Source organism: Schistocerca serialis, chromosome 1 (assembly GCF_023864345.2).
Source record: "Schistocerca serialis cubense isolate TAMUIC-IGC-003099 chromosome 1, iqSchSeri2.2, whole genome shotgun sequence".
Classification (NCBI taxonomy): Eukaryota; Metazoa; Arthropoda; class Insecta; order Orthoptera; family Acrididae; genus Schistocerca; species Schistocerca serialis.
Window position 1 is genome coordinate 1,099,546,619 of NC_064638.1, and position 576,716 is coordinate 1,100,123,334.

Below are 576,716 nucleotides of genomic sequence, written 5' to 3' on the forward strand. Positions count from 1 at the left end.
GGTGGCCACAAGGCAGAAAATACCGCTGCTTCCACTTCACTTACAATAATAATAATACTAAATTCAATGATGAATAACAAATAAAGATTGATGGCTGCAATATTTCACTGCCTCGAAGCACTTTACTCATTGCTGCCAGGCTCAGTGGCCCTGGGAGCAACAACCCGCCAACCAAAGGCGAGATCTCAGAATAGTTGAGGTTGCATCAGCAGTTAACTCTTCACTCAACGAAGTCGTCGCTCTCGCAGCTACCCCTCCTCGATCCGCCAGTGGCAGCACGCCGCCAGCAGCGCCGGCTTGCCCCCGCGCTGCGCAGACCTGCTCACTGCTGCGCCCCCAACCGATCTGATGTCCGTTCGTCACCTCCTCACCAAATCCAGTACGCAAACAGCATTAAAATAACTGCTCATTCAAGACCACGAGATACACACGGATTCGGGAAAACAATTCCACCAACAACTCACAATACTAAAACCAGTCACTGTGAAACAACACGGACGAATTGTAAGTCGGGACAAACATAGAGAAGGCAGAAGCGGTCGGAAGACCAAATGCACGTCTTCTACTGCGACGACCGACCGAACGACCAACCAAAGGTCGTCCCCACTCAAGTCACGCACGGGAAAAATACCAGTATAAATCGTCGACTGACAACTTATTGCCATGAGGGCACTTCGACAGGCGGGTACGCACACACGCACGCAGTTGAAAGTTGCGCTACTCGAATATCACGGCCCATTCAACTAAAACTCGCTGACTCCGGTCCTTGACGTGCCGGGCACTCTCGCGACCACATCCTTACGTCGGTCAGTGCATGCATGTCGCCAGCGGTCGGGCGAGTACTGGCTCTCCGGACCTCACTGCTGCTCCGTCCCACCTCAACTCGCTCGACCCACAACGACCCGGAAATACTAGAGACCACTCCAAAGATGGCACCACAATACGCGCTACCGATAACCGCTGGTGTTGCTACTCACGCACAGACAAGGCGAGCAAACGTAGTGGCGCCAGTGAACACACTAAGAAACTCGGAGGCAAAACCAAATCTGGCTGTTATATAGGGCGCTAGCGTGAACGGTGCTGCTTCCACCCGCTCCTTCCGCCTCCATGATTTCTACCTCACCATTTATGACCGTCCTATCCACCTCACTCCTACCCTCAAATACCTTGGCCCCACACTCGACCGCCACCTCACCTGCACTCCCCATCTCCTTACCATCCAAAACAAAGCTCAAAACCGCCTCCGCCTCCTGAAACTCCTGTCCGTCCGGACGTGGGGTCTGCATCCTTCCACCATCCTTCACATCTACAAATTCTTGATCCACCCAATCCTCTGTTATGCCAGCGCAGCTTGGATTTCCGCCCCTCCCCGGTTCTATAAGGCCCTCTAAATCCTCGAACGCCATGCGCTCCGCCTCGCCTTCCGCATCCGCCTTCCGTCCCCCACGCGCATCCTCTACGACCTCATCCCCTTCCCCCATCTTCTCCTTTTCCTTGAACACATCTGCACACTATATATTGTCCGCCGCCTTGATCTCCCTCACCCCCTGGTGTCTCCCTTCCTTTCCACCCCCCACCAGTTGCCTCGCCTTTACCGTTGTGTCCCACCCTCTCTCCATCTCCACACCCACCATCTCCTTTCCCACCGCAACTTCCACCATCTCCCCCTCCCGGATGATGATTTTCGCCCTGACATCTACCCTTCCTACCAACTCTAACCCTATCTTCCTGCCTCCTCCTCAGGGCTCCCTCTCCTCCCCCTCCCTCCTCCTGAGCGGCTTCCCCCTCCTACTCCGCCTCCCCCTCTCTTGTGCCCCCTTTCAGTGTCTCTGCACTCCCTCCTGCCCTGTCTTCCCTCTTCATCTCCCGCCCCATGTGTCTCCTGCCTCTTCGTGTACCTGCTGACGCCCCTCCTCTCTTCATCCTGCCGCTTCCCCTGCTGCCCCTTGCTCTCCCCTCCTTTTCCATCCTCTCTGACCTTTCCCTCGGCAGGTCCCACCTGGCAGTTTTATTCTTCGTCATGTGTGCTCCAAGAGGGTTTTAAGTGTGTTGTTCTAGAGTGTATTTAATACTGTGGCCGACTTTTAACCTGTGCATGTCCATTCAGTGTCTTCTCTATCTTTTAAGATTCGCCAACTGTGCTTTTTAACTTTCTGGTGACTTTTTTAACTGTGCCCCATGAACGTCTCCACGTCAGTCTATTTTTACATCCATTTTCTCCCATTTCTCTGTTTTACGTTCCCCTTTTTTATCGCCTTATGTATGTAACATTTTATTCTTATTTTAGTTGTCATGTCACTCGGCTGAAGAGCGGCGGATTGTGCCGCTGACAGCCCTCCTCTGCCCACATGGGGCAGGGGAATGAAATCACGATAAAGAAAAAAAAACGGTGCTGCTTTGTAGTTGTCAGGCTTCAAGTGCATGTGAAGCTCCAAAACTATGTGAATCGGGGAGTTATCAGACAGAATGATGAAGGACAGGAGGAGTGTGATTGAAGATGGAATGGGAGTGTTGAGGTGCGACTAGGAGGCTGCAGCAGGGCAGGTGCAGGTGAGATGCGGCGCGTGGGCCGCGCGCTGCAGCTGGCCGGCGGTGCACGCGGCGACGCCACGCCAGATGGCGCTGAGCGCGCGCGGCGGCGGCGGCGGCGGTGGCGGAGGCGGCGCGGCGGAGGCTCGGCCGCAGTGCTCCTCCGTCCTCCGGCGGACCAAGACGTTACCTGCCCGCACGCACGCCGCCGCCACGCCGACGAGACCGCGCAGACGCCGTAAGTACGGCCGCCACCTGGCCGCAGTCTCACTCCGCTGTCGAGCACGACGCTGTCCTAAAGATCACAGCCGCACCGCTCCTGCGTCCTCTCGTTCGTCGCCGTGGCCGCTCACCTCAAGTGATTGTAAATATGTTCTGTGACGTGGTGATGGAAACGCCGAGCTATTACAGAAGGCTTCTCGAATATTCTGCTTGGTAGCTACACCGTCCTTTTCACGAGCTAAGCACAAGCTGTTGTGGATCTCTTCAAGTCTCGTTTAACTCAGCCTTGGATCTGACAAGTGGATTATGGAAAGTGAATATGCATTCCGTTCAGCGCTCTGTCAGAGCAGAGACTGTAGTTCTGCCTCCAGTGGATGCTGCGAAATGTGATGGTTACGCTTTCCTCTTTGTCGATCCGTGTGATCAGGTGTCTGAGAAGTAGTATCTTTGGACAGATAGTTAACAAGATTTGTCTATAGTCTCTAGTGAACCATCCTCCTGGAAATCTTTTTTCTTAAAGAAGATCTAGGGATAGTATAAACTATATGTTGACATCAGAAATGAATTTCCAGCTACATTGACTAATGGAATCACTGTTGTTACTGCGAAATATTACATCCAATGTAGTTAACTCTAACGGTGAATTTATTCGTAAAAGTGACATAGCAATCCATTAAATTTTGGTCCATGTGGAGAACTTTCTCCCGACAAGAGAAATCTCGTATTGAATGATGAATGCAATTTTTACTTACCAAAGCGAATAATAGACCTCTTTGTCAGTCGTGTGTGTCTTGTCAGTTGTGTGTGTGTGTGTGTGTATTTTTTGAGAAGTGAGGATGGTGAAATGGAGGAGATAACGAACTGAAAGAGGGGAGGGAGAAATTGTGCTCTAGTGCCGCGTCAAACTCAAATAAAAAAGCCCAGACCGATTCACGAAGTCCCAGCCGAAGAACCTCCTCAGATTCGTTTGGCACCTGTAAACACGCATCAGTTTCGTTGCAAGCCGTTCATGGCAGAGTCTCCAGTGCCAAAAGTTACAGCTCGAATGTCAACGAAACGAAGTAACAGCACTGGAGAACAGCTCTCAAGGTTACTAGAAACAGAGAGCTCCAACATTGTAAGGTAAGAGTGAACGAAAGAAAGGGCGAAGCTATTAAGAAATTTGACAGCACTGACTCAAGAAAACCTCTAAAGATATACAATATATCAAGATGTCTGAAGCCGAATGGTGATTTGAATTAGGCTCCTGCGAGATAGCTCAGTTGGTGAAGTCTCGTTTCCAAAATACTTCTAAACCACTTAAGGACATCACATACAAGGAAGATCATAAATAATGCTTCAACATGCACAGCTAGGAATTTATTAAATGTAGTATCATTAATTGTTGCGGGGTTCATTTTTTTGGCTTACCAAAATTTGCACAGTGATTTGGTGCAGCTGAACATGCTTTTGTTGCCTGTTTCTGTCACCTGAGAAGCTCAATGTATTAAAAAGAACTGCAGTCTTGCGTAAAACGTACATGTGAAACACTCGAACTGTTGTCTTCCCGAACTACTTAAACCATAGGCCTTCACAAACATTTTTATCATGAGTAAAACTGTGTAACATCAGGCATATCATACTTGGTGAACCAAAAAAACAAGAGGAAAAGAGTAATTGCATTTAGTATAGTGGAATAACCCAGTCTGTATCGGGAATGAAGTACAAAAGTCATTGACATCTGATCTAGAAATTCAATACGAAAAGAAACCTGAATAGCAACAGAATGCAAAGCAGTTCATTGACAGGTTTTGTGTAATAGATAAAGCTCCAGAGTGCCAAAAAATACGCATAGATTTTTCTGAATCGTCTTCTGAATTTCGATACATGTTCACAATGGATTAATACTTCTGTTTTTGTACTGTGTCCGATTTCGAGTTCAATGAATCATTTTCGTGCTTTTGTAACAGCCTCTGTCTTAAGACATGCATAACGTTGGCTCCGCCATCTGATGTTTAGTATTCTTCGCACTGCAAGAGGAAATAAAATTCCTATATATACAAGCGTCTCACGCAACGTGGACATATCATAAATGATTCCAGACATCGATACGAAGTTTTTAGCAAATGTTCGCGCGTCAAGGGGTGAATGACCTCCAACTCGATTTCATGCACTAAGATACTGAACGAAATATTTTTAATGGAAATGGGAATTATTTGTAGTGTCATTCGTGAAATGTTTTAAGTATAGGCTCTAGTAACATAACGCTTGATATCATATGCCGTGAAACATTTGCAAAATTAGACAGGGAGTGTAATAAGTGTGAGGATAATTGTTTCAACAACTTTGCCATATAAACATTGTCTTATAGGTCGAAATCCGAACTTTTCCAGCTGTCTTGGCCTTCTTATTTGGAAATATTTTACTGCAATGAAGGAAATATATCACCACACTAATTGAGCGAGGTGATAAGAAGACTGGGCTCGTATTCGGCAAGTCGGCAGTTCGTGTGCCCGTCCGATTATCTACGTTAGGTTTCCTGCAATGTGAGTGTTCTGTCTCTAATGACATCATCGTCGACGGGACATGAAATCATCAACTCGGGCTGCTGGAAAGCCTTTAAAGAGTACGCAGTTCCAATAAGGACACCTGCACTCTAAGGTTGCTTTGAATATCACAGTGCTTTGCTAGGTGGTATACTCTTGCCTTCCTCTGATTCGGAGCAGATTTGCACTGCCGGTTACAGGGGACCTACAATGTAATGTGGACGAGTCACGCTGCTACTCGTCTTTTTTTTGCGTTAACAAAGCATTGCCAGAGACAAGGGGAAGGGATAGAATAAATCCTAGGACAGACTGGGCATCGGACACCGGATCCTTGAACTTGAAGACCTAGTGTTGCGCCTCATTGACCAGACTACAAATCGCACACTAGAAGATCACTCTTTTTCGATCGGTGAACATCGGCTGATTTCGGATTCTACGAAATGTTTACATTCGTTGCCAGCATTGTCCAACGTAGCAATAAGCGGCCATTGTGAAAACAGTGTTGACTCCTGTGCGGTTATGTGTGGTGGTTACTATTATTATTACTCAGAAAAATGAGCGAATAGGCTGTACTTAGTTCCTCAAGCGGCTAGCCAACTACTTTCGTGTCAGTTCTGTGATACATAAAATCATCGCGCGTTCTTTCCTATTACAAGCTGTAAGCTGGCTGCCCTGGGAGGAGGAGACGGAGCTTGTACCAGCAGCCAATTAAGCTTTCGCTCCCAGCATCCTCCACGGAAACGCCACCTTGCCGTGTGATATTAGTGCAGTATCTGGTGAACTACACCGAGGTGGTAAAAGCCATTGGATACCTCCTAATATCGTATCGATCCTCCTTTTGCCCAGCGTAGAGCACCAGTTCGACGTGGCATGGAATCAAAAAGTCGTTGGAAGGGCCCATGTTGCCTGTAAATCGCGAACGTGTTCCCGGTCCAGGATTTTGTGCGCTAACTGACCTGTCGATTATGTCCCGTAAATGGCCGATGGGATTCGTGTCAGTCAATCTGGCTGACCAAATCATTTCCTCGAATTGTCCACAACGTACAGATAATTGCGGACAATTGTGGCACGGTGATATGGCGCTCTATCATCCATCAAAGTTCCATCGTTGTTAGGGAATACGAAGTCCATGAAAGACTGCAAATGGTCAGCAGGTGGCCGAACATAAGCATTTCCAGTTAATGATCGGTTCATAAGGACCAGAGGACCCAGTCTATTCCATGTAAACACAGCCCACACCATTTCGGAGCCATGACCAACTTGCACAGTGCCTTGTTGACAACTTGCATCCATAGTTTCGTGGCTTCTGCGCCACACTCGGACCCTACCATTAGCTCTTACCAACTCGTATGACGGGGCCACGGTTTTCCAATCATCAGAGGCCCAACCAGGCGCTACAGGCGATGTCGTGCTTTCGGCAAAGGCAGTTCTCGTCCGTCATCTGCTGCCATAGCCGATTAGCGCCCAATTTCGCCGCACTGTCCTAACGGATATGTTCGCCGTACGTCGCACATCGATTTCTGCGCTTATTTCACGCTGTGTTGCTTGTCAGTTAGCGTTGACAACTCCATGCAATCGCCGCTACTCTCGCTCGTTAAGTGTCCGAGGTGAGAGGTAATGCCTGAAATCTGGTATTCTCGGCACACTCTTGAGACTGTGGATCCAGATATTCTGAATTTCGCAACAATTTCCGGGATGGAATGTCCCATGCGTCAACTAGAATTTCGGGTAAGTCTGTCAATTCCCATTGTGCTGCCATAAGCACGTAGGAGACCTTTTCCCACGAATCACACGAGTGCAAATCACAGCCCCGCCAATGTACTGCTCTTTTATACCTTGTGTACGCGATACTGATGGCATCTGTATAGATACATATCGCCATCCCACGGCTTCTGTTACCTCAGTGTAAAAGTGTTGAAAAAATGTTCAAATGTGTGTGAAATCTTATGGGACTTAGCTGCTAAAGTCATCAGTCCCTAAGCTTACACACTACTTAACCTAAATTATCCTAAGGACAAACACACACACCCATGCCCGAAGGAGGACTCGAACCTCCGCCGGGACCAGCCGCACAGTCCATGACTGCAGCGCCCTAGACCGCTCGGCTAATACCGCGCGGCAAAAGTGTTGAAACGTCCCCTTAGAAAAATTTATGAATGACTGTGCTCATAGGCCTCTTACATCATTTGATTTGCAAACAGCTGAGCAGAACTGAACGTACTCAGACATTTCTCTCTTTACTTATTCTGATCAACACTAAACTAACACACAATATTTTTAGCGCAACGCAATCTGACTTTCAATAATCAAAAAATGGGTCTGAGCACTATGGAACTTAACACTTAGGTCATCAGTCCCCTAGAACTTAGAACTACTTAAACCTAACTAACTTAAGGACATCAGACACATCCATGCCCGAGGCAGGATTCGAACCTGCGACCGTAGCGGTCGCGCGGTTCCAGACTGAAGCGCCTAGAACCGCTCGGCCACACCGGCCGGCTTTTCAATAATCTCTATAAAAGAATGGCCCTGACTAACAGTAACCTATACCTTTCATGAATCACTTACCTCACAAAAATCTTCGTTACTCGAACTACTGCAATACAGCGAGCGCCAATACTGCCAGCTAAATAAAAGATTCTAACTACTGAAGGCACTAACTACTGATAGGCATACTTAGCAAATGAAAGATTTTGATAGAGAACAAACAATGTATTTACCTTAATAGTGTTCAAAAGTCATTATATATATATATATATATATATATATATATATATATATATCAGTTCATGACATCCAGTCTTACAATTTTACTGTCTCTGATAGACACATGTCCAGATCATCCGCTCTCAAAACTCCGCCATCTCACTCCTCACATCTACCACTGGTGGCGGCTCGCCTCCAACTGCGCAACGCTACGCGCTGTTAACATCCAGCTGCCCAACACTACAATCGCGGATATTCCAACAATGCCAACCAGCGACAGACTGCACACTGCACAGCCAGTGATTTTCATACAGAGCGCTAGGTGACGTTACCAACATAGAAACCTAAACAGCCTACTTACAGTGTACTATAGTTGATCATCTGGCAAATCACTGTTATCGCAGTGAACTCAACATTCCCTTTCTGACGAACGTTGCGTCAGGAGATCATCTTGCGGCATTCTTTCGATCTCTTCAGCATGTGTGTGTACGTGTGTGTGTGTGTGTGTGTGTGTGTGTGTGTGTGTGTGTGTGTTCGGCCCTGTTTCAAAAATGGTTCAAATGGCTCTGATCACTATGGGACTTAACATCTGAGGTCATCAGTCCCCCAGAACGTAGAACTACTTAAACCTAACCAACCTAAGGACATCAGACACATCCATGCCCGAGGCAGGATTCGAACCTGCGACCGTAGCGGTTGCGCGGTTCCAGACTGAAGCGCCTAGAACCGGTCGGCCACAGCGGCAGGCTCGCCCGTGTTTCATTTCCTCGACAAGTGAGTTCGGAGTTGCTCCCCCAGCCTAATTTTCTTGACACGGTCTTGAGTTGCTGGGGTTAATTCCCAGACCAGGAGACACGGTGTTGTGATCCGCTGGAGGGTGGCGCAGCTCTCGACGGCCGCCTTTTGGAGCGCCGTGTGGCATAACTCGGCTTGGCCAGCCGGGGTGGCGTGAGTTCCCCCTCCAGCGCCAGCTGCGGCCGGTCTGGCCGGCTGCTGGAGAACAGGGACCCACCGAGCGCTCCGTCAGTTCTCCGGCCGCCGGCCTACGGTGCGCGCACCGCGTGTGTGTCTGTCTGTGTCGTTCGCCACAGCTTACTAGCGGTGCCTGTATTCACCCAAGACTCCTGCGACAGCTCGTCATCCGTAAGTATGCCACCGCCTCTCCAAAGACGACCGCCCGTGCATCGTCTTTTGTTTGACACATCACTTGTTTCGTAATAACAGCCTTTACATGTTCACACCTTACCTCAAGCGACTTCAAATCAAATGACGTGCCTGTGGACTACCGTCTCACTTGTGCAACTGGATTCGTGATTTCTTGTCAGAAAGGTCGTTGTTCGTAGTTACTGGCGGAATGTCATCGAGTAAAATGGAAATAATATCGGGCGTTCCCCAAGGAGGTGTTACAGGTCCTCTGATGTTCCTTATCTTCATAAAACGATTTAGGAGACAATCTGGTTGTAACAATCTAGATTGTTTGCAGATGATGCTGTGATTTACCACCTTATAAAGTCATCAGATGATCAAAACAAATTTCAAAACGGTATGTGTATGGTGCGAAAAGTGGCAGTTGACCCTAAATAATGATAAGTGTGAAGTCATCGATATAACATCTTCAACTTTTTTAGTCCTGTCTTCCTCAGTTGCGTGTAATATTACGGTATATTGAGAATTTTTACTTATCGACCGTCTGAGTACCAAAAGGAATCTGCGAAATTTCGGTTACACGATAAATCACACAAATCCATAGGCTCTAAATTCAGCTAAATACATACGCATTACAGTTACGAGTAAATTACGTTGGAGCGATCACATAGATAAAGTTGTGGGTTAAGCAAACCAAAGATAACGGTTTATTGTCAGAACACTGAGAAAATCCTACAGGTCTTCTAAAGAAACTACCTACAGCACGCTTTTACGTCCTCTTTTGGGGGATTGCTGTGCGGTGTGGGACCCCCATCAGATAGGATCGATACAGGACATCGAAAAAGTTCAAAGGACAGGTCGTTGAATATTATCGCGAAACAGGGGAGAGAGAGCCACATATATGATATATGTATTGGGTTGGCAGTCATTAATACAGAGGCATATTTCGTTGCGGCAGGATCATATGAAATTGCAGTCACGAACTTTGTCCTCAGAGTGTGAAAATATGTTGGCGCCCACCTGCATAGGGAGGAATGTTCATCATAAATAAGAGAAATCAAAGAGCGACCAGAAATATTTAAATGTTTGTTTTGCCCGCGCGCTGTTCGAGATGGAACGGAAGAAAAAAATGGCTCTGAGCACTATGGGACTTAACGTCTGAGGTCATCAGTCCCCTACAACTTAGAACTACTTAAACCTAACTAACCTAAGGACATCACACACATCCATGCCCGAGGCAGGATTCGAACCTGAGACCGTAGCGATCGCTGTTCCAGACTGTAGCGCCTAGAACCGCTCGGCCACTCGGGCCGGCGGAACGGAAGAGAAATAGCTTGAAAGTGGTTCGATGAACCTCTGCCAGGCACTTATTTGAGAATTGCAGAGTAATCATGTAAATGAACGTGTAGATGCATGCATGCGATGCATGATTGCAACAGTGTACCGCCCTTGAGGTCTGCAGAGTGAACCAGGACTCCAACGAAATGTTTTCAGAGACTGTTCAGAGATATTTTCTGAGTATTTTGGTATGAGGTCCGGTGGTCGCTAGTGGCTCGCCACAGCACAGTAAGAGGCTAAAATCTAGATCGGGGCCAGCGCTTGTCACGTCAGTGTTCTGTACGTTGTCAACTTGTCAGTTTCGCTTACCCTGTTTGGTGATATTTTCACGTATCAGCGAGAGACTCTATTTCTAGCGCCGAAATTGAAATTCAGGTTCGAACTTATTTTAATACTTTAACCCTTGAAGTGTACACTCTGATCCTGCAATTTTTTGTTTGTTACTGTGCGTGCGCCACTGCACATTAACAACCCACTGCCACCATTGTAAATTCAGCATTGAGTGAGGCCTGTTAGATGATGGGCGTTCGAAGTTAATTAATTTGACAGAAATTGATTTTGAAGAGTCATTGTGACCCTGGAGTACACATTCTGTAACTGTTCTATCGTTGAGTGCGAAGTTCATTTATGTGAAAATGGCTCGGAGGAATGACATTTTACTAACGGAAGATACGATACGGGAATCATTGTTTACAAGAACTCAACCGCGAAAGTGACGTAAGTTACCTCTGTGATGAAAGTCGTTCTAAAGCTGATGTTCCTCGAGCAATTAAGTTAACTCTTCCGAATACGATCGCTGTTTTTTCTGAATACATAATACATTTCATACCTATATTAAAGTAAGAGTGTAACAATATTCCTTCCCCACTTGCTCCGAAATACGTCGTCCGCCAGCTGCTCATAGTGGTTGCATATAACGAGCAGCTGACACGCCCCCTTTCGTTCTCTTCAATCTTTTCATTTCCTCATGTCGATTGCCGGCAATATTGCTGTAGGGACATCTAAGTGCCTCACTGGCCCCGATCTAGACTTTTAACCATTAGCGCAACTATGATTTATTCCTTCGCAACAGTGACATAGCCTATAACATGTAGTCACATAAACTCACGTGAAATATGCAGAAGAACGCAAGTGAAACACGGTTGCCGCCGGTATGGAAACAACTCAACATAAGAGTCTTGCTGCTCTTCCGTTACATTCAGTGACCCCACACATGAGATGCGTAACAGTTAACTGCTCTGTATCACTGTTAGCTTACAACTAACACTATCAGATAAACAAATCCGAGACAGAACCGACCGCCACCGAAGCTTGCGGGCGAAGGGTGAAGTGGGGCATTGCTGTTCTCAGCAGTAAGTACAATGAGTGAATGGAACAAGTTTGTTTCCAAACAAATCACACATTTCGCACTGTCGGTATTTGGAGCTTTGTGCAGATATTTTCAGTGTAGTACCTATACCAGTATAAATGGGGGCAGTAAATCAAACGAAATGCAACTGCAGTGTAACGGCCATTGGAGACAACGGGTCCCTTATGCCAAAACGCTCAGAAAATAACCCGGAACAGCCTCCGGTCTTTTATCGACGGAATCCGCGGTCTCCGAGTATAATCTCGCGCCAGAATGAAACAACGGAAATATATTACTTCCGGCCAATACAGAAACAAATGGTGCCATTCGGAATCGGAAATCTATTTCAGGTTCGCCCTTTTCTCAATTTTATACCGCTCAACAAGGATTCCAACCATAAATCGTTAGTGCCATTCGACGGCATATCAATTCTACATTGAATTTCAACCTTTCACGCCATAAGCTGCTCTTACATCGCTTCATTGGCGAATTGCAACAATCTAGTATCGAACACGTCTTACTTGTTAAATTGAAACACTAGAGCTGTCTGTTTGTTACCACTCAACGCGCGATATTGTAAGCGGTTATTGGTCATTAACATCTATAACGTTGCTGTAGTATTGCAATATTTACGAGAGTACCCAAAATAAGGTACATATCACTCTGAAGCTGACGTGTTGATCCAAGTGCTTCACATTGCTTCGGCTAGTTCTCTGATTACAACCAAGTTCGCCTTCTAAATTTATAAGTGGTTTTCACTGTGATGTCGAAGGAGGGATGCTGAAATTAAAAAAAAGTGATAAACAGCCCAGAATAGTGCCTACCATGCTCGTAATAGATTGCTTGCAACAAACTACGTAGAGTTAAGTAAATATCAACAATTTCAGCGTGGTACTTGCATTTGAAGTCGCTGAATTTTGATGGTATTATATAAAAACATCTTATTAGTCAATCACATAATCTCCTTTTTTAGAAATTCCGTATTTAGTGATGGTAGTAGAGTTATTCTTGTTGAATACTTAACAAATGAACAAAAAGCCTAAAAAGTTTGATAGAAGTGTTTCCATATTTTTACCTCCACTCCCGTTGTGTTCCCTCAGTCCGAGCAGTGACTCGTTGGCATGATTAAAGGTGAAAGTCGTAAAACAGAAGTGGAAGGATTTTCCCAAAGGTTAGCTGTGGAACTGGATATTACTACTCAGCGACTATTCTGACGAGTTGTGATTGACGATTGGACTCCTTGCAGCAGACGAGTAGAACGGGTATGCGTGTTTGATGTAAACACGGTTATTCTTGTTACGAAGGTGCAAATGAGATTAAGACAGTGTGCTGTCCCCGTCATTGGAGCTCGCATTTAAAATACGGGTCACCACAAAAAGTTCTTCCACCATGAGATACTGCAAAGATATTTGCGATTTGTCACATAACGTTGCAGCACATTCTCATAATCGGAAGGATAACGCCACTCCGTCTAATCGTTTTGCATGGCACGACGTACGCACTGAATAGGATCCCTTCAGCTCAAACGCCTCCGCATCACTACACTTGTTTTAAACTATGAACAAAGAATGTGACATTATGGAAGCGCTGTATGAAGATTTATTTGAAATGTGCTCTGAAGAACCGTAGCCTTGAGATGCAGATTGTTCTCTTTAGAAAGAGATTTAATGTTTTCTGGACAGATTGTAGTGAAAAGCACGGTGACTACTGCCGTGTTGCGTTCTCCATGAGCGACAAGCATATTGCGTAGTGACGATTACTGGAATACGAGGCGTGTTTTTTAAGTAAGTACCGTTTTGAAATTAAAAAAGACGTGCAAAGATATCTCAATAATTTTATTTTTACATGAAAGCCTGCACCGTAATTTACTTTTCTACATAATTTACGTCAATATTGAGGCACTTGTCATAACGTTGTACCAGTTTTTGAATACCCTCCTCATAGAAGTCTGCTGCTTGACTTGTTAACCACTGTTTTGACTTCGTCATCGTCTTGAAGACGCTGACCGCCCAGCTGTTTCTTCAAGTGCAGGAACAGATGCTAGTCACCGGGCGCAAGATTTCTGGGGGCTGTACGGAGGATGATCTAGAGTTTCCCATCGAAAAGATGTGATGAGATCTTTGGTCTGACACGCCAAATGCGGACGGGCATTGTCTTGCAGCAAAACGATGCCCTTGCTCAACTTCCATGGACTGTTGCTTTGATTCTGGTGTGACGTAGGCCACCGATGTTTCATCGCCTGTAAGAATTTGGCTTAAGAATTCATCACCGTCGTTGTGGTAACGCTCAAGGAAAGTCAATGCACTTCTAAACGTTTGGTTTTGTGCACATCAGTCAGCATTTTCGGTACCCAACGCGCGCACAATTTTCGGTAATTCAAGTGCTCGGTGACAATGCCATACAAAACACTACGAGAAACATTAGGAAAGTCATTCCGCAAGCCGGCCGGTGTGGCCGTGCGGTTCTAAGCGCTTCAGTTTGGAACCGCGTGACCGCTACGGTCGCAGGTTCGAATCCTGCCTCGGGCATGGATGTGTGTGATGTCCTTAGTTTAGTTACGTTTAAGTAGTTCTAAGTTCTAGGGGACTGATGACCACAGAAGTTAAGTCCCATAGTGCTCAGAGCCATTCATTCCGCAAGGAGTAAATCGTAAAGCGTCTGTTTTCTCTCACCTTATTGTCCACTTCCTGCACGAAACTTTCATTAACGACCGTAGAAAGCCCACTCCGTTGTTCATCATGCACATTTGTGCGGCCATCTTTAAATGCTTTCACCCCTTTTCTTACCATTCCATCATTCATAATGTTTTCGCCTGCGATGAATATCGGTCGCTTTTAGGCCTTTAGCACTAAGAAATCTAATAACAGCCCGTATTTCACAGTCGACGGGACTCAAGATTACCGGAGGCATCTTAAACACTCAGTACACAACGTAAACAAGGAAGAATCAGACTGTAATGGCGTCCGTGCATAGATTAAGATACGGGCTTTCATGTAAAAATAAAATTATTGAGATATCTTAGCACGTCTTTTTTTAGTTTCAAAACGATACTTACTTAAAAAACACGCCTCGTATATTACTGAGAGAAGTGGCGTCGTCGATGAGGCTCTGGACTTGCATTCGGGAAACGTGAGGTTTAACGCCACGTCTGGCCGTCCATATTTAGATTTTCGTGCTCTCATTAAATCACGACCCATTTCACTCCCCGTCTTTGACAAATCCGAGCTCTTCTCAAGTCTACAGTAACCTCTTTTTTTCCCACTGGAAGGGCTGTGACTGAAAGAGATCCTTGTGTCACGAAATTAATAAGCGCCGAGGGCGAATCTTTCTATGGTCTCTAACAGATAAAACGCAGCAGAGAAGGGCTCAGTTTTAGCCGTAATTACTGCTAGTCTCTTTAGCAATTCACAGGCTGCGTTTGTGCGTTTTGTACGAGAGGAAAGGGAGCGTGTTGGAGGGAGGGGTTGAAGGGCAGGGGAATGTGGCGCGGCAGGGGAGCGGCCATGTGGGTAGTTCAGTGATGTGTGAGGCGGAGGGTGCGAAGCGCAAGTTCTGCGCCGTGTCAGGAGCAGGAAAAGTTATTGCAGCCGGGCCGTAAATAAAATCCTCGGCGCTCCTGTGTAATCGTGCGGGATACCGGGCCGGCGGAAAGAATTCTCGACGCATTTCTGTCAAAACGATGGTAAATCGTTTATTACATTTACTCTCAAAATGTTCTTGCAACATTTTAGTTGTTTCACGTTCCAGTAATATGTGCTACAGTCTCCAGCAGTTACTTTCGATAGTATTCCGTTTTACTGAGATTAAACGTGTGTACTGGAATGTAAATATTGTATTGTTTCTGTCACCTAACAGATCAAAACCATCTACTGGATCAATGTTTCAAAGCAGATCTCTACCTTTTGCAGGCAATGCTTTCAGCGACGGAGTTAAAAGTGAAAGACCTTGGCTGTTGCTTACGTGTGTTTACCGTACTGAAACTCATACGGTTGACCAGTTTCAGCCTCACAGACTACTTTCATGTGTTGTCGGTGCCATCATGTATTAATATTATCCAATTATTTAACACAGGACATAGCAGTTCTGAGAGTGAGCACACAATGTGCAAGCGTCAAACCTAAAAACAGAATGTGTGCTTAATGGAGTAATGTCGACATCGACCATGCTGCTTCGTTATAAGTCACTGCATGAGCTCGCTTTCGTCGTTAAAAACCGGCTGTCAGTTCTGGCAGCCCGGAAAACAGAGACAGCGGACAGAAGTGACAGCTGGTTTTTATCAACGAAAGCGAGCACGTACGCCGAGGTAACAAAAATCACAGAGTACCTCCTAATATCGTGTCGGACCATCTTTTGCCCGGCTTGGTAGAGTAACTCGACGTGGGATGGACTGAACATGTCGCTGAAAGTCTCTTGCAAAAAAATATTGAGCCATTATTGTCTCTGTAGCCGTCCAAAATTGCGAAAGTGTCGCCGCTGCATAATTTTGTGCACGAACTGACTTCTCAGTTTTGTCCCATAAGTGTTCGATGCCCCTTAAGTGTTCATATCGAGCGATGTGAGTGGCTAAATCATTCGCTTGACTTATCCAGATGTTCGTCAAATTCATCGCAAACAGTTGTGGCCTGGTGACATGTTTCAGAACATGACATCCATGACTGGCTACAAATGGCTTCTAGGTAACCGAAAATAACCATTTACAGTCAATGATCGGTTCAGTTGGACCACGTAAACACAACCCACACCGTCACATTCTTATGATAGTCAAAACCGGTTTCGGCCATACAATGACCATGTTTAGATTCTATAACAATACAAAAGAAAATGTATATTAAAACCTAAAAATAAGTGCAATATTTAACCAGGCTTATTAGTAATCTCTTAGGCTTTTGAAAAATAAAGACTATCTTATAGATGACGCGCGCATCTAGCGCAAAGAGGGGGAACAAAATCTGACAAATTTTTATATGTATATAAGACCGGTGTTTTATATTTTACAGCTAGTTTTACAACGCATGAATCTGTGTTCAGTGTATGCCGCCTTTAGGTATGAACTATATGTGTTTCGCATAAATTCGGTTAGATTACTATTAAACCTGGATAAATATTGCACTTATTTTTAGGTTCTAATATAAATTTTCTTTTCTATTGTTATAGAATCTGAAGATGGTCATTGTATGGTTGAAACCGGTTATGACTGTGTCATAAGAATGTGATTGCGTCTATAAATAAACAAAAAAATTTACAAAATAATCAATCACTCACTCCGTTGACTAAACGTCGTTTCTTCCAAAAACAACCCACACCGTTATGAAAAAAAATTGTAAATTTTTCGTAAGGTCTTATAGGACCAAACTGTTAAGACCATCGGTCCCTAGGCTTACACAGTACTTAATCTAACTTCACCTAACTTACGCTATGGACAACACACACACCCATGCCCGAGGGAGGATTCGAACCTCCGACGGGGGGGGGGGGGGGGGGGGGGGGGGGGGAGCTGCACGGACCGTGACAAGACGTCTCAGACCGCGCAGCTATCCCGCGCGGCACTCCGTTATGAGCACGCCACCATCTTACACCCCGTGAAGTCTGCGGCAAACACAATGATCGATTCAGTTGGACCATGTAAACACAGCCTACACCATTATAGACCCGCCAGCATCTTATACAGAGCCCTTATTGACAACTTGGTTTCATGGCTTCGTGGGGTCTGCGCTACACTCGAACCCTACCATCGGCTCTTGCCAGCTGAAATCGGAACTCATCTGACCAGGCCACGGTTTTCGACTTGTGTATGGTCCAAACGGAATGGTCACGAACCCAGAAGATGTCCGTGCTGTTAACAAAGGAAATCGCTTTGGCCGTCTGCTGCCATAGTGCATTAACGCCAGACTTTGCCCCATGGTCCTAACGGATACGTTCGTCATACGTCCCACATTTCTGCGGTTATTTCACCCAGTGCAGCTTGTGTGTTAGTTCCGACAACTGTACACAAACGCAGCTGCTCTCTGTCGTTAAGTGAAGTCCTTTGGCGACTTCGTTGTGCATGGAGAGATGGAGCGCTTGACATTTTTCACTGCACATTCCTGAGAGTGTGGATCCTGAAATACTGAATTCCATAACGATTTCCGGAATAGAATGTCCCATCCGTCTAGCTCCAGCTAGCCTTGAAAGAATGTTAATTCCCATCGTGCAGCCATAATCACGTGGGAAACATTTTCACATGAATGACCTGAGTACAAATGACAGCTCCGTCAATTCACTGCCCTTTTATATCTCGTGAACGAAATACTACTGCCATCTGTATATATCCTCTGTTAAATACCACGGTAATGTTGTGACGTGCTGGCGTCTACTGCACTTGAAAATGGTCAGTTAGTCCGAATTTGTTCAGTTGTGGGAGTTTCACTAAAGCAAATAAGTGTAAGCAACAACTGAGGTGGAAACTTTACAATGACCTTCAGAGAATATGAGGATGTGGAATTCCACCTGAAGAAAATAATCGAGTCAACATCGTCCTGTCTCATGGCCTGGTTCGAAGCATGAAATACGGGGAGAGTTGTAGAGCAATGCCGCGAACAGTAAATGTCTGGTTTTGAGTACCGATCCGGCACACCGATTGAATTTGTTAGACTTTTTTTTTTAACTTTTTCCTTCAATGTAGTTACGTGTCGACGCCTGTGTCAATCCTGTGCTTCGAGGTGATCACTCGAATTTTTGTTTCTGTTTCATGAACAGTTTTTTGACGACTGACACACTCTTCATCTTCAGGTGCACCATAGGACGACGGGGTTTTCCTTCGTAATTTTGTGAGCAAAATGGAAACAGAGATTCGGCTGAACGCCAGGAAGTACACCATTAATCAGTAACGACGACAAAACGAGAGCGACCACGTGCTGTCTAGGTTATTACAAGCCAGTCGCTCACCTCAAACGAATATGCGAGAGATAACTGTTCGCGGCTTTGGTGTCGCACTAGGATTCATAACGTACTGGTTCAAATGGTTCAAATGGCTCTGAGTACTATGGACTTAAGTTCTGAGGTCATCAGTCCCCTGGAACTTAGAACTACTTAAACCTAACTAACCTAAGGACATCACACACATCCATGCCCGAGGCAGGATTCGAACCTGTGACCGTAGCGGTCGCACGGTTCCAGACTGTAGCGCCTAGAACCGTTCGGTCACCCGAGCCGGCCATAACGTACTGAAACAGAAAATTCATACACAATTTAGGTAACAGGGACAAGTGTCGAATTCGATTCCTTCCGGATGCATGTACACTTCGCCACCGCCCTTGAACCATATTCTTACGGTAAAAAATTGCATAATTAACCAACACGGGAAGGAAAAGTACAGTTTTATATTATCTGTCAATACTAAATTTTCTGCACACGTCGAAATGCAACAGTTGTCTAGTACGCAATGCCTTGACATAACTTACGGTGATATCGGCAAAAAGTGCCTCAATAATTACAAATCATCTTTCTTGATGAAAGAAGAGCTCTCACTTCAACAGAAGTCGGAAATTATTCAGAAGGCAGAGACAGCAGACGTAAGAACGGTTCATCGTCCTAACCAAAAAATTAAATGAAAATAGTTGAGGAAAAGAAATGCTTAACACGTGTGTTCAGTTACAGTATTCGAATCGTTATTACAGACACAATATATCGCTCTGACTTTTACTTAAGTAATTTTGACCTTGAACAAAATAATATTTAAAGGCTACAATGCTACTGATATTATCTCGCTTTCGTTGCAGAAACCAAACATTATGGTTCTTTTGATTTTTGTGAATCTAGCCTGCGCTAGGTTGGATTTATTCGTGCCACATAATTTTTGCGTAGTGTCGTGTTTCCCATCCGAGCATGAATCCTGTGACGTTTGTTTTGTGTGTTTTCTGTTTAAAGTGTTCGTGTATTGTGTTTGTGGAATAAATTCAAGACGAGCGCGTGGATCCGTTCAGGTGAGTGGATCTGGTGAGAGAGTTAACATAAGCTACCTGGCTTCCCTTGTGTAAACAAATCGGCAGATATGATGACTGTGCTAATGTTATTCAAGTATTATCGCTTTATAAATGCCGGTCGTTGTGACTGAGCGGTTCTAGGCGCTTCAGTCAGAAACCGCGCTGCTACTACAGCAGGTTCGAATCCTGCCTCGGTCATGGATGTGTGTGATGTCCATAGGTTAGTTAGGTTTAAGTAGTTCTAAGTCTAGGGGACTGATGACCTCAGATGTTAAGTCCGTTAGTGCTTGGAGCCGTTTTTTGATTTATTAAGGATAACAAGAGATTAAATAAGTTCACTGTTTTATATTATGTATCGTGCCGTTTTCAAAAAGGAGCTATTTCTACTCTGCGAATGAAAAGTTGGAATAATCGTTTGACCATGTTAGCACCGGAGAAACGGGAAAAGCTCGGATGTCACGTCTGAGCTCCGTTGGTGCTATCTAGAGATATGTTTGCGTCATCCCAATAATGGGAAACAGCCACCCGGAAAGGCGCTAAGTAGCCCTGCACGAGCGCCGTAGCTCTGATGACGGAGTAACGACCCACTGGACGTAGCGTGATCTCTGCTACGCGCGGTGACATAACGCCCCCTGGTGCCTTAACGGACGCTTTGGCCAGTCGCTGTTGCAACGCTATGAGTCTACAGAGAGGTGCTGAAAATGCAGAAAAACCTAGAGGCACGTAACGCGTGAATATAGTCATTATTTTCTCGAGCCTGGTAGTTAACCACTTTCTCCAACGGAGGCCACGATGTTGGCATGTGCTGAGTTGTGCTGCAAAAAAATGTAGAAACAGCAGTGGATGTAGGACTTGTTACACTGGAGGTAATGTTGATGAACAGTTTTTTCTGTTTGCCATTGCGTTAGTTTGTTCTCGAAACAGACGCACTGAGACTGGTTTGCCTTTGACGTCACCGGCCCGTGGATAACGCGTCAGACATTTAGCTGTATCAGACAGATGGCTAGACGGGAGCTTGAGCGTATTTCGTTTCTATTGAGTGGACGTTTATTGAAATGAAAATAATGAAGATGATGGAATTTGTTGCAGATAAATAGCCTATTTCTCTCGAACGCCCTCAAAGGACCTGTCTTAATCAAATGCCAGATCATCCTATGCACTCGCATCATAAGTCACTGTAGAAAACGTAAGACTGACTTGCTTAACTGCAAGGTGTTGTTCCAGAGCTTGACGTAGTCTCACCTACTCCCCTTTATTGTCCAATTCCACTCACGTACATTTTTCCACCAGTACTGAAAGCGGACACCAGTGGGTCGTTCGCCACAATATTAACACGGCACCTCCATCTACCTCTACTATACATGTTTTGACCTGTGTGTTAAGATTTCTGTTTCGTTCCACTCACGTATAGTATGTTTGTTTACCTCTATGCGAGTTGTTATCAGTTGCCTTTAATATTCGCATTGCGAAGGAAAACTATAAGTATAAAAAGGTTTTTGGATTTTCCTAGTAGGTTTTTGGTCGATATCAGGCACCTTATTCCAATTCGTCAGTTTTGCAGTGAGCCCATCCCTCGGGTTAACTTAGAGCCTGTTCTTGTGGGTCCTCTACACTTTATACCCTCTGTAAGTCGAAGATAATATGGATGTTACGAGTATACAGGGTGTAAGAAAAATGTGCGGCACAAACTGCAGGACACATTCGTCATGTAGATGAAGGAAACGCTTTGTTTCCAAGTCACAATTCATTTTCTCCGACGAGTTTCAACGAGATTAGACTATAAAATTTCACAATCGCCATGTCGGACGGACCTCAGTCCCTACGCAACTGTTGAAGAAAGTCATCAACAAAGATTTTCAGTGTTTGGGCCAGCATTTTTGGTGACTGGTAGGGCCTTACTTTCTTCCAACCAGGCTCAGTGGACAACGTTATAATTTCGTAGAGAATACTCTACCTGATCTGTTAGCAGACAAGTCTTTAGCTGTGCGACAAAACATGTACTTCATGCACGATGGAGCACCTCCTCATTTTACTTTTCATGTCCGTCGGCTTCTAAATACCGGATTCGGTGAGAGATGGATCGGTAGAGATGGACCAGTTGCCTGGCCTCTACGCTCTCCAGACCTAAACCCACTGGACTCTTTATTCGTTTGGCATGTTAAAGTAATTGTGTACCTAACCCTTTACGAGATGTCCAGAGTCTCCATACCCGTATTATGGAAGGCTGCGAAACCGTACGCAATGCTCCATAAATACTTCAGAGCCCCAGAGATTCACTACAACGGCATATTGATGCATGTACCAATGCCCACAAGGGGCATATTGAACATCTGTGAGAAAGAGTTGCATGTTGTATACTGGTGCGTTCTGTTCTTGTGTGTTTCCCATGAGTAATGAAGTGGAGAAAATGAGTTGCAACACCCATGTTCATGTAACATAACCCCTTCGTCTACATATGAGGAATGTGTTCTTCAATTTATGCCGCACATTTTCATTACAACCCGTATATACTCGAACATTGTTGTAGTATAGGCATTACAGGTGCTGTACAAGCATCTGTTTTGAGCACAAATCGCAATTTAAGAAAATGATTCAAAGGGCTCTGAGCACTATGAGACTTAACATCTGAGGTCATCAGTCCCCTAGAACTTAGAACTACTTAAACCTAGCTAACCTAAGGACATCACACACATCCATGCCCGAGGCAGGATTCGAACCTGCGACCGTAGCGGTAGCGCGGTGCCAGACTGTAGCGCCTAGAACCGCTCGGCCACTCCGGCTGGCATCGCAATTTCAATTCCACTAGTGAATGTAATAGTGAATGAAACTCTATCATAATCTGCTGCTGAATGTATGTGATATCGCTCCCAGATATTCGTATGGCACGACTTCATTTGTGATTTAGAGTCATGTGGACAGGGATTAACGACGGAGACAAAAACGAAGCAATGCTTGATCAATAGAACAGAAAACAAACGGATCCAAATAGCGACCCGTTCATCCAGTTTAGAATTCTTTTACCAGTGCAACGGTCTACTCTATTTACTGTCATTTTGGAATATTATTTTCATAGGAACTGTAGTTTACTACGATGTGACAGTAAGAAATAGAGGAAACGTGGATAAGAACTAGCAGTTCATAAATTGTAAAACGTAGTAGTCCACGACGAAAGAGGGTGAATTAAAATCTAACGGAACTTCATAATGCTGTGCAGACCACTTTGAAGTGCATGGCAGAGGGGATTTAACATGGTGCCACATGTTGGGATTTATTCCCTTTCTAGCCGCGTAAGGTGCGCGGGAAGAAGGTGAGCTTAAACGCTACTGTGCTTGCTGAATTAATTTTGATATTACAGTCCATAGGAGAGCGATACGCTGGTGGCCGAAGAATACCTGTGGATTCTTCCCTCAATATTGGTTCCCAAAGTTTTGTTAGTAGGCCTGCGTGGGATAATTCGCATCTGTCTTCAAAAGTCAGCCAAAATCAGGTTTTTTGTAATATTGCCTTGCTCTGTCTCGTAAGGCAAAAAAACCTGGGACTATCGATGCCGCTCTTTTTTGTGTACGTTAAACATCCTCTGTAAATCGTACAGGGCGTCGACAAAAATATGGAAACACTAAAAGTACACAACTTTACCATGCCTAATACGGTGTAGGGCACTAGGTGGTATCCAAAGCAGCTTTCACTCGTTTCGGAATGAATAAGTACTCGTCCTGTATTATTTTCAGGGGAATTGTAGATCAGTCTTCCTACAAAGTAGTGGCAATTTCAGGTAACGATGGCGGAGGTGGAGGGCGATAATACTCCCTTACTCCAGAGTATATTGAGATCTTGGGACTGGTAACTGAAGGAAACTTCACAAGCCAAGATCGCCCCCAGACTGCCCATGTCAAGAATATATCTCGAGACTGTGATAGTCATGGGAGGCGAGACAATTCATCCCCGTGCTCTCAAACCAGTGCTGGAGGATGCAAGCTGTGTGAACAGGCGTCTTGTTTCTTGGAACACGGCATCGCCATTGAGGAATAAACGTTGTATCATGGGATGGACCTGATGACCCAAAATAGTCACATAATCTTCGGCAGCAGTGCGACCTCCCAGAATGAGCATGTTAACCATGGAATACTGCCCACATAATTCCTGAACCCCCGTCATATTTCACTCTTGGGACGGAAAACAGGCCAGAAGTTGGAAAGAGTGTGAAACAAGACTATCTGTCCAAATGACTTTTTTCCATTGGTCCACAGTCTACGTCTTATGGCTTTGGCATCACTTTCCCTGTTATGGACATTTGCATCACTGATGTATGATTTTAGAACTGCAGCGAGCCCTGCAGTTGCCAGTTTGTGGAGTTCCCGTCGTGTTGTTTTGCTGCTGACAGGTGTGCGAGAACAACATTCAGTTCTGCAGTGACATATGCAGCTGACGTCCTCTTATTTTTTGTCGCAGTCCTGTTGAATTACTGTCTGTCGCGATCACTCAACACGCACTTCCGTCCGCATTGTGACTTGACGCTTTCTCTGTGTGTGGTATAAATATTCGATACGGTACCTCTTAGAAACACCATACACTTCGGCTCAGTTGATTACGATAGCACCCACCACACGACCACAAACAATTTTCTCGCGTGTGAATACACTTAGTTCGGACATAATCCACTCGAAATTACAAAGAACACTGTTCCGGCCACGACCGATACGCGCAACGTATTGAGGGCAGTGCTAAGGTGCCGTTCATGGTCAGACACATCAACGCAGCCTGCAAGCTTGACTATGATTCATTCAGCATAAGAACAAACCTGATGTAAACAAACGTAATGATTGGTCAGAAGCCGCAGCATATGTACACTCGTGTTGTTACGATCTTGGAAGTAGATCCTACTTATGTTTTAGATATCTTACTACTAAGTACTGTTAAATAGAACTTTAAGATATTCAAATGCATTAACAGCCATCAACGTTTTTCTTAATCTCGTTTTAGCTACGTACTTTTTATTTCAAAATTCTTGTACACTACTCTTAATTTTTTTCATCAATTTACGAAGATAATCGGCTTCGAAGTATTCTCACTGTTGTATATAATCCAGTTCACAAGTATGCATTGAAGGTGTAGTGCAGTCGGTAGCACGATGGACTGCGAAACCAATGTGGTTGTTCGTGCTGTGGTTCAAAACCACGTGGCGTCATTTTCTTTCTCTCGTTCAATTTGAAATACCTACATCTCGTAATTATAAAACTAATACCATTATTAATGAATAATGCACGGCCTGTTGTTTCTAATTACGTATTGGACGCGAAATTCCTGTTTCCATTTCCAATACAAATTCTTAATTATCGATGTTTAATGAAAGACTATTCATAAAAGTTGTTGAAATTGAGAAATCATAACAATTTAATTTTTAAAGCAAAAATGAAAAACCAAATCCTCTTTGTTTGGACTATGTCCTTCGTTTTATACCACAGACGTAGATACGTATAGTAGAAACATGAAAAACAATCATTTTCACAGCATCGAACACATCGTAGGAACGCCGCATTTTGACATTTGCTACTGTACCATTACAATATGAACCCAACAGATCTGGAGCCAGGCTGCATGATCTGGCCCGAGAAGTAACAAGACTGTTAAGCTGCGAGACGTACTGGAACTGCTTTTTCACAAGTCACTGCCGAACGCTGGCGGGATATAGAACGGTCGTCAGAACAGAAGAAGTGAGAATGCTGTGTCTGGTTGGCTTTGTGGGTTCTGTTGATGACAGGCTTGTTAACAGCGTAGCAGGTGACACTTTCTCTGTTTCAGATAAGGAAGGAGCTAAGAGATTACCAGTCGACTGACTGTAAGTAATACCTTCAGTGGCTTCAGTACTTAACTATACGGTAAAATCCTTCAATAATCTCTTACGTTACACACAGCTTATACAGAAAAATTACCCTGTGGTTATGTCAGGAATTTTCATCATTCTTGTTTTTAATTACAATAGCACGTTAGCTAAAAACGATGACGTGTTGCGGTTTTCGTCTAGTCGTCTAAGGAGCTTATTGAGCGAGATTTGCAGTGTGTTATTTCATTTTGCTTAAAAATTAAATGACATTCGCTGCTGTATTGCTCCTCTGCTCGTCTCTTTTTACGTGTGAACTGCAGCTGGTCACGCCACTGCAGGCTAACTGTACCAGCTCAACGGCCAGTGCTGTCCAAGTTAAATGCGCCGGTAAAGCTGTTGTCCCGTATTATCGCTAAGTCGATGTGCAAGTAAAGCAGAACACAAAACGTACCCTTATTATCGTACTTGACAGTACTCGAGAAGGCTTGGCTGCAGTCTCACGTGAAACGGAAATCCAGTGAGGTTCCAGCAAACGCGCAAGAATACATTATGCAATGTCTTTATCAGGTATAGTCTTACGGTGAACGGGTTATAGTATCTGCGTTTACATTCAAGCACGTAAACTACTGGCCATTAAAATTGCTACATCACGAAGATGACATGCTACAGACGCGAAATTTAACCAACAGGAAGAAGACGCTGTGATGTGCAAATGATTAGCTTTTCAAAGCATTCACACAAGGTTGGCGCCAGTGGCGACACCTACAACGTGCTGACATGAGCAAAGTTTCCAACCGATTTCTCATACACAAACAGCAGTTGACCGGCATTGCCTGGTGAAACGTTGTGATGCCTTGTGTAAGGAGAAGAAATGCACCATCACATTTCCGACTTTGATAAAGGTCGGATTGTAGCCTATCGCGATTGCGGTTAATCGTATCGCGAAATTGCTGCTCGCGTTGGTCGAGATCCAATGACTGTTAGCAGAATATGGAATCGCTGGGTTCAGGAGGGTAATACGGAACGCCGTGCTGGATCCCAACGGCCTCGTATCACTAGCAGTCGAGATGACAGGCATCTTATTCGCATGGTTGTATCGGAGCGTGCAGCCACGTCTCGATCCCTGAGTCAACAGATGGGGACGTTTGCAAGACAGCAACCATCTGCACGAACAGTTCGACGACGTTCGCAGCAGCATGGACTATCAGCTCAGAGACCATGGCTGCGGTTACCCTTGACGCTGCATCACAGCCAGGAGCGCCTGCGATGGTGTACTCAACGAAGAACCCAGGTGCACGAATGGCAAAACGTAATTTTTTTTTAGGATGAATCCAGTTTCTGTTTACAGCATCATGATGGTCGCATCCGTGTTTGGCGACATCGCGGTGAACGCACATTGGAAGCGTGTGTTCGTCATCGCCATACTGGCGTATCACCCGGCGTGATGGTATGGGGTGCCATTGGTTACACGTCTCGGTCACCTGTTGTTCGCATTGACGGCACTTTGAACAGTGGACGTTACATTTTAGCTGTGTTACGACCAGTGGCTCTACCCTTCATTCGATCCCTCCGAAACCCTACATTTCAGCAGGAAAATGCACGACCGCATGTTGCAGGTCCTGCACGGGCCTTTCTGGATACAGAAAATGTTCGACTGCTGCCCTGGCCAGCACATTCTGCAGATCTCTCACCAACTGAAAACGTCTGGTCAACTACTACTGATGAACTGTGGTAACGTGTTGAAGCAGCATGGGCAGCTGTACCTGTACACGCCATTCAAGGTCTGTTTGACTCAATGCCCAGGCGTATCAAGGCCGTTATTACGGCCAGAGGTGGGTGTTCTGGGTACTGATTTCTCAGGATATATCCGCCCAAATTGCGTGAAAATGTAATCACATATCAGTTCTAGTATAGTATATTTGTCCAATGAATACCCGTTTATCATTTGTATTTCTTCTTGGTGTAGCAGTTTTAAGGGCCAGTAGTGTATTTCCTGCTGTGTTTCCACGTTTTTTGTCCGACCCCCATATTTGATACGGGTCCCATACTTCCGCAATATTCTAAGATCGAACGCAGAGGTAATTTGTAAGTGTCCTTTGTAAACTGAATTTTCCCACTATTACGCAAATGAATTGAAACCTGTCAACTGTCCTAATGGCCCGTTTTGGAATGTCGTAAAATAGGAAGAAATTACTGTAGCTCCACACGAGTGTCCCATTTTCACAGACGAATGCCCATTTCTCTTCAGATTGCTCAATCTGAAAGTACTTATGCGTAACAGTTTTTGGATATAAGGACGTACCATCTTGTTAAGTGTAGGGTAATAGAATTCCGCAGCTTCTGCGACGGATTGAGGGAGCAGAGTCTCCACTAGGAAACTTGCATAATGAAAGTGTGTGGGTTTCGGTTTGTGCCTGGCACGAGACGACAAGAGAAGCGGTTCGTGGAACTGCAGACTGTTGGAAGTGGTATTTCCCGTCGGGCGGTCTGCGGAGGAGCCTTGGCCCGGTTGGGCTCGGGCGGTCGCGGCGTGGGAGGTCACCCCGGCGCTGTTTCACGGTTCGCCTCCTCTGCAGCCGATACTGACCACCAGACGGCGGCAGCCCGCCCGATACCGCCGTATTTTTAGTGCCCGAGCCGCGAATCTGCGTCTGGCAGCTGCATTTCACGACCTTCGTCTAGCGATTAGGATTTATTTTGTTTCTGCTAAATGTCACTGGCTCTGAAGCGGCTAAAGAGACTGTTCCGCTGTTCTGGTACTCATGACGCTTCACGGAGACTGACTATTCGCGTTCGCATCTGAGGTTCTTGGATTTTTTGGTTTTAAAAATATTGTGTGGCATTAACGTTGTTTCTAACTCAGTAGCCGAGGTCAGTAATCCACGCTAGTACGGCGGCAAAAATTGCGATGGGCAATAAGGGTTGCATTAAGATTAAAGAACATGCGGGGTGGTTTCGCCTTTGTAAAGAGTTCAATTTCTCCACTGCCCCTTTATAGGCTGATTCCATGTACGAGGGTAAAATGGTTCAAATGGCTCTGAGCACTATGGGACTCAACTTCTGAGATCATTAGTCCCCTAGAACTTAGAACTAGTTAAACCTAACTAAGGACATCACACATACCCATGCCCGTGGCAGGATTCGAACCTGCGACCGTAGCGGTCTCGCGGTTCCAAACTGCAGCGCCTAGAACCGCACGGCCACTTCGGCCGGCTACGAGGGTAATCCCAAAAATAAGGTCTCCTATTTTTTTTTTTTTTTTTTTGTAATTACATAGACATGTTTATTTCTACAATAGTTTACATTCGTTTACAGCTTGATCATTTAGCTATTTTTCGACATAATCACCATTTCTGTCGATGCGGCCGGCCGGCGTGGCTGAGCGGTTCTAGGTGCTTCAGTCTGGAACCGCGCGACCGCTACGGTCGCAGGTTCGAGTCCTGCCTCGGGCATGGATGTGTGTGATGTCCTTAGGTTAGTTAGATTTAAGCAGTTCTAAGTTCTAGGGGACTGATGACCACAGATGTTAAGTCCCATAGTGCTCAGAGCCATTTGAACCATTTTGTCGATGCATTTTTGTAGACGCTGTGACAGTTTTTGTATGCCCATGTCATACCATCTCTCCGCCATGCTGTTCAGAAAGTTATGAACCTCTTCTTTCACCTCGTCGTCGCAGCTGAATCGCTTTCCGGCCAAATGTTCCTTTAACTTAGGTAAACAATCCTATTCCGGAAACGACCGTATCGAAGATCGAAAATCGTTCTGATACCTCAGGAGTGGATTACATGCACCGATACTGTTGTTGCTAACATTTTATATAGGGCAGGCAACATTCACAGGTGATATTGTATGAACGGAAACTCTAGTAAACATGGGCTCTAAAATGTATACCTTAAGAGCTACGAGAATTTGTCCATCTTCGATACCGTAACACACGTCTCGTCTACTGCAAGCTCTTTGGTTTCCATATTTTTGGTGCTGGTGGTATCGACCAAACCAAGAAGAAAACATGGGCTCTAAAATGTATACCTTAAGAGCTACGAGAATTTGTCCATCTTCGATACCGTAACACACGTCTCGTCTACTGCAAGCTCTTTGGTTTCCATATTTTTGGTGCTGGCGGTATCGACCAAACCAAGAAGAAAAGCGCAGTAGGCAAGGACTCTAAAATGCATACTTTCAGAGGTATGAGTACTTGTTCAATGGGAGAGGTGTGTTCCACATTAGCGAAAATGAACAATTGCTGATAGCTATTAAGGCAGGGCTTCACAACATACGTGCTCGCGGAGCAAGCTGTGAGCAGCAAGGCTCGAGCACGGAGCAGCGCGAGCACGCTACCCCCACTACCGGACCAGAGCGGAGAGTGGAGAAAGTGACGTGGGGCACATAACAGCTGCCACCAGTCAATGTAAATCCGCGGCTACCTGCAGGGATATCACTCACGAATTATTACTGTGACAAATGAAAAAAATAAAGGAGAATGTACACATGCCACATAATTTAGCCACATAATTTAGCTTAGTGTATGCCTCTACATTCGCATTAATTTGTGAACTGTTACACAATAAAAAGTGTCAATGAAGTGTGGGATTCTCGGTTATCTTGTACTTTTTGCCCTTTACAATTGTGTCTATGTTCGGAGTAATTGTTCTTGTGCATTTTAGAAGCAGCGTGCAGTTTAAATTTCGATCAGACAGTGTGTTTCTCAGGCGCGTCTTGTTACATTTCATTGCAGAGAACAGTTGTTCACAAACATACGTGGAACCGAACATTGATATTATTGCAGCCGCCAGTTTGTGCAAACGAGGAAATCTATCCTGAGGGAAGTGTCTGTAGAATTCCAAAATGTTTTTCTTGTTCTGAAATTTGTCTCTGTATTCTCTGTCACACTGCAGGTCAATAATTTCTTGCTGCAGCTCGGGACGAATCTCTTAAATATTCGCTGACTATGGAGAGAACAGATCAAAATCACTGTCTAGTGCTGCCAGATCTTGAAAGCGCTGATCAACTAAACTATGTGAATAACGTTCACAGTCTTTGTGAACATCTTGCATGGATGATAATTTAGGAAAATGAGCTAGGTTTCCTGTTTCCAGTTGACTCACCCAAAGTGTCAATTTCATTTTAAAAGCTCGTATTCGATCTATGAAATGAGTAATTAGCAGATCTTTACCTTGTAGTAAAATGTTCAAAGCATTCAGATGGCTAGTTAAATCTGCTAAGAACGCGAGATCACATTCAAACGTGCGCGCGCATTTCCCTCCCTTCCCTCCCTCCCTACTCCGCGACCTTGCACCTGCTCGGCCTGCCGGTGTGGCCGTGCGGTTCTAAGCGCTTCAGTTTGGAACCGCGTGACCGCTGCGGTCGCAGGTTCGAATCCTGCCTCGGGCATGGATGTGTGTGATGTCCTTAGGTTAGTTAGGTTTAAGTAGTTCTAAGTTCTAGGGGACTGATGACCACAGAAGTTAAGTCCCATAGTGCTCAGAGCCATTTTGCACCTGCTCGCGAGCACGTGCCTGAGCAGACGCGAGTACTCGCGCTCAAAACCGGCCAGTTGTTAAGCCCTGTATTAAGGTGTGCATTATAGAGTCCATCTTTACTGGAGCATCTCTGAAACTTGCCGCCCTACAATCTTAGCAATAACAGTATCAGTACAGGCATTCCACTGTCAGAGGTATTAGAACGATTTTTGCTTATATCTTTCAACCCTGTCGTTTCCCCATCATCGTCGCGCGGGATTAGCTGAGCGGTCTACGGCGCTGCAGTCATGGACTGCGCGGCTGGTCCCGGCGGAGGTTCGAGTCCTCCCTCGGGCATGGGTGTGTGTTTGTCCTTAGGATAATTCAGGTTAAGTAGTTTGAGCTTCGGGACTGATGACCTTAGCAGTTAAGTCCCATAAGATTTCACACGTATTTGAACGTTTTTTCCCCCAATCATCCTTGACAGTTTGTAACATCATCATGTATAGTGCGCCACTATGGTTCCGGGTGGAAAAGTGGAGCAGGGCCTGTATCTCTGCTCCCGACCTAACCTGACGTCAGTCCTCTGGATTATTCTGTCAGGACTCATTTCAGGACAGTGAAACCAATTAGGTGTTGACGCAAGTGAAAAGTTGATATTTCGTATAAATGTCAGTTCCGCAAACGATTCCTTCGCAGACATGTGTTTACTGAACCTTTTTGCTTCTATTATCGTGTGTTTTCAGTGGTGTCAACTTTAGATATTAGATATTAATTATGATACCTCATTTATTTACTGGTGGCGCTCTTTCTCAGTTTTGAAATTTGTAGTGTTAGCCCTTCTTGGGACTTAAACAGTGCTGATGGATTTATGTGTGCAGCGATCGCTGATATCATTTAACATCCTTTCAAGAGGTTGCCGTAGTTGGTATCCGCAGTTCATATTTTGAAACATCACAGGTCGCGTAACAGCAAGAAGTCGGTACATGTGCAAGACAGGTACAGAATATTTACAGAAACAAAACAGAACATTTCTTGGGAACGAAGTTGCTTCAGCATACACAGAGGAGAAATTACAACTAACATAAGACAAACCTGCTAAAACAACATTATATAAGTAGAGAAAATCATAATATGGCCTCTTGTTACAAAATGGTGTAGAAGATACTGAATTTTCCTCGGAGGTCTGATGCCAGTAGTTTAGTAAAATGTGACCGATGATCTGCCAGTTTTTACTTGTTGCTTTCGAATACTAACCCGCATAAATGGGTTTGAATGTTTGTGGTAAGCAAACTTTTAGTCGCTTACTCTTTGCGCTCCAGAATGTCATTCTTTTCAGTATCAGAGAATAATTCAACAAGCCATTCTGATTTAAGTAAATGGGCGGTATACACATAGACTACAATTAATGCAGTTACTGTGCCATTAGCCAGTACGAGACGGTGTTTGATGGCTAGCAACTTGTTACGATCAGCTGGTAGCAGCTGATGATTCTGAATGTCGCAGTGGAGGTCGTTTGCATCACGGGCAGTGACCACTGTTTGCTGACCGACTCAAGAGTCTCACATACTCTCTGCCTGTAGAACTGAAGTCCCAGCAGGACCCACCTACATAGCCAAGGAAACTACCGTATGCTTGTAGGGTGTCCCTCCACTCGAAAGGCAGTCGCTTTAGATTCAGTATACCATTGGTGGAAGAAATTTTCGCCATTAATATTAACCAGCTACAAGAGAAGAGATAGTGTCGTTCCTGAGCACTAGACTTCGCACCAATATCCTTGGTTAAATAACAAACCTCTCAGCTCCGTCTCACAAAGTGAGGGTATGTGGTGCTTCCCGTGAAATTGGAATGTTAACCTCAGCAGCCGTCTTGGTGATGTTTAACGGCAGTAGGCGAGTACCGACGCCGCGTTTCGTACTTTACCTTAGCAGCCATAGCAATCAACTGCACTGACACGGCAATAAACTCTGCACGGACACTACATAATAACCCTCGTTCCACGTACTCGCCAGGGACCCAACACTTGCAATTCGGATGTCAGTGAGCTCGGAGAAGGAATATATTTCCAATTACGGAGTGCACTTACCTCTCGGATACTTTTCTGTGGAGTGCTCGAAGGTGGTTAATTGGTACCAATATATGGCGCCTAAAAGGCCTTTACAACTTCGCATACACACAGAATTTTATTGAGACGACTGGAATGTAGTGAGCGTGCCACCTTGTTACAAAATATTTCAAATTTTACTCCTTTATTGTTGTAGTACCAAATTCCAACACTAGAAACGACAGAATTGTGGAAATCATGTGGTTAAGGTGCCATCTTGTATCAAAAGTGGCATCTCAGTTTTGTTCTAGCTGGTTGTAGCATTCGTCTAACAAATTCCCAAGTCGCCCACGATTATCTGGGGCTGTCAGTGAGCGAGTGAGAGAGAGTTTAGTTTACAGTCCCAGAAAATTGAGTTTCTCGGTCTGGTGTCTGGAGAGTATTATGAAAAAGCTTGTACCTGAAGCCATACAGACTGACATTGTTACACGCCCCCACAGACGCTGATAAGGCGGCACGTAACGCTTTTTGTGCAGAAATGTTACGTCGGATTGAGGGAGATGACACGTTGCTTACTCACAAGGCTTTTAGCAACGAATCAAAGTTCCATATCAGGTACAGTGATAATGAATGTATGAGATGGAAATTGCAGTCTCTTTGTACGACATGATGTTTCTGCTACCTGTATTAGCCGTCTCAATAAAATTCTATATTTAAGTAAAGTACTTTACGATTCATCCTATATTATTCACTTTCTGTCCTATTCCATTCGGTTAGTTAGCGGGGTAGAAATGACTGTCTGTATGCCCCTGGCAGCCTGGAACCGCGCGACCGCTACGGTCGCGGGTTCGAATCCTGCCTCGGGCATGGATGTGTGTGATGGCCTTAGGTTAGTTAGGTTTAAGTAGTTCTAAGTTCTGGGGGACTGATGACCTAAGATGTTAAGTCCTATAGTGCTCAGAGCCATTTGACCCATTTTGTATGCCCCTGTATACGCCCCAATCCTTTTTTTTCTAATTTTCACTGTCCCTACGCGTGGTATACCGCTCTTGGAGCATAATGGTTCTTCCAGATATTCCCATCTAAGCACTCCGAGCATTTCTGTTCATAGTTTTGCATGAGCTGTATCGGCCTGTTATGAAACTAGCAGCACGCCTCTTGAATTCGTCCTATGTCTGTTGCAGTGAATGCTTGATACCGGCTTCTACCACTGGAGTGAGTCGGTCACATTAGCGTGTACGAGGTTCCCTTTACAGATGGATTGCATTTTCGCAGAATCCTTCTAAAAAATCTGACTTTCTTTCGTCTTCCTCATTACTGATTTTACGTTACCGTTCCATTTCAGATCGCTTCTTAGTATTGCCCGTAATACTTTTCAATATGCTCACCGCTAATCTTGTAGTGGAGTACTATTGGGTGCTTTATGTTTGTTATAGACCTTACTTTACATTTGTCCACGTTTAAGGAGAGCTGCCATTAATTGCGGACAGTGGAAATTTTGTCCAGGTCTTTCTTCAGTAATAATTGGTTCCTATGACTAAAAGGTACATGTGAGTGGACAGTATCTGTGAATTATTCTTGGGCAGTCCGCCCCGATAGCTGAGTGGTCAGCGTGACGGATTGCCGTACTACGGGCCCGGGTTCAATTCCCGGGTGGATCGGAGATTTTCTCCGTTCAGGGGCTGGGTGTTGTGCTGCCTTCATCATCATTTCATCCCCATCCGGCGCGCAGGTCGCCCAATGCGGCGTCGAATGTAATAAGATCTGCACCAAGGCGGCCGGACCTGCCCCGCAAGGTGCCTCCCGGCCAATGACGCCAAACGCTCATTTCCATTTCTTAGGCAATAACAGAAAAGACTGTGTGGAATAGAGAAAGTAACTACCGTCCAGTACTTGAATTACCACGGCGAGGCATCAGCTCACAGCGAGTAAGCTCTGCTTTCTTCACGCATTCAACAACTATACCCGTTATTTCTGCTTCACATGGCTTGTCAATAAAGTAACAATAATAAACAGATAATGAATGCTTAAATGGTTCGCGTAATATAAATGAGTAAAGCGCTATTGTTTCGTTGAATGCTGCAAGCTTTGTACCAGTTCTCAAAGGTAATATAAAATTAAAGTTCACCAAAATGAGTTATCACACTTTGTTTCGTAGTGGTCTGACATAATTCACTTGCATTCCAAAATCTTCGACCTTCATCTGATTCAGAGCTAGACTATTGTATGACTACACGGTTGCAGAACAGTCACTGGAAGCAATCACATCCATAAAATATCTAGAAGCATGGATGTGGAGCGATTTAAAGTGGAACAACCAAATAAAACTAATCATAGGTAAGGCAGATGTCAGACTGGTTCATTGGAAGAATTCTTGGATAGCTTACAAAACCTCGTTCGACTAATACTTCAGTATTGCTCGTCAGTATGAGGAAGAATCGATAGACTAGAGAAGATCCAAATAAGAACAGCGCGATTCGATACAGGTTCACTTAGTAAGCACAAAAGGTCACCGTGATGTTCAGCCATCTCCAGTGACGGACCACTGCAACAGAGGCGTTTTGCATCACGGCGTGGTTTACTGAAGATCTGAGAGCGCACGTTCCTAGAAGAGACAACCAATTTATTGTTCCGCCAGACGTATATTTCGCGAAAAGGTGAAGGTAAAATCAGAGAGAGTCGAGGTCACACGGAGGCTTCCCAGCAATCGTTCTTCCTGCGAAACATTCGCGACTGGAACAGGAACACGTCGAAGTGAGAGTAGTATACAAAATACCCTCCGCTACACATCGTAAAGTACCTTGCGGAGCATACTTGTAGATACAGATAGAGGAGAGCACAATAAAAACTATATCTACCACAACTGCTATATGCCGGCCGAAGTGGCCGCGCGGTTCTGGCGCTGCAGTCTGGAACCGCGAGACCGCTACGGTCGCAGGTTCGAATCCTGCCTCGGGCATGGATGTGTGTGCTGTCCTTAGGTTAGTTAGGTTTAACTAGTTCTAAGTTCTAGTGGACTAATGACCTCAGCAGTTGAGTCCCATAGTGCTCAGAGCCAACTGCTATATCACATCATGTTACAAGATATGATGGAGATTAAGTGATATTATCTTTAAGTTATCTGGTGGAAGCCGACGTCGGGGAAGATCAGTTTGGATTCCGTAGAAATGTTGGAACACGTGAGGCAGTACTGACACTACGACTAATCTTAGAAGAAAGATTAAGGAAAGGCAAACCTACGTTTCTAGCATTTGTAGACTTAGAGAAAGCTTTGGACAATGTTGACTGGAATACTCTCTTTCAAATTCTGAAGGTGGCAGGGGTAAAATACAGGGAGCGAAAGTCTATTTACAATTTGTACAGAAACCAGATGGCAGTTACAAAAGTCGAGGGGCATGGAAGGGAAGCAGTGGTTGGGAAGGGAGTGAGACAGGGTTGTAGCTTATCCCCAATGTTATTCGATCTGTATATTGAGCAAGCAGTAAAGGAAACAAAAAATTCGGAGTAGGAATTAAAATGCATGGAGAAGAAATAAAAACTTTGAGGTTTGGCGATGATATTGTAATTCTGTCAGAGACAGCAAAGGACTTGGGGAACAGCTGAACGGAATTGACAGTATCTTGAAAGGAGCATATAAGATGAACATCAACAGAAGCAAAACGAGGTTAATGGAATGTAGTCGAATTAAGTCGGGTGATGCTGCGGGAATTAGATTAGGAAATGAAACACTTAAAGTAGTAAAGGAGTTTTGCTATTTGGGGAGCAAAATAACTGATGATGGTCGAAGTAGAGAGGATATAAAATATAGACTGGCAATGGCAAGGAAAGCGTTTCTGAAGAAGAGAAATTTGCTAATATCGAGCATAGATTTAAGTGTCAGGAAGTCATTTCTGAAAGTATTTGTATGGAGTGTAGCTATGTATGGAAGTGAAACGTGGACGATAAATAGTTTAGACAAGAAGAGAATAGAAGCTTTCGAAATATGGTGCTACAGAAGAATGCTGAAGATTAGATGGCTAGATCAAATAACTAACGAGGAGGTATTGAATAGAATTGGAGAGAAGAGAAATTTGTGGCGCAACTTGACTAGAAGAAAGGATAGGTTGGTAGGGCACATTCTGAGGCATCAAGGGATCACCAATTTAGTACTGGAGGGCAGGATGGAGGGTAAAAATCGTAGAGGGAGACCAAGAGATGAATACACTAAGCAGATTCAGAAGGATGTAGGTTGCAGTAGGTACTGGGAGATGAAGAAGCTTGCACAGGATAGAGTAGCATGGAGAGCTGCATCAAACCAGTCTCTGGACTGAAGACCACAACAACAACATCTTTAAGTTTGCTCGTAACTATAGTTGGCCAGCATACAAAAATTATGGAATGAGTAATACAGTCCCTTTCTTTAAAAAAAAATGATGCACAGCACCTGATGGATCGGAAACCATTGACGTGCTGTACATGTATAGACAAAGACGTGTTCTCAATGCCAGCACAGACCCCCCCGTTCCACGCCAGAGATCTCAAAAATGGTTCAAATGGGTCTGAGCACTATGGGACTTAACATCTGAGGTCATCAGTCCCCTAGAACTTAGAACTACTTATACCTAACTAACCTAAGGACATCACACACATCCATGCCCGGGATCAGGATTCGAACCTGCGACCGTAGTGGTCGCGCGGTTCCAGACCGTAGCGCCTAGAACCGCTCGGCCACTCCGGCCGACGCCAGGGAACTCTACTACCACCAAGGAGTATATATCTGATGATGATGTCTGTAACAGATCGAAACCAGTGAGTCACAAATCAAAAGTAGCTACTTATACGCGATCGCTACTGTGTTGGCTGAATAAATTATAAATTTAGATTTCTGTTTCCTGGAACAATGTTCTAAAAAATTTTAAATACAATTTCAGAAAGATTGGATGATTTATTCAAGAGGAAGAGCTTCACAAACTGAGCAAATCAATAATTCCTTGGTCCACCTCAGGCGCTTACGCAAGCAGTTATAGCTTGGCATAGACCGACAGAATTGTTGGAGATATATCGCGCCAAATTCTGTGGGACATTATATCGTCTTAATCGCGAGCTACTTAGAGAGCCCTGTCTTGCTGCAAACATTGTCATGGGGAGAGATCCAGTGACTTTTCTGGCCAAGATAGAGTGTGGAAAGCTCGAAGACAAGTAGTAGGAGGGCAGGTATTATTTTGCTGAAAAGTAAGCCCGAGATGGCTTGACTTGAAGGGCAACAATACGGGGCGTCGAACATCGTCGACGTACCACTGTCCTGCGAGGGTGTCGCGGTTGAGAACCAAAGAGGTCCGACTATGAAGAGAAATTGAACCCCAGACCATCATTCCTGGTTTTCGCGACGTAAGGCGGGCAACAATCAAAGTTGGTATTCCACCGCTGTCCGGCGCGTCTGCAGACAAGCCTTCACTGGTCATCGGGGCTCAGTTCGAAGCGGAATTCATCACTAAAGACAATTCTAGTGCTGTCAATGAGATTCCAGGCCGAAGACGTATCTGGAGACATCACATCCTCCGAGTTCCGTCCTATTCGGATAATTCTACAGTGAAATTACCAAATATGCAGCAACCAGTCGCAAAACCATGTTTTATTTATTCACTTTGGCAAATCGATTGCAACTGATTAACAGCCATCATCGGTGCTTTCAGCCAGTATGTGCCTTGAGTAGTAATACGTCTTAGCAGAGGTCAAACATAAGGAATAGTGACGGAATGCTTCATTTTGGCATATTCCGAAAAAAGACATATACTGACTGTATCATAAACTATAATTCAGCCCACCCAAATCAACATAAAATGGCGTTTTTCAGATTTGCATTTAATCGTGTTTTCAGCACCCCACTTTCTGAAGAGGATCGTAAAACTGAGTTAGATATTACTTTTTACAGAGCAAAATCTAATGATCGTCCGCTACCTTTTGTTCAAAAATTTTATGAAAAATTTGCCAATAAATATAAAGACATGTGAGCAAATGAAGTAATTGTAGGGAAAAGTGAAACAATGAAATATATTTCTTTACCATACTGTGGGATAGTTGGTCTTAAAGTTGCAGCTGTTTTTAGGAAACTCAAGGTTAAGATTGCTTTTTCAACTACGAATAATTTGGGACAAATTTTCGATCATGGCGTAGATAAAGTAAAAGTTTCACACCAGTCGGGGATTTACAAAATACTTTGTCCAAGCTTTAAAGCATGTTACGTAGGTCAGACTGGACGAAAAATTGAAACTAGATTTGCTGAACATTTCGCGGCTGAATTTTGCAGCCCAGCAGCAGCAGTGGACATGAACCTCCTCGAATTGAGAGCGGAAAAGGGAAATTATCTTGATTTGCTAGAGGATATGGAGATCTTTTGTCATCATAGATCTCAATGAGTAGGTGACGGTGAGGGGAGTTCATTTTTGGGAGCTCTTCGACGAGCATTTGCTTGATCGGAACGGAAATGACAGGACAAGGAAAGACGAGAGGGGGGTGAAGGAGGGAAGAAAAAAAAATGGTTCAAATGGCTCTGAGCACTGTGGGACTTAACTTCTGAGGTCATCAGTCCCCTAGAACTTATGAATGTATGAGATGGACATCACACACATCCATGCCCGAGGCAGGATTCGAACCTGCGACCGTAGTGGTCGCGCGGTTCCAGATCGTAGCGCCTAGAACCGCTCGGCCACTTCGGCCGGCAAGAGGTGGGAAGAGTGAAGGGGGGGGGGGAGATAAATAGATTGGTGATAAGAATGATGTTAAATGGTTCAAATGGCTCTGAGCACTATGGGACTTAACTTCTGAGGTCATCAGGCACCTAGAACGTAGAACTACTTCAACCTAACTAACCTAAGGACATCACCCACACCCATGCCCGAGGCAGGATTCGAACCTGCGACCGTAGCGGTCGCATGGTTCCGGACTGATTCGTCTAGAACCGCATGGCCACACCGGCCGGCGAATGATGTTATTGTGACTTTTTTTTTACATCTGATTAAGACAGTATTACTACTCAAGGCACACAATGGTTGAAAGCACCGATGTTGGCTGTTAATCAGTTGAAATCGATTTGCAAAGGAGAATAAATAAAACATGATTTTGCGACTGGTTTACGGTCGCTGCGCGACTTGGGAACCACATGGAGCCCACCATTCATAAACTCTACAGCGGTTCACAGTTTTTTTTATTTCCATTTTAGAGTGTACATTCAAGTTTGATCGTCACCTGAGTTGCACAGTATCTAGACCATTAACATTCCTCGACTGTGTAGCCGAATCACGATGGCGTCGGCAGGAGCTAGGTTTTTTTGTATTTTTCGTTTACAAAACCGGAGGGAGTGGATAGAGCGACAAAGGTGGGGGCGTGCGGCAGTCCCCTGCGAATAACTTTGGGGCTTTAATTAATTTCGTTTCAGCGTCCCCTCCCCGGCTCGCCTACGGGCCAACAATTAGCGCCGCTTGTCTGTGAGGGTGGCAGCAGCGGTGGCGGCCGGCGCTCCGCAGCCTGCATCTCCCATCTGCGCCGAGGTGCTCCCCCGCACGTCCGCTAGGGAGGACATCGATCCGGGGCCAACGACGAGGGGCGCGATAAAGACTGCACCAGCGGCCAAGATGCTGTATGGCAGCGCAGCTTGCGTGCTGCCTAATGTGCCTTTATGGCTAATAGTGCCTCTTCGGTGCCCCAACCCCCTCGTTAATGTGCCACTAGCGATGAAAGTGTCAGTGAGGTTTCTGTATGAATCAGCATTTCCTCAGAGGAACGAGGCTAATTATTAAACGTAATCCAGCAAAAACAAGTCAAGTGCATGAAATGATTATGTCACACTTGTTAATGGATTGCAAAAAACGAGGGTAATGGAATTTGTCGAATTAGATCAGGTGATGCTGGTAGAATTAAATTAGTGAAAAGTTTGATTGATGTTAGCTGCATTTGGGCACTGAAATGTGTCAGTTGAAACTGGTGAAAATTTGGGGCTCGAACCCATATTTCCCACTTTACGCGAGCGGGAGCCTTAACCGCGTCGGCCATCCGTGCACGCTTCCTTTTCAATCCAAATTCCCAGCCTATTACACATTACTCAAGTAGCGCCACTTATGCAGGAATCCATTACCACTGGCGGATCCTCATTTCCATAAGTGTAGATTATCACCGAAAGAAAGGATAATACGTAGTATAAAAATTAGATTAGGCATCAGGAAATAAGACACACAAAAAGTGGCTGACGAGAATAGCTATCTGTGAAGCAAAATAACACACGACGGCCAAATTGGAGAGCATGTAATTTGCAAAAAGGGCATTCTCGCCCAATGAAAGTCTACTTATGTCGAACACAGGCTTTAATGTGAGGAAGAAATTTCTGAGAATGTGCGTTTTGAGCACGGCACTGTGTGGTAGTGAAACATGAACAGTGGGGAAACCGAGACACAAGAGAATCGAAGCTCTTGAGGTGTGGCACTACAGAAGAATGTTGAAAGTTAGGAGGTTTGATAAGGTAAGGAATGAGGAGGTTCTCCGCTGAAACGGCGAGGAAAGGACTATATGGGAAACACGGAAAAGAAAGGAAAAGATGAAAGGACTCCTGTTAAGACACCAGGGAATAACTTTTCCCGTGGCACTACAGGGAGTAGTGGAGGATAAAAACTGTAGGGGAAGACAAAGATTGGAATACATCCAGCAAATAATTGAGGACGTAGGTTGCAAGTGCTACTCTGACATGACAAGGTTGGCACTAGAGAGGAATTCGTGGTGGGCAGCGTCAAATCAATCAGAAGACTGACGACTCAAAATGCAGACTGACAATGGCAATAAAAGTGTTTGGCAGTGAACATGGGCAATAGACAGTGCAGGAAAGAAGAGGACAGAGGCTTTTGAAATGCAGTCCTACGGAAGCATATTTAAGAATAGATGGATAATTCGAATAACTAATGACGAGATACTGAATCGAATGGAGGAAAAAATAAATAAATATGCGGCGTAACTTGAGTAAAAGAAGAGATAGGTTGATACAACACATTCTTAGGCAGTAACGAATCATCCAGTTCGACAATGGATGGAGTTGTTGGCGGCAAAACTTGTAGGAGACCAAGACTCGAATACAATATGCAGGCTCAAATGGAAATAGTTGCAGATGAAGAGGTTTGCACGGAACTAACGTGGAGAGCTACATCAAGCCAGTCTTTAGACTGAAGACCACAAAACATCAGCTGCGTATTGATCTCTGAATTCACTGTAACCTGAAAGACCACTTACAACAATAAGAGCCTCTAAAAGTGATGTCATGAAATGTACCAGGGGCTGGATATGTGCCTGGCGAATCTCTTTCCGCATTGTTGTTTGCAAAGTAGGACACGAGGTACTGGCAGAGGTAAAGCTGTGAGGACGGGGCGTGAGTGGTGCTTGGGTAGCTCAGATGGTAGAGCACTTGCCTGCGAAAGGCAAAGTTTCCGAGTTCGAGTCTCGGTCCGGCACACAATTTTAATCTGCCAGGTAGTTTCAGTGTCAACATTATTAGAGGACAGGAAGAAACAAGTTTCCAGTCACCCATACCCAAACATGAGTCACAAATGTGCCTGCCAAGGAGGGAGAAGTACCCTAGGCTCTTCTAAACAGTCTTGCGCGCCGGCCGGGAATTCTCTTGCTGAAATATGAGAGCTGAAATTGCCTTACTATAGGCCAGTACATTTGTCTCAAAAAATCGTCCCTAATATTGTGATTGCTATTCAAATTTCTCTCGATACGTAGAAGTCGAGATCGCAAGTTACATGCAACAGTGACCCAAACCACCACATTTTACAGTTGTCCGCTAAGTTCAAATGGCTCTGAGCACTATGGGACTTAACATCTATGGTCATCAGTCCCCTAGAACTTGGAACTACTTTAACCTAACTAACCTAAGGACATCACACAACACCCAGTCATCACGAGGCAGAGAAAATCCATGACCCCGCCGAGAATCGAACCCGGGAACCCGGGCGCGGGAAGCGAGAACGCTACCGCACGACCACGAGCTGCAGACTGTCCGCTAAGTCTCAACAATGCAGGCACCTACGTCTCGATCTCACCTGCAACGTTCAGAGCGTGTGGATGTCACCAATATTGGATAGGCTGAAGCGGGAAGCGAAGAGAGCCAGTGACTGCGTTTAGGCGGCCGTTTCGTTGTGAGACGCTAGTGATTTTTGGGCGGTATAAGTCCGTTGATTGTTATGAACTCATGACTTACCGGTCCTAGTCGTAGAAGGCGATGCCGCGCCGAGACACAAAGCTCTACGTCCATGCAGTGCTTCACCTTTAACAAAATGAAGAAACCGCAACAGTTCTTGAACCAGTAATATTTTATTATTTTAGGCCGTTTTCGGAATAATATAATTCTATCTTCTAGCATAAAAATATTTTAGCCACTTATGGCATACTTTCCGCTTGAGTCTCTTTCAATGTTTTGTCTGTTTGGACCAGTTTTTCTTTTAACTTTAATTTTATTAACTGGTCTTTTTTTTTAAAGTGACACACCTTCGTGTTTTATATCTAGATCTACTGGTTCTCTTCTTCCTTAGCGTTTAGAGTATCCATTCACTATTACTTGGTTTTGCCGCTCGCGGTTTTAAACCTGCCGCATACCGTAGCCGCACGCAGCAACTTTCTTTGTGTCACTCTGGCGCACGCTGACACTGCTCTCTCCCCTCGCCTGTTTACGGTTTTCCTGCTAGTACGACCAGACGAGCAAGACAGTGGTTGCTGTCGCTTTCCTATGTAAGTGTCATTCACATATACTGTGTTCCATTTACTCTTTTTAATATCTATTTTTTGTTTCTTGTTTCGGTAGATAGAGGTTTTTAGTGGATATTTTCGCTTGGTAGCTTCTTAGATTCTCTATCTTTTTAAAGCGGGACGTGGAACTTTTGTTGCCGGCCTCCGTAGCCGAGCGGTTCTAGACGCTTCAGTCTGGAACCGCGCGACCGCTGCGGTCGCAGGTTCGAATCCTGCCTCGGGAATGGATGTCTTTAGGTTAGTTAGGTTTAAGTAGTTCTAAGTTCTAGGGGACTGATGACCTCAAATGTTAAGTCCCATAGTGCTCAGAGCCATTTGAACTTTTGTTCAAAAGATGATATTGCTTACAACAGAACCTCCCCATCGCACCCCCCTCACATTTAGTTATAAGTTGGCACAGTGGATAGGCCTTGAAAAACTGAACACAGATCAATCGAGAAAACAGGAAGAAGTTGTGTGGAACTATGAAAAAAGTAAGCAAAATATACAAACTGAGTACTCCATGTGCAAGATATACAACATCAAGGACATTGTGAGCTCAGGAGCGCCGTGGTCCTGTGGTTAGCGTGAGCAGGTGCCGACCAAGAGGTCCTTGGTTCAAGTCTTCCCTCGAGTGAAAAAGTTTATTTTCGCAAAGTTATGATCTGTCCGTTCGTTCATTGTCGTCTCTGTTCACTGTAATAAGTTTAGTGCCTGTGTTTTGCGACCACACCACAAAACCCTGCGATTAGTAGACGAAAGGACGTTCCTCTCCAATGGCAACCGAAAACATTTGATCGCAAGGTCATAGGTCAACCGATTCCTCCACAGGAAAACACGTCTGATATATTCTATACGACACTGGTGACGGCATGTGCGTCACATGACAGGAATATGTTGTCGACCCACACTTGGCGAATGGGTAAAAAGATTCTTCTACCTTGCCCGATTTAGGTTTTCTTGTGGATGTGATAATCACTCCCAAAAAAGTGATGAAAACATAAGAGTTTGTGACATAAACTGCAACAAATGAATGCAACAGTTTCACAGTCGCACAGTTTTCCCTGTGCTCTGTCAAAACATATGTTTTTAAAGTTTTCAAATTTTTCCGTGTGTAGACCGTCAAATTCTGCATATGTCCAAGCAAATCTGAACATGTCCTGCAATTTTGGAGAGCGAATTTGATCATGTGTGAACTTTGATAATTGTCTGAAAATAAAAAAATTTCACTCGATGGAAGACTCCAAGGACCTCTTGTTCCGCAGCTGCTCACGCTAACCACGAGACCACGGCATTCCCATGCTCGTACTTATCTTGATGTTGCCTATGTTGCACTTGGGCTACTCAGTTTGCATATTTTGCTTATTTTTTTCATAGTTCCACACAACTTCTTCCTGTTTTCTCGATTGATCTGTGTTCAGTTTTTCAAGGCCTATCTACTGTGCCAACTTATAACTAAATCTGAGGGGGGTGCGATGGGGAGGATCCCTTGTTAGAAGACTACCTCACTTCGCCTACGTTTTATGTGAGTATTGTACGGTCATCAGTTTCGTGTTAAATTTTCATTTTTGATTAGGGCTTATTATAACATATTGTTTCCATCGCTACAGTGCATGCCACAAGATAGAATTTTATTATTCTGAAACCGGTCGTAAACAATAAAATATTGTTGGTTCAACAACTGTTGAGGTTTCATCATTTTGTGAAAATGGACTGAACAGTGGCGGTTGCCCTGCGTAAAGAACTCAGTGCTCCAACGTTACCCGCATCTCGTGGTCGTGCGGTAGCGTTCTCACTTCCCACGCCCGGGTTCCCGGGTTCGATTCCCGGCGGGGTCAGGGATTTTCTCTGCCTCGTGATGGCTGGGTGTTGTGTGATGTCCTTAGGTTAGTTAGGTTTAAGTAGTTCTAAGTTCTAGGGGACTGATGACCATAGATGTTAAGTCCCATTGTGCTCAGAGCCATTTTTGAGCTCCAACGTTGGACCAATGCTGTGGAAGGAGCTGTAGTGTCTGTTACAGTCATGGGAAGAAGATGGAAGTGATACCTTGCTATGGCCATATTGCGTCGTTCAGTTCTGACACGATGCCGGGTACGAACCTCCTGCTCATTGGATCCATACATATGTTGCGAACATAGCTGTTGTAAAAGTACCAGCCTAATTCTCACGATATGGCAGATCCGTTTTCCAGAGATGGATCATTATGCCCCTCTCTAATTCACTTTCGATAATGGCGCCCTCTGAAGGTTATGAGCCCAACTGCACTAGCTTTCACAGGTCACTTCGCTTCACAGCTGAGAATATTGAGGGCTATTCTCAGCTTGGTGTTACACTGACACTTTCTTCCACGTAAGAGAGGACGCTGGGGGCATTGTCCATCATCGTCTAACTCTTAATCACTTACTGGTGGTTCACTGTTGCACACCTCCTTTGACATCGGATTCATTGGTGCATCCTTCTCTGTGCATTGCAGTTTACGTAAACGTCAGTGCACCCCGTATTTGGTTGAAGCCTATTTTTCCTTGTAGGAGTTTGCTAACGCACGCAAGAGTACTAGTACTAAACCCGGAGGAAATCGGTTCGATCCGTCATAGCAGAAAAGTTTTTCATCACTAGTAACTAGACTGAAAGGGAAGGATAGAAGACGGCATATAGTCACAGATCATCATGCAGTTTGGCAATGTTTCTTCGAATCTCAGACTTATCTGCACTGTCTCATGGAGTGAGGGAATGTGACACTATTGCTAGTGATCTACACACACACACACACACACACACACACACACACACACACACACACACACACTTCACACTTCACACTCTGTAGTGAGATAAAAAGGGGTGAAGACCTGCGAAGGCTGCTGACTGAAATATGGTCTCTCTGACAAATGTTAGATATCATTCTTTGGACAGCATAGGGATGAAAATGAACACCTCACATTTCATGGAATCGGACTCCTGATTCAATGCTATACGTCTTTGTGGCCTTGAGACAGTCGCTTAGGACGTTGATGGTGTCGTCCGCAGTATAATGCTTTGTGCTCGGTATAGCATTTTCTCTTGTTGACTGGGTGAGAGACAGCATTTCAGTTTGCATTGTGGTGGGTCGCTACTCGAACACAGAACTTTGCCGTTGAGGGGCTGTGTTCCATCATTTAAATCATCCAATCACCCTCTTGCATTTTTTCTGGTTGTAACCCTCCGTCTTATTCCAGGCGTCAAGTCGGGAAACGAGTCGTGATAGTATGGCTAAGTCGGTGCAACATTTCCTGCAATAAATACAGGTAAAGAGACAACCAAGACCAAATCTCATCGCTATACCACTGAAAGCACGTAGATAAAATACATTTCTTACGCTGTCTCAAATGTCCTTCTGTTTTTCGCTCATATAGCAAAGTATTAAAGCGACATTCTTCGTAGACCCATCTTTCTGGTGGAATATTGCATCCTCATGCATACCGAATAAGAATCATTATATTTACTCTTCCTTAATGTCAGTCAGCGTGTCCTAAATATGGCATTAAGAAACCCAGCTCTTCGGTGTATTGAGTCTTCAGTCATCAGACTACATTATCGGATACTTCCTTATAATCATCAACATCAACCTTACTCCACTTATTTAATGTCTGAATCAGTTCAGCCTGACAATTCCTGCTTCGTCATCGTTTAAAAGCACTCGATTAACATGCCACGACCTCCAGCTGCTATTACCTGTATATAAATCATGACTCCGCCGTTTATTTGGTGATGGAACACCTCAGGGGCCTGTCTGGACTCCATTATAGAGTTCCCACCGACTGTGGGCCAAGTTGTGTGTGGATGGAGCAGGAAACGCGCTCGACTTCTTCGCGTCACAGGCAAGTACCTCAAATAATGGACTACAGCGGAAACTAACTGCGAACTGCTTGTTACCCCCTGCAGGATTAAAAAAAAAAATTGTTAAATCTTAAATACGTTAGCCATAGTGAAAACAAAGTTCTGGATGTCACCAAGACCCATCCTAGAGACACACAAACTGATATGAGAGCCCAACAACATATCACTAGACAAAGAAACAAGAGCGTAGAGAGACTGAAAATCGCCTCAATGAAAACCAACAAAAGATTCAGCTAGCAGAGATCGTGCAAGAAACAGCTCACCCCGTCCGTCCATGAAATCCGGAGCGCCATAGACGTGGTTGATAGTGATGTCACCGCCAGACACCACACTTGCTAGGTGGCAGCTTTAAATCGGCCGCGGTCCATTAGTACATGTCGGACCCGCGTGTCGCCACTGTCAGTGATCGCAGACCGAGCGCCACCACACGGCAGGTCTCGAGAGACTTACTAGCACTCGCCCCAGTTGTACGGACGACTTAGCTAGCGATGCAACACTGACGAAGCCTCGTTTATTTGCAGAGAAGATAGTTAGAATCGCCTTCAGCTAAGTCAATGGCTACGACCTAGCAAGGCGCCATAGCAATTGATAGTTATCGTATGAAGCATGTCTCATCAAGAACGATGTATACAAATGATGGATTAAAGTTACGTATTCCAGAAGCTACGTACTTTTCTTTATAGCATTCATTACGTATCCTGTTTCAGACCTCACGCCATCCTGCGTTGAGCTTATAGCGTGCATTTCGGCCTTCTCTAGCTATATAACAGATAGCGTGTTCCGAAAGTCATTCTATACAGTTCCGCAATGTCGTTCACTTATAAAAATACAGCTTACGACTTGTGACTAGATTCGCGATTTCCTGAAAGACAGAACTCGGTACGTTACTCTTAATGGGAAGAAATCGACATATGTAGAGGTAATTTCTGGAATATCCCAACGGAGTGTTTAGGGCCGTTACTATTTACAACATAACATGCAAATGATCATGCGGTTAACATCAGAAGCTGTGCGAGGCTTTTGCGAACGATATTGTTGTGTGTGGCAGGGTTGTAGTGCCTGAAGAATGTAGCGAAATGAAAAACGTCTGCAGGATGTAGGTGCAGGCAGCTTCCTCAAATAATGGACTACTTGACGCTCGCAAATAAGCTAAAATACTGCGGGAAAATAAACGAAGAGATACATTACTATTCAAGTACAAAAATAATGTTCAAATGTGTGTGAAATCTTATGGGACTTAGCTGCTAAGGTCATCAGTCCCTAAGCTTACACACTACTTAACCTAAATTATCCTAAGGACAAACACACACACACCCATGCCCGAGGGAGGACTCGAACCTCCGCCGGGACCAGCCGCACAGTCCATGACTGCATATTCAAGTACACTATTGGTGGATAACCACTGGGAACAGTAACAACGTAAAAGTCCTGGAAGCCATCGTCCGCAACGTCCTTAAGTGGAACAACCATATAAAGTTAATAGTAGGAAAAGCAGAAACCAGGCTGAGATTCATTGGAAGAACTTTAAGAAAACGTAATTCATCCACGAAAGAAGTGCATTACAAAATACTACTTTGACTGCCTCTTAAGTGTTGCTCATCAGTTTGAGAGGACCCTTAACAAGTAGGATTAACAGAAGAGAGAGATAGAGAGAAGATCGAAGTGCGGCACGTTTCGTCACGAGATCGGTTAGTCAGCGTGAGAGTGGTAGAGTGTAGTGGTAGTCTCACTACAAGAGAGACGTTTTGTATGACTGAAAAGGTTACTGTTGAAATTCCTGGAACGTAAGTTCGAAGATGTGTTGAGAGACATTTGTCTTCCTCCCACATACGTATCGCCATACGATCACGACAAAAAAATTCGAAAAATCATAGGTAATTCGGAAGTTTATCGATATCGTTCTGCTCATGCATCATTCGTGAGTGTAATAGAGAAGGTGGAAGATGATGCACCATACATCGGAAGATAGCTTCCGGAGTGTAGATGTAGATGAGTGTCAGTTTACCCTCTGAGCATCATCGCAAGCGATAAAGCACGGGTGTAGTTACTAGAAAAAACAAAGTTAAAAAACCAGCCATTGTCTCTCTTAAGCGACGGTGAAAGGAAGTATGCGATGACGCAGTTCTTAATATCATGCATGTTGCGACTGAAGTAGTTATTAATGAGAGTACTTCGAGTTACAGGCGTAAGTATAGACGTAACTAATACTAAACTTCCAGAACGTGCCACAAAGTATCGTATGCAACTCCATAATGAACAAACGTTTGTCTAATCCGTTGTCATATTCCTGTGTAGTACCGGTACTGCGCTTGAATCTTTTACGCCGTACTAACTAGGATATTGTCTAAATTCGCGATGTCAAAGAGAAATCTAAGGGGATCCAATCACAAGTCGGTCTTCACGTTTCGTCAGACCGCAAGGATTTTGAAGACCTTGTGTTAGAGTAGTTGTGGTTGAAATTTACTTACGATTAGTAACAAAATTCTAACAAAAATTCATCGTTGCAGACCAGAGTAATTTGATATTCACACAGACTATTACTATGTGTTACATTACTGCTATCATTATCGCAACCCTTCTTATTCCTCACCCCATTACCTATATCCAAACAGCACTACTTTTGCCAGTATGCTTCTCCCCCGATTAATTCTCCTATTAACAGCTACTATTTTCCTCTACAAGTACTCTGAATTTTCTACATTCAGATTTGTTCATTGCTAGTGGATACAGCCAGAATTAACACTAGAAGTTACGACGCTTGGTGAGCTTTCCAGTAAGTAAAATTTCAACAGTACGTGTTCGGTCTCCTCGGTTTCGTGGGAAACAAGACACACGCGCCCTGTTTTCCTGACGCAATTCCCGCGGCCCGGAGTTGCTTTGCGTAACACCCTCCCAGCTTGAACGACAGCGAAAGTTCTGTGGAATCAACGATATTTTGAGAGTAAGTCACCACGCAAGGCACGGATGAATTTGCGCAGGGAATACAATTTCATTATATTCCATGGGGACGAGTAATTGAAACTACGATTTTGTGTTACAGTCTCTGTAACACCGTAAATAGCTTTTCTTGCAGCGGTTTCCGAGTGAACCTTGAAGGCTGCTGGCACGAAGGTCTCAGATTCAGTGCCTGATAACTGTACACCTTGCTGTGCTAGGAAATGGAACGCGATTTGCTTTAGTTTCTAGATCCCATCGCAAAAGTACGTGAGTTAATAAGCAACAGTAACGAAACACAAGTCGGCAAGCGGCACCCGCCTGTGATAAAGACGACATTTATTACTGTTTACTGCGAGCAGCCTACGACTGGGTTGTCGTGAACGTAGTTCACGAGCTTCAGATGCTAGCATACAGCGAATTTATCCGATATAAATATCCTGGATAGATACTTTTCCATTAAAAGCTTTAGTGCCAAAGAGAGATTCGTTCTGGGTACTTCGCAATCCATGTAATGGTCACTTTCAGCTCATTGTAAATAAAAATATCTACTTACTCAAAGGAAAATAGCAGAGTGACGATAACCAGAAGGTGTTTGAGTCTGTTCCGCGCTGTCGCTTAGTTGGATCACGCTTTCCCGAGTTCGATTCCCGGCTGGGTTGGCGATTTTCTCTGCCCCGAGGCCTGGGTGTTTGTGTTGTCCTCACCATTTCATCATCATCATTCGTGACAGTGGCTAGATTGGACCGTGTAAAAATTGAGACTTTGTGAGGGCGCTGATGACCGCGCAGAAGCCAAACATCATCACAAACCAAAAGGGTCGCTTAATGAAAAAAATATCAGCGTACGAAATATGAGACCAGAGTTTGGCTAGACTGATGATTTCATAGGAAATAAAACATAGCGCATCATTCTTAACGGAGTGAACGTACAGACAACTTCGAGTGTACCCCAAGGGAGTGTTATAGGACCATTACTTTTCACAATGTTCATAAATGACCCAGCGGATATCGTCGGAAACTCGTACCGTCGGCTTGGTGCACGGATTGAAAGTTGAGTAGTATATAAACTAATGTTACGTATAAAAAAGGAGGAAATTTCATTTCCTGTATAATTTCACGAGTGCTGAACGAACACTACATGGGAGTATCCATGAAATATCGGGGAGTATGCCTATGAAAAGATTTAACTTGGAACGACCATATAAAATTAACAGTGGTTTCAGCCAAATGCCACGCTGTGAGTCGTTGGAAGAATCTTCAAAGAGTTTAGCCTTTAGCCCGCCCATGAAAGAATAGCTTACGTAACCCTACGACTTACCTTAGAGGAAAGCTTAAGGAAAAGCAAACCTACGTTTCTATCATTTGTAGACTTAGAGAAAGCTTTCCACAATGTTGAATGGAATACTCTCTTTCAAATTCTGAAGGTGGCAGGGGTAAAATACAGGGAGCGAAAGGCTATTTACAATTTGTACAGAAAGCAGATGGCAGTTAATAAGAGTCGAGGGACATGAAAGGGAAGCAGTGGTTGGGAAGGAAGTGAGACAGGGTTGTAGCTTGTCCCCGATGCTATTCAATCTATATAATGAGCAAGCAGTAAAGGAAACGAAAGAAAAGTTCGGAGTAGGTATTAAAATCCTTGGAGAAGAAATAAAAACTTCGAGGTTCGCCGATGACATTGTAGTTCTGACAGAGACAGCAAAGGACTAATCTTCAGCATTCTTCTGTAGCACCACATTTCGAAAGCTTCTATTCTCTTCTTGTCTAAACTATTTATCGTACATGTTTCACTTCCATACATGGCTACACTCCATACAAATATACTCAGAAACAACTTCCTGACACTTAATTCAATACTCGATGTTAACAAATTTCTTTTTCAGAAACGCTTTCTTTGCCATTGCCAGTCTACATTTTATATCCTCTCTACTTCGACCATCATCAGTTGTTTTGCTCCCCGAATAGCAAAACTCCTTTACTACTTTAAGTGCCTCATTTCCTAATCTAATTCCCTCAGCATCACCCGACTTAATTCGACTACATTCCATTATCCTCGTTTTGCTTTTGTTGATGTTCACCTTATACCCTCCTTTCAAGACACTGTCCATTCCGTTCAACTGCTCTTCCAAGTCCTTTGCTGTCTCTGACAGAATTACAATGTCATCGGCGAACCTCAAAGTTTTTATTTCTTCTCTATGGATTTTAATACCTACTCCGAATTTTTCTTTTGTTTCCTTTATTGCTTGCTCAGTATACAGATTGAATAACATCGGGGATAGGCTACAACCCTGTCTCACTCCCTTCCCAACCACTGCTTCCCTTTCATACCCCTCGACTTTTGTAACTGCCATCTGGTTTCTGTACAAATTGTAAATAGCCTTTCGCTCCCTGTATTTTACCCCTGCCACCTTCAGAATTTGAAAGAGAGTATTCCAATCAACGTTGTCAAAAGCTTTCTCTAAGTCTACAAATGCTAGAAACGTAGGTTTGCATTTCCTTAATCATTCTTCTAAGATAAGTCGTAGGGTCAGCATTGCCTCTCGTGTTCCAACCGAGGTCGGCTTCTATCAGTTTTTCCATTCGTCTGTAAAGAATTCGTGTTAGTATTTTGCAACCGTGACTTATTAAACTGATAGTTCGGCAATTTTCACATCTGTCAACACCTGGCTTCTTTGGGATTGGAATTATTATATTCTTCTTGAAGTCTGAGGGTATTTCGCCTGTCTCATACATCTTGCTCACCAAATGGTAGAGTTTTGTCAGGACTGGCTCTCCCAAGGCTGTCAGCAGTTCTAATGGAATGTTGTCTTAGGTTAGTTAGGTGTAAGTAGTTCTAAGTTCTACGGGACTGATGATCTCCGATGTTAAGTCCCATAGTTCTCAGAGCCATTTGAACCATTTTGAACAGTGAGATCACTGCAGGCTCTGGTAGCAGCAGAGACCGAGCTTCCAGGTCTGGCACGGGCCACGATGCCGGCCGCCGGCCGGAGGCAATTTGGCTCAATTGCTGCGCAGCGGTCGGTGCGCAATCTGTTCATTAGGAGGAGGCGGTGCTGCGCGCGAACCGCACCTCTTCCGCCGCCGCCGCCGCCGCCGCCGCCGCCGCCTCCTGGAGTCCGACCTGCCTCAACCGCGACTGTGTTGTGGCCGGCTGTCCAGACCGCCAGACGCCGCCGTCACGCCGCATCCTGGCAGTCTGCCACCGCATCCGCTACCGTGGCGCCTCGAGCGGCCGAGCCAAGTACTTGCCGTGACATGCATTTCCCCGTCAACAAGTCGACGGACGTCTCTCAGCTCTCTTTAAAGATGCGATTACACGGGCCATATTTTATGGCAATGTGTGGACGCAATAGCGTTGCTGTGAACATTGCTGCAATACGGGGGCAATACACGTCAGTGATGAGATATTAGTGGGCAATGTTGAAGATGGAGCAGCTTCCTGCGTATGATATGTCTGTTGGCCATTAATGATGCAGAGTATTTCATACGGCCAGGCCATAGCTAGCCCCGCGGTCTTCAATGAAGTCTCCTTCGGAAAACGGTTTCACATCGACAGCACTCTTACGAGAAATACAGAGTGTACATGAAGTCCGGTTACACTTCCAATTATTTATTGCAAAAGAACGAAACATTGTACATATGTCATTTTGAAGAGAAACCCTGGAAGTTTTTTTCATGTATACCGCCGCAGCGTGGTTTGGTAATTTGCCGATAGTCAGCGCTAGTCGCAAACACAGCGAGTTCAGGTGCGGCGCGAGCTTTTTGTGTGTTGGAGTTCATGAAATAGCCTCCCCGATCACCAGATCTCAATCCGTGTAACTTTTTTCTGTGGGGACATACTAAAGATCTGATGTATGTACCGCCTCTACCACGTCATGTAGCAGGGCTCCGGAAGCGAATATGGGAAGCGACTGCCACAGTCGACGATGCCATGTTGGGACGGGTATGGCAAGAATTCGATTACCGTATTGACGTCTGCCGGGTCACTCGTGGTTCGCATATCGAATGCTTGTAAAAAAAAAGCAATATGTATAACATCTTCAAAATGTTTAGGTCTTGTGCAACAAATAATTGAAAGTGTTCCCGGACTTTATGTACACCCTGTACTGTATTTATTTATTTATTTATTTATTTATTTTTTTTTTTTTGTATGTCCATCCTCGTTATCGATAGTCTGCGTGACTTTGGCCATTCACTTACGTAACACAATAAAACACCTGCAGCCGTCGTTTTTATGTTATTATCTTGCAACCAGTTTCGGTGACGCAATAGTTGATTCACAGAGCACGGTGATTTTCTGAATGATCTGTATCGTACAAATTATGAGACATACTTTTATCAAATCACTAAAGTTAAGTCGCAGTTGCTGTTTAACGACAATGGTTTTACTAGAGGCGTTCAATAAGTAATTGAACTTATTTTTTTTTTCATATATGAAGATAGATGGATAGAGCGTCTGCCATGTAAGCAGGAGATCCCGGGTTCGAGTCCCGGTCGGGGCACACATTTTCAGCTGTCCCCATCGAGGTATATCAACAACACCTGTCGGCAGCTGAGGGTTTCAACTAATTATCATGTTTTTCGTTAATTACCGTTGAAAAAATGCGAAACTTGCACTGAGACATAATGGAATACTTGTGCTTCGGCCGCGCTGGGTAGCCGCGCGGTCTCAGGCGTCTTGTCACGGTCCGCGCGGCTCCCTCCGTCGGAGATTCGAGTCCTCCCTCGGGCATTAGCGTAAATTATTTTAAGCGAGGTTAAGTAGTGTGTAAGCGTAGGGACCTGTGTGACCTCAGCAATTTGGTCCCATAAGGCCTTACCACAAATTTCCAAATTTTTTACTTGTGCTTCGCCGCTATAGTGTTATGCAGTTCCCAAATGTGGCGGCGCTATGCGTAGCATTCAGAATGACGGTGTACGTAGCCTTCTTGCATTTCAAGGAGAGAGTTGTCACTGAGTTTCTTTTGGCGAAAAACCACAGCATCGCCGACATTCAGAGGCGATTGCTTAATGTCTGTGGGGACATGGCAGCGAAGTAAAGCACTCCGAGACGTTGGGCAGGCGTCTGTCATCAATGCAGGGAAGTGGCGCAAACCTGTCCGGTCTCCTGCCTGCCGACCGTTCGCATAAGCCGTGACTCCTGCAGTGTTGGAACGTGCGGACACTCTCATTCGAGTTGACAGACGGATCACCACTAAACACCTCGCTGCACAACTGGACGTCTCTGTTGGCAGTGCTGACACACTCATCAACCATTTGGGATACTCGAAGGTGTCTGCCCCCTGGGTTCCTCGCCGCCTAACAGAACAACATAAAGCGCAACGGAGGACCATCTGTGTGGAATTGTTTACGATACTAATCGTTACAATTTTTGTCGAATACCGTCACTGGCGATGAAACAAGGGTTCATCATTTCGAACCGGAAACAAAACGACACCGCATGGACTGGGCCACACCACCTCTTCTCCGAATAAAAAATTGAAAGCTGTTCCCTCAGCCGATAAACTCATGGCAACGGTCTTTTGGGACTCTGAACGGGTTATTCTGTATAATGGCCTCCTTCATGGTTCGACGATCAACTCCTAAGTGTAATGTGCTACCGTCAGTAAATTGAAGAAACGATTTTAATTTGTTTGTCGCCACAAAAATGCAAACGTAGTTCTGCTTCTCCATGACAATGAATGGCTCCACAGAAGTCTGCGAGAGGAGCTCACAAAATTTCATTGGATTGTTCTTCCTCATCCACCTTACAGCCCGGATCTCACACCTTCCGGCAGCCATCTATTTGGCTCAATGAAGGATGTACTGCGTGGGAGGTAGTATGTAGCTGATCGGGAGGTTAGGAATGAAGTAAGACATAAGCTCCGATGTCGAACAGTAGAGTTGTATCGCGAAGGCATACAGGTCCTCCCAGAAAGGTGGCGTAAGGCCGTCACACTGAACGGAGATTATGTTGAAAAATAAGCTTTTGCAGCCAAAAGAGTGGGACATAACACATGTATTGGAACCCTGAATAAAACCTACTCGTTAAAAAAAAAATTTGTTGCATTACTTATTGAAAGCCCCTTCGTTTTTCATCTATTTTCTCTGTTGCCATCATGTTACAAGTTACCAACAGGCGTCTTTAAAGTGTGTGGTAACTTAATTCGTTTGACTGCAATAACCTCGTTGACTGTCTGACTGTAATATCCTCGTTTACTGTCTGACGGCTTTGCTTGTAGGTCTAGAATTGTTTTAGCCGGCCGCGGTGGCAGTGCGGTTCTGGCGCTGCAGTCCGGAACCACGCGACTGCTACGGTCGCAGGTTCGAATCCTGCCTCGGGCATGGGTGTGTGTGATGTCCTTAGGTTAGTTAGGTTTAAGTAGTTCTAAGTTCTAGGGGACTTATGACCTAAGATGTTGAGTCCCATAGTGCTCAGAGCCATTTGAACCATTTTTAGAATTGTTTTGCGCTCGCCATTCACACTTTTGTCTTATGTCTCCTAGTGATTTACGGCATAATGCTTCTGTAAATTGTATTTACTTATGTAATTTAGTATTTTGTGGCATAGTAAGCATTTCGCAAAATCATACCAAGTTCCAAAAGATACAGAATTTCCTATGCAACATTACAAACACTTGACATTGCATATATGTTAGAACATTTGATTTTACCGTTTGGGCATCCACATTACACAGCCTAGTTACATAAAAGAAATAATTTAATTTTTGTAAGAGTTATTAGTATCTTCTAAAAAGCTGTTAGTAGTTCCTTTAATGCAGGATCATACGCGACGGGTTTCGCAATGATTTAATCGCATCCTCAGGTGTATACATATAACCAATTTAACCTTGGGTCATTAAAGATACACGGTTTCCCAACGTTCGGATAGCGTTAGAACCGCTTAAATTGCATGGTTGCAAAATGAAACATCCGAATTTCCAACCCGTTACAATTTTAGATGCTTATTTTGTAACCATCCAGTTTTAGCGGTCTGACAATTCATGTAACATAATGCATCGTGTCAAGTAAAGTAACGTGATATATTATGCCATGTCGTGTGATATTACACGTCTTATCATGCCACAGAACATGTCGTTTGTCATGTCGTGCAATATGGTACAACGTGTCATTAACGTTTAGGATGCATGCATTCCCACTCTGGGATACTTATTGTTATAGATGCACCCCCAATCTCGGATATTTTAGATGCATCCTACTCTCTAGAGACACCTAAATTTGTGTCCGTTCGTTCGTACACCCCTTACCATACACAGAACAGGGAGTGGGTCTAAGACAGCACACTGCGCTGGGGAAGCGGGGTTAGATCGTAAGGAAGCGGGAATATGCAAGCTGTTTTGATTTAAATGTCTTTGAAGCTGTCAGAAAAGCCGAAAAGCTAGTGTCCTTCTTACATACCTAACTCCGCCCAAGACATATACCTCCTATTTTGTGCTACGATATACTTCTACTCCACCATAATTTTGACATTAGACCGCCGTAAGTTGGCAACCGATGTAGATTTTTGTTGACTCGAGCGACGACAAGGGATAAATCTTTTACAACCATGAATCGAGTGTATTTTTCTACTTTATTACGAAATTCGAACCGACTCGCACAAGTTTGAAAGAAACAAGTGGCGCGCATAATAAATACTCACAAAAAACTTGGTTTCTGCACGTAAAATCCGAAGGAAACTAGATTCTTGAAAGCGAGTTTTCAATTTTATCGCGAGAATACTTTTTATCTGATTGACTATAAACCGTTTCGGTGCATTCAGTTTGTGTAAGAATGTATTTTACGTGCTACGCTTAGATCAACTTTAAGCCACCGTATGTCGTCAAAGGATGAACATTATTGGATAAAAAAAATCGTTTTAACTTTACCCATTTATCTACCCTCGTGCGAAGTTTAAACCGATTGGTGCAAGTTTGAAGTATTAAGTGCCCTGTTCAGAAACCTCCCAGAAAAACATGTTCTTGGCACGTATAAAACCGAACGAAGGAAGATTTTTTCACGTGAATGAAACCTATCTTAGACCGAGGTCCCAAACACAGGTGGACCAAGTTTGAATCACCAGTCTCGCGGAGTAATTTATGGGCGACTATTTTTGCACGTGCAATCCGAACGAGGGTGACTGTTTTTGCACATAAAATCCGAATTTTGCACATAAAATGGTGCCATTTGCTGATCATTAGTTTCAGCCCAATTAAAATATTTTTTAAGAGTAATTAATCGATTCGCACAATTTACCCCTTCGTCCTTCAAACAATGTTTGATATACTGGCTGTAGTAAGACAGATGTTCGAATGGCTGTATAAATGGCCGCTGGTCCGGGCTAAACCAAAAACTTTCATCCAATGTCCCCAGCGCAAATAGGAACCGAGCTCCAAGATCTCCTTAACCGCAATTCTGGGCACAGCCTTTTCAAATCTTTTTGTTGCACCGCTTCCGTCCTATAACGGTATGTTCTCGTACAGGGCTTCGCGAAAATAACAATGCCTTTCTTCTGAGGTTTTTCTGGTAGCGGAGTGGACATTTCAATTTTATTCCAACTTCCCTGTACATCTTAGTTACATTTTCGTGTGGGCTACACCGACTCGAATACTGTCTTTGTACCGACTTGAACATTCATTTAGAGATTCAGTGCACTTTGCCAGAACCGTTCCAACAAATTATCTTCCAAGCCTGTGCAGCATACAGCTCTTCACAACAAGCAGTTACTGCGAAAAAGTTATACCAAAAGCTGGGTATTACGGAAAAAGAAATATTTTTGTCGTAGTCATCAAAACGATAGACGTGCGAAAGTCACTGGAATGCCTATAGTAGCAGATGCTTCTTCGCTCTCCTACTATTCTCAGTCCCTGTACGTGACGATACTATACTAAAATGTAGTATCTACATGTTGCTTGGCAGCTGTAGTCTTTTTATTAACGTTATTGTCCCAGCCACATATCTAGCTCTTGACATATCATTGTATCACACGTTCGTCAGTGGGATAAGGGGCGACAGTGCACAGTTTCTAACCATTTCGTTTTCGTAGACTGATAGTGCGTGAAAGGTAGCTATCGATCACTTACAGTAGAATCTTTATTATTTTTCTTGACAGCTGCTGGCAGTTTCGTGGTTGAGTTCCTATATCCAAACTGCCATGTTTATTGCCACAAGACTCCATCCTGAGGCACAATAATGAGAGGAATCAATGTACAGTACATACGGAGGGGTCCAAAAAAATGCATTCACGGTTTAAAAGTCCATAACTTGCAAACTAACTGTCGGAATTGTCTGTATGATTTTTGGAGGAAGTGTAGCTTAAAGTCCAACTTAAAGATATCACTGTAGGTGTTCGAAATGGTCACCATTAATATCCACACACAAACGATGCCGACGAACTACTGACTGCAACGTGTTCAGCTGGATTATTTGCACATGAATGTGAGATGGATTCTCGAAGTTCATCCAATGTCCGTGGCTTTTGTCGATAAACGACGTCCTTTAGTGTTCCCCGCAGGTAAAAGTCCAGAGGAGCTTGGTCTGGGGAACGCGGTGGATACTCCACAGCACCTCTACGGCCTATCCATCTTCCTGGTAGATTTTCGTCCAGATACGCCCTAACACGAGTTTGGTAGTGGGCTGGGGCACCATCTTGTTGAAAGTAAACTCTCCTGTCTCCATACAAGTCTCGGATAGCAGGTAAAAATGGATGTCTGAAGCTTCTGAAGGTACACCTCACCGGTAACTGTGCCGTCAAGGAAGAATGGCCCAATCAAGACCTGGTAAGACAACCCACACCACACATTTACTCCTGGCAAATTCACGGCTTAGTCTACATGGACGTTCGGAGTTTTGGTGGCCCAGTAGATGCAATTGTGTCGATTTACTGTACCATTGAGTTTGAACTGTGCCTCATCAGACTACACAATCATCTCTGCAAACTCTTCTCCGTTGCGCACCATGTTAGTAAAGCAATCGCAGTACTCCATTCTACGATCTGGGTCGTTCTCGTTCATTGCGTGTAGCAATCGTGGGATTCACTTCCACTTTGCTGCCTCCAAAATTCGCCGAACACTTGAACGACTCACTCCAGTTTCACGGGCACACTGTCTCACAGACCCTGTTGGTAACGCACGACGGGAATTAGCTGGACTTGCTACTGTTACAGGTCGTCCGGATCGTTGTTTGTGTACATCTTTAACACAGCCGTCGGCTTCAAATTTGTCTCGAATGCGACGAATCGTTAAACGTGTCGGTGGCTCTGTTTGATACTCATTTCGCCATTGCCGGTGAACCTCATTAATGTTTTCGTACTTAAAATACCACTTCAAAACTGACTTCCTTCCATCGAAAGTAAGCCTTGCGCCAGCCAGGTTTACTCGAGTAACTAGGTGCAACTAAGAACAAAACACTGACTATCTGGCCACTGTCATCTGACGAAACAAAACAACGCAATACAACGCTAGTGTGGCGTTTGCCGGAACTACAAACTATTACACTACCAAAGATGAGACAACTCCGTCAATTAGTTTGCCAGTTATGGACGTTTAAATAGTGGATACATTTTTTTGGACCCCTCTGTTATAATTAGAACGCGAAGAAACTGATCATCCATTTATCCATTAACGAGTACGAGTACGTCAACTCATTTCCGCTCAATCAACGATAATGTGTACAGTCTACAACTTCTTTTTTTTATACATGAAGTCTTAAGAACGTTGTGAATAACTCCTTTTATTTATGAAACCTTAAGTTATGCTTTGAGTAGCTCTTTTTTTATATATTCCGGCCGGGGTGGCCGAGCGGTTCTAGGCGCTACAGCCTGGAACCGCGCGACCGCTACAGTCGCGGGTTCGAATCCTGCCCCGGGCATGGATGTGTATGATGTCCTTAGGTTGGTTAGGTTTAAGTAGTTATAATTTCTAGGGGACTGATGATCTCAGAAGTTAAGTCCCATAGTGCTCAGAGCCATTTGAACCATTTTCTTTTTAAATATATGAAACCTTAAGATACGTGTGAATAACTGTAATTTGCGAATAATTTACATCACGCGTACGCACATCCTACGTGGTAATCTCGATTGACTATATTCGCCTTTCAGTTGTATATTCGTAGCCGCTTGCCGAGAACAGTAGTCAACAATATCTTTCACTGCCATCTGGCTTGCTGCTTCTCCACACATCCTGCCCAGGCCGATTTCGCCTGGTAAGCCCATACTCTGAACTGCAAGCACTGCACTCAAGAAGACACTTGGAAACTCCGTCCGTGCCGCAGCTGGGAACCCCAGCTGTGCATACCGCGCGCGGTGCTTTGGTCGTTTCTGGGAAGGCCTCTTGATGCTCTACATTTCTGTGTCTCGAGGAAGGCCCAGCCGGTCCACGTACCATCTGGCAGAAGCGCTTCAGGCTCTTCCTCGCCCTGACCTAGGTCCGTGTGAGTGTTTCCCACGCCTCGTGCCTCCTAATTTATTCGTGGGCACACTCACAAGTTGTAAATTTCAGTGCAGTCTTTTTTCTATAAATCTCTGTCTGAGCGAGGTAGCACATTGGTTTAGACAAATTTTCAGCAAGTACCTGGCAGCGTTAAATAAGTTTCCGAAATAAAGTGGCTTGAATTCACTCGATGGAGTGTTGTTTAGTCTCGATGTTCACCTGCGGAACCCGTATCTCATCAGGCGTAACCCTGTTTGTTTGCGGTGGCCTTCGTTCCGAAGATTGGTTTGATGCAGCTCCCCACGTTATTCTGTGCAAGCCTCTTCATCTGTAAGTAACTATCACAACCTACGTCCTTTTGAACTTGCTTAAACTGTCTCGGTTAATATATTCAAACATACATAATCATGTTAATAAAGGCAATAAATTCCTTAAACGAGACTGTCACGATTACGATTTTTTTTATTAAAATAGCGTCTTTATCTCCAACATATTTTTATTTCTTACACATATTTGTTAGTTACCACCAGTACTAAAACGTAAAACAAATGAAATATAGTTCAGTATTAGTTACAATAAAACGATTAACTTTTGTTTCACGAGTTCAAAGTTTTGTATCTGATGATATCAGTAATCTGAGCATGTTGCAAAAAGCAAAAATACATTGAGTCGTTTAGACGGTATTCCAAAAATTTCACAATATATCAACGACTGAGTTCCATATTTCGAGAAGCAGATTGGCCCATTTCGTTTCAGATCCATCTCCTAGTAGTCTCGCATCCACTTATGAAGTCCTTCAGCTGCCTCATCCGGCAACCATTTTTATACTTCCATTCAGGCGTTTGTTTTGCGACCACTCATTGAGTGAGTGGTCCGTTAGTTGTGGAAACAGACCGAACTGGCTCAGTGACATCCGGGAGGAGCAGGAATCAAACCCCGTCTCGCTATCCGTATTCAGGATTACCATGCCTTCCCTCTATATTTCGAAGCAGTCGTCATCAAACTGCGGCCCTAATCAAGTATCGGTGCGCCCCGCGGTTCTCGGCCGTATTTTATAATAGTGTGCATCTAACAACTAACAGCCGAATTCAAAAGCGGAATGGTGTGAGCTGTGGAGTGAAATGGAATCCCTGATGCGTCTGGATACGACACTGACAGGTGAAACGTACGTAAGCATCCTGTCTGATCATGTGAATCCATGCATTCCGACGGACTTGGGCAGTTCCAGCAGGACAATGCGACACCCCAAACGTCCAGAATTGCTACAGAGTGGCTCCAGGAACACACTTCTGAATTTGAACACTTCCGCTGGCCACAAAACTCCCGAGACATGAACATTGTTGAGCATATCAGGAATGCTTCGCAATGTGCTTTTCAGAAGAGATCTCCAGCCACGTGTACTCGTACGGATTTATAGACAGCCGTGCAGGATTCATGGTGTCAATTCCCTCCAGCAGTGCTTCAGACATTAGTCGAGGTCATTCCACGTCGTGTTGCGGCACTTCTGCGTGCTCGCGGGGGCCCTACACGATGTTAGGCAGGTGTACCAGTTTCTTTGGTTCTTCCGTGTAAAATGTTCTTTGGTGTGGGGAATCCACATTTGTTCCGATGAATGTCGGGATGGCTCCTTAGACAAAGGCTCGACCATTTTCTTCCGAGATCCGTAACTAAACTGTGAACGAGCAGTTAATTTATTTCTGGGTGTGTGATGGCGTCGTGATACATATTGGAAACATACCTTTTGTCTGTTGCTGCAGGTAGTTTTCATCAGATGGAATCGCCGAACGATGCTGCCCACAACAGTACACGAGACGTTGATTTTCATTGTGTGCCGTGGCACTGCAGCTCACTCAGAAGAAACATATTGAACCTGACTCCAGTAGTTGTGGCGTATGCGACTCCAGTAGTTGTGGCGTTTGCCTGTTGTTAATCACGTTCGGTCGCCGTGACGCATGACCTCGTCACAGGCGCGCATGGCGGGATGCGCGTAGACCGGAACAGGGGCCGTGGTGGGTCGAGTGCTGACCCTTCGCCTTTCACTTCGTGACCAGACCGGCCCGGCATGGCTCGGCCCAGTCCAGCTCAGCTGCAATCCAACACTGTGCAGACGCCGTGCAACTGCGAGAAAGAACACCGGCCGCGGAGTTAAAACCGTGAACACAGCCGTTTGGAACGACAGCTCCTGGTAACCTGCATCTCGGTTGAGGACGTCGAGGCGTTGAGATCCTTCGCTGCTGTTCCAAGGAGCAGTCAGATGAAAACCGAACACCTACGACAACGGGACCGTGGAACGGCCCCACTCAAAAGTAATCACCACACTCGTTAAGACATTGAACCCATTGGGAGAGGAGGCGTAGTCGGACGCTAAGGGATCTACAGCCGCACCTACACTTGCAGTTCCTCGTCCGAGTGAAACCAACGTCGAGACATGTCTTTCTTCAGCATGCCGAAGATATGAAAATGACACAGTAAAAGATCCGGGGTATACAGAGGATGTTGCAGTGTTTCCTACCCATATCGCTGAAGCCTTCATCCGATTGGCAGTGTGGGGCCGACATTAGGATGCTTCCAATCGACAGCATTCATGGGGGTTTTGACTGTATGGTGTCTCGCAGTTTCTGTGTGTGTCTTCATAGCACTGCTTACTGCTTGTAGTTCGACGCGCGAGGTACTCGACGAGCAGAGGGCCACTACAGTTGAAGAAGGAGGTCACATGAGTTTGCCGGAACTTGTTTGAACAGTCTTAGATTTCTTTGGCGCGGGAGATGCGGGATATTTCCACTGTTGGCTTTGCCTTTGGCCTCCGGGCTGTCGGAGTGCTGTGCGACGGAATCATCCTGTTGCATGATAACGCCCGCCTCCACACTGCCAGTCTGACGAAGGCTACGCTTCAGTGATTTGGTTGGGAAACACTGTAAGATCCTCCGTACAGCCCGGATCTTTCACCGTGTAATCTTCATGACACCCTGAAGAAATACGTGCTTGGGCGTTGCCTTCAGTCGGTCGGGGACGTGCAAGAATGGGTGCGGTTGTGGATCCGTCAGCGGCCGACCACGTTCTACGAAACAGGACTTGACTGTCTCGTCTTCCAGTGGGATAAATGTGTTAACCCGTGCGGCGATTAGTTTCGAATGGAACCATTCCTTGGCCGTTGTGGCGGGTATTCGGCTTTCGTTTCACTGCCCCCCCATACAAAGAAATACACCGGAAAATGTTACACATGGAAGCAGGAGTCCAATATTTACCAAACTTAATGAAGATGTTAGTTGCACAACAAGTATTAAATGACGTCCAATATTTACCAAACTTAATGAGGATGTTAGTTACACAACGAGTATTAAATGACATCACTTTCCTTGTATTCGGAGTTCACACACATCAACAGCATCAGTAAGTGATGTGCCCAGCACAGGCACGAATTCACTCTTGTGTTTGTTGTGGCATGGAAGCAAACTGCCTCCGAATGTCATCTTGACTGATCTCTTTCCACGCCTAGAACATCTGTTGTATCAGTTTGCAAAGACTGCTGCCTGGGAGCTGCTGTGAATGTATATGTCTCCAAAACACATCCCAAAAATTCTCTATGGGTGACAAATCGGGGAACCTGGCAGACCAGTCAAGGATACCTACATCCCTCAAAGCGTTTGTAATGTGAACTGCAATTTTGGGTTTTGGTATTATCCTCCTGGAAATACCGGTTACTACCCTGATCATAAATGATAATAGGTTTTACCATTCTTAACACGTAATGGTGATCAGTCTTCCATACATTACCAGATCAGTTCTCTTGTCACGTTATGTAGCTCCCTGAAAGATAATATCAAAAGTTGGAAAGTTATGGATGCCGACGATCGCTGCTATCTGTCACCTTTCACCAGGCCGTCTATGGTCACTTTGGTGTGATCTGACCACCCCAAACAGAATCGAGACTTACCGTAAAGTTCCTGTCTGTGGTGTCGTGTCGGTGGTACGTCGAATGACAACTCGAGATTTCAACACAGCTTGCTGTGTTGACACTTTGCCTCAGGGTGGCTTTCAGCTGTTGTCACCCGTCTATTCGTAAGGACCACTCAAACAGTCCTACAATCTTATCGTGCAGTAATCGCTCTGGAAGTCGCGTGCCTAGTCTTCTTACTACACTGACTCCCTGAGTTCATCTCGTCACTAATCGTTCTACAGTGATTGCACTCCAATTGTTCCTCAAACCAGTGATTTATACCTTTTTAAAGTCTGGAATATGGCGATAAGATTCACGTCCACGAGTTCCAGACATACTGCGTTGTGAAGTGTTCCAGTAACGTTAGCTACACCAAACAGCCATCATGAACTCGCACCAATCTTCATCTACAGGAATGGCTTCCTCCTGTACTGAAAACAAACTCGCATAAAAATGCTAGTCCAAACAGCATATCCAGCAGGCAAGGATATACTGGAATATCAGTTTCGAAGCGTTCTATTAAGGTCCTCTGCCTTTTTGTGTTGCTTCTCTACAATGTATTCTCTTATGTCCATTTTAATTCTAGTATTTTTCATGTCTTGTGAATTTCGGTTAATTGTATCGGTATGGATTCGTAGCTGTTTAATAAGCTGAAGAACATCTGCTTCGTTAGTCTCTTACTATCTAGTCGGTAAGTGTATCCATAAAACTGCAGACTCCTTTTCTTCATTACATCAGTTGCTTCTCAATTTTCAAATAGAGTTCTCTGTTTGATCTAAATTTGTATTCAGTATTACTGTTACTTCCAGGTTGCAGTTACTTTCCTTTGGCACTATCCAGTGAGTCAGTAATAAATGTCAGTCATCTGCAAAAGCTATACATCTATGACGCTTTTATTCGGGTTTCCTAGCAGCCGAACACCATTAGTATTAATGGATTTTCTCCTTCTGTCAGTACCTTTTCTAATGCGCAACTGAAAAGCGAGGTGCCACCCCTGGTTTCATTTCAGAAGGTTTTGACAGTTACCCCATAAATTTTACTTTCGATGTCGTGTTTGTTAAAGTTGCTTTAGGTTTTTTTTTTTTTTTTTTTTTTTTTTTTTTTTTTTTTTTTTTTTTTTTGCTGTTTATTGTCGAGTCCGAATTCCTTTACGTATAACGTTCATAAGTGCATTTCTGTCAGTTGAGTCATATGCTTTTTTTAAATTTACAAAAGTTATCATGATTTCAAGTTTCTGATTTTCCTCATTTCTAGTTTATTGTGAATTATTTTTACGCTTCTTCCAGACTTCCTCTGCTTTGTCCCATTAGTTGTTGAACTTTATCTGTACACCATATCATCGGAGAGGCTTATATGATTTAGGTAAATTAAACATATTAATATGAAACTTTCTGTCAGATTAAAATTTTGTGCCAGATTGGGACTGCCATGGCAACTGCCCGAGGGTCGAGACCCGGAGCGACACACAATTTCAATCTGACGGCAAGTTTCAAATCCGCGCACATTCCGCTGCATAGCGAAAATTCACTCTGGAATCTACTAATACATATTCCTAATTTTTTTCAGTTTAGAAGTCGGAAAATTTCATTTAGGATGCCGAGAATAATAGTTTTGTCTTATGGAACCCAGTAAGCAGTTCTGAATGTCCTACTATTCTGGGGAAGTTTGATGAAAGCTGTATGTAACACTGCTGCAAGCGTTCATTGGAAGCGACATTGCTTTTTTCTTAACCCATTACTGGTCATTGTTCCTTTTTTGGGATGCGTATTTTTTACTTATTTCTACGTAAGAAAGGGAGCTTTTAGCCTTTATTTTTGCACTTGTAGGTTCAACTAACTGCTATAATGCCTGTAAATGTAAAATAAATAATTTTTTCCTAAGTATTTCCCGTCAGGAAAATTATAAACTTGCCGTTTTTTTGTTCTCGCACTTGGCAGCACTGTATGTCGCTGGTAGTTCCTGGACGACAATGAGCTGTGACTTAGTTGTCTGGGCGTGTTTGTTATGAACATATGGATGTCCATGTAAGATTACGTATACTTCAGATTTTTTTAAGTAAGTGCAATATCGATATATTTTATGCGTCCCAATAATGGGACAATGGCATGTCACACTATCATTTATTGTTGATGTGCCCTAATCTTGTATACACATATACAGAGAAGAATTGCATTTTACGTTCTTTATATCTGCTTTTTTCATGTTCTATTCGAATTTTAAGATTCCAACAGGATAAAAACATGCCGCGTGGACTTACACTTGAAGAAATTCTAGCAGAACTAGCGAACCATCATGAGAGTGACGATGAAGATGATGACGTAGAATTGGCGATTATTCCACGCGATGCAGATGTAATAACAGATGAAGAAGACATTGCTGAAAATGTATTGAACAGTGAGTCTATTGTACAAGCTGTAGCCGGTACTTTAGAGAGAAGCCCTCACTTTTGGATGTCCGACAGAGAATAGTGATGCTTTACCTATAAAAGAAAACAGGATCAGTACCGAAACGCAGAGGACCACAAGGAAGCAAATTGATGGGAGGACGGGTGGGCACAGATGTACGACTCGATCCAGGAAATCATTTCATTGTGCCATGTAAAACACAGAAGAGAGTAAAACACAGAAGAGATGTGCTTACTGCAAAGAAAAAACAACAAAAATTTGTGATAGGTGCAATGTTGGTGTACACGACAAGTGTTTTGCTTCATTTCATACTGAATAGACATTCAATAATATTAAAACATTCTTTGTATATTGTTTGTGTTGTTTCTTACAATATTACGCATATAGAATAAGGTTGTGAATTTGGATAGCGCATTTGGCCAATGTCCCAAAAATGGGACGGTCCGTAGTTTTTGTTCTAATAAACTGAAAATTTTCAAAACAACTTTTTATTCAATTAATCACTCAATGTAACGTATTTATTTATAAAAGTTTGCATAAAATGATCCGATAGAGTTTTGGCCAGTAATGGGTTAATGGTTGTTGGTACAGATTTTGTTGAAACTGGGCCGAAAGCTTGCTCTACATATTTAGGTATCCCAGGCAACGTGGTAATTCGTAATCATCGCCCCATTAAATAATTCAGTTGCTGACTTGCAAATTGTCTTTTGCTTGATTAAAATTCATTGGTTGTCGTATGTAGTTCGTTATTATGATTTTACTGAATACCTAATTCATATTTTCATTTTGAAGTGCTTGCTTCTATGCAGCGCACGCAAATCGAATGTGAAGGGAGTTGAAGGACAGAACGGGGAGCGAGAATCCAAATTTTATGGTACCAGGTACTCTCTGCTATATACCGTGTGATAGCTTCCGAACTAATTGTAACTATAAAAGTTGTGTGAGCAGCGGTTCTATTTTCCTCATAATGGCTGAGGCTGTTTACATAATCACCACAGAACGTAAAATGGAAAATCTGGACATGCGCCGAAACGAAGATTAGAATTTAATGTTCCGTGACGAGTTCATTACAGACAGAGCAAAGGCACTGATTCGGGAAGGAAATCGGTCCTGCCCTTCATAAATTCGTCTTAAGCGATTTAAGGAAATCACGGAAAATCTAAATTAGACGATTTGTTGCCCCCCAATACTAGCGTAGTGTCTTAACCACTGGCGCGCGGGATTAGCCGAGCGGTCTGAGGCGCTGCAGTCATGGACTGTGCGGCTGGTCCCAGCGGAGGTTCGAGTCCTCCGTCGGGCATGGGTGTGTGTGTTCGTCCTTAGGATAATTTAGGTTAAGTAGTGTGTAAGCTTAGGGACTGATGACCTTAACAGTTAAGTCCCATAAGATTTCACACATTTTTTTTGTCTTAACCACTGCACCATTCGATCAGCGATGTGCGCCGATATACTTACACAAATTATTCTTCATGATGATAATGCTGATCAAAGAGCACGGAAATCCTGTGCACCAAGTCGTTACGGAGTAGAGCGACATCCCCAGACTGTGGTGAAATCTCGGGCTATCAGTATAGCCCGCTGTCAACACGGAACGATTCGTCATACTGCTTACGCTTACATAGCCGATACCCCGAACAGACTTCATCCCGTCAGACAGCGTAGAAAAAAATCCGACTAATTCTAGGACAAATAAGTAAATTCACTTGTACCAGGACTAGAGAAAATATTAATAAGCAGTTGTTTGTAAGCAGCTTGTTCTGTCATCCTGTCTCTTCAAAATATTTAGTCAGTAATCAATAGATTCCCCATCCGTGTAACATCTGTCACTGTAATAACCGACCAACGTTGTTGCAAATGATGTTGCATTCAAGCAACAGTACCGTTACAAGTGAGTGAAACCACGACAAAACTTCATCAGGCTGTCTGGATGGTTTTAACCCAGCCATTTCTAGTGATTTTATTTCTTATTTTATGAGGAACACGAATCTAGCATCCTACACTCTGACTAAAACTAATCATTATTTGACGTTTGATGACATGGTGCTACAGCGTTGTCACAGCGTGTGTCAGCTACGACACGGTAAAGCAACATGTACACGAGAAAATTTCTTGTCTCTGTCGACTATTCGTGGCAAGCGAATCTAATGCAGAGCAGCTAGTGTACTATTATTGTACTGGGATTTGTCTGTCACAAGTATTCGTTTTCATTCGCACGTCGGCGCCAAAATTGCGTATGTTTTGAGTACATCTATACGTACATGCGTTCTCCGTAAGCCATCGTACCGAGGGGTGTCGTGTACCGCAACTAGAAATTTCCTGTCTTTTTCCACTCGCAAATAGAGGGGAAAAAATGAGTGTCTATGTATGTGCCTCCGTGTGAGCCCTAATTCCTCGTATCTTCGCGGTCCTTACGCGAAATGTATGTTGGCGGTAGGCACTCAACTTCGACACCTTACCGTAAACCTCAAGGTCATCAGCAAACAACCGCAGATTGTTGCCCACCCTGTCCACCAAACCATTTATATGTATAGAGAACAATAGCGGTCCAGTCGTATCACACTGCCCCCCCCCCCCCCGCTTTCCCCCGCGAGACACTTCTGACGATACCCTCGTCTGTGACGGCTGTTGTGCAGTTTGGAGCCTGAATGGTGCAAGTGATGTTATGATGGACCGTCCTTACAAAATGTCGAAATATGTAGTAACAAATAATGATACCGGAGTTTATTGATGACCGAAGAAAAAGTTTTCGAGGATGTTCTTAACAAAGAAACAGTACTGAGAACTAGAATGAGTAGGTAAATGTCTTGTCCAGGCATTTCAAAACATTAACATTTATTTGCTTGAGAAAATACATACATCTAAACAAATGAGGCAATATTTAGAAGGCAGTTGAAGGTTCCTTTTATGTGGTTCAAATGACTCTAAGCACTGTGGGACTTAACATCTGAGGTCGTCAGTCTCCTACTCATAACAAAAAATGGTTCAAATGGCTCTGAGCACTATGGGACTTAACTTCTGAGGTCATCAGTCCCCTAGAACTTAGAATTACTTAAACCTAACTAACCTAAGGACATCACACACATCCATGCCCGAGGCAGGATTCGAACCTGCGACCGTAGCGGTAGCGCGGTCCCGGAGTAGCGCCTAGAACCGCTCGGCCACTCCAGCCGGCCAGTCTTCTAGTCATAGAACTACTTAAACCTAACTAACCTAAGAACATCACACACATCCATGCCCGAGGCAGGATTCGAACCAGCGACCGTAACAGCAGCGCGGTTCCGGACTGAAGCGCCTAGAACCCCTCGGCCACAACGGCCGGCCTTCCTTTTACACTTTATCCGTTGTTTCTAACTGGCAAGTAAATAAAAAACTATTTTTCTACTTCAGTAGAGCTGCCTTTTGCACAGCTGAAATAGCTATGGTGAGATAAACGTGGCAGCCTAAGGAGGATAGCAAATAGGAAAAACAAGTTCTATTCCACGAAGACAAAGCAAACAATAAAAGATTAAGAAGACACATGGGCACATGAGTGAGAGGTGTGAGAATTGGTTGACTTCTTGTATTAGTAGTCGACGCGTCCGTCTCCTGTTGATTCTGCCCTTGAACAGTCTTCAGCTTACTCAACATTTTAGAACTCTACACTCCGTGCAATAAGTTGATTGTCGACGTCACTGATACACTCGCCGTGACTGACGGTTGATTCAGACACTCGCACGTTACGTACACCCACTAGTAGTAGCCTCTCGTGTAAAATAGGACTAAGACTCGGACAGCGGGTAGCGGTCCGCCCCCGGTAGCTGAGTGGTCAGCGCGACAGAATGTCAATCCTAAGGGCCCGGGTTCGATTCCTGGCTGGGTCTGAGATTTTCTCCGGGTGTTGTGTTGTGCTAGTCATCACCACGTCATCCCCCTCGACGCGCAAGTCGCCGAAGTGACGTCAAATCGAAAGACTTGCACCCGGTGAACGCTCTACCCGACGGGAGACCATAGTCACACGACATTCATTCATTCAGCAGGTAGCGGACTGCCGACACGGGGAGAACATGGTTTATGTGCGCTGCCATCGGTGGTGTGCGAATGTGCGTAATAACGGATTTCTCGTGTATGGCGACTATTCGCTCGATACAAGTTCACTGAAGTTTTGTTACGGCGCATTCCATCAGCAAACAGTTCGCGTGTGACGGTGCAAGCTCTGATTGAGGAACCAGTTGCCAAGACGAGAAATTTCAGCTAGCAATTAATTCCGAGCAGACTACAGTCGCCGCACTAGCCTCATCATTGCCCGCAGTATTGGTGACGTAGGTGCCCATATCCCCCGAAAAGAACCCTGCAACAGCCCTGCAGTATGAATCTCGCCAAAACTACTGTGGAGCGTGGCTTTTAGCGACTCGGTTCTCGGTGTGTCGGCCGGTGCTGCAGGGACGGCAGACCGTTAGACAGCTCCACTGCGGCATACTGTATCTCTCGTTACCGCCAAGGTCGCGCCAGCGCCGCGGCTGTCACGCCGTCAGAGCCGCGCACGCTCGAGGTGTCCCAGCCCAGTCCAGTTCCCGCCTTTCAAAGCAAATCACCGCTCCCATAAGCGGTCACCCTGCGTTGTAGGACAATGCGCTACCTAGCCCGAAGAGGAGGAGGTCAACGTCCTTACCTTCAGCGGCACCACCAGGAAGGCTAACAACTAAAGAAATTGTATTTATTAAGCGTATACGATGCACTGAGGTGACAAAACTCATGAGCCACCTACTAATATCGTGTCGGGCCTCACTTTAGTCCGGCGTAGTGCAGCAACTCGACGTCGCATGGACTCAACAACTCGTTGGAAGTACCCTGCAGAAATACTGAGCCATCTTGCCTCCATAAGTTTCCACAATTGCGAAAGGTTTGCCGTTGCGGGTTTTTGAGTACGAACTGAGCTCTCCATTATGTCCCGTAGTTTGTGATGGGTGCCCAAATCGTAACAATTCCACCATAAAATTTCTGCTCATTCTTACCTGCTGGTCTGTTCTCAGATCATGCCAATAATTTTGGAATCCATCCAACCTATCTAAATTACACTTATTCTCATCACTGAAGATAACTTTATCCATTCTGACATCCATGACATATGTTTTCCAGCAAACTCCAATCTAGCCTGTTTATGTTTACTTGTTAGAGCAGGTTTCTGCGGTCGTTTCTTGAATGCAAGATGTTTTTTACGTGACAAAATTTGTCGCATACGTCTAGCAGTTACTGGCAACCGTAAATAAGCAACAAATTGAGAAGAATAACGGGTTGTGGCCCGTGCTTAGCGCAAAACTTACCGTTTCGATGTATCAGATAATTTTCTACTCTCCCCATGTTTTACGTTCTGTTCATATCGTGCATTAATTCTAACGAAAATGTCAATCACTGTACTTGAACGGTTCAACTTCTTATCAGTTTGACTATTAGAAAGGCTCATTTCCTTGTACGCACCGTTTTATGATTTTTCGTGACATGAGAACTGTTTTCCGCATGGCTTTGTCACAGTCGTGGTTTATGTACATGACACGCACTGTCTCTAATGATGTCTGAAGTAGAGGCACGTACGCACGCACACACGAAAACCTCACATAGCCGACTGTCTTTTTAAGGACTTCACCTTCTGCCTTTTGAATCCTTGATGTCTTGTTATATACTGTACTAGTGGCGTCATATGCGATATCGTTTGACTGCATTTCTCGGTATATTGGATCTCATACTATTGCATATACACTGTAGACAACTATTCCAGCCGGCAGTATTAAGAGGACTGTACACGGAAGTAAATGGTGAAGCTTTCAGCACCAAATTTTTAACCTGTCGAGGAGTTTTCAGTTCGTGGAGTTTGGAGTGGTCTGTTGCTGTCCTTCATTTATATCTGACCCTCCTTTCTCCACTGCGGGGCCGTCAGTACCGTGTTTTATGATATTTGTTAGGCTGTATTTAAAATCTGTGCGCAGTTAGTGTACTATGCTACAAATGCCGTCAGCTGCAGAGTTTCAACAAATTTACATACACAAGCCACTGTAGTGCACGAGGGAGGTATTCGCAAAAGCACGCTCATTTGATCTTTTTGTAAACAGAGTTGTAGGAAAATACCTGACTGAAGAAACGTGCGAGTTCATAATTCTTTCTCATTTGCACGAAGACATTTGCTGTCTGTATGTAGATCTCTGAGTTCGTCCCGTCTTCTGCTCCAGGGTTGAAGTGTTTTGACACAAACGTTGGAGTCGTACTCGAAAATGGATCTCACGAATTGCTGTTTTGCTGTCTCTGTGCGCTTTTCCACACTTCTCACAAAAAACTGAAAATATACATCTTACGTTTGTGAAACTGACAGATTATTGCTGTTTGTCGAGATGGCGCTCTAGTCTCAATTTTAGTGTTTCGCTGTTGTATTGTGCAGTTGCTTTTTCTACTCTGTTTCAATTTCTCTTCTATATTAACATTACTGTATACTCCGCTACAGAGTTACACCTGAATCTCGTTTCTTGACAGTGGCGGTTGCTTCTAAGAACAATTTATAAAGATGATGAAGTTGTTCAAGCTTCTAGGTATTGTTACTATAACCGTTGCTGGGGTCGAATTCTTATGATTCTTATGAATCAGTGAGAGACCATATGTGGCAAACGGTGTTGGATTATCTGACGTCCGAGCGAAATAGCGAAGTCGGACAATATTTCCGTACATCAAGAAGCCACGCTCACAGCCGACTTATTGTTTGGGATTTCTTTACTGGATGATGGTGGATAAGACATCAGGGAGGCGTGTACTCATTTCATGCCGACGGTTGCAGCGGCGCTGTCGTCACGATCTCAAATATTTGTGTCTCCTACGATTGCTCAAGACGCGGCAAGGGAATAGAGCAGCAACGGAATATTCCGGAGCGCCATGACCAAACAGTAAACAGACTGCATAGTAAAGGGAAACTAACCGCACTCAGAGACTGTTCATTCCTGTCGCAACCTAAACAACAATGCAAAATTGACTTGTGGAGATCATCAGGACCACCTGACAAGGGTTGTTGGGTACAACATTGGAGCCTTCTTAGACTATATTTGTCAAAAACCGTGTTGCACTGTCGCCAGCTGGACTGAAAACCATTACTTGTGGTGACAAAAGTCATGGGATAGCGATATGCATCTATACAGATGGCGGTGGCATCGTGTACACAAGGTATAAAAGGACAGTGCATCGCTGGAGCTGTCATTTGCATTCAGGTGATTCATGAGAAAATGTTTCCGATAGGATTATGGCCACACTTTTTTGAACGCGAAATGCTAGTTGGAGCTAAATGCATGGAACATTCCATTTCGGAAATCATTAGGGAATACCAAATTTCAGGTATTACCTCTCACCACGAACAACGCAGCGGCTGAAGGCCTTCACTTAAGGACCAAGAGCAGCGGCGTTTGCGCAAAGTTGTCAGTGCCGACAGACAAGCAACACTGCATGGGATAAGCGCAGAAATCAGTGTGGGACGTAAGACGAATGTATCCGTTTGGACAGTGCGGCGGAATCAGACGTTGGCCGTGCGGTTAAAGGCGCTGCAGTCTGGAACCGCAAGACCGCTACGATCGCAGGTTCGAATCCTGCCTCGGGCATGGATGTTTGTGATGTCCTTCGGTTAGTTAGGTTTAACTAGTTCTAAGTTCTAGGGGACTAATGACCTCAGCCGTTGAGTCCCATAGTGCTCAGAGCTATTTGAACCATTTGAATCAGACGTTAATGGTCTATGGCAGCAGATAACCGATACGAGTTCCTTTGGTAACAGCACAAAATCGCCTGCAGTGTCTCTCATAGACCGAGACCTCATCGTTGGACTCTTAGAAGAATGGACGACTGGAAAACCGTGGTCTGGTCAGATGAGTCCCGATTTCAGTTGCTAAGAGCTGATGGCATAAGGTTGTTGATAAGATATCGATATATCGGTATTATTCAAAAGATCACGATATATATCGACGACATTATTTTTACATACATGCCGATATGTAGATATCGAAATGGCAATACTCAGTGCAGGTATTTTTATTTTACATTACATTTTTGGGCAGTCTCGTAAACATTTGAAATTGTTCTTTTGAAATAGTAGAACATAATTTTACTTTCACTGTGTCAACTTACTACTTTTTGAGCTTTCATCAAGTCCAGTCCTTCTCTTTGGCTGTGGAATGCAGTTACCCACCAGACACCTTTTATTGCGCCACTTACATGCAATTACCATAGTTAGCAAAGTCGTTATCGCCAAGCCGCCAAGCGTGTGCGTGCTTGGCTTTCCTTTCAGTTCTTCCTCTAAGGGGGATAAGCAGGTTGCTAACTTGTTGACGTACAGAATCTCTAATAATAAATCAATACTTAAATATACAGCTCTAAAACCGGCAGTTATTTACAGTGTGCATCCGATACCTCATAGGCCAGAACGTCGATATTCTTTCGTCGAAATATCGATATACTGAAACATTTTTACAATATATCCAGGGTCGATAATGATATTTTTTAAATATCGATGTATCAGATCTCCGACATTTTTAAAGATATCAACAGTCCTACTGGCGCAGACCCCAAGAAGGTATGGACCTAAGTGGTCAACAAGGCAGTGTGCAATCCGCTGGTGGCTCCATTATTGTGTGGGCCTCTAGTCCAACTGAACCGATCATTGACTGGCCTACATGTTCGACCTACTTACTCCCAAACAACGATGGAATTTTTATAGGCGAAAGTGCACCTTTTCACCGGGTCTCAGTTGTTCGCGTTTGGTTTTAAGAACATTTTGGACAATTCGAGCGAGTGATTTGGCTATCCTGGTCATCGGACATGAATTTCGTCGTACATTTATGGGACATAATCGAGGGGCCAGTCCGTGCACACTTACGCAATTATATATGCAGGGGACCCCAACGACTTGTTGAGTCCATGCCACGTCGAGTTGCTGCCGTATGTAGGAGAAAAGAAGGTCCGACACGATATTAAGAGGTATCCCATAACTTTTGTCACCTCAGTGTGCATGATGTTACACACGGCTCTAAATTCATCGAATTTAAACATTGTCAATTCATCGAATCTAAACATTATCCAGAGATCTGATGTGTCAATAATGCAATCACCCCCTGAAGGCCTTTAAACTATTGGAATATCAGTGAAGGTCGTTTGAACAACCGCTGACCAAAATTTGATTTTAGCCCTACTGTGTTTAGTTGTGGTAAAATAACGGAAGTTACAACAGTGAAGAAAACAACGCTAGTTCATAATCGAACTACGACCAGAGAGTTCCACTCAAATAAATTAGTACGCGCAGGGGTTCATATCGCCGCATCTTATGGGTCTGTAGGGTATCATTTCCTTGTCGCATGTAGTGCTGTGCCAACAGAAACTGAGTCATCGGAGCAAACGCTGCAGAAGAATTTTGGAAATTTGTGGTAAGGTCTTATGGGACCAAACTGCTGAGATCATCGGTTTCTAAGCTTACGCACTACTTAATCTCACTGAAACTAACTTATGCTAAGGACAACACAAACACACACACACACACACACACACACACACACACACACACACACACACACACACACACACATACATACATACATACACACACCCATGCCCGAGGGAGGACTCGAACCTCCGATGGGGGGAGCCACGCGGACCGTAACAAGGCGCCTGAAACCGCGCGGCGCTGCAGAAGAGCAAATGCTTCGCTTCTCTAGCGACTAGTTCCTTTTCTGCAGGTTTTTAAGTTGCGTGAATTTAAAGAAAGGAACCGGAATGAAGTCTTGGTTCAATAATTGATTTTCATCCGCCACGAAGATATTTGTTGGCTTGTATGGATGACTAGCCATGTGGAATACAAAGGACGAATTTGAAAATTTTAGCTGCACGACTGTGCTCGGTAAATCTGTCAGTGTTGTTTTCGATCTCTAATAATAAACTACTGTGTGTCTCAGTTTTATGGATAACTGGACATTCCGCGTCTCGCATTAGTTATAGCGGCAGATATAACTGCGTATTATGATCTTATGTTGGAATCAACATTAAATAACGTAAACACTGATTGTGTGAACCTCAACTCGCTCTTCTGACCATGAAATACAGAGGGCAATAGGTCCCGCCCAGGTTGACACAGTGTTACATGTCCCCCACATGGCTTTCGATACAGTTTCGCACTGTCCCACAGAGTGAGAAAAATAAGAATTTGTGGAGTTCAGGACGCATGTGGGATGTAATTGTAAGATGTAAAAGACACTGCGGGAATACCCCCAAGTGTGAAGTGTATTTCCAAAGAAGAGCAGTGCATTTTGTTATAGATTCAATTAGTAAGCTCTAAAGCGTCATGGAAACCATCAACAAGCCCCAGTGACACTGGCTCCAAGAGAGGTTTTCTGCATCCACTGTGTGGTTTACTACTTAATTTCCGTGAGTGTACAGTACATTCCTAGAAGATTATGTAAATTGAAGGGGTACAGGGGAGAAAGGAAAGGGAAATGAACTATTGACGTCAGCTGCAACGTGACTTTATGCAGAATCAGCTGCGACGAGTGAAAATGTGTGCCGGACCGGCATTCGAATCCGGGATCTCCTGTTTGCTAGGCAGTTCGTTAATGACGCGTCATGTGGGCAGATGGTCCAGGCAGTTGCGATAAACACTGTGTCCGGATGTAACGCAACTGCCTACGAAGCAGGAGATCCCGTTTCGAGAACCGATCCGGCGAACATTTTCGCATAAAACCCCGGTACAGCTGACATCAACAGTTCCTTCTCTTTCCTTTCCTCTCTCCCCCGTCCACGTTCAGTTTACGTAATTTGTATCATAGCTGCAGATTCCGCGTGCTTTCGGACATAACACATTCATATGGTTCCTCGAAGAATCAGCCAGTATGTTGCTTCCTCGTAAGGATATCTGGCAAAAAGACCATGAAGGTAAAACTGATTCGGGCCCTCAGGAGGGCTTGCCAAGAATCGTTGTTCCCGCGAAACATTCGCGACTGGAACAGGAAAGGAGGGATGTGACAGCAGAACACAAAGTACCCTCCGCCACACACCGTAATGCGGCTTTCGGAGTACAGCTGTAGCTGTAGTTCTGAGAGACAACGTCAGAGGTTTCGTGAAACTGTTCGCCGCGTATGCTGTCGTCTGTAGAGAAATCGCAAGCCAGAGAATAGTAGCGTGGATCGATGCTTGGCGTGGAGCTTGAAAGTAAGTAAATGTAACGTGTTGCTCCTAAATCGAGGGAACCACCCATTATTGTTCGATGGTACCATTACGATAAATTAGTGTAACCAGTATCAACAGTAAAATGCAAGCGAGCGTCCATTTGGAGACACCTACTAACAGTCGTAGGAAAATTAGATGCTAGGTAGAGAATCATTTTAAGAATCGTAGGGAAATGTAACTTATTCATGAAAAGAGCAGCTTGAAAATTCCTTGTTGAGGACTGAATGTCAGTATCTTACCATGTAGGTTTAATAGGGAAGATGCTGTTATCACGGGCTTGTGTAGTATGCACGAGAGGCGAGAGTGTCGCGAAATGCTAATCAAACCACCCGGGAAGGCGGGCATCGCGAGGGCTTTACTGTTAATATTCAGAGAGTGTACGTTCCAAGAAGTCAGGCAACATATTACTTCCTCCCACAGGCCTTCCTCGTAATGGCCGTGACGGAGAAATCAGAAGCCTCCAACGCAGTGTTACTGGGCAGTTGTTCTCGCGTACTGTTCGCGAATTGACAGAGGAAAAAGATAGACACACTGCTGCGCGAAGTACACTGCTGGCCACCGTAAATGCAACACCAAGAAAGACAAGAGGTAGCACAACAAAATTTATTTTGTAGATAACATGTTGACCAAGTATCAAATGATTACGTTTACAGACGTCTGTGACATGTGGTTCCTGCCAGGATCAGTAGCCAGAGTAGCCGCCATTGTTGGAGATCACCGCTGCCACACGTCTCGGCATTGAGTCAAAGAGACGTTGGATGTGTTCCTGGGGTACAGCAGCCCAAACAGCTTCCACACGTTACCAAAGATCATCTGGTGTGGCAGCTGGGGGTGTAATCTGGGTCACTCGTTGAGCAACCATGGACCACATGTTTTCTATCGGCGAAAGATCCGGAGAGCGAGCCGGCCAGGGAAGCAATTCAATCTGGTTATTGACGAAGAACCTTTGGACAATGCGTGCCACGTGTGGTCGCGCATTATCCTGTTGAAATATGGCTGTGGCCGAGCCCTGAATGTAAGGAAGGACAACTGGCTCCAGCACCTCGGATATGTAGCGCCGGCTATTTAAAGTACCGGCAATGCGTACTAGAGGCGTCCGAGAGTAATATCCAATACCGCCCCATACCATAATACCCGGTGCAAGACCAGTGTGGCGGTGCATAATGCAGCTGTCCAGCATCCTCTCTCCACGGTGTCTCCACACTCGAATCCGACCATTGTGGTGCTGCAGACAGAAGCGTGCCTCGTCAGTAAAGACAACGTCATTCCATTCTGCCGACCACATCCGTCTGTCATCACACCATTGGCGACGGAGACGTCTGTGGTTCTGCGTCAATGGTAGACGAAGCAATGGACGTCTTGCGGACAGACCACTCTGCTGTAAACGGCGTCGAATGGTACGCGCAGACACTGGATGATGCGTTACAGACGCAATGTGCTATGCTATGGATCGGGATGTCACTGAGCGATCCGTCACTGCCATGCGCACAATTAGCCTATCAGCACGTACAGCGGTGCACCGAGGTGAATGCGATCGACCACGTCGGTCCGTCGTACCCTCCTGCATCCAACGGTCACATATCCGCATTACAGTTGTTTGGATTCGTCCAACACGACTAGCGATTTCTCTGTATGATAATCCACAATCTCGGTAAGCCACTATCCTTCCTCTGTCGAACTCGGATACTTGATCAAACGATGTTCGCTGTTGTCTACGAGGCATAACTGATCGTCTTGTGAAACAACCACAAGGTAAACACACGTGCCGAACGTACACTCGTCGAAATCGCCAAGCCTTAAATGGCACTATGAGGTGGCGCCACAGGCGCGCGTGATGTGCGTCTGCGCTAAAATTCTAATCAGTTGCATATCTCATCGCTGCAAACCCATGGTGTAAATTTCACTTGATTCGGATGCTTCCTTCAGGGTGTTGCATTTACGGTGGCCAGCAGTGTACACCCTTGCCACGCACCGTATGTGGGTTGCAGATTATAGATCTAGATGTAGAAATCTTGAGTGGTGAGGTTATCAGTAGACTGTAAAGAGTTAATGGAATTATATCAGTTCAGTGTTATTTAGTTTGCACTTACGAGGAGCAGTCACAAAATTTTAATTATGACCTCCAAAACGTCAAGTTGTGACTGTGAAATCTGATGCTATCGTGGTCTACACATTCTCCGTTCAATGCGAGACATTTTTCTGAACGATGATTGACTTGTCAGAGACCATGGTTGCAGAATTTTGCAAATGGCTGTTCAGGAAACGTTCTGCCTACACAATCATCTCGTCGTCGTTTTGGAAATTTCTACAACTTACGAGCAGTTCTCACTGAGCCGATACGATGTGCATTACGACATGTTGCAGCTCGCGCGTGATAATGATGAACTGTGCGGCACCCGTGTTCCTGCAGGAGCAATACGGCAAGCAACAAGACATAGCAGGCGGCAATACCTTTGGGTGAGGTGTGTCGCTGCCAGTCTTAGAGAACTTAGAGGTACACTGACTGAGAAAAATCTCAACACCAAAAACTAATTATTGTAGAGTAACGAAATTCCGGGAATACGTTGTCTAGGTAACATGTTAAAGTGATTAACATTGCAAGATCACAGATTAATGTAAACGCGAGATAAGCCATTGCAAATGTGAATTGGTGGTATATTAATAACCGGTGTAACAGCCAGAATGTTGAATGCAAGCGTACAAACGTGCATACATTGTGTTTTACGGGTGCCAGACGTCAGTTTGTGGGATAGAGTTCCATGCCTGGTCCACTTGGACGCTCAATACAGGGACAGTGACTGCTATTTGTGTATAACGCTGGATTTGTCGTTCCATATGTGCTCGACTGGAGACGGGTCTGCTGATCGAGCAGGCCGAGGTTCAAATGCCTCTGAGCACTATGGGCCTTAACATCTCAGGTCATCAGTCCCCTAGACTTAAAACTACTTAAACCTAAGTAACGTAAGGACATCACACACATCCATTCCCGAGGCAGGATTCGAACCTGCGACAGTAGCGGTCGCGCGGTTCCACACTGAAGCGCATAGGACCCCTCGGCCACAACGGCCGGTTTGAGCAGGCCAAGGAAACGTCTCAACATTCTGTAGACCATGTTGGGGTTAAGTCCCATAATGCTCAGAGCCATTTTTTTTAACCATGCTGGGCTACAATAGAAACCTCTGACCCACATACCGTCGTTGCAAGGATTGCAAAGCTTCAGCAGGATAACACCCCCTGGAATATTCTCCATGAATGACAGAACAACAAGACGCATCACCAGACTGGCGAACAAGTTTTCAATCAGGTTCCGTGGGATAACCATAAGAACGTTGCTTCTGTCATACAATATCGCACCCCAGACCATAATTCCAGGTGCAGGTCCATTGTGTCTAGCATGCAGACAGGTTGGATGCAGGGCCTCAACTGGTCAGATTCTAACCAACACACGGCTATCATTGGCAACGAGGCAGTAATAGTGTTCGTTGGACGACACAACGGACCTTCACCCTGCTCTTCAAGGGGCTCTTGCTTGACAACACTGATGCCACAAATGGCGGTGGTTTGGGGTCAGTGGAATGCACGCTACAGGCTGTTCTTCAACTAACCTATTTGTAAGAGTTCCTTGTATGAAAATGGTCGCAACTGCTGCTCAGATTGCTGCAGCAGATGCCTTACGCTCAACGCTATGGTCTTCGCTCTTTGTAATGCCACTTGGTTGTCCAGAGACGGATCTTCTTGCGACCGTACATTGCCGTGAGCAGTGCTACCAGTGATCATGGAAATGGAAATGAGCGTTTGGCGTCATTGGCCGAGAGTCCCCTTGTGGGGCAGGTCCGGCTGCCTTAGTGCAGGTCTTTTTACTTTCGACGCCACACCCGGCGACTTGCGCGCTGGATGGGGGTGAAATGATGATACAGACAACACAACGCCCAGTCCCTCAGCGGAGAAAATCTCCGACCCAGCCGGGAATCGAAACCGGGCCCATAGAACGGCAATCCGTCACGCTGACCACTGAGCTATCGGGGCGAACATCAGCGATGATGTACAGTGGCTATATTTCTGCCAAGTCCTGCTATTTCACAGAAGGAACATGCAGCTTCTCGTAGCGCTATTACATGACCTCATTCAAACTCAGTGAGGTGTTGATAATGGCGCTTTTGTTGCCTTAAAGGCATTCTTGACTAACATCAACTCACCATGTCCAGTCTCAAAGGTAAATAACGCTCACGACCGTGTCAGCGTTTATTTAAAGCAAACCTGATTTGCATCCATCCTCATAGGCTAGTGGCGCCACTAGCGCCACTCTTATGCGACTGGGGCGAAATCTGAATAGACATCATCCTTCAGTTGTAAAAGCATGGCTGTCAACTTTCGTTTATGTCGCACAACATCTTCTTGGTGTTGCGTTTCTTTTTCTCAAAGAGCAGCCTTGATGAAGTAAAGTACACTACTGGCCATTAAAATTGCTACACCAAAGAGAAATGGAGATGATAAACGGGTATTCATTGGAGAAATATATTATACTAGAAATGACATGTGATTACATTTTCACGCAATTTGGGTGCAATGATCCCGAGAAATCAGTACCCAGAACAACCACCTCTGGCCGTAATAACGGCCTCGATACACCTGGGCATTGAGCCAAACAGAGCTTGGATGGCGTGTATCGTTACAGCTGCCCATGCAGCTTCAACACGATACCACAGTTCATCAAGAGTAGTGACTGGTGTATTGTGACGAGCCAGTTGCTCGGCCACCATTGACCAGAAGTTTTCAGTTGGTGAGAGATCTGGAGAATGTGCTGGCCAGAGCAGCAGTCGAACATTTTCTCTATCCAGAAAGGCCCGTACAGGACCTACTGTATGCGGTCGTGCATTATCCTGCTGAAATGTAAGGTTTCGCAGGGATCGTATGAAGGATAGAGCCAGGGGTCGTAACCCATCTGAAATGTAACGTCCACTGTTCAAAGTGCCGTCAATGCGCACAAGAGGTGACCGAGACGTGTAACCAATGGCACCCCATACCATCACGCCGGGTGATACGCCAGTATGGCGATGACGAACACACGCTTCCAATGTGCGTTCACCGCGATGTCGCCAAACACGGATGCGACCATCATTATGCTGTAAACAGAATCTGGATTCATCCGAAAAAATGACGTTTTGCCATTCGTGCACCCAGGTTCGTCATTTAGTACACCATCGCAGGCGCTCCAGAATGTGATGCAGTGTCAAGGGTAACCGCAGCCATGGTCTCCGAGCTGATAGTCCATGCTGCTGCAAACGTCGTCGAGCTGTTGGTGGAGATGGTTGTTGTCTTGCAAACGTCCCCATCTGTTGACTCAGGGATCGAGACGTGGCTGCACGATCCGTTACACCCATGCGGATAAAATGGCTCTGATCACTATGCGACCCAACTTCTGAGGCCATCAGTCGCCTAGAACTTAGAACTAATTAAACCCAACTAACCTAAGGACATCACACACATCCATGCCCGAGGCAGGACTCGAACCCGCAACCGCAGCGGTCGCTCGGCTCCAGACTGCAGCGCCCAGAACCGCACGGCCACTCCGGCCGGCCCCATGCGGATAAGATGCCTGTCGTCTCGACTGCTAGTGATACGAGGCCGTTGGGATCCAGCGCGGCGTTCCGTATTACCCTCCTGAACGCACCGATTCCATATTCTGCCAACAGTCATTGGATCTCGACCAACGCGAGCAGAAATGTCGCGATACTATAAAGCGCAATCGCGATAGGCTACAATGCGACCCTTATCTAAGTCGGAAACGTGATGGTACGACCTTCTCCTCCATACACGAGGCATCACAACAACGTTTCACCAGGCAACGCCGGTCAACTGCTGTTTGCGCATCAGAAATCGGTTGGAAATTTTCCTCATGCCAGCACGTTGTAGGTGTCGCCACTGGTGCCAACCTTGTGTGAATGCTCTGAAAAGCTAATCATTTGCATGTCACAGCACCTTCTTACTGTCGGTTAAATTTCGCGTCTTTAGCAAGCCATCTTCGTGGTGTAGCAATTTTAATGGGCAGTAGTGTAGGTAAGCACGAATGCGTACACCTACCTGCAAAAAAAGAAGAAATAATTATGCAGCCTAATTTTTTTGGATTTGATGATTAACACTGAGTATCCGCCGTGCTGTATTCGGGTCCGCTCACCTGCGCGCTACAATATGCCGGCCCACGTAGTGGCAGGTGCGGCATACGTGGACGGCCTTTTGTCGAGTCCCAGATGTGGCCGGCCGGGCTAGTTCCGAGGGTCCGGGAGACGTGTCGGCTCGTCAGAATAAAAACCCTGCGGCTGGGACATTCCCGGCGGCGGTGTGTTGGTGCTGGTGCTGGTGCTGGTGGTGGTGGTGGTGACGCGGCAGTCTGGGGACACGCCCACGGCGACACGCACCAGCGGGCAGCGCCCGGCCAAACCGCGGCCCGGCCTCGCGTCCACTGATCGCCGCCACACTGCTTTTTAGTCACGCCTTTCCCTTGCTACTAGAGTCCATCCCTCTCCCGGCAAATATACAGAGGGGTCTAAAAAATTTATCCACTGTTTAAAAGACCATAACTGGCAAACTGACGGAGTTGTCTCATCTTTGGTAGTATAATAGTTTGCAGTTCCGGCAATCGCCACACAAGCGCTGTATTGCGATGTTTTGTTTTTTCAGGTGACAGTCGCCAGATAGTCAGTGCTTTGTTCTTAGTCGCACCTAGTTACTCGAGTAAACAAGGCTGGCGCAAGGCTTACATTCGATGAAAGGAAATCAGTTTTGAAGTGGTATTTCAAGTACGAAAACATTAATGAGGTTCAACGGCAATGGCGAAATGAGTATCAAACAGAGCCACCGACACGTTTAACGATTCGTCGCATTCGAGACAAATTTGAAGCCGAAGGCTGTGTTAAAGATGTACGCAAACAACGATCTCGACAACCTGTAACAGCAACAAGTCCAGTTAACTCCCGTCGTGTTCACTGGATCACCACAGAAGTCTGTCAGACAGTGTGCCCGTGAAACTGGAGTGAGTCGCGAATTTTGAAGACAGCAAAGTGGAAGTGCTACATCCCACAATTGCTACACGCAATGAATGAGGACGACCCAGATCGTAGACTGGAGTACTACGAGTGGGTTACTAACATGGTGCGCAACGGTGAAGAGCTTGCAGAGATGATTGTGTAGTCCGATGAGGCACAGTTAGGACTCAATGGTACAGTAAATCGCCACAATTGCATCTACTTGGCCGCTGAAAATCCGAACGTCCCTGTAGACAAAGCCATGAATTTGCCAGGAGTAAATGTGTGGTGTGGGTTGTCTTACCCGGGCTTGATTGGACCATTCTTCTTTGAAGGCACAATTACCGGTCAGGTGTACCTTCTGAAGCTCCAGACATCCATTTTACCTGCTATCCGAGACTTGTATGGAGACAGGAGAGTTTACTTTGAACAAGATGGTGCCCCAGCCCACTACCAAAATCGTGTTAGGGCGTATCTGGACGAAAATGTACCAGGAAGATGGATAGGCCGTAGAGGTGCTGTGGAGTATCCACCGCGTTCCCCAGACCAAGCTCTTCTGGACTTTTACCTGCGGGGAACACTAAAGGACGTCGTATATCGAAAAAAGCCACGGACATTGGATGAACTTCGAGAATCCATCTCACATTCATGTGCAAATAATCCAGCTGAACACGTTACAGTCAGTAGTTCGTGCTGCAGTTCGGCAGCATCGTTTGTGTGTGGATGTTATGGTGACAATTCTAACACGTACAGTGATATCTTTAAGTTGGAATTTAAGCTACACTTGCACCAAGAATGAGACACCTCCGTCAATTAGTCTGCAAGTTATGGACTTTTAAACAGTGGATACATTTTTTTTGGACCCCTCCGTATTCTATGTCTGGCTCTGACAGGCGGATGGACCATTGGCGAGCACCGACAACACTGTGCATCGCAAAACGCTATACGTAATTTATCGTATCTATGAGAAAACAGACAGTCTCTAGCAGGTCACTGTAACATCATGCCATATGTATGAGGCACATCTCAACACAAACAGATTCATAACAAGAACTTTCTATGGAATACACTTTCTATCCACACAGAAACAGGATGTTCGTAATTAGCTCCAGTTTCAAAACACTGTAGAAAGATAACCAACAATGCTCAGAACGACGTCAGGTGTTATTGACTCACAGGGAAACGCATGATACGAAAAAAAGCGGAAATTGGACCGATAGAGGGTGCTGTACGCGTCAGAATATGCACACCACCAGACGCGCGGCACACGGCTGTTTCTCAATTTGCGACCGAGACGCCTAACAAGACTGTCTGCGTGTTGCTGGTAAAGCTCTTTTACTAGAACGGTAGACGTGCGCCAGTAGCCACGCAGAAGTTCCGGACGCTCAATGCTGTGCACAAAGGCGATGATCCGATGTCTGCTAAGGGCCTGGACAAAATGATTACAGAATTGAAAAAGACAGGTTCTTTTGAAGTACAATACTACCCATTAAAATTGCTACACCAAGAAGAAATGCAAATGATAAACGGGTATTCATTGGACAAATATATTATACTAGAACTGACACGTGATTACTTTTTCACGAAATTTGGGTGCATAGATCCCGAGAAATCAGTACCCAGAACAACCACCTCTGGCCGTAATAACGGCCTTGATACGCCTGGGCATCGAGTCAAACAGAACTTGGATGGCGTGTACAGGTACAGCTGCCCATGCATCTTCAACACGATACCACAGTTCATCAAGAGTAGTGACTGGCGTGTTGTGATGAACCAGATGCTCGGCCACCATTGACCAAACGTTTTCAATTGGTGAGAGATCTGTAGAATGTGCTGGCCAGGGCAGCAGTCGAACATTTTCTGTATCCAGAAAGGCCCGTACAGGACCCGCAATATGCGGTCGTGCATTATCCTGCTGAAATGTAGGGTTTCGCAGGGATCGAATGAAGGGTGGAGCCACGGGTCGTAACACATTTGAGATGTAATGTCCACTGTTCAAAGTGCCGTCAATGCGAACAAGAGGTGACTGAGACGTGTAACCAATGGCACCCCATACCATCACGCCGGGAGATGACGAATACACGCTTCCAATGTGCGTTCACCGCGATGTCGCCAAACACGAATGCGACCATCATGATGCTGTAAACAGAACCTGGATTCATCCGAAAAAATGACGTTTTGCCATTCGTGCACCCAGGTTCGTCGTTGAGTACACCATCGCGGGCGCTCCTGTCCGTGATGCAGCGTCAAGGGTAACCACAGCCATGGTCTTCGGGCTGATAGTCCATGCTGCTCCAAACGTCGTCGAACTGTTCGTGCAGATGGTTGTTGTCTTGCAAACGTTCCCATCTGTTGATTCAGGGATCGAGACGTGGCTGCACGATCCGTTACACCCATGCGAATAAGATGCCTGTCATCTCGACCGCTAGTGATGCGAGGCCGTTGGGATCCAGCACGGCGTTCCGTATTACGTTCCTAAACCCATCGATTCCATATTCTGCTAACAGTCATTGGACCTCGACCAACGGGAGCAGCAATGTCGCGATACGATAAACCGCAATCGCGATAGGCTACAATCCGACCTTTATCAAAGTCGGAAACGTGATGGTATGCATTTCTCTTCCTTACACGAGGCATCACAACGACGTTTCACTTGCAACGTCGGTCAACTGCTGTTTGTGTATGAGAAATCGGTTGGAAACTTTCCTCATGTCAGCACGTTGGAGGTGTCGCCACCGGCGCCAGCTTTGTGTGAATGCTCTGAAAAGCTAATCATTTGCATATCACAGCATCTTCTTCCTGTCGGTTAAATTTCATGTCTGTAGCACGTCATCTTCGTGGTGTAGCAATTTTAATGTCCAGTAGTGTACTCTGGAGCAGAAGGAGGAAAGCAGTTGATCCGATATCTGTCATAGATGTGGCAGCAGCATTGCGGGAGGGGCCGAGCAGTGGTGTGAAAATACGCAGTGTACGGTGAACTGCTCCAACAATGGACATTCCTGAGAGCACGGTGCATAAAATCATACGAAGCATCCTTCATTGTTATCGCCCATGTTGAGCAGTTGCTTCCTGCTGACGAGCAAGCAAGACGGACGTTTGCTCTGGAATTTCTCGGTCGCATGGAAGTGGACAATGAATGACCACGGAACATTCTGTGGACAGACGAAGCCCATTTCAAAGGACAAGTCAGTATGCAGAATTGCATAATAGGGGCGACGGAATATCGACGCGCACATCAACCGGCTGACTAGAATGCTCTCTTTCAAATTCTAAAGGTGGCAGGGGTAAAATACAGGGAGCGAAAGGCTATTTACAATTTGTACAGAAACCAGATGCCAGTTATAAGAGTCGAGGGATATTAAAGGGAAGCAGTGGCTTGGAAGGGAGTGAGACAGGGTTGTAGCCTAACCCCGATGTTATTCAATCTGTATATTGAGCAAGCAGTAAAGGAAACAAAAGAAAAATTTGGAGTAGGTATTAAAATCCATGGAGGAGAAATAAAAACTTTAAGGTTCGCCGATGACATTGTAATTCTGTCAGAGACAGCAAAGGACTTGGAAGAGCAGTTGAACGGAATGGACAGTGTCTTGAGCATATAAGATGAACATCAACTAAAGCAAAACGAGGATAGTGGAATGTAGTCGAATTAAATCGGGTGATGCTGAGGGAATTAGACTAGGAAATGAGACACTTAAAGTAGCAAAGGAGTTTTGCTATTTGGGGAGAAAAATAACTGATGATGGTCGAAGTAGAGAGGATATAAAATGCAGACTGCCAATGGCAAGGAAAGCGTTTCTGAAGAAGAGAAATTTGTTAACATCGAGTATTGAATTAAGTGTCAGGAAGTCGTTTCTGAAAGTATTTGTATGAAGTGTAGCCATGTAGGGAAGTGAAACATGGACAATAAATAGTTTGGATAAGAAGACAATAGAAGCTTCCGAAATGTGGTGCTATAGAAGAATGCTGAAGATTAGATGGGTAGAACACATAACTGATGAGGAGGTATTGAATAGAATTGGGGAGAAGAGTTTGTGACACAACTTGACTAGAAGAAGGGATCGGTTGGCAGGACGTGTTCTGAGGCATCAAGGGATCACCAATTTAGTATTGGAGGGCAGCGTGGAGGGTGAAAACCGTAGAGGGAGACCAAGAGATGAATACACTAAGCAGATTCAGAAGGATGTTGGCTGAAGCACGTACTGGGAGATGAAGCAACTTGCGCAGGATGGAGTAGTATGGATTGCTGCATCAAACCAGTCTCAGGACTGAAGACAACAACAAAAATAACATCAACCGGTACCACTTCCTTCTGCACAGGTGAATGTGTGGTGCGGGTTGACGGTATTGTTTATCGTACGGCCGTATTTTTTCGTGAAGATGGGTCTTGCGGGACCGGGACGTGTACCGTCACAGGTAAACGCTACGAGAGTTCTTTAGCGCACCAACGTCGTTCCAGCTCTTCAACAGCGTGAATGTGCTAGTAGGATCAGTTACATGCAAGACGGCGCTCCTCTGCACATTGCACAGCCCGTGAAACGGCTGCTGCAGAAGCATTTTGGTAATGTTGGAATTAGCAGCCGTCATTTCCACATCACCTGATCCTAATCCGTATGACCTCTGGCTTTGGGGTTATGTGAAAGATGCTGTGCTCCATTTACTAACGTAGCTGAATTGAAGGCACGCATCGCCCAACGCATTCTGAACGTGATCCCCTCGACACTCCGATCTGTTGTGGAAATGATGTTTCTCGATTTCAACTTGTAGCAGAAAATGGTGGACAGCATACTGAACATGTCTTGCGCCAGTCTCACGACAACTAGAAACCGATGTCATTGTGCTTTCTACGCGATTTTTGGCCCCAGGTCAATTAAAAACCGATGTAATTTTTCTTTTTGATGCGGTTTTCGCCCTCAGGGCACTTAAAAACCAATTTTTCCCATCCGATGCGGTGCGACATTGCCACAGCGGATGGGCTTACCTAACAAGGAGTGCGGCAACGACTGACTGCCTAACTTTTTCTGTCATGCAAAGTACGGATGGTGTACTGTGCACCTCAAAACATAGCCCTCTTACCGCGATTCATCTGTCATTTGTAGCTGATCCCATTTGCGTTAACGCAAATTTTCGTCAAATTTTTTTCCCGTGACGTTTCTCCCTGCGACAATAGTATGAGCTATGGTTCTCTTTCTACGGCGTTTTGAAACTCATTATTAATAATGGACATCCTGTACACACACACACACACACACACACACACACACACACACACACACACACAAAACAGCTGAACGTCAACGAAAAGTTTTGTGAGGGGTAATCGATAGTGAGGCCACGAAGTTTTCCTTTCCTCCTTTGTTTTAGAATTAATAATCGTAGCTGTAAGAAAAGAAATTAGTGAGTGGCATGAGTCGCTTATGGATAATGTTTAAAATGTATCGAGTAAGGCACATTTTATCTGTATTCTATGCCTAGAAATGCGACATTTTTGTATTGTGGGAAAAAATTTCATTTGCATCAACGTGTAGACATACATGTGACACGCCTAAACATTTCGTATTGCTTTTGTGTGTACACATGGTGAGAAAGCTACACGCAAATGATTTCTGACGTTTTTCTACGTTTTCTTTTAAGCAGATGAATCAAAAGAGCTGTAAATAGACATAAAAAGGGACATAATTGCCATCTACAAACAAACCCTAATTCTTTTGCAATTAATATTTGCATGATTTGTTTTTCAGTTACTCTATGAATTTCATTGGCAGCCACATTAATGTATTTAGGAGGAACAGGAAAAGCTTAAAACCATAAATGCATGCAGAAGTCGATACCTTTGCAATTATACGTGAGATTTTCTTATCACGAAATCTCGCTGAAAGACATACACGTATTGTCTACTCATTTCCTTAGAACAAGAGCAAACAAAAACATTTCCTCTTACGAAGGAAGTAATGTGGTCATACCATTGTTTTTACCTTGAGACATTACAGGTTGGCAGCCTTGCCGTGTACGCTTCGCGCAGCAAGTATCAAAAATATTTTTGTAATTTTGCAACGTAGTTCTCGCAAAACAATGTTTCTTTTGTGAGTTGTATTTACATGAAACAGCTAGATTTCAAATATTTATAGTAATAAATATTCGTTTGATACTTTCTCGCAGTTACATATAGTGATACGTCCCTCGCTTACTACGTTATTCCCGTTGACCGCTTGTGGACGTACCGTCTTGGCGCCTAGCCGATATGCTGCAGCGGAGAATAATCATACTATACAATGTTTATTTCTAGTTGGTAGTGCGAAGACTGCACGCATTGTACATTGAAAGGAACATAACCCTGCCTTCATTTTAAGCATGAATGTACTTCCATGAACGTATCATGTGCTGCATGTAAACAAGTTGTAATTGCGTTGGGATGTAGCGTGTACTGCACTCACTTAGCGTGAGAATCTAAGAAGGAGACAGGCAAGCAATCAGTGAGAAAGAAGTAGTATTAATCTTGGGTCGATGACAGAGGAGGATAAAGTCCTAGCACAGGGCTTCCCAACGTGTGGTCCGCGGACCCCGTAGGGGTCCGCCGGCTCTTTCTAGGGGGTCCGCGGCCACCCTTCGCCAAATCGTGTAAATTAATGAGGAAAATTATTGAATAAAAATGTGAAAATCAAATTCGTCACTTTTTTTTTCGTACTTTTACTTCAGGTCGTATTCCCAAGCAGCCTTTGCGGTTCCTAAGTGAGAAGGCATACACAGTTTAGTGCCGGAGGATGCGGCTTCTCTGATCGACTGTTTCGCAACACGGGGGTCGTTTATGCGCCGGCTCACGGCGGTAGATGCGCTGAAACCTTTTACGCATGCGCGGAGCGAGCTTTGTCGACCAATCACAGCGCTCGCTGGTACGTATGCGGCCCCAGGCATCATTAAATGTTAAACTTGCTTTTTCAGTGCACTACCTATTTCATGAGTCAATTTTTGACCTTCAAGTTTTTTTCATTCATCTGTAAACCAAAGACTATTGGTACTTCGGGGGGCGGGGAGGGAGTTGGAGAGAGGGTCATGGGGAACATGGAACTTGCATTAAGAAGCTTTCATTTCCAGTGGGTTTCGCTCTGATATTTGAAGTTACTGTGCTCTTGACTGACCAGGGGTCCGCCATGAATTTTTGACTGAAGAAGGGGTCCACCAGCTGAAAAGGTTGGGAAGCATTGTCCTAGCAAATTTCTGTTCTGAAAACAATTGTCATAGCTTGCAGTCAAGTCTAAAATGGTCATGTTTATTCACACATTTAGGCAGTCATTCACTTTACGAGATTCCGCTGGACACGGGTAGTAAAGCATTACACCGGACGCAAATGCATTACTGTCTAGCATAGTACGGGCGGTAGTTCTGGATCCCGCAGGGCCATAAAGATTAGGGGGAGGGGAAGGGCGACAGTGTCACACCAGGGGAGTGGCTACGAACGGCGGGGTGCTCCGCATTGTTATTCAGATGCCGGTGTCGCTTTGAGGGTGCTGGGAGCGGGGGGAGAGCTTAGGATGGAGCAGATGGACGAAATATGGCTCACCTTACGCTACACAATGTTGCCGACGCCCAAGAGGAATTCCAGCAATGGCATATAGAGAGAAAAGAAAAATCTGATGTTTGATGAGAGCCAATCAAACTGTGGTTAACTATGTAAATGAGAAAGATAGAATACTAGCACTTGATTTAGAACACGTTATAATGTACCAGCGAATACCGATCTTTAAGTTCATTCAAACGCAGTTTCAAGAACGCGTATATTAAGCTCCTGTGCCGCTTGTGGAAAAGACAGTCGGGGAGTCACACGTCTCATCAGCAACGAATTCTTGGAGAAACTGTGTGAACAAGCTAGTGGTAGATTAGCCAGGAAATAGACCACATTACGAAAAGCAGTAAAAAAAAAAGTCAAGGGTAAATCGTAACCAGAGACACGTCTGCAACAGCTAGGGTTGGTCTGCTTGACTTTATGTGAAGCAACTTTTAACCTCAAATTGGAGGAGACGCCATTTGGACATCTGGAAGCTTCGGCTGAAAGATCTTGAAAATTGTTAACTGATTTTTCTGTTATTCGACATCGACTGTAGCGGCATGTGAAACATATTGTAAGAATATTGTTGAAACTTGCTGACAGATTAAAACTGTGTGCCCGACCGAGACTTGAACTCGGGACCTTTGCCTTTCAGAGGCGCGTGCTCTACCATCTGAGCTACCCAAGCACGACTTACGATCCGTCCTCACATCTTCACTTCTGCCAGTACCTCGTCTCCTACCTTCCAGATTTCACATAAGCTCTTCTGCGAACCTTGCAGAACTAGCCCTCCTGAAAGAAGGCTAAGCCATGTCTCCGCAATATCCTTTCTTCCAGGAGTGCTAGTTCTGCAAGGTTCGCAGAAGAGCTTCTGTGACGTTTGGGAGGCAGGAGACAAAGTATTCGCAGAATTGAAGCTGTGAGGACAGGTCGTCAGTCGTGCTTGGGTAGCTCAGACGGTAGAGCACTTGCCCGCGAAAGGCAAAGGTCCCGAGTTCGAGTCTCGGTCCGGCACACAATTTTAATCTGTGAGGAAGTTTCATATCAGCGCACATTCCGCTGCAGAGTGCAAATCTCATTCAACAATATTATTAACTTGGTCAACGGTATGTCACGAAAATATGTTCAGTGGAAAGGTTAATCAGTGTGGTGAAAATAGCGTCCGACGGCTGATTATTTTCATGGTGTAGATGGGTGGAGTATTGCCATGGCCATTTACTTACAGAGTTGTTAATCGTGTGACTACGTAAATCCGCAACACGAAAAAAATACTATGGAACGTGTCAATTACCAAAAAGTCTGTCTGCAGTTTTCGTTAGCAGAAGATCGTAAAAAAGTTACGTAATCATTGCGCCTTCCAGCATGTTGGCAGAAGTTTTTAGAAGAGCTATGCGAACGCGTCTTATATTTCTCAAGTTTGAGGATGTTAGTTGTTTGACGCATAAGCAACGACAGCTTTCAAAGTAAGTGGGGCAGTCTAATACAGCGCAAGTTACAACGCAACCATGACCTTCCAATTGAAAACTATTCGTCGGATTTCGCAGCGCGACTCTCAGCGGCAAAACAGATAAATGAGGAACAGCAGTGACACAAGAGTTGTGTAACTCACATTTTCAATAAATTAAGGTTACTTTTGCCTGCATGAAACATACATCTTGTATCTGCTTCCTAAAAATCATTCTTTGCTATAAAACAAGATATTTTGATGTATTTTTAGTCTACACTGACAGCTGCTCAAGCTTTTCATCTCTACTTAATATAATAAGTCTTCTTTAATGCTTCCATTACATAAGTTACTTAATAACTTCAGGATGCCTTAACCTCTATCCAATTAACGTGTCCCGTCTTCTGCTACAGTTATTCCAAACTATTCTTTCTTCGCCTGTTTCTTCTAGTGGACTTTCATTATGTGCTATATCTGTTCACTTTAATTTTAACATTCTTCAGCAGCCACTATGTTTCAGATGTTTACAGCATCGTTGCCTCCAGTAAAAAAATTGTTGTTTTCAGTTCTTTATTACCACCGGATTTCAATTAAGATCTGCTTGCCTTCCTTCGGCCATCTTGCCCGATGTCGTTTCCAAATAACATAATTTTTCCCGTTTTAACAGTTCGATGTTTAGAGAGTTTCAGTTTCTGCTACTATTCCTAACTTTCGTCTGTTTTGTTTTTTGTTGATCTTAACACCTGGTAGGCAGCTCGTCCGTATGATTCTAAATTTCTTGTGGAAAATTCACACATTCTACATCTACATCTACATCTACATTGATACTCCGCAAGCCACCCAACGGTGTGTGGCGGAGGGCACTTTACGTGCCACTGTCATTACCTCCCTTTCCTGTTCCAGTCGCGTATGGTTCGCGGGAAGAACGACTGTCTGAAAGCCTCCGTGCGCGCTCTAATCTCTCTCATTTTACATTCGTGATCTCCTCGGGAGGTATAAGTAGGGGGAAGCAATATATTCGATACCTCATCCAGAAACGCACCCTCTCGAAACCTGGCGAGCAAGTTACACCGCGATGCAGAGCGCCTCTCTTGCAGAGTCTGCCACTTGAGTTTATTAAACATCTCCGTAACGCTATCACGGTTACCAAATAACCCGGTAACGAAACGCGCCGCTCTTCTTTGGATCTTCTCAATCTCTTCCGTCAACCCGACCTTGTACGGATCCCACACTGATGAGCAATACTCAAGTATAGGTCGAACGAGTGTTTTGTAAGCCACCTCCTTTGTTGATGGACTACATTTTCTAAGCACTCTCCCAATGAATCTCAACCTGGTACCCGCCTTACCAACAATTAATTTTATATGATCATTCCACTTCAAATCGTTCCGCACGCATACTCCCAGATATTTCACAGAAGTAACTGCTACCAGTGTTCGTTCCGCTATCATATAATCATACAATAAAGGATCCTTCTTTCTATGTATTCGCAATACATTACATTTGTCTATGTTAAGGGTCAGTTGCCACTCCCTGCACCAAGTGCCTATCCGCTGCAGATCTTCCTGCATTTCGCTACAATTTTCTAATGCTGCAACTTCTCTGTATACTACAGCATCATCCGCGAAAAGCCGCATGGCTTACATTTGTGTAAGTTGTCTGAAATGGACGACGATAGCGTAAGCACTTCACCAGTACCTACTTGACAAAATGCACAAAGACAACTTTCAGTGTAGCTTCGGTACATTTTATTGCTTTCATATAAGGCTTACATCTTAAATAACAAGGCTGCATGGATCTGGAAGGTATCCAGGGCCGCGCGGGATTAGCCGAGCGGTCTCAGGCGCTGCAGTCATGGAATGTACGTCTGGTCCCGGCGGAGGTTCGAGTCCTCTCTCGCCGGCCGCGGTGGTCTAGCGGATCTAGGCGCTCAGTCCGGAGCCGCGCGACTGCTACGGTCGCAGGTTCGAATCCTGCCTCGGGCATGGATGTGTGTGATGTCCTTAGGTTAGTTAGGTTTAAGTAGTTCTAAGTTCTAGGGGACTGATGACCACAGATGTTAAGTCCCATAGTGCTCAGAGCCATTTGAACTAGTCCTCCCTCGGGCATGGCTGTGTGTGTTTGTCCTTAGAATAATTTAGGTTTAAGTAGTGTGTAAGCTTAGGGACTGATGACCTTAGCAGTTAAGTCCCATAAGATTTCACACACATTTGAACATTTTTTTTGGTATCAAGGCGCCGAACAAAGGTAGATGCTCACTGCATGTGACGGAACGGAACGTCAAAACATTCCACAATGCATTTCAAAATGGAGGCTTTCCCACAGAACCTCAACGAAGCCGACCGTCAATGTCACCGATTTATGGGAAGGAAGTTTTAACGTTGTTGTTTGAGTGGGAGAGCGGCATCGTTTGCTAACACTGCAAGTTAATCGTTTCCTCGCCGCGCACTCTCATGTTACAATGGTGGGTTTTGCGCTTCTGTCTTCTTAATCTTTTATTTTATTGTTTGCTTCTACTGGTCACATTTTGCGGCGGTTCCCTGAGAACATGAATATTTTTCATATTAATTTCCTTGCACAAGAAGAGGGCGAATATGTGAAAGCGAAAACTGATTTAGCGCTCACAATGTATAGACAAAGAAAAAGACAAAAAGCTACACTGTCCACAAATAAGAACAGTAATTGTTGAAAAAGTTTTCCTTTTTTTGCTGTGAAAAAATCAACTCTATTGAAGGTGAGAAACAGAATTTTTAACGTTGTATGGTACCTAAGGAAGAAGAAAATAATGGATAAGGTAAAAAGGCTCTGTCCAGTGTCTTGTAAATATTCTTTGATGTGTTTGTGTGTGTATACAATGTCTAACAGATATAACTGCGATATTTCTACTGGTGACTGAGGATGGTGTACTGAACAGCATTACACCAGTATTTACGTCATTTACAGACTAATCATTATAGCTGTTACAAGGCGTAAGTTTTTAGGCTGAGTTGTACCTCCAAGTAAATGTGGCAAGAGCAATCCATTAATGCTTATTTTTGACTGGTTAGCTGATTAGGTTTTGAAGTATGGATGCGTAGACGCAAAATGGTTAGTCTATAGTGACAGGTGTAGGTCACTTGGTGGTACAGTTGTGACCGTGCAGAAAACATCAGATAGTACATCATGTAACGTGTCTGCCAGAAGACTGTTCGACGAAGAGAAGAAACAACCAGCATACTGATGTGCGTTCATATTAAGGTACCACATATAAAAATATCTGCACCTATATCAGTTACACCCTGCATTTTCCCGAGAAAACAAAGGTTGATGTTCGAGAGGTTTCCCTCATTCGCATGGGAATTGAACATTTCGGGAGACCTCGATGCAATAAGAGAAGAGACGTGTTCTCATAGGCTCGTGTTCCGTGCTTTAATTAATGAGTGGATGCCGCCCACTTTCTTACAATGGAAACAGATTATGAAACAGGCAACCGGTTTAAACTCTCGCACATTTTTCCGCAAGAGCAACTTCGTGGGAATCACACACTAAGTAGAATAACTTTGAGTGTCATGAGAAAAAAGGTTGTCCTTCGAGTTTTTCTTTCGTTTGTTCTCACAACCTCACAAGAAAACGCTGTTCTTTGCAGTTATTGGTGTTGCTGATCAACAGTCATACACAAATTTTTAAATGAACACACCAGCATTTGACGGTATTGTTGTTTATTTAATTACGGTCTAGGTTTCGGCCTTTTATACCAATTTCAATAGTACACTTTGTCATTAATTTCCTGCAGTCTATGTTAATGACATAAACTCAATCACTTGCAAATGGCATAAAAGGCCGATACCTACGTCGTAATTAAATAAACAACAATACAGTCAAATGTCTGTGTGTTTATTTAAAAAAGCTGTTCTTTGCATCTGTCCTGTGCGTAACGTTTCACTATTGTCAACCATCAAACATACTTACAAAATATCCAGTTAATGGGACCTCAGAGAGACAGTGTGTTTCGTGAGAAAAAGAATAGCCATAACATGCAGGACCACCCTCTACTGGAATATATTACGTATATTCTATGCGTATCGGGCTGTGATTGCATGCATAACATTAGAAAAATTTCAGTTATGTAAGAAAGTGAAGAAAAGCGTCACCATACTTGTTCCTCGCTTCATGACATCGAACAGTCTCGTTGGCATGCCTCCTGTCAGTGTCATGTTTGTCGGGATACTTACAAGGACAATGAATCTACACTGACGGAAAAAAATCTCAGCACCAAGAAGGAATTGTGTGACATAAACGAAAGTTGACAGGCGTGTTTCTACATCTGGAAGATGATTGTCTATCCAAATTTCGCGCCAGTCGCATAAGAGTGACGCTAGTGGCGACACTATGAGGATGCAAATAAGATTTTCTTTACATAACCACTGTAACGGTCGGCAGCATTAATTCCCTTTGAGATTGGACGTGGTAGGTTGATGTTAGTCAAGAATGCCTTCAAGACGACAAAAACGTCATTATCAGCAACTCACTGAGTTTCAACGAGGTCATGGAATAGGGATGCGAGAAGCTGGATGTTCCTTCTGCGATACTGCAGAAAGACTTGACAGGAATGTATCCATTGTACACGATTGCTGGCAGCGGTGGTGACGAGAATGCATAATCGCAAGAAGATTGGGCTCCAGACGGCCACGTGACACTTCCGATAGGGAGGACCACCTTGTTCAGTATATATCTGTCGCAACGTACAGCTTCTCCAGCAGCAGTTTGATCGGTAGTTGGCACCACAGTGACACACAGGACTGTTACAAACCGGTTAGAGTGCATTAACCGCTGAGTGCATTACACTGACCCCAAACTGCCGCCATTGCCATTTCAGTGTTGTCAAGCGAGAGCTCTTCGGAGGGCAGGGTGGAGGCTGTTGCGTTTTCTGATGAAAGCTGGTTCTGCCTCAGTGCCAGTGATGGTCGTATGCTGGTTAGAAGGAGGTCAGTTGAGGGCCTGCAACCAGCATGTCTGCGTGCTAAACACCCTGGACCCTACACCTAGAGTTATGGACCTGGGTGAGATTTCGAATGACAGCAGTTGTGGCTGGTTGCTGTCCTAGCACCATCAACATTTGTCTTCAAACAACAGCCACGTTCTCCATCATGTCATCATATGACAAAATTGCAGTAGTGGTTATCCCACGCACCGTGACTGCAAGTTTGTACGTCACGCTGGTGATTCTAACTACTATGCTGCCATTCGAGAACAGCGTTTCAGGGTGTTTTCTCTAAAAGGAAACGCTCACCAACTTTTGTAACCCAACATGCTCTACAGAGTGTCGACATGTTGCCTTGGCCTTCTGCCGGCCGCGGTGGTCTAGCGGTTCTAGGCGCTCAGTCCGGAGCCGCGCGACTGCTACGGTCGCAGGTTCGAATCCTGCCTCGGGCATGGATGTGTGTGATGTCCTTAGGTTAGTTAGGTTTAAGTATTTCTAAGTTCTAGGGGACTGATGACCATAGATGTTAAGTCCCATAGTGCTCAGAGCCATTTGAACCATATGTCCCATAAATGTCCAATGGGATTCATGTCGGGCCATGGGGATGGGCAAATCATTCGCTCGAACTATTCAGAATGTTTTTCAAACCAATCATGAGCAGTTGTGGCTCGGTGGCAGGACGTCGTTGTTTGGGAACATGAAGTCCATGAAAGGTTGCAAATGGTCTCCAGTGCAAACACAGCCACCACTATACTGGAGCCATCACCAGCTTGCACAGTGCTTTCTTGACAACTTGGGTCCATGGCTCTGTGATAACCGCGCCACAGTCTAACCCTACCATCTGGTCTTACCAACTGAAATTCGGACTCACGTGACCAGCCTATCGTTTTCCAGCCGATATAGTCACGTTGCAGGCGATGTCGTGGTGTTAGCAAATGGACTCGCGTCAGTCGTCTGGTACCACACGCCAGATTTCGTCGCACAGTTCCAATGGATAGGTTCGTCGTACATTCCACATTGGTTTCTGCGGTTATATCACGTAGTGTTAAATGTCTGTTAGCACTGACAACTCTACGCAAACGCCACTGCCCTCGATCGTTAAGCGAAGGCCGTCGAACAATATCACCACTTACAAAGTAGGTTAGAAATCAGACTAATAATTTTGCTCACGCAGCATATGTTCGCTTTATCGGGCAACTACAAAGTTATTGACTGTGGATGGTATCGTCAGATTGGAAATAATGAAGTCACAGTAAAAAAGTCATTAATTTTGGCACTTATCTTGAATGGATTCCCAGGTAGATTTCGCCGAAGTTGTTATGGCTCATCTTGTTGATTCTAGGGTGATTCCACTTTGCTAGAAGGTCCAGATCTGTATTTTAGCAATATTTGAAGACCTAACAAATGCGTTTTTCAGGAAATTCTTAATGATCAAACAATCCCAGATCAGAACAATGGGATGGTAGAAATAATTTTTGACTTGGTGTTCACGATCCACATTTTTATTAAACTTCTTGTAAATTCACATGTACTTTTTCTTAATTGTCACATCATCAAGAAAACAGTTTTGTATCAATCTTCATATATTTAATTTCCACTTTAACCAAACACAAGACTTGACTGTTCTTTTACAAAGCGAAATAACAACTTAACTTCTGCAAAGTGAAACAAAGTCTGCTCTGTGTGCATTCGCGCCAAAACGGTTACTAGTAAATCAAAGATTATGACAATCTCACAGAAATGAATACACACAGGAACCTTATCACTGTAATATATCGATACATCGGAGTACCTATACATTAATAAAACCAAATGTGAATATTGTCCCAAAAATATGTCTGTTACTTCGCAGAAAAGTAGTACGATATTACTGGTATCGAGAACTGGGGTTGGAATGCCGTAATGGTCACGTAAATAAAGAACCATTACGGCCGTCGGTCACTGCGTTGTGCGTAATGAGAGGTACTTCCTGAAATTCGGTATTCTCGGCACACTTTTGAAGCTGTGGATCTCGGAATATTGAATTCTCTAACGATTTCCGAAACTGACTGTCCCATGCTTCTATCTCTAACCACCATTCCACGTTCATAGTTCGTTAATTCCCGTGGCTCAGCCATAATCACCTCGGAAACCTTTTCACACGAATCACTTGGGCACAAATGATTGCTCCGCCAATGCACTGCCATATTGTAGCTAGTGCTTGCGATACTACCGCCATCTGTAGATGCGTTTATCGCTATCTCATGACTCACAAGGGGAGGCCACGACGTTTGGAACGCGGATTTACTGCAAACTTCGTACACGTAGTACTCCATTAGGACAATAAAAGTGTAAGCTACACCAGTAGCGCGTACTTCTCAAGCGTTATTGAGAAAATCGCAAGATAATTGCGACCGTCAAATGTCGTCAAATATATATATATATATATATATATATATATATATATATATATATATATATATATATATATATAAACGGATTCAACGAACAACCTGAACGGGTGTCATCGGACGTCCGTGCCGGCCGGTGTGGCCGTGCGGTTCTAGGCGCGTCAGTCTGGAACCGCGTGACCGCTACGGTCGCAGGTTCGAATCCTGCCTCGGGCATGGATGTGTATGATGTCCTTAGGTTAGTTAGGTTTAAGTAGCTCTAAGTTCTAGAGGACTGATGACCACAGATGTTGAGTCCCATAGTGCTCAGAGCCATTTGAACCATCGGACGTCCGCCACGAACAAATTCAGCGAACAATATAGAACAAAATGAGATAAAAAAAGAGAAAAAAGTGGTTAGAGTCCAAGCCCCATAAAAGCTGGGTCGCTGGATCGAGTGACGCTCGTCGTTTTTTTTTTTTTTAATTTCTAACAATGTCATTTTCTTTGCTATTTATATTACAGTTGTTGTAATGGGAAAATACGTGTAATTGGATGAGCTTTTATTAAATTTGCAAAGTTATTTTGGCAGTCTACAAATATTTATTATCACAAATAATGTAATATTCATAACTACCGACTAGTAAACGGCCAAACGCATAAAGTGATACTGAAAATGTATGCTTGTCCGTGATTTGAGAAATCCCTTATACCCGGAAGGAGCCCGAAACGACTTGTTACCTCCAAGTTTTGACCGACACAGACGGCTTTCGAAAGATGTACAATTAATCGTCGCTTTCGACATTACGATTACTAGTTGCGGGATGGTATTTTTCGTAAAAACATGAAAAACAGAGTTAAACGGCACCAGCTGCATTGAATAAATGCTATGTTTCCGCACACGCAAGGTGTTTTGAGGTTTTCCGTGGAAAAACAAATCTCGTTAACCTTTTCAAAAACCTCTCTTTCAGCCGATAATTTGGAAGCAAACCATGCATAACGCAGCATTTCCTTAAATATCGGCGCTGATCATTGGTCATGTAGTATCGAGTGTATTTTAATAGCGTCTTCACGAGAAGCAATTTCTCGTTCTATTTAGATTAAATACAAACAATTTTGAAGACACGGACAATCTTATGTTTTCAGTATAACTTTATGCGTTTGGTCGTTTACTAGTCGTTAGGTATGAATATTACATTATTTATGATAATAAAAATTTGTAGACTGCCAATTAACATTGTAAATTTAATAAAAGCTCATCCGATTACACGTATTTTTCCAATTACATCAATTGTAATATAAATAGTAAAGAAAATGACTGTGTTAGAAATTTAAAAAAAAAATTGACTAGTGGGACTCGATCCAGCGACCCAGCTATTACGGGACCTCAATGCTAACCACTTTTTTTTAGTCTCATTTTGTTCGCTTTTGTTCGTTGAATCTGCTCGGGGCGGACGTCGTAAGACATCCGTTTAAGTTCGCTGTTGATCGATTAACTCAGTTTTTATTTTTTTTATTAACCACTCGGCTGCCGGCGCTTCCTGGTAAAAACGGCCACGCATAGGTGCATATATTTGACGACATTTGACGGTCGAAATTATCTTGCGATTTTCTCAATAACGCTTGAGAAGTAAAAGCTATTGCTTACACATTTTGTTGTTCTAACGGAGTGCGACGAGTGTACGAAGTTTGCAGTAAATCCGTATTCCAAACGTCGTGGCCTCCCCTTGTCAGTGTATATTAAACCGTCTGGCACAACTGCTGCAAGTGACATCTGAAGGGATACACAGCTACGAGCAGGGAGCTGTGTTTCTGGGAGACGTGCCCGAGAGCGCAACAACCCCGTCGTGACGCAAGAGCGGACAGCTGCTGCCGCGTTTTGCACGCGATGACCGTGTCATTATTCCGGCAGAAGAAGCTGCTGTTTGCCGAGGATTTGGTCTTTTTGGGCGGCGCTCGTCCTTTGTGCGCAGCTGCGGTCCTTTCTCCGGGCCCCGTGCGTGCCAGCTGCGTCCCTTTGTGGCCGGCTTTCGCGTGGCTTGGCGTGGCGTGGCTGGGGCCTCAGACAATCCGGCGCGGAGCGGCCGCGGGCCCATTCAGGCCGTGGGCCGCTGAATGCGCTGAATGCGGCCGCGTGCCGTCTCCTTCAGCTGTCATTACGACTCGGACAAAGTGTCACCGAGGCGTTGGCGACGCGCTGTCGTTACTTTTGCCGGCTAAAGTGGTGAATGTGGCACGCACGTGGATACGTGTATACAGAGCGCCCCAGACCTTTAAGGTCAATATACAGGGTGGCGCACGAAATGTGTTACCATTTTGTGTTTGAATATAAACTTTATTGTCAATACAATCTGAAAGGAACATATACTACAATGAAGAGCCGTCCATGGAGATTTGTTCTAACTCAGCACATGCTCAATATGTCCACCATTTCGTTTCCTAACTTCCTTCAAACGAACACAGAAGTTAATGATTACCCTACGCCACATGTCTTCAGTAATTTCACTGCAAGCTTGAAGAATAAGTTTTCTGAGCTTCATTAAATCACGTGGACGTTTCGGGAAAAATTTTTTCCTTTAGGTACCCCCAAAGAAAAAAGTCACTTGGATTGAGGTCTGGACTATTGGGGGTGGGGGTGGGGGGCAATTTTGTCCGTCATTGAAGCGACCTGGAAACCTGAGTGAAATGATCCGTATGTCGAAATGCTCGTGTAAAAACTCCAACACAGTGTTTGCAGAATGTAGCCTTGCTGCATCTTGCATGAACCACTGCGTGTTGAAGGGCAAGGCAGTAGCAAGAAGCCGTGGAATGAAGCTGTTGTGAAGCATTCTCAAATAGCGCTCGCTGTTCACAGTTTCTTCAAAGAAAAAGGGTCCAATAAGTCTGTGACTGGAAATTGCTGCCCACTCTGTAATCCTCGGATGGCCGAGCGGTTCTAGGTGCTACAGCCTGGAACCGCGCAACAGCTACGGTCGCAGGTTCGAATCCTGCCTCGGGCATGGATGTGTGTGATGTCCTTAGGTTAGTTAGGTTTAAGTAGTTCTAAGTTCTAGGAGACTGATGACCTCAGACGTTAAGTCCCATAGTGCTCAGAGCCATTTTTTTGTAATCCTCGGAGCATAATGTTGTCGTTCATGAAGCACTTGTGTGTTTTCAGTGGCCCAAAAGCGTAAATTTTGTTTGTTAATCACACCGTCTAAAATCTAAATGAAAATGCGCCTCGTCTGAAAACCAAGCGTTGTTGAGAGTTTCTTCCCTATCCTCCGCCCACTGAGCAAACAGTAGTCCTTGCTGCTTGTGTTCCTCAGTGAGCTTCTCTGCACAGGTCATCTTGTATGGGTACATATGGAGGTCACTTTTAAGAATGCGTTGAACGGAGCGTCTGGATATTCCCAGTTGCACTGCTGCCTTTCTATACGATTTCCCGGGACTTCTCTGTACAGCAACTCGTACCGCTTCAGTATTCTCCGGCGAACAAACAGGCTTAGGCCGAGGTCGCTTCGCTTCCAATACTGTTCCTTCCTGTACAAATTTATCGTACAACCTGTGGATGGTGTTCTTGCAAGGGACCCATCATGTGTTACACTGTCGTCGAAAACGCCTCTGAGTCACAACAAGGCTTTTCGTTTCATGAAACAGTAACACAATTGCCGATTGTTGCTGTGTCGTCAGTCTTCCATTGTCAGCCATTGCTGCTTACTAGTCTCCTAGAGGCAGTATCGTGAATTACATACATTTCGTAACTCATTTGTTTTTCCAAGCTCTGCTGGTACTGCTGTAGAGATCCCAGCGGGATATCTAAAGTGCATCGTAAATTGTGGAAGAAACAATTGGTAAAACATTTCGTGCGCCACCCTGTAATACAGACAGTAGAGCAATGTAAATAGAGTATTTTGAGGTCGGAAGTGAATGTTTCACGCGAACTGATGTCTTGAACAAGCAATGCATCTCTAGGTAAATTCTTACGCTTCTCATTAAAGAACTATCTGACGCATTACGCATTGAAATTGGTGGGTGTTACAATAGAAAACAGTACACAGTCGTCTATGTTGATAGAGCAAGAGGCTACACTGCTCAAGAACTGGATTTGGTGCAGGCAGGAACCCTTCCCTCACGGTAAAAGAGACCTGTGTGTTCTGATGAAATCAGCGATGAAATTATAACTCTTCATACGAACTTTTAATTATTTGATTATTATCTGTGTTCTTTCTGATTACATTGTGTTTAAAAAACGCGAAACGCGTACAGCGGTCTTCCTCCTCCTTCTTGCTGGAGGCTCGCTACTCAGTCATGTGTTAAACGAGCCCTGTATTTTAGCGTCAAATAATAATTAATTTTACCTTAAATATGTTTGTATTTAGTAATACTGAGTCTATTCGTGTTCTTTTCTAATGATTCATTTCTCTGTATATTTTTCAGCCTTTGCAATTCGTTGGAAGTGATCGGTTTGGTGACGCAACGATCGTCCGCCGTAAACCCGCTATCGTGTATACATTTCCCGAAATCAGTGATTTCAGTCCGCCAGAGCAGTTCGACGTAACTCTCAAAAATTCTCGATGAAATTGACTTTGTCGTTTTCCGAATCTCTTTGACATCCTTGTTCCGGCATAACGACAAGCGCCGGTACGACGCTGAATAACGGAGCAGCAGAGAGGGCTGTGAGACGACGCCAGCCAACAGTACGCTCTCTAGGACGACACCAAAATACGAGCGGCATCTATACGAAGAGACTATAAGCGCCGCTCCGCCTAGCGGCGGGGAATGTAAGACGGGCGAGCCATCATACCTACGATACAGCAGTGACTTATGAACTGGATTGTTTTGCTTGCATTGAAATTGTATACACCAAGGACATTGATTATTTGCGTGTCGAAAATTGCTTGCGACACATCTTTGTTAATATGCAAAGTTAAGTATTGGTTCAAATGGCTCTGAGCGCTATGGGACTTAACATCGGAGGTCATCAGTCCCCTAGAACTTAGAACTACTTAAACCTACCTAACCTAAGGACATCACACACATCCATGCCCGAGGCAGGATTCGAACCTGCGACCGTAGCGGTCGCGCGGTTTCCAGACGGAAGCGCCTAAAACCGCTCGGCTACAGCGGACGGCTGAGAGCTGCGTCAAACTGGTCTTCAGACAGAATACCACGATGACAAAGCCATAAAACTGTCAGTGGAGAAATGGGTAACTACTGAACTCCTGTCTATAACAAAATATAACATAGTTCCTGCGGTCATTCTAAAATATTCTTTAAATATTAGTGTGTGGTCTATAATAAACACTGAGGTGCAAAAGTAATGGAACAGCGATGTGCACATATACAGATGGCGGTATTGTCGCGTACACAAGGTACAGAAGGGTAGTGCATTGACAGATCTGTCATTTCTAATCAGATGATTTATGTGAAAAGGTTTCGATGTGATGATGGTCACACGATGGGGTTTTTGAACGCCGAGTGGTAGTTGGAGCTAGAAATACGGGATATTCCATTTCGGAAATCATTAGGGAATTCAGTATTTCGAGATATACGAGGGCTATTCGGAAAGTAAGGAACGATAGGTAGCGAAATGGAACCCACAGTGAAAATCAAAACTGTATTATTTGCAACAGTTAGCTACAACTTCCAGCTACTTATCTCTGCAATCGCCGATCTGACTTAGACGTTTGTCGTAGCGTTGTACCAACTTTCCAATACCCTCTTTATAGAAGGCAGCCGCCAGTGCTTTCCGCCAATTCTCTGCGCTTTCCTACAGCTCGTTGTCTGTGCCAAAATGTTGTCTTCATAGCCAGCGATTCATGTAAGCAGAGATGAAACTCAGAGAGAGACAATTACGGGCTGTATTGTGGGTAATCAAACATTTCCAATTGTAAACGATGCAGGAGCGCCTTCATTGCCCCTGCAGAATGCGGCTGAGAATTGTGTTGAAGAAGAAACCGCACGACAGTTATGTAATGTTGGCTGCATAGCTTCAGGCGAAATTTCTCACCAAGCCCTCGTACTTAGCGGGAGACACTATTGTTCTAGGTATCTTTATGTGCTCCCTGTGTGCTCGGAATTAAAAAGAACGACGTAACGCAATCAACGGGCATACTAGAGACGCTGCCCAACACACCTGTGCAAAACTTCATCTGATTTTCGCTGTGGTTTCCATTTCACGACCGATCGTTCCTTAGTTTCCGAATTACCCTCGTACAGTGTCAAGAGTGTGCCGAGAATACCAAATTACAGGCGTTACCTCTCACCACGGACAACGCAGTGGCTTACGGCCTTCACATAACGACCGAGAGCAGCGGCGTTTGCATAGCGTTGTCAGTGCTCGTTAACGGGCTATGGCAGCAGACAACAGATGCGAGTGCCTTTGCTAACAGCACGATGTAGTCTGCATCGCTCCTCTTGCCCTCGTGACCATATCGGTTGGACCCTAGACGTCTGGAAAACCGTGGCCTGGTCAGATGAGCCCGCATTTCAGTTGATATGAACTGATGGTAGGCTTAGAGTGTGGCGCAGACCCCACGAAGCCATGGACCCAACTTGTCAACGAGGCACTGTGCAACTGCTGGCGCCTTCATAATGGCGTGGGCTGTGTTTGCATGGAATGGAATGGGTCGTCTGGTCCAAGTGGACCGATCATTGACTAAAAATGGTTATGTCCGGTTACTTGGAGACCGTTTGCAGCTAGTAATGGATATCACGTTTCCATGACAATGTGCCATGTCACCGGTTCACAACTGTTTGCGAGTGGTTTGAAGAACATTCTGGACAGTTAAAGCGAATTATTTGGCCACCCAGATTGCCGGAAATGAAACCCGTCGAACATTTATTGGATATGATATAGAGTTCAGTTCGTGTACAAAATACTGCACCGGCAACACTTTCTCAGCTACAGATGACTATAGAGGTAGCATGGGTCAATATGGCAGCAGACACTTCCAACGACGTCGAGTTCCTGCACTACGCTGGGCAAAACGAGGTCCGACACGATATCTACATCTGCATCTACAACCATACTCCGCAAGCCACTTGACGGTATGTGGCGGAGGGTACCTTGAGTACCTCTATCGGTTCTCCCTTCCATTCCAGTCTCGTATTGTTCGAGGAAAGAAAGATTGTCGGTATGCCTCTATGTGGGCTCTAATCTCTCTGATTTTATCCTCATGGTCTCTTTGCGATATATACGTAGAGGGAGCAATATAATGCTTGACTCCTCGGTGAAGGTGTGTTCTCGAAACTTCATCAAAAGCCCGTACCGAGCTACTGTGCGTCTCCCTTGCAAGGTCTTCCACTGGAGTTTATCTATCATCTCCCTAACGCTTCGCGGTTACTAAATGATCCTGTAACGAAGAGCTCTGCTCTCCGTTGGATCTTCTTTATCTCTTCTGTCAACCCTATCTGGTACGGATCCCACACTGGTGAGCAGTATTCAAGCAGTGGGCGAACAAGTGTATTGTAACCTGCTTCCTTTGTTTCCGGACTGCAGTTCCTTAGGATTCATCCAATGAATCTCAGTGTGGCATCTGTTTTACCGACGATTAGTTTTATATGGTCATTCCATTTTAAATCACTCCTAGTGCCTACTCCCAGATAATTTATGGAATTAACTGCTTCCAGTTGCTGACCTAATATATTGAAGCTAAATGATAAAGGATCTTTCTTTCTGTGTATTCGCAGCACATTACACTTGTCTACATTGAGATTTAATTGCCACTCCCTGCACCATGCGTCAATTCGCTGCAGATCCTCCTGCATTTCGGTACAATTTTCCATTGTTACAACCTCTCGATATACCACAGCATCATCCGCAAAAAGCCTCAGTGAACTTCCGATGTTATCCACAATGTCGTTTATGTATATTGTGAATAGCAACGGTCATACGACAGTCCCCTGCGACACACCTGAAATCACTCTTACTTCGGAAGACTTCTCTCCATTGAGAATGACATGCTGCGTTCTGTTATCTAGGAACTCTTCAATCCAATCACACAATTGGTCTGGTAGTCCATATGCTCTTACTTTGTTCATTAAACGACTGTTGGGAACTGTATCAAACGCCTTGCGGAAGTCAAGAAACACGACATCTACCGCCGCGGTGGCCGTGCTGTTCCGGCGCTGCAGTCCGGAACCGCGGGACTGCTACGGTCGCAGGTTCGAATCCTGCCTCGGGCATGGCTGTGTATGATGTCCTTAGGTTAGTTAGGTTTAAGTAGTTCTAAGTTCTAGGGGACTTATGACGTAAGATGTTGAGTCCCATAGTGCTCAGAGCCATTTGAACCATTTGAACGACATCTACCTGGGAACCCGTGTCTATGGCCCTCTGAGTCTCGTAGACGAATAGCGCGAGCTGGGTTTCACACGATCATCTTTTTCGAAATCCATGCCGATTCCTACAAAGTAGATTTCTAGTCTCCAGAAAGGTCATTATACTCGAACATAATACGTGTTCCAAAATTCTACAACTGATCGACGTTGGAGATATAGGTCTACAGTTCTGCATATCTGTTCGACGTCCCTTCTTGAAAACGGGGATGACCTGTGCCCTTTTCCAATCTTTTGGAACGCTACGCTCTTCTAGAGACCTACGGTACACCGCTGCAAGAAGGGGGTCAAGTTCCTTCGCATACTCTGTGTAAAATCGAACTGTTATCCCATCAGATCCAGCGGCCTTTCCTCTTTTGAGCGATTTTAATTGTTTTTCTATCTCTCTGTCATCTATTTCGATACCTAACATTTTGTCATCTGTACGACAATCTAGAGAAGGAACTACAGTGCAGTCTTCCTCTATGAAACAGCTTTGGAAAAAGACATTTAGTATTTCGGCCTTTAGTATGTCATCCTCTGACATATTACGAGGTATCCAATGACTTTCGTCACTTCAGTGTAATTATTAAAATGAAGTCTGTAATTTGCACACCAGTGGTTGCGGGGATTATGAAAAGCACATTAGTTTTTCGGGTAGTGCATAAATTCACACGGTACCTCAGAACCTCAGAGTGTGTACAGGACGCCTGCGAGGCAGCTCATATAGATGTTGCTACCGCGTCGTGCTCCCCTATGGAGCGACCCCAATCTCTCTCTTGTCGCCGGCGTCCCCAACTAGTTTGCCGTCCCATATTAACAAAGCTTGTTGCGGAGGGCCCTCTGTAAGCCTACACGCTCCAGCTAACTCTTGAATGTCCCTTAACGGCGCAACAGTGGAAAGCGTGCCCTGGTAGGGTACTGGTCAATAGCAGAGGCTGTGAGGGCTGTTCTCCTTTCATTACCTTCATTCATTTTTGATTTGGATTACAGCCGTTTCATTTCAGAGTACCGAGACGCAAGTCGTTACGTACAAAGTTGTAGAACAGCAAGGAAAAGGGATCATTTTTTATTGGTAATTTGAGGTCTGGAAAAATGGCCTTGTCACGTGGAGCTAATTTTAGACTGTTGAACGTACCTAACCGGACATAAAATTGAAATCATTTTCGTAACTAATACTTTTTGCTGATTAAGTTTCGTTTGGAGTGTGTAAAGTTATATAACTTGGGTTACAGGTTAGAAGACGAAATTGATGTCATTATGAGCTTTAATGTATTTGCAGGTGATCTGTTGCGTCACCTCAAAAAATGGTTCAAATGGCTTTGAGCACTATGGGACTTAACATCTAAGGTCATCAGTCGCCTAGAAATTAGAACTACTTAAACCTAACTAACCTAAGGACATCACATACATCCATGCCCGAGGCAGGATTCGAACCTGCGGCCGTAGCGGTTGCGAGGCTCCAGACTGAAGCGTCTAGAACCGCTTGGCCACCCCGGCCGGCTGCGTCACCTCTGTCACATTTTATTTATTTATTAAGTGTGGTTCCTGTTAATGATTTGATTCATACTCTGATGCAGTCGCTTGTTGTGTGTTTAGTTATCCGGCCGACACGGCTGCGTGATGAGTTCCTACGCTAGGAAAAGTATTGTAAATGTAAGACATGTGGCGATGGAACGACATACGCAGTAGAAGTTGAAAATACCGCTTCAGTTGTAAATTACTTTATTTTCACACGAGCGGTTTCGTACTGTTATAAGCCCATCCTCAGGTATCGTAGCTGTGCTGTGGTCCCCGAGCGCTGCGTGTACCAGGCGTGGTGTGCTGCCTATGAGCGCAGAACAGGGAGTCGCTCTTAAGAGTGAGAAGGTCCCAGTTGTCAGACACGTTCATTGGATAAGGCCGTACTGGTTGCAATAATGCAGTTGGTAGCAATAAGAACAAGAATATTACCAAGCAATTGCTATCTAATGAACGTGTCTGACAACTGGGGACATTCTCACTCGTAAGGGCGACTTCCTGTTCTGCGCTCAGAGGCATACCTCACCTAGTACACGCGGTGCTCGGGGACCACAGCACAGCTACGATACCTGAGGATGGGCTTATAACAGTCCGAAACCGGTTTCGATAGGTGGAGTAAGACCCCCGCTCCCCCCATTTCCCCCTCCCCCCTTTGGGTTCTCACTGTGTCCAATGAATTGCCTACTTACTACCAAAGCCAGTTAGTTGTACCTCGAGATTCCTTACGTCGGTTCGGTTTTAGCAAGATGCGGCATATGGAAGCGGCAATGTGAGCTCAAATTTTGCCCACAACCTTTCGTCGGAAGTGCCGCAAACGCCGTTGGTTTGCGCAGCTGCAAAGGTGCAGGCAGCGCCGCTTGCGGAACGCCTAGCGGAAATCACGAGCGCTGTGAATGCAACGGACCTCCGCGCCCTTCAGCTCTTAACGACTTTTCCATGAAGTGAAGCGCCTTACAGTTAACCTGAAGCGGTTGACATTCGCCCCAGTGGCTATACCGCTGCAGCCCATTTTCACACTGCTCTGTTCTCTGAATCAATCGGGGGGGGGGGGGGGGGGGGAGAAGTTCGAATGCGTCTTGATTATACATCGAAAGCGTTATGCGTAATGCTGTCTTTTGTTATTAACGATACGCTGTTGTTGTTTCTCTTTAGTAATTAATTTTTCGTCAGTAATGAATTGGTTTGAGAACATTTGATAGTGCTGGTATTTGGGCACTGCGACATCCTTCGCCTTTTCACGACGGACACCAACACGGAAGTGCGTGAGTGGAACAAGTGCGCAGTTCAGACGTCATTGTTTACTGTGTCTGACGAAGGCAACAAGGTCGCCCGAGAAATATTGTACCCATCGGAGACAATAACCCGGCCATACGACTGACAATTATCCTCTGAACATACAGTCATGGAAAAAGTGATCATACAATTTTTTTTTTAATCTTATGGGACTTAACTGCTAAGGTCATCACATCAGTCCCTATGCTTACCCACTACTTAACCTAAATTATCCTAAGGACAAACACACACACCCATGCCCGAGGGAGGACTCGAACCTCCGCCGGGATCAGCCGCACAGTCCATGACTGCAACGCCCAAGACCGCTCGGCTAATCCCGCGCGGCATACAACTTTGTTCATACAAAATAACTTTATTTATGAGAACTAAAGATCCAAACCGGAGATGCTGTTTCGTAAACTAGCAGTATGGGGATTTCCTTCCTAATCTGCACGTATAAAATGATTAACTGAATTAGCCTTCTGCAAAAAGTAACAGAGTGCTGAAAAACGTATTCATACACTACTAGAAATGTAAACATAGAAACGACTAACGAACCGCTTACAGCACGGAACGCCTTCAGTGACAAGCTGCATTTCGTGCATGTTGGTTCTGACACACGGTGAACACATTTCAACAACAAAATAGGGTCCAAAGGGAAGGAAACAAGTGTAGAGGAAAGGCAAATAGGTATCTCCCAATTCTAAAAAGGAAAATGATTTTCAGAAATAGCTGATGTTATTGGAAGAAGCCATGCAGCTGGGCAGACTGTAATATCGCAATCTTCAGAAAGAAGTACCCTCATTAATAGCGAAAAGGAACGAATTATGTTAAAAAGGGTGGTCAAAAAAGATCGTACTTTGATAGCTTCTGCATTGTTTGCTCTTGTTAATGATCACTTCGCGAAGAAAATCACTCCAAGGGCTGTCCCCTACATATAAAGTAACGCAGGTTGTGGAGCTATGGTACCTAGATGAAAACCGTACATTAGCAAGAAAACTGGGACTTTTGCTGGAGAGGAAGTTAGAAGAACAAAAGTTTCTGGGACAGGATACTGTTCACACATGATTGTAAATTTAAAATAATTGTAAATTATGGCAGAATTTTGCTGTGGAGACGACCAAATACTGAGCTGGATCCCAAACACATTCAGCCTAGAGTAAGCACGGTGGTGGAGAAATTATGGTGTGAGGATGTGTGGCTACATCAAGTGTTGGATAGATTTCAATATTTAAATATCCTAAAGGTAAATTACAAAAAAGAGTTTAGGCACAAATTACTACTTCCAGTAAGACAATGATCCTAAGGGTACAGTGGAAATTGTTCGTCAGTGGTTGTTGCACTACACGCCCCATGTCGTCAAGTATCCAGCACAAGAGCGCAGTCCTTAATCCAACTGAACACGTTTGGAGTACGCTTGAAAGAATGGTCAGAAACAATGAAATACGAAGTAAGACTGCTCTGAAACAGTGGCTACAATAAGAATGGCAAAATATATTACCTCAGGGACCACCAAAAAGCTGGTTCATTCCACCCCAACATATAGGTGGGACGGCTACAATGTATTACAATAATCATTACATTTATGTACATTGTAATTTTCTTTGTATGTATGAGTACTTCTTTCCCTGCGATGTGAAGCCAGCTGACATAGAATTTTTATTTAGTTTTTGCAGAAGGCTAATTTAGTTAATCCTTTTTAAGTATAAATTGTGAAGAAAACCTCAAGATGCGATCTTCAGTTCTAATAAAAAGATTTATTCTGAAGATTTATTTCTGTGACTGTATATTCCGCCTCGGCAGCAGCCCAGCGACAAGCGGATCTTGATCAGCCCCGGTGACTTACTGTTTTCTGTGTGATCTGTAGAGGGAGGCCGTTCTCCAGCGAACTCAGGAATATTTGACGTTACATCTCTGAACCGAAATCATTCACTCAACTAAATCTGCTTCTCGATACCGATATCGCAGTCATTCATCAGTATCCAAATCATTTCGTGAGTCCACGTAGTTATGCAAATCGGGAAGAGTTCATTTGCTGTTGGCTGCCGTAGCGCGCAACTACTGCCGCACTCAGGCGGTCACATTCAAAACATTAAGTCGCCGAGGCTGATCAAGAGTATCTGACCGCCGGATTTACCACCGAGGGAGATAACTGGAAGAATATAAATCTGCATGTGCACTCTGAAAGCCACCTTAATGATGTGTGGCAGCTGGTCCCCTGCTTTGTGTACTTCTGGAGAATAAAGCATGCCTTAGTCGTATGGCTTTACCACTAAGTTGGAGCACAATATTTCGTCAGGTAAGCATGTTGCTATTGTCAAGGTAAGCCGAAAAACCTACAGCTGATGGAAAACAAAGATAAAAAGGAAATAAATAAACAAATACAGCAGTGTGTCTCATGTTCAGTATGTGTTCTGTATGTGTGTAGATGGTGAGGAACCTGAAAGATTGTATAATGTCCTACTGCCACTACTACCAATTTCGGGGTCATCTCAGTGCCACCTCAGCCTGAGGAGTTCGCAGAACGCTTCGTGGAGTACATAGCCATACTTTCCGTATTCGGATCACGTGATTCCTTTCTGTAATATGCGCCAGGCGCCACACGTCATGTTCTACAACTACGACAAACTGTAAACGACAGAATGATAAATAATAAATAGCTCGAAGTGCTGAAACATGATTAGAGTCTTGCAAAAGGCCTTACTTCTCTACAATGTTTCTTTCCAGGTAAGGAAAGTATCAAGATATACAGCATCCAGTGTTGTTGCCATTGTCTTCAGTCCACAGACAATAGCAACAACACTGGTTGCTGCCAACTCAGTCCAGAGACTGATTTGGCAGGTCTCCATGCTAGTCTGTCCTGTGCAAACCTCTTCATCTCTGCGTAACTTGACAAAAGACATACATTTGCAACTTCTTATTGTATTCAAGCCTGGATTTCCCTCTACAATTTTGACTCCCCACACTTCGTTCTATTACCAAACTGACAACTCATCGATGCCTCCCCAGTATGTGACCTATCAGCTGGCCCCTTTTTGTAGGTAAGTTGTGCCATAAATTTCTTTTTATTAAAAATGACTCTCCAGCTGTACTTAAGATTTCATATTTATATGGCTACTAGTTTCGACGTTGCGTCAACGTCATCTTCCGGCCTGTACACTTTGATGATATCATCTGTGTGTGATTGAGTACTAAGGCACGTACACTTTGATGATATCAATTGTGTGTGGCTGAGTACTATTACTCAGCCACACGGAACTGATATCACCAAAGGGCCTGAAGATGGTGTTGACGCAACGTCGAAACTAGTAGCCAAATAAATATGAAATCTTAAGTACAGCTGGAGGAGCTTCATTTTTAATAAAAATTATACCAGCTGATGTCCCACCATCATCCAATTTGAATGTGGATGTACGAAGATAAATTTCTTTGTTCCCCAGTTCGATTCAGCACCTCCCTATTTGTTATTCGACCTAACCATCTAATCTTCAATATTCTCGTATAGCACATTTCAAAAGCTTTTATTCTCTTCCTGTCTGAACTACTTATCATCTGTGTTTCGCTTCAATACAAGACTGCACTCCAGACAAATATCTTCTGCAAAAAACGCTTTTCTTGCTGTTAGCGGTCTGTATTTTATATCCTCTCTACTTCGGCCGTCACGTGCTATTGTACTCCCCAAATAACAAAACTCACCTCCTAATTTTCTCATTTCATAACCTAATTCTCCAAGCTTTGTCTGATTTAATTCGATTACACTCATTCTTATAATGTCTTCAAGACACCGTCAATTCCGTACAACTGTTCATCCAAATCCTTTGCTGTCCCTGAAGAAGCACAGTGTCATCGGCAAACCTTAATGTTTCTATTTCTTCTCCATGAACTTTAATTCCTTTCCAAAATTCTCCATGGTTTCCTTTATTGAAAGCTCAGTTTACATACCGAATAACTTCGGTGATGGGGCTACAGTGCTGCCTTACAATATCCATAAGATGATTATTGGTACTCAATTCAGGATCCTCTACCAATTGTACAGTTCTGTCTGTGTACCAGTACCTCTGGCGAAAAAAATCATAACTGTAGGTTTTAAGACATGGTAGATTGAAGTTACAACAAATGTTGTATTCACATTTTTAAAATGCCCAGAAAAGGGAGAAAATAGCTTTTTAAGATGTCTAAATTTCAAAAACGCCCCTCCGGCGGGTTAGAGTATTGGAACTTCTTTTTTCACAAATCAGGCACTCGTATATTGCCTCAAGACAGTGATTAACATCACGGCTGTGATGTGGGATCTGAGTGGGGTACTGTCAAGTACAGGGTGCCCCAGGGATCAGTGTTGGGGCCACTCCTGTTCCTTATTTATATAAATAATGTACCCTCTAGTACTACATGTAACTCTAAAATATTTCAGTTTGCTGATGACACTAGCGTGGTAGTAAAGAATGTTGTGTGCAACATTTGCTCGGTTTCAGATAGTGCAGTACATGACCTCAGTTCATGGCTTGTAGAACATAAACTAACGCTAAATCACAGTATGACTCAGTTTTTACAGTTTCTAACACACAATTCAACAAAACCTGACGTCTTAACTTCACAGAACGGGCATATGATTAGCGAAACTGAGCAGTTCAAATTTATAGGTGTTCAGATAGATAGTAAGCTGTCGTGGAAAGCCCACGTTCAGGATCTTGTTCAAAGACTTAATACTGCCATTTTTACTATTCGAACGGTATCAGAAGTGAGTGATACTTCGACACGAAAATTAGTCTACTTTGCTTATTTTCATTCGATTATGTCGTATGGTATTATATTTTGGGGTAACTCTTCCCATTCTACAAGGATATTTTTGGTTCAGAAACGGGCGGTCGGGCAATAAGTGGTATGAGTTCACGAACCTCTTCGACTTCTGTTCAAGAGTTCGGGTATTTTGGCATTGGCCTCTCAATATGTATATTCCTTATTGTCGTTTCTTGTTACCAATATTAGTTTATTCCCAAGAATAAGAAGCTTTCGCTCGGTTAATACTGGGCAGAAACCAAACCTGCAATTGGATCGGACTTCCTTAACTCTTGTGCAAAAAGGTGTGCAGTATACTGCTGCATCCATGAGCTGCCACTCGAATTCAAAAACATTGGCAATAATCCACGCGCTTTCAAATCGAAACTGAAGAGTTTCCTCATGGGTCACTCCTTCTATTCTGTCGAATAGTTCCTTGAAAAATTAAGCTGATTTTTATTGTATTGCTGATAGCGTTTACTTAAACTTATAGACTGACTTTTTTCAGGTTCATTAACATTTATTTTTATCTCTTATTACTTTTATGTTGTAATTTCATGTACTGACACGTTCCATGACCTTGGAGATTTGCTCCTCAATTTGGTCCTACTGAACTTGACGTGTAAATAAATAAATTACCAGTTCTCCTTGTTTCCTTTCTCTTTTTGTCTTCGTTAAATCTCTTCCTTCTTCGGCTGTGTTCTGTTTCCTTTGCTCCGTCTGTATTTTCCCTGTTTTCTTCCTTTGTTTTAGTTCAGATTTCATAGCCGTGGCGAATCTGCATTCTAGCTCGTACGAGCCGGTTCTCAGTGTTACGGGTGGTGAGGGCAGACTTGCACCAGGAAAGCGAAACCGAGAGTGAGTGTCTCCTGGCGCGGTCGCCAGGCGGGGTGGGCGGTGTTGGCGGCTGTGGCCGCGTGTGGACCGGTCCGCCTCCGCAGAACGCTGCACACCGCGCCACCCGGGTCCGCCGCCAGCACCGCGCAGGTAGCACGGTAGCCTATTAACTGTGTCAACAGGCGGCCGGCGCGGTAAATTGTCAATAATTGCAGCCTCTCCCCTCGCTGGGAACGGCCGGCCTTCCGCAGCTGCCGCCAACTGTCGCTTCCACACCTGCCTCACTGTCCGAGCAGGCACTGCGCGTGGACCAGGTAGCTGAAGGCGAAGGCAGAGCACCTCACAACAGCATCAGTCTCTGTGTGTCGATGCCCATGATTTCATTGCCCCTAGTAGTGTGCTCCTCTAAAATTGTTACGCAAACTGTACGCCAGGGTCACAGTGACCCTCAATTATCGCCTGGTGAAATTGATTGAATATTGAATATTTTATAACGGAACTGGACTCTGTTTATTAAATGCATTTCAGTTCACCTTTGTTATGTGTTTCTTCAATCAATATTCGTATTAATACATCCTAAATTCTACATCTACATCCATACTCCACAAGCCACCTGACGGTGTGTGGAGGAGGATACCTTGAGTACCTCTATCGGTTCTCCCTTCTGTTCCAGTCTCGTATTGTTCGTGGAAAGAAGGATTGTCGGTATGCCTCTGTGTGGGCTCTAATCTCTCTGATTTTATCCTCATGGTCTCTTTGCGAGATATACGTAGGAGGGAGCAATATACTGCTTGATTCCTCGGTGAAGGTATGTTCTCGAAACTTCAACACTAAGACTAAATAAAAACTTTCATTGAAGCTTATCAGTGATTAAACTTGAAAGTTATCAGGATCTATAAACTTTATTTGCTGTTTAACTAGATACACATGCCTTTCATTTAATAAAATGTACGTATTTCACAAACATTTTGAAGTGTATATTTGAATATAGTAACTGTTCTCGAAAGAGGAGATACCGTTGATGACCGTGCAGCTTCTCTAGAATAAATGATAATTAATTGAAACCCTCAGCTGCCGACAGGTGTTGTTGATATACCTCGATGGGGACAGCTGAAAATGTGTACCCTGACCGGGACTCGAACCCGGGATCTCCTGCTAACATGGCAGACACTCTTATCCATCTGAGCCACCGACGACACAGATAAATAGCGCGACTGCAGGGACTGTCCACAATCTACATACGTAATGTACCTAATAGATATTTGCCTATCCACTCATTATTCGCGCACACTAAGATGACTATTCCCGTCAGAGATAGGGCAAACCTGAGCGCATTCGCACAGACGAATATATGTGGGTCTCTCGGGAAGTGTGTAAGGGATAAGTCCGTGCAGTCGCGCTATTCATCTGAGTCCTCGGTGGCTCAAACGGATGAAGCGTCTGCCATGTGAGCAGGAGATCCTGGGTTTGAATCCCGGTCAGGGTGCACATTTTCAGCTGTCTTCATCGAGGTATATCAACAACACCTGTCGGCAGCTGAGGGTTTCAATTAAGTATCATTTATCTTGAAGTGTTCTCAATCATTCATAAATTGGTTATCATTATTTCCACGCTCTTGGAATACGGACGACAACGTTACAGGCAACTGGAAGGCTTCTTCTGTTAGGGACAGCTGTGTTCCAACAGTGACCATTCTTGCAGTGGACATCTGTATTTTCTTTTGAAATTCGGCAGGCTGATCACGCAGAATCATTCACATCGCGATACTCATTTACGTTGCTTTCCCGACTGAATTCTTCTAACAGTGCTTCCCGTGTAACATACGCACTTCATACTCGGCGACAGAATAATTACACGACTCATACTCCAAACATACTGACACTTCAAAGATATTTCTGCAAAGTTAATGAAACTACAGTCTCTCACCATATCGAACGTCCTTCCTCTATTAGGTCTTACTCAGTGCTGAATTTACATTGATGGCTGCGGGCTATGTGTGTGCAGTGACGCATGCACAGTAACAAAAGGTGACCCTGGTGTACACTTTTAGGGTTAATGTTCTGCACATCATTAGAACAACAGTAATTTAATGCTATACTAGTACTACTGCATGTCCCCCACACTAACTGTATTCGGCAGAGCAGTTTTAGTACACCATTCGGAATGTGATAGACATTGCGGATTTTCATTAATTGTTGGACGTTACGGCGCATTTTCTTTACACATTTAGAACCACATTTTTGGTCCAGTGATCGCTTCCAATTTCATCCCTTTATTTGTAAAACTGTACTTTTTACAATACTTAGTTTTCCATTGTTAGGCAATATTTTGTGTAGTTTTGAGACTTAATTTCCTATATTTATTTCTGTTGTTGTTTGACATAGCTGAACATGAAAAAGACTGACATGCGAGAGAAGTTGAATAGAAACAGTTTTGCAAGAATAATGATTCAATTTAAATGGAAACAGCCTTGCAGGAATAATGATTCAATTGCAGAATATTTTTTTGTCAGGTAGTCATGTATGGGGAAAAGTATGAACAAGCTACAGCTGACTTTGTAACTACTTTTTACAAACTATAAGCTGCGAAATATGCGCCGAAACGGCACTTAAGCCTACTCCATTTTGCCACGATCAGAGAAAGCAGAGCCAGCACAGTGGACATGAAACTATATACAATAGGAAATAATAAGTAAAATTAACGTTTAAAGAAAGCGCAAATATATGAGCCAAAATTCCTTCATCAGGAATTAATTCCAAACACCAACTGGAAAAAATATGCTTCAATAGTAAGTTTCGGATATACATCAATTGTTCTGCAGTGTATCGAAAGCTACAGAGAACGCTCCGAAAATAAATAAATAAAAAAGGAAACACGTTTGAAATTGCGTAGCGGAAGAAGACAATTGGTTTTAGCGACTAAGGAACCTACGGCAGAAATAAAAAATGAAATGTTTATAAACTTTCATGTTCGTCGAAGTGGCCGCAACGATTTTGAGTAAGAAACTGCATTTTTTACTGCTTAAATGGAAGATCTTTTCGCATTTGGCATTAATCCAGAAGAAATATCTGCTATTATCAATTTACTGCTGTGACACAACATCAATATTCGTTCTCAAAGACACCTTCAATACCTTGTCGTAGGTAATTAAATTGTGAAACATAATAAACGCCCTTTTTTAAATGAATTAAAATTTTGTTTCAGAACAGTATGCGGATAACTCTCTGAGGTGATCAGTCGTAGGAGTGGAGAAACGAAAAAAACGTCGGTTCTTTGATGTTCGTATTTTCCTGAGTGGAGAGCGTTTTGGATACATGTCCCTGAATAGCGCACTTCGTGTCTATAGAGCTCTCTCCACTCTGCTAAACAAAGTTCCTCCGAAGAGAAAAGAACTTCAGCTGCCCTTTATCGTAGAGCACAGCTGCTTTCACCCTCTCGTACAATAAACGTGGAAGTACATTTGAAAAACAAGCGGAAATTGCAACAGCTTAATCCGCCGAAAGAGTCGCGCTGCTTTGGAAGTGCAGCAGGCGGGCGGAAGGCAATCTGCTCTGTAGGTAACTGACAACTGAGGATGACTCGTGCGGGCGACGTAACGGTGGTCCGCGCTGAAAGCCGCGCTCTCTCGGTCAGCGCACAGCGATCGCCGGATTTCCCGCACCGGCCGTTCGCAGAAGCACACGCGGTCGCCGGCCAACTCCAGGTTTAACTGCGGACGTGGGCGAGCCGCGGCTCATTGTGCCCCCTTCATTTGTCTCGCCGGCTATTGTACTGCAGCACGAGCCATAGCTCACCTAGAGCGAGAGAGAGGGAGGTACCAAAGAGCCTCTATTGAAAGGCACGCGTGATCAGATCTCATTAGTACGTACTGAAGCTGTCGTAGTAACCGTTTAATAAACAAGTGCGGGCTGTCCAATGAACAAATAGACACCATCTTTGTCCTGCCTGCCTCAAGCAATGTATTTCGTCGGCTCATTGTTTCGCCTGTCGTATATTTTGGGCTACAAGCGGTGTGCTGCGTTAATTATAGGCTTGTACCCAATCTCACAGAGTTGGCATTTCTGCATATAGTGCATTGATCCAATCCTTTTCCACAGCTTTGCAATTACTAAGAGCTAATTACAGCCTGTGGCGTCCGTGTCAAGAGAAAGGTGCCCATGGATAAGACACGATCTATACTCCCTCTCAATACCTGTACATTGATGGACTGGTGCCTGGTAATTGCTTATTTCTTACATGAATCTTCTGTATTCCTTTATTTTCTATCTATCTTTCTTCTTCCTCACAACCTGAAGAAAGTTGCTGTGAATATCAAAGCTAGACTTTAATGAACGCTTAGTTTTGGTTAACGTGTCTTCTCTTCCGCTGCTGTTGAATTTTGTGGATGACCTTAATTCGCTGTGATTTCGACTCTTTAGCTCGATAACTTTGTCCTGGAACTCTTCCACTGGTCCGTGTTTGCATAGAGAAACAACAATACCGGAATTGAGTCCGCCTTGATGCTTCGACTGTTTATCTCGATAACTTTATCCTGGAACTCTTCCATTTGGTACGCGTTTGCATAGAAAAACAACAATATCGGAATTGAGTCCGCCTTGATGCAAAACTCCTTGTTATTTGTTTACTTATTAATTTCCCAAAGTAGTTTCGGCGGCAAATATCACTATCATCAGTGGTTTTTTTATATCTTATGTTATGGTATGTCTTTAAGAATTATTGTCGCTGTTTGCGGCATACGCTTTGTGCTTTTTTTCTGTTGCCGTTTTTTCTCACCGTACATCTTGTCATCCGCAAGTTCGTTGGACGTCATGTAGCTGATTCTGTACACGAAAAACAAAACTTTCGCACTTTGTTTATGATCTTGAAACAAAACTTTCGCACTTTGTTTATAATCTTGATCATAAACAAATGCGAAAATTTTGTTTTTCTGTGTTTTCAGAGAGGAATCATAGAATTTTCTTCAGCCTTCTGCTAACCGACCTTAGCTTATAAGCGCCCTATTAAGCCCTACACATAGATCCATTTCACTCTCATATGGGAAAGAAGTTAACATTAGGATGTCAAATCAAACACCTTTCAGCCGTCTAAGTTCCAAACTGTTATTTTATTACGCCACCAGTTTCAGCGATTTACTACGTCATCTTCAGGCTCCCTGACCGACACGTACGTATCTCGGTTGCGGTCAAAATACGGGTTAGCATTCAAACACTGGTATCTCTAGATTTCTGCTTAATACAGTGATCTCTTCAGCCATCACCTCCAGATTCAAACATCATCTCCAGATGATGGTTGACGTGATCGCCGTGTCAAGCAGAAATCTACAGAGACCAGTGTTTGAATGCTGGCCCCTATTTTGACCGGAACCGATGTTGAAATCTTCCTTCACGTCGGTCAGGGGACTTGAAGATGACGTAGTAAATCGTCGAAACTGGTAGCCAAATAAAATAAGTCTGGATACTAGACGGCTGAAAAGTGTTTGATTCGACATTCTGTACCGTTCAGCCGAGTCCCGCAATTTTGTGTCTGTGTGTGTATGTGTGTGTGTGTGTGTGTGTGTGTGTGTGTGTGTGTGTGTGTGTGCGTGTGTGTAGAAGACGAAAGGTGACTCTTGAATTTACAGCCAATATTCTTACCTTATGGGCACTCCTCAAAATAACCGTCAATGGACGGTAGGTGACGGAAGTCATTAATTGCTTCTGATCCTTTAAATTTGCTCAAATGTCACTATGTCTGATACGGGGAAGCAATATTTTAGGGTGGCATGTCGTCATCATACAAGTGACACAGATGAAATAGCGCTGACATACAGTGAAGTCATCGGATAGCGATATGTACGTGTGCAGATGGCGGTAGTACAGCGTGCACAAGGCATACAATGGCATTGAATTGGCGGAGCTGTCATTTGTACTCAGGTGTTTCACGTGAAAAAGTTTCCGACGGATAGCCGCATTACGGGAATTAACAGACTTTGAAGCGTAATGGTAGTTTAAGCTAGAGGCATGGGACATTCCATTTCGGAAGTTATTAGAGAATTTGATATTCCGAGATCCATAGTGTCAAGGGTGTACCTGGAATAACAAATTTCAGGTAATACTTCTCATCACGGACAACGCAGTGGCGGCAGCCTTCACTTAACGACCGAGAGCAGTGTCGTTCGCGTGGAGTTGTCGGCGCTAACAGACGAGCAACACTGTTTGGAGTAACCGCAGATATCAATGTGGGGTGTAAGAAGCATCTATCCGTTAGGACAGTGAGGCGAAATTAGGCGTTAATGGGGAATGGCAGCAGATGACCGATGGCGAATGCCTTTTCTAACAGCTCGACACTGCCTGCATTGTCTCTCCTGGGCTCATGACTGTATCGGTTAGACCCTAGACGACTGGAAAGCCATGCCCCGATTTCAGTGGGTAAGAGCTGGTGGTAAGAGTCGAGGATGGCGCAGGCCACACGAAGCCATGGCTGCAAATGTTCTCCAAGTATCCGAACATAACCATGTCCAGTCAATGATAGGTGCAGATGGACCTGATGACACAGTTCATTCCTTGTAAACACAGCCCACACTGTTATGGAGCCACCACCAGCTTGCTCAGCGCCTTCTTGACAACTTGGGTGCATGGCTTCGTGGGGTCAGTGCCACACGCGAACATAATCATCAGCTCTTACCGTTTTCCAGTCGTCTGGGATCGAACCCATATAGTAAGAAGCCCTGTAGAGCCGCTGCGGGGGATGTCGTGCTGTTAGCAAAGGCACTCATATCGGTCGCCTGCTACCATAGCCCATTACCGTCCGATTTCGCCACACTGTCCTAACGGATACGTTCGTCGAACGTCCCGCAGTGGTTTCTGCGGTTATTTTACGCAGTGTTGTTTGTCTGTTAGCACTGACAAATCTCAAGCAAACACCGCTGCTCTCCGTCGTTCAGTGAAGGCTGCCGGCCACTGCGTTTACCGTGGTTAGAGGTAATGCGTGAATTTTGGTATTCTCGGCACATTCATGAGAGCATGGATCTCGGAACATTGAATTCCCTAACGATTTCTACAATGGAATGTCACATGCGTCCAACTCCAACTACCCCACATTCAAAGTCTGTTAATTCCCGTTGTGCCGCAAAAATCACGTCGAACACTTTATCACATGAATCGCCTGTGTAGATATGATAGCTCCGCCAATGCATTGCCTTTTTGTACCTTGTGTACGCGATACTACCGATATGTGTATATGTGCATTTCGCTATGCCATGAGTTCTGTCACCTCAATGTAATGTTTTGGTCCATCATTGTATGAGAGTATCACGATTGCGGTAAACGGATGCAGGGCATGCTACGAAAATGCTACCTTGCACTGTGAGCCGTGCGTGGCTCATGTTCCCGCGACCATGTATTTTACACCCTGTTATGTTATGTTATTTTATGTTAACCGGGGACCTAGAATCGACGGAGAGGCTCCGCCCCCGCCGCAGCCGCAGTGGTCCGCAACCCCACGACGACTACCGCAGTCCACTTCACCCCTCCGTCGCCCCACACCGAACCCAGGGTTATTGTGCGGTTCGGCCCCAGGTGGACCCCTCAGGGAACGTCTCACACCAGACGACTGTAACCCCTATGTTTGCGTGGTAGAGTAATGGTGGTGTACACGTACGTGGAGAACTTGTTTGCGCAGCAATAGCCGACATAGTGTAGCTGAGGCGGAATAAGGGGACCCAGCCCGCATTTGCCGAGGCAGATGAAAAACCGCCTAAAAACCATCCACAGACTGGCCGGCTCACCGGACCTCGACACAAATCCTCCGGGCGGATTCGTGCCGGGGACCAAGCCCGGAAAGCCGTGCGGTAGACCGCACGGCCAACCGGGCGGGCTGATTTTAACGTACTTCCACCTCACTACGTTAATTTAAATTCCTACTGTCACTGAGTTGCTGCTTTGCCTGACCGTGACCTGCGCTAGCAGTGCGTATCGATATATCCCCTCTCCTAGTACCTTTGCTCGACTGCTATTACTTCCCGGTCGTTGTCCGTCGTTAGTGAAGTCGGGCGAGTTGCCAGTCAGTTTGAACGCGTCTGCAGCCCACTCCGGACCTTGCATGGGGGCTTAATTAAATATGTTTGAAAATACTTTTTAATTTTTCGTTCGTAGCTGTATGTCCGAGTACGCTGTGTCTCGTAAACGGTTGGCCCTGACTAGTATTAGTACGCAATCTGACTGCATAGAACAACAACAAAGAATGAAAGAAAATTTTCGTTAACACAATTAATTAATTAAGTCCCCAGCAACTATAAAACCTACGAAACCAAAGCACAAGTATAACTGTTCTGTATGTGGAAGTATGACTCAACGCACATCTGGCACGGTTCTTCTTCAACAAGACAAGAATTTTTAAATACCAATTATACTGACGTGATAAAAAAAAATTAGAAATACTATAATTGCGCAGGAAAATCAGAATTACACTCTAATACAAGAACACACGCCAGATGCTTTGTTGACTGAACCTGTAATGACGCATTATTCAGGACACTGAAATAATGAGAGAGAAAAGAAAAATTTTTTTTACCTTCATTTATATTGATGAAAAGCACTAATCATTACAATATATCACCATACCGATCCGCTACTACCACATCTCAACAAGAACTGAGTACTGCCACATCTCGACAAGCACTCCTCACTAGCACATCTCAACAAGCACAGACTACTACGAGTTCTCCCCAAGCACTGACTACTACAAGTTCTGCCCAAGCACTGCCAGTGGAGGCGGCTGAATAATACTCTTTGGCGCAATCTCTGGCGCTGTGGCTCAGTGTAGCCACCTTTCACTCTGCCAGATGGGGAGTTGCAATGCGGCTCTAGTGGAGCAGCAGTGATGTCTGCGTCGACATGGCTCGCCCGACCATTGCCGGCACGCATCACTTGAGCTGTGCCACGGTCTTGGTGGATCGTCGGTCGGTCGTCCTACCGGACAACGCATTTTGGCTCGCCGATCGTTCATGAGTCGGCTGTGTGTGTATGCTTTGACTCCCGATTTGTCTTCGTGCGTGCTTAGTTACTGTTGAGTATCGTTCAGGTCTTCGTGCAAGTGTTTGTCAGGTTGTGTGTATAGTTGCCGCTATTTCCAGTGACGACTATTTTAGATGTTGTAGGCATTCTGCGGCTAGTCAGTCGATTGCTGCGGACCAGGGAAGTTATCTCCGCGCGGTGCAGTCGGCTGGGTCCGCTGGCGGTCCCTGCGCAGTGTCGGAGCGTGTGTGGAGCTGTCCGATCGCTAAGCGACCTTGCCTCACCTGTTGTCGCTGTCAAACATGGTGTGTAGTTTTGAGAGCTAATACATCTTTCTTTGTGGATAATCACGTTCGTAACCTTTTGTATTTGAGTTCTCATGTACTGGTTGGTGGCAAGCAAGGCGCTGTGTAGGTCAGTCCGTGGTTCTCGCCTGGTTGGGTTCCGACGGATCAAGAGTAGCTGGGCTCACCACCTGTCTCACCTAAGTGAACGAGGGCAGGCCGACCTCCCTGGAGGCTTCTGAGTGCCGTTTTCTTTATTGTCCTTCTCACCGGTGTTTAATTGTCTGTTTAAATCATAGATAATGATTTAAAAATTCTTGTTTATGAGTTTTGGGAAATAAATTGTGGGCCTTAAGCCGCTTAAAACCTTATTCTTGCCGACTGTTGTTGCCGAGCGGTTCTAGGCGCTTCAGGTTCGAATCGTGCCTCGAGCATGGATGTGTGTGATGTTCTTAGGTTAGTTATGTTGAAGTAGTTTTAAATCTAGGGGACTGATGACCTCGGATGTTAAGGCCCATAGTGCGTAGTGCCATTTGAACCATTTTTGAACCCTATTCTTGAAATTATCATGTAAACAAAAACATTGCGGCCTTCTGCCTTAAAAGATTATGGTAATATATTTCAAAATTTTCAAATTTAATTATGGCCCTCAGCCGCTTGTATTGCACCTTGCATATGTTTGTTCTATCTACTTTTGCGTTGAGACTTTCCAGCCTAGCAGTGATACCATATATATTTTAATTATTTAATTTGCTGTTTTAACTGAATTTTTTTATTTTGTTGACTTTTAAGATTTCTTGTTTGGAGGCCCTCAGCCGTGAAATAATTGCCTTTTTGAAACTCGTAGTTCTAAAGATTCGGCTATGTGTTGTTTCTACATCTACATCCGTACTCCGCAAGCCACCTGACGGTGTGTGACGGAAGGTACCTTGAGTACCTCTATCGGTTCTCCCTTCTATTCCAGTCTCGTATTGTTCGTGGAAAGAAGGATTGTCGGTACGCCTCTGTGTGGGCTCTAATCTCACTGATTTTATCCTCATGGTCTCTTCGCGAAATATACGTAGGAGGGAGCAATATATTGCTTGACTCCGCGGTGAAGGTATGTTCTCGAAACTTCAACAAAAGCCCGTATCGAGCTACTGAGCGTCTCTCCTGCAGAGTCTTCCACTGGAGTTTATCTATCACCTCCGTAACGCTTTCGCGAGCACTAAATGATCCTGTAACGAAGCGCGCTGCTCTCCGTTGGATCTTCTCTATCTCTTCTATCAACCCTATCTGGTACGGATCGCACACCGGTGAGCAGTATTCAAGCAGTGGGCGAACAAGTGTACTGTAACCTACTTCCTTTGTTTTCGGACTGCATTTCCTTAGCATTCTTCCAATGAATCTCAGTCTGGCATCTGCTTTACCGACGATCAACTTTATATGATCATTCCATTATAAATCACTCCTAATACGTACTCCTAGATAATATATGGAATTAACTGCTTCCAGTTGCTGACCTGCTGTATTGTAGTTAATGATAAATGATCTTTCTTTCTATGTATTCGCAGCACATTACACTTGTCTACATTGAGATTCAATTGTCATTCCCTGCACCGTGCGTCAATTCGCTGCAGATCCTCCTGCATTTCAGTACAATTTTCCATTGTTACAACCTCTCGATATACCACAGCATCATCCACAAAAAGCCTCAGTCAACTTCCGATGTCATCCACAAGGTCATTTAGTATATTGTGAATAGCAACGGTCCTACGACACTCCCCTGGGGCACACCTGAAATCACTCTTACTTCGGATGACTTCTCTCCATTGAGAATGACATGCTGCGTTTTGGTTTAAAGCTGTTATTAAATTTCAATAAATTACAATTTTGAGTAAACCTTCCCGACACCTTATTTGGCCCTTTTCTCAATCCGAATCATCTGTTCTGCCCTGCGGGTTTAGCGGGCGTTTCACACTGGCCTCAGTCCGGATAATTTTTCGTGTCCCGCCGAAGGAGGTTTGGCACGCGTCGGGCGGCGTGCGCCGATGAGCAATTGTAGCGGCCGACCATTACGTAGGGCGTTGGCGCGGAAGCTGCACTGCTATCTTTACCACACCGACACCAACTGCGCTCTTGGCTCCCTGCTCAGAGCCGCCGGTTCGACAGGCGGCCGCCCGCGATCTTCCCTTGCCACGGGAAGCCGCTGATCGCTATTAAGGCCCGTGAAATGGGATAGTAATTGCCCGAATTAAGCATATTCGCGTGCGTTACGGGACTCCTTGTCCGGCGGCTACGTGCATCGGATGGAGGAGAAGGAGTTCACTGAAGAAGGGGATAATAAAAAGTGGGTGGGTGGAGTGTATTGTGTCCGCGGTAACGGGTGTCTGCCGGACGCCGTGGAACGCCGGCGGCGGCTGCTGACTCACTCCACCTCATGGCGCCGGAGTCTCACGGAATGGGGGCGAGGCGCTACCCACACAGGCAGAGAACTGTGCGCCAGTACACCGCTGCGCAAACCACTCCAGGGGCCAAGTAGTTGCGCTTGCTTTACCGTTCACGCTCACATTTCCACGTGAATGCAAGGTGCTTCCGTGATCATGATACGACACTGTGGCGACTGCTCAGGAAAATCGAGAGTTTTCAGAAAACCTGAATTTTCTGAATGAGGCCAGGGAAGTCTCAGAGAATTACACTACTGGCCATTGAAGTTGCTACACCACGAAGATGACGTGGTACAGGCGCGAAATTTAACCGACAGGAAGAAGATGCTGTCATATGCAAATGGTTACCTTTTCAGAGCATTCACACACGATTGGCGCAGGTGGCGACACCTACAACGTGCTGACATGAGCAAAGTTTCCAACCGATTTCTCATACACAACAGCAGCTGACCGGCGTTCCCTGGTGAAACGTTGTTGTGATGCCTCGTGTAAGGAGGAGAAATGCGTACCATCACGTTTCCGACTTTGATAAAGGTTGGATTGTAGCCTATCGCGATGGCGATTTATCGTATCGCGACATTGCTGCTCGCGTTGGTCGAGATCCAATGACTGTTAGTAGGATATGGAATCGGTGGGTTCAGGAGGGTAATACGGAACGCCGTGCTGGATCCCAACGGCCTCGTATCACTAGCAGTCTAGATGACAGGCATGTTATCCTCATGGATGTAACGGATGGTGCAGCCACGTCTCGATCCCTGAGTCAACAGATCGGGACGCTTGCAAAACAACAACCATCTGCACGAACAGTTCGACGACGTTTCCAGCAGCATGGACTATCAGCACGGAGACCACGGCTGCGGTTACCCTTGACGCTGCATCACAGACAGGAGAGTCTGCGATGGTGTACTCAACGACGATTCTGGGTGCACGAATGGCAAGACGTCATTTTTTCGAATGAATCCAGGTTCTGTTTTCAGCATCATGATGGTCGCATCTGTGTTTGGCGACATCGCGGTGAACGCACATTGGAAGCGTGTATTCGTCGTCGCCATACTGTCGTATCACCCGGCGTGATGGTATGGGGTGCAATTGGTTACAGGTCTCGGGCACCTCTTGATCGCATTGACGGCACTTTGAAAAGTGGACGTTACATTTTAGATGTGTTATACGACCCGTGGATGTATCCTTCATTCGATCCCCACGGATCCCTACATTTCAGCAGGATAATGCACGATCGCATGTTGCAGGTCCTGTACGGTCCTTTCTGGATACAGAAAATGTTCGACTGCTGCCCTGGCCAGCACATTCTCCAGATCTCTCACCAACTGAAAACGTCTGGTCAATGGTGGCCGAGCAACTGGCTCGTCACAATACGCCAGTCACTACTCTTGATGAACTGTGGTATCGTGTTGAAGATGCATGGGCAGCTGTACCTGTACACGCCATCCAAGCTCTGTTTAACTCAATGCCCAGGCGTATCAGGGCCGATATTAAGGCCAGAGGTGGTTGTTCTGGGTACTGATTTCTCAGGATCTATGCACCCAAATTGCTTCTAGTATAATATATTTGTCCAATGAATACCCGTTTATCATCTGCATTTCTTCTTGGTGTAGCAGTTTTTATGGCCAGTAGTGTGTGAATTAGAGTTGAGAGACTCTAGGGCGAATTGAGCTGTTCATTGACGGAAACAAAAGTCCAGAACTATTTTGGTACCAATCACTGCGGAATTCTGTTTTGAAAACAAGTGATTGTGAAATCGCATAATGAAATGTCGAAAATGGCATTGAATTGTTGGGCATATATGAAATACGTTTTCTGCTATATGTATTTGACCAGAGCTCACGTATTCTTTTTTACGTTATTTTAGTTTTCCGATGCTAGTCAGCCATGGTGTTTAACGTCTCATTGACGGTAGCATTAGAACCTAAATCTGCACCTTTTAAGCATATAATTACATATTTCGCGAGAGCATCCATTTTACTGACACGGAAAAGCAAATGTGCGTTTTCGGCAGATCTGGGATGTGTAATCGTGAGAGTGATGTGCACGGGAAAGAGACACCGTCTCTGTTGTGCCGCGACGCATTCATTTTTACGTCGCTTGAGTGCTGCAGCGTTTACCGTAATGAGTTCTGGCTCGGCAGGGTGCCGGCAGCAATGAGCGTACAACTTCCCAGCGCTCTTTTCATGTCGGCCGTGCAACACCGCCGAGCGGCGCCAACCGGAAATTGACACACACACACACAAAATCCGCATGAGTGAGGGTGGCAAACATGGAAAACATTTCGCAATTCCACCTTGTGTGAAGAGAGCAGGAAGTATGAGAAATGGCACATGCAGTAAGGAAAGGAAATTTAGAGCGTCCCCATCAACAACTCCGCTAAATTTTATATCATGCTATGATATCCTCTTAATGTAGTTCAGTTGTTTGCTAACATGCACTGACGTTACAGTGCAATCATTCTCAATGGCCATATACTTAAATACTCGAAAATGGAAGTATTCAAAATCTGCGTTTTTAGGAGACATATTTCCTTCCTCCTAACGTTTGCTAGTGGTTCTATATATCAGTTCCTTGACAATTATTTAATACGACTAGCGCTACAATTTAATGGGTAGACTATACTACAAGTACGAGTATGTTTCAGAGGTGTTTACCATCCAACAAGACAAATGGTTCAAATGGCTCTGAACGCTATGGGACTTAACTTCTGAGGTCAACAGTCCCCTAGAACTTAGAACTACTTAAACCTAACTAACCTAAGGACATCACACGCATCCATGCCCGAGGCAGGATTCGAACCTGCGACCGTAGCGGTGGCGCGGTTCCAGACTGTAGCGCCTAGAACCGCTCGGCGCAACAAGACGCAAACTGATTTCTACTCGACATAGCCTCACAGATGATAACATTTCATTCCGAAATTATTTGTTATCTTTATTTGAATCAATTTATTCTGAAGGCCCAATTTTCACTTACAGGAGCTTAGTTTCGTATTATGGTAAGTTCCTCTCACCACAAACGAATGAGGTTTAAAGGAATTTATCTCATTTAATAGACGATTAGTATTCTGGATGAACGCAATTTACCGTAGATGTTCTTACACTTATGGTTAAAATCGTGTTTCTCTCTTCAAAGTAATATCCGGGCTTTTGTAGTATAGTGGAAATCTTCTAGCGAAATAGTTTTATATGTACAGAATGATTCCGTGATGACATTACAAAATTTCAGGGATAATGGAGAAGGATAAACGTATCAGTTTGAGGTAAGAGGCCGTGGTCTGGAAACGATCAGAGTCGAAAGTTATGAGTGAAAACTGTTCTGATACCTCTGACAGAGGAATGCATTTACAGACATTGTTGTTCCTAAGATCGTAGGGTGGGCAACTTTCAGAGGTGGTAGCATATACCAAAACAAGGAATAAAGTCTAATAAACATTGGATCTAAAATGCTTACCTTAAGAGCAATGAGCACTTGTTCATCTTCACTACTATGAAACACATCCCGGCTACTGAACAATTGACCATACCTCTATAGCCCATGTTTACTAGACTTATTTTATTTTTCCTTTGTCCATACTAACTCCGACAAAAATATGGAAACCAAAGAGCTTGCAGTAGAAGACACGTGTTTCACAGTATCGAAGATGAACAAGTGTTCACAACTTTTAAGGCGTATATTTTAAAACCTATGTTTATTAGACATATTTTCCTTGTTTTTGTCAATACTACCACTCCGAGACTTTCCTATCCTAAAATTTTAGAAACAACAGTACCAGAACATGTATTCCACGGTCAGACGTATCACAACGATTTTCGCTTATGACTTTCGACTCTCTCATTTCTGGACAGGGATTTCTAACCTCAAATTAATACATTTCCCTTCTCCATCATCCCTGAAAGTTTGTAATATCATCACGGAATCATCTTGTACATAATCTTCCAGTACAGTGTCTTCAGAGGAAACGTGAGTTTTATATTTATGTACTGAATTCATCAAAAATACTGAAAGGCAAGCAAACGTAGTACGTTACAGTAGCTCATACAGTCGTTGAACTCTTCTCTCGGAACAGTGATGAACGCACATAACTGGCGTTTCTTTTGTGAAGCAAATAGTTGTACTAAAGCTTTTGAGCCACTTTTGCAACAGAAATTCTGGATACAAATCAGACGGTGATCCATTAGTCAATTTGCAGAACATGAAAGAGGCAGGACACGTAAAGGGAAAAAAAATAATAATTGAAACTAAATAAAATTGTTTTAATGAAGCGAACAGAAAACTCCAATACCAGAAAGAGTTCAGGAACCTAGTTAAGAGCCCAGTTGCTCCTCGACGTTCATCAATGTGACAAATACGATGTGTCCAACCCTCAACCACGCAGGCAGTAAGAGGCTATTAAAGAGGCAGTAAACCTTTAGCCACATGCAGTCATATCAGAAACTGCATAGTACCTTATCCGTTTGCCTCTTTGTAGCAGACCGCAGTTATGACCACTTACCCCACGGCGTGTAGATTACTCCCTCTCTTCATAACACAATGTGAAAACATTCAAGGCTCACGAAAGGAATCTACGTATCTGAGAGAAACAATTTTTAAAAAATTGAAAAATGTCACGATTATCGCATCGAGCTGCTGATAAAATTCTTTATTTAATAACTAATTTCGGTGGACAGACCAACATCAGGTTCTTAAAATCATTCACAACGTCATATTAGGCGCATGTAACACCACTGAATGAATTATTCACTGTTGCCACATGGTAATTAAATTGCATTGTCAATGTAAGAACTATGCTAGCCAGTGCACTCTTTCATGTTACATCAGCAGTCGGCGTTAAGGCTGTGGTGGGATTCATAGCGCTAACGCCGATTTCTGATGTAACACGAAAGAGTGCACTGCCTACATCAGTAATGTAATTTATATTAAGCCTTGGCAATAGAGATACATTCGTGCTTAATTATTGACGTCAGTGATATATATGGTGATATTCACTGCTGAGTCTTCGAAGGATATATTGATATACTATGGCAGGGCTTGTCTCCTTTCCTCAGCGGAATGTACACTCCTGGAAATTGAAATAAGAACACCGTGAATTCATTGTCCCACGAAGGGGAAACTTTATTGACACATACCTGGGGTCAGATACATCACATGATCACACTGACAGAACCACAGGCACATAGACACAGGCAACAGAGCATGCACAATGTCGGCACTAGTACAGTGTATATCCACCTTTCGCAGCAATGCAGGCTGCTATTCTCCCATGGAGACGATCGTAGAGATGCTGGATGTAGTCCTGTGGAACGGCTTGCCATGCCATTTCCACCTGGCGCCTCAGTTGGACCAGCGTTCGTGCTGGACGTGCAGACCGCGTGAGACGACGCTTCATCCAGTCCCAAACATGCTCAATGGGGGACAGATCCGGAGATCTTGCTGGCCAGGGTAGTTGACTTACACCTTCTAGAGCACGTTGGGTGGCACGGGATACATGCGGACGTGCATTGTCCTGTTGGAACAGCAAGTTCCCTTGCCGGTCTAGGAATGGTAGAACGATGGGTTCGATGACGGTTTGGATGTACCGTGCACTATTCAGTGTCCCCTCGACGATCACCAGTGGTGTACGGCCAGTGTAGGAGATCGCTCCCCACACCATGATGCCGGGTGTTGGCCCTGTGTGCCTCGGTCGTATGCAGTCCTGATTGTGGCGCTCACCTGCACGGCGCCAAACACGCATACGACCATCATTGGCACCAAGGCAGAAGCGACTCTCATCGCTGAAGACGACACGTCTCCATTCGTCCCTCCATTCACGCCTGTCGCGACACCACTGGAGGCGGGCTGCACGATGTTGGGGCGTGAGCGGAAGACGGCCTAACGGTGTGCGGGACCGTAGCCCAGCTTCATGGAGACGGTTGCGAATGGTCCTCGCCGATACCCCAGGAGCAACAGTGTCCCTAATTTGCTGGGAAGTGGCGGTGCGGTCCCCTACGGCACTGCGTAGGATCCTACGGTCTTGGCGTGCATCCGTGCGTCGCTGCGGTCCGGTCCCAGGTCGACGGGCACGTGCACCTTCCGCCGACCACTGGCGACAACATAGATGTACTGTGGAGACCTCACGCCCCACGTGTTGAGCAATTCGGCGGTACGTCCACCCGGCCTCCCGCATGCCCACTATACGCCCTCGCTCAAAGTCCGTCAACTGCACATACGGTTCACGTCCACGCTGTCGCGGCATGCTACCAGTGTTAAAGACTGCGATGGAGCTCCGTATGCCACGGCAAACTGGCTGACACAGACGGCGGCGGTGCACAAATGCTGCGCAGCTAGCGCCATTCGACGGCCAACACCGCGGTTCCTGGTGTGTCCGCTGTGCCGTGCGTGTGATCATTGCTTGTACAGCCCTCTCGCAGTGTCCGGAGCAAGTATGGTGGGTCTGACACACCGGTGTCAATGTGTTCTTTTTTCCATTTCCAGGAGTTTATTTCGTTTGTATCTCTCTCTCGAACAGCAACAAAGGCATTATCAAGCCTAAAGTCTCCCTCACCCTCTCCCTCCAAATCAGATTGACGGGTCACCATGAAAAATGTCGCAACCCATATTCTGTGAGACATTGTGATTTGAGAGCTACCCTAAGTCAGTGGTACACATTCTTGTGACTTATCATAAAGGACAACTACTCTCTTCTTCCTGTGCATGACTAGTGATGGAACTTTCTTGTATCATCAGAAATGGAAGTGGATAGTGTAACAAATCTCTATGTTTCGCTGTGTCAGCTATAGAACTATTGTGCTTAAAATAGAACTTACGTCCTTGTAATCAGCTAATATATTCTTGCGACTTTTGATCACATTATATATTTTTTTGTTAAAGGAAATACAATAAGTCTTCTTGCTACCTTTCTTGTTCCGACCGTCATGCTGTAAGGTCATGTATATTTTACGTTTTCTAATTTAACGTGAAATAATTACCTGTTTGATCTTATATATGTTTTTATTCATTATTACTGCGAAGATCCTTTTTATTAACAATTTCTAAAGCTTTTATTTACGTTTCAATTTGCTAAGTACGTTTTAAGTGACGGGTTTCGTGAAGCAACAATCTCTCGTCATCATCGCGCCACTTTTATAAGTCGAGTGAGCAATCAAATGTACTTTCCGAAGGCCGATTATTAATGTTATTATCATGTAAATAACTTTGTTCCATTGAAATTGAATATTGACATGGCCTTGTGACAGGAAAATTTACTACTCTCCAGTAACGACTTCTGCACCTGATGTCACAGGATTAATTAACTCTCAGAATAATCGATGCAATTGGAGAACTTGCAGTTAACTATCTTTCTCATGACTTTAGTGTTATATTGCTGTCGGTGACGTGAAGCCCCCCTATTTCGTAACCTTTTCGTTATAATTCTGAAATATTTAACCAATCTACACGAGTCGAAACAGGAATTAACATTACATCTTCTGATCGAGCACCAACGCAGTAGTGTGTATTAGCTACATCAGCGAACGAAAAGGATCGTGCTTTGCTCTCAGATATTACGCTGGTACTAGTTCCTTTCGATAAACAGATTTAGTTAAGCTGTCCACCTCAGATATTGCCTGAAGCGTTTTAAGATGTGCACATTGCAATACTGCAGAGGATGTGTACCTGTCTCCGTCGACAGTTCGAAGCAGTCGGGTGCAGGTAGCGCTTGTGATTAGTCGGCCGTTGTGACCGAGTGGTTCTAGGCGCGTCAGTCTGGAACCGCGCGACCACTACGGTCGCAGGTTCGAATCCTGCCTCGGGCATGGATGTGTGTGATGTCCTTAGGTTAGTTAGGGTTAAGTATTCCTAAGTTCTAGGGGACTGATGACTTCAGAGCCATTTGAACCATTTGAACTTGTGATGCAAATATCGCTGCGTCGGTTTTCATCGGTCTTGCAAAACTTCATTACCGTGCTGAGAGACGAAAGGTAGTGTTTTCCCAGAAGTTACGTTTCAGCAGAACTGAGCTCGACTAGATGTTAGACTACTACAAGGACCTCTGTTCATTTGCCTTATGTAAATTTCCCATTGAAAATGTCTGCAGTATAGATGATTGACGACCTAATTGTCACATTCCTCCAGCAACCACGTTTGACGGCGAGTAGACATGAGTACTAACCAGGAAGCCGAGAATTCCCTAGGAATGTATGCAGGCCTTGATTGATTCCACGCCACAACGGTGCGAAAGAATGAAACTTAGGGTTTAACATTCTGTCGACGACAAGGTCATTAGTCTTAGAGCGCGAACTGAGATTAGCGAAGGATGAAGAAGAATATCAGTCGCCTCAGAAACCAACCCATCATTTGCCGTTAGCAATTTTGAGAAATAACGAAAAGTATAGCCGCGTGGGATTAGCCGAGCGGTTTAAGACGCTGCAGTCGTGGACTGTGAGGCTGGTTCCGGCGGAGGTTCGAGTCCTCCCGCGGGCATGGGCGTGTGTGTTTGTCCTTAGGATAATTTAGGTTAAGTAGTGTGTAGGCTTAGGGACTGATGACCTTAGCAGTCCCCTAGGATTTCACACACATTTGAACGAAAAATATAAATGTGAATGACTACATGGGGACTTGAACAACCACGGCTCCAGCTCGTTCGTGTTATATATAGCGGCTCAGAATGCAGCATATAGGGCTTCACCCCATTCTAAACTCTCGGAGGAAGGTGTGATATACGCTTTCTGATCGAAAGTATGTGGACGCCCTTATGTAATATGGAACTGACCACCACGCCTCACGAAGGGCGAACCCCCTACTATAAAAAAAGGCAGTAAAGAAGCAATGACAGCTGAATGGGTCGGTTAAGAGAGCTCAGTGTCTTCAAATGTGGACAAGTTATTGGATGTCGCCTGAGTAACAAATCCATTAAGGACATTTCAGTACTTAGAAGCTACACAAATCGACTGTCGATAACGTAACTGTGAAATGGAAACGCGAAGAAATAACTGTAGCTAAAGCAAGACCAGCCAGACCTCATGAAGTGACGGGCAGACACCACTGAGCATTGCGGAGGGTGCTGGTAAAAATTGCATGAAATCAGCGGAAGGAATCAGTTATGTGTTCCAGAGTGCTACCACAAGTCCAGCTAACACAATGACTGCGTAGAGATTTAAAAAGACTGGGGTACAGTGGTGGAGCAGCTCCTTATAAACCACACATTTCTGTAGTCAGTACTAAGCGACGGTTGAGGGGTCTAAAGATAGAAACCAACGGACAGTGAACGACTCGGATCGAGTGATATGGAGTGATGAATCACGCCGTTGCAGGTTCGAATCCTGCCTTGGGCATGCATGTGTGTTATATCCTTAGGTTAGTTAGGTTTAATAAGTTGTAAGTTCTAGGGGACTGATGACCTCAGAAGTTAAGTCCCATAGTGCTCAGAGCCATTTGAACAAAGCGATGTTGTTCCGACATGGAGGAGATACAGAGAGACAGGAACTGTCGATGACATACCTCGCTCAGGCCGCCCAAGGGCTACTACTGCAGTGGATGACCGCTATCTACGAATTATGGCTCGGAGGAACCCTGAGAGCAACGTCACCATGTTGAATGATGCTCTTCCTGCAGCCACAGGACGTCGTGTTACGACTCAAACTGTGCGCAATAGGCTGCGTGACGCTCAACTTTACTCCCGATGATGAATCACGCTGTACCCTGTGGCAGTCCGACGGAAAGATTTGGATTTGGCGAATGGCTGGAGAATGTTATCTGCCATCAAGTGTATGCCAACACTGACGTTCAGAGGAAGTGGTGTTACTGCACTCAAGAAAGCGCCAATTGTGGAAGGATACGAACACATTTTAGTGTATTGTGTACTGTGTACAAAAGAAGAGCAGTTTGGATACGATTATCCTTTGTTTCAGCACGGCACTGCACCCTGTCATAAAGCAACTTACACTACTGGTCATTAAAATTGCTACACCAAGAAGAAATGCAGATGATGAACGGGTATTCATTGGGCAAATATATTACACTAGGACTGACATGAGAATCCATTTTCACGCGATTTGGGTGCATAGATTCTGAGAAATCAGTACCCAGAACAACCACCTCTGGCCGTAATAACGGCCTTGATACGCCCGGGCATTGAGTCAAACAGAGCTTGGATGGCATGTACAGCTACAGACGGCTGCCCATGCGGCTTCAACATGATACCACAGTTCATCAAGATTAGTGACTGGCGCATTGTGACGAGCCAGTTGCTCGACCACCATTGACCAGACGTTTTCAATTGGTGAGGGATCTGGAGAAAGGGCAGGGCAGCAGTCGAACATTTTCTGTATCCAGAAAGGCCCGTACAGGACCTACAACATGCGGTCGTGCATTATCCTGCTGAAAGGTAGGGTTTCGCAGGGATCGAATGAAGGGTAGAGCCACGGGTCGTAACACATCTGAAATGTAACGTACACTGTTCAAAGTGCCGTCAGTGCGAACAAGAGGTAACGGAGACGTGTAACCAATGGCACCCCATACCATCACGCCGGGTGATACGCCAGTATGGCGATGACGAATACACGCTTCCGATGTGCGTTCACCGCGAAGTCGCCAAACACCGATGCGACCATCATGATGCTGAAAACATAACCTGGATTCATTCGAAAAAATGACGTTTTGCCATTCGTGCACCCAGGTTCGTCGTTGAGTACACCATCGCAGGCGCTCCTGTCTGTTATGCAGCGTCAAGGGTAACTGCAGCCATGGTCTCCGAGCTGATAGTCCATGCTGCTGCAAACGTCGTCGAACTGTTCGTGCAGATGGTTGTTGTCTTGCAAACGTCCCGATCTGTTGACTCAGGGATCGAGACGTGGCTGCACGATCCGTTACAGCCATGCGGATAAGATGCCTATCATCTCGACCGCTAGTGATACGAGGCCGTTGGGATCTAGCACTTTCACCAGGAACGCCGGTCAACTGCTGTTTGTGTATGAGAAATCGGTTGGAAACTTTCCTCATGTCAGCACGTTGTAGGTGCCGCCACCTGCGCCAACCTTGTGTGAATGCTCTGAAAAGCTAATCATTTGCATATCACAGCATGTTCTTCCTGTCGGTTAAATTTCGCGTCTGTAGCACGTCATCTTCGTTGTGTAGCAATTTTAATGGCCAGTAGTGTAATATGGGAGGCAATGATATTACTGAAATGGACTAGCCTGGCCAGAGTCCAGGGATGAGTTGGAACGTAAACTTTGCCCAAGACCGCAGTGTCCAACATAACTGGATTAGGTCCACCCTGATCCATTGGTGCACCTTTGGGATGACTTACGAGTAGAGTGTTTATTTGGCCCAGGAGTCATCGTCCAACATCACTACCTTCTCTGGTTTGTGCACCTGAGGAAGAACGGGCTCCCATTCTTCCGCAGGCTTTCAGTTGCCTCATTGAAAGCGTAGCAGAAGAATTGAAGCCGTCATCAAGACGAATAGTGGATACACCCCATATTAATGTCCCTTAATGAGTGTCCGGATACTTTTGATCACATAGTGTATGTGCTGCGTGAGCGACAGCTGCACACAGGAATTCCTGTGTCAGTCGCATTTGTCAATCAGTGCACGGCAGTGCTGAGTTGCAGCGGACTGTCGAACGTCCTCCGTCCTCGGGGCCCACGCGGAGGCAGCGTCTGCTGGACACCTGGAATGGCCGGCGCCGGAGCCAGCTTACACTCTCGGCTGGCCCTTTCGTCTCGCTGCCCCAGCCTTGCCGCCCCATTGACAGGCGTGACCGCTTAGGCGGCTCGCATTTAATTACGGCGGGTCACGCCGCCGCCGGACGGTAAGTCGGCGGAACGGCGCAGCGACGTCTCCCGTCTCCCGTCTGCAGGCGCCGGCGCGCCCTTGAGGGCTCACACCTGCCCTTGGGCGCCTCCCACGCAGCCTGATTCACCGCGCAGGGACCGCCCACCGCGGACTCCGCCGCGCTTCTTTCTGCTCTGTAGCTAGTCCACGTATCGGCTAGCCACATCTCAAAACCGCATCTTCAGTTTCGCATAAGATCTCCTACCATCGTAGGATGATAAGAAGAAAAGCCTTAATTCAAACAGACTACTTTAGCGAAGCTCTGTTGGTCATGTTCAGAGAGGTCATTCGCTAGACAACTTTTCTTGAAAGTTAGAGCTTTGATTTCGAATGCTAGTCCGGTATACAGTACGAGGGGACTTAAGAAAGGTAATTTTCAACTTACTATGGCAGGCTAAGTACACTACTGACCATTGAAATTGCTACACCACGAAGATGACGTGCTACAGACGCGAATTTTAACCGACAGGAAGAAGATGCTGTCATATGCAAATGATTAGCTTTTCAGAGCATTCACACAAGGTTGGCGCCGGTGGCGACACCTACAACGTGCTGACATGAGGAAAGTTTCCAACCGATTTCTCATACACAAACAGCAGTTGACCTGCGTTGCCTGGTGAAACGTTGTTGTGATGCCTCGTGCAAGAAGGAGAAATGCGTACCATCACGTTTCCGACTTGGATAAAGGTCGGATTGTAGCCTATCGCGATTGCGGTTTATCGTATCGTGACATTACTGCTCGCGTTTGTCGAGATCCAATGACTGTTAGCAGAATATGGAATCGGTGGGTTCAGGAGGGTAATACGGAACGCCGTGCTGGATCCCAACGGCCTCGTATCACTAGCAATCGAAATGACATGAATCTTACCCGCATGGCTGTAACGGATCGCGCAGCCACGTCTTGATCCCTGAGTCAACAGATGGGGACGTTTCAAGACAACCAACTGCACGAACAGTTCGACGACGTTTGCAGCAGCATGGTCTATCAGCTCGGAGAACATGGCTGCGGTTACGCTTAACGCTGCATCACATACAGGAGCGCCTGCGATGGTGTAATCAACGACGAACCTGGGTACACGAATGGCGAAACATTATTTTTTCGGATGAATTCAGCATCATGACGGTCGCATCCTTGTTTGGCGACATTGCGGTGAACACACATTGGAAGCGTGTATTCGTCATCGCCATACTGTCGTATCACTCGGCGTGATGGTATGGCGTGCCATTGGTTACACGTCTCGGTCACATCTTGTTCGCATTGACGGCACTTTGAATAGTGGACGTTACATTTCAGATGTGTTACTACCCCTGGCTCTACCTTTCATTTGATCGCTGCGAAACCCTACATTTTAGCAGGATAATGCACTACCGCATGTTGTAGGTCCTGTACGGGCCTTTCTGGATACAGAAAATGTTCGACTGCTGCCCTGCCCTTTCTCCAGATCCCTCACCAATTGAAAACATCTGGTCAATGGTGGTCGAGCAACTGGCTCGTCACAATGCGCCAGTCACTACTCTTGATGAACTGTGGTATCATGTTGAAGCCGCATTGGTAGCTGTCTGTACCTGTACACGCCATCCAAGCTCTGTTTGACTCAATGCCCGGGCGTGTCAAGGCCGTTATTACGGCCAGAGGTGGTTGTTCTGGGTACTGATTTCTCAGGATCTATGCACCCAAATTGCGTGAAAATGTAATCACATGTTAGTTCAAATATAATATATTTGTCCAATGAATACCCGTTTATCATCTGAATTTCTTCTTGGTGTAGCAATTTTAATGTCCAGTAGTGTAACTTTTGTTAACTACTATGCTATATTTCAAAGTGGCACAGATACATACACTATTTTCCAACACAGTCACCAAGTCTCTTAAACAACGGTCAGAACGTTCTATGTATCCTTCAGTTCCTCGACTCTAGAAGTATACTCGTCGGTCACGAGGCCATTCGAGAATCACTGTGTGAATGTCTTGGTTGAAATGGCTCTGAGCACTATGGGACTTAACATCTGAGGTCATCAGTCCCCTAGGACTTAGAACTACTTAAACCTAACTAACCTAAGGACATCACACACATCTATGCGCGAGGCAGGATTCGAACCTCCGACCGTAGCGGTCGCGCGGCTCCAGACTGAAGCGTCTAGAGCTACTCGGCTACATCGACCGGCTGTGGATGTCTTCATCGACGGAAAATCTGCGATTGTTGCGGGTCAGCTCTTCGATTGTGTGGTCATTGTGTGCGATCGACGTCGATAACATCCGTCTTATTTACGCTCATCCATGTACAATGAGGTGACAAAAGTCATGGGATAGCGATATGCACATATACAGATGGCTGTGGTAGTGCGTACACAAGGAATAAAAGAGCAGTGCATTTGCGGAGCTGTCATTTGTACTCTGCAGACTCATGTGAAAAGGTTTCCGACGAGATTACGGACGTGCGACGGGAATTAACAGACTTTGAATGTGGAATTCTATTTGGAGCTAGGTGTGTGGGACAATCCATTTCGGAAAAAGTTAGGTAATTCAGTATTCCCAGATCCACAGTTTTAAAAGTGTGCCGAGAGTGCTAAATTGCAGGCATTACCGTTCACCACCGTCAACGCAGTGGCCTTCACTTTACGACCGAGAGCAGAGCGTTTGCATAGAGTTGTCAGTGCTAACAGACAAGCAACACTGCGTGTAATAATCGCAGAAATCGAAGTGGAACGTACTACGAATTTATCCGTTAGGACAGAGTGGCGAAATTTGACGTTAATGGTCTATGGCAGCAGACGACCGACGCGAGTGCCTTTGCTAACAGCAAGGCATCGCATGCAGCGCTTCCGCTGGGAACCGACCATGACGGTTGTACCCCAGACTACTGGAAAACCATGGCCTGGTCAGATGAGTTGAAATTTCAGTTAGTAAGAGTTAATGGTAGGATTCAAGCGTGGCACAGACCCCTCGAAGTAATGGGATCAAGACGTCAACAAGCCACTGTGCAAGCTGGCAGAGGCTCAATAATGGCGTGGGCTGTGTTTATATGGTGTGCACTGGATCCTCCGGTCCAAGTGAACCGACCATTGACATGTTCGGCTTCTTGGAGACTGAAGAACGATGGAATTTTTATGGAAGACAATGCGCCATTTGACCGGGCCAGAATTGTTCGCAACTGGTTTCAAGAGCATTCTGGACAATTTATGGCACACCATTTCTGCAGGGGACTTCCAACGAGTTGCTGCTGGACAAAAGAAAATCCGACACGATATTCTGAGATAACGCATGAGTTTTATTACCTTAATGTACACGTATGTCGACCGTTGTCAAACTGTTGGCTCCTTTTCACTACGGTTGGACGCGACATTGCTTTTTGTCCATATACCACCAGAATTTCACGGTGAATCTGTGTGCAATTAAGTCGTTTTTCCTTCAAAAATCATAGTGTTCCGCGTACTTCAGTTTTAGGTTATGTTTTTATTTGCCACGTTCTACTGCCTGTTATCCGTGCGGCTGAAGAACTGTCTCTGCAGGGAATCCAGAACACGTAATCTCTTCTGAAAATTCACCGCTCTTGTTGCGAAATGATCATAGCGTGGCATCACACGTATAACTTACTTTTTGAAGTCGAGTAGTAAATTTCACCGTGTTGCCTTTAACGCAAACATTTTGTCTTTTCGTAAAACTCGTATCAGACGTATTTCTGTTTTTATAAGGTTCTTTAGGTTTCATAGTGTAGACTACCAGTCCAAATGTTCATGCTTCAATCCATAGTCGGCTTTTTCATTATCTCTTCTTTTAACTCTGGAAATCATCTGTTAATGTGGAAAATATCACAGTTGCACCACGTTTCGGAGCCCACATTAAACAATAAGCACGCGCACCAAAAAAATAAGTTATTGATTGGCGACTCCATGGAGTGATCGCTTCTCAGTTTTGGTTATTGATAACTTGATACCAGTGTCTGAGTTTAATTTGTACAGCACTGAAGATGATCACCATGTGATCGAAAATAGATTCTGCTATCAATAAAACATCAATATTACGGCCAAAGCTGATTTCCCTTTTCATTTTAAAAAAATAAGTCACCCCAGGAAACATGACGCTAATACCGTACAACACTATCTCTAGTCTATGGCCTCAATTTGGCGAGGAAGAGTGTCCACAAATGTCTGTAGGTATGTCAAATCCAGCTGAAGCCACTCTTTCATGATTGGACCCCACATAGCTACCAAATTGAGGGGATATTTATTTCTACGTTTCATCTGCTGTTCCAAGTAATCCTCGATATTTCCTACTGGATTAAGATCTCGGAAGACGGGAGTGTCCACAGCATACTCACTACAAAGGTGTGGAAGATAGGCAAACATTTGGTCTCCGACAATGTTGACATGAACGTCATGGTTCACGTTCACGGTAAACTGTATGAGCAGGCTTAAGTCATGGTACGAAAAACACACCAGAAGCATCACAGCCTGCGCCTCTTTTATTCTGTGCGCTCTTCGCCTCGTACCATTTGGAAAGAGGCAAAATCACTGCTTGTCGGATCACATTGTGCGTCTCATATCAGCTGCTATTCAGTTTCTATATATCTGGCCCATTGAAGACGTGGCAGTCTTAAGCGTCGCTGTAAACAATGGCCTTTTGCGAGGTACCTGACTCTAAACATACGCTGCTTGCATTTCCCTTTGCCGTGTTTGCTCGAAAACCGGTTGACATGAACCTGCATTCATTGAGAGAAGCAATTCCTGTCGGATTTGAAACTGATCGGGCAACTTCATTCACAGTGTGGAGACGGGCACTTCTAAACACGATAGTTCATTTCTCTCATTGTGGTATGTCTCCAAGTCATCCACATTACTGTACTTCTTCCGTACATCTAACTGGCACTACTTCACTGCCATGAGGTACATCAGCGGTGAAGAGATACATACCTGCCTGGTATCAATCCAACACTATCTACTGCATCCCAAACGGACCAGTATGCTCTTTTAAGTGGATGATAACGTTGTGACTGGTCAGATTAGTTCCCCCTATAGCTTGCTGCGTATTGCATTTCAGAGGTAAGAGGACAAGACCGTGCCTAGAGTAGCACTGTTGTGCTCAAACCATCCTTCGGTTTGATCGGCGCTTTACTTTGTATAGGTTTCATGTTCGCCTCACCACAGCTCGACTACTGAAGTAGTCGTCTTCCTTAAACGTCACCAAAACTGATCTGGATTGTACGCCCAGTCTGGACGTCGTCCGATCTCACATACCTGAAGACGAAGGCGTATCCTGGCTGGATAACACGTAGGCGTTCGATCTCATAGAAATACAATAGTGAAACCATTGTGGATGAAGTTCTCTTAAGACTTCCATTTTCTTATGCTGTGCTATGCCTGATTAGTATCATTCATTGAATCTGCGCCATTGTATTTATAGAAACGGGTTTTTTAACTTTTACTCTTTGGCCTAGTTCTCTTCTCTCCAGGCTTTTCGTAGTATATGCCAATACTACACATTGTGGACGTGCCTCACACGTCTTTGTGTTGCCTCGAGACATGCTACACAGATAACAGTGTAAGAAAGATCCCGACAAATCGTGGTTAGTAACACTTACTATAAATCATATTTGTTAAATCTAATTTCGTGGGACGAGCTGAATTACAGGAGTCATCCAGTTTCTGAGCTGAAGTACTTACACGGGAGAGTATTTTGAAATTTGTCCAACCTAGCGGAGCCCCCATTCTCCACTAACCATGTTAGCCGCTGAGGCAGTAAGCTGCCCTCAGCAGACTTACGTAAACTATATTCGATCGATTTGCCTCGAACGTCCTTAGAGGCGGATGTTCTTGCAATACGCGCTGTAGTCTGGGACGTCGGGAAAATGGGCGCCCAGCCAGCTTTTTTTATTCCAGAGCGTCACTTCCAATTTCATACGAACATGTTAACAGGGAGGGGCGTGTTTTCTCGTTTGGAAATACTTACTTCAGTATGGGATTAACGTCTAATTACGTTACACACAGGAGAATATTCATGTGGAGGAACGCGAGTTTTTCTTCTGGACTTCCTTGTATTAAATGCGACAGAGAAAAAAGGGTATATATGTGTGCACATATTTGTATCTTGTATTTTGTTACTTTTTCTGCGTTGCCGCTTAATTATTTTAGTTTTTACCCGTTTCCAGAGGTTATATCAGACATTGCTGATGCAATACAGGATTCCTAGATTTTACTTTTAAGTTTTGTTGAAGAGAAGCTGTAGCCACAGATTAACCTCACAAATGCCTTTGACACAGTTAATCACACCATCTAACTGCAAAACATTTATTCCATAACTAGTTTAGACGTTATCTCAAAGACCGAGATCTTCGAATAAATGATATCAAACCTTCAGGAGTTGCCAGTACAGCACTTTCATCTATACAAACCGTAAAGTGTGGGGTTCCACAAGGATCAGTCTTAGGCCTCTAATTACTCTTGCTTTATATTAAATGACCTTCCCTTAAACTGACCTACCAATAGAACCTTTCTCTTTGCTGGTGACAACACGTTTCCCATATCTGCCACAAAAGAACCACTCCACACTTCAGTGAATCGAAGCACAGCCTAAATAAAATTAGATATGTTGCTCATGTTGTTCATACTTACTCTTTCTTAGTTTGCTAGGTCAGATTCCAAAAATTTATGTGTGTTGTAAAAGTAGTATTTTATTATGAGCGATCTTAAGAGTTATGCTAAAATCCTTTAGCTCCTTGATGTTCATTATTAATGTTTCTAGATTTTTATACTATTTTATTCCCTTATACGTAATACCTTTGCTGTACAGCCTTGCGGAGCGTGAAACTAACCTAAGTGGGCTCTTTGATCTGGTGTCATTTTTTCTGATCCACTGTCATTGGGCTGATCAACTTGATGAAAGTGTAGGAACACAATTTAAGAGCGTAAAATAATCCGGCTCTAAAGTGCCTCTACAAACAGACCCTTATTTGTCTTTTTTCGTTTTTATGAATGTTTATATTAAACAACAGCCATCAGAAGGTTGTGCCCCTCAACATATACGATATGTTCCAACTTGCTGGCTTCTGTTCGCATGTTATTCAGCTTCCCCACATTCCTGGGTACAGGATACAGCGACAGGTGGTGCACTGTTCGCTGCCACTTTCTCTGCCTTGATCGATACCCAGTGCCGCTTGCCTTCTCTTAATGAACCGCAGTTCGCTACACGAAATTACCCGACAAAACATGCGCAAAATTGTAAATTTGCATGACCAGTACAATGGCAGATTTGGTAAAGACAAAATTAATGCAGCATAATGACTAATTCCCGCAATCAAGCGCCAGTGACTTCGGGTATTATATTCCACATTTTGAAGAGAGGGTAGGTAATTCAATCAATTGTATAAGATTTTCAGGAGCTCTTACAATAACATGGAGAAAGTTTGAATTCCAATAGGTTGCTGGCAGTAGCATCTGAAGAAAAGAGTACCGAAAAAGACGAGTAATCTAAAATGTATACGAAATCTAGTCAGAATAATAAAACAGGTACATAAAATAATGACATGGACTTAATGAAAATTTTCAGTCTGGGCTGCAGATATTCGGCTCTATTTTCCAGATTTTGTGTCGAAACGAGAGTAAAAGATATGAAAGAAAATTTCGGAAGGGATTGAAAAGCGTTATGGGACTTGTGCAAAAGGTAAGACAGCAAACAAGACAACCATTCTGTACGAAACTGCAAAGTGTTAGAAGGATGCCGAAGTAAATTAAAAAACATTCTACTACGGAATTTCTGTTTAGTATAAATAGACTTCAGACGAATATGTGAAAGAGCCGTAGAAAGGAGAATAGCGACATGGTAATATCAAAAATTTGCAGTAACAGCGAACCAGTTCTCCTGTTTAAGAAGCGAAATTGCATAAGAGACAGAACGAAATGTGTCATAAGAAACAGATTGTCACTGGAAATGTTATAAAAAGACTGATATTAAGTACTGACATCGAATGGATGGCGTTTCCGAAAATGTAGGTCTGTAACACAATATTTTGCAACCATAAAATGAGGACCGTGAGAAAACTAGAAGCTAGAAAGAAATTAAAGGAATTTTAAATGTGAGAGTCTCCAGAAGGATGTAAAGAAAGTAGTCGGGTAAGGTATGTAATGAAGTTCTAGAAAGAATGTGAGGATAAGTTTGTGCAAAGAAGTTTTATATGAAGAAGGCGCATGTTATAAGGCATCCAGCAAAGAGCAGAAAAGATGAAACAACGAGGGTGGAGCATGTTATAGACTTTCAGAAATGAAGAGGTTAGTACAGTCGGATAAAGCTGTGGATGACGTAAACCAGTCGGTGACTGACGGCGTAGTTAAAAAGATAAGTAATTGTCGTACTCATTTGAATTCCTCATGGACAAGATTCGAGAATTGTCTTCACTAGGTGCCCAATGGAAAATGACTATGAAGCTTGAAATTCACTGTATCATTCATGCAACACACCTGGGACACTCGACAGTAGCACTCGTCTGGCCGGCGCTCGGCCTACGTGCAAGTCCGCACGAGAACACGAGGGACCGGCTAACAGCCATGGCGGACCAGCCACTATTACGCCGTCTGCTGCGGGCCACTCGGGCTGAATTACCATAACGACGCGCCGGCGACGGAAGGGGTCGTAAAGAGAGAACACCGCTCTCATCTCTCGCTGTTGTTTACAGCCTTCATCATCATCAGAGCGTGTTTTGGTTTTCACGTGATCGCTGATTCGGAAATCCATGTTGGTTGCTATGGAGACTTTTTTTTCTGAAGCAGATCATTACGTTTCGCGTGACTGCTGCTTAGGATATCCATGATGGTTCTTACAGAAATGGTTATTTGGTTCGAAGCAAGTCTTGTGTTCTATGTAGATGTAAGACGTAGGAGAATCGTTATTGCTCTCCTCTTTGTAAGTGGGTGTGGCACGTATTTTTTTCCAGTCTATGGACAGTTAGCTACTCAAGGCTATATTAATAAATTACTAGTAAAGCTCTGGTTCTTCAAAGAATCGAACCCACGCGTTTAAAACAGCTTCGAATTTCCAATTACCTTCCAGATGAGTTAATGTGTTAAATATTTGACTTTAAAACGTAAATGAGAAAAAGTTCAGGAAAGGGGTGACATCACGTTTAAAGTTTGTGGAAAGTCGCTAAATGCTCTCATTCTCAAACACTGGATGAGTATATTCTGGGTAATTTGCGTTTTAAGCGAAAGATAGTTTGTCAAGCACCTCAAAGTTTATGACTTTTATCCCCTGAAGCATGCGTCGTACAGTGACATAACTTTGCAAGTGCATCCTATGGTATATGTGGTGACTGTCTGGAAAATGTGTCGCGAATGGAGTTAGTAGCAAAGAAGAAATAAATTATAAGGTCACACATGATGCAGTAGTTTTACTGCATGAACAGCGAATATAAGGTATTTGTGTGTGGAGTAAGAAGATTCGCAAAGGTTTGAAATTTTGTGTGAAGTTTGTTGTCAGTCACCAAGCGCTCTTATTCCCAAATAATGGGTGAAAATAGCCTGGGTATTTGCACTTGGCGAATTACGTTGACTCAAGACATTTAGCTTCACAGTTTATAGCTGTAATATTTACCTTGTTGTGTTGAATCCTTCACCAAAGATTTCACCTCTTAATGAGCAGATTATGCCAACATTTAAAATTTTTAAATTCGGTCACTATTTATATGAAATATTGAAAATCAAATTTTGTTTGCTGAAAAAAAAACCACTACTGCTGCAGTAAATCCCTTACTAAAGGCACCACCGGTTTCGTAATTTGAATTTCATCACCAGTTGCAAATATTATAGCGGTCAAGCCACAGGCCACAAGTCAAGTTCGGTTGTGGCAGTCGCTGCTTTCCGTCACGGTGCGGTTTCAGCTGAGGTTCCAGTTCAAAATGGTTCAAATGGCTCTGAGCACTATGCGACTTAACTTCTGAGGTCATCAGTCGCCTAGAACTTAGAACTAATTAAACCTAACTAACCTAAGGACATCACACACATCCATGCCCGAGGCAGGATTCGAACCTGCGACCGTAGCGGTCGCTCGGCTCCAGACTGTAGCGCCTAGAACCGCACGGCCACTCCGGCCGGCTGTTCCAGTTCCACTGCAGAGTTTTAGCCTATGACTACCGCTTATTTCGAAATTTCCCAAATTTGAAAAAAAAGGTTTGGATTGGACTGTAAAAGTGGCTTGACCACTATAATTGTTGCACCTGATGATTTAGTTCAAATTACGAAACCGGTCGTGCCTTTAGTAAGAGTTTGGCTGTGGTTGCCAGTCCAGTAAACTGCTATGTTAAAATTTTGCTACCCCTGAAAGCAGTTTGGTAGGCGGGTTTCGTGCCCCGCGATAGTTTTTTAGTGATATAGATGGTTGAATAGAGGTGATCCTTTTGTAGAGGCCGGCCGGGGTGGTCGAGCGGTCTTAGGCGCTTCAGTCCGGAACCGCGCGACCGCTACGGTCGCAGGTTCGAATCCTGCCTCGGGCATGGATGTGTGTGATGTCCTTAGGTTAGTTAGGTTTAAGTAGTTCTAGGTTCTAGGGGACTGATGACTTCAGAAGTTAAGTCCCATAGTGCTCAGAGCCATTTTTTTTTGACACTTACTGTTGGATAAAGGCTCCTCCAAACTGCGCCAAACGTCTTCTGACGTGTGCGTTTTCAAGCCTTCCAGATTTCCTGTATGAAGATTTTCTTTTCGCTTTTGAAATTTTTCCGCACTAGAGGTAAATATCCATGGATAACTATTTGAAACGAACACCAACAAGCAGAAAAAATTTCACTTGCTTCAGCGACTTGCGATTGACTTCGCATATAGATAAATTCAATAGTCACCGTGAACCGTAACTCCACCGAGTAAATTTCGGAAGTTGCTCAGGGTTACATTTTCTGAGTATTTTGGTACAAGTCATTAGTGGTCTGCGGTAGGTCGTTACAGAGCAATATCATTTTGTTTTCTTTCTTACCCCATTTATCTCTGTATCTACTGCACTGAATAAGCAGTAACGCCAACTTTAGTTATCACCCTCAAGCTTTCATTCTGCACTGTTCGCTTCCGTCTCGGATTCTTTTTTGTCTCCAGCAATGTTAGCTATACGGAATTAATGATATGGATATGTTCACTGATGCGGAGTCATCTCATAGGCATCACATGTACGAATTCATAGAACGAAGTGGAAGAGCGGCGCAGCGGCGGCAATCACGTCACAGCACATTCGCATCTGAGGAGTGTTACATTACTTTGTAGTTGGTATCGTACGTTTCGCTGAGTTCTATTACAGTTTTTTTTTCCTATTGTGAAGGTATTTTCATGGAAACAAAGGTAACTGGGGTAACAGATGGAATAAATCATAATTAAATTATTAGTTGGGCAACGGCCTTGTCGCAGTGGATACAGATCACCGAAGTTAAGCGCTGTCAGTCGTGGGCGGCACTTGGGTGGGTGACCATCTGGGCCGCCATTCTCTGTTGCCCTATTTCGGGGTGCACTCAGCCTCGTGATGCCAATTGAGGAGCTACTCGACCGAATAGTAGCGGTTCCGGTCAAAGAAAACCACCATATCGACCGGGAGAACGGTGTGCTGACCACACGCTCCTCCTATCCGCAACCTCAGCTGAGGATGACACGGCGGTCGGATGTTCCCGATGGGCCACTTGTCGCCTGATGACGGAGTGCTAAATTATTAGTTCATCTACATTTACATGATTACTCTGCAATTCACAATTGAGTGCCTGGCAGACGGTTCATCGAACCACCTTTAAGCTACTTCTCTCCCGTTCCACTATCCAACAGTGCGCGGGAAAAATGAGCACTTAAATCTCTCCGTGCGACTCTGATTTCTCTTATTTTATTATGATGGTATGTAGATGGGCGCCAGAAAAATATTAGTGATTGAAATGTTCATGAGAAGATCCTGCCGCAGCAAAAAACGAGCTACGAGTACCTTAAAACAAATTTTAAAAAAACTTCTGAAATGCTGTCGGTGGATTTCCGGTTCACCCTGCATCCGTAAAAACAGGAAGATAAATAGTCTCTTCATTTTTTCTGTTTTCCGTTCCCCTTAGTTGCTTTAAATTCGTGGGGGTATGTACCGTCCATGCAACTAATTGAAGGCAGTTTGTTTATTGCCATACGCGTTTCGCTTCTTTTATTTGAGAAGCATCATCAGTGGCCTGTAATACATGTTTCCTTTAATACAATAAACTTATTCTGTGGTAGGTATTATAAGGTGCTATATTACATTTTATCTTGTTTTTCTCTTTTTTTTTAGGTTAGAATCAACTTTTGTAGCAAGAATTTCGTAATGTGAACATATCGTTCGGTGTTACTTACGATTACTTTTCTGTTAACTCATGCGTGTGCTCCTGGGGACGTATTCGTTAGTTCGTTAGTTTCCATGCTCCAGCTGCCCGATTTCTGGCGTTTTTTCACCCACATTTGTCACATCGCATAAATCACTTGCACTTTCCACTTTGTGATCAACGTATGTATGTTTACAGTGCGTAGTGTTGCTAACTGTTGTGTGTTTGTCTGTCTTTTTTTTGTGTTGTGGTTTGATATTTTTCAAAAAAAATGGTTCAAATGGCTCTGAGCACTATGGGACTCAACTGCTGTGGTCATAAGTCCCCTAGAACTTAGAACTACTTAAACCTAACTAACCTAAGGACATCACACACATCCATGCCCGAGGCAGGATACGAACCTGCGACCGTAGCGGTCGTGCGGTTCTAGACTGCAGCGCCTTTAACCGTTCGGCCACTACGGCCGGCGATATTTTCATTTGTTGTGTGTGTGTGTGTGTGTGTGTGTGTGTGTGTGTGTGTGTGTGTGTGTGTGTGTGCGCAATTCTTTCTTGAGAGGACGTTTTTTATTTGTTTATTTGTTTTTGATGTTTGTGTGATAGACACCTCCACGAATAAATATTCTGATGTGTGAGAGTAATACCGTAGGCGTACGTAGTGAGGTTAGTAGTCCTTATCAGGATAATTCTTCCAACTAAGCTACGAAACATTTAAAGCTAACGCAAGATGTATGCATCTTGTGATGTGTGCATCGTGGCCGACACCTATAAGGCCAGGAGTGAATCTATGTTCGACGAGAAGCAATACTGTAGTAATTCGAATATTCCGATTTATATTTTAGATTTTGACAGACTGGTGAAAGTTCAGCCTTGGAAACAGTGAACTAATGCTCGGACAGAGTACACTGAAGTTTCTTGCCATCAGTACTTCCCTCCAGCCGCAACTACAGTGTTTCGTCCCCAATGATGTCTGTTTAGGCTACGACTGATCCATAACGCACAAAGGAAAAGATGTTACGGGTCAGTAAGACGATTTATGTCATCCACGATTGGTTTCAATTGTCACGACACCAGCATGTATTCTGCTTCTTGACTTTGTACCTTTCAAAATGCTTAATGTAGAGACTGAAACTGTGATGACGAAGAAAAATGTTTTGTGCGTTAGAGGTACTTGTACGTCTGCTCTCCGTTGTACAAATTGTCCAGGGTGAAGGTTACGAATCAGTACGAACCAGAACTACCTCCCAACGCCAGCTGTTGTGGATGTAAATGGAAGTCTGCGATCTAAATATCGGGAACACAAGAGCAGCGGATATGTGATATTATGCTGTTGCTCTCTGGAAAACGCAGACGCACATCCGGTGAGTTAACACAAGATCAGCATACAGCTTTACCGCTGTTTTGCGGAACAGCATGCACTAAACTGGAAGAATTTCATACCGGCAAGGTATTAAAATCGTTTTGTGGCTGCTTGAGAAGAGATGCTGAGTCGTGTGAAGGGTGGTCATTGCCTCAGAGTCCCAGTTATTTATAATATTCTGTGTAAGTGTGTTTGTAGTTACTTGCGGAAATGTGTCACAACTGTTTGCAATCGCTGTACTGGACAGCAGCGCCAGATCAACTACAGAACCCTACATAAGTCAACAGTGGCCGAACACAGCCATACGAACAAGCATAAGTTCTTGTTTGAGCAGGAATGGATTGTAGCCAGAACTTACAATTAGTGAGAAGCAACCATTGAAGAGGTTTAGAATAGGTGCAGTCACCTTCAATAGAACGGGTAACACAAACAGTATATACAGCAGGCCGACTTGTCTAGCGGAGCGGTAATAAATTACATACACAAGCCTTCCTTGTGAATCAGTCTGTCTGCTAGTGGAAACCGTATTAAAATCCTTACAGTAGGGATTAGAGTCAAATAAAAGTGGAAAAACGTGGCGGAAGACTTTAATTCAGTAACTTGCTAGTGTAAATATTTCGTCGATTCCGACTCCTGTTTGGCATTCACTGTTTTTCTTGATGAAGGCTCTGATGCATAATGTCGACAGCTAGGAATTTTTTTACAAATTTAATGCGAAAAGCTCATACAGAATAGCTATAACGATAAACATCTAATCGTTGAGAGTTATTGGCAACATGGGAGGAAAACGATCTTGTGCTCCACTGAGCATGGTGCTGCCACAAGAGGGGTCGGTTCTGCCAACGGACTTCTAAAACCGGTGGAGTTTCCGGTGTTGTGCTGTGCTTCTGGAGCTTGGAGTGGCAGCGTTGAGCTACTCGTAATTACAGCTATACAAATTACTTGGGCACATAGATCCACTATTCCCCCTCTCCAAACACTGCTAATCTGCTCTTTAGACCAAATGACTCATGGGAAGAGGACACAAATGGAAGCGCTTTTATCCATCAACAGACTCTGACAGATAATAAATGTACCTTTGTTCCTCTCAAAAATATTTCATCTGTTCAAACTATAGAAATATACTGAAAGTATGTTCATCAATGCTACAGCTTACGTTACACTCATCATAACAGTGAGAAATTCAGAACTGAAAGAGAAGCTGGATAAATAAATTCGATACCAACAAAACTTTTCTCAGTAGCCCCTAGAGGATGTCTTCAGGTCTGTAAACAGCGAATAATAGGAACTAATACACCTGACGGTAACATCTCTGAATTATCTCCGTTTTGTGCAGATAAGCTTTAGTGACTAATGGAAGAACATAAGAGAATTTGATAGTAGGGCTGACAACCAATTACAAAACCAATTAATAAAAATGCATCGAAAAGAAGGTGGTACCAACTAATAACGGGGTCACAGACAGCCAGTTGGCCGGCCGTGGTGGCCTAGCGGTTCTATGCGCTACAGTCTTGAACCGCGCGACCGCTACGGTCGCAGGTTCGAATCATGCCTCGGGCATGAACGTGTGTGATGTCCTTAGTTTAGTTAGGTTTAAGTAGTTCTTAAGTTCTAGGGGACTGATGACGTCAGAAGTTAAGTCCCATAGTTCTCAGAGCCATTTGAACCATTTTTGAACAGCCAGTTGGTGAGTTTGTTGTGCCCGCGGATCCAACAAGTTCAATAAACACACTAGAACACATCAAACACTATAGAGTGATTAAAACATAAGTGTATTTATTTATAATGTATAGAATAGTGTGTACACGTAACTTTGTATCTTATAGTCTCTTTGCAATCTGTGTCTCAGTTCCATTAGTACTGGTTATCAGTATTCACTAGCGGTTGGAGAAGCAACCTTGTCGTGCTAGGTTCGTGAGCTTTCACTGCATTGTCGTCCGTACGGTCGGAGTGATCTGAGAGTAGTCTCATTATAATCTAAAGATAATCTGAAGGGGAGCTTTTTCTTTATTGTTATTTCATCCCCCTCGCCCCATATGGGCGGGGAGAGGGGCTGGGGTTGGGCTGTCTGAGATACAATTCTGCGCTCTTCAACCAAGCGAGTTAAAATTGTAATGAGAAATAGAAATAAAATTTGGCTGTTTTCTATTTTAAATAAAAAATCAAAGATAGACAGTTAAAAAACGAAAATAATTACATTTTAATAATATTTCGCAGGAAGGTGAAATTCTGCTGATAAAAACACTAAAGCTTAAAATCTGAAGGACTTGCACTAGGATCAGAAGTATTACCGGAGGAGGGAGTATGTTCCAAAGGATTGAGCGGTGTGGGTAGAAACTTAGGGATCTGTTAGGGCCGAAAACTGCGGAAGATAGGAGTGCAGGTGGTTAGTGGGAAATACAGTCCGTGGGAAAGACAAAGGGTGAGGAGTAGTGTGTTGTGTTGATAGGGCAGTGGTTACAAGGGGAAAGGAATGGGGTTGCATAGTTAAAGTTGGTGAGACGGACAAATATCGGGGTGGATCAAAATGTCTGGGGGAGGGCGTTGGTTGCACTGGGATAGGATATGGGGTGTGTCTACGTGTAGGAACGGAGGGATGTGTTTGTGAAGGCGCGGCAACGTACCAGGGTTGAAGACCGGAGGGGAGACAATGGGGTGGTTCGAATCTAGTTTGCGGACAGTGAAGGAGATGCGGCGGCTTAGAAAGACGTGCGGACCTATCCCAATTGCAGGCAGTGAAGTGATGCGAATTCGGCGTCCCCTGGTGACGTCTGTAGCGCCACCTGGCGGTGTGTGGGGAACCCTCTATATCAGCGGCTGGTTTCTTCCGCGGAGATACAGGCGGCGCGGGAATCACTGTGTGCAATGGACGTAGACCCTTCGATACCGCACAGTTCTTGTGTAATGCTTTCTCGCGAAAGGACTATGAACGTAAAATTGGAGGGTACACTGAGGCTTACCAAGAAGCGGTCCTGACATGAACCATTAGCGAATGTAACGGGAAAGGGAGGAAATGGCAGTGTTAGACAAAGTACCATATGCCACCCATCAATGGTGGCTTGTGGAGTAGAGTCCTGGGGTTTGAGGCAATATGCAGGGTGTTTTCCCGAAGATCGTGCAAAAATTTAACAGGACACACATTACTGTGTACTTTTTTATTTACGTTAGTTACAGTTAACTGCAAATGTGAACGTGCCATTACAAAATGTGCTGAAACTACCGGCCATGAGCCTCAAAGCAAACATGACATCGGCGAACGAGATTCTGACGCAGCCTGACAAATATCTCTGGTGTGTTTCGAATCACATCACAGGCAGCAACAATTCTGGCAGCTAATTCCATCTCTGTATCCACTAGGTTCACATACACGAGTGAGTTTAGATATCCCCATAGGAAATAACCTAGGTGGCCATGGAATAGGACCTCCCTTTCCAATCCAGTGACCAGGAAATATCGCACTGAAATAAATACTCGTCGCGACGGATGATACCCGTTAGGAAATCGTTCTCTGTATAGCCTTTGAGCAGAGAGAGCATTCCAATGTACTTCCCCACACACAAGGTGCATGCTAGTGAGTTGGCCGAGCTGTTCTAGGCGCTTCATTCCGGAACCGCACTGCTGCTACGGTCGCAGGTTCGAATCCTGCCTCGAGCACGGATGTGTGTGATGTCCTTAGGTTAGTTAGGTTTAAGTAGTTCTAAGTCTACGGGACTGATGACCTCAGATATTAGGGCCCATAGTCCTTAGAGCCATTTCAACCATTTTTTAGTGAGTTCTTCGAAACTGTACCGGTACTGTACCACCGTATTGTACTGTACATCTCTAAGGAGCACTGAGTAATGATGGGTCTGTCGTTGATTCATAGCACGTTTTCTCATGGGTCAATGTAAATACGATACACATTATGGACAAATGAAGTAAACAAAGGTTAGTTGGTAGTTCCTGAGATCAGGAATAATCGCGATAGCTTCATCGAGCTCAGATGGCAGTGTGGAATTTTCGGCAAGTGGTGGCTCAGGGTTAAGAAAAGCTGAATGCATTAATCAAAATAACATCGGGAAACCGAATCACATGACTCATAACGAAAAGATTGCGGAATGTACTGCAAAAACAAAAGAAAACAAAACCTAATCGTGAGTTCCTAGTAATCAGGCTCGTCCTCCTTATTTCCTTGCTGGAAGTAATATGCATGTAAATGAACAGCACAGTACGTGTAAACGTATATGACTAAGGACATCACACACATCCATGCCCGGGGCAGGATTCGAACCTGTGACCGTAGCGGTAGCGCGGTTCCAGACTGAGACGCTCGGCCACAGCGGGCAGTTGCTGGTTTTAAATAATATGGAAAACAGTAATGGTAGACAAAGCGACAAGTTTACTTCCGTATGTCCTTAAACTGGCTTCTCCGACCCTAGGTTCCTTACCTTAAATTGTTCTGTGGAGCATTCTCTATGTCTTGTTTACGGAAACACTTTTAGTACGCAGTTTCATCTTATGAAATGATGTCCAAACACTAACACTGGGGAATGCAAATTTTATTAGACTCTGCAGATGGAGAGTGTTGGCCCGAGTGCTATGTCCGTCAGCGACGCGGGATAGCGGGGTCGTTGACCGCCCGCTGCGGTCTTGCAGAGTCCGCGCGGCGCCTGCAGGACGACCGCTGCCGCTGCTACCGCCTCGTGGCCTGGCTCCGCCAGGAAATTGGATTCTATATTTAGGGAAGCGAGGCGAGCCGGTGCGGCGTTTAAGAGCCCCTTGCGGCGGCGGCGGCGCTCGCCCTTCTGAGGGCCCGTCCTCGCAGCGGGAACAGGGCGGAAGGGCGGCCGGTATTAATAGTGCTGCGAGAGCGAGACGCTGCACCTGCCCGCAACCACCGGCTGGCCGGTCGCTAGGGCTATTGTAGCCGGCCGGAGAACACCTGGGTTCGGGCCGCCTGGTGCTGGCTGGCTTCCTCCTTTTGCTCCCCTCCGGTGTGACGGTTCATCGTCCATCCGCTAGTATCGGGATAAAGGCTGTTCTCTATAGACACTGATCCAAGGTTCAGTTCTAGGGGGGGGGGGGGGGGCGAGGGGGAAGGTGTCACGCTCTCTTACTGGCTCTACCCCGGCCCGTCCTCCTACAGAAAAAACTACCCGTCAACGTATCTTTTGCCAAGGCGCAGGTGCCTATGATCTTTAATAACAACAATAACGACAATCAGTGCACAGCAGTGCAGAGGCTGTGACTATACACTACTTTTGAAATAAAAACTACATAGCTAAAGCTGATGGCTGATAATACATTTGAATATCTGTAAGTTTCATTTAACATAACTTAGTAATAATATATCTAATACATAAGCAGGACCTACGACCTAGAGCGCAACACCAGTATACATGTGCTACAGCTTCTGACCAATCATCGCGTTTGTGTTTGTTAAATTACGTTGATGCTTGTAATGGGTATAGTAGCTCTCTGCTGTGGTCACGTCTCAGCTGAGTGCTGAATCCGCCATATTGCTTTTTGGTGCACTTACCGTATGTTTATTTATTTAGCATCCAATAGATCACCATTGTGATATAGGATTTGTCATTTGATTACACGTAACACATAACAACACATACACATAATAAATGGACAAACATATACAAACAACAAAACAAATTACATAATGGTTCAAATGGCTCTGAGCACTATGGGACTTAACTACTGTGGTCATCAGTCCCCTAGAACTTAGAACTACTTAAACCTAACTAACCTAACGACATCACACACATCCATGCCCGAGGCAGGATTCGAACCTGCGACCGTAGCAGTCGCGCGGTTCCGGACTGCGCGCCTAGAACCGCTAGACCACCGCGGCCGGCCAAATTACATACACACAGTACATAAGTAGTGTACAAGAACTTATTACACAAAAACAAAAGTATGTGCTCATGATAAACAATTATAGATCATGAACTACGCGTTATACACCAAACGTATTACGGATATGTAACAGATTTTTCATAAGTACCATAATTACGAAGGAAACATAATTAAATTAGTTTAAATTTTTAAAAAAATAAGTACAAGTTTCAATCCACAGTCTGAGACAGGTATTCATTTACAGTGCAGTAGCATTTTTCCATCAAGTATTTTTTTACTTCACGCTTGAATTTATTTTTGCCTTTCAATTAATTTGAGATGGAAGTGCATTTAAAAGCTTTATTCCTAAGTGGCTAACATGTTTCTGACTTCTAGTTTTTGCTACATAGGGAATGTGGAAGTCTTTACAATGCCTTGTATTGTGATCATGGTAGCTTGAGTTGGTTTGGAGATCGCAGTTATTTTTACTGATCCTTTCCAGGCATTTAAAAATATATATCGATGGTATTGTCAGTATCTTTAGTTGTCTGAATAAGGGTCTAGAGTGAGTTTGTGGTGGGCTGTGTGTCATTATATGAATAGCTCTTTTTTGCATAATAAAAATGTCATTTAGTCTTGACCTGGTTTTTCCCCAAAAACTTATGCCATAGCTTGAGTTTTTTTCTGTTTGTAGTTGTTTCTTTATCAATAAGTCTTAGTCGCAAAACTTAATTAAAAATTAATAATTAAATGGTAAACGGTTTCGATTTTATTCAAAAATCATCTTCGGGCCATGTGTCATCAGATGCTGAACAGAGACGACGGATGGAGCATTCTGAAGTGTCAGAGGATGTCACTAGTGAGAATCTGTTGGTCCATCATGAGTAGGGGACATCGGCTGGTTAAGCAATAGTCAATGTCAATGAAATTCACCAACAGCCTTGTAACTTAAGATTTTATTTTGAAAGCTACCAGTTTTAGAATTTCACTGTGCCATTTTCAGGCCCCATATGCATCCTTCCAAATATATGAGAATGTCACACGGTTATCGTGAATTCAGTCGTTAAACTAGTGCTTAATTCGAAGACTTGATAGCAACTGTCTTAAGCTGCATGGCTGTTGACGAATTTCATTGACACTGACAATCACTACCGGCCGCTGTGGCCGAGCGGTTCTAGGCACTTAACTCCGGAACCACGCGGCTGCTACGGTCGCAGGTTTGAATCCTGCCTCGGGCATGGACGTGTGTGATGTCCTTAGGTTAGTTACGTTTAATTAATTGTAAGTCTAGGGGCTGCTGACCTCAGATGTTAAGTCCCATTGTGCTTAGAGCCATTTGAACAATTGTTGACAATCAGTAGTGGGCAGTTGAGCAGGTACTAGGGCTGTCCTCCAAAACGCACCAACGTTCCAGCCGTCATCTCTGTTCAGCATCTGATGAGACACCAAAATCAAAACCAGTTACCATTTTGACGTGTAATTATTGATTTTTAATTAAGCCTTGCGATCATGACTGACAAGTATTTCAATTAGCTATCAGTTCGGTGGTATTTTCCAATAATGTTTCCAAAATTTATCAACAATGAAATTATTAGATGTTTAATTATAATAATAATTTGTTTAGATTTTACTAACATTTTAGCCTCGTCAGTCCTGAACTTAGATTTTATGAATAGGGAATTTTTATTGGTGGTCAAAGTTCTGAAATAAAATAAGATAAAAATACTGCGTCTAAAAATTGTTGACACACCAGAGTTTTAGAAAATGTTCAAAGTGAATACTATTTGTGTGACAAAATAACTGAAATACGTTGAGCACTCAGAAATATCAGTATTAAACACGCAAAAATTATGAAAACGATACAACTGGAATTTAGAGGTGTACGTCATTGCCGAATGTAGCCTGCATCTACATCATTAGCCTGTAATTCACAGTTAAGTGCGTGGCAGGGTTCCACTGTCGAAAAACGCGCGGGAGAAACGAACAGTTACATACTTCCATGCAGCTCTGATTTCTCTTATTTTGTTAATTGATCTTCTCCCTGTGTCGGTTGGTGTCAATATTTTCGCATCGGGAGGGAAAGGGGGTGGGGGGGTTGGAGAGGGAAATTTCTTGACAAGATATCACCGCAACGAAAACCGCCTTTGTTTTAATGACTGCCACCCATTTCACATGTTATATCCGTGGCACTCCCTGCCCTGTTTCGTGATAATTCTTAAAGAGCTGCCCTTCTTTGAACCTTTTCCATGTCAAAAGGCTCTGAGCACTATGGGACTTAACTGCTGTGGTCATCAGTCCTCTAGAACTTACAACTACTTAAACCTAACTAACGTAAGGACATCACACACATCCATGCCCGAGGCAGGATTCGAACCTGCGACCGTAGCGGTCGCGTGGATCCAGACTGTAGCGCCTAGAACCGCTCGGCCACTCCGGCCGGCCTTTTCCATGTCCTCCGTCAGTCCTATTCGGCAAGGATCCCACATTGCACAACAATATTTAAGGAAGGACGGGCAAGCGTGGTGCACCCAGTCTCTTTAGACGGTAAATGACAGCTTCATCTACAAACTATCTAAGATGTCTCCTCAGATTGTCTCCTTAATCATTTACATAGTTTAGAAACAGCTGTCCTAGTGGTACACCGGAAAAACTACATCGCTATAGTGTCGTTATGAAATAAACAATCACATATCCGACAGATTAGCTTATTAGCTATTGCAGCACGTTGTAAACAGATTCTAGTTCAAAACGACTCGAAACAAACAGTAATCACCTTTATTTCTCGAATACATACTGACACTGCGATAAACAGCTTTCTTCAAGCAGATGATGCCACCTACTGAGAACATGCAGAAACAAAAACAAGTACGTGGTGTAAAGTATTCACTATAATCAGACACAACGAGTTTAGCTCATTCTGTTAGCAAGAACAAAAAATACATTTTGGATGTAGCATGTATGCTATGTAAGGAGTGAGTATTGCAGTAGAAACGAATACATAATTTGAAAAGTATTCATCAGAAAAAAAGTATGTGTCATGCAATCGTTTTAAGAACTGTAGTAACAACAAAGTCTGACAACTTTAACAACGTCATATTTCTCGCGATGTAAAATCGACGTGTACACTCAGTAACATTAGCATCTTACACCTCACTACGAGTGTAAACACATGTGTCCATGCTAGTGTTATGTGAGCGTGTAAATACGGTAAACGCTGTTCCTTTCAGTTGTTTAAGCCTGTATTAGGGAATTTCAGACAGCGTTAGTTTTTGTTACTGGAGTGTCCTTCCCTTCCTGTCATGTCTTACAAATCATTCCGCTTGTAATCTTATAGAATTCCTTGTCATTTCCGAAATCCACCGTTTTCTTGTAACTTGATTAATGTCCGAAAGCTGGCTGAAAAATTGGAGATTGGTATATGTAAAAATATGAGTGTTTTGAATTACTATTGTTTCGGGAGAGGAGCACGGCACCCCTCCCCCATTTCCCTTTGGATCCTCGCTTGGTTCTCTCGTACTTTAGGTGCTAAAGAATCAAAAACTCACTTCTATTTTAAATTTACATCCCTGCTGTGACATTAAAAGCGGAAAACAGAAAATGAAGTCTAGAAGATATTCTCACGTTATTTCCACGAAGGACGGAGATCTTACAGAGAAAAGATAAAAGGGAAACAACGAAAAGATTTAGGTGATTATACTCAGAGCAGCGTATAATGATAGTATTGGTCAGTATCCTATGTGTGTTAGCTAGAATGATTCGGTGGCTTACTTCGAAAGTTCGCTTGAGATCGTTCACGGATGATGCTACTGTATTTAGGAATATCAGAACGCCAGAAAACAAGTGAAATCCACGAAGACATAAGAGGATCGGTTTGGTGCTGGAATTGATCCTTACCTTAAAATCGCATTGGCTGTAAATAGGCGAAAAGGTCCATAAAGGATTGACGGTATATCAATGGAAACAGTTGGATTAGCAACCAAAAAAATCTGGGAGTGTGCTTGCGAAGCCGCATAAATTAGAACGACTTTTTGGGAAAGCAGATGCCAAACTGAAAGACATTGAAAGACTCCCAAGGACATCTAATTCGCCAACAAAAGAGATAGCGTTCAAAACTTTCTTTTGATCGATTCTTATCGGTCTGGGAGCATTACTAGGTCGGATTAATAGAGGAGATAGAAAAAAAAAAGACTCAAAGAAAAGAAGAGCGATGTGTTTAGACACGGTTTCGTATAGTAAATGTGGGGAGATGTTCATTAAATGCCAGTGGGGGATGGTGCAAGATAAGTGTTGTGTAGGTCATGGAAGTTCTCTCTAAAATTCCAAGACACTTCGTTCCTCAAGAGTCATCCAAGGTACCACTTCCTCCCACATACATCTCGCAAAACTGCGACAGAAAAAAATACCATTGAAAGTACCGCCACCACTCACTGTCTTCGGCGTATGGAATTCCCCAATTCGTTTTGAGCGTGGCAACCCGTTCCTCATTTTCTCCAAAGCGTCTGCTGTAGGAAAACGCTTTCAGTCCGGGACTAGGGCAAGTGAATTTAAGTAGTGATTCGTTACATGACGGTCGACTTTTCTCACCCGATCTTACAAAAATTAAGAAAAAATAAACATAAGTAAAATACGATGCAGGCATTCCACGAGAGCAGTCACCTTTCCTGTTTAAATTTCCTGAGTAGTTTTGTTAAATTTTCGTGCGGGCTTTACTGATCTGTTACGGTCATTGTAGCGCGTCTCACAATTTGTGCGAGTTGTTTTTAGGCCTAACTGACAAGGCTTCTAAAGTCTCTACAGATTAAAACTCTATAATTAGTCGCCCAGCTCACACCAAGAAAATCAAGGTCGTACTCAAACAACTCTTAAGACTGATGGCTGCTTTACTTTTATATGACCTTCAGTTGACGTCAAACACGTAGATGGGTATGTTATTTCGATGTGCACCATTCAAAACGACGTCCACCCATGTCACAACGCTACAATAATTGGGAGAAACCGGTTGTGAACATCTTCGCGTGAGTCGACAGTGAAGCTCCACCTATCAACCCAGGCTTGTTATGAAATATTTGTTGTTCAATTCGGCATCTATTTTTGAAGTAAATGATTTTTCGGGAACTCGTTTACAGGCTGTCGATCTCGTCCAGAGTAAACAATCTGGTACGGACGCAGTGTGTCGGCGGCACCGTTTGACGCCAGTGCCCGACATTCGCCCTCGGCAGGCGCACGCGATGTCGTGACCTTGACCGAAAGCACGACAGCAGTGAGTGGTTGATTAATTATACGGCGCTTCGAGGCAGCGCTTTTATACGTTCCGCAGCCGTGTTCTGTAGGTCGCGGAGCTCGCGTGGGGGAACTTTCTTGCGTCCTTTCTTTCTAGACTATCGCACTACTTCTGACATACATGAAGTTTTAAGGGCAGCACAAGTGGCATTCATAATCACTTCACTCGCATTTACATTTGTATTTGAAAAACAGACGTTGTGAATCATACGGGTCTGAAGGACAAAGGGAAACTGTTCCCCTGGAAAACGTCTAATAGGTACAAATGAGCCTGTGATACGAGGTGCGGCATTAAAGTTATAAGACTGATGTGAAAAAAAAATGGTGCTTACCGTTTTAGTCGAGTTCAATGTTGTCTCCTTCAAAGTAGTTCCCTTCTGTTTGCACACACTATTTCCAGCGCTTCTGCCATTGATGGTAGCATTTCTGGAACTCATCTTCTGTAATATCCTCCAAGAACCTCGTCACAGCTTTTTGGACACCTTGTGTTGTTTGAAAATGGTGTCCCTTGACCGCCGTTTTGACTCTTGGAAATAGAAAAGAAGTCGCACGGAGCGCTATCTGGTGGACAAGGTGGCTGTGGTAGTACTGAAATTTGTTTTGAGATTAAAAATTGCTGTACTGACAGAGCAGTATTGGATGGCGCATTATCGTGATGCAGAATCCAATTATCAGCAATGTTGGCATGGACACGCGAAGAACTCTTTTATGAAGTATTTCTAAAATTTCTTTGTAGTAATATTGGTTAACTGTCTGTCCAGGAGGCACCCACTCTTTATGAGCAATTCCCTTAGAAATAAAGAAGCACACAAGCATGCATTTCACTTTTGACTGCCAGCTGTTTTGGCCCGGGTTTTGCCCCTGGATCGTACTGAAAAAATCAACTTTCATCACCAGTGATAACACGGCTCAACAATTCTGGATTGATTTCCGTTTACTCTAACAGATCGGCTGCCACATTTTTCCGTGTTTCTCGCTGTTGTGGTGTGAGATTTCTGGGGACCATTTTTCCACAAATCTTTCTCATACCAAGATCTTCAGTTATTATTAGACGAACCGTTTCTCGAAAGATGTTCAGTTCTTCTGCAATCATTTTCACGGATAATCTTCGATCAGATCGTACGAGTTCATGCACCCTGGCCAAGTTGACATCCGTCTGTGAGGTTGATAGTCTTCATCTTCAACATTCGTTCTGCCTTCACTAAACATTTTACGCCAACGAAAAACTTGAGCTCTTGACATAACCTCCTCTCCAAAAGCCTTCTGAAGCTTACCGTAAGTTTTCGTCGCGTTTTCACCCAATTTAACGCAAAAAGAAATGGCATACCGTTGCGCAATATTATGCGATTCCATTTGCGTGACGAGAGATACAAACACATGTTAACTTTTTACAGCACAACTGACGACTGAGCAGTTGCATCGATGTGCCGCTTGGACTAGAAGCAGTTTATAGACCAGGCTCAAAGATATTGTGCCTAAGCAAGCCTGCAGGGTTGCCACATCTTGCAAAGAAAATCAGTCTCATTACTTTATTATCACACCTCGTTTGCCATCCTTAATATAGAATTGGATTATAGTATCAGAATTAAGAAACTAGTAGTGTTGAAGTTCATTAATTCATAGCTGGTGTTCTTGTCAAATTTTGAATGGCAATATTCTGAGAAGTTAAATAATTGGAAAAACATCAGCATTTATTTTGTAGAGAACATATACACGTACAAGTGGCGTTCAACAAGTAATGCAACACATTTTTTCCTAGGCCAGTTTCGGTTGAAAAAATGAGGAATTTGTTGTGGAACATGGTGGAATACTCCTGCTTCGGCCTGTACAGAGGTGTGATCCAACCAGAATTCTGTCACTGCGTTTCTGTTCGCGGAAAACTGGAGCGTCGCAGATATTCATAGGCGCTTGCAGAATGTCTGCGGACGCCTGGCATTGAACAAGAGCACGGCGAGTAGTTGGTGAGGCGTGTGTCACCATCGCAAACAAGTAGCGCAAACCTGTAAGATCTTCCGCATGCCGGCTGGCCACGCACAGCTGTGACTCCAGCCGTGTTGGAACGTGCAGACACTCTCATTCGGATCACAGTCAGACACCTCACTGGACTCTGAAGGGGTTATTCTGTTTGCAAGTCCTCCCTCATGGTGTAACGAGCAACTCTGATGTGTTTGTGCTACCCTCAGGACATTGAAGAAACGACTTGATGGTGTACGTTGCCAGAAATGCAAACGAACTTCTCCTTCTCCATGACAACGCAACGCCTCACACGAGTCTGCACACCCCAGAGGAGCTCAGAGAACTTCATTGAACTGTTCTTCCTCAGTCCGAATCTCGCACCTTTCGACTTCTAGTTTGGTCCAGTGCAGGATACATGCCGCGTGAAGCAGTACGTGAATGACAGGGAGGTTATTGATGCAGAAAGACGTTCGCTCCGCCGTCGACCAGCAGAGTGGTACAGTGTGAGCATACAGATCCTCCCAGTAAGGTGGCGTAAGGAGATTATGTTGAAAAATATAAGGTTTTGTAGCCAAAAGAATAGTGAATAAAATGATGTATTGGAATCCTGAATAAAAAACCAACCTACTTTGAGAAAACCCAAGTAGCGTTACTTATTGGACGCCCCCTGTACAAAAAATTCAGATAATGTTCAGAAGACAATACATAGAGTCTTATCCATTGTGTGTGTGTGTGTGTGTGTGTGTGTGTGTGTGTGTGTGTGCGCTCGTGCGTGCGTGTATTACCTCTTCTTCTAACTGCTGCGGGAGAACTCGCAACACCTCTGGCTAAATGCAGACGTGAGAGTGTGGTTGGTTTTAACAGCTTGACGGTTCACGTGAAAGCTGCTGCTGGACATGTACAACGTTGGCACACACCGCCAGATTTCTAGTTGTCCACGTTGCGTCTTATGAAGTTGAGCCCCTCTAGCAGGAGATAACACACGGCCGTAGTTCCGTTTATGATTTGACTCTGTGAAACTGTTGTAGGAATATGCAAGACTACTTTCCAGTAATGGGTACGAATTTTTCTGTAATGGACGCCATGGGGGTATTCCACGAATGTACTGCTTGCCGCAATACTTTTCACTCTACTATCACCCTTACCACCTACTACACTCATCCAAATGACTGCACAATGTTGTCTCTGGGCATAAATAATTGCCTCTTTTTACTCTGTAGTAGGAATGCATACTGCGAACTTACCGAAATGGGCATAATGTTGAATCAGGAAGTATTAAAATTAACTACCCTGAGCATTAAACGGACTTCTACTCACGCGACGACACACGGCCATTCTCGGCTACGACCATCACCTAAGTTGTTAATAGTAAAGCAGTTAATGTTTACTAACACGTCTTCATTGATAGATACTGTGAGCAGTGTACACGCTACGGTTCATACTGCAGAATTCTAGTGACTTCTCACTGACGACAGCTCTCGGCGGTAGACGCCTCCCAACTCTTTGTCAAGCGGCAGTGGAGTCTCTGTGTATACTTCTGGGCTGTCAGAGGCTACGAAAAGCAACGCCACCATTTAAAGTCCATTCTACGATCAGCCATTGAGGCTTGGAGACGCTAACTCTATGTGAGTAGTCACGCCTTAGCTCGTGATCACAATATGCTACTTAACTGAGCGATTTAGGGCATGTTAGTTAAATGTTCTACGGATCATTTGAGCGATTCTTTTATCGAAATGATATGGAACGAGTCAGTTTACAAGATAAGTATTCATGTTTACTGTCAACGTTAATGAACACATTATTTTTTAGCCCGATGCATGCCACTAAATTTCAGAACTAAGGCTTTTTGCACGGGCTACCAGTTTTTAAAAGGAAATTCGTCCAAGGAATAGAAGGAGTTGTCGAGGAGACCTGATTTTAGGATGGATTTCAAATTTGTTTTGTTACCTGTCAGACATTTTATGAACTTCTTTCTGAGCCACTGACAGCTTTAATAACGGGCAATAAAGTTCATTTCTTCCGTTAGTGTTGTAGGTATGAATATCACTGTTCGTCCTAACTTCTGATGCATTATTTCTGATGAATATGATTAGCGAATATATGTATTGTGACGATGTAGTTCAAATGCCCGATTCCATGAAGAGATACCTACATGACTACTGCAGGTGAAAAATCACTCATTATTCTTAGTGCTTGCTTTTGTGCAATCAATACTTCCATTGTAAATGATGAATTGCCCCAGAAAATTATTCCATAAGACATTATTGAGCGGAAATATGCTAAAGATATCAGGAGTAGAATTCATTTGTTTCTAAGGCTAGGAACTATACGAACAGCGAAAGTAGCTGAACTTCATTGTTCAGGAAGCTCAGTAATATGCTTCTGCCAATAACAGTTTTCATTAACATATACACCCAAAAATTTGGCGCGTTTCACCCTATGTAATAATTCCTTGAAAAACGTCACTAACAAACAGTTCTGTTGGTTTCTGTGTAGAGGATGTATTAGAAAAGTAGTGTCGTTTGCAAAAAGTACGAATTCTGCTGGTTGAATGTTAAGTGACAGGTCATTCACATGTACAAGAAATTTGAGTGGACCCAAAATTGAGCCCTGTGGGACTCCCTTTGTGATTACTCCCCAATCACTAAAATTGCCTACCTTTACAACAGTGTTTCAATTATGTTACACAATATTACAGTTTGTACCGGGCCAATTAGCCATAAATGCTACAATTAACAAGAGACCTGACTTTTATTACCGTTAGTAAATGGTCATTTAATATAAATGTGCTTATTAATTAATTTGCTTAATAATTAAGAGGTTTACGTGAGGCGGTTGCCACATTATCGTACTGTCAACTGTAAACAAATATTTCCTTAAAGGAAGTTATTCATCTTCGTAGGCTGTTATTTTATTTTCAGATAAACACTTTATTTCATTATTTAGAAATTAGCAAATTCGTCTCTTTTGGCATTATGAGGCTACATCGCAATAAAAACTATTATACTTACAATATGTTACATTCACGGGTGCCCATACGATGGCTTGTAAGGGGAAGGGGTGGAAGCTAGACCTGGGGGTATGGTATATTTTTAATTTTCGTGACAAAAGATGCTGGCGGCGCTTTAATGGGAAACGTTGAAAGTAACGAATTCGACTCTGTTTGAAGTAAGTGGCGCAATAGTTCTACTGTTCCCATGGTATATTACGCTTAGGGCTACAAAAATAAAATAAGAGTCAGGTATACAGTTCTTCTTTCCTTCACCCCATTCAAGAGTAGAATTGAACAAGCAGTGGAAGCAAGTACTGTGCTATACTCTGTACAGTATACTCACAGGCTGAATAGCAACTTTCTTCGAGACTACCCGAAGGAGGTTTCGAAAAGAGATCTTTCGAACAGAAGTCGTTGAGACTCGCGAGGTAGTGTATAGAGGTGATACCACATGGCGTGCTGAAATTTACGCACACACCAGGCAACGCTAGACGAATGGGTCGCGTGATCTTCAGTAATTACGTATGCCGTTTAATGGGTCGTAAAGATCAGCGGCACGGCAGTTATATGGTTATTACGCCACGTGGAAGAACTCTAACGATGTGCGACCTACTTATTTAATGGGAAATTATATCTCCAATTCCGCAAGATTCCACTACTAGTTATTTTTTCCGCCTCTCAGAAAGAAATGCGCCCTTTGCCATGGAATGTACGCGCCCTGTAAATGAGACTCCGAAAAAATTAAAAGTGCGTGATTAGGTATCCTTCTGCAAATTGTAGAGGGGAGTATTATATATTAGAACACTTCTACTTCTAGCCAGCCCTGTAATAGAAGTGGAATGTACTTTCTTATTCCGTTTTGAAGTGATAGCATTCACTTCAGGCGCCCTGCCGTCTTTTTCTTAAATTACAAAAATTAATCTGGAAACGTAAGGTTTTCGCAAATGTAAAAAACTGTTCCAAGGTACAACATGGTACTAGTTTCCGGACTAAAGACGACAACATCACCAAGTACACGAAAAACAAATGAACAAACACAAACACTGAAATACTGTGCTGAATGCAAAACACATGTAACTACAGGTCTATTTCTAAAGTGAGGTGAAGTTCAAATAACGCAAATGTAGCGTAAGAAGAACTGCTTCCAAAAAGTGCAAGAAACTGCCAAGTGTAAATGTACAACGAAGTTTCTTTCGACCTTAGCCTCTGCGAAAAACGAAGAAAAAGACAGTGTTTTGCACAATATGTGACAAACAGGCATAAACACCGTAAGCAGATTACACGCCAGCAACAACACGCGATTGTAGGTTCGCTTTGCTACGTAACACCTTTTTGTTGCTGTTTTTATGCAAACACGGATCAATCGAAGAGTTTCGAGCGAAAATGGTTGTTACACACCAACTTTACAAAGAAATAAAGTTTTTAACCTATGACAACCAAAAATGTACAAACGTATGTAATCATATGCCAGACTGACCACATAAGCTGCTTTGTAAATAAAAGCTAAGCGCATCTGGTGTAAAGTTCTCTTTAATTAACTGCAGTAACCTTAAGAAGGAGAAACCAAGAATAATTGACAATCTGCTCATAACGGGTTTAGGTTGAAAATATTACATTAGTTTAACATGTAACGTTTCATTTTAGAAATTCTCTATTTCTAGATGCCATTTTCCTTGTCGACAATAAACAGTTTGGAATATAGTTAAATACCGTTGTAACCCTTTACATACATAACGCCAACGTTTATGAAATACCACTGTTCTTTGTTGTAGGACCTTTGCATTATTATTGTGTGTTCTACGACCTTCATTAGAATTCTAGGCGGCAAGTTAACGTATGTGAAGACGCTTAAAAAAATGTGTGCTTTATTGGCGCATGTGTGTTGTTCAAGTTCAGGGTCTTATAAAATTGACGTTCTGCCATTCACCCATCTGAATAATTCTCGTAAATTTACCAAACTGTGCTCAGTGATTGCTGATAGCTATGAAGTGTGCATCATGGTGAATCTGGAACAGTGGCCGAGATTATGTCGTTACTTTGTCTTTGACAAACTCGCACGGAAATTTTAGTACTGTGAAGACAGCTAGCCTAATATCTCAAGGGCAGGCACCTGATTAACATGTAATAAAATCGTGACAGCAGACAACAGCCCTCATAGTGATTGGTCGTGTGCCAGGGAGCAGGCGATGACTTGCTGCGCAGTACTTCCTTCAACCAAATGACCCAATTAAGAGGAAAAATATGCGACCGATATAAACAGGCGCATCAAAATTCATTACGCCATCTCATTTCGGGGCAATTACCCGTGGACGAAATTGGCGTACGGGCCAAGGCAGCTGCCAATCTCAGCACACGGCAAGGTCTGCCCAGACGTACACGGGGTGGGGGGGATTACAGATCGCTATCGGAGGCGAGGTGTATGCTTCATCAGCAGTCATTTGCCTGGGAAGATCGATGCAGTTTATTGCTATTAGACAACGATTCCCCTCACATTACGCATCTGTATACCTGTTGCCATTACCCCAGCTTTAGTGATCAGTTGATACTTTGATAGATGGCACCAGTGATCGCGTCTCGTTACTGAAATATACAGTCTCAATGCACCACATCGTTTGCTCGACTTAATAGCAAATATGTAATAAAACCTTAGGCAAAGTTCCACACTGATACTAAGTAAAAAAGAAATCAGTTCATACGGAAACTTCTAACAGATAGTGATGCGTCAGACTTCCTAGCGAATAGGTGATGTTCCAGAGTTTCCAAGTACTTAAGCAGACAAGACACTGCAGTGTGGGTTTATACTGTATATTTGCGATTGTTGTGACGGGTCGCATCAACCATCGAGAAGATCGACGGAAAAGAAAAAATGCTCAAATGTGTGTGAAATCTTATGGGACTTAACTGCTAAGGTTATCAGTCCCTAAGCTTACACACTACTTAACCTAAATTATCCTAAGTACAAACACACACACCCATGCCCGAGGGAGGACTCGAACCTCAGCCGGGACCAGCCGCACAGTCTATGACTGCAGCGACTTAGACCGCTCGGCTTACGGAAAAGAGCTTGATTCGATAATATTCTTATTTTCAGGTTGATCCAAAAAAAGAAAAGATCTTGTTCTCAAAAGTGTTCGGTGGTATATTTAAATTAGCGTTCGTCGACGAAATTGAGCGAATGCAGTAGTAAGATAAGCAGAGAGTAAGAATGAATTTGCCTAAACTGCAATTAAATGACCTTCAGTTTTATGTTAATATCATTTCGAGGCTTCTATCTTCAGATGTACCTGATGAATATACACCAAATATAACAGCCGTATGTTTATCTTACACCTTGTTTTGCTGTCGAAAATTGTCCGTAAGTGACGTGCAGTGTCAAACCAGAGACCCACAACGCCACTAACGAAGCGACCCAGAACACCACTGCAGAGTGTAGTATGGTTTGACTGTGTAGGTTGCTCCAGAACAATTGGTGACAGAAGGTTATGGCCCCAAGATAAACACACCACACATCTATTTGATGTATATGCATCAGACACATGAGCCTAGAAGCATCGAAATACACCATATTAAAATAAAACTGAAGATCAATGATTTGGAGTCTGCCGCGCGGGATTAGCCGAGCGGTCTTAGGCGCTGCAGTCAAGGACTGTGCGGCTGGTCCCGGCGGAGGTTCGAGTCCTCCCTCGGGCATGGGTGTGTGTGTTTGTCCATAGGATAATTTACGTTAAGTAGTGTGTAAGCTTAGTGACTGATGACCTTAGCAGTTAAGTCCCATAAGGTTTCACAATCATTTGAACATTTGGAGCTGAAAGTCGGACTGAGCAGCAGGAAGGGATGAACACACTGGTCTACACAAGTAGAACAACACAGCGTTGTCAGATCGCTCGCCGTGTTGTCTGTCTCATTGCTTTTCGCATACACCTCGTATCGTCCACCTAAGTTTTGTAACCTTTGACTGAAGACCGAGACTCGATCTCGGGACGTTAGCCTTTCCCAAGAGAGCTTCTGTAAAGTTGGGAAGGTAGGAGGCGAGGTACTGGCAGAAGTAAAACTGTGAGGACGGGGCGTGAGTCGTGCTTGGGTAGCTCAGTTGGTAGAGCACTTGCCCGCGAAAGGCAAAGGTCCCGACTTCGAGTCTCGGTGCGGCACACAGTTTTAATCTGCCAGGAAGTTTCATATCAGCGCACACTCCGCTGCAGAGTGAAAGTCTCATTCTGCAAAGTGTTTTATTTCAGAATAGATAACAAAACAACATTCTCTGTTGCTTTTTTCAGGTTTCCGACTCAGTACGACCGACCTGGAAGTGACGAAAGGAAGTGGGTAGCAGCCGCGGCAGGAACCCGCTGAACACGAGGTAAGTTCCGTTACGGAGAGCTGAAAGCGCGCCGGCCACCGGAAATTGCGGGGCGCGCCATTCTGTGGGACGGGCCGTGGGCAGTCGGCTGTGGGCGTGGCGCTGCGCTGCGCCGCATGGCGCGCTGTTCGGAACAGCCGGCCGGCCGGCGCTCACCCACTCGCCTGGGGTTAACGGCGGGCGCGCATTAAGCCGCGATAACCTGTGGCCCATCACGGAAACTTAACGCGACCGCTGTTCCTGGATGGGCGGCCGTCACGCACCGGGACGACGTTCAGTCGGGGACTGCGCCGTACAACTTGTACAGACTGCAGAGTGTGTCTGGAAAGGAAAGGCACACGTATAACGTGTCTGGAAGGGACATCTATTTGTCACAGTTGGCGACACTCCAGTTTCCTCTGTTATCTGCGGGACAAGGCACAATTTATCAGACCTCAACTGCAGAACAGGAGAGTGAGTACAGAATGGTCGCGTCGACTGCAAATTCTGCCGAGTGTAAAGTTGGTACCGCGGTTCATTTTCTGTGCTTGAAACAGAAAATTAATCACCACTTTGATTCAACGAAGCAAGTCCAAAAAGTAAATTGCATTTAGGAAAAAAAGAAGCATTTTCACAAGTTGCTACATAGTCGTGGATTAAAACAGTGCCGGCCGGTGTGGCCGTGCGGTTAAAGGCGCTTCAGTCTGGAACCGCGTGACCGCTGCGGTCGCAGGTTCGAATCCTGCCTCGGGCATGGATGTGTGTGATGTCCTTAGGTTAGTTAGGTTTAATTAGTTCTAAGTTCTAGGCGACTCATGACCTCAGAAGTTAAGTCGCATAGTGCTCAGAGCCATTTGAACCATTAAAACAGTGATCCAGGAAATGTAGAATGAGTCCTTTTTTTTGTTTTGTTTTACGCCAATGACCACGAAATGTTTGGTCTTTAGACTAACGGTTTCGGTCAGTAATGACGACCTTCAAATCTGCTGTGAAGCAAGGGAAATGAAATAGTACTAGTGACTAGATTACGTCTTGGGACAATAAAATGTGCCACAACGAAAAATGATTACTTTCACAGATATGAAAACTGAAATATGAAGAGCCATACCTGTTTCATAAAATCTCACAATATAATAAAGCCACAGTGTCATCGTCACAAAATAAACACAAAATCAGAGCAGCATCGTCATACATATTTACATTACTTGACATTACAACTGCTACATCACGAAGATGGCGTGCTACAGACGCGAAATTTAACCGACAGGAAGAAGAAGCTGTAATATGCAAATGATTAACATTTCAGAGCATTCACACAAGGTTGGCGCCGGTGGCAACAAAAAATGGTTCAAATGGGTCTAAGCACTATGGGACTTAACATCGGAGGTCATAAGTCCCCTAGACGTAGAAACTACTTAAACCTAACTAACCTAAGGACATCACACACATCCATGCCCGAGGCAGGGTTCGAACCTGCGACCGTAGCAGCAGCACGGTTCCGGACTGAAGCGCCCAGAACCGCTGGGGCCACAACGGCCGGCCCGGTGGCAAGACCTACAACGTGCTGACATGAGGAAACTTTCCAACCGATTTCTCATACACAAACAGCAGTTGACCTGCGTTGCCTGGTGAAACGCTGTTGCGATGCCTCGCGTAAAGAGAAAAATGCGTACCATCATGTTTCCGACTTTGATAAAAGTCGGATTGTAGCCTATCGCGATTGCGGTTTATCGTATCGCGACATTGCTGCTCGCGTTGTTCGTGATCCAATGACTCTTAGCAGAATATCGAATCGATGGGTTCAGGAGGGTAATACGGAACGCCGTGCTGGATCCCAACGGCCTCCTATCACTAGCAGTCGAGATGACAGGCATCTTATCCGTATGGCTGTAACGGATCGTGCAGCCACGTCTCGATCCCTGAGTCAACAGATGTGGACGTTTGCAAGACAACAGCAATCTGCACGAACAGTTCGACGACGTTTGCAGCAGCATGGATTATCAGACCCTATAGTTCTTTATGGGTGAGTTTGGGAGTATCATAATATATAACATAAATGACCGTATCTTTTGGTTGCATTGACTCAGAAGCTTAAACTTTAAACATCTCCAAGGGACAATTTATCCTAGTATGTGATATAAATTTCAACTTTCTTCCACTCGCTCCTGAGAAAAAGGAGTCTTTAACAGACAAACGGGCAGACAGACAGTTTGATAACAAATGACAAAATAAATTAACAATTTCCGGATTTTTTGCTTTTCTTGTAAAGTGTAATTTTGTTTCTTGCCAAATTTCATGATTCTGAGCCAATGAAAAGTTCGCTATTGGGTTTGATGAGTGAGTTTACGAGTATCAAAATATGTGACATAAATGACGTATTTTTAGATTGCGCTGAATTTGAAGCTTCAGTTCTTTGGTTTGCCAAGGCACCGTTGATTTTGGTGTGTGACATAAATTTCAACTTGATTCGTCTACCCATTATGGAGAATACAGGTTTTTAACATTCGGACAGACAAATAGATATACACCGAAGTGGTCGTATAAGAGTTCCGTTTTTACCAATTGATGTATGGAACCCTAAAAGAGGTCCGAATGAACCGGGGATCCGAATTATTTCCAGTTTTGTCAATCAGGTTGCTAAGTTTCCGTCCCATATGCCTGATTTCCGTTTACTGGCTGCAGCACGTTTAAGCCGGAAGTCCGGACATAAAATAAAAAGATTTCCGCGGAAAATGTGTGGACTGGTCTTGCCGTTCCCGGGAAGTGACAGGGCATTACTTATCTGACGCGAATGTGTGTTCTGCTTTTGTGCAGTCGGGAACGCACGTTCCAGAAAAAAAGACGTGTGTATGAGAAGAGAGCCGCCAGCTGAACAAACGGCAGCGAACCTGGCCCAACCAGGCAGGAGCTTTGCGGCGCGTGCGGCAGCTGCCTCACGTTAGTAACTGTTACGCCCACCATTCAGCACCTTCCTGGAGACCATATACTTGACTCGTACAGCGTTCTCCCACTCTCCCCCTCCTACGAGCTTCCAGCACCCTCTCAAAAGGAAGCCGCTCGCAGTATGCCCGGTTGAGCTCCATTCGGCGAGTTGCGGAAGAAAGGAGCAGATGTCCTCGCCGCCTTCTTTTGTGGTAAGTGTTTTGCCTCCTCAGCGCCGTGGCTTCCCGCATCTGGCGTCCAGCATAAACACAACGAGAAGGGCGGAAAGCAGCGAAGAAGAGGAGCAGACACGTGAGGAAACTGCTAAATCGCACCGGAGTAGTGTGCGGAGGCCGCTTTGGCAGCGCGCTAAACGACTTCCCAGGGAGACCTGTGAAACGCTTTATTGCTTAACTACCACAAATTTTCGGCAATTCCGAGCTCGGGAAGTTGTCACGCCAAGTCACCGCTGTTAACGGCCTCGGGGACCGGATCTCTCTTCCCGTGACCCAGAAACAATTGACCTATTTTACCTTGACTAACTGCGCATGAGCAGCGCTACGTTTCACTTGCAGATTAGCAAAACATAATATAAAGAACATACTCGAATGAAGAATAGTAGCCGGCCGCTGTGGCCGAGCGGCTATAGGCGCTTCAGTCCGGAACCACGGGGCTACAACGGTCGCAGGTTCGAATCCTGCCTCGGGCATGGATGTGTGTGATGTCCTTAGGTTAGTTACGTTTAAGTAGTTCTAAGTCTAGGGGAAAGATGACCTCAGATGTTAAGTCCCATAGTGCTTAGAGCCATTTTTGAAGAATAGTATTGGGTTAAATGCACTTAGCACTCGAACTACATTTATTTGTGATTTTCCCTCAAACTTCCCAGAATCATTTACACATCCTTCGATTAGGTTAAACCAATTTTGACCATATAAACCTAGGTAGAATTTTCGCTGCGATCAGTTATATGCCATCAACATGTGAGAAAGGACAGCATGGAATTTGCATGATTTAACGTTTACGTGACAGTGGACTAGATTCACAATCGGAATTCTTTGAATAGCAAGTACAAATCCTATAGTCTCCGCTTTGATATGCTGACTCAGTCGTCTAACAATAACAGGATAAATGCCTGCATAATGGGATCTGCCCAGTAGTCCCTAATGCTATTTACTTCGTTCTTGTTGTAGAGTGGAATATTGTATATAACTTGAGTGCCCTCTACACTGCTGCAACTAAAATATCGACAATATTTTGTGTCTGGACAGATCTAGAAGAGCTTTGTAACAATGTAACATCTGAAAAGAAGAGAGAAATATATTACCCAGTTTCTTTTGGTCACTGTTAAGGACCTCTTCATCACATTTGTCTTTACACTACACACTAAATAAAATCAAATATACTCTAAAATCTGGAGCAAACATCACCGTGGTTCACTATTCTCGTTGAAGAGGACAAATAGTGATGCCTGTGTCAAATTTCAGAATGGATATAAAATTGCACAGGTAACAAATGTTTGTGCTCAAGTCCTTTTCACATTTATTTCATTGCCATTTGCCGGCCGCTCTGGCCGAGCGGTTCTAGGCGCTTCAGTCCGGAACAACGCTGCTGCGACAGTTGCAGGTTCGAATCCTGCCTCGGACATGGATGTGTGTGATGTCCTTAGGTTAGTTAGGTTTAACTAGTTCTAAGTCTCAGATGTTAAGTCCCTTACGCTTAGAGCCATTAGAACCATTGATTGCCATTTGAATTTTTTCTATTTTAATAATTGAAGACATAATACTGAAGTAATTACGCATTACATATTGAAATTAGAGTTGTCTGCGAAATACATACATATTCTCATATTCTACACACACACACACACACACACACACACACACACACACACACACCTCATTTCATCATGCTTCTTACGTGACTTAAACACTTTTGTAACACAAATTTTACTAACTTTTGTTGATTGAATTTAGGTGTACTTTTACAGTTGTAAGTCTGTTTTCATCATTTAAGTGTATATTATGTATAAAACATTTTTTTCTGATTAAAACAGTGTATTTAAAGCTGGCAAGAACCAGTGCAGATTTTCTGATTTTTTGCATTTGACAGTCCTTCTGGCAATAAGTGAAGAAGCTGTGGAGAATTATCGAATCGACTCCTCAGCCTACTTAATACAGAGTATAGTTTAAACCGAAACGGTTTAAAGAAAGCTATAAATAGGAGTGAGAAAGAGAGTGGTAACTTTATAAACATTACAAATGATATATCGTCAAAAGAAGAAATGAAAAGTCGTCCTGTCTTAGAAGCAAAAATAAAGCATACGGCTGAACCATGGCAGATGTCAAAATATAGTCTTCGACTTCAGATTGAGACTGGTCTCAACTGGAAATGGAAATGCCGCGTGGCTAGGGCCTCCCGTCGGGTAGACCATTCGCCTGGTACAAGTCTTTCGAGTTGACGCCATTTCGGTGACTTCCGTGTCGATGGGGATGGAATGATGAGAAGGACAACACAACACCCAGTCCCTGAGCGGAGAAAATCTCCAACCCACCTGGGAATCGAACCCGGGCCGTTAGGTATGACATTCCGTCGCGCTGACCACTCAGCTACCAGGGGCGGATTGGTCTCAACTTTTCACATGCAATGGAGGATAAAGTTTGTGAAACTTTACTTATGGAGCGCACGGCATTACACATGAAATGTCAACTGCTGAGAAATACCCAAAGAAGAAGAATATGAATGTAATACGTACAGAGGTATGTGATCTGATTAAGTGCGAAATGAAGAGCTACTACAATGAACATACCAGGAAAGAATAAACAGGTCAGTGGGACACGTACTAAAACATCCAGTTTGACGGGGATAGGGGACGAGACAAAGATCATAACATGTAAAATGTTGGGTGTCGTAACTATGTAGACATCTACATAAATAGTCCATAAGCCACTCAGCTGTACAGGGTAAAAACTGTATAGGAAGACAGAGATTGGAATACGTGCAGAAAATAATTGAAGACGTAGATTGTAAGTGCTACTCTGAGATGGGGAGGTTTGTCCTCTTATCTCGTTCTCAAGATCAATACGCGAAATGCACCTTAGTGTCAGTACGCTGGTCGCTCATCCATCGTTAAATTCAGATTCTCTGAATTTGCGCAGAAGTTATCGCTAGGCGTAAGTAGTCTCTATCCAAGATTCCCAATTTTTAAGTTCCCCGATCATTTCTGTCACCCTTTCGTATGGGTTTTACCAACCTCTTACCGTTCTACCAGCTCGTATCTAAACTCACTCCCTGTCTTCATGGCTACTTAATGAAAAAATTAAAATTATGTATATAGATAATAGTAATAATAATCTCGTGTAGCCCAATGCCCTGATTCAAGTTTTTCTTTTGGACACCACATCAGTTGCCAGCGTGTTGCTAGCCTACGTCTACATCTACATCTACATACAGTGAGGTGACATAAGGAATACGCCCTAATATTGTGTCGGATCCTATTTTGCCCTGCGTAGTGCAGGTTGTCGACGTCGCGTTGGCTCGTTGAAAGTACTCTCCAAATATATTGAGCCATGCTGTCTCTATAGCCGTACATGACTGCAAAAGTATAGTCGGTGTAGGATTTTTTGTACGAACTGACCTCTCGGTTATATCCTATACGTGTTCCATGCAATTCACGTCAGGCGGTCTGGGTGGCCAATCATTCACTCGAATTGTGCTGTGCGTCTTTCAATTAAGTCGCGCGGTGAGGTGGCGCGCTGTCCGCCAGAAAAAGTCCATCGTTGTTTTGGAACATGAAGCCCATGAATGGCTGCAAATTGTCTCCAACAAGCCAAACATAACCATTCCCAGTCAATGATCGGTTCAGTTCACCCAGAGGGCCCAGTCCATTCCATGTAAACACAGCCCACACTATTACACAGCCAGCATTAGCTTGCACAGTGCCTGTTGACTTCTTGGGTCCATGGCTTTGTGAGGTCTGCGAGACACTAAAACCCTACCATCAGCTCTTACCAACTAAAATCGGGACTCATCTGACAACGCCACCGTTTTCCAATCGTCTTAAGGTCCGACCGATGTGGTCACACGAGCCGAGGAGAGGCGCTGCAGCTGCGTGCTGTTAGCAAAGGCAACCGCGTTCGTCGTCTGTTGCCGTGGACCATGAACACCATATTTTGCCACACTGCAGAAAAGGATACGCTCGTCGTACGTCCCATGTTTATTTCTGCGGTTATTTCATGCAGTGTTGCTTGTCTGTTAGTGCTGACAACTCTAGGCAAAGTCCTGTACTGTCTGTCGTTAACTGAAGGCCGTCGGCCAATGCGTTGTCCGTAGTGAGAAGTAATGCCTGAAATTTGTTATTCTCGGCCCTCTCTTGGGATTGTGGATCTCGGAATATTGAATTCTCTGACGATGTCCGAAGAGGAATGTCCCGTACCCCTAGCTCCATCTACCATTGCACGGTCAAAGTCTATTAATCCCGTCGTGCGGCCAAAATCACATGAATCACCTGAGTACATCTGACAGCTTCGTCAAAGCAATGCCCTTTTATTCGTTGTATACGCGATACTGCCATCTTAATATGTGCATTTCGCTAATCCACGACGTTTGTCACTTTAGTGTATGTACTCCGCAAGCCACGTACTGTGGCGTAGTGTACTCTGTACCACTATTAAACATTTCTATTCCTGTTCCACTTGCAAATAGAGCGAGGGAACTCCGACCCTTCCTTTCAAAGATTCCCATTTGAGTTCCCGAAGCATCTCGGGAATACTTGTCTATTGTTCGAGCCTACCGGTAACAAATCTAGCAGTTCGCCATTAAACTGCTTCGATGTCTTCCTTTTGTCCGACATGGTGCGGATCCCAAACACAGGAGCTGTACTCAAAAATAGGTCGCACCAGTTTCCTACCTGAGTTATCCAGCAAGGTAATGGGATACTCCAGTTTAACCCTTTCGGTCACGAATTATTTTTTTCCTGAAAAAAATTGTGGCTTTGCTATCCAGTTCTTCGAATTAAATTACGATTTTTCAGATGTACAAAATATTCGGAGGTTCTCCCCCCCTCCCCCGGGGGGGATACAACGCGTCCCAAAATGAGGACATTGTGTTCAAGTGGGTGCAGTATAAGTAAAAATGTCAAAGTATTTTATATGATTTTATTTCACCGAAATACATAAATTACACAAATGAAGCATTTGCATAATCATTTGGGCCGCACACTACTAACAATAACGGCTGAGAAAAAAAAGAAAAAAAAAACGGAATGGACCAACGAGAGAATAGCATACCGCGGGATGTACACCCCTGATCTTTAGTTTTTGACGAATAAGTTTGCGAGTCTCGAAACTGTGACATATATAGCCGTATCTTTTGACGGCATTGACTTAGAAGCTTAAATTTTTCACATTGCCAAGGGGTCGCACACCTTTCTTAACGATGCAGTTGACTTTTCTGTTTGCGTAATGGAAAGACATATGCATCCTGCCCGACGAGTAGTCACACGTAAGAGTAACGCACATGCTGCGTGTTGTCACAGCAGTAAGCCATGTGCAAGACAACGCGAGCAAGGTTGCACGCGAGGTGGAAGAAGGAACGTTCTTGGAAGAAAAACAGAAGCAGCTATTACGCCAATGTGTGCCAGGTGGTTCACATCGCTGTAGTCGCAGGCGACTGTGGGTAAGAGAAACGCGGGAGGAAACGCTGCAGGCTGGTTGTTGAGAAATTATAAACGGAATTACAGGAGACTTCTGGGTAAGTCATGATTAGTACCAGTGCAAGTTCGATGTCGATACGTCTAAAATGAATTATAACCGATGTTTCTGTATAGGGAAGACAAGACATCCATATCTTTGAGATGAAGTTGTATACCAGCTGATTTGTGTTCTCGTATTATGACGTTCTTAGATAATACAAATCTCCTTCATCATAACCAACATGGATTCCGCAAACAGAGATCATGTGAAACTCAGCTCGCCCTATTTGCCCAAGAAATTCACAGTGCCGTAGACACTGGCGAGCAGATTGATGCCGTATTCCTGGACTTCAGGAAGGCATTTGATACGGTTCCGCACTTACGTTTAGTGAAAAAAAATACGAGCTTACGGAATATCGGACCAGGTTTGTGATTGGATTCAGGATTTCCTAGAAGAAAGAACACAACATGTCATTCTCAACGGTTCAAAATCTGCAGATGTAGAGGTAATTTCGGGAGTACCGCAGGGAAGCGTGATAGGACCTTTATTGTTTACAATATACATAAATGACTTAGTTGACAACATCGGTAGCTCCGTGAGGCTATTTGCAGATGACACGGTTGTCTACAAGAAAGTAGCAACATCAGAAGACTCGTACGTACTCCAGGAGGACCTGCAGAGGATTAATGCATGGTGCGACAGCTGGCAGCTTTCCCTAAACGTAGATAAATGTAATATAATGCGCATACATAGGGGCAGAAATCATTCCAGTACGATTATGCCATAGGTGGTAAATCATTGGAAGCGGTAACGACCGTAAAATACTTAGGAGTTACTATCCGGAGCGATCTGAAGTGGAATGATCACATAAAACAAATAGTGGGAAAAGCAGGCGCCAGGTTGAGATTCATAGGAAGAATTCTAAGAAAATGTGACTCATCGACGAAAGAAGTAGCTTACAAAACGCTTGTTCGTCCGATTCTTGAGTATTGCTCATCAGTATGGGACCCTTACCAGGTTGGATTAATAGAAGAGATAGACATGATCCAGCGAAAAGCAGCGCGATTCGTCATGGGGACATTTAGTCAGCGCGAGAGCGTTACGGAGATGCTGAACAAGCTCCAGTGGCGGACACTTCAAGAAAGGCGTTACGCAATACGGAGAGGTTTATTATCGAAATTACGAGAGAGCACATTCCGGGAAGAGATGGGCAACATATTACTACCGCCCACATATATCTCGCGTAATGATCACAACGAAAAGATCCGAGAAATTAGAGTAAATACGGAGACTTACAAGCAGTCGTTCTTCCCACGCACAATTCGTGAATGGAACAGGGAAGGGGGGATCAGATAGTGGTACAATAAGTACCCTCCGCCACACACCGTAAGGTGGCTCGCGGAGTATAGATGTAGATGTAGATTACTGGTAGTTGATAATACCGTTGCTCTGTGCCTTAAAAGCGAAAGATTCTGTCAGGCTTTCCTGTTCCGATGTACATGTTGCCAAGGTTGTTGCAACTACGCTGGGAAGCCCTTAGATATCTTCCACACAGTCCCATCTCTCCCCGTGCGATGTCTGCATGTTTGGAGCCATGTAGAAAGACATTCGTAACCATCTGTTTGATTCGGCAGAAGAGATATACGCCCGGGTGCCATCAAAGTTTCGTAGGCAGCCGTAAACGTTTTTCCATGAAGGCAGTGACGTCATGTCTCACAGTGAGATAATTTTATTAACAGCTATGGCGATTACTTTTGAAGTAATGAACAGTTTACTCACTTTTTTTCCATCTGTCTCGTTTTCATTTGCCTGCTGATAATCACACATCAAAAAAAGTTTTGCATCACTTCGGTTCCGAGATTTCCGGAACCTGTACAGAAAATTGGAATCGGGATCAACATAAACATCATTTCCGCCCTTTTTATTGCTCATGAAACCACACATTGCATATTGTACCACTGTACAGCGAGACCTTCAGAGGGGGTGGTCCAGACTGCTGTACACATCGGTACCTGTAATACCCATTAGCACATCCTTCGTCCGCAGGAGAGCTTCTGTAAAGTTTGGAAGGTAGGAGACGAGGTACTGGCAGAAGTAAAGCTGTGGGGACGGGGCGAGAGTCGTACTTGGATAGCTCAGTTTGTAGAGCGCTTGCCCGCGAAAGGCAAAGGTCCCGAGTTTACAGTTTTAATCTGCCAGGAAGTTTCATCTCCTTATGGAATCCTCTCTAAATTCTCCTAATGCTTTGCGTGGATTTTTTCCTTCACTTTGAAGGTTTGATAGCATTTTCTTCGTTTTGTGAGTCTGAAACTTTAACCATGCTCGGTGTCTTTCAAAAATGGTTCAAATGGCTCTGAGCACTATGGCACTTAACATCTGAGGTCATCAGTCCCCTAGAACTTAGAACTACTTAAACCTGACTAACCTAAGGACATCACACACATCCATGCCCGAGGCAGGATTCGAACCTGCGACCGTAGCGGTCGCGCGGTTCCAGACTGAAGCGCCTAGAACCGCTCGGTCACCAGCGGCCGGCTCGGTGTCTTTCTTCATGGTATTTGTCACATGCCTGTTTTCGTGGTGGGTTCAAGGGAGCTAGATTCTCGGCATGTTTGTTGAGACCCGGTGCCAGTTTTTCTATATTATCTGTTGCTTTAATGGTTTGCGCTATTTGTTGGTATTTGTCCTTTTTAATTAGCTGGTATATGTCGTATCTCTTTCTTGTTTTATTAGTTTTTTCATTTGACTTTAATTTTATCTAAGTAGTGGTCTGAATTCATGTCTACTCTCATCTCAGTACTCTAGCACTGTATACTTCCTTATCAAAATTTTTGTCTGTTCGGATATGGTCTAGCTGCCACTTTCTCCAGTCTGGGTGTTTCCATGTTCCAAGTTTTTTGGGTTCCTCATGAAGTATGTTGATTGAGATTTAAGGTTGTGTTCTCTGCAGAGTTGTACATGTCTTTGACCTTTCTTGATTGTAAAGTTATGTGAACTCCATTTTCCAATTACATCTTTACAGTTCGTTTCTTTTCCCAGCTGGGCGTCGAAGCCTCCCAAAAATATTTTTAAATTTCTTTTATTTATTCTGTTAACAGTTTTTCGAGAAGGTCCCAAAATTTACCTACCTCTTCTTTGTTTTTGTTAAATTTTTCTTTTCATTTGTAGGGGCGTGAGTATTTACAATTGTGTAGGTTTTGTTCATTGTTTTAAAAGCCAAAGAAGCAATTCTTGGTGATACTGCTTGAAAATCAGTTACTGAATCTTTTATTTTTATGTTCACTGTTCCAGATTGGGGACATTGCTTCATAACCCTTTTTCCTGCTGTCCCATTATAAATTCTATATCCTTATGATTTGAGTGGCTTTCCGTTTGTGTTTTTCGTTTCTTGGAGCCCCACTGTTAAATTTTTTAGTTTACTTAATTCATCTGTGCCAGTACCGGTTCCCATCAGATTACTGAAGTTAAGCGCTGTCGGGTTGGGCTAGCACTTAGATGGATGACCATCCGCTCTGCCGAGCGCAGTTAGCAAGTGGGGTGCACACAGCCCTTGTGAGGCAAACTAAGGAGCCACTTGATTGAGAAGTAGCGGCTCCGGTCTCGGTAACTGACATACGGTCGGGAGAGCGGTGTGCTGACCACGTGGCCTTCCATATCCCCATCCAGTGACGCCTGTGGGCTGAGAATTACACGGCGGGCGGTCGGTGCCGTTGGGCCGTCATGGCCTATTCGGGAGGAGTTAAATTTAATTTTAATTCATGTGTGAAATTCTTGAGTTTTCTTAAGTAGAGAGTTTCTGTTGTTCGTTGCTATACAATCTATTTGCTTCTGTTGAATCTTCTTTCTGCCTGCCAGTATGCAACGGAGTCATTGCAAATGCTCGGGTTTGTTGCTGTCTTCTAGATGGATACCCACCAAATCTGAAGTAGGTTTTGCCTGCCTTTTTGGCCCTGACGGTGATATTTTTATCCGAAAAGACCTTTCCATATTTGAGTGTCAAGGGTAATTAACCTTAGCTGGAGCTAGTTCCGATTTACAACTACGGTTGTTAACCGAAGAGGGTATGTTTGGTCCGCGAGAGCTATTGTTTTTCTCTTAAGTGCGCCTGTAAACTGGTTAAGACCCCTCTGTCCACCACCAGGGTGGCGCCACGTAGGAGTATCACCTCTCCTACTACGACAGAGTAATAGGTTTGTGTTAAACTGTTTTATTGGCTCTGGTTTTTTCTATCATTCAGCCATCTCCAAAATATGGCACATACTCTAGTTTAGTCACACAACGACATTATCACACAGGCACGAGATAAATTCGAATCGCAAGTTTGTCATTAAAAATGGAAAAAAATGGAAATACTATCGATGACAGTCTGCAAAAGCAGGTTTACTAAATACAACCTTCAGAACTTCCTTCACCGAAGAAGACGAAGTAAATGTTCCAGAATTCGAACCAAGAACAGTAACTCAAAAGTAGATATCCTTGGTGTAGCGAAGCAGCTTAAAACAGTTAAGAAAGGCAAGGCTTCTGGTGTAGATTGTATACCAGTCTGGTTCCTTTCAAGGTGTGCTGAGGCAGTAGCTGCAAATTTAACAATCATATACAACCGCTCGCTCGACGAAAGATCCGTACCCAAATACTGGAAAATTGAACAGGTCACACCAAACTTCAAGAAAGGCAGTAGGAGTAATCCAGTAAATTACAGGCCCATATCATGAACGTCGATATGCGGCGGGATTGTGGAACATATATTTTGTTCGAACACCATGAATCACCTCGAAGAGAACACTCTATTGACACATACTGAACACGGATTTAGAAAACATCGTTCTTCTGAAACACAACTAGCTCTTTACTCACACGAAGTATTGAGTACTATCGACAAGGGATTTCAAATAGTTTCCGTACTGCCAGATGTGTCAGGCAGGTCACGATTCGTGATAACTAACGGAAAGGCATCGAGTAAAACAGAAGTGATTTCTGGAGTTCCCTAAGGTAGTGTTATGGGGCCCCTGCTGTTCCTTATTTATATAAACGATTTAGGAGACAATCTGAGCAGCCGTCTTAGGTTGTTTGCAGAAGATGCTGTCGTTTATCGTCTGGTAAAATCATCAGAAGATCAAAACAAATTGCAAAACGATTTAGAAAAGATATATTTATGGTGCGAAAATTGGCAGTTGACAAATAATGAAAAGTGTGAGGTCATCCACATGAGTGCTAAAAGGGATCTGTTAAACTTCGGTTACACGATAAATCAATCAAATCTAAATGCCGTGAATTCAATTAAATACCGAGCCATTACAATTACGAACAACTTAAATTGAAAGGAACGTAAAGAAAATGTTGTGGGGAAGGCGAACCAAGACTGCGTTTTCTTGGCAGAACACTTAGAAAATGCAACAGATCTGCTTAAGAGACACCCTACACTACGCTTGTCCGTCCTCTTTTGGAGTACTGCTGCGCGGTCTAGGACGCTTACCAGACAAGAGTAACGGAGTACATCGAAAAGAGTTTAAAAAATGGCAGCGCGTTTGTATTATCGAGAAATAGGGAAGAGAGACTTCACTGAAACAAGGGCGTTTCTGGTTGCGGCGGGATCTTTTCACGAAATTTCAATCATCAACTTTCTCCTCCGAATGAGAAAATATTTTGTTGACGCCTTTCAGCATAGGGAGAAACGAACATCATAATAAAATAAGGGAAATCAGAGCTCGCACGGAAAGATATCGAAGTTCGCTTTTTCAGCTCGCTGTTCAAGAGTGGAATAATATAGAATTAGTGTGAAGTTGGTTCGATAAACCCTCTACCAAGCATTTCGTTATGACATTCACGAATTGAACAGTGACCCGAAAGTAGAATAAATTTTCTTTACTTCATGTCTATGGTCACAAATTTTTATGTCATCAGACTACCGGTTTCGGTCTATAATGACCATCTTCAGATGGTCTTATGAAAACATGAGCCACTATGGCTCCATATATTAGGACATGTTTTTATAAAACATATCTGAAGATGGTCGTTATAGACCGAAACCGGTAGTCTGATGAGATAATAATTTGTGACCATAGAAGTGAAGTAAAGGAAATTCGCTTAAGTGTAAGTTGCAAAAGTAGCCTTGTACATGTAGAAGTACAGGATGGTTCCGTGATGCGGTCCTTTAAAAAACTGAATCCATGCAGATTTGTTTAGAGAGAAAATATGTGGCAAAGAAGTCTTCAAGACCTTGTCCTACTCGTGACTGCCCATGTTGTTCCCGCCTGCCAGTCTGTTCGTTATCCCGCAAGCCACAATGGCGCTTTACCCAAACAAATGGTTCAAATGGCTCTGAGCACTATGGGACTTAACGGCTGAGGTCATCAGTCCCCTAGAACTTAGAACTACTTAAACCTAGCTAACCTAAGGACATCACATACATCCATGCCCGAGGCAGGATTCGAACCTGGGACCGTAACGGTCGCGCGGTTCCAGACTGAAGCGCCTAGAACCGCTCGGCCACACCGGCCGGCGTACCCAAACAAATCCAATTTCCATGTTGTTCTGTTGTGAAGTGCCCTCTTTTGCATTATCTCGAACGCTACAGAATTGCCTGCAATAGGATCACATTCAGAATGTGATAAATCTATCGCCTAGGGAACACAATTGAGAAGCGAGTAAGCGGCAGGAGCTGCTAACGCCGGTATGTTTGCTGACAATCTACTGGCGAGCTACGCAAGAGCGGCTGCAGCACGTGCGCGGCGTACAAGCGCTCCCCTGGTCTGGAATACGAGGGGGAATACACGACTGAGATAGGTGGCATGTTTCCGCAAATCTGCTGCGGCGCACACACAGGACGGGATGTTGAGCAGCCATTGTGTACGCACCCGCCAAGTGTAGGAACGCACAGAAAACAGATGTGTATCCGGAGAGGAGCGCACGGCACGCCGGCGGAATGCAGCTGCCTGCCATAGGCGGCCGCGCCGCCGTTATCGAGGAATCCGCCCGTGCGGCTCTGGTTAAAAATACACGGCGCTCTCTGTTCTATTAAGTAACGGCACAAAACGAAGAGCCCCCGGCGTCTCTCGTGGCACGTGGGAAGCGGGGACACCCGCAGCCTCTATTCCAGTGGTGCTGTAACGTATGTTTTCCTGGGCGCGCCTTGGGGGCTGATCTTCCTATCCGCTATTGTGGGCGTAAGAGCCAGTTTCCGGTTGGAGAGAAGGCACTTTCTTTTTCGACCAGTACATCATGGATCGGTCTGTTCCTAGTCTTCCTAGGTGGGTTATGAACGGAGCCGGTTAGGCTAAGAGCTACGAAATTTACCGTGACGACAGGTGTTAGTATTCGGGAACTATGTGGTATTCCCAGAATGAGATCTTCACTCTGCAGCGGTGTGTGCTTTTACATGAAACTTACTGGCAGATGAAAACTGTGTACCGGACCGAGACTGGAAATGGGGACCTTTGCATTTCGCGGGCAAGAGATCTACTGACTGAGCACGTCCTGTGTGACCAAGCACGACTCAAGACACATCCTCACAGCTCTAGATCCGCCAGTACTTCATCTGCTGTGAGGACGGGTAGTGAGTCGTTCTTGGGTAGCGCAGTCGGTAGAGCACTGTCTGGAGTCGAGTCTCGCTCCGGCACACAGTTTTAATCTGCCAAGAAGTTTAAAATCAGCGCACGCTCCGCTCCACTCCACTCCGCTCCACTCTTCCCGGCCGAATCTGTGCATGCATCCAAAGAGGTTGCAACGTGTTGTTGATAAGCGTGCTCATTCTACCAAATTGTTCGTAAATATGGCTCAGTATTGTCATATCTGTAATGACATCAAGTATCCTCTCAACGCGTGAAGTTTCACTTCGTCTTCTCCTCACTTCTATGTGCTTCATGTGTTTTGTGAGGCTGTGTATGTTGGGATGGGATTGATTGATTGGTATATATCTGATTGCTGGTAGTAAAGGATGGTGTGTGTAACATCGGATCTGTTTCAAATAGTTCAGTTCATGACATAAGTTCATGGCTTGTAGAAAATAAACTAACACTAAATAACAGTGAGGCTCAGTTTTTACAATTTCTAACAAACAATTCAACCAAACCCGACGTTTTAATTTCGCAGAATGGGCACAGAAACTAGTGGAGCTACTGCAGCTACATCTTTATTTTCAGGACATGATCAGAAAGTTGACGAACACAGTACTGCGGCCACCGCACACAGTTGCAATGCTGACGGTGGGCCATCCACAACATGTTCAACAGACCTCGTCTGGACTCAAGTCCTGCTTTGTGACGAAAGCTCCGAGATTGAAACAGTTCAAATTCCTAGGTGTTTAGATAGATAGTAAGCTGTCGTGGAAAGCTCACGTTCAGGATCTTTTTCAAAAGACTTAATGCTGCCATTTTTACTGTTCGAACGATATTTGAAGTAAGTGATCGTTAGAAATGAAAATTAGTGTACTTCGCATATTTTCATTCTCTTATGTCGAGTGGCATTATATTTTGGGATAGCTCCTACTATTCTAAAAGGATATTTTTGGCTCAGAATATTTTCGGGCAATAAATAGTGTAAGTTCGCGAATCTCTTGTCGACCGCTGTTCACTAGTACTTGTATTTTAACATTGGCATCTCAATATCTATATTCTTTACTGTCGTTTCTTGTTAACAATTAGCTGGTTTCACTAAGTCAACACTAGGCAGAAATCCAATCTGAATTTGGATCGCCCTTCCTTAACTCTTATGCAGAAAGGTGTGCAGTATACTGCTGCATCCATTTTCAATGAGGACTACAAGAATTCAAAAATCTTAGCAGTAATCCACGCGCTTTCAAATCGAAACTGAAGGGTTTCCTCATGAGTCACTCCTATTCTGTTGAGGAGTTCCTTAAAAAATTAAGCTGATTCTTGTGTTATATTGTTCATTAGGTTTATTTAAACTTTTGCCTTGATTTTTTGGGTTCATAAACATTTTATTTTCTCTGTTATTACCTTTATGTTGTAATTTCAGATACTGACACGTTCCATGACCTTGGAGATTTGCTCCTCAATTTGGTCCTACGGAACTAAACGTGTAAATAAAATAAATAAATCACATGATTTGCATTTAAGAAAGATAGTACATTACCATCGTGTCTAATGGGTGTTGTGTTCATTGTAAATGAAGTGTCTTCAAGAAGCGATTTGGGCTTTATAAGATGTGCATCTATCTCTCCGTTCACGAATCAAAACATCGTATAGTTTGGAAATTAGACTGTTATGTCGAACAGAGTACAGTATTAGCTAATTTGCACAAACAGGAAATAGAACGTAAACTTCAGGTACTTTCTGTGTTGTGCGTGCGGTCCTGTGCTGGTGCATTAAAGCGATCACCTCCTCGGTTCAGAGAATGCTGTGTTTACATTGCTCACTCTAGGCGGAGGGGTCCGCCTGATGGATGTTGAGCCGAAAGCGTTTAAACGGAGATGTTTGTCTCCTGAACTCATGTTTTTAGTCGAATCTGAGACCCCTTCGGGCTTGTTTAGAGTGCTCTTTGAGGACGAAAGCACTCGTAAATGGAAGCCAGGTTAGGGACGTTGTGTTTGTGGAGCTTCACATGTGTAGTGCTGTTTTAAGTGACAACGGAGATTGATGTAACACTGACGAAATTCTTCAGAGATATTAACAAATTTCATAGATGTGTTTTAGACCATAACCTGGGCGTCTGCGGAAACTGTTCATGAACCAGTACGGTATGAAATACAAAATTAGGATTTGTTTACTCGTGTTGAGCCCAAAGGGGCGATCTGTAGTGATTACTTAGGAGAAGACCTTCTCAGTTGAGACCGCTCAAAAAAATTTTATTGTACATATCCGGTGTCGGTAAAACATTTTCAGATCTGTATTGAAATTACAAGAAGTGCTACAAACTGTTATACAGATAATGCGACATTAACCAACAGAAGAAACGTATGACAACATAGCTTCGTAATGGTTATTACAAACATCTTGTGCCTCCTACACACAAAATCTTTCCTTTGAACTTCCAGATACATTAAACATGAAATGAGCAATGCGTTGTCACGTCAAAATTAAAACTGCTATGTACATCACAATTCGCCAAAGCATCGTTCCCACAATGTAACACGTCATGCTTACCATAGCGCCACAAGACTGACTATCAGTGTCCAAAGCGTGAGACGAACTGATCACAAGCACAGTAGGTGTCGGTGTAGTACATAGATTCTATCAGTAAAAGTCAAATACGTAATTTAAAAACAACCATGATCCCAAATATACATATTTGAGAAATTTTGAATTGTTTATAAAATACTTTTGACGATTTCTTCATGACAGAATACAGCTAAGAAACCCCATATACCATATTTTACGATACTAGGATTATATTATTACAAAGCTGCAAGTACCTTTTTCGACAGCATCGAATAGTAAGCGACAGACATAGTTACAAAAGAAAAATAATTCCTTTTATTTTTTAGAAAAAAGGTATGATAAGAAATGGAAGTTAGACTGTAGGCTAAAGAATTTTTTTGTAAATTATTAAAATCAAAGTACAGCTGTGTTCAGCCATGTATATGAAGCGGGCGCAACAGTCTGAAAATTATATCATTATAGTGCAACGCATCATATTTAGTGCACCAAAAAAAGTTAGGCCAGGGTCATTAACACTACGTGGGATACTAACGGAAACCCGTCACAAATAAGTACAGCATGCATCTTTGATTGAGTACATTTACGTCTGTAACCAAAGACTACTGGGCATGAGAAACCAAAAGGCAGTCCTGACTCACAAACCTACGAAAGCTCATTCATTGCTGTATTAATCCTGCAACTGAATACCATCCTTTGTCTGAAGAATAGACGGCCAAAGCTTTACTAGATATCTACCTATGAACGTACACTTCGGACTATGTAGTGGTGAAAATGTCGTATAACTGTTGATGTATTTCATACGTTGACATCTAGCGGAACTTTGGCCGTCTACTCTTCAGATAGAAGATGGTATTTAGTTCCTACAAAGTGGAAATTTTTCAGATCCTAACCGTTAATACTGCACGAATTATTGGACAGTGGTTTGGCATACACTTTGATTTAGGTTATTATGAGTATGATGGTCTACTTTATACCGCTTAAATAGAGGATAATCGCAGACATATGATAGGTTGTCAGACGTCTTTGATTCCATTTGTCTGTGCTATTGTGCAACAGCTATTGTGCTTGCGGTCAGTTCGTCTCAAGCATTAACTACTGGCAGTCTTGTGGCGCCCTTGTGGGCATGACGTATGTTATTACGTATGATATAGAAACGATGTTTTGGCGAGTTGTGATGTACATAATAATTTTAGTTTTGAGGTGCCATTGCATCGCTCATTTCATGTTTTATGTACCTGTAAATTCAATGGAAAGATTTTGTGGGCAGGTGGCAAAGATGTTTGTAATAACGTTCATGAAGGTACGTTGTCATTTCATTACAGATCTGAAGATGTTTAGCAACATGAAATCCTGGTAGTATGGGGCCAGGTACCCTGGGAAGGCATTATACAATTTTTCTGAGGAAAAATAAGAATTCATTTTCGCCAGTTTCTTAGCTGCTGCCAAAGTGATAAAGTATTTGCTAGATCGCAAGATGACTGATTCACTGATGGTGAAGGCATTTCAAAGAAAGTAGTCCAAAACATTTATGGTATCCGAACAAATCGTTTATTTTATATATATATATATATATATATATATATATATATATATATATATATAAAACGAAGGCAATCATGCTGATTGATGTCCCCCTGACGGCTAAAGAACATTTGCTTGAAACATTTTGTAATTTTCATCTGGACAAACAGTTATTTAGGGTAAAATGTTTGAAGCAAATTTTCTTTAGCTGTCAGGAGGACATCTATCAGCATGACTGCCTTCGTTGTAGCTTTGTTTTTTTACAAAGATATGAACAGCGGTATGACTTTTTTAAATGACACCCTGTATTTTTTATTCGGTAATTCATTTCCGAAAAACAAACCTATTTCGCAACATTCTTTGGGCTCTTAAAACAATGTATGTACATGAAATGCGGGATTCATGAGGGTAATGCATCAAAAGGATAATTTTAAAGGAACCATTGTGGTACTAATTATGCTATTACCGGGATAATATTTAAAGATATGTGAACTATGCAATTTTTGGACACTATTTCAAGTTATTCCTCAAGCCCTCCATGTCAATAAACCCTTTAATTTCCTGATGCTACTCGCCGACGTGTAATCACAAGCAATCATTGTTACTGTACCATATTTGACACAACTTACACACCGTTGCGTATCGGAGTGCCAACGGTTTACTCGTAATATCAAAGGCAGTTATTGGAGTCGCACCAAGCCTGATGACACATTGCATTTGAAATCTCTTTAAACATGGTTTGAAATGCAGGATTTGGTTCCCTGTTCTGTCGTTAGATCAATCACTAACTGTTACATCAGTATTAACTAATGAACTGATAATGCTACGTCGTTCACAGAAGCAACTCATGTCCTTTACGCTGGAAAAGTAAAAATTTCTCGACTTAACGGAGGAACACTACGTCTTTAGTTAAAAAAGAATGAACTTGTTTATCAACGTAATCAGCTTTTATGTCAGTGTACTAGTAGTGCTACAGGGTAAACTGCGCCACGCAGCGTATGATGGTTTGGGGGGTATCTATGTAGATGTAGAACGTTTCCCAGCGAGCAGATTATAAATTTGAAGGGCGACTCGGAAAGATTCACAAAACTCTACCCTGCTTCCGATGGATGTTTTCCGTCATCAGTATTATACTGATGAAAGAATACTTTCATTTTTCTTTGAAATCTATATCATTTCTCACGTTTCTTTTTATCCATGTGGCTGTGATGACTTGCGTAGTGTTTTCCAATTATATTTTTACCAGTCACAAGATAGTAAAGAATAAGATACCGCTTTGCATCCCCGTAGCCTCCTCAACAGAAAAAAAATCCAACTTAGCAACCTATATCGAAATCTACAGCACACTCCTAGACATTTAAAATACTATGTTGTAATTATATTTTGTCAAACTAATAACTAGTACTGTGCACCATGAAACTGTATTTCGTTTGCTAGGAAATCGTACCAAAGGCGTTAATCATGAAGACTATTGTGATTCTTCCAGAGGCAGGTCGATGTTGTTAGCTCTAAAACATGTTCCTAGTGTTGCATTCATTTTTTTTCGCACAGATCCCTGAAAAAGCGGTCACGAACTCGATCCTTTTCTGCACGAGCGAACCTCTTCTTTTGCTTTTGTTGATGTCCCGTATAAAATTTCGCAGGGCTCTGTTACCACCCACAGGAGCTTTCACTAGCCTGAGGTTATTACAGAAGCTTGATTTTTTGGGCTTTATTTGGAGACCTCTCATTTTTGTTCATAGCTATGACGAAGTCTGTGTATTACATCAGTTTTTTAACTTGAAGTGACTTTTTTTTAAGAAAATGGGTTAGGTATGCTTATAAATTTAGATCTGTCAATGAATTTATTTTCTGCGTAAGATATACGCTTCATAGTTATTCGATCAGTAAAAACAGCTGTGGTATTTACAGGGTGTTTCAAAAATGACCGGTATATTTGAAACGGCAATAAAAAATAAACGAGCAGCGATAGAAATACACGGTTTGTTGCAATATGCTTGGGACAACAGTGCATTTTCAGGCGGACAAACTTTCGAAATTACAGTAGTTACAATTTTCAACAACAGATGGCGCTGCAAGTGCTGTGAAAGATATAGAAGACAACGCAGTCTGTGGGTGCGCCATTCTGTACATCGTCTTTCTGCTGTAAGCGTGTGCTGTTCACAACGTGCAAGTGTGCTGTAGACAACATGGTTTATTCCTTAGAACAGAGGATTTTTCTGGTGTTGGAATTCCACCGCCTAGAGCACAGTGTTGTTGCAACAAGACGAAGTTTTCAACGGAGGTTTAATGTAACCAAAGGACCGAAAAGCGATACAATAAAGGATCTGTTTGAAAAATTTCAACGGACTGGGAACGTGACGGATGAACGTGCTGGAAAGGTAGGGCGACCGCGTACGGCAACCACAGAGGGCAACGCGCAGCTAGTGCAGCAGGTGATCCAACAGCAGCCTCGGGTTTCCGTTCGCCGTGTTGCAGCTGCAGTCCAAATGACGCCAACGTCCACGTATCGTCTCATGCGCCAGAGTTTACACCTCTATCCATACAAAATTCAAACGCGGCAACCCCTCAGTGCCGCTACCATTGCTGCACGAGAGACATTTGCCAACGATATAGTGCACAGGATTGATGACGGCGATATGCATGTGGGCAGCATTTGGTTTACTGACGAAGCTTATTTTTACCTGGACGGCTTCGTCAATAAACAGAACTGGCGCATATGGGGAACCGAAAAGCCCCATGTTGCAGTCCCATCGTCCCTGCATCCTCAAAAAGTACTGGTCTGGGCCGCCATTTCTTCCAAAGGAATCATTGGCCCATTTTTCAGATCCGAAACGATTACTGCATCACGCTGTCTGGACATTCTTCGTGAATTTGTGGCGGTACAAACAACCTTAGACGACACTGCGAACACCTCGTGGTTTATGCAAGATGGTGCCCAGCCACTTCGCACGGCCGACGTCTTTAATTTCCTGAATGAATATTTCGATGATCGTGTGATTGCTTTGGGCTACCCGAAACATACAGGAGGCGGCGTGGATTGGCCTCCCTATTCGCCAGACATGAACCCCTGTGACTTCTTTCTGTGGGGACACTTGAAAGACCAGGTGTACCGCCAGAATCCAGAAACAATTGAACAGCTGAAGCAGTACATCTCATCTGCATGTGAAGCCATTCCGCCAGACACGTTGTCAAAGGTTTCGGGTAATTTCATTCAGAGACTACGCCATATTATTGCTACGCATGGTGGATATGTGGAAAATATCGTACTATAGAGTTTCCCAGACCGCAGCGCCATCTGTTGTTGAAAATTGTAACTACTGTAATTTCGAAAGTTTGTCTGCCTGAAAATGTACTGTTGTCCCAAGCATATTGCAACAAACGGTGTATTTATATCACTGCTCGTTTAGTTTTTATTGCCGTTTCAAATATACCGGTCATTTTTGAAACACCGTGTATTTGCTATAGGGCCCAGTGGCAGACGCCTTTCTATATTGCTCAGCCGGCCTTATATTTCAATCTTCCATTCCATACAACATTTTCTGTGATGTTAACTGGCACGAAACCTTTGAAATTTGCTACCACGTAGTTTTTCGCAGACACGTGAGAGTTCATTTCTAAGGGATATGGGTTATAGTTTCTGCTCCTAACCAAGAGTGTTGTTCATGGCAGCCTATCACAGACATCTGTCTGGTGTTCTCAGTGGGTATCTGTATGGGGGAGCATGCTAAGCTGTGGCCCGGGCTGAACACTTGGTCGTGTCACATTACTTAGCGCTGCGTAATAAGGAGGAAAATTGCCGAAGATACTTCGCGGCGCGTCTGAGACGTGGCTGTTATCAGCTGTTGGTGTCGTTGATCCTGGCGCACTATTTATGGGTCATTCGATTGGCCTGCAGCTCGTATCGCTTGACCTTTCTAAACAGGAATATCGACCAATCGCGCCGGCGACCTCATCATTCCACAGCCGGGCACCGTGAAGCAACAAGCCAGGCTCTGTCCCACGCTTCACGTGACACGCCTGGAATCTTTGAGTCATCTCTGAAGTCTCTGGCACAAACTGCTGTGCTAGTTAACACAGGAAATACATTTCCTACATCAATCTTCGTTCATTTTGGATGTTTTGTGAATGAAGCCTTCTAGACAGCTTAATATAGTACTTCAGACTGCAGCCAAAGAAGTGAACAGTAACTTTCGGAGATAATTCACTACACGGGATGAAAAAGGGAAGCTATAAATAACGTTCAAATCAGAAATAATCTATATCGTATTAGTCAGTCACAACTTTACGTAATACATTCATGAAATACATATAGATGCATGATGTTTCATTGCAAGGTACAAAACTATCTGTTTGCTTACTGCCTGAGAGACGTTAGCTATAAGAGAACAGGAATTATCACGAATCTTAAGTGCTACACTGAAGTGAAAAGATTGGCACAAGAGAAGAATTGGTGGCGGACCGCATCAAAACAACCAGAGGAGTCGTAAGTAAAAAGAGTAAAATAAACCATTACTCTTATGTTAAAATTTTGCACGATGTTTAAAAATTTTTGCTAATACATAATTTCAATTGATTTGGGATTGCATAAACACTGAAATCACTGTGAACTTTCACTCTTTCGTCTTCAGCAAAGATAAACTTAATCTTGGGAAGATAGCCGCGTCACAGTATAAAAAGGAGTGGTACGGCTTGATTGGCTGGGGTTACCTCGAGGGAGATATTTTTGGGTCAAATTGCAACTGGTGATCGTAGGTCCACAACCGATTATACTGAGATAGCTGAACAATTGTCGGAAGTACGTATCTAGTTACGAACATACACCGCATTGTTCAAGATCACCCAGTAGGACCTACCTGCTGCCTCTCCATTTGACTGGTTCACGTTACCTGGTGTTCCTGCGAGTGTGTGCCCCAGTCCTTGGAGACTGGACTCCTTGCTGTTCGCGAAAGGGTGTGGTTTCGACATGACGGTGCAGTTGAATTCCAACTGGTGAATAGTGGGTCCACAACCGATTATACTTAGATAGCTGAACAATTGTCGGAAGTACGTATTTAGTTACGAACATACACCGCATTGTTCAAGATCACCCAGTAGGACCTACCTGCTGCCTCTTCATTTGACTGGTTCACGTTACCTGGTGTTCCTGCGAGATGTGTGCAACAGCGCTTGGAGACTGGACTCCTTGTTGTCCGCGAAAGAGTGTGGTTTCGACATGACGGTGAACCATCCCACTTCGATGTTAATGTCCGCGAGAATCATTGAAATGGAAGGGGAGAGCATGCGATATGACCAGAGCGACCGCCGGACCTCACACCTCTGGACTTTTTTTCCTCTAGGGTTAAGACAAAACGTTGGCGTATGAAACCCCCGTGGAAACGGATGAAGATCTGCTTGCTAGAGTCCAAGCAGCCTGTCTCCTGGTACAACGGACACCAAGGATCCTTGAGAAAGTGTGGCTTACTTTCATGCACCGTTGCCGTGCATACATTCAGACTGGCGGCCGTCACTCTGAACAGTTACTATAAACTACGTTGTTGCTATGCGGTGTAGTGTATGTCCATAACCTAATAAAAATGCTTATATGGATATGGTGTCTGTTCTTTCGGACATGTCCGATTTGGGATTGCATAAACACTGAAATCACTGTGAACTTTCACTCTTTCGCCTTCAGCAAAGATAAACTTAATCTTGGGAAGATAGCCGCGTCACAGTATAAAAAGGAGTGGTACGGCTTGATTGACGGACGTTGATATATATATATATATATATATATATATATATATATATATATATATATAAAAAATCAACGGGGACAGGTGAAAATGTGTGCCCCGACTGGGACTCGAACCTGGGATCTCCTGCTTACATGGCAGATTCTCTATCCATCTGAGCCACCGGGGGCACAGAGGATAGTGCGACAGCAGGGACTATCTCGCGCACGCCTCCCGCGAGACGCACATTCTCACCTTGTATGTCCACATACTACATTCGTAGTGCCCCACCCCAACACACTCATTACTCGTGGAAGACATTCTTACCAAGTCTCATTAGAGTTCGGGGAATAGGTGTGCATCCGCACAGAAGAAGAAGAAGGTCATGGCCGGTATTGCCCTCGCTCTATTTGCCAATGGGGAGAAAAGTAAATCACTAGTAGTGTTGTAGATGCTGTCGAGTATGGGAAGGTATCGTCGTTGAGTGACTGTAGGTGGACACAAGATGACTTAGACAAAATTTCTAGTCCGTGTGATGAATGACAGCCAGCTCTCAATGTACAAAAATATAAGTTAATGCAGATGAGTTTAAATATGCAGGCGCAACGTTGTAAGCAGTATGAAGTGGAATGAGCATATGAGAGTTGTACTAGGGAAGGTGAATGGTCGACATTGATTTATTGGGCGAATTTTAGGAGAGTGTGGTTTATCTGTAAAGGAGACAGCATATAGGACAGTAGTGTGATCCATTGCTGAGTACTGTTCGAGTGTTTGGGATCCGCAACATGTTGGCAGCCTGCTAAATTTATTACCAGTATGTTTGAACAACACGCAGGTATTACGAAGATACAGTCGTTTTCCCTCGCTCTATTTACCAATTGGGAGGAAAGGAAATCACTAGTAGTGTTGCAGAGTACCCTCTAAGCACCATACGGTGGCCTGAGGAGTGTGTATGTAGATGCAGATGTAACTCAAATGTTCGAATGTGTGTGAAATCTTATGGGACTTAACTGCTAAGGTCATCAGTCCCTAAGCTTACACACTACTTAACCTAAATTATCCTAAGGACAAACACACACACCCATGCCCGAGGGAGGACTCGAACCTCCGCCGGGATCAGCCGCACAGTCCATGACTGCAGCGCCTAAGACCGCTCGGCTAACCCCGTGCGGCGCAGATGTAACTGGTAGTGTCGCTTTTAAACCATAAATTTTGTCTGTTCCTTGATGAGTTTCTTGTATCCGATCAACGACGGCATTCTCCAGGATACCAGTGCTAAATCACAAAGCCGGCTAGTCCACGTTACTTTCGAAAAGCATACTAAATTATTTCAGTGGTTGATATTGGGGCTGTGGTCGATAGTCATGAATGTTCCACCTCTAGCAGTACTCAGTTTGCAGTAACCAAGCGGCTATCGAGAATGCATCATCTGTACATAGACGTACTGTAACGTGCTGCAGACGTCTTTAGGTAATTTCCTCATGTCTTCTGAGTCTTCTTTGCGTGCACGTGCAAAAATAGATGAGCTATTGCAGAGGTTGATATCTCAGATTTTAATTCATAATGCAGTGTTCTCCAAACGCACCGACGGCGAAACTTTTCTAGTGAGATCATCAGTATTTGTGCAACCTTTTCATTCAAGGCATTTGAAGCTGCTGGCAAGAAGCGACTGTGACGTGGTAGGTGATCGAGGGGTAACTTCCAGAAATAACTTTTCACTCTGTAACGGAGTGTACTCTGAAACAGAAGCAAAGCTGTGAGCTGGCGGCAGTAAAGCTGTCAGGACATCTCGTAGCTCATGCTTGAGTAGGTCAGTCGGTAGAGCATTTGCCGGGGAAAGGCAAACGTCCAGGGTCCGCCACACAGTTTTAACCTTCCAGGAAGTTTCAAGGGGTACCCAGTAGCTTAACAGGAGACTGGAAAGATTTCCTCAAAAAAATTCGCATCATTTTCGCTCCTGACTTTGGGAGCATTGCCTGACAGCGAAGCCGCTAGTTTGAGGTACTCGGTGCATTTCGCATCTGCTGAATCAAGGTTCAGGCCGCTGTGAGGGCCAAGGTCTGCCGTGACGACAGCTGCAAGCGGACAACCAGCAGCGCCAGAGCCGGTGTCCCAACGGCAAGGTCGACGGCTGGTTACCTCACGAGGGCGCCGACCAGCTGATGACGCAAATTCGTTCGGCGCCCGCGACCTCTGCACATCCATGTCGACAGTCTGCCTCTGCCGTAGTTTATGAAGTACTTTTTCGCGATCTCAGCAACGCCACCGGCGAGTTTGATCTCTAGTGAAAAAGTGAAGTAATATTAAGACGCAACGTCCTGTTAACAACGAGGTAATTAGGGACGAAGCACGAGCTCTAATTAAACAAGGATACAGCAAGATATCACGTGTAGTCTTTCTCAGGGAGCTACCTCGGTATTCACTTTTGTGATTTAGGAGAGCAACAGAAAATAAATGTGAATGACGTGAAATAATCTCATCCTAGCTTCTCTCCAGTGAGATACCAGTAATGTAATTACTGCGTCGCCTTGCTTGATGGAATAAACAGATTTCTAGTGACAACAGAGTACGGAACGTCAGTTATTTCTGACACCTTAGTGTTATTAGTCTGTCTGATTGACAACCTATCATGACTGACAACCTGTCATTAACGAGAGTATGGTATTTAAGCCTTCACAAGAACGTGGAAGTGGGTCAGTCTGCTGTTGAAAATTAGGGGGAATTATGAAACCTGTGATACGGTACATAGATCTGAAACTGAAAGCAAGTTTTTTTTTCATTTGTACATACAGAGGTTTGCGATTATATTGTTTTACAAGAAATATATGTTCCGTCTCGATCGAAATTTTTTTATTTTAATTAAGTTGGTAAATGACTCGTTTCAGTAACTCCATCACTGAAATAGAAACGATACTACATAACGAGCAGATATATTCGAATTGAAGCAGACAATGTATTTCCTGACCTACTAAACATTACATACAAAATCATGTTATAAAAATAATTTTATGGTACTGCTTATGATAGGCCTATGTTTTTATTTGTCTCAAGTATTTTTAGTGATCACTATCGCTATGGTTTTATTAAAATATTTGTGCAATCAAGACAGTACATTTAACAGTTGCCAGTTTTTTCATTCTGCTAAGGAAGTCTATCATTTTACAGCTGGCTACCCTTTCGGTAGCAATGTTAGCTGTTCTCAAGTTTGTGATGAGACGAATTTCAGATTAACGACAATTCACCATCATTAGATTTCTCCGCGAATAATTAAACAGTTATAAGACTGTTCCATATGTAGTGGTTTAACAGTGCAACATCTCTGTAACGGGAAACGAAAATGAAGAAACTCCTCAAAATTCCACTTCCAATCTGATTAATGTCGTCTGCACCAGTGTGCTGGATAAAAATAAGAAAGAGGTGAAACAAAGTTCCTCTTTATCTCGCCGTGTCACTTACAGATTATTGGGAGTGATTTACAAGTTTCTCGTGTAGAAAAGTAGGCTGCTTCCTGGTCACCGCCGCTGATGTGCTTTCGACCTCATCATCATAAAAGTAGCTTGTTCGAATAGGGTACTGGAGTAAATTATGATCACCAGATACTGATATGGAAGAGAGGTGGCGTCCATGATCAATAGATCATGCGCGGTTGATAGATTATAAATTTTTTCGCAATGCTTGATGAGGAGAGGGTATAAGCCACTACTGATGGTGATCCGTCGTTGGATTGGGAAAAATTTAAATCCGCCGTACTCTAACTGATCTACGAGAAGAGTAGATAACCTCTCAAGCCGATCGCTATCACAAATGCAAATACTACGTACTACACGCTTCTAAGCTGCAAGACCTCACATCGCCAAGGAAGATCTAGTATGCATTAGTAGATAGCACTGACCTCAAGGTCTTCCAGACCACAGTGCTAAGGTTTCTTTCTTCTCCCTACTTCATTCAAATGAGAGCTGCAAGTCAAGAGGGAAAGGTTCTTCATTGTTGTTTCTGACATCAAAGCACAAACCACGACATGTTACTTAAGGTCTTATCGTAACTTGCGAAATGCGGGGGTCAAACCTCAGTAAAATGAACTCTGATGTATGAATTTCGGCTGTCAGTGAGAGGAACTACTGTATCTACCAGAAAGCGTCTAATATCGAAGCACAAACCGTACCTACTAATAGTTCTTAACAGTTTTTCCCTAAAAGCCTTCGGAAACAGCCAAACGGATCGAATCTACCACAGAAAAATGTTTTAGTGAACAGACTATAAAATAAACGGGAAAGATGCATTTCTACAACTACATAATTGATAGTTACGAAGTTTCTGCCCGATTTTTAAGTGCTCCTGTGTACGAGTGTATCTATGTAAATAAAAATTTAAACGTTCTTTGGTTCAGAGTAGTAAATATCCGAAACTTCTTCACAGATTGCTTTGAAATTTTGACATTAGAATATGCACGTTTTTTTATATACCTACTGGAGCGCCATACATATATACATATATGGCGCCCGTGTAGTAGGTATGGCCGGCCGCTGTGTCCGAGCGGTTCTAGGCGCTTCAGTCTGGAACCGCGTGACCGCTACGGTCGCAGGTTCGAATCCTGCCTCGGGCATGGATGTGTTTGATATCCTTAGGTTAGTTAGGTTTAAGTAGTTCTAAGTCCTAGGGGACTGATGACCTCAGAAGTTGTCTCACAGTGCTCAGAGCCATTTCAACCATTTGTAGTAGGCATATAAAAACACGCCCATATTCAAATGCAACGTTGAGTCAGAATTTAAATAGGTGAAGAACTTTGGAAGATTTAAGATTTTTAACAAACGAAGATTTACATGTATACAAATAAAAATGTAAATGTTCGTTTGTTCAAAATCTTAACTCTCCGGAAGTTCTTCACCGACTGCATCGAAATTTTGGCTGAACGTTACATTCCTTTACGCGCGTTTTATACACGTTCCTAAATATATACAATATAAATATGTAATATAAAGGCGAAACGTTATTACCAAAAATCTCGGTAAGTTATTGACCGACTTACTTCAAATTTTTACACAATACTCTAATGAACAATCGGACGGACGTAGACTACGTATTGTTCATATATATAACACATAAATATATAAAATATATAACAATAAAAGGTTGTTAGCAAACAAGAGAGTTTTACGGCTTTTCGGCTTATGATTACAACACTGCTTCAGAATCTGAATGTACAATAACAGTAAACAAGACTCAACACATAGAGTGGTTGGGGGCAATTAGAGATGGACGGAAGAGTAGTAAGAAACTGTCCTAGAAAGCGGAAAGGAGGAGATGGGCAGAAAGAGGGAGTTGGAGGAGATGGAGAGAGAGAAAGGGAGGAGGAGAAGATGGACAGAGAACCAATTTCTAAACGTCTTCCGCAGTGTTGCCCGTAATTGATGTTCTAGAGCTTCCAGGGTGGTTGTCCAGTGCCTTCTCGACCCTCTCTGAAACGTTTATACCACTCATAAACTCTTGTCTTACTCACAGCAGATTCGCCGAAAGTCACAGCCAACATTTCAATCAAAATGTAATGCAAATTCTTCGATCAGTGTTCTCGAAAGTAAAAATTCACCAGGCATCGAAAAGCTCTTTCGACTGTCCACATTAAACTAAATACTCAAAATACCTGAAAATGCAAATATATATCAGGAACATGTGTACTAACAGGATAAAAAAACTGGAAATTCGGACGCATAAAGCCCGCGAAATTAAAAAATTCCGGTTACTTTTTGATCACCCCTCGTATGTAGCTGTGGACGGATAACGATGATGAGGTCCCACACTCCGAGGAGCGTAGGGAATGTTGCGGGAGACCCTCACTGCCGACTAGCAAGGTCGTAGCGGAGGTGGTTTGCCATTGCCTTCCACCAGTGGAGAACAGTTGGCATAATAGATCAGTAAAGTGAACTGAAATTAATTGGAACGAGGAACTAACTACAGTGATTCATATTTGCCGTGGTTTCGAAGACATATTCTCAGGTCAATAGCTGGATGGCTCCTGTAAGAAAAGCACGCCTTGTGGTTCGCCGAAGAGGTTAGTGCAAATATTTGTCGGCCGTGTTGGTGGAGGCGCTGCGCCCCCGCGCCGCCCGGCCGTGCTCACCTGGCCGCCGTTACCCCGGCAACCTTTGTAACCGAATCTCTCCGGAAGCCCGGAGTGGCACGCCCCTGGCCGCAGCCGTTTCTGGGGCTCGAGTTCAGCCTGCGAGGCAGCGGCGCTGGGAGACCGGTGCGAGAGCGGGCAGTGTTCTCAGCTGCACGCCCTGGAGTGCCAGGGAAAAGCAGTAGCGGTCTCCTTATGTACGCAAGTATCTCGTCTATAGCAGCACCTAGTGTCCTACATCACACCATCTTAATCAGTCTGCAACCAATTTATCTAGTCTCATTGTTTCCCCCTTGTACATTCATGTTCAGACAAAACAGAACACGTTGAACGACTGGAGGTTGGACATTCATGTTCACAGGACATGAACGTTAGTGTGTCTTGCAGAAACGATTACCATTTCAGTCACCTCGGTCCAGCATGGGTCCTGCTGCCCAATAGGCACAGCGTCAGCCATGGTCCCTGATAACTTATTCCATATGTGATGGCAGTGACGCGTATAAGGCGTGATTGACATCCTCTGGTATAGCCATCCATGCTGCATTCACCTGGTTCCAAAGTTCGTCTATGGTGGCTGGCTTTGGGGCACAGCGCTGCACCCGTCGTTCACCATATCACATACATTTTCGATTGGCGGAAGATCGGGTGATCTGGCGGGTCAGGGCAAAAGGCTGATATCCTGTGACAGCAAGAAAGCCCGTGTTCGTGCAGCAACATGTGGTCGTGCATTGTCTTGCTAAAAATGGTGTCTGGGGTGTTGTGCAGAAAGGGTATGGCTACGGGTTGCAGGATGCCATACACGTAGGTCACACTAGTCACAGTGTCCTAGGCGTGCACCAGGTGTGATTTGTGGTTGCACCCAATAGCACCCCGCACCATAAGGCTTTGAGATGGCGCTGTATGTCTTGTGCGAATGCAGTCACTGTCGTGCTGCTCCCCCCTGTCAGCGGCGAACCAAACTGCGGCCATCATTTCCAAACAAACAGAACCTGGATTCGCCCGAAAACTCTATCTAATGCCATTCATATCCTTAGTGACGTCATGTTTCTGCAGATTCGTCAGTGATAGGCGGAGAGGTGGATGACGCGCACACATGCCGTAATAAAAGGCGACGGATTGTCACCAATGATACGTTCCGCAGTTGCGCTAGAGCCGAGGAGGATGCAGATTGTCCTGCAATGCCATACGAATGAGGTGCCGATCTTCTCGGGGTGGTGCGACCTGACCTATCTCGTCGTGTTCTACGACCTTCTGTGGATCATTCGGCATACGCCCGTTACACTGCCGAAACATTTCGTGTCACACGAGCAGCAATTTCCCGGATGGATCCATCACATTCTCTCAAGCCAATAACGGGTCCTTTTTGAAACTCACTGGTTTGATGGTACGGTTCGCGCGTATGTCCGCGAGGCATCTAGCACATCTGTTCAAGTCACACTGATCCATTACCTTCGGTTTATAGCGACAAGAGAGACGCAGGCAGATTTTGGGGCTAGGTGGTGTTCCGCCGCGATAACGATGTCGTCATTGAACCCGCGGGCCGACATGGTTCAAATGCTGATCCTGTCTGCTGAACATACTAATGAACACGTCCTGTGAATATGAATGCTATATATAGCCGTCCAAGGTGTTTTTTTTTAAATATCAGTGTACATCTTTTAATTATTATCCTTATTTTCACAACGTGTGATTTAATTTTCTGGGGCTGAGGTTCAAGTAACATTGCTTCCACTTCCCACAGAAACACTAATAATATTCAAACGATTTTATAGCGCGATTCCAACAGTACTACTTCCTGTATATCAATATTTTTCATCGTCACGGAGTCAACATGTTGATCTGAATTTAACTATGGCGGCCGAATGCCCTTCCTATCCATACCCTTCCCCCCTGTGACGGAAATGCGTTGCTCTGACCTATTGTACCATGTAAAAGGGTAATGACGTTAGTTCATTGTTTGCGAATCGTGTAACTGAGGCGCGACGTGGGTACCAGCCCGGCGTATTCACCTAGTACGACTTGCGAAACCGTGTAAATACTACACCCAGACAGGTCGCCACACCACCTCTCGTCGTTAATATGCCGGGCGGACCGGATCCGGGACCGGCGCGCCTCCCCAGATCCCAGAAGTGGCGTGCTAACACTGTTATTACCGGAACGACCTACCCTTATGGGCGTTTATGGCTGTGTTTAGCCAGGTTCCTGTACTTAAGTTTTGCGTCACGTGGACTAGGTACGTCAATTACGAGGCAAGACTTTCGTCTTGCCTGCCTTCTTACGTGGTACGATTCTATCGATTGGGTATTCGTTGGTCATTTTGCATAACGTTACATCCAGTTGTTACTACTGTGTGTGTGAACGTCGTTCTTTAAGTGCTCTGCCTATCTGCTAGAGAAGCTACAGGGTGTTTCAAAAATGACCGGTATATTTGAAACGGCAATAAAAACTAAACGAGCAGCGATAGAAATACACCGTTTGTTGCAATATGCTTGGGACAACAGTACATTTTCAGGCGGACAAACTTTCGAAATTACAGTAGTTACAATTTTCAACAACAGATGGCGCTGCAAGTGATGTGAAAGATATAGAAGACAACGCAGTCTGTGGGTGCGTCATTCTGTACGTCGTCTTTCTGCTGTAAGCGTGTGCTGTTCACAACGTGCAAGTGTGCTGTAGACAACATGGTTTATTCCTTAGAACAGAGGATTTTTCTGGTGTTGGAATTCCACCGCCTAGAACACAGTGTTGTTGCAACAAGACGAAGTTTTCAACGGAGGTTTAATGTAACCAAAGGACCGAAAAGCGATACAATAAAGGATCTGTTTGAAAAATTTCAACGGACTGAGAACGTGATGGATGAACGTGCTGGAAAGGTAGGGCGACCGCGTACGGCAACCACAGAGGGCAACGCGCAGCTAGTGCAGCAGGTGATCCAACAGCGGCCTCGGGTTTCCGTTCGCCGTGTTGCAGCTGCGGTCCAAATGACGCCAACGTCCACGTATCGTCTCATGCGCCAGAGTTTACACCTCTATCCATACCAAATTCAAATGCGGCAACCCCTCAGCGCCGCTACCATTGCTGCATGAGAGACATTCGCTAACGATATAGTGCACAGGATTGATGACGGCGATATGCATGTGGGCAGCATTTGGTTTACTGACGAAGCTTATTTTTACCTGGACGGCTTCGTCAATAAAGAGAACTGGCGCATATGGGGAACCGAAAAGCCCCATGTTGCAGTCCCATCGTCCCTGCATCCTCAAAAAGTACTGGTCTGGGCCGCCATTTCTTCCAAAGGAATCATTGGCCCATTTTTCAGATCCGAAACGATTACTGCATCACGCTATCTGGACATTCTTCGTGAATTTGTGGCGGTACAAGCAACCTTAGACGACACTGCGAACACCTCGTGGTTTATGCAAGATGGTGCCCGGCCACATCGCACGGCCGACGTCTTTAATTTCCTGAATGAATATTTCGATGATCGTGTGATTGCTTTCGGCTATTGGAAACATACAGGAGGCGGCGTGGATTGGCCTCCCTATTCGCCAGACATGAACCCCTGTGACTTCTTTCTGTGGGGACACTTGAAAGACCAGGTGTACCACCAGAATCCAGAAACAATTGAACAACTGAAGCAGTACATCTCATCTGCATGTGAAGCCATTCCGCCAGACACGTTGTCAAAGGTTTCGGGTAATTTCATTCAGAGACTACGCCATATTATTGCTACGCATGGTGGATATGTGGAAAATATCGTACTATAGAGTTTCCCAAACCGCAGCGCCACCTGTTGTTGAAAATTGTAACTACTGCAATTTCGAAAGTTTGTCTGCCTGAAAATGTACTGTTGTCCCAAGCATATTGCAGCAAACAGTGTATTTCTATCGCTGCTCGTTTAGTTTTTATTGCCGTTTCAAATATACCGGTCATTTTTGAAACACCCTGTATGAAGAGTCCTTTCCTGTTTCTTCATATGTTCCATGATGACAATGACAATAATGATAATTGTTACGATCATGAGAATCTCAATTAGATACATCTATCTGTAAAGCGTTGCACTTACCAACGCCCAGATGACGGTGGCGACGCATCGTACTATGGACGCCACAGGAAATCGAAATCATTCTGGTTTCACCATTATCCATTACCACTCAACCGCTGTCTACATCAGCTGATACTGAAAAAACAGGCATGAGCAGTAACGTGAATAGCTCGGAATCCAGAGCGCAGAGTTTTTCGAGCAGGGTTTTTTTTTGTTCTCTTTGGCCTTATAAAAAATCTCATGTCATCAAAATTCCATCACAGTAACCATCCACCTTTTTAAAAGAAAGGGAAAAAACAAGCAGGAAAGACCCGACTTTAGCACCGTGAGTAAATGAGAATTTCATGCACAAGGATACAGCAGACTGTCACCTACTTACTGGTAATCTTGATCTTTTGAAAGCTTGTGAGAACTTAATCTGTCACTTCTGTCTGATGTAATCCTTCATAAGACATGGCACGCTGCAATAAATCCCTACGCGCTTTTATTCTTGAAAAATATACGATAGTGGTGTTTGTCACTGTCAACGTGACACTGTAGGAATTACAGTTTTGATCCAATAGCATTCAAATGTATGCCAGTAGTGTGGAAATGTTAGTTGAAAATCTTTTTTCTTTCACTTACAAAATGACGCATAAAGCAATGGGGTTTGCGCATTTTGTCACTCTGTGGTTCTTCAGTTTTTCATCGGGTATTATAACAAAATTATTTAAACGCAAAACTTCAGTCTGGGGAAGTACTTTGAATCTTACAATACGAGAACAGGAGGTTGAGAGATAAAGTATTACGTATTCTTGATATTTACGTAATTAAGGATAGTTTATCTTCTCAGCTGCCGAAGGACGGGAAAACGTGGTTTTATCTCATGAGTTACATATTGTCAGGAGAGCTGTGATACAAACTTAATGAGATTGGAAGGAACTTGTTTTTTCACTGGTTTCACTGTTCACCTGTATACATGCATCATATGTTCACCTGTATACATGCATCATAAGCCAGTAGCCCGCATCTCGTGGTCGTGCGGTAGCGTTCTCGCTTCCCACGCCCGGGTTCCCGGGTTCGATTCCCGGCGGGGTCAGGGATTTTCTCTGCCTCGTGATGGCTGGGTGTTGTGTGCTGTCCTTAGGTTAGTTAGGTTTAAGTGGTTCTAAGTTCTAGGGGACTTATGACCACAGCAGTTGAGTCCCATAGTGCTCAGAGCCATTTGAACCATTTTTAAGCTAGTAAATAGTTCATGGCGGAGGCTACTACTCAATATCAGTATCAACAATTTTCTGTTCCATTCGCGTACTGATCGAGAGAAAAATCATTTGTCTCTTTACCTCGATATGTGCCTTAATCTCGTGTCATTCTCTTGATCCCTACGCGTTATCTGTAATTCAGATAGCGGAATTTTCTTTCTTCCCCAAATATTTGTTCTGTGGATTTACCAAACAGGGTTTCACGAAAACAGTGTCGCATCTTTTCCACGTAATTCTGCTAAAGTTCTCTGAGCATTTTGGTTATACTTTAGTACAACTGATGACATTGTCATTTCCCGTTTTGTCCTTAGAGCGCCATAATTCAGTTGAGTTATACTGAGGCGCCGTTTCTTTCGCAAAGTGAGATCAGATTACTCATATCGATTATATAAATCGACAAGTGTAAGGATGTTTTTGGTTCGTTTCATGCACATGAGAGGAATAATTACGGCATTACTACTTGGGATATTTGGAATACTCCACATTTTAACTTCACTCTTTTATTGGGCCACTGGGCAAGCTGTCATCGTATAATATTCGAAGTTCTGCTGGTACACAAGTAGCTCGTTTGCTGTGGTCTGGGTTTGTATCCCAGACCCAGATATTGAGGCGCTTTGATGAATATTCGGGCTGTGAAGCGTAAGGTAGGTGACATGGCCGTAGTGCGCCGACTGGCGGTTGGCGCTTTAAGCCCTGCGCTACGCAGAGAGTGAGGAGGAAACAAGGCGTGCTGAAAGAGGGCTGGCGAACCGACAAGAAGGGCGGCGTACTGCACTAGCTGTCAGCACGGCTAGTGTACAACGGAATTCGGTGGTTGCCCACGATGATATAAGGAAACGGGCCTAGATATTTAAAGGTGATCAACGATAATTTCAGGCCTCGTAGCATTGATCGGAGAAGTTGGTTCTTCGAGGAACTGGCTGATAGCCCAGATGCTGCCACCAGTAAACTGCAGTCAATGGTATTTTGGATTGAGGAGGGAGGCGAGCTAGGATATTCTGTGCAGTTGTGTAAAGCCACTGTGCCATGGTGGCGTAGTGACTAGCGCATCTGCCTAGTGAGTGGGAGACTCAGGTTCGAATCCGGTTCTTGTACAAATTTTCATTCGTCCCTTCGGTCTGCATGTATACAAACTGCTTAGTGGCTATTTCCCCGACTGGCTGTGGAGTTCAAAACTTTCTGGTTGTGCGTACAACATAATTTTTACGCTTCTATTTAATCTCGTGTTTGATTTTCCTATCAACCGTTGCAGTACATTCCAAAATATTGCCGGAGCAGCTCCTCAGTGCCTCAACTGACTGTGGACAACACGCCGCTGGATGTTCGGCGGCTGTAGTTCTTGCGAGTCCGTGAATGGAGCTCTACCTTCAAGTCGGATACGGTATTGCCCTCTATGAGGTACCATGTGTAACTCAGAGTCAGTATTAACTTTCGTTGTTGCACACCTCGGGTAGTGCGAAGAATGAAAATAAGAAAAACACTGTCGAAGCTTAAACTTCCTGGCAGATTAAAACTGTGTGCCGGACCGATACTCGAACTCGGGACCTATGCCTTTCGGGGTCAAGTGCTCTACCAACTGACCTACGCAAGCACGACTCACGTCCCGTCCTCACAGCTTTACTTCTGCCAGTGTGAGGAGGACGGAGCGTGAGTCGTGCTTGCGTAGGTTAGTTGGTAGAGCACTTGACCCCGAAAGGCATAGGTCCCGAGTTCGAGTCTCGGTCCGGTACACAGTTTTAATCTGCCGGGAAGTTTCATATCAGCGCACACTCCGGTGCAGAGTGAAACTCTCATTCTGGAACCTTCGAAGCTGATCGTTTACTCGCCTTTATTTAACGTGAAAATGTTTTAACAAGAACTGTGAATTTTAAAAAGGTACAACGATGTTCACTATGGGAGAAGGATTGAATGGTCATCGGTAACTGCGGGGTAAAACCCCAAAAGGTCGACGAATAAAAAATGGCTCTGAGCACTATGGGACTTAACATCTGAGGTCATCAGTCCCCTAGAACTAACCTAAGGACATCACATACATCCATGCCCGAGGCAGGATTCGAACCTGCGACCGTAGCAGTCACGCGGTTCCGGGCTGAAGCGCCTAGAACCGCTTGGCCACCACGGCCGGCGATCGACTAATAATCCTGCCTCACAGTCTTCATGAGCATGCTGTCCAATGTGGTAACTAACTTTGTTCTTATGAAACCTCTCCACAAATCAGCGATTGACGGACGTCTGTTACCGCAAGGAATAAAAGTAAATATGAGAATTATATATAATAACATATTTCCGGAGCTGAACGTCTAAATCACTCTCGTTCAAATGGTTCTCTACCTTGACCGCTGGTTCAAATCTCGGTGGCAGAAGAAATTTTCAGCAGAGGAGTTCAGTCAGAAAGGCGAGTAGCGATTATGGTGTACACTTCCGCACCGCCATATTGTGTGTTCACATCCAGGGATACATCCTAAATCTCTCTCTTTGAACTTACTGAGTGAAGGTATTTATTACTGGTATTAATCCATCCGTCAGATGGGAACTCAGATTTAGGTTTCCCACGGCAATCTTAAATTGAGCAGATTCGGATCTGGTTCCTTTAACTAGGACACAGCGAATTTCACCCACTCTTTTGCAACCCAAATTGGTGTTATCTCCCAAAGAACCCCATGTGAATTTCCTCCATCACATAATACTGCCCCATCGGCCTGTGTCCGTAGCGCGGTGCATGTTTGGGGCTTGGATGGTGGCGTAACTGGACACACGACCGCCGCTGTGATGTAAGAAGCAAAGTGATTCATCCAAACAGGCGAAACGTTTTCTTTGACCTACGGCCATGCTCGATGATCCTGTGCCAACTACAGTCATAACCGATGACGTCGGATGAGTCTGGAAACATGTAGTGCTCGTCAGTTCTCTCTCTCTCTCTCTCTCTCTCTCTCTCTCTCTCTCTCTCTCTCTCTCTGTGTGTGTATTCCTTTGGTCGGTTCCGACTCCGACTCTAGGTGACCCCGTGAACCAAAGCACGCAAATTTCTTTTGTCTTGCACTTTCTCCCGTAGCCTTTCCAGGTTGGAAACAATACTACTCTGATGCCATGAATCCATCTCCTCCACTGACGTCCTCTTCTCTTAGTGCCTTCGATCTTCTACATCTACATCTATACTCCGCAAGTCACCTGACGGTGTGTGGCGGAGGGTACCCTGAGTACCTCTATCGGTTCTCCCTTCTGTTCAAGTCTCGTATTGTTCGTGGAAAGAAAGATTGTCGGTATGCCTCTGTGTGGGCTCTAATCTCTCTGGTTTTACCCTTATGGTCTCCTCGCGAGATATGCGTAGGAGGGAGCAATATACTGCTTGACTCCTCGGTGAAGGTATGTTCTCGAAACTTCAACAAAAGCCCGTACCGAGCTACTGAGCGTCTCTGCTGCAGAGTCTTCCACTGGAGTTTATCTATCATCTCCGTAACGTTTTCACGATTACTAAATGATCCTGTAACAAAGCGCGCTGCTCTCCGTTGGATCTTCTATATCACTTCTATCAACCCTATCTGGTACGGATCCCACACTGGTGAGCAGTATTCAAGCAGTGGGCGAACAAGTGTACTGTAACTTACTTCCTTTGTTTTCGAACTGCATTTCCTTAGGATTCTTCCAATGAATCTCAGTCTGGCGTCTGCTTTACCGACGATCAACTTTATATGATCATTCCATTTTAAATCACTCCTAATGCCTACTCCCAGATAATTTATGGAATTAACTGCTTCCAGTTGCTGACCTACTATATTGTAGTTAAATGATAAATGATTTTCTTTCTATGTATTCGCAGCGCATTACACTTGTCTACATTGAGATTCAATCGCCGTTCCCTGCACCATGCGTCAATTCGTTGCAGATCCTCCTGCATTTCAGTACAATTTTCCATTTTACAACCTCTCGATTACTTCAGCATCATCCGCAAATAGCCTCAGTGACTTCCGATGTTATTCACATGGTCATTTATATATATATTGTGAATAGAAATGGTCTTACGACACTCTCCTGCGGCACACCTAAAATCACTCTTACTTCGGAAGACTTCTCTCCATTGAGAATGGCATGCTGCGTTCTGTTATCTATGAACTCTTCAATCCAATCACACAATTGGTGTGATAGTCCATACGCTCTTACCTTGTTCATTTAACGATTGTGGGGAACTGTATCAAACGCTATCTACCTGGGAACCCGTGTGTATGGCCCTCTTCCCAGCATTATACCTTTTTTCCGATGAAACATGTGTCCAAAGTAGGTCAGCTTTCGTCTTAGTATCAAACCTTTCAGGGAGCACTCTGGTTTTATTTGCTCTAATACAAATGACCTATTCGTTCTCTTTGCAGTCCTGGGACTCTAATAAGTTCTCTCCAACACCTTAATTAAAAGGAGTCTATTCTTCGCCGTTCCGCTTTTCTAATGGTCCAGGTCTCACGCCCATACATTACAAGTGGAAAGACCACAGCCGTTACAGTACGGATCTTTGTTCATAAAGTTATATCTCTACTCCTTAAAACCTTGTCAATGTTTGACGTTGCATTTCTACCAAGCAGCAAGCGTCTCCTGATTTCGTGGCTGCAGTCACCATCAGCAGAAATCTGGGAACTGAAGTAATTGAACGTAGACACTACCATCTTTGTTTCTCCTATATGGCATGAAGTGATAGGTGTAGTTGCCATAATTTTCATTTTCTTAACATTTAGCCTAAGACCAGCTTTTTCACTTTTTTCTTTCACCTTCAGCAAGAGAGACTTTAACTCTTCCCCACTTTCTGCCAATAGTATAGTAAAATCTGCATATCTATGGTTGTTTCCATTTATCCTAGCTACTTTAATTCCGGTTTCTTCTTCATCTAGCCCGACATTCGTCATAATGTGCTCTACACACAAATTGGATACGTAAGGTGATAATATGCAGCCTTCCCGTACCCCTTTCTAAATCTTGATCCATTTAGCTGTTCCACACACAATCGGCACCTATACTGCTATACAGGGTGGGTAAGCCTCCAGCCACAATGTCGGAGAGGCGTGGCGCGTCAAACACCTTGTGGTTTCACTGCCCTTCCCCCACTTTCTGTTGTTGCTCATAACAACAGCGCGCCAATAATCCGCCAGCTTCGCCATTTCCAACATTCTGATTCCCAGATGGCGGGCCATTCCTTTTGTCAAGGTCGCCTGTGTCCAAGTATCTCCCCATTTGCGCTTATCATCGCGAGAATGTTCTCCCATTCGTCTTTGCTCCTCTTATATGCTGTTCCTACCGCGTTATGCCTCAACCCCACCAGGCGTCATTCAATTTCGCCACGAGTAGGAGTCATAATGTTTGGCTCAGGCGTGTAGGCTATGAACACTTGACCACTCAACAGATCGGAGGTAGGCTATGGCGAGCCATCTCCTGAACATAGCTCCGGATAGCACTGCGGGTTCCTCGCTTTTTGATCAGTGTGTATTGACTTCGATAGACGTCACGATTGGATCTGGGGTATTTGGTGTCAGCTTCCGCTGTTAGGCTTTCCCGACGTGGGTTCTTTGTGTGCCGTTGTCCCCGTTTGTGATGCAGCCCCACGCCTCCCGTTAGGAGATCTCGCGGTCCCTGAGGAGTGCTCGTTGAGTGCCGTTGGTGGCAGATGCCTGGCCGCGAGTGACGGCTGCGCGGCATGTGTGGGCCCGCGCCGCTGCACGTGTGCCGTAAGGGGAAAAACAAACGGCTGCGGCGAACTCTTCAGGACGCCGACCTGCGTAAAGGGACGAAGTGGCTTCCGCACTTCCCAACAGTATCGTGTTCGACGCAGACTGTCACTTTCAGACGTCAACGGGCTGTTGCTCCATCACTTCCCTTGGCATACTTAATCGTTGACACGTGTTTGCGATATTTACACAAAATATGTCTAGAAAGAGTAAATATATCGCGGTGTCATTTTGGGTCATTTTACATCGGACAAAGGAATTTTTGACGTACGCAAGTAATTTTTTACATTTATAACTGTGAATTATGACTTCGACAATTCTGTAATGGCATTTGACTATCGCCTAAGGCACAGACTGGTCAGAAAAGTAATTTATATGACCGGTGTATTAAAAGAATAAAACTGACAGCCTACTGTGGTTAAAATGGCTCCATCATTTAGATGATATTTAACAGTTGTTCACTGAGGGTTTCACAAACTCGCTCATTTGTTTTCCTATGTGAATACGTTAGTTAGTTAGTTGGTTGCGTGTTCCATTGATCAATCGAACAGTACGTCAGCCGTTATGATGTGGAACGTGTCAAATGCACAAGAAATGTACATATGAAACAAGACTTTCAGTAGAAATTTCTTGTATTGTTCTTCATATATATATATATATATATATATATATATATATATATATATATATATATATATATATATAAATGACTGAATATCAACCACCCAACTTGTGCTTCAGAAGATCGGATGGAACTCTAGAAACCAATACCAAAAACAGTTGTGACATTCTGGCAAAGTACTTTGAAAGACTCCTCAACACGGACCCTCCTATGGAAGAAATGACGACAGAAACGAACACGTACAATCCAGATAGTGAACCTCCAACTCTAGAAGAAGTCAAAGAAATAATTAAGTCACTCAAGAATCGTAGAGCACCAGGAGAAGACGGCATCATCGCGGATATCTGGAAGTTACAAGACCCAGATCTCACCAAAGACATCCACAGTATCTTGGAAGATATCTGGAAGACCATGAAAATTCCTGACGACTGGAATACTGCCCTGATACACTCACTACACAAAAAAGGTGACGAGACTGACCCGAACAACTACAGAGGAATATCCCTACTACCGGTCACACACAAGATCCTCTTTAAAGCTTTACTAAACAGACTAGAATGCCAGACCGACACTTGATCGGGGAATACCAAGCAGGCTTCCGTAAAGGGCGGTCTTGTACGGAACATATTTGGAACCTGAAAATGATTTTACAACACAAACAGAACCTGATCATTACCTTTGTCGACTTCAAAAAGGCGTATGACTCTATCGACCGGAAAACTCTGTTCAAAATTCTAGCAGAATACAAAGTAGACCACAAAACACGGGCTATCATAGAGCAAACTTTGACCAACACGACCTCCAAAGTAAAGTTCTGTGGGGAACTATCAGAACCCTTTGAAATTCGCACAGGTGTCCGACAAGGCGATGGCCTCTCACCTCTCCTTTTCGATCGAGTGTTAGATTAGGTAATAAAAGAATGGGAAACATCACAACAGGGGATAACATTAGGAAAGCTACAGATTAAATGCCTGGCTTTTGCAGACGATTTGGCGATTGTCACGAAAGGTATAAACGAAACAAAAGACGCTATTGAAAAACTACACGACATCGCTTACAAAGCTGGAGTACAGATCTCTTACGAAAAGACGCAGTTTATGAGCACAAGAAACTCTCATCTCTGAACACAAAGTACGGCACGATTTACAAAGCGGCAAACTTCAAATGCCACGGTGAAACACTACAAATGAGTGGACATAACAGAGACTCAAACGAAGAAAGAAAAACTAAACTATACAAGGCACACAAAGTAGTGTGGAATCATTACAACAAGAAGTCTATCTCACAAAAAGCTAAATTACGCCACTACGACACGGTGGTGCTCCCCGAGGCACTATATGCAGCAGAGACCACACTGATCCTAGGGCATACACATATCAGACAACTAGAAAAAGTAGAACGGAAAATACTTAGGAAATATTTGGCGTAACTAACAACAATGGAATATGGATCAAGAAACCTACAGAGGAACTATACAAACATACGGAGATAATCACAGAAAAGATTAGAAAACGCAGACTACAATTCTATGGACACCTATACAGAATCCCATCACACAGATTGACCAAACAGATCTTTGACTGGGTAACCACTAGAAACAACAAATGGGTGGCAGAGGTAAAAAACGACTTGAACCAACTCAACATAACAGCAGACACAATAAACGACAAAATAAAATTCAGAAACATCATTAAGAAAAGTAAACTACATGCGATACACTGTGACAGACGAACAGGCGTAAAATGGACCGAAGAACGCGAGCAAGATCACAGCTGCAAGATAAAAGAAATATGGGCAACCAAAAGGCAATCAAGATGAAACCGAAGACACAAAGCCGACAAGAAGCATGGACAGAGGATCGGAAACAGAAACACAGTGAGCGAATGAGGGAAGTTTGGGCAGAAAGGAAGGCAGCAAAAGGAACTGGCCATGTAGTTAAGTCCAACTGCGCTCTTTAAGGGCAAAACACCAATATATATATAGAGTTTAAGATTAATATTCTATTATTTACCCCATTCCCTTAAATGGTTCAAAATGGATATACTATATTTATAGATTTATTTATTCCTACTCAAGAATTCATTTATGGTATAGAAGGAGTTGTTAAGGAGATGTTGTTTTTGTGGTGGTCTTCAGTCCTGAGACTGGTTTGATGCAGCTCTCCATGTTACTCTATCCTGTGCAGGCTTCTTCATCTGCCAGTACCTACTGCAGCCTACAGCCTTCTGAATCTGCTTAGTGTATTCATCTCTTGGCCTCCCTCTACGATTCTTACCCTCCACGCTGCCCTCCAGTACTAAATTGGTGATCCCTTGATGCCTCAGAACATGTCCTACCAATCGATCCCTTCTTCTATTCAAGTTGTGCCACAAACTCCTCTTCTCCCCAATTCTATTCAATACCTCCTCATTAGTTATGTGATGTACCCATCTAATCTTCAGCATTCTTCTGTAGAACCACATTTCGAAAGCTTCTATTCTCTTCTTGTCCAAACTATTTATCGTCTCACTTCCATACATGGCTACACTCCATACAAATACTTTCAGAAACGAGTTTCTGACACTTAATTCAATACTCGATGTTAACAAATTTCTCTTCTTCAGAAACGCTTTCCTTGCCATTGCAGTCTACATTTTATATCCTCTCTACTTCGACCGTCATCAGTTATTTTGCTCCCCAAATAGCAAAACTCCTTTACTACTTTAAGTGTCTTATTTCCTAATCTAAATCCCTCAGCATCACCCGACTTAATTGGACTACATTCCATTATCCTCGGTTTGCTTTTGTTGATGTTCATCTTATACCCTCCTTTCAAGACATTGTCCATTCTGTTCAACTGCTCTTGCAAGTCGTTTGCTGTCTGTGACAGAATTACAATGTCATCGGCGAACCTCAAAGTTTTTATTTCTTCTCCATGGATTTTAATACCTACTCCGAACTTATCTTCCGTTTTCTTTACTGCTTGCTCAATATACAGATTGAATAGCATCGGGGCTAGGCTACAACCCTGTCTCACTCCCTTCCCAACCACAGCTTCCCTTTCATGCCCCTTGACTCTTGTAACTGCCATCTGGTTTCTGTACATATTGTAAATAGCCTTTCGCTCCCTGTATTTTACCCCTACCACCTTCAGAATTTGAAAGAGAGTTTTGGAGTCAACATTGTCAAAAGCTTTCTCTAAGTCTACAAATGCTAGAAATGTAGGTTGGCGTTTCCTTAATCTTTCTTCTAAGATACGTCGTAGGGTCATATGATTTCAAATTATTTTTGAAGCTACTACTGCGGTCTGTCAGACATTTGTCGAAAACTTTTATAGCAGCGTATTTTACCCCTTTCTGTGCCCAAGATAGGTTGAGTAAAGGATAGTGTAATTCTTTCTTTTTTCTGTTATTATAATCATGAATGTCACTGTTGTTTTTAAACTGGTCCAATTTGTTGAGAACAAATTTGATTAGTGAGTAAATGTACTGTGAGGCTGTATGTAAACCGAAACGCAGATCTCAGGTGAGCGTTGTGGCAGACTGGAAGCGTGCGGCCCACCTGTACTGCGTAGCGACCAGCGACAGGCTTGTCTGAGTTGATCCCTCCGCCTTGGGGCAGGCTTAAGACCGCGCCTGTTCCCTCGCCTTCCGCCCCTCCGCCACACGTGCGCACCATTAAGCCCGCTACGCTTAATTAGGCGACCGTCTTGCCTCTCATCTCCTATGGTTACGCGAAACGTGCCTGGTCCTCCAGTACGGAAGGCAGCACTTAAACAGCGGTACCAGTGAGCGGCCGACGAATTTCATGAGCCCCATGAAGATTTGGCAAAACACAGGTCTCTTTGTGTCCCAGTCATGGTACACTTCACATTCACCTTTTTTAGTATTGTAGTTGTACTGCGCTCAGCTACGCGCTTCTTTTCATACCTGTGACTAAGGCCGGTATTACACTATCAAATTTCTTTGTCAAAGATTTGATCAAAGATGTGATCCAATATTCCGTCCAATATGTTTGACAAAGATCTTTGACGTAGCGCTAGAAGGGGTATTACACTGTCATCAAATTTTTCGTCAAAGTTCAAGATGGCTGACAACAACTTGTTATAACCGCAGCAGTTCTACGTACTCCAATTGCATTGTGTGCACATGCGGAAAAGAAGTGGGGGGGAAAAAATGGAACCATACACACGAGGTTGACAGTCTTAAAAGTCCTGGGATTACAACTTGATAATAAATTCGGTTGGGAGGAACACACCACAGAACTGCAGAAAGGCCTTAACAAATCTGTATTTGCAATTCGAGTGTTAGCAGACATAGGCAACATAAAAATGAAAAAGCTTGCATACTTTCATTCCATAATGTCATATGGGATAATATTTTGGGGTAAATCTTGAAGTCAAACAAAAGTTTTCAAGGTCCAAAAGCGTGTAATACGTATTATTTGTGGAGTAAATTCACGGACCTCCTGCCGAAACCTCTTCAAAGAACTGGGTATACTAACTACTGCCTCTCAGTATATTTACTTCTTAATGAAATTTGTCGTAAATAATATATCTCTCTTTCCAACAAACAACTCAGTTTATACATACAATACCAGGAACAAAAATGATCTACACAAGGACTTAAAAGCACTTACTTTAGTTCAAAAAGGGGTCCACTACTCAGGAACACTCATCTTCAATAATTTGCCAGGAAACATAAAAAATTTAGTTAGAAATAAAGATCAGTTTAAAAGGAGCCTGAAAGAATTACTACTGGCCAACTCCTTCTACTCCATTAGCGAAATTTTTAATAGAAACAAATGATGTATTTATTCATACTATTAGTATTGTTATTTCAGCTTAAAAAAAATCGACATGTCCCATATCCACGAGGATCTCCTCAGCACGGATCTATGGAACGAAAAACTAATTTAATCTGCGTGAAGCCGTGGGTTTTACGACGACACGATAAAAGCATTCAACAAAACTTGTTACGTGAGCTTACAGTGGAAGACGTCAAGTCGTACATCAATTACTTAAGAATGGATGAGCATACATTTCTGTATGTGCTCAATGAAGTGTATCCTCATATCACAAAGCACAATATTCACTTAAGAACTGCTACATCTTCAGAAGACAGGCTCACTATAATACTCTGATTCCTCGCTACAGGAGAGGGTTATGTTAGGATAGGTTAGGTTAGGTCATGTTAGGTCTCCAATCTTCTTAATCTATTTTTGTATTCAGGGTGCCTCACGTTGTAAAGCGCCTTATCAGCTTCAGACATCTCTATTAATTTTGTGGTTGTCGGCACACACCAATTGTATTTGCCGGCAATGGTTATAAAAACACCACAGACGACAGAACGCTGCAGCGATGCTAGCGCTCCATGTGGTAACATGTCACATTGCAGTGAACAGAAGACAAGCGGTTTCTTTGATCAAATATACAGCGAGGCCCTAGATTTGATCAAATATTGGACGACATTTGACAAAGCCCCTATTACACTATCAAATATCTTTGACAAAGATATTGGACAAAGAAATTTGATAGTGTAATACCGGCCTAAGGAAAGTGTCGGACTGCTAATTCACATGTACAGGGTTCAATAATCCTTGTTCGGTGTAGCGTGTGACTTGTCGCTTCTTATATCTCCGAGAACTTTTTTTTTGTGAAAAATCCCAACAACGATAAACTGTAGTTTTCGGTGATGACAGCACAGATCTGTCGAAACCGGTAATCAATAAAAACATACAAAAAGCGATCTTCGCGTACCTGATTTCTAAGAATAGTATTTGAGGCGTTGCGGGCTGCATAAAACACATATGTAGGGGAAGCTGAATGAACCTCTATAGCTGGTCATAGGTTTTGTTCCAATAATTAAAAGCATAGAGACAGAAGTGGTGACACTTTCTGCAGGTCCTGACCATCATTTTGCAGGACAATGCTCAAGCACGTACAGTGCAAGCTGTTACTGATTTGTTTGACTGATGGGGCTGCTAAGTGGTATACCACCTGACTTAAGCCCTCGTAAGCTCAACTCGATTTCTAAGCTCAAGGAAACACTTCACGGCATTCGCTTCAGAACTGCTACAAATTCGGCGGGTAATAGACTGCGCCGCTATAACTGTCAACACAACTGGCACTGCTAAGAGTATCTACGACTTCCACATCGCTGGCAACGGGTTATACACAATGCTGGTGACTCCTTTGAAGATCAGTAAAACTTTGAAACACGTAAACCTACTAGTTTCGGAGTAGTTACTTCTTTCTATTTGCTTTGAAGGAATTCTACTCACAAGTATTGCCGACGGAAAACTCAACCAACTACAAATACTCTCAATATAGCTTTATTTTATTGCCAAGACCTGTTCAATGGTACCATGCTGACCTTCAGAACGCTGTATTTGTTGCAGTATAATGTATGATTCGTGAGAAGGATGCAGCGTAAGAATATCTGCGTAGCTAGAAGCTAAGGCGACAAAAGTTGTGGGGTACCGAATAACGTCGTCTGGGACCTCCTGTCGCCCGATGCAGTGGAGCAACTCGCCGTGACAGGGATTCAACAAGTAGTTGCAAGTCCCCTCAGAAATATTGAGTGATGCTACCTCTGTAGCCGTCCATAATTGCGAAAGTGTTGCCAGTGCAGGATTTTGCGCACCAACTGGCCTTTCAATTATGCCCATAAACGGTCGATGGGTTCACGTCGGGCGACGCGGGTGGCCAAATCATTCACTCGAACTGTCCAGAATGTTTTTCAAAGCAATCGCGAACAGTTGTGGCTTCGTGAAATGTTTGGGAATATGAATTCCGGGAATGGCTACAAACGGTTTTCTATTAACCGAACAAGACCATTTCCAGTTAATGATCGCTTCACTTGGACCAGAGAACTTGTTCCATGTAAACACAGCCCACACCATTATGGAGAGGCGCCGCAGGCGAAGTCGTGCTGTTGGCAAAGGCACTCACATAGGTCGTCTGTTGCCACAGCACATTAACGCCATATTTCGCCACACTGTCTTAACGGATACGTACATTGTACGTGCCACATTGACTTTTGCGGGTATTCCACGCACTGTTGCGTGTCTCTTGGCAACGAGAACTCTACGCAAACGTTAGTGCCCTCGGTCGTTAAGTGAAGGTCGTCGGCCACTGCGTTGTACGTGGTGAAAGATAATACCTGAAATTTAGTATTCCCGGCTCATTTTTAATACTGTGGATCTCAGAATATTGAATTCCCAGCGATATCATAAATGGAATGTCGCATGCGTTTACCTCCAACAATTATTCTGCGTTCAAAGTATTAATTTCCGTCGTGCGGCCATAATCACGTCGGAAATGTTTTCACATGAATCACCTACGTGACATCTTCGCCAGTGCACTGGCCTTTTATACCTTGTCTACGCGATACTACTGCGATCTGCATATGTGTATCTGTATCGCTATCCTATGACTTTTGTCACCAAAGTGTGTGTGACTTCAGTAACGCAGAAAAATATGATAATGGGCTGCAGTCGGTAACAGTCCTGGACTGAAAAACAGCCACGGGTTCAACGTCATGTGTATAAAATAACTTTTACTGTCATAGCATTCGTCGTATGGTAATTGCTACATTCCGGGGTTTTTGGTAAATGTTTACCGATCACTTGCTTAGTAGCTTGATGACCCACATTTGGAAACCAACAGGACAACGATTCAGCGTGGCATGAGTTCCACAAGTCCTTGGTAGGTTTCCGGAGGAATGGGGGCACCAAATGTATACGCACAGATCACACGCCATGTTCGTAAATTGTGAACCAATGGTATGCGAACTGGAAGCTGGTGACTAATAACTCTCCGTATGTGTTCAACCGGATTCATATCAGGAGAATTTAGCGGTAAAGACGTCAGCGTAGTTCATTATCATGCACCTCACACCATGAAGCACCATTGTGGCCCAGCCGCCAGGACAGTTATCCTGCTGGAAAATTCGATCGTCATGGAGAAGTTATCAAGCACGAAGGGATGCAGGTAGTCCACAAAAACGATGGCGTAGTCCGCAGTCCGAGGAAGCCCAGCCGAAAGTTTGACAGAGCGTAATAGTGACCTCACCGGCATGCGTCCGTTGCGCTGTTCATATACTACTGGCCATTGGAATTGCTACACCAAGAAGAAATGCAGATGATAAACGGGTATTCATTGGACAAATATATTACACTAGAACTGACATGTTAATACATTTTCACGCAATTTGGGTGCATAGATCCTGAGAAATCAGTACCCACAACAACCACCTCTGGCCCTAATAACGGCCTTGATACGCCTGGGCATTGACTCACACAGAGCTTGGATAGCGTGTACGGGTACATCTGCGCATGCAGCTTCAACACGATACCACAGTTCATCAAGAGTAGTGACTGGCGTATTGTGACGAGCCAGTTTCTCGGCCACCATTGATCAGACGTTTTCAATTGGTGAGAGATCTGGAGAATGTGCTGGCCAGGGCAGCAGTCGAACATTTTCTGTATCCAAAAAGGCAACTTGCGGTCGTGCATTATCATGCTGAAATGTAGGGTTTCGCAGAGATCGAATGAAGGGTAGAGCCACGGGTCGTAACACATATGAAATATAATTCACAGTGCCGTAGACACTGGCGAGCAGATTGATGCCGTATTCCTGGACTTCAGGAAGGCATTTGATACGGTTCCGCACTTACGTTTAGTGAAAAAAATACGAGCTTACGGAATATCGGACCAGGTTTGTGATTGGATTCAGGATTTCCTAGAAGAAAGAACACAACATGTCATTCTTAACGGTTCAAAATCTGCAGATGTAGAGGTAATTTCGGGAGTACCGCAGGGAAGCGTGATAGGACCTTTATTGTTTACAATATACATAAATGACTTAGTTGACAACATCGGTAGCTCCGTGAGGCTATTTGCAGATGACACGGTTGTCTACAAGAAAGTAGCAACATCAGAAGACTCGTACGTACTCCAGGAGGACCTGCAGAGGATTAATGCATGGTGCGACAGCTGGCAGCTTTCCCTAAACGTAGATAAATGTAATATAATGCGCATACATAGGGGCAGAAATCCATTCCAGTACGATTATGCCATAGGTGGTAAATCATTGGAAGCGGTAACGACCGTAAAATACTTAGGAGTTACTATCCGGAGCGATCTGAAGTGGAATGATCACATAAAACAAATAGTGGGAAAAGCAGGCGCCAGGTTGAGATTCATAGGAAGAATTCTAAGAAAATGTGACTCATCGACGAAAGAAGTAGCTTACAAAACGCTTGTTCGTCCGATTCTTGAGTATTGCTCATCAGTATGGGACCCTTACCAGGTTGGATTAATAGAAGAGATAGACATGATCCAGCGAAAAGCAGCGCGATTCGTCATGGGGACATTTAGTCAGCGCGAGAGCGTTACGGAGATGCTGAACAAGCTCCAGTGGCGGACACTTCAAGAAAGGCGTTACGCAATACGGAGAGGTTTATTATCGAAATTACGAGAGAGCACATTCCGGGAAGAGACGGGCAACATATTACTACCGCCCACATATATCTCGCGTAATGATCACAACGAAAAGATCCGAGAAATTAGAGCAAATACGGAGACTTACAAGCAGTCGTTCTTTCCACGCACAATTCGTGAATGGAACAGGGAAGGGGGGATCAGATAGTGGTACAATAAGTACCCTCCGCCACACACCGTAAGGTGGCTCGCGGAGTATAGATGTAGATGTAGATGTAACGTCCACTGTTCAAAGTGCCGTCAATGCGAACAAGAGGTGACCGAGATGTGTAACCAATGACACCCCATACCATCATGCCGGGTGATACGCCAGTATGGCGATGACGAATACACGCTTCCAATGTTCGTTCACCGCGATGTCGCCAAACACGGATGCGACCATTATGATGCTGTAAACAGAACCTGGATTCATCCGAAAAAATGACGTTTTGCCATTCGTGCACCCAGGTTCGTCGTTCAGTACACCATCGCAGGCGCTCCTGCCTGTGATGCAGCGTCAAGGGTAAACGCAGCCATGGTCTCCGAGCTGATAGTCCATGCTGCTGCAAACGTCGACGAACTGTTCGTGCCGATGGTTGTTGTCTTGCAAACGTCCCCATCTGTTGACTCAGGGATCGAGACGTGGCTACACGATCCATTACAGCCTTGCGGATAAGATGCCTGTCATCTCGACTGCTAGTGATACGATGCGGTCGGGATCCAGCACGGCGTTCCGTTTTACCCTCCTGAACCCACCGATTCCATATTCTGCTAACAGTCATTGGATCTCGACCAACGCGAGCAGCAATGTCGCGATACGATAAACCGCAATCGCGATAGGCTACGATCCGACCTTTATCAAAATCGGAAACGTGATGGTATGCATTTCTCCTCCTTACACGAGGCATCACAACAACATTTCACCAGGTAACGCCGGATATGTGCTGTTTGTGTATGAGTAATGGGTTGGAAACATTCCTCATGTCAGCGCGTTGATGATTTCGCCACCGGCGCCAACCTTGTGTAAATGCTCTGAAAAGCTAATCATTTGTATATCACAGCATCTTCTTCCTGTCGGTTAAATTTCGCGTCTGTAGCGGGTTATCTTCGTGGTGTAGCAATTTTAATTTCCAGTAGTGTATTTTGAGCAGCAGTACGTCTGGATGATGGCGTATCTGCACCCGACCCGACCAGATGTTGCAAGAAACGTTATTCACCCGACCAAGTGAAACATTTCAATTGCTGATCAAACACAGGTAGTCATGTATCCTGTTTTACAGAGCACACCAGCCTCGGCGTTGTGTAACATTGTCGCCTACTTGTGGTTTCTGCGTCCTTCAGACCTTTTTCATAGATGCTCACGGTAGTAGATCGCGAACAGCCGGCGAGATCCTCCGCTTCCGAGATTTTCGTTTCCAGGCCCCGGATCATAACCATCTGCCCTCTGTGGAAGTCGTTTATGCCAGTGGAATTACCCATTTGTGGCCGTATCGTTGCCAGAACGATTTCGCATTCGTGTCTGCTCTGCTTATATGGGGTGTTGCACGATTCATATTACACACTTATAGAGGTTGTACAGGGGCATAGATCAAGTTTTTCGCGGGAACCCACGACCGTCATCGAACCGTGACACATAAAGTCAGAGTTATAGGCGCCGGTGCCGGCCGCGGTGGTCTCGCGGTTCTAGGCGCTCAGTCAGGAACCGCGCGACTGCTACGGTCGCAGGTTCGAATCCTGCCTCGGGCATGGATGTGTGTGATGTCCTTAGGTTAGTTAGGTTTAAGTAGTTCTAAGTTCTAGGGGACTGATGACCTCAGATGTTAAGTCCCATAGTGCTCAGAGCCATTTGAACCATTTTTTGAACCATAGGCGCCGGCTCCTGTAAACGTATTTATATAAAGGATAAGTCCATGATGGTGTTACAAACTTTCTTTCCTGCGCCGGAAACGAACTAGTTGGAATATATAAGTGAAAACCGTTTTGATACCTCTGACAGTGAACATTTACTGGTACCGATGTTTCTGTGAATGTAGGTCGACTTTCAGAGATCGTAGTATGGACCAAACCAAAAGGAATTTCTAGTAAAAATGGGCTCTAAAATGCATACGTGACGAGCTATGAGCACTTGTTCATCTTAGCTACTATAAAACAAATCTCCTCTACAGAACAAGTGTTCATAGCTCTTGAGGTATGCATTTTAGAGCCCATGTTTACTACACATTTTTTCTTGTTATGGTCCATACACTTCTGAAAGTTATCTATCCTACATTCTCAGCAAAAGCAGTACCAGAACATGTATTATTCCAATGTCAGAGGCAACAAAATGGTTTTCGCTTACAACTTTAGACTCCTTCGTTTCCGGTAGGACACTTACAGAATCACCCTTTATACAGTGTGGTCCATTGATAGAGACCGGGCCAAATATCTCACGAAATAAGCATCAAACGAAAAAACTACAAAGAACGAAACTCGTCTAGCTTGAAGGGGGAAACCATATGGCGCTATGGTTGGCCCCCTAGATGGCGCTGCCATAAGTCAAACGGATATCAACTGCGTTTTTTTTTAAAATAGGAACCCCCATTTTTATTACATATTCGTGAAGTACGTAAAGAAATATGAATGTTTTAGTTGGACCACTTTTTTCGATTTGTTATAGATGGCGCTTTAATAGTCACAAACGTATACGTACGTGGTATCACGTAACATTCCGCCAGTGCGGACGGTATTTGCTTTGTGATACATTACCCTTGTTAAAATGGACCGTTAACCAACTGCGGAAAATGTCGATATCGTGTTGATGTATGGCTATTGTGATCAAAATGCCCAACGGGCGTGTGCTACGTATGCCGATCGGTATCCTGGACGACATCATCCAAGTGTCCGGACCGTTCGCCGGACAGTTACGTTATTTAAGGAAACAGAAAGTGTTCAGCCACATGTGAAACGTCGACCACGACCTGCAACAAACGATGATGCGCAAGTAGGTGTTTTAGCTGCTGTCGCGGCTAATCCGCACCATCAGTAGCAGACAAATTGAGCGAGAATCGGGAATCTCAAAAACGTCGGTGTTGAGAATGCTACATCGACATCGATTGCACCCGTACCATATTTCTATGCACCAGGAATTGCATGGCGACGACTTTGAACGTCGTGTACAGTTCTGCCACTGGGCACAAGAGAAATTACGGGACGATGACAGATTTGTTGCATGCGTTCTATTTAGCGACGAAGCGTCATTCACCAACAGCGGTAACGTAAACCTGCGTAATATGCACTATTGGGCAACGGAAAATCCACGACGGCTGCGACAACTGGAACATCAGCGACCTTGGCGGGTAAATGTATGGTGCGGCATTATGGGAGGAAGGATAATTGGCCCCCATTGTATCGATGGCGATCTAAATGGTGCAATATATGCTGATTTCCTACGTTATGTTCTACCGATGTTACTACAAGATGTTTCACTGCAAGACAGAATGGCGATGTACCTCCAACATGATGAATGTCCGGCACATAACTCGCGTGGGGTTGAAGCGGTATTGAATAGCATATTTCATGACAGGTGGATTGGTCGTCGAAGCACCATACCATGGCATTGTCAATGCATGTGCGAACATTACGGAAGGCGAACTACTCGCTAGTGAGAGGAATGTCGTTACACGTATTACCAAATACATTGAGGTTGACGAACATCATTTTGAGCATTTATTGCATTAATGCGGTATTTACAGGTAATCACGCTGTAACAGCATGCGTTCTCAGAAATGATGTTCACGAAGGTACATGTATCACATTGGAACAACCGAAATAAAATGTTCAAACGTACCAGTTACTAACTGTTCGTGTAAAATAGTGAGCCATATGTTTGTGACTATTAAGCGCCATCTCTCACAAAGTGGTTCAACTAAAACATTCATATTTCTTTACGTACTACACGAATATGTAATAAAAAATGGGGGTTCCAATTTTTTAAAAACGCAGTTGATATCCGTTTGACCTATGGCAGTGCCATCTAGCGGGCCAACCATAGCCTTCAAGCTAGACGAATATCGTTCTTTGTAGTTTTTTCGTTTGGCGCTTATTTCGTGAGATATTTGGCACGGTCACGATCAATGGACCACCCTGTATATATACATTTAAGGTGCGCCAGCGCCTATAACTTTGACGCTCTGTAGTATTGTTGGATGACTTTTCCGGGCATGGGGTCATATGTAAAACTTGCTCTTCGGTGTGAACTCTACAACCTGTAGAAGTGTGTAACATGAACTGTGAAACACCCTGTATATTTTCCTCGCCACATACCGTGGCTGCAACGCCATCAGACTACATTCAGTTTGGCGGTGGGTAGTGGTCATAAACTTTTAGCAAATGAATTTACGAGGTAGTATTAATTTCTAATAACACTTCCATTGTTCACAGCGTTCGTCTTTACATTACGCAAGTTAAGATCAAAATTATGATTTCTGTATGTGTCGACACACATGCGTATAGTTAGATAGTGTAATAGTTGATTCTTTTACACGCTACAGCGTCTATTAATATGGAGCTATCACATTTGAGCAACAGGTTTATCATGTCACCCGAGTGTACCCTTATGTTTGTCGCTCGTCATCGCTACATGGAGTCCGTGTCTTCTAAAGCAGTTACGCAACGTCTCTGCTGCAGTGGGCATATAGAGAGACAGACAGGCAATCAAACACACCAGCACAGGATGACGTAGGTACACGTGTGTCCCCGCTGGCGCAACTGTAATGGGACGTCCTCATACGTCAGTCTCCTGTGTCTCGACAACGAGTAACTACGTTCGTCGTGAATGTAGATTACACGTTGTTACCGAAAATCGCTGTGTAACGTGCCGTTGCGGGTAACTGCCCGGGGGTGTGCATTTACATTCATGAGCGAAAGCAGTACTGCATTCTACTCCAATCTGCAGGCACGTCGCCTCGTAAATTCGTAAATTTGCAATACGAACCGAGAGATCTTGCTGACTTTTAAGCATGAAACAGGAATCAAAATATCTGGAAAGTCTTCAGACCTACCTGTCTGAGGGCGTACGGAATCGAGCTGAAACCATTGTTTCTTCACGCTAAGAACAAGAGGTCCAGCAGAAGCTTAATCTGGCAGATAGCTGATGGGAGAACTAGGTCGTGTTTAATCTCCGAAAGTAAAACAACTGAGAACGCAGCTTTAGAAAAAGTCAGGTTTTAGCTGAGGCGTCATAGTAGCAAACACAAGGAATCCCTTGAGAGTGAAGTCTTAGGTTCAATCTTTAGTAACGCTCATTTGAAAGTGTCGTATTAATAGTTATGACGGGTATTAACAGTTATGACGGGAAAAATAGTAGCTGCTAATGACACACTTTGTGCATCAGGAGGGCGACAGAAAATGAGTGTCCGGGAGGTGCAGAGATCAACCTTCTATGGGATGTATGTATTACATAAAAGGTCATCGTTGATATACAAGAAATCTTCAAAACAAACTATTAACTTACGCCGTGAACACCGAATGAAAAATAGTGATCCCGAAGGTTTGCACCAACAAGACCGAAGCCGAACTCCTTGGGAGTTACGAACGGTCCAGCACTTTCAGCTAGGTATCCACTCTTAAAGAATGCACATAGAATCGTGTTGGTGTAATGGCATGATGAGAACTGATGGATTGTGATGGCATGCAATCGAATGCGAAACAGTCTGTCGTGGAGTGTATCGTGAAACAAGCTATCTTTAAGGTATAGCTGCAGATAGTGCGATAATATGTTTTATAGGCACCGGAAAAACAAACATCCAGATGCAAAATTTGTCCCTTGGTACACTTTTCAAGTGGGAGAGCTCTAAGGGAGAACGATTTTTATACGCAAACCGGGAATCAAGTAAAAACAAATTATTCTGACCAGCTATTGGCCAAAGGCAGTGCTCATACCATAGTTATAGATCTCTTATGCCCATTTTCTCACTCTTCCTTGTTGTGACATAACTGTTGCCTGCAGCCCTTTCAAGATCGCACAGTCGTAAGAATCGTAGGCGGCGGAGCACCACCAGCTTCTCGCAGCACAATAAATTACTTTCCAGATATCCAGATAATTTACCATCTAGATTCACATTCACGTACAGGACTGGAAATCACTATAAAGTGAGGATTCCTACCAAAGTAATAGTACAGTGTCTTACCATACTGTATCGAATTTATAGTGAAAGTAGTAGATATATATAAGACATGAACAGTCATGAAGTAATTATATAGTTCCTTTCATAACACGAGTTAAAAAATAAGGCGTTCATTTCCTCGATGGAAATTGCTGTTGTTTTACTACATCGTTAGAACGTTGTCCTACGTCCGTTCTTCCTAATTACCTCAAAAATTCTCTTAGGCATTGATTTTGTTAGGGTTTATAGTTCTTGCAGTGAAATTGTAGCCCATTGGTCTCATATCGTAATCGTCAGCTTACATACGGCCTCAAATTACCTTCCATTGCGATAAACATGTCTTGCAAGTATTCCCCGAAGGTTTTATGCAGGGTTCATATCCAGGCCAGGCGCAGGCCAGGGTAAGACACCGATGTCTTTATCTTCAAACCACTTTTTGGTTGTGGCAGAAGCATACACAGATGAATTATCTTGTTGAATCATTACACTTTCATTCGCTAGGTCCTCATACATTGTAAACAATTCCGTCTCTAGCATCTCGGTGTACATGTCAGAGTTCATTCTAGTGTTCAGCCAAGCAATGAGTGTTTTACCTGTAGCGCAGAAAGCTGCTTACGTCCTAACGCTTCCACCACCAAAATTTCTGCTCGTTCTTACCTTCTGCTCTGTTTTCAAATCATACAAATAATACTGCAGTCCGTCTGGCGCATCTAAATTAAACATTTTCTCATCACCGAAGATCACTTTATCCCATTCTGAAGTCCATGACTTACGTTTTCTAGAGAACTGCAATAAAGTTTGTTTACATTTGGATGTTGGTTCAGGCTTCTGCGGTCGTTTCTCGAATGCAAGATGATTGTCGTTTGACAAAATTTGTGTATACGTCTGGCAGTTACTGACAGCCGTAAGTCAGCAACATGTTGAGAAGTACAACGTTTTGTGGCCGTTGCATTGCGCAAACGGGAGCGTTTCGATGCCTCAAATAATTTTTTACCTAGCCCATATATACCGTTGTGTCCATATCGTGCACCTAATCTAACGAAATTATCAATCACTGTTCAACTTCTTGGCCGTTTGATTTTTTTCCAAATCATGATAACTGTTTTCCGCGTGGCATTATCAAAATCGTGGTTTTTGTACATAACGCGCTCTCTCACTAATGGTGCCTGTTTCCCATCTACAGTAAAGGCACGTAGTTGCGCCGTCTACGACATGAATCATTGATATCGTGTTATATTGACTTCAAATGCGAAGATTGGCTAAAATTTACAGACGCCCGAAATTTGGCATGGGCTTCAATGCGAGATGCCTTTAATAGGTTCCACAACGAAACATTGTCTCGAAATTTGGAAGAAAATCCTAAGAAATTCTGGTCGTATGTAAAGTACACAAGCGGCAAGACGCAGTCAATACCTTCGCTTTGCGGTGCCGATGGTACTGTTACCGACGACTGTGCCGCTAAAGCGGAGTTATTGAACGCAGTCTTCCAAAATTCCTTCACCAGGGAAGACGAATGGAATATTCCAGAATTTGAAAACACGAACAGCTGCTAGTATGAGTTTCTTAGAAGTAGATACCTTAGGGGTTGCGAAGCAACTCAAATCGCTTGATACGGGCAAGTCTTCAGGTCCAGATTGTATACCGATTAGGTTCCTTTCAGATTACGCTGATACAATAGCTCCCTACTTAGCAATCATATACAACCGCTCGCTCACCGATAGATCTGTACCTACAGATTGTACAATTGCGCAGGTTGCACCAGTGTTTAAGAAGGGTAGTATGAGTAATCCATCGAACTACAGACCTATATCATTGACGTCGGTTTGCAGTAGGGTTTTGGAGCATATACTGTATTCAAACATTATGAATCACCTCGAAGGGAACGATCTATTGATACGTAATCAGCATGGTTTCAGAAAACATCGTTCTTGTGCAACGCAGCTAGCTCTTTATTCGCACGAAGTAATGGCCGCTATCGACAGGGGATCTCAAGTTGATTCCGTATTTCTAGATTTCCGGAAAGCTTTTGACACCGTTCCTCACAAGCGACTTCTAATCAAGCTGCGGGCCTATGGGGTATCGTCTCAGTTGTGCGACTGGATTCGTGATTTCCTGTCAGGAAGGTCGCAGTTCGTAGTAATAGACGGCAAATCATCGAGTAAAACTGAAGTGATATCAGGTGTTCCCCAGGGAAGCGTCCTGGGACCTCTGCTGTTCCTGATCTATATAAATGACCTGGGTGACAATCTGAGCAGTTCTCTTAGGTTGTTCGCAGATGATGCTGTAATTTACCGTCTAGTAAGGTCATCCGAAGACCATTATCGGTTGCAAAGCGATTTAGAAAAGATTGCTGTATGGTGTGCCAAGTGGCAGTTGACGCTAAATAACGAAAAGTGTGATGTGATCCACATGAGTTGCAAAAGAAATGCGTTGGAATTCGATTACTCAATAAATAGTACAATTCTCAAGGCTGTCAATTCAACTAAGTACCTGGGTGTTAAAATTACGAACAACTTCAGTTGGGAAGACCACATAGATAATATTGTGGAGAAGGCGACCCAAAGGTTGCGTTTCATTGGCAGGACACTTAGAAGATGCAACAAGTCCACTAAAGAGACAGCTTACACTACACTCGTTCGTCCTCTGTTAGAATATTGCTACGCGGTGTGGAATCCTTACCAGGTGGGATTGACGGAGGACATCGAAAGGGTGCAAAAAAGGGCAGCTCGTTTTGTATTATCACGTAATAGGGGAGAGAGTGTGGCAGATATGATACGCGAGTTGGGATGGAAGTAATTAAAGCAAAGACGTTTTTCGTCGCGGCGAAATCTATTTACGAAATTTCAGTCATGAACTTTCTCTTCCGAATGCGAAAATATTTTGTTGAGCCCAACCTACATAGGTAGGAATGATCATCAAAATAAAATAAGAGAAATCAGAGCTCGAACAGAAAGGTTTAGGTGTTCGTTTTTCCCGCGCGTTGTTCGGGAGTGGAATGGCAGGGAGATAGTATGATTGTGGTTCGATGAACCCTCTGCCAAGCACTTTAATGTGAATTGCAGAGAAATCATGTAGATGTAGATACTTCATTGCATTTCTTAGCAAACTGAATCTCATACTATTGCATACATACTATACACAACTATTCCAGCCGACAATATTTATTTTCGTACAAATATCCATGCCTTTATACTGATTTTCGCTTCTGTAGATGTAGATGCAGACCCATGAGGACGTACACACGAACTGTGGTGTGGTGCGTATTGAAGCAACACAGCTTGTTTGACAGCCGTGCGACCTGCAAGACGGCGTCCAGAGACGGGGCAGCAGAGTCGCCAACTACTCCCCTCTGCACTTCGCTCGCGGTTGCATGATTACGGCGCGGCAAGGGGAACCTCAGCTCTGCTCCTGATGCGGGCTGTTTTGTTCTGTTCGCATTGCCGGCCCCTCTCGCGGCCCTTGCTGGCCGCGCCACGCCGCGCCGCGCCGGAAGTTAATTGAGGGAATTCCCCCCTGCCCCCACTCCCACCCCCTCCGACCCTTCGCCAGCCGTGCGTCCCAACACCCTGTGCACTGATGCGAAAGTACCGCCGGTGCCCATCAGGACTCCGCAATCGAAAATTTATCGTCCAATCTGTCTTCCGTCGGGGGGGGGGGGGGGGGGGGGGAGATTCAACTGACTACGACTGCTGAAGTCGCGGGGTGCAGTAATCACACTCTGCGTCACTTCAGGCCGGTGCAGTGGGACAGCTCTCCTCAGATCGTAATGGTCATGGGGTGCATGTGAATGTTATCTGGACGTAAAGGAGTATATGTTTTCGTTAGCAAAGGTTTACGCGAGAACAGACACAAAGGTGTGCCGCAGGGGAGTGTCGTAGGACCGTTGCTGTTCACAATATACATAAACGACATTGTGGATAACATCGGGAGTTCACTGAGACTTTTTGTGGATGATGCTGTGGTATATCGAGAGGTTGTAACAATGGAAAATTGTACTGAAATGCAGGAGGATCTGCAGCGAATTGACGCATGGTGCAGGGAATGGCAATTGAATTTCAATGCAGACAAATGTTATGTGCTGCGAATACATAGAAAGAAAGATCCTTTATCATTTAGCTACAATATTGCAGGTCAGCAACTGAAAGCAGTTAATTCCATAAATTATCTGGGAGTAGGCATTAGGAGTGATTTAAAATGGAATCATCATATAAAGTTGATCGTCGGTAAAGCAGATGCTAGACTGAGATTCATTGGAAGAATCCTAAGGAAATGCAATCCGAATACAAAGAAAGTAGGTTACAGTACACTTGTTCGCCCACTGCTTGAATACTGCTCAGGAGTGTGGGATCCGTACCAGATAGGGTTGATAGAAGAGATAGAGAAGATCCAACGGAGAGCAGCGCGCTTCGTTACAGAATCATTTAGTAATCGCGAAAGCGTTACGGAGATAATAGATAAACTCCAGTGGAAGACTCTGCAGGAGAGACGCTCAGTAGCTCGGTACGGGCTTTTGTTGAAGTTTCGAAAACATACCTTCACCGAGGAGTCAAGCAGTATATTGCATCCTCCTACGTATATATCGCGAAGAGACCATGAGGATAAAATCAGAGAAATTAGAGCCCACACAGAGGCATACCGACTATCTTTCTTTCCACGGACAATATGAGACGGGAATAGAAGAGTAGAGGTACTCAAGGTACCCTCCGCCACACACCGTCAGGTGTCTTGCGTTGCACGGATGTAGATGTAGATGTAGAGAAGCAAATTCGTGATGAATATGTTTTGTCAAACTTCCGTAGCTCTGCTCCTGCCTGATGTCCATGCGGATGCTCCAGGTTCGATTGCCAGTATAAAATGAAAGAGTGGTATGAATATGGTGTCTGAGAGGTCGGTTCACTCAGCCAATGACGGGTTTTCTTTCTGGGCACAGAATGGTATCTTCCTTCGCTGTGTCTGAGACTCGTGTCTGTAATGGAAGAGATTAAGGGGGTCGCTGGGCATAACGTCCCAATCCGATGGACGGATCACCATCAGCTATGTCTCAAGTCCTCGCTTTATGAGACGCAGCAAAGAGGTTTGAAATTTAATCCAGGACATAGGTGCAAAGTCTGATGATAAGTTACTTTACGCCACAACCCTGCACTCTCCCGCCATTCCCCCAAAACCTCCTCCGCCCAATTCTAGGCACATATGACTAGGATTCGAACCGTCTTCTCCGAGTCGAGCGCCCCCGCAAACGGATGTGTTAGCGATCACGGTTACGGAGATGGTTTCTGTTGTTGGCGTAGTCAGCTGAGTGAAGAAAATTACGAAAAAAATTTTGAGCACATCGAGAAAGATGAATGTTGTACACAAAGGTAGCTGGCACAGGAAGACGAAAGAATAGTATTGAGGAAGATACAAGATGTGGGGAAGAATGGTGAGATGACCGTAATTATGGAATGAGGAAAGAGAATTGGAGAAATGGAATTCGGAAGACAACTGTTAGAAGAGGAGGCAGGAGGCAGAGTTCCAGTGGAAAGAGGATGAAAGACAAAAATAATTGTGCAGTCTCAATGGCGGTATTGCAGTAAAGATGGGTTTGCGAAACGAACAAGCGCGATAGTTTGACTAACGAAAGCCTTACACGAAAATTATGAACATGATTTATAGATAGAAGGCCAGAGTAAGAAGGTTGAAAAATTGTATGTAAAATACAGGTTGTATCAAAAAGAATCATCCGATTTGGCACGTCTATATTTCTAAAAGTAATAAACATGACCAATGAATTTTGTTTTTTGATGAACGGGAAACTCAAAAAGCTCTTTTTCATACATTTTCGTAGGTGTTCAATATGCTCCTTGAAATGAGATGCAAGGCATATGTCAATGCGGTATTCAAATTGTTCTCACAACTGCATCGAGCATGTCTTGAGTTACAGCTTACAGAGCTGCTGTTACGCGATGTCTCCGTTCATTCATTGTTGATGCTAACGGAGGCACGTAAACAGTCTTTCATTAACACCCACAAGAAGTAATCACATACAGCAAGGTCCAGTGACCTTGGAGGCAAGTAATGTAACGTCCTGTGCGACCGATCCATCGTTCAGTAATCCTTTGATTTAAAAATTCCCATACTTCCTGATGCCAGTGTGGCGGGGACCATGTAAAAGTCTACAGTTTGCTCTTTCCAACAGTACGTTGTTCACGCACATATTTCAAATAACGTAATAGCTAAGATTTTTTTTTAAATCGGATGATTCTTTTTGATACACCCCGAATTTTGTGTGAAATCATACGTGTGATTTCGTGAGACATAGCGGAGCTACGTAGTTTACATTTGCAAGATTTATGTTTAACAATGTAAATTAATATGTGCCCATTCGTTATTTGTATTATTATTTATGAACTTACTACTGACGTTCCAAATTGTAAAACTAAATTGTTGCGAAGTTCTGTGAAACTTCCTGGCAGATTAAAACTGTGTACCGGACCGAGATACGAACTCGGGACCTTTGCCGTACGCGGGCAAGGTCCCCAGTTCGAGTCTCGGTCCGGCACACAGTTTTAATCTGCCAGGAAGTTTCGTATCAGCGCACACTCCGCTGCAGAATGAAATTCTCATTCAGGAAGTTCTGCGAAGTTTAAATAGTTTGTTCTATTCGAGTGATAAAAATTTTTGCGTATCCAGCTGCAGGTATATTGTGGGTTCCCTGTATGGCTTAATGCGCGCGGTGTCATGTTTGTGACGATGATGAGAGGGTGAAACACAGTGCGACACACAGCAACTCCTCTTGTAGAAAGCAGAGCTTAGCGTCGCAATTCGACGAACGGATCACGATCGACGATGGTTCCTTTGAAAAGGACAGCGGCAGAGGTCGTCATTTATAAGATGTTCAATCTAAATTTTAATTCCTTTGATTTTCTATTCCATCCGGCTTTCCTTCTTTTACTGTGGCGGAAGATTTTTAATATGTCAAATGATGACGTGTACAAATTCTACCAGTTAACGTTCAACCATCGATTACATCGGGGTAACTTTTTTTAAAAGCACTAGGTCACACCAAGCAAGACAGCTACAGGGTTATTACAAATGATTGAAGCGTTGTCATAAATTCACTGTAGCTCCATTCATTGACGTATGATCACGACACACTACAGATACGTAGAAAAACTCATAAAGTTTTGTTCGGCTGAAGCCGCACTTCAGGTTTCTGCTGCCAGAGCACTCGAGAGCGCAGTGAGACAAAATGGTGACAGGAACCGAGAAAGTGTATGTCGTGCTTGAAATGCACTCACATCAGTCAGTCATAACAGTGCAACGACACTTCAGGACGAAGTTCAACAAAGATCCACAAACTGCTAACTCCATTCGGCGATGGTATGCGCAGTTTAAAGCTTCTGGATTCCTCTGTAAGGGGAAATCAACGGGTCGGCCTGCAGTGAGCGAAGAAACGGTTGAACGCGTGCGGGCAAGTTTCATGCGTAGCCCGCGGAAGTCGACGAATAAAGCAAGCAGGGAGCTAAACGTACCACAGCCGACGGTTTGGAAAATCTTACGGAAAAGGCTAAAGCAGAAGCATTTCTTAAACAGGAGATTGGAAAACCGATGGATCGGTCGTGGTGGAGATCATGATCAACAATTCATGTCATGGCCTCCACGCTCTCCCCACTTAACCCCATGCGATTTCTTTCTGTGGGGTTATGTGAAAGATTCAGTGTTTAAACCTCCTATACCAAGAAACGTGCCAGAACTGCGAGCTCACATCAACGATGCTTTCGAACTCATTGATGGGGACATGCTGCGCCGAGTGTGGGAGGAACTTGATTATCGGCTTGATGTCTGCCGAATCACTAAAGGGGCACATATCGAACATTTGTGAATGCCTAAAAAAACTTTTTGAGTTTTTGTATGTGTGTGCAAAGCATTGTGAAAATATCTCAAATAATAAAGTTATTGTAGAGCTGTGAAATCGCTTCAATCATTTGTAATAACCCTGTACAGTTTTTCCCATCGAAGAATGGAAGAAAATACCTGCTTCAATTTACAGCAACAAAATGGAAGGTCTTTTTAGATGAACAGAGATTGCGAAAGTGTCAAAATTCCGTACTCAACAACAACAGCAGAGCCAGATAAACAACCTCTACATGGTTCAAAAATGGTTCAAATGGCTCTGAGCACTATGGGACTCAACATCTTAGGTCATAAGTCCCCTAGAACTTAGAACTACTTAAACCTAACTAACCTGAGGACATCACACACACCCATGCCCGAGGCAGGATTCGAACCTGCGACCGTAGCAGTCCCGCGGATCCGGTCTGCAGCGCCAGAACCGCACGGCCACAGCGGCCGGCTCTACATGGTTCGTGTCATCAATGACAGTATAATGTACTTAACAGTATCACTTCTCAAAACAGTGCAGCATTTCTGCAAAGGCTGCAAAATTACCATTTCGCATTTTTTCCTTCAGCGCGTTGAAAGAGCACTCCAGAGTCGCGATGCCAGCGAGAGTCTATGTGAAGGTCTCGTTTGTGTCAAATTAGCTGCAAGCCCTTAAGGTGATCTTCTGGGAGAACTGTTCGCGTGACTGAAAACTGTGGGAAGAATACGTCGTGTAAAGAGCCTACCAGTCGGTGGGGAGAGATCTTCCGGTAAGTCAGGAGAGTTGCGTAACGAGTTCGCGTAGCTTAGCATAATCAGTAAGATAATTACTAACAACCAGTGTGCGATTCTTGTGCTTCTTGATGGCTGCTTCCCATGTTTATTATCTTTTAGGTGGCGTATAGCAATTAGAATTAGACGGTTCGATTCCACTGTTGTAACAAGAATTCTTGCAGCACGCAGATATCTTCCAGCAACGGAATCGAAATGCTACCATAGAAATGCTTTCCAAAACTGTGAATGCAATCGATTCTGAAGGAGAGCTGTAATCGCGATGATCAATTACTTTCCATTTATGTGTTGACTGACTGAGGTGAGAATATAGCGATGCCTTTCGTGAATCTCATCTTCAGAACTGTCCGTAGATTTGCCTCTTGTGAAGTACGAATCTTTCAGCCATGTTATGGAACCTTCAGCTACAATTAGTATGTGCACGTTTCTGTTTGGGTGTGCAGTTTGTAAACTCAGTCAAGGGTTCTTATCCTAATAGATTTTTCTCTCGTCGTAATACTGCAATCGTAAGAAGAATAAAAACATAACAAGGAAGGATGACTTGGAGTGCTTAAATTTCCTCATGGTGACAAGTAAGAGTTCAGTTACGGAAGTAAATTTGACAGTACACTGAGATTACAAAAGTCGAATGATTGCGATATGGACATATACAGGAGGCGGCAGTACCACGTACACAGGTCAGTGCATTGGCGGAGCTGTCATTTGCACTAAGATGATTCATGTGAAACCGACTGATTATGGCCGCACGGTGGTAATTAACAGACTTTGAACGCGGAACGGTAGATGGAACTAGAAGCATGGGGCTTCCCATTTGGGAAATCCTTAGGGAATTCAGAATTCCAAGATCGACAGTGTCAAGAGTGTGCCGAGAATACCAAATTACAGGCATTAAATCTCACCACGGACAACGCAGTGGTCGACGGGATTTACTTAATCGAGAACAGCGACGTTTGCGTAGAGTTGTCCGTGCTAACAGACAAGTAGCAATGTGAGTAATAAAGGCTGAAATCAATGTGGTACGAAAGGCGAACGATCCGGTAGGACAGTGCGGCGAAATTTGGCGTTAATGGGCTATGGCAGCAGCAGACCGACGCGAGTGCATTTGCTAGCAGCGCATCGCCTGCAGTGCCCCTCTTGGGCTCGTGACCATATCGGTTGGACGCTAGATGACTGCAAAAACCGTGGCCTGGTGAGATGAGTCCCAATTTCAGTTGGTAAGAGCTGATGGTAGGGTTCAAGTATGGCGCAGACCTCGCGAAACCATGGATCCAATTTGTCAGCAAGGCACTGTGCAGGCTGGCTGTGGCTGTTTTTACATAGAACATTGGCTGGAAGTGGTTGTATTCGGCTACTTCAAGACCATTTACAGCCTTTCATGGACTTCATGTTCCCAAACAAAGATGGAACTTGTATGGATGCAATGCGCAATGTCAGTGGGCCACAATTGTCAGCTTCTGGTCTGAAGAACATTCTGGACAATTCAAGCTAATAATTCGGCCACTCAGATCGCCCGACATGAATCCCATCTAACATTTATGGGGCATAATCCAACGTCAGTTCATGTACAAAACCTTCGCAAATACTGACGGCTATAGAGATAGCACTGCTCAATTTTTTGCAGGGGACTTCCAACGACTTGTTGAGTCCTTTCCATGTCGAGTTGTTGCGCTATGCCGAGCAGGAGGAGGTCCGAGACGATATTAAGAGGTATCCGATGACTTTCGTCACCTCAGAGCATTCTGTCATGTAGTTGGGAATGCCAATGAAGTGCCCACATTAACGGGAACCAATCACATTGTTACAGTGGGTAAGGCAAGTGGCAGATTTGGCTTCAATGCTGATACACTGGGAAGTTACTGTGCTGAAACTACCAGGCAGATTAAAACCGTGTGCCGGAACGACACTCTAGGCTGTATATATGAAGATGGTATCTGTTCTTTCGGACATGTAAGCATGCCATGTAAGCAGTAGATCCCTGGTTCGAGTCCCGGTCGGGGCACACATTTCCAGTTGTCCCCGTTGATGTATATCAACGTCTGTCGACAGCTTAGGGTCTTCATTTAATTATCATTTGACTCTAGGCTGGAATCTTATCTTTGGTAGCCGATGAAGACATTACAGTGTCTCGCTAGTAATTGACTCCTACTTTCCAAACTTCACAGCTCCCCTTCATACCTTGCTGGAGTAGCACAGCTGGAAGAACGAGTATTGTGGAGGAATGGTTGAGCCTCAGCCTAAGGGTTTCTCACTACTGTTTCTCTACGAAATATCAGTATTCCGAATAAAATACTGTTGTCAACTATGCTGGAATGCTCGAGTATGTGGGATCATTGTCAGATTGACTACAGAGGTTGTCAATGCTGAAATATATTGTCCGTTGGTTAGACCGTTTTCGTCAGTGACGGCCGCGTCAATATGTAGTATTAGCGATCTTCTCCTCAGGTCCTCAGGTATCCTACTAGATCCTCTAGTAGCAGACTAGTGTAGATGAACGCTGCTACTACATACTGACGCAGCCAACGGCTAGGGAATAAATACTGGGTACTGTGAATAACACAAGTGACGCAAACGGCCTAGCGAAAGGACAACATATTTCAGCATTATGCATTTTCAACTTTTTGTTTATATAGTACTAGCAAACCTTTTTTATTTCGTGAAGAGTGTATTATAAATCATTGCATCTAAGATTTGTAATAAACTCTTCATGATATTTCAGCATTGACTGTTAATCAGTGTAGCCAAATTTAATGTGCTCACTGTGTCAACAATATTACAATCACTTTGTCAGATCGTTGTAACAGGGAACAATCGAAATATAGAACGAGCTGATTCGAGGCATACAAATGAAACAATAGACAAATTGGCTGTCATGTCAAGGAGAGTGTTTGTTGCCTACAGATTAAATTTCTTGAATGAAGCAGTTCGTGCCTTTCGGCACCATGTCATGCAGCTGCAAAATATTCATGAAAAAAAAATCATCAGTGTAGAAGGAGGGTTTAGAGCGATTATATCCAGATTTATTCGGCTCGCAGGAAAGAGTCAACAAAATGTGGAAGAAGTAGTATAACTTCTAGCGAAACCTCCTTAGTAAATTCCAAGAACTAATTTCAGTAAATATTGTTTACGTCCTCTCCCTGCTTCTCCTGTACAGAGAAATAAAGTAAAATTATGGTAGCAATAGCTTACACAAAGACGACTTCTTGAATAGGACAGTAAAAACGACGCTACTCGGAATGCAAAAATTATTCCGGCTCGTATTCGACATTTCCATTCAATACAAGCACGTAAAGCAATAGGTCATCAGCTGAAAATTTTTAATTAAGAGAACATTCGCCCAAAGCAAGAAAGGAAAAGCATTTTGGGTTCATTTACATTTCTGTCACTGAGACACTATAACACAAACAAAGACCGTATCCAGAACATGAACTAGGTTGTGGGTGGGGTACACAACTCTTGCTAGTTTGGCGGTGAATGGCGAAATAGTTACGAGGTTCCACCGCAAATAGTTCTAGGTACACCTGCAAGTAGTCAAGAATCGTTACATGCTCTAACTTTCCCCAAGCTGATACTGAACTGATAGGAAAGAATATAAGTTCGATTTGCGAAATTGTTTTTCCTTCAGTCTGGGAGAAGGAGAGGTGTGGTAGGGGGGAGTTACTCTCTCCTGCCCTGACTGAGTACACTCTTGGTACAAAAACCTTTCTTCACATTTCAAGTGTCTGTTCGTTTTCTAGCGTGTGAGGGCGCCATATTACCAGGTAACTCAGTCAGACTGCGAACAGCTGTACGGAATTTGATATTGCTGTGCGTCAGTGATGGGAAGCGACTTAGCGACAACGGTTTCGCTGTTCTCGGTTACAAACAAAGGACTCGAGGCTTACGCCGGTAGGCCAAGAGGAAGGGCCGTGCGCACGCGACGTATAAACGGCGTCCAGGCAGCCGCACGTTGACGTAAGAGGCGTGGGAGTGTTTTCGCGTTATCGGCGTCAATGCTCGCCAGATGACGCCGAACAAGACGGTGTCTGTTGGGCAGCGCGTGAGAAGCGGTCCTGGCCCTGGCTTCCTGTAGTCAGTGTCCCGCTCTCTCCACAGACACACACACACACACTTGCCCTCGTGCTGTACACATCTGTCAACACTGTCAATTCTGGCGTATGTCGATGTTTCAATTATGACCGGTTCAAACTGGATGCAGGCAGCCGCTCATCTGACTTGCAATCTCAAAATGTGATTGACATGCTTTCCGTAATTACAATGTTGTCCTACGTCTGCACCTGCTTGTAAGTTTCATAAACTTCCATACGGTGTGTGCCGGAGGATGGGTGACGTGTCAGTATTACTTCGTGTTCCTTTTCCGTTACCTCAGATTACACTGCTTGGTAGCATCCGGAAGACACGGGTCGGAAGCCGGTGTAACTTCCTTCATTTACACACATTCGACGGGTAAGTAAATGATTAAAGAGCTGAAATTCTCTGTGACACGTAGGACGGCCAGCAAAGTACGTTAGTGATTTCGTGTTTAGGCGCTTCAGTCCGGAACCGCGCGACTGCTACGGTCGCACGTTCGAATCCTGCTTCGGGCATGGAAGTGTGTGATGTCCTTAGGGTACCCCTTGTCTAAGTTCTAGGGGACTGATGACCTCCGATGTTAAGTCCCATAGTGCTCAGAGCCATTTGAACCATTTTTGATTTCGTGTTAAATTTTCTTACCAGGTCTGGTAGGGTATACAAGGGGCCCGAAAAGACACGTTTTGAGTGATCACTGTGAAGGAAGTGCCCGTATGAGACAGAGTTATCAGCACCTGACAGAGTTAGAAGAGGGCCTTATTGTGGATCTTCATTTATCCGACTGGTCGAATCGTGCAATGTGCAGATTTGTGGAGCATTCGGAGGTGGCAGTCACCCAATATTGGGAGCGTGAGGGCAGACAAAACTACTCATGGTTCCAGTCGTCCACTTCTGACCAACCCAAGGGAGGGACACCATACTGTGCATCAAGCCCTTCATCTGCGCCAGTCGTAGCAAGTAATGGACTCCGTACAACATTCTGTGTCATCCTGCATCATTAGTCAGAGATTATCACCAGCCAGGCTAGGGAATTATCGTCTACCGTGTAAGTTGCCGTCAACACCACAACACAAACGGCTGCATATGGAGTGGTATCATGACAGCAAATGAATGGCGTCTCATTCTACTCAGTGATGAATTACGTTTCTGCACAACCCGGCATGAACATCGCAGGCGAGTAAGGCAGCGACCTGGGGAGAGGTAGTATTCTTCCAATGCTTTGGAGAGATACAGAAGTGATAGTCCTTGCGTCATGGTTTAGGGAGCCTCGAGTATGATTCCAGGTTATGGTTGGTGGTGATTACGGCACAACGATGCGTTACAGACATCGTGCGTCCTCATGTGTTACCTTTCGTGCGATAGTATCGTGGGAACATTCTTCAATAGGACAATGCTTCTCTAGGTACCCCTTGTCCAGCAAGTTCCTCAATTCTGTCCCCGATGGAAAATGTGCGGAACAGCCTGACGTCAAATCTTCCGCAGTGCATATCCTGGCTATCAGACACCAGCTACAACAGTTCGGGCCATGTTGCCTAGCCGCGCGGGGTTAGCCGAGCGGTCTTGGGCGCTGCAGTCATGGACTGTGCGGCTGATCCCGGCTCGAGTCCTCCCTCGGGCATGGGTGTGTGTGTTTGTCCTTAGGACAATTTAGATTTAGTAGTGTGTAAGCTTAGGGACTGGTAACCTTACCAGTTAAGTCCCATAAGATTTCACACACATTTGAACATTTTTTTTCTTGTTTTTTGCCATATTGCCTAAGGAGACGATGCAGCAGCTTTATGACACCCTTCCCAAACGAATGGATGCATGCGTCCAGGCTAAATATGACTCGAATTAGTCGTCACAAAAATAACACCATGTACGCTGCCAGCTCGTGAAGTTTTATTTCCCTCCCTCCTTCCCTTATTTGTGCTTCATTTTTTGTCAGGCATTATGCTTGCTGGGAAGACAGCTGGGGAAGGTGGACAATTCGAAAGATTCTATATAGAATATGGAACTCAACGTTCCCTTCTTTAACAAGAGATTCACCATTGATTGTAGTAGCAAAATAGCGTCGTAAATCAAGAGGTGGCTGATTTTAAGGAAGTGCACCGGCTTGTAGAACTTAGTTATGGGCTTACAAGGCAAAGGTAAATTTGTTGTATATGTGTAGAACACGGTTGGTGGTCGTGTGTGATGGCATTTTGAAGACAGGAGAATCCTTTCTGTAGGACTTAATACACGTTATGAAAGCAGTGTGGATGTGACACTCAATCCGCTGAATTGCCTTTACGAAATACAGAAATGGTTCAAATGGCTCTGAGCACTATGGGACTTAACATCTGAGGTCATCAGTCCCCTACACTTACAACTACTTAAACCTAACTAACCTAAGGACATCACACACATCCATGCCCGAGGCAGGATTCGAACCTGCGACCGTAGCGGTCGCGCGGTTCCAGACTGAAGCGCCTAGAACCACTCGGCCACACAGGCCGGCTACGAAATACAGATGGATGATTTATACAGTAGTATTTCTGATTTTTCCGACTGAGGTGGCACCTTGAACACTAAACTCATATTTCGGAGCGCTGGAGTACTTTACTCCTCCTGGCAACTCGAATTTGTGTTTTCCGTAATTTCCGTACATACGTCACTCAAATTTTCAGATACACCCTCCAATTCCTCATCCGTACGTTTAAAATGCGAGCTGGTTGACCATTTCCAATGATCTCGACTACATTAACTCATTAGTTCTTGCAATGAAATTTATTTGCCTTGAAGGAGAGTATATTATGCATAATTTGTTGTTTTTAGATCGCTGCCGGAATTAAGAAGACGTAATTCTTCTGAATGAAGATTTGAGCTAATCACGAAGGATTCCCATAGACGCTCACGACACTAAAACTAAGCATGACGCTATAATACCAATAAAGTATAGAAATAATATTATATCTTCGTTCAGCAAAACAAGTAAAAAAATGCTCTGTTGCAGGTGAAAATGTATTATCACGCATCACATCTCAATCGAATACTAACTGTGACCAATTATTTTCGCAAGAACATTCATTTCATTTTAATGGAATCAACTGTGGGTTCTTTGTGAAACATTGTAAATTAACTAAACAAACAAGGCAAAAAACAGTCTTTGTTTAGTTAACATTTATTTCAGTCGTTAAGACGTTTCAACGGATCCATAAAAAGTTAGACTACGTAAAACATCATCAGACCAAGTACATTTAATGTTAGGTATTTTTGCTGTCACAGAACTTTAGAGCAAGCAGTACAACGTTTAAGAGGTACACCTTAATGTCGATAAAATACTAATGTAATCAATGAAAGTACAGTCAGCAGTATCTAAACAACAGACAAATTTAAGAATTTTCAAGTGAGCATCTTGTGAGCAATGAATTATTTGCGTATTGTAAAATCTAAACGCACCTATCTTGAATCGATCAACGTTTTTCTCATCTTCACAGTTGCTACTGTTCCTGCAGAATATGACAAATTTAATTTTTTCTTTTTTTTCGTGCACCGTTTTTACTTCACACATAAGTGAAAAAACAGCTTCCAGCGTTAGACCTCTACTGAAAATTCTATCTCTAATATTATAAAGGACTGACTTTCGCTTCTCGTCATTCTTTTTCTCTTTCTCTCTCTCTCTCTTTCTTTCTTTCTCTCTCTCTAGCGGAAAGCCACCTGCTGAGAAAACGTACACCTGTGAGAGAACACCTGTGATGGATCTGTGACTGTCTTAAATTCCTGCAGGTGTCAGTAGTATGTGAAGATGTTGACACATGTGGTAGAAACTGATATGCTGCCGTTTCGTTTGTGGTACCATGCCCTACTTTTTCTTTCTTTTTTTTTTTTTCAATCAAGGTATCGGTCGACGCTTCCTTGTCTCTACAACGTTGGCTTTTACCTTTTTTCCTAATTGTTATTTCATCCCCCTCGTTTTCTACTATCCGGCGAATTCTGCTAGTGATACAAATTACACTCGCTTTCTAGCCAAACGATTTATATGGAATATGATAGTAGCTCCAAGAGAATCTTGCTCTAGAGGCGTGAAATGTAATAGTGGAATAGAGAGTAAGATTTTGCAAATTAGGAATTTTAAGAGTGGAGTAGCTTTGTATTTATCAAGAAATAGATTTTACTGATGAATTATTCGAGAGATTTATGGGATGGTTTAGTTTATGTCATATACTTAGCGGCAGCGTATGGAGAAAGAACGAGATTAACTGTGAGGAGTGGGTTCTTTGCGTGGAAAGAAAACCGAGTATCCTGTTGAAAATGGTAGGAGTTGAATTTGCTGGCACTGACTCAGTGGTATGTCAAGATTAATAACTATGGGAAGGGGGGGGGGGGACGATGTGATTATTGAAATAAAGTTTGTGGGATTTATGAGATTTAGGAAGATGTTCGGTGTTATGAGGAGGGTGGAGAATCTCATGAGTCGTTAGAGGAACGGGGTGGGTGAGGATAAGGGAATGTTAGATGCGAGACGGAGTGCACACGTTCAAGGATTTGGAGGGGCTAATAGACTCTGGGTTGAGCGGGTATCCAGGCGATACTGGCGTACCAGAGGATGGATCGAATCAAAGATTTGTAGGTGTGGAGAATGGCGGACAAATGGCAATCCCCATATTCGGCCAGTCAGTAGCTTTAGCATTTGTAGTATATTCTGGATTTTCTATTGGACGGGTGTTACTTGGTGGTATATTTTACTGTACAATCGGACAAATGGCAATCCCCATATTCGGCCAGTCAGTAGCTTTAGCATTTGTAGTATATTCTGGATTTTCTATTGGACGGGTGTTACTTGGTGGTATATTTTACTGTACACTCGAGGGTTAGTATGAGAGAGTTTATTTTGTCACTCAATAGGAGATAGTCATAAATTGTTAGGTAAAAGACAAGGAGATGGAAGATGGGAATGGTTTGTTCTATAATTATTGTCATAGTTCTGGAAGGAGCCATTCGTTCTTGAGTAGCCATTGGTTGCACCAGGTGATGAACTATCTTCTAGCATTAAAACTGCAACACCATTCAACGTGTCAAATTGGCGTGAAGTGAACTAAGTGCTTGGAGGAGTAAATGTCTACGACTCACTGGAGGTGCGGGTAAAAGTCATCTTCAGCCATCCAAGGAAAGAATACGCTTCAAGTTTCCTACTCAAAAATCTCATTTCAGTGTTGGTTGTTAGTGAGAGGGTCGTGTTATGAAGCGTATAAGAAGGAGAAACATCTAACAGCACGGGCCGGCCGCGGTGGTCTAGTGGTTCAGGCGCACAGTCCGGAACCGCGGGACTGCTACGGTCGCAGGTTCGAATCCTGCCTCGGGCATGGATGTGTGTGATGTCCTTAGGTTAGTTAGGTTTAAGTAGTTCTAAGTTCTAGGGGACTGATGACCACAGATGTTAAGTCCCATAGTGCTCAGAGCCATTTGAACCATTTTTTTTCTAACAGCACGTTTCGGAATTCGACAACTGCAAGATCGAGGCCTAATGAGACAGTGGTTTATCATTCCGTAGTATTGCTGCTCGCGTTGCTTGGGAACCCACGACTGTTATATGAATATGGAATCGATGGATTTAGGAGTGCCATACTCAACGCCTTTCAAGATCTCAACGGTACGACACGACTAGCGCCCGAAAGGACAGACATTGTTCGCTCGATTGCTGGCACTGCTAGTCACAGCACGAGTCTTCAGTCATGAAATAGGCTTGTTTGCAGCAAGAGAAATGTCCACATGGACAGTGCGACAGCGTCTGGAGCATTATGGACTGTGAGCACGGCAACCATTGTTGTGGCTTCTATTGATGCGGCAGCAGAGAGATGCGCACCTGCAGTGGGGCGCCCAACAACAGCACTGGGCACAGGAATGCCACCCAGTCGTCTTTCCTGACGAGTCTTGATTCTGCTTACAACATCACGATGGACGTATCCGTGTGTGAAGGCTCTGAGAGAAAGAACACTGCCAGATTGCGTTGGTCGTACTAGCACAATACAGCGTGATGATGTGGGGTGCGATCACTTTTGCTTCGCACAGCCAGTAATTTAGCCAACAGCTGTTGTATTTCCGACGAGTTAAGGTGGACTGATTCACCGTATCTCCGAGATCTCCGTGACAATTTCTGTCATAAGATAACGCATAATTGCCTGTTGCTCGTGCAGCCCTGATCTAAGGCGATACAGAGGGTGTTCTACCGTTGCCTTGGCCGGCACGTATTCCAGATCTACCACCTATCACAAACATTTAGTCATGGTTACCGAGTGACAGGTGCGCCAACAGTGGCCAGCCACTAAGACTGATGAACCCTTGGCACAGATTGAAACAGCATGGAATGCTTCCAAACCCAGCCATGCTAGAGCCTTTGTTGATCTCAGAGGGGGCATGTCTATCACATTTCACACGTAGCCCCAAATCACTTGCAAATTTAACCGTGTTGCTATTACGAGAGCGTGCTGAAAAGTGATGCCTCCGATTTTTTTTGTTCTGTTCCCAATGTCCGTTGAGGTATTGGATGTCATGCATATTCTTCGGCCGACTTTCCTGCTTTTCTGACAAGATACAACCCTCTGCCGGCAGAGGGCTCCGAGTTGTAGCGTGTAATACTGCGGAGTGTAATGTAACTATGTCATTGCGTGAGAAACAAGGTCTTGTAATCGAGTTTCTAACAGCAGAAAACGTGCCTTTTATTGAAATCTTTTTTAATTTTTTTTTTTTCATCTGTCACCTGAGGTCTGATGCTGCTCACCACGAATTCCTCTCCTGTGCCAACCTTTTCATCTCAGACTAGCAGTTGCAACCTACGTCCTCAATTATTTTCAAACTGTGCTTCCTCTACAGTTTTTACCCTCTGAAGCTTCCTCTAGTATCATGGAAGTTATTCCCTGATACCTTAACATTTGTTGTATCATCCTGTCCCTTCTCCTTGTCCTTTTGCTCGCCAATTGTATGGAGAACCACCTCATTCCTTGCCTTATCAGTCCAACTAATCTTCAACATTCTTGTGTAGCACCACACTTCAAATTCTTCTGTTCTTTTCCGTTCTGGTTTTCCCACAGACCATGTTTCACTACCATACAGTACTGTGCTCCAGACGTACATCCTAGAAATTTCATCCTCAAATTAAGATCTATGATTGATAGTAGCAGATTTTTTCTTGACCAGGAATGACCTTTGTGCCAGTGAAAACAATGGTTCAAATGGCTCTGAGCACTATGCGAGTTAACTTCTGAGGTCATCAGTCGCCTAGAACTTAGAACTAATTAAACCTAACTAACCTAAGGACATCACACACATCCATGCCCGAGGCAGGATTCGAACCTGCGACCGGAGCGGTCGCTCGATTCCAGACTGTAGCGCGTAGAACCGCACGGCCACTCCGGCCGGTTTCTGCCAGTGCTAGACTGCTTTTGATGTTGTCCTTGCTCCGTGCGTCATTGGTTATTTTGCTGCCTAGGTAGCAGAATTCCTTCACCTACTTCCTGACCAACAGTCCTGATGTTAAATTTCTCGCTGTTCTCATTTCTGCTACTTCTCATTACTTTCGTCTTTCTTCGATTTACTCTCAATTCAAATTTTGTACTTATGACGTTGTTCATTCCGTTCAACAGATCCTGTAATTCTTCTTCACTTTCACTGAGAATATCAATGTCATCAGCAAATCTTATGATTGATATCCTTTCACAATCTGAATCCCTTTCTTGAACCATTCTTTTATTTCCGTAATTGTTTCTTGGATGTGCAGATCCACATAAGAATGAAAGCTGTGTGCGGTTATGATTGTATGGACATCAGTAATGTGCGGCGTTCGATTGTCAGTGCTTGTAACGAAGGAAACGGTGGTGTCAGCCTCAGTGTATGTGACAGCACTCTGAGTAGGCGAATGCGTACGGCAACCGACGAGACGTATCGGAATCGGATTGATGAACTAATCACAAAAATCGTTGCATAAGACAGTTAAGTGAGCCACATCACGAAAACGTGTACAGGCCATCACTGGAAGACTGCAACACACAAAACTGTGACATGAATCAGAGCAGACTAGACATGTGTCAGCAATTTCTTTTGCTTTTTGAACGTGATGGTGGTGGCTCCCTCAACAAACATGTGACAGGTGGTGAAAGCTTGGTTCTCCATTTTGACCCAGAAAACAATAGAGCATCCATGGAGTTCCGCCTCAAAGAATCACCGATGCCAAAAAATTTCAAGTCCATACCATCAGCAGGGAAAGTCATGCTAACACTGTTCTGGGATGTTAAAGGTATGGTGCATTTTGAACTCGTGCCTAAAGGCGCCCGCATAAACACTGAAAGGTATTCAGAGACAGTCAGGAAACTGAAAACACGAGCTCGAGAGTTCATCCACACATGGTCCACCCTCTCTCCTTCAGCATTACAGTAACAGACCACAACGAGAGCTGTGACACCTGCAACAATCAGACACCTTGAGTTCACTGTAACGTATCATCCTGCTTACAGTTCCGACTTCGCCCCACCCGATTTTCGTCTGTTTCCAAAAGATAAACAGCACCTTCGAGAACTTCACTTTGATAGTGATTCACATAAAAAAATTCGTAGGCTTTACGTTTCAGCATGCGTTTTAATGGCCAGTTAAGATGGCCAGGTAGGCTCGGCAGATGTACCATAATGGGTAGTGAGATACACGGAAGGCGATGAAAGCGTTGCTTCGCTCTCGCTTTGATTCGCCGGACTGGAAACCGGCGAGCAGACATTTCCGCGTGCTCGCTAGACACTGCCGTGAAAGGCAGGGCTAGCGCGTTCTTCGGAAGCTGCGCTCGCCGTAGCGGTGTAGGACGGGATGGTGGCCGGTGTAGTGCCCGGCGGGGCAGCGGTCCGCGATCTCTGGGGGGAAGGGAGCAACTGCCTTCAAAGTGCCGCCGGCTACGAGCGACGAGCCGAGGCGAGGGGAGTTTAATCCTGGGGGACGATATGGATTTTCTCGGCAGATGGGCTCTTGGCGCGGCCTGGGCCGCACGTAACGACTCTGCAGGAGTCAACCAGGAAATAACTGACAGGCCGCTGGAGGCGACGGCTTCGCCTTAGGGGAGCGGATGAGACAGAATTTCACCATGTAATTTGTCTCTAAGATAGTCATCACTCCTGAGTAATATGTGTAAACTGCTGTCGTAACTCATTCTGTAGTAATAAGGGGGTCCTATACAGTCGGAAATTGAAAGTATTAACTCCATGAACACTTTGAGCGCCACCAAACTATACAGCGTGTTCCAAGAGGAACGTCAGTATTCAGTGGTATGACAGGAACGATCATTCGAAACAAAAAAGTGCAGCAAACACGAGCTCTAAAATGCATATCTTAAGAGATATTAGCACTTCATCCTCGATACTGTGGAACTAATCTCTTCTGCTGCAAGCTCTTTGCTTTCCATATTTTGGGAGGAGATAGTATGGACCAAAACAAGAAAACATTTTCTAGTAAACATGGATCCTAAAATGCATAACCTAAGGGCTACAAGCACTTGTTCAGTAGAAGAGCTGTGTTTCACGTAGTGAACGTGAACAAATGCTCTTAGCTCTTTAATTAATCACTCTAGAGCCCACGTTTCCTGACATTTTTTTCTTGTTTTGGTCCCTACTATAAGCTCGAAAAAATGGAAAGCAAAGAGCTCGCAGCAGAAGAGATTTGTTTCACAGCATCAAAAATGATGAAGTACTCATAGATCTTAAGGTATGCAATTTAGAGCCCACAGTTTCTTCCACATTCCTGAATATTGAACATTCCTCCTGGGATATGCTGTATAATACAGAATGGCCATGAAGTCCCGCTTTCATTTTCAAAAATCGCAACTAATAAATAAATTTCATCGTGAGTTTGTTGTAAGACGTTTAGCAAATCTCAGAGTTTCTTTCCTTCATGCTTTCTTTCAAATTTTACGTGGAGTGAATCGAAATGGCCGTTGTCCAGCAGAAGGCGCAACGTGCTATCTGGTTTGCAGAATCCAAATCTTTGACTACGGTTCTGCAGAATTATCAACTCCAGGTTGAGGAGGGTGCCATCGTCACAAACAAGCACAGTAAGATGTTTCAAAAACTTAAAAGAGATGCGCACTTTGAAAAACTTTCTCCAGAGTGGACACCCCCCCCCCCCCCCAAAAAAAAAGATAAAAAGAACTTTTAATCGTTTTACAAAAAACACAATGCTCTGTAATATTTTCCAACTTATGTTTTTTGAAACGATAACGGGACATTGAGGACACCCTGTATTTCCGCGCTTGTGGAATATGTTGACTAAAATTTCATCCTTATGTGAGCTTATTTGCAGTACAGAAAAAGCCATGGACAGTGGCATGAACAAGTGATGGCTATTGGGAGTGTCTAACGTTGCTTGAACGTATTAGGTAGAGGTCGCAACACAGCAAACCTGAATGCGGGCAGAGGTTGCAGGCAGAGTGTCACCATGAATCGTCAAAAGCAGATTACTGCGTAGATGTCTCGGGTTCCCACGCATAGTTTACGCCGACACCATAGCACAAACAACAGAGACTTGCATTGTGTAGAGATAGTAAACTGGGACATCGAGTGGCATGCTGTGGAGTTCAGAGATGAGTCACGCTTCTGTTTGTGGCGACCGGATCAACACCAACGTGTCTGTAGGTGCCCTGGTGAAAGGTCACAGACAGCATCGAATCTAAAGACTCATCGGGGAATTGTGGTGCGGGGAGCTATTGGATACGACAACAGACTGATGTGGTTGTTACTGGAGGAAAGCTGAATGCTTGCCAATATGTGGCGAGAACGGAAGCTAACCTAACCTAACCTAACCTATCCTATCCTATCCTATCCTATCCTATCCTATCCTATCCTAACCTAACCTAACCTAACCTAACCCAACCCTCCCGCTGTCAGGTCCCCTGATTTGTCACCCATAGAGCATGTTAGCGATGCGATGAGGAGACATACGCTTTCATACCAGATTCCAGCCAGTAATCGTCATAAACTGGCACAGAATGTGTTTCAGGCATGATGAGAAATTTCTCAAGATAACGTTTGGAGGCTGTTTATTTCCATGCCATAACGAATAAAGAAGAGTCATTACACATCATACCGATGTTAGTGTAGAGCATCTGTTCTGAATGGAAGATTAGTTTAATGATGGAATACCTTTTGCGTTATGAACATCCCTGACAAGTTTTATAAACAACGTGCTTGTGCTTCATGGTGTGACACTTTCCATTTCCGTCATTATAATTCAGTTCATTTACTCGAATGGAGCGTATTCACACGGGAATTAATACCTATTCACTGAGGTGACAGAAGTCATCGGATAGCGATGTGCACGTATAAGATGGCGGTAATGTCGTGCTCACAAAATATGAAAGAGCAATGCATTGGCGGATCTCTCGTTGTACTGAGGTGATGCACGTGAAAAAGTGTCCGAGTGACAATGGCCGCACGACAGGAATACACAGACTTTGAGCGCGGAATGGCAGGTAGAACTAGACGTATGGACATTCCATTTCGGACATGAATTGGGAATTCAACACTCGGAGATCCACAGTGTCAAGAGTGTGCCGAGAATACCGAATTTCAAGCATTATCTCTAACCACGGGCAACGCAATGGCCGACGGCCTTCACTCAACGACGGAGAGCAGCGGCGTTTGGATAGAGTTGTTAGTGCTAGCAGATGAAAAACACTTCGTGAAATAACCGCACAAATCAATGTGGGACGTACTACGAACGTATCCTTTGGAACAATGCGGCGGAATTAGGCATTAATGGGCTATGGCAGCAGACAACGGAAGAGTGTGCCTTTGCTAACAGCACGGCATCGCCTGCAGCGCTTCTCCTGGACACGTGACTACAGGTTCCTGACGCAATACATGGATTTGAAGATGATCCCAGGGGATCGACACTAGTTATACTGTAAAAAATGTGCAACTAAGACTGAAAAGTAAACGATATAAATGAAAAAATTGGAACTTAAGATTTTTTTAGAAAACCATATTCTGAAGTTTTCGAGCAATTGCTTGATAACGTCTCTCAAGAGTCGGTTCGTCAATGGACATGTATCATCTTTTAAATCGCTGGGAAAATTTATTCTCTTACAACATTGTAAAATGTTACAAAAAAGGTATTTCACGGAGTCAGAGATTGATAAGCAATAAAGACATGTTTTTATAATTTTTGAAGGGAAAATGTAGGCAATATACTTAGGGAAAGTTATGGAGTTCTTAAAAAATACTGTTGGATAAAACGAGTAATTCCTGAGTTTTGCGCTCTATTCGTATGGTCATTAAACGATTCCTTGACAAATATGTTCAAACGAACGAAATTTTTCTCTTTTGTGTCGATTCAAAACTTATTTAAGATTAACAAAGTTGCATGTTTATTGTGACTTCTGCAATAAACTACATTTATATGATTTGTTGTACACATTTATTTCGCGACACTCAAAGCGAAGCTCACTTTTTTCATTGTACCAGTGATTTTTTGTACTGAATAGCCTTTAAATAAGTAATATTTTACGAGTTATTTTGAATTTTACTGTAGTTAGCCATAAAATCTTTTTTCTATGAATTTTTTTGTTCTGTTTACAATTTCGGGGAGAGGGCGAATGCTCGGAGGACCGTTGTTGGGACAACTACGCACTCCGATGAAGTTATACACCGCCGGGCCCTTGGCTGGGAGACCGTTCCGTAGTGGGAAAATGTGCTCGTGACTAAAGTATGAAAAATTTCGCTTTCAGTCCAATTAAAACTACTTCGACAATTGACGTCTGTACCCTACCGCTGCAGTGTTGCCATATCGACTGCCGGCTACCACTCGGTTATAGGCGACGCACAAACAGGGCGGGTCACTTCACAAAATGCTGTTAACGCGTAACGCGGAACCATGTTATAAGCGGCCGCAGCGATGAATGACGGAAATGAGAAATGCTCTGATTTTAAGTGACCAATGACTGTACTGCGGCAGGACGACGCGTTTCGTAGCCCTGAGTTGTAACTCAGGTCCTAACGTAACCACAACCTTGTAATACGCAATATATCCCACGAAACGGCGGTAGATCGCCTTGTTCACCTCAATTAAAACTAACCATTACCAGCAAATTCAAACTAGAAAAATTTCAGTTAAAAAAAAAAGCTGCAATTTCTCGCTATCGCTGATTTCCTGAAACTAAAAATGGTTCAAATGGCTCTGAACACTATGCGACTTAACTTCTGAGGTCATCAGTCGCCTAGAATTTAGAACTAATTAAACCCAACTAACCTAAGGACATCACACACATCCCTGCCTGAGGCAGGATTCGAACCTGCGACCGCAGCGGTCAAGCGGTTCCAGACTGAAGCGCCTTTAACCGCACAGCCACACCGGCCGGCTTTCCTGAAACTATTCTCACATTGAGATCAGGCGCAGACTGCACACATGGAAAATTGAGCTCGTGAAGATAAGTAATTAATTCTATAACAACTTTCAATTAAGTTATATTACACCGCAAGGAAATTAATGGGAGTCTATTTCGTATTACCTATTTACAATGTTTAAAGAAAACTTATGTTAAACTGACACTTTCAACATCATTAGAAAATGTCATATGCATGATCTATGAAACAAATATTAATGTAATGTAATGTACCACGAACTGTCTCATTGCCAACATTTGAGCGGACCTCGTTGATACTAGGTTTTATTTCTATTGTTGTTGTTGTTGTTGTTGTTGTTGTGGTCTTCAGTCCTCAGACTGGTTTGATGCAGCTTTCCATGCTACTCAATCCTGCGCAAGCTTCTTCATCTCCCAGTACCTACTGCAGCCTACATCCTTCTGAATCTGCTTAGTGTATTTATCTCTTGGTCTCCCTCTACGATTTTTACCCTCCACGCTGCCCTCCAATACTAAATTGGTGATCCCTTGATGCCTCAGAACATGTCCTACCAATCAATTCCTTCTTTTAGTCAAGTTGTGCCACATACTCCTCTTCTCCCCTATTCTATTCAATACCTCCTCATTAGTTATGTGATCTACCCATCTAACTTTCAGCATTCTTCTGTAGCACCACATTTCGAAAGCTTCTATTCTGTTCTTGTCCAAACTATTTATCGTCCATGTTTCACTTCCATACATAGCTACACTCCATACAACTACTTTCAGGAACGACTTCCTGACATTTAAATCTATACTCGATGTTAACAAATTTCTCTTCTTCAGAAACGCTTTCCTTGCCATTGCCAGTCTACATTTTATGTCCTCTCTACTTCGGCCATCATCAGTTATTTTGCTCCCCTAACACCAAAACTCCTTTACTATTTTAAGTGTCTTGTTTCGTAATCTAATTCTCTCAGCATCACCCGCCGTAATTCGACTACATTGCATTATCCTCGTTTTGCTTTTGTTGATGTTAATCTTATTTCTATTATGTTTTTGTTTTCACTAAAAACCTGCTGTAACGAATATATAACAACGCTCTTGCGAGAAAAATAAATTGTATCAAAAATAAATATGTAAAATACCCTATGGCTGAAAAGAGACGCCAGCATGCCGTCAAACAGCCCGCCCTCCTCCTTCAGAGGTGGTAATGAAAAGTGCCAAACGAAAAAAGGACGGCAGGAAGAAAAATAAGAGAAAATAAAAAGGGAAGTGCCCCGCTGATGAAAATGACGCAGCCACGTATCAGAAATTGAAACTATACATTTTAACCAATTAATTGATTAAAAGTGATAACCAGGCCGGCATGTGTGCCCGTGCGGTTCTAGGCGCTTCAGTCTGGAACCGCGTGACCGCTACGGTCGCAGGTTCGAATCCTGCCTCGGGCATGGATGTGTGTGGTGTCCTTAGGTTAGTTAGGTTTAATTAGTTCTAAGTTCTAGGCGACTGATGACCTCAGAAATTAAGTCGCATAGTGCTCAGAGCCATTTGAACCATTTTTGATAACCAGAGTATTTTGATTTGATTTACAAATTTAAAAAAATTGGTGCAGTTGACGAGATTGAAGCTACGACCTTCAATACATTAGGGGCTTTATGCGCTGACCACTGTGCCATGTCACTTGAGTGCCATTTGTTGTTATATTTATGACTCTGGTGACACAGTTGCAATGTTGCATTGCAGCCTTCAAAAATTAGGCTTCACACAGTGTCGTGAATTTTTTCATCATTACTAACTTTTCTACAAGAGCGTGTATACAATGTAAATGGCATATTACTATATACATAACTAGGTCTACTTTGCGTCTTCGGGTCGATACCACAATGCCTTGTTTTGTAGGCGATAACATCTCGGTCGGCGACAGATTCAAGTCCAGGAAGGGAAGCGTTTTCACAACGAACAATGGCTAGTGTAAACCGACCACTACCAGAATTTCCAGTAGCAACATCCGGCGTAAAATTAACCCTTCAGCCACGGGAGAATATAGGTTCATTTAATATAGTAATATGCCATTTCATTGTATACACGCTCTTGTAGAAAAGTTAGCAGTGATGAAAAAATTCATGTCTGGATGAAAGGACTTGGTGTACTTGCTGAAAATGTTACTGTAACTGGAGATATTACATTGTATTATTAATAAAGAGTGTGTGTGTGTGTGTGTGTGTGTGTGTGTGTGTGTGTGTGTGTGTGTGTGTGTGAGTGCCCAGGATTCGGGATCAAAAGACATCAAGAAAGAAAGCCAGACTGACCAATTTTTGTGGCTATTTTGCAACGGCGAACGGTTTGAGTATGACATTGAGCGCTCAGACTGGTGGAAACCAGCTCCAACGCGTCAAGTGCCAACTACAAGTTATTTTAATCGGACAATAGTAGAGTGACGGTAGCAAAAAAATACGTATCGCAGTATCGTGGACAGATGTGAGTGGTGCGTACACGTACGCGTGTACGTGCAGAGGCTGGCGGACATCGCGTGGACGGCAGGTGTGTCCGGCGTGTAACGCGAACTGGCTGCTACCGGCGGCTGACCGCACCAGCGACAGCAACAGGTGGAAACCCGACACCCTGCCGGCGGCCGCCTGGCCGGTAAACGCGAGACAGCCAGCCAGCCAGCCAGCCCCTGCGACAGCTGTTAGCGAGCCGCGACACGCCACGCCGGCCGCTTCGCTCTTCCTGCATTCCCACGTCACGCCGTCGCGTCGGCACAACACGTGGCGTCCCACTCGCCACCTGCAGTCCCGACACTGTGACAAATGGTTCAAATGGCTCTGAGCACTATGGGACTCAACATCTGAGGTTATCAGTCCCCTAGAACTTAGAACTACTTAAACCTAACTAACCTAACGACATGACACAACACCCAGTCATCACGAGGCAGAGAAAAACCCTCACCCCGCCGGGAATCGAACCCGGGAACCTGGGCGTGGGCACACTGTGACATACCGAACACTCGACCTGACTGCTGTATGTCGCTTGGACAACAAAGCGTTTGGAAAAAGATGAGGGCCGTTCACGTTTTCAAAACGGCACTTAAGATTGTTATTCATAAAGTCTATATCGCTGAAAATATGTTGTGCAATTATATCCATCTTTTATAAATACGTTTTGTGAGTTGTCCGCAGAAGGAAAACTTCCTCAGTAGGAATAATTCAGATTTTGCAAATGCGATCTCCTGAAACTCAGATTGCCGTCTTCGTTCATAGAGCCAAGAAGGCGGAAGGTAACGGTGTCTCAGTTTGATACCGGATCCATTGACGTCCAAAAAGTGTTCAGTGTAGTTCCTCATTGTCGTGTACTCAACAGAATTTGAGATTATGGAATATCGCTTCCACTTTGTGCCTCCTTAGCAGACAGTATTCAGCACGTTGTTCTTAAGGGGACGAAATCTTCAGATGTGAAAGTAAGTTCAAGATTAGCCCGCACGGTTAGCCGTACTGTCTAACGCACGGCTTTCCGAATTGGGAAGAACCGCCTGGTCCCCGGCACGGATCCTCCCGACGGACTTGGGTCGAGGTCCGGTGAGCCGGTCAGCCTGTGGATGGTTTTTAGGCGGCTTTTCATCTGCCTCGGCAAATGCGTGCTGGTTCCCCTTATTCCGCCTCAGCTACACTACGTCAGCGATTGCTGCACAAACAAGTTATCCACGTACGAGTACACCATCATTACTCTACCACGCAAACATGGAGGTTACACCCGTCTGGTGTGAGACGTTCCCTGTGACGGTGGGGGGGAGTCCACCGATGGCCGAACTGTTCAATAACCCTGAAAGAGTGGTTCGGTGTGAGGTGATGGAGGGGTGAAGTCGACTGCGGTAGTCGTCGTGAGGATGTGGACCACTGCAGCTGCGGCGGGGACGGAGCCTCTCCGTCGTTTCTAGGCCCCTGGTTCACATACATTACAAGTTGTAGAGTACCGCAAGGAACCGTTGTGGAGCCATTACTGTTCTCAATAGACGTGATTTCCCAGGAGGAACGGTCAAAATTCCGCGATACGACAGGAACGTTTATATGCAACAAAACACTTCATATGGACATATGCCACCGGCCGATGTGGCCGAGCGGTTCAAGGCGCTTCAGTCTGGAACCGCGCGACCGCTACGGTCGCAGGTTCGAATCCTGCCTCGGGCATGGATGTGAGTGACGTCCTTAGATTAGTTAGGTTTGAGTAGTTCTAAGTTCTAGGGTACTGATGACCTCAGATGTTAAGTCCCATAGTGCTCAGAGCCATTTCTTTTTTAATTTTTTTTTTTTTTTTTTTTTTTTTTTGGACATATGCCCTGTTCCGAATGGTTTCCGAGATAGCAAACATTTAATGTATTTCGTTATTTATTTTCTGTACTACTCAGCACAATGTTAGGGTTTACACAGGTATACATTTTCAACAGTTAGTAATCACTATAACACGTTTTATAAAGTACCAGTTGAAAACTAACACCTTCACCTTTAAGAATTATCCTACACATCACATTACAGCTTTAGAGCAGTTCACAATAACAGTTCACATATCCCACCATCAGCTTCAAAGTATTTCTGCACTCTTGCATGTGTTTTGCTTGTCTGAGTACCGCTGCACGGTCCCACATGAGGGCAGCAGCGTCCATGATGCGAAAGCAGTTCATCTCGCACATTCATCCTTCCTTTGCACACTTCAGACTTCATCCAAGCACAGAAACAAAACATAATGGTGTTAAGTCTGGCGATCTTGGTGACCACATAATTGTACTACCACGACCAACCAAGCGATTAGGGTCAGTGCGGTTGAGAATTTTGCTCACACGTCTGGAAAATGTAGAAGGGCTCCGTCATGCTGGAAGTACATTGCAGTCATAAGTAAAGAGGTGGAAGGCAACGAGGTAGTTGGGCTTGAATAAAAGGTCAAAGACGTTGGGTTGTTAAGAGACACTTATTAGCCTTACTAGCCCAAAAACAAATGTACATTAAATGTGTTGTATTTCGGAAACCATTCGGAGTACAACATATGTCAATAAGAAGTTTTTTGCTTTAAATGCGCGTTATTGTCATATCGCTGGATAGGTACTATTCCTCCTGGTACTCCCTGAATAGGAGTGTCATCTAGAAAGTAATACCCCACTCCTTTTTTCCAACAGTTACTTATTTCACACAATGAATAATACACACTTGAAAGAATGATGTTTTATCTACAGTTCCATTTTTCCACGTCATCTCCTTCCAGTTCTATGGCCTTCCCTCTGCGGGACACAAGAGAATGTATGCCCTGTCGGTGCTAGTCCTCGGACTGGTCGCAAAGGCATTTCTTCACTGTAGGAAGCACCTCCTCGCCGTCCTCAAAATTGTTTTCCAGGTAATTTATCCTTTAATGGCCCAATCAAATGGTAGTCCGAAGGAGCTAGGCCAGAGCTTTGTGGTGGCTGGCGTATTACTGTCCAACCCTGTTTCGTGAGCAGAAGTCCTCAAATTTACGAGACCGAGCGTTATTGCGTTGAATCATAAGTTCCCCTGGGTTGCTATGGCGCCGATGTCCCTGGAACCTGTCAGGTGTGACTGCCGTGTATGGTCCCATCGCTCACTGCAAATCATGAAGCTTAGCCAAACCGCCTCACCCTCCGTCCCAGCGTCCAATTGCATTGCTGTCGACTGTGGATGTTCCGTAGACTTCACACAAACGTTTGTGAACATTCCACACAATCCCTTTCTCTACAGTGAGAAAATTTAGTGACGTACATCGCTTACAGACGCCATTTCGAAAAACTGCTGCACCTGCGCTACCTGTAGGAGGAAACGGAAATTTGTGCGCGCACCTAGGAAACTTAACTCAAAGCTACAGTTTTGCATTTGCAACATTGTTGTCGGCTGGGAATGTGTGGCATTACTCTGGCAGTGTCTCATGTGAGGTACAGGTGGGTAACGTCCGAAGTTCCGCGAGACTGTCCACGGATGACGTTGTCGTATAGAAGGAAGTTGCATAGGTAGATAAGTGTGGGGAAGTGTAGGAAGACCTGCAGACTCTCATTGTAAACAAATGTAACGTATATATGTGGGAGCATGCACTGACTGACATGTGGGGGATCCAGGTTCAATATTTGATGCTTTCAGAGATTTTTTCCGTACAGGGAGAGCTGGAAAGGGCTGCTCTGAGCTTCGTGAGGCCAGCTGAGGAGTTACTTCAATTGGAAATAGTGGCACAAGGTCTGGGAAACTGGAAAAGGCTGTGTGTTGACCCCGTGCTCTACAGGACGTCAGGGCGGCCGCTCGGCATCGCGTGGTCATCTGGGCCTGATCGCCGAGCAACTTTATCTACTAAAACGGACGTAAAACTAGTGGTAAGAAAAGTGGATATAAGGCTAAATAACACTGGATAAATCCAAAGTGATGGAAATTTACCCTTGCTAGACAGTTCCAGAGTAGGTCTAATCAGTCGGGGATCATCGCAAGGAAGGCTACAGGAGACATGAAGGAGAGTGGCGCGTTTCGCCACTAGTCCCTTAGCTAACGCAGGAGCATCACGGAAATTTAAATCGTAATTGTATATTAATTTAATGTGTCTAAAGATCGTTGCAAAAAAAACCAACGTATTTCTGTAATATGCAACAACTTCATATCGGATGAAATTTAAAAACGCATAGTAGGCAATAAATCTTTAACTTTTGTGATAGAACGAAATGAAATTTGAAAAAGTGAAGAACAGTAAATGTGTTCGCTGCTTCGACGTGAACAAGAGATATAACCTCACATGGGGCTATCGTTTCAATTGTATTTATATTCATAAACACCTGTCACCCCTTGTATGCTCCTCATAACTGATAAAAATGTTCTACATTCCCCGCCAAAAAAATTTTCCAAAACTAAACCACGTCGCGTGATTACTTTTTGGATGACAAGACACGTTCCACGTATTTGTGGATGGTTGATTTATGTCGTGTGAATCTGATACGCGTGTTACCACATGTAGGTAGGGACTTAAGAAAGTAAGTTATATATGTCGTCTCACATTAAGGCCACTGCAGAACAAGAGAGGCTCATTATCAGAAGGGAGTACAGGTTCCTGCTTTCCTGCAGACAGTTCCGCTACGGTGCGGATAACAGGTGCAGCGCAGCTTAAGAGAAAGGCGCAGCAACTGAGATATACTCCAAAGTCGTACGCCAGACAATATGATTCTTGTGGGAAAAAAATGTCTACTTTGCACATAGTTTCACGGTGGAAATCTGTTGGTATATGAACCAAATGTAGCCGTGGTGAAATCGTGACAATAATTTGAGGAAGGCGCACAGACATGGGTGCCGCTGATCGGGAAGAAAGGCCATCGACATCGTCCAAATGGTTCAAGTAGCTCTGAGCACTATGGGACTTAACATCTCAGGTCATCAGTCCCCTAGAACTTAGAACTACTTAAACCTAACTAACCTAAAGACATCACACACATCCATGCCCGAGGCAGGATTCGAACCTGCGACCGTAGCGGTCGCGTGGTTCCAGACTGAAGCGCCTAGAACCGCTCGACCACACCGGCCGGCGACATAGTCCACAGACGACAATGTTCAGGCAATATAAGAACTGATTCGCAGATTCTCCGACGATGAAATCTTTCACACAGTGGTTATCGAGTAGTTCCGTGACCAAAGAGCGGATTTCTAGCGTCGAGGAACTGAAAGATGGGTAGAAAGCTGTTCACATAGACTTGGTGACTTTGATAAAAAATAGTGTTATTTATTTGTATCACTTCCAAGTAAAGTTAGCATTCAATAAAAGGTTCTTGGCCTACCATAATAATGTGTAGTTTCCTGTTTGAATTCCCCTCCTGTCAGAAAATGATAGTGATTGCACTGTATAGTGGTGAGAAGCAAGTTCGCTATGGAGGGCATGATGTGAGCATTAAGAATATACATGTAGAAAAATGTTCAAATGTGTGTGAAATCTTATGGGACTTAATGCAAAGGTCATCAGTCCCTAAGCTTACACACTACTTAACCTAAATTATCCTAAGGACAGACACACACGCCTATGCCCGAACCTCCGCCGGGTCCAGCCGCACAGTCCAGGACTGCAGCGCCACAGACCGCTCGGCTAATCGCGCGCGGCTAAGAATATCAGACAGGCTTCAACCATGATGCGCGTTCAGTCACATGCTATAGCGATGGCTTGTGTAACAATTTCGTGGGTACCTCAATAGTACTATCTGCCCTTAGATGTCGCTCATCGAATGGGGTTTTTCATTTGTTTCTTTTCCGAAATTCTAAAGAAATATGTTCCCTTTTACGGACAGCCTTCTTGATGAGGCCAGCTGCAGTCGTGCCGATAATTTTAACAGTCGGACTAGTAACGACTGGGCTTTTTGAGAAAGCTGCTGCGATAGCTCTTAGATTGTACCAGCAAAAGTTTTTCGTCAACATTTGGGCTGGAATGGTTGTCAAAGACTTTTACGTCTGCCAGAGGTCTTGAGGGTAAGAGATTATCACCAGTTTCTGCACACCACACCTACAGAGGTGCAGGACGTTATACTGTTTACTGTATAAGATATTTCTATTCTTTAAATGGGGACGAGTCTTCAAGATAACAGTCTAGAGTTGTCCCATGTAAGATGAGGAACGATGTGCGTTGGTCTGCACATGGAAGGAAAAGTTTCATGCTACATCTCTCGTCAGCTTCGACTGTAGTGCGTCTGGACTCACGGCTGCCATTGTGTGAACTGGAGGCACTCAGCGCAAAGTGGCTGACCCCGCACTGTGCTGAGTCGTACCCGCGTCAGCCACTTGTTGCAGCTTCCTCTGCGTTTCGTGAAGACTGGAAACTGTCCACTCGTCACCGCATATTAGGTTTCACGTCCACCATGCGCGTGCCCGTGACCAGAGCGTCCACAACAAGCGGTGGACAAGAATTGGGAAAGGAATCGGCGCTGTTCTTCTAGGTGTAAGCAAAGTAAAACCAAGGTCTAACATATTCAGTCGCAACACTTACTGCTGTGAAAATTGTTACCGTTTGACAGCTTGTGCGACAGTAGTGCCCCAAGCGGCGAGAAAGCAGCCGTAAAATTAAAGATTGTTTTTAATTATTTTTCTCTGGTTAATTATCGAAACAGTCATTACATTCTTGTGTTCCAAGCAATAGTAAATTATCAAGGGACATGAATGATCATGAAATACATGTCAAAACAGCCGAATCTCTCTGATTCAGTGACATAAGCTACAACTATACGGTAAAGTAATATTTTCGAAAATGTGTATAATTACAGCTTACTCCGCTGAGAACAACAGAATACACAAACGTATTTCATACTTGAGAAGAACATTTCTTTCGTTGTCTTTTCTTGTTATGACAAGCACTTTCCTTCACACATAATAACTTTCTGGGAGCCTAATGTTTCGCTTAGTCATGCACATCATGCGACTTTGTAATACATAAACATTTTTGTAAATGCAGTTACTAGCAACAATTGTGGAACTGGTTTCTTCTGTGTTGGGAAACAATTTTCCTGCTTTCGTTCTTTTAGTGTGACGTCTGTGTGGTTTTTCCTTCAGCTACAGTGTGGTTGCTTATCTGCTACGTTAAATAATATAGGTAACGCGTTCCATATGTTCCACATTCACTGATTTGACTGGAAGTGCAGTGAAGAAAACGTCAGGTTTTTGGGTAGATATACGACGCCTTTCTGCAAAAGGCTAGGTCTTCTGGTGTTTACTAGCAGTTTTTTGTTCTTAACGAACATGACATTCTCCAGTAAATATCTGTAGGTTACATGAAAATCGTATAGAAACTGTTGCGTAATGCAGAGGTTCAAACCTTCCTTGGTTGTTAGGGAACCTAAAAAAAAAACAAACAAATGTGGTGTCTTCTTCTTGTTGTAGCTGCAATTTATTGCGCTACACACGCTCCCGTTTGTAAAAACGATACTACAAACCGTTATACCTCCCGCCGGAGGTTCGAGTTCTCCCTCGGTCATGGGTGTGTGTGTTGTTCTTAGCATAGGTTAGTTTAAGTTAGTTTAAGTAGTGTGTAAGTCTAGGAACCGATGACCTAATCAGTTTGGTCCATTAGGAATTCACACACATTTAGACATTTTGAAAGCATTATGAACAATTAGATTTGCTTTCGCTTTCACAAGATCTCGCCGAATTCAGTAGTACAACTTCCTGGCCGCATGGCGCACTGCAGTCGCAGTAGCTAACAAAAGAGAGACGGAGTGTGGCGACTGTGACGTTAGACTGTGGTAAAACTAAACCACTAGGTGCTCCGACAGAGATTTAATTTCCGCCATTCCCACATGAGTCCAGTGTCTGCACCACTGCGCCATAGCTCTTTGTGATACTATTCGATATCATTTTACGGTTTTTCGCTTCATTGTATACATATTTCCATGGTTGACTATATGTAAAGCAGTTGTGGGGACAGATTGTACGCAGGAATAGCTAAATTCTGTTCATCAAAATATTAAAACTACAGCAATAAAATAACACTGGTTCAGAAGAATTCTAATATTCACATTAAATTTGTAATGCACTGGATACATTTCATTACTTTGGTGGTAATTTAGTCTCCAAAGTACACATGAATAGAACACAAAAGCGATTTGGTAAGAAAAATAATCATCAGTGTGGAAGATGGACCAAACACCAAAGTGCGTTACTATTCCAAATGGTGATGGCATGCATTCCCTTCGTCCTTTCTATCAGAGACTTCTTACCATTTGTATGTCACGCCAAGATCCACATTATTTCATATAGGCACTATATAGTATGCTCGAATACATCACGTTACGGTATTTTGCTGGTATCATGATCATAGCGTATTAAGGCAAGGATTGTCTGAACATTTTGGGTCCACAGATCCATCACAAGGTGCAGATTACTGCTATAAAATCCCATTTCCATTTGGAAGTTGTATTTATCGGTTCCAAGCTTATGTAAGATTTTTTTCACGGCAGTTTGGTGGTCTTGTCACCTTGTCGCTGCCAGCCATTGAATCCGTAACATTGCAACTCATCACGCCATCTTCTTGTTGCTCTATTTAAGAGCAGCCATTCTGTTGTTAATTGACACCATCTGTCATGAGATCTCAAGGCATGCTCTGTCCTTCGCCATTTCAGGGCTTTATCTTGGGTCAGCATATCGTTTCCTTCTGTTTTGCATGTGGCCCTGTGTGTGTGAGTCCAGATCCGAAAGCCAGGTGTGAGCGTAAGGTTGACACGTATTCAAGATGTCACTTTTCAGAAATTACGGTATGTCTCGCTTCATAAGAAATCTCAAGTTTCAATACTTTTTCTGTTTTTTTTTTCCTGATTGTTTCTGAATGATAGTACTTGTACTGGTACGCCGGCTGGTGTGGTCGAGCGGTTCTAGGCGCTTCAGTCTGGAACCGCGCGACCGCTACGGTAGCAGGTTCGAATCCTGCCTCGGGCATGGATTTGTGTGATGTCCTTAGGTTAGTTAGGTTTAAGTAGTTCTAGGTTCTAGGGGACTGATGACCTGAGATTTTAAGTCCCATAGTGCTTAGAGCCATTTGAACTATTTGAACTTGTACAGTGCTCAGAGCCATTTGAACCATTTGAACTTGTACTGGTACGTATAATGGTGTAGGTATGTATTCAAGTTGGGTGTTATTTACCTTCATCAGTGGATTTTTGCAGTTCGTTAGTAATGATCTTTTTTGTAATAGACCAAATATATGTCATTGTTATGACTCATTTCTTTGAGATCCAAGGCTTTTTGTAGCTCGTCTGAACTATCTGTTAAGAGCACCATGTTTGCTAATCTGAGATGATTTAATTTCTTTTCTGCAAATGAGATGTCTTTATTCTCTTAGTCTAGTAATCTAAAGTTATGTTCTAAAGTTGCTATAAATTCATTGCGATTGGATTTCATTATTTGCCTTCTCTTTCACTGTTAAGTTACCTAACTTCTCCAGTTCAATATAATTTGTGCTGTTGTCGTGGACATAGGTTGTGTACCTTGTTGCGTTAAGGCTCCATATGGTTTTATAAAACGCTCCCGGATCTCAGATTAATGTACCTGATTATAATTATAAATGAAAAGTTCTATTTAGTGTATTTTCTGCAGAATTAGCTTATATTTGGCTTACAAGCCCATCATCAGACTTAAACTGATTATCGTCGTCAAAGAAGGTAAAATATTCATGAACAACCTTAAAAAGATGTCATACGCCTTAGAGTGTGGTACGAACACATCTTTGACAGTGAGTAGTGACGCAACTTTTAAATATAAAGAAACAAAGCAGAAAACACTCATCTCGGAAAAATATGCCTATATAATAAATTAAATGAAATTAACAAACACAAAAATATTAAAAAAACTGGGTTATTTCGGAAATCCGCCTTACGGAAATACACCTAATTTATTTTTATATTTACCCAGACATGTTTCGACACCAGTCTGTCATCTTTTGTGGGTTAACTTTTATTTTATATAAAGTACAATATCACATTTGTAATAATTTAACTACTGTTGGCCTAAGAAATACAATATTTGCATTTTGCTTCGTTTTGTTTGGTCACTCACCTTAAAATTACATCGATAATTGAACTGTATTATTAAACATCGATTTTAGTGCTCGTTTTCGTCGTTTTCTTTGACAGCGTGTCATCTGAAAACTAGCCACGAAGAAAATTATCGCGTAATTGTGGAGAGCTGTTTCGAGGTTAGAGGTTATGTACGTTTCTGTACTTACATTTTCCGTCCTGTTTCGTGTCCCAGGTTGGTGTCTCAATGAGCTACTATTTAGTGCATTGCTTTAACTCAGTTCTTCATAAATTTCCGCTCACTTCTTCACCTCACAAGCACTTACACAAAGTGTGGTGAAATGTGATCTGAGCAGACACTTCTCAGTGAAATGCGTCATGTTATTGCTGTTGCTCACTTGTTCATGTTTCGTCTTGTGTGTGTTATAGCGCTGATTTTTTAAATCGCAAACACGGAGGAACGAGAAGAGGAACTTCAAACCTTAGTAAGATGAGTATAACAAAAATATCAGCAGAAGGCAAGAATACCGAGGAATAGTTTGAAGAGGTTTTGCACCAAGAAACGATCGAAGAATCAGTTGATATCATGAATTTGACTGGCGTTATCATATTTGAATATAATCTCTCTTGAAAGAAAAAAAAATTCAACCACCTGAGAGTAGAATCCTTATCTACGTGCAGTTATTAATAAAATATTCACATCCGAATGTGAAGCCTCTTTCAGCGTATGATGGATACCCCATCGATTAGACGTCAGTATATTAAGGAGCGCGCCCTGTAACAAGCAGAAGCAAACATTAACAGCGGAGCGTGGATGGTGGTCCCGCAGGCAATAAATTACCCGCCTGGAAGGAGCCGGGGGTGTTTCGAGGGCGCAGCGCAGCGCTGCGTAGGCCTGCCCACCTCCGGCGCTCCTTAGTAGAAGCACACCGGCTGACAGCCAGACGGATGAGGGAGCGCCTTTTGTGGTGGCTGCGGCCGAGGCGGCGGCAGCTGAACTAGGTACGGCTGCGCAGCTGTCGCCGACGGCTGCTGCGCCGCCGACACGGCCCGTGTTGCGCCGTTGGTAGCGAACTAACACAACACAGCACGCACGCCCTCTGTTTCCCTGCAGAATCATCTGCTCGTTTGTGCGTCTACTTCTAACGGCGAAATTATATCGATTTTGCGGTGAAAACTCACCTACACTGACGGAACAAAATCGCAACATCAAGAAGGAGTTGTGCGACATAAACGAAAGTTGGTAGGTATAATGGTCGCCTTGTCGTAGATATTGCTATAATCGCACTATTTCACTCCCATTTACGGAGCTTGTTAGCACTTGATGTTAGGTTGGCGCCATTAAAATGCATTTTAGTAATCGCTGCTGCTTACTGGATCGCTACTATGTCTCGATGCTAATGCTCGCTCTAAATCTGGTTGTCTAAGGGTAAAAAGATGAGGTCCCGTGTTTTTGATGTGCTTTTGATGATAAATAATGAGCGAAACCAACAAATATTTAAACTTCAAATATTTATTACTCTGGTGGCCGTCTTAATTCCACTGTCCACCAAAGACAATGACACAACACAAAGTAGCGCTTCTTTTACATGTTCTTCGCAATGTTTATCCACCTCGAACAATAAGACACATATACTTTACCAAAGTGACATTCAGACTCCGCTCCCGACCCTTCTTGCTGCTTGTATTTATAACCTTGTCAAAGAACTACTAAAAAGAGATATAGTTCATAAGTCACAAGTACATCTGTTATCGTAATTTGTGCAGAAAAGTTATAAATTTATATCGAGTGACATAATTTAACAGGTTATTAAAATGACAGATTTGTTGACTTGACAGTCTCCGGCCATCCTGATTTAGGTTTTCCGTGATTTCCCTAAATCGTTTAAGGCACATGCCGGGATGGTTCCTTTGAAAGGGCACGGCCGATTTCCTTCACAGTCCTTCCCTAACCCGAGCTTGCGCTCCGTCTCTAATGACCTCGTTGTCGACGGGACGTTAAACACTAACCACCACCACCTTGTTGACTTGACAGAATAATTCTTTGTTACAAAAAGGCTGTTTTTTAGAAATTTGTCAATTGACTTCTCTAATTTGCATAAATAAGTAAATAACATGAATTATTAAGAACTATATTGGTTTTCGTCTAAAATAGGAGTGTTTACGTGACTACTGAGTGAAAACGGTCCTAGTGAACAAATAGGTTTCACGGGGTGATTTTTATTTAAGGAGGTCCAAAATACGTAAATTGGCTACTATTTTTCGTACTTCATATTAATTATTTAAGATGAACTTAGTGTTTTTACATGATGACATTTGCTGTATCAGTGATCAAGTAATATTAATTTTTGTGTGGGTCAGTTATTCAGTATAATTTAATGGGTTGACTGTTTATGGAGACATGTTATGCAATCATTGTTAACATGCACAATACCTTTCTATAATCATAAATACTCGTTAAACTGGTTGAATTTGGAGGGTATCGCAGACTTCGGTAAAGTAAAGCCTTTAATAGGTTCCGTTACATAGGGGAGTTTCTATATCTGGAACATGATGTCTATTCAGATTTCACACGAGTCGCTTAAGAGTGGCGATATTAGTGCTACTGTCCGCCCCGATAGCTGAGTGGTCAGCGCGGCGGTCTGTCAAACCAAAGGGGCCCGGGTTCGATTCCCGGCTGGGTCGGGGAGATTTTCTCCGCTCAGGGACTGGGCATTGTGTTGTCCTTATTATCATTTCATCATCATCAGTGGAAGGCAACGGGAAACCACCAGTGGAATCACTTCCCTAGACGCTCATGCGGTGGACCTCTCTGACGCAGCTTCCCCCAGGACAAGACCTGCCGTAAGGCAGAACACAACGTTTTTCATTAGTGCCACTGTGAGGACGCAAATCAGGTCTACTTTAAATACACATTGTAACGGTCGTGAGCGTTAGTTGCCTTTGAGATTGGACGTGGTGAGTCAATCATAAAATGGTTCAAATGGCTCTGAGCAGTATGGGACTTAACATCTGAGGTCATCAGTCCCCTAGACTTAGAACTACTTAAACCTAACTAACCTAAGGACATCACACGCATCCATGCCCGTGGCAGAATTCGAACCTGCGACCGTAGCAGCAGCGCGGTTCCGGACTTCATTAACGTCATTCCAGGTAGCATTTTCCAACAGGATAATGGTTGCCCAAATGCCGTTATTGTAGCACAACATGCTCTTCAGAGGGTCGACACGTTGCCATGGCCAGCTCTATCACTACATCTGTGTCCAGTCGAGCACCTATGGGAAATTATCGGACGACAACTCTGGCGTCATCAACAACCAGCGTTAACCGTTCCTCTATTGGCCGACAAAGAGCAGCACATCACAATGCATGCACGTTTTCATGCTTGCATTTAAGATTCTGAGCGGATACACCGGTTATTAATGTACCAGCATTTTTACCTGGCGCTTACATTAACCGAGGACCTTGCATTGTTAATCATTTGGCCGAGCAGTTCTAGGCGCTTCAGTCCGGAACCGTGCGACTGCTACGATCGCGGGTTCGAATCCTGCCTCGGGCATGGATGTGTGTGATGTCCTTAGGTTAGTTAGGTTTAAGTAGTTCTAAGTTCTAGGGGACTGATGACCTCAGATGTTAAGTCCCATAGTGATCAGAGCCTTTATTTTTTTTTAATCACTTACACATGCTAACTTGACATATGTATTCCCGAAATTTCATTACTGTGCATTAATTATTTTTTGGTGTTGCTATTTTTTCCCGTCAGTGTATTTTGTTTCGTGTTTGCTTTAGATGTATTTCTGGCCTGCGCTGAATGCTACCGCAATGCACCAGCGCTGCTCGTGGCTGCTGGAGTACTGGTTATTCTTCGAGCTATACAGTCCCGGTTAGTACATGCCGATGAAAGGGATCTCGTACTAGACTAATTTCGGACTAATCTATCGAATGGCCATGTAAAATTCGATTTGAAAAATCGTTTTGTTTGTAATGGCAAAGAAACCGACACTTACCACCGACACTACATGTCGCATGAAAGAGCCGGCCGGAGTGGCCGAGCGGTTCTAGTCGCTTCAGTCTGGATCCACGCGACCGCTATGGTCGCAGGTTCGCATCCTGCCTCGGGCATGGATGTGTGTGATGTCCTTAGGTTAGTTAGGTTTAAGTAGCTCTAAGTTCTAGGGTACTGATGACCTCAGATGTTAAGTCCCATAGTGCTCAGAGCCATTTGAACCTTTTTTTTTTCGCATGAAAGAGGCGATGAGCACTATTTGTTTGCGCCGACTCCATTTACACATTGTAAAAACGAAATTGCAAATATCTCTCTAAACATCAGACAAAATGTGCCTGACAGTTGTTCTCATTCTTCTCAATGCACACATTAAGTAACTTAGCAGAGAGGTTACACTCCGTACTATCTTCTGAAGCACTGATTCTCTCTCAAGTCCTTCTACTCTTACACCTGCAATATGCTGTCTCCACAAATTGTAGATAGCCATTCGCTCCCAGCATTTTATCCCTGCTATATGCAGAGTTTTAAAACCTGTTTTCCAGTCTAAATTATGGAAGGCATTTCCTATATCTACAGATGCTATAATCGTTCTACATTTCATCAGTCTAGCTTCTGATGTAAATCATAGGTTCAGTACTGTAGCCCATGTGCCAAAATTTCAACGGAGCCCAAACTGACATTCCCCAGGTCGGCTTGTACCATTTTTTCCATCCGTCTGTAAGTAATTCATGTCAGTAGTTGCCTGCTTCATGTATTTTGCATACCAACACGTGGGACAATATTGTCATGGTTGACTGTCCCAAAGACCTCAGTAATTTTGCGGGAATGTAGTCTAGTCCCTGCGTCTTGTTTTCACATTGGTCCTTCAGTCTTCCGTCAAATTCTTCCTCGCAGAATTATATCTCCCATCTAATGTTCACCAACTCCCTCTTCCCTTTCTCCCCCACTCCCGGTCTGTTATTGGGATATTTGGCAGTAAAGGACGAAGTCTGACCTCACGAGCTGGGAATGAAAGATTAAAAATAAAAATGTTCTTCAATTCCGTTTCTCTTGTAGAAGTAAGGAATACATTTTATGCTCACGTGTTTTATTTTTTGGAGAACAAAAATCGTCAAAATTAATTCCGCAGAGATTAATGGAAACTCAGCTCTCTATGTTCGTTTATGTGACCTCGGCGTCTTTGTTGATACGGTGTTCCTAGACTCCCGGAAAGCGTTCTATGAAGCTACGCACTGTTGCTAAGTGAAGAAAATACGATCATACCGATTATCGGTGCAGCTTTAGCAGACAGAACCCAACACGACGTTCTTAAATATCATAAACTATGAGGCTGTTCGCGGATGATGCTATGTATGGGAAAATTGCAACGCCTAAATGCTGAGCGAAATGTAGGAAGGCTTGAGGAAGATCGGTGCTTGGTGCAAAGCGCAAAGCAAACAGATGTAACATATTGTGCATGAATAGATAGAGATCCATTATTACTCGACGAGAAACCGCTGGAAACAGTAACAGCCGTGAAATACCTAGGAGTAACTGTCTGAGTAATGTGAAGTGGGATGATCTCATAAAATTAATTGTAGGAAGAACAGATGCCAGACTGATTAATTGGAGGAATTCATTGGAAATAGAATTCATCTACGAAAGACATAACTTATAAAACAATTCATCTACGAAAGACATGGGTTATAACACACTCGTTCTACGGATTCTTGCTCGTTACTCTGACATCCTTATCAAGTAGATTACTAGAATCATTCAGCAAGAGCGAGAGCGTTGGAAAGATGCCCAAGAAACTCCGGTGGCAGACGCTGCAGGAAAAGCGTTGTGCATCATGGAGAGGTTAACTGTTGAAATTCCTAAAACGTACGTTCCAGTGATAGTTACACAACATATCACTTCCTCCAACGTACATCTCCCGAAATGACCACAACGAGAAAAACAGGGAAATTATAGTTCATACGCAGATCGATTGCGCAGTTTATCCTCCGAAACACTCAGAATAGATTCAGTGATTGTAACATTACAATTAGCATCGGACAGTTCCTGAATTGTTATTGTCTTCGTAACCTGCCTGTTGGTCAGGGAATACTGTTCGCATCATCGGGGCAAGATGATCACCCGTAACAGTCGCATAATTCCTACTTGTTACCCGATCGTACAGGAAAAATGAGCCAAGACCACGGTGCTGGCTCGTGTTCCATAGTCTCACTGACATCAAGACGTATTTCACAGTAAGACGGTAACAGACAACACCATAGGCTCTCGAAACGTAAACACTTCCATTGGTCGAAAATGCTACTTGCGGATCTGTATTCATCTAATATGTTATCAGCGAAGCAGTTGTATTCTTAGTGGCCACAATCCGTTTCAAAGCTCTTGTATCTCTACCAGCGAACTTCGATTTTTGGCCCTCGTTGTGCTTCGCAGATTTTGTTTTTTGTTTTTTTTTAATATAGGTTGTCATAACATTCGACACAACGCTTTTCCCGACGCCAGTAAGTGTGGCAGTTTTCGTTACTGAGGCTCCGAGAAGAGGGCCCCAACAATCATGCCTCGTTTGAAATCTGTGACGTCACTCATAATAAATTAATAACACCGCAGTATATTTTGCATCCGACTGCGATCACTGCTACTAATAGTCCAATGTGTGTACCACTACGTCGCAGCCTTCAACGCTGTAGAGAACGGAAGTATACTGCAACTACTACAACTCTTCTTCAACTGCTGCTGTTCCAAAGTTGTTCATGTTATTTTGTCCAACTCTCTGTAACTAAATAAACTAGCAAGACACTCAAAAGATGTGGATGTGGCCAATCGCGCCTGGAATATCTTGGAATTAAGCTCGTAAATAAATATTTCAAATACTTACCGTTTTGAAATTCAATTCATTATAGTGCACTATGGCTCTTGAATATAAATGTGTTGATCCCTTCTGAAGATGAACAGTCTCAGTTCGAAAAAAACGGGTACAAGCACTATGGAACTTAAAATCTGAGGTCATCAGTCCCCTAGACATAGAACTACTTAAACCTAACTAACCTAAGTACATCACACACATCCATGCCCGAGGCAGGATTCGAACCTGCGACCGTAGCAGCAGCGGGGTTCCGGACTGAAGCGCCTAGAACCGCTCGGTCACAGCGGCTGCCAGTCTCAGTTCGAAACCATCTTTGGGCGATGAGCTATCTCAGTTCGAAACCGGCCCCGTTGCCAATGCCGGTTTCGAACTGAGATAGCTCATCAATACTTATCCGAGCTAACCGTTTAATAATCAGCATTCTTCTGTAGCACTGTATTTCAAAAGCTTGCTGCATAGACATCTGCGCCACATACTTCTTGTCAAGGACTTGTAGAATCCATGCCAAGCAGTAACTGTTGTTTCGAAAGGTGGAAAAACGCGCTATTAAAGAGGTGGTCATAATGTCTTGGCTCACTGGTGTAAATAGTGCAATTAGCTGAGCATCAACTTCGGCCCAATTAAAATCTTTTGCAAAAAGGATTAATCGAATATCACGATTTGCCTGCTCGCCAGCTCCGATTCGTCTTTCAGTTCTTCATTAATATACTGTAAAATAGCTACAGTAAAAAGACAGATGTTCAAATGGCTATACAAATGGCTGCTGATCCGGGCCAAACCAAACCCATCCTACCCCATATTCCTAGCTCAAATAGAAACCGAGCAACAAGATTCTGTGTGCGACCTTTTCGGGTATATTTGTTACGGCATCTCCACGCTGTAACGATACAGAGGTAATTTGTTTTTACAAATGCTACCACAACATGTAATGTTTCCAAATGGTGTTTGACCACACATTGGATGTGCTAGGTATCTGCACATTTGATAATGGGACAGTGTAGCACAGTGTAGCCAGAAAAAGATTGCGTGAAGTGGAATAGTAAGATCAGCATAGTGTGGTATAAAGAGTTATGTTAAACAACATAAAATTCCGGTAGCTTGTCCGTCAACCACTGGAACCGATGGAAAGGATTATGAGGAACGTCTAGCATGTCGTGATTATGTCCGCCAACGTGTTCTCTGTATCTGTTAACTTACTTTCTGTTTACCTTACATAAAGTTGATCAAATTGCTTCTCTCAAGGCGTCTAGTAACAAAATTCACTTTCTTCATTCAGCCTATACATTTCCCATTTATCCTCTATAAGCTAAATACGAGTATGAGAATATTTTATTCATAAGCTCTGTGTCGCGGAAAAATGCATGTGAGTTTTATATTTAAGTTTCCAAGTGAATCCATTTTTGTACTCTCTAAATTATTGTGAAGTGCATAACAAATGGTAACTGTATTTGACCAGTGGCTCAAATGTTCTTCCGTTCACGGTAGAGCATGGGAAGAATGTTCGCATGCGCCCATGCCGGCACTAGTAAATTTAATCTTATCTACAGGACGACTGAGATGGAATGTGTAGAAGTCTGAAGGACGTTCCTGGCTTTTAGACGCAAAACCAAAAACAAAAATTCTGTGAGGAGATTTTCACAGGATCTTCGACTAGTAAAACTTGGTTGAGCTTCAACAAACTCTTGTGTTGAGAACTGCCGTACCCATGTTTATCGGCGGTCTCCTGCGAATGTGTACCACTTCACATTTGCAACATGTTTGTAACCGTCAGGTGAAAACCGTATGACCATTCGCATTGGCTTTCCCGTATTCATTCGAAACTTCCTGTTGCCCAACAAGTTACTGGTCTGACACATTCGAGAGTATTTCGCCACAGGTTATGTAAGTGTTTTGCAACCAGTCTCTTGTGCCAAACGATCTTCACTTGCCTTATATCCTACCAGTGAACGAAAGCCTTTCGTTTGACCTTTGTAGTCCACTTATTTCAAATTCAAGCGCATCGTTAGACGTAGTTAGGATGCGATGTGGCGGATATCTTTTAATCAGAAGATGCAACCGTTTTGCATTTAATGATACAGCCAGTATCAGCACATCTGGACGACATCTTGTTATGTTCAGACTTGATATTTTTGTTTGTTAGTTTTCTAGAGTTAACCATTCGCTGTAGAAAACATGTTTATTGATAAGAAACAGACATTAAAAATACTGGTGTACATAACATGTCTACCATACGTCCCTGAGGCATATGGGAAATTTACCGTTCTGTCAACTGTTGACTGTCGTTGCAGGATTTATCGTCAATTACACCCGCGAGACAGTAGCTTGTCATGTCACAAACGCTACTTTGTATCGCTTACGACTGTATTTTGTGTGGTACGCGTTATAACTTGATAGTCTAGTGTAGGCTGCGACCATTATACACATATAGTTCTATATGACTGCACGAATGAGCAAAATTATACTTTGTATCTACTTGGGATTAATGAACGAGGTCCTCATCATCATCATCATCTTGGACAGTTTCCAGCCACTGGCTGGGTCTGTCGAACGAGGTCCTCAATGATTGAACTATTAGTGTATAAGTACTGTGAAGCATTTGTTCCTTGGTCGTATTTCGCATTTGATGTACATGTCTTCTGGCACACAACTAACTTAACGGTTTGAAACCCGATAGCTCCTAGCAATGTTTGCCTTCTAGTGAACGTTGCGTTCCTTCTCCCTTCTCTCAGTGAACTAATACCCCCCCCCCCCCCCCTCCCACTTCCCCCCGCTCCAAGCCAGCTAACTGGATTAACTGGCTGACAGTTCAGAGGCCCGAAGCGGTATACGAATTTCAGTTGGCCCATACATATTGAATTACTGTTGTGTTCAAAGCACTCTCACGGTTGATGGTGACTTTATTTATTTTACACAAATTGTTTGAAGCTAATTTATCCCAGAAAGCAAATACGCGATGCTAGCTCTATTCAGAGATTTCTGTCCATTATGTGGTTATAGGGAGAGACGGGTAATACACAATATGTACAAGAACCAAGAGGGAATAATAAGAGTGGACGACCAAGAACGAAATGTTCGGATTCAAAAGGGTGTAAGACAGGGATGTAGTCTTTCTGCCCTACTGTTCAAACTGTACATCGAAGAAGCAATGATGGAAATGAAAAAAAGTTCAGGAGCCGAATTAAAACTCTAGGTGAAAGGATAGCGATGGTAAGGATCGCTGGTGACGTTGCTATTCTGAGTGAAAGTGAAGAAGAATTACATGATCTGCTAAATGGAATGGACAGTCTAATGAGTACAGAGTGTGAATTGAGAGTTAAATCTAGAAAGACGAAGATAATGAGAAGTAGTTGAAATGATAACAGCGAGAAACTTAACATCTGGATTGATGGTCACGAAATAGATAGGCCGTAAAATAACCAATGACGGACGGAGCAAGGACAGCAACAGCAAACTAGCAATGGCAAAAAGAGCATTCCTGACCAAGAGAAGTCTACTAATATCAAATATCGGCTTTAATTTGAGGAAGAAATTTCTGAGAATGTAAGTCTGGAGTGCAGCATGGTACGGTGGTGAAACATGGACTGCGGGAGAACCGGGACAGAAGAGAATCGAAGCATTTGAGATGTGGTGCAACAGGCGAATGTTGAAAATTGGGTGGAGTGGTAAGGTAAGGAATGAGAAGGTTCTGCGCACAATTGGAGAGGAAAGGAGTATGTGGCAAACGCGAGGAGAAGGGACTGAACTATAGGACTTCTGTTAAGGCGTCAGTGACTGACTTCCATGGTACTAGAGGGAGCGGTAGAGAGCCAAAACGTTAGGGTAAGACAGAGATTGCAAAATATCCAGCAGATAATTGAGGACGTAGGTTACAAGCGGTACTATGAGATGAAGAGGTTGCCGCAGGAGAGAAATTCGTTGCGGGCCGCATCAAACCAGTCAGAAGACTGATGACTCAAAAAATAAATTAAAAAAGTGTGGTTCTGTCTTCCATTATTATTGTAGAAGAATTGCGAACCGCTTCTGCGCAGTACCTATTTCGCGGTAAGTTATAAAGGATGGACGCACCAAAGTTTCTTGGAAATTTGTTAAGAGTTCCCCATGGTTTAATTTAAATAGTGAGGCTGATGAATTTGTGTTATGTTAGATCAGGGTTGAGAAAAAGTCGGCTTAAAAAACTCAGGGGTTAAATTGAATTTCTGTGGGTTTTATCTGGTTTTTTAAATTTTTTGTTGTATTGACTATTAGATATGCCAACACTGCATCCTTTGAGAGAATCTTCTCCTCGCCGGCCGAAGTGGCCGTGCGGTTAAAGGCGCTGCAGTCTGGAACCGCAAGACCGCTACGGACGCAGGTTCGAATCCTGCCTCGGGCATGGATGTTTGTGATGTCCTTAGGTTAGTTAGGTTTAACTAGTTCTAAGTTCTAGGGGACTAATAACCTCAGCAGTTGAGTCCCATAGTGCTCAGAGCCATTTGAACCAATCTTCTCCTCCTACGGGCTTGTTTGATCAAAATTAAGGAATAATTAAGGAGAGAAAATACCCAGAAATTGGTGAAGAAGATCAACAAATTTCTACATGCTTCCAAACAGGAGTAAACTGTACTTCAGTCATTGTGATTCAATCTCAGGTTATAATTTTTTCCTGGAAGTGTAAATGTTATTTAGTTATGTCTCTTACATTGAAAGAAAAGTTAAAGCACGATATTAATCAAATAAATTCTTATGACACCAAATAGTTGCCTTCAGTAAATATGATATTTTTTAAAAATTTATGTTACACTATGTAACATTTTGCATGTTAATTAAATTTTCATAATTACAGTTAGGTTTTACTGAGGTTTTGGTGGGCTTTTTTAAATGAGTTTTTCGTTTTTTAAACCGCGTGTTTTTTGGCTCATGTATGAGAGAAAAGTATTACTTCTAAGTTTCCGTTCCCAAAAAACTCTGTGCTTCAAACTCTGATGACTGCAGACTATAATGATTAGTGAGTTATAATTTCAGATACAAGTGTGAAACAAAAGTAAGCTGATGTTTATGGTTCAAATGGCTCTGAGCACTATGGGACTTAACATCTATGGTCATCAGTCCCCTAGAACTTAAAACTACTTAAACCTAACTAACCTAAGGACATCACACAACACCCAGTCATCACGAGGCAGAGAAAATCCCTGACCCCGCCGGGGATCGAACCCGGGCGCGGGAAGCTGATGTTTATGCCCAGTAGGTATACAATTATGTTTCAGTTTTGGTTAATAAATTTCATCCTCAAGGCAAGTAGCGTGCTTCAAACTCTGATGTTAAACGCCAAATGCACGCTATGGTGATTATGACATTTGAGGAACAAACACAGGGGCGAAATATAATTTCTGCTATGTGTACGTTTTAGCTTTTTTCATAAATTTCGTCCTCAAGACAAGTAGCATGGTTTGGGCCCTGGTGTTGGATGCCAACTGCATACTACGGGGTCACAACCGGTACAACAGCCTCGCATTTGCTGACGTAGCATTAACGGGCCAACCAGTCGGGAGGCCAGGTGTCAGTATTGTGGGATACTGATGCAGTTCCCTGCTCCAGCACTCGGCTACCTGCTCCAGCCTGGATTCCATTGCCGATAAAGGGAGAGGTCGGGGCAGCTTATGAAAGGCACCGCGGGGCGCCCGGTGGTCCAGATGAAACTCACTGAATGGGGCGGTGGCCTTGACGTCGGCGGAAGGCTGACGTACGAGCCAGGGCTGGTGAGCCTCACTGATGGGATTATCGTCATGTTGAGTGAAACCATGACTGCACCCTCCCGGACGTACAGTGTCTCACACTGACAGCATGAGGCATTCTGAAAGGTATCCCCGGCGTTATTAATTGTGTATTCGCACAAGTCACGAGTGCGTATAAATATCCAGGTCGAAGCGCCGAGATCATTGTGCCAGTGAAGTTATTGCTCATTCGTGCGAGTCGCGGAATGGAAGGCAGTGGTGGTGGTCGAAAGTAGCGGGCAGATGCACAACAAATAGCCGTAATTGCGAACAACTTAAGCCGGAACGATCGCACATATAATGTTGGGAGAAAGGCGAACCAAAAGCTGCGTTTTGTTGGCGGAACACTTAGATAATGAAATAAGTCCACTAAAGAGGCTGTTTACGCTACACTTGTCTGTCCTCTTCTGGAGTATTGCTGCGCGAAATGGGTCGTTACCCGATAGTAATGACGAATTGCTTCGAAAAAGTTCAAAGAAGGACAGCAAGTTTTATGTTATCACGAAGTAAGGGAAAGTGGGATGGCAATAACTAAAACAAAAACTTTTTCGTTGCGGAAATATCTTTTCACGAAACTTCAATCTCCAACTTCCTCCTTCGAACGCGAAGATATTTTGTTCGGGACCATCTACATAGGGAGAGATGCTCATCGTAATTAAATAAAAGAAATCAGAAACCGCACAGATTTAAGCATTCGTTTTTCCCGTGCGCTGTTGAGGAGTGGAAGGGTAGAGAGTTAGTACGAAAGTGGTTCGATGACTTCTTTGCTAGGCTCTTAAAGTGTGAATTGCAAAGTACTCACGTAGATGTGATTACAATAATGGGTAGGAAAATGTAATCTGTATTAAGAGTGTACAGGTATACAAAAGAGTATACGGAAGTAAATTACTGCAATGTTCGTGTCTTCCGGTGGTGTCCTTGACAGATTACAGTGCTGACTGGATTACAGTGTTTGATATGCACAGGATGATTCAAAGACAAAGAACAGATCAACTGTTTATTACAGACGAGCTATGGAAGATAGAAAGGCATTGCGCACGTCACTTGTTTTGTGTTCGCACGGGCACTATACCGTACACGGCAGCTTACTTCATAGCATACACGAATCAAGAAGTCCCTGTTTATTGAATCGACCGCTTCAACAATTCGATTTTTCAGCTCTTGAAAAGTAGTTGCCATAGGTAGAAGAAAGACACTATTTTTTATGAAACCCCACTAAAAAAAATCGGAAAGTTTGATTCTGGTGGCCTGAAAGGCCGAAAGCTATGAAGAAGCTCTTGTTGCCTACCTGCTGTAATGGAGTTCAGATAATGCTGCACCTCAAGGTGAAACTGAGGCCGGGTGCCGTCGTGCACAGAAATGAAATCTTCGTGAAGTTAACGAAGTAACCAGTTTTGCAGCATGCCCAGGTATGACACTCCTGTCACAGTATCATCTGCAAAACAGAAACGTCCATAAACACTGTGAATAGAAACGGCACATTAGTTCGGTGAATCTCTTTCAGGTTCGACGACGATGCCAGGATGTTGTGACCCCAAAATTCGGGCATTATGGCGGTTTACTTTACCGCTTAGATGCAACATCGATTCGACCGAAAAGATGAGTCGTTCGGAAAAAGTCCTCTGCCAAATACAAAATTAGTACATGGTCGCCGGGACTTAATTGCTGCAGAAACTGCAGCAGGTGTCGCTTCAAAACACGTCGTACCGTAGTTTGAGAAGGTTGTTCCTGTCCTGCACGCCGTGTGCACTTCTGAGGCTTCCGTGTGAACGCATTTATGTAGCGTACGCAGACGCTCGACATTTTCATCAGATGTGCGTGATCGACGACTGCTCTTTCCTTTGCGTATGCAACCAACTTCCAAGAATTTTGTATGCCAGTCATAATAAATCCGCTTGTGCTGAGACGGCTGCTTGCTGAATCGACGGTGGAATGCACGTTGCACCTGATCAATGGATTGTCTGCGCGCAAATTCCAACACACAAAATGATTTTCTTGGGGCTTAGTCGCCATGTTGCTGAAAACAATAGCGTACCTGTGTCCAAACTTTGCACCTTCCCATACCCAGTGACATGCGCATTGTGTCCCTTTCTTTTATAATTTGTCTGGAATAAACCATTGAAATTGCTATTTCTTTTTGAATGACCTGGTATGTATCATCAGAGTGGCGTGTGTCGTCCAATATTTCAGTTTAGTACTGAAATGAAATGGCATTGCTGGCCGGAAGGCCCCATTCGGGTTCGGCCGCCAAGTGAAAGTCTTATTTCAGTCGGCACCACACTGGGCGACTTGCGTGCCGGTGATGTTGAAATGATGATGAGGACAACACAACACCCAGTCCACGAACGGAGAAAATCTCCAACCCGGCCGGGAATCGAAGCCGGGCCCGCTGCCTGGGAGGCAAGCACGTTACTACTCAGCTAAGCAGGCGCACAGTTTAGCAATGTGTCGAGCTTAATAGTTATTAATTGTTAGGTGAAGGGGTGACTGTGTCATGCTTCTATCTATACATAAAGTCCCTCGCCGCTCTTCTTTTTTCCCCATGCTAATCTCAGAAACTACTGTATGGATTTTGATACGTTTTTCACTAGAAGATCGACTGATTCACTAGCAAGGTTTGTGTGAATCATTTGTTATCGTTAAGCCAGAGAAGTCATCCAGGTATATATACTTAGTGCAAAGTTGGGGCGAGTCGATAGTGGTGTCTAGTTCATTTATCTGTATAGCAAACTCAATAATGGCTTAAACTAAATGAAACCTACAACTTAATTCAGTATCAATCTGCAGCCATAATGTCGTTGCAAAATCTCCCTTACAGTTAGCAAGTCGATTACCCTTATCCATTAGCCGCGGTCAAACTAGATTTAGGGATCTTTCTTACTCCAAACAACAGATTCGGCATTTAAGAATCGACTGTGTTTCAGTTAATAACCACCGTACGAACCATTGTTCTGCCATTAACAAATGCGAGTTACAAATAGTGGTGACACATCAAGGAGAATTGTATGAAATTGTGTGTGTGTGTGTGTGTGTGTGTGTGTGTGTATTGTTTAATGGGGCACATTAAACAACTGAATATAATGTATTTTCTTTTTGGATCTGTGTGAATTGACATTTGTGACTGAGAGACCGAGACGTCTGCTGTATTCCAGTGCATGACTTCGGTCTGACATCAGTACAACAAGCCTAATTTATTTATGTTGGCTTTCATAATGTAAAATAGGATTTTCGTATTTTAGGTTCAAATGGCTATGAGCACTATGGGACTTAACTTCTGAGGTTATCAGTCCCCTAGAACTTAGAACTACTTAAACCTAACTAACCTAAGGACATCACACACATCCATGCCCGAGGCAGGATTCGAACCTGCGACCTTTGCGGTCGCGCGGTTCCAGACTGTAGCGCCTAGAACCGCTCGGCCACTCCGGCCGGCCGTATTTTAGGTGTTCCACTATAAAGGCAGTAACCATATTTCTTTAAAGTTATGAAAAACTGGTAATGGAGTGTGCAGCAAGTGTTCAAAAGAAACAAGTGTTAAACAGCAATTTTATATAGCTAAATCAGAGTAAGCTGAGTATATATGTATGTTTAACTGTGTAACATGATAATGTTTTATGTATAACGTTAGCAATCTAATTTTTTTCTTTTCAGGTAGGCTGTGACAGGAAGGTGATCCACGGGGAATGTGAGTGTAAAGCAGGCCTGTCGAGACGCCTTAAACATATTGCTGCTTCATTAAGAGTGAAAGAGATTTTTCTATTACAACCGTTTCACAATAACGGGAAAATCAAGGTCGTTCTCGTTGCAGCTTGGACTGCGAAAGAATGAATTGTTGCGCGGTTGTGGACCTTACACAGTTTCACTGCAGTCTATTATATAAGCACAATTTTCAAAATTTTGTAAATGAATTTGGCGTAGTGCTGTGTACCGCAGATTTTTGAGGCCTAAATGTCAACTCCATAGTTTCTTCATACAAGTGGTACAACATAAATTTGAAACTAGCCGACATTGTTGTCCTATGACAGTTAAAAAAACACCGCAAGAGCAGCGAAACTAATTGCTAACTTCATTTTCATTAAAAAGAGAAGAAGGATATTCTATTTTCTGTCTGTGCAGTTTGGGAGAAGACAATGTAACATTGAAAGTAAAATATGAAACACTTTTAATTTTACACCAGCCATGGTCGTGAGGTTTTCTTCATTATTATTTGTATAGACATCTACTTTGAAATGTGCTAGGATTTATTACGTCAGCTTGAGCATCACAACTGCTTTACACAACGCTCTGTCATAGATTGTTTACCTACCGTCGCAATTGCAGATTTGAACTTGCACTTCCCAGTTACATTTTGAACTATAGGCGAGTATGTTTATGCTATTAGAAGGATTTAAATTACAGTACTCCGTCTGGTTACTTGCTTGGGATGATTTACACCCAAAAAGAAATACATCGGTGTAGTTACCTGCAGATTCTTCTGTCCTACTGTGTCTCCTTTTTCTTCTTTTGTATCTCGCAGTAATATCATCTGTTACAACGTCCAGGCAGATAATTTTGGGCCGGCCGCGGTGGTCTAGCGGTTCTAGGCGCGCAGTCCGGAACCGCGCGACTGCTACGGTCGCAGGTTCGAATCCTGCCTCGGGCATGGATGTGTGTGATGTCCTTGGGTTAGTTAGGTTTAAGTAGTTCAAAGTTCTAGGGGACTGATGACCACAGATGTTAAGTCCCATAGTGCTCAGAGCCAGATAATTTTGATGTTATGTGCAATCTTGGCTCGTATACTGGGCTGTTAGGTTCTGTTATGGGGATACGACTACAAATGCGAGAATTTTTTGCAGGAATCAATTGGACACCATCAGTACTATTCTTCTTCAAAGCCGTGACCCAAGCTATCCGTCTAATTGCTCGTTGCTTACCATATGGAAAGGATAGCAACTTAGTTTCGGGAAGAGAGCTACTATATGTGAAGTTATAACCGCCGGCAGAAGAGTTACATGTACCCTTTCTAGAGTCGGAAGCTCTAAATTCAGTCATCTTTGCAAGAGCACGCTTTATGCGAAACGATTTACTCCTTGGAGACTATTGCAAGGCTATCCGCTCTAGAATGTAGCACTTTCTAGTTCTGACGCTCCCGACCCATTTTGTATCTTGCCGTCTTCATCCTGGCAGTTCACATTCTGTAGCTATAAGAGTAACTATATTCTTTCAATTCTAAAAGGTTTTGGAGGCTAGTGTTTTAAAAGTTATGAGACTTGGTTATGGGAAGATCTGCATTTGTTTTAGGATTGCAAAATACCTGTTCGTTGATTAACGCGAAAGAGTAATTCCTGTATCATATTTATTCTTTGTTACCATTAAAGAATGGTACATTGGTCTGTATGTTAGCGCTAACCCGAAATCAAAAAAGAAGTAAAAAAGATGTTGTAGTGGATACAGGGTCTTAATCAGTATCATGTCCTGTTCCTTCCCCTGATTTGTGGCCAGTCAGTACATAAGCTACTGAGAATGTAAAAAATACAAAATTCTGTGTCAAACATGAATTTATATGTCACCCACTAGGCGTTCCGATGATGTTCGTATGAAACGTGACTTACGCAGAACTACACACATCAAAAAAAGTTTTGAATCACTCCGGTTCCCAGAACTCCTGAAGATAGACGTTGACTGTGGATATTGTATCACAGACACAGTCCCTTTGACTATTCAGGGATGTCACTAAACCCGCATAAAGATGTAAACAACCACGCATGAGCAGCGCCTATTAGACGGAGAGGGTCCGACAGCCGATCAGTTCCAATCATTCCACCAGGAAGGAGGTACACGGCTTGTGCTGTCTGTAGTTCAACCATGCCTAGACGGTCAATATCGTGGTTCGATCGAGTCCGCATTATTACTTTGAGCCAGGAAGAGCTCTCAACAAGGGAAGTATCCAGGCGTCTCGGAGTCAACCAAAGCGATGCTGTTCGGACACGGAGGAGATACAGAGAGATAGGAACCGTCGATGACGTGCCTCGCTCACGCCGCCCAAGGGCTACTACCGCAGTGGATGACCGCTACCTACGGTTTGTGGCTCGGAGGAACGCTGACAGCAACGCCACCATGTTGAATAATGCTTTTCGTGCAGCCACAGGACGTCGTGTTACGACTCAAACTGTGCGCAATAGGCTGCATCATGCGCAACTTCACTCCCGCCGTCCGTGGCGAGGTCCAACTTTGCAACCACGACACTATGCAGCGCGGTGCAGATGGTCCCAACAACATGCCGTATGGACCGCCCATGATTAGTATCACTTTCTCTTCACCGATGAGTGTCGCATATGCCTTCAACCAGACAATCGTCGGAGACGTTTAGGAGGCAACCTAGTCAGGCCAAACGCCTTAGACACACTGTCCAGTGCAGCAAGGTGGAGGTTCCCTGCTGTTTTGGGGTGGCATTATATGGGGCCGACGTACGCCGCTGGTGTTCATGGAAGGCGCTGTAACGGCTGTACGTTACGTGAATGCCATCCTCTTACCGGTAGTGCAACCATATCGGCAGCATATTGCCGAGGCATTCGTCTTCATGGGCGACAATTCGCGTCCCCATCGTGTACATCTTGTGAATGACTTCCTTCAGCATAACGACATCGCTCGACTAGAGTGGCCAGCATGTTCTCCAGACATAAACCCTATCGCGCATACCTGGGATACATTGAAAAGGGCTGTTTATGGACGACGTGACCCACCATCCACTCTGAGGGATCTACGCCGAATCGCCGTTGAGGAGTGGGACAATCTGGACCAACAGTGCCTTGATGAACTAGTGGACAGTATGCCACGACGAATACAGACATGCATCAATGCAAGATGACGTGCTGCTGGGTATCACAGGTAGCGGTGTGTACAGCAATCTGGAGCACCATCTCTGAAGGTCTCGCTGTCTGGTGGTACAACATGCAATGTGTAGTTTTCATAAGCATTAAAAAGGGCGGAAATGATGTTTATGATGATCACTATTCCAATTTTCTGTAAAGATTCCGGATCTCTCGGAATCGAGGTGATGCAAAACTATTTTTGATGTGTGCATATATTTTTCATTCTAACTATCGCAGTCTTCACAAGATGGTCCATAAAGGACGTGATTGTTGTTAGCTACAGAGATACATGCTAACCTTCTGTAAAGATAATTAGTTCTCAGACAGCAGTCGAACCTTCCAGTTTGTGTACACTGTATAGCAGCATGTAAGTCTCCTAATTTCTCTGGCTTAACTTGGCAACTCTTCATACTTTGAAAACTAGTAATTAAGGATATCTGCTACGAGAGGAGAAAGAGCATTAACGGGATTAGAACTTACGACAGAGAATCGAATTCGTTGCTCATGACGTGTCCTATTTTATAACCGAGCAAGCCGCACATTGCTGTACGCCATACCATGTAAATAAATTACTAATTAAAATCTCCCTGCTGCATCCTGATTTATTAATTTTTAATTTTCATTCCCAAAACAGTTCCTCGCGTGCACTCATTAACGATCGTCCACGACTATTGCTAGAAACGAACTAATGCCACTAATGCTCTCAAACATTGTGCCTACAGAACGTGTTGTTGACTGATGCCAGGCAGTTGTTATTGTGGCAGCCTGATACTAGTGCCCAAAGAAACTTGAATACATAAATCGACGAGTGAACGAAGGCGCTACGAGGGCCGCATCGAAGGGCTGTCGAGATGAGCCCCAGCAAAGGGCGCAGATACAGAGGGGGAGCAAAAACTAATTTGCACTCAGTTCGGGCTCGCGCCGCAGATTTTTCTTGCAGACGTTGGAATAAAATCGTAACAAATGTTTAGGAAAAAATTCATAACAAATGTTTCTTATTAATATACAATTTAATTATCATTTATTTAATACAGTGGTTACACAGAGCAATATAGTGGTTACAGAATAGATAAATTACAAGTCTAAGAACCAAAAATTCTGTGATCATTTACAGAAGAAAAGAAACTTATTCTACAAATTTATCGCATGTAGCGTCTGTTGACAACGTGTAGAAATTTGGTAGGACCGATAAACATTCGTTTGGTACTGTCACATAGTCATCTGCGTCTACATGACACTGAGGTGACAGAAGTCATGGGAATGTGATATGCACATACACAGATGGTGGTAGTACCGCGTACACAAGGTACAAAAGGACAGTACATCGGCGGAGCTCTCATTTGTTCTCAAGTGATTCGTGTGAAAAGATTTCCGTCGTCATTATGGCCGCATCAGGGAAATTAACAGACTTTACACGTGGAATGGTAGTTGGAGCTAGACGCATGGGACAGTCCATTTCAGAAATCGTTAGGGTACTCAATATTCCGAGACCCACCGTGCCAAGAGTGTGCCGAAAATACCAAATTGCAGGCATTACCTCTCACCACGGACAATGCAGTGGCCGACAGCCGTCACATAACGAGCTAGGGCAGCGGCATTTGCGTAGAATCGTCAGTGCTAACAGACACGCAACACTGCGCCAAGTAATCACAGAAATCAATGTGGGACGGACGACCAATGTATCTCTTTGGACAGTGCGGCAAAATCTGGGGTTAATGGACTACGGCAGCATACAACCTAGGCGAGTGTCTTTGCTAACAGCACGATATCGCCTGGGCTCGTGACCATATCGGTTTAACCCTAGACGACTGGAAAACCGTGGCCTAGTCAGATGAACCCCGATTTCAGTTCGTAAGAGTTGATGGTAGGGTTCGAGTTTGGCGCAGATCCCACGAAGTCATGGAACCTAGTTGTCAGCACAGCACCGTACAAAATAGCCGTGGCTTCAAAATGGTGTAGGCTGTGTTTACATGGAATGCACAGGGTTCTGTGGACCGACTGGAAAAGGTTATATTCCGCTACTTGGAGACCATTTTGAGCAATTCATCAACTTTCTGTTCCCAAACAACGATGGAATTTTTATGGGTGACAATGCGCCATGTCGCCGAGTTACAATGTTCGCGATTGGGTAGAAGAACATATTGGACAATTCGAACAAATATTTGGCGACCTAGACCGCCCGATGTGAATCCCATCTAACATTTATGGGACACAATTGAAAGGCCAGTTCGTACACAGCATCCTGCAACGGCAACACTCCTGCAATTACGGCCGGCTACAGAGGTGTCTGGTACTCAATCTATTAAAATCTCGCCAGCCATCATATCCGCCAGAGATTGAAAATTTATATTAAAAATGAAGAAATTCCTCCAGCTGTATTTGAGATGTCGGTTTTATTTTGGCACCTAGTTTCAACGTTGTAAATACGTCATCTACAGGCCCTATAAAATATACAATACATGCAACAACCAATGTGACATCACTAATCTATCAGTTATTGTGTAAACAAATAGATTATAAACATATTACATAATGGACGAATTCAATAAAATTAATTACATTTTGGCCGTTTTCATTAAATGCAATCATTCTGGAAATTAACAATTTATGTGGTACCAATAAGTACAAATGAAATTATATATACATATTATATATACGGCTTGTCACCTAAGTTTTTTATATATACTCCGATTTCATTTAATGCTTGAAATTGATCTGTAATAAAAACGATCATGTATATATAATTTCATTTTTACTTATTGGTTCCACATAAATTGTTAATTTCCAGGACGATTGCATTTAATGAAAACGGCCAAAATGTAATTAATTTTATTGAATTCGTCCATTGTGTAATATGTTTATAATCTATTTGTTTACATAATAACTCATAGATTACTGATGTCACATTGGTTGTTGTATGTATGTTATATTTTATAGGGCCTGAAGATGACGTTGTTACAACGTTGAAACTAGTTGCCAAAGTAAAATAGACTTCTTGAATACAGCTGTAGGAATGTCTTCATTTTTAATATCAATTTATACCAGCTGACATCCCACTGCCCTCCATTTCAACTATGGATGCACAAAGACTTTGAAAATGTCGAGGGAATTTTCCGTTTCGCGGAATATCAGTGCGAGCTCTGAAAAGGAAATGAAGATCAAACGACGTAGTGGGCGTCGGGAATCGAACCTGGCTGTAAACAGCGGCGTGAGGCCAGCAATAGTTTACAGCAGAGTTCCCCGAACTGTGCACAGCAGAACACTGGTTTTCAGCGGAAGTGAACAAGTGCTCCGCGAAAAATTACTAAGAACGTGATCAAATTTTCGTGGTGGGGGTTCACAGTCGTGTAGAATTTTTTATAAAGGATACCGCATTCGCCGACTGTAGAAATTATTTATTTGTAATCGCAGTTTCGGCGTCTGGGCAATATTCGTGTGGTACTGCAAAAAATTTTGTTTCATCATATGCCAGACTTTAAAATCCTCCGACGTACGTGCACGTCATGGTCAAAACTATGCCTTTTCACTGCAGAAAGACAATAACATCTAACGAGTGCGAAGCTCTGTACATCGCGAAATGTCGTAAATTACGTGAACTGCTACCAGCGTTAACATCCTACGCACATATCGCTACAAATCAATGTTATAACACACTGTTCACATGTAAATAGTATGGTAGATCCTTGTTCTTCCTCCTCCTCCATTCTCCTTTATCTACGGTCCCCATATATTCCTCATTACCAATCTTTCAAATGCCGATAATTTTTCTTTTTTTCGTGTAATCATGCTCCAGGTTTCTGAATCGTAGGTGACTACTTGGCATCTCATCTTTGTCCACTGATACTGATTTCGAGCTCTCCCTGAGGCAAAACTGCTATTCTTTCCTTGGGTGCCCGCTCCCGTCGTTCTCATTGGTAAACCAAGATCCCAAGTATTAAAACTGGTGTCTACAATTTGCGGTTTACCTCAAGGCTGAAGAGCGGCGTACTCAGCTGCTGACAGCCCGCCTTGTGTAAGGTGATAAAAATCACAATAAAGAAAAAAAAATTGCGGTTTAACACTTGAATGATATATTTAATTTTTTTATGCAGTATTAATTCATCAATATAGTCAATTAGAATAATATCCATACATACTATAAACATGTATGTCTGTGTGTGTGTTCGACATCTCCTAAACCACTGGGCTGATTTCAACAAAACTTGGCACACACATCGTAGAGACTTGTGACAAACTTCGCACATCATTTCAAACCTTCACGAAACGGTTTCTCACTGACAACACCCACAAAATGATGAAAAGAAAAAAGTTAGTCGTTTACTACATTTTCGCTGTTCGTGCAGCAAAATTTAATATTGCCATATGAAACATGCCGTTTTAATTTATTACTTCTTTACTACTAACTGTATTCGTGACACATTTTTCAGAAAGTATTCAGATATACCACTGAGTGTACTTATATTGTAGGACGACACATAGTTCAGGCAATATCACCTTGATAAACATTAACCCGCGTGAAAATGAAATTGCAGGGCGAAATTCGCCAGAGATACAAGTGTACAACTACACTTGAAATATGTTTAACATGTGTCAAATACGTTTGGCATATGTGTGTGCGAGCAAAGTTACGGGAAAAAAGCATCCTAAACCCTTGGAACAATCAGGAAATAAATATTGTAGGGGTAAGAAATACCAGCCTCCTAATGGGGTGAGTGTTATAGCATGGAAGGAGAGGGGAAGACGAGCAGATCGACAAGCATTTAGTGAGAAGGGGGAGATACGCACAGTTAGGAGAAGGCACAGTTAGGAGAAGGAAGAGATGGACTGAGATAGAGGAGGGAGAATGGGAGAGAAAAGAGAGGAGGAGATGGACATAGAAAGGAGGAGGTGGACAGAGACAGGGGGAGGAAGAGACAGGCAGAGAGATGAGGAGGAGAATACGCTATGTGATCAAAAGTATCCGGACACCTGGCTGAAAATGACTTATAAGTTCGTGGCGTCCTCCATCGGTAATGCTGGAATTCAGTATGGCGTTGGCCCACCCTTAGCCTTGATGACAGCTGACCCTCGCAGGCATACGTTCAGTCAGGTGCTGGAAAGTTTCTTGGGGAATGGCAGCCCATTCTTCACGCAGTGCTGCACTGAGGAGAGGTATTGATGTCAGTCGGTGAGGCTTGGAACGAAGTCGGCGTTCCAAAACATCCCAAAGGATTCAGGTGAGGAATCTGTGCAGCCCAGTCCATTACAGGGATGTTGTCGTGTAACCTCTCCGCCACAGGCCGTGCATTATGAACAGGTGCTCGATCGTGTTGAAAGATGCAATCGCCTTCCCCGTATTGCTCTTCAACAGTGGGAAGCAAGAAGGTGCTTAAAACATCAATGTAGGCCTCTGCTGTGATAGTGCCAAGCCAAACAACAAGGGGTGCAAGCCCCGTCCATGAAAAACACGACCACACCATAACACTACAGCCTACGAATTTTACCGTTGGCACTACTCACGTTGGCAGATGATGTTCACCGGGCATTCGCCATATCCACACCTTGCCATCGGATCGCCACATTGTGTACCGTGATTCGTCACCCCACACAACGTTTTTACACTATCCAGTCGTCCAATGTTTACGCTTCTTACACCAAGCGAGGCGTCATTTGGCATTTACTGGCGTAATGTGTGGCTTATGAGCAGCCGCTCGACCATGAAATCCAAGTTTTCTCACCTCCTGCCTAACTGCCATAGTACTTGCAGTGGATCCTGATGCAGTTTGGAATTGCTGTGTGATGGTCTGGATAGATGTCTAGCTATTACACATTACCATCCGCTTCAACTGTCGGCGGTCTCTGTCAGTCAACAGACGAGATCGCCCTGTACGATTTTGAGCTGTACGTGTCCCTCACGTTTCCACTTCACTATCACATCGGAAGCAGTGGACCTAGGGCTGTTTAGGAGTGTCGAAATCTCGCGTACAGACACCCAATCTCCTGACCACGTTCGAAGTCCGTGAGCTCCGCGGAGCGCCCAATCCAGCTCTGTCACGATGTCTAATGACTACTGAGGTCGCTGATATGGACTACCTGGCAGTAGGTGGCAGCACAATGCACCTAATATGAAAAACGTATGTTTTTGGAGGTGTCCAGGTACTTTTGATCACATAGTGTATGAACAGAGTGGGAAGAGGAAATGAACCCTGAAAGGATAGGGGAGGAGATTCACAGGGAGAGGGGGGAGGGGTAGATGGACAGAGAAAGGGGCAGGAGACATGCACAGAGAGGAGAAGGGAGGAGAAGATAGACTAAAAGAAGAGTGGAGTAAATAAATACGCGAGAAAGGCTGCGTTTCTCAGCTAATTTTTCTATGAAATGATTCATTTTTATTAAACCTGCTTTCAAAATTAGAGAATTTCGGCAGTGACAGAGGCGCAGGATCACCTCGACACGGTTCTGGGTGCGAGTCTCTTGGAAATGAATATCTGCATGCGTAGGCGCCTTTGCGATGTGTCCATCAATCGTCCGTTTACAACATTGGAAAGAGCTCTAGTCGAAGTTAACATAGTGCTGATACCTCGGCCAGATCGCGTGACAGAAACTCCGGCGGACCTGGAGCCCAGCCGCGGCTGAGGAGTGCTTTTTTGCCGTTGCAGTCCCGTCCTTGGCGGCGTTGGATGGCCGGGCTGACAGTTATGAAAATGAACTCCCCACTGCTCCTTCCCTGCTCCAGGGGTCGGGTCGCCATCCGACGGAAATTCCGTCCTCCCTCCCGAGGCGACAGACACGCAGTGATTTGCTGCACGGAAATGTTTCCCCCTCCTGCAGCCGGCACTACAGAGCAGCTGTGGAAATACGCAGCGTCACTGGAGATGCGCTGACGCCTTAGCTGCGCAAACAGTGGTAATTTCCTCGAACCGAAACTGCGCGAACTGTAGTTCCAACTCTTTGGCCAAGTACGTCAAATCGTGATGGCAGTATATCGCTCTTCTGCGAGTAGCCTGTTCGCTGCAGGGTTGCTTGGAAGAGCTACTTTGTATTGTCATGGAGTCCATACTTCATTTGCAGCTCAGTGGAACACTGTTCGGTCGAGTAAGCAGTCAGTTGACACGTTGGACGACACACAGCTCGTCCCATGCATTACGACTTAGCTAATGACTCTTTTTGAAAGAGTTCCCGAGTGAACTTAAGAGTGGATGTTTATTCACAAAGGAGAGTGCAATGCCGTCGGTAAGCGACCGAATGCAGCTAATAATCATCGGACAACATTTTTTCCTCACGTTGCCCATCATAGCTGTTATATGATAAATTAAGGTCTTGAAAGGGACCAAAATCTGCAACAGAAATAAAATTATTATGTAAAATGTCAACTTTTGGTAGTTTGCAAAATGTTGTTCAAAAAATGTCTCTGAGCACTATGCGACTCAACTTCTGAGGTCATCAGTCCCCTAGAACTTAGAACTACTTAAACCTAACTAACCTAAGGACATCACACATCCATGCCCGAGGCAGGACTCGAACCTGAGACCCTAGCGGTCTCGCGGCTCCAGACTGTAGCGCTAGAACCGCACGGCCACTCCGGCCGGCGCAAATTGTTGTTCATTAATTACTGAACACTGGCAGAATAATAAGACGTCAATTTCAGACCATTGCATCTGGAATCAAAACTGAAACGTACAAACCGCTTGGGACAGAAAATGTGAATCACAAATAACGCCCCCCCCCCCCCTCCCCCTCGATTCTTTAAAGACGCGAACTCTCATGTATAAAACAGCTTCGTTTTAAGAAAAGCTAGTTTTCACACAACTCTGTGTTCATGAGGTTATATCTTAATTATATGTTTCGTACAATAATATAATTTTTTAGGACCACTCAGTGGTATAGGAGGAGGGGGAGTGGGGTGTTGATAGCGTCTCCAATATGTGTTGCGAATAGAGTCAGTAGCAAAGATGAAATAAATTAAAACGTCATGCCTGATGTAGAAGTTTTACTGCGTGAACGTAGAAAAAGTAGTAAGCGAACTCTTTTTTTCCCTTTCATTATTCTGTATCCAGTGTCAGCGAGAAGAAAAGTTTGTTAGAAGTCGCAAAGTGCTTTCATTCTCAAACAATGGATGAATATAGTCTGAGTAATGTGTACGCCATTAGATATGCTGCCTCACAGTTCCCAACGTCAATATTTGACTCCTTGTTTCAAACCTTTCATGTAAGATTAACCTCTTAGTGAGTAGATTATGACAGAATTTCAATTTTTAAATTCGGTCAATAATTACTGAAAATCGAATTTTTCTACATTCTATAAAGGAACAGTCACGGTGTTCGACAGCATCCACTATGGATAAAATTCATTCAAATTTTTGTTCCCTTTGGAAGCCATTAGAAAGCCAGCCTACAACTGTTGACGTTTTAGACTTTAGTAATGTAGATACTCCGCTGCGCACATATCATCGTTTGATGAATTACATTGAATCTCGTTTACTCTAAGGGCCTTCCAGTTACCGTTTGCTGCATCTGTGCACCCAAATGATTTTCTGACTCCGTCCCAGGCCGATTTTCATCAAGGCCTTTCCACTGCTGATAAATTAGATTGCCTGGAGTCTGCCATACAAACAGCTTTTGTCCGACGTCAGCATCTTATTGCTGTCTTCTTCGATCTGCAAAAGGCTTACGACACCACATCCTCGCTACCTTACATGAGTGGGGTCTCCACAGCCCACTCCGGAATTTTGTTCAGAAATTCTTGTCGCACTGTACTTCCCGGGTTCAAGTTGGTGATTCCCACAGTGCCCCACATACCAAGAGAATGGGGTCCCGCAGGGCTCTGTTTTGAGTGTCCCTCTCTTTCTAGTGGCCATCAATGGTCTAGCAAAAAAATGGCTCTGAGCACTATGGGACTTAACATCTATGGTCATCAGTCCCCTAGAACTTAGAACTACTTAAACCTACCTAACCTAAGGACATCACACAACACCCAGTCATCACGAATGGTCCAGCAGCAGCTGTGGAGTCCTCATTATCACTCTCATCGTACGCCACCAATTTCTCCTTTTACTGTTCCTCCTCTAGTGTGGGTATTGCTGAACGCCGACTGCAGAGCGCCATTCGGAAGGCACAGTCATGGGCCCTCAGGTCATCAAAAAAATGGTTCAAATGGCTCTTGAGCACTATGGGACTCAACTGCTGAGGTCATTAGTCCCCTAGAACTTAGAACTAGTTAAACCTAACTAACCTAAGGACATCACAAACATCCATGCCCGAGGCAGGATTCGAACCTGCGACTGTAGCGGTCTTGCGGTTCCAGACTGCAGCGCCTTTAACCGCACGGCCACTTCGGCCGGCCCTCAGGTCATCAGTCAACTAGAACTTAGAACTACTTAAACCTAACTAACCTAAGGACATCACACAAATCCATGCCCGAGGCAGGATTCGAACCTGCGACCGTAGCAGTCCCGCTGTTCCGGACTGCAGCGCCTAGAACCGCACGGCCACCTCGGCCGGTGGCACAGTCATGGGCGCTCACCCAAGGCTTTCGGTTTTCAGCCACCAAGACGAGCGTCATTCACCTCTCTCGACGTCATACTGTTTAACTATAAAGACAACTTTAACTCGACGACCAATCACTCCATGTGGTGACGACTTATCGTTTTTTGGGGCTGGTCTTTTATGTCCAGTTGACGTGGCTTCTTCTCCGAAAACTTAAGAATACGAGCTGGCTACACCTTAATACACTTCGCTTCCTCAGTAACACCAGCTGGGATGCAGACAACTCCATCCTTCTGCGACTTTACAAAGCCCTAATCCTTTCCCGTCTTTATCATGGGAATCTGGCGTATGGTTCAGGATCTCCCTCAGCATTGTGGCCCCTAGACCCGATACACCACTGTGGGGTCCGACTTGCTACAAAAGCCTTTCGAACTAGCTCCGTGAATCTCCTACTCGTCGAAGCTGGGGCCCTGTATTACTGATCAGGTAGCAACAAGAGCTTCTCAATTATTCTTGGTTCAAATGGCTCTGAGTGCTATGGGACTCAACTTCTGAGGTCATCAGTCCCCTAGAACTTAGAACTACTTAAACCTAACTAACCTAAGGACATCACACACATCCATGCCCGAGGCAGGATTCGAACTTGCGACCGCAGCGGTCTCGCGGTTCCAGACTGTAGCGCCTAGAATAGCACGGCCACTCCGGCCGGCTCAATTATGCTACACACGTTCGCAGTTCTCCTAAGGATCCGAACTACCGTGTCCTTTATCGTGGTAGGCAGATCCACTTGCCACAACAGAGTCACAGAACTAGGACACAACAGCAGTTTGAATAGAGCGTCTCTGCTGTGAACTCCAAATTCCCCCACCGTCGTGTCTTGTCAGGGAGAAATTGGATACGTGCTTTTTGCTGATTGCCTGACCTCGGATTTGTCTCGATTTATCTTTCGGACTGAAAGATTCGGTTGACCCCATAGTTTTGCGCTGCCTGCCTGTTTTCGATGCGTTTCTGCGTTTGGAAGTAGCATACACTGATAGCTCAACAGATGATGGGCAAACTGGTTCAGCTCCCTGCTGAATGGGCTATCAAATGAGCCCCCAGGAGTGCTCATTCTTGCACTGGCAAGATACTTCTAATCTGGAGAGACCCACTAAGCTGTCTTCAGGCTATAGATGAGTGTTACCCTCTTCACGAAGTAGTCACGATTATCCAGGATCTTCATTCTGATCTCCATCAAGCTAGATGGCTGGTCGTCTTTGTTCGCACCCCTGGTCAGTTGGTCAGACCAGCTGGCAAAGTTCGCTCCAGGATGCCGATTTTGGATATGTGGGTCCCAGAACTGGTTTGGTTCGTTCTGTAATTTTTTAAGTCTGTAATTGTACCAGATTCGGTATACTCTCGTAGCTATGTCTAGAATGGGCCAAAGATATTCTTTAAAATCTTCGCATTCGAATGTGAGGACATGGCTGTAGTCCAGTTTCCAATACATACGAGTACAAATAATCTACAGATCTGGGATGCAATCGCGCAGTTATTAAGCCTGGTGGGTGGATAAGAGAGTTTTCCCCTTTTTTCCTTTTTCCATTGCACCAAGAAAAGTGACTTCCCTCGATAAGAAAAAATGTAAGTTGTGGTTTATTCCGACTATTTTTTTCTTCGGTTTATAGATTTAGTCGACAAGTAGATTTGCAATGTCATGTTCGATCTCTTTAGCTTGGCTAAAGTTCTTGCACCAACGAATGCAACCGTGTATTGTCCCAGACAATGAACACGTCGAACACTTGATGACATAGATGGAATTTTAAGGAAGTGTCGATGACTACATTCGTTTGTGGTTTCAATTTTGTTGTTTTGGCTTACGTAATTAATGCAATGTAAATGTGTATGCTGACACTAAATTCATGATGCAAAGTTATTACTTAACAACCTTTACACTTCAGCTCCGTGTTTTAGAAATCAATTTAATTTTTAGTGAGCATCTTCCTTTCAAGGCTCTGGCAGTAAAAAGAGTGGAGCTGTTACAGTAGTTAATTTGTGAATCATCCTTAGATTCTACGTCCTTTACCGTAATATTAGTGTGTCTGCCCAACTATATCGAGCCAAATGTGATTACATCAGTTTTAAATTAAGAAAAAGTTCCACTAATTCCGCGTTTGTAAGTAGATTCTTAGCTACGTCAAGTTGGAGCGCCGCATAAATCTAAAGCGCCGGCCGGTGTGGCCGAGCGGTTCTAGGCACTACAGTGTGGAATCGCGCGACCGCTCCGGTCGCAGGTTCGAATCCTGCCTCGGGCATGGATGTGTGTGATGTCCTTAGGTTAGTTATGTTTAAGTAGTTCTAAGTTCTAGGGGACTGATGACCTCAGATGTTAAGTCCCATAGTGCTCAGAGCCATTTGAACCAAACCTAAAGCGAAACTTCCGTATAACAACACGAACTTCCGTATGACAGCAGTTGCTTTCATGTTCAAAACAGATAAATCCAATTTCGGGAAGATGCTTAATTCGTCTCTTTTACAACTAAAATACGAGTAGCAGAAATTACTGTAGTTACCTCTGAAAAAGCGTAGTTGATACCGATAGCCTTGTAATTAATGTAGCTATGAAAAGAGGCTGCAGGTCATTTATTTATGACTTTTTCACTTTCCAAGTGGGTGGAAACAGAAGTACGATAAGGTATCTCCAACGGCTTCCAGATCAGAAGACAGACGCAGCAACGAATACGACCCAGCGAATTTTGAAGAGCCACTTGCGACATAAGATGGTAAGAAGGTGTAGAGGTGAAATCCCGTTGGCTCACACTGTGGGTGACGGGGAACGAGTCTTCAGTGTCGGCGCTGTTTGGGCCGGCGTCGGCACGCGGTGAGGTCGGCCGGCGTTCGACTGGCCGCCAATGGAGCGAAATGGACTCTCGCCCGCGCCGTCGTTTAATTAACGGGGGAATTCGAAAAGCGCTTCCGGAGAGCGATTTCGGTTAATTAAAAGCAAACAGAACGCGCCTCCTGTCCGACGGCCGGGCACGTTGTAGCGGCCGTCTTGTTAGTTCGTTACCGGGGCCCCACCGATGGCCCGCACAGATCCGTAGAGCCGGAGCTGCTCTGAAGAGGCCTTGACGAGAAACTCGCGCGTTCTCCTGAACGATTAAGTTATTTCTCCAGTTTTAGCGATTTGGCTGGAGATTAACGTTTTCCGTGAAGATTTCATTCACTTAGAGCGTTCATTACCGCAAATTTCCTCGGAGACAAGTCAGTAGCGGTATTTTCTCTCCATTACAGATGATTTGACCTAAAATTACGTACACCCGGTAGCCTATCGTAAAACCGTGCGCCTTCTAATAAAATTTATCAATTTTTTTTTTTTTGTTGCGACCATTCTAGCTACAGTAAGAAATCTTACCGATGTATTCTTTTTCTCTTTCTCGGCCTTTTTATCTCCCTTTTTGATCATTTATCGCACTACGCAAACTGTTTTGCAATCAGCGCTGCTCTGAGGAGGCCTTGACGAGAAACTCGCACGTTTTCCTGAACGATTAAGTTATTTCTCCAGTTTTAGCGATTTTGGCTGGAGATCTACGTTTTCCGTGAAGATTTCATTCACTTAGAGCGTTCATTACCGCAAATTTCCTCGGAGACAAGTCAGCAGCGTTATTTTTTCTCCATTACAGGTGATTTGACCTAAAATTACGTATACACGGCAGCCTTCCGTAAAACAGTGCGCCTTCTAGTAAAATTTATCAATTTTTTTTTGTTACAACCATTCTAGCTACAGTAAGAAACCTTACCGATGTATTCTTTTTCTCTTTCTTGGCCTTTTTTCTCCCTTTTTGATCATTTATCGCACAACGCAAACTGTTTTGCTATCAGAAGGACTAGCTGCCCGACCTTGCAGAAATCTTTTATGTAGGCTGAATGGAAACGTTTTTCCCAAATCAAAATAAAATGAGAACAACTGCACTGAGTGATGTTGTTGTTGCGGTCTTCAGTCCAGAGACTCGTTTAATGCAGCTCTCTATGCTACTCTATCCTGTGCAAGCTTCTTCATCAGCCAGTACCTACTGCAGCCTACATCCTTCTGAATCTGCTTAGTGTATTCATCTCTTGCTCTCCCTCTACGATTTTTACCCTCCACCCTGCCCTCCAATACTAAACTGGTGATCCCTTGATGCCTCAGAACGTGTCCTACCAACCGACCCCTTCTTCTAGTCAAGTTGTGCCACAAACTCCTCCCCAGTTCTATTCAATACCCCCTCATTAGTTATGTGATCTACCCCTCTAATCTTCAGCATTCTTCTGTAGCACCACATTTCGAAAGCTTCTATTCTGTTCTTGTCCGAACTATTTATCGTCCATGTCTCACTTCCATACATGGCTACACTCCATACAAATATTCTCAGAAACAACTTCCTGACACTTAAATCTATACTCATTGTTAACAAATTTCCTTTCTTCAGTAACGCTTTCCTTGCCATTGCCAGTCTACATTTTATACCCTCTCTACTTCGACCATCATCAGTCATTTTGCTCCCCAAATAGCAAAAATCATTTACTACTTTAAGTGTCTCATTTCCTATTCTAATTCCCTCAGCATCAGCCGACTTAATTCGACTACATTCCATTATCCTCGTTTTGCTTTTGTTGATGTTCATCTTACAGCCTCCTTTCAAGACACTGTCCATTCCGTTCAACTGCTCTTCCAAGTCCTTTGCTGTCTCTGACAGAATTACAATGTCATAAGTGAACCTTTAAGTATTTATTTCTTCTCCATGGATTTTGATACCTACTCCGAATTTTTCTTTTGTTTCCTTTATTGCTTGCTCAGTATACAGATTGAATAATTGCTCGACCTTACAAAAAGCTTTTAAGTAGGCTGAATGGAAACATTTTCTTCCAAATCAAAATAAAATGGGAACAACTGCACTGAGTGACATAGAAGCCAAATATAAGGATAATAGAATGAAGAGATTCCGACCATCAAAGCAAATAAAAATTAACTGTCTCGTGCGGCAAAGCAATTTATTCTGCCGAGTTCTCTTTAACTCTTTAAATCAGTGGAAATACAAAATAAAAATACAGCAAACAACTAGATTCAACGTGAAAGAGAGGATGTAGATATGATTTGCATATGATGTAGCTGTCATAACTGAAAGTGAACTACAGTCCATGATGGTCTGCTTGGAAATATGCAACTAAACAAGTCGAAAACGAATATTCCAAATAGTGATATACAATTTTAACGCAGCTGTATACACTGAGATGAGAAAAGTCATGGGATGCCTACTAATTTATTTTTGCCCGGCGTAGTGCAGGAACTCGAAATAGCATAGGCTCAACAAGTCATTACAAGTCTCCTGCAGCAATACTGAGCCATTCTGCTTTTGTAGCCGCCCGTAATTGCGAAGATTAGATTAGATTATTACTCGTTCCAGTGTTGCCTTTGCAGGATTTCGTGCGCGATCGGACCTTTCAATTATATTCCATACAAGTTCGATGGGAGTCATGTCGGGCGATCTTGATGGAAAAACCATTCGCTCTAATAGTCAAGAATATTATTCAAACCAATCGCGGACAAGAGTGCCTTCGTGACATGGCGCATTATTGTCTATAAAAGCCGGCCGGAGTGGCCGAGCGGTTCTAGGCGCTATAGTCTGGAACCGCGCGACTGATACGGCCGCAGGTTCGAATCCTGCCTCGGGCAGGCATGTGTGTGATGTCCTTAGGTTAGTTAGGTTTAATTAGTTCTAAGTTCCAGGGGACTGATGACCTCAGCAGTTAAGTCCCATAGTGCTCAGAGCCATTTTTGTCTATAAAAATCCATTCCGTGTTCATAGTCTGTAAATTCCCGTTGTGTGGCCATCCCTCAGTGCACTATCCTTTCAGGGAAGTGAAGCCCATGAATGGCAGCAAGTGGTCTCCAGGTAGCCGAACATAGCCTCATCATGTCAATGATCGCTTCATTTGGAACAGAGGGACCAGTCTAATCCATGTAAACACAGCTCACACCATCATGGAGCCACCACCAGCTTGCACATACATTCTTGACAATTTGGGTCCATGGCTTCGTGGGGTCTGTGCCACACATCAGTTCTTACAACTGAAATCACAGCTCACCTGACAGGCCAGAGTTTGCCAATAGTTTAGGGTCCAGTCGATATGGTCACGAGCCCAGGAGAGGCGCGCGTTGATCCTGTGCTACCATAGCCCATAACGACAAATTTCCCCGCACTATCCGAACGCATACTTTCGCCTTACGTCCCATATTGAGTTCTGCGGTTATTTGACGCAGTGTTGTTTGTCTGTTAGCACTGACAAATCTACGCAAACGCCGCTGCTCTCGGTGGTTAAGCGAATGCCGTCGGCCAGTGAGAGGTAATGCCTGGAATTTAGTATTCTCGGCACTCTCTTAACACTGTGGATCTCGGGATATTGATTTCCCTAATGATTTCCGAAACGGAATGTCCCATGCGTCTAGCTCAAACTACCATTCCGTGTTCAAAGTCTGTTAACTCCCGTCGAGCGACCATAATCCCATCGGAATCACATGAATCACCAGAGTACAAATGACAGCTCCGCCAATGCACTGCTCTTTTATACACTATGTGATCAAAAGTATCCGGACACCCCCAAAAACATAGGTATTTCATATTAGGTGCAGTGTGCTGCCACCTACTGCCTGGTAATCCACATCAGCGACGTCAGCAGTCATTAGACATCGTGAGAGCAGAACGAGGCGCTCCGCGGAACTCACGTACTTCGGACGTGGTCAGGTGATTGGGTGTCACTTGTGTCATACGCCTCTAAGCGAGATTTCCACATTCCTAAACATCCCTTGGTCGACTGTTTCCGATGTGATGGTGAGGTGGAAATGTGAAGGGGCACGTGCAGCACAGATCTCGTCGTTGACTAACAGAGACTGCCAACAGTTGAAGAGCGTTGTAATGTGTAATAGGCAGATATCCAACCAGACCATCACACAGGAATTCCAAATTGCATCAGGAGCCTCTAGTAATAGACAGTGATTCGTTATTGTCATATTGTATTGCATCACTTCCTGTCGTTCCATCTTGAATAAAATATTCTAATGGATTAGAAATTACGCTGTTCACCATTTAAGATGATAAGAGTGTTCGTCTGCAGAAACATACGATTTTAGTGCTCATCAATAACATGTAGAAAGTAAAGTTCCACGTATTCGCAGAAATATTTATTATTTGAGTATCATGTACTTAATTTCTTTATTAATTAATCTGGTGAATCCTTGGCAAGTAATTGTTTCAACAACTTCTGCTTTTCTAAGTTATTCAAATTGATAAAAATATTTGTATAAATATAATTTGTTTCTGAACAGTAAGATACGAATTTTTTTGTCATCACAGCCGCTGCCAGCTATGACAAGGTTTCCTAATGACAACTAAATTTATTTGCAGTTTCCAACCATCTATTTTTTTTTCGTGCACACAACTTTCGAGTAAAATTTTCCTTCCATATGTGAGTATTGTGAACCATAACGTCCACATGAGGATTATGAGATTTATTTGGCCACACTGCATCGCTCTCACTGTAAATTAAATTGTTAATTATGCATTAATCAATTTTTTGCTTAAATCATAATTTTCTGTGAAATGCTCTAATGAATATTCCAGTCTAATGTTATTAAGAAACATTCAGCACCGAAAATTTCGTGACACTTGGGTGTAATTCTGCAATCAGTCCAATAGATGCTACAGTTAGTTGTATTCTGTTCTTTTAAAATAAAAAGCAAAACATCTGTCTACAAATAATACGATGTTTTCAAACAACTGAGATCACATTTGGCATATCGTGGCTTCAGACTGCAATAATCGACGAACGATAAAATTAACTTGCGATTCCAAAGTAGAAGAAGGAGAATTTAGCTTCCCGCCAACATCTACAGTGTGTAATTAGAGATGGGATGATAGCTTAGCAATGTGATGAATGGGAAAGAAATTAGCCTATCCAAAATGAAAGAAGGAACGAAAATCAGAGTTTAATGTCCTGTCGAAGACGAAGTGATTACAGACCACACCTTGGAAGAACTAGTTTGGAATTCGGATGGCGTGCTCTAGAGGAAGAGGAACCACGGAGATTCCAATCAGAATGCATGAACTGAGATTTCAGTACCGCTCCAGCGCAATGTATGTCCTTTCTCTCGTATCGCGGCTCAGTGCCGTGTCACGGCTCAAACCTGTTCGCTTTTGAGTTCACGAAATTATACAGTATTTTTCACAACGTTATGCCACCCTTTCTGTCTTTTGTAAGCAGGGATATCGACACCTTGTCGTCTCACTCTGTTATTTAATGGGAGTAGTCGACTCTTACCGTCTGCGTAACCTCTTAACCAGACTTGCGTTGTAGCAAAAATTTCAAGACCACTTGTAGAAAGTGTAGTCGCTTAATTTACTTTCTGGGGATGCCGTATCGGAAACAGCTGAGTGAACAAAGACATTCAAGCGGACCAAAGAACTAGTCCTATTAAGAATCTAATACTAACTAAACGAGGTCAGACTTTTCTGATAAAATACGAACAACGAGTACGACTGTGCAGCCTAACTACAGGGATCAGCTGCCGGTTTGACGCGCCGAAAGTGAACAGGTTGGCCGGAAATATCTTCGTCGCTGGAGTCCAAATCAGTTTAAGACGGGCAATTAACGCTCGGAGGCGCTACAAGTAATTATAGATATCGATTTTACGCTCCCGTTTTAATGAAATTTTCTCAGTTGCCGACGAGAAATTTCACTGAACGAGATTGTATCGCCGTAAATGGCGCTTCCCCTGTTTACGCCTGTGTGGATGTAATTCCGTGTAATAGCGCGGCGGGTAGGTACGTGCCACGGCCGGGCGGGATGGCGCGTCGCTTCCACCTGCTCGCTGCGATGGGGCGCCCCCACGCTCTGTCCCTTGTGACCCACGTCGGCCGCCGAAAAGCCGCCGATGGTAGTCTCTGACATAAGGCGATTAAAACAAGGACATCTTTCGGACGACGACATGAAAGGTAGGATGCATAAACAGGATTAAAAAGTGGGTGACACAAAATAAAGGCTCGTACCGAGAGTAAACAGGCTAATGTTTAAACTTTTTAAGGTACATTATCTGATTAAAAGTATCCAGACACCCATAAGTACTGTGGGATTGATGCCATGGGAGTCAGTTCGCCAGTACAAACAGGAGGTGGGGAGTACTGTGTTGCCGGCCGAGGTGGCCGAGCGGCTCTAGGCGCTAGCCTCTGGAACCGCGCGACCGCTACGGTCGCAGGTTCGAATCCTGCCTCGAGCATGGATGTGTGTGATGTCCTTAGGTTAGTTAGGTTTAAGTAGTTCTAAGTTCTAGGGGACTGATGACCTCAGAGTTAACTCCCATAGTGCTCAGAGCCATTTGAACCATTTGAGTACCGTGTTGTTGAAACGTACCCGCCAATTTTCTGGGTGAAACTTTTCTTGTAGATAAATTTCTACCAAAATTTTTTTAATTCCGCCAGTCGATTCGATATGAGAACAAAAGTTTAATTCCGCCAGTCTATTCGATTTGAGAACAAGAGTATATCAGTTATAACAGAAACATAACAAAAAGGAGGTGGGGAGTACTGTGTTGTTGAAACATACCCGCCAATTTTCTGGGTGACACGTTTCCTGTAGATAAATTTCTACCACAATTTCCTTAATTCCGCCAGTTGATTCGATAGGAGAACAATAGTTTAATTCCGCCAGTCGATTCGATACGAGAACAAGAGTATATCAGTTATAACGGAAATAACTGCGATGTTGTTGTTGTTGTGGTCTTCAGTCCTGAGACTGGTTTGATGCAGCTCTCCATGCTACTCTGTCCTGCGCAAGCTACTTCATCTCCCAATACCTACTGGAACCTACATCCTTCTGAATCGGTTTAGTGCATTCATCTCTTGGTCTCCCTCTACGATTTTTACCCTCCACGCTACTCTCAAATACTAAACTGGTGATCCCTTGATGCCTCAGGATATGTCCTACCAACCGATCCCTTCTTCTGGTCAAGTTGTGTCACAAATTTCTCTTCTCCCCAATTCTGTTCAATACCTCCTTATTAGTTATGTGATCTACCCATCTAATCTTCAACATTCTTCTGTAGCACCACATTTCGAAAGCTCCTTATCTCTTCTTGTCTAAACTATTTATCGTCCACGTTTCACTTCCATACGTGGCCACACTCCATACAAATACTTTCAGAAACGACTTCCTGACACTTAAATCTATACTCGATGTTAACAAATTTCTCTTCTTCAGAAACGCTTTCCTTGCCATTGCCAGTCTACATTTTATATCCTCTTTACTTCGACCATGATCATATATTTTGCTCCACAAATAGCAAAACTCATTTACTACTTTAAGCGTCTCATTTCCTAATGTAATTCCCTCAGCATCACCCGATTTAATTCGACTGCATTCAATTATCCTCGTTTTGTTTTTGTTGATGTTCATCTTACATCCTCCTTTAAATACATTGTCCATTCCGTTCTGCTGCTCTTCCACGTCGTATGCTGTCTCTTCCTTTCAAGACACTGTCCATTCCGTTCAGCTGCTCTTCCAGGTGCTTTGCTCTCTCTGACAGAATTACAATGACGTTGGCGAACCTCAACGTTTTTGTTTCTTCTCCATCGATTTTAGTACGTACTCCGAATATCTCTTTTGTTTCCTTTACTGCTTGCTCAATATACAGACTGAATAGCATCGGGGAGAGGCAACAACCCTGTCTCACTCCCTTCCCAACCACTGCTTCCCTTTCATATCCCTCGACTCTTATAACTGTCATCTGCTTTCTGTACAAATTGTAAATAGCCTTTCGCTCCCTGTATTTTACCCCTGCCACCTTTAGAATTTGAAAGAGAGTATTCCAGTCAACATTGTCAAAAGCTTTCTCTAAGTCTACAAATGCTAGAAACGTAGGTTTATCTTTCCTTAATCTTTCTTCTAAGATAAGTCGTAGAGACAGTATTGCCTCACGTCTTCCAACATTTCTACGGAATCCAAACTGATGTTTCCCGAGGTCGGCTTCTACCAGTTTTTCCATTCGTCCTTAAAAATTCCTGTTAGTATTTTGCAGCCGTGGCTTATTAAACTGCGATGTATCAAGTCGCAAACATCTTTATCTCGCCTCTTTCTACCGGGTGGGACCAATTACAGTGCAACTGCTCACGGCAGTTCAGTGTGGGCTGTAATTGTCGTATGGCAGCTAAGCTTGGTAGATACACTAATGCGTTAATGCGGAACCGATTTATGCTAGAAAAACAATTAGTTTCAATTATGGCCATGGGTGCAAATCTGGCGCTGTACAATGGAAGACGGAATGACGTCTAAGCTTGTCATTTGATAAGCCATAATGTCGGTGAACAGTATAGGTACCGAGAAGAGAGGCCGTACGCTGTTAGTGAAACTCTTTTATGCAAACGGCAGCAATTAATAGTGCTAAATTGGGAGTGAACCGCCGACTCAAAGATCCCAGTAGTTATTGACGAGGTGGGTGCATTGAGACTGATCACCCAGCATGTGCCCTGGGTGGTGCTAGTGCTCGTGCAGTGTCACAAGAATTGTGCACCCAGTGGTCCACATTTCGGAAAGCTTTGCACACTAGTACCTGTGCAATACAATGACGGTGTAGCAACTGAAATCTCATGGTCCGCAGCAACTGAATTTGTTCTTCGGTTTCTTTCACGGATCGAAGTTGATAACATGTGGCTCGCCAATATTTTGTGCAGTGACGAGGCCCAGTTTACACTAAAAGCTGCAGTGATTACACAAAAGTGCCGGATTTGGGGTACTATTAAACCGCGTGTTGTGCTCGAAGAGCCACTGCATTCGCCGTATGTAACAGTGTGGTGTGGATTAACAACCACCTTTATGCTCAGTCTGTTCTTCTTGGAAGAAAATACGCGCAGAGGGCCTGTCAGGTGTACTGTGACGACCTCTTTGTACAGCATATGATTCCTCCTTTGGAAGAGCGCAACTGTGTGGAAACCACTGTTTTCGTGCAAGATGGGACCCCTCATGTCGCTCGCCCAGTGGAAGAGCTGCCTTCTGCAACCTTCCACGAATGTGTTATCTCCAGATGTTTTCCAGATGCTTGGCCTGACCTGACGCCATTTGACTTTTGGCTCTGGGGATACTGAGCATTTTCCAAATGTGCCTTTACAGAGAGGAGCTTCGAAGAACTGCTAGACGCCAGCAGGAAGGCAACTGGAATCAGGGGTGTATCAAGTTGTTGCCTACCTACAGGCGCCTTGCACTACTTGGAAGGTTTTCTCTGTAAAGTACATTTTTAAAATCCTCAGTAAACGGGGCCGGGTGCCACCGAGGCTGGCAGCAGTTCATGAACAGCAGAATGCGCTTTCAGCAGTGGTCAATCACCTTCAGGCTGCTGCCTCAGGGTGTAGCAGTGGCTGAGAATCTGGCGCATTGCGCGAAGCATCTCAGGTGTTACTTGTTTCGCCCACAGGCTCTGATACCGAGGTATCTCCTAGAGCACCGGAGGCATTGAATCCGCCCTCGCAGCAGAGTGAGTGGCAATGGTAATGTGTTTGCGTCACTTGAGACAGAGGGCCAATGTGGAGACTAGTGGTCTGGTCTCGTCCATTCACCCTTTGAGTGGACAGGTGGCCAGTCCTTCAGCAGGCTCCGAGCAGGCACAAGGCCGGGGGGGTGGGGGGGGGGGGTGGGGGTGGGGGGTGGGGGGGGGGGGAGAGTGTACAACGAGGGTCACTCCAAAAGAAATGCACACTATTTTTGTAAAAATATAGTTTTCACTCTGTATTTGTGAAAGTCTTACAGTGTGTAGATACATCCTTCCCACTTGTTTTCTAACTTAGTTCAACCTATTCCCTTGAGTGGCGTCGTCACAGCATGTCTTCAAGATGGCTGCTCAGAAGCAACGTGCTGTCATAGAATTCCTGTGCTGTGAAAACCAGACAGTGGGAAACAGCCACAAGAGGTTGAAAAAGGTGTATGGACATGCTGCTGTCGATCGCAGTGCAGTTAGTCGGTGGGCAAGCACGTTACGTAATGAAAGCGGGCACGGCAATATTGAGGATTGTCCTCGCAGAGGCAGGCTTCGTACTGCACACACTCCAGACAATGTGCAGAGAGTTAACGAATTAGTGACTGATGACAGACGCATCACAGTGAACGAATTGTCACGCTACGTTTGGATATGGGAAGAAAGTGTTTGCAGAATACTGAAAGTGTTGGCGTTAAAAAAGGTTTGTGCCAGGTGGGTTCCCAGGATGTTGACAGTGGCTCACAAAGAAACAAGAAAAACGGTATGCAGCGAACTTTTGGAACAGTACGAGAATGTGGAGATGAATTTCTTGGAAGAATTATGACAGGTGATGAAACATGGCTCCATCATTTTTCACCAGAGACGAAGAGGCAGTCAATGGAGTGGCATCATGCAAATTCACCCAAGCAAAAAAATTTAAAACCATACCTTCTGCTGGAAAAGTTATGTCTGCGGTGTTTTTCGACTCCGAAGGACTCTTGCTTATGGACATCATGCCAAGTGGAACCACCATAAACTGTGATGCATATGTGACGACACTGAAGAAACTTCAAGCTCGACTGAGTCGTGTTCGACCACATCGGCAAAAGCAGGATATTTTGCTGTTGCACGACAATGCATGGCCACATGTCAGTCAAAAAACCATGGAAGCGATTATAAAACTCGGATGGACAACACTGAAATGCCCGCCATACAGTTCTGACCTGGTTCCATGTGACTGTCATCTCTTTGGGAAACTGGAAGACTCTCTTCGTGGAAGAAGGTTTGAAGATGATGACTCCCTTGTGCACGCTGACAAACAGTGGCTCCAACAGGTTGGTCCAGAATTTTACCGTGCGGGTATACAGGCGCTGGTTCCAAGATGACGTAAGGCAGTTGAGAGGGATGGAAATTATGTGGAGAAATGAAAATATTGTTCCTAAAGGATGTATCTACACACTGTAAAACTTTCAAACATGTAGAATAGAACACGGATTTAAAAAAAAAAATAGTATGCATTTCTTTTGGAGTTGCCCTCGTAGTTATCGGGAGCTCCAACCTTAGACGCGTGATGGATCTGCTTAGGAAGACAGCGTTCAGGGCTGGAGAGAAAGCCAACATGCACGCGGTATGTGTGCTGGGAAGCCTCATCCGAGATGTGGAGGTGGCCTTGCCTGCATCTGTGAAGCGTGCAGGGTGCAGTCGTTTGCAAGTTGTGGCTCACTTTGGCACCAACTACGCCTGTCGCATAAGTTCTGAGGCCTTCTTCAGTTCATACAGGCAGCTGGCGGGAGTGATGAAGGCTGCTGGCCTCGGGCATGGGGTGCAAGCAGAGCTCGAAATTTGCAGCGTTTTCCCCAGAGCTGTTCGGTTCCTTTGGTTAGGAGCATAGTGGTGGATCTCAGCAAAAGGATTCGTCGACTCTGTAATGGTCTTTGCAGCAGTTATAGTTGAGGATTTGTAGGACCCCCCCCCCTCCCTCCTTGATAAGTCAGGAATGCACTACGCAAAGGAAGCTACCCATACGGAATCTTGAAAGTCGGTATTCCCTAGTTCTATTTGCGAGGCGAACAGGGAAGAAAATGATTGGTAGTAGTACAGAGTACCCTCTGCCACCCACCGTAGGGTGGATTGGGGAGTATCGATGTAGATTTAGATGTAGATGTAGGTTGCTATTGAACCGGGGGGGGGGGGAGGGGGAGGAGTCGTAGAGGAACCTATCTATCCCTTCTTCCTTACGTTTTCATATGTCTTTCAAGCTCTTCTAAATTCTGGTTCTAGTACTGGATCCCCTATTTTGCCGTACCATCACGCATGTGTCGATGTCGCACCACTTCGTGATCACACTGCAGGAGGGCGTGAAACAAGAGCACTGGAAAGGCGTAAGACCCCTTTGCTGCTTCGGATCAGGTTGAAATTTCGTCGAATGGCTTTGAACGGTCAATAGTGGTGCCATCCTGTACACCAGAGAAAAAATTGCGGTCGTACTGCGAAGTGTCAGCAGTATCGAAGATTTTCAAGGAGTCTCCATGTACCGGATCCCACATGACCGTGAAATTTGTGGGAATCAACGTCTTAAGGAAAGGGGTGGTTTCACTGACGTCATTTATGCCACCCACATGAGTGCTTTCACGTCGAACCTGATTGGCGGTGGGTATAAAATGTTTTCCTGTGCAATTTATAAGAAAACGGAGTGATTCCAACGCTGAGCATTGCGTTTCTGACCTCCACCGCAGAGGCGCCAAAACAAGGTGTGAAATGTGGGTACGACGGAGTGTGACGACCTTCCCATCGTGTAACACGCCTACGGTGGCGTTGGGCAGAATTGTGGTGTCAATGTGACATAATTAAGCCCACTTACACGTCACATGAACTTCTTGCTCTGTTTCTAAAAAGTGATCTCTTAATTGTATTGCGCAGTATAATTTTTCGCGTTAAGACGCCGTATGGGAGATCAGGGACGTTCAATGATATTTTTTAAAAATTATCTTAAGTTTATTCTCACAGATTTCATAGATGTGTATACGTAAAGTGACGTATATTTACAACTTTATTAGGCAATAACAGTATTCCAGATGTGTATTGTAAATTTCCATAAAAAGTCATACGTCGTAGTTCCTTTTCCTTTTTTCAAGGAAGTATTAACTAGCAAATTCTTTTAATCAACAGAACTTTCTTTGAGCTATCGTCAGCCAAAAACAGTTCATAGTTCATAACACCTATACAAAGTAAAATTTTAATAATGCTACTGTATGAGACTGCGTCAATACAACAATGTTCTTTTTCTGTTTCAGGTAAGAGCTTCTCAAGAGAGACGCACTCATTACAATGCAGAACTTCGAGTAGTCGGATAGAAAGCCTCTTCATTGCAGGTAGAAGAAGAATGCAAAATTTCTTATCGTTTGTGTGCGAATATTTTCTTTCTCAAAACATTTTATGGAGGTAACAGCACAATGATAGAAAGATTTAAATTGATCTCTCAGACATTGTATATCACAACACGTTTTTACTTACTACAAAATATTCAGTTCATTCCAGTGAGGTAATCAACACCCAAGGCACTTGAAAAAGTGAACAAACCAAAGTCATTTCTATGTTTTTGTAATTATTCCACATGGAGACTCCGCCAGCTCAATATTCTCGATCTTTTTCTTCGGTTGATTTGGTACTGACTTTCTACTTGCTCTACTCCCCTTCTGTCCACACTACATCCACGATCTCAATAATGTCTGTCACAGATATTCTTCCATCATATATCTTTTGTCGTAACTTCCTTTCGCCAGCCGCATTTTGCGCTTTTCACTGTCGCGCGTTGTTTTGCCCATGAGCTTTATACTTTTTCTCCCTCTCAACCTGTAGATCTAACTTTTCTGTTAGTGATATTCTCTTTAAAATATAATGATTTTTTTAAAATTGTACCTTTCCGACAGAGCGGCCTTGTTATCTGAGAAGTTTTAATATTATTATACTCTTATGTTAGACGTTGAATGTAGTTCGGATTATTTGTTTCACTCCTGCCATTGCTCCTTCCGGATCATATCAACGGCAATATTGTGACTAGTCGTGGAGCATGTTGCTATTAACAGTAGTCTACCTACAAAGCCTTCTGCTACGGCGCAGGCAGGTAACAATGTAATTAATGTTCACGAAGGGGCCACGCAATCTCTGTAGATTACGAGTAAGGGGACAGAATGGAAGTTTTGCAGTTACGAAGATCAGGACATGAATGGAAGTTCAGTATCATGATTCTCAAGCCTTTCTAGCACGATTATAGCTTTGTGGTGTGTGTAAAATGTCCTGATAAAAAACACCATGTTCGATGCAGGAGGTATCGCCCATGTTGCGGTGCAAGTGATCGACAGCAATGTTTCTTTCTGTGACAATCGTAAATCTTCAACAATACTGCATGGTGCAGTAACATTAATTTGACCACCGCCACTGTTCGAAGTAAAGGCGTAATAACCTCCCACAGACGGCAGGCGGCAACACTAACAGTGGAGGGCATATAAAGCGTTTTGCCGGCCGAGGTGGCCGAGCGGTTCTAGGCGCTACAGTCTGGAACCGCGCGACCGCTACGGTCGCAAGGTTCGAATCCTGCCTCGGACATGGATGTGTGTGATGTCCTTGGGTTAGTTCGGTTTAAGTAGTTCTAGGTTCTAGGGGACTGATGACCTCAGAAGTTAAGTCCCATAGTGCTCAGAGCAATTTGAACCATTTTATAAAGAGTTTTGGGGGGATCAATTTATCTGACGTCCAAAAGGGCATGATCAATGGCTTTCGGGCCAAGGATGGAAGCATTTCCAAAACGGCTAAGTTTGTATACTGATGGCGTACCGCTGCGGTAAAAGTATAGTGTTGACGGTAAAACGGTGCTACCCAAAACCGTCGCCGAGTCTGGTGCACCACGGGCCAAAGGTGTCAGGGGTGGACGACGATTCGGGGATTTGTACGGGCGAATAAGCATGCAGCTGTTGAGCCAGATGAACCACGGGGCTACCAACAGTGTCTCCCCAACGACCATTCAGTATGGGCCTCTGCACTGCTTCATGCATGCACTCTTGATGACTGCCGTTCATCGGCGACGAAGGCTGGAATTTGCATGCCGTTACCACAATTTCTCTGCCTCGTGATGACTGGGTGTTGTGTGTTCTTCATCATCATTTCATCATCATTGACTCGCAAGTCGCCGAAGCGGCGTCAACTAAAAAGGCCTTGCAATACGGCGGCCGAACTTCCCCGCATGGGGCCTCCCGGCCAACAATGCCATACGATCATTTCATTTTCATTTCAACAGGACATCCACTGAGTGGCGACAGGTGGCCTTTTCGGATGACTCACGTTTTATGCTCCATCGGACAGATGGCCACAGGCGTGTAAGGCGCGAAACGTCTGAAAGTAAGCACCCTGCAACAATCATCGGTGGGAATGTTTCTGTGGCATTCCATTGGTGATCTCGTTATTTTGGAAGGTACAATGGGTGAATACAAGTATACATCTATCCTTAGTGACCATGTCCACCGCTACAAGCAGTCTGCATTTCCCTCAGAACTTGAAACGTCCTGCCGCGCGGGATTAGCCGAGCGGTCTTGGGCGCTGCGGTCATAGACTGTGCGGCTGGTCACGGCGGAGGTTCGAGTCCTCCCTCCCTCGGGCAGGGGTGTGTGTGTTTGTCCTTAGGATAATTTAGGTTAAGTAGAGTGTAAGCTTAGGGACTGATGACCTTAGCAGTTAAGTCTCATAAAATTTCACACACATTTGAACATTTTGAACATTTGAAACGTCCCCTTCGAAAAATTTATGAATGACTGTGCTGATAAACCTCTTACATTATTTGATTTTCAAACGGCTGAGCAGAACTGAACGTACTCAGACATCTCGCTCTTTATCTATTCCGATCAACACTAAACTGACACACAATATTTTCAGCGCAACGCAATCTGACTTTCAATAATCCCTACAAAAGAATGGCCCTGACTAACAATAACCTATACCTTTCATGAATCGCTTACCTCACAAAAATCTTCGTTACTCGAACTACTGCAATACAGCGAGCGTCAATACTGCCAGCTAAATAAAATATTCTAACTACTGAAGGCATTAACTACTGATAGGCATACTTAGCAAATGAAAGATTTTGATAGAGAACAAACAATGTATTTACCTTAATAGTGTTCAAAAGTCATTATATATATATATATATATATATATATATATATATATATATATATATATATATATTCATGATATCCAGCATTACGAATTTACTCTTTCTGGCGGATACATGCCCAGATCATCCGCTCTCAAAACTCCGCCATCTCTCTCCCCACATCCACCTCCAACTGCGCAACGCTACGCGTTGTTAACAGCCAACTGCCCAACACTACAATAGCAAATTCCAACAATGCAAACCAGCCACAGACTGCACACAACACAGTCAGTGATTTTCATATAGAGCGCTACATGGCGTTACCAACATATAAACCTAAACAGCCTACTTACAAACTATAGTATCTACCAGCAGGGCAACGCAACGTATCACACAGCTTGTGTACTTGCGTCATTCGAAGAGCACCAGGATGAGTCTACCGTACTCCACTGGCCACCAGACTCCACAGATTTAAGCTCAATCGAGAACCTGTAGCAGCGCGGAGTGGCCGCGCGGTTTGAGGCGCCATGTCACGGACTGGGCGGCCACTCCCACCGGAGGTTCGAGTCCTCCGTCGGGTATGGGAAAGTAGTGTAAGTCTAGGGACCGATGACCTCAGTAGTTTAGTCCCTTATGAATTCACACGCATTTGAACATTTTTGAGAACCTGTGGGACCACCCCGACCTGTCTGTTCGAACGTAGCTCAACTGGCTGTGACACTGTCATCAGCATGGCTCCACATCTCCGTCGGGACCGTCCAAAAGTTCATTACTCTTTTTCAATTCGTCCGCGCTGCAAAAGATGTTTATTTAGGCTTTTGACAGGTGGTCACTTTAATGTCAGCGGACCGTGTATAACTGCTTGAGATACTACTGGAGGAATAAATTCTCATCACTAGGATTTTGCTGAAAAGGAGAGGACCAATATATAGGACGAGGAGGGATGTGTCGTATAGGTGTTCTCTTAGAAAGCTGCATCTCCCTATACGACGGCTAACGTTGTCGAACATTGTTTCATCTTATTAGCCAACGTATATCTATTACTTCGTGGGACCATTCCTGAATAGCAGCCAAGCCTAGAACAACGGTAACTGACGACCTTATAGCGTCAGTGTGAACGCTTTGTCAAGTCAGCTGCTTCGGTATACATTTGCAACAAAGTGCCACAGATTGATGCCTGGTATGTTTTAGAAAACTGGAAAGACTCCGACGTCAATTAGAACCTTCGACGTTAATGGCTGTCCGTGGTTTCGTCCCCATGCGTGTATTTCTTATTGGTTGATGATAATGGAAAGGCGTGAGCATTAAATGAGTATCCCAGTTTCCTTCATGCTCACACGCAGTTACAGGCTGCAGTTTGGTAGAATAACCTAAATCCGGAATTCTGCGGTGCTCTAAGTTGCTAATTTCCACAGTAGGTGAATGCTCGTTTTATTTCGGCTAATCAAAGTAAATGAAACAGAACAGATTATACGGATCAGCTCATATTCTCCCAGCTCCGAAATACAAGACGCTAGAGCACACTTATGTATCATCGTTTGATGATAATGATGAAGTTTGGTTTGTGGGGCGCTCAACTGTGCGGCCATCAGCGCCCGTACACATTCCCAATATCTACACAGTTCAATATAGCCACTTTCGTGAATGATGATGGAGTGATGAGGACAACACAAACACCCAATCTCCGTGCAGAGAAAATCCGCAACCCGGGCGGGGATCGAACACGGGACGCCGTGATCCATTATCGTTTGAGGTGGACGTAAGCAGTAGGAAACTCGCTGTGGGAAACACTTCTCCTCTCTGAGATTTTACCGAGAAGGAAACGAGACTTGATGAGGGAACCACTGTCACCAGACGGCCGGGAAGTGTCTCATATTAAATTCCAACGCTATCAGTTCCACAAGAATGTGTATGCCGGTGTCTGAATGAAATAAAAGACACTATTATGAATATACGTTTACATGAAAATACATGTTATCACTAATTGCATAATTAGCTAGTAGTTATCCAATCCCAACCATTATCGACTATAGCTTGGCACCTTAACCATCCACGTTTCCAACCTCTAAATATGATTTGACCCACTTCGCAATGGCTCAAATGGCTCTGAGCACTATGGGACTTAACATCTGAGGTCATCAGTCCCCTAGAACTTAGAACTACTTAAACCTAACTAACCTAAGGACATCACACACATCCATGCCCGAGACAGGATTCGAACCTTCGACCGTAGCGGTCGCGCGGTTCCATACTGAAGCGCCTAGAACCGCTCTGCCACAGCGGCCGGACGGTACGATCATTTTTGACTTTCTAACACCTTTAACAGCGGCTCCATATGAAAGCTTTAGACCCTTTGGGTGATTTACGAGTAACATTGCCTTGTGACGGTTCAGATATTTTGCACTCATTTTGAACTGCAACCGACCAAATAAAACATTCAACCCTCACACTGGTTATCTATAGACAGTGTGAAAGCGCGTTGATTACAGATTCGAGACCACTACCAAGATGTCGCTTAAAATTGTGACGTACAATTTCTTGTGTAACTGACTGCACAGTTAGGACACAACACGAAAAAATAATGCAAATTTAAATATTGTAGTCTCAACTAAATACCTAAGGAATACAATTACAAGCAACTTTAAGTGAAACTGTCACACAGAAAATTTTGTGGGGAAGGTGAACCAAAGACTGCATTTCATTGGTAGAACATTTTGAACAAGCAATGATTCTATTAAAACGACTGCCTACACTACGTTTGGCCGCCCTCTTGCCACGGATATGATAAGCAGGTTAAGGTAGGCATACACGTCAGAGTTTTTCACTCTCAGAGAGCTTTTGTGAGCAATACGTGTCGTGTAAACAGCGCCGAGACTCCTCGCTAGCAGTGTCTGGAGGTGGCGCAAGATCTCAGGCAGTCGCGCTTCGCGGGTTTAGACCGCGCGGGGAGACGGCAACCTCCATCTCTCGAGTGCTGATCGCTGTAGTTCTCAGGCACGAAAAACTATACCGGCATTGTCGGGAGAGCTGAGAGTGATGAGAAGCCATATAGCGTCCCAGGTTTGTGCCGTATTTCACAGTTTGTACTACCACATTTGGTGTATATTTTGCCGTACTCATATATACATCAAATAAAAGTAACAACGAAGCTGCGTGTTTTGAGCCATAAAATGTGGCCGTGGCATGTTTCCGAGCGAAGGAATCGCAGTTTTTCCTCCTGAATGAACGTCAACAGCAGTTTGCCAATTTCGAAAGTTCTAGACTTAAACAGTGCTGTGCAAGAAATAACATATAAAAACATCATAGACATATTGTATAGAATTAAGAAACGAAAATAATTGTTACCGAAGAGACTCGATCCAGCGACAGTACGAAAATATGAATGTTTGACTAGCCCATTACCCACTGCACCACACTGACACTGCAACGAACCTCTCTAAATCCGTGAGGGTATTATCGTTCTGCCGTGACAACTACAAGAAAATGCATGCTTTTTCCACCAGGCGCCTTCTGCTTTGTTGAGGTGAAGCATTATCAATGTTGTTAATTTCCGTATTTACCAATTTGGGCGAGAAACCAAGCAGGAATCATCCATCAATGATGATGCTTTACCTCAATAAAGCGAAACGCGTCTGGTGAAATAAAAAAATAAAACACAACTGAACGAAAATACCCTCAGGAATTGTAAAGCAACTACGGACAATATAGCCACACAAATGAAGAACCTTTCTAAATGTGTACCGGAATCGTCGGGGACTGTTGAGACTACCGTCGCTATGGATACGCATTGTGAGTAAGAATGTCTGCGTTGTGTCGGCGAAAAAAGTAAAGAAGAAAGCTGCCAGGAAGTGGACTTAGGACGAAGTCGAACATTTAATTAATTTGTATAAGGATAGGTCAGCGTTACGGAATGTACAGTAACTGGACAACGGGACTGTGAGAAGAAGTAAAGTTTGTAGGCTGAAACGGCAGCTTTTAACACCTACACAGAAGAAATTTGCCAGAATATCAACAATTCAAGGAATCAGGGCAAAGGAGCTTTATAACATAGATTAATTAACACAGAGAAATAAGTGAAGTTATGTTTGACAGTAATCATCAAATGGTTCAAATGGCTCTGAGCACTATGGGACTTAACATCTGTGGTCATCAGTCCCTAAGAACTTAGAACTACTTAAACCTAACTAACCTAAGGACATCACACACATCCATGCCCGAGGCAGGATTCGAACCTGCGATCGTAGCGGTCACGCGGTTCCAGACAAGCGCCTAGAACCGCACGGCCACACCGGCCGGCTTGTCAGTAATCGTTTTGGAACTCGGAAAATTGCCTTTTAATTTCAAGTAATAGAGATGTATCTGTAATTTTATATCACGTGGTATTTATTGATCGTATTATCATATTGGGAGTTCAAGAACAGACATTCAAGAATTTACGAGTGGTTCCGTAACTCATTAGAAGTAAAAACGTTCAAATAAATGTATGTCCGGAAATTCTTCATTTATCAGATATCCGCTGTATTTGGCTTTTGAAGTTCTATAGGTATCAAGATTAAATTGGTGCAATATTATTTCATCGTAACTTATCAAATATTAAAGAGAATAAACGTAGCTAATGCTAGAAACGTTAGTGTCACAAGCTCTCTGTCTTTAACACTAACGGAATTACGCGTAATAATATCTAGATTGGCAGTTTAGAGTCCATTTATATTAAAGAGCATTTCTTCCATCGCCATCGTTGTCATCTTCCAAAAATTTCCATATTGATATGGATTTTCCATCACATACTGAAAAATGAAATTCTTGCATACTCCAAAATTATACCGCCGCCTAATGCGCTGTCTTTTTCTTTGCATTAAAAGCCGGAAGCTTTTCTGTCGCAACCTCTTCTTCACGCACAGAACTACGACAGAAAAATCTCGCGGAGAGCGATGTGAGAGCACTCACAGAAACGCATTTTGATTTATCATGGTCGGTCATTGAACTTTGTGAGGTATCACAACGAACGAGAAAATGCGTGTAGCAGGCTGATTTTTAATGCAATGGGCCAAAGGTAGATAAAGTGGCAGGATTTGAATCGTTCAACAGCCGTGACGTCATCGCCTACCGGACGTCTCAGATTTGCGAAGTCTACAACAGAAATCATCGTCACAACAGAAATCATCTTGCCATATGTAAACGCTCTCGCAAGACTCTCAAACTCCTCCAGAAAGTACATTCAAAGATACTATCAGCGAAAATCCGGGCCCAGTGTGAAAATTCTGCGAGTACTATCTGAAAGTACCAAACTGGTTCAGAGGAAATAACTCTCACGCATATCCCAGCCCTTAATGTGGCAGTCATTGAAACAAGGGCGTATTTCTTTGCGGCGAGATGATCTCACGAAATTTTAACCACCTACTTTCTTCTACGATAACCACAATATTCTGTTGACTCCCATCTACATACGGAGAACTGATTATCGTAATGAAATAGGAGGAGTTGAGCTTGCACGGAAAGAAGTACGCGGGATTAGCCGAGCGGTCTGGGGCGCTGCAGTCATGGACTGTGCGGCTGGTCCCGGCGGAGGTTTGAGTCCTTCCTCGGACATGGGTGTGTGTGTTTGTCCTTAGGATGATTTAGGTTAAGTAGTGTGTAAGCCTAGGGACTGATGACCTTGGCAGTTAAGTCCAATAAGATTTCACACACATTTGAACATTTGAAAGATGTACGTGTTCATTTAAGCCATGTGTTACTTCCAAGAGTGGAACGGTCGAGGTATAGTCTAAAGTAATTCTATGAGGCCTTTACCACACACTTAAGTGTGAATTGCAGAGCAATCATGTATATGTAGGTAATAGCAATTCCCATCGTAGAGATGCCAGTATGCACTAATAAAACTGGGAAACTGAGATTACCACACATGTCTTTCAGCCAAGAATGCTATACCATCTTTTCATTCCTTTGGTCGCATTTCACGTTTCTTATTCGTGCTTGGTGTTTGTGTGTTATTTTTCTGCTCATTTCAAAAACTTAACTCCACTTTTTCACCATGAAGCTGTCTCTATGTCTATCAGCGGTTTCAATTTACGTGCCCCATGGTTATTCAGTTACATCATCACGGAAGCCATGCCACGCCCTCCATAAGCTGAGCGATTACGATGAATCGATTATAGTCCGTTATAGAACTCAGTCGTTCGCCGGTGTTAGTCATCTTTCGAGTGACGCGACTGCACAGATTTTTTATATTCCAAGACGAGTAGACTCACTTCCTACACGGAAGCGTTTTCAGATTTTTTTCGAGAATTTGACACAACGGCGTTATATCAGCGGCTGGTTACGAAACGAGCTCGGGGAACGCCTTGGCAGCAGATAAGCCATCGCCCGTCCCCGGCAATGCTGATAAGCGTTGGCGCCGACATTGATCTTCTGGTGACTGGGTGTCAGTCTGATCCCTGGCCGGCCCCGTACAGATAGCTCGGTGCGTAGGTGACGCGCGGACGTGCGGCAGGAGTGGTGTCGGACACGAGGAATACCTGCTGAGTCTTCACTTCTAACAGTGTGGTTACCCGTATCCGTGATCGTCGAAACAGACTACTGGTGTCCACAGACATCCTCTGTGGCTTCACGAACGACGTGTCAGTCTCTCCACACCAGCAAAAACTTCCAGAAGACAACTGCACGGCGATCTGTAATATGTAAGTACTTGTGACTGATGTATCACTTTTTGCCAGCCAGGCTTGACTCAGCCAATTGCTACAGAATTGATTTATATATTTATCTCCATACTCTGACTAAACTCTTATCTTAGGGACCTGAGATACAGTGCTTGGAGATTTTATAACTGTACTAGCGAGCCATCGCGGCTTCACAATGGCCCAGACGACTTTTTTTGTAGCATGTATAGATACGCACACATGTTCCTCGTGAATCGGTATGTCTATTAGTGAAAACCGTATTAAAATACCTTCTGTAGTTCCTGAGCTGTGCTTTCGCATACAGACGGAAAGCGCGGCGTGGTATGTTGCAATATGTATAGATCAGTACGCTCTAGCCAGTATTCAGCGACTCCGCTTATAATCTCCGCCGACCCCTGGTGGCCGAGCGGTTCTAGGCGCTTCAGTCTGGAACCGCGCGACCGCTACGGTCGCAGGTTCGAATCCTGCCTCGGGCATGGATATGTGTGATGTCCTTAGGTTAGTTAGGTTTAAGTAGTTCTAAGTTCTAGGGGACTGATGACCTCAGATGTTAAGTCCCATAGCGCTCAGAGTCATTTGAACCATTTTTTATAATCTCCATTCTTTCGACACGCGCACACCTGCTCATAAAGCGTAACGTTCAGTATACCGGGTTGTGGGCTACAGAGGTGAGCCCGGATCTAATCCGCGGGGCGACTAAACGACCATGGGTGTGGTGCACCGACTAGACTGAGTGTGGGTTTTAGGTGGTTTCCCAAGGTCGTCTAGGCAAATTCTGGGCTAATCCTCACATTCCAGATCAGAATATACGATATATAAGCAGTTAGAATACAATAGCACACACAATGCAGTTTACACGTTTCACAGGCAGATGGCGCTACACGACTTCCCTCCTTTAGGATACCTTAACGACTAGGGCGTCAGGAAGGGCACCCGGCCACCAAGTCATATAATAATACAAAAATTCCTAAATCCTGACAAAGCCACACCCAGTACCAGACGGGATAAACGAGAGGGAAAATAAAAAAGTCAAGACGCACATCTAAAGATCCGGAGAGGCTCATTTCTGCAGACAGAAAAGTGTACTTTGCAGTACGTCTTGGAATTATCACTGATTTGTATGTTTTTCCTCTGTGACGGATTTCGTTCTTTCCAATCATTTTGGCAGTTTTCTGGGGTCTAAGTAATTAACACTATTCGGCGCGGTAGCGTTGAGCCAGAAGAAGTTTGTGGCACAGTGGTTATGATATTTGTCTCATTTCTAACAGTGAGGTTAAAATCCCCGTCCTGCCATCCAGATTTCAAGTTTATCGAAGTTTCCCAAAATCGTTTGAGGCTGAAACGATTCCTTTAGGAAAATTGAATCGACCCAGTTGCTTCCCCATCCTTGTGAATTACTTGCTTACACTCCGCTCCCAATGACTTCATCGTCGACGGGATACTAACATCTAATATTCCTTCGATTCCTTCATGAAGTAACTATAATGGTGGCAACAGTTTCTGTCACTAGGATTTGCCTGGCATGGAGAAGAGAGGTAGTGGAGCACAATGTCTGAGGACCAGCTTGCGTCTTTCCACCTTGCATTAATTCCCAAACCGCTCTGCAGCGTCTCGTGGAACGATGGCGAGTGACTCTATTGATGTTGATCCGTCCGACGGATGGAAATTTTAGGCTTTGCCTCTCCCTTTCTATTGCACGGCAGGAGAAGCTATAGACCAGCACCATGTTCTACCCACTCACTTCATCAACAAGGCAATCGAAAGTTCACTTTAAACATCTGGCTTTCGACACAATACACTTACATTATAAAGGAAAGGTAACACTGTGAGGGAAGCAATACTGTATGTGGAAAAGAAGGGCGCTACAAGCAGGGTATATTGTCTTGCTGGGAACATACTTCAGCGGTGAACATACTGCCGCCTACCGGGCAGTTATGATGAGGTACGTAGCTGGAACTAATGTGTTAACTACACTACTGGCCATTAAAATTGCTACACCAAGAAGAAATACAGATGATAAACGAGTATTGGACAAATATATTATACTAGAACTGACGTGTGATTGCATTTTCACGCAATTTGGGTGCATAGATCCTGAGAAATCAGTACCCAGAACAAGCACCTCTGGCCGCAATAACGGCCTTGGTACGCCTGGGCACTGAGTCAAACAGAGCTTGGATGGCGTGTACAGGTACAGCTGCCGATGCAGCGTCAACACGATACCACAGTTCATCGAGTAGTGACTGGCGTATTGTGACGAGCCAGTTGTTCGGCCACCATTGACCAGACGCTTTCAATTGGTGAGAGATCTGGAGAATGTGCTGGCCAGGGCAACAGTCGAACATTTTCTGTATCCAGAAAGGTCCGTATAGGACCTGCAACATGCGGTCGTGCATTATCCAGCTGAAATGTAGGATTTCGCAGGGATCGAATGAAGGGTAGAGCCACGAGTCGTAACACATCTGAAATGTAACGTCCACTGTTCAAAGTGCCGTCAGTGCGAACAAGAGGTGACCGAGACGTGTAACCATTTACACCCCATACCATCACGCCGGGTGATACGCCAGTATGGCGATGACGAATACACGCTTCCAATGTGCGTTCATCGCGATATCGCCAAACACGGATGCGACCGTCATGATGCTGTAAACAGAACCTGGATTCATCCGAAAAAATGACGTTTTGCCATTCCTGCACCCAGGTTCGTCGTTGAGTACAGCATCCCGGGCGCTCCTGTCTGTGATGCAGCGTCAAGGGTAACCGCAGCCATGGTCTCCGAGATGATAGTCCATGCTGCTGCAAACGTCGTCGAACTGTTCGTGCAGATGGTTGTTGTCTTGCAAACGTCCCGATCTGTTGACTCAGGGATCGAGACGTGGCTGCACGATCCGTTACAGCCTCGCGGATAAGATGCCTGTCATCTCGACTGCTAGTGTTACGAGGCCGTTGGGATCCAGCATGGCTTTCGGTACTACCATCCTGAACCCACCGATTCCATATTCTGCTAACAGTCATTGGCTCTCGACCAACGCGAGCAGCAATGTCGCGATACGATAAACCGCAATCGCGATAGGCTACAATCCGACCTTTATCAAAGACGGAAACGTGATGGTAGCATTTCTCCTCCTTACACGAGGCATCACAACAACGTTTCACCAAGCAACGCCGGTCAACAGCTGTTTGTGTATGAGAAATCGGTTGGAAACTTTCTTTATGTGGGCACGTTGTAGTTGTCGCCACCGGCGCCAACCTTGTGTGAATGCTTTGAAAAGCGACTCATTTGCATATCACAGCATCTGATTCCTGTCGGTTAAATTTCGCGTCTATAGCACGTCATCTTCGTGATGTAGCAATTTTAATGGCCAGTAGTATAGATGCTGTCACAGTGCTGCGAACAGGAGAAAGCATAATTCACTTCCACGGTGGCATCCTCCACAGCCGAGGTCACTTTTTAAACTTTGTGTTCTGCCTTACGGCAATTCTTGTCTTGGGGAAGCCTCGTCAGAGAGGTCCACCGCATGAGCGTCTAGGGAAGTGATTCCGGTGGTGGTTTCCCGTTGCCTTCCACTGATGATGATGAAATGATAATGAGGACAATGCAACACCCAGTCCCTGAGCGGAGAAAATCTCCGACCCAGCCGGGAATCGAGCCCGGGCCTCTTGGCGAGACAGACAGCCGCGCTGACCACTCAGCTATCGGTGTGGACCGAGGTCACTAAGGCGCAAGGTGGCTTTCGAAGATTGCCGGTTCGAATCCTGGTGGTGTAAGAAATTTTCACCTCCACTATTTGGCCGGCGAGAGGAGGAGAGGTAGTGTAAAGTTACTGATCACCAGACTGCATTAAATTGCAAACCTCATCTCTATGTCTTATGAAGTGAGTGCATGGGACGTGATTGATTGCGGTCGGGTTGTCGGCTGGGTATAGCAAGCTCGGCGGTTCCTTGGTGCTGTTGAGAGAACCAAGCTATTGCCGAAACTAGGTTGAACCACACAAATATGATACACACACACACACACACACACACACACACATTACATCACCTGTACTCAGTTGATACATGTTAAGAGACAGCTCTCACTCACCACGTGAAAACTGGCCATTGTGTGCAGATTAGAAGGCTGGAAAGCTCTCGGTGTTTCCCTTGCAGCAATGCCATACGAGTCTTTCTTCATTCAGTTAAATGGTGGGAGAAAGGCTGAGGTGTTAAGTATTATTTCCATATGAATATTGTTTGAATCGTTCATAGATGGACATTTATCGACTGATTTGCTAGGTATAGCTTTCTTGTTTCGCTCGTTAATACTATACATTGAAGATGACACATTGGTGCCGGTGTAACATGCGGAGCACCAGTTACCGGTGGCTGACACCAGAATAAAATGTGCGGATATTTTTACCCTTTCCCACAATTTTTGCAGTCTGCCGTTTCAGATTTGCAGGAGATTTTCGTGGCATCTTGTTCATTTGGACAATCCTGTATCATTTTTGGTCAAACCTTTTAACCGACGGATGACATTGGTTGAGATTATGTTTTCAAAGATGGGAACCGATACAGGCGATTAAATCTAGATCAAACTACAATTAAACTATACAGGCCTCGGAAGGCCCATTGGTACCGACCAACCGCTGCATCCTCCTCCTAGCCAAGCTGATAGCGCTTAACTTCGGTGATCGGTGATCTGCCAGGGACCAGTGTTACCTCTGCGCCAAGGCCGCTGGCATTAAACGTAGAGACTTCTGTAAAAGATAAAAAAAACTGCATAGTACAAAAACAAAATGAAAACCTCAAGCAGACGCAGTGTTGTGCGAAGTCTTTCTAGGTTTAATAACTCAGATTCATGCTATCTACGTATGTACAACGGTTCACCCAATTCACCCAAAAATTACGACGTTTAAGTGAAATCACCACAACCACCACAGCGGACAAGTAAACGTTTAAGTCAGAATTGAGTGTGCCGGTCGGGGTGGCCGTGCGGTTCTAGGCGCTACAGTCTGGAACCGCGTGACCGCTACGGTCGCAGGTTCGAATCCTGCCACGGGCATGGATGTGTGTGATGTCCTTAGGTTAGTTAGGTTTAAGTAGGTCTAAGTTCTAGGGGACTGATGACCTTAGAAGTTAAGTCCCATAGTGCTCAGAGCCAATTGAGTGTAAATATCGATTTTCCATTTTGGACCGCTTACATTTATTTTTTGACTTTTTTCTCCGTAATTTTATTGTGTCACTTCAGAAACCCATAATATCACCGAGAGGGATAACAACTCAGAGACAGATGAAACGTAACTTACTGAGGGATATTAAACCACGAAGCGCTTCTTACATTATTGACAAATTAAATTCTGACTCCTGAGGATTTTCATTATTTTTCTCCTACGACTGTTCAACTTACTCACTTTAGGTGTGGCATTTAAATCTTTGCTTGCAAGATAAAAATCTTACTGGTAAATGGAGATTAGACCAATGCTGATTTTATAATCGATTGAACTTATTATTGGACTGTAATCAATGTTTAAAAACACAGAATGTTTTGTCAAATAATTATATTATCGTCCTGCAAAAAGTAATTATTTGCAAGGGAAAGAATGGAAGTTCATGTAGGCCATCATAGGCCACTTTCTGACGTTAAACGATCTTCTGCAAGTTTCGATCATTTTTTATCACTAATGTTAAAGGGGCATTCAGTGACGAAGTTAAATAATGCAATGGTGTCCTATTCACATCGTCTGTTTCGTTCAGTTGGTATTCCCACACTCGTCTAGACAATTACTCGTCTGGATTACTCGTCACCCCCTCGGAAATCGAAAGTGTAGTTAGAACATGGAGAATAAAATCAGCACAATTTGCAGGCGGGTGGATGTATGCCATTGTTTCCGATACAACAGGGTAACGCTGTGCCGACGTGAGAAGCATCCAGACACACAAATAAAGTGATACTATTTCCAAGACGAGGAAATTTCCAGTGCATGCTCTCCCCGAGAAATGTGAGAAATTATGTTTTATTCTTTGGGTATTATTATTAATAGTCCAAGCAACACTCAAATTTATTGTATGTAAATAACGCTTCAGAGAACCTGAAAACTGCGTTGCTGATTTAATTGCTGAGCTGTTGCTCAATCTGAAACTGCTCATAGCAACCAGGGAGAGATAGGCTGGTTTACAGAGAAAGAAAAAAAATTACTCTTCTATTTCGATCTTTTCGATGTGAAACGTTAGATATACGCGCTCTGGACGTTGGCCAGCAGGTTTCTCGAGGTGGCTTCTGCCTCGTAACCGTTCCCTATCTTATCTGCGCGCTGTGTGAACCTTGAATGACACGAACACGTCACCACAAGGTGGAGTTAACGCTAGTTTTCCCGTACGGATGGATTGCTTGGTTGCATCTCAACTCTTAATCTTTCCCTTTTCAGGTTCGACTAAAAGTCTGTCACTTTTCATTGCTACACTTCGAAGATGCCTAAGGAATCAACATGAGGGCAGGCCCTTACATATCCTCCATACGTACCTATCTTTCCCCATGAGTTTTGCATATTTTTGGAGCCCTGAAGAAAGACATTCGCGGCCGTCGATTTGCTTCGAACGAACAGATGCACCCCTGGGTACAATCATAGTTCTGCAGGCAAGCACAAATATTCTGACTGGCTTGTCTCATAGTCTTACAAGCGTATTAACAGGCATGGCGATTGCGTTTGAAATAATGAACAGTTTACTTATTTGTCTTCTAAGTTGTCAGTTTTCTTTTGCTTACCTCTTGTGTCGGATACAGTACACATCCCCCTTAAGCAAACCGGTATCATCGTATTCAGATCGCAAAAGGGCGGTTATCTTAGATGGCGATCGAAAAACACATTTCACATTGTGTTTCCACAGAATACGACTAATCCATTAGGCATTGCGTCCTACGTAAGGGAAAAAGATCGTAGACTTAGGTGCCGTCTTGTTATTTTCGTCACTCAAACGATTCAAGATTGGTCGACAGAGAAACACACGTCTCATCTGGCTTTCATTATAATTATTCTAGCGAAGCATGACGCCGAGGTGGGCTAACTCAGAAGATAAACTTTTAGGGTTTCAGATGACGTGGGCCCTATGAACCAAGGTACGATGTAGCCCTTTTTTGACAGGATCAGCATGAAGATAAAAATCAGTGCGAATTGGCTTTCAATAAACGGCATGCCCCAACGTTCTTCCTGATAACACATAAGTGAACGAAAGGCAGACAACCTTTCCCACATCCGCAGTCAAGCGAATATTCGGGCAGGTTGAATTCAGGTGTTCTGAAACGCTGTTCGAATTCTCAGTCAAGAGGCCGAAAGAAGAGAACAATATTGCCTACATCTCTCAAAAAAGCATGCTGGTTTCAATGCAGCCGATTGTAGCGCTCTCTCGTGGCGTTTGTGTCCTTAAAATGATTGAGTATTCACCTGTTAACGCTTACTGTTAAAATGCAGCGGATTAAGAATGTAAGTAATTATTTTCTATCTGTGACAACCTATAATAAAATAAATGCTGTTTGATGCTCGTTGTTATACTCACTGAAACGGGCACGTAATAATAAAATATTTTGTAGGTAGGTGAAAGGTATATTTCACTTCCGTTTCAGAAGGATTGTTTTAACCGCTCCATACACTTTTGTAGGACCTTTGAAACGCGCATACATGAGATGCTGCGAAGGTGTGCGTATCGTTTTGTAATCTGCTTGCCTCTAGCGGCCCCTTGATACACACATGCCCGCAAAATCAGTGCGTAGTGCGGGTTCGCATTTGTAAATTTTGCTATTACTGTCGTATTATTACGACTTTGTATACATACATAGCATTTCTGCGTTGTGTAGATACCTATAAAACCACTGTTACTGCGTTGTGTCGATACCTATAAAACCACTGTTACTTATCGGTAAGTCCAAAGGATATTGTGGGTCTGAGCGACTCATTCACGAAGGTTAATAACGAGAGACGAAGGATAAATTGAATTTGTCTTCTCTTGTAACAAAGTGCAATACGATTACTCTACACCAACATCTTTAAACACGAATAGCGGCTTTAAATAATATAGGAAACTATATAAAACACAGAGAACAGTTAATAAAGCTACTAATACGTTTTGCACATGATTCTGAAATTATGCTAAATACATTTGTATAAATGATTTGTAGATATTAAAATATTGGAGCTGAATCAATATCGTCATCGGGAAAGGAAAATTGCATCTGTTGTAACTGTGTCAGTTGCGATACAGTTTTAATACAAAGACTAAATAGTCACGCTCTCGACAAATTAGCCGGCCGTTGTGGCCGAGCGGTTCTAGGCGCTTCAGTCCGGAACCGCGCTGCTGCTACGGTCGCAGGTTCGAATCCTGCCTCGGGCATGGGTGTGTGTGATGTCCTTAGGTTAGTTAGGTTTAAGTAGTTCTAAGTGTAGAGGACTGATGACCTCAGATGTTAAGTCCCATAGTGCTCAGAACCATTTGAACCATTTTCGACAAATTATACTTTTACAAAAAGTCGGTTTTATAGCCAAATCTGCCGGATGGGGTGGCCGAGCGGTTCTAGGCTCTTCTGTCTGGAACCGCGCGACCGCTACGGTCGCAGGTTCGAATCTTGCCTCGGGCATGGATGTGTGTGATGTCCCTAGGTTGGTTAGGTTTAACTAGTTCTAAGTTCTGATGACCTCAGATGTAAAGTCCCATAGTGCTCAGAGCCATTTGAACCATTTTATAGCCAAATCTAGTATGAGAGTTAGCTCTTCGTTTAACCAAAATACACTGAAAATTTTCCTTACTGAAAACTGTGGCCAATAGTTGCAAAAAAGCGCAGATGATATCCTTCTACAAAAGCAGTATTACCGTCCAAAAATGCTCACATCCGTTGAAGAGAAATTTGTGACAAATTCTGAAATCAGACGTAAAGGGATATCTCGAACAGAATGACGGCCTCCAAGCCAAACAGCGTAGTTTCCAAAACATAGATCATGTGAAACCCGTCTCACGGTTTTCTCATATGGCAAATTGTGAGCCATGGATCAAGGCAAGCGGGTGGATGCAGTATTTCTTGACTTCCTAAAATACTGAAAAAAAAAGAAGTACGACCATGTGGCAGAATCGAACGCAAGTGGTGACTGGATGGAAGATCCCTTGGTGGGGACGATGCTGCATGTTATTGTGACAGGAGAGCCATCGACAGGTTTTAAACTTCGGAAGCGCCCTAAGTAAGTGTACTGGGACTCCACGTGTTTGTGTTGTTTATTAATGATCTAGTAAACAACATTAATAGCATTCTCAGCTTTTTGAAAATGATGCAATTACATATAGTGACCAAACATCTGGAAAAGCTATACAGACATTCAGTCGGGCGCAGACTTGGATTCATTTTCACGGGTAAAAGCAATGAGTTTACAAAGGAGACTGCTCTCAACCACTCTCGCGACCTGTCCTAGAATATCGCTAAAGTATGTGGGACCGTACAAAAAGAAGGGCAGCACGATATGTCACAGGTCTGTCTGACCCACAAAAGAACGTCATGGAAGTCCTGAAAACAAATTTCAATTGGTATACGCTTGAAGGTAGACGTCAAGGATCCCACGAAAGCCTAATGTTGAGATTCAGCAACCAGCGAGGAATATACTAGAACGTGCTCAGAATTTTTTATGTTAAAACTCTTAAAAGAGAAAGACTGGACGTGATGAAAGTTCAAAAGTAGTAAGAGTCCTTCACGCAGTGAAAGTAAAATTATGTTCTTGTCCAGTTTAGAAAGATCGACTTGAAAAATTTATCGAAAATTGCGAAAATATAGAAAAAAAAGATATCGGCACTCGACGTTGCTGTTTCGATTTCGACATATCGATAGTTTGTTTGATATACGTCCAACATATATCGATAATTTTGGACACATTATTGATACATCGATATTATATCAGCAGCATAATTGGCGGGAGACTAGCTGCGGACTGGCTAGGGAGTGGTCGTCCCATACATAGGCTGCCGTTAACACCAATGATTGAGTTTGGACTGTTGCCGTGTCCGGTAAGCACGAACTGCTGACGAATGGCGCTGCTTTATATTGAGTGATGAATCGCGTTTCTGTACTACTGCAGAGTTGGCGAATATGACTGGGACATGGACTGAGGTCCTGTTCTTCCAACATTTTGGAGAGACACAGTGGTGTAACTCCTGGTGTCGTGGTATGGGGAGAAATCGATTATGGCATCAGATTACGGCTTGTGGTGTTTTGGGGAACGTTGACAGCACAATGGTACGTCGCTGGCATCCTGCGTCCTCGTGCGGTTACGTTTCATGCCACAGTATCATCGTGCTATTTTTCAAACAGAGTAATGTTCGTCCACGCATGGCACGTATCTCGATGAACTGTCTACTGTCTACGTGATGTCGAGGTCCTTCCGTGGTCAGCAACAACCCCATATACACAGCGTGTTTCAAAATTCATTTTACACACTTCTAGAGGTTGTAGAGGGAACTTGGTAGATCAAGTTTTACATAGAAACCCATGTTAGGAAACGTCACCCAACGACACTACAAAACGTCGAAGTTCTAGTCGCCTATAAATGTACAGGGTAATTCCGTGATGATGTTAAAAACTTTTTAGAATGGTGAGAGGGATAAACGTCCCAATTTGAGGTAAGGGCCATTGTACCGGAAACGAAAGAGTCCGAAGTTATCAGGGAAACCGTTCTGATACCTCTGTCGGTGAAATACATGTACTGGTACTGTTGTTGCTAAGTTTCTAAGGTAAGCAACTTTCAGAGGTGGTAGTATGGACGAAAACAAGAAACAAATCACCAGTATTTATGGGCTCCGAAATGCATACCTTCAGAGCTATGAGCAATTGTTCAATAGAGATGTGTTTCACAGTAGCGAAGATGAACACGTGTTCATCTGTGACGTATGCATTTTAGAGCCCACGTTTAATGAACTTTTTTACCTTGTTTTGGCCCTCTGAAACTTGCCTACCCTACAATCTTACCAACAACAGTACCAGTATACGTGTTCCACCGTCAGAGGTTCAAAATAGTTCAAATGGCTCTGAGCACAATGGAACTTAACATCTGAGGTCATCAATCCCCTAGAACTTAAAACTACTTAAACCTAACAAACCTAAGGACATCACACACATCCATGCCCGAGGCAGGATTCGAACCTGCTACCGAAGTGGGCGCGCGGTTCCAGACTGACGCGCCTACAACCGCTCGGCCACACCGGCCGCCACCGTCAGAGATATCCGAACGATTTTCGCTTGTAACTTTCCACTCGTTCGTTTCCGAACCAGGGACCCTACCCTCAAATTGATACATTTATCCTTCTCCATCATCTCAGAATGTTTGTGAGATCATCACAGCCGCGCGGGATTAGCCGAGTGGTCTAGGCGCTGCAGTCATGGACTGTGCGGCTGGTCCCGGCGGCGGTTCGAGTCCTCCCTCGGGCATGGGTGTGTGTGTTTGTCCTTAGGATAATTTAGGTTAAGTAGTGTGTAAGCTTAGGGACTGATGACCTTAGCAGTTAAGTCCCATAAGATTTCACACACATTTGACATCATCACGGAATCACTCTTCATATACAGGGTGGCGCAGGAAATGTGATACCATTTTGTTTTTGAATATAAACTTTATTGTCAATACAATCTGAAAGGAACATATACTACAATGAAGAGCCGTCCATGGAGATTCGTTCTAACTCAACACATGCTCAATATGTCCACCATTTCGTTTCCTAACTTCCTTCAAACGAAAACTGAAGTTAGTGATTACCCTACGCCACATGTCTTCCGTAATTTCACTGCAAGCTTGAAGAATAAGTCTTCTGAGCTCCATTAAATCACGTGGACGTTTCTGTGAAATTTTTTCCTTTAGGTACCCCCAAAGAAAAAAGTTACATGATTGAGGTCTGTAATACTGGGGGGGGGGGGGGGGGCAATATTGTCCATCATTGAAAGCTACCTGGAAACCTGAGTGAAATGATACGCATGTCGAAATGCTCGTGTAAAAACTCCACCACAGTCTTTGAAGTATGTGACCTTGCTCCATCTTGCATGAACCACTGCGTGTTGAAGGGCAAGGCAGTAGCAAGAAGCTGTGGAATGAAGCTATTGCGAAGCACGCTCAAATAACACTCGCTGTTCACAGTTTCTTCAAGGAAGAAGGGTCCAATACGTCCTTGACTGGAAATTGCTGCCCACGCTGTAATCCTCGGAGCATAATGTTGTCATTCATGAAGCACTTGTGGGTTTTCAGTGGCCCAAAAGCGTACCTTTTGTTTGTTAACCACACCGTCTAAATGAAAATGCGCCTCGTCTGAAAACCAAACGTTGTTGAGAGTTTCTTCCCTATCCTCCGCCCACTGAGCAAACAGTAGTCTCTGCTGCTTGTGTTCTTCAGTGAGCATCTGTGCACAGGTCATCTTGCAAGGAGGTCATCTTGCAAGGAGGTCACTTTTAACGATGCGTTGAACGGAGCGTCTGGATATTCCCAGTTGCACTGCTGCCTTTCTACACGATTTCCCGGCCTTCTCTATACAGCAACTCGTACCGCTTCAATATTTTCCGGCGAACTAACAGGCTTAGGCCGAGGTCGCTTCGCTTCCAATACTGTTCCTTCCTGTACAAATTTATCGTACAACCTGTGGATGGTCTTCTTGCAAGGGACCCATCGTGTGTTAAACTGTTGTCGAAAACGCCTCTGAGTCACAACAAGGCTATTCGTTTCATGAAAAAATAAAACAATTGCCGATCGTTGCTGTGTCGTCAGTCTTCCATTGTCAACCATTGCTAGTCTCCTAGCGGCAGTATCGTGAATTACACGTGATTTCGTAACTGATTTGTTTTTCCAAGCTTTGCTGGTACTGCTGTAGAGATCCCAGCGGGATATCTAACGTGCAACGTAAACTGTGAAAGAAACAATTGGTAACACATTTCGTGCGCCACCTTGCACATAAATTCACAGGCGCCGGCGCTTACAGCTTTGACGCTCAGTAGCGTCTTGGATGGCGTTTCTGGACATCGTTCCCTGTATAAAACTCGAAGTCCCCTCTACAACTTCTATAAGTGTGTAACATGTATGTCCCCAACCCCAACCGAATCAGTGCACCCACCAGGGTAGTTGCGCGTGTTAAGGCGATCGCTTCCGGGCAGGTAGTACGTCGCCCCTCTACCGAATCCGTCCGGCAGATTAACGAGAAGGGTGTGCCGGTTTTTAGGCGGTTTCCCACATCCCACTAGGTGAATACAGGGTTGGTTCCCATGTTCCGCCTGAGATACACGCTACGCAAACATTCAGAACACTTTCTCACGCTTGAACACAGAATCTACTCTATGCAGACAGATTGGGAGGGAGTGGGGGGTGGAAGACGAAAAGGAGACTGATAACTTTCGCTGTTTGGTCTCCTTAAACACTTAACCAGCAAAGCAATCAATATACGCATCCAGGGAGTGCGAAGTCATAGTGGTTAGTGGGCTCATACTGCCAAGTTCTTTGTAAATTTGACTGGATTTTGTAATTACTGAAATAACATCAGATACCCTCGCAACCCGTTTCCTCCTATTCTGGGTGCTTCCCCTTTTCCTTCAGGCAGTCGCAGTAATCGCCAGAGAGCTGCGGCGTCAGCTGGCGGCGTACTAATCCGGAGCTGGTACAGAGAACAGCTGCGCCCCTTGTGGTCTCATTAGCGCGCCGTCGTGTGCCTGGCCCGCCGCTGACTGCCGGCAGATAACGTAATCCCCTAGCGACCTGCGGGTCCCGGGGCTTCGAGGCCTTGGACACGCTAATAAAAATAGAGGAAGCGCCTGGAACACACGACGCTGATGTCACCAGCCTTCCAGCCCATCTCGCTGGAGCAGTGGAGGCCAACCGCAGTGATTCTCCGCGCTTCAACACTCAGCACTTCTGCTCTGATGTATCGAAGCTCGCATTGACACTGGCGAACCAATATACACAGTGGCATCGTTTTACAATACATTGTACACTACGGATGCGAAAACCGATCGGTTGAAACCGATACCGGTATTTTGGTTCTTAATACCCGGTACGGTTCGGTATTTGTTTTGGTCTCGCTTGTAACAGGTGGTTTTATTTTTTACTAATAATAGGGTAAAGAAGCGAAATATCATTAGCCATAGAGGCAGTGCTAAAATTTTCCGTTTTTAAATAAATGCCGGCTACTGTGGCCAAGTGGTTCTAGCCGCTCCAGTCCGGAACTGCACTGCTGCTACGGTCGCAGGTTCGAATCCTGCCTCGGGCATGGATGTATGTGATGTCCGTAGGTTGGTTAGGTTTAAGTAGTTCTAAATCTAGGGGACTGATGACCTCGCCGGCTGCGGTGCCGAGCGGTTCTAGGCGCTTCAGTCCGGAACCGCGCGACTGCTACGGTCGCAGTTTCGAATCCTGCCTCGGGCATGGATGTGTGTGCTGTCCTTAGGTTAGTTAGGTTTAAGTAGTTCTAAGTTCTAGGGGACTGATGACCTCAGATGTTAAGTCCCATAATGCTCAGAGCCATTTGAACCAATTTGACTGATGACCTCAGATGTTAAGCCCCATAGTGCTTAGAGCCATTTGAACCATTTTTTAAATAAACCTGTTTTAAAGAATGAGTAATTTGTATCAGTAAAATTTGCATTGCTTTGAAATATTGCGTTGTTATAGAAATTGGGAAAAGCTACCAGTGCTATGTTAATAACAATGCCGTCAGAAACGAACGGCAAGCATAGGCGTAAGACTTGACGCACCACTGCTGAGGCAATGATGTACCTGTTACCATTGGTCGTGGCCTATTACATGCCATGCGTGTACATGCTGTGTGCAGAACTTGCTCCATCTGGTCTGTCTGCTAGTTTCTCACTGTCGTCGTCGGGCACCACATTTGCTTTAGTGGGGATTACGGATATTTCTGATGTTAGCTTGACTGTATGTAGGTGCCGCTTGAGTATAAGATATCGCTCAAAACAGATAGCGGTAAGTACATGTGGATGTGTTTGTGTTTTTTCCCACATCACGTCCTAAACCACTCGACCAATTTCAGCTAAAGTTGGTACACACATACCTTATTGTCAGGCAACAAGTGCCTGACAGTCGTAGTGGGGATAAGAACCACCTGCCCATCAACAGGTTGGGACTGAAAAGCGCAGCCCGCGACGCGTGAATTCCCAGAGTTTATTCAGCCAGTATTTGAGAATGTGAGCATTCAGTGACTTGCAACAAGTTTAAACTTATTACTTCGTTGGTACTTTTCTCCACTCGCAACAAATTTTGCAAACAGTATCCGCATATGCTGCTGAATATTACCTGCAAAATTATGTCACTATACGGCAGATAGTTTAGGAGATACGACGTCATAAATATTAAGCACAAGGCCAGACGGTGCTGGTACGGGTGCGGGCGCACAGCTATAAATAAATACCTCGGCAGCGTCGGGTTTCTCTGGTAGTAAAAAAATAAAAAAGGAGCTTTGATGGATTATTATTCAGCAGGATGTCACTCTTACAGTTACAGTACGATCGTCTTACAAACAACCTAGACACAAATGGTATTTCTGAATGAGACACCCACATTCCTTATACACAGACTGTGGATGGCTTTACTCACTTCTACTTTGTGGAATTGCGCTGAAATGCTAATCTTTTGAATATCCGACCACGCCATTCTGACATTTGTTGCAGGGAGACTTCATAGTGTTGCAAATTAAACGTGCAGGGGTGAATATTTTTTGTAAAACGGACGTTCCGTCTTAACCTCACTTTCGCCGCTCATTAGAGGACTGAGTGACGTCACGTAGCACTAACGTTTCGTCTAACAAGGGGAGGTCCCCAGCAGTGCTATCGCCATTTTGAAACTACCTGTACAATGATGTAGGTTAAGATTTCAGGTATTACACACTGCAGCCATTCACCCTGGTAGCTCCCCGTTTACGAGCAATTGCCGAAAAAAAAATTGGAATTTTGTGTGACACTCGATATCTTTAAATAAGATGGATTATGTAGTCTGGTTGCATGATATAATGGATAGAACAACAGCTTCACACGCAGAAGATTGTAGGTTCGAATGTTTTCAGGTGCACTATATTTCTTTTATTTTTAAATCTTTATCGAAATGACTTCGATCATTATTTATATTCAAATTGGTTCAAATGTAATTTTTTAATTCCTTTCCTTTGTCATATAATTTTAATCATAATACCAGCTACTTCATTTACTCTCGGTTTCCTTCCTATCATTCTTTCTCCACGTGAAATCTTTGGTCATGTGTTTTTAATTGATTTTTGGTATTGATTCGGTTTAATTTCTTTTGTTTTATCGCACTGTTTTGCGATCACATTATTGTGTTCGTTATATCTATTTTTAGTTTTGCTTGCATTTCGTTTTATTCATAACCCCATGTTTCAATTAAATTTTCGTCTGCGTTATTTTGTCCATTGTGTAGTGGTTACTTAGGTTCTGTTTTAAATGTTTGTATGATGATTACCGTGCAAAAAAAAATGCACATCTGGTAAAAAAAATACCTTTTTCATACCATTTCACAAATATAAATGGATTATTTCGTCTTTTGTTTTCTAACCGATAGATCAAAATTTTCAGGTAATTGAATATTATAATATATAAATATAATCAAATTCATATTCACAAGAATTCCGTTTGGAAAAAGAATGATATAAAGAAAAAATGAAACAAATGGAAAAGTTCATATTGTGATGATGTGACAAAGGAATAGAAATAAAAAATTACATACAACAAATTAATTGAATAAAATTAATCATCGAAATCGTTTCGTCAAAGATTTAAAAATAATAAATTCAGTGCACCTGAAAAGATACTAACTCACTTGTCTCCTGCATGTGAAGCTGTCATCCTATCAATTATACCACGTAAGTAGACTATATAATCCAACTTCTTTAACGCTATTGAGTGTCACACAAAATTCTGAATTTTTTTCATCAGTTACTCGCAAACGGGGTGCCACCAGGGTGAATGGTTGCAGTGTGTGATACCTGGGATCTTAACCTATATCACTGTACAGTTAGCTTCAAGAAGTCGATCGCACTGCTGGGGACCTCTCTTGTAGGGTGAACAAATCAACTGACATTCTGCTCCTTTCCTTGACGGTCGGTTATGTCCACTCCGAATAGATATTTATAGACACCATTAGTATAAAACACCTAACGTAGGGAAAAGCGGCATGTGATCGAGTTGGTAAAATCGAGTCACGCCTAACTTGCAAAGACGTCATCGACAGTTAGTTACATCCCTGAAAGAACAGACCTTGCTCACGATCCAGCTGTAACAACATACACTACTGGCCATTAAAATTTGCTACACCACGAAGATGACGTGCCACAAACGCGAAATTTAACAGACAGGAAGAAGATGCTGTGATATGTAAATGATTAGCTTTTCAGAACATTCACACAAGGTTGGCGCCGGTGGCGACACCTACAGCGAGCTGGCATGAGGAAAGTTTCCAACCGATGTCTCATTCAAAAACAGCAGTTGACCGGCGTTGCCTGGTGAAACGTTGTTGTGATGCCTCGTGTAAGGAGGAGAAATGCGTACCATCACGTTTCCGACTTTAATAAAGGTCGGATTGTAGCCTATCGCGATTGCGGTTTATCGTATCGCGACATTGCTGCTCGCTTTGGTCGAGATCCAACGACTGGTAGCAGAATATGGAATCGGTGGGTTCAGGACGGTAATACGGAACGCCTTGTTGGATCCCAATGGCCTCGTGTCACTAGCACTCGAGATGACAGGCATCTTATCCGCATGGCTGTAACGGATGGTGCAGTCACGTCACGACCCCTGAGTCAACAAATGGGGACGTTTGCTAGATAACAACCATCTGCACGAACAGTTCGGCGACGTTTGCAGCAGCATGGACTATCATCTCGGAGACCATGGCTGCGGTTACCCTTGACGCTGGATCACAGACAGGAGCACCTGTGATGGTATACTCAACGACGAACCTGGGTACACGAATGGCAAAACGTCATTTTTTCGGATGAATCCAGGTTCTGTTTACAGCATCATGATGGTCACATCAGTGTTTGGCCACATCGCGGTGAACGCACATTGAAAGCGTGTATTCGTCATCGCCTTACTGGCGTATCACCCGGCGTCATGATATGGGGTGCCATTGGTTACATATCTCGGTCACGTCTTGTTCTGTACTGACGGCACTTTGAACAGTGGACGTTACATTTCAGATGTGTTACGACCCGTGGTTCTACCCTTCGTTCGATCCCTGCGAAACCCTACATTTCAGCAGGATAATGCACGACCGTATGTTGCAGGTCTTGTACCGGCCTTTCTATATACAGAAAATGTTCGACTGCTGCCCTGGCCAGCACATTCTCCAGATCTCTCACCAATTGAAACGGTCTGGTCAATGGTGGGCAAGCAACTGATTAGCACAATACGCCAGTTACTACTCTTGACGAACTGTGGTATCGTGTTGAAGCTGCAAGGGCTGCTGTACCTGTACACACCATCCAAGCTCTGTTTAACTCAATGCCCAAGCGTATCACGGCCGTTATTACGGCCAGAGGTGATTGTTCTAGGTACTGATTTCTCAGGATCTAAGCACCCAAATTGCGTGAAAATGTAAACACATGTCAGTTCCAGTATAATATATTTGTCCAATGAATACCCATTTATCATCTGCATTTCTTCTTGGTGTAGCAATTTTAATGGCCAGTAGTGTAATTCGAAATCTATCCTCTGATCGAATTCGTTGACATTAGCTGCGTTGGGTATAAATGTACACCTTTTACTGAGACAAGAAAACTTGTTCCAGACCGGGACTCGAATCAGGATTTCTTGCTTATTGCGGGCAGTCGTCTTAACCACTTCGGTTATCCGTGCATGCTGCTCAGACCGACCCAAACCACCACTGTCACACTGACTACACCCTGTGCCGCAGCATAGAATTTCATCACCTAATGCTAAACAACATCTTTCATTGGATTCTCGCGCCGTTGATATAGCTGTTGTTAAAGAATTCTCAGTGAGCGAGTAAATTTCGAATTTTGACATCGGAATTCTGTTTTCGTCGTCGACTAGTTGTGTTGCGTGTTAAAAGGGGTGACCGTAACGACGTAGAGCTGAATGAAGGAAACGTGTCCGCCCACCCGCACAATGAAAAAGAGCCGATTGTTCAACCCTGCTGCCTCGTACCTTAGACTTGATTGTTAAATCCGTTGTCGGGTCATAAGAATGGAAACGTAGCGTGGCACGGCGCCGTATGAGCGTCTAACCCACGCCGATGGGAGGAGGTCGGGTGTCCAGTGAGGTTGCCGTGACCCAGCGAGCCATCTGGCCGTTCGTCCGGCGGCAGTAAAGTGTTGTTATGGGCCCCACGGGAGGCGGATCGCTCCTGCTTCGTCTTTTTTCCGGTCGGGCCGTGGAGACATGAAACACGCGCGGCCGCGGTCTGCTCAGGCTCTCGTCCCGTCGCAGTCTGCCGCTTTGGGGAGAGGAGGAGGAGGAGGAGGAGGAGGAGGAGGATGTACGCGCCGCGGGTGGCCTCAGCCGAGATAAAAGCCGCGGCCGAGTCGTAATTTAACAAAAAGGCCTCGCTAACAGATAAAGCGGAACTAGAAGAAGAGCGACGCGCCCGCTTTGATCAGGGCCCGCGCTCCCCGCGTCCCACCTACTGAACGCGGCGCTGGACCTGCACCAACGTCCTCGCTGGAAACGAACTACAGCAGACTCGCCTTCTCACCTAATTTTCCCACCGGATAACTGCACTACTGATGCCTCTTACGTACCCAGAAGAAAAATGATCTCATGGTAACGTACCACGAGTGTACATCACAGTCAAAGATCGTCAGGAGTGCCTGGGGAAGTGTGAGAATACCGCTCTCCTTCCCTCTCAACATTAAAGATCACACGGATTGGGTAAGCAGCAATCTGCGACTGTTTGCTGATGATGGTGTAGAGTATCGGAAAGTGTCGGCTCAAATGGTTCAAATGGCTCTGAGCACTATGGGACTTAACAGCTATGGTCATCAGTCCCCTAGAACTTAGAACTACTTAAACCTAACTAACCTATGGACAGTACACAACACCCAGTCATCACGAGGCAGAGAAAATCCCTGACCCCGCCGGGAATCGAACCCGGGAACCCGGGCGCGGGAAGCGAGAACGCTACCGCACGACCACGAGCTGCGGACGAAAGTGTCGGCAATGAGTGACTATAAGAAAATGACATTGCCATCCTCACTGACAGTGAGGAAAAATTACAGTATCTGTAGAACAGAATGAACAGTCTAATGAATACAGACCATGGATTGAGAGTAAGTCGAAGAAAGTAGTGAGAAGTAGCAGAGATGAGAACAGCAAGGAACTTAACATCACAGCCGCACGGGATTAGCCGAGCGGTGCCGGCACGGTAGCTCAGCGTGTTCGGTCAGAGGCATAGCTACCCTCTGTAATAAAAAAAAAACTGAGTTAATGGATCAACAACGAACTGAAACGGGTGTCTTTCGATGTCCGCCCAGAGCAGATACAACGAACGAAAACGAACAAAATAAGATTTTTTAAAAAAAAAGCGGCCTAAGGCGCTGCGGTCATGACTGTGCGGCTGGTCCAGGCGCAGCTTCGAGTCCTCCCTCGGGCATGGGAGTGTGTGTTTGTCCTTAGGATAATTTAAGTTAAGTAGTGTGTAAGCAAAGTAGGGAAAGCAGAATGGTGGAAGGAGTATATAGAGGGTCTATACAAGGGCGATGTACTTGAGGACAATATTATAGAAACGGAAGAGGATATAGATGAAGATGAAATGGGAGATACGATACTGCGTGAAGAGTTTGACAGAGCACTGAAAGACCTGAGTCGAAACAAGGCCCCGGGAGTAGACAACATTCCATTGGAACTACTCACGGCCTTGGGAGAGCCAGTCCTGACAAAACTCTACCATCCGGTGAGCAAGATGTATGATACAGGCGAAATACCCTCAGACTTCAAGAAGAATATAATAATTCCAATCCCAAAGAAAGCAGGTATTTAAAGATGTGAAAATTACCGAACTATCAGTTTAATAAGTCACAGCTGCAAAATACTAACGCGAACTCTTTACAGACGAATGGAAAAACTGGTAGAAGCCGACCTCGGCGAAGATCAGTTTTGATTCCGCAGAAATGTTGGAACACGTGAGGCAATACCGACCCTACGACTTATCTTAGAAAATAGATTAAGGAAAGGCAAACCTACATTTCTAGCAATTGTGGACTTAGAGAAAGCTTTTGACAAAGTTGACTGGAATACTCTCTTTCAAATTCTGAAGGTGGCAGGGGTAAAATACAGGGAGCGAAAGGCTATTTACAATTTGTACAGAAACCAGATGGCGGTTATAAGAGTCAAGGGGCACGAAAGGGAAGCAGTGGTTGGGAAGGGAGTGAGACGGGGTTGTAGCCTATCCCCGATGTTATTCAATCTGTATTTTGAGCAAGCAGTAAAGGAAACAAAAGAAAAATTCGGAGTAGGTATTAAAGTCCATGGAGAAGAAATAAAAACGTTGAGGTTCGCCGATGACAGTGTAATTCTGTCAGAGACAGCAAAGGACTTGGAAGAGGAGTTGAATGGAATGGATAGTGTTTTGAAAGGAGGATATAAGATGAACAACAACAAAAGCAAAACGAGGATGATGGAATGTAGTCAAAATAAGTCGAGTGATGCTGAGGGAATTAGATTAGGAAATGAGACACTTAAAGTAGTAAAGGAGTTTTGCTATTTTGGGAGAAAAATAACTGAAGATGGTCGAAGTAGAGAGGATATAAATTGTAGACTGGCAATGGCAAGGAAAGCGTTTCTGAAGAAGAGATATTTGTTAACATCGAGTATAGATTTAAGTGTCAGGAAGTCGTTTCTAAAAGTATTTGTATGGAGTGTAGCCATGTATGGAAGTGAAACATGGACGATAAATAGTTTGGACAAGAAGAGAATAGAAGCTTTCGAAATGTGGTGCTACGGAAGAATGCTGAAGATTAGATGGGTAGACCACATAACTAATGAGGAGGTATGGAATAGAATTGGGGAGAAGAGGAGTTTGTGGCATAACTTGACAAGAAGAAGGGACCGGTTGGTAGGACATGTTCTGAGCCGTCAAGTGATCACAAATAGCATTGGAGGGCAGCGTGGAGGGTAAAAATCGTAGAGGGAGAGCAAGAGATGAATACACTAAGCAGATTCAGAAGGATGTAGGTTGCAGTAAGTACTGGGAGATGAAGAAGCTTGCACAGGATAGAGTAGCATGGAGAGCTGCATCAAACCAGTCTCAGGACTGAAGACAACAACAACAACAGTGTGTAAGCTTAGGGACTGATGACCTTAGCAGTTAAGTCCCATAAAATCGCACACACATTTGAACATTTTTTTAACTTAACGTCACAATTGGCGGTCATCAGGTAGTTCAGGGCTTCTGCTACCTACGCAGCAAGAAAAGCAAGCAGGACATAAAGAGGAGAGGAGCACTGTCGAAAAGGGCATTCCTGGCCAAGAGAAGTCTACTAGTATCAAACAAAGGCCTTAATTTGAGGAAGAAATTTCTGAGAATGTACGTTTGGAGCACAGCATTGTGTGGCTTTGAAACATGGACTGTGGGAAAACCGGAACAGGAGAGAATCGAAGCATCTGAGATGTGAAGCTACAGACAAATGTTGAAAATTAGATGGACTGATAAGGGAAGGAATAAGGAGGTTCTCCGCAGAATCGGCGAGGAAAGGAATGTATGGAAAACACCGATAATAAGGAGGGACAGGATAATAGGACATAATAGGGCATCTTTTCAGACAGCAGGTGGTGTGCATAGGTCCCGGGACAACCGGGAAAAAACTGAGACACTTATCAACCGGGAGAAAAGCGGGATTTTTCATTATTTCAGTTCTCAGACAAATTTTTGTGGTTTTTGCTGATAAGAACTGATACTCTAACGAAGAAGTTTACTTTGGCCCGCTACAGCACTATAACACTGCAGCAATAAAACTGAAACGAAAGTATAGCATCAAAATAAAACTTAAGTTGCAAAGAAAATGCGTCATTTACAACAACAAAACACGGTGCACGCACAATCGTCTGCCGACAGCAAAATGTCTCAAAGGCTTTAGGACGAAGACTATGCAATACTTCATAACAATAAACCACTTTCGACGACGCGCAGAGCAGTCCAAGTTGTGGTGCTGGGTAAACTCCATGTGCCACACGTTCCTTTTTTTCTGTTTCGTTTACAGCTCTCACGTCAAATGGAAACAAAACGGATTTCTGCGATTAGGAGCTATCAATTGTATTAAAGCACATTCACATAATTACGGAAGACTAAATTTATGATCAGTTTCAGTTTTCTGGCTTTGTTTCCACGTTATTAGCAATCAAGCATTAAACGTATTGCAGGACAATGAATGTATTTTTGGCGGTTTGCTGAAGAAATGGGGCTTTTATTAATGTTTCCCGCAGAGGCAGTCAATTTATTCGATACCAGTTGTTCATTTCACACTCTTGGCTGGTTTCAGCTGTTCGCTGAATTTTAAGTGCACGTTTTCATCTTCTTGCACGTTTGACATTATGCCATAATAAAGAACCAAACATGAGATAATACAGTATTGGTACTCCAAGAGCACTGGCAACCCGAAAACGACGCTGAAATCTTTCATGCTAGGCGGAGGCCTACTCAATGTGAATTTGGACATACGAATGTGCACTTCAAGCCGTATTTTGCATTTTAGTTTGATTTCCGAAATTTCAGGGTTCTTGGAGTATTCTCTGATGTCCTTTTTTTCTATGACATAACGTAAGATCCGTTAATACTATAAACGTACTAACATACGTAAATTTAACATGACTAAGCAGGCAAATTTGGTCAGTTGTATTGAATAAACTATTTTTTTTTGAGATATACTGAAAATTTCCGCATAATTTTACAAATCTGGCTTCCGCGAATCATAGTGTTTTCGATCGCAAGATGTGTTTCAACACTTGTCTGGTACCTCCTTTAGGCTTGACGTTATTTCTTAATTTGTGTTGTTTTCGTCTTAAATTTACAAAACGCCATTCTTCGATAAACTATAGACTGGCAGCGCACCGTGTTTTATCATTGTAACTCTCTACGTAGCTTTACATTTCTTCCAGGAGTAGAATATAAACTGCCAGTTGTACAGTTTCTTGGCTCACAGACAACCTTGTTAATTTTTAATACAGTTTGAAACAGTTATGAAAGGCTTATTGTACTTTATTGTCCTCAGTTCTGGTGCATACAAACAACAGCTTTTTATTTTTGCAAGAAACTTGTAGTCCTCCTTACTAGCTATTCGCAGTGTTGTGTCGAAGTAAACCTGATTCGAAATGCTACATAACAGCATTGCAGAGCACGAACAACAAAAATCTATGTTAAAAGTCACCACATAGCAAACTCTTGGGGTACTTTGAGTTGTAGGGTCTAGTTTTGAAATGATAAATGATTTGGCACCCCTTATCTCGATAGGATACGATAAAACAATAGCCCTAAATACAATAACTCCTATCTCTCCTTCGAACAAGATGCCACAGTATTGCACATTGTCATGTGATGCCCCAGTACGCACGAAATTCCAAATAAGAATGTAACGAAAGCCATATGAGCAGAACAGACACCAAGCAGTGGCTTCCTACGTTAGCGTAGCTGCGCATGCGGAGTAACGCCTGTTTTCTAAATATTGCGAATGGTGGTTTTAGTGGCGTTATTTTCTAAGTAAATTTTCATTCACGCAAGATGAATTACGTTACGTGTGAGAATGTGCGATGAATTTCTAAAATTACGGAGCGTTTCACTCTCATTCAAAACTTAACACATCAAGGATCAGCTCCTTAAAAATGTTTCCGGCCCAGAAGACCAGCTACATTTACGCCGTTATGTAAAATTATACTGGCATATTTATTATCAGGCATCCTTTGCTCTGAATATCTGCTATCATTTGCTGTCGTGATCACATGACGTGAGCTGTAATTGAGAGACAAATCGTATCGAATTTCGATGTCAGTGCTTCGGAAGCCACCGTGCTGTATTTGGTAGAATTCGTATTTGTATTTGAGTAATATGAAAGCATCGATGGACATGTTGCTATGGATCAAAGACCATTCCAAAACGTGCTGTTTTTTGTCAAATTTTGTTTCCTAAAGTGACCGGATGTTCTATGTCGGTATATAATATCTTTACTATTCAAAGGATTGATAAGTTTTACAACTCCAGGGGAAAAAGTGTATTTTGAACCGGGAAATTCGGGAAAAATCGGGGATTTTTTTTTTCTTGACTTCATATACATCCTGACAGGGAGTAACTTCCATAGTACTAGAGGGAGCTGCAGATGGTAAAAACTGTAGGGGAAGACAGATTGGAATGAGGACGCAGGCTGCAACTGCTACTCTGAGATGAAAAAGTTGGCACAGGAGAGGAATTCGTGATATACTATGCTTCTCTTGTAGTGAATGCTACTGGAGGTTGATGAGCATGTCCGTAGCGCACTGGTGCTGACTAAACGGTTCCGTGACGATAGTTCTCTCTCTCTCTCTTTCTCTCTCCTGTTATCAAATGGTTCAAATGGCTCTGAGCACTATGGGACTTAACTTCTGAGGTCATCAGTTCCCTAGAACTTAGAACTACTTAAACCTAAGTAGCCTAAGGACATCACACACATCCATGCCCGAGGCAGGATTCGAACCTGCGACCGTAGCAGTCGCGCGGTTCCAGACTGTAGCGCCTAGAAGCGCTCGGCCACGCCGGCCGGCTCTCCTGTTATTCCACTTGTTAACGGACACAACATAGTGAAAAATACTGAGCAACCAGTCAACAAGTACTTTGTAAGTAACTTCTTTCGTGGATGAATTACATTGCCTTACTATTTGTTTTATATGGCCATTACGGTTTAGGTCGCTCTGGATAATTACTCCGACGTATTTCACGGATGTTAACTGTTTCCTGTGACCTGTCATCAATAGCGTTATCGAACAGTAATGTATCTCTTCTCCAATTCACGGGCAATTATTACGTACGTTCAGGGTCAACTGCCATAGCCTGCACCTATTATCGATCCTCCGTAGGTCTTCCTGCATTTCGCTGTCTTCTAGCATTGCTATCTTCTTGCAGACAACAGCATCGTCCGCAAAAAGCCTCATGGAGATTGCTCGTTTAAATCTACTGCAAAATGCTTGGAGTAATCCAGAAATTCTCTTTACGTCTTAAGAATAACATACAGAGTTCTATTTCTTAGAAAGTTCTGCGTCCAGTTACAACCGTGATCTGATACTCGGTAAGCTCCTAGTCTGGGTACTAAACGACAGTAAGGAACTATTGCATGCTTTTCAGAAGTCAAGGAACACAGCATCGAACTGCACTCCTTTGCCTAAGACGCGCTGGATTTCATGAACGAACAGAGCGAATTGTATTCCGAAAGATGTGTTTACGGAATCCGTGTCGGCTGTTACAGAGGAGATTTCGTGCTCGAGAAACGATATAATGCTTCCTTGTGTGGGATAAACATAATTCCTTCACTGACTACCAGAAAAAGAATGTAAACTGATGGTACAGAGGATATTTCGTACTCCATTAACGTCGTAATGCTTCCTTATGTGGGTTAAACGTAAATTCTTCACTGACTACCAGTAAATAAATACAAATGACGGCAACAGTTCACCCAGTCAACGTGTGCTCCCCGCCTGAAATCTGTACGGTAGAAATAAATGCGCACGGGCTGTTTTCTGTTTTATGTAAGTTCTCCGCCACACCAAGCGCGACACACGTTTCATTTCCGAGAACGACTACTCTCAACGACATTCTCGGAGACGGGGATTGGCGTAGGGAGGGAAGCGGGAAGGCAGGATAGAACACTCTTGTTTGCCCACCCAGCGTTATTGCCTGGGTAGCGACACCACAGCCCCACCGACGTTCGCTTTCAAGCAGGTTTTTTGTGCTCTCCTGTAATCGAGAGGTCCTGTGAGAAGATTCTCGTGTTATTACACGCGCCCAGAGCAGAGCAGCCGCGGAGGGAAACACAGCATAGGCCCAAGATGGTGGGATCCGCGCGTTTCCTCAATACGTATATGTCAAGTTGCCGGTTCTGCATCTCCGGCAAGAAAGAAATACAGCCAAAATGGAAACTGATTCTGCACTAACGCCGGAAAATCAAAGAGTTTGGCTTAATATCATCTTTCGCTGTATTTGTTGCGCGGAAGATCGTCTTTTTATTTCGGGGAAGCTCAAATAAGGGTAGACGATCCCGAACTACGATTCAGCATTTATTAAGCTTTGTTACACGTGTACGGTTCGGCGTTTATTAAGTTTCCTTTCCTTCTGATCAAAAACAGTCTAGATCGCGCTGGTTATTTTATTAAAATGACCGATTTCGGCCTAGTCGTGGGCCATCTTCAGAACAGCACCATCAGCTGAAGTTGACGATGTGTAGAACATGCAGTTGATCTCAGTCGCTAAATATGCAATCAACTTCAGCTGATCGTGCTGTTCTGAAGATTGCCGTAAGACTAAGCCGAAAACGGTCATTTTAATAAAATAACCATCGCGTTATAAACAGTTTTTTCACGGATTTAGTATAGCTTACCAGATCACTGTTTCCCAAAAATGTTACCAAAATTTTGAATACTGTTTACCAAAAATGTTACCAAAAATACGTTGTTCATATTTGGCTGTGATCGAAATTCGACCAATAGCGTTTATAAAATAACGAAAGTCAGTTTTTATTTGATTAATTAGAATTTACTCATATGCAAATTTTTAGATCTTGCCTATGACAAAAAATGTCGTTTGTTGAAAGTGGTCCACTCCACGTGTCAGATACGTTAGCCTCAGAACGGACCGTAGGAAATGCTGCAATGTAGCTACGAATATTTTCCATTGTGTGAATGCCGTTGTATCACGTAAACTCAGACGCAAAATGTTTGCCATTATAAAATCTGTGCTTAGTTACAACTCCAAAAATGATTTGGAATTGCTTTCAGTGCACATTTAAATGTGTCATTCAAAACAACAATACATTTATCACTATCAGTGTCCATATTACTTCTGTTACTTCGTCTACGCAAGAAATGTCTCTCTAGCTCTTTGTTTTTGAGTCCGTTCCGTTAGTGTTCTTCTCCGAGACACAGACTAAATCAAATAGAGTTTCGGTCTAATAAGGGAATTCATAGCTATTCAGAACGAAGAAACTGAAAATTAGGAACGTACATCAAATTTTGTATTAACTGCGGCAAATGAATAGAAAGTTAGTTCCGTTTACTCTTAGACAAAAATAAGCGAAAAAACGACTCCAATAAACAACGGTATGTACTGTCTGTGTTTCCCTAGTACAGTCTGTGTTGCCTTTTTTAGTACGAAGTTTTGTTTTCCACTGCTGACGTCAACGACATAGCGGTTGCAGCACTGTAGGTGCGCGGTTTGCGTTTGTCACTGCAAGTAATCCACCTGCAACATTTAAACACGAACGTCACCAGAATACGGTTTCACGAACCGTTGTTACTTTCGTCTGTCAGTTGTACCATAGCATGCGATCGGTGCGCGAGGTAGAAGCTAGTATAGCAGTGTGAGAGACAGAGCAAAACTTTTCTCTTTTCTCATTTGTCTTTGTCCATTTCCATTTACCTTCCTTAACGGCTACGTACAAACATTATTTTTTCCCCACATCAATGGCACAGTACCTTTCAAATTATATGTTTCATTGTCCTCCCTGTATAATTAACATTAAAAATCGGTACTTCAGTTTTCGATGTCCACGTATTAATGTTATGATGTGTGTCTCCAGTGCCATACTGATTGTAAATATTATAAGTAAAAATCATAATTATCTTGTACCTACATTTACACGTTCTCAAGCCAATGCACAGTGCGTGGTGGATGATATTTCGTTGCTTCTTCCACTTATATTCCGTTAGAGTGTGAAGCGTGAGAAAAATGGCTATCTGTAATCTTCCACATCTGATTCTCATGGCTCTTCCGTGAAACACACGATGGAGGCAGCACCGATGTTGCGTGTTTTCCTCGAATATCAGTTCCCTAAATTTACTCGACAGGGTTTTATGGTAACGAACCCGCCTTCCTTCGGAATATACGAACTTCAGTTCTCCAAATTCATCACAGTTTGTAAACGATGCACTGGCCTGATATGAGCCTAGCGCAAGTCTCTATATTAGTTCTATGCCATCAGCCACTACTACTTCATACAGATACCAAACTCTGGAGAAATTCCCGTTTCTCCAGAAACTGGACCGAGCGAAATGGCGCAGTGGTTAGCACACTGCACTCGCATTCAGGAGGACGACGGTTGAAACCCGCGTCCGGCCATCCTGATTTAGGTTTCCCGTGATCTCCCTAAATCGCCTCAGGCGAATGTCGGGATGGTTCCTTTGAAAGGGCACGGTCGATTTCCTTCCCTATCCTTCCCTAATCCGATGGAACCGATGACCTCGCTGTTTGGTCCCCTCTCCCAAATCAAAGAACCAACAAAACAACCAGGAACTGGTCCCATTAGCGTATTCCATGCGATTTCTTTTACACATGCACTATTTACCTAGAACCCTTCTTACAAATCTAAATTTTCTATTCGCTTTCCCTACCACTGATTTAGCGCACTCATCCCTTTTCATATCGGTAATTAGCATAACAGACTCGGGGAGTTCACTTCTATCATGTACTAGGATACAACAGTGTTTTTTCTTTTTGGCAAGGACATTGCAAAATAACGCAGAGAAAGGAACTAAACAATGTCGTAACATCTACCAGCAGCTTGGAAAGTATTATTTCTACAGCAACAAAATCTTTCTGCTAGCTATCACTTCGTTATTTTAACAGCTACCATTACAACACTACATTTACTGCTTGTTCCTGTTTGAAATAACAACAATTTTAAATTGTATTTAACACATTATTTTGTGATAATCAGTAGCTATTTACATAACTACGATTTGGGGGAGCAACAAAAAAAAAAAAAAAAACAGCGAAGATTTCCGAATTTCTTGTTCGTTCCGCCATTTTGGCGTCGTTACATAAAAAGTGGTCTGGATGCCCCTTTAAATTCTACTTTGCCTATTGCCTGTCCTTCCTCAGTGACCCACTTAACTGATGATATTGTGGCACAAAAAAAGGGGGGGAGAGATACTTTCTGTAAATCTTATCTTAGCACAAATTTGTGGTAGAATTCTGCAATGATGCAGTGTTACTTAGTCCGCCGTATTAAGATCCTGTTTCTACTGGAATATCTTGAAATTCAAACAAACAATAATAGTATGAAATAATTAACTTTTCTCACAAAAAGACACTGGATTGGCGTATTACTGTAAAAATAGATTGAGTTTAACTATGTTTTTGCCTTGCTAGCAGGTACTGAATTGCGTTGAGATGCTGCAGATATGTTTCACGATTAGTGCTGATGAAAAAGAATTAATATTGCAACAGATCGAATATTGTACCATCAGTATATTTTAGTGCAAAATGGTAGACCCCGAGCCCCGTCTGTTGCCGTGGAGATACGTTTCCTGTGACCATTCTTTCTTTCGTGGGCATGTCTTTAATAATTAAGTGGAGACGTTGATGAAAAAGCCTCCAAATTGTGTGCACGAGTCTATGAGCCACTCAGGATTATTATTACAAGAATAGTAGTCCGTTCTTGCCGCTTGGCATTAATAGTATCGTTGTAACTGTAGTAATCTAGATCATAAACAGGTAACGCTTACCTTAAAAGCCGACACGTGCAAGATAAAGTTAACGCTACTTCCACCCTCAAAATATAGGAAAAAAGGTAAAGGGCTCATAAAGATCTCTGAAAATTTCTCGTTTACACGAATAATTGAAACAGTATCAAGTTTCGAATAACTGCAGATTCACACTAGTAGTTCTGTCACTGTAATGTATTGACAAGAACGTTACATGGCAGAATATTGCGACATCTGTATTTCTCCGACAGACGCTACGGAGAACTACAGAAAGCACTTGCACGTGGACGTCTTCGAGGAGCCCACAATCTGCTGCTACAGTGCATTGAGAGAATTCCGTTATTTCAGACAGCGTTATCGCTACCTTTTTATCTCTAGTTTCTGTGCTTGTTTTGTGGGCGTTACAGCAAAAACGAACCGGAAACATAAAGAAATTACGTAAAGGATGAGTCAAGTGGTGGTTCTCTATTTGCACAGTAATCCCGCAGCAAAGAGTGAGCAAGATGTGAGAACGGTTGATCGGAGACTGAAAGTAACTTCTGATAATACCTTAATAGTGATTTACATTCTAACGTTGTTTTAAATAATATACAACGTACAAGTGCGTAAGTGTGTTGCTTTGATTAAATCCTAAGCCGCAATTAGGCGACATTTTTATTTTGTCATCTTTTGACGAATTTGTCACTATGAATTTAAACGTTTGTTTTTAGGTTTGTATCTCTGTAGCATAATAAAACATTATGACAAAGACACCTAGAACTGTTTCTAGCACAAAAACGCAGTGTTATGTGTATGTAAAAAAAGGCTTGCTTTACCATGATTAATTGACTATCCACGCCGATTTCAACTTACACCAGTTTGTTACAGTTTGTAGCGTCATGAAATGGAACGATAGTATGACCTCAGTCGCAGGTATAACAGGTGGCAGCCTTCGTCTACAAAGGAAATTGTTGACAAAACACACGTGCGACCAGAATATTCCTCAAATGTGTGGCACTCGTACGAGATAGGACTGACAGTGAATAATGAACATACACAAAGAAGAGAATACTGGGAGATCACTGGATTGTAGTTGCTCAAGTCACTCCAATACCCAAGAAAGAAAATAGCGGTAATCCGCTGAGTTACAGACCCAGATCAAAAATGTTCAAATGTGTGTGAAATCTTATGGGACCTAACTGCTAAGGTCATTAGTCCCTAAACCTACACACTATTTAACCTAAATTATCCTAAGGACAAACACACTCACCCATGCCCGAGGGAGGACTCGAAACGCCGCCGGAACCAGCCGCATAGTCCATGACTGCAGCGCCTTTAGACCGCTCGGCTAATCCCGCGCGGCCGACCCATATCACTAATGTCGATTTGCATTAGGATTTTGGAATGTATGCTGTGTTCTAACATTATGAATTACCTCGAAGAAAACGATTTATTGACACACAGAGCGGATTCAAAAAATATCGTTCTTTTGTAACACAACTAGCTCTTTATTCTCCCAAAGAAATGAGTGCTATCGACAAGGGATGTCAGATTGATTCTATATTTTTAGATTTCCGGGAAGGCTTTTGACACCCTTCCTCACAAACGACTTCTAATCAAATTGCGTGACTATGGAGCATCGCCTCAGTTGTGCGACTGGATTCGTGACCTCCTGTCAGAAAGATAACAGTTCGTAGTAAGTGTCGGGAAGTCATCGAGTAAAACAGATATAATATCTGGCGCTCTCAGAGGAACTGCTAAAAGCCTTCTGTTGTTCTTGATTTACATATACGACATAGGAGACCGTCTGAGCAGCCCTCTTACATTGTTCACAGATGTTGCTGTCATTTACCGTCATGTAAAGTCACCAAATGATTAAAACCAATAGCAAAATGATTTAGACGAGAGCTCTCCATGGCGGAAAAAGTGGCAATTGGCTCTTGTGAAGTCACCCGCATGAGTAGTAAAAGAAATCCACCAAATTTCCAATACACGACAAATCACACAAATCTAATGGCCGTAAATTCGACTAAATACTTGGAGATTATACGTACAAATAACTTAAATTGTAAAGATCAAATATTGTGGGGAAAGCAAACCAAAGACTGCTATTTATTAGCAGAACATTTAGAAAATGCAACAAGTCCACTAATGGGGCAGCTTACACTGCGCTTGTCCGCCCTCACCCAGTCTATTGCGGTGTGCAGTGTGGCAACCGCAACAGACAATAGTGACGGAGGACAACGAGAAATTTAAAATAAGGGCCCCTATCGCGAAATAGGGGAGAGAGTGCCATGGACATGATACGTGATTTGGGGTAGCAATCATGAGGTTTTCGTTGTTGCAGGATTTTGTCACCAACTTTCTCCTCCGATTGCGAAAATATTATGTTGGCGACATAGCGAGAAATGATCATCTTGATAAGACAAATCAGAGCACGCGCGCCTTTCGAGAGTGGAACGGTACTTCGTAGGTGGTGCAATAACCCTCTGTCAGGCTCTCAATAGTGGATTGCAGAAAAATCATGTAGATGTAGGTGTAGATGATTCTAGTAAATCACTGTCGTGGTCAAGGACTGAGACTAGTACACCAAAGTCGTGTTCAAGTGAGTTTTCAAGTTAATTACTATTTTCTCACAATACATAAATTGCACAAGGGCATTGCAGCTGCTATATACATCCCTTATTGGAATAACTATGAAGAAAAATGACAGTGAAAATATACAAAGTGATTATGTGATAATTGACAATCTTTCAGGGCTAATTGAAGAGGGTAAAATTATCCGTAAGTAACAATGCTCCGAAAACAATCGAGTCAAAATTATAAGCAAAATTGTTTTGATACCTAGACAGTGGAATACGTAAACCGGTACTGTTGTTGCTAAGAATGTAGGTTCGGTAACTTTCAAAGGTGGTAGTATGGACAGAAACAAGAAAAAATGTTTGGTAAACATGGGCTCTAAAATGCATACCTTGTGAACTATGAGCACTCATCTCTTCTGCTGAAGAGATTCGTTTCACAGTCTCGAAGATGAATAAATGCTCATAGGGCTCTTTTCTTATTTTCTTCTGACTGGTTTGATGGGGCCCGCCAGGAATTCTTCAACCGTGCCAACCTCTTCATCCGAGAGAAGCACTTGCAACCTACGTCCTCAGTTGTTTGCTGGATGAATTCCAGTTTCAGTCTTCGTCTACAGTTTTTGCCCTATACAGCTCCCTTTAGTACTAAAAGCCATTTCCAGGTGTCTTAACAGATGTCCTATTATCCTGATCCTTCTTATTATCGGTGTTTTCCACATATTCTTTTCCTCGCCGATTCTGCGGAGAACTTATTCCTTACCTTATCAGTCCGACTAATTTTCAACACTCGTCTGTAGCACCACATCTCAAATGCTTCTCTTCTGTTCAGATTTTCCCACAGTCCATGTTTCACTACCAGACAATGCTGTACTGCAGACGTACATTCTTAGAATGAAGGCCTATGTTTGATACTAGTAGACGTCTCTTGGCCATAGGGCTTATGGTATGCATTTGCGAGTCCGTCTTTACCAGACATTTTCTTTCCTTGTTACAGTCCACACTACCACCTGTGGAAGTTGTCTACGCTACAGTCTTTGCAATAACAATATCGGTACATGTATACTACTGTATCACAACGATTTTAGCTTATAACTTTCGATTCTGTCATTTCCGGATCAGGGAACGTTAACTCAAATTGATACATTTGACGTCCATGAGCACGGAAGCACGCTGTAAAAATGGTCTCCGCCCTGTGTAACATGGTGAATCGCGTAATTTTTTGCTGTTACATTCAGTTAACAGCTTCTTCTCTCATACATTAATCCGTTTTTCTTGTTTTCCAGCAAGGCAGAGGATGCTTGTAGCCTTCTTGAAAAGCTAACTTAAGATTCACCTGGAGTAGTTTATGAATTTGAACGTTATTACTTCCGGTTAAGAAAGAGTCTTAAAGAAACGTGACTACACTTAAATTCAAAAAATAGTATAAGCAAGTTATATGCTTCTTATATTATAGGGATGAAGTGAGCAGCTTCTGAAAGACAGTATAAAAACATCAAAACAGTAATCATCGTAGTAGCATTCCTCTCTATGTGTTCAACAAGTTAAAAACTCCATTGGCTTTGTAGGAAGCATAGCTATTTCCTGTTTTCTGAGATTTGTCACACATGAGCCTTAAAAATTCAGATGACACAGTAAAATTGCCTACGCTTTTTTGTGACGACAGAATTAGTGTGGATAATATGTATGTACTAATTTGGACAAGGATTGTACATCTTAGATATTTACGGATGGGTTAAGTACTTGATTCATTGGCACAAAGTGTGAGATTATCTTCTGCTAGTGTAAGATGACTAAAAGACCCAAAATCCAATAGCATTTGATTCCTCATAACACATGGTATTTGTGTTATAATTTCAAAGGTGGTGAGATCATTTATACAGCAATAAAACAAATAAATTTTTGTTTTTACTAACGTAAACGAAATTCTTTCAATTTTATAACTGTGTAATTACTGAATCGAAAGCAGATCAAGTGCCCTGGACCAGATTTTTTAAATGTACAGCATTTCGGCTCTTGAATACTGGAACAGATTCCTGAAACACGTCATGATTTGCATATATAACCATACAGTACCCTAGTAGGATAATTTGTTTTTCAACTAAAACAACACAATTTTTTGTTTGCGTTTAACGTCCCGCCCACAGGTATCTATTTAGAGACTGAGCAACGACTGTCTTAGTCTCGACAAGAGACAGGAGTAATGATGGGGACGAATGAGAGAGAGGGTGGAGCACGGGTGCGAGGATATAAGTCCGTGACTAATAAATCAATAGGGAACTGTGAAAAACTATTGTTTTTGTGTTAACTCGCGCCTGACATTGACGTTCAACGCAAGAGTACCCATAAGCATCTGCTGACATGGCTGAAGTTGTTTATAATGTGTGAAAACTGAAAGACTTGACAAAATGTTCTGTAAAATTATACCCCAAAAAATAAAAATACGTTCACTGTTCTGGTGCGAGATATCGTATCGCTTCCGGATTAACGTAGCACTTACCCGTCTGCTGGCTAGAAATTTACATGTAAGATTCTGGCCATTCTGCGTCGACGTCGAAACAGGAGTCAATCGAAAAACCATTGGGCAGCTCTCTGAACGCGAAATAGTATATTAGACGGCGTAACCTCAATTGATTTACCATTGGAGACGTGATTGTGATTCATGTGAGAGTTGACCGGGGCAATTCAATTGAGCGTCGTGCGACGCCTCAGCTGTATCGAGCCCCGCTGGCTTTTCCGTGCCTTCCTGTGCACTGCAGGGCAATGCTCCACAGTCTGTTACGGGGCCGACTCAGTGCCTTCTGTTTTGTCTCACATCGCTTTGCATTTATAACCCTTTTCGTACACACGCATGGCAAACTGGTTGGATCAGGGACTGTACCTGGGGTTGAACGGCCTGGTTCTGCGTCAGCGATGTTCCCTCTGGTTTGTTCGTTTCTCAAGCGATGACGTTAATCGTACTGAATCGTTTCAGTGTGATCGCTTTTGAACTCTTTTTGGAGAACTCAGAAAATCGCATACTTGAAAATATAACTGAGGAAAGAGTTCAGTATTTTTATGTGCTAATAAGTGTCAAAAAATGGTTCAAATGGCTCTGAGCACTATGGGACTTAACATCTATGGTCATCAGTCCCCTAGAACGTAGAACTACTTAAACCTAACTAACCTAAGGACAGCACACAACACCCAGCCATCACGAGGCAGGGAAAATCCCTGACCCCGCCGGGAATTGAACCCGGGAACCCGGGCGTGGGAAGCGAGAACGCTACCGCACGACCACGAGATGCGGGCTAATAAGTGTCAGTCTGCTACTGTGGAGTTTAATGATTCGGTCAGTAGCTGGTCACAGATTTTATTCTGGTCCGTAGGTAGCGTCTCATCCGCGACAATACTCTGCATATTTGATAAATTTTACGGGTTGTATTCCACATTAAACAACATATCCTCCCGTAAATTGCTGGATGAGTTATGCCACAGGACTGAGGACGTCAAGAGTGTGTCGTCTCCAACAGAATAGTGCCTAGCAAGACAATGTGGTCTTCACAGCAATTCCTTTTCTAATTACTGCTTTACTGACTTGCATTGCAGTTTAGGAGAAGCAACTCTGACCACTTCGGAATAGAGCAAAGTCTGATTCGCTAAGGATACTGCAGATTGTTCCAAGTTTACGATAATTTTAATTTATCTCACACTGTAACCGTCATCATCAGTATTGTAAGATGAAAGAGGATAAAAGTAGAAACTGGAAATGAACCTATGTACTGAGGTGACAAAACTCATGAGATACTGAAACTTCCTGGCATTTTAAAACTGTGTGCCCGACTGAGACTCGAACTCGGGACCTTTGCCATTCGCGGGCAAGTGCTCTACCATCTGAGCTACCGAAGCACGACTCACGCCCGGCACTCACAGCTTTACTTCTGCCAGTACCTCGTCTCCTACCTTCCAAACTTTACAGAAGCTCTCCTGCGAACCCTGCAGAGGCGAGGTACTGGCAGAAGTAAAGCTGTGAGTGCCGGGCGTGAGTCGTGCTTCGGTAGCTCAGATGGTAGAGCACTTGCCCGCGAAAGGCAAAGGTCCCGAGTTCGAGTCTCAGTCGGGCACACAGTTTTAATCTGCCAGGAAGTTTCATATCAGCGCACACTCCGCTGCAGAGTGAAAATCTCATTCTGGAAACATCCCCCAGGCTGTGGCTAAGCCATGTCTCCACAATATCCTTTCTTTCAGGAGTGCTAGTTCTGCAAGGTTCGCAGGAGAGCTTCTGTAAAGTTTGGAAGGTAGGAGACGAGGTACTGGCAGAAGTAAAGCTGTGACTGCCGGGCGTGAGTCGTGCTTCGGTAGCTTAGATGGTAGAGCACTTGCCCGCGAAAGGCTAAGGTCCCGAGTTCGAGTCTCAGTCGGGCACACAGTTTTAATCTGCCAGGAAGTTTCATATCAGCGCACACTCCGCTGCAGAGTGAAAATCTCATTCTCATGAGATACTGATATGCACATATACAAATGGCGGTAGTATTGCGTACAGAAGGTATAAAAGGACAGTGCATTGGCAGGACTGTCACACGTACTTGTGTGATTTCGACGTAATTATGGCCGCACGACGGGAATTAACAGACTTTGAATGGGGAATAGTAGTTGGAGCTAGATGCAGGGCAAATTCCATTTCGTAAATCGAAATTCAACATTGCGAGATCCACAATGTCAAGAGTTGCCAAGAATACCAAATTTCAGGCGTTACATCTCACCACGGACGACGCAGTGATCAACGGCTTTCACTGAACGACCGAGAGCAGTTCAAAATGGTTCAAATGACTCCGAGCACTATGGGATTTAACATCGGAGGTCATCAGTCCCCAAGAACTCAGAACTACTTAAACCTAACTAAGCTAAGGACATCACATACATCCATGCCCGAAGCAGGATTCGAACCTGCGACCGTAGCAGTCGTGCGGTTCCGGACTGAAGCGCCTAGAACCGCTCGGCCACCGCGGCCCGCCCGAGAGCAGTGGCTTTGCATAGAATTGTCAGTGGTAACAGAGCAACACTGCGTGAAATAACCGCAGAAATCAAAGTGGGACGTAAGACTAACGTATCCGTTACGACAGAGCGGCGAAACTTGGCGTTGATTGGCTAGGGCAGCAGACAACCGACGCGAGCGCCTTTGTTAACACCACGACGATGCGTGCAGCGCCTCTTTAGGGCTCGTGGTCGTGGCCTGTTCAGATGAGCCCCGATTTCAGTTGGTACGAGCTGATGGTAGCGCTCGAGTGTGGCGCAGACCCACGATGCCATGGACCCAAGCAGTCAACAAGGCACTGCACAAGCTGTTTGTGGGTCCATAATGGTGTCGGCTGTCTTTAGGTGAAATGGAGTGGGTTTTCTGGTCCAACTGAACCGATCACTGATTGGAAATGGTTATTTTGGGCTACTTGGAGACCATTTGGAGCCATTGATGGACTTCATTTTTCCAAAGGACGATGGAATTGTTATGGATTCCAAAGCGCCATGTCACGAGGTCACAATATTGTTCGCGACGTGTTTGAAGAACTATCTGGACCATTCGAGTGAATGGTTTGGCCATCCAGAGCTCCCTACTTGAATCTCATCGAAAATTCATGGAAAATAATTGAGAGATCAGTTCGTTCACAAAAGCCTGCACCGGCAACACTTTCGCCCTTATGGAGGGCTGTAGAGACAGCATGGCTCACTATTTCTGCAAGAAACTTCCAGGGACTTGTTGAGGCCACCTCAGTGTGTATACTATATCTTGACCTATAAACGACGAACCAAATAATTTTGAGCACTGGCCACCGCGATGCTGAATGCAGACTGATGGCGTTGCGGGCACTTGACGCGGTAAGGAAAGTATATTCTCGTAAATGGAGCAGTGTCGAATGCGAAAATACAGCGACGATATGGACTGCAAATGAGAAAATCAACTGACATAAAGTCATATGGCCGGCCGGAGTGGCCGAGCGGTTCTAGGCGCTACAGTCTGGAACCGCGCGACCGCTACGGTCACAGGTCCGAATCCTGCCTCGGGCATGGATGTGTGTGATGTCCTTAGGTTAGTTGGGTTTAAGTAGTTCTACGTTCTACGGGACTGATGACCTCAGAAGTTAAGTCCCATAGTGCTCAGAGCCATTTGAACCCTTTGAAAAGTCATATGGTTTTGACCCTACGCCTATGAATGAGCATCTGCTGAACAGCCAGGTTGGTCCGCTGTTCGCGTGCTACTGTCTTCAGCATCAATGGCTACAGGTTGAAGGACGGTGAAACTACAAACAGGTGACATGCTGTTGGTCATCCACGCCTCATTGTAGAACGTCGAGATCGGAGTCTTGTCCGCTCTGTAAAGAAGGTTAGGCGGCGATCTGTGGTCGATTTGACAACAGAGTGCAATGCTGGTGCAGCCAAAAGTGTTTCGGAGCACACTGTTCGGCGCACTTCGTTGCACATGGGGCTCGGCAGCAGACGATCCCTGCGTGTCCCCATGTTGAACCAACGACATCGACCGTTACGATTACAGTGGGTACAGGAGCATCAAGATTTTATAATGGGTCAAAGCAAACGTGTCGCGTGGTGGGATGAGGTGGATGGTCAGGTCTACGATTTTTATACAAACGTATCAGTAGCTATAGCATTTGACTGATGGGAGGGGGGTTGGAGAGCATGTCTACAGTGGATACGTAAACGTGTCTGAAGGCGCAAAATAAAGCTTTTTTGTTATGTCAACTGAGACCTTGATGTAGAAAGCCTCCCCAGATCAAAATTTTGTATGCCTGACCGGAACTCGGACCCGGATATCTGTCTCGCGGCATTTGCAGCACCATTTGAGCTATCCGTGCGTGCGTCGTGGAATCCAATTTACAATCAAGCTCAACAGAGGATCTCGTGTTAAGCTCCCTATGGAAGCAAACGTACAGCAGAAAGTTCTCTTTTACCACTTCCTCGAGGGACAAAAAGCGTCTATTGTGCGCGCCTTTTACTCTACCACACTTGAAATCATGATCGAGTGAGTTGGTACCACACTAAGAATCGAGAGGAACGACATTCCAGTATGTGCCCGACCAACCTGAAGTTGGTTTCCCGTAGCTGCCTACAAATCGTGTGAGTTCTCTAATGGAATCGTTAATTCAAAAATGCCACGATCGAATCCCTCTGCAGTTACAGTTTCATCTTTTGATTACCTGGGTGCCGACGAGACGTTAAATTGTGACATTCCTCCTCAAGTAATCGCCCACATGATGAGATGGTAGAAGTCAAATAGTTCTGAGGAAGACGTGGCAGGTAGGATGGAAATATGCGAGCGACATAAGGCCGCGCCTACTGGCGTTAATTGCGGCTGGAGCTTTGCGCTCGCAGCTGGGCCACGCGAGGACAGGGAGTGGCTTATCGCCAGCAGGTAGATAGGCTCGCGTTGAGCACACACCATCAGCCGAACACCATCTGCTCGCCGCGCGTCCCAGATATTCCGCAGCATTCGGATCGTTACGATACGCGCAAAGCTTTGGAGCATACGGACCCCTACCAAGCGCTAACGGAATATTCGGTTTTGATGCAGCATGAGCTCTTTATAGCAGCTTCTCCTTCGTCGCTTTTTCAGCACTCGTCCCAAATTAGGCACCAAAATGTATGTTACTCGAAGACTATTAACGGCTTCATCGAGGAAAAAAAAAGCATCTTATGAGTTCTTTTAAATGTCTGGTTCAAGAAATGAGTCGGTAAAAAAGATATTTAACAATGATATGCCGGAATCAATGTGTTGTTAAAAGAGAAATTGTTAAAGCTGAAGGCAAAGTAACGCAAAAGAAACTAGTAAAATTGTTTACTGAGACATTTTCTCAACACTGAAACAGTTTTGTCGTTGCTCAGCTTCATAGAAAGAAAACAGACGCGTAAAAAAAAGGGCTATAGGCCTATTAGACATCTCTCCGTAATGTACAAGATTAGATTAGAGGTCTTTTTCGTTCCAAAAGATTCACAGTGAGGACAACCTCCAGGAAGTAGAACTTGCTAGAAAACAAGAATACACAATAAATATTTGAAAAGAAAAACAAATATCACAAAACATGTAAATGTTCCGTACACTGACATGCATATGCTCATTCTTAGGCTATTGCAGCCATGCATCGTCATACAGAAAAATCATTTAAAATGCTTATTTACAATGATCGCATTACTGCAGTGAATATATACAGAAGCCACATAGTAGTAATACTTGCATTATTACTTGGTTCTGCGAAGAAATTCATCAGTGGAGTAGTAGTTGGCCACCAATAAATCCTTTAAGCTCCACTTAAATGGAACTGTAATAAAAGTTAAATTTTTTATGGCTGCTGACAGGTTATTGAATGTATGTGTTACTGAATATTGTGGACATCTTTCTGGACCATAGTAAGTGACATTAAATCTTCGTGAAAATTATTCTTATTTCAAGTACTGAAACCATAAAATGACCTTTCTGTTGGAGAAAGATATATATTTTTAATGACAATTTTCATTAAGGAATAAATATGTTGGGACGCGGTAGTTAGTATCCATTTTTCCCTAAACAGATCTCAGCAGGGTGTTCTTGAGTTCACGCCATAAATAATTCTTATTACACGATTTTGGACCCGAAAAACTTTAGGTTGGCTTGATGAGTTGCCCCAAAAAATAATCCCGCATGACATGGAATGAAAGTAAGTGTAGTATGCTAGCTTTTTTAAAAAATTTTATCACCTATGTCTGACAACATTCACATTACAGGCAGAGATTTGTTCAGGCGCTTTAGCAGTTCTGGTGTGCTCTACCCACTTGAATTTATTATCAAGCTGTAATTCCAAAAATTTAAATTTGTCAAATCTGTGTGTCGCCACATTGTCGGCATATACTGGCGGGAAACGTCTTACAAGTTCTAAAAGGCGTGTAGTGTGGTTTTACAAAGTTAGTGACAATGAACAGACTAGGAACTATTTATTAATAGTCATGAATATTTCATTAACCGACCTGCTGAGCTAATAACTAAAATAATGACAAACCAGATGAAAAAGAGACTTTGAATTTGAATCTGGCTTTAGGCGTTGATAGAGGACAACAAAAATTGTGAAATACGTCATAAAACGGAGCATCGGATACCTATGAATTGCCATTTTGCCTGGGATTCATAGAGTGCGAGCAAGATTCAGACCCAGCTGCAGTAAAATCTGTACTAACAGCTATTCAGAAATGAGCCGCTGATTCAATCACTGTTACTGTACTGAAAAGCATGTACACGAATGCTACATCTATCATTAAACTTCAGGACTGATCATCAGGATGGTGAGAAATTCAGGACTGATTGAGACGCCAACAGATAAGACTCCATATGACGAAAACTACACCCAGCAAACTTAAGGAAGTTTTAAGATCTCTAAATTAGGGAAACGAAAAAGAGACGTGCGTTAATGGAATCTATAGGTACCATTTTCATTTTTCTGCTTACATTATTCTTCTTACCTCTGGAGAAGGTAAACCTCGACAACTAGTGGAATGATTTAATAGAGTAAGTTTGAAAGAATCTCCGAAAATAAATTTAATAAAATTGAAACAATGCGCAGTGAAGGTATCGGAAAGAAAATGGTGCAGACTGGCAATGAAATCATACAACCAGTGGTTGAGTTTTTGTATTTAAGGAGGTGGCCGAAGATAACGACTGGATGCACAGGGAGAGAAATAAACCGCGAGACGACGACATAACGGAAATCTCATGGAAATGCATACTATGGATGATCAAGTAAGCAACATTGTAAAAGCCAAAGATCAGTTCTAGAGCTCTCCAGAAAAGCAGAAGGAAGGAAGATTCGTGATGAACATCCCGTGGCCAACGAGATCATTAAATACAATATTGTAGTGCCTGTGTTTTTATGAAGGACGATGTAACGTTCTTTGGGACAGGCATTAAAATGTCCTTCCCTGTGACGCAGGAACGACGAAATATGAAAGTTTGGGTCTGGCCGTGAATGGTGCAGGGATGGCCGAAGCGGTAAAGGCGACCGCTCACGTGAAGCGTCACATCTAGGTTTGAGTCCCGGTCAGGCAAAAATTTTCATTGTCGTGTTCTCTTATACAGCAGATGGTTCTTTGTATTAGCAACTACAAATAAATTTCATGACAACATTAAAGACCGAGCACCAACTCGGTTTTTGAAAGGATGTGGAAGAAATCGGCCGAACCATTTCAAAGGAACCATCCCAGCATTTGCCTTAAGCGATTTATGGAAATCGCGGAAAACCTAAATGTTGATGGCCGGACGGAGATATGAACCATCGTCCTCCCAAATGCGAGTCCAATGTGCTAACCACTGCGCCACCTCGCTCGGTTTGCAGAAAGGGTGGTATCACAGCAAGAACAGAAACATGATAGAATACATCATTAATAAGACTGCAGCATCAGCAATTGGCCCTCGCCCAATATTAAAAAAAAAAAAAACGTGTCAGCGACCACGAATGACCAGTTATATCCGTCTTCTTATTTTATATATATTTGCGAAGTGGAACGCAGTGCATCATGATTCCTGTCCTTTATACATCAAATTTATGCCATGCAACGGCACAAATTGGTTGTGCTTGAAAACGACGTAAACGTTCACATTGCTGTAGCAATTAACAGGGAGAACAACCGTAAGTGGAAAATAACGCCCTCCAATTTTTAGTGTATTTTGTCAAGTGGTTTGTTTACATCTGCAATGTAATGAAACAAAAATGGAGTCGTTTCAAGCAACAACGCTTCACTCTGTTGTTACGTGGAAAAGTGATTAGTGAAGTTCAGTGTGTTTTCCCTGTAGAGACACAATAATAGTTTTCTGTCTTTGTTGTCATCATTCGTCCAACAGGGGTGATACCGTCCACCAGTCATTTCAATTCAGAGATTTTTATCTCTGCGCATTCCTCACACTCAGTGCCCTCACTAACTTGTATCACACCTTCATTGTTACTTGCAGATTTCATCTCAGCTGTACCTTTCAGTGTTAAAGCTTATCACGTAAAGAGTCTTCTTCTGGTGAGATTTATCAGCATATTCTGTGACTTCGGTTTCACTGTCTTTCTATGTCGTCCTTAATTTCAGCGAGGAGAGAAACGTCTGCCAGCCTTAACACCGACGCAAGTTTCTTTATTTCGACTTTTCTTTCATTCTTTCATATTCTTTTCGACAGTAAGACGTAGGAAGTGTAAATATCTTAAATTTTTCGTAGCTGGCAGTCAATTAATTCTCCTAGAGCGCTCAAGTAATTCTGCATAATGTCTGCATCGATTCACTAAGTAGAAAGAAATCATAGAATGAGATTAGCCTTCAGCGATAAGTACGAAGATATATTATTCGTACTCTAGATATTATCTTACTTTCCCATCCTAACAATTACCTGGCAGGGTATTTGCGTTTGAGGTCTTGAAAACCACCATAAATAGAGAAGTTGCACCAGCTGCAAACAATAAATAGACTGCTGTGAAGAAAGCTCCACTCTATAAGCCAGTGGTGCGAAGGTTATTGACCTTCGGGTGGCAGTTCCCCGTGCACGACTTCGCTGACTTTGTGTTACTTCGTGAAGTTGACTGTGTGTCCTTATTAAGCCAACCACAGCTACGCTATGGAAACAAAAGTAAATGACGCCCTCCCGAAAGTGCAGGTGAAGTTGTATTGCAGACGTTATTTGATGTACAAAAATGTCGTAGAGAACCCGATCTTGTTCTTCGCTGAGAGTTGCAGTGAGGAGAGCCACCAACAGAATCCTTTAGTATCTGGCACGGATACTTTTCTCCGAAACATCCTACATACGTTCACTCAGAGTACGGAATTCTGAGTAAGCTAATTACACTTGTTCTTATATAATTACTGCCTTCCGGATCGTGCATTACAAATAAGCACACTTTCATGTTGATTTACAACAATGCTCAGTACCGAATCATTCGTCCGTTCAGTACATCCTTCCAAGCCTCTCCCATGATATTGTCAAACAGAGAAATGTGACGTTAGACCTCTCTAAGGGGAAACGAGAGTTAAAGAAAGGACAGAAACCCGTGACAAACTGGAACGTCGGTTGTTTAGTGGATCGTGTTGGAATGGTGATAGTGGGAATGTATTGCCTATGAAATGCGGCGATCAATCGATTCAAGATGCGACACCCGGTTTTCACTTGTCGCATTCAGTGTAACGCTAAAATGTGTGCTGCACACGTCTCGATTCCTCCAAGTGTATTGTTGCTAGACCGACGCTGTCTCTCTACTCCATGAAGGAGATGACGTAGTTTGCTCTGTTCGACTGTTATCAAGATACTTTTGAACACATAGTGTATTCTCTTGCTCGTCTATATCCTGTAGTTAAATTCAATTAATCTGTGACATCTAAACTCAAAGGCTTAAGGCCGCATAAACGTTATTACGAGGTCTAAAGTTTAAAGACACTCGAAGTGAACTGTATACTGACGAAACACACGGTGTTTGGTCAGAATACTGTAGTTGTAAAATGACACCGAGCAGCTAAAGATACCTTTTAGTTCGTCCTATAGCAGGTGGTAACACAGATAGGTATGTTCCAGGAATGCGAGAGGAAGAGCATTGCGGAACACTTGAGAAGGGATGCTGTGAAATACAGAACAATGTTCGTGGCTGCATAGTTAGGTGAACGTCTACTTAGTACGCGTGAAACCTGTCTGCAAGACAGAGCCCAGCATACAAAAGCCAGCATCTGGCACAGAGTAGCCTTGCGCCCTACTTTCGAAAGACATTGTACATTTGTTACTGCGCTGTTACATAAACGTGGAAGGTTAACAGGGTTGCATTACGTTTGCGCCTCTTACAAATGTGCTTTAGATGCCACGTTGCTTTGCCGCGGTCTGCTTCGGATGATCCAATATTTCGTACGTGAAATGAACATTTATTAAGAAGGCAGCATACTCTTTCCACAACGTATTAATGTCACTGTAAAAACATTCTGATCAACATCAAACTGTTTGCATAAGTTTTCTTATATTCTCTCCTTCATCTGAGACTGAAGAGCACAGTAGGTCGATAAGCGTTTACTAACCAACGAGATATTTAATCCTGTCGTTAAATTTACAGTTGGACAACAGTAGTAAATATTATTTTTCGTTGATTTAGATGTCTTAGATGAAATACACTAAACTTTCTCAAACTGTAATTGTCATTACAGTTAAGGGTATCAAGAATAAATATCCCAGATTGTAAAGAGATCCTGGGCCAAAGGACAGGTCGAAGCAGCCATTATAACTGCTCTCTAAAACGTGTGTTGTCATTGATAACGTCCAGTACTGCTTGACACTTGCATGGCACTGATTTCAGGTGTTCATAAGATTTATGTTGCCACTCGTCGAACAGGAAAGACCGTCAGTTCATTAACACTATTGGAAGGAGATGCCTTCGCTACAACACGTCTTCCAAGCAAATCACAGACGGATTTAGTAGGATTCAAGTTCCCTCATCACAGTGTGCATATGATACTTAAGTCTTATATTCCACAAACTGATCTTCAAGGGGACGAACATTGCCTTTTCTAAAAAGCAAACAATGCAGAAGTTCGGAGTTCAGTCCTCAGTCAGTCCTCACCTCTGGCAATGATTTGTCGATGGAAGAGAAAGTCAAGGGAATATTACCTCCACGCCTAGTAAAACGCAGTGGTGTTCAAACCAACCTTCTTTTATATTTGAGTAACCTGCGGGTGGTAGAGATGGTGTGGCGGTCTGCTAGTCTTGTTACACTAGGTGATCAAAAATATCCGGCTACCCTCAAGAACATACATTTTTCATATCGGGTGAATAGTGCTGCCACCTACTGCCAGGTACTCCATATCAGCGACCTCAGTAGTCATTACATATTGTGAGAGAGCAGGGACTTCGAACGTGGTCAGGTGATTGGGTGTCATTTGTCTCATACGTCTGTACGCGAGATTTCCACACTTCTAAACATCCCTAGGTCCACTGTTTCCAATGTGATAGTGAAGTGGAAACGCGAAGGGACGCGTATAGAACAAAAGCGTACAGGACGACCTCGTCTGTTAACTGACAGAGACTGCCGACAGTTGAAGAGGATCGTAATGTGTAATGGGCAGACATCTAACCAGACCATCACACAGGAATTCCAAACAGCATCAGGATCCTCTACAAGTACTATGACAGTTAGGCGGGAGGGGAGAAAACTTGGATTTCATGGCCGAGCAGCTGCTCATAAGCCACACATCACGCCAGTTAATGCCAAATGAAGCTTCGCTTGGTGTAAGGAGCGTGAACATTGGATGACTGGACAGTGGAAAAACGTTGTGTGGAATGTCGAATCACAGTACACGATGTGGCGATCCGATGGCAAGGTGTGGGTAAGGCGAATACCCGATGAACGTCATCTGCCAGCATGAGTAGTGACAACAGTAAAATTCTGAGGTGGTCGTGTTTTGGTGATGTCGTGTTTTTCATGGTGGGAGCTTGCACCCCTTGTTATTTTGCGTGGCACTATCACAGCACAGGCCTACACTGATGTTTTAAGCACCTTCTTGCTTCCCATTGTTGAAGAGCAATTCGGGGATGGCGATTGCATCGTTCAACACGAATGAGCACCTGTTCATAAAGCACGACCTGTGGCGGAGCGGTTAGACGACAATAATATCCCTGTAATCGACTGGCCTGCACACAGTCGCAACCCAAATCTTATAGAATACCTTTGGGATGTTTTGGAATGCCGACTTGGTGACAGGCCTCACCGACCGACATCGATACCTCTCCTCAGTGCATCCCTCCGTGCAGGATGGCTGCCATTCCCCAAGAAACCTTCCAGCACCTTACTGAACGTATGCCTGCGAGAGTGGAAGCTGTCATGAAGGCTACGAGTGGGCCAACAACTTGTAAGTCATTTTCAGCCAGGTGTCCGGATTCTTTTGATCACATCGTGTATCTTTCCACTCTATTTGTCACTACCACAATTTCTCGATATTTTCCAAACAAGCGTCGAATTTCAGGCTCACTCAATTTGCAGACAAATGTGTTGTTACATCAGACACGCCACTAAATCGCATGTCAGTTGATAACAAATCGCGGCTCTCTCGTGTTCTTTCGCATTGTACGAGGTATGTCCAGAAAGGGCAAAAAACCATTTTTTTTTTCAAACCAAAATTTATTTTACAGGAAGGAGCATTTATTAAACTTTATTTCTACACTGTTGCCACCATAGTTCAGACATTTTTCATAGCGGGAAACAAACTTTTCAATGAACACTTTATAGAAAGATGCCGGCAGTGAAGACAGTCACTGCTGAACATAGTTTTTTGCGTCGTCATCGCTGTCAATGCGCCTTCTTCTAAAATCACGCTTCGAGTTCAAGAACAAGTGGTAGTCGAAAGGTGCAATATGGGGCTCTACATCCGGTGATCGAACTGCTGAAAACCGAATTGCTGAATAAGGTTTTGAGTGACACCAGCAGAATGGAGACGTGCGTTGTCATGAAGCAACACAATGCCTTGACTGAGCATTCCACGGCTTTTGTTTTGAATTGCGCCCCGAAGTTTTCTGTCTTCCCCAGTATTGTACTGCATCGACGGTTTAACTTCTGAGAAAGAACTCGACTAGCAGACAACGGCGCAAAAACTGTGTTCAACAGTAGCTACCTTCACGGGCGCCATCTTTCTATGAAGAGGACAGAGAAAAACTTGTTTCTAGCTATGGCAAATCTCTGAACAATGGTGGTAGCTAATGGAAAAATAGTTTAAGAAATGCTCTTTCTTGTGAACAAAAATTTTAGTTCGAAAAAATGTTTTTATGAGGTTTTTTCCAAACCGGAACTTAGGAACTTACTTTCCGGACATGCCTCGTATGTTATTAATGGGGCGATCCCCATGGGAAACTTCTCCAATACGGTTGTGGACAGTTGCTTCTAAAAACAAAACGCCCAACAAAAGATTACCTGTTGGCTTGCATTACAGAGTTATGATTTCCGTCTACTATAGAGCTGCAGAGGGAACTTAAGGCTGCGTGCTTCAAGCCTACTATTTTTTGGAACTGTGTATCAGAGGCTGCTCAGACTTTTTTATGGTGCAAACTGAGTAACTTCAAAAGTAAAGGAGTTTTTAAGGAATAGCAAAGGGACCAACCTTTTAGTTATTGACGTACATTATTACTACAATGAAATAAAGGTGAAGTTCACCCATTCAGCTTTTACGGCATCATTTATTGAAAAATTAGACATTTTTCCGTATCGTTTATTCCTGCAGCAGACAATGCTTTCTTGTAACCATTTGGTTGAGTTGACAATTTCAATAGATAAGACACATCAGAAACTGTTCTGACATTGGAGAGAGAATCACTCTCTCGTTCTGAAGAACATGATACAGTTTTGGAACTATCAATAGCTGTGACGTTGGCATCTGTACAGTATTTAAGAGAAACCGAGTGCAGCAAACCCAAGAAAAACCTTATTTGCTCCCAAACACAGGGGCGCACACGCGCATGTAGCACTTAAAATCCAGAAAAAAACAATTTACGGAATCACAGTCACGTAAAATGGAACTCAAGTTTCTTTGTGTTTCTGAATTTTGAAGGGCATAAAAATCCAGTAAAATGAAGTAGGCCCGCATAAATATCACGTTTATTATTTTTTCAGCCACTTCTAAGGATAGTATTATGTGAGTGGTGTTTTTAATAACACATTGCTAAAGTGGTATACAGATATTGCAAACTTCCGATAGTCATCGCCAGTGGAATGGAGCCGACTTCTTATTGTACTATTAACCGTAATTGTGTTGACAGTTTCAGGGCGACATGTGTAGAACGTAGAGTTCAAATAATCCCAGAGAAAAATTTAAGTTACATGGATTCAAATGAAGCGACTGACGAGGTCAGCTGATGTCATAGTTGAAGAGGTCAGCTGGTCAGGAAACATACACGATGGTTGCAGTCTGCACGATATTTAATACGTTAAAAATATGCGAGTTATTTGCATTTGCCAGAGCAGTTATTTTTTCTGTACCTTATTTAAGGCTTTTCTTTATTGCCCTTCAAAATCTGGGCGTTATTAAACGTTATCACAGCATGCCGTAACTGCCTAGTCAACCCTTTATTCGGTATTTACACGTTTTAACAAACCTCATCTCTCTCTTCCGGCAATTACACAGTCAAGATTTACATAGTCGTTATATTATCCGATGATGGGGAATTAATCCCTAAAAATGGGGGAAATACTAATGTGTTTTAGAAATAGTGACTGTGCGTTGAAGCCAAGTGGTAATACTGTTGAACAAATACATCGTGGTGGTTTTCAGTTTAGTAGGCCTATAAATTTCGATTTGATGCCACTTCGTCTGTTTGCACATCATTCCCTGCTTCAGATGGTCATTCGACATCACAAGGCTAATTGGATCGCGTTCCAGACAAGCACACTCCATAAATCTGTGCGGCTACTTTAATTTCTCATTGATCTTCACGAGGCTAATTGGACCCCGTTTCAGACATGCTCTTCCCATAAATGTGTGCGGCAGTCAACAGGAATCAGCATGAGATCTCTCCGTCAGTGGAATTAGACCGTGGTTACGCGTACTGGATCTAACGCTTCACTATGGCATATTTAACGGTTGAATTGTCAGAGCTATTTCAGCTAGCCCTCGGTAGGTTATTAACAAGGGGATCTTACGAACTTCCTCTCATTCATTTATTCATATTGATGTGTTATGTACATACATAAACAGGAAGACGTAGCTCTCAATCGTTTTCGAGAAAATCGAGTTTAAAAATTTTATGCATGCATATGTACTTTGTATGGTCATTAACATTTAAGGAGACCGCAGCATAACGGGTAAGCTCTTAGTTTCATAAGCGCTAGGGCTTTGGATCGAATCTCGTTGCCGTTACCTCTCACGCTGTTGCGTGTAAGCAAATACAAAAAGGTCACAGTAATATCTTCAAGGTCCGGGACATTTACAACAGCATTATACAAGAATTTTGTAACCAACATCTTGTAGACATACGTGAGAGAACAGTTTCGTTTGTTCCTCGATTCATAGGGAGGGCAAACGAACACGCAATTGTACGATAAAGTTTTCAAGATTGAGACTGTCTGCAAACCGTGCAGTACTAAAGCAATTTCTCCAAAGTGTACTCCATTGGTGCAGCCTTCTGACGTTTATTTTTACAGGCAAGGGAAGAATCTCATAAAACGACTACAAAATTGCACCTACACCACGAACAGATTGGAGAGATAGCTTCTAGAGAAGGTTACATAAAAATTCAACCAGTTTTGCGCCATTAGTTGACTGTATTAATGTCCGGTGATGTGCTTCGAAATGCGTGGCACGTTGCGAATTTGTCTGATTACCAGGAACCGTTTCCGAATGTAACCAAAGTTTCAAAAATGGTTCAAATGGCTCTGAGCACTATGGGATTTAACATCTATGGTCATCAGTCCCCTAGAACTTAGAACTACTTAAACCTAACTAACATAAGGACATCACACGACACCCAGTCATCACGAGGCAGAGAAAATCCCTGACCCCGCCGGGAATCGAACCCGGGAACCCGGGCGCGGGAACGCTACCGCACGACCACGAGCTGCGGACTAACCGAAGTTTGTTTTGCAGTAGACACACTGAAAAGATCATGCATATGCAAAAATTCGGCGTTCATTGCATTTGTTGTATGTCGCACTAATTGTTGTTTTCGATGTTTCTACGATCGACAGCATTCCGGTTCGTGCAGTTCTCCATAGGTTACACATTATATTTGTTCAAATGTAAATAAAACGACTGTACTGATTTGATTGAAATTACACGTGTATCCCTTTCTATTTTCAAATTCGTTACGACAAATTTTATCGAATTTTCAGGATAAAGGTTATGAAAATAATAAGCAAACCATTAAAAACTGATAATTTACACAATCATAATAAATATGTTGTTAGAATTACTTAGGAATGAACAAAAGAGTACCAGCAGCGAGATTCGATTTAGAAACTTCGCACTTAAAAAACTAAGAGCTTATTCGCTTTTTTTTCTGTTTTCTTCATTTTTAGGGGGGGGTGGTCCCGGCACAAAGTGGGCAGGGGTCATTTTACAAGGCCTGGCCACAATGTCTCCGTTGCCAAACAGAAACATATGGAATGGTTAAATGGTCACATGAGAATACTATTAAATACTATTATTTATTTACAGAAAATATATCTGCCTTTTCCATGGAGTGTGTCTGTCGCCACGATTTTTAAAAAAAAGAAGAGATAGTGCGTACTACTTGCGTGGAACACACACACACACACACACACACACACACACACACACACACACACACACACACACACGAGGTACACTTCTGGACTCGCACATGCGGTGTCGATACTCCACGGACGCCGCCGCCACATCTTCATGGCATGTCTCCTCTTAATGTCGTGCAGGTACCGTCATCTGTTCAATCTTCTATCCGTGGATGTGTCAGATTCATCACCTGTCATGAATGAGCCAGCTACGATGTGTATCGTAGAAGATGTTCTGCAAAGAGGTTCGAAAAATATTGGCTGTACTTAAGGCTCTTCAAAATAGCATAATGACGGCCGTTTATTACTTATGAAGAAATAGTCACAATCGCAAAATGTCATTTATTTAAAATGACCGATTCCGGCACATACATAAGGCCATCTTTAGACTGATTGCCCCATTTGCTGCAGCTGGCGACTTGTTTAGCAGCTGCGTGTTGTCAAGACTCACGTCTTTAAGCAGTTATTGTCATGACAGCACACGCATTGCTCAGTTCCATAGATGCATTCCGACGTCATTTCCGAGCAGGCTGGCGCCCCAACCCACTATCATGGGGATGTTACCACATTTCTCCATGTGACGTTTCCTGAGTTCTGGTTCGGAAGGGGGGTTCCATTGCCTGGGCCCTCGGTCTTCCGATTTGACTCTGCTGATTTCAGTGCTTGGGGGTTTATCAAGGACACTTTATAAAGAACAAAGGTTCGAGATCTGTTGGATTTGAGACAACAGATCTACGCCACCGTAGGAGTGAAGTACCGTTTCGATATCTGTCGAGCTACAGTCGGTGCCCACGGTGAACTGTACCAACATGCATAAAAAGTTTGACCTCCTGTATAAAATGTTGGAGAAATAAAGTTATCAGCCTTAATAAGAACTGAAATACAAACAAATTTTTTGTATACCTCTAACCTGGACATCTTGTTTTTAAGTACGAGTAAAAGTTTCAAACTAGATCTTCTCGAAAACGGTTGAGAGTTGCGTCCTCTTGTTCAAATACTATGCAGCCCTGGTCGTGCGCTACACACCTTGTCAATATGAGTCAAATCGGTGAGGTGAAGTTCATACGGTCACCTTGCAAGCAGTGTGGCCAGTGGCACGTCTGTTGCAGTGAAGCTTCAGCAGTCATGTAGAGAGACGGCAGCTGTCGGCTGCGCGGCCTCTGCAGCCTGGTTGGAAAGCGGTGCGCCGCGGGGCTCGAACCGGCGGCCGCCCGGTCCATAAATAGCAGAGCGGCCTCCCACGCCTGGCTCAGTCCGCGTGACCTGCATACGACAAGTGGGCCATGGACCCCGATGGCCGGCTCTGATAGCGCGTCAGAAAGGACGACGTTCTCCTGCACACGCTCTCTGCCCGCACTCTCCAGGCTATCTCGTGTTGTCCGGCACGAAGGCGTGGAGCTCTTCGACCGCACCTCGCTAGCCGAGGTCATTAAAACACGTCAAAGCGGTGGCTCTCGACTGAAAGAAAGGTGGTTCGAACCCATACGGTGGAACTTCACCAACAGTATTTGGTCGGCAAGGGGTAGAGCGGTTGTGGCGTAAAAGTCTCCGATTACCAGTTTTCGCGCCAATATCCTGGATGAAATTCCAAACTTCTCCAGTATGTCTCATGAAGTGGAGGCTTCTCTCACAGACGGTACTGATTCGTCCGTCGCCCGACGGCGCCCTTGATGCTATTCGAGAGTAGGTTGTGTTGGCATCTACTTTCACCCTCTCCCTTCTCTCATCATCACACCACACAAACATGACATCACTCCACACTACACTACAAACGCCACGATTACGGTCACATAAACTCAAAAGACATGACATAACGCAAGGAAAGGTATATTTTTTAAAATATTGGGACACCAATGAAGGGAGCGCCCCCACTGCTTAGAGTGAAGCTTGTATTTGTTATGTAGTATAATCAGACTAGTAACGTCGACCTTAATCTGAGGAAATTTCGGAGAATGAACGTTTGGAGCATAGTAAACTGTTGGCTTCCCAAGAGATAATACACGTACAGATACAAAGCAGTGTTATCCTACGTAACGGTAAGTCAGATTGGGCATCAAAGTTAAAATATTTTATATCTGCCTCTCATTATTTGACAAGAACAAATATGTTAGCGAATTTCATCGTACAATCGAGAGCAGATCCATGGGTGGACACGTATCGCACACAGTGCAATGCACGACACACTTAGGCAGTCAATCGTCATCAATAAGGATATTTGTACTTTTATTTAATGAATCGAAATGTTCATTACAAGGCCCAAGATTGCAGTTGATGTTCAGTCTTATCATTAGCTTGCAAAGAAATTCGAAATGTAGCGATTATTATAGAAGGAAATAATTTAATACCTCATGAATAGTGTTCATGAGTTTGTTATTTTAGTAAATTATGGACTGTGGAAAAATCGGAAAGAAACGAATAAAAGCGTTCAAAATGTGTTGCCGCAGAAGGATAATGAAAGTTAGGTGACCTGATAAAGTTTCCGCAGAATCAGCGAATGAACATAGGAAAAACATTGGCAAGAAGTAGTGAGAAAGTGCTAGGACGTATGTTAAGACATCAGAGAATAATTTCCATGACACTACAGGGAGGTCTAGAGGGGAAAATCTCTAGGGCAAGACAGAGACGGAAATACATTCAACAAATAATTGGGGATGTAAGGTGCATGTGAAGCTCTGAGATGAAGAGATTGGCACAGCAGAGGAATTCTTGGCGGCCGGCTTCGAACCAGTCAGGGGATCAATAAAAAATTGTAACCATTTATTTTTATTTTCAATTGAAGGTTGTGCATCGCAGTCATCCACACTCAATCGATACACGTAACGGCACAATTCACACACCGCGGGGAAAGAGGTAGTTGTGGGCGGAGGAATGATCCCCTTCGTAATAGTCGGTTTAACATGGCCCTCGTAGTCGCCTAGACAATAATGCTATATGACTTTTTCTTTCCTTTTGCCCTTGTAAAACTCAATTTATTCGGTAAATTACGACAGTGGGAACCCTTTGCGGGTGACGAGTATCTTCTTGCTGGCTTTTATTTTTTTCTTTGTCGTGATTCTACGTTCTGTTGTCAACGCAATCGGCAGAGGCAAAATATCTGCTGCAATGGGCAACAGCATTGAATGGAATTAGTGGTGAATTAGCTGAAGGATCAGTCACGGGATTCACCTGAAACGATTACGGGGAACGAGGCAAACGCAATTTGGGAATACATCCGTTGTCGATGCCAGCGACTCCTTACCATAGAATTTAGAAGTCCAGCATCTAGCTTAATGTTTAGCTTCAGGTCTACGTTGAGATTATTAGACTTGCAGTACTACTCCTTTACAGGGCTCGGTCCCTCTGGTTTCTGCGAAACACAAATTGTTTTTATGTAGAAGCATGTTTCAGCACAAAAAACAAATTGTTTTTATGTAGAAATATGTTTAAACACATGTATTTCTGTCCTTGTTATTAAAAATACAACATGTTTTATGAAACCATTTGTGAGTAAGTATTAGGCCATAATACTTTTTACGATTTTCTTTTTTTTACCTTAACTGATAGCTGGCTTGGTTTTGTGAAGCATCATTAAGTTGTTGTATAGCTTGTCATCTTCAACAGGACGATGTTTTTATACAGGTGCTTGGAAAAGTTATTCAACCATTAATTAATTATCAGCTAATAATTACAAAAAATCGCAACAAAAAATGGTTCAAATGGCTCTAAGCACCAGGGGACTTAACATCGGAGGTCATCAGTTCCCTGGACTTAGAACTACTTAAACCTGACTAACCTAAGAACATCACACACATCCATGCCTGAGGCAGGATTCGAACCTGCGACCGTAGCAGCAACACGGTTCCGGACTGAAGCGCCTAGAAACGCTCAAAATCGCAACAAACACAACAAAATTTGTAGGCATAATTTTCGCTCGCAATTGTTATCTTAGAACATTTTGTACTATCAGATTGTCAATAAAATAAACGCTAATCCACGGTGTTTAGATCTGGTGAAACATGTTTGAACAAGGAAGCTAAGAAGAATTATATTTTTCAGAAAGAGGTACAATCAAGTCCTATAATATTTTCCGCATAAACGTGTGTTTAGAGCATCATAAACCAAAGGTTAATTATCATGCTTGGACAGACAAAAAAATATGCACCCCTTCGGAGAAAGACGCTGGAATTAGTTTATCACGATTTAAGGAGACAGCGATAATGTAACTCAAAATGTACATCACAAACATTGCGAAGAACTCAGAGTCGCTAATTAAAAGCTAATTTCTTTGTGAACTTTTAAATAAATGTCACGACGTTTCTTTTGAGTCATTGGTCTTCTGACTGGTTTTATGCATCTCGCCACGAATTCCTCTCCTGTGCTAACCTCTTCATCTCCGAGTACACTTTAGTATCATGCAAGTTATTCGAACAGTCCACGGTTATACTGCCGGTTCAGAGTGTCCAATGGGCCCGTTGGACACTGTGAACCGGCAGTATATCCGTGGACTGTTCGAGTAACAAATACGCCGGGAGAAACTGAAGAATCACATGCAAGTTATTCCTTATGTCTTAATTGATGTCCTGTCATCCTGTACCTTCATCTTGTCAGTGTTATCCATATATTCCTTCGGTCTCCGATACTGTGAAGAACTTTCTCATTCCTTAACTTCTCAGCCCACCTAATTTTCAACATTCTTCTGTAGCACCACATCTCAAATGCTTGAGTTCTCTTCCGTTCTGGTTTTCCCATAGTTCATGTTTCACTACCATTCTATGCTGTGCCCCAAACGCACATTTCAGAAACTTCTTCGTCAAATTAAAGCCTATGTTTGATACCATCAAACTTCTCTTGGCCAGAAATGCTCCTTTTGCCAGTGCTAGTCTGCTTTTGATCTCCTCTTTGGTCCATCCGTCATGGATTATATTGCTGCCTATGTAGCAGAAGTCCTTAACTTCATTTACCTCGGCCGTCAGTCCTAATGTTACATTTCTTGCTCTTCGTATTTCTGATACTTCTTATTACTTTCGTCATTCTTCTTTACTCGCAATCCGTATTCTGTACTCAGCAGACGCTTCATTCCTTTCAGTAGATCCTGTTATTCTTCTTTACTTTCACTGGCAATAGCAATATCATCAGTGAATCTTATCAGCAATATCCTTTCAACTTGTATTTTAATTCCACTCTTGAATCTTTCTCTTATTTCCATCACAAATCTTCGATGTACAGACTACACCCCGTCTTACACCCTTCTCAATCCGAGCACTTCGTTCTTGATCTTCCACTCTTACTATTCCCTCTTGGCTCTTGTACATGTTGAATATTACCCGTCTCTCACTATAGCTTACCCCAGATTTCCTCAGAATTTTGAACATCTTGCACCATTTTACATTGTCGAACGCTTTTAGTCTCGCTTCCATTATCAGCCGCTACATCAGAACTGCCTCTCTCGTGTCTTCATCTTTCCTACAGCCAAACTTATCGTCATCTAATACATCCTAAATTTTATATGTATATTACTCTTGTCAGCAACTTTGATGCATGGGCTGTTAAGCTGATTGTGCGATAATTGTCGCACTTTTCAGCTCTTGCCGTCTTCGGAATTGTGTGAATGATGCTTTTCCAAAAGTCAGATGGTATATCGTCAGGCTCATGCATTCTACACATCAACGTAAATAGTAGTTTTGTTGCTATTTCCCCCAATGATGTTAGAAATTCTGATGGAATGTTATCTTTTCCTTCTGCCTTATTTGATTTTAAGTCCTCCAAATTCTGATTCTAATTCTAGATCCCCTATCTTTTCTAAATAGACTCCTGTTTCTTTTTCTGTCACATCAGACAAATCTTCCTCCTCGTAGAGGCCTTCAACGTACTCTTGCTACCTATGCGCTCACTCCTATGCATTAACAGTGGAATTCCCGTTGCACTCTTAATGTTACCACTCTTGCTTTTAATGTCACGAAAGGTTTTTTTTTACTTTCCTTTATTCTGAGTCTGTCCATCCGACAATCATTTCTTTTTAGATTTCTTCACATTTTTCATCCAGCCATTTCGCCTTAGGTTCCCTGCACTTCCTGTTTATTTTATTCCTAACTAACTTGTATTTCTGTATTCCTCAGTTTCCCTGAACATTTTTGTAATTCCTTCTTTCATCTATCAATTGAAGTATTTCTGCTGTTGCCCATGGTTTATTTGCAGTCACTTTCCTTGTACCTATTTTCCTTTCCAACTTCTGTGATTGCTCTTTTTAGAGCTGTCCATTCATCTTCAGCTGAACTGCTTACTGAGCTATTCCTTATCGTAGTACCAATAGCCTCAGAGAACTTCGAGCGTACCTCTTAATTCCGTAGCACTTCCGTCGCAGGGAGGAAGAGTGTAGGCACTTATGTGTCAAATTTCTGCGTCGCGGTGCGAGGCAGTCACGAGGTTTCGAAAAAGCGACTCTTAATTTTACTGAGACCATTTTAAGCAAAAACTAGTTTTTCACGAAAACAAATGTTTATGACATCACATTTCCTGAGCTGTGTGTCGTACAATTATATAATTTTGCAGGTACATTCTCTGGTATACGTGGATACTGTCTGCAACATGTGTTACGGATGCAGTTAGTAGTGAAGAAATAATAAATAAAATCTTCATGCCTGATGCTAAAGTTTGGCTGCATCTATATCTACATCTACATGGATACTCTCCAAATCAAATTTAAGTGCCTGGCAGAGGGTTAATCGAACCACCTTCAAAATTCTCTATTATTCGAATGTCGTATAGTGCGCGGAAAGAACGAACACCTATATCTTTCCGTACGAGTTCTGATTTCCCTTATTTTATCGTGGTGGTCGTTTCTCCCTATGTAGGTCGGTGTCAAGAAAATATTTTCGCTTCGGAGGAGAAAGCTGGAGACTGTAACTTCGTGAGAAGATTCCGTTGCCAGAACAGCGAAAATGTAATTAGCGTAAACTTCTTTTCTTTCATCATTTTGTGGAGGGTGTCATCGAGAAGTAGTTTCGTATACGTTTGATATTATGTGTGAACTTTATTGCAAGTCGCTAAGTGCTAGTCAGTTATGCTGCCTCAAGACAAACGCACAATCTTTAACTGTATTAATTTTCTCCTACTGTCAAACTTTCAATAAACGGCTGTACCTCGTAATGAGTATATTATGACAGCATTTAAAATTTTTAAGTTCGGTCATGAATTACGCGAAATACTGAAAATCGAAGTTTTGCTGCCGGCCGCGGTGGTCTAGCGGTTCTGGCGCTGCAGTCCGGAACCGCGGGACTGCTACGGTCGCAGGTTCGAATCCTCCCTCGGGCATGGGTGTGTGTGTTGTCCTTAGGTTAGTTAGGTTTAAGTAGTTCTAAGTTCTAGGGGACTTATGACCTAAGATGTTGAGTCCCATAGTGCTCAGAGCCATTTGAACCATTTTTGAAGTTTTGCTGTACCTCTGCAGCAAGTGGTATCAGGTTTCGGATTAGAATTTTAGTAATATAGATACTTTAAACTCTGTATGAAAATTTACTAGAGGACAAATGTAAGGATGTAGAGGCCCATCTCACTAGGGGTAAGATAGATACCGCCTACAGGAAAATTAAAGAGACCTTTGGAGATAAGAGAATGACTTGTATGAATATCAAGAGTTCAGATGGAAACCCAGTTCTAAGCAAAGAAGGGAAAGCAGAAAGGTGGAAGGAGTATATAGAGGGTCTATACAAGGGCGATGTACTTGAGGACAATATTATGGAAATGGAAAAGGATGTAGATGAAGATGAAATGGGAGATACGATACTGCGTGAAGAGTTTGATAGAGCACTGAAAGACCTGAGTCGAAACAAGGCCCCCGGAGTAGACAATATTCCATTGGAACTACTGACGGCCGTGGGAGAGCCAGTCCTGACAAAACTCTACCATCTGGTGAGCAAGATGTATGAAACAGGCGAAATACCCTCAGACTTCAAGAAGAATATAATAATTCCAATCCCAAAGAAAGCAGGTGTTGACAGATGTGAAAATTACCGAACTATCAGCTTAATAAGTCACAGCTGCAAAATACTAACACGAATTCTTTACAGACGAATGGAAAAACAAGTAGAAGCCAACCTCGGGGAAGATCAGTTTGGATTCCGTAGAAACACTGGAACACGTGAGGCAATACTGACCTTACGACTTATCTTAGAAGAAAGATTAAGGAAAGGCAAACCTACGTTTCTAGCATTTGTAGACTTAGAGAAAGCTTTTGACAGTGTTGACTGGAATACTCTCTTTCAAATTCTAAAGGTGGCAGGGGTAAAATACAGGGAGCGAAAGGCTATTTACAATCTGTACAGAAACCAGATGGCAGTTATAAGAGTCGAGGGACATGAAAGGGAAGCAGTGGTTGGGAAGGGAGTAAGACAGGGTTGTAGCCTGTCCCCGATGTTGTTCAATCTGTATATTGAGCAAGCAGTAAAGGAAACAAAAGAAAAATTCGGAGTAGGTATTAAAATTCATGGAGAAGAAATAAAAACTTTGAGGTTCGCCGATGACATTGTAATTCTGTCAGAGACAGCAAAGGACTTGGAAGAGCAGTTGAATGGAATGGACAGTGTCTTGAAAGGAGGATATAAGATGAACATCAACAAAAGCAAAACAAGGATAATGGAATGTAGTCTAATTAAGTCGGGTGATGCTGAGGGAATTAGATTAGGAAATGAGGCACTTAAAGTAGTAAAGGAGTTTTGCTATTTGGGGAGCAAAATAACTGATGATGGTCGAAGTAGAGAGGATATAAAATGTAGGCTGGCAATGGCAAGGAAAGCGTTTCTGAAGAAGAGAAATTTGTTAACATCCAGTATTGATTTAAGTGTCAGGAAGTCATTTCTGAAAGTATTCGTATGGAGTGTAGCCATGTATGGAAGTGAAACATGGACGATAAATAGTTTGGACAAGAAGAGAATAGAAGCTTTCGAAATGTGGTGCTACAGAAGAATGCTGAAGATTAGATGGGTAGATTACATAACTAATGAGGAAGTATTGAATAGGATTGGGGAGAAGAGAAGTTTGTGGCACAACTTGACCAGAAGAAGGGATCGGTTGGTAGGACATGTTCTGAGGCATCAAGGGATCACCAATTTAGTATTGGAGGGCAGCGTGGAGGGTAAAAATCGTAGGGGGAGACCAAGAGATGAATACACTAAGCAGATTCAGAAGGATGTAGGTTGCAGTAGGTATTGGGAGATGAAAAAGCTTGCACAGGATAGAGTAGCATGGAGAGCTGCATCAAGCCAGTCTCAGGACTGAGGACCACAACAACAACAACAACAACATGAAAATTTACGTGAAACTTCATATCAAGGAGCTATGGAGCCTTCCTGTTGTTGTCCCATTTGTCTACGGTGTCGGCATCGTTATATGGGTTGTAGTTAGTGTCAGCTAAGGGCTGGATAGTCTTCCTGCCCCCAATCTCCGCCCCCCTCCCCCTTGCCCCACCTATCGGCGTATAGTGTAAATCTCATGTGTTCACATCTGAGATAGTTTTCTAAATGTTTGTGATTCATATATACGAGACAGGACGTGGACACGAGCCCGGTATTTTACCTGGATGGATGTAGGAAACCTCCTAAAAACTCCGTCCGGGCTACTCGGCTCACCAGCTCTCGTCGTTAATCCTTGACGCGGATTCGATTGTGGGCAAGGTCTTCTCCCCGAATCCTGGAAGCGGCGAGCTGAGGCGCTCGGCTTTACTGACAGGTCATCAAGGATTTATGGAGCCCACGACAGATAAAAACTATTTTGTATTCCAGAGGGAGACCAACGACCTTTTGAGTGACTGTTCATCGTATGGAAACACACGCAGCGAAGAGTTTCCCCATTTCACTTCAACTGTTTTCGTTCCTATCTTCCGTACCGATAAGCCTTGACTCACAGTCCAGAGTGCGTTCACAGGCTAGGTTATCCGGCAGCTAGTGTTTCATGCGACACGTCAGGTTTTCTGAGTAGGTGAAAGAAAGTCTTGTGTACTTTAATCCTAGCAATGCGTCATTTGACAGTAGTCGCACAGGACGTGTTACGCAGTGTGTTCATGGTGGCATGCTCTGTGAACTGAGATTAACTGCAACTGCTCTTCCATATTCCTCGTAAAGACACCTTAATATTATATGCTTAGCAAATATAACGAATTTGGCGCTCCGAAGAACAGAAGAAATCAGACAACAGATTGACAGTATCCTGCTTTAGATCATGAAGCATTTTGTAATAAGCCAGTCATACATCGCTAACGACAAAATAAACAGTTATAATAGGTTCAAATTCCAGCCTAACATCAATCTTCTATCACGTTGACACCACCTTTTGATATTCGCCAAACAAACGAAATGAAACGTAAGCTTGGTCATTCAGGTAACGCTAGTTACAATGTGTTTTTATGTAACTAGCGGAAGACGGAGAAATGTGAATAACATTTCGACATTTGTAGCTTCTTAACATCAGATTACACATAATTACAAACTTTTGCTTACTGTCCGTAGTCCTATCATATTGGTTTAAGAAATAAGGCCTCACGAGGAGCTTCGCTGATAAAATTCCGAGAATGCACACTTCCAGCGACGTATTACTTCTTTCAACACATATACCAGGAAATGATAGAAATGGGGAACAACAGAATTCATCTACGTCGATTCATTCGCGAAGTTGGAGGGGCTATGATAGTGAACCCAGAAGTATCCTCCGTCACACAAAATAAGCTGAATCACAGCGTATACAGATAGTTGTAATTCACGAGAATGAGTTGTCCGACACGACGCAGACAGTTTGGCTGTGACAAGGAAAATGGCACGCAGAAGTGTGCGCTTCCAGCGAATGGGCGGTGTCCGCTGACAGCAAACACAGCGGGCGCATGGGCGCTCTCGGTTTGCAGTGAGGCAACCTCAGCGGCTGCCTCTGGCTTCGTGGAACGCCTTAGAGTCCGTGAACAGTACTCGCTACCGACTTCCTTACAAAAAAAGTTATACGCCGAGAAGACATGTTAAGGTATCAGTGTAGCTTTGTATACGTACATAACATCGATGAATGTGTAAGTAATTAGCGCTGCATTTCTCTGTGATAGGTAGAATGGCCATCAAAGTGGATTAATACTATTCGTATTTAGTGTTGTTACAGACAGACTAAGGTGGTTACAATGGTTCCATCTTTTGGACAATACTTTGAGGCTGTGGACCCGTACATCTAGAAATTATTGCAGTAAAAATTATCATTTTGATATTCGTATTTAGTGTTGTTACAGACAGACTAAGGTGGTTACAATGGTTCCATCTTTTGGACAATACTTTGAGGCTGTGGACCCGTACATCTAGAAATTATTGCAGTAAAAATTATCATTTTGATAGTAAGTAGGAGCTCTGCAAGCAATTATTCAGGAAGTTGGGAATAATGATTTTACAGCCATTGTATATTATGTGCCTCACCCATGTCAAGGAAAACCTAAGTTCATTTAGCAAGAGGTATGAGGCAGACAATTACAGCTATCCGGACACCCTATGTAATGCGCAGCTGACCACTACGTATCAGACGAGGCGGTTCTGCCATCATAGAAGGAGGCATGGAATATTGTGTTGGTCAGAGGAGTAGTAGTAACAGCAGAATGGGTCGGTCAGGCGAGTCGGTGACTTCGAATGTGAGCCAGTCTTCGGGTGCCACGTGAGTAACAAATCGGGCGGGGACATTTCAATTCTTCTAAAACTACCCAAGTGATGTGACTGCGTAGTAAAAACGAGAAGAACGGCCAAAGTTAAACCAAGACCAGGTAAACCTCAGATATTGATGCACAGGGTCTGCCGAACACTGTGGCGAGTGACTGTAAAAAATTGCATGAAATCAGAGCAAGGAATTACTCGGGAGTTCCAAAGTCCTACCAGCAATCCAACTAGCACAGTGACTTTGCATGAGGGGTTAAATTTCTGTTGTCGGTGTTAAGCGGCGCTTGAGGTGGCGTCAAGAGGTACCTCACTAGACAGTGGGTGTCTGAAAACGAGTGATTTGGAGTAATGCATCGTGCTACGCCATGTGACAGTGCGATGGAACGGTTTAAGTTTGACGAATGCCTCGAGAACGTTATCTGTCATCGTCTGTAGTACCAACAGTGAAGTGCAGAGAAGTGGTGTTACTGGAGGGGGTGTTTTTTGTAGTTAGGGCGTAGCTCCCATATTCATATTGCGCTTAATAAAGCGCTAAATGCAGAAGGAGACGAACTCATTTGACAGCATTGTGTATTGTGTACAGTAGAAGAACTGTTAGCAGACCCGACGATTGTTTATAGCAGCATGAAAGGGCACCCTGTCATAAAGCTGGTTGTGTGTGGTTCGACAGTAACATTCCTGAAATGGACTGGCCTTCCCAGGGTCCCAACCTGAACCCAGTGGAACACTGCTGGCGTGAGTCAGAACTTTGACTACGTTCCATACCTCAGCGTCCAAAATCATTACATTCTCTGCGTTCTGCTCTTGAGGAAGAATGGGCTACCATTCCTCCACAGGCATCTAAACACCTCACTGAAATTGTCTCCAGCAGAGTTCAAACTGTCATAAAAGCAAAGTGCTGACACAGTTCTTATTAATATACATTAAAATGCCGTGTGGCTGCGGCCTCCCGTCGGGTAGACCGTTCGCCTGGTGCAAGTCTTTAGAGTTGACGCCACTTCGGCGACTTGCGTATCGATGGGTTCAAAAACGGCTCTGAGCACTATGCGACTTAACTTCGGAGGTCATCAGTCGCCTAGAACTTGAAACTAATTAAACCTAACAAACCTAAGGACATCACACGCATCCATGCCCGAGGCAAGATTCGAACCTGCGAGCGTAGCGGTCACGCGGTTCCAGACTGAAGCGCCTAGAACCGCACGGTCACAACGGCCGGCGTATCGATGGGGAAGAAATGATGATAAGGACAACACGACACCCGGGAATCTAACCCGGGCCGTTAGGTATGACATTCCGTCGCGCTGACCATTCAGCTACCAGGGGCGGGTAATATACAGGGTGTTTATAAATGAATATCGGGGCCGGCCGAAGTGGCCGTGCGGTTAAAGGCGCTGCAGTCTGGAACCGCAAGACCGCTACGGTCGCAGGTTCGAATCCTGCCTCGGGCATGGATGTTTGTGATGTCCTTAGGTTAGTTAGGTTTAACTAGTTCTAAGTTCTAGGGGACTAATGACCTCAGCAGTTGAGTCCCATAGTGCTCAGAGCCATTTGAACCATTTTTTTTAATATCGGGATTTTAACGCTTTATAATATTTAGTATATTAAACTTACAGTTACAAATGAAATGTCAAATGAACGAGCAAGTTAAACAGTTTTACCAAGAACCTTATAAATGTTCAATGTGAGCACCATTTGTCACACGGCACACATCAAGTCTATAGCTGAGTTCTTCCCAAACGTTGGTAAGTGTGTCTTCAGTGAATGTAGCAACAGCTGATTCAGTCCGGTTTCTTAATTCAGGGAGGTCTGCTGGTAGCGGAGGCACGTACAGATGATCCTTGAAGGAAAAAATCGCATGGCGATCAGTCGGGTGAACTTGGAGGCCATGCAAACCAAGCCCTGTCATTGGGCCCCTTGCGGCCTATGCAGCGCTTGGGTACAGTGAATTATAACCACTTGCGTACTTCGCTATTATGTAACATTTATAAGGTTCTTGGTAAAATTGTTTGAGCTGCTCTTTTATTTGACATATCATTTATAACTGTAAGTTTAATGTAATAAATAGTATAAAGCGTTAAAACCCCGATATTCATTTATAAACACCCTGTACATTAATAGATGTCTAGATAATTTTGATCAGGACTTGTTTAAATTACTAGTAATGTCTTATATTGTTCGCATTGTACTTTATTAATGTTGTAAATTTGACACAGTCTGTCAGGCCGCATCTGCGCATCTGATGGATGGCGCAGATCTGGTAATAAATAGTTGTTGTTGTTGTTATGGTCTTCAGTCCTGAGATTGGTTTGATGCAGCTCTCCACGCTACTCTATCCTGTGCAAGCTTCTTCATCTCCCAGTACCTACTGCAGCCTACATCCTTCTGAATCTGCTTAGTGTATTCATCTCTTGGTCTCCCTCTCCGATTTTTACCCTCTACGCTGGCCTCCAATACTAAATTGGTGATCCCTCGATGTCTCAGAACATGTCTTACCAACCGATCCCTTCTTCTAGTCAAGTTGTACCGCAAGCTCCTCTTTTCCCCAATTCTATTCAATACCTCCTCATTAGTCATGTGATCTACCCACCTAAACTTCAGCATTCTTCTGTAGCACCACTTTTCGAAAGCTTCTATTCTCTTCTTGTCTAAGCTATTTATCGTCCACGTTTCACTTCCATACATAGCTACACTCCATACAAATACTTTCAGAAACGACTTCCTGACATTTAAATCTATACTCGATGTTAACAAATTTTTCTTCTTCAGAAACGCTTTCCTTGCCACTGCCAGTCTACATTTTATATCCTCTCTACTTCGACCTGCCGGCCGGAGTGGCCAAGCGGTTCTAGGCGCTTCAGTCTGGAACCGCGCGACCGCTACGGTCGCAGGTTCGAATCCTGCCTCGGGCATGGATGTGTGTGATGTCTTTAGGTTGGTTAGGTTTAAGTAGTTCTAAGTTCTAGGGGACTGATGACCAGAGATGTTAAGTCCCATAGTGCTCAGAACCATTTGAACCATTTTTTTGACAGAATTACGATGTCATCGGCGAACCTCAAAGTTTTTATTTCCTCTCCATGGATTTTAATACCTACTCCGAACTTTTCTTTTGTTTCCTTTATTGCTTGCTGAATATATAGATTCAATAGTAACTGCTTTTTAATAGTGTACGAATCTCTAGCGTGCTTAACAGACGTGAGACATGCAGCTCATTTTCGTTACATGTTTCAGATCGCTGAGGTTCAAGATGAGGGGCGCCATGAGCTCCTCGTGCACGCTACTCCTGCTGCTGGTGCTGCCGCTGTCGGAGGGAGCACCGGCGGCGCCAGGCCTCTGCAGTCCCGGCTGCCTCTGTTACCGCCTGCCCGAGGGCGGACGAGCCGCCAACTGCTCCCGCTTCGAGACTGCCCGCGGGAAGCACACCGAGCTGCCCACTGACCTGCGTTCGCTCCGCGTCCTTCCCAACGCTCCGGGACTGGCATCTTTCCTTGAGGAACGCCTCGCGCATCACGCTCGCCACCTCGAAGAACTGTACCTCACTGATAATGAGGTAGTCGGGCCGCGGCTGCGGTCGTTACGTGTACTACACAAGCTGCGTGTGCTGGACTTGTCTTTCTGCGAGTTGTCGAACACCGACCAGATAGCTTCTCTGGTGAAGCGTAGCGACAGTTTGGAGACGCTACGTCTGAGTGGCAACCCGCTGACTTCACTGCCAGTGCTCGTGTCGGACACGCTGAGGGATCTGGACGTGTCCGACTGCGAAATCGCCAGCGTGCGAGCGGACACCTTCACCGGCCTGAAACGCCTACGTCGCCTCACCCTCGCGCGCAACCGTCTCACGAACTTGGCGGCGGATCTTCCACACTCCTTGAAGCTCCTTGACCTCAGCGGCAATAGTCTGACCCACTTGTCTCCCAAGCTTGTGGCGACGTTACACAGGGTGGACGTGTCGGGCAACCCGCTACATTGTACGTGTGCTTTGCTGCGGCTGCGCGAGCAACGCACGGGCGAACACGTGGCGGTTGGTGCAGGAGCTGCTTGCACTGGTCCCGAGCAGCTGCGAGGGTTGTCTCTGTCTGGAGCGCGTCGCCTCTGCGAAAGTCGCGTAGGCTCGACGACGGGGACTAGGCAGCGGCGCCAAGCAGATCCGTTGGACGTCCTGGAAGGATCTGGTGGTGGCGAGGGCGACGGAATCGGCGAGGACGAGGAGCTGGATGAGGAGACTGGAGACGACTTCGTCGACGACGACTATGACGAAGAAATTGGTGGTAGTACCGGAACGGGGGGAGCAGACGATGCATCGGGCACCTCTCAGCTTGGCCCGCAGAACGTTGGTGTCGAGAGCGCCCTTAGCTCCAGCTCAGCACCACCCGTCCCTGCGTCGAATGAGGACACCACTCGTTCCCTAGAAGACGATATCTATGAGCCCACGATACCGCCACCAGTCCCGGCGGCTGTGGACGCCGACGCTAGCGCCCAGCTTCCAAGCGAGACACCGCCAGAATCGGGCCCTCCAGCGGCGGAAACGGTGGAAGGAAATCGTGCCGAATCCGCTCCGGACGAGACGGGCGATGTCGACGGCATCAGCGAGGTACCTGAACATAAAGAAGAGTCGGAACCTGTTGCGGCTGGTTTTGTCCCCGACCCTGAGGGCGAGAGTGGCGTAAAAGAGGAGGAGGCTAATACAGATGCTGAAGACATCTTTAATGAAGTGATGAAAAATGAAGATGAAGCAGTGGACGAGGACGAGGACTACGACTATGACGAGGAGACAGAATCAACTACAGATGAAGTCAGTGTCCCTCACCATGTACCACTCGATAATGGAAAGGAAGGTGAACAAGAAACCGCTCAACATTCTAATGAAACTCACTCTTCATCTCCCGAAACTGTAGACAAAAAGGAAACTTTGGATTCTTCTCCACTGTCACCTGAAGAAGAATCTGATAAAGACTATGAAGAAGGTGGGGAGGAAATTGAAGAAAAAGCTAATGAAGTGGAAAATACTGATGACGTGAAGGCCGTTCACGCTAAAGTAGCCACTGAGGAATCGACTGAAACAACGCCTGCGCCAGTAGATACAGTACACACAAATATGACGTCAGAGGCTGTCGTACCAGCTCATGACGTGGAACCAAACCTCGACAATGAAGAAGATGAGTCAGACATAAAAGTTATAGGTGAAGCTGAAGGTTCTGGAGAGGGTGATAGTGATGACAGTTTGCCACTGGGCCCAATTACTGGTTTTATAGATACTAATGGACATGACGGGGCAACTACGACAGAAGAGCCGGATGAAAGAACGTTACTGATAGATGAAGAAGACGAAGAAGAAACAGACGAAGGTGATTCGCCTCTAGTCCCTCCCGGTGCTGATGACGAGAACATGATTGCATCTACCGAAGACAGTACTGTAACTGAATCCGACAGTAAATTTGGCGTTCTGGTGAATGATACAGAGAGAGGAAGTAGCGTTAGTCCACAGGACGATGGCGAAGAAGAGGGCTCTGGTATGCTGTTCCCCTTCGGAGGAGTCGACTGGGATGTAGAGAAGACCAATGAAACTGATGAAGCTGAAGTTACCTCGCTAGGACCAACAGAAATACACGAAGATGGACTGATAGTTAACCGCATTATTCCACTAGAATCTGGGAGACAGATGTCGTCCTCCTCAGAGTCTCCACTGACTACGACCACCACCGAGAAGCCAGTAGGCCACGGCGGGATCTTACGTTTAGACCTGCCTAAGGAAGAAGATGTGACAACATCAGAGGCTCCTATACACACAGTACCGCCTTTCAATGTTGAAGCTGAAGGAGTGTCTTCTTCAACAGCGCCCCAAGGTGAGGTAGAGGAGCGCATAGCTACAGCCCCTCCGGTACCTGCCGTCGAAGCAGTGCCATCGGAAGAACCTACTCTCCCTCCAGAAGAACCTGATGTACCTCTGGAAGAACCTGCTCTACCTGCAGCAGAGACGTCACCTCCCCCGCCACCAGTGCTCACATCCGAAGTTCCAGTGGAGCCGGGTGCCCCGGAGTGGGCTGACAAGGAACCAACGCCTGGTCCGGAACCAGACGACATTGATCAGGATGAGATATCAGAGGTAGAAACGGTGATGCCTACAGACGACACATCGTCCAATGACACGGCCCGCGTCATCGTTGCCGGCAGTGAGAAGCCACCAGAAGAGACTCCGCTCAACTCGGCGGGGTCGTACGTTGTTCTGGGTATCATCATGGCGCTGGTCGTTTTCCTCCTTGGCTACGCCGTCATGCGCAGCCGGCGAGGTCGGCAGCGGGCGGCCGCCAAAGCCAACGGAAAGGACGCGGAGGCGGCGGGTGGTCAGCAAGAGGGTCGTGAGCTCAAGGAAATCAGCAAGCCGCTGCTGGGCACCCCGGCAGCAGTGCCTGCGGCCAACGGGAAGGGGGAGCACCTGCAGCCGCTCGTCACCAAGCCGACCGATAATCCCGACCTCAAAGACGCAAGTATCAAGACCATTTCAGTCAATGCTCACATATCACGCCACGAGTTGTAACAGATTGTAAACATGTTAGCTGGCACCGCCGCTACAGTATGAACTGCTAACGTTGGCTCACATATCACTTAACACTTAGACGGTTGAAGCTTCGCAACTCGTGATGGGCATGCGCAACAATGCACTTCCCTCCTTCTGTGCCCATCGCCCCTCTGAAAGCGGCTGGCAGCTATAGTTCAGTGTACAGTACTATACTAGTTTCGACAGACAAGTCGATAACCCATAAGTATTGCTTGGCCAATGGACGCCTCAAAGCATCCTAAGAGTCAATATTTAATTGCGCTTTCTACTAAAGGTTGGGTTGGGTTGTTTTGAGGTAGGAGACCACACAGCGAGGGCACCGGCCTCATCGGATTAGGGAATGATGGGGAAGGAAGTCGGCTGTGCCCTTTCAAAGGAACCATGCGATCCCGGAATTTGCGTGGAGCGATTTAGGGAGATCACGGAAAACGTAAATCAGGATGGCTGGAAGCGGGATTGAACTGTCGATTGAACCGTCGTCCTCCCGAATGCGAGTCCAGTGCGTTAACCACTGCGCCACCTTGCTCGGTCTACTAACGACTCCTCTTGTAGGGGCCTCAATTAAATGTTGACTCTTACCATGCTTTGACACAATCAATGCTCAAGATAATTATATTTACGATAATATGATTAAAACTATATTGAATACCGTCAAACGGGACACAGGACAGCCATCCACTGAACACCATACCATAACAAACTAAATAACAGGCACTCTCTTGGTGCCTCTAATTTCCAGGGTTCCTTTCATACGCAATTCCTCTTCAAATCCCTTTTGGTCAGAGTTGAAAACAAATTCCTTACTGAACGATGGGATAGGTTCGTTTATATAATTTACAAATTATCGCGCTGATTCCGCAGTTTGTTGTGTGTATCTTACGTCTTCCAATTCTGTGGCACTGTTTGAAGTTATGCAACCATCTACTGCTTCGCTTGAAATCATTGTAATCTAAGTCGCGCGAAATTTGATGTACATAACGTAGCAGGTCATTATCATCCACATCCTGTAAATTCTATCGAGAATCCTTGAAAAGCGCAAACACCAGGTTTCGTAATCTAAGTCGCGCGAAATTTGATGTACATAACGTAGCAGGTCATTATCATCCACATCCTGTAAATTCTATCGAGCATCCTTGAAAAGCGCAAACACCAGGTTTCGTAATTAGTGCGCCTTATCCTCGCTTGAAAAACCATAGTTTTTCGCTGTCATATTGATGCATTGTTATTCGAAATCTGTTCATTTTTTTTTTTTACTATCCTGCGGATGATCTTCCATGTACGTTATTATGTTTAGTATCTGTTCGCTGGACGATGATTGATCTTTTACAAAGCGTCGCTAGAGACGAGATTTGTGGCTCCCTGTCGGACAAGGATGACGAACTACATGGTTCGACACTTGTTCAATGTCATTCTCACTTGTTAAGCATGTTGCGTCATCATTGTGTTCCTCATGCACATTGTCCACTCAGTCGAGCGTATACAACACCACTGTCTCATCTTGCAGAAATGCTAATGTTTCATCTGCCGGTTCTTTATCGCTCTGCGATATTCCTTGGTTTCCTTTCTGACGAAATGTCAGCTTTGGCAACTGTTGTAGATATAAAGCAATGTTTACTTTGTTTATCGTTGCCATTGCTCTGCTTTGTATCAAAACCACTAGCACTGTTGTGAGTTAGGCTACTCGTGAGCAGTTCAAGTACACTATTCCTTGTTAGTGAATAGAACATTCTTCCTTGCAAAGACCAAAAATGCAACAGTAGTTATCCAAATTCGTTCACATTTTATTAACAGATACTACAAACATTACATTTTAACGGAAATCAGTATACTATAGTTGGAGTCACGAACGATGGCATTTGTGTTTTTAGTCTCGTTCTGCCTACCTACGTCACACATTCTCCGACAGCCAATGAGTATTCAGTAGTGTTATGAGCGCTCTGCTGTGATGACATATCCAGTGCGAGCAGTGAAGGTGATCGTAGCGGGTTATATAGTAAATTTTTAATCCATTAGTTGCGAGTTGTTATGGCTAATGCTGGTGGTGGCAAGCGGCAAATTCTACACAAGTAAGTGAGAGACAATTTGCAGTATATATGCTTCAAGTGCAAAGCACGTGTATGTGGGTCCTGCAACTGCCGCTCAGTAACCGGTAACAATGCAGTCCCTGTCTATTTTTCAACCTGCACGAATCACCATTGTTCGTGGATCGGTGTATAGAACCATCCTCCCCAATCAAAACTTGGAGGTCTGCATTAAGAACAACAAAATATGAAAAAGGATGCGAACAAAAACATCGTAGAGTATGAGTACTAACAATGCATGCAAATCAAGCAGTTCGCGCACGGATTCGTAATCAGAAACAAAGACAAGCAAAGAATACCATGCGCATGCGATAAAACCAGTTTGTTTCACATCAAACGTGGAACAAGAATGGAATCATTTACTCCACCCAGTATTATGAATGCGAACAAAAATTAAGCAGAATACTAGCAACTGAAACACTCCAGTACAAGGACATCGTAATAAGAAACACTGTACTATGAAACCAGCTTTCGTGCACGTCATGTCAGATGATTTTCAGGTTTTGACAAATGCTGAAGAGCAGTTATTTTCACCTGATACTGGCCGCAATGTCAGGATTGCAATATTGGATATTATAAATAAATAATTTTGCAGTCAAAAGGTATGACCGCAGTGTCATTTACAAAATTTTACGTGACTATGAACTGCAGCTACGAGAAGTTAATATTGGTTTTTGATTTAGATTTCTCGAATATTACTAAGCAAGGTAATAAATACGTTTCCAGGTACACTCTTCACCACCAGACTAACCGTGTAAAGCATAAATGAAAAATATTATCACCCGAGTCGTATTTCGCAAAGCAAGAATATGGATATCCGGACTATATTTTCTCGTATACCAGGCCACTAGGTGCGCTACTGTCTTCTGTTTCTGTATCGTAACGAGGGCCTAGCACTTCTCATAATTTGGTGTTTTGTGGGGCACGTGCACTTTCATAGAATCTGGAGATATAGAATTTATTGCCAAATTCTCTTGCATTTCTAGCAATTACTGACTGGGATCCTATTATATCGTTGATTACCGTTAATGGGAAGTACTGCGGTTTTTTCTGCTTCTCCACTTGAAGTATTAATTTGACAGTAGTGCCTGATCGTATTCTGTTGCTGTCCAACAGGATTTTCTCCATCGTTCTGATTTTGCTTCCTGTTTAACATTTTTAATTTTTGTGACAGTATAGCTTTATCGGTATATGGATTAAAATATTTCATGCGAATAACTTGTTGAATAGCCACGCATTAAGTCATGATGAGAATGTAAAGTTAATTTCAGATTGTTTCATCAAAACGATGGAAGTCATAGTCATGCTACCAACACAGATATATGTTCATAGAAAACATGTTTATCATTTTGATATTAAAATCACTGAGTGGGTACTTATCCATCGTTTACGGTACAAAAATTTTAGTGTAATGATTGTAAAATATACTTCTTTGAGCTCTATAAGTTCTCAAACTCACGAAATCTGATACCAATACAGCAAAACTGGAAATTTTAGAACTTTGCCCTCTGCCGGATAAATTTCTCTGGATGCCCATGGTTTAACCATTTGATAATGATCTGTGGCCATAAACTAATTGCGGCAAATAAATTAATTTCCAGAGCATCTGCAGCTGGTTACACTTTCGTTCAACATTCTTTAACTAGAAAAACAGAAACATTGTGACTGACAACAGGGAAGAGAAGATGTTGATCTGCTGGGATTGTGACCACAGAGGAGGCAGGTGGATACACTTTCTCCAAGACATCAATACCATGTTAAAGACAAGAGCACATAAAATCATTCCACACTTCCTGTAGGGATTGGGTTCATACAACAATTTGACCATGCTAAGTGGTTCCCAAACACACTAGATCACAGTGTTTTTGAACACGTGTTGTTACTTGATAATCTCAAGTCCACAATTCAACAATTACGACAGCTTTAAACATAGTGTGCTAGGTCTCTACACCACCATTGCCAGTAGCTTACTTCATCACTACCACATCAAGATGGAGCACTATGAAATGAGTACCTACACACAGCTGTGCTCTTAATTCACTGATCTCAGTGCCTTATGTGAGATTTAGTTCTGCATTCAAGACTTATTAAAAATATATTGCAAAGAAGTGTGACACATCTAATAAGCAGGAAAACTTTTCTCCTTCTGGAATGTCCTCCTTTGTAATGCAGAATAATTTTGTTAGGTCAGGTTAAACACTGAAATCTAACCTATAGCATAGTGCTCTATCAGAAACATGTGCATCAAATGCAAAGTCTGCCCCAGAACATACTTCTGTACTGTCCATGTGGTGTGAAATAGTTCCCCAATCACATTTGTGGCATTCTGTGCATGGAACAGACTAATATAATCGTATCTATTTCAAATCACAAAGTTCATACTCTATAGAATAAAGAGACTTGGCTGAACAGTTAAACTGGGGAAACTTATCATACACTTGTGAGTAAGCGACAATTAACGAAATACGCAATCATATGCATTGTTTTCATATTTATCAGCAGCTGTATGTTTTTTTCTAACTCTCCATGACTGTGATTATTGTAATGTTATTTTTTCCCCCGAACAGGATGACGGAGATGAGACAGTTGCTGAGAAACCACTCCTGGAACCGAAAACTCACATCTATGAGACACTGAACGGAGGTGAGAAGGAGCGCATACCAGTGCATCCTCCTTCACCTAAGAAGAGTCCCGCAGCAGCCTCTGACACAGTTCCAGCAGACGATGACGCCAAAGACCACATGCCACCAGTGCCCGAGAAGCGGCGGGTGCTCTCCAGGCTTCCAGAGACAGCAGTGGACGGCCCACCTAACATGTACTCCGCCGATGGGCTGCCTGGTGAGGTTGTGGCACAGCCACAACAGCAGCAACCAACTGCCAATGGCGCTGCCACATCACCTGTCAATGGGCTATCCTCATTTGCTCCACCTGTGTCGCCCAGTTCTGGCCGCGTCAAAGTGGTGGCACGTGAGGACCCCGACTCGGTGCCCAAGAAGCCGGTGTTTGTGGTGAATCAAGGCCCTAGTACAGCCAGCGGTGTCGTATAGCAGCCTCGATCCTCCAGACGACCACCTTCTGGTGGCCGGACTGCCTCCACATCGAGACACCGTCGACATCATCTTGTGCCACCTTCTGTCTCATAGCACCAACAGGAGCTGCTGATGGATGCTACGACAGGACTTGTGTGATCCCTTTGTGTTGGGATTGCAACGTCTCACAGATGATTTCCCTTGCCACCTAACTTGCTGCCTCAGTGAATGAGGGACATCATGTGACTAAAATTTCTGTGAATATTCCAGTTCAGTGGTTCAGAGTAGACATCTGTGCAGAGTCTCGTGTGTTACCGGAACTAGGGTTCTCATTGTTTCTCATTCTTCTTCCCAAGAACTTTTCTTGATTTCAGTTGTTTTCTACTCTGTAAATTGAATTGGGGCTAAAATTATTATTTGACCCTAAAAGATTCAAGACAGTAACTCTTCACCATATCAAAAACTGCTGCAGGAAATTAATTTCATTTCTGCATCATATGTATTGGTATATTCCTCTTTTGCAGTAAACTCGTTTATAACAGAAAGTTGCCCTGCATCAGTTAATTAATTATTGATGTTCTCAGTATTTTTAGTTTTTGACATATGACTTGAATGTTTGGTTTATGAATACTATTACTGCTGCTGGATCACTCACCTGTATGGTACATATGTTTGGCTGACAAGACACAAAAATCTGTAAGTTAGACAATGAAGTCTTTTGATAGCCATCCTTTCTCTATTTATATTCATACAGGTCTCCTATAAAGTACTCTCAACTATATAGTTGAGAAACTGCCTAGTGAATATAACAAAATGAGAAAAAAAATGGGGCCTATTTTTCTATAAAAATTATGAAAAGAACTTTGGACCAATTGTATTCTAAATTGTATGTAGGTACTGTAGTGTTCATAATGAATGCTAGAACGATAAGTTTCAGACTGATGATAATAATTACCAGACATTGAAAAAGTGCATAATTTATTTATTGTTTTATAAAGAAGGGAAATGAAGCTGGTCACTTAAACAGTGAGACATGATTGACTGAAAGATTGCCACAACAGAACATTTTCATAATAACAGAATGACTAGACCATTTGTGATCCAAGTCATCGGCATTTATTGAAATATCACAAACTAAGACTTATTTGCTGATTAATCTTCCGGCAAAGATACACATGCTGCGATATATCATGTGACACAACAAAGAAATGATAAATGTTTATTCAAAATTTGTGTATATAGCATTAAGATGTGATAAATATGTTTCAGAATGCAGTGTTTTCTGGACACTTGACCAACAAAAGAGTGCCAGTATGTTAACACGGCATTAAACAGTGAAACTGTTTTCTATTAATGCCCTGTACTGCTATAATATGTACATTAGCAATGTTTTTATTTTCTATTCAGGTACAATACTGACATGTGGATGGAAAAATCTGGAGAAATCAGTTTTTTTTCTGTTCATTCCATGTTAAAAGTGAAATTAAGTCCCAGTGTTACAAATTAAATTTACCTTCAGTTGAGACGATAGGAAGTGTCTTATAAATTTTGTTTTGTAAAAATTCAGCACAAAACACTTAGTTAAAGGTAATGTTCCTTTTATTGACTGTTAGTTTTATAAAAAACTATTCAACTGAAGACTTTCATTGTAATTAGTCTTATAATGAGGCATTACAATTGCTTTTCTAAATATTTTTTGCTGAAGTCGTGTGAACTGGTAAAAACATGAAAACAGAGTGAATGTGCAACATAAGAGAGAATGTTCTGGTCTTGTGCTGTGGACAGCTGTTGCCCAGTGAGACTGCTTATGTAGTTCCATAGAATATTCTGGGTCTGTGAATAGCTTGTAAATTAAAGAGGTATATGTATATGTATTTTCCATTGTGATTTGTTTATACAGAAAAGTAATTTTAAATAAAATATATGTTTCTAATTTATAATTTGTTTGTGTGTGTGTGTTTTATTAATTCTCTTATTTTTATTTCTGTAAGAAATTTGATGAAAACTGTGCATTACAGAGTTGTAATGATACAGTATGTCAGATACATGAGTACTGTCCTGAAATCAAAGCCAACCCAGTTTCTTTTCAAAGTTATAATCAAATTTCTAAAACTATGACATTGCATGTCGTCAGCAAAAAACATCAACAGTCTTTCAAAGAAGTATCTCTTTTCAGTATGCTGTCCGTCTTTTCTATTTCTGTCCATGTCCGCCTCCATAGCATAGCGGTAGCGTTTCCGCCTACCATGCAAGGAGTCTGAGTTTGATTTCTGGCAGGGGACTAGGTGTTGCATGTCCATCATCATTGACCTCCAAGTCGCCAAAGTGGCATCAGCTAAAAAGGACTTAATACGGCAGCTGAACTCCCCCACATGGGGCTTCCCGGCCAACAGTGCCATATGATCATTTTTCATTTTCATCTCTGTCCATCATGAAATCTTGTCAGTATTCTTATGGTGATGACTGACAAATTATAAATGTAGACAAGATATATCATTTCCACATAATCTACACAAGGAAAAATTTTTAACACCTACTTGGTCCACAAGAGGAATCAGAATTGAAATCTGTACTTCTTTGTGAATATAGTGAAGATACGTGTTCATTAGAAGCAGCAAGGCAGTAAATGGAAGAGGCCTTACCTCCCCTTCTGAAATTAGGAAGATAATAAACTCCCTCAAGAATAAAAGGTCATACGGAATTGATGGCATTTCCAGCAGGATAATAAAAGCTCCTTCCCAAGAGATAAGTGGGATTCTTGGTAATATCTTTCTGAAGCAGGGTATTTTCCCTGATAGACTGAAGTATGCCATTGTTAAACCACTGCATAAAAAAGGGGATACGTCTGATGTCAACAACTACCACCCACTCTCTCGTCTGACTGCCTTATCCAAAATTCTTGAAAAAGTAATGTATTGTACAGCAGCTTCACACCTTTGTAAAAATAAAGTTTTAACAAAATCTCAGTTTGGCTTCCAGAAAGGTGTTTCAATGGAGAATGCTATATATACTTTCACTAATGAAATATTAAATGGGATTTTTTGTGATCTCTCAAACGCTTTTGATTGTGTAAATCATGGAATACTTCTAAATAATCTCAAGTACTGTGGTATGAATGGGACAGCACTCAAATGGTTTAAATCATACCTAATTGGAAGAGTGCAGAAAGTTGAAATAAGCAGTTCACATAATATGCAAAAAATTGGTGATTTCTCAAACAGGGGAACAATCAAGAATGGGGTGCCGCAAGGTTCGGTCTTGGGTCCTCTGCTGTTCTTAATATATATTAATGAATTGCCATTCTTGAAGATGCAAAGCTGGTACTTTTTGCCAATGATACAAGTATAGCTATCACACCCAACAGACAAGAATTAACTGATGAAATTGTAACGATGTATTTCACAAAATCATTAAGTGGTTCTCTGCAAATGGGCTCTCATTAAACTTTGACAAAACACAGTATATACAGTTCCACACAGTAAATGGAATGACACCACTAATAAATATAGACTTCAATCATAAATCGGTAGCTAAGGTTGAATATTCAAAATTTCTAGGTGTATGCATTGATGAGGGGTTGAATTGGAAAAAACACACTGAAGATCTGCTGAAACGTTTGAGTTCAGCTATTTATGATATTAAGGTCATTGAAAATTTTGGCGATATACATCTCAGTAAATTAGCTTACCACACCTATTTTCATTCTCTGCTTTCATATGGCATGATATTCTGGGGTAACTCATCACTGAGTAAAAGAGTGTTCCTTGCACAAAAGCGTGTAATCAGAATAATTGCTGGAGCTCATCCAAGATCATCCTGCAGACACTTATTTAAAGAGCTAGGGATCTTCACTGTAGCCCCCCAATATACATATTCACTTACGAAATTTGTTATTAACAATCCGAACGAATTCAAAAGTAATAGCAGTGTACATGGCTACAACACTAGGAGAAAGAATGATCTTCACTACTCAAGGTTAAATCTAACATCATCAGATGTAAACAAAACAAAATTCACACACCTTCACAGAAGCACAAAAAAAAACACACACACACACACACACACACACACACACACACACACACACACACATGACCACTGTCAACTCTGGGTGCCAGTGCCTGACTGCTATTCTGTCTGGGATGAGCAGTGAACTTTGTTGAGGTGGGCAACGGGAGTGTAGATGATCTGTGGGGTGGAGAGTGGGAGGAATAGAAGGCAGGGGTGGGGCAAGATGCTAGTTTATTTTTATTTATTTATTTATTGTTCCGTGGGACCAAATTAAGGAGAAGTCTCCATGGTCATGGAATGAGTCAATACATGAAATTATAACACAATATTAGAAACAGATAAAATGAAATATAAAGAAAACATATTCAGGTGACAAGTCGTAAGTTTAAATGAAGAAAATCAAGAATGTAACACTGGAATTTGCTTAATTTTTTAGCTCTTCCAGGAGCTCCTCGACAGAATAGGAGTGAGCCATGACGAAACTCTTCAGTTTAGACTTAAAAGTGTTTTGGTTACTGCTAAGATTTTTGAGTTCTTGTGGTAGCTTATTGAAAATGGATACAGCAGAATACTGCACTCCTTTCTGCACAAGAGTCAAGGAAGTGCATTCTACATGCAGATTTGATTTCTGCCTTGTATTAACTGAGTGAAAGCTGCTAACTCTTGGGAATAGGCTAATATTGCTAACAACAAACGACATTAAAGAAAATATATACTGTGAGGGCAATGTCAGAATTCCCAGATTTTTGAATAGGGGTCGACAAGACGTTCTCGAACTTACACCACATATAGCTCGAACAGCCCGTTTTTGAGCCAAAAATACCCTTTTCGAATCAGAAGAATTACCCCAAAAAATAATACCATACGACATAAGCGTATGAAAATATGCGAAGTAGACTACTTTTCGTGTTGAAGTGTCACTTATTTCAGATACTGTTCTAATGGTAAATAAAGCAGCATTTAGCTTCTGAACAAGATCCTGGACATGGGCTTTCCACAACAGCTTACTATCTATCCAAACGCCTAGGAACTTGAACTGTTCTGTCTCGCTTATAATATGCCTATTCTGTCTGATCAAAATATCGGTTCTTGTTGAATTGTGAGTTAGAAACTGTAAAAACTGAGTCTTACTGTGATTTAGCATCAAATTATTTTCCACAAGCCACGAACTTATTTCATGAACTACATTATTTGTTACTGTTTCAATATTACACACAAGATCCTTCACTACCAAGGTGGTGTCATCAGCAAACAGAAATATTTTTGAATCACCTGTAATAATAGAAGGCATATCATTTACATAAATAAGGAACAGCAGTGGCCCCAGCACCGACCCTTGGGGAACGCCCCACTCAACAGTGCCCCATTGGGACTGAACATCATTACCACTCTCAATATTGCGGAGAATTACCCTCTGCTTTCTGTTCTTACAGTAGGAGGCGAACCAATTGTAAGCTACTCCCCTTACTCCATAATGTTCCAACTTCTGCAGTAATATTTTGTGGTCAACACAGTCAAAAGCCTTCGTTAAATCAAAGAAAACACCTAACGTTCGCAACCTTTTATTTAATCCGTCCAAAACCTCACAGAGAAAAGAGACTATAGCATTTTCAGTTGTTAAGCCATTTCTAAAACCAAACTGTACATTTGACAGCAAATTATGTGAATTTAAATGCTGCAGTAACCTTGTATATACAACCCTCTCGATAACTTTAGCAAACACCGATGGCATAGAAATAGGTCTATAATTGTCAACATTATCCCTGTCTCCCTTTTTATAAATTGGCTTCACTAACGAGTACTTTAATCGGTCAGGAAACCGACCACTCCTAAAGGAAAAGTTACACATATGGCTAAGTACTGAGCTAACATACGTGGAACAATACTTCAGTATTCTGCTAGATACCCCGTCATATCCATGAGAGTTCTTGGTCTTTAGTGATTTAATTATTAACTCAATCTCCCTCTTGTCAGCATCATGGAGGAGCATTTCAGGTAACAGTCTCGGAACACTTTTTTCTAAGAGCGCTATATGATTCCCTGTTGGGACTAGGTTTCTATTTAGTTCACCTGCTATATTCAGAAAGTGATTATTAAGTACTGTATATATATGCGACTTATCAGTAACACGGACATCCCCACTACGCACTGATTCTATATTCTCGACCTGTCTCTGCAGACCAGCCACTTCCTTTACGACTGACCATATGGTTTTAATTTTATCCTGAGACTTAGCTATTCTATCTGCATACCACATACTTTTTGCCTTCCTAATAACTTTTTTAAGCACCTTACAATACTGTTTGTAATGGGCTGCTGCATTTAGATTTTGACTGTTTCTAACGTTTTGATATAATTGCCACTTTGTTCTACAAGATATTCTTATCCCTTTAGTCAGCCACCCAGGCTGCCTGTTTGTGCTAGTACCCTGTTTTGAATGTTCGAATGGAAAGCAACTTTCAAAGAGCACGAGAAAAGTCTTGAGGAAAGCATTATATTTATTGTCTACTGTATCAGCGCTATAAACATCTTGCCACTCTTGTTCCTTTATAAGGTTTACAAAGGTCTCTACAGCAACTGGATCAGCTTTCCTGAACAGCTGATGACTATATTTAACACGTGTTGCAGCACAAAAATCTTTTAAAGTTAAAATTTGTGCATCATGATCTGAAAGGCCATTCATCTTTTTGCTAACAGAATGCCCTTCTAGTAATGAGGAATGAACAAAAATGTTGTCTATGGTTGTTATACTGTTCCCTTGCACTCTCGTTGGAAAGAATACGGTTTGCATAAGATTATATGAATTAAAGAGGTCTACCAGCATCCTCTTCCTTGCACAATCACTTATACAATTAATATTGAAGTCACCACATATAACTAACTTTTTGTATTTCCTATAAAGTGAACCAAGAACCTCCTCTAGCTTTAACAAAAATGTTGTGAAATTGGAGTCTGGGGATCTATAAATAACAACAGTTAGAAGTTTAGCTCCGTTAAATTTAACCACACCTGCACAACTTTCAAACACCTTTTCAGTGCAGTACTTTGAAACATCAATTGACTCAAATGGGATGCCGTTTTTCACATACATGGCTACTCCCCCACACCGCAAAGAGCTCCTCGAAAAGCTGCCAGCCAACCTGTATCCTGGTAAAGGAAGCCTCTGAATTATCTGCTGCCTATGAGAGTGTGCAGGGACTGAATAGTGGGCTGCTTGGTGCAGCATTAGGAGGCCATACTGGAGGGGAGTGGGGTGGGGGTGGGGGGAGAAAAGGGAAGAGGAGAGAAGTACGGGGACTGTGTAGGTGCACTGGCAGCAGTACAGAAATCGTGTAGGGCTCAAATGGGAACAGAAGAGGTGATAGGATGGTGGAAGACAAAGGGGTTATGGAAATAAAGGGTAGGTTGCAGTGAGATTTGCCACCAGTACAATTCATAAAAGCTGGTGGAAGAATACAGATGGCACAGGTTTGGAGCAGTTACTTAAGTCAAGCACAAAGTGCTGGTTGGTGTGCTCAGCAACTGGGCGATCTGTCTCTTGGCACAAAGTTTGGCAATACCATTAATGTGAATAGACAGTTTTATTAATTGTTATGCTTGTGGGATAGCTCACAGTAATTGCCACTAACAAGGGAAGCTCCCCATGATGCACTGGCTACTCAGGTTCACCCGATGTTGCATATCTTGAGCTTGGACTGTTCACTGTTTCCATTTTGCCTCTTTTTTCACATTTCAGTACATCTTCTTCCTGTTTTCATGCGTGTTCAGTTTTTGATGGTCTACCCACTGGGTCATTTTACCACTACATTTGAGAGGGGTGTGATGGAGAGTTTCCACTGTAAATAGGTAGACCACTCAGCTGTTTTCACAGGTGGTCCTGCCTTCAATGGGGTAGGAGATGTTTATGACAGGACAGTTTCAGTTAGGGTGGGGATGTATGGGACTTCTAAGTTTGTTGCATTGGCATGAACCATGGAGCAAGGGGTTTGTAACAGGGTTGGAATACGGATGGATAAGAATATTAAATATATATTTTAGGGCACAATTTGAGGTCTTCAAAATATTGACACAGAATGCGGTTCAGGGGTGGTATTGAGTCACGGGAGGGTTGTTCCTTTGTAGCCAGATAGTAGGTATGTGGAGATGGCAGGTGACTGGGGACGCAAGGTACAGAAGAAGGTAATTTTGGTCTGTGACTGCCTCAGGAAGGCCCTTGGTATATTTGAGAGGGGCTGCTCGTCACTACAGAAGCAACAGCCATGGGTGGCTAGGCTGTATTTCAGGGACTTCTTCATATGGAATGGTGGCAGCTGTTGAAGTGGAGGTATTGCTGGTGGTTGGTAGGTCTAATATGGGCAGAGGTACTGCTGTAGCCATCCTTGAGGTGGATGTCATTACTGAGGGAGATGGCTTCTTGGTGGTAGACCGATGGTGAATGGGGAAAATAGTTCATACTACAGAGGAATGTGGATAGGGTGTCCTCATCCTTGGTCCTGATCGTGATGATATCATCAATGAATCTGAGCCAGGTGAGGAGTTTGAAACTATGGGTGGTTGAAAAGGATTCCTCTGAATGGGCCACGAATAGGTTAACATAGGCTGGTGTGGTCGATCATAACACTGCAACAGATCAACAAAGTGTGTGTTGGTGCCATGAGTGAGGGAAGCTATCTTGTCCAGGTCACCACCTATATCATATACCCCATCCCTGTCCAAACTGTTTCCCACCCTACCCACTATCACTACATGGTCCTCTTTTGTAAAGTCCTTACATAAAGGCCCCAAGTCCTTTATCACATGACTTAGCAATGCATTTGGCTTGAAGATACTGGTGGCCTGGTACGCTGCCCCTAAAAGTTCCTGTAACTGAGGGCCTACACCTCGCCCGTGGCTACTACCTAGCAGTAGCACTTATTTTTTCCTAACACTTTATACATTCTAATGTTTCTTGGCATCAGTTGAAGTGTGCTGCAGATTTCCTGCTCCTTGTTCTACCTGAGGCTCTTCTCCAATTAACTCTGGCAGTGGTAAATACCTGTTTTTGGTGACGATGATAAAACTGTCAGATCGAGTTCTCTTTCTTACTATCCTCCTACCAGCTGCCAGTTCCCAACCACCCTCCTCCCCCCCTATCTCCCCTGATCCTTATCAGTTTCTTCCTTGCTTCCTCCAACTGAGCCTGAAGGGCACAGATTTTCCTTTCCTGTTCCCCAATCAAAATTTTCCTACTGCATACTCTGCAGTTCCAGGAGAGAGCCTCTTCTGTTCTCCCAATATTCTCCCCACTGCATCCGTCTCAGTGAAAATATTTCCTACAAGACTGGCAACAAATCTCTCTACTCACTACTCTATAACAGCTCCCATATTTCTCTCACATGGTCAGTTTTGAAAGAATAATTAAGTTTAGAAAATGTTTTAAATTTGTCAAGGATGCAAGATTGGCTGTATGTGTACAAAAAAAGACACAAAGGTCTTATGTGCAGTTTTTGTTGTATTTCTACTGATTTAGAGATACAATGACAGAAGAATGAATTAGTAATTACTCTGCTTTTAGAGGATTTACATTATCAAGCATGTTTAGCCAGGTTTTTATACGTTTATAACCCAGAAGATTTAGGCCTAGATCACATCGATCTAACTAGTAAACAACACAAAATGTGTTAAATAATATTTAGAAACGTTTAATTACATTTTTATGGTGACAATAGACACTGATGAAACTAGTAGCTAGTGATGAGGCAACATTCCATTTAAATGGAAAGGTGAACTGTCATAATGGGAGTGTATGGGGTGCAGAACAACCACAGAAAGCTGTACAACATGAGGGGGACTTTCCAAAATTTAATATGTTTTGTGCTGTTTCACAGGGAAAGGTTTATGATCCATTTTTCTTTCTTGAGAACACTGTTACAGGAAGCACATATCTCAATATGCTTGAGAACTTCCTTTTCCCACAGTTGGAGGCTTTTGGATGACTTCATTTACCAACAGGAATGGCATGTGGAAGTGCGGGAATTTTTAAATCAATGGATTACTTAACAATGGCTTAGTCGTACTGGACCAAATGATTCAGCCTTACACTTCTGGCCTCCAAAGTCACCAGTTCTGACTGTAGGTGATTATTTCTTGTGGGGGTTTATAAAAGACTCTGTTTATGTGCCTCCATTACCAACAACAGTGAATCAACTGACACATCGCCTATCAGCGCATATGGAAGCTGTAACTCGAGACACGCTCACTCCAGTGTGGGAGTAATTTTAATACTGCAATTTACATACGCTGTGCGTCTCAAGGGGGGCATATTGAACACCTTTGAAAAGATATGAAAAAAAAAACACTTTTTTGAGTTTCCCGTACATCAAAAAACAAAATTCATTGTATATATTTATTAGTTTAAGAAATACAAACGTGCCTAATTGGATGGTTCTTTATCATACACCCTGTATTTTTGCATTTGAAGGAGAAGGTCTGTGATTGAAATTTTGTGGAAAGATCCTGGCACAATGAAAAACACCTTTGTTTTAATGATGCCATGCTAATTTGTGTATCATATCCATGACACTCTCTCTCTTGTTTCATGAGAACACAGAATGAGTTGTCTTTCTTGGAATTACTTTGATGTCTTCCATCAGTCCTACTTGGTAAGTATCCCATGCTGCTCAGCCAGATTAGATTAGATTAGTACTTGTTCCACAGATCATGAATACGACACTTCGTAATGATGTGGAACGTGTCATGTTAATAAAACGTGTCTTACAAGATATTACACTACACAATATATTACACGACACTTAATATTTAATTTTTTTTTTTTTTTTTTGTGGGGGGGATTACCCACTTACTATATCCAAAAATTCATCTAATGAGTGGAAGGAGTTGCCTTTAAGAAATTCTTTTAATTTCCTTTTAAATGCTATATGACTCCACAGAAGAATTGCAAGCACAGTGTAGGCAGTCTCTTCAGCCTTTTGCATTCAGAGTGTTCTGCTAATAAAACATAGTCTTTGGAATTGACAGTCTTTCAGATTTTTGCGATATATTGTGTGACTGAAACTGAATACTGTAGATTCCTTTTAGTATGCATGTATATGATCTCTCACTTTTTTTTGTTCAGAGTCAGATACCACTTTTTGCGCCATGCAGATATGTTGGCTAAACCATTTTGCAATTGATTTTGGTTTTTTGATGACTTTACTGGATAGTAAATGACAGCATCATCTTGCAGTCAATTGAGGGCTTCTCAGATTGACTCCTAAATTGTTTATTTAGATTAGGAACAGTCAGAGATGCTATAACACTTGCTTGGGGAACGCAAGATAACACTTCTGCTTTTATTTGATGACTTACCATCAGTGACTACAAACTATGGCCTATCTGACAGGAAATCATGAATTGCAACATTGCATAAACTGAGACTATATGCCATGGGCAACAATTTGATTAGATACTACATGTGAGGAACAGCACCCAGAATTGTTCTGGAAAGCTAAAAATATGGAATCAATTTGAGACCCTATGTCGATAGCTTTCATTACTTTGTGTGAATAAAGAGCTATTTGTGTTTTACAAAAATGACATTTTTTTGAGTCTGTACTGACTATCTATCATTAATCTTTCTCTTTGAGATAATTCACTATGTTCGAACACATTACATATTTCAAAATTGTATTGCAAATTGATGTCATCGATCTTCATCTGTAATTCAATGCATAACTTCAGTTTCCTTTCTTATGTATTGGTGTGAACTGTGCAAGTTTTACAATGTGGTCTAGTAGACTTGCCTGTATTAAGTGATTTAAGTCACCTTGCTATAGCGAAGGTATCTACTTCTAAGTTAATCATGTTGCCAACTGTTATTTATTCAAATTCTGGAATATTTATTATATCTTCTTTGGTGTAGGAATGTCAGAAAACCATGTTTAGTAACTCCCCTTTATTGGCACAGTCATCGACATTACCGCTGCTATCATGCAGTTAAGTTATTGATTGGGTCTTGCCACTGATGTACTTTACATATAACTAGAATATCTGTGGATTTTGGGCCACATTTAATGACAGAGTTTAATTATGGAAATTACTAAAAGCATCTCACATTGAAGTCCACGCTAAATTTTGAGCTTCAATAAAATGTTGCCAATTTTGGAGATTTTGTATTCTTTAAAATCTGGCTGGTTTTTTCTGTTGTTTCTACAAATTGCTTTATGTATCATGAGGGATCTGTTTCATCTCTTATTAATTTATGTGGTATAAATCTCTCTATTGCTGCTGATACTATTTCTTTGAATTTAAGCAACATCAGGTCCCTGCTTACATAGTTTGAAGGTGTCAAGTGAATCGGTGACCTTGTGGTCACTAACTCCTGTATCCATCATGATGCTCTCTATTTGCTCAGATTCTTTGTTGCTAAGAGTTCAAGCATGTTATCGCAACCATTTGCACTTCAAGTGGGCTATTGTACTAATTGCTCAAAATAACTTTCAAAGAAAACATTTAGTAAAATTATTTCTGGTGATATTTTATACGTACAACCAATTTAAATGTGTACTTTCACCAACATATTGAAGGTAGATTGGGCTCACCACAAACTATTAATTGAATGAATAGGGTAACTATTTTAAATGAGGCTCAAGTTTTCTTTGAACATTTCAGTTACTGTGTCATCTGTGTTGGAGGGTTGCTAACAGGAACCAGTTACTAATTTATTCAACTGCTTTAGTATAACATCTACCCACACTAAGTCACACTAAATGTCTACTTCAGTTTCACAACACGGTAAACTACATCTAACAGCAAAAGCATGCTACCACCAACTGTATTTAATCAACCCCTTAAGAGTACTGCTTAGCTCCTTTGTAAAAATATAGGCTGAACTTACTACCAGCTTTATGAGGCTTTTAGGGACTATAACAACTTGAGCTTCAGTGCTTTCTGTTATTGCTTAGAGCTCTGTTTCTTTCTCAACACCGATATGACAATTTAGAACTGTAATACTGATGGTTTGTAGGTCTACCTTTGTCCTGTGTTCCACTTGACTGAATCCCTTTCTTCTTGTAGGTTCCCGAGACCCGCTAACCTAAAAACCCACCCAGTCCACTCCACACAGCCCCTGCTATCCGTTTAGCTACCTCCTGTGTATAATGGCTCCTGACCTATTAAGCAGAACTTGACATCTCTCCACCCAATGACACAAGTCCAGGACCCTGCAGCCTACACAGTCGCAGAACTTTCTGAGTCTCAGATTCAGACCCTCCACAAGACTCTCTACCAAAGGTCTGCAATCGGTCCTGTCAACAATGCTACTAATGATGAGCCCCATCTATATCATGCAAGAAAGGCTATCAGTCTTTACCACCTCAGACAGTCACCTGAAACCACAGGGTCTTTCAATCTAAAGTGACACACATCAGCAGCACTGACATGAATTACCACTTGCAGTTGATTGTAGCCTGTACTCTTCATGCCATCTGGACGTATCTGTTCCAAATATGAAATGATTTCCCTAGATATGCACACAGGGTGTGTACTGGACTTCTTCCCGTTCTCGGCAGGAGGGGTCCTATTACATGTCTAACATTGGAGGTCTTAATAACCAATAATCCCATCCTCTTTGAATGCCTGGATCTTGCAGGTAGAGAGGCTTCCTCTGAAACAGGGCCAGCGACTGCATCTAGCTCAGGATCGTTTTCAGCCACATTTAGTGCCTGAAACCTGTTTGACAGATGAACTGATTCCTCTGGAGAGTCTTTTGCTACCTGTCACACATTGATATGACCTCCCACTTCAGTGCGGGTGAGGGGTCACCTCAGATTGGGCAGTTAACAGGGCTGGCCAATGTAGCTGACTGCTTGGGGAATGTGCTGGACATCACTGATAGATAAACTTCAGGAATAATGTAATAATGCCAATTTTAAAGAAGGCAGATGCTGACAGGTGTGAATACTACCAAACCATTGATTTAGTAAGTCAATGTTGGAAAGTGCTGACAGCAGTTATTTACAGAAGAATGGAAAAACTGGTGGCAGGAGCCAGCCTTGGAGAAGATCAGTTTGGATTAGGAATATATGAGGTAATAATAAACATATGACTTGTTCTAGAAAACAGGTTGAATAAAGGTAAACATACATTTATAGCATTTGTAGATACAGAAAAAGCTTTTGACTTGTTGACTAGATTACACTCTTAGAAATTGTGAAGGCAGAACTAAAACGCAGGAAGCAAAAGGTTATTTACAACTTGTACAGAAATCAGACTGCACTTACAGTAGCTAGAGGATATGAAAGGGAAGCTGTAGTTAAAGAGGGGATTGAGACAAGGTTGCTGCCCATCCCCAACGTTATTCAATATGGACAATGAGCAAGCAGTAAAAGAAACAAAGGAAATTGGAATTGGTATTAAAGTTGAGGGAGAAGAAATAAAATTTTTTAAGGTTTATCACGGCATTGTAAATGTGTCAAGGGGCAGCAAAGGACTATGCAGTGTAGTTGAACCGAATGGACAGCGTCTTGAAAGAAGGATGCTAGATGAACATTAAAAAAAGCAAAACAGGGGTAATGTAATGCAGTGTAATTAAACCTCGCAATGATGAGGGAGTTAGAATAGGAAATGAGATACTAAAAGTAGATGCAGACTCGAAAAAAAAAAATAAATAAATAAATAAATAAATAAATTCTGAAGACCAGGAATTTGTTAACATTTAATGTAAGTTTAAGCATTAGGAAGTCTTTTTCTGATAGTATTTTTCTGGAGTGTAGTCTTGTATGGAACTGAAACATGGACAATACACAGTTCAGACAAGAAGAGAACAGAAACTTTTGAAATGCTGTGGTACAAAAGAATGCTGAAGATTATATGGGTAGAGTGAATAACACATGAGTGGGTACTGAACTGAACTGGAGAAAGAAAAAGAAATCTATGGTGCAACTTGGCTAAAAGAAGAGATCGGTTTACAGCAAACATCCTGAGACACCGAGGAATTGCCACTTTGGTAATGGAAGGAAGTACGGGAGCGAAAATTGTAAAGGAAGACCAAGCCTTGAATACAGTAAGCAAGTCCAAATGGATGTAGGGTGTGGAAGATACGTAGAGATGAGGCTTGCACAGGATAGGATTGAAAGGAGAACTACATGAAATCAGCCTTTCACTGAAGACCAAAATAACAACGTATGTAATTATCTGTTTTCTGTGTAGGGTTAATTATGTGTATTGTATGTAGGGTGATACAATTTCCAGTAAACAACTTAGATCAGAAAAAAACTGCCTCTCTTACAGTACTAATGGGCATTTTTAGTTTCTGAATCAAAATAAACAGATTATTTAAAAACAAAAGGAGACAGAATGGGTGACCATCACTTATCTTCAGATGGCAAAAATCAAGTACTCCCAATAGGTTTATTTAACAGCAGAAAAAACAATACCTAGTTTTTGGAACTCTTAAGTCTGTCCTCAGGAAGAAAACAGGCATGTGTTGGGGAAGTCTGGACAAGGGCAAGTCAGTCAAACCACAGGCTGAGAGGAACCCAACATCTATAGATATTGTTTTTCATGCTGTTACACCTGTCAAATGCCAATACTTAGAATTTTGCTTCCTGAAAGTAAGTATGGTCAATAATTCTATGCCATTTTAATTTTACAGTTTTCTGAAGTTAATTTTCCTTTTGATTCATATAATTTAAACGACTGGGTAAAGTGTTCTTCTTTAAACCTGAATTTACTTTTTTGACTTCAGTTCTAGAATTATATCTCTAGAAAACTTGTTAAGAAGTTAAGAACTTCAGTATCAGAATACAGAATTTAACTTTGAATATTGGACTACTATACAGAAGTCTATGTGACACCTTGTAGAACATGGGCAAGGGCCATGAAATAGACATTAGGTAAAAGGGGAATAAAGTTCCTTACGTATGAACCTAAGATGCCATTGTCCCATTACTTATACAGAGGTATAAACAAATAATCAGTAACTATTGAGGTTTTGTGCTCCTAGATTACTGATTAAAATAATTGAAAGAATGACAGAAGAGAGATTGATACCCTACACTGAACCACAGCTTGAAGAAGAAAAGTGTGATTTTAGAAAAAGAATACTATGGAGTATTTCGCACGGATGGAAGGGTCATCAAGAAGAAATACTGAGGGAAAAAATGTTATGCTATTTTACTTGATACTGAAGAGGGTTTGGATGGGTACAAAGGATCAAAAGTTTGGAAACCCTTGAGAATAAAAATACATCATAAAATAAAACTGATATTGTACATGGCACTGTCAAAATGACATTGTAATGGAAGACAGATAGCCAGTTTGGTTTACATACAGCAGTGTGTTAACACCACAGGGTTGATACCAGACTTTTTACAGGAGGTGGGGGAGACTTTGTCTTTCATGTGAGTATCCTGAAGTCACTAGTGTAAAGGGATCACATTTTTTATAGTAGATTAAAGAGTTCAAACTGTTTGCGATACAATAAGTTAGTAGAACTGGAAGTTGGTAAGACATGAATAGCTACCATCTACCCAACCCACTGTCTCAGGTCGTGTCCCTTCGATGTACCAAGCATGGGACCAGTGACTTCATATTGCAGTCCTGTTACTGGCATTTCACCCATCAAATACATCTGTTATAGCAGCCACGTCATCTTTCAACTAACTGACTGGGTGCACCACACACAGGGCCAGTTTAAGGCCAAAGCAACACAACCCATCACTTGGAGTGCCAAACTGAGGGGGACATTACAGGTGCCACAACTGTGATTTCAATACAGGATGTATCACAATTAGGAGCAACCATCTGGGATGCCAGGCTGAGAGTGATGCCAGGGCCTCCAAAGTTTTAGGTGTGTATACGTTACATGTCACAATTAGCAGCAAAAACAGACATGGTTCAAAGTATACAAGGGAAAAAAGGGAAGGGGACTCCAAAAGAAAATTCGCTTATGGAAAAAAATTTTCTCTAACTGGCCCTGACCTCACACGCATTAAATATTGTGAAATGATTGAATATGCATTCTCTTTTTTTTACGGTTTCTTACTGGTTTGATGTGGACCATCATGATTTACTCTTTTATATAAATCCTTTCATCTTAGAGAAACACATCTAAAGTCCTCCTGGCATATAGCCCAGTCCCTATATTCACCTCTATTTTCCTCTATGGCTCTCCCTAGTATCACGTATGTCGTTCCCCTACGTCTTAATCAATTGTTATCCTGTTTATTCATCTAGTTAGTGTCTTCATTTCATGTATGCATTCCCTTGATTCAGCAGAGAACTTCGTTGATGAGTTCATTTAATTTTTAGCAATCTTCTCTAATATCAGCTATTGGCAGCTTTGATTCTCTTCTTTTTGGGTTTTCCCACAGTCTCTAATTCACTTTGAGATAGTTGTGTTCCACATGTTCATATTCAGATATTTATTTCTCAAATTAAAGCCCATGTTCTAGGCGAATAAACTACTTTTGGCAAGAATTATCTATTGGTACATACTAGTCTGTTACTTATGTCCTCTTTGCTTCATATGTCATGAATTATTTTGTTTCTAAAGTAGTACAATTCCTTCTTTTTGTCTGCCATATGATGTTAAGTTTGTTGTCAACCTAATTTCTGCTGTTCTTTAGTACTCCATTCAACAAGTCATGAACATTTTTCTTATTTTCACAGAAGAAAGCAACTTCTTCAACAGATTTTATTTACACTTCTGAAACTTTTTGAAATTTCCTTCATTGCCTCTTTGATACGCAGGTTGAATAGGTTAGGGGTGAGACTTTAGCCCTGCTTTATGGACTTTTCAATCTGAACATGTCTCTCTTAGTATTGCATTCTTATTCCTTTTATTTGTACCTTTACATCGTGTGTCTTACTCATTTTTCCCTATAGCACATGCCTGTTTTTCTGAGCACATCACACACCTTCCACATTTCTACAATGATGAATGCTTTCTCTAGGTCACTAAATCAAATGAAAGTATCTTCATTTTTCAGAACTCTTGCTGTAACTATCAAGTGTAATGTCAGAACTGCCCCTCTGGTTCTTTTACCATTTCCAAGACCAGACTGATCATCATGTAACAGATCCTCAGTGTTTATCATTCTTCTGTATATTATTATGGTCAGTAATTTGGGTGCATGAGTTATTAAGATGACTATGTGATAATCCTGTCTTTACTGTTTTTAGGATTGGGTGGATGAAATTCTTCTGAAACTCCAATGTAAATTTCTAATTTCATAGTGTCTACTAATCATTTGGTTGCAACTTACCCCAATGACCTTAGAAATGGTGAATGTTATCTATCTCGTTTGACTGCAAGTTTTCCAGTGCTGTGTAAAACTGTGAAGCTAATACTGAATATCATGTGCTGTCCAAATCAACCCTCATTTCTTCTTCCATCATGTTAGCAGACAGTTCTCATCCCTTGTAGAAGCCCTCAATGTACTGTTTCATACTCCTGTATTCCTTTCTTTCCCTGAACATTTTTGTAATTTATCCTTTCCTTGCTCAACTGAAGTATGTCCCCTCATATCCACATTTTTTTCACAACTGCCTTTTCCTATAAGTATAATGTCTGTCTGGCTTCTATGAATACCATTTCAGGGATGTTCATGACTCCTCAACTGAACTGTGGCGGTAGTGCAACACCTACTGCCACAGAGAACTTTGAACACATATCATCAGTCACCAGTAATTAATTATCCTTCTTTTTGTAGGCTGATTCTCTTGGTGATTCTTCTTATCTCTAGTGTACTCTTCATCATTATTGAACAATGATCTGAATTTATGTCTGCTTTGGAGTATGCATCTCACCATGATGTAATCCAGATGGTATCTTCCTGTGGCTCTTAGCCTTTCCCAAGTATATTTTTTTCTCTTGGATTTTTTTTGACAGAGTATTTGCTACTACCAGCTGAAATTTATTGCAGAACTCAAGGTATCTCTCCCATCTTTGATTCCTATAGCCAAATCTGTATTCTCTCATAACTCCGCCTTCTATTCCTTCCCCTACTATGGTGTTCCATTCTCCCACATCATTAGATTTTTCATCTTCCTTTCTATACTGAGGTTCCCCATTCAGTTCCCCCTGTTTCATCATCTTCTGACTGCAATATTAGTATGTATCTCTGTGAAGTATAGTTGTCATTCATTGGCATCTTATGAAAAAAAAAAAATCATATCATTGAACTGCTCACAGAAGCTCACTCTGCCCTACCTTTCTATTCTTAACATATCCTACTCTTATTCTGCCATTTTCTGATGATCCTGATATTATCCTACATTCACCTATCCAAATATCATTAACTTCTTTCCATTGCATTTCAGTAAACCATTATACTTCTAAATTTGGCTGTTGTTTTACAATATTCAGATTTGGTAGCTTGTCTACCACATGCATACTTCTGATACTCCAGCTCTCTGACTGAACCATTATACTTCAAGATTCGACCTTTACACTAGCATACTCATACTCAGATTTTCTAATTCCTCTACCTCATGCAAACTTCTGACATTCCACACTCTGACTTGTAGTATATGATCCTTTCACTGGTTTCCCAATTTCTTTCTTGTGGCTACCTCCTCCTTGGCTGTCCCAAACTGAAGATCTTAGCAGGCTAATAATTCAGAATTTTTTGCCAATGGAGAGATCATCACGACACCTTTTCAGACACAGGCCACATGTCCTGCAGACACACATTATGTGTCTTTACTGCAGTGGTTTTCATTGTCTTCTACATACTCATGCCTTTTATCATTGCGAATTCGTAAGCCTTCAAAGCTGATTTCCCACCAAAGGGATAGAAGGTTCCCTGAACCTCCATCTGCTCTTCATCTTCATTTGACATGAACATTGCGCGTATGAGGGTGACCCCTTATATCAGAAGTCAACGACATTATCCATAGACTGCTGCGCTTACTGTCTAAATAACGGTTCCATGCCCATTACATAGAGACAAGCATTTAAAAATGAAGCACACAGGAATGGTGTAACATATACAATTACATATTGTGTCTGAAACATTCCATGTCTTCCATACCTCAGAGATTCTGTAGCATCATGTGGAGTCACACTTGCAGTTGTGGTTTGAATCCACGTACTACAGGTGACATGTAGCAGGCAAGACAAATTACGCAATGTTCTGCTCCACACATTTAATTCACAGTATTTATTGGTAGACCTGAATTAATTCTCTACAATGCTATGCATGTAAAATCAGTCTAAATAAGGGAAGCCAATCTTTCTTTGACCCATGAGACTCCTGCAACTCTAAAGTCAATCTTGGGCTTTTCCTGGAAGCAGAAACATTCCAAGATAAACCACTAGAATGAAATATTTTCACTGCTAATAGTTCATACACCACCTCCAAACTGGCCCCAACTACATCCCACCAATAATCTCCACACAACAAAACAAAAACACAATTAAGTATCAGTAAAGGCAAACGTCTCATGAAAACACAATACTCAAATTTGCATGCAAGCAAATGGAATTTATTGCTTTGTATTAAACCTGGCCAAGTCCACCTTATTCACTAAAACACCACCATTCATCTAGCTACTGGCTCCAAGGTGCAATATATCAGCTCTGCTCACTGAGCATGTGCACGCTCACTTAAAGGCAACTGGAAAGTGTCTAAGCAACATTTCACACTAGTTATAGGTATACACTTCTAGTTCCTGCAAACTTTCTGTACTGGAAAAATATTGAGTTAGTACTCAGAATCACCAAATCCTGATTTCCGAAACACTTTAGAACAATACCTCCATCCCAGAGAGCATATATAACCACATACTCCTACAAGGACTGCCAGCTGGCTCCTTGATTTTTGACCTCTCAACCCGTCCACTAAATTATTTAAAATTTAACTCATCCAGCCATTCAGAATCAGGAGCAGAATGCTGTGATTTTCATTGGCCATTTCCTGCTCCCACTAGTGGCGCATCAAAAATGTGCTGCTTCTTGACAGGACTTTTTACAGCTATCTCTGCAATGGTGTTGGAAAATACTGGCTACCATGGAAAAGCACAAACTTGTAAGCCAGCCATGTAGACTCCAGCCACAATCCATTTAGGAGCGTTAGAGAATGACTGAAACATCACATCCATGCTAGAGAATGCCAATTTGCATGGAAAAGAGGCAACAGATCTGGTCCAGAAATAACATGTTACAGGTCCTTCATTGATGTTTATGTTACTGTAATCATATTCCATGGATCCCACAGACAGTGGTCTCTGGGATGTTGAAAGAAGTCAAAGAGGTTCATTTTACGTAATTTGAGTGCAGTGCAATGAAATGACTTTCCATTACCTTCATACAGTACTGATTCTTAATTATAAAGTAAAAAATTGCATTTTCTGCCCACAGTAGCCAGAGACAGTGGTCATGTGTGTGACAGTTGTGCTTGTGTGAATGTCTGTGTGTTTTCTGAGTCAGGAGATGGCCTTTAGGTTGAATGCTAAAATCTCTATCAGTCTTTTTGTTGTGCTTGTCTGCAACTCAACATCTCCTTTATATGGTGAGTAGCAATCTACCTTTTTCATAGTACTGTTGTTATTCCATCCTGCACTTTCCACTGTTTGATTTAGAGTTTCTGTGAACACACTATTCAATGGAGTAGAAGGTGTTCCCCAACAGAAAGTTTGTTAATTATGTCTTAAACACTATCACATTATCTACAATACATTTAATGTGGTCTTGTCACTTGTTGAATACATATGTGCCCATGTATCTAACTTGAAATATATGCTGAGACTGTTTTTGATCCTTGCATTATATTCATGCTTTCCACAATTTTTGACAAAGGAGAAATATTGATTATGACAAAGTACATTAATGAGCATGTATATTATGAAGGCATTCTCCAACTATCTATTTTTTTAATATGTCTCTACAGGACAACAAACAATAATGATGTTCTTCATCCAGTATCACATAATTCAGTTTTTTTTTCGGTTAGTAGATAATATTTATACAGGAACAAAATAGACAATAATCCTCTTGCTGGCAGGGTGTGCAAGTCAATCATATGAAAATAAGTTCTGACAAGATGCAACAGATAGTTCTTATAATTCCAAACACCAACACTGTAGACTTAATTAAGTACTTTAATTCAGTACCATTAGTAGTGCGTATTTCTATTGCATCCTCATGTGACACCTTGAGGATATGAGAGGAAGAATTGACAACCAGCCAGCAGACGACACCTCCACTCAGTACTTACAGTGTTTTGCAGCAATGCCACAAGAGGTTAGTCTCATGTGGTATCACATTAGTTGGAATGAAGAATAAGGCACTGGCAGCCATTACTGGTGTGTGATGTTACCGGCTTACATATTTAACATAGTGCTAATGCTATGGATCACTTGTCACTTGACCTGGAACAGTTTACATAATGGCAGTATTTGGTCTCTGGTTTGTCGTATTATGACGTTGGACTTGGTGCTAAGATGTCTGCATGTTTGACATTAAAAAAATTGGTACTGCTTTCAGTCAAAAAGAATTGATATAGGATATTTGAAAATATGAACATTTTTAAATTTGCAAATTAAAGTGTCAGCAAAAATGGTGTCTGGGATTAGCCCTACAATCATCTAAAAGTAACTCATTAAAATCTACATCTACATCTGCATCCATACTCTGCAAGCCACCTGACAGTGTGTGGCAGAGGGTACCTTGAGTACCTCTATCGGTTCTCCCTTCTATTCCAGTCTCGTATCTTGGTATTTGGATGTTTTTTCTCACAATATATGTACTCATTAAAGCATTTTATCACCATAGCTTGAATAGCAAAAGTTGTATATCTGCAACAATGAAATTAATTAATTTTTGATAGTATAATGTAATTGGATAAAAAAATCTATTCATCAAGTGGTGGCAGGAGGATACATACACAGAAAGGTTTACCTTACGCCAGCATTCAGAGCCAGTGGTTCCTTCTTCCAGCAGAAGCGTTGAAGGGGAAGAAAGAGGGGTGAAGGAAAAGGACTGGAGAGGTTTAGGAAAATGTGTACAGTTCGAAAAAGTCACCCAGAAGCCCGGGTCAGGGGAGACTTACCATATGGGATGAGAAGGAAAGACAGATTGTTAGGACTGCACCAAATGAAATTTGAAAACCTGAGAACTTAAATGTGGAAGACAGGGTAATATGCAAGACAGAGATTACTACTAAAACATTGTGCTTAAGTTAGTAAGAGTGAAAAGCTAAGTGCATTGTACATAATAGAGCTGGGAGGGCGATGGCGAAAAATGGACAGGCCAGGTAATGAAAGATGTAGAAAACTAAAATTGAGTGAAGAAAGGAGTAATTACTGTGAAAAAAGGTGAGACAGAAGGAATTAACGTAAATTAAGGCCAGGTGTGTGTGGCAAGAATCATGGACACATTGTAGTGCTAATACCCACCTGCAGAGTTCTGAGAAACTGGTGTCTGGGGGAAGAATCCAGATGGTGCATGTGGTGAAAAGTCACTGAGGTCATGACTGTCATGTTGTACAGCATGCTCTGCAACAGGATATTGTTTGCTGCCACTACATACCCTTTGCCTATACCTACTCATCCTTACTGATAACTGGGTGTTAGTAATGTCAATGTAAAAGACCGAAGAGTGTTTACATAATGGCAGGTATATGACATGTCATTTCACAGGTGGCTCTCCCTTTCATAGTATATGTTTTGCCAGTTACAGGGCTGGTATGGATGGTGGTAGGAGGTGCATAGGGCAAGTCTTGCAGCAGGAACAGTTGCAGGGGTAGGATCCATATGGTGCAAATGGAGCAAAGGGTCTGACAAGGATATTGTGGAGATTTGGAGGGTGATGTAAAGCTATTCTAGGTGTGGTGGGCAAAATTCAGGCAGAATAGACCTTTTTTCACGTCATGACTTTAGGAAGTCATGGCCTTGTGAAAACAGGATAATAGTGAGTGACAAGTGATGTGCTTCAAAGTTGTTTTTTGGGATTTGAAGTTCAATAAGATCCATTCTGTCAATTTTTGCCCACCACACCTAGAATAGCTTTTTGTCATCCTCCTAATGTCTGCAGTATCCTTGTCAGACCCTATGCTCCCTCTGCACCCATCTCCCTATCCTATGGCTCCTACCCTTGACTATCCCCACTGCAAGACTTGCCCTATGTACCCCCCTACTACCACTTACACCAGTTCTGTAACTGGCAAAATATATACTATTGAAGGGAGACCATGCTCTACAACATGACAGTCATAACCTGGAGGCATGTTTCTCCACATGTGCCATTTGGATTCTTCCCCCAGACTCCAGTTTCTCAGAACTCTACAGGTGGGAACTCATGCTAAATTATGTCCTTGGTTGTCATCATCCACCTGGCCTTAATTATGTTACTTCCTTCTGTCTCAGAATTTATTCACTACTCCTTTCTTCAGTCAGTTTTAGTTTTCTACATCCCTCATTTTCTGGCCTGTCTATTTTTTGCTGTCCCCCCTTCCACATCTGTTACATACAATGCACTTAACTTTTCACTCTTATTAACTTGTGCATGATGATTTAGTAGTAATCTCTGTCTTGCATGAAAATGCTAATTATAGGGGAGAGAGGCAGAATAACACACACAAACATCATACATCGAAATTTTGTGAACCACAGAAGCACTTAAAAATCAGATCAAATTCTTAAAACATCCGGTGCTCAGGGGAGAGGGGGGGGGGCTAAAGTAGTGCAATAACTGATGTACTGTTTGCATTATAATTAAACTTTCCATATTTAATACTTTATAACATGGAAACTAAATCATATGAGTACCAAACTTGGTAGCATTAACGTCAAGGTCATGGGGAAGAGAACTAATGCAGTATCAATTCAGTTCAAATACTTTTAATGTGCTGCTATGGTACATCATACCATTACATCCTGGTACCATTACTGATACAAAAAAGGCTAAAAATTGCACCCATCGATGTTGAGTTTGAAAGTGTAGGATTGAATTTTGAACAGCCGAACAAAGCATGCCCATAAGTATGCTGGCTACCTCTCTTGACGAGGTGCTTCAGATCAGCACATGTGTGAATGTTTTTCTGGTAAACCCTATCCTTCAGGTAGCATCACAATCAGAAATCACAGGGAGTGAAATCAGGTGATCATGCCACCTTTAAGACCTCAGGCTTTGAAATATCCTCTGGTGCAGCCCCCAACAATCAGTCTTTCCTTTTCATCCCAACTGAAAAGTCTCCCCTGACCTGTGGTTCTGGGTGACTCTTCCCATCCGACCTTTACCCCATTTCCTAAATCTCTTCAGTCCTTTTCCTTCATCCCTCTTCCTTCCCCTCCAACTCTTCTGCCAAAAGAAGGAGCCACTGGCTCTGAAAGCTTGCATAAGTTAAATCTTTTTGTGTATGTGTTCTCCTGCCGCCGCTTGGTGAATGGATTTTTTTTATCTATCCAATCACATTCTAAAAATTGTATATGTGATAGATTGCAGTGGCGGTGAATACCATTAGCTTTACAAGGATCTTAACGTATCTACTAAACATGTAATGCCTAAAAAAGAACTATGATTGGCTAGTATTTAGCACCAAGCACTCGACTCACTGAAATGTCACTCACAAAGCTATTTAATTGATGTATGTCATTATTTCTTCTTTCTCAAGCATGTTTTAGTATATGTATATTCTACAGCTTGCCAGAGTTTACCAAATCCTTCCTACAACACCAGATTTTTGAATTGCACAGGTGGAAACTCCCACTGCAATATATCCTACATTCCCGTAACCCCAATGACCTCAACCTGTGCTTGTCATTGTCCTCCACCTACCTATCCCCTTCTCTGCTCCCACCCCAGCACTACACAACCTTCTGTTCTGCCAATGCACCCACTAGTCATTTTCCCCTTCTCTAGTTCTCTTCTCCTTGCTTCCCTTCTCCACCCCAACCTCATGAATGCCCCAAGTAGCCCTAACCTCTCTCCACCATGCCCCTGCACACTCCCAGAAACAGCATCACACCTTTCCTCACTCATATCCTTCCATCCCTCCCTGCCCAATTCCTCCTCCTTACCTCCATTACTGACACTAGATTGCTGCTCCCATCATGCACAGTTGCTGTCTGCAGTCCGGCCACTGTGGCCAGAGAGAGTGGTCATGTTTGGGAGTTTTTTTTGTTTGTGTGTGTGTGTGTGTGTGTGTGTGTGTGTGTGTGTGTGTGTGTTTTAACAACCTTTTCCTTACGTCCGTTTGTGATCCAGTGTCTCTTTTGTATGGTGAGTATTAATCTATTGTTTTTACAATAATGTTGTTATTCAAGCCTGAACTTTCTAGTGTTCAATATTAAATGTATTTAAGAAATTGGTTTGGTGATAGGTTGTTACACTCCTGAAACTGGTAAACTTAAAGTTAATGTGATTCTGATGGATACATTTTATTCATCTTAAGTTCAACTGCTGATGCTCCAACATAATACCAAAAATTCTTAATATTAAATTTATTGTGGAAATTATTTCAGAGTTGAAGAGTGGATGTAAGAATTTAATGTTGATTGACACATTGTATTCCATTTAGGAGTTTCCCAACAGGGAATTGAAAAACGTTTTTTCTTGTATTCATATTATAATTGATGCTGGCACATTTGTACTATATTATTTCATAACTTTCTTTTTGTAAGGTGCTGCAATCGAAATTTCTTCTCTTACGTCTTTTCAAATACCAGAGATAAATTTTTTTATCTAAATAAACACTGTAATTGATGGTGAAGGATGTGCTCTCTCTCTTTGTGTGCACTGATGTGTGTGTATGTGTGTTTTGAGAGAGAAAGAAAGAGAGAGAGAGAGAGAGAGAGAGAGAGAGAGAGAGGGCAATGCATAATTATTATACGCTAACACTGTCACCATTACCACTATGCTGCTGTAGATAACATTTTTATTCTGTGCTTAGGACCAATGCAGATGCTTTTATCATATCTCGCTTTAGTTTTCTTGCTGCATGAGTGGATAAGTCAGTATTCCATGACTGTGTCATCAGAAGCAATTTGTTGAATTTGGACAAAGGGAATAGATTTTAAAGTCTTCAAACAACCAAGACGTTACAAATTGCACATAATTTTGGCACATGTGTTTACAAAACTTTGTAGAACTTGTAGACATGATTTACGTACAATACTTACAAGAGACTAGCACAACATTTTACATCACAGATTTTGATGATAACACAGTTAACTAAGTTATCTAGATAGTTGAAAATGGCCCAGACCAAAATTGTATGAAGTACAGAAACTCAATCAAAACTTGACAGTTGCAGATAGGACTTAATTATTTAATACAGACAGAAGCGCTCTGTGCTTAGTGCTGGTTGTAAGTCAGTGTTTTAGGAACTACTGACTGTCAATATATTCTTTACTTCTCTTTTTAATCTACAGAACTGTAATAATTCTTTTATGTTCTGAAATAAAGCAAGTAATTATCATTTCATTTCTTATAGTATGTTCTTCTGATACAAGTTTATTTTATGCATCTCAACATAAAAATTATTTCATTTTCTTGGTTCATAATTACAAGTTTGCCTGTGTAGTACTGATAAATCCATATTTGACTTAATGAAATGTGGATATAAATTAGCTATGACTCTCATGATTTTAATATCTTAAAAATTTATGTACATGATTCTCTTTAGTGAACATCTTTCTAAATTTTTATTGTCTTCTTCATGAGTTTAAATGGTTGTTTTGTGGTTTGTATTGCAACCTAGTAAAGATCTACTTCTCATAAAGTTGTACATTAATAAACATTGAGAAAACAGTACATCAATTGTCTTTTTATATTTATATTCATAGTTGAAATGAATTTCTTACTGGCTGTATTTTATTTGTCTTAACTCTTAGTAATTAACTAATATCAGACCCTTGGTCATACTCAGGCAAACAACTATGACTAAAAAAATATAATTACCAGGAGTTTACGATTAAACTTTCCCTATTTAACACATCATAACATGGAAACTGTTTACCATACAAGTACCAAACTTGGTATCATTAATGTCCAGAGTATGGGGTGCATGATTTCCATGTGTCACAATGCCACAATCCAGTCCCAACTATGGCCACCAGCTGCCGTGATCAATCCTGGTGATTCACAGTCTCACACACCTGACCAATCGCAGTGCACGTGTTGACATGTCAACATGAACTTGGGCAAAAGGAGCAGGGCATTGTTAGTGACACACTATTATCAAAACAACTGTAATGCTGGAGCTCCACTTTGAGAATATCACTGGCTGAAAGGTTTATGGATGGGTTCTCTTTCTCCACTTGCTGCGGGGAGCATGAGGAAGGAGTTCGAATCCAATGGAGAACTGGGTGTGGAGCAGACGTCGACGACCGATTGCACCACAGGTGATTTATGAAATCGCTGTTGCTATGGCAGACAATGCCGGGCACAATTCCCGATCATCAGGCAGTGCGCGTGCTGTGTCACGACAGATGAACATCCTGTGATCCACTGCACAGTAGGTACTTACAACCGTTCTCAAATGGTACCTGTACAAGATCCATTTTGTACAGCAGCTTGCAACATAGGACATACAACGACATGTTGACTTTGCTCTCCACTTACTCACAGGGATTGAAGTTGACGACGGCTGGTCCTGGATCATCCTATGGACAGACGAAGCTCATATTTTTCTGATGGGTGAGGTGGACACACAGAAATGCCGAGTGTGGAGATCTTCACCTCCTCCATCACTGTACATTAAGTTTCTCTGTTTGTTGAACATATCACCGTATGGTGTGAGTTCATGGCTATCTTCATCATTGGCCCATTCTTTTTTGAACTGATTGGTGTTCAAGGACCGAAGACATGCAGTGTGACAGCCGGCATTACTGTGATATGCTTCGCCAGCGTGCCATACCCTCCCGACGGGAGAGAGATGCATTTATCTCAACAGTTTTCATAGAATGGGGCCCCACTCCACATCACTCGTGAAGTTCACCTGCTTCTTTAAAATTCATTTGGAAATGATCAAATTATCAGCCGACCATTTCCAAATGATTGGCTAGCATGATCACCTGATCTCACTCCCTGTGATTTCTGACTGTGGGGCTACCTGAAGGATAGGGTTTATAAGGGGAACATTCATACATGTGCTGATCTGAAGCCCAGCACATCAAGAGAGGTAGCCAGAATACTTACAGATATGCTTTGTCCTGCTGTATCCTACACTTTCAAACTCTTCTGGACACCGACGGGTGGCTTACTGAACCCATTTTGTAGCAGTAATGGTACGAGTATGTAATGGTGTGATGTACCATAGCAGCACATTAAAAGTGTTTCAAGTGAACTGATACTGCATTATTTCTCTTCCCCACAACCTTGTTTAGGTAAACAAACACATCTCTGATATGAGGAAAGAAGTAGAAGCGGAAATTTATGTTTAAGTACCTTATAAAAGAAAGTTATGAAATAATGTAATACATATGTGGTACAAGAAGAAACAGTTTTGCAATTACTGGTGAAGAAACTCCTAACAGAATACAATTCGGTCCACTTAAAATTCTTTGATTCACTCTTCAAGTATACTATGTTTCCCAAAACACTTAAAATTAAAAATTTTTGCTACCAGCCTGGTAGTGTCATCAGTCATTTACTTGTTTTGGAAATTAACAACCATTGCCAGACTAGTTTCTCAAGTACATAACATTTAATATTTCTGGGAATTGCAGAATACACAAACCCAAACAAGGGACTCCTGCACCAAAGCTCCTGTAGTCATTGTAGAGAATTTTTGTGTGACGGTTATTATAAGAATATTTCTGAAGAAGAAGAAGAAATAATGACATATTTCAATTAAATATCTTTGTGAAGGACATTTCAATAAGCTGAATGGTAGGGGTTAGATAACAGCCAGTCAGTTATTTCTTGGGCATCATTTGCTCACTATGTTGCCTGTTTAGTAGATACATTAAGAGACTTGTCAAGCTAATGGCATCCCCCACCATTACAATCTGTCAGGTACACAACTTTTGCTATTCCAGCTGTAGTGACAAAATGCCTTAATGAGTGCTTATATCGTAGGGAAAAATCAAAATACTGATATTTTAAAGAGCTACTGTCAAATCATTGTTGGCCTAACCCCTGACACCATTTCTGATGACACTTATTTATTTTGCAGATGTTATCTATGTTAACAGAGTTTCTCAAAAACTCATTCTGCAAAGTATTAATGAATGGAAGTATTCAGGATAATAATTTTTCCCCATTTTCAGATCTCATACATCAATTCTTTATGACTGAATGCAATACCCATTTTTAATGTCAAAGATACAGGCAACCCAACTGTATTTGTTTACTACCAAGTCCAGTGCCATAAGAAAACAAACCAGTGGAGGGGGGAAAGGGGGGGGGGATGTGAACTGTTCCAGACCAAGCCACAAATGATGAATGATGATACTAGCATAATGTCAAACATGTAAGCTGGTAACATGACACACTGGCAATGGGTGCCAGGAGCCTTATTCTTTTACTCCAACTAATGTGACAAGCTATGACGCACACCTCTTGTGGCATTGCTGGAAAGCATAGGATGTAATGACTGGAGGTGTCATCTGCTGCCTAGTTGTCAATTCTTCCTCTCATATCGTCAAAGTGTCACATGAGGATGGAGGAAAAATACATACAATTAATGGTACTGAACTGAAGATTAAGTCTACTGTGTCAGTGTTTAGAGTTCTATGAACTGTACCTGTTGCATCAACTAGCTGTAGCAATTTTCATATTATTCACTTATGCACATTGTCAGAAGACCAGTGCCTATTTTTATTTCTATACTTATATCATATGCTACAAGAAAAAAACTGAATGACGTGATATCAGAAGTGAAATATCATTATTATCTATTATCCTGCAGAGACCACTTCGAAAAGTGGGCATTTTGAAACTTTTTTACAATATTTAATGTAACACCAAAACTTATTACAATTTTCTGTCAAACTGGTAGATAGAGTTCTACTTTTGAATTCTTTGAATGCTTCTTGCTCTCCTTGCACTAATTTTGGCTTCATTCTGTTTTTGCTTGTCCATGAGACTTTAGTTAAGTATAAAACTGCAATAAAGCTTTCACTACTTTTGGAGCAGCTGTCTAACATGGAGGTCAAACCATGACTGTTGTATCCTTCACACCCAGTTTAGTCGGTCTCAGAGATGAATGTTAGATGATGATGTTGTTGTTGTTGTGGTCTTCAGTTTTGAGACTGGTTTGATGCAGCTCTCCATGCTACTCTATCCTGTGCAAGCTTCTTCATCTCCCAGCACTTACTGCAACCTACGTCCTTCTGAATCTGCTTAGTGTATTCATCTCTTGGCCTCCCTCTATGATTTTTACCCTCCACACTGCCCTCCAATGCTAAATTTGTGATCCCTCGATGCCTCAGAACATGTCCTACCAACCGATCCCTTCTTCTTGTCAAGTTGTGCCACAAACTCCTCTTCTCCCCAATTCTATTCAATACCTCCTCATTAGTTATGTAATCTACCCATCTAATCTTCAGCATTCTTCTGTAGCACCACATTTCGAAAGCTTCTATTCTCTTCTTGTTCAAACTAGTTATCGTCCATGTTTCACTTCCATACATGGCTACACTCCATACAAATACTTTCAGAAACGACTTCCTGACACTTAAATCTATACTCGATGTTAGCAAATTTCTCTTCTCCAGAAACGCTTTTCTTGCCATTGCCAGTCTACAATTTATATCCTCTCTACTTCGACTATAATCAGTTATTTTGCTCCCCAAATAGCAAAACTCCTTTACTACTTTAAGTGTCTCATTTCCTAATCTAATTCCCGCAGCATCACCAGACTTAATTCGACTACATTCCATTATCCTCGTTTTGCTTTTGTTGATGTTCACCTTATATCCTCCTTTCAAGACACTCCATTCCATTCAACTGCTCTTCCAAGTCCTTTGCTGTCTCTGACAGAATTACAATGTCATCGGCGAACCTCAAAGTTTTTATTTCTTCTCTATGGATTTTAATACCTACTCCGAATTTTTCTTTTGTTTCCTTTACTGCTTGCTCAATATACAGATTGAATAACATCAGGGAGAGGCTACAACCCTATCTCACTCCCTTCCCAACCGCTGCTACCCTTTCATGTCCCTCAACTCTTATAACTGCCATCTGGTTTCTGTATAAATTGTAAATAGCCTTTCGCTCCCTATATTTTACCCCTGCCACCTTTAGAATTTGAAAGAGAGTATTCCAGTCAACATTGTGAAAAGCTTTCTCTAAGTCTACAAATGCTAGAAACATAGGTTTGCCTTTCCTTAATCTTTCTTCTAAGATAAGTCGTAAGGTCGTATTGCCTCACGTATTCCAATATTTCTACGGACGACCAATAAAATAATCTGAAATCTGTTTCTTGTTGTACTTACTAAGTTGAAATATCTTCTTGCTTTTTTGCAGTCCTATTTAGAGCCAAATTCAGTGGTTCTATAAAGGCCTTATGGCCACTAATTCCATGTTCTATGTTTACCGAGTCAAAATGGTTGCACATTTTTGCTATCAGGAGATTTGTTCATGAGTTGAAATTCTGATTAATTGCTCAATGTAATTTTCCAATAAGACATTTTGAAAAATTTCACACATTTCCTTAATCTTCTGAGTCTCCCAGTCTATTGCTCTAAGTTGAAATCACACCTTGTATTATAACATGATCAGGGGATTTATGCACTGTCTTTTCTAAAGTTTTCCATCAAATGTTCCATCACTACGTCTTCTAATAGAGGGAATGTTTAGAAACATCAGTTACCATTTTTGATCTATATATAACACCTATCTTCACATAAATTATTTCACATTTGGAAGCTGTACTAACTTAACTAGGTATTATCATAATATTTACAGGTATAAACATTACTGTAGGTGTTCAGTCTATCTCTGCTCTTAAGACATGGTTTCACCAACCTTTCTATATCTAGTATTATGTTAACATTATTACCATTTACGAGTGAGAATGTTCTGGGATCTTACCATGGATGCTTTTGCATTTAACTAATATTATACTAACACTTTTTTTCTTTGATCTGCCATGACAAATGCCGATCTCTATGATTAATGGTTCTGATGTTCCCTCCTGTCAGCAATCATAACATATCCTATCAGGACTGTGGGGGGATTTTCACTACTCTACTAGCTCCTTCCCATGTCTAGTTCATGCCTGAGCTACTATGATGGATCCCTTTAGTCTCCATAAAAACCCTTGCCACAGTGGTAACATTGATTCCCATCAGATCATCAAAGTTAAGCACTGCCGAGTTTGGCTAGCACTTGGACTGGTGACCGACTAGTCTGCTGAACCCTGCTGGCAAGTAGGCTGCACTCAGCCCTTGTGAGGAAAACTGAGGAGCTACTTTACTGATAATAGCTTCTTTGGTCACAATAGCTGGCATAGGCCAGGAGAGCGGTGTGCCCACCACATGCCCCTCCATATCCTCTTCCAAAGACACCTGTGGGTAGAGGAAGACAAGGCAATCAGTTGGTACATTAGGCCTTCAAGGCATGTTTGGACAGAGTTTTATTCTCCACTTCATAGTTTAGGTTGAGAATTTTACATCCAAGATCATCACAGAATTGTCTGAGCCTCTGGTCAAACCTCCTACTAGGCTTCAAATGAGAGGACCGCGATCGGTTATGGTAAGTGTCCAGATACTTTTGATCACACAGTGTATAAAAATGGATATGTGGACACAGCCTTAGCCTTTGGAACTATTGGTTCCTTCCTCAGACTCTTGTAACTGCCATCTGGTTTCTGTACAAATTGTAAATAGCCTCTCGCTCCCTGTATTTTACTCCTGCCACCTTTAGAAATTGAAAGAAGAGTATTCCAGTCAACATTGTCAAAAGTACCTGGAGAATGTGCTGGGCATGGCAACAGTCAAACATCTTCTGAACTGACGAAAATAATAAGAGTTTGAAAATATAATGTAACTAGATAGATAAAAATTTACTCACCAAGTGGTGGCAGGAGAACACATATTACAAAAGGCCTTAAAATTTGCCAGCTTTTGGTTGCAGTGGCTCCTTCTTCTGCCAGAAAGACTGAAAGGGATGGAAGAGGAGAGAAGGAAACGGGCTAGGAAAATGGGCAGAGTTCAGAAAAGTCACCCAGGGGAGATTTACCGGGCAGAATGAGAAGGAAAGACTGAATCAGTCTTTCCATTTACAATGGTGTACACAGAACTGGGATTCATCTGGAAAGACAACATGGTGCCACGTCTGAGTCCAATGTTGGCATTGAGCTTATCACTGACAGCATGTCATTCTCTGCTGCCTTTCTGAGGGAGGTCACAACAATTATTGATTTGTTGATCACCTGGGGTACTTCAGATGTTGTCACACTGTCCATACATTTTTTGACTCTAGGTGTGTGGTGTCCCCCCCATGAACCATGGACCAAGCCGTTGGTGGGGAGGCTTGCGTGCCTCAGCGATACGGATAGCCGTACCGTAGGTGCAACCACAACGGAGGGGTATCTGTTGAGAGGCCAGACAAACGCGTGGTTCCTAAAGAGGGGCAGCAGCCTTTTCAGTAGTTCCAGGGGCAACAGTCTGAATGATTGACTGATCTGGCCTTGTAACACTAACCAAAACGGCCTTGCTGTGCTGGTACTGCAAACGGTTGAAAGCAAGAGGAAACTACAGCCGTAATTTTTCCCGAGAGCATGCAGCTCTACTGTATGGTTAAATGATGATGGCGTCCTCTTGGGTAAAATATTCTGGAGGTAAAATAGTCCCCCATTCGCATCTCCGGACGGGGACTACTCAAGAGGACATCGCTACCAGGAGAAAGAAAACTGGCGTTCTACGGATCGGAGCGTGGAATGTCAGATCCCTTAATCAGGCAGGTAGGTTAGAAAATTTAAAAAGGGAAATAGATAGGTTAAAGTTAGATATAGTGGGAATTGTGAAGCTCGGTGGCAGGAGGAACAAAACTTTTGGTCAGGCGAATACAGGGTTATAAATACAAAGTCAAATAGGGGTAATTCAGGAGTAGGTTTAATAATGAATAAAAAAAATAGGAATGCAGGTAAGCTACTACAAACAGCATAGTGAACGCATTATTGTGGCCAAGATAGACACGAAGCCCACGCCTACTACAGTAGTACAAGATTATATGCCAACTAGCTCTGCAGATGACGAAGAAATTGAAGAAATGTATGATGAAATAAAAGAAATTGTTCAGATAGTGAAGGGAGACGAAAATTTAATAGTCATGGGTGACTGGAATTCGGTAGTAGGAAAAGGGAGAGAAGGAAACGTAGTAGGTGAATATGGATTGGGGGTAAGAAATGAAAGAGGAAGCCGCCTGGTAGAATTTTGCACAGAGCATAACTTAATCATAGCTAACACTTGGATCAAGAATCATAAAAGAAGGTTGTATACATGGAAGAATCCTGGAGATACTAGAAGGTATCAGATAGATTATATAATGGTAAGACAGAGATTTAGGAACCAGGTTTTAAATTGTAAGACATTTCCAGGGGCAGATGTGGACTCTGACCACAATCTATTGGTTATGAACTGTAGATTAAAACTGAAGAAACAGCAAAAAGGTGGGAATTTGAGGAGATGGAACCTGGATAAACTGAAAGAACCAGAGGTTATAGAGAGCTTCAGGGAGAGCATTAGGGAACGATTGACAGGAATGGGGGAAAGAAATACAGTAGAAGAAGAATGGGTAGCTTTGAGGGATGAAGTACTGAAGGCAGCAGAGGATCAAGTAGGTAAGAAGACGAGGGCTAGTAGAAATCCTTGGGTAACAGAAGAAATACTGAATTTAATTGATGAAAGGAGAAAATATAAAAATGCAGTAAATGAAGCAGGCAAAAAGGAATACAAATGTCTCAAAAACGAGATCGACAGGAAGTGCAAAATGGCTAAGCAGGGATGGCTAGAGGACAAATGTAAGGATGTAGAGGGTTATCTCACTAGAGGTAAGATAGATACTGCCTACAGGAAAATTAAAAAGACCTTTGGAGAAAAGAGAACCACTTGTATGAATATCAAGAGCTCAGATGGAAACACAATTCTAAGCAAAGAAGGGCAAGCAGAAAGGTGGAGGGAGTATATAAAGAGCCTATACAAGGGCAATATACTTGAGGACAATATTATGGAAATGGAAGAGGATGTAGATGAAAATGAAATGGGAGATACGATACTGTGTGAAGAGTTTGACAGAGCACTGAAAGACCTGAGTCGAAACAAGGCCCCGGGAGTAGACAACATTCCATTAGAACTACTGACGGCCTTGGGAGAGCCAGTCCTGACAAAACTCTACCATCTGGTGAGCAAGATGTATGAGACAGGCGAAATACCCTCAGACTTCAAGAAGATTATAATAATTCCAATCCCAAAGAAAGCAGGTGTTGACAGATGTGAAAATTACTGAACTATCAGTTTAATAGGTCACAGCTGTAAAACACTAACGCGAATCCTTTACAGACGAATGGAAAAAATGGTAGAAGCAACCTCGGTGAAGATCAGTTTGGATTCCGCAGAAATGTTGGAACACATGAGACAATACTGACCCTACGCCTTATCTTAGAAGCTAGATTAAGGAAAGGCAAACCTACATTTCTAGCATTTGTGGACTTAGAGAAAGCTTTTGACAAAGTTGACTGGAATACTCTCTTTCAAATTCTGAAGGTGGCAGGGGTAAAATATAGGGAGCGAAAGGCTATTTACAATTTGTATAGAAACCAAATGGCAGTTATAAGAGTTGAGGGACATGAAAGGGAAGCAGTGGTTGGAAAGGGAGTGAGACAGGGTTGTAGCCTCTCCCCGATGTTATTCAATCTGTATATTGAGCAAGCAGTAAAGGAAACATAAGAAAAATTCGAAGTAGGTATTAAAATCCATAGAGAAGAAATAAAAACTTTGAGGTTCGCCGATGACATTGTAATTCTGTCAGAGACAGCAAAGGACTTGGAAGAGCAGTTGAACGGAATGGATAGTGTCTTGAAGGGAGGGTATAAGATGAACATCAACAAAAGCAAAACGAGGATAATGGAATGTAGTCGAATTAAGTCAGGTGATGTTGAGGGTATTAGATTAGGAAATGAGACACTTAAAGTAGTAAAGGAGTTTTGCTATTTGGGGAGCAAAATAACTGATGATGGTCGAAGTAGAGAGGATATAAAATGTAGACTGGCAATGGGAAGGAAAGCATTTCTGAAGAAGAGAAATTTGTTCACATCGAGTATTGATTTAAATGTCAGGAAGTCGTTTTTGAAAGTATTTGTATGGAGTGTAGCCATGTATGGAAGTGAAACATGGACGATAAATAGTTTAGACAAGAAGAGAATAGAAGCTTTTGAAATGTGGTGCTACAGAAGAATGCTGAATATTAGATGGGTAGATCACATAACTAATGAGGAGGTGTTGAATAGGATTGGGGAGAAGAGAAGTTTGTGGCACAACTTGACTAGAAGAAGGGATCGGTTGGTAGGACATGTTCTGAGGCATCAAGGGATCACAAATTTAGCATTGGAGGGCAGCGTGGAGGGTAAAAGTCGTAGAGGGAGCCCAAGAGATGAATACACTAAGCAGATTCAGAAGGATGTAGGTTGCAGTAAGTACTGGGAGATGGAAAAGCTTGCACAGGATAGAGTATCATGGAGAGCTGCATCAAACCAGTCTCAGGACTGAAGACCACAACAACAACATGTGTGAAGTGGCTGTACGATCCCACATTGCCAAGGGAACAATTGAACAATACGTCTGTCCTCTTAGCAGCTGTTCATGTGGGCAGGAAAGATCCTGCATGTCCTTGATTATGGACCACTTGAACTCACTCATTCCATACTCACATGGCAGTCATGGGACCCCAACAAATGGAGCAACAATATTAAACAATGATAAACTGTAGTCTCATTAGGCCACAATCCTGCTGCTGTTGAAATGTGAAACACACTGGTAGACATTTTTCCTTCTTCCTCAAGCGCAACTTTGAAGAAACTTTTCTTATATACAGATTGTACACTGAGTTACTCCTACCTACTTTGTGTGACTATGCTGAAAGGCTAACCAGTTACACATCCAAGCATGTAATACACTTAATCCGATTTGAAGTCTGTTGCTTGCTTCCTTCATAGTCCTGCAATTTTATTGGCCAGCAGTATTATTTCCTCAAATAAGACCCTTCACTCTAAAATGGGACACAAAATCACTAAAGGCACCAGTCACTTTTTGATATTTCAGTGGTTAAGGATTGTATCCATTAATCAAGCTCATTTTCTGTACAACAGTTGCTATATTGTCTGTTAACTGTACAAGTTTGACAAGAAAATATATGGTGAATACATAATAAATTAAACTGCCAAAAAAATCATTTAAAAAATGATAATGCTTTACATTTAATGAAGAAAAACTTCCCTTTATTTTGTTTATGTTACTGTTCAGTTTTGGCTGTGACGCCATTTTCATATTTATTTATAAGTACAAGCCATCAGAATAGGCATACTTGGCCCAAAATGACCATTCTATACAAATAGCTTCTCAGTTGGAACTGTATATTAATGGAAACAAGTTGAAATCTTACTTCATCCAATGTTGAACAGGGTAATAGAATGTTATCATTCAACAATTCTTGGTGGCTGTGAATTTTGTTGTAACCAAAATAGAGCTGCACCATGAATAAATAATAATCACTACAGTCCAAGATTTTCCACCACCACCACTACCACTCACAGATTAGCCTTAGACCTGTCCCAAATGGCTGACTGCTGCCTTCAAGGCAGTATGATAAGCAATCTAGATCATGAGACATGGGCTCAACATGTCTCCAATCCCTCCATTCGTTACTCCCAAGAGATGAATCCTATTATTGAAGTAGCTCCTTATTTGGCCTCACAACATTGAGTGGATAGCTCCTCAGTTGCCCTCACAACTGGATCCCATTCCAGACCTTCCTTCAAAGAAAAATCCCAGGAGGTACCAGGAATCAAGTCCATATTCTCCGCACTGAAGCCAGCGCCACTAAGCATTCAGCTACAGAGGTGGTCAGTACAGTATCTGTGCCTAAGAATACAATACTAATGCTACAAATTCTTACTGGTGACCCACACACAAAAAAGGTTTCATATTAATACTACTACTATGTTAATGTCTAAAATTCATGCATAGTGGTGCCATACAAAACAATAATAAGAAATTTGGAGTCAGAACATGTTTTGCACTCTTAGGGTAATGTTATCAACCACCTATAAAAGAAAAGGACAAATTTTGTGGATGTTCTAAACTGTTGCTTTATTTGGATGTTCTGCACTATTACTTTATTTAATTAACTAGCTACAGTAATTAATACTGTAGAATATCCTCAAATTTTGTGCTTCACAATTATAATTCTGAAATTATCAAACCAAACAGCAAAGGAAGAATCAGTGTGAAATTTCAACCAAATTTAGTACACATAGGACTTAATATTTAGAAGAACAATACCCACTTGAAATGGGGATGATGACTGGAAAGAGAAGAGAGAGAAAAATACTAACCCCTATCTAATACAAAAATGGAAAAAATATGTAGCAGGGAACCAGGGAGTTTGTTATAAATCACACAAACACTAGTACCATTGGTACAATATGCCATAATGAGTATCTTTTGATCAGTATGATAAGGTAGCTTCATCACAATAGAAAATGATACTTTTCCTACTGTGAAACCTGTTGTCAACTTACATATTATTGACGAGATTGTGTCCCTTTGGTTTCTCATAATTGCATGCTTGAACAAAATACTATTAGTCAGTTCAAATTAAATTCTATTGTGCTCATAACTTACCAAGTCATCAGGAAGTAAAACATGATTGCTGGAACTGGCATGGTGTTTACTTTTATGGGGAATGCAGTGTATCCTGGGACTTCTTATATGTGTGTCAAAATTATGCACACATACTGCCACATTCATGAGGAATGCCATAGACACCTGGACTTATTAAACACATTAAAAATGCTTTTCTGGTGTAATATTGCTGTGAAACTGTATCACAGCAGCTTGTGGGTCAAATAAACGATATTAATTCCAACATTAAATTCAGCTTTGATCATGAAAGTAATGACAAGTAACCTTCCTTGAATGTGCTAGTGAAGCAAGAGGTAAATGTTTAGCTCAGCTGCTCACTGAGTGGTGGTGTTATTGTTGTTGTTGTTGTTGTGGTCTTCAGTCCTGAGACTGGTTTGATGCAGCTCTCCATGCTACTCTATCCTGTGCAAGCTTCTTCATCTCCCAGTACCTACCGCAACCTACATCCTTCTGAATCTGCTTAGTGTATTCATCTCTTGGTCTCCCTCTACGATTTTTACCCTCCACGCTGCCCTCCAATACTAAATTGGTGATCCCTTGATGCCTCAGAACATGTCATACCAACCGATCCCTTCAAGCTGCTTACTGAGTGGTGTATAGGAATCGAACCAAAACTGACTAACTGCATCAACTCTGGTCCAAACTAAAGCATAAGAGATGTGTACGAAGAAAATAATCATAGTAACAAACATACTGCAGATCCAATAGACGAAATATGCATTTTGACTCAGCAAAAGAGCCCACACCAGGGGATATTCCACACTGTGGTATGACAACTAGAAAACAGAACACATACCCCATACGTACGAGTTGAAATCTATGCTGTGGACTTCTCTGAAGTTCTGGGAATAGTTATCACTGATGAAATATAGTGTAGGCCTTAGAATGCCTAGTGTGTGTGATACTCTCTGTGAATGTCTCAGTATTTGCATTAGAAACTTTATCCATAAGATCACTTACTGCTATGTTAAACACATACAGGGACTAAAACCAAGTAAGCAGCCTCTTTGATTAGACTGGAGCAAATAGGTCATTTGGAGAAGAGGAGTGAAAATGTCTATAAAAATAAATGTGGATAGTTTACAACTGCGGGGGCAAGTAAGAAGAGGACTAGCAGTCCTCTGAAGCTGTGAAGAGAAGTTAAACTGGTAAGTGCTATAGCAATTTTGGTACACCACAAACTAAAGGAGTCAAGATAATGGGCGAAGAACAAAGAATTTTCTTTCTCCTAAGTTTCAAAAGGATACAGCAAACAATGGAAAATCCAAGATAGAATAATGACAATATAATGAAGAGAATAGATTACTACTCACCTAATAGTGGGGATGTTGAGTAAAAAAAAAAAAAAAAAAAAAAAAAAGACTGCTAAATGAGTAAGATTTTGGCCAACAGGATTACTTCTGAAATAACACACACACACACACACACACACACACACACACACACACACACACACACACACACACACACACACACACTTCATTTGGCCACTGTCTGTGGCTGCCAAGGTCAGACTGTGAGCAACTGCGCATGATGGGAGAAGCAGTCTGAGTGGTGGGGGTATGGAGGAGGCTGGGGTGGAGAGGGGGAGGGGTAGTGGGGTAGAGGTGGTGGATGGGGTGCTGTTTGTGACAGCATACAGGGACATGGTGGTAAGATGGTAGGGCGGCTAGGGACAGATAGGAAGTTAGACATAGAGTGGGGGAAGGGGGAAGAAGAAACAAAAAAGGAAAGAAGTAAACAGACTGCTGGGTGTGTTGATGGAGTGGAAGGCTGTGTAGTGTGGAAGTGGGAACAAGGAAGTGGATAGATGGGTGAGGGACAGTGACTAAAGAGGTTTGAGGCCAGGGGTGTTACAGGTACATAGGGTGTGTTGCAGGGAAAGTTCCCAGCTGCACAATTCTGAAAAGCTGGTGTTGGTAGGAAGCATCCAGATGGCACAGGCTGTGAAGCAGTCATTGAAGTGAAGAACATAGTGTTGGGCCACATACTCAGCAACTGGGTGATTCAGTTGTTTCTTGGTCACTGTTTGTCAGTGGCAATTCATGCAGACAGACAGCTTGTTAGTTGTAATGCCCACAAGGAATGCAGCACAGCCATTGCATCTTAGCTTGTAGTTCACATGATTGCTTTCCAGGTAGCCATGCCTTTGTGAGATAGGTGATGTTTGTTATCGGACTGGAGCGGGTGGTGGTGGGTGTGTGGAACAGGTCTTGCATCTAAGTCTATTACAGGCATACAAATCATGAGGCGAGGGGTTGGGAGGATGGATGAATTAGAGGTGGACAGGGATATTGTGTAGGTTCAGTGGGCAGTGGAATATCACTATGAAAGGTATGGGAATGACATTTTCCTCATGTCAGGCATGACGAGAGGTAGTTGAAACCCTGGTGGAGAATGTGATTCAATTCCACCAGTCATAGGCGGTACTGAGTCGCAAGGCTCCTTTGTGCCTGGACAGTGGGGTTTTGGAAGGTGGTGGATCACTGGAGGGATAAGGCATGGGACATTTGTTTCTGTACAATTTTTGAGAGGTAATTTTTGTCTGTGAAGGCCTCAGTGAGACCCTTGGTATATTTCAAGAGGGACTGCTCGTCAATACAGATGCAACAGCCATGGGTGGTTACACTGTGTTTCACGGACTTCTTGGTATAGAATGGGTGGCAGCTGTTGAAGTGGAGGTATTTCTGGAGATTTGTAGGTTTAATATCGGCAGAGGTACCCATGTAGCCATCTTTGAGCTGGAGGTCAACATTGAGGAAGATGGCTTGTTGGATTGAGGAGGACCAAGTGAGTGAATGCAGGAGGAGGTATAGACGTTCTCGAGGAATTTGGATAGGGTGTCCTCACCCTTGATCCAGGTCAAAAAGATGTCTGAATCAGGTGAGGAGTTTGGGAGTCTGGTTGGTTAGGAAGGATTCCTCTAGATGGCCCATGAATAGGTTGGCATAGGATGGTGCCATCTGGGTGCCCGTTGCCACACCATGGATTTGTCTGTAGGTGATGTCTTCAAAGGTGAAATAATTGTGGGTGAGGATCTACATCTACATCTACATAGATACTCTGCGAGCCACCGTATGTTGCATGGCGGAGGGTACACTGCACCACTTGTAATTTCCAGTCCCGTTCTACTCATAAACAGAGTGAGGGAAAAATGACTATCTATATGCCTCCTTATGAGCCCTAATTTCTCATATCTTATCTTCACGGTCCTGACATGCAATGTAAGAGGGTGGTTTGAAAAGTTCTCAGAATTACCACGAGAGGTCAGCGTTAGTGCACCGAGTTGTTCACATGATATTCATTGGGTTGTTGCCTGTAAACACGTGCCACATCAGTGCTCTTGGAAGAGAGCTGTGGCAGTGACGTGGCTCTGTTGTTGCTCCCACATAGTGATTTGCAAAGATGGAAAAACTTGAGATTCGAGCAGTGATTAAGTACTTTGTAAAGAAAGTTATGAAAGCAAAGGACATTCATGCCAATTTCCAGATTACCCGGGGGACTCTGCTCCTTCATATTCAATTGTTGCCAAGTGGACCAATGAATTTAAATTTGGTTGGGAGAGCTTAGGTGTCGATTCATGCAATGGTTGGCCAAGATGTGTCACTACTCCAGAAATCATTGCAAAAGTGCACAAAATGGTCATGGAGGATCGCTGATTGAAAGTGCGTGAAATTGCTCATGCTTGCCAGATGTCAAATGAAAGGGTATATCACATTTTAACTGAAGAATTAGAAATGAAAAAAATATCTGCAAGATGGGTGCTGCAACTCTTGACGCTGGATCAAAAACCCCTGAGAATAGACATATCAGAACAATGTTTGGCCCGTTTTAGGAGAAATGAACAAGATTTTTTCACCGGTTTGTGACCACAGATGAATCTTGGGTGCACTACTGCAATCCAGAGACAAACCAACAGTCAAATCAGTGGAAACATGCTGATTATCTGTCACAAACGAAAGCAAAGACAATTCCTTCGGCGGGAAAGGTCATGGCATCAGTGTTCTGGGATGTGAATCTGATTTTGTTCGTAGATTCTCTCTCCACTGGACAAATAATTACTGGAGAATACTATGCTAACCCCCTCGACAAGTTGCAGCAAAAGATACGTGAAAAAAGGCCAGGTTTAGCAAGGAAGAAAATCATCTTCCTTCAAGACAATGCGCACCCTCACACATGTGTCGTCACCATGGCAAAATTACACGAACTATGGTATGATTTGTTGCCACACCCACTTTATTCACCTGATATGGCTCTGTCAGACTTCCATCTCTTCCCAAAACTGAACATTTTTCTTGGTGGATGAAGATTCACTTCAAATGAAGAACTGACAGCCGGAGTTGACAACTATTTTGTAGGCTTGGAGGAAATTCATTTTCGAGATGAGACTAAGGCACTGGAACATCATTGGACCAAGAGCGTTCAAAAATGGTTCAAATGGCTCTGAGCACTATGGGACTCAACATCTTAGGTCATAAGTCCCCTAGAGCTTAGAACTACTTAAACCTAACTAACCTAAGGACATCACACACACCCATGCCCGAGGCAGGATTCGAACCTGCGACCGTAGCAGTCCCGCGGTTCCGGACTGCAGCGCCAGAACCACACGGCCACCACGGCCGGCCCAAGAGCGTTGATCTACAACGAGACAACATAGAAAAATTGAAAAAGTTTCAGTGATGTAAGTACTTTTTTTCTATTCTGTTCCAATAAATTTTCAAACCACCCTCGTATGTTGGCAGCAATAGAATCTTTGCAGTCACCTTCAAATGCCGGTTCTCTAATTTTTCTCAATAGGGTATCTCAAAAAGATCATCATCTTCCCTCCAGGGATTCCCATTTGAGATTCCGAAGCATCCCTATAACACTTATGGGTTGTTTGAATTGTTTGATGATGATGATGTTTGGTTTGTAGGGCGCTCAACTGTGCGGTTATCAGCACCCATATAAATTCCTAACCTTTGCTCGGTCCAATCTCACCACTTTCATGAATGATTATGAAATAACACCCAGTCATCTTGAGGCAGGTGAAAATCCCCAAACCCACTGGGAATCAAACCCAGGATCCCAAGCTCTGGAAGTGAGAACGCGACCGCTAGACCACGAGCTCTGGACTCGAATAGTCTGAACCTACTGGTAACAAATCTAGCAGCCCGCCTATGAAAGCAGCCCGCCTATGAATTGCTTCTGTCTCCTCCTTCAATCCGACCTGCTACAGATCCTGAACACTGAAGCAGTACTCAAGAATAGGTCACACCAGCATCCTATACACGGTCTCCTTTACAGGTGAACCATTCTTTCCTAAAATTCTCCCAATAAACTGAAGTTGACCATTCGCCCCCCCCCCCCCCCTCAACCCCCACCCCTACCACAATTTTCACATGCTATTTCCACCAATCACTCTTTCCTAAAATTTTCCCAGTAAACTGAAGTTGACCATTCGCCCTCCCTACCACAGTTCTCACACACTCATTCCACCTTATATTGCTTTGCAACATTATTTCCAGATATAGGTGGTCGAGATGGTCAGGAAAGAGATTCTAGGTTTAGAATCCGCCAGGCATTGGGAAAGGTAGTCTTCAATAGCAACAAAGTCATGGGCATTTGGGATGTTAGAGTAAAGGGAGATGATATATAGGAACAGGAACTGTGGAAAGTCAGTGGAGGAAATGGTCGGTGTTTTATGTAGGAGGGTAGCTTGTGGGTAATAGGCTGAAGATGTTGGTGTAAGAACAGAGTGTCTCTCAGCGGTGATGCAATAAATGGCCACAATGGGGTGGTCTGGATAGTTGGGTCTGTGGACTTCAGGAAGCATGTAGAAACAGGAGTATGGGGCATGATAGAGGTGAGGAGATAGACTGAGTTAGGGGAGAGGTTCTGGGATGGGCCTAAGGATTTCAGGAGAGACTGGAGATCCTGTTGTATTTCTGGAATGGGGTCACTGTGACAGGGTTAGTGGGTGGATAAATGTGAAAGCTGGTGGAGTTCTTCCACCAGGTAATCCTTGTGATTCAAAACCACAGTAGTGGAGCTTTTGTCAGCAGGTAGGACTGTAAGGTCTGGATCATTTTTTAGGTGGCAGATTGCAGTTGTTTCTGTGGATGTAAGTTTACCTTGCTCGTTGAGGGATTTGGGGAATGATGGTGAGGCAAGCTGGAGATTAAGAAATTCTGGAAAGTTGCAGAGGGTGATTTGGGGGCAGTGGGGCGTGGACCACAGTTGGATGGAGGAGTAAACTGAGTCAGGCAAGGTTTAAAACTGGTTTTGGGTTGAGTCTGACTGGTAAGATTAGTGGTAAAAATGAGTTGCCTCTGTAGGGACTGGGAAAAGGAGAAAAAGCCTAAGTCCAGCATGACTTAATTTTGGAGTGGGGCAAAACATACAGACTTTGGAAAGAACTCATACTTCTGTGGGACTAAGAGTTTTGGAGGAAAGTTTCATGACTGTGTTTTGGGTCTGTTTAGGTTCTGGATCCTCTACAATGGCGAGGGGGAGTTTTTGAGGGTGTGGTAAATTTAGTAGGTCTGCAAGGCAGAGTTTGAAAACTATGAAGGGATACGGGGGAGATTTGGAGGTGGTTGTAGAGGTGGTGGATAGTACTAAAGTGCGCGTCATTTATGTTGGCGGCCGAGTTTAGGTTCGTTCTGCGCCTCTGACGTCACAAAACACAGTCAGCCAATGAACAGAGAACGACGTTGCCAGATGTCGACTGCAGTGCAGAGCACGGACGAGTGTCTACAGTTTTAGAAACGTTCAGTCATAAATAAAGTAATAGAACAAAAGTAATGTCTTGATAGCAGACTTTCTTTTATAGAAAGTTTGGAAAAAGCATTCTTTATACCAATTGCTTCATATTCTATTAATTAATTAAATCAAACAAGCAATAAGACTCCTAGTTCAAGCGATAGCAAGGAAAGGTGTTTGTATCAATCTCACGGACCGCTTTTTTGCAATAAAGAACAGCGGTAATTGTTTACTTCCTATTGTACTTCGACGAAGCGTGAGTAATTCATAGTCAAACCAACAGTGCTTGTCAGTATTTTGCGTGTCCTGTTAGAGTCCTTGTAGCGTTCTGTAGTGAAAAGAGCTGCGTCAGCGTAACGGTTAAGGTGTTGGGCTTCTACGCCAAAGGTTATGAGTTCAAACCTTCTGCGGTGCTTAATATTTTCATTATTTAAAACAAAATTTCGTACAATGGTTTACTACATTTAATGCTGCACAATAACTGGGTCGAAACAAAATTAAGTCATTTATGGGGGGAAGATATCAGTCGAGAAGATGTGTAAAAATCTAATTTTTGGGCCAAATAGTTTTTGTGGAATCAAATGATGGGAGTGTCAACGCAGTCGGAACACCATGTGTCTGCACAGGCGAGCAGTGCAGTGACAAAATCGCGCACAGCGCGGAATGCAGGGAGCACCTCTTTGTAGCAGCGAAAGAGTTAATGCGGCCGTGGTAGCCTTACTTCATGAACTGCACGCTCTCCCCTAAACGTAAGCTTGCGAACTATGCTATACTATGGCGCTGCTTCTCTTGGCGCGTGCGTCATGTGTAACTGGCAACGCAGCAGTCTCCCGCGTCTGGGCGGGCATGCGCGAGCCGCCAAGATAAAAGAACTGAACTATAGTTCATGGGAGGAGAGAAGGTATTCGAAGGAGGTTTGGGCCTGATCTTTATGGTTTTGCAGAACTAGGTTGGTGACGGCTAAGGACTGGCAGAATATGAAAAGATGGAAGTCATTGTGGAAGGATGGCTAGCAGCTGGAGACAAGTAATTTGTTGGTAAGGCCATTTGAGGGGATTCCATTAGCCAGGAAACAAAGCAGGAACACTGTGTGGGAGTGGGTTCTGGTTAAGGATAAATAAACTTTTCTATATTGGTGCACACAGAAAGAGCAAGAGTCCATGGTGGAGGATAAAAACACGTAAAAATATATATAATAAAACAAACAAAAAAAGGCTGCTTCACAGCCTGTGCCATCTGGATCCTTCCTACCAATGCCAACTTCTCTGAATTGCACAGGTGGGAACTCTCCCTGCAATATATCCCACATTCCTGTAATCCCCACTGCCCTCATCCTTTGTTAGTCTCTGTCCTTCATCCACTTATGCCCTACCCTGTTCCCTCTCCCTCAGTACAAAGCCTTCTGCTCTGCCAATGCACCCACAGTTTTTACTTCTCTCCCTTCTGCCCCTTGGCTGCCATATAACCTCTCGTCTGCAGCTAGCATCTCTCCCCACCATGTCCCTGTATGCTCTCACAAGCATCACTTTACCCTGCTATTGCTCCCCCTCTATGCCCCAGCCTCCTCCTTACAGCTACCACCCAGATTACTTCTCCCATCAAGCTCATTTGCTCTCTGTCTGCCCGTGGTGGCCAGAGACAGTGGTCATGTGAATGTGAGTTGTGTTTGCATGAATGTGTGTGTGTGTGTGTGTGTGTGTGTGTGTGTGTGTGTGTGTGTGTGTGTGTGTGTTGTCTACTTCAGAAAAATGCCTTTTGGCTGAAAGCTTACTTGTTTAGCAGCCTTTTTGTGTGCCTGTCAGTGACCCAGTGACTCCACTATATGGTGAATAGTAGTCTATCCTTTTCATACTGTTGTGAAACAATAGGAAAGAGATGGAAATGCCTTTGGGACCAGAGATAGACCTGATTTACAAGACCAATATACAAAATGTGAGGTTTAAAGAGGTACCAAAGGGAAGTTATAAGTAAGCAAATTCAAGACAAAAAGATTTCATTTTTGAAATGTTTGGGTGTAATATGTTTTTCACACGTGACTGTAATTGTAAGAGATTTGGCTAAAATAAGTATGGTAGGTTGCAAAAGGCTGGATTTTTTTCTCTATTCCTTTTTAACTTTTCAAGTATCATGAAAAGCTTATAACAGGAATTTAAATGCCTTATTGAAAAGAGGCAGAGGTTTCACTGTAGCTGCTTCTATAATACTTTGTAGGAGAGATTATATGTTTTGCTTGCAGGACAGAACTGTGCAATTATTTTATGAGATCTGCTTCAGCTGTGGGTAGAGAGTAAATGGTGCAAGGGAAGCTAATTAAGTATCAATATAGGATGCACTGCATTTCAAAAGTCTTTCAGAAGGTGATACTTTCACATATGTGTGGGAAGTGTTTTCACTGGGAGGCATTCCTGATAGCGCTGAAGTTGTTACGCTCTCCACAGAAATAAGCTCATGATGAGCTAAACTGAAATATAGCTTCTGCAGAAAAGGGCCTTTTGAGGAGTGTAAATGTCTGTAGTGGCCTTTACAAAGGCAGCCCAATAAGCAACAAATTAAGTATAGGCCATCTATGAGCGATACTTGCTTGCTGGAAAGCTAAATCAATCCTGGAAAGTATGTGTAAGATGTTGTAATACAGATACCCTCTCCACCTTAAACAGTCTGAAACAGACTCAGCTTGAATCTTCCATGAGCTCTTATTGCACTTATTATCATTATTAGTTTTTTAATTAGTTTTCAGTTTACATAAATTTTTTAAGTAATAGACATGTTAGGTGCTCAAATATTTCAAAATCTTAACTAAACATTTCTAACATTTCTTGACTTGGATTCATTATGCAAAACACTAGTTTCAATGTGCTGATACCAATGATGCACCTAGTTTCACTAATGACCTTGTTAATCAAAATATATAAATGATTTAACTCTTTACTGCAGTACAAGTGTGCAATTTTCATGTGAGGTAACATAAATTTATGGACTTAGTGACACCACTCATTAGAAAGACTGGCATTCTGACATTTTCCCATTTACTTTATACAGCTATTGTCTGCAAAGTGCTGTGAGGTGTATGGCAGAGGGTACATTCCATTGCACCAGTTATTAGGGTTTCTTCGTGTTCTACAGAGTGCAGGGGGAATGATTGTTAGAATGCCTCTGTGCATGTAGCTATTATTCTTATCTTATCATCACAATCCCTATGTGAGTGATATGTAAAGGATTTTTGAATATTCCTAGAATCATCATTTAAAACTGGTCTTGAAACTTTCTTAATAGAATTTCTTGGGATAGTTTACATCTATACTCATGAGTCTTCCAGTTCAGTTCCTCCAGTATCTCTGTGACACCCTCCCATGGATTAAACAAACCTGTGACGATTCATGCTGCCCTTCTCTGTACACAATCAATATCCCTGGTACAGATCCCACACACTTGAGCAATATTCTACAACCAGTTGCGCGAGTGATTTGTAAGCAATCTCCTTTATACACTGATTGCATTTCCCCAGCATTCTACCAACAAACTGAAGACTCCACCTGCTTTACCCATGACTGAATCCATGTGATCATTCATTTCATATTCCTACAAAGTATCACACCGCAGTACTTGTATGAGTTAGCCGATTCCGACAGTGACTCATTGGTATTATAGTCATACGATACTATGATTTTTCGTTTTGTGAAGTGCACAATTTTATATTTCTAAACATTTAGAGCAAGTTGCCAACCTCTGCACTACTTTGAAATCTTATCAAGATCTGATTGAATGTTTATGCAACTCCTTTCAGGTAGTACTTCATTATAGATAACTGCATCATCTGCAAAAAGCCTGATTTTATTATTAATATTGTCTGCTAGGTCATTAATATAGAACATGAACAGTAAGAGTCCCAACACACTTCCCTGGGGTTGTTACTTCTACATCTGACGATGACTCTCCATTCAAGATAACATGCTGTGTCCTCCCTACCAAAAAGTCCTCAATCCAGTCACAAATTTCACCTGATGCCTCATATGAGTGTACGTTTGACAATAAAGACAATAAACATAGGTGTAGAACTGAGTCAAATGCTTTTCAGAAATTGAGAAATACTGCATCTGCCCGATTGCCTTGATCCAAAGCTTTCAGTATGTTATGTGAGAAAAATACGAGCTGGGTTTCACATGATCGATGTTTTTGAAATCCATGCTGGTTGGCACTGAGGAGGTCATTCTGTTCAAGATACCTCATTTTGTTGGATAGCAGTTTTGTGGATCACTTCTACTACCCTTCTTGGAGAGGGATGTGACCCCTACCTTTTTCCAAGAACTAGGCACAAATTTTTATTCGAGTGATCTGGGATAGATTAGAGATAGAAAAGGGGGCTAACTCAGTTTAGTATAGAATCTGACAGGTATTCCATCAGGGCCTGGAGTTTTTTTCAGCTGTTTCTCAACACCACTGACACTAATACTGATTTTGTCCATCTTTTCAGTGGTACGAGGATTAAACTGGGGCCAATTCTCCTGAATTTTCCTATGTAAATGAACACTTAGAAACAGAGTTAAGTGTTTCAAGCTTTAGCTTTGCTACCCTCAATTTGAGTTCCTGTCTCATTTGCTGCGGACTGGACACTAACTTTGATGCCACTAACAGCCCTTAACATATGACCAAAATTTCTTTGGGTACTGTGAAAGATCAGTTGACAATATTCTGCTATGGTAGTCCCTGAAGGCATCACACATTGCTTTCTTGGCAGGCAATGTCAATCCTTTTGACAGGGGATCTTTTGGATGACGGCCATTACTATTGTGAGAAAATAAAATGCCTATAGCCATCCTTATTATTTTATTTATTTTGTTGCAACCAGTTTCGGCACTTCAGTGCACCATCTTCAGGCTGTATTTGATGTGGAAGGGATCATGTCAACCCCTTCCACATCAACTACATCCAGAAGATGGTGCATTGAAGCACTGAAACTGTTTGCAACAAAATAAATAAAAACATAAGAATGGCAATGGGCATTTTATTTTCTCAAATGTGCCATGCAGGTTCCCTCCCATTATGAACTGCTCTACTGTACATATCTATCCAGTGCATGAGCCAAAGTTCCTCTACATACTACTGCCCTGTGCTGAACATTTCAAGTTCCCCACAGAGATATGACACTACTGATTTTTTTATCTAGGTTACTGAACGTTTAAATCTTTTTTCTTGTTTCAGTTATCCTTTGTACTTTTGTAATCATTGTTTCTAGAACTGCATCATGGTCACTGATACCCATTTTGATGTGGACATCCTCAAAGAGATCAGATCTATTTTTTGCCATTAGAACCAATATACACTCCTGGAAATTGAAATAAGAACACCGTGAATTCATTGTCCCAGGAAGGGGAAACTTTATTGACACATTCCTGGGGTCAGATACATCGCATGATCACACTGACAGAACCACAGGCACATAGACACAGGCAACAGAGCATGCACAATGTCGGCACTAGTACAGTGTATATCCACCTTTCGCAGCAATGCAGGCTGCTATTCTCCCATGGAGACGATCGGAGAGATGCTGGATGTAGTCCTGTGGAACGGCTTGCCATGCCATTTCCACCTGGCGCCTCAGTTGGACCAGCGTTCGTGCTGGACGTGCAGACCGCGTGAGACGACGCTTCATCCAGTCCCAAACATGCTCAATGGGGGACAGATCCGGAGATCTTGCTGGCCAGGGTAGTTGACTTACACCTTCTAGAGCACGTTGGGTGGCACGGGATACATGCGGACGTGCATTGTCCTGTTGGAACAGCAAGTTCCCTTGCCGGTCTAGGAATGGTAGAACGATGGGTTCGATGACAGTTTGGATGTACCGTGCACTATTCAGTGTCCCCTCGGCGATCACCAGTGGTGTACGGCCAGTGTAGAAGATCGCTCCCCACACCATGATGCCGGGTGTTGGCCCTGTGTGCCTCGGTCGTATGCAGTCCTGATTGTGGCGCTCACCTGCACGGCGCCAAACACGCATACGACCATCATTGGCACCAAGGCAGAAGCGACTCTCATCGCTGAAGACGACACGTCTCCATTCGTCCCTCCATTCACGCCTGTCGCGACACCACTGGAGGCGGGCTGCACGGTGTTGGGGTGTAAGCGGAAGACGGCCTAACGGTGTGCGGGACCGTAGCCCAGCTTCATGGAGACGGTTGCGAATGGTCCTCGCCGATACCCCAGGAGCAACAGTGTCCCTAATTTGCTGGGAAGTGGCGGTGCGGTCCCCTACGGCACTGCGTAGGATCCTACGGTCTTGGCGTGCATCCGTGCGTCGCTGCGGTCCGGTCCCAGGTCGACGGGCACGTGCACCTTCCGCCGACCACTGGCGACAACATCGGTGTACTGTGGAGACCTCACGCCCCACGTGTTGAGCAATTCGGCGGTACGTCCACCCGGCCTCCCGCATGCCCACTGTACGCCCTCGCTCAAAGTCCGTCAACTGCACATACGGTTCACGTCCACGCTGTCGCGGCATGCTACCAGTGTTAAAGACTGCGATGGAGCTCCGTATGCCACGGCAAACTGGCTGACACTGACGGCGGCGGTGCACAAATGCTGCGCAGCTAGCGCCATTCGACGGCCAACACCGCGGTTCCTGGTGTGTCCGCTGTGGCGTGCGTGTGATCATTGCTTGTACAGCCCTCTTGCAGTGTCCGGAGCAAGTATGGTGGGTCTGACACACCGGTGTCAATGTGTTCTTTTTTCCATTTCCAGGAGTGTATTTCCATAACGGGCGGGGTTTCTATCTGTTCTGGGTAGTTTTCAGAAAAGGTATTTAATAAAGTTTCACAGGATGCCTTGTCCCACGCACCAATTAATTGTTAAATGATTAATGTCTCCACTGATGATTACAATATGATTGGGGAACTTAATGAACTGAACTGAAATTTTCTCTGAAGTTTTCAATTACACCAGGAGATGAGCCTGGTGGGTGACAGAAAAGATCCAATTATCACTTTATGCCCATTCCTGATACTGTGTGTTGTGCAAACAATCCCACATGCAGCTTCAATTTTTATCTTGTGGATTTGAGTTTCTCATCTACTGCGACAAATACACCACCAACATTTACCTATCCTTTTGATATACACTTAAAATTTCCCCAAAAATCTCACTGATATCAATTTCCGGTTTTAACCATCTTTCTGTACCTAGTATTATGTGAGCTTCACTGCTTCTTATGAGTGCTTCAAACTTGGGCACTTTGTTCAGCAGTTTACCATTAGGATTTTAATACTCTCATCTGCAGCAGGCATTTCTTTTGTTCTTACACCGATACGTCTGGGTTTCCTAGACCTACCATTATCAGGATTGGATAGAGAGTCACTTAATCTAAAAAAAAAGACAATAGTGTGCACCCTATTCACAGTCGGCTACCTGAGTAGCAGCCTCTCATGTGTGTGGACTTCTGACCCCTTTAGAGTGACCTTGCAGTTCTCAACTCTATGATGCAAGTCCAGGAAGTCTCCGTCTAACTTGTTGCAGAACATTTGAAGTCTCTGGTTCACTCCTTCCACTCGAATCAGAACCAAAGGGCCATGATCAGTTCTCAGGACAATGCTGCAAATTGTCAGTTTCATTGAAACTCCATGTGCAAGCCTGGTCTTCACAATCTTCTCTGCCACTTGCAGGACTGACCCAAGAATGACCTTGGAGCCCAGACAATAGGCATAATTTTTTCCAACAAGTGCCACAATATGCAGCTGGTTGCACCCTGTTCTCTCAATGGATGCTGGAACAGTCTCTTCAGCATGTTGAATGCGGCATCCAGGCATACACACTGATTGCATATGGTGTCCTTTTCTGTCCCTTGCTGTCATTTCCCTAAGGGGTACCATCATTCGTCGTACATTTGAACTGTCGATGATTAATAGACCACTACCCTTTTGCACCTGCCTCCACCTGACACTGGACAAAACAGATTTCCCCAGAACAGGTGCAGTGAGTTCCATTGGCTCAGTTTCAGTTTCAGTGAAAGACAGCACTGCAAACTTGTTAGTTAGGGGGATCGGTACAACACCCTGAGTCCTCCCTGGTCCCCCTCCACCCTGTACAGGATGGATCTACGATTGGCACACCACTTACAGTCAAGTGGATGAGTAATGACAGACCCTGTACTTTCTGCGAAGGAGACAGGATTCACAGGAGAGGAGAGTACTTGAGATACCACTGGTATAGATATTACAGGCACACAACTCTCGGGAGGTCTCCCAACACACTGATTCGCAGCAACTGCCAATCATTTGACAATAGTCAGGCTACTTGTGAACATCAACCCACTCATCTATGTTCGAGAACAGCATTCACAGTAGGGCTGCATTTTGCCTGGTGCGATGTATTAAAAGATACTGAACAAATAACTTTAAACTAGGCCTGCTGATTATCTCTCAGTCTGTTGAGGTAAATACTTGCTAATCCCCTATCAGAATTGAAACAAAAACACAAAATGAGATTTCTATTCAGGCAACACAAAAACCTGTGGTAAAATTTACTCGAAAACAGAGTTAATTTGTGATAAATACATATTAATATATATGGCCACTCCTCTTTAAGGAAAAACTAGACATAATGCAATTGTTAGTGAGAAAACTTTTTATAGTTACTAAGACACAAATGCCAATTTGCTACAAATTGTCATAGATTATGCAAAGGACAATGGTAACATATTACAATTACAAGATAATTAACATTAAAATTTGTGACCAGCCAAATTTTACATTGCAGATTTTGCCTCTATGCACGTTAGCTTGCGACCTTTGCCATTATACCCTTGAATTGCCATTACACCCCTGCATTTTATACACAAGCTGACACACTTCACTAATTGATTACACCAATAAGTAAGATTTGGCATAATTTACCACAATTTTCAATATGGCTCTTGTACTTGTATATGGGATATTACCTATGCGGATGCACAAAATGGTCTCATAAGCTTTTCTAGATTCCTAAACCACAACATAGTCATAAACCAAGTTACATTTAATACTTATAGCCTATACTATGTAGAAAAAATATAATGTTGCCGTTTTTCACATGACTGTGCAGTTTCTAAGACTGCAGTATGTTCATACACCAGTCTTTAAATAATTGGATGCCACCTGAAATTATCAGTCTGGGACCAGGTAGCAACACCTATGCAGGTTCTTGAGAAACTGCATGTAGTCTGGGTTGTGTTAAATTTGATTCTTGAGTTTGTGGCTGATATTTACAATGTTGACTTCTGTACAGTGTGTACTATTACCATGTTGACACTCTTATAATGATTTTGTGTTCATGAAGCTCATGTTCAACATTTCTGTGGATATCTGTTGACAGTGTACATATGACCTTCATGTAGATGTGAATTATATGATTTACTTTTTCTCAAGTATTGACTATGTCAGTTCTTTTGAACTGATGGATGTTGTGTACTTCAAATAGGTATACTGTTACACTCTTGACATATAGTCATCTTGGTGACTGTCTTTAAAGCTTCAGTGTGTGCACTGTTTACATGATTTACAGACACTGTGTTCTGCAATTATTGTGTCTAAGAAGGACTGTAACTTTGGACAGTGATTACATTGTTAATGCCACACCTGTATGTACTAAAGTATAGAGGTGGAGGTATGTGCATGAAAACATTTCATGTCAAACCAAAACTGGTCACATAGTGTTTGTGGTGCTGATAAATGTGGGGAAAAAGCCATGTCACTGGGAAATCTGTGTGGTGTACATCATTTGCATTTCCTAGAAATCAGTTTACAGCTATTAAACAAGACTCTGATAAACAAGACTCCAGAGTTTAATGGACACTGAAGGTAGGCACCACTGCATACGGTGCTACCACATGAGGACATCTCTCTGTTTTGGTGTCATGCCATCTCACTTGTGTAAGAACAGTGGAGTGTGAAAAATTTATGAACTTGAAGACAGTAACAATAATGTTAGAGGGGAAAAAGAAAAGTATGAATTATGGTCACAATGGCAGTGAGGAGTAAAAACATTTCAAGTGAAAAATAGTGTGCACAGATTCAGAATAGAAGACTGCAAATAATGTGGATGAGAAAAACAAAATTAAATATGATGTTGCATCACTAAATATTAAACAGACACCAACAAAATGGATTCACCTTTCCTCAACCAATGGGAAGATAAGGATGATTGATGCCATAATTCGTACTTAGCAGTGAAACAGCACAGAACCCACCTGTGAACAATGTTGCAACACAGGTATACGAGTGAGTTTTCAAGCAGACAGCAGTTACTGATACTAGCAGCAATTGACGCTGGAAATTGTTAATATTGGGCAGTGGATTTTAATTATACTCACATTTCTATGAGACAAGTAACTGTATTTTCAGCATTTTTTTTATCTCCACTAGCATTTTAGGGTGAGATACATTTAATTTTCAACCTATGGAAGAGGCGATAATGGATAACAGGGTGTGCTTACAAACCGGCAGGGGGCAAACCCACTATCTTAAAATGGGAGCATTGTGGGTGTGAGTTAGGTGACAGCAGAGTCCTCAGCACATTGCAGATGTGTAGTATCGCTCTTGGCCAGAGCACGGCAGACACTTGGTAGCAGCGAGTGTTGGTGGCTACTGTGCGGCATTGTGCAGTTGGCTTGCTATTTGTTTAAAATAAAGATGCAACTGTATGCACCCTATGCTACTGTCTTGTATTTACGATAATATACATGAAACTTTGGGCACAAATTTCATGGTTATATATTAAAATAATGCAATAAAATACATTTGTAATCATTTACTGTTCTGCATTTAGTGCTAAGTATAGTGCTTAGGACCTTGTAATGCCATTTTAATGTGATAGTGGTAAATGAATGACAAAAACTCTCTCTCACTATTTCAAATTTGGAACAAGCAAGCCTAAGTGGGCTACTTGAATTTTGAATACACCCTTAGAACAAACAAGATACCTTAGATTTTGCCACAATTTTTACGTAGGTAAGAGGTCCATGACATCCTATAGGTGAGCTCATACCACTCATTTACATATCAGATATTTTGGCAGCCATGTTTTTGGTCATAAAGTAGGATTTTGCAAAAAGCCTGAAGCTGTATTTAAGGTAGTAAAAGTCAGCACACTAGCCTGTGATGAACTAACATTGAACTTCTGTTGCAGTGTAAAATGCTGTTACACTAAACAACTATTTGTTTGCTAAAGTGACAGAAAATTCAGTTTACCAAAGAAGGTATTTTCTGTCTACCCACTGTTTCATTAATTTTCTTGTGCACTTCATGTAAATTCCAGCACACTAATTATGATCTAACGTTCAGTGAATACATTTGCTGGCAATTTTCTATAGTAAAATACACTCCTGGAAATGGAAAAAAGAACACATTGACACCGGTGTGTCAGACCCACCATACTTGCTCCGGACACTGCGAGAGGGCTGTACAAGCAATGATCACACGCACGCCACAGCGGACACACCAGGAACCGCGGTGTTGGCCGTCGAATGGGGCTAGCTGCGCAGCATTTGTGCACCGCCGCCGTCAGTGTCAGCCAGTTTGCCGTGGCATACGGAGCTCCATCGCAGTCTTTAACACTGGTAGCATGCCGCGACAGCGTGGACGTGAACCGTATGTGCAGTTGACGGACTTTGAGCAAGGGCGTATAGTGGGCATGCGGGAGGCCGGGTGGACGTACCGCCGAATTGCTCAACACGTTGGGCGTGAGGTCTCCACAGTACATCGATGTTGTCGCCAGTGGTCGGCGGAAGGTGCACGTGCCCGTCGACCTGGGACCGGACCGCAGCGACGCACGGATGCACGCCAAGACAGTAGGATCCTACGCAGTGCCGTAGGGGACCGCACCGCCGCTTCCCAGCAAATTAGGGACACCGTCTCCATGAAGCTGGGCTACGGTCCCGCACACCGTTAGGCTGTCTTCCCATCACGCCCCAACATCGTGCAGCCCGCCTCCAGTGGTGTCGCGACAGGCGTGAATGGAGGGACGAATGGAGACGTGTCGTCTTCAGCGATGAGAGTCGCTTCTGCCTTGGTGCCAATGATGGTCGTATGCGTGTTTGGCGCCGTGCAGGTGTGCGCCACAATCAGGACTGCATACGACCGAGGCACACAGGGCCAACACCCGGCATCATGGTGTGGGGAGCGATCTCCTACACTGGCCATACACCACTGGTGATCGTCGAGGGGACACTGAATAGTGCACAGTACATCCAAACCGTCATCGAACCCATCGTTCTACCATTCCTAGACCGGCAAGGGAACTTGCTGTTCCAACAGGACAATGCACGTCCGCATGTATCCCGTGCCACCCAACGTGCTCTAGAAGGTGTAAGTCAACTACCCTGGCCAGCAAGATCTCCGGATCTGTCCGCCATTGAGCATGTTTGGGACTGGATGAAGCGTCGTCTCACGCGGTCTGCACGTCCAGCACGAACGCTGGTCCAACTGAGGCGCCAGGTGGAAATGGCATGGCAAGCCGTTCCACAGGACTACATCCAGCATCTCTCCGATCGTCTCCATGGGAGAATAGCAGCCTGCATTGCTGCGAAAGGTGGATATACACTGTACTAGTGCCGACATTGTGCATGCTCTGTTGCCTGTGTCTATGTGCCTGTGGTTCTGTCAGCGTGATCATGTGATGTATCTGACCCCAGGAATGTGTCAATAAAGTTTCCCCTTCCTGGGACAATGATTTCACGGTGTTCTTATTTCAATTTCCAGGAGTGTACATCTGCAATCATTAACTGAAGCACTGGGGGGAAATTTCCATGCAGGAGGACAGTAAACTGCTACTGTGGTTTCCTAAAAGTAATATTATTCCACAGGCTCGAGGCTGTAGGCGAATGTATTGCATGCTCAGTATCTGATTCCATTACGTAACAACTATATGACAGATAAGAGAATGATCCAGAGGCAGGCAGTTGCTATGAGGGAAGATAAGGGGCTCACCCAGTTTGGCCACTCCTTCATTAGATTCAGCTGCCATCAATTTGGTTACCTTCTTTGTCAGGCAAGTCAGCAAAGATGTGTTGACATTTACAGGTGACCTAGTGGCAGTCACAAGGCCGTGTTCCTGGAGGGATGAGCAGTTATTACAGATGATCGAGCTGCATTTTGACTGGGTAAAGCAAAGTCATTTGTTAGGTTTTGTGATGGGCAAAGGAGTGCAGTTACATTTGGGAAGCTAATGGAGGATATCTTATGCCACTATTAGAAGCAAATAGCTAAGACTCTTCTGGGACCAGCTGACTGGTGTATTGCAGGAGCAGAATAAAGTTCTGTTGACAGAATAAGGAAAATCATTGGAGATATACATGAGTTCATTGAGAATGATGAAGCAAACACAGTTATTCTCCAAGAGGCAGAACATAGGGCATTTGATATTTTTCTGAGGTGGTTGGGAGTTGCACCTGGAATCAGGTAAATGTAATGTACTGCGCATAAGTAAGCCAAAAATTCAGTTCTGTACAATCACACTATTGGTGATAAATCACTGTAAATATCATAAAATACATCAAAGAAGCCATCCAGACCAATTTAAAGTGGAACGAGTACATAAAAAGAAACTGTATGGGAAAGTTTATGCCTGCACATGAACCTACAACATACTAACTAGCACTGTGCTTTTGTTGTGGTGTAAACACTATGTTTGATTTGATAGCCTGTACATCTGCTGACACTTCTGTAATTATCATATGTTTTTGACAATAAAATCTTGTGGTGAACACTTGTAGTAGGCAGTGTTGCACTAGAGTATGCCATCATACAGCCATGAGGAAATCGAAAAGTATCTGTAATTATATTAAAGAAGTAAATGAGTTATGCATCTAACAGCTATCTGATATAGTATCAAACAATTAAGTAACTATATTTAGACTGCTTAACATGTGTACTGGCTGAGAAACTGAACAGCAGTCTGCAGAGAATCATGTACACAGCTCTAGCTGTGGAATTTCAGAACCAGTTCATAGCATTCCCCTAGCACAATAGGATAACATATTTTTTTCAGGTGGGAGGAGTGGTTGTGGGCATGACTTTATTTATTTATTTATTTATTTTATCCATCTTTCAGCACCTACATGCAATCGATGTCGTCAGAAGAGTTACAGCTATTTGTACATTATGTTTTACATACCAAAATATTACATAGTAAAAATATAGCAATGTTGTAAACTATTAGCTTACAACAGCCTTTACATCTAGATCCATACATAACAGTAAGCCATAATTTATCAGCATTAACATGCAATCAATGTTGTCAGAAGTATTATAGCTATTTGTACATTATGTTTCATATAGCAAAAATATTACATGGAAAAAAAGATAGTGTTGTACCCTATTAGCTTATAGCTAGCTGCTTCTACATCCATAACTATACATAATAGTAAGCCTTAGTTTATCAATAAATTAGATCATCTTTACAACTATTCTGAAATTCTTCTACACTGTAGAAAGTATTTTTCTTCATCCACACTTTGGTTTTAGTTTTGAAAATATCCATTGAAACCAATTGAGCCTGTACGGGTAAAGTGTTGAATAATTTTATGCCTATGTATTCATAGCTAGATTGGGTTTTCGTAAGCCTGGTTGTGGGTATATCAATCATATTTGTTTGTCAAGTATTGTGTTGATGAACTGATTTCCTTATAGTGTAGTGGTTTAAGTTTTCTTTTATGTTTAATAGGCAACAATATATGTAAAGAGATGGGACTGTGAGAATTTTTATGTCTCTAAAGTAAGGTCTACATGAGGCCTTGTTGTCAGTGATTCCGTACAAACGTCTAATTGCTTTCTTCTGCCAAGTGAAAATTTTTTTGGCTCCTGGAGAGTTACCCCATAAAAGAATGCCATATTGTAGATGGCAATGAAAGAAGGCATAGTATGACTGAAGCAATAAATCTTGTGTAACACATGTGTGTAGTTTGGCTAGTAGGTAGATAACTCGTGATAGCTTTCGACATACATAATCTGTATGTGTGTCCCAAGTCAATTTTGAGTCAATGTGTACTCCTAGTAGTTTAACAGATGATAACTCCATGTTACTGTCTGATAAACTGAAGATTATCTTGACAGTCTTTTCATGGTTCATAGATAAGTCATTAGCTTTAAACCAGATATTAGATATTTTGAGACACTCTTCACTTTCCTCCTTCAATATGTTTATATCCTTTCCAGAATTAGCTAATGTTGTATCATCAGCATAGAGGATAGATTTACAGGCTAAGTTGTTCGGAAAGTCATTTACAAACAATATAAATAGTAGAGGTCCAAGCACTGAGCCCTGAGGAACACCTCGTTTTATACTTAAAGTCTGTGACTGTTGGTCATTATGCTTTACTATTTGTTTTCTATTGCTGAGGTATGATTCAATTAGTGAGAGTTCCAAGTGTTTGATTCCATAGCAACACAGTTTATCTAATAATAATTTGTGGTTAACTGAGTCGAAAGCCTTACTCAAGTCAATTAGAATAGCTTCAGCAGATAATTCTGACTCAAATGCGCTTAGTACAAAAGAGATAAGGTTTTCAACTGCTTTGACTGTTGATAAGTTTGACCTGAATCCATACTGAGAATCACGTAATATATTATTGTCTGATAGGTGTATGCATATTTGCTGCATTATGCAATGTTCTATTATTTTTGAAAGAATAGGCACAAGTGAAATTGGTCTATAATTATTGATACAGGACTTGTCACCCTTTTTGTATAATGGTATGACAACTGTTTTTTTGAGACATTCTGGAAAGTGTCCACTCGAGAGCATCCAGTTTATCAGTATGCAAAGAGGGTATGTTATGAGATCTACAACTTTTTTAATTACATAGTTTGACAGGCCATACACATCTTCAGATCTAGAGTATCCTAATTTAGAGGTTGCTTTAATTATATCAGTTACTTGTACTTCTCTCCATTTCCAAGCTAACACTATGTTTGTAATGTTTTGTTGAAAATTTCTTCCAGATATGGGGTGAGAAATAGGTGTATGTGTTGAATTGGAATTCTGGTTGCTATGGGTTGGAAGGCTAAGATTGGCAGAGTTGACAAAAAAGTGATTGAAATCATCAGCAGTGACGTTAGCAGCATTTGTGTTGTCTTTGTAGTTTATATCCATACCTAGCTCTGCTTTTATTACTTTCCATGCAGCCTTACATTTCTTGTGTGATTTTTTAATGAAATCACCATTTGCCTTACACTTGGCTATTTTAATTTCAGATCTATATTTTCTTTTCAGGTTTTTGTAAGTTTCCTTATCTACTGCTCCCTTTTTGACCTTATCGTGACAAGTAATTACCAATAGCCTCAGTTTTTGTAATTGGGGTGAAAACCACTTCTGTAAAGTTGAGTGGCTAGGTTTCCTAACATTTTTGTTTTTTTGTTTTTTAACCAGTGGACAGCATGTGTGGAAGATTTCAGAAATGATTTTGAGGAATGTGCTGAAGGCTTCATCAACATTTCTGGAGGAATGTATAACAGTATTCCAATCTATAGACTTAAGTTCTTCTCTATACTTGCTAATATTTGTATCTGTAGATAGTCTGACACACTGAGTTTGTTCCTCGTCTTCTTTTGGTTTTTTAGTAATTAGTTTCACCCATATACCTCTATGGTCTGACAGGTAATCGACATTAAGTAAGCCTAGCTCAAAATCACATTTGTATACATTTGTTATTAGATTGTCAAGACAGGAGGAGTGCCTTGTAGGACTTTCACTAGCACAAAAGAGATTATAGGATCTTAACATATTTACTAAATTAACATTTCTGGCTGTCATTTTCCTAATGTCTATGTTTAGATCCCCAAAGATTAAAATTTTGTATTTAGTATATTTTTGTATACTGATCACAAGTTTTTCTAAACGTTCTATAAATTGTTCTACATTACTTTCAGGAGTGTGATATAAAGACACAGTTATGAGCTGTATACTAGGTATAATAAAAGCAGCTGCTTCAAAAACACCTTTAGTGCATAGGTCACTAACTTCAAGAACAGAAAACTTTAGGTCTAGATCATTGCTAATATATATGGATGAACCCCCATAGGATTCACTGGGTCTGCAGAAGTATGTAGCTAATCTGAAACCTGATGGTACATACAGTTTTATATCCTCTTCCTTTAACCAATGTTCGTTTATACATAAAATCATTCTTTTGTTACTTTTTAATAGTATACCAAGCTCATCAGCTTTATTTTTCAGAGACCTGACATTTAAGTGCAGAAATAAGATAGAGTTACTGTCACAGGAGGGGAGGAGTACAGTATTATGGGGCAATGGAGAACATTTAATTGTTTTTTCAGCCCTGGAATCTACGTTAGGTGGCGGTTGGACTTCCTTGGGATAAACCATAAAAAATCTTCATTTCTCTTAGGTAATTTTTTGGGTCTGTTTGAAACACGGTTGGAAGTTTGTTTCACTTTACTGTCCACAAGTTTTATAGGAACATGTTTTCCCAAATCATTTGGTATCACTTCATCATGAGACAAAGATGATACTTTACTTACTGTGACTGGTCTATTCTTTTCTGCTACTCTTGAAGGTGATGGAGGAGGAGCTTGTACTGTTTCTGCTGTTGGTGAAGTTGGTTTAGTTGCTGCTGGTGGAGGAGTTGTTTCTGCTATTACTGGTAAAGGAGTTGGTTCTACTACTGCTGGTGTGGGAGATGGTGCTGCTGCTATAGGAACTAGTTCTACTGCTGGAGGAGTTGCTTCTGCTGTTGCTGATGGTGTTTCTTCTGCTATTTCTGGTGAAGTAGTTTGTGCTGTTACTGCTGGTGAGGGAGATGGTGTTACTGCTGTAGGAGCTCGTTCTAATGCTGGAGGAGTTACTTCTGCTGTTACTGGACGTGGTTCTTCTGACGCTGCTGTTGATTCTACTTCTGTTAGTATTGCTTCTTTAGGTACTTCTGCTGCATTTTCTGTTACTGTATCTAATTCTGCATTAGTCACTCCTAGAGATACTTTCTGTGATGATGATACAGGTACCACTGATGATGTTGTTGGTAAGTATTGCAGTCTCTGAATAATTTCCATTAGCTTTAATGTAACAAGTTGCTTTCCAAGGCCATTTAAGTGCAGCCCGTGAGTAGTGTGGAATCTGCGTCCAATGGTATTAATATTAACAACAGAAACATTTCTATATTGTTTGCATATACTGGAAAAAAGTTCATTGGCAGCACTAATTTCCTTGTTTACACACGACCAGGACATCAAGTCATACCTTTGTGGTATATTTACGAGGATAACGTTTGTATGACTTAGTTCAGATAAACACTTGTTTAATTCACAACAGGCTTTAGATGTATCATTTTGATAAATGTCATTAGATCCACCAAAGAGGACAACACAATCTTTCGAAGACAGCTTTTTTATTTCTTCAGAAAAAACTAGTTTTCTTATTTCTGAGAGGGGCACCGCAGGCTTTACAAAGCTCATCGATTTCACATTTGAAGCTTTATTTATGCGTGAGACAATACCGCAGCTGTGGCTATCGCCTAAAATCTAAAGTTTTGGAATGTGGACGGGAGTTTTAGACTGATGTTTTCTTTCGCACTCGCAACAGGTTACACCACTGTTTGTGTTTTTCCCGCACTTTCTACAAACATAAACAAAAGAACTGTTATTAACAAAAGTTACAGTATCTTGAGGTAAAACGCTAAGCCTCTTTGCTTCTTTTTCATACTGTTTGTGTTCGCGATGTTTTATAACTGAAAACTCTTCCAGTAGAGCACTGATAACTTCGTCTTTGGTGTTTCTCATATTAGGTTTTTGGCCTAAGTCGCCTTTGAAACAGATATTGCAGAACCATAGTTTCCTTTTAGGACTGACATTAACACACGAATAATGAAAAACCGTTTTACAATTTAAGCACATTATACCTTTTACAACACGTTTCTTGCAATGGCATGTTGTATCAGAGTTCACCATTTCCCACGAATGAGTCGAAGTACTTGCTGGATGAGATGCCTGATTATAACATTTTCCTGTTACCAGGTTTTTTTTGGCGTCTACTTTTGCGATAATATAACATGGCATACATGTACTCTCATAATACACACAGAATTTGTTGCATATCGAACACTTTTCCTCGTTATTTTTTGACTTTTGTACAGAACTAACATACTCCCGATCTACACTAGGCGCCATCTTCTGGTACTTGTGCAAGTGTGGTTATTGCAGCAGATAGAACCACTCCATCTGTTTCCAGCTGTGGTAATGAGTTTGCTTACTGATTAACTTTCTTTTCCACTACCAGTCACGATTTTCTTTTTTTAATTTCTTTTTTTAAAAAAGATGTGCACTCCATTACGTGTTATCCATAGTTTTTAGAAGCAGCTGTTCATTCACTCTGGCTGCAGCACACACGAGGGGAGTGCTGGCTGAGGACATGGTGCATGCTCACTCCAACATCGTACTGTTGGACTCCCATGGGTAGCCACTGTTAGGAAGTGATTTCACAGTGGGAAAACATTTTGCAACCATATTTTGTCAAAAATTATAGTGATAAGGGTTTTATGGGGCATGGGTGTAAAGACAGGTAATGTGTCTCAGTTCACAAAATAAACTGGAACAACTGGTTTGGAGGGAAATATCCTTGGCAGGTCTTTTTGGGTCATAAATCAGAGAGGGGACATGGATGGAAGTGACTTCTACTAATCGGGAATAAATCCGGCACCCATGCATTCTCCCACACAAATCTGACAACCAAAGGATAATGCCCATTTGAATTTCCCATGATTTATAAGTCACCTATTTGGCAGCCATCTTTGACACATCTGATGACCATGCAGGCTGCACCAATTATCCCACCATATTTGGATCATAAAACATAAAGGGGTGTGACAGGTCACTATTTATACTACTAAATTAGACCTGGATAAATCTGGCAAACAAGCAGGCTGTGCCAGCTTTCCTGACCAATAGTAACACTCATTTTTGAAGTTCTCATCATTTTAGATTACCCATTGACATAGACAAGTGGGAGAGGAGTGTCCATGACCTTGATCTCAAGGGTTGCTTATCCTTCCTTATCCTGCACCAGGACTGGCTCTGCCTCCTAACTTATGTGCTCTCTTCCTAACTTGTGCGCAGTCATTAAACTGCAATGCTGAAGTAGAAAACTATGAAAAGCATGCACTCGAATGCACTTCTGATTCTTGTAGTCTTTCCACCTGTGAAATAACTTTATTGATCACAAAGGATCACTAATTCCTGACCTCAGAAAGTTAAACATGTTAAACCACTGACTGTGTTCCAGAGAGAAAATGACTTGAAATGACTTGCCTCTGGGACCCAAGAGGGTTGCCACAGAATTTCCTCAGTTTCATGAGCTTGAAGCCACTTTCCTAAACTGTTTCAACATTCCTACTTTATCAGTGGATGAAGTGGAGTGGGCTTTGAGTACTATAAGCACAGAGTGACAGCAAACAATTTATTACTTCAAAGCATCTATCAGATTAAATTTCACAAATGCAATTTAGTTTAACAATCCTGGAGAACACACTACAAATTTTACAAACACAATTAATCATCTATACATATTTAAAACCTGTTGGCCAAACAAAATGTTTTACATTCTGACCAGCAAACAGCAGCTGACTCAGTAACATAACAGCACAATCTGTTCCATTTGGTCCTTTGGTCAGTACATAATATGCTACAGGCCACGGAGCCACCACAACCACATAGTACACAAGCTAATTACAATTTAAACGCCCACAATATGCTCATCTGCACTTTCTTTAACGTTATAGAACTTAAGACACATTAATTCTGGGGAAGAAGTAGAAGCTGAAGGAGAGGAAGATGATGACAATGAACATGTAGACACAATCTATGAAGGTGAAGTTCTACAGAATGAAGAAGAAGAAGAAGAAGAGGAAAATATTTTGAGACATTCTTCTCACAGACTTAAACCTAAAGAATACAATGATTATGAAATGCATGAAGTTACACCTTGTAATGGTGAACCTACAATAATTGAAGAGGCTATGAGTGCTCCAATTTCTCAACAACAGATAGAAGCTATGGGAAAAAAAAAGAAATTAGAAGTACAATGGGTGTCCAATGTGGAAAACCATGAAAGTGCAATACCAAAATACAATACACATCTTGCAGTCAAGAAATATCAACAAAAAGAAGGGTGACTATAGAGAAACATTTTCACCAATGCTGAAACAGGAATCACTCAGATACATTTTAGCCCTAGCTGTGAAAAAAGATTTACTAGTTCAACAAATGGATGTGAAGATAACTTATTTAAATAGAAAATTGTTGTTGTTGTTGTTGTGGTCTTCAGTCCTGAGACTGGTTTGATGCAGCTCTCAATAGAAAATTAGGATGAAGATATATGTAATCCCACCAGCAGAATCTAGAAAAACTTCTAGAAAAATGGAAGATTTGGCTACCAAAGGAAAGTATTTAGAGTGGCTGTTGCTGTAACAGATGTCTGCATGATACACTGATGAAGATGGGTATGAAACAATCTAACACAGATCCTGGTATCTATTACAGAAGGAATAAAGAAGAGGTAACAATAATGACAATAAGGGTGGATAATTTCTTCAAACTAAATGTGGAGAACAGAACAACAATTTTACAAGACAATTAAAAACCAAGTTTAACTTGAATGACTGCAGAGGTAAAGCCATACTTGGATATGAAGATTCTTAAAAATAAAAAGACAAAAGAGTTATGCAAAGGTCAATTGTCATAGACAGAGAAAATTTTGGAAAACTATGGTATGAGTAACTATAAACCCATTTCCACACTGATGGGACAAGGAGCCACGTTAACAACCAATGAAGATGTAGAGTACAATGAAAATGTACCATATTTAGAGGTAGTAGGGAGCCTTTTGTATTTGACATGAACATCAAGGGCCGTTAGGATAGGGAAGGGGGACAGAAAACGAGTTTTAAGACAGATTGGCAGACACACTCAGTTTGAGAAAACAGATGAACAGGAGTCAGATTTTAGCATACAGCCTCCATTTAAACAATGTTTAACAGAAAGTAATCAGAAACTGCCAGTTCATCTTCACCAAAGCAGTTACAATCCCATTAGTATGCAATATCAGTTATCTTTATTACACCAGAACATTCCGGGACTCAGAAATAAAGTTGATGAACTACTCATTTGTATCGATGAAATGAATTCATCTAACCAAATTGACATGATCTGCCTCTCTGAACATCAAGTGACCACTGGTATAGATATGTCAGACATTTCAGGATTTAAGCTAGCTTCCTACTTATGCAGAGTAGATATGGAAGGAGGAGGAGTTGCCACATTTATTAAAAACTGCCATAAATTCAAGAACATTTATAATAATAAATTCTGTTTAGAGCAGCATCTAGAAGCATGTGCAACAGAAGTAGAGTTCCATAACAGATCCTATATAATAGTAATTATTTACCGAGCACCTGTAGGAAATTATAATCTATTCATAAATCATCTAGAAGCTCGTTTGGGTTATTTAAAAGAAAGCAACAAAGAAATTTTTATTGCTGGTGACTTTAATACAGATTTTCTAACGCAATCTTCCAGTAAACATTTACTGCAGTTAGTAATGTTGTCTTTCAATCTAACTCACACTGTAAACTTTCCAACTAGGATCACTAAATCCTCAAGGGCAGCCATTGATAACATTTTTATACGCAAATCAAAGGAACAAAATCATATCATAAAACCTGTAATAAATGGACTATCAGATCATGACATGCAGCTCCTTGTTTTTGATGTAAATTCCAAGCAGATTATCAAGACTGCCAAATCTGAGTACAGGAGAGTATTCAATCAACCAGAAATTGAGTGTTTTAGGAAACTGCTCAAAGATATGAACTGGAAAGATATTTATAGTGTTCATGACATGAATGAAAAATATAACACATTCATGAACAATGTCAGTACCATGTTTGAAAACTGTTTTCCTCTAAAAGTTACTCAAATTAAACAGAAGTCTATAATAAAACCATGGATCACACAAGGAATAAAGATTTCCTGTAAGACAAAAAGGAGAATGTATCTGTCGACCAAGAATAGCTCCAATGCTGATGATTTAGCTAAATACAAGGAATACTGTAAAATATTAAAAAAAGTAATTCAGACATCTAAACAAATGCACTATGAGAAGAAGATAGCAATGCCAGGGAACAAAATAAAAACAATATGGGATATAGTGAAAGAGGAGACTGGTAGAACTAGAAAGGAACAGGAGCAAATAACACTAAGGGTAGATGACACATTAGTAACCGATGGGCATCGTGTGGCAAATCTATATAACAAGTACTTTATATCCATTACTGATGGAATGGGATTGTCAGGATCAGTAAATAACGCCATTGAATATCTGAAACTAGCCTTTACAAATAGCTTCAGGTACATGAATATATCACTCACTTCACCAAAAGAAATAACTTCCATAATAAAATCTTTAAAAACAAAGCATTCTAGTGGTTACGATGAAATATCAACAAAGTTAATTAAGGCATGTTCTTGTGAGTTTAGCACAATTCTAAATTACTTGTGTAACCAGTCAATTATAACTGGGACTTTTCCTGACTGGCTGAAATATGCAGATGTTAAGCCTCTATTCAAGAAAGGGGATAAAGAGATACCATCAAACTACAGACCGATTTCACTTTTGCCAGCATTCTCAAAAATTTTAGAAAAAGTAATGTACAGGCAGCTTATCAACCATCTGACCACAAATAACATATTATCAAGAACACAGTTTGGATTTCTGAAGGGTTCTGATATCGAAAAGGCTATTTACACCTACAGTGAAAATGTACTTAATTCATTAAATAACAAGTTACAAGCAGCATGTATTTTCTGTGATTTGTCAAAGGCATTCGATTGTGTATACCACAACATCCTTGTAAATAAATTAGAATTCTATGATGTCACGGGCAGTGCTGCAAAATGGTTCAAGTCATACCTCGCTAACAGGAAACAAAGGGTGTCAGTGCAGGGGACTAGAGAATTAAGTCATCAGTCATCATCAGAATGGGAAGAAATTACATGTGGTGTCCCACAAGGATCCATCTTAGGGCCATTGCTTTTTCTTGTGTACATTAATGATCTCTCATCAGTTACCCTGCCAGAAGCAGAGTTCGTTTTGTTTGCAGATGACAAGTATTGCAATTAATAGTATGTCGAGTGTAGGTCTAGAAAGAGCTGCTAATGATTATTTTCATGGATATTAATAAATGGTTTAAAGCCAACTCACTGACATTAAACTTCGAAAAGACTCACTATATGCAGTTCAGAACCTGTAAGAGGTTTCCACCCAGCATATGCGTAAAGTACGAAGAAGAGCAGTAGTTGGGAGGATCACACCACAGAACTGCAGAAACGCCTTAACAAATCTGTATTTGCAATTCGAGTGTTAGCAGACATGGTGACATAAAAGTGAAAAAGCTTGCATACTTTGCCTACTTTCATTCCATAATGTCATATGGTATAATATTTTGGGGTAACTCTTCAAGTCAAACAAAAGTTTTCAGAGTCCAAAAGCGTGTACTAAGTATTATTTGTGGAGTAAATTCACGGACATCCTGTAGAAACCTCTTCAAAGAACTGGGTATACTAACTACTGCCTCTCAGTATATTTACTCCTTAATGAAATTTGTCCTAAATAATACATCTCTTTTTCCAACAAACAGCTCAGTTCATACATACAATACCAGGAACAACAATGATCTGCACAAGGACTTAAAAGCACTTACTTTAGTTCAAAAAGGGGTCCACTACTCAGGAACACTGATCTTAAATAATTTGTCAGCAAACATAAAAAATTTAGTTAAAGATAAAGATCAGTTTAAAAGGAGCCTGAAAGACTTACTAGTGGCCAACTCCTTCTACTCCATTGACGAATTTTTAAATAGAAATAAATGATGTATTGTATATATTCATACTATTAGTACTGTTATTTCAGCTTTAAAAAAAAATTAAAAAAAGTGAAATGTTCCACAGCCACGAGGATTTCCTCAACACGGATCTATGGAACGAAAAACTAATCTAATCTAATCTATTGCTTTTGTCAAAAATGTTGTAAGCAGATCCTGCAAAAGACTATGAGGGAAACAGTGAAAAGCCATTACAAAAATATTCAGATATCTAAATGGAACAAAAGACCATAGATTAGGGTACTGTAGAAAGGGAAATATAAAACTCAAGGGGTATGGTTATGGAGGATGGGGAAGTGAGTTAGATAACTAGCATTCCATTACTGGATGTTGTTTTAGATGAATGGGAGGACTTATATTGTTGCCTGCATAAAAGAAAGGAGTAGCCTTGAGTGCTGTAGAAGTTGAGTACAAGGCTTTGTCACAAGCAATTCAACAAAGATCAGGACTCTAATAAGTGAGACAGAGCCTAATTTACAATATGGAACCCACCAAGATATTCCGTGACTGGAAGGGAGCTATAGAGTTAGCCAAAAATAATGTTACTAGTGCCAGAACAAAACACATTTATTTACTATTTATTTAGTCCAAGAATCATTTTAATATATTATTTGTACACATGATATAGGGCAAGGGTAGACATAATTAATTTATGATTATGGTAGGCAATTTGAACCACATGGTCACCGCAATTAATGTGCATAACAATATGAAGTAGCATACAACATGGCATCTGCATCTGATACCAGTGGTTATTGAGTGAGATTATAGGATAAACACAAAGTAAATTATAATTTGAAGTGACGTTATAGGCCTAGACAATTAACCATATTTAGTAAATGAGGATTACTTATTACGATGTTCCAGAAATCCAGACATCTTGGAGAGGCAGTAGTTTCACATGTTTAAAAAGGTATCTACATGAATCCCTGAATTAAGCTTTCATTATTGCCTTGATAATCTTTTCTGTATTTTAATAATTTTTTTTATTTTTATTTTAAATTATGGAATTCCTCCAAAACATTATTCCGTACATCAGTAATGACTTTATAATATCATGGTAAATTGTCACCACTGATGAGCTACTTGTATTTTGAATGAGAATCCTAACAGCATAGTTAGTGTACTCAGTTTTTTTTTATTTAGACTGGTAAGGTGCATTTCAGACTTCAAATTCTCCTGAATATCTACGCATAACAACTTTGTATAATTGACATTTGACACATATTGTCACTCAATGGTGAAAACAGGGCTAGCAGCATGGTGTGAAAGTAAACCACCACAGTTCTTTTACAATTTATGATTAGCCTATTGGTCTTGAAGCACTGTGCTAAGCTATGCTTAGCTGAAGCTGCAGTTTTCCGTACATTTTCCTCACTAACTGATTTAATTAGAATATTAGTGTAATCTGCAAAGAGTACTGTGGTTCCATCATGTATTTTATCAGCCAAGTCATTTACATACAGCAGAAATAGGACAGGTTCCAGAACTGATCATTGTGGGACTCCATACATTTTTTTCTTATTACTGCAAAAACCAGAATTTTCTTGTGTTTCACTGTCTTTGTATTTTATTTCTGTAATTTGTTGGCACTTATTAAGGTATCAGTGGATCCACCTTTCAAAGTGGCCTCTAATGCCATAATTAGTTCGCTTATATAAGAGAATGTCATGATCAATAACATCAAAGGCTTTACTAAGAACAAGAAATATTCCAGATATATGTTGCCTATCATCCACTACTTTTACTATTACCTTTAAAAAAGCAAAAATTGCTGATTGGGTTGAGTTTCTGGTTCTGAATGCATGTTGTACATCATTTATCAGAATTTCTTTGTTTAAGTTGTCCGTTAATCTCCTACGAAACATTTTTCCATTATTTTACTGAAGCCTTACACAGCTGAACCTGCTTTGTAATTATAAATTTCACATTTTGCACACAGAATGTTTATTAGATAATCCTTTAATGATTTCTGACAATTCCTCAGATGTTGCTGGATACATGAATATTGTATTTGCATGAATTTTTTGATCCAATGACAGTTCCTATGGCTTGTCTTCATGCTTGCCAAGCCCTGCCTCAGCCACCAAGTTCACCATATCTCTCGCCAATTAAGAATGCTTGGAGCATTATGGGCAGGATCCTCCAACCATCTCATGATTTTGATGATCTAACACACCAATTGGACAGAATCTGGCATGATATCCCACAGGAGGACACCCAACAAGTCTATCAAATAATGTCACATGGAATAACTGCTTGCATAAGAGCCAGGGGTGGAACAACTCATTATTGACTTGCTCAGTTTGTGAAGCTGTTTCTGTTGAATAAATTATCCACTTCTTCTGAAATTGTAATTATTTGTTTGTGTGTACATGCACATCCATTCAGATAATTTGTTCGTGGTATGCCTTTTTTTTCTTTTTTAAGAATGTATTTAAGCACAGATGAGGTATTCTCTGATCTAATAATGAAACCCTTGAGGAAGGAGAAATTCCCGAAGATAGTTAAGCAATGTGGTTTGACTTGGAGGGAATAACATCTGAAATATCTGTTCAGAGGGGAATGTTGAGGGTATATGAACAATTTATTTTGTATGTATATGTGTGCACAGCAAAGTATACTCCACAGAGTGTAATAGACCTATAAGCCTAGGTTTTGTATATTCTGTGATGTTACCTTAATGATGTATGGTCATGTGCTATTCTAAGTAGCTATGGATGTTAAGATTATAGCTTTCCTTATTTCTACAATTCCGCATGCAGAATTATTGCACTAGTTCCATCTCATTCTCGTTTTGCTTGTTCCCATGTAAGCACCATGGCAATAGTTTATTGTCACTTAAGTTCCAGTATATGTTTTTTTTTTCCTTTTCTTTTTGCTTCTGACACTGCAAATGGCAAGGAGTGATAGCGAACACAAACTTCACCCATTGCAAGTGATTTACTGTATCCTCACTACAAGCCTACACCACTGTCACAAAGCCCATGCTGTGGGTTGGCATCTGTAGAAGCTTTAGGGAAGAAGGTGGCCCAACTGATTTCCTAAAGGCCTCAACATCACCATAATGCCACTGCAGCTTGTCCACCTCTTCCTTACTGAGACAACCACAACCATATATACAGGGTGGTCCATTGATAGTGACCGGGCCAAATATCCCACAAAATACGCATCAAACGAAAAAATTACAAGGAACAAAAGTCATCTAGCTTGAAGAGGAAACCAGATGGCACTACGGCTGGCCCACTAGATGGCGCTGCCATAAGTCAAACAGGTATCAACTGCATTTTTTAAAACAGGAACCCCCCATTTTTTTTACATATTCGTGTAGTACGTAAAGAAATATGAATGTTTTAGTTGGACCACTTTTTTTGCTTTGTGATAGATGGTACTGTAATAATCACAAACGTATAAGTACGTGGTATCATGTAACATTCTACCAGTGCAGACGGTCTTTGCTTCGTGATACATTACCCATGTTATAATGGACCGTTTACTAATTGCGGAAAAGGTCTATATCGTTTTGATGTATGGCTATTGTGATCAAAATGCCCAATGGACACGTGCTGCTCGGTATCCTGGATGACATCATCCAAGTGTCCGGACTGTTCGCCGGATAGTCTCGTTATTTAAGGAAACAGGAAGTGTTCAGCCACATATGAAACGTCAACCACGACCTGCAACAAATGATGATGCCCAAGTAGGTGTTTTAGCTGCTGTCATGGCTAATCTGCACATCAGTAGCAGACAAATTGCGCGAGAATCGGGAATCTCAAAAACGTCAGTGTTGAGAATGCTACATCAACATCGATTGCACCCGTACCATATTTCTATGCACCAGGAATTGCTTGGCAATGACTTTGAACACCATGTACAGTTCTGCCACTGGGCACAGGAGAAAGTACGGGACGATGACAGATTTGTTGCACGCGCTCTATTTAGCGACAAAGTGTCATTCACCAACAGCGGTAACATAAACCAGCATAATATGCACTATTGGGCAACAGAAAATCCACGATGGTTGCGACAAGTGGAACATCAGCGACTTTGGCGGGTTAATGTATGGTGTGGCATTATGAGAGGAAGGATAATTGGCCCCTATTTTATCGATGGCAATCTCAATGGTGCAATGTATGCTCATTCCCTACGTAATGTTCTACCAATATTACTAAAAGATGTTTCACTGCATGACAGAATGGCGATGTACTTCCAACAAGATGGATGTCTGGCACATAGCTCGCATGCAGTTGAAGCAGTAATGAATAGTGTTATAACGTCAAGTTGAACAAATATATTTCTAGGACGACAAAATACATGTAAGTCATAGATCAAGTAAACAAGGTAAGACGTGTGTACACTGTAACAGTCAAATCAGCACTGAGTCCAAGTCTAGCGGCCGCTGGCAGGCTGGCCGCTTAGGTGGCGCGGCTGCTGCATGGCTGGCAGACAGCGTCGCATGTAGATGACGTGCGTAACTGCGCGGCGGCACTTTGAAAGATCGGCAAGTCACAACAAATAGTATATTTCATGACAGGTGGATTGGTCGTCAAAGCCCGCACGTTTTCATGATCCACCGACAACGCCTGACAACATGCATCAGCACATTGTCAACGCATGTGCGAACATTATTTGTGGGGACTTCAATGTAGATTCTCTGAAAGAGGGTAATAGGAAAAATGACCTTGAAGTATTACTCAGTTCTTTCAATTTGACACCCGTTATTGATTTTCCTACTCGGGTGGTAAAAGATAGCAGCTCACTGATAGATAACTTCTTTATAGACCAAGATAAGTTTAACCAGATAAATGCTCAGCCTGTTGAGAATGGTCTTTCTGATCATGGTGCACAGCTAGTTACAATATATGACATAGCTCCATTCAGCAATACTAAACAGTCCTCCAAAGTAGTACGTTCAGTCAACAATTTAACAATTGCAAATTTCAGGGAAAGCCTACAGCAGTTAGACTGGGATGAGGTGTACCGTGAACCTGATGCCAATTTAAAATATAATTTATTTCACGATATTTTTGTAAATGTATTTGAAAACTGCTTCCCCAAGAAAATAGTTAAATATACTCGTAAGGGTCAGTGGCTTACTAAGGGTATAAAAATATCTTGTAACCGGAAAAGGGAAATGTATCTGACAGCAAGAAAGAGTAGTGACCCAGAAACTATCAAAAATTATAAAAACTACTGTGTTATATTAAGAAAAGTTATTAAAAAATCCAGGAGTATGTGTATCATGTCTGAAATCAGCAACTCTGATAATAAAATTAAAACAATTTGGAATATTATTAAAAGAGAAACAGGTCAACCAAGAGCAGAGGAAGACAGTATTACCATCAAATTGAATGAAAACTTTACGAACAAAAAGTCAGAAGTTGAAAATATTTTTAATAATCATTTTCTAAATGTTGTGGATATAGTAGGGTCCAGGTGTTCATTAGAAGATGCTAGGCTGTTAATGGAAGAGGCCATACCTACGCAATTTGATACAATTGAAATCTCACCCACTTCTCCCTCTGAAATTAGGAAAATAATAAACTTGCTTAAAAGCAAAAACTCACATGGAATTGATGGCATTTCCAGCAAAATACTAAAAGCTTGTTCTCAACAGATAAGTAAGATTCTCAGCCACCTGTGTAATAGCTCTCTGGAACAGGGCATTTTCCCTGATAGACTGAAATATGCTATTGTTATACCTTTGCATAAAAAGGGGGATAGATCTGATGTCAACAATTACTGTCCAATCTCCCTTCTAACAGCTTTATCCAAAATTTTTGAGAAAGTAATGTATTCAAGAGTAGCTTCACATATTTGTAAAAATGAAGTACTAACAAAATGTCAGTTTGGTTTCCAGAAAGGTTTTTCAACAGAAAATGCCATATATGCTTTCACCAGTCAAATTTTGAATGATCTGAATAACCGAACACCACCCATTGGGATTTTTTGTGATCTCTCAAAGGCTTTTGATTGTGTAAATCATGAAATTCTGCTAGACAAGCTCAAGTATTGTGGCATGAGTGGGACAGTGCACAAATGGTTTAATTCGTACCTAACTGGAAGAGTGCAGAAAGTTGAAATAAGTAGTTCTCGTGACATGTAAAGATCAGCACATTCCTCAAACTGGGGAACTATCAAGAATGGGGTTCCACAAGGGTCAGTCTTGGGTCCTTTGTTGTTCTTATTATATATTAATGACTTGCCATTCTATATTCATGAAGAGGCAAAGTTAGTTCTCTTCGCTGGTGATACAAGTATAGTAATCACACCTGAGAAACAAGAATTAACTGATGAAATTGTCAATACTGTCTTTCAGAAAATTACTAAGTTGTTCCTTGTAAACGGACTCTCACTGAAGTTTGATAAGACACAGTACATACAGTTCCGTACAGTGAATGGTATGACGCCATTAATAAATATAGACCTTAATCAGAAGCATATAGCTAAGGTAGAATATTCCAAATTTTTAGGTATGTCCATTGATGAGAGATTAAATTGGAAGAAACACATTGATGATCTGCTGAAACGTTTGAGTTCAGCTACTTATGCAATAAGGGTAATTGCAAATTTTGGTGATAAACATCTTAGTAAATTAGCTTACTATGCCTATTTTCACTCATTGCTTTCATATGGCATCATATTTTGGGGTAATTCATCACTGAGGAATAAAGTATTTATTGCACAAAAGCGTGTAATCAGAATAATAGCTGGAGTCCACCCAAGATCATTCTGCAGACATTTATTTAAGGATCTAGGGATATTCACAGTAGCTTCTCAGTATATATACTCTCTTATGAAATTTGTTATTAACAACCAAACCCAATTCAAAAGTAATAGCAGTGTGCATAACTACAATACTAGGAGAAAGGACGATCTTCACTATTCAAGATTAAATCTAACTTTGGCACAGAAAGGGGTGAATTATACTGGCACTAAAGTCTTTGGTCACTTACCAAATAGTATCAAAAGTCTGACAGATAACCAACAAGTATTTAAGAAGAAATTAAAAGAATTTCTGAATGACAATTCCTTCTACTCCATAGAGGAATTTTTAGATATAAATTAAGAAAAAAAAGAAAAAAAAACAAAAATATTAAAAAAATAAAAAAAATAAAATAAAAATAAAAAATAAAGAAAAACAAAAAAACACAAAAAATAAAGTTGTTATATTAACTTAAGTATGTTGTTAAATTAACCTAATTATGTCGTGTATTGGAAAATTCGACTCGTTCCACATCATTACGAAATATCGTATTCATGATCCATGGAACTAGTATTAATCTAATCTAATCTAATCATTACGCAACGCGAACTACTTGTTGTTGAGAGGAATGTCATTACACGTATTGCCAAATGCATTGTGGTTGACGGATATCATTTTGAGCATTTATTGCATTAATGTGGTATTTACAGGTAATCATGCTGTAACAGCATCTGTTCTCAAAAATGATAAGTTCACTAAGGTACATGTATCACATTGGAACAAACGAAATAAAATATTCAAACGTACCTATGTTCTGTATTTCAGTTTAAAAAACCTACCTGTTACAAACTGTTCGTCTAAAATTGTGAGCCATATGTTTGTGACTATTACAGCGCCATCTATCACAAAGCGAAAAAAGTGGTCCAACTAAAAGATTCGTATTTCTTTACGTACTACTCAAATATGTAATAAAAAATGGGGGTTCCTATTTAAAAAAACGCAGGTGATATCCATTTGACCAATGGCAGCGTCATCTAGTGGGCCAACCATAGCGCCATCTGGTTTCCCCCCTTCAAGCTATACAAGTGTCGTTCTTTGCAGTTTTTTCGTTTGACGCTTATTTCATGAGATATTTGGCCCAGTCATGATCAATGGACCACCCTGTAGTTTGCTATCACTGAGCTTTTACCATTTCATACTGTTTATTCGTTTACATAAATGTTTGCCCAGCATCTTTTGCACATGTCCAATATGCTCTAGCTTTTCAATGTTTACAGTATTTTTATAAGCCATATTTTCCAACGCATTTGCAAAACTTTTTGCGTTTCCATCTAAAAGGTACTTCTCATAACATACACCATAATTCTCTTCTGACCTTTGAAAGATTCCAAGAACTCCCTCTGATTCCTTTCCACCACTGTACCCAGAAAAGTTCAGAACACAAAAATGATCTTGATTGCTTCCTTTGCAGTCAAGGCATTATTTTGACAAACATTCAATGTCCATTACCTTTCCATTTTCTAGGGATGTTTTTCTGACAATGCCTTTCAGTGATAGGTAACCACGTTTCTGCCACATCCTACCAAAGGCTGCAGCCAGATCATTGCAGACCACAGTCTCTTCCACTGTTTTCGTCATGGACACTTGTCTAAGGCTAGCAAGAAGTAACTGTTGGTATTTCTCAAATCTTGGAGGTGGTGGCAAATCCATGATAGCAAAAAATGTTTGAGCTGCTCTCTTACACTTCCCAATACACCTCATTCCATATACTAGTCAGGTACTTGAATTATAAATTTTTCCTTTGCACAACCGAGAAAAAGGTCCTGTTTTAATTGCTCCACAGAAATTACAAAACACTTTAAGCTTACTGGCCACACCTTTCCTGCCTTAGAGATCCACAATTTTAAAACCAGCTTTGCCACAAAGCATACATTGAGCAACATCCTTTAGAAGCCTACACAAAGCACTCAGTTCAGCAATTATGGAACCACATTTAGTTATATTGTCTGATCAGTTCTCTTAGAAGTGTCACTCTGGGTCTCCAAATACTCGAGCTTCTGTCTTGAGGCAATTGATGTAGTTGACCTAATACACATTTGATTTGTAGATGAATATATAGGGTGTACATACAGTCTGATATACACTTTCAATTATTTATTGCACAAGAACCAAAAATTGTACAGATATCATACATATGTCATTTTGAAGAGAACCGTGAAAGGTTTTTTTCATGTATACTGCCGCAGTGTAGTTTGGTAATTTGCTGATAGTCAGTGCTAGTCGCAGACATGGCAAGTTCAGGTGTGGAGTGAGCTTTTTGTGTGTTCAAGTTTGACAAAAACAAGTATGCTGCAGCTGTTCAACGGGTGTTTGGGACCAAGTATGGTAAGAAGCCACCAACCAGGAAGGTCATTTACCACTGGCACAACAAATTCGTTACGACGGGTTGCTTGTGCCTGGAAAAGACAAGCACATGTCCCAGTGTGAGTGAAGTGAATGTGGAGTGCGTATGAGACACATTCATAAGGAGTCCAAAGAAATTGGTGTGCCGTGCATCCCGTGAACACGAAATGGCTCCAATGACATTGTGGAAAGTCATGCAACAGAAGCTGTCTATGAAACCATTCAAATTGGAGCTAGTGCGGAAACTCAATGACGACAACAAAGACAAGCGTTTTGAGTTTTGTTTGCAGTTGCAACAATTGAATGAGGATGGGGATGGCATTGATGATGGCTTAATTTTTAGCGAAGAAGCAACTTTTTACACTAATGGGAAAATCAACAGGCGTAATTGTTGAATCTGGGGTACAAAACATCCACACGAATGCACTGAATCTGAGTGTGATTCCTCGAAGGTAAATGTTTCTTGTGCCTTTCACATCAAAAACTGTGCAGGCCATCCTTCTTCGCCGAGAGCACTGTCACTGGATATTGCTACCTGGACATGTTGCAGCAATGGCTGATGCCTCAAATGCAATCAGACTCTACATTCGTCTTTCAGCAGGATGGGGCTCCACCCAATTTTCATCATGAAGTTCATGGGTACCTGAACACAGAGCTGCTGCATCGATGGATCGGTTGTGCTACAAAAGGAGACAGCTGTTTCATGAAATGGCCTCCCAAATCACCAGGTCTCAGACACATTAAAGATCTGGTGTGTGTGCGCCTCTACCACGTGATGTAACAGAGCTCCAGGAGAGAACACCGGAGCCGAATGCCACAGTTAACGATGCCATGCTGGGTTGGGTATGGCAAGAATTCAATTGCCGTATTGATGTCTGCTGGGTCATTCATGGTTCGCATATCGAATGTTTGTAAAACAATAACTTTCAGAGTTTCTCTTCAAAATGCAATGTGTATGACATCTGTACAATGTTTAGTTCTTGTGCAATAAATAATTGAAAGCATTCCTGGACTTTATGTATGCTCTGCACATAGTCTCTGCCTTCTGGTGAAATACAACACTTTCCAGAAAACTTACTATTTCCAGTATGAAAACAATTTTTTAAAGCATGATAATTTTCCAAATGAAAAAAAAATAGCAACAACACAGATTACAGAAAGGTTTATAAGAAAAATAATGGTCAAAAACCAAAGATTTATTAGAGAAAACATAAGAACAACGCAAAGCATGTCTTCTAACAGTGCTGCCAACTCTAAAAACTGTGGCACAGTACATGATTCTCACATGGGAGTTAGATGACATTTGATGTGTAAAGCAGTTGAAACATGGGTGTTGCCAAATAATGAGAGATCTGTAAGTTGCTTTTCAATAACTTCCCTATGTCCAATACAGCATTTGAGTAGAGTTAGTTAAACAAACAACAAACATCAATTTACAATGAAACAAAAAAAATAATTTTTTAAGTGGATTCAGAAGGAAGTGACGTTAAAAACCCCAAGATTATATTTATTGAAATGAAATCTAAAATTTACATGGCTCAGCCTTCAAAGTTGGATTCATGTACTTTCATTAAAAGGTGCTGTATATAACTTGAAAACTGTTAGTTTCTAGTTTGCACTGACAATAAATTGTGAGCAAGGGAAAGAAAGAAACTGCATACAAGAAAAAGACTCGTGTACACAGATGATGTCAGTAACATTAAGAGCAAGGTCATGTTGGACTCCACTTCATAATTTAGGAGCAAAAGTCTCATAGAATTGTTTTGCTACTGGTTTCTATTACCAGTTTGACATTTCCTGCTGAGTGGCTACAAAAACTAAAGGTCCAAATGATACCAAAAAAAGGTAGCTAGATATGTAAGACATTATATGTTCTAGTGAGGCATCAGAATTATTCCAGAATGGAATTTAAAAGACACTAAAAATCCAAACTTACAGCTACCATAAGCAATTACTGTGAACATTATAAAAGTTTCCTACTTAAACCAGTATGGTTGGGTGGGTAAGTAAATGACAGAAAACTACAAATCTTTTCTGCCACTTATCACTTCTTTCAGATCTGGAAATGGTCTGTTACCGTGAAAAAGTTGCAGTGTAGCTCAGATTCCACATTAAACTATAACTGCCCTTATAACTGACTGGATAAATCAGTTCAAAAGCGAGAGAAACGAGGATGCATACCACTTCCAATAGGGTCACATCTAGCAAACCACGGGGCTATTTTAATCAAATTATGGATTGAGGAGAGATGAATTTACTAACTGAAACCAGACACAATTATAGTTCCAAAATATAAACAACTTATCAGTTAGTATAAGGGATGTAATTGCTCATTATAGTTTCAGAGCAACAAATCAAAATACTGCCATGACTTCTCTGTTAATCATAATGGCAGTCTTTCCAACAATCAGAGTGAAATCGCAAACTTTTTCAATGAACATTTCTTCTTGAGTTCATAGAACTGCCAATAATGCACTGCTGGGGAAAAAAAATCAGTGCACCCTTTAAGCTGTTTCCAATTCACTCAAGATTTATTGTTGCACCAATGCATATGGAGCACATGAAATGATTGCATTTACAGTTCAATAGCACAAGTGGTTCTGAAGTACCGTATTTACTCGAATCTAAGCCGCACTCGAATCTAAGCCGCACCTGAGAAATGAGACTCGAAATAAAGGAAAAAAAAATTTCCCGAATCTAAGCCGCACCTGAAATTTGCGACTCGAAATTCAAGGGGAGAGAAAAGTTTTAGGCCGCACCTCCAAATCAAAACAAAGTTGGTCCATTGTAATATGAGACACAATTTACGTCGAATGAATGACGATACAGCGACAGTAGTTTGGTTCGAGTCGTGAGCTTAGCAGTTAAGCTTTACCAGGTAGCCATTGCTATGCGTCAGGCGCTCCGTCCGTATTTATACGAGTACCCTTCCTTTTTCACGTGCTCTGGTTTGAATCGATTGCTTATTTTGCTTTGATCTGATAAGTGCTGTTTTCTTTGTTATAGGTGTTCACGTCATCCTAAGCTGAAAATGCATTACTGTACTGTGTCATGCATTGTTTGTCGCATTCTGATAGTGCGTGTTTACGGCCTGTCGCTGCTCGCGGCACGGCTTGCTTTTCTGCGCGCTACCGCCGCTTACAATTTTTAAAAAAAAAAAGAGAGAGAGAGAGAGAGGAATTGTCTCATTAGCGAAATAATGCCAAGAGACTGCTATTTGTTGTTACTTACACTGCTGCTTTCTTTGATAATGATCAACAAGAACCAAATAATAGACTGCGTATGATAGAACATGTTCTGAACGAGAGTTCGGCGAAAATTTTTCTCCGTTTGAAAATCTTTGCGGCCGCTTCTTTAGTACATCAAATTATGAACAGAAATTAGAGTCATCTTAGATTTAAAAATCTAGTCAGTTGCCGTGCTTCATTTCTGACTGTATCACATTAGGCATAAGAATAATACGAATATAAACATGACACGATACGTATATTCTTCCGCGTTTGCTGTTGTCTCACTCTAGTTTCGTAGTTTATTAGGCGGACAGGATTTAAATGAGATAGCAGCAAACTCGAAAGAATACATGGCAAAATGTCTATATTCGATTATTCTCATGGTGAAGAGAATACTGCATGTGATTCACATTTCATCAGGTTCCTATTAGCAACTATCTCTTCTCACTGGTAGGAAAAAATTCAGAACGTAGAGTTGGCCATATTGACAAACATCCTAAACAGTCTTGCCAGTCGGATTTTCGTAGTACATTGAAATTCTGCTACATTCGAAGACGAACAATACGGAATTTGTATTTACTTCGTTGGATAATGTATGAAAATGCAGTGGTCAAAACTCGGGGCAGAGAAAAAAAAGCTCGTCTTCCACCTTTCTTTTTTTTTTTTTAAATTTATTTACTGACGCAGAGGTTTTGGCGAAAGTATTTATCTTTGTGCCTACAAAGCATGCCTGTGTAGCGCTACATATATTCGACAGCAGAAATTATAGTTGTAGCGGCACCTACCAACATTTTTCAGAACTTCCGCTTGCTTTGCACTCGATTCTAAGCTGCAGGCGGTTTTTTGGATTACAAAAATCGGAAAAAAAGTGCGGCTTAGATTCGAGTAAATACGGTACCAGGTATTGACCCATGCTAAGACAACCATATTAGTGTGCGGTGCAGCCTCCATGGGTGGCAATGCAGTTGCTGACTCTGGCATTCAGTTGATCGTACAGAGGGCAAATACTGTATTGGGACATATTATGCCACGTCTGCTCAACTTGTTCATATTGTTCTGTAAGAGCTGTTGGTTGATGAGTCACATGAGTTACTTCTCATCCCATCATATCTTACACAGGCTCGATTGGAGACTGTGCCGGCCATGAAAGTTGCTGCAAGTCTTGCAGAGAACAATTAGTTTCACGGACACTGTGTGGGTGATCATTATTCTGTTGGAACAATATATCACATCCCTGTTGCAAAAATGGCAAAAGGACAAGAGTTGTACTTTATCGCATCCCAGACTATAAGACCTTGGATGAGGACAGTATGTCTTAGGTGAATTCAGCTCAGAAGACAGCATTCACCAGGTCTACATCATATGCACAAATGAGCATCACCCGCATGCAGGCAGAGTCTGCTTTTATTGATGAAGACCATGGCATGTCATTCCATCTTCCAAGTGATCCTCTGATGGCACCAGTTGAACCACGCACGTCAATGTTGCAGCATGACTCTCTCTCTCTGTGTGTGTGTGTGTGTGTGTGTGTGTGTGTGTGTGTGTGTGTTAGTGTTGACAAATATGTGCTAACAAGTCCTCTTATCTGTGCTGTGATAGCTGCGTGAGCTGCACTGCTGCCCTTACGGTATGATGAACCTGGCAGGCACCTGTGCTGCACAGATGTTGAGAATGTTGTCTGCAGGTGTGAGAATGTTAACCACTGATACCAGCATCGTTGAACAACTGACACTCTGCATCCAACTGGTATGCCTATTCTCCAAAAGGATGATCCCGCCACTCAGAAGGCCACAATTTGACCCATTTCAAACTTGCTCAGTTGGTTGCAGGAAGCACAAGTGCATCACTGCGGCATGGTTGTCTGCTTGCTTCACATGTTTGCACCACACTGAACTTTCTGACTGTGAGCATTCCCTATAAAAGGATAGACACAAATGGCACTCTGGTAGCTATGTCACTATGCTATCTGTTGGTGTACAACGTTGAAATGATTATCAGTACCCCTACTGTCCCCCAGGTGGCATATGCCGTCACTGGATCAAAATCGACATTGTCTTTCCAGGTGTACTAATTTTATTTATTTATTTATTTATTTATTTTGGCAGTGTAAATACAAATTTATTCAGTTCAGTTTTAAGACCAGTCGATCTACATCTACATACAAATCCTGCATGCATCTGTATCGTGCATGGCAGAGGGGATCCTGTAGCACTACCAGTCATTTCCTTTCCTGTTCCACTTGCAAATAAAGCGAGGGAAAAATGACTGTCCATATACCTAAATACAAGCCCTAATTTCTCTTATCTTTGTGGTCCTGATGCAAAATGTACGTTGCTGGTAGTAGCTAGCCAGCTTCAAAGCCAATATCTCTAAATTTTTACAATAGTTTTCCATGAAAATAATGTCACCTTCCCACCAGGGATTCCCACTCAAGTTCACAACACGTCTCCATAATACTTGCTTGTTGCTCAAACCTACCAGTAACAAATCTAGCAGCATGCCTATGAATTGCTTTGATGTCTTCCTTCAACCAAGGTGAGAAGATGATTGAAAGGTTACAAGTTATTTCAATAAAAAGACATGGCACAAATAAATTGTTTTCATTTTTGATGATCTACCATAAAATTTTTCAGCAGTGGACCTGATATGTAAATTGTTTCCATCACATATTTGCAAGCTGTGATGTAATGCTTTTTGGCGTTCTTTAGAAATGATAACTTGTCACGTTTTTCAGTTTACTACCGTATTTACTCGAATCTAAGCCGCACTTTTTTTCTGGTTTTTGTAATCCAAAAAACCGCCTGCGGCTTAGAATCGAGTGCAAAGTAAGCGAAAGTTCTGAAAAATGTTGGTAGGTGCCGCCAAAACTAACTTCTGTCGTCGAATATATGTAGCGCTACGCAGGCATGCTTCGCAGGCACAAAGACAAATACTGGCACCAAAACCTCTGCGTCAGTAAATGAATAACCTACTTTGCCGTAGGTTCGTGAGTAGTGGATTGCGGTGTGAGACTTGTTCGAAGTATTTTCACTGGGGGGAATGCAGTGGGGAAGCCAGTGGGCATTCTGGTGAGATCCTCTCCTGGAACTGCAGGTTATGTAGCAAGAGTAAGTTGATAGAGGAGCAGGAGCGTAAGATCTGTGCCCTTGAGGTGCAGTTGAAAAACGTACAGGAGGAGCTAGATAGGATGAGGAGGAAGAAGGGGGTTGGGGAATGGGAGCTGGCTGTTGGCAAGAGATCTGCTAGGAGACGGAGATTTTCAGATAGTTTTACTATTGGTGTTTGTAATAGATATGACCAACTGTCAGAGTCTAGTGGAGAGGAATCTCTAGTAGCTGTAGATGTAGGAAGTATGCAGCAGACCTCAGCAATTACGGTGGCTAGGACAGTTGCAAAGTCTAAGAGAAAGAAGAAGGTTCTGCTGTTAGGTAGTTCTCATGGTAGAGGTGTAGGCCAGCAGTTGCAGGAAGTTTTGGGGAGTGAGTACCAGGTCACCAGCATTGTGAAGCCTAATGCAGGATTGGCTCAGGTGACTTTTAACATAGGGGGGTTATGTAGGGATTTTACTAAAGAGGATCAGGTAGTGATTGTGGGTGGGGCTGGTAATAGTATTGATAGGGATGGGGAGTATGACATAGATGGTGACCTGGAAAAGATAGCCACTCAGACTGGCAACACGAATGTGCATTTCGTGGAACTGTTTCAGCGTCACGATCGGCCTCATCTTAATACAGCCGTCAGGCGTAATAACATGGGACTTGGGGGTGCGCTGATAACAGAAGGCATGAGTCACATTTCAGTGGTGTCGGTGGAGTCTATCAGTAGGACGGGTTTCACTAGACATGGCCTGCACCTCAACAGGTATGGGAAGGGGAGGTTGGCAAAACTTACAGGTGACAGCATAGGTGGGGGTGGTGGGATCACTCATGGGAAAATTCCGGTAGTTGTGGGTGTTAGAGCTGTACCTTTTTTAGATTGAAGTCAGCTGATAGGTATTCCTGCTTAAGGGAAGTCTCTCTAACAAAGAAACCACTTTCTACAAAGCTTGGGTATCCGATTAATGAGGGAATTAGTATATTTCATCAAAATATACAAGGTATTAGAGATAAAGTTAGTGAACTGCTTATAGATGTTGACTCTGAAATTGTTGGTATATCTGAACACTTCTTAAATAAGGAGATAATTCAGAGGCTTCCTTTACCAGGATACAGGTTGGGTGGCAGCTTTTCTAGGAGCTCTTTGCGGTGTGGGGGAGTAGCCATGTATGTGAGAAACGGTATCCCATTTGAGTCAATTGATGTTTCAAAGTACTGCACTGAAAAGGTGTTTGAATGTTGTGCAGGTGTGGTTAAATTTAGTGGAGCTAAACTTCTTACTGTTGTTATTTATAGATCCCCAGACTCCGATTTCACAACTTTTTTGCTAAAGCTAGAGGAGGTTCTTGGTTCACTTTATAGGAAATACAAAAAGTTAGTTATATGTGGTGACTTCAATATTAATTGTATAAGTGATTGTGCAAGGAAAAGGATGCTGGTAGACCTCCTTAATTCATATAATCTTATGCAAACCGTATTCTTTCAACGAGAGTGCAAGGGAACAGTAGAACAACCATAGACAATATTTTTGTTCATTCGTCATTATTAGAAGGGCATTCTGTTAGCAAAAAGGTGAATGGCCTTTCAGATCATGATGCACAAATTTTAAGTCTAAAAGATTTTTGTGCTGCAACACATGTTGAATATAGTTACCAACTTTTTAGGAAAGCTGATCCAGTTGCTGTACAGACTTTTGTAAACCTTATCAAGGAACAAGAGTGGCAAGATGTTTATAGTGCTGATACAGTAGACGATAAATATAATGCTTTCCTCAAGACTTTTCTCGTGCTCTTTGAAAGTTACTTTCCGTTAGAACGTTCAAAACAGGGTACTAGCACAAACAGGCAGCCTGGGTGGCTGACTAAAGGGATAAGAATATCTTGTAGAACAAAGTGGCAATTATATCAAAACGTTAGAAACAGTCAAAATCTAAATGCAGCAGCCCATTACAAACAGTATTGTAAGGTGCTTAAAAAAGTTATTAGGAAGGCAAAAAGTATGTGGTATGCAGATAGAATAGCTAAGTCTCAGGATAAAATTAAAACCATATGGTCAGTCGTAAAGGAAGTGGCTGGTCTGCAGAGACAGGTCGAGAATATAGAATCAGTGCGTAGTGGGGATGTCCGTGTTACTGATAAGTCGCATATATATACAGTACTTAATAATCACTTTCTGAATATAGCAGGTGAACTAAATAGAAACCTAGTCCCAACAGGGAATCATATAGCGCTCTTAGAAAAAAGTGTTCCGAGACTGTTACCTGAAATGCTCCTCCATGATGCTGACAAGAGGGAGATTGAGTTAATAATTAAATCACTAAAGACCAAGAACTCTCATGGATATGATGGGGTATCTAGCAGAATACTGAAGTATTGTTCCACGTATGTTAGCTCAGTACTTAGCCATATCTGTAACTTTTCCTTTAGGAGTGGTCGGTTTCCTGACCGATTAAAGTACTCGTTAGTGAAGCCAATTTATAAAAAGGGAGAAGGGATAATGTCGACAATTATAGACCTATTTCTATGCCATCGGTGTTTGCTAAAGTTATCGAGAGGGTTGTATATACAAGGTTACTGCAGCATTTAAATTCACATAATTTGCTGTCAAATGTACAGTTTGGTTTTAGAAATGGCTTAACAACTGAAAATGCTATAGTCTCTTTTCTCTGTGAGGTTTTGGACGGATTAAATAAAAGGTTGCGAACGTTAGGTGTTTTCTTTGATTTAACGAAGGCTTTTGACTGTGTTGACGACAAAATATTACTGCAGAAGTTGGAACATTATGGAGTAAGGGGAGTAGCTTACAATTGGTTCGCCTCCTACTTTAAGAACAGAAAGCAGAAGGTAATCCTCCGCAATATTGAGAGTGGTAATGATGTTCAGTCCCAATGGGGCACTGTTAAATGGGGCGTTCCCCAAGGGTCGGTGCTGGGGCCACTGCTGTTCCTTATTTATGTAAATGATATGCCTTCTATTATTACAGGTGATTCAAAAATATTTCTGTTTGCTGATGACACCACCTTGGTAGTGAAGGATCTTGTGTGTAATATTGAAACATTATCGAATAATGTAGTTCATGATATAAGTTCGTGGCTTGTGGAAAATAATTTGATGCTAAATCACAGTAAGACTCAGTTTTTACAGTTTCTAACCCACAATTCAACAAGAACTGACATTTTAATCAGACAGAATGGGCATGCTATAAGCGAAACGGAACAGTTCAAGTTCCTAGGCGTACGGATAGATAGTAAGCTGTTGTGGAAAGCCCATGTTCAGGATCTTGTTCAGAAACTAAATGCCGCTTTATTTACCATTAGAACAGTATCTGAAATAAGTGACATTTCAACACGAAAAGTAGCATACTTCGCATATTTTCATACGCTTATGTCATATGGTATTATTTTTTGGGGTAATTTTTCTGATTCAAAAAGGGTATTTTTGGCTCAAAAACGGGCTGTTCGAGCTATGTATGGTGTAAGTTCGAAAACCTCTTGTCGACCCCTATTCAATAGTCTGGGAATTTTGACATTGCCCTCACAGTATGTATTTTCTTTAATGTCGTTTGTTGTTAGCAATATTAGCTTATTCCCAAGAGTTAGCAGCTTTCACTCAGTTAATACTAGGCAGAAATCAAATCTGCATGTGGAATGCACTTCCTTGACTCTTGTGCAGAAAGGAGTGCAGTATTCTGCTACATCCATTTTCAATAAGCTACCACAAGAACTAAAAAATCTTAGCAGTAGCCCAAACACTTTTAAGTCTAAACTGAAGAGTTTCCTTATGGCTCACTCCTTCTATTCTGTCGAGGAGCTCCTGGAAGAGATAAAAAATTAAGCAAATTCCAGTGTTACATTCTTGATTTTCTTTATTTAAACTAACGACTTGTCGCCTGAATATGTTTCTTATATTTCATTTTATCTGTTTCTACAATCGTGTTATAATTTCATGTATTGACTCGTTCCATGACCATGGAGACTTCTCCTAAATGTGGTCCCACGGAACAATAAATAAATAAATAAAAAGGTGGTAGACGAGCTTTTTTTTCTCTGCCCCGAGTTTCGACCACTGCATTTTCATACATTATCCAACGAAATAAATACAAACTCCGTATTGGTTCCTCTTCGAACGTAGCAGCATTTCAATGTACTACGAAAATCCGACTGGCAAGACTGTTTGGGATATTTGTCAATATGGTCAACGCTGCTTTCTGAATTTTTTCCTAACTGTGAGAAGAGATGGTTGCTAATAGGAACTTTTATAAATTGTGAATCACATGCAGTATTCTCTTCACCATAAGAATAATACGAATATAAACATTTTGCCATGTATTCTTTCGTGTTTGCTGCTATCTCATTTAAATCCTGTCCGCCTAATAAACTACGAAACTAGAATGAGACAACAGCAGACGCGGAAGAATATACATACCATGTCATATTTATATTCGCATTATTCTTATGCCTAATAGTGATACAGTGAGAAATGAAGCACGGGAATTGACTAGATTTTTAAATCTAAGATGACTCTAATTTCTGTGCATAATGTAATGTACAAAAGAGGCGTCTGCAAAGATTTTCAAACGGAAAAAAATTTCGCTAAATTCTCGTTCAGAACATCTTCTATCATACGCAGTCTATTATTTGGTTCTTGTTGATCATTATCAAAGAAAGCAGCAGTGTAAGTAGCAACGAATAGCAGTCTCTTGCCATTGTTTCGCTAATGAGACGATTCCTCTCTTTGTTTTTTTTTAATTGTAAGCGGCGGTAGCGTGCACAAAAGCAAGCCATGCCGCGAGCGGCGACAGGCCGTAAACCCTCATTTTCAGAATGCGACAAACAATGCATGACACAGTACAGTAATGCATTTTCAGCTTTGAGTGACGGAAACACCTATAACAAAGAGAACTGCACTTGTCAGATCAAAGAAAAATAAGCAATCAATTCAAATCAGACGAAGCACGTGAATGCGGACGTAAATACGGACGGAGCCCCTGACGCATAACAACGGCTACCTGGTAAAGCTTAACTGCTAAGCTTACGACTCGAACCAAACTACTACAGCTGTATCGTCATTCATTCAACCTAAATTGTGTCTCATATTACAATGGACCAACTTTGTTTCGATTTGGAAGTGCGGCCTAAAACCTTTCTCTCCCCTTGAATTTCGAGTCTCAGATTTCAGGTGCGGCTTAGATTCGGAAATTTTTTTCCTCAATTTCGAGTCTCATTTTTCTGGTGCGGCTTAGATTCGAGTGCGGCTTAAATTCGAGTAAATACGGTAGGCTTTTTGGTTTCTTGTCCACTAACAACTAGTTTTTCAAGAGGAAGTAGATTATCCTAAGTAAAGAATTCACTATGAAGAACTTCAGAAACACTCAAAATTTTTCTCAAAACAGAAATGTTCAAAACACAAGCCAAAAGCGCTTGAAGCATGTTTTCTATTTCTGTATGCAACTTCAAAGGTGTTTGGCTTGAGAACATTGTGTGAACTTACTGAATAGTTCTCCCACTATTCCAAAATCCTGTTGGTTGAATGTCCTACAGTAAGCCACCTTGTGGTTCTATGTCTCGAAGACTTGTGATGTTGAATTTTAAACTTAAGACTGAATTTCTTCAAATTATTTCCAGTGAACAGGGCAATTATATATATATATATATATATATAAAAAAAAGATAGACACTGACCAGAAATTCAGATGCTTCTTCACTTAGCACCCCAAAGCCTTTACATAGCCATTATGCATTGTATAAATGTTGCAAATTCCTGTGTTTATAAGTTGTCTGCTTCAGGTCTTCTGAACATTGCACCTAAAAGCCTAGACGTTTTATTATTATTATTATTGATGTTAGGCCCATCTGATCCCAACATAAGACACTGATTTGGAGACAAGCTGGCTTCAGAAAGTGAGTCACATAATGTGTAATGTAACATTTCACCATCTGTTTTGCCAATAAAGAATGTTCTAAGGAGACATGTTGTTATGCAACATTATTCTCTGACGAAAATGTAATGATTGTTTGTTACTCTTATTTATCTTCAACATCTGTAGTTTCATTAAAACTCAATGTGTAATACAATGAACATGCTTCTTCCAACAAATGTTCCCAGAAATATGGCAATAAAACGAAGTCAACCATTTTCCTCCCCTACTACCATCTTATGTGCTTGTTTCATTTCATATAGCTTTACAACATTATGCCTAGATATTTAATCAAAGTGACTGTGTCACTGAGTACACTATTAATGCTGTATTCAAACATTATGAGATTGTTTTTTCCATCCATCTACATTAACTTTCCTTTGTATACATTTAGAGCATGCTACCATTCATCAAATCAACTAGAAATTTTATCTAAGTCATCTCGTATCCTCCAACAGTCATTCAAGAATGACACTTTACCACATGCCATGCATCATCAGCAAACAGCTGTAGATTGCTGCTCACCTTGTCCATCAGATCATTTATGTAAGCAGAGAATAAGAGCAGTACTATCATGCTTCCCTGGGGTACACCTGACGATACTATTTTCTATGAGCTCAGCATATACCTTCCTCCAACTATGACAGTGAAAAAGAAATGTTTTTGTTCATTAAAATATTCTACCCCTGCAGAACATGATAGGCTACATATTAACAACCAAACCCATTCAATGTAGCAGTCAACAGTATAAGTGAAACTGGTACCTTTCCTGAAAGAATGAAAACAGCTCAGGTAACTTCTGGATGGTGACAAACATAAAACAGAAAATTTCAAGCTGATATTTGTTTTGGAAGTCTTCTCTAAGATGACAGAATAGGTAGTCAACAATAGACTTATAAATTTTATGAACAAATACAGTTTAATCTTGGATACCAGAATGGTTTCCCAAAAGCTAATCCACCAGTGCAGCAGCTACTCAATTCCTCAGACTGGTGATAAGAGGTATGAAAAACAAAAAACAAGTCCGTTACACCTAGAAAAATGTGGTATAATAATATGATGTAAATTATGGAATCCTGGTATTAGAAATGCTGCCTATGACTTGAAAAAAGTCTTATGTAATATATAAAAAACAGATTGTAGATATAAGAACAGCAGACACTATCAGTCTTTGGAGTGGTTTGATGCAGCCCTCCACAAATTCCTCTCCTGTGTCACCTCTTCGTCTCAAAGTAGCACTTGGAATCTAAGGCTTCAATTATTTGCTGACTGTATTTGCCCCGGGAGTAGACTACATTTCATTAGAAATACTGATAGCCTCGGGAGAGCCAGCAAAACTCTCCCATCTGGTGAGCAAGAGGTATGAGCAGGCGAAATACCCACAGACTTCAAGAAGAATAAAATAATTCCAATTCCAAAGAAGGTAGGTGCTGATAGGTATGAAAATTACTGAACTATCAGTTTAATAAGTCATGGTTGTAAAATACTGGGGGGGGGGGGGGGGGGGGGGGGGAAGAATCGAAGAGGGAGACCAATAGATGAATACAGTAAGTAAATTCAGAAGGATGTAAGTTGCAGCAATTACTTGGAGTTGAAGAGGCTTGCACAGGATAGAGTAGCATAGAGAGCTGCATCAAACCAGCCTTTGGACTGAAGACCACAACAATTCAACCTCTGTCTTTCTGTACAGTTTTTACTCTCTACAGGACCCTCTAGTACCAAGGAAGTTATACCCTGATGTCTAAATAGATGTCCTACCATCCTGTTCCTTCTTCTTGTCAGTGTTTTCCACATATTCCTTTCGTTACCAATTCTGCGAGAACCTCCTCATTCCTTACCTTGTAAGTCCACCTAATTGTCAACATTCGTCTGTAGCACCACATCTCAAAGGCTTTGACTCTCTTCTATTCTGATTTTCCCACAGTCCATGTCTCACTACCATACAATACTGTGCTTAAAAGTACATTCTCAGAAATTTATTCTTCAAATAGAGGCCTAAGGTTGATACTAGCAGATTTCTCTTGGTCAAGAATCCTTTTTTTTTTTCAGTGGTAGCTGCTTCTGTCATGGGTTATTTTGGTGGCTAGGTAGCAGAATTTCTTAACTTCACCTTGTTCATGCACCCCAATTCTGATGTTAAGTTTCTCGCTGTTCTCATTTCTGCTGTTTCAAATTACTTTCATCTTCAGTTTACTGTCAACCCATATTCTGTACTCATTAGACTGTTTATTTCATTCAACAGATCATGTAATTCTTCCACACTTTCACTGAGGATAGCAATGTCATCAGCGAATCTTATCATTGATATCCTTTCACCCTGAATTTTGAACCTTTCTTTTATTTCCCTCATTGCTTCTTCGATGAATAGATTGAATAGTAGGGGTGAAAGACTATAACCCTGCCTTACACCCTTTCTAATCCAAGCACTTCGTTTTAGGTCTTCAACTCTTATTGTGCTCTCTTGGTTCTTGTACATATTGTATATTACCAGTCTTTCCCTATAGTTTATCTATATTTTTCTCAGAATTTTGAAGAACTTACACCATTTTATAATATAGAACACTTTTTCCATGTTGATAAATCCAATGAACGTGTCTTGATTTTTCTTTAGTCTTCCTTTCATTATCAAGCACATCAGAATTGCTTCTCTGCTTTCATAAAGAGACACTGATTGTCACCCAGCGGATCCTCAACTTTCCTTTCCATTCTTCTGTACGTCATTCTTGTCAGCAATTTGGATGCATGAGCTGCTAAGATGATTATGCAATAATTCTTGCACTTCTCAGCTCTTGCAATCTTGGGCAATGCGTGGATGATGATTTTCTAAAAGTCTGATGGAATGTCACCAGTCTCATACATTCTACACACTAAGGTAATAAACATTTTGTTGCCCCTTTCCCCAGTGATTTCAGTACAGAAATTCCAATGGAATGTTATCTATCCCTTCTACCCTCTTTGAGCTTAAGTCATCCAAAGCTCTCTTAAACTCTTATTATAATACTGGATCCCCTCTTTCTACCCTGCTGACTTATGTTTCTTCTTCTGCCACGTCATCAGCAAGTCCTCCCCATCGTAGAGGCCTTCAATGTACTCTTTCCATCTATCTGCTTTCTCCTCTGCATTTAGCACCAGAATTCACATTGCACTCTTAATGTTACCATCCTTGCTTTCAATTTCCCCTAAGGTTGTTTTGACTTTGCTATATGCTGAGCCCATCCTTCCAACAATCATTTCTTTTTTGATTTCTTCACATTTATCATGGAGGCATTTTGCCTTAGCTTCCCTGCACATCCTATTTATTTTATCCTTAAGTGACTAGTATTTTTGTATTCTTGAGTTTCCCTGAACATTTTTGTACTTCTTTCTCAATAAAATGAAGTATTTATTCTGTTATGCAAGATTTCTTTGCAGTAACCTTCCTTGTACCTAAGGTTTTCTTTCCAGCTTCTGTGATGTCCATTCCTCTTCAATTGAACTGCCTACTGAGACATTCATTATTGCAGTTTCTATAGCCTTAAAGAGCTTCAACCGTATCTCTTCATTTCTTAGTACTTCCATATCCCACTTCCTTGCACACTTATTCTTCATGACTAGTATCTCAAACTTCAACTTGCTCTTCATCATTACCAATTTGTGATCTGAGTCTACATCTGCTACTATGTAAGCTTTACAATCCAGTATCTGGTTCAGGAATCTGTGCCTGACCATGGTGTAATCTAGCTAAATTCTTCCCATATAATTCGGCCATATCCAAGTAAACCACCCCCTCTTGTGATTCTTTAACAGAGTATTCACTATTAGTAAATTAAATTTATTGCAGAACTCAATAGTCTTTCTCCTCTCTCATTCCTATAATGATGCCCCTATTCTCCCGTCCTTTGATTCTACTCCCTCACCTTCAACTGTATTCCAATCCCCCATGATTATTAGATTTTCATCTCCCTCTACTGCTGAAACTCATTTAATATCGTCATATAATTTTTCTGTCTCCTCAGCCTCTGCTTGCAATGTTGGCATGTACACCTGAATTGTTGTCGTTGGCATTGGTTTGTTGTTGATTCTGATGGGAACAACCCCATCACTGAACTGTTCACAGTAACTGACCCTCTGCCCTACCTTCTTATTCATAATGAATCCAAGTCCTGTTATACCATTTTCTGCTGCTGTTGATGTTGCCCTAAACTCATGTGACCAGAAATCATTGTTTTTTCCATTTCACTTCATTGAAACCTACTACAAATAGATTGAGCCTTAGCATTTCCCTTTTCAAATCTTCCAGTTTTCCTATCATGTTCAAACTTCTGACATCCACACTCCCAACTCATAGAACGGTATCCTTTTGTTGGTTATTCAGTCTTTTTCTCATGGTCAGCTTCCCTTTGGCAGTCCCCTCCCAGAAACCTGAATGGGGGACTTCTCAAGAATGTTTGGCCAATGGAGATATCATCACACACATTTTGTGTCTTTAACACAGTGGTTTCTATTGCATTCTGCATCCTCATGCTGTTGATTATTACTGAACCTTCCACCTTTATGCGCATTTTCCCACCTCAAAGGCAAGAATTCTGTCCACCCCTCCGCCCTCTTTGACAAGGCTGTTTGCAGAATGACATTACTTCTTATGTCAGTAGTCATTGGCAACCATTGCTGGTAATATTTAATAAAAATTTAAGCACTGGTGAGGTCTGAACGCAGGACTGAGGAAGTTTTGATTACTAATAGAACACACTGCCTCTTAGATTAGATTTAATTTCATTCCAATTGATCCATAGTGAGGTGGTCTCCCAGGATGTAGAACATGTCAGAAAAACAATAATACATGACAAATATTTACAACTCAGACAAAAAAGCTAATGTACCATTCCACAGGTACCAAGTGGAATGATCGTCATTTTTTTGTTAATGAACACTACATGAAAGAATCAAACGAAAGCGTTGGTATGTTGATAGGTGACAATAAAAAACACACAAACACACACACAAATTTCAAGCTTTCGCAACCCAAGGTTGCTTCGTCAGGAAAGAGGGAAGGAGAGGGAAAGACGAAAGGATGTGGGTTTTAAGGGAAATGGTAAGGAGACATTCCAATCCCGGGAGTGGAAAGACTTACCTTAAGGGGAAAAAAGGGACAGATATAAACTCGTACGCACACACACACACACACACACACACACACACACACACACACACACACACACACACACACACACACACACACATGCGCACGCACGCACGCACGCACACACACACACACACACACACACACACACACACACACACACACACACACACACACACACACATCAATATGCACATATACAGACACAAGCAGACATTGTAAAGGCAAAGAGTTTGGGCAGAGATGTCAGTCGAGGTGGAAGTACAGAGGCAAAGATGTTGTTGAGTGACAAGTGATGTTCGAGGGGCGGCAACTTGAAATTAGCGGAGGTTGAGGCCAGGTGGGTAATGGGAAGAGAGGATATATTGAAGGGCAAGTTCCCATCTCCAGAGTTCTGATAGGTTGGTGTCAGTGGGAAGTATCCAGATAACCCGAACGGTGTAACACTGTGCCGAGATGTGCTGGCTGTGCACCAAGGCATGTTTAGCCACAGGGTGATCCTCATTACCAACAAACACTGTCTGCCTGTGTCTGTTCATGCGAATCGACAGTTTGTTGCCGGTCATTCCCACATAAAACGCTTCACAGTGTAGGCATGTCAGTTGGTAGATCACGTGGGTGTTTTCACACGTGGCTCTGCCTTTGATCGTGTACAACTTCCGGGTTACAGGACTGGAGTAGGTGGTGGTGGGAGGGTGCATGGGACAGGTCTTAGACCAGGGGCAGTTACAACGGTAGGAGCCAGAGGGTAGGGAAGGTGGTTTGGGGATTTCATAGAGATTAACCAAGAGGTTACATACCAACAATTGAAGGGAACAGCCATGGGTACCAGGATGGCCCCCTCGTACGCCAACCTATTCATGGGTCGCTTAGAGGAAGCCTTCTTGGTTACCCAGGCCTGCCAACCCAAAGTTTGGTACAGATTTATTGATGACATCTTCATGATCTGGACTCACAGTGAAGAAGAACTCCAGAATTTCCTCTCCGACCTCAACTCCTTTGGCTCCATCAGATTCACCTGGTCCTACTCCAAATCCCATGCCACTTCCCATGACGTTGACCTCCATCTGTCCAATGGCCAGCTTCACACGTCCGTCCACATCAAACCCACCAACAAGCAAAAGTACCTCCATTATGACAGCTGCCACCCATTCCACATCAAACGGTCCCTTCCCTACAGCCTAGGTCTTCGTGGCAAACGAATCTGCTCCAGTCCGGAATCCCTGAACCATTACACCAACAACCTGAAAACAGCTTTCACATCCCGCAACTACCTTCCCGACCTGGTACAGAAGCAAATAACCAGAGCCACTTCCTCATCCCCTCAAACCCAGAACCTCCCACAGAAGAACCACAAAAGTGCCCCACTTGTGACAGGATACTTTCCAGGACTGGATCAGACTCTGAATGTGGCTCTCCAGCAGGGATACAACTTCCTCAAATCCTGCCCTGAAATGAGATCCATCCTTCATGAAATCCTCCCCACTCCACCAAGAGTGTCTTTCCGCCGTCCACCTAACCTTTGTAACCTCTTAGTTCATCCCTATGAAATCCCCAAACCACCTTCCTTACCCTCTGGCTCCTACCCTTGTAACCGCCCTGGTGTAAAACCTGTCCAATGCACCCTCCCACCACCACCTACTCCAGTCCTGTAACCCGGAAGGTATACACGATCAAAGGCAGAGCCACATGTGAAAGCACCCACGTGATTTACCAACTGACCTGCCTACACTGTGAAGCTTTCTATGTGGGAATGACCAGCAACAAACTGTCCATTCGCATGAATGGACACAGGCAGACAGTGTTTGTTGGTAATGAGGATCACCCTGTGGCTAAACATGCCTTGGTGCACGGCCAGCACATCTTGGCGCAGTGTTACACCGTCCGGGTTATCTGGATACTTCCCACTAACACCAACCTGTCAGAACTCCGGAGATGGGAACTTGCCCTTCAGTATATCCTCTCTTCTCATTATCCGCCAGGCCTCAACCTCCACTAATTTCAAGTTGCCGCCGCTCATACCTCACCTATCTTTCAACAACATATTTGCCTCTGTACTTTCACCTTGACTGACATCTCTGCCCAAACTCTTTGCCCTTACAAATGTCTGCTTGTGTCTGTGTATGTTCGGATGGAGATGTGTGTGTGCGCGCGAGTGTATACCTGTCCTTTTTTCCCCCTAAGGTAAGTCTTTCTGCTCCCGGGATTGGAATGACTCCTTACCCTCTCCCTTGAAACACACATCCTTTCGTCTTTCCCTCTCCTTCCCTCTTTCCTGACGAAGCAACCATTGGTTGCGAAAGCTAGAATTTTGTGTGTATGTATGTGTTTGTTTGTGTTTATATATATATATAAAACACAGTTGGTTCTACTGAGAAATTCATCAATGGAGTAGGAGGAGTTGGCCACCAATAAATCGTATAAATCCTTTAGATTTCTCTTAACCTGAATTTCATTGGTTGTTACGCTTTTTATGGCTGCTGGCAAGTTATTGAAAATGTGTGTTCCTGAATAACGCACACCTTATTGTACAAGAATAAGTGGCTTTAGATCCTAGTGAAGATTATTCTTATTTATAGTATTGATTCCATGAATTGAGCTGTTGGTTTGAAAAAGTGATATATTTTTAATGACAAATTTCATTAAGGAATAAATATATTGGGAAGCAGTAGTTAGTATCCCTAGTTCCCTAAAAAGGCTTCTGCAGGATGTTCTTGAGTTCACACCACATATAACACTTACTGCACGTTTTTGTGCCCAGAAAACTTTAGCTTGGCTTGATGAATTACCCCCAAAAATTAATCCCATATGGCATTATGGAATGAAAGTAAGCATAGTATACCAGCTTTTTCATTTTTATATGCCCAATGTCTGGCACAATTCGCATTGCAAATAGAGATTTGTTAATACACTTCAGCAGTTCTGTGGTGTGCTCCTCCCAGTTGAATTTATTATCAAGCTATAATCCCAAGAATTTAGCACTGTCCACTTCTTCTATCTGCTGGTCATTGTATGTTAGGCATATTCTCGTGGGACACCCCTTACAAGTTCTGAACTGCTTGTAGTGTGTTTTTTCAAAGTTTAGTGACAAAGAACTGGCCAGGAGCCAGTGATTAATGTCCACAAATATTTTACTAGTCGATCTTTCTAAGACTACACTTGATTTGCTATTTATTGCAATGTTTGTACCATCGGCAAACAAAACGAACTTGGCATCTGGTAATGTTACTGATGAAAGGTCATTGATATACACAAGAAAAAGTAAGGGCCCTAAATAGGAACCTTGTGGGATCCCACATGTAATTAGTTTCCAGTTGGATTATGCCTGATAGCTTAATACATGTCTCTTTCCTAATAACACCCTGTGTTTCCTGCCAGAGACATACGATTTGAACCATTCAGCAGCATTTCCTGTTGCACTATAATATTCTAATTTACTTGAAAGGATATTGAGATTTACTCAATCAAATGCCTTTGACAGATCACAAAATACACCAGTTGCCTGCAATTTTTTGTCTAATGAATCAAGCACATTTTCACTGTAAGTGTAGATAGCTTTCTCAATATCAGAACCCTTTAGAAATCTGAACTGTGACTTTGACAGAATGTTATTTGAGATAAGATGGTTATTCAGCCAGTTGTACATTACTTTTTCTAAATTTTTTGATAATGCTGGCAAAAGTGAAATTGGACGGAAGTTTGATGCTATATCTTTATCTGCCTTCTTAAACAGTGGCTTAACTTCAGCATATTTCAACCATTCAGGAAATATTCCACTGATAAATGACTGGCTACACATATAGCTTAATATGTTACTTAACTCAGAATGACATTCTTTAATTAACTTTGTTGATGTTTCATCACACCCACTAGATGTTTTTGATTTTAAAGATTTTATGATGGACATTGTTTCTGCTGGGGTAGTGAGGGTCAAATTCATATTATGGACGTTACTTGAATTGTCTGGTCTGAGGTATTCCATAGCAGCATCTACTGAACCTGACAACCCCACCTTTTCAATGACAGTTATAAAATGTTTGTTAAAAAGTTCTGCAACACTATACACATCTGTCACCAATGTATCATTTACTCTTAGTGCTATTTGTCCCTCTTCATGACTGGTTCTACCGGTCTCCTCCTTCACTATATCCCATATTGTCTTTATTTTGTTTTCTGATATGACTATCTTTTCCTTGTAATATATTTGCTTTGATGTCTGTATTACAGTCTTCAATATTTTGCAGTATTTCTTGTAATGTGCTACAGCATCAACATCAGAACTGTTTTGGATTGACAGATACAGTTTTCTTTTCATTTTACAAGATACCCGTACTCCTTGAGTAATCCATGGCTTCTTTGTAGACTTTGCTCTAACCTTGGTTAGTTTTGGGGGAAAACAGTGTTCAAATAAGGTAAGCACTTCATTAGCAAAAGTGTTATATTTTTCATCCATGCCATGAGCACTGTAAACATCAGTCCAGTGAATGTCTCTGAGGAGTGTCCTAAAATAATCAATTTTTGACTTATTGATTACCCTCTTGAGCTCAGATTTAACAGATTTTATATCCTGTTCATTATTAACATTTAACAGAAGGAACTGCATGTCATGGTCTGAGAGGCCATTGGCTATTGGTTTTGTAATATAATTTTGTTCATTGGACTTTTCTATAAAGATATTATCAATGGCTGTTTGTGAGCAATTGGCTGCCCTAGTGGGGAATTTTACAATGGGAATTAAGTTGAATGATAGTGCTACTAACTCAAATAAGTTTTTATTGGGAGAGTCTTTAAGGAAATCTACATTGAAATCACCAGCAACAACTATTTCTTTGTTCTTGGTTGTTAAATGGGCCAGTACAGCTTCAGGGTGGGTTATGAACTGATTAAAGTTACCTGCAGGTGCTCGATATACACTTAATATTATGAACGATTTTTTGTGAAATTCTACTTCTGTTGCACATGCTTCCATATGCTGTTCTAGGCATAATTTATGAATGTCTATGTTCTTAAATTTATGACACTTCCTGATGAATGTGGCAACTCCTCCTTTCTCCATTTCTGCTCTACAAAAGTGAGATGCTAACCTAAACCCTGTAACACTTAAAAGTTCTATACCAATGGTCACACGACGTTCAGAGAGGCAGATTATGTCAGCTGGGTTTGAAGACTCTAATTCATCTATGCAGATAATTAATCCATTAATTTTATTTCTCAGTCCTCGAATATTTTGATGCAATAAAGATAGTTGACATTTCACACTGACTGAGTTAAAATTGGGTAGAGTTGAAATATCTGCTGATGGTTGAAAATTCTTAACCAAAGGCACACAGTAGATGAGTAATTTAATTCTTTCCTAAAAGGATTCTTATAGCCCTATGAACCTACACTGCAGTGACAAAAGTCATGGGACAGTGATATGCACATATACAGACAGTGGTAGTATTGTGTATACAAGGCATAAAAGGGGAGAGCATTGGTGGAGCTGTCATTTGTATTCAGATGATTCATGTGAAAGGGTTTCTGACATGATCATGGTTGTATGATGGGAATTAACAGATTTTGGAGATAGAAACATGGGACACTCCAATTCAGAAACAGTTGGGGAATTCAGTACTCCAAGATCCACAGTGTCAAGAGTGTGTTGACGATACCAAAATTCAGGCATTGTCCCTCACCATGGACAACCCAGTCGTCAACAGTCCTCACTTAATGACTGAGACTACTATTGTTTGCACAAAGTTGTCAGTACTAACAGACAAGCAACACTGTGTGAAATTACAACAGAAATCAATGTGGGACATACAACGAACATATCCATCAGGACAGTATGGCATTAATGGGCTAAGGCAGCAGACGTGTGACACGAGTGACTTTGCTAACAGCATGACATCGCTTGCGATGTTCATCTCTCATGGGTTCATGACCATACTGGTTTGACTCTAGTCGAGTGGAAAACCTTGGGCTGGTCAGATTAGTCCCAATTTCAGTTGGTAAAAATGAAGGGTAGGGTTCAGGTGTGGCATAGTCCTCATGAAGCCACGGACGGACAGGGCACTGTGCAAGCTGGTGGTGGTGCCATAATGCTGAAGGCTGTGTTTATGTGGAATCGAGTGGGTCCTCTGGTCCAACTGATCCAATCAATGACCGGGAATGGTTATGTATCGCTACTTGAAGACTATTTGCAGCCATTCATGGAATTCATGTTTCCAAATAATAATGGAATTTTTATGGATAACAATGCACCATGTCACCAGTCCACAACTGTCTGCAAATTTAGAAAATATTGGCAAATTATTTGGCTACCCATATCGCCTTACATATCCCTTGAAACATTTACGAGGCATAACCGAAAGGTCAGGTGGTGCACAAAATCCTGAATCAAAAACACATTTACAACTATGGACGACAATAGAGGTGGCATAGCTCAATATTTCTGCAACCATTTGTTCAGTCCATGCCACATTGAATTGCTGCATTACGCCAGGCAAAAGGAGGTCAAACACAATATTAAGAAGTACCCCATGCCTTTTCACCTTGGTGTAGATTTTCTTTATAAGGCAGAGACAAATATAACAGACGTTAAGGGGAGGCAACAGTGGCAAAATCTGGGCTTAAAATGCGCTATGTGATCAAAAGTAACCTGACACCCCCAGAAACAAACATTTTTCTGATTAGGTGCATTGTGTTGCCATCTACTGCCAGGTACTCCATATCAGTGACCTAAGTAGTCATTAGATATTGTGAGAGAGGAGAATGGGGTGCTCTGCAGAACTCACGAACTTCAGGCGTAGTCAGGTGATTGGGTGTCACTTGTGTCATATGCCTGTACGTGAGATTTCCACACTCCTAGGTCCACTGTTTCTGATGTGATAGTGAAGTGGAGACATGAAGGGACATGTACAACACAACAAAGGTACAGACCAACTTGTCTGTTGACTTACAGAGACTGCTGACAATTGAAGGGGTCCTAATGTGTAATAGGCAGACGTCTATCCAGACGAATCCAAACTGCATCAGGATCCACTGCAAGTACTATGACAGTTAGGTGGGAGGTGAGAAAACTTGGATTTCATGGTCGAGCAGCTGGTCATAAGCCACACATCACAATGGTAAATACCAAATGATGCCTCGCTTGGTGTAAGGAGTGTAAACATTTGATGATTGAACAGTGGAAAAATGTTGTGTGGAGTGACGAATCACAATGTGGCGATCCGATGGAAGGGTGTGTGTATGATGAACGCCCAATGACAGTCATCTGCCAGCATGTGTAGTGCCAACAGTAAAATTCGGAGGTGGTGGTGTTATGGTGTGGTCGTGTTTATCGTGGAGGGGGCTTGCACCCCTTGTTGTTTTGTGTGGCTCTATCACAGCAGAGGCCTACTTTGATGTTTTAAGCACCTTCTTGCTTCCCACTGTTGAAGAGCAATTCGGGGATGGTGATTGCATCTTTCAACACCATCGAGCACCTGCTCATAATGCACGACCTGTGGCAGAGTGGTTACATGACAATAACATCCCTGTAATGGATTGGCCTGCACATAGTCTGACCTGAACGCCCTTGAGATGTTTTGGAACGCTGACATCGAGCCAGGCCTCACTGACCAACACTGATACCTCTCCTCAGGGCAGCATTCTGTGAAGAATGGGCTGTCATTCCCCAAGAAACCTTCCAGCACCTGATTAAACATATGTCTGCAAGAGTGGAAGCTGTCATCAAGGCTAAGGGTGGGCCAACACCATACTGAATTCCAGCAATACCGATGGAGGGCGCCACGAACTTTTAAGTCATTTTCAACCAGGTGTTCAGATACTTTTGATCACACATGTATCTATTATCTTTTCTCTGGAAGAGAGAGCTTTGTTTAATACAGAATACTAACTGTAATCAAGAATTGAAGGGGTAACATGAGCAGTGTTGCAAGTTTCTTCACTGTACTACCAAAAAAGGAAAAGCCTTGCATTATACACAACACTCCAACGAAAATGAAATGCAGTTTGGAACATTATTAGGCACGTACCAAAATAAATTTGGTAAGGAAAATGATCTTTGACTCCCTGATGATCACAGTAGTGAGACAGATGTGAATTTAAATCACTAGTCTCTAATTCAACGAATGTTTGCTGAAATTAGCTGAAAGCAAAAGGAAGAAAAAGGGTCTGTTGAAATCACACTCATTAGATTTACTTAAAACGACAGTTCGTACTCAACAACAAACATAAGTTTTGCCACGGAAACTGTTAAGATCACAGAAAGCTTTAAGTCAGTGGAAAGTAGTAATTCTTCTGGATAAGAGGATATTTCAACCAAAATAGGAAAATCTTGCTCTGGCCTTGACACCACCTCTCCTAAGTTACATCTGAAATCTGTTAAAAGAGTCAAGGTGTATTATCTGAATGACTGAAATATGCAGTAGCGACACAATAAGCAAGGGACCTTCACAGAACCCTCTCCCTTCTCCCAGTGCTCCCAAAACGTTCTGAGAATCTAGCTTATAAAAGAATACTGCATCAACTTATGTTGTAACAACTGCTCTGTTTGGCTCCTGTAAATGTTTTTCTACACAGAAAACAATATAAGATCTATCAAACTTAATTCTGGCGGAACTAAACAAGAAAAATTATCCTGCTGGCATTGTTTGTTTTTCTCACCCCAACCCTTCAGCTGTGTAGTTCATGAAGTTCCACTATGAAAACTGAATTGTTGTGGCATTGACAGCTTTCCCCTTGTACGAAGGAAGTCAGATCTTAACAACAGAGAACAGAGGGTCACATTAACAAACAACAACACAGGATTAAAACTAAGTATGGAGCAGGAAAACATCAAATATGATGCTCCACTCAAGTTAAAAGCTTGGCCTGCTCCTCTTCTTAACCTACATAGGTGACTTGTAATGAACACTGGAGAACTCTTCAGACACTCTTATGTTTGCTGATAACACAAGCATGTTGATAAAGGAAAAAACATACCAATACCTCACAAAATCTGGAGAACAACAGAAAATACTAACAGCAAATTGTTAATGCTTACTTTTACAAACAAACATATTATGCAATTCCAAGCGAATAAAATGACTTACAGGTAGAAGAAACAGAGACTATTATAGACACACTATATGAAACTCCATGCACTATGTTAGTAGGCCTATTGACTGACAATAAACTGGAGTGGTTAAATTAACAAAAATGCTGTCAGTGGCTGCTTTGAACTTTCTCTGTTATTGTTAATGATCTACAGGCACAACTGCTAGCATACTTTTCATAATTTCACACAAGAAAAATTGACTTGTTAGCATATTTTGTGATCTGTTATTGTTAATGATCTACAGACACAACTGCTAGCATACTTTGCATAATTTCACACAAGAAAAATTGACTTGTTAGCATCTTTTGTGATCTTGCCAAGGCCTAAAAAGTAGCCTACAAGAATCAGGTAAAAGCTCAGCATGCTGCCACATTTTTCACTTTGAAAAGGTACTATAATTGTAAAACTGGTTCATTCCACATACACTCCTGGAAATTGAAATAAGAACACCGTGAATTCATTGTCCCAGGAAGGGGAAACTTTATTGACACATTCCTGGGGTCAGATACATCACATGATCACACTGACAGAACCACAGGCACATAGACACAGGCAACAGAGCATGCACAATGTCGGCACTAGTACAGTGTATATCCACCTTTCGCAGCAATGCAGGCTGCTATTCTCCCATGGAGACGATCGTAGAGATGCTGGGTGTAGTCCTGTGGAATGGCTTGCCATGCCATTTCCACCTGGCGCCTCAGTTGGACCAGCGTTCGTGCTGGACGTGCAGACCGCGTGAGACGACGCTTCATCCAGTCCCAAACATGCTCAATGGGGGACAGATCCGGAGATCTTGCTGGCCAGGGTAGTTGACTTACACCTTCTAGAGCACGTTGGGTGGCACGGGATACATGCGGACGTGCATTGTCCTGTTGGAACAGCAAGTTCCCTTGCCGGTCTAGGAATGGTAGAACGATGGGTTCGATGACGGTTTGGATGTACCGTGCACTATTCAGTGTCCCCTCGACGATCACCAGTGGTGTACGGCCAGTGTAGGAGATCGCTCCCCACACCATGATGCCGGGTGTTGGCCCTGTGTGCCTCGGTCGTATGTAGTCCTGATTGTGGCGCTCACCTGCACGGCGCCAAACACGCATACGACCATCATTGGCACCAAGGCAGAAGCGACTCTCATCGCTGAAGACGACACGTCTCCATTCGTCCCTCCATTCACGCCTGTCGCGACACCATTGGAGGCGGGCTGCACGATGTTGGGGCGTGAGCGGAAGACGGCCTAACGGTGTGCGGGACCGTAGCCCAGCTTCATGGAGACGGTTGCGAATGGTCCTCGCCGATACCCCAGGAGCAACAGTGTCCCTAATTTGCTGGGAAGTGGCGGTGCGGTCCCCTACAGCACTGCGTAGGATCCTACGGTCTTGGCGTGCATCCGTGCGTCGCTGCGGTCCGGTCCCAGGTCGACGGGCATGTGCACCTTCCGCCGACCACTGGCGACAACATCGATGTACTGTGGAGACCTCACGCCCCACGTGTTGAGCAATTCGGCGGTACGTCCACCCGGCCTCCCGCATGCCCACTATCGCCCTCGCTCAAAGTCCGTCAACTGCACATACGGTTCACGTCCACGCTGTCGCGGCATGCTACCAGTGTTAAAGACTGCGATGGAGCTCCGTATGCCACAGCAAACTGGCTGACACTGACGGCAGCGGTGTACAAATGCTGCACAGCTAGCGCCATTCGACGGCCAACACCGCGGTTCCTGGTGTGTCCGCTGTGCCGTGCGTGTGATCATTGCTTGTACAGCCCTCTCGCAGTGTCCGGAGCAAGTATGGTGGGTCTGACACACCAGTGTCAATGTGTTCTTTTTTCCATTTCCAGGAGTGTATTAATGAGAGTTCACAGTTATGATCCTTTGAATATGTAAGCAACTGAACTAAACAATGAGTGCTACAACTTGTGAGTGGAAGCACAAAAACATTTTAACTGGTGAATATCGTGCAGTGATTTTAACATTAGTGGCCGTGTTGACAATGACTACAAATAGGAGTACATTTGGTGGTATTACAGGTAGTAAACAAAAACAGCTGCAACCAGTAGAAGAGCAGAAAAAACAATTAACACTGACAGGAAATGCAGCAAAACACAGTTTCTTGAGAAGATGTTGACTGACAGACAGTTACATTGGGGGGGGAGACTGATATATTATTAACTATTGGACAAAGTGTTCAAATGTGCATAACACACGCTGACATGGTCACTGTTGTCCCTGAGCAGACAGACCTGACTGACACTGCATCTGAGGTTAGGTAGTAGGGATGCAGAAGGTATGTGGGACATGGAGGGGGAGGGATAGCTAGGGGTGGGTGGGGGAAGATTGTAGTGCCACCTGTGAGTGTGTGCAGGTACATGATGATAGGATAGTTGGGTGCTATGTGTAGCATTGGGAAGCTGTGGTACAAGGTGGGGAGAGGAAGGCATAGGGGAGAGAAGTAGAGAAGAGAAAAGGACTAAGCAGGTATGCTGGCAGATAGAAGGTACGTGCAGGATGGAAGTGAGAACAGGCTAAGTACGGAGTCAATGACATAGAGTGCTCTATATAAAAGCAAAATGGAATTCCATTCCAGATCTGGGGACTTAGTTGTTTTCAACTTCTTCAGTTGCTTCTCCATGCCAGTGCTGCCTATTACTATGTCCTCCAGGTGGGAATCTGTGCATGGTCAAACACTGGTATGTTTATACAAAACTCATGCATGAATGATTCTTAAATGCAAAATTTATGACTTCAGCTGTGTACGCATAGAAATGTAGGTGAAGAACATAGACTAATGAAAGTTGAAAGAGAGAGATTAGAGTTTAACATCCCATCGAAAGTGCTGTAATTAGAGATGAAGGTTGAGGGCAGGGGTTATGGAAATGAAGGATATATTGCAGGGAAAGTTCCAACCTGCACAATTCAGAAAAGCTGGTGTTTATGGAAAGAAAACATACTGCACAGGCTGTGTTGTAGTCACTGAAGTCAAGCCCATTGTGTTGCGTGGTGTGTTCAACTCTTGGCCTCAGTTTGGTGGTGGCATTCATATGAGCAGATAGCTTGTTTATGATCATGCCCACATAAAATATGACACAGTGGCTAAAGCTAAGTTGGTAGAGCATGTGGCATCTTTTATAGGTGGCTCAACCTACACAAACAGGAGTCAGTAAACAGGGTAGAGTGCTCCAAATTTTTAGATGCACATACTGACCAAACAAAAAAATGAACTGTAAAAACACTGAACTTCTCAAAAGAAAAGTTTAGTTACTTTTGCTCACTGTGTAATTGCTATTCTCGGAATCACACGAATTAACCTCCGACGAATTTTGCATCTTTGCACTTGATGTCTTAGCTACGGCTTAATTTTACGGGGTAACTCAACACTTAGATATAAAGTATTGATGGCACAAAAGCATATAGTAAAAATAATGTGTGTTCACTGTGGTCATCATGTAGGTATCTCTTAAGTGAGGCACTGTCACAACACACATATTCAGTAATGAAATTCATCATAAACCATCCTCCACAACTTAGGGAGGACTGATGTCCAGACCAACAGCTCCAGTGGGAATGTTACCTTTATTACCCATTATTAAAGCTGTCAGTTGGTGTGAAAGAGTTCAGGAGTTCAATACAGGGCTATTACAAATGATTGAAGCGATTTCATAAATTCACTGTAGCTCCATTCATTGACATATGGTCACGACACACTACAGATACGTAGAAAAGCTCATAAAGTTTTGTTCGGCTGAAGCCGCACTTCAGGTTTCTGCCGCCAAAGCGCTCGAGAGCGCAGTGAGACAAAATGGCGACAGGAGCCGAGAAAGCATATGTCGTGCTTGAAATGCACTCACATCAGTCAGTCATAACAGTGCAACGACACTTCAGGACGAAGTTCAACAAAGATCCACCAACTGCTAACTCCATTCGGCGATGGTATGCGCAGTTTAAAGCTTCTGGTTGCCTCTGTAAGGGGAAATCAAGGGGTCGGCCTGCAGTGAGCGAAGAAACGGTTGAACGCGTGCGGACAAGTTTCACGCGTAGCCCGCGGAAGTCGACGAATAAAGCAAGCAGGGAGCTAAACGTACCACAGCCGATGGTTTGGAAAATCTTACGGAAAAGGTTAAAGCAGAAGCCTTACCATTTACAATTGCTACAAGCCCTGACACCCGATGACAAAGTCAAACGCTTTGAATTTTCGGCACGGTTGCAACAGCTCATGGAAGAGAATGCGTTCAGTGCGAAACTTGTTTTCAGTGATGAAGCAACATTTTTTCTTAATGGTGAAGTGAACAACACAATGTGCGAATCTGGGCGATAGAGAATCCTCACGCATTCGTGCAGCAAATTCGCAATTCACCAAAAGTTAACGTGTTTTGTGCAATCTCACAGTTTAAAGTTTACGGCCCCTTTTTCTTCTGCGAAAAAAACGTTACAGGACACGTGTATCTGGACATGCTGGAAAATTGGCTCATGCCACAACTGGAGACCGACAGCGCCGACTTCATCTTTCAACAGGATGGTGCTCCACCGCACTTCCATCATGATGTTCGGCATTTCTTAAACAGGAGATTGGAAAACCGATGGATCGGTCATGGTGGAGATCATGATCAGCAATTCACGTCATGGCCTCCACGCTCTCCCGACTTAACCCCATGCGATTTCTTTCTGTGGGGTTATGTGAAAGATTCAGTGTTTAAACCTCCTCTACCAAGAAACGTGCCAGAACTGCGAGCTCGCATCAACGATGCTTTCGAACTCATTGATGGGGACATGCTGCGCCGAGTGTGGGAGGACCTTGATTATCGGCTTGATGTCTGCCGAATCACTAAAGGGGCACATATCGAACATTTGTGAATGCCTAAAAAAAACTTTTTGAGTTTTTGTATGTGTGTGCAAAGCATTCTGAAAATATCTCAAATAATAAAGTTATTGTAGAGCTGTGAAATCGCTTCAATCATTTGTAATAACCCTGTATATAGCCTAGTAACAATTTTTTAAAATAATTTGCCCAATAAAATAAAATGTCTGAGAGGCAGCAAAGCAAATTTAAATCTAATCTAAAATCTTTTCTCCTGACAACTTGTTCAATTCCATGGACAAACTTCTACTTAAAAATGGTAACCTGTAAGAAAATAACAACAATAAAAGGGGCACTTCACACTTGTTTTTAAGTTTGAGTGCATAAGTAGGACTAAAAAATAATGTGTTCATTAATGTTAACACTAATCACGTACATACATATCCCATAAGCTGACTTATTCCACATAATTTCAATAAAAGAATTGTTCAACTGACATATGGAACATGTAATTGACTAACCGATGGAACAAACACACTGGTCTGAAAAAAAATTCTCAATTAACTATGAAAAAACATTATCCATGAATCTACAAGCTGTGAAATAGCTATGAAGATGTTTCTTTTATTCCAGTCTATGATCACAAAAAACTGTCATCAGAGAATCAATTTAGGTCTGTGGTGACCACCTTCAGATATGCGGAGCAAGGGGAAATCAAATACAACCAATGGACAATCTATATTTCATAAATGATAAACTATAATATAATGAAAAGATACTAATTTCTTGCATTTAAAATATATGAGCTTAAAATTGTGACAAAGCATACCCATTTAAAATGTGCCCTCACATAATAAAGACAAGGTGGTGTCATCACGAGATAGTAACACAATCAGCTCAGCATTGTCTAATAGAGCTAAAATATGTAGTGTGAACTATGCCACAGTTGTGACAGAGTCATAGTGTGAGCAGCAAATACATAAATGGTTTAGAATTGGTTGACCGAGCGAGGTGGCGCAGTGGTTAGCACACTGGACTCGCCTTCGGGAGGACGACAGTTCAATCCCGTCTCCGGCCATCCTGATTTAGGTTTTCCGTGATTTCCCTAAATCGTTTCAGGCAAATGCCGGGATGGTTTCTTTGAAAGGGCACGGCCGATTTCCTTCCCAACCCTAAACCGAGCTTGCGCTCCGTCTCTAATGACCTCATTGTCGACGGGACGTTAAACACTAACCACCACCACCTAGAATTGGTTGACAATGTGAAATTCCTTGTAATACATATGCAGAACAAAAGGAGGACACATATGCATGTGCCTCAGCAAAAAGTATCATCAATCTGTTTTATACGTTGTGGATACTGAAAACAAGCAGTAAAAGAAACAGAAGTACTGGTATATCATGTACACACCACGTAGTCAAGCCTCATTTGGAATCCAAAAACAAGCTGTGGTGTAAGAATCATATGCAACATGATCCTGAACATTTCTACACACACACACACACACACACACACACACACACACACACACACACACACACACGTGTGCGCATTACTTAGGAACTTCCAATGTATGTCAGCAAAATAGCTCTGCGCACAATCATAGAATAAGCAACTGTAGTAACAATTATTTCTCATTTTTCTCCCAGGCTAGGACACCTGCTTATCGCAAAAGTGTATGTCATAGTGGAACAGAGTTATACAATCACCTTCCTAACAATATCAAGTTGGTAAAGAAAGAAAGCCTGTGCATAAAAAAAGATGAAATCATTTCAGCTGAATCACAGTTTTTGATCTTGAAATGAAGTCCTCATTTAATGGAATGGAATTTTAGAATGTAAAATTACCAGGCATGTTACATAACTTTCTTATATATAAAAAGTAATGATGCTCAAATTTATATGCTATGCACTCTGTTTTACATATCTGCCATTTAAGAAGCAAGCAGAGTTAATTAAATATTGTAAAATATCTAAGGGCAGTGTGGCCTCAGTAGCCAGAGACAATGGCCATGTCTCTCATTTGTGCTTGCATGAATTTGTGTTTTATTTATTTATTTACATGTCTAGTCTGTAGGACCAAATTGAGGAGCAAATCTCCAAGGTAATGGAATGTGTCAATACACAAAATTACAGCGCCCAAAAAACCCCTCTACTACTACTACTACAAAATTACAACATAAAAGTAATAACAGTTAAAGTAAAATGTTTATGAACACAAAAAATTCAAGTTTAAGAAAACACAATCAACAATATAAGAATCAGCTAAATTTTTCAAGGAACTCCTCAAAAGAATAGAATAGGTGACCCACAAGGAAACTCTTCAGTTTCAATTTTAAAGTGCAAGGATTACTGCTAAGATTTTTGAATTCTTGTGGTAGTTTATTGAAAATCTGCACATCTTTCTGCACAAGAGTTAAGGAAGTGTGATACAAATGCAGATTGGATTTCTGCTGAGTATTAACTGAGTGAAAAATGCTAATTCTTGGGAATAAGCTGATATTGTTAACAAGAAATGACAATAAAGAACACATTTATTGAGAGGGCAATGCAAAACATCCAAACTAGTGAACAGATGTCAACATAAGGTTCGTGAACTTGCACCACTTACTGCCCATTTCTGAGCCAAAAATATCCTTTTAGAATGGGAAGAGTTACCCCAAAATACAATACCATATGACATACGTGAATGAAAATAAGCAAAACAGATTAATTTTTGTGTCGAACGATCACTTACTTCAGATACCATTCGAATAGGAAAATTAGTAGAATTAAGACTTTGAATAAGATCCAGAACGTGGGCTTTCCATGACAGTTTACTATCTATCTGAACACTTAGGAATTTGAACTTTTCAGTTTCACTAAAATCATATGCCCATTCTGTGAAATTAAAACGTCAGATTTTGTTGAATTGTGTGTTAGAAATGGTAAAAACTGTGTCTTACTGTAATTTAGCATTAGTTTATTTTCTACAAGCCTGGCTACTTTAGAAGAAGGCCTTTTGGGCTAAAGTTCACATGTTTAGCAGCCTTTTTGTCGTGCCTGTCTGCGTCTCCAACTTCTCCTCTATACAATCAGTAGAAATCTATCTTTTGATATTAATGGTAATCATTTATTATATTGATAATCATTTAACTCATTCAACCTCAATTTGTGAATTTCTGACTCTTTACACATTTCTTCCTTCTGGTTGATCAATACCCACAGTAGCATCTTGAGCATCTAAAATTTCGAACCAGTACCGCATATTTTTATTGAACTGTTTAAAGTGTACTTAAACAACATTGCATAATGTTACTGAAAAGTAATGTTGACAATCTAGGGGCCAATTAACTTTTATGTTAGCTACAGAGCCTATATTCTCCGTACTATATGCACAGTTCAAACTGACACTCATTGTGCTGGTTGGTGAGAGTGAGTATAAACGGGAAATACCTTTATGGTTACTGCCTTCAGTCACTTCGTCTACTGTCATTTTGGATGATGACGTTTGGTTTATGGGGCACTCAGCTGCGTGGTTATCAGCGCCCGTACAAATTCCCAACTTTTGCTCAGTCCAATCTTGCCATTTTCATGAATGATGATGAAATTATGAGGGCAACACAAACACCCAGTCATCTCAAGGCAGGTGAAAATCCCTGACCCTGCCGGGAATCAAACCGGGACCCCATGCTCAGGGAGCTAGAACGTAACCACTAGCTCCGAACCTATCAAGTTGGTGTGTACAAATAATACATAGTAGGCTCTCAGTTAGTAGCATGGAAATGTATCTAGTTAATAGAGTTCACTGGCTGCCACATACTAACCTCCCATTTCCTGCCTCCAACTTGACATATCTGATCTAAACCAGTATTTTTTTTCCGGTATCGGTTTCTCTGCTTGTAGATAATGGCTAAAGTTACATACTGGACCCCCTATCTCTCTGAAATCTTGGCTGTGTTGACTGATCTGCAATGCAGCCCAAGGTCTAGGTCATGATCGATGGTGACAGTTTCATTGTAAGTTGGCGAAGGGGGTACAATAAGGACAACAGTATATTAACATTTCAATTCAAAATTTTTGTTGAAACAGAATATAGGAGTTTAATGATGGTTCATTTTTGATTCAGATTACAGAATTAGCCTAACTTACGTGTTACGTGAGTCCAAAAATCTTTCCAGGCAGTTATAAATTTTTTTTCCATCTCTGTCATGTCTGTCTACACTTAAATGTTACGGTATATGAGAGATAACGAGAAGATAAACGTAAAAACAATCACACAGTTTCCTGGCGCGTACGGTAGCTCTTGTTTTAGTACGGATAAGCCAGAAAAAAAACTGTAGTGCTACATGTTACGCAAGGTTATAAGATAATTCTGACATTACCGGCTTTAATGGCATTAAAGCACATCTCATGTGGATGCAACACTGAGTGACACACATTAACACAAATCCTGCAACAACTACATGGTGTCATGGATAACGAATGTGCCTTGATCTATTTCCCCCGCACCAATCCAAGCTGTGGTATACATTGTTCTGCAACATAACCTGAGGTGTAAGTTACGCTGGGTTGTGACAGTCTGGTTGTGAGGCGACGAAGCCAGTGAACTTGCACGCGAAATATTGTGGTGACAAGACTCTCCTGTGGCGCGGCATGACGCCTACTTTCACGCCATATTTCATGCACTTTGCCATATTTAACGTACAATACTTGGCATTTGAAAAACTAAAACTCCAAGTGGGTATAAAAAAAAACTTGTACGAAAATAAAGTCACTGGCAAATACTTTGATGCATATGTCCAAATTGAAATTCTGCACGATGGCTGATGGGAAAGAACTTAAATGAAGAAAGTTAGATCTTTTTCCACACGTATATACTCAGAGAGAGAAATACTTAACTTACGGCATACAACGTTTCTCCCATGGATGTACTGGCTCTGGAAATGTGTATCTTTTATAACAATACCGCAGCCAATTTGGATCTTTATTGCATTCAGATGTTATTCAGAAACATTGTTGACAGTAGAAGCAGCAATTTGTTTTAAGCTGCAAAACTAAATTCTAAAGAATCTAAGTAAAACTTTATAGAAAGTTGAAATTTTAATGTCACATTCGTTATTGTCAGTGCTCCAGCATTGTAACTCACTAAACATTTTTGTACTGTCTCCGATTTTTTAAAAATTATGCGGTACCAATCTCATATTTTAGCCCAAATAACATTTCATGAATGTGCTTCATACTACAACACACTCCCTTATGCCTATGACAACTGCTGGCCATCCACTCATTGCACAGTAAACAGCTGTAACTAGCAAATATCTTTTTTAATATGGTACAGGTACAGATGTTTTTCAAAATTTTATTTTTTTATGTTAGCGATTACTCACAAGGCGTTTTCATGTCAACACGTTGATGTAGCATATCTTGCACTTTATTCTTTGAAATTTGTACGTAATAAAGTTTTTCAGAGTCATGATACATAGAAACTGATTAATTCTGTCATGAATCACATGTCTAAATAACAAATGTTACATTCATCACGTTAAAACCGGGATGAAAAATAACTGAGTGAGTTGTAATGTTATTTACACAATTACTTTTCTTAGGTGCATTGCGGATGAAGAGCAAAACCTGTTTCCCGCTATAATTACATTTTTGATCTTGATATTAGTATCATTCTATGCTTTAGTAGTATTATTATACTTCGCAGTGTGCAGATCATTTCAGACTTCTGCGTTGTTCCCGTCTTTAGCAGTTCTCAGTAATGCCAATGAAGTGAATAACACACGTAATCGTTACATGAAACCTTATTAAATGAAGGTGAAGATGTCCGGAGAGCACATTAAAATTGTCATGGTTTGCTTGCCTCCTTCAGACAATACAATACTGAATATTCTTATGGTCCATCTTAATCGTTAATGGCATGTGAAAACTATCTATTTTAAAACGTCTGTCTGCTACATCTCACAGTCAACAAAATAAGTCCTTTGTTAGGCCCTGGATCAACGATGTTGTTCTGCTACAGTGTAGTCCACAGGCCTTGCCGCAATGGTGTCCGCAAGGCCATGGCGGGAGAGGGGGGGGGGGGGGGGGGGAGCGGTGTGGAAGGGGGCGGGGGTCACTTGCCCCATCTCCCCGCCTCCGGAATGTGGAGTACAGAGTTTTTATTCACATACTGAGCTATAAGTTCTCTTGTGTATAATAAGTTTTTCAGTCGTCTAGGTCTATAAGATTTAGCTCTTTTGGACTGCCACGTCTCCAAACTGATCAACTCATTTGTGACATAAATGGCTATTTTAGAGGATTGACCACCGCCCCCGCCCCCCTTCTGAATAAATTTCTCCGGATGTCCATGTCCACAAAAAAGTAGTTAACTTCGCTATAACAGACGAAGACAATTACATTCCGTGCTACGGCGCTTTTCATACACTCTGCACTAAAGTGAGTAGGTGACATTTCGAGAATCAATTCTATGACTCAAACGAGATTAAGCCAGTTCCTTGGCTTCATCCGATGCCACCCGATTTTGTACTGATAAGGGGCTAGGTAGGTAGTCGAAACAGGCTTCTTGCACTGTTACTACACGGGACCCACAGCCCAATAACTGATGTTGAGCGATTGTGAGATCGGCTGGATTTCACGCGAGTTACTCAGAAAATTCGAAGAAGCTGAACAAAGAGCTTGCTGTTTTGCGTCGTTGAATCTTCTGAGCAAGTGAGGAAAAAAACTGGCTACGTATTTTTGATGTGCACCTGAGATAATTTTCTTTCCGGCAATGACGGCCGATTTATCACCAATATACATGTCCGCCAAAGTTCTCACTGTATTGTAGCTCTAGCAGAGGCATACAGCTATTTTCGAAGCTAAGAGCGTCTGTGGTTCAGTGCCCCTGCAGCGGATGACCGAGTGGCCTTAGCCTCGTCATCAGAACTGGTACCGGCGGTGGCAACGAAGCTGTGTGCGGAACTACTGGAGCTGCTTCCAGGGCTTCCCGGGATAGGTCCGCGCTTCGCGGAGGGATCCTCTGAGTGTCTATAGACGTCACCAGCATTGTCACCAGCCGAGAGAGAGCCTTCACTATCTTCTCGGTGACGGCGACCTGACGGCTCGCTCCAGCCAGCGGCTCTGGCATATTGGCCGTCGTCGTCGCCACTGAGGTTGAGGCTGTCCCCACTGCTGCCGCTGCTGCTGCTGCTGCTAGGCCGCCTCGGTGCGTGCGTCATGGTCTGCGCCTGCACAGCTGCGGCATTCCTCTCGGCCAGTTCCTCCACAGATCGCGCCATCAGCAACGCCTCCTCATACGTCGGCGGCTCCGTTAGCTGGCTCTCAGTACGGCGTTGCCGCGGGGGCGAAGACAAATGTGAACGTGACCGGGCGATCGCCTCCAGCTCCTGCACAGTGGAAACGTAGTTGTTTCATTTATGTGTTTATATTTTTTCCAAGCGGCAATGGAAACCCCGGAGATATAGGGAAATGTGTTTAAAGTGCAGGGAGAAGGAATAAAAACATTGATGTTTGTCGACGATATTACATTTTTGGGAAAGGACTTGCAAGAGCAGTTGAAAAAAATTGCCAGTGTCGTGAAAACAAGCTGTAAGATAAATATAAACAAAAGTAAAAAAAAGGGGTAATGGAATGTTGTCTATCAATTTTAGTATTCGAGCAGCAAAATAACTGATGATGACCGTAGTAGAGAAGATATAAAATGCAATTTGGCAAAGCAAGAAAAAGATATATTTGAAAAAAAGAAACTTATTAACGTCTATCTGTAAACATACGACGGAATAAAATCATAAATGAAAGGTGGCAGCCGCGCGGGATTAGCCGAGCGGTCCTAGGCGCTGCAGTCACGGACTGTGCGGCTGGTCCCGGCGGAGGTTCGAGTCCTCCCTCGGGCATGGGTGTGTGTGTTTGTCCTTACGATAATTTAGGTTAAGTAGTGTGTAAGCTTAGGGACTGATGACCTTAGCAGTTAAGTCCCATAATATTTCACACACATTTGAACATTTTGAAAGGTGGCAGGCGTTTTCTACATCTGAAAGATGATATCCATGAAAATTTAGCGATAGTCGCACAGGAGTGAAGCTAATAGCGCCACTGTCAGGACAATGCAGTTACTTCAATGGCAGTTCCGAGCCAGACGCTCTGTAGCGTCCATTCCACTGGCCCCAAACAACCGTCATCTGTAACTTCTCGGTAGTGTCAAGCGAGAGGTCATTAGAAAGCGGGGTAGAGGTCTGTTGTGTTTTCTGATGAAAGCTGGTTCTGCCATGGTGCCAGTGATGGCCGTGTGTTGGTTAGAAGGAAACCAGTTGAGAGCCTGCAACCAACATGTCTGCGTGTTGGACATATTGTACCTACAACTGGAGTTATAGTCTGAGGTGCGATTTCATATGACAGCAAGAGCACTCTTTTGGTTATCACATTCACTCTGACTGCAAATTTGTACGTCAGTCTGGTGATTCGACCTGTTGTGCTGTCATTCGTGTACCGGCCGGGGTGGCCGAGCGGTTCTAGGCGCTGCAGTCTGGAACCGCGCGACAGCTACGATCGCAGGTTCGAGTCCTGCCTCGGGCATGGATGTGTGTGATGTCCTTAGGTTAGTTAGATTTAAGTAGTTCTAACTTCTAGGGGACTGATGACCTCTGCAGTTAAGTCCCATAGTGCTCAGAGCCATGTGAACCATTTTTTGCCATTTCGTGAACAGCATTCCAGGAGGTGTTTTACAATAGCGTAACGCTCGCCCACATACCGCTGTTTTGACCCAACATGCTCTACAGAGTATCGACATGTTGCCTTGGCCTGCTCGATCACCAGATCTCTCTCCAATCGAGCACGTATGGGACATCATCGGACGAGAACTCCAGCGTCATCCACAACTAGTATTAACCGTCCCTGTATTAACCGGCCAAGTGCAACAGGCATGGAACTCCATCCCACAAACTGACATCCGTCATCTGTACAACACAATGCATGCACGTTTGGATGCTTGCATTCAACATTTTGGGCGGTCACACTGATTATTATTAATGTATCAGCATTTCACATTTGCAATGGCTTATCTCACCCTTACATTAACCTGTGATCTTGCAATTTTAATCAATTAAATATGTTACCTAGACAAATGTATTCCCGAAATTTCACTGCTCTACATTAGTTATTTTTTGGTGCTGCGAGTTTTCCCACGTCATTAGGTGACCGCAACGTGACTAGGCACCATTCATTCTCGCGGTGGATGGTGGTCACAATGTTTTCATGCATCGGGTTACCTTTAATGTAGAAAACTGAAGAAATAATTTAAACCGCAAAGACCACCACCCACGTCATTTGCCTGTAAATGTTATGAAACTGTCGTTCTGGGCAGCGCTAATTTTCCTGTATACTAATGTTCAAATGGCGCCATTGGCAGGGTCAGCGGCTACTCGTTTCCTTTAGACATTCTGAAGGAATTAAGTTGTTTCGTAGTTTATTGTGATTCCTGACTTGTAGTTCTGTAGTCACCGAGTCATATATAGTAATATGACTCAGGATTTCTTGGTAGGAAGGACGAATAACGTTTTATTGGTTGGGGAGTCATTGCCAGACGTAGAAGTAACTTCATGTGCGCCCTAGGGAAGTGTATTGGGATCCTTGTTGTTCATGTTGTATATTACTGACATGGCAGACAATATTATTAGTAACTTAAGACTTTTTGTGGATGATGTAGTTATCTATAATGAAGGACTATCTGAAAAAAGCTGCAAAAATGATCAGTATTACATTGAAAAAATTCGATGCACTGTAAAGATTGGCTGCTTGCGTCAAGTGTACAGAAATATAAAATTATACACTTCACAAAATGTAGAAAAGTAGTATCCTATGATTACAGTATCAGTGATCCAAAACCGAAATAAGCCAAGCCATACAACACACGATCCACAAAATGTCTGAAGTAATTAAAAATATTGTCTGCCATGTCATTAATATACAACGTGAACGGCAAGGGTCCCAGTACACTTCCCTGGGATGTACCAGAAGTTACTTCTGCGTTTGGCAGTGAGTCCCCAACAAAGAAAAGATACTTCGTCCTCTCTACAAGAAATAATAAACACCTGGGTGTAACAAATTACAGGGATATGATATGGGATGATCAATAGGCGCAGTCGTAGGTAAAGCAGGTGACAGGTTTCGATTCATTAGTAGGTCACCGGGAAAATGCGATCTGCTCACAAACGACGTTGTTTGCGAAACACTCATTTAACATATCCTAGAACATTTCTCAAGTGTGTAGCTCTAATTTCTGTTTTCAGGACTCTGACCGGCAATGTCCAAACGGAGAGCAACCGCGTTAACGACTTATGCTCGGAGGTAGATACCAATATAAAAACCGTCCCACAAAGCTTACACCTTCTAACCGCTACAATTTTTACAAGCTTTGGTAGTAGTAGTCAGTAGTTAACAAGCTCTATAGGTCATTTAAACGATTATTTTATCGAAATGATGTGGAAGGAGTCAGTTTACAGGATATATACACATGATTAGTGATAACATTAATGAAAGGCAATAATTTTATTCCCATTCACGCAAATACACTTAAAAACTAGTTTTTTTAAACTTCATACCAGTTTTAAGCTTTAACAATAGATAATAAAGATCACCTTTCCCTCTAATGTTGTAGGTATGTGTCGCATGGTTTTTCTCAAATTGTGATGGACCATTCATTTATGACGAATTTCATTAGCTAAAATATGTATTTATTTTCAAGATTAACGGTTATACAAAGAACAAGAGTAGCTGCACTTAATTGTTTGAGAAGCTCAACAATATGCTCCTTCCAGTCCAAGTTATCATCAATATGTACTTCCAAATATTTGGAGCATTCTACCCTCTATACTGCCAACCGCTCGTGTACTATTTCATTTTATTGCTGGTATGTCTCTCTTTGTTGTACAGAACTGAATATAGTGTTTTCTTTTTCAAAATTTAAGGAGAGTCCATTTTCAGATAATCATTTAATAGTTCTTTGGAAAACATCATTTACTAACTCTATTGTTGCTTTCTCTCTGATGAGATTTATTATAACACTAGTATTATCTGCAAAAAGTAACATTTTTGTTTGTTGCCTGTTAAAATGGAAGGTCATTCACATATATAATGAATAGAAGTGGAACCAAAATTGAACCCTGTGGGACTCCCTTTGTAATTTTACCCCAGTCACTAAACTTTTCTACCTTTCCGACATTGTCTGAATTATTCAGCACAACCTTTTGCATTCTGTTTGCCAAGTGACGTGTGAAATGCCATGAGTTCCATAAAACCATAGTTTTTCCGTCTACACAACCGAAGGCCTTGGCGAGATATCAAAAAATATCAACAGGCGATATATTATTATTATTTAAGGCTTGTACTATTTGATGAACGGTTGTATAAACTGCATTCTCTGTCGAGCAACCTTTCTGGAATCCTGACTGTGACACACTAAATAAATTGTTTCCACATAAATGTGTGACTACTCTAGAGTAATAGTGTACTTTCAAAAATTTGACAGAATTCGGATAGTACTCTCGTATGTATGCTGTCTGGCAATAACCTACAACGCAAAGTAGCACCAGTTTTCTAAATCAGTACAGTTCACACAAGCATGCCCTCTTCATTACAGAAATGCTTGCATGATATTTTTAAGTGAGAACCACACACGTACATATTTGTCGATCAATAGAGCCAAACTTGTTAACTGGGACGTATATCTTATCTCAGGAAGCGAGTGTTTACACAGCCTCTGTATGCTGCACAGCTCTGATAGCCTAATTCAGAGCAGTGGAAAAAGCGACCAAGTGGCCGGAAGGTGAGAGCCGCATGAACTGTGCTACATATGTCTTTCATGGAATGGTTGTGGAAACATAGATGGTAACCGAAATGAACGTCTTTCCGTACCCGTAACGTTTGCATAATTGAACATAGAGACTCTGTAACTGCTTCTGCCTTTTTAATGAAAGTATGTGCTAGGACATTGTTCCCTCTTAAATTTATTATTGACAGAACATTCTACATACTCATTCCCCTGGCTCTTTCTACCATTATTTTTAGTACTTTCGATATTACTTTTTTAGAAATTTCCCTCCTTTATTATTGTCTTTTAGCTTTGGAAGTACTAAGGTGATGACTAACGTATCTTTGTTATTATTTTTTATTACTTTCTCCCCATATTTTAAGAGTTCTCCATGTTCTTCTCCAATTACACTGGCTGGATTTTGATATTCCACTTTTTGACCTATTTATCGGAACCCTGACTTCGCTGAACAGTCTCTGTTATGGTTTCCTTACGTATTTTTGCTGCAGAAGATATTGTCTCAACTGCCCTGTTTGTGGTTGTTGACTTTGTTGGTCAGCTGAAGTTTGTATGGACTAGGACCATGTTATATTGCATGTGCAACTGAATTGTCGAATTATTCTTAAATACTGTAGTTCGAGAAATATTTCTTCATTAACAGAAGCCATTAACGAATGATAATGGGGCAATTAGGTGAACATTCATGTAGACCATGTCCAGAGAAAATCCTCAGATTTAAGTTCAGTAGAAAACTGTGGGTCTATATAAAATAATGGCTCTGAGCATTATGGGACTTAACATCTGAGGTCATCAGTCCCCTAGAACTTAAAACTACTTAAACCTAACTAACCTAAGGACATCGCACTCATCCATGCCCGAGGCAGGATTCGAACCTGCAACCGTAGAGGTCGCGCGGTCTAGATGAAATAGCTGTAGTAAAACAATCGTACCGAGAAAAATTGTTGCATGTTAAATAACCTGGCATGAGTGCGGTGTATCATTGAGGAACTCAAATCACGTAGAAAAAAATTAGTTAATAACTTTTAATGTGCAGACGAATAGTAAATAAAGTAAAATAGTGTGTAGTCTATCAACGTTTTTTTTCCCAATGACCTATTTCATCTTTCTAGTCTTCAATAATTTCTGAAAGATTTCCATTTTATGAACCCAGCACCGCTTTTGTCTTGAACTGGGATGAGGAATCGGATGCGGACCGCTAAGTGTGACATTTTTGTTCACCCTTTGTATTGACGAAATAGGTGGGGGATATTTGATGTTAAGATCAAGTATCTACATGTTATCACACTTCGATTGTGTGGATCTACTACAGTGGAAATCCAGTGAAGCAATTATTGTGACAATTCGTCACATGTTATACTTGATATTTCTATAGTTGGCAGAAATGTCTTTTTGACCAATTGATGTACGTTACGTAAGTATCCGATGCTTCAAATATTTTTGCACCTACTTTCATGTTGTAAGATTGTAGAAATTCACATACTTGTGTTATTTTGTTTTGTACCTTGCAGTATCTTCTGTGACGATGGTAGCCAGTACCATAACCGATACAGAATAAATAAAACTGTACAGCTGTTGGCACAAAAACAGATTATTTCGACATATTTATCGGCTTCCCACCTGTAGAAAACTTTATTAGCGATCATTACATTGCAACATCGCACATACTGACAACCATGGGAATCATCTGTATTGTCCTGCATTGTTACATATCTTAACACTAGCTATACCAATGCATTTTCCCTAACGTCTGCTACCAAAAGGCGGTGTTTGGGGGGGGGGGGGGTGAGGGTACTTTATGCTTGCACTAAAAAATATATAAAATGAAACAAATTTTGTTAATTGCTACTGACTTACACTAACAAAATACTTGTTAAAAAATACTGATGTTCAAGTGGGATCCAGAAACTGAAAATATCTTATAGCACACTCTTAGCAGAACCAAAGTATTTTCAATAATGTGTAATATCTAGGGAGGGTGGGGGGATTCCATGACGAAAAAAATTGAAATACAAATTTCGTTAATTGTTGTTGATTTTTACTTGCACTATATTTTTTAAATAGCTATTGATGTGTAAGTAGGGACCAGAACTTGAAGATACTGAATATGACATTCATTGTGAAAAGTCACATCTACTACTAAGACTTACTTTTGCGATAAGAATAACTGAAAAATTTAAAACAGTTATCGAATTTGGTTGAAGACTTCATTAAAAAAAATAAATATATTTTTCAAAATTTTAAAATATAAGGTACCTGACTGGAGTACTATTTTTTCGGAAGGTTGGCATAAAATATACCCCAGCCGATTCGTATTTCGAGAGTTAAGTTGCTATGTCATTAGGCAGTGTCAAAAGTAAAAATTCCAGCAGCAAACATACAGTGTGAAACGTGTAAAACTCCTCCTTGAACATCTCATGATGAGGCATAATACTCTCACAAAGGTCAGTTATAAAGTCAACTGCCTTCACTTACAAGAGATTCTATTATCCTGTACCGTATATGTCTATGCAGACTCCTGTGTTTTCCAATAATTTCTAGCTGAGCTGCAGGTCGTTGTCTATGCCAAACTGCTGTCTTCATAGTCAGCGATTCATTTGAGCAGAGAAGAAAATCTGAGGCTGTATGGTGGCTGATCAAACACTTCCCATCGAACACGCTGCAGGAAGTCCCCATTGCCCCTGCAGTGTGCGGGCGAGAACTGTCATGAAGAAGGAACTGGATGACACTTACGTTATGTAGAGTTGCATGCAATCAGGGGAAATCTCTCGGCAGACATCCATAATTCGCGGGAGTCAGATTTTCTAGGCATATTTAGGCGTTCTCTGTGAGCTCGGAACTGAGAAAAGCGACGTGATTCAATCTACGGGCGTACTACAGGCTCTGACCAACACATCTGTGTAAAGCTTCGACGGTTTTTCATTGTGATTTATATTTTGCGAGCAATAGTTCTTTAATTTCCGAATAGCCCTCGTACAAATCTAGCAACGCATCTCTGAAAGGAGTCTACTGGGGCACATTTGTATGTGGACACCCGAATGTGATTTTACAAACAATGTATGTCTTTGATAGGCTTTGTGTAGCTGACTGTGTAAGACCGCAGACCCAGAGATACTGTTTCTGGTATGAGATTATTATAGTGTTGGAGTAAGAGAGAGCTTGGCGCACAGTTATAGGTAGCCGTCTGTGAACGAAAGTCGATGGACTAGGCAGTTTTTGTGGTGTGCTGTGTGAAGCCACCCAGTTTTAGATTAATATAGGTATGTCAGTATTGTTGATCATGGAAGCAGAAGTCTTCATGCAAGCAAGGTAAAGATGTTAAATAATTATGATTTCTGTTTTGGCCAGCGCGTTAGTATAGATGAGTTGGCTGATAATTTGTAATTGTTGAGTAACTCCAGAATGTACGTAAACCGTTTTGATAAAAAGGCTAGTTAGATACTTCACTTTTGTAATGTTTTTAAGATTTGTTTACAGAGCTATGTGTAATTTGATGATTTCCATTTATGTTGTGTTAGTAGGGTTAGATAATACTTGCTGTTTAAATCTTATTGTTTGTGAAACAATTGTGAGTAATGTAACTTCAATTGTCAGACTTTTTGAAAAGCCAAATTTAACTTGCAATATAATTTTTACTAAAAAACTCAGTCTTAGTAATTCACCATAATCATTACCGCCTCCCTCCCCAGATCATAATTTTTAAAGAAGTTGAATTTTCTTCGATGGTCTCGTTTATCAGCTAAAAGAATTTCTTGTGCATTTCAAGTATTACGGCCAGCATTGCACGCTGCTGAACCTGTAGCTAGCATATTTATATTTTTTGTGAGAGACCAGAATATATCGCGTTCCATCTGTCTACGGACCGCACACGAGAGTTATGGTGCTATGTCATTAGGCACTGTCAAAAGTAAAAATTCCAGCAGCAGGCATGCACTGTGAAACGTTTAAAACTCTTCAAACTTTAGAGGTAAGACAATTTAATTTATTTATTATGTGCACAGGGACCAAAGTTATCAGTTTTGCACAGGGCCAGAGGATTCAGTGTCTAAGGGGCTGAATGTATTTTACAGTGTCTGTATTTATTTATTGGTTTTGGGAGTTGCATTGCCCAATCAATTCGTATAAGACTTTTTCTAACAATAACAAAGAGTAAGCACACCGATTGCAGTTATAACACGCTACACGATAATTTGAGTTCAGTACCCTTTCCACAGTTCAGATATTCATTCAACATAATCGTAAAGTTTTTTCATTTTAAAAAGAACGTTACACGATCGTTCTTTACTTTCCGAATAGCCCTCGTACAATCCTAGAGACACATCCCTTAGTTCGGTGTCATGCCTACTGAATAAGCACTTCAAATGCTGGAACAATATTCTAGGATTGGTCGTGCTTGCGTCTTGTATGTGATTTCATTTGCGGATGCACCATACTTTCCCAGTTTTGTGTCCCGTTGTGTGCGTGATGCACACAAGAAGAGAGATGTACCCAGGTAACCAAGAACAACAGAAATCTATTAGTGACACAGAGAAAACGCACTAACGCTAAGGTCTGAATGACAACTGAACTGCTTCTTAACGGATTTAACTGGAAGATCGCCCTGACCTGATGAGAACCTGGACTACTCGATAACAGTTCTTGAAGGTAGAATTCGAGTACACAGTGTCACAGCAAGGAAACACTATCGTAGGCAAAGTTCTTATCTGCTACACTGTCCATATCTTGGTTTCGATCAGCAAGTTCTGCGCCTTGACGAATGTCAGTCGATGAACGTCGATGTTGAATTTGCGAACTTGCACTGGAACTTGCACACTCGCAGCCTGAATGGCCAGCTACTGGGCGGTGTTCTATGAGGCCGGCCGACGGAGGAATACTGGGAAGTCGTGTTGCACACATGGTCCGCGAATGCGATCTAGTGCCGGCGACAGTGGCGCTGTGGTACCCCCAGGTACCGCAATGACTGTCCCAACCAGGATAAGCTGCGTTTAATTAGCGGTCGCCTAAACAGGCAGGCAACCCCCGGCTCTGTGCTGTGTAGTTGCTGACTGGATTATAAGGAACCACTCACAGATACTACACTGCGTGAGAGATGAAGGAATCACTGTTCCACCCACTGCGACACTTAGATGTGCCATTTTTCTCGGAGTTGCATACAAAGTTCCTTCGTCTTGGTGCGGAAGCGTGGCGTGCTGCCACGTCACCCTCGGTCCTAATGACGCTTCAAACAGCAATGTGTCGACTCTTTTGAAAGAAAGGCTATAGCCCAGGGGCCCTGTTCTACACCTTTCCGCCATTTTGTCGATCGATTCGGTACGCGAGCGCACCGAGCGGTCTTGTTTACGAAGGAGAGCCCCAAAATTACACTGTAAGCATTTCGAAAGGGATGACGAAAGGTCCTAGCGAACCAAAACGCTATTGTCAGTTCTCCTCGCGTCAACCAATCAGAAGCAAACTGCCTCAGATCCGCGCATGCGCACTGCAGCGCTACAGCGGCACGAACCTGAAGCGGCTAGCTGCTGACACAGGCACGCTATTCTTCACAGTACCGAAAAGTGTGGTTAGAGTACGTAATATTGTTCAAATTTCGCTGACTACATGCTTCCATGAATGCGTGACAACGATAGAATATTGACTGTGTTCTGGAAACTGTTATAAATATCATATTACGTCAGTTTATTCTCATTTACATCAAGGTCTTGTTTTGAAGATGTTTCACAAATAAAAGAAGCGAAACGCGTATAGCAATAAACAAACTGCCTTCAATTAGCTGAATAGGCGGAATGCTTCATGAACAAAAGAACCGAAACGCGTATGGCAACAAACTAACTGCCTTCAGTTAGTTGCATAGACGGAACACATCTCCAGGAACCCGAAAAATTGTTTAAGAGAGTGTCAAAGAATAAGAACATGCGTAGAATTTGGTTGTAACTCGCTCCTAGAGATACAGATGATGAAGTAGCCTACTTCCCTATTTGATACATGAACGATTGGGTTAATAAAAACAATTAAAAAAAAAACGCCTTTTCGAGTGCGTGTGGCAAGTGCGGCTATAGAAGTTCGTTGCAGTTTATAACATGCATCTGATGACTCAAAATGTTTCGTATATGGTCACATAGTCTAAAAATACCCTGGCGGGAATCTTTTATCTCTGTCTACTGTTGTTAAGGGGTCGATAGCAGATACATGCTTGTGACAAGCTAAAGTATAATTTAATTTGTGCTCTTAGATTCCTGTCTGACCACACACTCAAAAATCGCTGAGTAGTTAGAAAAAAATGGTGAATTATTTGTGACAAAAAAGTATAAATGTCACTTTCAGTTGTTTCACGCACAGCAATTTCATCTTTCATTTCTTAAACATTTTTAAGTCACGATATCGAAGGTAGTCATTACTGACAAAGCGCACTCTTACTTACAAATAACAACGAATATATCACAAAAATGCTTAACTTCGACGATTAACGAAGTCTCAGAATGTGTTAAAAACACGAAGAGAAAAAAAAAGTAATTTCATACGCAGCAGTATGCGAACCTACGACCTTCGACACTGCAGTTCGTTGCCTTACCCGCTCTGCTACTACAACAACATGAGACTACCGCTTTGTTCTACATAATTCATTCGAGAGAGACGCAGGCTGACTTCGTTGCCGAATGATGCTGGCGTAAGCCGTAAATGCATGAAATTTTGGAAGGTTTCGTCTACCAGCCTCCACAAAATTCCTTTGCATTGTTACCTAAAAGTTTTAAACGCGTTTCGATAATTAATAACTAAATCATTTGCGGAAAAAAGTACGCGAAGTCACTAGTTATTTCAGCTAACACTCATGTGATATACGTAAGCAGAACCCACATTTGAAATTTAATGATGTGTCCTAAGATCCGATGATGGCGACTTCAGTTTCGCCGAAACCGGTAATCATGGAATAAAAAGAATTCCTGCGATCTTGGCAACCAGTTTATTGTTTTGCAAGCATCTAGATCGCTCCCACATGAGCACAATGTGTTCTCTACAAAAAAAATTTAAACACTTAATTACGTAAAAATAACAGCTAATTTGTGAGAATATTGACTGAAACTGTTTTTATGTTATAATCATTCACAGAAACAACAATACAAACCATATTTATGACAAAGGAAAATAATCTATTATGAACTCATTTTCCACCCGGATGCATCCTGGTGGATCTTCAATAACACAGGCACTAAATCCGAATCTAAAACCGCTCAATATGTTTAAAATAACAAATTCTACGTGTAAATAAATCACACTGAATCGAACGAGAGGGCCATACCGAAATCCAAAACCTCCCGGTACAGTTGTCGAAAAATCGGTAGGAGGACCAATCGTTTACAGGTCTCACAAGCTTACAGAATAGTAACTTCTTATAAACAACCGAAAATGACGTCACTACCGAGGCTAACCTACTCCACCGATCGGTATGAACGGTACAGAATAGGGCCCCAGGAGTTCGTGTGGCTTTAAGATGGGTTAATGACGTCAAAGTGGCAGCAAAATTCTCTACGTACTGTCCACTGCCGGCCGGCCGAAGTGGCCGTGCGGTTAAAGGCGCTGCAGTCTGGAACCGCAAGACTGCTATGGTCGCAGGTTCGAATCCTGCCTCGGGCATGGAAGTTTGTGATGTCCTTAGGTTAGTTAGGTTTAACTAGTTCTAAGTTCTAGGGGACTAATGACCTCAGCAGATGAGTCCCATAGTGCTCAGAGCCATTTTTTTTGTCCACTGCCACTGTGGACGTGTCACACGATCAGGAGGATCTCATACCCCCTCTTACTCACATTTCACCCCTTCTTTACTGCCTCTGCGATGGGAGGTCAGAACCGCGACGCCCAGCGCTGAAATCCCGTCGTTTTCTTACGAGTGGCTGAGGAAAACATTTCAGGCACATCGCCTTTCAGAATCGACACGAAAATCCCTCAGGGGTTGCATAAAGGGCGTCAATGAAATCACCAGTTACCCTGTGGCGTTGGTTCCCATACATTTCAGAGTTGAACCGACAGTTCGCAGAACAATGAACAATAGGAAGACGTTCTTCACGACTTTTGACACTCGTGACACCCTACACAGTTTCAACCCTTCTCTAAGGACATTGTAGAGCTGCATCCCCAGCGAATGTGATCGTACCCATTTGGAGCGCAGTGCGACCTCTGTTTTCGCTCTCGTGTACAGGCTGGAACAGCTAGGGACCATTCAAAACCATTCGACGAAATTTGAACGTGATCCGAAGCAGCAAATGGTGCTCATGCCTTCTCTTATCATTGTGAAGTCAGAAAAGCTTAGTAACTGGGAAATGTTGACTGGAAATATTTGAAACTTATTTGAGATGGAAATATGTAAAGTTCATGCTACGCAATGTGAATCCAGAGTAACCGGTCGATCAAACAACACAACTTTGAGGAAGCATCTGTTCTCAATAAAATTTACGTACGCTATCTGACACTGTGACAAAATGAATTTGTATTAAATATTGGTCCTGAAAGTTGCGAATCGTTGTTAATTTAGAAAAAAAATTGCTGTGCTAGAACTATTATCGTAATAACACAACAAATGACCAACGAATAAACGCATCTGACTTTATCAATTAAACCTGTTTGATATCATAGTGAAGCACTTTCATGAAATATTTCACGCGCATTAAACCTCTGAACTTTTACTGATATTATTCTCGTAAATGCATTCTAATAACGACTGTGCCTGTTTATGAATATGATCTACAATGATGATGAAATTGATGACTTACCTGTGCGCAGTGGAGCGCTCGTCTGCTTTGCAACCTTGTGTTTTACAAAATAATAATCTGACTGTCAGATTCAGTTTCACTCATCGTACTCGCGATGTGCAATGCGTGAAGAGATTTCATAAATACTAAAAAATGTTATTCAGCACACAACTCGCGACGTGCAGTGCGAGTGTGCAGTAAAATAAAACCATGACTTTAAATGAGAAATCGGGCACTACTCTCACCGACGAGGAAATAGCTGAATCGACACTTTAAATTTTAACTGAGCCTCATAAAGTCATAGCAACAATACAACTTTCCACATTTCTCAAACGTGAACAAATTAGCAAAATGTCTCTTTAGCATTTGTTACTGCAGAAAAGACAGTACCATATAACTTCATTACAAAAAACTTTACAGAAAATCTAAACCATAAGCATTGTTATAACAATCAGCCTACTAAGTAATTAAAAAAAAAACAACCAACCACGTTACCTTTAAATGTTACCTTTTCTCATTCATACAATATTATAGCCCTTTTGCTTAATATCTCTCTTTAAACACCGTATTGCAAAAATTACTCCAAATAATGCTGCCTCCAATCCAGGACAGTCCAGCTTCTGCCCATTTCAAACCAAGTACATTACTAGCACGCTCTGATTCTATTCTGACAAAGTAAAGCTAACCTCTCTGACCAACATCTCTGCTCTCGAACATACAGTAGTTCAAAGTGTATTCTTATAAAGGTAATGTTAAATCGATATTACAAGGCTTGAGAACATTTATCAAATTTAGAAATTAACTTATGTTTGTGGCCCATGACATACTCCAAATTACCATAGCAAAGAGGACAGCCACCTTTCAACACCGTCACCCTGGGTGCTTCTCATTGGACTTTGAGGCCGTCTATCATTACCTGACACCTACACGGCATGCTCCATGTCTACAGAGGCCATCCTCCAGTATCCGTTCCCACTTTTCATTGGGAGCCCATGGGAGACCTTGGAGAGTCTGTGTGGAACAGGACGTCCACGAACACATCTGTCAACCATGTTGGACTGTATAATATTTTGCCTCCAGATATGTAATATTATTCCAATTCGCTTGTGTATTTTATTCGATATGAGATCGCGATTTACGGTGGGTGATCGGGTAGTTGATCTTTTCTTCGGTTGATACTGGGTAGCGCCACGTACTAACATTTTCTGTAGTGTTGCATTCCTGGGAATTAATTTCAGCTGGACGCTGACAGTAGGAGCAGTGATCTTTTAGCATCCCTGTGAAAGCGGCAATCGGCAGAAGGAAGTGTATAAAAGACGCCGTGTCACGTTCGAACGAGAGGGATCAGAGCGGAGGTAAAGGCTTTACAGATCTGCTGGCGGCCCCCTCGTGAGGAGGTGGGTTATCCGATGCAAGACGCTCTCCAGGAGCCAGATAAAAAATCGTTGAAAATGGTCAGATGCTGGAAGCCGGCGGTGGAGAGAGCGATAGCATCTTACGAGATCCTTTTTACTACGAAGAAATGTGCGGGGTCACGAATGGCGGACACGAGTTGACACTTCACAGGTTTCATGGGAGACGGCAAGCCACGATTCCGGCCAAAAAACAGAGAAGTGAAATTGATTAGCGGAGTCATTAGTCGTAGGAGGAGTTTTACAATGTTAACATTGTTCTAGAACATTGTAAAACTCCGCCTAACACTAACGACCCCGCTAAGGAGTACGAACTGCAGGCGATTGGCTGTCAGCTCGCAACCCGTGCAGGGGGAGACGCTGCTTTTGTAACAGGCATGGGGATTCGTTGCAGGAAGCGCACACACAGACCCTATGAGCCCTGCAGAAAGCAGTGTACAGCGTGAAAGAAGACTCTCCAGTACTTGTTGTCGAGGACACTTCGCGCGGGAGTGAGTTAGGGACTTCGACGACAGGAGCGTCAGTGAATTTTCGGAGTGTCGATTTCGCCACTAGCAAAAAGTTAAGTCGTTTCTCTATAAGCAGACTGACAATTCTTTGCTCCTGTGTGGAGTCTGAGGCATACTGAAATACTTCTGTACAAACGAATATGCCTACTTCATTTGAGTTTCTGGTCGTTGCTCATGAGCAAACAGGAATCTTGGTCGCTTACTGTGTTGTACTGTAGTAGTTTCAGCTCTATGAATTTGTGGGAGGTATAATACAACCACCGTGTAGACAAAATTTATAGAAACATGGCATACATCCTCTGCACAGCGACTAAAGGCGCCGAGTAGATCGACACTGCAGTACAATTCTTCACACCACTGTGATCCGTGATATATGCTCCCCGGTTCGGCAGATAGGGAAACAGTTACAGTAAATATGTTGAGTTCCATTTGTTTGTTCTCTGAGCTCTTTACTGTCAGTGCCGGTCAGGACGGAGGTCTTTTGTTCCAGGGGGCTAATTGATATCAGTGAACATAGCGCGTCCGTCTCACAAAGACGGCGCGATTTTTGAGGAAAATCACAGATGTTCTCCCAATCTCAAAGCTAGGTTAAGAGTAGGGTTTAATATTTTGTACTGACTTTATATGTTTTTACATATTTATGTTCTCTGAAAATAAATAATTTTTTGGAATTTAATTGTATTAATTCTAGTGGGATATCTACGCAGCATTATCGAACTCCTAATTAAGAAAATATCGTCATGACTAGATAGATACCTTATCTTATGTATTCCTCCAAGCGTAGGCTGTCAGTTGCAGGGCTATTTTTAATTTATTTATAGACGTGATATTTTCATTGTGGACACGACATTACGCAACCAAACACACACAAACACACGCCGTATGTACACACAACACCCAGGTGTTTACACCACATATGCATGGTGGGGTTTACGTCGCGACCCACCACCGGCCATTCCATCACTTCAATGTCCAGCCTTCGCAAGACGTCCTTGTTGACGCCCGCCACATAAGCTCTGCATTAGAAGGAATTAAGGGCCACCACCGTATGGCGCAGCCACCACATGCCGGCCGGAGTAGCCGTGCGGTTCTAGGCGCTACAGTCTGGAGCCGGGTGACCGCTACGGTCGCAGGTTCGAATCCTGCCTCGGGCATGGATGTGTGTGATGTCCTTAGGTTAGTTAGGTTTAATTAGTTCTAAGTTCTAGGTGACTGATGACCTCAGAAGTTAAGTCGCATAGTGCTCAGAGCCATTTGAACCATTTTTGAGCCACCACATGGTCCAAAGGGATCTTTTTATGTACTGTCTGGCAGCAAGGCGACCATGGACAACATGATCCGTATGGCTGTCAATAATGAAGCCTCCATGCAACATCACAGAACGGCAGAAATCTGTCGATTTCCTGGACTACATTTGGCAGGTTTCGCTCAACACGGATCTCCGCATACGAACATGGTCATCACCTTGCGTCACACGATATCTGGATTCGTCTGTGAATAACACTTTTCGCCAGTGACGAAGTTGCCAGTTGAAACAGGAACGACAGAACAGAAGGGGGGCGACAAGGTGTCGCGTCAAGAAGGGTACTCGAACAGGACGTCTGGGTCGTAAGGTCCTTTCTCCATAAAGTCTGATTGGACACAGCGGCTCCATATGCCATTCTGAGTGCACAGGCGGCATCCGTACGACGCCGCAAGACAGAGACAGCTATATCGATCTCCAGGTGGGGTTGTAATGCGTTGGCGACCTTGTCGAGCTCGCCTTGTGTACCGACCCGTCTCCCTGTAGCGTGTCTACAACTTAGGATGATGCATGGAGTGCCATTCGCATCTGCAGCAACACGACCGAAAGTCCGTCCTTTTTGGATCAAACACACCGCCCTTTCAACTGGCGCAGCATTAAGATGGCGTATTGCATGTTCTTGGTTGTATACAACGTCCACAAATGACAAATGCCGACTGTGTACATCACTGGAAAACGCTGGGATACTGGTAATGACTACCTCCTGAGGGCTCACCTGACACTGTAATGCGTGACACAGCCAACAATGCCGAATGATGTTAATTGTTGCCTCCATTGAAAGTGACGGTCTCCAGCCATGCATACGACCACAGGCACTGCCTGTATCTAAACAGAGTTAACATACCGGACATTGATACACATGTTTCCCTAAATCTTTTGAACACTGTAGAATATTGCCACATGGTATTTTTTCCAAAGCGTCTGACTGCGCAGATCATGTTATTGTCTTAGGAAACTAAACTTTTATCAGTTGATGGCTTTAGACACAACTGATTTTAATCATACTTAAGAAACAGAATGGAAAAAGTTGTGGTGAATAATTCGAACAATGTTGGATGAAGAGAAAATGTAAGTAATGGATGAAATCACAAAGAGACACCCACAATGTTCAATTTCGGATTCACTGCATTCCTTATATAATTATGTGAACGACCTTCCACTTAACATTCGTCAGATAGAACTAGCACTTTCTGCAGAGAACACAAGTGTTAGATTGAATCCCGTTGGAGAGAAAGCAACAGAAGAGACTCTTAATTATGTTTTTCAACGAATTATTTAGTGGTTCTCTAAAACAGGGTTCTACCTAAATTTTTAGAAAACACACTATATTTAGTTCTGAACAGCAAGTAGAGCCATAAGGCAGCGTATTAACACCATTCAGTAAACAGGATAGAGTGCTCCAAATTTTTGTGTGTACATATTGACGAAAACTTGAAGTAAGAGAAGCTTCAAATATTTCCAGTGAACATTTACCAGTTACTCAGCTTTGCTGACTTCACAATTATGAGAGCGTTAAAACCATCTCAAAGGTGCTTTCGGGATGAATTATTGTTTCCACTTTGTTTTCAACAATTTTTCAGTCAACATTTCTCAATTATTCAGCTTTGCATATTTTACTGTCTGTTTTCATTATTATACGACTATTAAACCATTTTAAAGAATAGTTGCTGGATGAATGTTTGTTTCTACTTTATTTTCTACACCTGTCGGCAATTTCATTTCTTTTTATGTAAACAATTGAGGGCGTAATGACGTTTTGCTGTGTACTTAATTTGTGAAAGATAAAGGTACAGAATGAAATTTTCACTCTACAGCGGAGTGTGCGCTGATATGAAACTTCCTGGCAGATTAAAACTGTGTGCCGAACCGAGACTCGAACTCGGGACCTTTGCCTTTCGCAGGCAAGTGCTCTACCAACTAAGCTACCCAAGCACGAGTCACGTCCCGTCCTCACAGCTTTAATTTCGCCAGTACCTCGTCTCCTACCTTCCAAACTTCACAGAGCTCTCCTGCGAACCTTGCGGAACTACACTACTGGCCATTAAAATTGCTACACCACGAAGATGACGTGCTACAGACACGAAATTTAACCGATAGGAAGAAGATGCTGTGATAAATGATTAGCTTTCAGAGCATTCACACAAGGTTGGCGCCAGTGGTGACACCTACAACGTGCTGACATGAGGAAAGTTTCCAACCGATTTCTCATACACAAACAGCAGTTGAGCAGCGTTGCCTGGTGAAACGTTGTTGTGATGCCTCTTGTAAGGAGGAGAAATGCGTACCATCACGTTTCCGACTTTGATAAAGGTCGGATTGTAGTCTATCACAATTGCGATTTATCGTATTGCGACATTGCTGCTCGCGTTGGTCGAGATCCAATGACTGTTAGCAGAATATGGAATCGGTGGGTTCAGGAGGGTAATACGGAACGCTGTGCTGGATCCCAACGGCCTCGTATCACTAGCAGTCGAAATGACAGGCATCTTATCCGCATGGCTGTAACGAATCGTGCAGCCACGTCTCGATACCTGAGTCAACTGATGGGGACGTTTGCAAGACAACAACCATCTGCACGAACAGTTCGACGACGTTTGCAGCAGCATGGACTATCAGCTCGGAGACCATGGCTGCGGTTACCCTTGACGCTGCATCACAGACAGGAGTGCCTGCGATGGTGTAATCGAAGACGAACCAGGGTGCACGAATGGCAAAACGTCATTTTTTTCGGATGAATCCAGGTTCTGTTTACACTTTACAGCATAATGATAGTCGCATCTGTGTTTGGCGACATCGCGGTGAACGCACATTGGAGGCGTGTATTCGTCATCGCCATACTGGCGTATCACCCGGCGTGATGGTATGGGGTGCCATTGGTTACACGTTTCGGTCACCTCTTGTTCACATTGACGGCACTTTGAACAGTGGACGTTACATTTCAGATGTGTTACGACCCGTGGCTCTATCCTTCATACGATCCCTACGAAACCCTACATTTCAGCAAGATAATGCACGACCGCATGTTCCAGGTCCTGTACGGACCTTTATGTATACAGAAAATGTTCGACTGCTGCCCTGGCCAGCACATTCTCTATTGTTGTTGTTGTTGTGGTCTTCAGTCCTGAGACTGGTTTGATGCAGCTCTCCATGCCACTCTATCCTGTGCAAGCTTTTTCATCTCCCAGTACCTACTGCAACCTACATCCTTCTGAATCTGCTTAGTGTATTCATCTCTTGGTCTCCCTCTACGATTTTTACCCTCCACGCTGCCCTCCAATACTAAATTGGTGATCCCTTGATGCCTCAGAACATGTCCTACCAACCGATCCCTTCTTCTGGTCAAGTTGTGCCACAAACTTCTCTTCTCCCCAATCCTATTCAATACTTCCTCATTAGTTATGTGATCTACCCATCTAATCTTCAGCATTCTTCTGTAGCACCACATTTCGAAAGCTTCTATTCTCTTCTTGTCCAAACTATTTATCGTCCATGTTTCACTTCCATACATGGCTACACTCCATACGAATACTTTCAGAAATGACTTCCTGACACTTAAATCAATACTGGATGTTAACAAATTTCTCTTCTTCAGAAACGCTTTCCTTGCCATTGCCAGCCTACATTTTATATCCTCTCTACTTCGACCATCATCAGTTATTTTGCTCCCCAAATAGCAAAACTCCTTTACTACTTTAAGTGCCTCATTTCCTAATATAATTCCCTCAGCATCACCCGACTTAATTAGACTACATTCCATTATCCTTGTTTTGCTTTTGTTGATGTTCATCTTATATCCTCCTTTCTAGACACTGTCCATTCCATTCAACTGCTCTTCCAAGTCCTTTGCTGTCTCTGACAGAATTACAATGTCATCGGTGAATCTCAAAGTTTTTATTTCTTCTCCATGAATTTTAATACCTACCCCGTATTTTTCTTTTGTTTCCTTTACTGCTTGCTCAATATACAGATTGAACAACATTGGGGAGAGGCTACAACCCTGTCTTACTCCCTTCTCAACCAATGCTTCCCTTTCATGTCCCTCGACTCTTATAACTGCCATCTGGTTTCTGTACAAATTGTAAATAGCCTTTCGCTCCCCGTATTTTACCCCTGCCACCTTCAGAATTTGAAAGAGTATTCCAGTCAACATTGTCAAAAGCTTTCTCTAAGTCTACAAATGCTAGAAACGTAGGTTTGCCTTTCCTTAATCTTTCTTCTAAGATAAGTCGTAAGGTCAGTATTGCCTCACGTGTTCCAGTGTTTCTACGGAATCCAAACTGATCTTCCCTGAGGTTGGCTTCTACTAGTTTTTCCATTCGTCTGTAAAGAATTCGCGTTAGTATTTTGCAGCTGTGACTTATTAAGCTGATAGTTCGGTAATTTTCACATCTGTCAACACCTGCTTTCTTTGGGATTGGAATTATTATATTCTTCTTGAAGTCTGAGGGTATTTCGCCTGTTTCATACATCTTGCTCACCAGATGGTAGAGTTTTGTCAGGACTGGCTCTCCCACGGCCGTCAGTAGTTCCAATGGAATATTGTCTACTCCGGGGGCCTTGTTTCGACTCAGGTCTTTCAGTGCTCTGTCAAACTCTTCACGCAGTGTCGTATCTCCCATTTCATCTTCATCTACATCCTCTTCCATTTCCATAATATTGTCCTCAAGTACATCGCCCTTGTATAGACCCTCTATATACTCCTTCCACCTTTCTGCTTTCCCTTCTTTGCTTAGAACTGGGTTTCCATCTGAGCTCTTGATATTCATACCAGTCGTTCTCTTATCTCCAAAGGTCTCTTTAATTTTCCTGTAGGCGGTATCTATCTTACCCCTAGTGAGATAGGCCTCTACATCCTTACATTTGTCCTCTAGCCATCCCTGCTTAGCCATTTTGCACTTCCTGTCGATCTCATTTTTGAGACGTTTGTATTCCTTTTTGCCTGTTTCACTTATTGCATTTTTATATTTTCTCCTTTCATCAATTAAATTCAATATTTATTCTGTTACCCAAGGATTTCTACTAGCCCTCGTCTTTGTACCTACTTGATCCTCTGCTGCCTTCACTACTTCATCCCTCAAAGCTACCCATTCTTCTTCTACTGTATTTATTTCCCCCATTCCTGTCAATTGCTCCCTTATTCTCTCCCTGAATCTCTGTACAACCTCTGGTTCTTTCAGTTTATCCAGGTCCCATCTCCTTAAATTACCACCTTTTTGCAGTTTCTTCAGTTTTAATCTACAGGTCATAACCAATAGATTGTGGTCAGAGTCCACATCTGCCCCTGGAAATGTCTTACAATTTAAAACCTGGTTCCTAAATCTCTGTCTTACCATTATATAATCTATCTGATACCTTTTAGTATCTCCAGGGTTCTTCCATGTATACAACCTTCTTTCATGATTCTTAAACCAAGTGTTAGTTATGATTATGTTGTGCTCTGTGCAAAATTCTACCAGGCGGCTTCCTCTTTCATTTCTGTCCCCCAATCCATATTCACCTACTATGTTTCCTTCTCTCCCTTTTCCTACACTCGAATTCCAGTCACCCATGACTATTAAATTTTCGTCTCCCTTCACAATCTGAATAATTTCTTTTATTTCATCATACATTTCTTCAATTTCTTCGTCATCTACAGAGCTAGTTGGCATATAAACTTGTACTACCGTAGTAGGTGTGGGCTTTGTATCTATCTTGGCCACAATAATGCGTTCACTATGCTGTTTGTAGTAGCTTACCCGCATTCCTATTTTCCTATTCATTATTAAACCTACTCCTGCATTACCCCTATTTGATTTTGTGTTTATAGCCCTGTAGTCACCTGACCAGAAGTCTTGTTCCTCCTGCCACCGAACTTCACTAATTCCCACTATATCTAACTTCAACCTATCCATTTCCCTTTTTAAATTTTCTAACCTACCTGCCCGATTAAGGGATCTGACATTCCACGCTCCGATCCGTAGAATGCCAGTTTTCTTTCTCCTGATAACGACATCCTCTTGAGTAGTCCCCGCCCGGAGATCCGAATGGGGGACTATTTTACCTCCGGAATATTTTACCCAAGAGGACGCCATCATCATGTAATCATACAGTAAAGCTGCATGCCCTCGGGAAAAATTACGGCTGTAGTTTCCCCTTGCTTTCAGCCGTTCGCAGTACCAGCACAGCAAGGCCGTTTTGGTTATTGTTACAAGGCCAGATCAGTCAATCATCCAGACTGTTGCCCTTGCAACTACTGAAAAGGCTGCTGCCCCTCTTTAGGAACCACACGTTTGTCTGGCCTCTCAACAGATACCCCTCCGTTGTGGTTGCACCTACGGTACGGCTATCTGTATCGCTGAGGCAGGCAAGCCTCCCCACCAACGGCAAGGTCCATGGTTCATGGGGGGGAGGACATTCTCTATATCTCTCACCAATTGAAGAAGTCTGGTCAATGGTGGCCGAGCAACTGGCTCGTCACAATACGCCAGTCACTACTCTTGATGAACTGTGGTATCGTTTTGAAGCTGCATGGGCAGCTGTACCTGTACACGCCATCCAAGCTCTGTTTGACTCAATGCCCAGGCGTATCAATTCCGTTATTACGGCCAGTGGTGGTTGTTCCGGGTGCTGATTTCTCAGGATGTATGCACCCAAATTGCGTGAAAATGTAATCACATGTCAGTTCTAGCATAATATGTTTGTCCAATGAATACCAGTTTATCATCTGCATTTCTTCTTGGTGTAGCAATTTTAATGGCCAATAGTGTAGCACTGCTGGAAGAAAGGATATTGCGGAGACATGGCTTAGGCACAGCCTGGGGGTTGTTTCTAGAATGAAATTTTCACTCTATAGTGGAATGTGCGCTGATATGAAACTTCCTGGCAGATAAAAACTGTGTGCCGGGCCGAGACTCGAACTCGGGACCTTTGCCTTTCGCAGGAGAGCTGTGAAGTTTGGAAGGTAGGAGAAGAGGTACTGGCGGAATTAAAGCTGTGAGGACGGGTGAAACGTCCCCTTAGAAAAATTTATGAATTACTGTGCTGATAAACCTCTTACATTATTTGCTTTTCAAACAGCTGAGCAGAACTGACTGTACTCAGACATTTCGCATTTCGCTCTTTACCTATTCTGATCAACACTAAAATGACACACAATATTTTTAGCGCAACGTAATCTGACTTTCAAAAATCCCTACAAAAGAATGGCCCTGACTAACCTATACCTTTCACAAATCACTTACCTCACCAAAAATCTTCGTTACTCGAACTACTGCAATACAGCGAGCGCCACTACTGCCAGCTTACTAGTGTTCAAAAGTCATAATATATATAGCAGTTCATGATATCCAGTCTTACAAATTTCAAAACTCCGCCATCTCTCTCCCCACATCCACCACTGCTGGCGGCTCACCTCCAACTGCGCAACGCTACGCGCTGTTCACATCCAGCTGCCCAACACTACAATGGCAGATAACAATGCAAACTAGCCACAGACTGCACACAGCACAGCTAGTGATTTTCATACAGAGCGCTACGTAACGTTGCCGATAAGAAAACATAAACAGCCTACTTACACGGGGCGTGAGTCGTGCTTGGGTAGCTCAGTTGGTAGAGCACGTGCCCGCGAAAGGCAAAGGTCCCGAGTTCGAGTCTCTGTCCGGCACACAGTTTTAATCTGCCAGGAAGTTTGATAAAGGTATAATTTGATGACATACCCAGTCCTGCTGTATGGAGAACGGCAGACCCCGAAAGTCGTGTTCCCCTAATTCTTTTGACCAGTATAGTTGGTAATCGACGATGTGGTATGTTGTAGAACACATTACGTAAATTTCGACTGTGGCAGGAAAGCGGCTGTGGCACGGTACGCACCTGGTGCAGCATTGCCTCGGAGTGCTGCCTGCGCAGGCGGTCCTGCACCTCGTCGGCGGCGCGCGCCATGCGGTCCACCTCCCTTGCGCGCTCCTCCTTCTTCTCGTGCAGGCGCTGCCGCAGGAAGCAGAAGAGCGCCACGGCTGTCACGATGACGGCCACGAGGCCGAGCGCCGCCGCGCCGTTGCGGCTCATCGTGTTGGTGGCCTGGCTCTGCGCCGGCGGGTACCACTTCTCCACGCACGCCAGCCACCACTGCTGGCCCGCCACCGCCTCGGGCGACGCGCACCTGCGACACAGGGGCGCTCTTACTCCCCCACTACCAACTAAAGACTAGAAATGGGAAACGCATGAGACGTGGCAGTGTATTGCCACAAAAATCTGCATAAAAGGAAGATTTTATGTATCGAGTCATCCCATCTCACAAGGGGAGGCCGCCAATTGTGAAATTCAGATTCGATTCATACTGCGCATGATAAAAGCTCATGGCCAGAGGTGTAATGTGGCAAAGCACCGAGAAGCACTTCTCAGCCGTTGTCGAGAAAATCGACAGTTAAAAGAAACCGTTGCGGTGAAATACTCTCTTCGATTAATAATTTTCTACAGCGTCGTGGCGCAGCGGTAAGCGCTCGGGTTCGTAATCCGAAGGTCGCCTGATCGAATCTCGGGCCATGCAACCTTTTTTTTTTTAGTATTTGTTTTTTGTAATTCAAATGTACACACACACACACACACACACACACACACACACACACACACACATATATATATATATATATATATATATATATATATATATATATATATATATATATATAAAAAATTCCCGGCAATGAGTTGCAACAATTATGCATACAATAAGTTGTTGAAAGTCGTTTGTCGTGGAAAAACTGGCGACTTTGAACGTCATTATGTTTTCCGCAAACAAAGTTGTATTTCACAAATGTTATTAATTGTCTTCATAATGTTTACCACGTATAGTTAACGGAAGACGTAGAAACGATACTCCGAAACGAATACGTATAGTGTAAGTCAAACGTTCGAATTAGAATAGAGACCCCACGAACACAAATTTGCTGTGGCAGGTATGAAATATAAACTCCGTTACTCGCTCGTTACACATGAAGGACAGATGTTGAACGGGCCGAAAAGAGCCGCCGCATAACAGCGTAGTTGCCCGCTAACTTCGAAAGAAGGTAGATGCGGTCCCTAGCGCAACTTATAACATCGTCGAAAATCAGTGCCTACGTGAGAGCTTTGGTACACCCTGTTAAGTAAACGGAAAAATGGAGGCGGTACAATTGGAGAGCGATCCGGGCCCTTCGCATGAAAATGAAGTTATCGAAGAAGATTCTATACACAGTGAAGTGGCGAAACAACAATTGAAAGATGCGTTGGTGTATTTTGAAGCCTCCTTCGTAAGAGTATTCGCATCACAGCAGAACCGTCATCATCAATCAACGAAGAAGCCGTGGTAATTGGGGAAGAAATGTTCCAGAATACGCTGCAAATACTCGCCGAAAAAAACCCTCGTTCATGATGAGGAACTGATAGACATTAATGAAATCGACGATAATAATGCCTACGAAGACGTTGAAACGAGTCCCATTGCCAACGAATCATCAGACGAATACGAGCCGGACGAGAAGAAAAAAAAGGGTACGATTATATTTCTCTGGATTACAAAACTAGAGCTGTCAATCTGGCCAAAGAACATCCAGGCTGGAGTCTCAAAACTCTACAAAAAAAGGAGTGCTCTCGTTTGACAAATATGGGCTGTTTATCCAGGTGGGAAGAGCAAATCAAACGTGGCGGTAGCAAATTTGATAAATATTGTACTATCGATTCATGGGTGCCTGATCGCTTCGTAGAAGCTCAACAAAACTTCCAGCAAGTTACTACCAGAAACCTGCAGCAGTGGGCCTTAGGCGCTGCAAGTCAGTTCCCAGATTTCAACTTCAAAGCTTCAAAAACATGGGTCACCGAATTTAAAAAGAAGCATGGGATTCGGCAACGGAAAATCACAAAATTTGTTTCCCGGAAAGAGACGGCTACCCAAGACTAAATTTTGGCCGCAGCGGACACATTTCGGATCCAGACGCGAACGTTGATAACTAACTTCGACAAAGATTTCATAATTAATACTGATCAAACAGGTATCTAAAGAGCTGTTCACAAATGTCATATGACATGATGATAGAATATGATAATCTGATATATGATAAACACAGATTTCGTATATTTCTGATATAAACGATATTTTTATATTTTATTTGTCAGTGTGCCAGTACCAGTCCACGTTCAATAGAACTCTCGCCGAAAAAGGGTCAAAGCTGTCCTGGTAATCCGACACGACATGAACAAGGTGACTCATTCGTATACGGCACAATATTCAATCACGATGTCTGGACGAGTCTTGCCTCTTGTTTTCGTATGCCTCCAAGAGTCCACAGGTATGTTTGGACCCAGAGTACAGAAGACAGTCGACGAGTACGCCAAGAAGTATACCAACGTTGTTATTACATCCTCCAAATCCGGTAAACTAACAACGGGTTTGTTCATGGACTTCTTGCGTAATGCTTTGCAGCCATACGTACAAAAGAAAGAATTTCTCCTTCTGATCGACTCTTGGGGTGGGCAAACGAACCCGGCGTTATACGATGAGATGTTCCAGGACGATAAGAAGTTACCAACGTGCGCTATAAAAGTCATTCCTCCAAAGTGCACTCCTCTCGTCCAACCGCGTGACGTGTATTTTTACCGGCAGGTAAAAAATTTGATCAAGCGCATTCAAAATTGTGCTCTTTTAATCGAGCGAAACCGTGACATCAACTCCAGAGACGATTGTATAAAAATCCAATCCATCGTCCACCACCAACTGTCTTCTCCGATTTTTGCCGATATGGTACGGTACGCGTGGTATGCATCAAACCTGACGAACGATAGAACAGTTTTTCAGAATGTCAATCAGGTGTGTTTCTCAACAGATAATTTAAAAAACAATTGTTCTTGTAAAAACGCACCGTTTATCAGATGTGCTCGATGTCGTGCTGTTTTCTGCTTTCCATGTTTCTGTGATAACTATCACTCTGGTTCGTGCAATACTCCAGCTACTTCTGGTCACTAATTGTTAATTACGTGCGAGTGTATACCGAACTTTTCAATAAATTGTATCCACTTGAATATAATTTGTGATATTGTGTTTTATTTCAAGTATTATTTTTCCACAACGAACGACTTTCAACAACTTATTATATGCATATGTGTTGCAACTGATTGCAGGGAATTTATATATATATATATATATATATATATATATATATATATATATATATATTTGAATTACAAAAGCAGATAATAAAAAAAAGTTGCATGGCGCGAGATTCGATCCGGCGACCTTCGGATTACGAACCCGAGCGCTTACCGCTGCGCCACGACACTGTATAAAATTATTAATCGTAGAGAGTATTTCACCGCAACGGTTTCTTTTAACTGTCGATTTTCTCGACAACGGCTGAGAAGTGCATCTTGGTGCTTTGACACATTACACCTCTGGCCATGAGCTTTTATTATGCGCAGTATGAATCGAATCTGAATTTCACAATTGGCGGCCTCCCCTTGTCAGTAAAGCAGCAAATTACGAGAAGTAAAACGGTGAAATCAGCTTGAAGATCACTGTAGGTATAAGAGAACCACACAGTTTAATTCTGTGGGCGTATCAGAGTATGGGTGACGTACTGGCGTGCCGACGGCCCAGCTCCTAATGTTGCAAGCTCGCGTGGGGCTGGTGGCCGCAGGGCTCGTAGCTGCCAGACAGGTGCGCAGAGATACAGAAGGAGGTCTAGCTGAGGTGACAAAAGTCATGGGATAACAAAACGCTCATGTAGAGATGGCGGTAGTGACGCGTACACGAGGTATAAAAGGGCAGTGCATTGGCGACACTGTCTTCCAAGCCAAGGCACGCTCCCGACTCCGTCTCCTCAAGCTCCTTTCTGGCCGCACATGGGGTCTGGACCCCTCCACCATTCTCCACACCCATAAATCCCTCCTCCGCCCTATCCTCTGCTATGCCCACCCTGCCTGGATCTCCGCTCCTCCTACCTTTTACAAATCCCTTCAAATCCTAGAACACCATGCCCTTCGCCTCGCCATTCACATCCGTCTCCCCTCCCCCATGCAGATCATGTATGACCTCATTCCGTTCTCGCACCTCCTCCTTTTCCTCGAACGGATACGGATCCTCTACAGCTCCTGTAAACCTGATCCCCCTCACCTGCTTGTCTCTCCCATCCTCTCCCACCCCCATCCGTTGCCACTCCTCTATTCCCACGTCCCACCTGCTCTCCATCTCTCCACTCTCCATACCCTCGCCCAAGGTGGCTTTCACCAACTCCCCCTCCCTGATGATGCCCTCATCCCCTCCATCTACCCCTCCTACCAACTTTGATCCTCCCCTTCCACCCTCTGTGTTTTTTTTCCAAGGGCACCCTCTCTTCCCTTCTCTCTTCCTCCGTCCCTCCTCCCCAGGCTTCCCCTACCCCCTACCTTCTTTCCTCCCCCACCCATCTCCTCTGCCACTGGCATCTACACCCTCCCCTCTCCCTCCTCCCCCACCTTTTCCCCTTTTGGCAGGTTCCCGGACTCGTACACGTACAGTGAACATTCGCGCGCCGGAGATCGTCGCCAGTGTTTGTGTGTGCCATCGTGTTACTGATTCAGTGTTTTGTCGTTTGTGCTCCTTCGTTCACATGTGTCATTCCTGTCGCCTCTGTTAGTGTCCGAGTGCTGAGCGTTTTTATTTGGACGTTGCACCTGCAAACGACTTCATGTATTTTAAATTTGTGTGTCTACTGTTGTCTATCCACCGTGTTGTTTCGTTTTTCGATGTCTCCACTTGTACTGAACATATTATCTGTGGCCGAATAGCGGCGTAGTTTTGCCGCTGCCGGCCTACCTTGTATGAGGTTTCAAAATGACAACAAAGTAAAATAAAAAAAGCGACGCTGTCGTTTGTACTCAGGTGATTCATGTGAAAAGGTTTCCGACGTGATTATGGCCGCACGACGGGAATTAACAGGCTATGAACAGGGAGTGGTAGTTGGAGCTACGGGCATGGAACATTCCATTTCGGAAATCGTTAGCGAATTCAATATTCCAAGATCCACAGCGTGAAGAATGTTTCGAGAATACCATATTTCATGCGTTATCTCTCACAATGGACAACGCAGTGACCGGCCTACACTTAACGACCGAGAGCAGCGGCGTATGTGTAGAGTTTTCAGTGCCAACAGACAAGCAAAACTGCCTGAGATAACTGCAAAAATCAATGTGGCACGTACGGCGAACGCATCCGTTAGGATAGCGCGGGGAAATATGTTAATGGGCTATAGCAGCAGAAGACCGACGCGAATGCCTTTGCTACCTGGACGAAATCGGCTGCAGCATGTCCCCTGGGCTCGTGACCACATCGGTTGAACCTTAGACGACAGGAAAACCGTTGCCTCGTCAGACAGGACCCGATATCAGTTGGTAAGAGCTGATGATAGGGTTCGAATGTGGCGCAGACCCTACGATGCTATGGACCCTACTTGTCAACAAGGCACTGTGTAAGATGATAGTGGTTCCATAACGGTGTGGGCTGTGTTTACGTGGGATGAACTGTGTCTTCTTGTTAAATTGAACCAACCATTGACTGGAAGTGGTTATGTTCGGCTATCACTTCCCAAACAGCGATGAAATTTTTATGGACAACAATGCTTCATGTCACCGGGTTACAATTGTTCACGATTAGTTTGAAGAACATTCTGGACAACTCGAGCGAATGATTTGCCCAAGCAGATCGCTCGACTTTAACCCCATCCAACATTTATGCGACGTAATGGAGAGGTCAGTTCGTGGACAAAAAATCCTGCACCGGCAACACATTCGCAATTATGGACGGCTGCAGATGCAGCATTGCTCAGTATTTCTGCAGCGGACTTCCGACGACTTGTTGAGTACACGCTCCATTACGCCTCGCGAAAGGAGGTCCGACACGATGTTAAGGGGTATCCCATGACTGTTGTCACCTGAGTGTAAAGCAACAAGTTAAGATGTGTTTTTAGAGGGAGGACATCACTTGGCTTCGGACGCTTGAGTCCATGAGGTGTCGCATTCCGGTTGAAAGGTCTCTGTTGGATTCCTTTCATGTTAATTTCTTAAGTCTGTTGTCATTTACGGCATAAATTCCTCTTCTAAATTTACTGTGGTGTTTCTCACTATCTGGGAGGAGACTGAGCAGTGAAACATGTTACTTGTACGCCTAAACAAGAACGATCTGTCACACTACTACACTTTAAAACACAGTTTATATGTAATTCATGTCACACAGTCTCATACGGAACCTACATCCGCTTTCTTTTATATACTGTATATGATAAGATACTGTCATCCCCCTTCCCTTCTGTGTGAGAGGATGAATGAGCAAATGTATTTCTAGTTGCATGCTTGAGGGTAGCAGACAAGGCTGTCTGCTAGAGAACAGTAGGACCAACGTCGGAACAGGTAGCTACGCTTTCTAAAAGCAAAGAGGTTTCTATTCTTAGTATGGTCCTGGCCGTCCGTTGTCATTTTTGTATAGGAAGCTGCTCCTCTGGTCACTTCCGTTTGTATTTGGGAAGCACGCTCGGTAGGAGCGCAGGGCAGTCTGTCCGTGGCGAGCGTCTGAAGTGGTAAGATCTCTGGCTAAGCGCGTGTCTGCTAAGTCCGTAGGACAATGGATTTCTTAAGTTCAGCCTAACTGAAAATTTAATCACCTTTATTTCAGGTTTAGCTCTAAAATATCTAATGTTATCTTAAATTGCAGCGCAGTGTAATTCTCGTGTGAAGTTCAGATTATTTTCCGGTAGTTGCTTTGTCACTACTTTGTGAGTAAAGTGGAACCACGTGTTGATCAGTAACTGTTTGACACATCAGCTTAATAGTAAGACGTTAGTAACCAGTTCGAGGTTTTTCTTTTGTAAATTGCTTTTCGATCTAATTTATTTTAATTATCAAAATTATTGTGGAGTTATACGCTTTGTGTAAACCAAGTTGACCACGTGAAGCATGTGGTGTAATCATCAAAGTAGCCCTCAGCTATTCTTTTTGGGAAGATTTCACAGAGAGTTGGTATGTATTTAGTATACCAGTGTGTGGTAATTACATGACGGACAGGATTGTGCTACGAACGTAATTTCTTTGGGTGAAAACTGAATCTGTTGGTTGTGGTTAATTTCCTCTTGCTTATGTTTCAACGTTCTTCGTGTGTTATTTTATGAATGCAGTGTTGTATGCAGTCTCCCAATCTTGGCTCCATATTTTATGTGTTCCGTAAGATTACAATCTCACATTTTCACAGTCCTAAATAAGGCACCAGCTCAGTTATAACTCACGTTTAATATGCTGAAATTTCAATGATCAATCTTAAAATAAATTTCCAAATATAAACTGATTTCTTTCTTTTTATTTAAATTCTCCTTATATATATATATATATATATATATATATATATATATATATATATATATATATATATATATTACCGGTTGTTGTATGACTATTAAAAGATTATAATCAATGTTAGTCTGATTGGGAATTTGGTAAACCTAGACTAGTTACCTGGTGAAACAGTTGCGCAGTAATGCACGGTTAACTTCCCCAGACAGCTCACAGCTTTTAACCTGCTTTTATTGTCCATCAGTACCGCTTTCATCATAGCAAATTAAAGTAACAACATTACACGGTGGATGGTGAGGGAATGGCCACCTTTATTAAAATTCGGTTTCGTGTTCTGCTCTATACACCATGATAATGAAGATCAGAGCTGCAAGTCTATTTGATATCCAGTAAATGAATGTGACTGACTTCACGCTCAGCGCTCATAGGTGAGGAGAGGGACGGCCATTGTTAGAGGAGAAGCGGTGGATCGCTCTACCCGGACAGACAAGTGGAAGTGATTTTCTCTCGAAATGATCGAATTACCCTTGTTAACGCTCATCCCGAGCGAGAAATGTGTGAGTTACGTTCGCGTAGGAAGCGACTTTGAACATGCGCTGTAAGTGTATTTTGCTGGTGATAAACTGAAGAGTTTAGACGCAAACGAAGAGCCAAGCGAATGTTGGTTGCGTCATACCACGTCTGAGAACGCAGTGCACGTGATTTGCGGCGCTCTTGTAGGCTGTGCTTTACTCAAGTGTTGTTTTGAGAACGTCGCTGAAGACAGTGTGGTTGCGAAATACCGTTTACCGTAGTGCATCCGTTTGGGGAATAATTAACTGTCGCTTTCGGCCATCCAGATTATCCTGGCCAGATTTCACAGCTCCCGTGTGGTAAGGCGAGGCACAGAGTACTGAAAAAGTTCGCGACTAAGATTAGCGGTGTTGGGGCGTTAAAATCTTAATGAGTGAAGGGCTGTACAAGGCATTGATCTGATGGTAGCTTCCCTTCTCGAAAACGATAACGTCCCGCTTCTTTTTCCAGTCGCTTGGAACTTTTCGCTGTTCCAGTGATCAACCATGACGTTCTGCTACAAGAGGACCAAGTAGGTTATGTATTTGGTTGGGACAAATTGAAAGCAATGGTACATGAAAATGATGTGAGATGTAGGAGTAGTTTCTAAGAGGTGAAATGTGGGTGACGGAGGATGTGAAGGATTCTAGTTAGACAGAAAGAAGGGGGTAGCCTTTTCTGGGAAGGGACGAGTGGGATATGTTACAGTTCACAAATGGATACAGTTAAGGTCTTATTTCTCGCTATATGAGTGGAGAGCGATTAAAATTTCTCTGGGAAACTATGTACAGTGTTTGTAAATGAGAGAAGGTGAGAAGTGGAGACACCTGGTCAGAAGTTTCAATGATGGGAGATACGATGGAATGTTAGAATTCAAGTCTATGGCAGAAATAGAACAAACTGTAGTGTCCCAGGTGTTTGAGCAGGTGTGGGTTGTTGTTGTTATTGTTGTTGTTGTTGTTCTTATTGTTGTGGTCTTCAGTCCGAAGACTGGTGTGATCCAGTTCTCCATGCTAATCTATCCTTTGCAGGCCTCTTCATCTCCGAAAAAATGTTACAACCTACACCTTTATGAATCTGCTTACTGTATTCATCTCTTGGTCTCCTTCTACGATTTTTATCCCATCACACTTCCCTCCATCGCGAAACTGGTATCCCTTGATGACTCAGAACGTGGTCTGTCAACCGATGGCTTTTTTTGGTCAAGTTGTGCAACGAATTTCTTGTCTCCCCCTTCTATACAATATTTCCTCATTAGTTACGTGATCGACCCACCTAACGCTCAGCATTATTCCGTAGTACCACATTTCGAAAGCTTCTGCTCCCTATCTAAACTGTTTATCGTCCATGTTTCACTTCCATACGTGGCTACACTCCGGGTAGGTACCTTCAAAAATGCCTACCTAAGCCGGCCAGTGTGGCCGAGCGATTCTAGGCGCTTCAGTCTGCAACCGCGCGACCGCTACGGTCGCAGGTTCGAATCCTGTCTCGGGCATGGATGTGTGTGATGTCCTTGGGTTAGTTAGGTTTAAGTAGTTCTAAGTTTTAGGGGACTGATGACCTCGGATGTTAGGTCCCATAGTGCTCAGAGCCATTTGAAACATTTTTTTTGTTCTTTCGGATACGTCCGAAAAAACAGGCACCACGTAGTCATATAACTTAACTGAAATGTTTGCTTCGTTCAGGAAGGGTTCCCCTGTGTGAAGTCTGAAAAGGAAGCAAGAAGGATGCCACCAAATCACAAGCACCTGGAGATACCTAAACGAAGCACAGGTACTCCCGTTACAAGTGAGTGAGTTTGTTTTTGTGCGGTTGCTTTCTTGACTACTCAGGAACGAACACAAACAGTACAAACCTTACGGTGAGGTAACTGCATTGGGAATTGCCACAGCATGAAACACGTGAGGATGAGACGGATGTCCCTGAGTTATAAGTCAGCCATCACAAGATCGGAAATTTTCAACCTGTACGAATATTGGCAAGCATAGGTGGTTGGTCATTGGATGGGGTTCCAAACTGAGCCACCAATAACAAAGCACTGCAGCAGAAAATTTGTCACTTTGAGGGAGGAAATGAGGGAGACGAAGAAGAGACGAGGAACGGAACTGTGAGGCAGGAGCAGCTACAGGAGATTAAGAGAGGTTCAGCCAGTCGGACAGACAGTGAGAGAAACAATAGGTCAATTAGTCATTGAGCAATGTGAGGAGGAAGCAGTCAGTAAGTCAGCAATGCGGAGTTAGAGGAATCAATAGATACAGTGAGTTTGCCTTCTGTAATTATGTCAACCAATTGTCAACTCAGTCTTCAGATTTGAGTCAGGTCCCTACTTTCATCCTGATGTTTATCGTCTCTTTGTGACATTCAGTTTCGCTCCAGGTTCTGTGGACGAACGTTTGTGGTCTGGTGCTCGGATCTTTAATCATGTGACTGCACTTTCCTTGTCTGATCCCAGCCTCCATACATTACGCAAACACCAAGCACTTACTGCAGAACACAGTCGGCAGCAATGCGAGCATAATAGCACAGCGTCGGACGACAGCCGCCGGCCGGTGTGGCCGTACGGTTAAAGGCGCTTCAGTCTGGAACCGCGTGACCGCTACGGTCGCAGGTTCGAATCCTGCCTCCGGCATGGATGTGTGTGATGTCCTTAGGTTAGTTAGGTTTAATTCGTTCTAAGTTCTAGGCGACTGATGACCTCAGAAGTTAAGTCGCATAGTGCTCAGAGCCATTTGACGACAGCCACGCGCTGTCTGCGGGATTGAGGCGGGTGGTGATCCAGCGTGGAAGAAGCGACGAGATAAGACGGAAAGCCACATAACACAGAAGGTGCAAGCCGCCAGCTCTTAGTCATGAGAGACGTGTTGCCCTAACATCGCATATGTCAGACACGTTTCTATGGAAAACTGACTTTGTCGAGTGGTGAGATGACATAGTGAAATCTCTCTGTACTTGCCCAGTTACTGACTCTTATCTATTCCCAATCAAATCAGCACTGAGTTTTATATTTGTGTTAATGATATGAAAATAAACATATGTGTTCCACGTTTAATCCTTTAATTAATTCGTTTTATTTGCAAATTACTTTGCATCTCAGTTTCTTCAGTTTGCTATATTTAGGCGCCTAGGTTGGGGCGTCTGATTTGTCATTCCCTGTATCCCTTTTGAATTCAGTTATACTACATCCTCTTTCTAGAAATAGATGCTAAATTTTCGTTTCACCTTCTTCTTGAATACATGATTGTATCGTATCATTCAACTCACCTCCATTACCCACAGGGGGCGAAAGGATATTTTACAACTTGTACAGAAACCAGGCGACATTTATAAGAATTGAGGGGCGTGAAAGGGAGGCGGTAGTTGAAAAGGGAGTGAGACAGGGTTGTAGCCTATCCACGATGTTATTCAATATGTACGTTGAACAAGCAGTAAAGGAAACCAAAGAAATATTTGGAGCAGGAAGTAAAGTTCAAGGAGAAGAAATAAAAACTTTGACGTTTGTCGGTAACACTCTAATTATGTCAGAGACACAAAGGACTTGAAAAATCAGTTGAACGGAATTGACAGTGTCTTGAATGGAGGATATAAGACGAACATGAATACATCGAAACAAGGATAATTGAATGTAGTCGAATTATATCAGGTGTTGATAAGGAAATCAGATTCCGAAACGAGGTCATCAATTCCCTAGAACTTAAAACTACTTAAACCTAACTAACCTAAGGGCATCACATACATCCATGCCCGAGGCAGGATTCGAACCTGCGACCGTAGCAGTCGCGCGGCTCCGGACTGAAGCGCCTAGAACCGCTCGGCCACAGCGGCCGGCTCCGAAAGAACCGACATCACATGTTCATGTAATTGATTCGCCTCGATGGGCAATGGATCCACTACTCTCAGTGCGGATGCACATTTACTTTCTACCTCCTGTGGGAATCTCAAAGTAGCGAGCATGAGGACTTGGTCGAGGACTGTGCATAAGTGGCGATGGGTAGGTATGTCGGTCGGTCGAGAGGCGTACTGCGATGTTCCGCCCAATTGTAATAAACACTGTGTCCGGGTGACGCAACTGCGGGAGATCCTGGGCTCGAATCCCGATCCGGCACTCGTTTTCACTTGTCGCCACTGCTTCCGTATAAAGTTCGATGCAGCTAACAACAACAATTTCTTCCCTTTCCTTTCTCACCTGTCTGCCCTCAATTTACGTTCCAGTTAAGCCATCCATATCTGTCTGCTTTCTGGGAAAGTCTGGTGCACCGGTTGTCGCTTGTATGTCCCTCTCGTTTTCAACGTCCGGCAACAAAGTGTTACAAGGGGTCAGTAACTAACACAAGCGATTTCAGCAATTTTCCGTTTACAACTATTAATTTTGCTCAAGTTAATTAGCTATTAGGCAATTTTGACTTTAGCATCATTGTAAAACAGCAATATGTAGCACTAGAATGTAACACTAAGATGTTGTTGCAACGTGAAGAACAATATTTCAGGAAATAATTTTTCATTCTACTGTTGAATGCGGGCTGTTTTGAAATTTCCAGCGAGGTTAAGGCTGCATTCCACATCGGGACGTGGAGCCAGATCCTAGGCTTTGCTGGGCAGTGCTCTTATTGGCTGAGGTATCCAAGAAAGACTCCCAATCGGTTCACACCACTGCAGTTCTGTCTGTACATCCATAGTGTTTTCCAGACTTCAGGAAGTTCTATTTATATCTTTCTTGACCAACACTCCGGCAAGATGGGATCATCCTATCAAAAACCTAGGTTCGAGTCCCTGTTTGGTACACAATACTAATATATCATAAAGTCTGAAAACAGAATAGATTTCACCACAGAACGAGATATTAATTCTGAAAACAAGTCTTCGGCTGAGGCCAAGTCCTTTCTTTGCAATATCCTTCCTGCCAATAATGTTAGCCCAGTCAGGTGTGCCAGACAGCTTCTGTGAATATTTAAAGTGGAAGCGAAGTACTGGAGGAACTGAATCTTAAGACGTGTTGTCAGTCGTGCCTGCATATCTTAGCCAATAAGAGCACTGTCTTCGAAAGGCAAGGATGCGGGTTTGGGCCCTGGTTTGGCACACAGGTCTCATCTGCCAAGGAGTCTGAACGATAATATAATCGTCATAACGTATCTCACATTACAAGAACGTATGATGTTCGTCTACTGTGTTCTGATATTTGACATATTCTTTATCACGTTGCAACTACGTCCTCTTATCTGCGCACTGCAAGAGTCGGTTCGGTGTCTGATTGGACTAGCTGCATCGATAGAAATCAAATGACATCGATGGGAAATAGTTGCTTTCTTATTGTTGCCAACGTTATCGATTCATCTGCTGTCTTCAGCCGTGTCGCCGAGTGTCTTCTTGGAGTGTGAGAATAATATGGTCTAGTGCTGCGTGCGTCTCTTGACAACGACGCTAACATATACAGTTTAGTGCCTTGTTCCGCTGCTTGATAATGACGCTAACGAGACTAGCCAACAGAGATGAACAGGAATAAAATTAGCAGCTGTGAGCCGAAAATGACTTCTTTTACGATATTTGTCGAGGTTGTGAGCCCATTATATACGAAAATCTTGAGTTCATAATTTGACTGACAGGTAAACACTTTTTCCCCTTAATGTGAGGCATAAAAATCACATGGGATAAAAAATTAAACTCTCCCTGGAGACTGCTAATTCCCATCGTGCTGCTATAAGCTCGTCGAAAACCGTTTCACATGAATCGCCCGAGTACAGATGAAAGCTTCGCCAACGCACTGCCTTTCTATGCCATTTATACGCGATACTAACGCGCTGTGTGTATGTGAATTTCGTTATACCACGACTTTTGTCACCCCAGTGTGTACTATTCTCTCGCGCCTCCACATCGACGTATTTTATGCATTGATTCCATACAGACGTCTAACACATGCACATTCCTCCACGTTCATGACGTACTTCAGCGTCGAGAGTCACGAGAGGAATCGGTATGAGCTCTACACCTCCCACAGCGCTCCGAACCGAACAGTGTGTTCTTTTAAGGGAATGGCTAATGCTTTATCTGATGAACTTAACTTAAGCAGTGATAACCGATTTTGGGTCGTTCCTGGAAACAATTGCTAAGAGCATTTTCCGCGAAAGGCTGGAACTTGGTTTCGAGTCCCGGTGCTACACTCATTTGTGAAGTGACGGTACGTTTGACACTGTTTTATACACTCCTGGAAATTGAAATAAGAACACCGTGAATTCATTGTCCCAGGAAGGGGAAACTTTATTGACACATTCCTGGGGTCAGATACATCACATGATCACACTGACAGAACCACAGGCACATAGACACAGGCAACAGAGCATGCACAATGTCGGCACTAGTACAGTGTATATCCACCTTTCGCAGCAATGCAGGCTGCTATTCTCCCATGGAGACGGTCGTAGAGATGCTGGATGTAGTTCTGTGGAACGGCTTGCCATGCCATTTCCACCTGGCGCCTCAGTTGGACCAGCGTTCGTGCTGGACGTGCAGACCGCGTGAGACGACGCTTCATCCAGTCCCAAACATGCTCAATGGGGGACAGATCTGGAGATCTTGCTGGCCAGGGTAGTTGACATACGCCTTCTAGAGCACGTTGGGTGGCACGGGATACATGCGGACGTGCATTGTCCTGTTGGAAGAGCAAGTTCCCTTGCCGGTCTAGGAATGGTAGAACGATGGGTTCGATGACGGTTTGGATGTACCGTGCACTATTCAGTGTCCCCTCGATGATCACCAGTGGTGTACGGCCAGTGTAGGAGATCGCTCCCCACAACATGATGCCGGGTGTTGGCCCTGTGTGCCTCGGTCGTATGCAGTCCTGATTGTGGCGCTCACCTGCACGGCGCCAAACACGCATACGACCATCATTGGCACCAAGGCAGAAGCGACTCTCATCGCTGAAGACGACACGTCTCTATTCATCCCTCCATTCACGCCTGTCGCGACACCACTGGAGGCGGGCTGCACGATGTTGGGGCGTGAGCGGAAGACGGCCTAACGGTGTGCGGGACCGTAGCCCAGCTTCATGGAGACGGTTGCGAATGGTCCTCGCCGATACCCCAGGAGCAACAGTGTCCCTAATTTGCTGGGAAGTGGCGGTGCGGTCCCCTACGGCACTGCGTAGGATCCTACGGTCTTGGCGTGCATCCGTGCGTTGCTGCGGTCCGGTCCCAGGTCGACGGGCACGTGCACCTTCCGCCGACCACTGGCGACAACATCGATGTACTGTGGAGACCTCACGCCCCACGTATTGAGCAATTCGGCGGTACGTCCACCCGGCCTCCCGCATGCCCACTATACGCCCTCGCTCAAAGTCCGTCAACTGCACATACGGTTCACGTCCACGCTGTCGCGGCATGCTACCAGTGTTAAAGACTGCGATGGAGCTCCGTATGCCACGGCAAACTGGCTGACACTGACGGCGGCGGTGCACAAATGCTGCGCAGCTAGCGCCATTCGACGGCCAACACCGCGGTTCCTGGTGTGTCCGCTGTGCCGTGCGTGTGATCATTGCTTGTACAGCCCTCTCGCAGTGTCCGGAGCAAGTATGGTAGGTCTGACACACCGGTGTCAATGTGTTCTTTTTTCCATTTCCAGGAGTGTACATGGGGATTCGGTTCTATAAGAAATCGAAAGTGAAGTGGTTACTTTTTGAAAGTAACCCTTCTAAATGATCTACGCGAATTAGGGTGATTATGAGCCTTACTTGACCGTCTGCCTCTCACTGACGGTGAGAATGGGCGGCGACGACGCCGTCAGGTTGTCCCACAGGTAGCGGAAGTCGGGCGCGCCGCAGTCGCAGCGCCACGGGTTGTCGTGCAGAGTCAGGTGCACTAGGTTCTTCAGGCCAGTCACCATTGACGACTGCAGTAGTACAAACAGCACAAATTAACAGTGAATTCACAAGTCAGCTAACGATATTATATGGTGGAGTTGAGGGCCACGCATGGACAGACGTTGAAACAAAAATAACAGAAGAAATACATGGGTTGAGAACTACCGGCTTGGTGCGTAAGTTGATAATGTTTTTTCGTATGTTTAACGACAAATGGACATAACAAAGACTTAAGTCAACAACAATATACTCTCCTTCACTGTTTACTTTTCCAAACCAACAGCTCAATTAATGGAATCAATACTAGAAATAAGAATAATCCTCACAAGGATTTAAAGTCACTTAGTCTTGTACAAAAAGGTGTGCATTATTCAGGAACACACATTTTCAATAACTTGCCAGCAGCCATAAAAAGCTTAACAACCAATGAAATTCAGTTTAAGAGAAGCCTAAAGGATTTATTGGTCCTTCTACTCCATTGATGAATTTCTGAGTAGAGCCAACTGATATATATATATATATATATATATATATATATATATATATATATAAAACTTCTGCACAATTTTAGTGCAGTAATGTGTTCATTTAAATAAGTGTGTGTATGTATGTGTGTGTGTGTGTGTGTGTGTGTGTGTGTGTGAGTGTGTGTTACCACAGATGTTAAGTCCCATAGTTCTCAGAGCCATTTGAACCATTTTTTGTGTCTGTTTACGTACAATCTAACTTCTGCACCATATCAGTGCAGTAATGTGTTCATTGTAAATAAGTATTATAGTAGTTGTATTACACGTTTATTACCTTATAAATAAATAAAAAACTTTTTTATTTTAAATTCAGTGCATTAGTATTTGTAAAATGATCATGTCATATAGTGTTCATTAAAAAATGACGATCATTCCACTTGGGACCTGTGGAATGGTACATTAGCTTATTTGTTTGAGTTGTAAATATTTGTCATGTATTGTTGTTTTTTCTGACATGTTCCACATCCTGGAGGACCTCCTCACTACGGATCAACTGGAATGAAAGTAAATCTAATCTAATCTAATCTTACAACAGTCTGCCAATCCTGGGTAACTTTTCGATCGCGCGAGAGTAGAAATCGTGTGGTTCTAGGGGGAAGGACTCGTCGAGCTATGTTCAGAGCATATTTTCATCCAAGAAGGAAGTCCCTTAAAGGTTGTTCTCTGGAGAACGGTGGAGGTGAAAATCTGAGGGCGGAAGACCAGGTAGGTAAGATTGGTGAAGAATGACTTCACAACCCAACTTCTGTACAGTATTATTTGACAGTCTAACAGAATGCAGGCGGGCGTTATCGTAGAGTAGTACGATTTCACGCAGTGTTCCTGGTCGTTTTTCTTGGATTGCGTCTGCAAGACGTCCCAATTGTTGACAATAAATGTCAGCAGTGACGGTTACACCTCGGGCAAACAATTCGTGGTACATCACACCGTGCCGTTCCACCAGATGCATAACATTATCTTTTGTGGATGTGCGCAGTTCTTTGTACGGGGAGTTGCTGCTTTGTTTGGGCTCAGCCATTCCCTTCTTTGACTTATGTTAGCATAAAGACACCATTTCTCGTCACCAGTAACGATAAAGGATAGAAATGGCTGTGTTTCCCGCGAGGCACCTGACAATTTTTTGTGATTTTGGCTTAGAGCATGCATTGCCCATACAGCCGACGTTTGAACCGTCCCCATTGCATGCAAATGTTTCACGATGGTGAAATGATCACAGTTCATCACTTTTGCCAGTTCTCTAGAACAATGGCGTGGATCATTAAGGATCAATACGTTTAAACGATCTTCATCAGAGCCCGAAGGTCTTCCTGAATGTGGAGAGTCGCTAATGTGAAAACGATCCTCCTTAAAGCGAGGAAACGATTTTCTTGCCGTGCTGTGTCCAGTGTCACTATCCCCATACACGGTGGAAATTTTTCTGGCTGCCTCCTCTACTGTCAGCCCTTTAACGTTCTCAGACAGAAGAATATGACGTAAATGTTTTGGTTTCTCCACTTGGCACTCCATTTTATATCTTACATGATAAGAGAATGTCTCAGATTAGCTTATAACAAACGGAACTCACTCGCAGGACCGGAAATATACCACATAACTACAGACATGTGAATAAGTCTGTGTTGGAATGACCGGACGATCCACAAGTACCAGGTTTATATAACACAGTCGGCATTGCAGCTGGGGACAGTTCGAGAAATCAGCCCTAGCGGAGCACGTACTGTGTGAGACCGAGCATGTAATAAAATGCGCCGACACACGGGTTCTCACTGACAAAGAACTGCCACGCACGTCTTTTTCAAGGAAGCCGTCGAAATTCACAAGCATGACAACAGTTCCAACAAGATAGAGGAAAAGGAGCCTCGATTTGTTCTCTGCAATGAATGACCGTTGCAGGTAGCCAGGGGAAAACTGCAGCGCTGAAGCCGCGGGGAGAGCGCCAGCAGGAATCAAGGGTGAATCTTTGATAGTGTTAGACACTCACGCTGGTGGAACGTCGGAAAACCACTAAAGGACCGTTGACCGAAATTCCCGAGACGGGAACCAACAGGCAACGTGCCAAGAAGTGGCGGTGGAAGCCTGAAGAATTGTGATGAACTGGTTAGTAATCCACTAGCTGACTAGTTCATCATACAACAAGATTGCTTGAAACAACTCTACTAAACTTTAAGAGCCAATATAATGGATGTATTTAGACTGTCAATCATCACTATGAAAAAATCCCGTAAGATGTAAATTGTTTATGTACGAGGGGGGTTCAATAAGTACTGCAACACTTTTTTTCAGAAATCAGGTTAGTTTTATTCAGGATTCCAATAAACCATGTTAATCCCTTCTCTTCTGGCTACAAAATCCTATTTTTCAACATACCCTTATAACGGTAGTATGTCGATGTAAAGTGCTGTTCTGTCACTTTCTAAAGGCCGCTTATAACACCCACGGTTTCTACTCTTGCAAGTACGTTTAGTACTTCAGATGTTATTCTAGCTTCGGTAATTGAAGAACTTGAACACAACTACCTCCTTAACAACCGCTAGTGACCTCAGATGCTGCGTATTAGATAAAGCTTGAACAAATCGAAGTTATTGTATAGTCTTGGTTGCAGATTTTCTATTCCAACTACTTCTTGCGAGTGCTAATAATACTGAAAAACACGTTCGCCAGCCAAAATGACGAATCGATTGACGTTATTCAACAAATTCACCAAATTTGGTCTTTACTATATTTTGGTTCTTATTAAAACTTTTCTCTTTTGATAATTTCTATCACTGAGGGAACAGGCTTATGCACGTAGATAGATGAATAACGACTGCTTTCAGAACAGGTCACACGCACACACTTAGAAAGTTTTGGTCCCTAAAACAACACCGAAATGACAATAATACCTACTTACGTTTCTGAACGTAAGATCAACAACACTGCCTCTGAAAACGTGTATTATACACAAGAAATATTTTACGATACTTTTTTAAGTATCGGAATGATTGCAAAAGGTTTTATACTTGGTTTTTCTCAGTTTTATTGAAATAGTGATTATGTGTAGTTTTTTGAACAGAACTGGATAGAATTGTTATTTACTTTAAGTACTTTCAATGCAATCTACAAATCTCCACATTTACTTTAACTGCTGCAGTTGAGTGATAATTTAAATTTACTTTGAAAGAAAACAGTTGCGGAATAATGTTTCACACCAATGGATTCTCGGTTTCTTTCCCTTGAGTATAGGAAAGGACCCCTACTTGAAACACTTTAGGTTAAATGAGTCGTTTTGCGTTTAAAAACAATGACATGATTGTTGAACAAAACACGATTTAGGTGCTTAGAAAGCCCGTACCGTTTTGCAGTGTCTGCGTGGCATCGAATTATGCAACTTATACCAGTGCAAAAACGTACCGTTTTGCAGTGACGGAGATTATTACTTGTCTTCGTGGCATCGAATTATGCAACTTATACCAGTGCGATTATGAGTTTTGCTTTCCCGGGGATCTGCGCCGGTCTAAGTAATGGATGCCTTAAGCCTTTCCCATTCAGGAACCAACACTCGTTGCAAACGTAATTTTATATCTCCTCTAAAGCGTTGCAAACATGTACCTTAGCACTTCCCCTTCATTAGCGTCTATTAAGCAGTTAAACTTTTGCCTTTGTTTAAACAATACTGAGGAGTAAAGCGAGCATCAGCTTTCGTCACCTGCCTCCACAGTGTTTTGCGCCTGACTGACCCACTCCGCTTCTCCCCTCTCCTACCTGCTTCTGTTAGCAGCAAAAAATATCCACCTTTTACGACCTTCCAGAACGTCGGTAGATCCCTATTGGTTTTCACCTATATTTAACTTTAGCCCTGAGCTGGTGCTGACTTCACTTTACAAACAATTATACATTTAAATAAAAGATAGTTATTGTTACTTACATAACATTATAAAGGTTTGCTAATTATATAAAACATTAAACTTCACATAGTCAAAGAAAACTGTCTTCTGCAGACACTCTTATGCACTACATACTGTACAGTTCTCATTTTTTGCTTCATTAGTGCAAAGTCTCTCGACTCCCTAGAGGTCGATAGTGTTACACCCTCCTTACGCCACTCTACTGGGAGGACCTGAATGCCCACTTGGTACCAATCCGCTGGTCGATGTCGGAGTCGACGTCTTGCTGCGTTAATAGCCTCCCCCTCATCCTCATACTGCTTCCCCTGGAGTGCGTCCTTCATTGTGCGAAACAGATGGAAGTCGTGAGGTACGAGATCCGGGCTGTAGATTGGATGAGGAAGAACAGTCCAATGAAATTTTAATGACAGATGCCCCGCCCAACGACTCACCATGATTTTGTTCACTGCCAAATCTCCATAGGCATTCTGCAAGTGCCTATGAATATTTGCGATGCTCTGGTTTCCCGCCAAAAGAAACTCAGTGACAGCTCTTTAGTTCGAACGCACCTCAGTTACAGACGCCGTTTTGAAGGCTACGTGTAGCCCCGCCACCTATCGGAACTTCTCAAAACTATAGGGGCTGAAGCAGGAATACTCCTCGATGTCCCATAACAAATTGGATGAGAAAAAAGTTGCATTATTTATTCAGCGCCTCTCGTAAATGGAGATATACCTGCGTATTTCCTTATGTCGAAATTGTTTGTTTGTGGTATATATCACTTTATTTATGTGCTAATTATTCCCCGTATTAAAATCTGTTCAATTATTACAGTACAGTTTGAGACAACTTGTCTTATAACTAGAAATATTAGTTACATGACTGACTATGGAAACGTCTTCAATGGAACAGAGGGACTTGACTTATAGAAAGTTCCTTAACTGCCTCTTAAACTTGACTTTATTTCCCTCAGGACACGCAGTACCCTGTGACACGTTATTGAATGCGTGCACATCCATGTATCCGTTTCTTTGTGTACTAATTACACCTGGTATTAAAACGCGCTTTGTGCAGTATTTTTGAGAAAAGAGAAATACTGCTAATGACAAATATCGTTTAGTGACTATACATACGGGTTGTCTCAAAACTTTCAGGTCAGTTTGAAATAGGTGACAGTAGGTCCACAGTCTATTATAGTGAGATAGGGGACCAACGGTCAAAACTGCATATTTATTGTGTTATGGACGTACACAGCATACACCTCATAACAAAAGTGTAGCTCATAGTAATCTACATCTACATCTACATCTATACTCCGCGAGCCACCTTACGGTGTGTGGCGGAGGGTACTTATTGTACCACTATCTGATCCCCCCTTCCCTGTTCCATTCACGAATTGTGCGTGGGAAGAACGACTGCTTGTAAGTCTCCGTATTTGCTCTAATTTCTCGGATCTTTTCGTTGTGATCATTACGCGAGATATATGTGGGCGGTAGTAATATGTTGCCCATCTCTTCCCGGAATGTGCTCTCTCGTAATTTCGATAATAAACCTCTCCGTATTGCGTAACGCCTTTCTTGAAGTGTCCGCCACTGGAGCTTGTTCAGCATCTCCGTAACGCTCTCGCGCTGACTAAATGTCCCCATGACGAATCGCGCTGCTTTTCGCTGGATCATGTCTATCTCTTCTATTAATCCAACCTGGTAAGGGTCCCATACTGATGAGCAATACTCAAGAATCGGACGAACAAGCGTTTTGTAAGCTACTTCTTTCGTCGATGAGTCACATTTTCTTAGAATTCTTCCTATGAATCTCAACCTGGCGCCTGCTTTTCCCACTATTTGTTTTATGTGATCATTCCACTTCAGATCGCTCCGGATAGTAACTCCTAAGTATTTTACGGTCGTTACCGCTTCCAATGATTTACCACCTATGGCATAATCGTACTGGAATGGATTTCTGCCCCTATGTATGCGCATTATATTACATTTATCTACGTTTAGGGAAAGCTGCCAGCTGTCGCACCATGCATTAATCCTCTGCAGGTCCTCCTGGAGTACGTACGAGTCTTCTGATGTTGCTACTTTCTTGTAGACAACCGTGTCATCTGCAAATAGCCTCACGGAGCTACCGATGTTGTCAACTAAGTCATTTATGTATATTGTAAACAATAAAGGTCCTATCACGCTTCCCTGCGGTACTCCCGAAATTACCTCTACATCTGCAGATTTTGAACCGTTAAGAATGACATGTTGTGTTCTTTCTTCTAGGAAATCCTGAATCCAATCACAAACCTGGTCCGATATTCCGTAAGCTCGTATTTTTTTCACTAAACGTAAGTGCGGAACCGTATCAAATGCCTTCCTGAAGTCCAGGAATACGGCATCAATCTGCTCGCCAGTGTCTACGGCACTGTGAATTTCTTGGGCAAATAGGGCGAGCTGAGTTTCACATGATCTCTGTTTGCGGAATCCATGTTGGTTATGATGAAGGAGATTTGTATTATCTAAGAACGTCATAATACGAGAACACAAAACATGTTCCATTATTCTACAACAGATTGACGTAAGCGAAATAGGCCTATAATTATTCGCATCTGATTTATGACCCTTCTTGAAAATGGGAACGACCTGCGCTTTCTTCCAGTCGCTAGGTACTTTACGTTCTTCCAGCGATCTACGATAAATTGCTGATAGAAAGGGGGCAAGTTCTTTAGCATAATCACTGTAGAATCTTAAGGGTATCTCGTCTGGTCCGGATGCTTTTCCGCTACTAAGTGATACAGTTGTTTTTCAATTCCGATATCGTTTATTTCAATATTTTCCATTTTGGCGTCCGTGCGACGGCTGAAGTCAGGGACCGTGTTACGATTTTCCGCAGTGAAACAGTTTCGGAACACTGAATTCAGTATTTCTGCCTTTCTTCGGTCGTCCTCTGTTTCGGTGCCATCGTGGTCAACGAGTGACGACCACCAGTCTCAGTGTATGTATTGCAACGGAGTATGCGGTTCTGTATCACTCTCGCAAAGATCCCGGGTGTCTGTTACACACTGGAACGCCTCTGACCACCAAACAGACAACTTAGCTCACAGCACGCATGACATGTGACGACCGCACGCTTCGCACCGGCGCATTAACCTACGGTACACTCACACCACGATCCTTTATGTCAGTTGTCTGTTGCATCAGACAGCTTGTGATGTGCTCATGGTGAGTGTGTTACTACGTACAGTGCATGACGTGTAAAGGCGGAACGCTACTAATCACGAGATTGGCAGACAAGCGTTTGATGTACGGTGCTGCAGGATGTAATGCCCATAAAGCAGCACAAATGTACAGAGAAATCTTTCCCAACAAGGGTCACCTTAGTACTGGAAGAAGTTTATCTCCGTGGATACCACGTTACGGAAGATGTGGTGGTTCATGCCACAGAATGCCGGCCACGGTTCCTGCCAAAGACAAGTCCGAAAACCAGACTCTGAGGAGATGGTATTGAATCGTGTGGCCGACCATCCAGCAATAAGCAACTGCCAACTTGTCTGTAAAAAATACTCTTCGAAGGATACAGTGTGGAGAGTACTGGTGGAACAGGTACCACACCGCTATCACAAAGAACGTACAGGGTGTGGTAGATAAGTAATGAGACTCAGTCTAGAAAAACAAATTTATTGATCCAATTTGTACAAAACGTTAATATTCTTCAAAGTACTCGCCTTGGGCGTCGACACAACGTTGCCAGCGCGTTTTCCAAGCTTCATAGGCCCCACTGTAGTCCGTTTGAGTTATCCCAGTTGGTGCCTTCGTGACAGCACGTTGGATGTTCGGAATATCGTCGAAACGATGACCCTTCAGGCATCTTTTGACCTTTGGAAATAGGAAGAAATCAGGAGAACTCAAATCAGGGCTGTATGGTGGCTGTGGCAAAACTTCAACTCCAATTCGGGTCAAGTAGGAGGTCACAAGGAACGCTGTGTGCGCCGGAGCGTTGTCGTGGTGGAGACGCCAGCGTTGAGCAAGGTCCTGTCGCTTCCGTTTGACGGCTCTGTGCAATCGCTGAAGGACTTCTTTGTAGAATTCGGCATTGACAGTCTTCCCCTGAGGGACAAACTCTTCGTGAATTAACCCCCGCTTGTCGAAAAACACAATCAGCATTGTCTTGATGCGGGACTTTGACATTCTTGCTTTCTTTGGCCGCGGGGATGCCGGTGTGTGCCACTCCGAGCTCTGGGCTTTCGTCTCCGGGTCGTACTGGAATGTCCACGATTCGTCGCCTGTTACTACGTTGTCTAAAAAGTGTGGATTATTTTCCAAATCATTCAACATCTCACGGCAAACGTCCACTCGTTGTTGCTTTTGTTCGGCGGTGAGCGCTCGGGGAACGAATTTTGCGCAAACTTTCCTCATCATCAAATATTGCGTAACAATTTGGTGAACCGTAAATTTATTCACGGAGACCTCATAGGCGATCATTTTGAGACTTAAACGACGGTTGGAGTACAGGAGTTCTTTCACTTTGGCCACCGTTTCATCCACACGACTCGTTGAAGGGCGTCCAGATCGTTCCATGTCTTCAACGGATTCCCTCCCGTTTTTAAATTCATTAAACCACCGGAACACTTGAGCTCTTGATAGGGAGTCTTCTTTGTAGGCCTCCGTAATCATAGCAAAAGTTTCCGAAGCAGTTTTGCCCAAGTGAAAGCAAAATTTGATTGCATACCGCTGTTCTATCGAGCGATCCATCTTCAGCGTTTTCACAAGTGTCACGGGCACACAAACAACGTAATACGCGAAGCTCGACCCTCACTGCACCAGAGCTCCGACGCGACTGCGAACCGGTTCTATTGTTAGCTCAGATCCCCCACCACGTGACGTACAGGTGGAGACCGCCCTGCGAGCGACTGGGGCGCCGCGCGGCGGCCAGTGTCATTACTTATCTACCACACCCTGTATGCAAGCACTCATTCACCCATGATGGTGGCTTCAACAGCCGCACAAGCCATGTCTGGAGTGAGGAAAATGGCCCCGTCAGCTACATTTCTGGCCACCAGCAACGATTCTCTGTCAACTTGTGAGCGGGCATTGCTCAAGATCACCTAATAGGACCTTATTTGCTGTCTCTCCGTTTGACTGGTCCACGTTACCTGGTGTTCCTGCGAGATGGGCTACCACAGTTCTTGGTGACTATACCCCTTGTACGCGAAATGATGTTGTTTCAACACGACGGCGCACCAGCCCACATCGATGTTAATGACCGAGAGCATCTGAGCAATACGTACGCTCATCGTTGGGTTGGTAGGGGAGGTTCTATCCCACGCCCAACGCGATCGCTGGGCTTTTTCCTTTTTCCTCTGGAGTTACGTCAAGACGTTGGTGACGAAACATCCATAGAAATGGATGAAGATCTGCTTTCAAGAATGAAAGCTGCCTGTCTCCTGGTACAACAGACAGCAGGGATCTTTGAGAGACTGCGGCAGAACTTCATGCGAAGTTACCACGCATGCACTGAGACTGACGGTCGTCGCTTTGAACAATTATTAGGAGTTACGTTGTTGTTACGCTTTGTGCGCTGTGTACGTCCATAATACAGTAAACATGGCTTCATGTCTAAATATAATCGGTTGTGGACCCGCTATCAACTGTTTCAATTTGATCCAAAGTGTTTGAGACACTGATCAAATATTTGTGATAAGGCAAATGATGGAAAAGTGCTATGAATATGATATAGATCTGCATTTCTTATTCATCGATTTCAAACAAGCCTTTGACAGCATAAATCGGCAAGAACTATACAGAGTACTGAAAGAAGTTGGTATATGTGCTAAATTAATAAGACTAATCAGAATGACAATGACAGAGACAAGAGCAAAAGTAAAGGTCCTTAGCAGAACAAGTGAAAGCTTTGACTTTAATAAAGGTGTGAAGCAAGGGGATAGTCTCTCCACTGTCCTATTCAACATTGCCCTGCACAGTGCAGTAAATAAAATCAACAAAAGAGGCACCATATTTATGAAAACTATGTGCATACGCTGATGACATTGCTATAGTAGGAAGAAATACCAATACACTCCTAGAAACATACCGGGCAGTGGAAACAGAAGCCTTAAAAATTGGCCTCATAGTAAATGTAAACAAAACAAAATATATGCTAATGTCACAATCTGAGGCCAGAAGAACCCCTAAAAACCTAAACATCAATGGGAAATGCTTCAATGGAGTGCCCTCTTTTAACTACTTGGGAGCCCTAGTAACAAATGATAACAGTATTGGAAAGGCTGTAAGGGAAAGAATACAAGCAGGAAACAGAGCTTACTTTGCAAATATGCAGATTTTCAAAAGTAGCCTTGTTACAAGAAAAACTAAATTGCTAATATATAATTCCCTAGTCCGCCCAGTTATCACATACGGCTCAGAAGTATGGACGTTGACAGAACACGATAAAAATGCTCTAAGAAGCATTGAGCGGAAAATACTACGCAAAATCTATGGGCCAATAAGGGAGGAAGAAGGCTGGAGAATACGCTACAATGCTGAATTACAGGAGTTAATACAAGGCAGGGACATAGTAAAATTTGTTAAATCGCAGCGAATACGATGGCTAGGACACTTGGAGAGAATGGCAGAGGATAGAATTCCAAAGAAAATGATGAAAGGTATGATACATTCAGTTAGGCGAAAAGGGAGACCTAGAAGAAGATGGCTCGATGAGGTAATAATGGATATCAGCAATATGGGAGTCTGGGGGTGGAAAAGAGCAGCAAATAACCGAGAAGTGTGGAGGAAGATTGTTGAAGAAGCCAAGGCTCACCAAGGGCTGTAGAGCTACTGAAGAAGAAGAAGAAGAGAATATAAGCAGCTATCAAAGTAGCTGGCCGATTAAAGAGGTGTCCTTCTAGGACTAAAACTACTTACAGTTCCCTGGCCATCCGTGAGGTGGCGCAGTGGTAAGAGACTCTACTCCCATTCTGAAGGACGGCGCTTTTTTTTTGAAGAGAAAAGATCGATATCCTTCTCTGTCTCGAGCTATTACTATATCTGTACTGACCTTCCTCTCTACATTTCGAAAATGTTATGTAGATGAAAGTTGAGTCTTCCAAAAGAAAGGTGAAAATATAATGAATAAACTAGTTTGTATGTTAAAACAGTTACTTCATTTTTAAATGGTCTATAGTAATTTCATGTTACTACAGACGTAGCTGAACAGTTTCACTGTATTAATTACAATGTAAGGATTTTACCTTCAGTTATAATACATTTGTAGGCCTTCTTCTTTCTGGATGTCATTTTTGAACGTTATAGGTTCTAGAGTTTGGTGGGAAGCGTTAAAAGACATTCTCTCAGTCTTGTGAAATGAAATGGCATTCTGCCTCCTTATTGTGTGCATTAGGTGTAGTTTAGGCCCGAAGAGTTGCGGTGCTTTTCGAACAATTTGGGTAGTTGGTTTAATTGTCTCTTTTCTTGTGGTGTTACATAATAAGAAATGTGCCTTGACGATAACTGTACTGTGTGAGGTTCCTATAAAACATATTGCCAAGTAACTGCTGTGGCTGCGGGGCGATCAGTGTCGCTGGAGATGAAGAACGCACTTTGTATACGTCGTGCTTGCGTTATAAAGACTTCCATTGTCCCAAGAGGACCGATTTCAATAGCCTCATGCTGCCCATCATCTGATCTTATGGAACATGTTATGAATGTGCCATGTTGCATAATGTGAAGTAATAGCAACAAAACACTCCACACACACACACACACACACACACACACACACACACACACATACACAGGGTGGTCGAAATTCCCGTTTCTGACTTCTAGGACTTGTAGAGGGTATAGCGTATTTTGAACAGGAACTCATGTCTTGAAACGTCATCCAACGAGGGTCAAAGTTATAGGCACGGGCGTCTGTAAATGTACATATACACGGGGTGATTCCGTGATGATGTTACAGACTTT

The 576,716-nt window shown here is 42.9% G+C and overlaps 3 protein-coding genes across 4 annotated transcripts in view; 1 reads left to right on the forward strand and 2 right to left on the reverse strand.

Moving 5' to 3' along the window:
- The first annotated feature begins 2,697 nt into the window (after positions 1–2,697).
- Positions 2,698–407,032, forward strand: LOC126416381 (uncharacterized). Of its 2 annotated transcripts, none has more exons than XM_050084065.1 (4): positions 2,698–2,767; positions 177,140–177,219; positions 396,658–399,907; positions 404,631–407,032. In XM_050084065.1, exons 3-4 carry the CDS (start codon positions 396,674–396,676, stop codon positions 405,108–405,110), a joined length of 3,714 nt encoding a protein of 1,237 aa, XP_049940022.1. In that variant the 5' UTR covers positions 2,698–2,767; positions 177,140–177,219; positions 396,658–396,673; the 3' UTR covers positions 405,111–407,032. The 2 variants fall into 2 exon arrangements, with proteins under 2 accessions (XP_049940022.1, XP_049940031.1); XM_050084074.1 differs by lacking the exon at positions 2,698–2,767 and adding an exon at positions 9,021–9,125.
- A 58,489-nt stretch (positions 407,033–465,521) lies between these two features.
- On the reverse strand, positions 465,522–469,669 carry LOC126455655 (uncharacterized). The gene is made up of 2 exons (XM_050091426.1): positions 469,142–469,669; positions 465,522–465,557 (listed from the first exon to the last, which is right to left on the reverse strand). Exons 1-2 carry the CDS (start codon positions 469,667–469,669, stop codon positions 465,522–465,524), a joined length of 564 nt encoding a protein of 187 aa, XP_049947383.1.
- A 54,066-nt stretch (positions 469,670–523,735) lies between these two features.
- Positions 523,736–576,716, reverse strand: part of LOC126455664 (leucine-rich repeat-containing protein 15) — a 99,083-nt gene continuing 46,102 nt past the window's right edge. Inside the window, exons 5-7 of the mRNA XM_050091435.1 lie at positions 564,252–564,409; positions 548,507–548,795; positions 523,736–524,263 (exon numbers count right to left, since the gene is read on the reverse strand). Coding sequence (XP_049947392.1) covers positions 523,736–524,263; positions 548,507–548,795; positions 564,252–564,409 — 975 coding nt within the window. The remainder of the gene's footprint in view (positions 524,264–548,506; positions 548,796–564,251; positions 564,410–576,716) is intronic.

Excerpts from the sequence above, each read along its gene's own strand:
- LOC126455655 (XM_050091426.1), bottom strand. The coding sequence starts at position 469,669 with ATGGAAATTATTCAGAGACTGCAATACTTACCAACAACATCATCAGTG. Across the intron at positions 465,558-469,141 it reads AAAAGAATAGACCAGTCACA|ACTGCTGTTCAGTTTCTCAG; the intron begins GTAAGTAAAGTA and ends GATTCTCTGCAG.
- LOC126416381 (XM_050084065.1), top strand. The coding sequence starts at position 396,674 with ATGAGGGGCGCCATGAGCTCCTCGTGCACGCTACTCCTGCTGCTGGTG. Across the intron at positions 399,908-404,630 it reads ATAATCCCGACCTCAAAGAC|GATGACGGAGATGAGACAGT; the intron begins GCAAGTATCAAG and ends TCCCCCGAACAG.